Source organism: Ptiloglossa arizonensis, chromosome 12 (genome assembly GCF_051014685.1).
Source record: "Ptiloglossa arizonensis isolate GNS036 chromosome 12, iyPtiAriz1_principal, whole genome shotgun sequence".
Taxonomy (NCBI): Eukaryota; Metazoa; Arthropoda; class Insecta; order Hymenoptera; family Colletidae; genus Ptiloglossa; species Ptiloglossa arizonensis.
In genome coordinates this window covers 11,761,964-12,325,884 of record NC_135059.1, presented here as the reverse complement: position 1 = coordinate 12,325,884, position 563,921 = coordinate 11,761,964, and the positions used below count along the sequence as shown (strand labels likewise).

At 35.0% G+C, this 563,921-nt stretch overlaps 49 protein-coding genes and 2 long non-coding RNA genes across 131 annotated transcripts; 26 read left to right on the top strand and 25 right to left on the bottom strand.

Annotated features, from left to right (window-relative positions):
- Positions 1 to 19,038: 19,038 nt before the first annotated feature.
- Max (MYC associated factor X) lies at positions 19,039 to 22,182 on the bottom strand. Its single transcript, XM_076324114.1, has 4 exons — positions 22,023 to 22,182; positions 21,907 to 21,966; positions 21,228 to 21,462; positions 19,039 to 19,768 (listed from the first exon to the last, which is right to left on the bottom strand). Exons 1-4 carry the CDS (start codon positions 22,059 to 22,061, stop codon positions 19,587 to 19,589), a joined length of 516 nt encoding a protein of 171 aa, XP_076180229.1. The 5' UTR covers positions 22,062 to 22,182; the 3' UTR covers positions 19,039 to 19,586.
- A 5,237-nt stretch (positions 22,183 to 27,419) lies between these two features.
- On the bottom strand, positions 27,420 to 134,671 carry LOC143153115 (uncharacterized). Of its 9 annotated transcripts, none has more exons than XR_012993720.1 (7): positions 132,629 to 133,036; positions 132,234 to 132,429; positions 120,396 to 120,495; positions 120,231 to 120,323; positions 52,670 to 52,865; positions 33,620 to 33,740; positions 27,420 to 28,202 (listed from the first exon to the last, which is right to left on the bottom strand). XR_012993720.1 is itself a non-coding variant. In XM_076323978.1 (7 exons), exons 5-7 carry the CDS (start codon positions 52,745 to 52,747, stop codon positions 28,098 to 28,100), a joined length of 300 nt encoding a protein of 99 aa, XP_076180093.1. In that variant the 5' UTR covers positions 52,748 to 52,865; positions 120,231 to 120,323; positions 120,396 to 120,495; positions 132,234 to 132,429; positions 132,629 to 133,036; the 3' UTR covers positions 27,420 to 28,097. The 9 variants fall into 9 exon arrangements, 8 of the variants coding, with proteins under 8 accessions (XP_076180093.1, XP_076180086.1, XP_076180087.1 ...); XM_076323978.1 differs by having other exon boundaries at positions 33,620 to 33,736; XM_076323971.1 differs by lacking the exon at positions 27,420 to 28,202 and adding an exon at positions 32,372 to 32,649 and having other exon boundaries at positions 33,620 to 33,736; positions 132,983 to 133,049.
- LOC143153112 (uncharacterized) lies at positions 37,562 to 60,062 on the top strand. The gene is made up of 3 exons (XM_076323967.1): positions 37,562 to 38,033; positions 47,431 to 47,923; positions 57,235 to 60,062. The coding sequence occupies exons 2-3, from the start codon at positions 47,705 to 47,707 to the stop codon at positions 58,108 to 58,110; spliced, it is 1,095 nt and encodes a 364-aa protein (XP_076180082.1). The 5' UTR covers positions 37,562 to 38,033; positions 47,431 to 47,704; the 3' UTR covers positions 58,111 to 60,062.
- On the top strand, positions 124,310 to 130,060 carry LOC143153222 (uncharacterized). 2 transcript variants are annotated; one of them, XR_012993736.1, is made up of 3 exons: positions 124,310 to 124,859; positions 127,949 to 128,284; positions 128,387 to 130,060. XR_012993736.1 is itself a non-coding variant. In XM_076324181.1 (2 exons), the coding sequence occupies exon 1, from the start codon at positions 124,417 to 124,419 to the stop codon at positions 124,822 to 124,824; it is 408 nt and encodes a 135-aa protein (XP_076180296.1). In that variant the 5' UTR covers positions 124,310 to 124,416; the 3' UTR covers positions 124,825 to 124,859; positions 127,949 to 130,060. The 2 variants fall into 2 exon arrangements, 1 of the variants encoding a protein (XP_076180296.1); XM_076324181.1 differs by having other exon boundaries at positions 127,949 to 130,060.
- Positions 134,672 to 136,813: 2,142 nt separating the features above from the next.
- On the bottom strand, positions 136,814 to 140,575 carry Fwe (calcium channel flower). 2 transcript variants are annotated; one of them, XM_076323969.1, is made up of 6 exons: positions 140,417 to 140,575; positions 140,211 to 140,331; positions 139,607 to 139,814; positions 139,383 to 139,490; positions 138,749 to 138,908; positions 137,077 to 137,216 (listed from the first exon to the last, which is right to left on the bottom strand). In XM_076323969.1, exons 1-5 carry the CDS (start codon positions 140,417 to 140,419, stop codon positions 138,785 to 138,787), a joined length of 564 nt encoding a protein of 187 aa, XP_076180084.1. In that variant the 5' UTR covers positions 140,420 to 140,575; the 3' UTR covers positions 137,077 to 137,216; positions 138,749 to 138,784. The 2 variants fall into 2 exon arrangements, with proteins under 2 accessions (XP_076180083.1, XP_076180084.1); XM_076323968.1 differs by lacking the exon at positions 138,749 to 138,908 and having other exon boundaries at positions 136,814 to 137,216.
- A 331-nt stretch (positions 140,576 to 140,906) lies between these two features.
- Gig (TSC complex subunit tuberin) lies at positions 140,907 to 149,512 on the bottom strand. 3 transcript variants are annotated; one of them, XM_076323964.1, is made up of 29 exons: positions 149,296 to 149,512; positions 148,929 to 149,065; positions 148,629 to 148,822; positions 148,342 to 148,545; positions 148,092 to 148,266; positions 147,798 to 147,998; positions 147,569 to 147,710; positions 147,355 to 147,503; positions 147,083 to 147,255; positions 146,854 to 147,022; positions 146,551 to 146,772; positions 146,199 to 146,460; positions 146,002 to 146,120; positions 145,767 to 145,931; positions 145,513 to 145,678; positions 145,230 to 145,426; positions 145,029 to 145,147; positions 144,767 to 144,943; positions 144,477 to 144,690; positions 143,968 to 144,399; positions 143,726 to 143,903; positions 143,449 to 143,647; positions 142,813 to 142,996; positions 142,553 to 142,735; positions 142,294 to 142,472; positions 141,856 to 142,204; positions 141,636 to 141,776; positions 141,394 to 141,564; positions 140,907 to 141,252 (listed from the first exon to the last, which is right to left on the bottom strand). In XM_076323964.1, exons 1-29 carry the CDS (start codon positions 149,372 to 149,374, stop codon positions 141,046 to 141,048), a joined length of 5,487 nt encoding a protein of 1,828 aa, XP_076180079.1. In that variant the 5' UTR covers positions 149,375 to 149,512; the 3' UTR covers positions 140,907 to 141,045. The 3 variants fall into 3 exon arrangements, with proteins under 3 accessions (XP_076180079.1, XP_076180078.1, XP_076180081.1); XM_076323963.1 differs by having other exon boundaries at positions 144,767 to 144,948; positions 145,031 to 145,147; XM_076323966.1 differs by having other exon boundaries at positions 144,767 to 144,948; positions 145,031 to 145,147; positions 148,104 to 148,266.
- A 6,019-nt stretch (positions 149,513 to 155,531) lies between these two features.
- On the top strand, positions 155,532 to 159,644 carry Med26 (mediator complex subunit 26). Its single transcript, XM_076324182.1, has 4 exons — positions 155,532 to 155,785; positions 157,311 to 157,385; positions 157,573 to 157,848; positions 158,336 to 159,644. Exons 1-4 carry the CDS (start codon positions 155,723 to 155,725, stop codon positions 159,533 to 159,535), a joined length of 1,614 nt encoding a protein of 537 aa, XP_076180297.1. The 5' UTR covers positions 155,532 to 155,722; the 3' UTR covers positions 159,536 to 159,644.
- On the bottom strand, positions 157,466 to 160,208 carry LOC143153225 (uncharacterized). The gene is made up of 2 exons (XR_012993737.1): positions 159,834 to 160,208; positions 157,466 to 159,584 (listed from the first exon to the last, which is right to left on the bottom strand). It is a non-coding gene; the product is annotated as an uncharacterized LOC143153225 (long non-coding RNA).
- A 3,072-nt stretch (positions 160,209 to 163,280) lies between these two features.
- Ras64b (ras-like protein 2) lies at positions 163,281 to 165,783 on the top strand. 2 transcript variants are annotated; one of them, XM_076324184.1, is made up of 4 exons: positions 163,281 to 163,370; positions 164,458 to 164,545; positions 164,826 to 165,037; positions 165,110 to 165,783. In XM_076324184.1, the coding sequence occupies exons 1-4, from the start codon at positions 163,296 to 163,298 to the stop codon at positions 165,302 to 165,304; spliced, it is 570 nt and encodes a 189-aa protein (XP_076180299.1). In that variant the 5' UTR covers positions 163,281 to 163,295; the 3' UTR covers positions 165,305 to 165,783. The 2 variants fall into 2 exon arrangements, with proteins under 2 accessions (XP_076180299.1, XP_076180298.1); XM_076324183.1 differs by lacking the exon at positions 163,281 to 163,370 and adding an exon at positions 163,377 to 163,708 and having other exon boundaries at positions 165,110 to 165,767.
- Positions 165,784 to 170,710: 4,927 nt separating this feature from the next.
- LOC143153413 (monocarboxylate transporter 12) lies at positions 170,711 to 190,089 on the top strand. Of its 5 annotated transcripts, none has more exons than XM_076324538.1 (5): positions 170,711 to 170,856; positions 184,120 to 184,376; positions 185,049 to 185,175; positions 187,174 to 187,353; positions 187,787 to 190,089. In XM_076324538.1, the coding sequence occupies exons 2-5, from the start codon at positions 184,163 to 184,165 to the stop codon at positions 189,105 to 189,107; spliced, it is 1,842 nt and encodes a 613-aa protein (XP_076180653.1). In that variant the 5' UTR covers positions 170,711 to 170,856; positions 184,120 to 184,162; the 3' UTR covers positions 189,108 to 190,089. The 5 variants fall into 5 exon arrangements, with proteins under 5 accessions (XP_076180653.1, XP_076180658.1, XP_076180657.1 ...); XM_076324543.1 differs by lacking the exon at positions 170,711 to 170,856 and adding an exon at positions 177,589 to 177,672; XM_076324542.1 differs by lacking the exon at positions 170,711 to 170,856 and adding an exon at positions 177,741 to 178,037.
- Positions 190,090 to 192,732: 2,643 nt separating this feature from the next.
- Rsg7 (regulator of G-protein signaling 7) lies at positions 192,733 to 201,019 on the bottom strand. The gene is made up of 12 exons (XM_076324544.1): positions 200,601 to 201,019; positions 199,125 to 199,350; positions 198,914 to 199,010; positions 198,777 to 198,827; positions 198,541 to 198,696; positions 198,230 to 198,453; positions 197,798 to 198,024; positions 197,541 to 197,654; positions 197,342 to 197,467; positions 197,074 to 197,260; positions 196,787 to 196,879; positions 192,733 to 193,239 (listed from the first exon to the last, which is right to left on the bottom strand). Exons 1-12 carry the CDS (start codon positions 200,648 to 200,650, stop codon positions 193,174 to 193,176), a joined length of 1,617 nt encoding a protein of 538 aa, XP_076180659.1. The 5' UTR covers positions 200,651 to 201,019; the 3' UTR covers positions 192,733 to 193,173.
- Positions 201,020 to 203,335: 2,316 nt separating this feature from the next.
- Positions 203,336 to 223,347, bottom strand: LOC143153412 (uncharacterized). Of its 7 annotated transcripts, none has more exons than XM_076324536.1 (13): positions 218,847 to 219,398; positions 217,751 to 218,350; positions 217,485 to 217,659; positions 213,191 to 217,328; positions 211,763 to 211,909; positions 211,544 to 211,663; positions 211,192 to 211,342; positions 210,136 to 210,265; positions 209,840 to 209,993; positions 209,575 to 209,763; positions 209,372 to 209,491; positions 205,977 to 209,290; positions 203,336 to 203,478 (listed from the first exon to the last, which is right to left on the bottom strand). In XM_076324536.1, the coding sequence occupies exons 4-13, from the start codon at positions 213,215 to 213,217 to the stop codon at positions 203,469 to 203,471; spliced, it is 4,362 nt and encodes a 1,453-aa protein (XP_076180651.1). In that variant the 5' UTR covers positions 213,218 to 217,328; positions 217,485 to 217,659; positions 217,751 to 218,350; positions 218,847 to 219,398; the 3' UTR covers positions 203,336 to 203,468. The 7 variants fall into 7 exon arrangements, with proteins under 7 accessions (XP_076180651.1, XP_076180649.1, XP_076180647.1 ...); XM_076324534.1 differs by having other exon boundaries at positions 217,485 to 217,580; XM_076324532.1 differs by having other exon boundaries at positions 217,485 to 218,010; positions 218,121 to 218,350.
- Positions 223,348 to 224,657: 1,310 nt separating this feature from the next.
- Positions 224,658 to 226,626, top strand: LOC143153415 (phosducin-like protein 3). 5 transcript variants are annotated; one of them, XM_076324549.1, is made up of 4 exons: positions 224,658 to 224,992; positions 225,626 to 225,804; positions 225,927 to 226,128; positions 226,200 to 226,626. In XM_076324549.1, exons 2-4 carry the CDS (start codon positions 225,628 to 225,630, stop codon positions 226,466 to 226,468), a joined length of 648 nt encoding a protein of 215 aa, XP_076180664.1. In that variant the 5' UTR covers positions 224,658 to 224,992; positions 225,626 to 225,627; the 3' UTR covers positions 226,469 to 226,626. The 5 variants fall into 5 exon arrangements, with proteins under 5 accessions (XP_076180664.1, XP_076180663.1, XP_076180662.1 ...); XM_076324548.1 differs by having other exon boundaries at positions 224,658 to 225,030; XM_076324547.1 differs by lacking the exon at positions 224,658 to 224,992 and adding an exon at positions 225,047 to 225,297.
- A 1,796-nt stretch (positions 226,627 to 228,422) lies between these two features.
- On the bottom strand, positions 228,423 to 232,981 carry Scm (Polycomb protein Scm). 2 transcript variants are annotated; one of them, XM_076323982.1, is made up of 8 exons: positions 232,659 to 232,981; positions 232,246 to 232,530; positions 231,922 to 232,157; positions 231,278 to 231,845; positions 230,775 to 230,963; positions 230,118 to 230,693; positions 229,823 to 229,977; positions 228,423 to 229,639 (listed from the first exon to the last, which is right to left on the bottom strand). In XM_076323982.1, the coding sequence occupies exons 1-8, from the start codon at positions 232,684 to 232,686 to the stop codon at positions 229,505 to 229,507; spliced, it is 2,172 nt and encodes a 723-aa protein (XP_076180097.1). In that variant the 5' UTR covers positions 232,687 to 232,981; the 3' UTR covers positions 228,423 to 229,504. The 2 variants fall into 2 exon arrangements, with proteins under 2 accessions (XP_076180097.1, XP_076180096.1); XM_076323981.1 differs by having other exon boundaries at positions 232,246 to 232,526.
- Positions 232,982 to 233,480: 499 nt separating this feature from the next.
- On the top strand, positions 233,481 to 238,354 carry Pcif1 (Phosphorylated CTD-interacting factor 1). The gene is made up of 6 exons (XM_076324022.1): positions 233,481 to 233,603; positions 234,076 to 234,365; positions 234,458 to 234,613; positions 235,445 to 235,584; positions 235,676 to 237,040; positions 237,109 to 238,354. The coding sequence occupies exons 2-6, from the start codon at positions 234,108 to 234,110 to the stop codon at positions 237,377 to 237,379; spliced, it is 2,190 nt and encodes a 729-aa protein (XP_076180137.1). The 5' UTR covers positions 233,481 to 233,603; positions 234,076 to 234,107; the 3' UTR covers positions 237,380 to 238,354.
- Positions 238,355 to 239,948: 1,594 nt separating this feature from the next.
- On the bottom strand, positions 239,949 to 241,908 carry Jmjd4 (jumonji domain containing 4). The gene is made up of 4 exons (XM_076324135.1): positions 241,367 to 241,908; positions 240,961 to 241,258; positions 240,615 to 240,885; positions 239,949 to 240,533 (listed from the first exon to the last, which is right to left on the bottom strand). The coding sequence occupies exons 1-4, from the start codon at positions 241,599 to 241,601 to the stop codon at positions 240,042 to 240,044; spliced, it is 1,296 nt and encodes a 431-aa protein (XP_076180250.1). The 5' UTR covers positions 241,602 to 241,908; the 3' UTR covers positions 239,949 to 240,041.
- Positions 241,909 to 243,754: 1,846 nt separating this feature from the next.
- On the top strand, positions 243,755 to 257,151 carry LOC143153380 (calcineurin-binding protein cabin-1). The gene is made up of 14 exons (XM_076324483.1): positions 243,755 to 243,887; positions 244,366 to 245,915; positions 245,988 to 246,152; positions 246,211 to 246,399; positions 246,468 to 246,611; positions 246,711 to 246,891; positions 246,969 to 247,093; positions 247,169 to 248,431; positions 248,512 to 248,887; positions 248,959 to 250,365; positions 252,187 to 252,350; positions 252,494 to 252,761; positions 252,844 to 252,990; positions 253,120 to 257,151. Exons 1-14 carry the CDS (start codon positions 243,804 to 243,806, stop codon positions 254,809 to 254,811), a joined length of 7,755 nt encoding a protein of 2,584 aa, XP_076180598.1. The 5' UTR covers positions 243,755 to 243,803; the 3' UTR covers positions 254,812 to 257,151.
- LOC143153381 (uncharacterized) lies at positions 250,340 to 252,314 on the bottom strand. 2 transcript variants are annotated; one of them, XM_076324484.1, is made up of 5 exons: positions 252,019 to 252,314; positions 251,434 to 251,674; positions 251,191 to 251,362; positions 250,840 to 251,090; positions 250,340 to 250,745 (listed from the first exon to the last, which is right to left on the bottom strand). In XM_076324484.1, exons 1-5 carry the CDS (start codon positions 252,078 to 252,080, stop codon positions 250,434 to 250,436), a joined length of 1,038 nt encoding a protein of 345 aa, XP_076180599.1. In that variant the 5' UTR covers positions 252,081 to 252,314; the 3' UTR covers positions 250,340 to 250,433. The 2 variants fall into 2 exon arrangements, with proteins under 2 accessions (XP_076180599.1, XP_076180600.1); XM_076324485.1 differs by having other exon boundaries at positions 251,434 to 251,629; positions 252,019 to 252,313.
- On the bottom strand, positions 255,529 to 262,513 carry LOC143153046 (uncharacterized). The gene is made up of 17 exons (XM_076323793.1): positions 262,347 to 262,513; positions 261,903 to 262,090; positions 261,622 to 261,831; positions 261,321 to 261,533; positions 261,126 to 261,238; positions 260,819 to 261,053; positions 260,687 to 260,706; positions 260,352 to 260,475; positions 259,982 to 260,162; positions 259,688 to 259,749; positions 259,495 to 259,508; positions 258,523 to 258,656; positions 256,801 to 256,964; positions 256,521 to 256,730; positions 256,222 to 256,437; positions 256,023 to 256,135; positions 255,529 to 255,943 (listed from the first exon to the last, which is right to left on the bottom strand). Exons 1-17 carry the CDS (start codon positions 262,454 to 262,456, stop codon positions 255,695 to 255,697), a joined length of 2,556 nt encoding a protein of 851 aa, XP_076179908.1. The 5' UTR covers positions 262,457 to 262,513; the 3' UTR covers positions 255,529 to 255,694.
- A 4,477-nt stretch (positions 262,514 to 266,990) lies between these two features.
- On the top strand, positions 266,991 to 270,615 carry Sec61alpha (SEC61 translocon subunit alpha). Its single transcript, XM_076324482.1, has 8 exons — positions 266,991 to 267,142; positions 267,359 to 267,426; positions 267,632 to 267,697; positions 267,790 to 268,000; positions 268,079 to 268,336; positions 268,429 to 268,595; positions 268,673 to 269,062; positions 269,179 to 270,615. The coding sequence occupies exons 1-8, from the start codon at positions 267,136 to 267,138 to the stop codon at positions 269,440 to 269,442; spliced, it is 1,431 nt and encodes a 476-aa protein (XP_076180597.1). The 5' UTR covers positions 266,991 to 267,135; the 3' UTR covers positions 269,443 to 270,615.
- A 214-nt stretch (positions 270,616 to 270,829) lies between these two features.
- Positions 270,830 to 274,900, bottom strand: Omd (integrator complex subunit 5 omd). Of its 3 annotated transcripts, none has more exons than XM_076324480.1 (12): positions 274,613 to 274,900; positions 274,287 to 274,522; positions 274,088 to 274,217; positions 273,578 to 273,987; positions 273,363 to 273,498; positions 272,635 to 273,304; positions 272,314 to 272,561; positions 272,034 to 272,239; positions 271,815 to 271,961; positions 271,610 to 271,750; positions 271,267 to 271,527; positions 270,830 to 271,182 (listed from the first exon to the last, which is right to left on the bottom strand). In XM_076324480.1, the coding sequence occupies exons 2-12, from the start codon at positions 274,506 to 274,508 to the stop codon at positions 270,961 to 270,963; spliced, it is 2,793 nt and encodes a 930-aa protein (XP_076180595.1). In that variant the 5' UTR covers positions 274,509 to 274,522; positions 274,613 to 274,900; the 3' UTR covers positions 270,830 to 270,960. The 3 variants fall into 3 exon arrangements, with proteins under 3 accessions (XP_076180595.1, XP_076180596.1, XP_076180594.1); XM_076324481.1 differs by having other exon boundaries at positions 274,724 to 274,900; XM_076324479.1 differs by having other exon boundaries at positions 274,287 to 274,900.
- A 346-nt stretch (positions 274,901 to 275,246) lies between these two features.
- LOC143153385 (protein MANBAL) lies at positions 275,247 to 276,936 on the bottom strand. Of its 3 annotated transcripts, none has more exons than XM_076324499.1 (4): positions 276,793 to 276,936; positions 276,522 to 276,600; positions 275,683 to 275,855; positions 275,247 to 275,606 (listed from the first exon to the last, which is right to left on the bottom strand). In XM_076324499.1, exons 3-4 carry the CDS (start codon positions 275,851 to 275,853, stop codon positions 275,508 to 275,510), a joined length of 270 nt encoding a protein of 89 aa, XP_076180614.1. In that variant the 5' UTR covers positions 275,854 to 275,855; positions 276,522 to 276,600; positions 276,793 to 276,936; the 3' UTR covers positions 275,247 to 275,507. The 3 variants fall into 3 exon arrangements, with proteins under 3 accessions (XP_076180614.1, XP_076180615.1, XP_076180613.1); XM_076324498.1 differs by having other exon boundaries at positions 275,251 to 275,606; positions 276,406 to 276,600; XM_076324500.1 differs by lacking the exon at positions 276,793 to 276,936 and having other exon boundaries at positions 276,522 to 276,753.
- Positions 276,937 to 277,285: 349 nt separating this feature from the next.
- Positions 277,286 to 310,735, top strand: Upset (SET domain-containing protein upSET). 6 transcript variants are annotated; one of them, XM_076324488.1, is made up of 14 exons: positions 277,286 to 277,362; positions 277,446 to 277,528; positions 297,200 to 299,712; positions 299,997 to 300,087; positions 300,194 to 300,347; positions 300,444 to 300,588; positions 300,670 to 300,717; positions 300,802 to 301,453; positions 301,533 to 302,011; positions 302,101 to 303,580; positions 303,662 to 305,182; positions 305,277 to 305,520; positions 305,622 to 305,759; positions 305,864 to 310,339. In XM_076324488.1, exons 3-14 carry the CDS (start codon positions 297,509 to 297,511, stop codon positions 306,322 to 306,324), a joined length of 7,617 nt encoding a protein of 2,538 aa, XP_076180603.1. In that variant the 5' UTR covers positions 277,286 to 277,362; positions 277,446 to 277,528; positions 297,200 to 297,508; the 3' UTR covers positions 306,325 to 310,339. The 6 variants fall into 6 exon arrangements, with proteins under 6 accessions (XP_076180603.1, XP_076180604.1, XP_076180606.1 ...); XM_076324489.1 differs by adding an exon at positions 310,584 to 310,735 and having other exon boundaries at positions 277,315 to 277,528; positions 305,864 to 306,336; XM_076324491.1 differs by having other exon boundaries at positions 277,315 to 277,528; positions 297,200 to 297,721; positions 297,827 to 299,712; positions 305,864 to 310,340.
- On the top strand, positions 310,614 to 314,688 carry LOC143153384 (aminoacylase-1). Of its 3 annotated transcripts, XM_076324496.1 has the most exons (6): positions 310,902 to 311,032; positions 311,102 to 311,578; positions 312,909 to 313,078; positions 313,164 to 313,667; positions 313,987 to 314,277; positions 314,364 to 314,688. In XM_076324496.1, exons 3-6 carry the CDS (start codon positions 313,016 to 313,018, stop codon positions 314,505 to 314,507), a joined length of 1,002 nt encoding a protein of 333 aa, XP_076180611.1. In that variant the 5' UTR covers positions 310,902 to 311,032; positions 311,102 to 311,578; positions 312,909 to 313,015; the 3' UTR covers positions 314,508 to 314,688. The 3 variants fall into 3 exon arrangements, with proteins under 3 accessions (XP_076180609.1, XP_076180610.1, XP_076180611.1); XM_076324494.1 differs by lacking the exons at positions 310,902 to 311,032; positions 311,102 to 311,578 and adding an exon at positions 310,614 to 310,852; XM_076324495.1 differs by having other exon boundaries at positions 310,896 to 311,578.
- Positions 314,689 to 314,697: 9 nt separating this feature from the next.
- On the top strand, positions 314,698 to 347,164 carry Jumu (Forkhead box protein N4 jumeau). Its single transcript, XM_076324493.1, has 4 exons — positions 314,698 to 316,301; positions 339,257 to 339,560; positions 340,298 to 341,002; positions 342,314 to 347,164. The coding sequence occupies exons 2-4, from the start codon at positions 339,265 to 339,267 to the stop codon at positions 342,984 to 342,986; spliced, it is 1,674 nt and encodes a 557-aa protein (XP_076180608.1). The 5' UTR covers positions 314,698 to 316,301; positions 339,257 to 339,264; the 3' UTR covers positions 342,987 to 347,164.
- Positions 347,165 to 349,416: 2,252 nt separating this feature from the next.
- On the top strand, positions 349,417 to 351,789 carry Hpf1 (Histone PARylation factor 1). Its single transcript, XM_076324102.1, has 6 exons — positions 349,417 to 349,474; positions 349,772 to 349,951; positions 350,072 to 350,629; positions 350,693 to 350,841; positions 350,915 to 351,153; positions 351,244 to 351,789. The coding sequence occupies exons 2-6, from the start codon at positions 349,817 to 349,819 to the stop codon at positions 351,546 to 351,548; spliced, it is 1,386 nt and encodes a 461-aa protein (XP_076180217.1). The 5' UTR covers positions 349,417 to 349,474; positions 349,772 to 349,816; the 3' UTR covers positions 351,549 to 351,789.
- A 390-nt stretch (positions 351,790 to 352,179) lies between these two features.
- On the top strand, positions 352,180 to 355,570 carry LOC143153546 (myotubularin-related protein 10-B). Of its 2 annotated transcripts, none has more exons than XM_076324894.1 (10): positions 352,180 to 352,531; positions 352,635 to 352,829; positions 352,911 to 353,066; positions 353,151 to 353,275; positions 353,375 to 353,527; positions 353,602 to 353,906; positions 353,984 to 354,130; positions 354,192 to 354,361; positions 354,444 to 354,614; positions 354,683 to 355,570. In XM_076324894.1, exons 1-10 carry the CDS (start codon positions 352,469 to 352,471, stop codon positions 355,151 to 355,153), a joined length of 1,956 nt encoding a protein of 651 aa, XP_076181009.1. In that variant the 5' UTR covers positions 352,180 to 352,468; the 3' UTR covers positions 355,154 to 355,570. The 2 variants fall into 2 exon arrangements, with proteins under 2 accessions (XP_076181009.1, XP_076181008.1); XM_076324893.1 differs by having other exon boundaries at positions 352,181 to 352,531; positions 354,189 to 354,361.
- Positions 355,571 to 355,652: 82 nt separating this feature from the next.
- On the top strand, positions 355,653 to 357,877 carry Xit (ALG6/ALG8 family glucosyltransferase xit). 2 transcript variants are annotated; one of them, XM_076324895.1, is made up of 7 exons: positions 355,653 to 355,912; positions 356,029 to 356,301; positions 356,382 to 356,550; positions 356,608 to 356,817; positions 356,872 to 357,111; positions 357,187 to 357,335; positions 357,420 to 357,877. In XM_076324895.1, exons 1-7 carry the CDS (start codon positions 355,776 to 355,778, stop codon positions 357,817 to 357,819), a joined length of 1,578 nt encoding a protein of 525 aa, XP_076181010.1. In that variant the 5' UTR covers positions 355,653 to 355,775; the 3' UTR covers positions 357,820 to 357,877. The 2 variants fall into 2 exon arrangements, with proteins under 2 accessions (XP_076181010.1, XP_076181011.1); XM_076324896.1 differs by having other exon boundaries at positions 355,778 to 355,912; positions 356,040 to 356,301.
- A 192-nt stretch (positions 357,878 to 358,069) lies between these two features.
- On the top strand, positions 358,070 to 360,414 carry Nd-39 (NADH:ubiquinone oxidoreductase subunit 39). Of its 2 annotated transcripts, XM_076324900.1 has the most exons (7): positions 358,070 to 358,228; positions 358,405 to 358,613; positions 358,885 to 359,178; positions 359,241 to 359,407; positions 359,686 to 359,814; positions 359,878 to 360,067; positions 360,153 to 360,414. In XM_076324900.1, exons 1-7 carry the CDS (start codon positions 358,189 to 358,191, stop codon positions 360,333 to 360,335), a joined length of 1,212 nt encoding a protein of 403 aa, XP_076181015.1. In that variant the 5' UTR covers positions 358,070 to 358,188; the 3' UTR covers positions 360,336 to 360,414. The 2 variants fall into 2 exon arrangements, with proteins under 2 accessions (XP_076181015.1, XP_076181016.1); XM_076324901.1 differs by lacking the exon at positions 358,070 to 358,228 and having other exon boundaries at positions 358,433 to 358,605.
- Positions 360,408 to 367,406, bottom strand: LOC143153548 (uncharacterized). 2 transcript variants are annotated; one of them, XM_076324899.1, is made up of 4 exons: positions 367,297 to 367,406; positions 367,066 to 367,160; positions 365,760 to 365,882; positions 360,408 to 364,013 (listed from the first exon to the last, which is right to left on the bottom strand). In XM_076324899.1, exons 2-4 carry the CDS (start codon positions 367,081 to 367,083, stop codon positions 362,949 to 362,951), a joined length of 1,206 nt encoding a protein of 401 aa, XP_076181014.1. In that variant the 5' UTR covers positions 367,084 to 367,160; positions 367,297 to 367,406; the 3' UTR covers positions 360,408 to 362,948. The 2 variants fall into 2 exon arrangements, with proteins under 2 accessions (XP_076181014.1, XP_076181013.1); XM_076324898.1 differs by adding an exon at positions 366,763 to 366,958 and having other exon boundaries at positions 367,066 to 367,389.
- Positions 367,407 to 367,411: 5 nt separating this feature from the next.
- Positions 367,412 to 376,829, bottom strand: LOC143153545 (uncharacterized). Of its 12 annotated transcripts, XR_012993845.1 has the most exons (6): positions 376,485 to 376,829; positions 374,597 to 375,586; positions 373,326 to 374,239; positions 372,851 to 372,913; positions 367,543 to 367,703; positions 367,412 to 367,475 (listed from the first exon to the last, which is right to left on the bottom strand). XR_012993845.1 is itself a non-coding variant. In XM_076324892.1 (4 exons), the coding sequence occupies exons 2-4, from the start codon at positions 375,555 to 375,557 to the stop codon at positions 373,683 to 373,685; spliced, it is 1,410 nt and encodes a 469-aa protein (XP_076181007.1). In that variant the 5' UTR covers positions 375,558 to 375,586; positions 376,485 to 376,829; the 3' UTR covers positions 372,283 to 373,682. The 12 variants fall into 12 exon arrangements, 2 of the variants coding, with proteins under 2 accessions (XP_076181007.1, XP_076181005.1); XR_012993846.1 differs by lacking the exon at positions 372,851 to 372,913; XR_012993847.1 differs by lacking the exons at positions 367,412 to 367,475; positions 367,543 to 367,703 and adding an exon at positions 368,521 to 368,669.
- Positions 376,830 to 380,792: 3,963 nt separating this feature from the next.
- Positions 380,793 to 384,853, bottom strand: LOC143153307 (uncharacterized). 2 transcript variants are annotated; one of them, XR_012993756.1, is made up of 7 exons: positions 384,426 to 384,853; positions 383,901 to 384,043; positions 383,406 to 383,793; positions 382,920 to 383,088; positions 381,724 to 382,770; positions 381,063 to 381,635; positions 380,793 to 380,935 (listed from the first exon to the last, which is right to left on the bottom strand). It is a non-coding gene; the product is annotated as an uncharacterized LOC143153307 (long non-coding RNA). The 2 variants fall into 2 exon arrangements; XR_012993757.1 differs by having other exon boundaries at positions 383,406 to 383,752.
- A 517-nt stretch (positions 384,854 to 385,370) lies between these two features.
- Positions 385,371 to 388,221, top strand: Ric8a (ric8 guanine nucleotide exchange factor A). 2 transcript variants are annotated; one of them, XM_076324337.1, is made up of 11 exons: positions 385,375 to 385,516; positions 385,617 to 385,715; positions 385,874 to 386,013; positions 386,250 to 386,362; positions 386,438 to 386,718; positions 386,797 to 386,951; positions 387,023 to 387,263; positions 387,338 to 387,482; positions 387,559 to 387,706; positions 387,798 to 387,917; positions 388,014 to 388,221. In XM_076324337.1, the coding sequence occupies exons 1-11, from the start codon at positions 385,454 to 385,456 to the stop codon at positions 388,138 to 388,140; spliced, it is 1,632 nt and encodes a 543-aa protein (XP_076180452.1). In that variant the 5' UTR covers positions 385,375 to 385,453; the 3' UTR covers positions 388,141 to 388,221. The 2 variants fall into 2 exon arrangements, with proteins under 2 accessions (XP_076180451.1, XP_076180452.1); XM_076324336.1 differs by having other exon boundaries at positions 385,371 to 385,516; positions 386,250 to 386,718.
- Positions 388,222 to 388,797: 576 nt separating this feature from the next.
- On the bottom strand, positions 388,798 to 404,021 carry LOC143153102 (protein meiotic P26). 4 transcript variants are annotated; one of them, XM_076323943.1, is made up of 10 exons: positions 403,249 to 404,021; positions 401,440 to 402,260; positions 400,841 to 401,172; positions 400,552 to 400,756; positions 399,975 to 400,473; positions 399,711 to 399,875; positions 399,382 to 399,632; positions 398,908 to 399,265; positions 398,587 to 398,819; positions 388,798 to 398,457 (listed from the first exon to the last, which is right to left on the bottom strand). In XM_076323943.1, exons 2-10 carry the CDS (start codon positions 402,118 to 402,120, stop codon positions 398,353 to 398,355), a joined length of 2,829 nt encoding a protein of 942 aa, XP_076180058.1. In that variant the 5' UTR covers positions 402,121 to 402,260; positions 403,249 to 404,021; the 3' UTR covers positions 388,798 to 398,352. The 4 variants fall into 4 exon arrangements, with proteins under 4 accessions (XP_076180058.1, XP_076180059.1, XP_076180057.1 ...); XM_076323944.1 differs by lacking the exon at positions 403,249 to 404,021 and adding an exon at positions 403,121 to 403,162; XM_076323942.1 differs by lacking the exon at positions 403,249 to 404,021 and adding an exon at positions 402,662 to 403,091.
- Positions 404,022 to 404,979: 958 nt separating this feature from the next.
- LOC143153258 (calnexin) lies at positions 404,980 to 409,270 on the top strand. 4 transcript variants are annotated; one of them, XM_076324253.1, is made up of 8 exons: positions 404,980 to 405,128; positions 405,794 to 406,046; positions 406,128 to 406,423; positions 406,504 to 407,163; positions 407,255 to 407,395; positions 407,537 to 407,662; positions 408,324 to 408,533; positions 408,611 to 409,270. In XM_076324253.1, exons 2-8 carry the CDS (start codon positions 405,803 to 405,805, stop codon positions 408,665 to 408,667), a joined length of 1,734 nt encoding a protein of 577 aa, XP_076180368.1. In that variant the 5' UTR covers positions 404,980 to 405,128; positions 405,794 to 405,802; the 3' UTR covers positions 408,668 to 409,270. The 4 variants fall into 4 exon arrangements, with proteins under 4 accessions (XP_076180368.1, XP_076180367.1, XP_076180370.1 ...); XM_076324252.1 differs by lacking the exon at positions 404,980 to 405,128 and adding an exon at positions 405,135 to 405,558 and having other exon boundaries at positions 408,611 to 409,269; XM_076324255.1 differs by lacking the exons at positions 404,980 to 405,128; positions 407,537 to 407,662 and adding exons at positions 405,135 to 405,558; positions 407,979 to 408,101 and having other exon boundaries at positions 408,611 to 409,263.
- A 397-nt stretch (positions 409,271 to 409,667) lies between these two features.
- On the bottom strand, positions 409,668 to 413,461 carry Mtmr6 (Myotubularin related protein 6). The gene is made up of 13 exons (XM_076323990.1): positions 413,156 to 413,461; positions 412,762 to 412,875; positions 412,503 to 412,665; positions 412,277 to 412,434; positions 412,048 to 412,173; positions 411,836 to 411,970; positions 411,564 to 411,696; positions 411,260 to 411,486; positions 410,915 to 411,165; positions 410,707 to 410,847; positions 410,503 to 410,629; positions 410,163 to 410,432; positions 409,668 to 410,104 (listed from the first exon to the last, which is right to left on the bottom strand). Exons 1-13 carry the CDS (start codon positions 413,177 to 413,179, stop codon positions 409,961 to 409,963), a joined length of 2,013 nt encoding a protein of 670 aa, XP_076180105.1. The 5' UTR covers positions 413,180 to 413,461; the 3' UTR covers positions 409,668 to 409,960.
- A 305-nt stretch (positions 413,462 to 413,766) lies between these two features.
- On the top strand, positions 413,767 to 414,776 carry Apc10 (anaphase-promoting complex subunit 10). Its single transcript, XM_076324187.1, has 3 exons — positions 413,767 to 413,902; positions 414,007 to 414,259; positions 414,349 to 414,776. Exons 1-3 carry the CDS (start codon positions 413,878 to 413,880, stop codon positions 414,638 to 414,640), a joined length of 570 nt encoding a protein of 189 aa, XP_076180302.1. The 5' UTR covers positions 413,767 to 413,877; the 3' UTR covers positions 414,641 to 414,776.
- Positions 414,777 to 415,110: 334 nt separating this feature from the next.
- On the bottom strand, positions 415,111 to 416,505 carry LOC143153095 (RWD domain-containing protein 2A). The gene is made up of 3 exons (XM_076323924.1): positions 416,201 to 416,505; positions 415,690 to 416,136; positions 415,111 to 415,616 (listed from the first exon to the last, which is right to left on the bottom strand). The coding sequence occupies exons 1-3, from the start codon at positions 416,393 to 416,395 to the stop codon at positions 415,383 to 415,385; spliced, it is 876 nt and encodes a 291-aa protein (XP_076180039.1). The 5' UTR covers positions 416,396 to 416,505; the 3' UTR covers positions 415,111 to 415,382.
- Positions 416,415 to 422,551, top strand: LOC143153045 (uncharacterized). Its single transcript, XM_076323792.1, has 15 exons — positions 416,415 to 416,418; positions 416,683 to 416,834; positions 416,926 to 417,873; positions 417,951 to 418,362; positions 418,463 to 418,905; positions 418,984 to 419,126; positions 419,206 to 419,456; positions 419,542 to 419,790; positions 419,880 to 420,223; positions 420,298 to 420,544; positions 420,609 to 420,843; positions 420,932 to 421,305; positions 421,386 to 421,673; positions 422,164 to 422,279; positions 422,362 to 422,551. Exons 1-15 carry the CDS (start codon positions 416,415 to 416,417, stop codon positions 422,431 to 422,433), a joined length of 4,278 nt encoding a protein of 1,425 aa, XP_076179907.1. The 3' UTR covers positions 422,434 to 422,551.
- On the bottom strand, positions 422,176 to 425,028 carry LOC143153093 (testis-specific serine/threonine-protein kinase 6). Its single transcript, XM_076323923.1, has 5 exons — positions 424,933 to 425,028; positions 424,337 to 424,640; positions 423,063 to 423,622; positions 422,898 to 422,987; positions 422,176 to 422,831 (listed from the first exon to the last, which is right to left on the bottom strand). Exons 1-5 carry the CDS (start codon positions 425,026 to 425,028, stop codon positions 422,775 to 422,777), a joined length of 1,107 nt encoding a protein of 368 aa, XP_076180038.1. The 3' UTR covers positions 422,176 to 422,774.
- A 1,251-nt stretch (positions 425,029 to 426,279) lies between these two features.
- On the top strand, positions 426,280 to 427,248 carry Rps2 (ribosomal protein S2). The gene is made up of 2 exons (XM_076324451.1): positions 426,280 to 426,652; positions 426,731 to 427,248. Exons 1-2 carry the CDS (start codon positions 426,302 to 426,304, stop codon positions 427,223 to 427,225), a joined length of 846 nt encoding a protein of 281 aa, XP_076180566.1. The 5' UTR covers positions 426,280 to 426,301; the 3' UTR covers positions 427,226 to 427,248.
- Positions 427,234 to 428,313, bottom strand: L(2)37cg (RNA polymerases I and III subunit AC2 l(2)37Cg). Its single transcript, XM_076324454.1, has 3 exons — positions 427,987 to 428,313; positions 427,743 to 427,840; positions 427,234 to 427,660 (listed from the first exon to the last, which is right to left on the bottom strand). Exons 1-3 carry the CDS (start codon positions 428,002 to 428,004, stop codon positions 427,450 to 427,452), a joined length of 327 nt encoding a protein of 108 aa, XP_076180569.1. The 5' UTR covers positions 428,005 to 428,313; the 3' UTR covers positions 427,234 to 427,449.
- On the top strand, positions 427,558 to 431,452 carry Crif (growth arrest and DNA damage-inducible proteins-interacting protein CRIF). 5 transcript variants are annotated; one of them, XR_012993786.1, is made up of 5 exons: positions 427,601 to 427,698; positions 428,253 to 428,456; positions 428,562 to 429,053; positions 429,136 to 430,023; positions 430,175 to 431,452. XR_012993786.1 is itself a non-coding variant. In XM_076324452.1 (4 exons), exons 3-4 carry the CDS (start codon positions 428,602 to 428,604, stop codon positions 429,500 to 429,502), a joined length of 819 nt encoding a protein of 272 aa, XP_076180567.1. In that variant the 5' UTR covers positions 427,601 to 427,698; positions 428,253 to 428,456; positions 428,562 to 428,601; the 3' UTR covers positions 429,503 to 431,452. The 5 variants fall into 5 exon arrangements, 1 of the variants encoding a protein (XP_076180567.1); XR_012993785.1 differs by having other exon boundaries at positions 430,171 to 431,452; XR_012993789.1 differs by lacking the exon at positions 428,253 to 428,456 and having other exon boundaries at positions 427,558 to 427,698; positions 430,171 to 431,452.
- On the bottom strand, positions 429,686 to 439,514 carry LOC143153358 (uncharacterized). 2 transcript variants are annotated; one of them, XM_076324447.1, is made up of 8 exons: positions 438,883 to 439,514; positions 437,949 to 438,291; positions 437,738 to 437,853; positions 435,251 to 435,912; positions 434,326 to 434,575; positions 431,125 to 431,373; positions 430,702 to 430,949; positions 429,686 to 430,372 (listed from the first exon to the last, which is right to left on the bottom strand). In XM_076324447.1, the coding sequence occupies exons 4-8, from the start codon at positions 435,909 to 435,911 to the stop codon at positions 430,167 to 430,169; spliced, it is 1,614 nt and encodes a 537-aa protein (XP_076180562.1). In that variant the 5' UTR covers position 435,912; positions 437,738 to 437,853; positions 437,949 to 438,291; positions 438,883 to 439,514; the 3' UTR covers positions 429,686 to 430,166. The 2 variants fall into 2 exon arrangements, with proteins under 2 accessions (XP_076180562.1, XP_076180563.1); XM_076324448.1 differs by lacking the exon at positions 438,883 to 439,514 and having other exon boundaries at positions 437,949 to 438,433.
- LOC143153363 (protein ILRUN) lies at positions 439,054 to 441,491 on the top strand. The gene is made up of 3 exons (XM_076324453.1): positions 439,054 to 439,561; positions 440,034 to 440,383; positions 440,461 to 441,491. Exons 1-3 carry the CDS (start codon positions 439,404 to 439,406, stop codon positions 440,565 to 440,567), a joined length of 615 nt encoding a protein of 204 aa, XP_076180568.1. The 5' UTR covers positions 439,054 to 439,403; the 3' UTR covers positions 440,568 to 441,491.
- On the bottom strand, positions 439,999 to 445,764 carry Ts (Thymidylate synthase). Of its 3 annotated transcripts, none has more exons than XR_012993782.1 (9): positions 445,457 to 445,764; positions 445,266 to 445,375; positions 444,871 to 445,189; positions 444,618 to 444,781; positions 444,416 to 444,543; positions 442,824 to 443,004; positions 442,112 to 442,716; positions 441,192 to 441,451; positions 440,003 to 440,866 (listed from the first exon to the last, which is right to left on the bottom strand). XR_012993782.1 is itself a non-coding variant. In XM_076324446.1 (9 exons), the coding sequence occupies exons 1-9, from the start codon at positions 445,666 to 445,668 to the stop codon at positions 441,242 to 441,244; spliced, it is 1,851 nt and encodes a 616-aa protein (XP_076180561.1). In that variant the 5' UTR covers positions 445,669 to 445,762; the 3' UTR covers positions 440,003 to 441,241. The 3 variants fall into 3 exon arrangements, 2 of the variants coding, with proteins under 2 accessions (XP_076180560.1, XP_076180561.1); XM_076324446.1 differs by having other exon boundaries at positions 440,003 to 441,451; positions 442,112 to 442,374; positions 442,453 to 442,716; positions 445,457 to 445,762; XM_076324445.1 differs by having other exon boundaries at positions 439,999 to 441,451.
- A 168-nt stretch (positions 445,765 to 445,932) lies between these two features.
- On the top strand, positions 445,933 to 449,394 carry Pex16 (peroxisomal biogenesis factor 16). The gene is made up of 6 exons (XM_076324449.1): positions 445,933 to 446,794; positions 446,869 to 447,115; positions 447,267 to 447,540; positions 447,638 to 447,741; positions 447,822 to 448,168; positions 448,268 to 449,394. The coding sequence occupies exons 1-5, from the start codon at positions 446,668 to 446,670 to the stop codon at positions 448,075 to 448,077; spliced, it is 1,008 nt and encodes a 335-aa protein (XP_076180564.1). The 5' UTR covers positions 445,933 to 446,667; the 3' UTR covers positions 448,078 to 448,168; positions 448,268 to 449,394.
- Positions 449,395 to 449,659: 265 nt separating this feature from the next.
- Positions 449,660 to 451,428, bottom strand: LOC143153360 (toll-interacting protein A). Its single transcript, XM_076324450.1, has 6 exons — positions 451,271 to 451,428; positions 450,769 to 450,942; positions 450,534 to 450,667; positions 450,255 to 450,459; positions 449,978 to 450,154; positions 449,660 to 449,877 (listed from the first exon to the last, which is right to left on the bottom strand). Exons 1-6 carry the CDS (start codon positions 451,409 to 451,411, stop codon positions 449,767 to 449,769), a joined length of 942 nt encoding a protein of 313 aa, XP_076180565.1. The 5' UTR covers positions 451,412 to 451,428; the 3' UTR covers positions 449,660 to 449,766.
- Positions 451,429 to 452,151: 723 nt separating this feature from the next.
- Positions 452,152 to 457,394, top strand: Twf (twinfilin actin binding protein). 2 transcript variants are annotated; one of them, XM_076323849.1, is made up of 5 exons: positions 452,152 to 452,503; positions 452,628 to 452,705; positions 452,780 to 453,439; positions 453,500 to 453,618; positions 454,024 to 456,572. In XM_076323849.1, the coding sequence occupies exons 1-5, from the start codon at positions 452,479 to 452,481 to the stop codon at positions 454,186 to 454,188; spliced, it is 1,047 nt and encodes a 348-aa protein (XP_076179964.1). In that variant the 5' UTR covers positions 452,152 to 452,478; the 3' UTR covers positions 454,189 to 456,572. The 2 variants fall into 2 exon arrangements, with proteins under 2 accessions (XP_076179964.1, XP_076179963.1); XM_076323848.1 differs by lacking the exon at positions 454,024 to 456,572 and adding an exon at positions 456,883 to 457,394 and having other exon boundaries at positions 452,159 to 452,503.
- 140up (RPII140-upstream gene protein) lies at positions 457,380 to 458,975 on the bottom strand. Of its 4 annotated transcripts, none has more exons than XM_076323853.1 (4): positions 458,527 to 458,975; positions 458,347 to 458,442; positions 457,865 to 458,083; positions 457,380 to 457,776 (listed from the first exon to the last, which is right to left on the bottom strand). In XM_076323853.1, exons 1-4 carry the CDS (start codon positions 458,673 to 458,675, stop codon positions 457,659 to 457,661), a joined length of 582 nt encoding a protein of 193 aa, XP_076179968.1. In that variant the 5' UTR covers positions 458,676 to 458,975; the 3' UTR covers positions 457,380 to 457,658. The 4 variants fall into 4 exon arrangements, with proteins under 4 accessions (XP_076179968.1, XP_076179967.1, XP_076179966.1 ...); XM_076323852.1 differs by having other exon boundaries at positions 457,381 to 457,776; positions 457,865 to 458,113; positions 458,527 to 458,972; XM_076323851.1 differs by having other exon boundaries at positions 457,383 to 457,776; positions 458,191 to 458,442; positions 458,527 to 458,959.
- A 295-nt stretch (positions 458,976 to 459,270) lies between these two features.
- Positions 459,271 to 551,398, top strand: LOC143153067 (solute carrier family 7 member 14). 7 transcript variants are annotated; one of them, XM_076323842.1, is made up of 17 exons: positions 459,271 to 460,163; positions 460,536 to 460,755; positions 463,323 to 463,759; positions 464,020 to 465,100; positions 500,936 to 501,087; positions 505,904 to 506,057; positions 513,714 to 513,944; positions 531,033 to 531,241; positions 538,183 to 538,354; positions 539,521 to 539,704; positions 540,817 to 540,941; positions 541,545 to 541,798; positions 542,229 to 542,471; positions 542,718 to 542,862; positions 542,987 to 543,080; positions 543,155 to 543,282; positions 543,721 to 551,398. In XM_076323842.1, the coding sequence occupies exons 5-17, from the start codon at positions 500,941 to 500,943 to the stop codon at positions 544,041 to 544,043; spliced, it is 2,409 nt and encodes an 802-aa protein (XP_076179957.1). In that variant the 5' UTR covers positions 459,271 to 460,163; positions 460,536 to 460,755; positions 463,323 to 463,759; positions 464,020 to 465,100; positions 500,936 to 500,940; the 3' UTR covers positions 544,044 to 551,398. The 7 variants fall into 7 exon arrangements, with proteins under 7 accessions (XP_076179957.1, XP_076179960.1, XP_076179959.1 ...); XM_076323845.1 differs by having other exon boundaries at positions 459,271 to 460,192; positions 464,796 to 465,100; XM_076323844.1 differs by having other exon boundaries at positions 459,271 to 460,192; positions 464,235 to 465,100.
- Positions 551,399 to 563,921: the final 12,523 nt, after the last annotated feature.

Sequence of the window (563,921 nt, the reverse complement as noted above, 5' to 3'; positions counted from 1 at the left end):
GCGTTAACATTCTCCTCGAACTGCAAGAATCGAACGAAAATAATGAATCGAACGAGATTGCCGATTCGGTGGGTGTTGTGGATATATTCGTTGCTCTATATTTCTATTTTTCGTCATTCTTTTTAATTTACACCGTGCGTTGGGTTGTCCGGTATGTTCGTAGCGATTTTCAAGAAAAATTTAAGGACGAGAATATTGTATTTATTAATAACTTTGTTCGATAATATAATTACCGCGTTAGATGACCTTTTATTATCTACCAGTCCGTTTCATAATTCTATTTTCGAAAAATTGTTGATTTTCCTGGGCAAAGAATTGTTTCAATGTCGTTTTACGTCTTTGCGGGGAGTACAAATTTTTATCGTTAGGAAAATTGTACACGGATTGGAGCAAACGATAGTACGAAGATGTCGAATCGTGTAAATAAGGTGAACGCAGAGAAAACGAGTTTTCGAAATTGTCCATGGTGTATCATTTTTCTTGCTCCAAGATCTGTTCCGGGTTGTATAGTTATAAAATATCCAGTTCTCGTCGTCAGGAAAAAACTGTTCAAAAAAATTGCTCATTTTTGTTATGTTTAAGCAATACATTCGATTCGACAAATTTGTATTCGTTAGTACGTAAAATCGTAACGATTAACATTATTAATATATTTTCGGATGGTCAGATAAAGTAGTTCTTGATATTTTTAATACATCTGAAACCTCTCTCGTAGTATAGTGTGGATTGTTTTCAACTAATATTGGATAAAAATGAAAATGAAAAATAATTACGAATAAAAATTATCGCAAATATTTTTCGTTGGTACAAGTGTTGCTAGAGCTGGAATTAAAACGAATGAAAAATACTGACACTTTAAGAAATAATGACTCTCTGTTCAATTTGGAACTCTTGTTGCAACCTTTTCTCTAGTGTATTTTCCATTTGTATTTTCTTGGCAGCTTCTGCAGAGCGTCGCACGGAACGATCTATTTTACGATCGTCTTATTTATTTGCATTGTTTTCTGCTTGTTGTTCGATACTTGTACTCATCTCGGATAAAATATTTAGAACGATTAAAAATCCTTGGTTTAAAATATTTATGGCTAGGAAAGTAGTCAACACTACGCTTGAGTAAATACAGTGAATTTGTTTAGCAGTATAGTAAGTAACGAAATTATTATAAACACAAGGAGAGGGCAAGGCCTTCGGGTTATCGATTTTGTTGAAACTTTGCTCACTTGTAGATTCGGTTTATGAATAGTAGTTTCATAATCGTTCATAATGCATAAATAAATGCGCATCGTAACAATAACATTCGAAATGTGCATAAATGTTAATAATCATCGCATAGATGAATCTGGGTCTCTTCTCGCAACAACCTCCACGTGGTGAGACCTGGTAATCGTTATTACTCGCAATGAGTAATAATTCGTCGCGGGTAGTACCGAGCTAATGGTTGCGAATTTAGAATAGTTAGTTAATATATAAAAGTAAATTGAGTATCGTAACGTAGAAAATTATTATAGTGTGGACGAAAGTATAAATGTTTCTGTGAAACCTGATAATGTAAATGTCATTCTGATGCATTTCAATAAATTCATTATGTATAACATGAGTATGTATCTGATTTATGCATTACAAATGATTAATTTGCCTATAGAAATTAATTTTACTTGAGATTCGAAGCGAAAGCTGGTTTCTGACATGTTAGTGAGACTTTCGAAAGAATTTCTGTACCTTTGCTAAAACTTTTCGCTTATTTTTTGAATTTGGTATCAGGAGAACATGATAGCTGAGATATTGTTTTCGGTATTTTCAGCAGAGGATCGGGTTAAGGAAATGGAAGCAAATAATAGACAAAAAGAAAGCTTCTGTTGTTACTCGAAATGAATTTATTCAAACACATCGTTACATCGGAGATACAATTGCATTCTTTCGCTTCATTAACATACTCAAACCTTCATACGCATTATAAAAATGTTGTTTCTTAAAGTATTCAATTGTTTCTTATGTACTAACTATTCTAAATTCGCAGCCAATTAGCTCGGTACTACTCGCGACGAAAAATTATTGTTCGTCGCGAGTAATACCGATTACCAGGTCTCACCGCGTGGAGGTTGCTGCGAGCGGAGACCCGGAGAGAGATAGATGGAATCAAAGTTCCATCGATCTCCCTCGATACGCGGTACAAATGAAATTACTAAACTCCAGAGATAGAAGAAAACAATGTTCCTTCGACCTCCTCGTTTAGTTCTGCCAAGCAATTACATTATGGAAAAATGAGGCAAAATTGGGAAAGACGCGACACGAACCGTGCGGTTGATCCTACTAGGTCTATCCCGTTTCTCTTCAGTGGGTCCGATTCCAGAGAAAACGAGCGACGCCATCCACTCCCCTAGAGGAGTGCCCCGTTTCTCCATCTTTACGACGAGAGGGTCTTATTTTGGCGGCTTTCGCAGGGACCGGCAAAAATACCTGCTCCTGTGCTCGCAACATGTCCCCTCTGGAAGAAGACACACCGGAAGAGACGGCGATAGACCGTTCGGACCACCTACACGGCCGGCCACTTGCTTGTACAAAAAGCAGTGGTGACCGGACTGAGAAACGAGCAAGCGAGCAAAAAGAAGCTAAAGATTGGATAATTGCTCGGCAGATCACAGATATTCGTACATGGTGACCTTAAAACTAACTTAGTCTAAGCTTAACTAAAAATCCCACGAGATCCCAAAGGTCCTCCTAAAGATCCCCAGATGCGACGAGAAAAATCTAAGAGAAACCTACAGTCAAGGCATGATAGGAAATAGAAATGAAGTCAGTTAGTGGAAAAAAATAAACATGGAAAAACAAGTAGAAATTAAAATCAGAGAACAAATGAAATAAATTAGACAATGAAACAATTAAAAAAAAAAGAAAGGATTGTGAGAGTGGTCGCCAGTACTGACCACCGCCTACCGGCGGCCAGTACCGGTTACCAAGGTGGGGGTCCCCCTTCCATAAACCTAAAACGAAGAGATCCGTCCACCTCGGAGGCTCCATGAACAATGAAATTTTAAACAACCGGGGGCTCCTTATATACCCACCACAAGGTCACTTACCGTTACTTCGATTGCCTTTGTTCAATCTAATCGAATATTTCAACAAACGTGTAGCCTTGACAATGTCAGTTGGACCTCAACGAAAAATTACTTCGCGAACAAAGAATATTTCAACGAAATGATATTTTAAGCCATTATTTATACTAGGACATTGTTAATAATTGTCTAATGAATGGTCCTACGACGGTTGTTAATAAATATGATAAATAAACTTCGAGATATTGCGAAATCTGAGAAGACGAACGGTTTCGGAGAATATTTGTCCATTTCCGCGATTGTTACTAACAATTATACATGTTCCCCATATTGATCGAACAATGTGCATCTTATTTATGTATTGCAATTAATTAAGAAACTTATAGAAATTGATTTTGATCGAGACTCGATGTTAAAACGTGTTTCGTAAAGTTTTTAAGCATGGAAAGTAACAATTGTTTATTAGATACATTAATTTAACATTTGTTTAATTCTTATAATTTACACAATACGCATAGAAGTGGTATTTCTTACATAAAAGTGTCAATGTTCAATTAATCGCTCTTCTGGATAGAAAAATCATCGCGATGTATACTTGTGAATTGATAATCGATGTGCAGCCTTGATTTCGAGGTATTAAAGATTTTTTTAAATTTAGAAAGAATGGCTAGAATGCAGGGAAATTACATTATGCTGGTTTCGTTTAATTTTACATTTATTCGAAAGATGATAAATACAAGAGTTTGTACAGAAATATTTATTTATTTTATCGCACGGTAGGGAATATCATACAAATGGAATTATAATACTTATATGTGATATCGGTAAATACCGGTAAATATATTCTGAACGCGCATTTCCAAACATTTGTGACGTAATATTTACATGGGTTGCCATCTATTGGAGAAAGGGTTGAACTACCCTTAAAGTGGGAAAACACCTGGCGGAGAAACGCTCAAGTTTGTCGAAGAATTGTTTTAACTTTCATTCATAGATGGCTCCACAAGCATTATATACCGACATTACAGATAAGTATCTAGTTTCGAATGATATTCCCTACCGTGCGATAAAATAAATTAATATTTCTCTACATATCGAAATTACAGTTTGTATGTATGCAAATATATTCTGAATGCTCAATTCCAAACATTTGTGACGTGATAATTACATGGGTACTTAGCTGTAATGTCGGTATATAATGCTTGTGGAGGCATCTATTGATGAAAGTCAGAACAATTCTTCGACAAACTTGAGCGATTCTCCGCCAGGTGTTTTCACACCTTAAGTGTAGTTTAACCCTTTCTCCAACAGATGTCAATCCATGTAATTACCACGTCACAGATGTGACGGATTGCGCGTTCAGAATATATTTGCATTCATACAAATTATAATTTCGATATGTAGAGAAATATTCATTTATTTTATCGCACGGTTAAAGATTTATTAAAGATTTTTTTAAATCTAGAAAGAATGGCTAGAATGCAGGGAAATTAAATTACGCTGATATCGTTTAATTTTACCTTTATTCGAAAGATGATACATATAAAAGTTTGTACAGAAATATTTATTTATTCGATCGCACGGTTGGGAATAACATACAAATGGAATTACTTATATGTGGTATCGGTAAATATCGATAAATATATTCTACACGCGCGCTTCCAAACATTTGTGACGTGATATTTACATGGATTGCCATCTATTGGAGAAGGGGTTAAACTATACTTAAGGGGTGAAAACACCTGGCGGAGAAACGCTCAAGTTTGTCGAGAAATTGTTCTGACTTTCATCAATAGATGGCTCCACAAGCATTATCTACCGACATTACAGATAAGTATCTCCTTTCGAATGATATTTCCTACTGTGCGGTAAAATAAATAAATATTTCCCTACATATAGAAATTATTGTTTGTATGCTTGCAAATATGTTCTGAACGCGCAATTCCAAACATTTTATAACGTGATAATTACATGGGTTGCCGTCCCTTGGAGAACATATTTGTTAATTTTCGCGATTGTTACTTACATTTATGCATGTTCCCAATATTAATCGAACAATTTGTATCTTATTTATGCATTATAAATGATTATACTTATAGAAATTAATTTTCATCGAGATTCAAAGTAAGAACTCCTTTAGTAAAATTTCAAAGCATGAAAAGTAATAATTATCTATTTAGTGCAATAGTTTAACATTTATTTAATTCTCATAATTTGCACAATACGCGTAGAAGTTGTATTTTTTACTCAAACGTGCTGAATTTCGATTAATCGCTTTTCTATATAGAAAAATCATCGTGATAAACACTTGTGAGTCGATAATCGAAGTATCAAAGATTTTTTTAAATGTATAAAGGAAGGCTAGAATGCAGAGAAATTTCATTACGCTGATTTCGTTTAACTTTACATTTATTCGAAAGATGATACATACGAAACTTTGTACAGAAATATTTATTTATTTTATTACACGGTAGGGAATACCATACAAATGGAATTACTTATCTGTAATGTCGGTAAATTATGCTCGTGGCGCTCTCTATTGGTGGAAAGAAGAACAATTCCTCAACAAACTTGAGCGTTTCTCCGCCAGGTGTTTTCACACCTTAAGTGTAGTTTACCTATTCTCCAGTAGATGGCAACTCACTTCATCGCCGTGTGACATATGTGTGCCACTGAACGTTCGAAATATATTTGCATAAATACAAACTATTTTTTCGATAGGTAGAGAAATATTCATTTATTTTATCGCATGGTTACTTCGATTGTTTTTGTTCGATCTAACAAATATTTCCAGAAAGTAATGACTTTCAAGCCATTATTTATACTAGAACATTGTTAATAATTGTTTAATCTACGGTCCCACGACGATTGTTAATAAATATGATAAATAAACATTAAGAAATTACGAAATCTGCGAAGGCGAACGGTTTCGGTGAATGTTTGTTCATTTCCGCGATTGTTACTAACATTTACGCTGATTTCCAATATTAATCGAACAATGTGCATCGTATTTATGCATTAAAAATGATTGATTCGCCTATAGCAATTGATTTTGATCGAACTTCAAAGTAAAGAGATGTTTCTTAAAGTTTTAAAACATGGAAAGTAATAATTGTCTATGAGATATATCAATTTAACATTTGATTAATACTTGAAGAATCGAAATTTTTGGTATTTTCCTGATACCAAAGGTTGAAATTCAGGCATAAATTTTAGAAAATGTTTGATTTTGGGACTCTTGGTGTCAGTATACGATATGCGAGGAAGTGGCACGATTTCGCGGATTCTTAGAATTGACGTCAAATTCCAAGAATTTCCGCGAATCGAAATTTTGTTGTACTTTCGAACGAATTTCTGAATCATGGATTCCGATTTTCTTTGTATCAGGAGAACATGATAGTCAAGGACATATAGTTTTAAGTAGTTTTAGCAGTTTGATAGGATCGGGTTAAAGAAATGGAAACAAATAATGGACAAACATAAAGTTTCTGTTGTCAGTGAAATTGATTTTATTTCAATACATCAATTCATCGGAAATACAATCGCTTTTCTTCGATCCATTAACATATTCGCACTTTCATACTCATTACAAAAATGTTGTTCTTTAAAGTACTCTACTTGTGGAAAGTACTGTACCGTAAAAATTACTATTTTAAACTCGCAGCCGATTAGCTCGGTACTACCCACGACGAATAATTATTGTTCGTCGCGAGTAATACCGATTACCAGGTCTCACCACGTGGAGGTTGCTGCGAGCGGAGACCCGGAGAGAGATAGATGGAATCAAAGTTCCATCGATCTCCCTCGACACGCAGTACAAACGAAGATACTAAACCAAAGAGATGGAAGGAAACAATGTTCCTTCGATCTCCTCGTTTAGTACTGCCGAGCAATTACATTATGGAAAAATTGGGAAAGACGCGACACGAACCGTGCGGTTGATCCTACTAGGTCTATCCCGTTTCTCTTCAGTGTGTCCGATTCCAGAGAAAACGAGCGACGCCATCCACTCCCCTAGAGGAGTGCCCCGTTTCTCCATCTTTACGACGAGAGGGTCTTATTTTGGCGGCTTTCGCAGGGACCGGCAAAAATGCCTGCTCCTGTGCTCGCAACATGTCCCCTCTGGAAGCAGACACACCGGAAGAGACGGCGATAGACCGTTCGGACCACCTACACGGCCGGCCACTTGCTTGTACAAAAAGCAGTGGTGACCGGACTGAGGAACGAGGAAGCGAGCAAAATTAAGCTAAAGATTGGATAATTGCTTGGCAGATCACAGCCTTAAAACTAACTTATTCTAACTGCAGAGATAGAAGGAATCAATGTTCCTTCGATCTTCTCGTTTAATTCTGCCGAGCAATTACATTGTGGAAAAATGAGGCAAAATTGGGAAAGACGCGACGCGAACCGTGTAGTTGATCCTACTAGGTCGGTCCCGTTTCCCCTTAGTGGGCCCGATTCTCAAGGAAATGCACGACGCCCGTCCACTCCGTGGAGTGCCCCGTTTCTCTCAACTCCGCAGTCAGGAGCCACGCAGAGCGTGGACCTGACTCACGGAGGATGACGAAGAGAGGGTCTTGTGGCACAGGGGCTTCCGCAGGGACCGGTGCGAACACCTGCCCCTGTGTTCGCAGCATGTTCTCTCTCGAAGCGGACGCACCAGAAGAAACGACGATCGAGCGTTCGGTCCACCTTCACGGCCGGTCACTTGCTCATGCAACAAGCAGAGGTGGCCGGACTGAGAAACGAGCAAGCGAGCAAAAAGAAGCTAAAAATTGGATAATTGCTCGGCAGATCACAGATATTCGTACATGGTGACCTTAAAACTAACTTAGTCTAAGCTTAACCAAAAATCCCACGAGATCCCAAAGATCCTCCTAAAGATCGCCGGATGCGACGAGAAAAATCTAAGAGAAACCTAAAGTCAAGGCATGATGGGAAATAAAAATGAAGTCAGTTAGTGGAAAAAAATAAACATGGAAAAACAAGTAGAAATTAAAATCAGAGAACAAATGAAATGAATTAGACAATGAAACAATTAAAAAAAAAAAAGAAAGGTTTGAGAGAATGGTCGCCAGTACTGACCACCGCCTACCGGCGGCCAGTACCGGTTACCAAGGTGGGGGGTCCCCCTTCCATAAACCTAAAACGAAGAGATCCGTCCACCTCGGAGGCTCCAGGAACAATGAAATTTTAAACAACCGGGGGCTCCTTATATACCCACCACAAGGTCACTCACCGTTACTTCGATTGTCTTTGTTCAATCTAATCGAATATTTCAACAAGCCTTGAGAATGTCAGTTGGATTTCAATGAAAACTTTGATCGCGAACGAAGAATACTTCAACGAAGTGATATTTTAAGCCATTATTTATACTAGGATATTGTCAGTAATTGTTTAAACTATGGTCCTGTAACAATTGTTAATAAATATGATAAATAAACGTCAAGATATTGCAAAATCTGCGAAGGCGAACGGTTTCGGTGAATGTATGTTCATTTTCGCGATTGTTACTAACATTTATGCATGTTCGTATATTAATCGAACAATGTGCATCTTATTTATGTATTGCAATTAATTAAGAAACTTATAGAAATTGATTTTGATCGAGACTCGATGTTAAAACGTGTTTCGTAAAGTTTTTAAGCATGGAAAGTAACAATTGTTCATTAAATGCATTAAGTTAATATTTGTTTAATTCTTATAATTTACACAATACGCGTAGAAGTTGTGTTTTTTACATAAAAGTGCCGAAATTCAATTAATCGCTTTTTTAGATAGAAAAATCATCGCGATGAAGACTTGTGAATCGATAATCGATACCTGTAGCCTTGAAAATGTCAGTTGGATCTCAGCGAAAAATTCCTTCGCGAACAAGGAATATTTCAACGAAATGATATTTTATGCCATTATTTATACTAGGACATTGTTAATAATTTTCTAAAGTATGGTCCTACGACGGTTGTTAATAAATATGATAAATAAACATCGAGATTTTGCGAAATCTGCGAAGACGAACGGTTTCGGTGAATGTTTGTTCATTTCCGCGATTGTTACTAACATTTATACATGTTCCGAACATTTATCTTACAATATGCATCTTATTTATGCATTAAATATGATTGATACGCCTACAGCAATTAATTTTGACCGAGATTCGAAGTATGAACGTGTTTCTTAATGTTTCAAAGCATGAAAAGTAACAATTGTTTATTAGCTACATTAATTTAATATTTGTTTCGTTCTTATAATTTTCGAATTACGCGTGGAAGCTGTATTCTTGATGTAAAAGCGTCGAAATTCAATTAATCGCTTTTCTAAATAGAAAAATCATCGTGATGGACGTTTGTGAATCGATAAACATTTCCAGCCTTGACAATGTCGGTTTGATCTCAATAACAACAATTCCATCGCGAACAAAGAATATTTCAACGAAATGATATTTTAAGCCATTATTTATACTAGGATATTGTCAGTAATTGTTTAAACTATGGTCCTGTAACAATTGTTAATAAATATGATAAATAAACGTCAAGATATTGCAAAATCTGCGAAGGCGAACGGTTTCGGTGAATGTATGTTCATTTTCGCGATTGTTACTAACATTTATGCATGTTCGTATATTAATCGAACAATGTGCATCTTATTTATGTATTGCAATTAATTAAGAAACTTATAGAAATTGATTTTGATCGAGACTCGATGTTTAAACGTGTTTCGTAAAGTTTTTAAGCATGGAAAGTAACAATTGTTCATTAAATGCATTAAGTTAATATTTGTTTAATTCTTATAATTTACACAATACGCGTAGAAGTTGTGTTTTTTACATAAAAGTGCCGAAATTCAATTAATCGCTTTTTTAGATAGAAAAATCATCGCGATGAAGACTTGTGAATCGATAATCGATACCTGTAGCCTTGAAAATGTCAGTTGGATCTCAGAGAAAAATTCCTTCGCGAACAAGGAATATTTCAACGAAATGATATTTTAAGCCATTATTTTTACTAGGACATTGTTAATAATTGTTTAATCTACGGTCCTACGACGGTTGTTAATAATTATGATAAACAAACTTCAAGATATTGCAAAATCTGGGAAGGCGAATTGCTTTAGCGAATGTTTATGTCTCTAGGCGATTGTTATAAACATTTTTGCAAGATCCGAACTTTTATGTTACAGTATGTGAATTAAATTTTATCGGAAAATTTACCATAGAGTTTGGTATACATATATTTCTCCATTTTTTATGAAAATTAACATTTGTAAACTAATTATTGGTTTGCACTGTAAAAGTTGGGAATATTACTGTTACAAAATGCATTTTCTTTTGCATTGTGAATGAATAATTTGCTTATAAAGATTAATTTAGGTTGCAAATCGAAAAATATATGAATATCAATATTTTACTTTCATTTTCGATCACAATTAATTTCTGAAAACTAACTAATGTTTTATGATGCCTAAATAAGATGCATATTCTTCGATCAATATTGGGAACATGCATAAATATTAATAATAATCGCGGAAATGAACAAACATTCACCGAAATCGTTCGTCTTCGCAGATTTCGCAAAATCTCGATGTTTATTTATCATATTTATTAACAACCGTCGTAGGACCATACTTTAGAAAATTATTAACAATGTCCTAGTATAAATAATGGCATAAAATATCATTTCGTTGAAATATTCCTTGTTCGCGAAGGAATTTTTCGCTGAGATCCAACTGACATTTTCAAGGCTACAGGTATCGATTATCGATTCACAAGTCTTCATCGCGATGATTTTTCTATCTAAAAAAGCGATTAATTGAATTTCGGCACTTTTATGTAAAAAACACAACTTCTACGCGTATTGTGTAAATTATAAGAATTAAACAAATATTAACTTAATGCATTTAATGAACAATTGTTACTTTCCATGCTTAAAAACTTTACGAAACACGTTTTAACATCGAGTCTCGATCAAAATCAATTTCTATAAGTTTCTTAATTAATTGCAATACATAAATAAGATGCACATTGTTCGATTAATATACGAACATGCATAAATGTTAGTAACAATCGCGAAAATGAACATACATTCACCGAAACCGTTCGCCTTCGCAGATTTTGCAATATCTTGACGTTTATTTATCATATTTATTAACAATTGTTACAGGACCATAGTTTAAACAATTACTGACAATATCCTAGTATAAATAATGGCTTAAAATATCATTTCGTTGAAATATTCTTTGTTCGCGATGGAATTGTTGTTATTGAGATCAAACCGACATTGTCAAGGCTGGAAATGTTTATCGATTCACAAACGTCCATCACGATGATTTTTCTATTTAGAAAAGCGATTAATTGAATTTCGACGCTTTTACATCAAGAATACAGCTTCCACGCGTAATCCGAAAATTATAAGAACGAAACAAATATTAAATTAATGTAGCTAATAAACAATTGTTACTTTTCATGCTTTGAAACATTAAGAAACACGTTCATACTTCGAATCTCGGTCAAAATTAATTGCTGTAGGCGTATCAATCATATTTAATGCATAAATAAGATGCATATTGTAAGATAAATGTTCGGAACATGTATAAATGTTAGTAACAATCGCGGAAATGAACAAACATTCACCGAAACCGTTCGTCTTCGCAGATTTCGCAAAATCTCGATGTTTATTTATCATATTTATTAACAACCGTCGTAGGACCATACTTTAGAAAATTATTAACAATGTCCTAGTATAAATAATGGCATAAAATATCATTTCGTTGAAATATTCCTTGTTCGCGAAGGAATTTTTCGCTGAGATCCAACTGACATTTTCAAGGCTACAGGTATCGATTATCGATTCACAAGTCTTCATCGCGATGATTTTTCTATTTAAAAAAGCGATTAATTGAATTTCGGCACTTTTATGTAAAAAACACAACTTCTACGCGTATTGTGTAAATTATAAGAATTAAACAAATATTAACTTAATGCATTTAATGAACAATTGTTACTTTCCATGCTTAAAAACTTTACGAAACACGTTTTAACATCGAGTCTCGATCAAAATCAATTTCTATAAGTTTCTTAATTAATTGCAATACATAAATAAGATGCACATTGTTCGATTAATATACGAACATGCATAAATGTTAGTAACAATCGCGAAAATGAACATACATTCACCGAAACCGTTCGCCTTCGCAGATTTTGCAATATCTTGACGTTTATTTATCATATTTATTAACAATTGTTACAGGACCATAGTTTAAACAATTACTGACAATATCCTAGTATAAATAATGGCTTAAAATATCACTTCGTTGAAGTATTCTTCGTTCGTGATCAAAGTTTTCATTGAAATCCAACTGACATTCTCAAGGCTTGTTGAAATATTCGATTAGATTGAACAAAGACAATCGAAGTAACGGTGAGTGACCTTGTGGTGGGTATATAAGGAGCCCCCGGTTGTTTAAAATTTCATTGTTCCTGGAGCCTCCGAGGTGGACGGATCTCTTCGTTTTAGGTTTATGGAAGGGGGACCCCCCACCTTGGTAACCGGTACTGGCCGCCGGTAGGCGGTGGTCAGTACTGGCGACCATTCTCTCAAACCTTTCTTTTTTTTTTTTAATTGTTTCATTGTCTAATTCATTTCATTTGTTCTCTGATTTTAATTTCTACTTGTTTTTCCATGTTTATTTTTTTCCACTAACTGACTTCATTTTTATTTCCTATCATGCCTTGACTTTAGGTTTCTCTTAGATTTTTCTCGTCGCATCCGGCGATCTTTAGGAGGATCTTTGGGATCTCGTGGGATTTTTGGTTAAGCTTAGACTAAGTTAGTTTTAAGGTCACCATGTACGAATATCTGTGATCTGCCGAGCAATTATCCAATTTTTAGCTTCTTTTTGCTCGCTTGCTCGTTTCTCAGTCCGGCCACCTCTGCTTGTTGCATGAGCAAGTGACCGGCCGTGAAGGTGGACCGAACGCTCGATCGTCGTTTCTTCTGGTGCGTCCGCTTCGAGAGAGAACATGCTGCGAACACAGGGGCAGGTGTTCGCACCGGTCCCTGCGGAAGCCCCTGTGCCACAAGACCCTCTCTTCGTCATCCTCCGTGAGTCAGGTCCACGCTCTGCGTGGCTCCTGACTGCGGAGTTGAGAGAAACGGGGCACTCCACGGAGTGGACGGGCGTCGTGCATTTCCTTGAGAATCGGGCCCACTAAGGGGAAACGGGACCGACCTAGTAGGATCAACTACACGGTTCGCGTCGCGTCTTTCCCAATTTTGCCTCATTTTTCCACAATGTAATTGCTCGGCAGAATTAAACGAGAAGATCGAAGGAACATTGATTCCTTCTATCTCTGCAGTTAGAATAAGTTAGTTTTAAGGCTGTGATCTGCCAAGCAATTATCCAATCTTTAGCTTAATTTTGCTCGCTTCCTCGTTCCTCAGTCCGGTCACCACTGCTTTTTGTACAAGCAAGTGGCCGGCCGTGTAGGTGGTCCGAACGGTCTATCGCCGTCTCTTCCGGTGTGTCTGCTTCCAGAGGGGACATGTTGCGAGCACAGGAGCAGGCATTTTTGCCGGTCCCTGCGAAAGCCGCCAAAATAAGACCCTCTCGTCGTAAAGATGGAGAAACGGGGCACTCCTCTAGGGGAGTGGATGGCGTCGCTCGTTTTCTCTGGAATCGGACACACTGAAGAGAAACGGGATAGACCTAGTAGGATCAACCGCACGGTTCGTGTCGCGTCTTTCCCAATTTTGTCTCATTTTTCCATAATGTAATTGCTTGGCAGAACTAAACGAGGAGATCGAAGGAACATTGTTTTCTTCTATCTCTGGAGTTTAGTAATTTCATTTGTACCGCGTATCGAGGGAGATCGATGGAACTTTGATTCCATCTATCTCTCTCCGGGTCTCCGCTCGCAGCAACCTCCACGCGGTGAGACCTGGTAATCGGTATTACTCGCGACGAACAATAATTTTTCGTCGCGAGTAGTACCGAGCTAATTGGCTGCGAATTTAGAATAGTTAGTACATAAGAAACAATTGAATACTTTAAGAAACAACATTTTTATAATGCGTATGAAGGTTTGAGTATGTTAATGAAACGAAAGAATGCAATTGTATCTCCGATGTAACGATGTGTTTGAATAAATTCATTTCGAGCAACAACAGAAGCTTTCTTTTTGCCTATTATTTGCTTCCATTTCCTTAACCCGATCCTCTGCTGAAAATACCGAAAATAATACCTCAGCTATCATGTTCTCCTGATATAAAAATTCTCATGTTAAAAGGTTTTGTCTTCTTAAAGGATGACTATACATTATTTATTGGTCTTCATTGTTTATTGGATACATTGATTGAATAATTGTTTAATTCTTGTGATTTGGACCGTACATATAGTTGTGCTACGTGTTGGAGAATAGCATCCTGTGTATACCTCTGAACGCGATATTGATGCGTATTTTTTTGTGAAAAATTTATATCTATTCAGCTACATTCGAATATGCGTTCGAAAAGTACCTATTACTCCATCTAGCGTTATGCGACCGAACTATTTCTCGACAAACTTAGGCGTTTTGCCGTAGATGGAGCCACATGTACTTTTTTCGGATTTAAAAATTTTGAACAAATTAAATTATTTTTAGAATTTGTGCTTTTGCAAGCAATTATGAATCAAAAATTAATTTATTATGCTTAAATCATACTCCTACAGCAATCATTATCTCATTATTTAAGAAAAATTTATAATTTTTGACTCTTACGTTGTAACAAGCTTTTTAAGTACAACTATTCAAGCAAAATTTATTCTTGATTATTAAAAGAAAATTACATTTTAACTTTTATTTTGCAGTACACGTTCTAAGTACAAATGTACTCTATTTAAAGCAATAAGAACAAATGTTTGAAATATAATTTGAATCTATCTAGGATATCCTTTCAAGAGCTTTCGAAAATACCAATGTATTTTTTTTAATTAAAGTGTCGCTACATCGATACCATAAAGAATTAAACAAATAGAAAAAGAATACACATTAGAGATACAATTTCGGGAAATCATTGCAACTGATAAAGTAACATTCTTACATGTATATTTTTCGTTTCATTTTGGAGTTTAAGGTCAACTTGAAGTTACGTTATTATGCAGAAGATAGAAATGTTTGTATTTTTACTAAAAAAAAAAGAACATTGGTAACTTTGAAAACATAATAATATAATAATATGCATAGGTTAATGTACAATTTATGTGTCTTGTTGTTATTATTAAAAAATAATATAAAAATCCAAGCATATATATAAGTCATGATGAGTTTCAATGTATAAAATGCGATAAAGAAAGTTTTTGAAATAGTTTATTGAATTTTGAACTTCATTTAATGCACGACAATCCTCTGCATCATTCTATTTTGTGTTTTTAGATAATTCCGTACCCTTTCATAGACAAAATCATCTTTTCATTAAATTCGTTTTTACAGGTGAGTATAATTAATAATATTATAAGTTAATGTATCACATGTTTTGAGAATAATTAATCATATATAATACGATTTTTTTTAATCTTCGTAATGTTATACCAAAAATGAGAATAATTTCAAAAGTTTCGAAATATCTTTTTACTCGAAATATTATTCGATGGACTAAAAGAAATTTATATTTTAAAGGTAAAAGATTAAAAATCGACAAAATGAATCTTCCTATGGTAAAAGCAGATTTGCTTATGGCAACATCAGAATTTGCCAATGTTTTATTAATAGGTAAACGAACGATATTAAAATTAGCAGATAATGTACGGCAATATGAAAATGAATATCAAAGTTTAAGAAAGACAAATCATACAAAACTGAACAAGAAAAACTTGAAGAATAATAGTAATCAAAAAATAAATCTTGATGAACAGATAAAATTATTTACGAGTGATTTGAGGAAACACTTAAAAGCATTTGAAACTTTTAGCAGAGTAAGTTTACAAACTGTAAACTTAAAGAAAATAAATACTTAAGAAAGATATTAATTACATTAACTAATTAGTGTAAAGTAGTTATCATATAATTCACATTATCTTTTACATCTGTAATCAGTGATAATAGTCTTATTAATTATTCAAGTTATATTTTTAAATTTGGTAATAATTATTATTAAAATTATTGATATCATGCATATTAAATATGTATATGCATTCTGCGATCAAATTTTTAAATAGAATTACATTTCAATAGTTTCATAACTGTTTCATTGTGCATATTTAATACAAAAATGATATCGTATTTAATGGAAAAATATACTTTGATCAATTCATGAACAAATAAATTAAATAAACCTGATCATTTTAGAAAAATACCTTTCTAATAAATACCTTTTATTCATACTTGATATTTTATCGAAAGGCTACATCACGCAAGACATTCTTCCTATTTAATGATTATACACACATTTTTCGATTACCAATGAAAATTCATGACGATCATTATAAGTTACCAATATATGACATTACATTTCCAAAACGCGAAGAAAATGAGTTATCCCATATGGTGCATACATCAAAAAAAAATAATGGTGTAATTAAGACCAGTAAATACAAACAAAAACGATTAAATGTTTGTGGATAAGTAAGTAATGAAAAATATGAAGAATATATTTAATGCAAATTTAATAATCATTTATCGATTTAATTTATTGAAATAATTTGATACAACTATTTTATTTGCAATATTGTAATATTAGGTGTTTCATTCAAATAAATAAACCGAATAATGTACGTTCATAAATTGTTTTCAAATACGAATACTCTTGATTTAGTTAGCCTTGGACCGAGGACCTGGATCATTTACTTTTGTATGTTCTATAATAAAGTCTCACATTCCTTTGTCGCTTATTTTTACGCCACATTTTGTATTATTTTAACCTTATTGTTTTAATCTTTTCCTTGCAAACGTTATACATCGTGTAATATTCATTAATTGCGTAAAAAAACAAGTGGAACATCGAATAAAATGTGGCACTTGGAGTTATATGTGAATCGTAAAAATGATTTTCTTTGGATTATACAATAGACTTTTCCTATCCACTATTAATAATTTTAATGTTTTTTTCCTATTGAAAAAGAGAACGTAATAATATTGTCTGTCTAAAACATTTATTTTTAATTATTGCTACGTGTGACAAAATTCATCGCAGTATATGCAACGGTAATAAAGAAACATTAAAATATTTTAGTAATAATAAATAAATATGGGAAAGGTTAAAAAAAGATTCACATCAGTGGGATTTGAATTTGGGTTAAAAGTTGATAGGCAACTATTTACATTGCAACCATCTTGGTAGGACAATATGGTTACTATCACATGACTAGATGAAACAGTTCTGAGTTCTGAGCCTCTGTTAGCAGCAATGCACTCAATGTGGCACTAGTTTATGTTACATAATACAATACAAAACTATAGTTACATATTTAACTGATTAATAGAACTTACAAAAGGCAATGAATTTTTTCATAAGCAATAAGTATACAAATTAAATGATTTAAAAATTGTTAACCAACATTTCTTTAAATGATAATATATATTATATTATATGATTAATATCTTGAGAGTTCAGCTTATGTTTCATTACCAGGTGACCTCAGAGTTAATGCCTTGTAAATTAAATTTTTTAAATAATTTTAGTAGTTGTAAGATTTACTTCAAGTAATTATGGTATTTCTAAACAATTGTTCATCTACATTCTTGATGAACAATGATTTCTCTTAAAGTACCTTAGATTCAGAATTAACTAGAGTTACTAATGTTTTGAAACAACTTCCAATTTAGGCACCTTTTCCAAACTCAAATTATACGAATTAAAAGTAAATAAAACCACAATGTTCAAGTTTAAAGTAATATGTATTGAACAAGATATAATAACATTTTGTTACATGACAATATTATTGCACAAAATACTTGTCAGGCCTAAGCACAGCCATTTTAAAAATTTACTTTTCTTGCTTTTAAACTAGAAAGATCATCAATAATTTTATCAATTTATATGGATAACTGTATTCAGATATTTTAATCGTATCTTCTTTCTTAATTTTCTTAAATTTTTAATTTTGTTGAAGAGCTCTGATGCCATGCACCATTTGCTTCCATGTAAAATCAGCTCTGCTTTGACCATTTACTAATTAAAAATAGTTTCAATGATTATTAAAGTGCAAAAATGAAAAGTATTATTTTTTTTCTTCTTATGAATGGTTGTGCAAACAAAAACACGAGATGTAAATCATTTTCTATGGATTCTATTAACTAGTTAAGTTTGTACCCATAATTTTAAAACACATTGTGCAATAAGATATATAAGAAACAATAATAATCCAAAGATTATTGTTGAATTCTCTATTTATACTGAACTGAAAGGATGTACATGGCAATGAATATTGAAGTAAACAAAAATTTACCTTCAGTTGGAAACAAACTCACTAGTTTTCTTGTTTAAAGAGAATAATATAATATTGTATAATATTATAGAATAAAAGAATATAACAAAAAATATAATTCATATATTAATTAAATAGTCAGTACCTAATTGCTTAATAATCTTTTAAAACCTTACAAATATGTTTGTTTGATACTACAGACTATTTGTCATTGAAATATAATACATTCCTATAAAAATGGTTAATTTTATATATTGTTGACCATTCATTCATAAAAACTTATTTAAGATCAAAGGAAAGATATTTGTATTAATTTATAACAAAATTTTCGTAACAAAAAGAATTATTCTAAATTGTCAAAATATATTCATTGTAAAAACATATTTGTAAGGTCGAAAACAAGTAAACAAGATTGATTAAATCTTCTTTTGAACTTTTATTATTATTACAATAATATTAAACTTTTTATTAATATAATTAAACTCTTATTTAAACGACAAAATGATAATTTTTTAATATTTTTATTACAATTGAGCATATGTTTAGTTGGCAAAATAATTAGAAAATTTTTAATAAATTTTTGATTAACCAATGACAGAGACAAATAATAAAACTGATAATGATAACAAATATTAAGAAATTTAAGGTAAAATTGAAACCGATGGAAACTTAAAACAATTACTTGAAACTGAATTAAGAAAATATGAAAGTTTTAGTATTTCTAGTAATACTAACTTAATCGAATGATTATATTCTATCACTAATTTAAAAAATAATTAATAGTATCTAACAATAGTATTGTACAATATTATTTTGTGTTGAATAATTATTTGATCAACAAAATAATTCCAAATGTTCTACAAATTTATAAACTGAATATATTAAAATGCTGTTCCAAAGTGTTCACAGTGCTTCTTTTATATCAATTTTCGAATTAAGCACTAACGCTACTTATTTTTTGTACGATTTTGTACAATGGCTCTTAGACATTCAAGAATGCTGAAAAATTTCTGTTTCCCTTGATTTTCAGCAAATAAATGTCTTTTGGTTTCTTGGGAATAAATATTTATATAGAATTCGATTGTGTGGAGAAAGTAAGTTTTTATCAGAACCAAACTGGAATCAAACCGTTGGTCAATGATGAAGTCCTCCAACTTTTAGTTTCTTTGATTGACGTATAGTCCTACTTGCTTCACTATCTGACGACTCAGATTCTGTATCATTGTACCCTGACATTGGTACACCTTCTGACTTTGTGACTTCACAAGTTTCTGCTGCAAAATTGCCCGTTATCTTTGCTTTTTCAAGTGCTCGAACTACAAATAATACATTGTGAGGTGATACAAAAATCATATTGTTATATTTTAGCAAAAGTTTAGAGTAAACTTGACTGATTCTGAACCCTTTCACTGTTTATTAAATGACAAATTATAGTAAAGACTATTTTTTGATGATTTTAATTACCTTTATTTGTTATAAAAATTTTAAACATTATGTTTCATCTCTGTTGTTTAAACTTCTTCTCATCTAACTGATAATAAATATTCCTTATATGGTAGACTTTTAAATACAAAAATTTGCAGTCCAATATTGTAGTCCTAATGATAATATCTTGTTTTTCCCTATATTTTCTAATTTAAGAAAGTGTTCGCGTATAATTACAATAGATGAATGTATCTTCATCGATAGATTTCAAAATTAAAATTATACTCTCTTCAGGGCTAATCTATTACGAATTAACACATATGAACTAAATAGTTAATACTTTTTAATACTTGCTTAATGCTGATTTCAATACCTGTTTATATATTTTACAAACAAAACAGCAAAAGGGTTAATCAGTTTTAACCACAAAAATTAATTTTTCTGTATTCTTTATTCATAACTCACAAAGAAAGTTGATGTATAGTTTCATTCCCATATGTCAAAGTTAAGCATTAATTAACAAATGAATTAATTAAGTGATGTGATTAAAAATTTGCTTATCAGAATTAATCATGATGAATAATATAATAGTTGATCATTAAAATTAATTGCTCCTGCAATCAGCATTAATTATATTAACAGTTAATCTTTAGTGAACTTGAGCTAAAAAAATTAAAAATTTCTTTTTTATGTATTAAAAGACTTGATTTATTCAAGAATATATTTTTACATTATGATTTGCAAATAGAAGCTTACCAAGATAAAACTTTACTCATTAACTATATAAAAATGTACCAAATTCTGCTGAATAATGCATTTCAATTATCTAACGTACAATCAAACATATTTTGTAGCTTTATTACTTTTTCAAATTTCAATATAATTTCCAAAAATATATTCTTAAATAGTTTGACTTTTTAAAATATGTATAAAAGAAATTTTGATTCTTTTAACACCAATGAAAATTAACCTACAATGGAAATTAGATTAGCATAATAGTAAGATTAGTGATTATTAATTTTAATTGTAATCATCAATCATTACTTCGATTACAATTTTCCAAAAAATATATATGTATAATGCATAGTGTAAAATATGACAAGAACACATGGGAATGAAAATTTTTATACTGAGAATAAAAACATACAATTGTGTAAAATATATATTACACAAATGATATCTATTAGTACCATGATTAATATTATTATTTTAAGTGTAACGATACATAATTATATACATACCACTATTTAAATATTTTCTTTGTCAGTTATATTTTGGGTATCTAATCTAATTAAAATCAAATTTTAAATTATTCTAAGTTAATAAAAATAATATGAGACCAGTATTTACTTTGAGACTCCAAGAGATTGTTTTGTCGTTTCAAGTCATCAATGTCTTGTTGATGTGAAGAATTCTTGCGGCGCATGAATTGTATATATTCGGCAGCTTTTTTGAGTATTTGTGCTCTACTTGCAACTTTTTCACCTTGCAATGCTGGTACAGAATCTCTAAGACTTGAGAAACTATCCTTAATATGATCTCTACGTTTACGTTCCAATGCATTATGATGTGCACGTTTTTCTGCCTGAAAATATACACTCAACTTTTTTAAATAATAACATTAAATTATATTACATATAAACAACAATCAAAAATCAAATTAAATTTTCACTCTTATATGAATATTAATTTAAGCCAATTTTATTCTCATCGGTTTTAACTTTGACTTTGATTTATAATTTTGTTAGACATATCTTTTAAATATGCTGTGAAGATTACATTTATTGTATACTATCAACATTGGGTAAATGCTTTAATTACATTAGAAACAATACATGACAAATTATTTGGAAGAAAAATATTACTCCCATTAGTTTATAGTTGTTTAGTAAACATCAAGCTAACCTCAAAAATATGTAAACTTTACATTTTATCGATCAATTCTGCTTCTACAGTTCATCGATTAACAAACGGAAAACAGGAAATAGATTAAAAAACCAATAGAAACAAAAGAAAACAATGAACTCACTTGAGAATAATATTGCGTATTATTCGAATGCCTCTGTCTAGAGTCGGAATCGTCACCTTCCTGAAAAACGACGTCTTTAATAAGACTAATTTAAAAGGGTACTTTTAAGGACTTACATCGCTCTCGACGTCAATTTCTCGTTCATCGTCACTCATTATAATTTCCTCAGTTGACGGAGTAATTGGTAAACAAAAAGATTTTATCGAATGCTTAGATTATGTTTGCATCCATCAGATAGACAATACTAAGTGTATGTATACATAATGCACATCCAGCATAGGTAGCTAGAAAAACATGGAAGTCACCAATGGCTTCCCTATCTAGAGATTTTATTTTAAATAAATACAATACTCATTTCTTAGATGATTAATTGCATACAAAATTAATCAATGCAATTTAACTATTCAGTGGTAATTAAGTTCACCACTTAATTACCTTACCTGATAAAAGAATATGAATTGAATTTAATAACAAGAAATCATAGTAATGGAGTTGTACATTTTGATAAACTTTCTTTTGATTAATGTAAACTAAAAATAAATAGACATTTATTTATGTTTAATTTAGTATTAATGCACACTATTTACAAAGTATTTTCATATATAATGTTAATGTTTCAGTAAATTAAAAGTGCTTTCTATTATTAAATATAAAACAGGGTACATATATTGCATTTCATGTTGGCTACACTGATGCTAGATTATTGTATTTTTTTCGCGTTTTTTCGTTGAAAATGGTATCTGTAGAATACTCTGATCAAATGAAGACAGATATCATATATTCTCTTGTTTGGCTGTCTTAAAAAATTATTTAAATTTTGTTGAAAAATAAACATATTAGAATTTCTTAGTAACTGTTTATTATTAAAGTTGGTATATAGTCATTTTTTCAATCGCGCTCAATTTAGAAGAAAGTTAATGTAATAAAGTAGTGTATATTTTTATAAATATTCTGAATTTTTTGATCATTTAAAGGAAAACAGGACTTACACTAAAAAACTACAGAAACTGTAATCTGATAGTTTATATCGATAGTCAATTTTTAAGAAGAATTGGTATTTATTACTGTGCGCTTGTTGTTGTTTTTTTATTTGATTGAAAATAATTTAGATTTCAGTATGGTAAAATATAATTATTCCCACATCAATGACTTTCAAAATATTTCAAAATAATATTGGCATATCTTCATTTTAAATAATACGTAGAATAAACTTTATAAATTGTTCATTTATGGAAGTATTGTTTGACGCATAATTAAATTAATGAAAGCAAAATATGTAAATTGTGTAATTGTAAATAGTATACCAAATAAAATCTACGTTAACTTCTTTTCAACCAATTTTTAAAGGCTACCGATTATTAAGTAATACCTTTTAATCTATTCTTATTTTATCTCAACACTATGACAAAATCTAGGTGAGATAGATTAATCATAGAATGATTAAACACCTTTTTATTAGAAATCAATTACTCCTGTCTGACATTTTTAATCGATTATTCGTAAAACTCATATCAAATTTTCTTAATTAAGAAAATAGATGGATGTAACTTTGAGCTAATAAGTTTATCAACGTGCATATGCAAGCTATTTAAATAAACAGTCATTATTATTACTGCAATATTACTGAAATGTTGGTGTGAATTGTATAATATTTTCCCAGTTTCACAGTCAGGCTTTAAGAAAGGAACATTTTATATTAACAACATAGCAAATTTAATCACATACATAGAATTAGATATAATTTGAAGACTTTGTAAACATTAATGCAGCACTTAACAATGTACAAGGAAATATATTGGCACACAAATTGACAAGCATAAGAATTTCACTTAAAACCTTTAATTAATTAATTACATTGCAGGTTAGTCTTTTTTGTAAACCACAATAATAATAGATTATTGTATATGGGATTTCTCTAGCAAGTAGTGTTAAGTCCATATTATATAATATTTATATTTAAAATATTTTTGATAGTTTGTTGAATGATTTACAAACTTCTCAATTTATAGATGATATCATTATATATAAAAGAAACATTTTACTTGACATAAAAAATGTGGAAGAATACATATTAGAAACAGTTAATTCTAATTTGTCAAAGTTCAGTTTAATTTTATATCCAGAAAAAACAAAAATATTAATTTCCAAAAATAGAAATCTTTGTTCAGGAGTTGTACTTACCAAAGTACAACATCAAATATAATATCAAAACTATAAATATAAAGTGTAGACAAAATACATTTAGTGTCTTAAATACTTAAGATTATTACTTAGAGTATAAAAATACCTAAAGAAAATTATAGAAGTGGTTCAAGCACAAGCAACTAAATTAGGAATAGAATTTGGAAGACGTTTACAAACCAATGTGATTTTCATTAAATTGTCAATAATAGCTTGTTAGGGGAGAACTTTATTTATAGTATCAATACATTCATTAAAGAGTTTATCAGAATAACTGCCATTTTAGAAGGCAAACTTATTTCTTTCGCTGTTAAAGTTTTCATCTTTGTACATAATGTTAATGTCATATAGTGTGTTCATAATTCAAATAAAAGTCAATACTTTCTTTGGTCAGACGTTACAGAATTTCCAAGTGGTCAATCTAGATATATTTTTAAAAGAAAATTTCAACAAATTTATCTAAATATAAGGCATCTAAAAAAGGTCACTTGAGTAACTTGCTTGTAATAATAGAAAGAAAAGTGTCAAGCAAAAGTTGTTTGATTTTGAGGGGCACATAATAAGATAACCATAGTTTCTTTATTGGCAAAGGCATAGAGGGAATATGAAGGTCAAATTAGTGTTTTCAAACTAACCAATTCCAAATTATACATGATTGTTCAATGAACATAGGGTAATGGAACCTAGTTTCAAGGAACATAGCGCTGTAATCTGAAGCAAAATTATTTAAAAATTTGTATTCCTTTTGTATTTTTCAGCCCCATAAACTTAAAAAAAAAGACGTACAAAAATTTATAATCAAACTTTAGAGAATCGCAATTTTTTAATAATGAAACGTCTCTTTAATAATTTTAAAACGTTTTTCGTTTGTTTTGCTTTCTACTGTAATTACAATTATACTAATTAGAAATGTCTTTTGTATTTTCAACTTAGACAAGCACGGATACCATGAAACGACATTATTAGGAAAGCGACTACAGGTGTGGCTACATAAAATCGTCAGTTTTGACTTTACTAAAATGAAAAAGGTTATAATTACTACCGAAACATGTATAATTATAACCTGAAACTTTAACTGTAAAATGTTTTATTTTTTATATAGAAAAAATTCTTGATTGAAACAATATACTAGGTAAATAAAGGAGGTATAAATTAAACTTTAATCGATCATTTTGACCATTTTTGGACGATGTAAAATATTTGACACGGCAATATTAACGAATATAAAAAATAGGCGTAAAGTTTTATAATATTTCTAAATCATGACTGTGAGCAAATTGAGACTTATTTTGTAATGAATGTTGTTTGCGAATTATTTTTTTTACATTTTACTTGAAATGTGGTACGGCGGTTACGGGTATAAAAAAACATCCTCTAACGTTTTCCCTACTACTAGGGGATAATTCCCCTAGGGGTAATTCCTTCATTGTTACCTTCGATTTCTGTATCAGCTTGTGATTTAATAACTGTCGGTGTATTTAGATTTAATTATTACTGTTTGTAACTTTTTAATTGTATTTCAGTCTTAATCGATAACGTTGGAAGTAACGCGTAAATGGTAAAGAAGGATTCCGATAAGTAAATTGTGTATTGTACGTCGTCTAAGACAGCAATATCATTGCTTTACGTCGGTACTTTATCTATCGCGTGGTGATCGATATTAGTAATCGTAATTATCGATAACTGTAATTGTCAATAATTGTAGTTGTTCACGATCGGTACGAGTTGATTGTTGTTTTGAGGTTTCTGTATCGGAGTGGGAGACCTTACGAGAACGTAAAACACTGTCACTCCATTCAATCGGTAACGAAGGGAAATCTTAAATCCAATAAATCGATTGACAATGGGCTTGGATGGGGGAAAATTAAAAAATTTTCGAAGTAAAACGCAAATGTTTAAAAAATGTCCGCTAATGACAAAGAAACGAGTTAGTTCGTAGATTTTGAGGAAATAGTATCTTTCGGTTGGAATACAATTTTTCAACTACGTTTTCTAAGTGTAGGTTTTTTTCACAAAAAATTCGCAAATTTTGCTTTTGCTTTTTACCTGTATTTTACAATAGTAGAACAGAGTAAAATACCACAAGGGTGTATAAAGAAAAAGAACGATATGTGAAGAATAATATAAAATATTCTACACTACAATTTTAAAACAGGTATTATAAAAATATGCGCTGCGAGCAGTAGATTGTTTCCTTTAAACGTCTATAACTTCGTTAATTTTACAAACTCGAGGAAATTCTTTTGCACAGATATTTTCGAAGTCGTATACTTTGGGAAAATATAAGAAAAAAGATCGGTGTTTTGAAGCTGAATTACAGAAGACTCTCTTAACTTGTCATTGTCGATGACTTCTTTTAGAACCAGACGGTTCATTTTTGAGATTCGTGTCGGGTCATTTCGGACCCAGAGAAAGTTTTGCATCGCTCAATTATATCGATAGTACAACTTTTCTTAGAAGTGAAGAAAGGCTCGATAAAATAATAGGATTTTTATTCGAAATATTTGTGCAAGCAAAGTCAAATTACGGGTTCGTTTGGACGCAAGCATGGTCTTTCCCGTGGTCGCCTAAATCGCTGGTATTGCGAGGGTTAAATTATAAAAAGTTTTACGTGTTTGTGAAATCGATTATTTCATATGCAACGACTTGATACCAACCGGAACTAAATAAATTGTTTATCAAATAAAGGTAAGGAAAAAACTCTACTTAGAAGCAAAAGGCATATCTCTTTGGAAAGAGAAATATTTGTATTGTTGAACCGGAAAGGGAAATATTTGTATTTATTGAATCTTTTAACGAAGATTGAATTTTCTGTAATGTAACTTAAAGCTTTAACACTCAATAATATAGATTACGGAACATTGATTATTGGCCGTATAGAAGTTAAATTAAAAATATTTACAATTCCCAAGTGGTGCAATTTTTACGTCTAACTTCCGTTCGCTTTTGGAGGATCGATTTCCACCGCCATTTATAAACAAAATAAAGAGTACAGAGTGACCTAGAAGAATAATAAAATAATCATCTGCACTGCCCGCTTTTAAGTACATTTTGGAATAACAAAAGCATTAGTGTCACCTTCTAGTAAATGTGTCATAAAATACAAGAAACATTAGTATTTCATAGGTCTTACATAGATAGAACGTATTTATTTAATAAAACAGAATATAGGTAGTAATGCGTAGTAAGGACGAGTAAAACTGCACAATATACCAATAAACTTTTATATTTTGAACTTTTGGTAATAATCATGACAAAAAGTATCCGAAACTTTGATGTAGTTGAAAAATAGCATAAAGTAAGAATCTTATTAGGGTGCAGGTAATTTGGAATATCGGTACTCCGATTTGCTTTCGCTTAGCAAAATTAAAGAAACAAGTGGATGATAAAATTAGTTTCATCTTGGGTGTATACCGATTCTAAGTCTCAAAATTCACTCGCAGTGGTCAAGGATGGAACTCTCGGAATCGTAATCAGCGCATTCATGGTGTATCTAAATTTCACACATACTGGATCCATTCCCATCCTCATTTGTCTTCGTTGATTCGCATTACAGAACGCGACATCCTTCTCGGTAGGTTTTTCTCTTCAAAATTACATTCGTCTTAAGTGTTCGGAATTGGTAATCGAAAATTTCGTACAAAAATTTTTATTGCGAAAACGATTGTAAAATTGAGACGAAACCGTAGAATTAACTCTCGCAGGACGAACCTGGGTCACTCGAGATCTTACGTTAATCGTTTTTTAAACATTCATTTTGGCATGGGTCAGAAATGATCCAGCTTCGGCTTCCACGAGTAGATTAAACGATTTACTTTAACGTTTTGACATGTTTCGATCGCAAAAACGTTTGCAAATTGCGAGACGTTTCTTACTCTTCCGTGGAAAGTTTCGCCCCAATTATTTACAGTGTTACAAATTAGATAACGTTGGTAGGTTCTTAAATACTTATTCCAAATTATCGACAGTGTTCCAAGTATGTTGCACTTCCTCAGTTATTGTTTGTTCGTTTATCGTGAGTCTGTCCGGTAATTAATGGACTTGAAAACGATCGTTCGGAGCGCCGACTGTCCGCGCAGAAGGAAGCGGTGGACGACAGATCTCTTTGGATGTTCCTAAAATAAACGTTTTCGTTAATGGGGAAAGTGACGGTGTGTCGAACATTTCGGACAAAGAAACGTTTACGTGCAACGTTCGTCGACCGTGGAATCCGGAGTTGAGGAGAACGGATCTAAAAGGGGTACGGATCGAATCGGTTTGGAATTTTTACTCCGCCCTTTGTAACGCCTGCGAGTAAACGAGATCCGGAAAAAGTGTCATTTATTGGTCGATGTATCGGCACGCTGGTTGCACACGCTTTGACTCCTCCTTGACGCGCGACCAACGTACACACCTTTCGTAGTTACTGGGCCGGGCAGGGTCCTCTCTGTTTACAATTTCACGAAAAACGCATACCACGGGCGGAGTCGAGGAGCGTACGCCTTCCGGGTGACAAGACCGTCTCTTCGTGCGTCGGATCGATGAAAAAATATTTCACGCGTGCTTGCTACCGTTTGGGGAACCCGTGAAACCGTGCAAGTTCCTCGAGAGCGGGACGATTCCGCGTTTCGCATCCCTCGTCTTCTTCTCGCGCTGAGAACTTTTTCTAGACGACCCGGGACCCTCGCGGTGCTGCCGAATCAGCAGAAACGTCCACGGCCAATGGGAGCGGCTCGCACGCGACGGTGGGCCGGGATCCGCAGTGATGGGCGTGCAGCCGGGGGGACGCGGGAACGAGCCACGCCCACCACGTGCGGGGAAAGAGAAAGGGAGGCGCCTCGTTGGCCGCGCGTCACGCCTTCAACGATGGAAATAGAAGTGACGCCCGTCCGAGTGGGTGGAAATACGTAATCAACGGCGAAACAACAAGGAGGCCGGTGGAGGCAGGTATTTACGTTTGACGCGATTCGAGTCCGTGATCACCGCGAGGGTGGAAATAGCAGTCTCGTAACCTGGTTGGGCAGGGGGAGCGAATGTATGTTTTGCGTCTATCAGCTAAAGATCCGAGCCGCGCAATCGAAGAAATTAGAAGAAAGTCACGGCGAACAAGATAGCGTACCGTTGTCCAGTGTTTCGTTTTTACAAAGTGGGTAAGGGAGAGCTGGTAGTTTTTCACTGTTTGATTTATAATAAATCGTGCGCCTGAAATAGTATCGTTGTAACGGGCAATGCATCCGATAAGACATATATTTTATCTTTATTCAATTCTTTTCGAGGAGCTTTTGGAAAGAGTCCAACTGCTTTTGGCGCGAACTCTTCATCGTTTATTGGTTCACTTTCTAGGATTGTTGTCGACGTATCTAGAGTTTCATTAGGAATTGTAACGTTACTTTCGACGTCTGACAATGACGTTACAATTGTTCCCGAAAGGGTTCTCGAACTTAAATTATTAATTTTCTCCAACAAGTTGCTCAAATGTTCTAATTAATGATCGGTATTTAGCTTGAAAAAGTCGGATCGAAGGCTAAGAGACAGAGGAAATACTTGCACAGGGAATATGTATATTATAATTTGAAAAGGTTAAGAGAATGGTAGTTTACAATGTTGGGAAGCCATTTTTTTCGCTATTTTTGTTTATTCCAAGTTGTTCGTAAATTGATGAGTGTATTTTGATTGTAATTTTCCTTCGTTTATCATATATTTGCGTTAATCGCTACGGTAGATTTTAAATTATTTAATCTATTATTATTTAACCTGCGATAATCGTTAGGATAGATTTTAATCTATATAAGTGTTCCTATTTACAGGTATACCTATTGCTACTATTTGATAAATGTTAAAATGAAGAGTTATCCGATTGTTAATTTGTGACTATAGGTGTGTTGCTATAGGTATATCGACGATCGAAAAGAAAAGACGATACAAAAGTGGAGCAGTGTGTGTTGCAAATGTGCAATATTTATTTATTATATTTTCGTTTCTCACAACTTGAAAAACTCTGGCCCAGGAACATCGACTCGAGTTGTCCAAAGAAATTTGTACAAAAATTAATAGCTGTGTTTACAGACTCGTTAAAGTGGTTTCAATTACCCGACCACTCTGCATATCGCAGTGCTTATTAGAAATGTTTACAAGTAAAAGGAACGAAATTATTTTTTTGAACACTTTTCTCGTTATTTGTGAATCATTTTCGAGATAATAAATACTTTTTAATCTTTTACGAGGAAACGTTAACGGAGGGATTACTCGATCAACAAGTTGAATGAATTTAAAAAAATCACGGATGCACTCTTCGATTAGGGCTGTCATTTTGTTATGCGAACGGGTATACAATATTTAACCGAACTGTGTACAAAATAACAAACACGTTGACGATGTCGATTAGCTACCTATAGTTACATAGTTATCGTAAATCGATCCGCTTATTTATTCGCGTTGCAATGCAGTAAAAAGAGAATGAGAAAAATGAGAAGCACTTTCCCGCGGACTTAACGTGAAATATGGGCCTAATCGAACAAGGAAGTTATTAATGATGATGCGAAGGGGCCTGATGACGAGGAAGAATCTACCTAAGAGAAGGAGCGGAGACAACGGAGTAGATCATTTTGACAAGTTCGTAGATTTATCTTTCGATGTTTCAATATTTTCAATATTTTTATCGCTTACAGCTTTTTTTAACGTTCCAACGTTGTGAATATTTAAATATTTTCCATAGTCTTAACGTTACAATATCTTCGTACATTAATGCTTCAACATTTTGGGTCTTTCGATGTTTTCAATATTTTCAAAAATTATCAAAATTTTTGAAAGAACTTCGAGACTGTCAAAATTTTTGAAACAACATCGAAATTTGCAACACTTGCAATCTTTCAATGCGTTCGACTCTTTCGATGCTTTCGAATATTTTCAAACAGGTATGTATTTGAACACTTGGTGGACACTTTAAACGTTCTTAACGTGTTCGATGTTTCCAACGTTGCGACATTTCAAATATTTTTAAATAAGTATTTTCAATGGACACGTTAAACGTTTTTGACATTCTCGATATTTCTAACTTCGTGACATTTTCAGTTCTTCAACGTCACGGACCTTTTTCTTCAGTTTTTGATATTTTCGATGGTTCAAACTTTTCGATATTTCGGTGTTCGGACTTTTCGACCTCCGTTACGGCACCGTGTACCGCACCGTAAGCCGTTCGATCTGGCTAGGTATTGCATTTCCGTTCTCGCGTGCATTGAAACGTGTTCCTATAAATAAATAACTAAAGAGAGGCATCACGCGTGTGTGGCTGCACTCGTACACCTTCGATGTGTATATTTTAGACTCGAGTGTGTGACATAATCACGCGTGCTGCTTTATAAGGCTTTACACTTCGCTCGAGTTACTTCGGAACTCCGATCAGGGCTTCGACGATACTAAATTATACGTTTCTCTCGAACGAAGGCTAATCGACTACCGATAGAAAGGGAAGACAGAAAGAAGAAGGACAGAGTACAAATGCACGCTCGGTTCGTACACTTTTCTTCTGGAATTATAGTCGGTTGCACGAATCTAAATATACCAATACGAAAAACCTAGGAGACGTCTATTCGATTATGTTTACAAAGGGCAAAGAATACTATCGCTCGAAAATCTTATCATTAAATATTGCGATTACAGTATTTTTTTCTCAATCGAAGGACTTTCTGATAATCTAGCCTAAAATATTCAATTCTTCCTGATCCTTTCGAAAAGAAACTATGAGATTTCTCGGTACGGAATTTTAACACATGTGTGTATTCACGTTTACACTAGATTCACGATTCTCTTTGTAACTGAAAATAATAAAAATTGCAAAAGTTGTGTAATTTTATGTGCTGCGTGCCTGTTTGTTTATTTTTGTCTTTTTTCCTGTATTGTGCTCCGATTTTTTTCTTTTCCGTAAGTGTCGGTGTATACGATCTACTTTTTATTCTCTTTATCTTTGTTTGATTCTTTTTGAGGTGTAGCTTTTGAAAAAGTTCTTATTATTACATCGTTAATCAGTTCAGTTTCTCGGATTGTTGTCGGCGTGTTTAGAGTTTCATTATCAACGATTGCAACATTACTTTCGACCACGGACAACGATGTTGCAATTATCTCCGATCACGTTCTCGAATTTAAATTACATATTTTCACCAACACGGGTACTTAAAAATCTTAATTAACGATCGGTATTTCGTTCGTCGAAACGATGATCAAAAGAAAGAACAAGTACTCACTCGCGCAGGGAATATTTATATTACAATTTGCAAGCGTTAAGAAAATGGTACTTTACGATGTTGAAAATTGTTCATTATATTTATTTATTCGGGTCTACGTTGTTAGCAGGTGGATGTCCGTACATCGATTGTAATTTTGTCCCCTACATAAAAAATTTGCGATAATCGCTACGATAGATTTTAATTTATTTAATGCGTTACGATCGCCCGATATCCCTTATTTGTGTATATTTTTGCATGCATTAACGATTGTTCGTTCTCGAGTTACGTGCCACTGTCTCCCGAAGGACATAAAAAGAAGAAGTTGTTTCACGGTGTCCATGATTCCAGCAGTTGCGATCTTCTGTAACGAAAAAACCAAACGGGTTCTCGTTCCGTGCAATTGTGGTCATCGTGGGAACTAGAATTTTTAAAAGTAATCAATATCGCAAAATTGCCATACTTTCAAAGAAACGGGTTCCTTTCCCGATAGAATTTTAAAACTTTATTGCGCAATAACGACAGAAGCTTTTAACGTATAAAATTAATCTTACCGCACTCGATGAAGAGACACGTATATAAGTACTTATTTTGTACGTAATTACATACGTGCGTAAACTTTTAATACATTAATCGAATCTTAAGATATCGCGAGTTCGAAAGATATACCAGTTTGGAAAATATTGTTCAATCCATCGATAAAAGAAGGCATTTTTATGCCCGAGATGATACAGATCGCATGATCTGCACCGATCGGAATATAGTTCGTTTCAATGCGATTTGTATTGCAATCGTTTAACATTTTAACACCTACTGGATTATTGACACACTCGTGTTGTCCACAGTGTATTACGGTTCGCCAAATGCAGGCTTTTACGAACGAATGCATCAAAGTGCAGCTGTGTGCGAATAGAAAGATCAAACGTACGTGTAACTTTATTTTCCTGTTTGTTGCATTGCTGTGTTAAATTGAACGGTAATTCCATGGTTTTTTTTGCTACTAAGACATCGAAGTAACAAGGAGAATTTCACGTGTGCGCTCGTGCAGCGAATGAAAAGACGATGCACAAGACTGGAACACGAAAGTGTAATAACAAGGAAATTGGAGCATGCGGCGATTGGAAATTTAATGAGAGTTCCAGTAAGAAATCGAGAAAAGTCCTCGGGTGAAAATTCTTCGTTCTGATTGGAAATTTATAATTTACTGGATTGTGCAAGAAGAAGAAAAGAAGCCGAGCATGCGCTGGCGATAGACGGGAAGTTTGAAATTAAAGCGAAATCGGAGTAAAAATGGGTTGGGAAAATAATAGGGAACTTGATAAGTATGTACTTACCTCTATGATTTTAAAGTTAAAAATCATCGAGTTGATGGCGTGCAATGGTAACATTTTGGAGAAACGTTTAACCAGCAACGAAGTTCGACGATGAGATTCGCAGATTCCAACGTCCACCTAACTGAAACACAGAGAACGAAAGTATTGTCTTTCAGAAATAAATAAGCAAAATGTGATTTCTGTTACTTCGAATTTTTTTCATAAAATTAATTAGGTAAAATAACGTATTTCAGATGCGGTAAATCTCGCGTGCAGGGTTCCCGATCGTGGTAACAAATACCTAATATCATCTACTTCGTTTATTTCTTAGTTTCGTGGTAGTTACGAGGAATTTTGTTTTCTTAAATCCTCTTTATTATTTGCACTTATTATTACAATAATATTCGCAAATATTTGTACTACAGATAAAGTAATGTTTCATTAAACAGAGGTTTAAGGAATTACCATAAACGTGGAAACGTTGATGATAGTTAACATAAACTGTATCTTAATGTTTCCCTTGTGTAGAAAAGAATCAATTAAGTATGTGTGAATCGTTTTTGTATGTCCTATTCTTAGCCTTGTTAAGATCATAAGTTACAGTGAAATACTTTCTATTTGAATGCTTTGTCTATCTCAACTTCAGACTTGGAAGAAAAATAATAATATTAAATAATACGAAGAAAGCACTCAATGAAGTGAAACTCATAAAGGAAACAATTGCATATCTAAAAAACGTTACAATATACGCGAACATTTAATAGTTTAATTCTAGCAAGTTGTTGAGTCTACCGATCATTCTTAAATACTATTTCTAATGTGTATTACAACGTATTAATTACAATGTGTTCTTTAATGTCACAAATCGACGTGACATTAAAATAAAAAGAAAAGAATACGTAAACTGTATCTTGACGAGAGATAATAAATATTTTTATCAAGATACAAGTTTCAAGTAAAAAATAAACAACTTTCTATTCGAATTGGCTTTTTGTTCAAACAACGATCCAATTTGATCAACGATGGCAAAATAAAAATTAACGTTAGAATGGTAAAACCATCGTGAATTGATATTGCAAAAAGGTATATCGTGGCTTTTAGTTGTAACTAAGTTTAATCAATCGTTTCGATGTTTCTCCAGCAAATAATAGGTACGTGAGAGTCATTAAAGTCACCTCCGGTAATGAAATCCGTCACGAAGGTTACTAACCTCGTCAGAGTGGCTAATCGCTCGGCTAATCACCGTAAATTAAAATTATTTTTACAAAATGAATGGTGATTACCTAAGAAAGTGTTGGAAAAGTCCTGCAGCGTTTGTTCGTCATTTATCAAAAATTCATTAGGCTCTTGGTTGTTGCACTGTCCGTTTAAATAGTTTTCTTTTTTCTTTTAAATTACCTATTAAGAAAATTCGATAACTGTTTCGACCCCCCAGTATGAATGCACAGTTGGGCTAAATTTCTTTCGCGATAGGTCATGCTTTATGCAGGGAGGTCGAAAAGTTCCTGTAGCGACATAAAAATGCCTGTCATTAATGACAACTGTTCAACCACTTGTATTCCGTTATGGTAGATATGTGGGGGATCCAATTACATCCACGTGTATCGATGAGAAATCAACGACACACGCTTTTTAAAGGGGGACACCACTCTCAGACATCAAAAAATGGGTAAATTTTGCACATTTTTTTTCTAAGTAGTTACTGAACGAAAAATATAGTCTTTTTTAGAGTATGTAAGTATAACTTTCAGCTTCATTTTACAATTTTGCGAAAGTAAAAATCGTACAAAATGGTGAAGTTATTCGCTATTCTCAGAACCCCTTCTGGGGAAATATAGTTTGTTGGCTGTCACAGTTGACAAGAATTGGAAGATTTGAAATAAAAAAAATGTCGTTGATTCATAAACTAGAGACTATTATCAAAAATGCAGCGTAAATTTTTTCGAAAATTTTATTAATTGTAGAAATGGTCGAAGTTTGAAGAAAAAACAATCATTTTTATCCAAAATACTATGTACATGAGATATATACATATGTCGAAGTATTCGATGACAATTGAAAAGAATGGACTTACCGGTAAAACCGTGTTATTCTGTGTTAGTGATGTTAAATACGTGGTTCGTAAGATGCAGTTCGCGGCCGGAAGCTCCAAGTTGATTTTATTAAAACAATTATTAACAAGAATTACGAAGAATTGTACAGCAGTCGCAATTTTAAAAAGTATACTTTAAATATCCAAAATTCGTTAAAAAATTAATGGTTCAATAAACACAGTTCTTTCAAATTGTGTCTAAAAGATATTCGAGTTTTCAAATTAGATTGGTTGAAAGAAGATAACATTAAATGGCTGATGGTATTTTGTCTTCTTTGATAGGTAGGTATTACACAATTTGTACATCGAGTAGCAGCAGTGTAGGGTAAATAGTGATGGATCGATACCGATACTATCGATGATATTCGATCAATTTTAAACATACAGCCAATTTTTCTTCTGGACTATCGCTTATTCGCATAATTGTCCCCTGTTTTATCCAATCTCTTTCCACTTGTTTTAACAGATTATTAAAAGTAGCGTTGACATCCGAAAATAATTAAAAAACTTAATTTTTCCTCTCCTTAATCGAGACATAAGAGTGTGACAAAAACCAAGTTACCTAACTTTTCCAATAGGATGCATCTTATTACTTTTATTAAATTATATTACCTTTATTACCTTATTCGCTTCTCATTATAAGAAACATTATTCAACCGACGCTAAAATTGTAAAGATTTTTTTGTACAAAAACGAAAATATTTGTCACAAAGATCATGAAAATGTAAATTAAAAATTTTACCAAAAGTTGGTTCCACCTTGAGAGATTAACAAAGGTGGAAGGAAGGAAAGAAACTCTACGATAGATTTAAAATTATTTAACACGTTACTACACGTTGATCTCGTTCACCCCTACCGAATTTTCTTTTTCTACGCTCCTTTTTGTTAACAGGAAGTCGCTTTACAGTCCAAGTTACAATTATCATTATAAATTAAGAACAATTACCCATCTACGAACGAGGATCCGTTACACATGCTCCTTACTTCTTCGAACTCGATCGTAAATATGAAAAATAACCGTTCTGTAGATGTCGTGGCCAAAGGTAAATACCTTCCAATTAGCCCGAAGGACTGAGCAGCGTGAAAAAATAAATAAATGATATTCAATCGGAAGTAAGCACCGCGGTTCAAAATAAATTACGAGAGCGATCGTCGAGCGTTATTGGCTCTTCGTTCGCGTTATCTATTATACACGCGCAATGTGTGTTACTCTCCTTTGTAAATCATCGGGTACGGTTGTGCACGGATCATGGACAAATCGATCGTTTGAATTTCGGAGCACGGGAAATCTGTGGAAAGGCGAACCGACGGAGTCATCGACGTGATTGCCAACAGGTTAAAGTCGTCGACTTTAATCGCTCGACCCAACGAAAGCAATGTTAACTCGGCGGTGAACAGGAAGGAGAGGTTAGTTACCGCCCGCGCGATAGAGGGGCGATAGGACCACCCATCGAACAGTACGTCGAGTGTCGCTCGACGGGCGGTGCGGGTTATGACCAATCGGGGCTTCTAGCGTGGCCGATCGGCCGGTGGTGGGGGCAAGCGAGCGCATCGGGAGTGTGGGTATCGTTCGAGCGCAGTGTCCCTGGAGACGCGAGGCTGGTTGCTTGATTTTCCTCTTCTCTTCCGGTTTTTCACCGCTCGGTTTCCGGTCGGCGGGGCCATTGCCGAGGGAAGTCCATCTCGTTCGCGCGCGCGGTGTTTTCCAAAGGAAATCGAACCCTCCCACCCGGAAAGTGATCGATTTTTCCTTCGTTTCCCGTTTCCGGCCGATCGCGGATACCGCGTAGTGTCGCTGGAAGAAGTTTCGGAGAGGTTTCCGTCGTAAGAGAAGAAAACCGCGGATAGTTGTCACCGAGAGATGTCGGAATTCGGTATCCGCGGAGGATGTAAGCTTCGAGGAAAGTAACCACGGTACCGGCGTCGAGACCCGCAACAACGAAACACGACTTCGGGAATACTCGACGATACGAAATTTTCTTCGACAACCGATTGTACATGAATCGGCCCTGGAATTTCACGGGTAGGTGAAACCGAGAAACCGTATTTGGTACCCAATCGCGAAAGGTGTATAATTCCGTGTGATCCTACGGAACGGGACAATTTTGGTTGAATTTTTGTGAAACGTATTTTCGCATCCGGACACGCTCGGAGCTTGGAAATCTGTGTAAGCAAAAGTGAATTGAAATCTCCGACGAAGACTCGCGTAGACTCCAACGAGGAGTTCCGCGGGAGGGAGATTTCGTGGAACTTTGGAACTTTCAGTGATTGCAAGGATATCGTTCGAATCAATCGCCACGGGAATTCTATCACCGTCGAGGTCGAGGTCGATTATGGCAGCAGGTAAGATGGAAATTCTTGCAACTATTTACATTGTTTAAATTAATGCGATTGTTCGTTGTGAGCAATTTTCGGATAATAGAAATATCGTTAACTTGGAATGTTCCAACTTCGGAGAACATTCAGTTGCATAGAGGCCAAAATGAAGTGTATTTTCTAAAATGGAAATAACGAAAATAGAAAAGCTCGAATTACACAAGGGAATCGTGAAAAGTTTGCCTTCTGTTATAATGAAAAACAATTTCGAATATCCGTCGGGGTGTACTCGACCGATCGTAAGTTTCGAGCAACGTCTACTTAGAACAGTTTGTATATATCTTTTAATAAAATTAATCACGCAAGATAAGTAAACCGTCTTATTCTTATTTACGAAACCATAGTAATCGAATACAGTGTAGACCGAAATTTATCAGATTGAAATGTATAACTGGTCGAGTGCACGTACGCCCGATAGAGTTTTAAAATTGTTAATGAACGGTCGTTTTATTTTATAATACATTTTCAAATCGTTCGAAGGATCGTCATCTTTCTGGGTTGTATTACAATTACCGGGACATACTGCATAGTAGCACGCAGTGGGGTAATGCGAGTATTGGAGAACACGAGGAGTATGGATTTTTATTAATAAATAGTGTATCGATAATAAACTTATCGATAAATAAACAGCCGAAGCGGAATTTATTTCAGCGTAGATTTTCAATGAAATAACAAATCCATAGGTACATCCCCATATATTTTAACGCGACGCACGATTTTTCAACCATTTGTTGCCACTCGATGAAAAATACAATAGTATTGAATAAAGATCAACCGGTACGAAATGTACGATAAACGGTGATGATAAAAATTTCGAAAATGATTCGTTTTCATAGCAAAACCAACGACACGTTCAATTTTTAAAATTGAATAAGATATTTGTTTTCTCATTGTATTCGAGACGATTTCGAAAACGATACAACTTTGTATTTTTATTAACAAGAGTACTACATTTACAGTAGTGAAAATGAAATATTTAGCTTTTCATCGTATTCTACTTTTAGACAGTGTAAACACGTTCGACTTTAAATTACCAAGTATATATAGAACTGGAATTTTCTAACATTGCGATGTTGTAAAATTCTAGTTCTGTAGCGTCTCGATGAAATCCTTTAAAACGCATAATTAATCTGGAATGTAATATTTTTATTTCAATATTTAAATTTCAATTTGAATTCTATGTCGCAAAGTTTTCCTGGATTAGAAAAAGTATACTAAGTTAGGTGGCGACTGAGAGTCTCCTTTCGAGTCCAAAGGGTCGAAAAGGGCTAAAAGTAATCCAAGGGTTAAAAGTAGAGTAAAACGTCAGCCACCGTGAACAGTATGGCAATGAGTTCGTCCCTATTGTTTTACTATTGTCTTACACGATTCGGTTTTTCTATCACCTTTTTTCAATCGATAGGTTTTCGATTTCTCGTCGAGTATCGTTCTTCGATTAGTCAAGAGTCTGTGGTTTATTCGCGTACCGTTTGTTTCTTTCAAACAATCCCACAAAAAGTTTTATTCCACGAAGGAATAATTATACGAAAGAATAAATACGTATTAGAAGACATTTCCATTCTTTCCTATCTATACAGGGATCCCATTTTATCCCGTGCTAAAGTGTTCCGTTTTGCCCCGGATGAGGTAATTTAGCAAACGTTTGATAATTACATTTTAACGCGAGACAAAATATCGAGTCGAATGGTGAAACGCATAGTAAGAATTACACAACGAAATGTACTTACCGTTATGAATTATTTAAATCGAAGATTTAAAAAATGACACTAGTGTCAACGCAAAATCGAAACTCGAATGCAAAACATTTTTCCAACACTTTCGAACGATTAATAATGTTTACTCGATATCGTGATCGATCGCGAAATGGTGCGAGGTAAATCATTCGCAAGTTTTATCAACGATAAACATTGATGTTTTTTTATTATTTCACAATACCAATATCGTATTATCGTTATTCGGGTGAACACTACTGGAATTTTTGAACAGCTTGAACAGTTTATAAAGAGATCGATAATTTCTTCTAAAGAAATTATTCCCAGCAATTTCGTTGATAAATTGCTAAGAGAAACACAGAGGCAGAGAAGAATTATACAAATGTAATTAAAATTGCACGAAAAGTAAATAATTGGAAGCGATTATATATTAGACTGTAAAAAATTCAATTATTGGATCGTGTATTCTTCTTTACACTCTGTAGAAAATTCATCTACTCGGTGATGCATGTATACCATCGTGTTGCATCGCTCTCTGCCATCTTTTAGGTCAGCACTTCCCAAACTGTGTTCCGTGCAGTGTGCACAAGTGTTCCGTGAAAAATCGTAAATTACAAAAACGGAATATATAAATTTTACATATTTGTAGATTACACCACTTTCGTATCATTAAAATTTTTAACGTTATATTTTCCCGCTACGCACGGTTGCGAAGGCTTAATTGATTTAATTTCTAACTCGAATTGAAAATAAAAGTTCGAAGAACTTTGAATAATGTTTGGAGCACATTAATGGAAGAACGCACTGATATTTTCTTTTGCTACTTATCAATGGGACTGTATTCATTATACTACAGCAGAAACTAAACGTATTTATAATAGAAATAGTCTCGATACTGAGCGCAGTAGCATTAAAATGCAATTAACGATCCCTTTAAGAAAAAAACATTGTTCGTGCGATTCTAAAGTGTACGTATTTATATGTGTCTCACTTTCGAGGATCGATTTGCAACCGGTTTTATCATTTGTGCCCGTGTGTAATTTTCATTTCGATTTTGTTAAAAAAAATATGAAATCTTTGGGTACTAATTACACCTATCTATGTTTTTCGTTTTAAAAATTAAATAGGCACGAAAGAACGATAACCGTAAATATATTGCGAGATGAAAAGGGTTCCGTGACAGTAAAACTTTAGGTTTTTGTTAATAAACAGTCTCGAACACGCTACTTCTTGCTACCTTTATATCGCTACATGGTTTTCCGGTTAAGAAAATCTTGTAGAGTTTGGAATAAATAAAAGCCAAGGCAGGTCAAGGTCCGGTGAGAACGGTAGACGGATTAATATACAATGATTTTTTCCGCGTCGTCAAAGAAACATGTGAGTTTGATGTTATCGCAATGGAAAACGACTCTGTTTCTAAACGCTAATTACGATTGTACTTCTTCGATCTCTGCTTTTTATTCATACGAATTCTAGAAGAATATTCCTCGGTATTCAATCTGATTTCCGAGTAAAAGTTTATAATTAAGGCTACGACGATTTGTTCAAATCCATTAAAAGTACAGAAACGATACGAGTAATTTTTAGCGACAACGAAACGTTAAAAACGATACAAAATTTAACGGTAAGATAACTGAAGTGCACAAAAGAAATAATACTAAAGTAGAAAGACACGATAAATAGAAATCGTTTGGGTTTTTGTTGTTGCAAAGTTCTCAATTAATTCACCGAACTGCTGGACATTCTTAGGACACCAAGGTAGACTGTAGGTAGTTTTTAATAATTTTGAACTTTTAGAAGCTACTTAAATTCAATTATTTGAAAATCGTTGATTAACCGGTCTGTGTGCACCTGTGATCATGTATCCGAATATTCGTAACACACTAAGTTCTCGATTAACACAGAAACATACGGTACTGCATTCTTCTTAACACGGAACTAATGTTTCTTTCTTCCTGCAGTACATCGTATTTATACATCTCCATTTGTATGGTATTTTATTTACGCGGAAGACTTTGGAAGGAATGGTATAAATACGATGTGCATGTCGCAGGGAGGAAAAAAAGTCAGTTTCAGATTAAGATGAAAGCAGCACCGTGAGTAAGGGGAATGTGGTCAGTGTTGAGTAATTTTTGCTATGTCTCGAATCCTACGAAGATCGACTAAAACGTTGAACCCGATACAACCCGTCGTTTCTTACAGGATCGTTCTTTTTCTTTTCCCAGAATACATTCAGTCCACAAAGAAGAAAAAAGTTATTTGTGTTCGGGACTTTTTCTTTCGAATATTGTGCTTTTGATGTGCTTGTATTTGAAACAAAATGCATAATTTTAGAAGCATTAACGAGCGAAGAAAATACATTTTTACAGTTTCTATTTTGTAATTTTCGAATTTAAAAAAAATCATCGATATAAATGTAAAGTACGAGTTAGAAAGGTAATACAAAATAGGAGAATTAATTAAAGAAGTAAAAAAGAAAATGAAGCTTTCTAATTTGTATTTTCCGTTGGAGATTGTGTTACACGTTTATACGAATAACTTCGGTTCATTCTGAAGACGATTCCGAACCAGAAACTGCTCGTTAAGGCTTCTAACATTGCGTATTAAATTATTCGAACAATCGCAGCTCCGGTAGCAAGTTGTTCGAACTCCAAGTAAATTTTCTTCGTCTTATCACGCGTCTAATTGTTAACTTCGTATTATCGCCAACAACGAAACTTAGCTACCCGTATCGCCTTGTAACGTTATCCGCGTTTCAATCTGACGCGTGCGCACACGTCGAAACATTTATACTCACCCCGTTGGAAAAACAGAGTTTTGTTGATACGGACCTTTTTTCCATTTCTGCCTATCGGTGCCGTTTTGATTTATGTAAATTAAATTACACGTTCCGCGTGGAAAAAATTATGGTCGAAGTTGCCGAGTAACTGAAAAGTTAATCGTCCATTTAACGGTTCATTAAACATGACGACTAATTACGGTTAATAAAATGTTTACCGTTTCTTACGTTCGAAATTAGTGGTAATTATAAAAGAAGCATAATATGTTAATATATTATTACAAAAAATAATTACAAAAAAAGAAAATGGTTCTAAGCCGTCTCACTTCGTTTATGGTCTCTGAAATGGGAATGCTAGAGCTGCTGTGAGATAATCGTCTACGTTTTTCAAATTGGCGATATTGATATCTCAAGAGTAACGTTTACTTGCATTTTTGCACGCACCTACAACATACGTAACAGGTATACTATTTATCGTAAAGAGAACAATTAAGAAACATTATCATTTTTAACGAATCGGAACTTACTTGACCCAGTGGTGGCCTTAAATTGGTAAATAAAAGAGTGTCAGTGTTATTATAAACGAGCGATATTATCTTCTCGACGGATAATGGATAATGGAGATCTTTGAAGGAGCCATAAAATCGAGACCCTTCCGTTAATCGAGATTCCACTGCGTTTCGCATAATACGATGACAGAATTGACCTTAATACTGCTACCAATACCGAATTTTATTACGTATTTATCGTGTTTTTATATAATAAATGTTTGCCTTTTTCGTGTGCCTTCTCTTGTTCATTTATAGGCCCTTTAAATACAAAGTAGTATCGTAACATGTGCGAATACAGTTTCAAATTTAGAATTCTTTTTCAAATTGCTCAATTATTAACGGTGTCCTCGTTTACAATATCCGTGGACAATTATTGAAATAGACAACTAATGGTGCACGTAAATTAATTTGCCCCTTTCTCCATTCAACTCGTAAGATACTTGTGCGATCCGAGACAAATGGGACTACGTTCATTGTCGGTGGTTCTAGTGTTAAAATTTATTCTTACTTCACGGATCGTATCAATAATAAGTGGACGGACACCTATGCTGTGTAATCTGTCGTGGAAAACAAGAAGATTGCCCGTCACGAGGTTGCTGCAATTTTAAATCTGGAGCCAAGGTACTTACATCGAGTACGTAACTGCGACGATGTAAAAACAGAAGGTCCGTCGGCCTTAAAGGATCGGCGTAATGAAGCACTTCGTGGAACGCGTAACATAAATTACATAAATATTTGTACAAAGTACTGTTTTAATCGTTTCTTCACAGAACTCGATTATCCGGTGTGTCGCGATTTATCTAACCTCCAATGGATTCGATTAAACCGGTTAATCGAGTCCTAGTATACTTACATGGATTGGATGTTAACTGAAGTTGCACGAGTTAACGTGGACCGATAATTATGAGCACTGTATTCACAGAGATTATTATAAATAGCTGAGAGTAAGGGGGATGTATCTTGCACTGACATCAGTTTTTAACACATTCGGTTTGTCACTGTGTAAATTCCTTAACGTTCCGAGCCAACCTAATACCGATCGCGAATTTTGTAAAAATTAACTTTTCTTTCTGTTGTTCATTTTCTACAAAATTCATTCATTTTTTACAGTACAAAAGTACCATACTGAATATCGATCGGTTCAATAATGAATGAAATCATCACGAATAATGAAAAATCATTTTTACACTCCCTGAATCCTTCGAATCGATTTTAAAATTCAGACAATAATTTGCTAGTTATTTAAAACTAACTTATTATCCTTCGAACGACGTTTCACTATTAAGATACTGAAGTCTGTTCTCCTTTTTTGCCAAGAGAGCTTGCCCTTTATGCAAGAAGAGGTTTGAGTTTTTTTTTAATAAAGCCACATAATCGTTATTATCTTCACTTTTCGTCGTAACCTGTTCCAGGTACGCGGAACCTCGATCAGGAAAATCATCTACACATTTTGTTTCTTTGTAATATTGTACACACTTGCCAACGAATTGAGGAGACTTGCGTAGATATTTTGCTGCATTTCTTACAACCATTTTATGGCCGTTTTCCATTTTACGGATGATGGCACAAGAACACTGTTTCGAAGCGTTTAGCGTAAATTGCACTCATTGTGAAGAGGACTACGTTGCTCGATAGAACGAAGGATATATTAACACTGGAGCTACCAAAGGGATCAATTTTACTTGTTTTGAAACTCTTTTTAAAATTACTTAATTATTAACGGTGTTTTTACCTATAATATTAAAAGACAATTGTCAAAATAGACAACCAATGGTACGTGTAAATTAATTTTTCCCATCCAACTCCGGAGAGACATATATGATCTGATACAAATAGTAATATGTCGGTAGTTCTACTGTTAAGAACCTGCAAGCTAATGCACATTGCAGATCGATGCACATGTTTATATTATTAGTTTCCAGTTTGATACGTATCAAGTTTCAAAGATATTGCCACCACACTCTTGTGATACATACCGTGACACGGTGTACGAGAAACATGGGGTCCGTATGAGATACAGATGTGGTCACCTAGTGTTTAAAGTTCAGCTCCAAGTGAATTTGAAGAATGTGGTCAGAAAGTACGAGCGTAAATTACACACATTGTGAAGGGGACTGTGTTGCTCGATAGAACCGAGGATATATTAAGGGCCCGCAAGCCAATGCACATTGCGGATCGATTCATATGTTTATATTACTAGTTTCCGGTTCGGTAGATATCAAGTTTCAAAGATATTGCATCCACACTCTTGTGATAGATACCGTGACACGGTGTACGAGAAACACAGGGTTCGAATGAGATACAGAGGTGGTCACCGAGCGTTTAAAGTTCAGCTCCAGGTGAATTTGAAGAATGTGGTCAGAGAGTACGAGAAGCAAAGGTTGTCGTACATCAGTGCAACGCCTTTCCCGTTGATTTGCACATAACTGACTTGCACGCGACTTGTCGTTTCACCAGTAGCCACCAATCCTTTCTTTAGAAGCGTGTCACGGACTCGGTTGAATTTTATTATTCATAGTGGACGTACACGTGTGTCCAGTTAAATACTTCGTCGTGCTCGACACTTGCGCGACCATTTTAAAAATTCTTTGTTCCCGTTCAACGACATTCATCGACTTCGCGACGATGTTGCTGTGCCGCGTGGTACGGCAAGCAATGGACAAAAATCGAAAATGCGAATCGATCGTTTGTATCGATTCTCGCTTCTTGTATATCACTTTTAAAGTTTACGTACCAGTCGATATTTTCTTATGTATATTTCGGCTTTTCGGTATTTTCCATTTCCATATTTTTTTCGTACAATGCGAACGGACAACTTCGAGAAAATATATTTTAAACAAATTTATCGCGTGCGTAATTTTGTACCATATAATCCCTGATAATCTCTTCGGTTCCCCTTATGGAAGAGATTCGAGTTGTTTGCCATATTTACGATGTCCTCGCAGAGGTATAACCGGGTGCGAAGGATTAATAGTAATATATTAAATATGTATAGACAGTATGTGTTTACAAACGTAAGAAACGTACCTGTGCGATTTTGAAAATGAACAACTTATGCGACTCGTACAGGTAGGTACTTACACGCGTTGATTTATTTTGAACACACGGGTGGAGCAACGTGCGCGACACGTACGATGACAAACACGTGTTTCTTTCGTTGCTTCTGTCACACGCAGGAGCATTGGCGTGGACATAGTGGAACTCCGACATGACAGTCATTTCGAGGCCTGCTGTGACAGGTAGGGAAGGGTTTGAACACCTTACGAGTGTTGGGTTTATCGAGGCGGAAAATACTAGGTTGTTTAAGAAGGTTTGTCGTTCGATACAACTTATTGAAAATTACTCAATGTAGTACTGTACAATTTATTGCACAGTACTGTTCAATGTAGTGCTGTACAACTTATTGAATAGTACTGTTCAATGTAGTACTGTGAATAAGTTTTGTCGAACGATAAAACTTATTGAATAATCTACTACTAGAGAGAGTGGGATCAGTTGCAACACCGGGACGGTAGTAACACTGTAAATATCTCGAAATATATAAGAAATACAAGTTTCAATCGTGACGTGACTGCTGTGCCCTGATGCAGATTCATTGTCACTATTGACTAAATTGGACACGTGTAAACGGGGTCGATAACACTATAAATATCTTGAAATATATAATAAATATCAATACAAGTTTTCAGGCAATCTATTTTGCACGTTAAATTGAACAAGAAGTTAATGTTTAAAATAATTTACCTCGAGTCGAATTTAAAGATTCGAAATCGTTATTATTGCAATGACAGTCGCCGTGTGAGATTTCTTTAATATAATGTTAACTTTCTTCGATAAGCTCGAAGAAGAAAATATTTTACAGTTCCATTTTACCTTGTCCGAGATGGTATCGATTAGAATATCTTTGATCACGCGAAAGTCACAATATACAGTGGATCAAAAAAGTATTTGTGCACTATATCATGAGGAAATTCCCCTAACCTACAATTCTGATCTTAATGAAAATTTGTGTGCATATAAAGCATACTGAGCTGCGTACGACAATTCTTTTGTTGACGGAAAATCTTCTCCAGAGGGTAAAATTAAAGCTCAAAAATTCACCTTCTTAAAGAAATTTCCTTATAACGCAGCGTGCGAATACTTTTTGGAGCCACTGTACGCACATACATCGGTCCCTGTGTAGCTTCGATAAGTGTCTCGAAACACTTTGAGGGATAATGGACGATTAGAGTGGAAACACGTCGTCGCGATGTTATCGTTATGAAAAATCGAACTACGTGTCAGCGACATTACGATAAAGCTATTAAACGAATTGTTTTCAGGGCATTCCGTGTGAACCGAATCATCAAAGACAACGTGTCACCAGTACGGGGGCTGCAATGATGACCGATCCTCGAAAGTAACCGGAAATCGGTGGCAGTTTCTTTCATCGTGGAGGCACCGGAGATCGGTTTTGAGATCGCGACGAAAGGGGAAATGTGATGAAAGGATGTGACAGAAAAGTGTGCTCGATGAGAAGTAACGGCGATGACCGTTTGAAGAGAAATTCGCGGTGTTTGTCTATGAAGATCGAGGTGACGAACAGAGGAGCGAAATATGCCTCGACCGTCAAGGGACACTTACGGCGATCAGAAGCCGCCTTATTCTTACATTTCGCTAACCGCGATGGCCATCTGGTCGTCGAGGGACAAGATGCTACCACTGGCTGAGATCTACAAGTTCATCGCGGATCGGTTCCCGTATTATCGCAAGGACACCCGCAGATGGCAGAATTCTTTGAGGCACAATTTGTCATTTAACGACTGTTTCATCAAGGTTGGTAATACTTTTCGTTTCTGGTCGTTTAACGAGTGACAAGTACTGCGCGGGGATCGTAAGTTGCCAACAAATCGGATTAAATCCGCCACGTATTACACGGATTTTCGTTATTGGTTAAGGCGATTATACGCAAGTCTATCGCGTGACAAATGTAGAGATGCATCGAAACCGAGAGAGACCGAGCGATAACGAGCGACAACTGGAACGCATTGGCGTAGACACAGATCTAAAATATTAACTATCGACCGAATCGACAAAATTTCCGTACCTTTCGTAACACAATTCGGATAAATTCTCCACAATGAGAACTATTATCGAGAACAGATATAACAAATTTTCTGTTGCGTTCGCGGTAAATAATTGTGATTGCAATTTACAATTCCTCGAAACTTGTAGAACGCTGCTTTCTGAATACATTCAGAGATACTAAACTTTTGATATTTTTTAACATCCTTTATAAACACACACGGAGAATTTTGTTACGCAATAAAATCCTCGTGTCTACTGTGTTGTATGTATTAGGTTGTCAGTCCGGAAAGTTTCTTTTCAAATCTTTTGTACGAATAGTCGTATTTTATCTAACGTGTAATTTTAACAAATCGAATGTGCACCATTTTGTTTTGATCTTGGCCCATCTTTCGTGTAGCAGCGTAATATCTTAACTCCGAAAAGAAGGTTCCTTATTTGTGAATAATGTACCCAGGTGATTTTTCGAGCTCTTTCGAAGATTCAAATTTGTTGCCAAGAAAATTTTTTAACGAAAGGGTTAGATAGGGTGGGTGAGGAAACTTTCTGAAACAACCTACCACACTTTTCGAGATTCTACTTCTATGGGGGGATTTCTGGTGGGGATTGGGTGTAGCAGGGACCTAATTTTCTCACCCCTCTGTCGTTCACTTTGCAGAGACTTGGCAACTTTCGATCACTGCACAGTATTATTGACACGCGAAGAGTTTTTTAGCCTCTGAGTTAAAAAATCACAGGGAAAAGAGGAATTATCTACTTGCCTCAGTCGTGACGCAATGATTACTCTTCGTCACAATACGCTGTCACTATTGGTTAAATTGGAATGCAACAAAGTGAGATGCAACACGTATCTGAGATGCGTTCGCGAACTTCATCGTTGCATCTTACTTCGTCGTGTTTTGTTTCGTCCGGGTTCGACCACACTCGTGAACTTTAATTAAATATTCTTATTAACATGTTTATGAATGCTAAGTGACGAGCAGCATTTTTTTTAAGAAAGACCAAATTGAAGTTTCGAAGCAAGAAACAAGAAGATACTTGTTAAAAGAGCGTTAATGTTACAATTTACAATTCAAAAAGCTCCTCATTGTTGCATAAAAACCAGTCCAAATTTAGCATAAAATTTGTTTTATTCACGATTCATAGTACATTGTTCCGTTATTAAATAAAATAATTTAAATGACAGTTATAGAAACACTAACAGTTATTGGAACATGTACCCTAATCGAAAATTCGGGAGAAGAGGCGTGTCCCTTTCACTCTAACCAATTAGACTCGGATTCCTTCCAAATGACTATTTGTCACTCGTGCACAGTAGTCAAGGGGTTAGGCATATTGCAAAGAAGACTGGGACTGTTTGAACATTTTGTAGGTATTCAAACGTTACGAATAAAATTCTAACATTTATATATTTTTAATATCCGGCTCTTCGAATATCCGACTATTGGAATACTTGTAATAAATATTAGAATACTTGTAATAAATATTGGAATACTTGTAATAAATATTCCAATAGTATTTGAATAACATTTGGTTGTCCATAATGAAAAAACAGATCTCACTTCCATTATAATCCGCGTGTTAAAAATATAAATATTTAAGAACTTCGACCATGAAGTAATAATTGAATTCTTTATCATCAATAAGCTTCCCAACGACCGTAACGGACGATAATCTGATGGCGCCAAGCAGAGAGAACATGGCGAATGGTTAATTACTTCCCAACCTAAATCATGGAATTCCTTTCCCGTGTCACGATTACTGTATGTACTCGGGCAAAGGTGGTACCTTCTCTGTCAACGAACAGTGACATTTTATCCTTCGTATAAAAGTTTATAACAAAGTGGAACTCTCTTCTATTCTTTCATAGACAAAGTGTAACTTTCTTTCACTGCAGTTCGGATTTCATCACTGTTGGAAACGATGTTTCTAGTTTAAAACGCACTATTATTCTTGGTATTTTATTGTACGGTAATCATCTTCCACTTGCAACGATCGATCTATCGGGATGTTTAATTTACACGGAAAATGTTGTTTGAAGAAAATTTAATTCGAAGAATTTATTCAAACAATGTCCAACTCTGACTCGAGTGCAACAGTTAAAAGATTGAATGCATAGACCAACTCAGTATTTCAAATTCGGTGTCCCACATAATATGACACTGGTCGATAGTTCTTACTTCATTTGTTTACGTGGACGTAAAGTAGACAGTCATCGGTGTCGTAAATATGTAAGTATGTAAGGTTGGTCTCTCATGGGAATCAGCAAGTCACAGGTATGTGGTAGCGAACGTGTTGAAACAAAGCAAAGTTATAGCCGTGTGATTTCACGTTTGTAGACGTTCATGCATAGTTAAAATTGAATAAAGACAATGCAATGCTTCTTATTCCATGGCAAATGTGAGCATATTGTGATCGAATCTAATACAAGATAAAATTACAGACGGTATCTTTAGGTGAATAAACGATTATAAATAATTACATTTATGAATATATTGTGATCGATTCTGATACAAATACCGTGATAAGATTACAGACGGTATCTTTAGGTAAATAAACGTTTATAAATAATTATGTTTATGAATATATTGTGATCGATTCTGATACAAATACTCTGATAAGATTACACACGGTGTCTTTAAATGAATAAACGATTATGAATAATTAGATTTGAATAAAAATGATTTAATGCTTCCTGTTCCACGACAAATGTGAATACACTGTAATCGATTCTAATACAAATATTGTGATACGATCGTAGATGGGGTCTTTAAGTGAATAAACGAAGAACGGAAAAAAATTACAGACGACAAAAACGTGTACAAATGACAAGTTACATAGCTCGTATTTACTGGTTAACCCTGGAGTAGTCTAGCTAAAAATTGTAACGTATGCACTTATTGTTAGTCGTACACGTAACGCAAGTTAAATAGCTCGTATTTACTGGTTAACCATGGAGTAGTTTCACTAAAAATTGTAACGTATGTACTTATTGTTAGTCGTGCGGAAATGGTTTTCATAAATAACCCTTTTCTTTATATGTTGAAATTCTCTAATCGCTTTATAGGTTTCATAAATATATATTTAAAAAACTGCTACCTATTTGAAGTTCGATCAAGAATAGAATTGAAAATGCACTTATTTCGTAGCAGCATCTTACAACTATTTCAAAGCTTTTACATAAAACAAATATATACATTTCAACTTTCTCATCTATAATTGCTTCAACACTTCTTTGCATGCTTCTGATAGTTTTTCGACAATTTTCTTATATTTCTGGGTCATGATCAAATATTAATATATATATATATATATATATGTATATTGCATTATTGACCAAACTTCAAGTAAGTAGTAGTTTCAAAATGTTCATAGTAACTTTAACGTCCACTGTACTAGCTTTTTTACATCTTATTTTACGCTACAATGTGATACTTACCTATTGTTATATTTTATGATAGAGTGTGATATTTACCTACTGCTATATTTTACGATAGAGTGTGTTATTCACCTATTACCATACCGATAGTTTTCCTCGATACAAAATCGTGGTTGCACTACGATAAAGTAAAAACTTTATTCCTTTTTTTCGACTTATTTTCACGTAGAATAACTCTCTTTTCGATACACCCTGCATTGAAATGGATCTGTTAAATTTCATTTATAAATTCGTTGAAAAATATTCACATTCTAATAAAGATTCTAATAAAGACACATAAAGTGTCTGCATATTTATGGATGGTAGAGTACTTCGCATAATAATGGCGTTTAGTCGAAAGAACTTTCGTTTCGTTCGTGTGTAGACACTTCTTCGCTTGCACGTACGTTCGATTCTAACGAGGATCGTAGATTTCACAATAATTCGAAATGAAAGGATTAATAAGGAACGTTGATGATATAAGGAGACTCGGCAAGATCATTCTTTTCCGCTTAGTAATCGTACGATCGAAGCGAAGATAAATAAAGTGGGGACATGATTGATGGATCTTAATTGTGCTCTGTAATTTAAATTATTATTCGTACACGGTGTTGCAAGCGTGCAAGCGGCAGGAAGTAAATTTTTTAGTTCCTCATCTTAATATTTCGATTATACAGACCACGTACATGTAACACGGGTGTAATGCAAATGAATTTTTCATTTGTTATGGTCTAAGAACACACATTTGAGATTAGGTTTTAATAACAGCATCATAGATGCATCTAGTTTTTTGCACACTTGCATACTGTTTGTTTTATTGATTATTGTTAACACGATCCCTCGCATTACGTGGACGTTGGAAAGAAACTGTAAAAACATTGCAAAATTTCCATCTTTGAATAAAGAAGTTCCAAGTGATCAATGAAACGCTATTCTTCTAAGCGTTGCGCAAAGTAATTACTTTGTTATCGTGTCTTAATTATCTTTCATCGAAAACTTTATTTTCGATTTTATCGATGTACAGGGTGTTCCAAAATACGATCTCGGTAGGTTAAAATAAGAAAAAAAAGTTATACGACCTTGTTTTTGAATTGCTGTTGTCCTTGTATTGGATTTGTCGTTCGATCGTCTTCGCAGACACTTTTCCTAGTGGGCATCTTGGGCTCGAATTTAGGCTTCTAAAATTCTTATCGTAGACCTTCTTCTCATCCGTTCGAAAGTAACAGTTATTGTTCGAATTCGCTGGTAACTCTCTCGAATACGCAGTCGGAGTACCTGAACATAGAAAGAGCTCAAGGAAGATCTCAGTTCATTGTTTTTGGAAGACAAAAACACCTGTAATAAAGAACAAGGTCGTATCGAAGGTACACAGTTGGCCAAAAGTTTGGGACCACATGATTCGTTGAAAGATATCGATGAAAATTAATTTTTTTTTTATTATTTAGATATCTTACATTATTTTGACAAAGATAACGAAAGTTATTCGGTACTTCGATGGCGATGAATTGCAGTAGGAAAAATTTCCAAAAAAAACTTTTTGAAATCGACTTGATTTTTTTTAATGGTAACGGTAATATAAAAAAGCTGTATATTTTTTATTTCATAGTGTTGTAGCTGATGAAAAAACAACTTTAACAACCTACTGTACAGTGACCTTTAAATGACCTTAAGTTTAGAAATCTGGAATGATTTATTAAGAAAACAAGTTTCCTTATTCGGACGAAACACAACATTCTTTATTCGAGCGAAACACGAACGCACCTGTTATCAACGATATTGTTTGACCACACATTTATTTTACATTTGATATTTTGTTCGTGGTACATGTTTTAATATTATAATATTAATGATAATATTATAATAGATATAGGTTTATTGGTAGAACCAAATAAACTTTCTTAAAAATCTCAGTTTTTTGGAAATTTTTCCCTTTGTAATTTATTGACATCGAAGTAACGAGTAACTTTTGTTCTAATATTGTAATAATAATGATAATATTGTAATAAATGCTCAAACTGTACGTCACCTTCCAAGACACAAACCAGTTATTCGTTAAAATTTCGCACTAATTCGCAAATTAATTCGAACATAGCACAACTCGTTACCTCCACAGATACTAATTTTGTTTCGAAAGTTACACATGCATCTTAAATGCACTGGACAGTTGCAGTGCATTTGCATACAAGCTGTATCGAAAGGGTTAAAAGTTGAATACCACTGTGAAGATAATAAGACCGATTGAAAAATTCACGCGAAAAATATTGCTATAAAATGATGGAATTCTCTGAACTGAAATATTTTTTGTTCGTTAAACGCTACGTTGATTCATTTTCATTGCATTATTTTATCAAATTACACATTTTAAATGTTCTTGGTAAGAAAGTGAAAAGAAGCAAACTGCATTGGGAGAATGATTTCCATTCTAATCAAGGAAATATTAATATTGAAATTCCAAAAATTGTATTTAAATAATGCACGTTTGCACGTGTAACCGGAAGTATATAGCACGAATCAGAAATCGAAATTTTGCATCATCGTATTGTACACAAAGAACAATTAAAATTAATGCTTCTTAAGTTATTACTTCCTTAATTAAAATACGTATTACACAATGGATAGCAATATTCCATGATTGTACAGGAAATGCATAAAAATCGATTAACAGTAGGGATGGAATAGTATAAAACAGAAAATGGAATTCTATCAAATATTAAGTTTATATTGTTACGTATTTATCGTTTAAATTTCTCAAGTAAACTTAAACGAATAATTTCCATTGCGTGATTTTACAATTGTAATAATATAAATGAAATATTCTTGTATCAATTATAAACGCGTTTTATATATATGTATATAGAATGTATTTTATAAAAACTAATGAGGGACAGTCTTTACTGTGAGCGACTGTACGTTACCTCTAGTTATGTCTACCTTTCGTATTTCATTTAATGCATTAATTCAGGTATTATTATCAATTAATTAATTTGAATCGTCATAAATCTTGAATGACAAGTTCTTCGTAAACCATATCGTTTCTTCGTGTAGCTGTTACGGTTTTGACTTTCGGAATTAAAACAGAGTAATTTAGTGAAAATGTACTACTCTATAATTGTTTATTTTTAAATTTAAATTACACGGATATAAATTAACAGATGTTAAGAAATTTATATTCAAAGTATGCGATAAAATATCAGATTTCAAAATTGTACCGATCAGGTTAGAACGAAGTTAATGATTGTTTGTTACTGTTAAATGATAAAAAATTAGAGTAAAAACAAACGAACTTTTTAACGAAGACAATATCTTATTATTATATTTCTCAATGCGAGGAATCTTTTAGATTTTGTCACATTATTCGATGCGGCGTGAGTTCCCAATAAGTGTGTATAAATTAAAATGATACTTGTAAAGCCTTATTAAGGGAGAGATACGATCATGTACTAATTACATTTTACAAATGAAACTTTGTAGTTGAGCATGTAGATCTTATCTAATTATGCATCCGTTTCATTTATTCGTAATCAAAAGTGAAAGTGGAAATGTTGTGTTACCTTCATCCTCTAGAAACATGAAAACCGGTAGATTTGTATATCATGAAACAATCATTATGATTTTTATAATATTTACCTAGTCACGGTGCAAAATGCAATATGCATTTACCGTCTCGTGTGTACGTTCGAAAAATTGTTGATAGAACTGCGATAATTTTATGAAATTTTTACAAATGAAAAGGAAAAAAATACTTATTGTTGATCAAGGAATCTTGAGTCTAGTTATTTTTAAACAATATAGTATAAATTTAACTGTTAAACGAAATTTCAAACACGTAACGTCGTTAATTAATACTTTTGAAAATATTTACTTGTCATACTTTGTATGCCTTATTACACGCGTATTGATTTCCTAATTTCAAATCTACCCTTAATTTCTACGCGATTAATTTACATTGCATTCAATTTCGTGCATTTGCGGAAACAAATTTTACGATATTCGTTACGACAACTCTTGGGTTCGATTGTAAATAAACTAGGGATTGAAACAGTCATAGAACCGGGTTGTTAAAAAAGAACTATTACGTACAATACACTACAAATTTAAAGTCTTATTTGTTTTATGTAATTTTTCTAATACAACTACCAAAATGGATGTTTCTATTCATTTTTATCACGAATTCTGAAATATTCTTTCTGTAAGAACAGTTTTTAAAATAGCTCTTGAGCACCAGGAGAAGACATTTTTTTTTTTAAAGAAAAAGTAGAATTATTGTAGAGTAAAAGTGAACTTTTTTCTTTACGGAATAAATATTTTCGTCGAATCAACGGATGGCTTTGACATATTAAAAGTCACCAAATTGATATTTGCCTCCCGTTTCCGAAATGATACGTTTCTGGCCGAAAGTTCGCAAGAAGGAGCTGAAAAAGGGAAAAAACAAAGCAATTTTGCGATCCTTCGGCGCGGTAATCGTCTTTCTTGGCGATTCAGGTCGTAGCAGGTGCGAAACAGATGGCCAGGAACTAGAACAGAGAGCGAGAGCCAAGTGCAGCTCGCTCTGCAACATCGACCAAAGAATCTCTTTGAAGTTTTCGAAATCGAATCATTTTTCATCATACGATCATCGTATTTGCACATATCGAGTCGATCGACGATTACGTTCGCTCAGCTGACTCGTACAGTAATCAACAACAGGTAACTTTGTCTCAAACATACAGAGCAACTTGGAACCTAAAATTCTTGAAAGTCTCGCGAAATGACTATGCCGATGATGATCACACGCGGTACTGAGACATCTAATCTATACGTACGTATACAGCGTGACCCATTTAAATCGATTAAATATCTTGGAGACCGTAAATAGTATTGAAAAATATTTGAAACAAAAATTAAACGGCTTCAGGGGGCACGTAATTTAATATTGGTGATATTTTTCTAAGTCGACGGGTAAAGAAATATGATATCCAAATTGGAGTACAGAGTACATGTTACTTTTAGCGAAAGACACAATGTTAACCCTTTGCACTCGAAGCTTTTCTGCTACTAGGAACTAGTACCTTAATCCTTCGAATCGTGATAATTAATTTACAACGGAACATTTTCATTTCAACATTTCATATACATGTACGTTTACATCTTACAAGAAGGGAGTAATTGAATTTTAATTTCAATTCCAAGCTCACGATGGTCTTCCGAATTGGGGAAAGTACACCGAATTAAGTGGCGATCGAGAATAATCGCCTCTCGAGTAGAAAGGGTCAACAATTCACTTCGATAATTAACCCTTTGCACTCAAGGCTTGTTTGCTACCAGAAAGAATGCCTCGAGAAAATCCTTTAAGTCGTAAAATTCATCCGTAATGGAACATTTTTATATACTTCGCACAAAAGAATCGTTTAAAACGTGGATTCAACGAACCATCTCTACGATTTTCTTTTCAGCGATTTTCGTTTCAGAATCGCGATCAACGACTTCGGGAACATTCTGGTGTACACCAATTCTGGTGTAAATCGGTCCCCCGATAACGACGTATCGTAATTTTTTTCCGGATCGTCGTCGTTTCGAAGCACCAACGTGCGGGCGACCAATGCGCCGGAAGTCGAGGAACAGAGAAAAACATGGATGATCGCATTCGAAAAATTGCTGGTTTCAGGTACCACGGGGGCCTCACCGACCCGGAAAAGGCGCGTACTGGGCACTGCATCCGGCGGCACTCTCGATGTTCGAGAATGGCTCCCTGCTGCGACGTCGTAAGCGTTTCAAGCTCCACAAACCCGACAAGGAGCTGCTCAAGTCGGAACTCCAGGCATTGGCTTCCGCGATGCCGCCACCCCACTCCGAGTCGTCTCCCGTTTTGTCGATAAATCCGAGTGTACAAACGAGCAGCTTGACCGTCGCGAATTTGCACCGTCTGCGGGACGATCTGCTCCGTTGGGAGCTCCAGGAGCGCCGTTTGACCATGACATCTGGCGGGAACGCGTCACCGGGGTTCCCCGCGCCCGAGGCAGGCTCTAGTTACTACCTTCTGTCGCCAGAGGTCAGACAGAGACTGGCCGGTACCGACGATATCCTGCGCGGCTACGAGAGCAACCTTCTGCAAACGGGGAATTGGAGTTTCCCGGGTTTCCAAGTCTCGCCGTACGTTTCTCAGCTGTCTTACTTCCAGACGGAGATACCGGAAAGTAGACAGATCTGCCCAGGCGCGACGGAGACCGGGATCTCCGAGAAGACCGAGTCCAGACCTTTTCTAAACGTGGTCAGAGGTACCGGTGTCGAAGTGGACGGCAAGATCGGCTCCTGCGTCTCCCTGGAGGCTGGAATCTCCAGTCAGACGAACGTGCAGCCCGAACAGAAGAAGAAAAAGAAACCGTTCACAATCGAGAACATCATCGCGCCCGACGAGGAGCAGATCACGAGGAACACCGAGGACGGGAAGAGGAGCCATCTTCTTGCGCCGCGGCCGTTGTACGCCGGTGGCTTCACCTTCGGTTTGTCCACAACGAAGGTACCATACGAGACCGCGACTTGAATCGTGACTGTGCGTTTCGTGTATACGGGGTGTGAAATACGTACGAACGGGAATCCGAAACGCGGCGCGATGCGCGCGCACCTGCCGAGCGTTCGCGACGATCGCGGTGCACGATCGCGATCGGTCTCTTTTTCACCAGTGGGGGAAAAACACGGACGAGGGTCCCGGTGCATATGAATTACACTTTGTCGCTGATCCGACGGAGAGTCATCGTTTCGTTCGTGACTTTGTTTGCCCACGACGGTTTGCGAACGATCGAGTAACGTGTGCATTCAGAAACCGGGAACGCATCTTGGTTGCAGTAAATGGGTTCAACGTTTCTTTCTTTTTCTTTTTTTTTTTTTCCAATGGTGACATCCCGGTAACCGTTTTGCCGACGGTTGTCCGTAATTGCGCGAAGCGAGTCACACGGTGATCGATTTCAACGCGAAACTGTTCGGTTTCTTCGCTCGCTTCGGTTGCCGGAAATTAAACGAATCTTCGATTTCGTTCCAACCCGGACGACAAACGCTTATCGAATCGTTCCGCGATCGAGATGGAAATTACGGACGAGTATACTGGGAGTCTGTTTATGCGTGGAAAATATCGCAAATATAGATTCTATAGACGAAAATAAGAAAGAAAATTTCGTATAAATAAATGACCGACACATTGTTTACAATTACACGAACTTTTCTTTCTTATTTTCCTGCATAGAATTTATATGTGCGATATTTTCCATGTGTAAACAGATTCCCTGTGTTCTATAGATCTAGACAGAGAGTAGTGAGTTCTTTAAGATTCGAAGACACCTAAAAACGTGGAACGTGGTGTACACGGTTTCGAAGGACGAGATCTTCTCGTAATCGTTTCTGTGAAAACAATTGAGGTCGGTTTGTTGAGATTCTAGTACAGCGATGTTAATTCGTTTTAAAGCTCGAGTCTATTTATACCACACAATGTAGTAATAAAAATCGATAGAACGAAAGTGTCCAATCTTCAAGTTTCAACACATTTCTGCAGCTAAGATGTTTCGACGACGAATAATACGAATTGGGCGTCTCTCTTTGTTCAACGAACGAATAGCAATTATATTGATTTGGTGCGTGGGTGTACATAAAAGTTATTCAGTATTTATCTATGAACGTAGATCGAACATTCAAGTTCGTATATATATATGTATGTATATATAGGTTCTCCGAATTGTTCGCTTTTACTTCGAATCACGAGCGAATATTTAAAATGATAAAAAGTGACCGTATTTTAGTATCGGACAGTAAGAGTAATTGGAAACGTATATTCGGTTTCAAAAGCAAAACGTGTGATCACTCCCACTATATATTGCCTCCAATTGCTCGTTTTTACCAACCTCGAAATACGTTCAAACTTTTCAATTATCATTCATATAGAAAACAACCAATTAAGACTTTTACCTTATATATTGGCATAAAGAACATTCAATTAATTAAATAAAATTAGAACCGAATTTTCGAAAGTTTACCCTTTCTTTCGACCTTACTACATTAATAAAAAAGACAGTCGTTTCCTGTCTTTTCTTAATGTAATTAAATAGCTTCCTGTAGAATGCAATTGTGTTCGAGTGAACAACAATGGCAATCGTAATGATACAAATAGTAATGTAAAAAGCAAATAGAATCGATTAACGCGAAATAACGTAAGAAGCAACACAGAAACGATAGATGAGGATACGGAACAATAAATTGAATATAATAATATATTTAAAGTTTAGTAACATATTTAACGAGCCAAAACATGGACATTTTTCCTGTAACATTGTATCGTATACTACTTATATATAGTTTTCCAATAAAAGAGTCACTTAAACGGAGAACTGAGACAGGAAATCAATATGCAATTGAATAGCAAAATATTTCAAACTTTTTAAAATCGTTTGAAAGAGCTGGGAAGACTACTCGAACAATATTTGAAAGTGTTCTAAACAATATTTAGCGATACAGTAGAATCTCTATTATCGGAAATAATAAAAATAACCGTTCGGATGAAAAGATATCTGAGTAACGAAACGTTTGTTCGATATCGTTCTGTATTTCGGATACAACAATAGAAATATCGGTAACAATGATGTTCTTTTCTTTAAATTCAGATTTACCATTCGAGGTACGATTTATTTATTTATTTAAAAATGTTTTTACTTCTGGTCATTTAATAGACAGTAAAGTGTCCGGATAGCGTTCGGATAATGGAGGTTTCACTGTGCCTGAAAACATTGGGAAATATGTAAAAAGTACTAAAATGTGTTTCAACTTAAGAGATACAACCCAGAAACGCTTCGGTGGCGTTTACGGTATTAGAGTATTTGAAACTATTTAATACGCTTAGGAATACTCGAATACACTGAGAAGTGATAAGCAAATAGAACATACCTGATAATACTTAAAGCTACTCAAGGAAATCGTAAGCTACGTAAAGATACTTTAAACGTATTGTTAAGTGTACTTGCAAGCGATTGCGAGGGCTTAATAAATCAACGAGGGTGTTCAAGGAGCAACTAAAACATTCCTTAACGATTACGGATGCACGTTTGAAGTGCATCGAAACAGTTGAAGTGTACTCGAAAACGCTTGGAATGGAATATATCGAAAGCATGAGAATCGACAAGTTTGTAACTCTTATACTCGTAGCTCCTAATAGTCACACTCTATCGTCCCTTATACATAATTACGTACCTATAGTTGGATCGGAATCAATTGGCCGCTCGAGACCGCCTAAGAGTTATCCCCACGCTAGCCGTCTACCTCACTGCTCAATTATCTCTTCTCTTCGCGCATGCTTCGTCTTCGCTCCGCCCCCTTATCCATTTTGAAGATCGAACGCGCAAACCTGCAGGCACACGGTGTCTCCCGAATACGAAGCTGGGTATGCTGTTGCAAAATAAAAAATCCGCTCGTAATCGAACGAAATACGCTTGGAAATTTTTATGAAAATCTACCGTAGAAACGAGAGAGAAATATCACGATGGAAAGATTGGAAAGGAATCGTAAAAAGAAACGCGTGAGTGATTTTACACGTGAAATCTTACCGATCTGGTAACGTCGCGCGTCAGATTTAAAGAACGGTTTTTCTAGCGCGACAGGTGGTGAATGTGGGCGGGGCGATCGATAGTGGACCAGGTGCGAAACAGAAGTAAACACGTGTCGTGTGACAGTACGAGAAACATAACCTACAACTTTGAGGGAACTCGATTACATCCGCGGTAAATAATGTCCGAATGGTGACTCGAATAGCCTAAATAAGGTCAAGGAAACGTATTGTTGGGGGACGATCTCGAACCGCCGATAGAATTCGATCCGACTATAGTTAACCTATAAGATCCTCCAAAGCTCTCGACGAAGCGACTCCTCTTCGAGGTGTACGAGTTCAGCGTTTAATAAATAAGGAACGATGTTAAATTTATTAATCAACTGAAAATTGATTCCTCCCATCCCGTGTGAAGAATTATTGTAATTTAATACTGTACAAAACTGCGTCTACTCTCTTTTTCATCGGCGTAGCGTTTCTTTGTTCACGCAGTTTCGGAACGGTAAAATCGAACAAAACTGGCCGAGTAATCGAGTTTCGCTAACAGCTCGACGATAACGATCTTTGTAATTTTGAATATTTACTCGAGGAGGAGAAGGACAGAAAGCAATTGAAAACTTGAAGTTTTCCGGATGAAAGTGAACGTCAGCACGGAGAGAAAATTTTATAAAGTAATAAATAAATGAAATTGAACGAAACAATCGAGTAGAGTCAATAGCGTTAGATTTAAAAGCCTTAAATTGTTAACTTTTCGGTAAAAAGTATCGAGGGAAGGAGAAACGTGTTTGTCCTTGTCAATTCGAATAAGATATTTTCACGTTTCGGATAAATATTGTCGTACATTCTGGAGAGTTTTTGAATTTTGAAAAGTAACGCGAATCGATTTTTCGACAGATTCGACGAATACTGTGCATTCTTACGGCTTTGTTCTTAAATGTTGTTTAGAAACTAATTTCATTCTTTGCGAGCTGTAATTACGTATACGAGAATTATTTCCTCGGCTACGGTATTTTTTGATTTATCATTAAGGCAAGCGATTGCTCAGATTCCAACGATAAATTTTTATATTCGCTCGCAAAACGTATTTCTTTAATTGGATCATTTACGGAATCCATTGAGAGAAAATATTCTACGAACGACTTATAACTGATCTACAAGCGCAATATAATGAATGTACTCGATCGTACTCTCACGAAGAAGCCCGTAAATGTAAACATTGCTTCGTGGTTAAATAAATTATTGTATATACCTGAACGAATTGTGTCAGTTTCATAAAACTCCTTTCATACACATTATTCTTTACTTTTTAAAAATACATAGTTGTCATAATGTTATCATTGTTATTGGAAAAAGTTTTTGGAAATACATCAAATTTTCGACTAATTAGTAATTGATTCATCGTATTCAACGTGTACAGAAATTTTCACACATAAAAGAGACGTTAAGAAATGTTATCCATATACATATCATAGAATATTATTAAGAAATAGTATTCTATTAACGTTATTATTTTTTAAACGATTTCTTTTTTAGATATTAATACATCGGTTCTTTTTTTAAAAATTCTTTCATCTAGAACGAAAATTACCATTATGTATAAATACTTCGTGAAAAATTCCTGCAAAATTCATTATATAATATATCTAATAGATATCGATAAATTCTTAAAGTATCGAACAGGTTTTGATTCGATACAGTGATGAATTAAATAGAAGTATCGATATCGAAATGTGAAATCATGTACTTGTAATTTCGATACACATCGATCCCTTTTATAGAGTACTCAAATTGATCGAACGTCATCAATAGTATCTACATCGATCCCATCGCTAGATACTTATCACTGCAATAATCAACTGCAGTGGATGCGTCACCGTTGCAAGTCCTCGATGCAAGTAATCGCATCCACGTATTCACGATCACTGTATCCTGGCCTGTGAATGAGTCGATAGAGATTGAAAGTTAAATACCGATACGAAGATAATAAGACCGATTGAAAAAATATCATAAGAAACGTAAACAGGACTCAAGAATTATAATCACATTTCTCGTATCACGATTTTCGAAACACCTTGCATGACGTTCCGAAACAACTGTTTGCATCTTTACGACAATCGGATATCAATCCAATCGAGAAATGATGACACTTATTTGATTTAGAAGCAAGGAAGAGGAGAGTATTTTAGGTTGAAAACGTTGATAGAGATAACAAACAATTTGACAGAACGTGAAAGAAGATTAGAAACCATCGCTGAAGCCGAAGAAACGCATACAGAATAATAGTAAGTAATTTTTTTCGCAACATAGAAGATAATTTATGAATTTACTGTTCATCATTTAACGTACACGTTATTATGCCACGAAACGAGTTATTATTGCAAACAATTTTTGTTAATTTTGTTAATTTATCGCTTCTTTGCACGAAGTTATTACGTAAAAACTATGGGTGCAAGTACTCTTTTTATTAAAAAAAAAAAAAAAGAAAGAAAACAATAATGAGGACACACAGAAATAAGAATACAATTTCAAGGAGTATACTTTTATTTTCCAGGTATTGGCTTATTATGGTCCGACTTCTCCACTTTCTCTTTAATTTTATGTACTTACATTCCAATGGTTTTTTTTTCTGCAAGAGCATACATATATGTATATCTTATAATATTACTACTCTTACAGCGGTCGTTTTACAATTTTTTACTCGTATCGACGAACAAAAAGTCGAAATTCCCACATTGTATATTTTGATTCTTTTTACTTCGACCATTGCTTTATTATCACAGGATAACTACAGCTTTAAATTTTATATGTGTAATCTATAATTTTATACATATAAAATTTAAGGGTGTCTGTTGACATCTGAGAAATACCTCAGATATAGAATCTAGATATAAAAATAAGAAGAAAAATTCGTATAAACGTATACCCTGTATGACTTCATTTACAAGTTAAAACTTATTTTATGTTGCAATAAACCTTTCCACGTGTGAGGTATACACAGCCAATATTGATTCAATGTTTATCATAAGTTGAGCCAACAAGCTAGATAAATGTCTCCATTATTGTCTTTATAAGAATATACGACGTATTCGTGCTAATCAAGATTAATATCACCTCACATTAATTCATGTACTTTGTATATATAAATAGTAAATGCTATTATATGGTTTCACATAAACTGTTACATAGCTGTCACATACATTGCATTAAACCATTACAGGACAGATGAACGATTATTGCAACACAAAATAACACGTACCTTGAAAACAAATATCAGATGTTTGTTTATTTTTTTATTTTTTCGTATAGAGTCCATATCTGTGGTACTTCCCACGTGCCAACAGACACCTTATACTTTTAGTGAAATGTTGCAATTCTTAAACTTCGCTATTACACTTTTACATAAGTTCATTTTGTGATATTTTAATCTCTATAATCTTCTTACCTGCCTGTACTAATTTTTCTATATATGTGCTTTAATTTTTCATTCGAAAAGATTCAAAACCAAGGTCAAAAATATAACAGTATAATCGAGTATACTTACGCGGACGATCGTTGGGAATTAGTGTCAGTTACAGTACCTCGTGAGCATTATCTCGAGTCTCTTAACCGTGAAATACACAATTGTGAAGCATTAAACGACTCATCGTTCAAAGATTATCTATCACCAGATGACATCAGCCGAACTTTGCCTTGGGACTCACTAAAACCAAACCATAGTTTTTTGACTAGGACAGTACCTGGATGACATTGGTTAAACTTTGCCCTAATCCTCACTCTCACCTACTGTACTCCAAAACAATTCAACAGCACAAGACTGTTCATATAGACTCACGTGCGAATAAACCAGAAAATCTAAGTCTAACCTCCAAATTGAATACTTGTGTCTCTTCCTAAACCTTTTTTTTTTACTATGGCTCAACAAAGTGTTAAAGTCGAGTAGATTCACGCGACAATAGAATCTTTTCTTAATTAAAAACATTCGTCTTTTGCGCATCGTTGACAAACCAACGCTCCATTTTGTTCAATCTTTTCAACAATATCATTCACCGTATGATCTACCCGTATTATTGTCGCAGAGTGTACATTAAAGACAAGCAAAAAAAAAAAGAAAAGACGTTAGATTGTTTTCGTAACGACCGATCGGAACGCGGGATAATTAATACGGAATAACTGAGCAGAACTATTGAAGAACTGGAACAGAGAGTGAAGGGGAGGGAGAGGAGAAAGAGGGAAAGAAAAAAGAAATTCTCCCTTTATGGCGTTTAATGGGATTCTTCGCACTTCGGCCGAGGCTCCGACAAAGGGCCAATTTTGGTTTGGGCCACAGGACCTCCTACCAAATTAGAAACCCCCAAATGATTTATCGGCCAGGGATATTAAATTAGAAGGAATTTCGAACACGAAAGTAGCAAGCTCGTACTTTTTCGCTTAATAGCAATAATTGCTCGCCATCGCGAAACATTGGAAGCATTTTAATACCTTATTTACACTCCCGCATACGTGCCGTGAAATTTTCGTTTCTCTTCAAAATCGACCATCGACGAACACAGATTTCCCTCCATTCGCAAAATCGAAAATTCCGAAAGGGTCGCAGGATCCTCTACGACTCAAGATTATTTTTTCTTACGCATTGAAAAATGATTTTCTTACACATTTCGATAAACGAACACTTCGTGCTTTATAATCGTCTTTACCATCTGTTTGCAATCCTTGGAAACATTGCAAATTTTTATCGTTCTAGATAGTAATTTTTATACACGGTTTCGTACCATTTCGAAATTAGATTAAGTTTACTGTCACTCGTATAATCCAGTTTATTTTACAAGTTTTCGTTACTTTCGTCTACGAATCGTATACTGTCTTATTCTGTTCTTATCATTTAAGTATAGTTTAAATAATTGTAGCTCGTAGTTTAAACATTTTTAATATTTAATTTTATAGTAACCAATAGCTTGTAGTTCAAATATTGTATAACGTGATAAATTTTGCTGTAGTAAAATTAATTTTCCATGGAATTTAATAATATTTAATAGTATCGTGTGGGCAATATTGAATTTAATTTAACTTTTTCGCGTTCTAATTTCTTTTACCTTCACACTATTATCGTTCGCTCGAATCTGCCGTCGATGATACGAACCGTAGCAAATAATAACAACGTAAACAGTTTGACGAACAAAATTTAAGACTTAGTCTAATAATTTCTTCTTGCATCGACGCATCGATGACCGGGATTCGTGTTGAACATTTATAACGATAAATTTATTCGAATCGTATGGAAATTGTATATGCGAAGATTAAATTACGCGCGTAATATACGGCTTCGGATATTGGTATATCGAACGACGTGTATCGCGCTACGTTAAACATTTAATAAGATACATTTGTTTTGTGAAAATATCTATTGCATTCGAAATATACAGGGTAGGAGGTGCCAGAAATATGGATTCTAGATAAAGAAAACGTCTAGATTTTAGACAATCATTTCTATCCAAAAAGAAACGACTTTAGACGTTTATAAAAAATGAAACAATTAACGTATTCGAAAAATCGTACACTACATTGTAGAATACTCTACGGAGAGTATCTCTGAAAAATTTGAAGTAAATCGTACGTGTGGTTCCGGAGATTTCGTATCGGTCAGTTCGAGAGACACAGTTTCGAGAAAAGCGTGAAACGAGTTCGTTTATCGCTGCGACTACGCTAAATGTTTGAATTTCGCGATATCCTCTCGACGCGACATTCTGCACACTTTGAGCTTCGAGAAGATAAGAAAAAGGAAGAAATTCGATTTTTTTTTGACTCGTCAGGGTTGTGTGCCCCCCCTTAACGACGAAACCGAGCAACGATGAGCGGGGTGCAGAGTATGAAAGTGCGACTTTACAGCAGTGCAAAAAACCTGGTAGAGGGAACGAGAGAAACGTGGAGCGAGAGAGGAAAGCGCGAGAAACAGGCGTGTCCGTGAATTAAGTGGAAAAACGTGTCGATTTCACGCACGGCACCGAATTAAGAGCACAAAAGCCGTGGTTTAAAAGGGGCTTTGTCCTCGCAAATGGGAAACCGTCGGAGACAGAGCATCCAAGTGCCGAGGATACGCTGCTGTTATCAATACGATTATACCGTAATCTCGATACCTGGAAGATTTAATAACGAATCGAGATCGTTGGTGGTCTCAACCACCCTTCGTGTTACTCCCCCCCGTTTCTTCTCGCCTTTTTCTCGCCACTCTTCGAGACGTCCGGAAGGCCATAATCATTCGCGTCTCTTTTGCGTTCAGCCTTTGCCCGATGTTGTCACGGAAAAAGTACAATATTTCATCTTCGAAGTGTTCGCGTACTTTTGGGTCCAAATTTCTTCGTTTCGAGTAATTCCGAGGGAGAGAAAGAGAGAGAGAGAGGGAGAGAAACGGATCAACGTTTTTGAAAACGTCTCGAAATTGAATATTTTCAAAAATAATAAATACGAATGATGGGTAAAATATATTTCCGTAACATAACGTAAAATATTTGCTTTACGTTCAAAAACACAGGAGAATATTGAAAATAAAATTGCAATTGCTACGTTCTCGATCGAAGGACTCTACATTCAAGTACTTAATCATAGTTTGCATGCTCGAACCAGCTCCGTGCAATTTTTATACAAGGTGAACCGCATACCCTGTCCACCGTTTATTATTTTTATTCTTAATAAAATAATAGCGATCGAATTTTGTTTATCACGATACGATAAATCGTTTAAAAATTCGACCGATTATTTATGGGATTACATGGTTCGTAGGGTCCTTCGAAGTGATAATGCTGTGATTTTTTTTTGTTATTCGTATTTCTCTTTGCAAGTTCTCAAGGTCGGATTTAATTAATTTACGTACAACCTTGTGGTTTTTGCTGCTTACCATTTGGCAGGCATCGAGACGAAATCAACGAGCTAGAACAACATAACCTTCAAATGACCGAGTACGAGAAATTACAAGCACCTACTCTCGGAAAGTTACCATGGAATATGTAACGAATACGCTTATCGTAACTTTTGATCCTCTCATTAATATTTACCGCAATAAAGCGCATAAATTACTGTAGAAAATTTCAACACAATTCTACTTCACACGATGATTTTGATGCGAATTCTGTGTACGGTAGCGGTACTTCTGGTAGCTATTACATAAATAACCATGTACGCGTACATGCCTTTTATAATTTTAAATTAATCTATTAGAAAACTACGCGATCTCCATGATTTTTAAACAAGTTGGTTTTTTTATTGACGTTTCAACTCACGAATTTCAGGTTATCTTCGAAATAAGCACAGTTACGTAGCCACGTAATCATTTCAAATTGGAGCAATACGGAAAATATATTCCAGTAGCGCAACGTTTTGGTCTGAAGTAATTCGGACGAAATGCAATGTCGCGATTAATTAAAAATACTTTTTAAAAAACTTGTGTTTCGTCAATTATCTTACATCTCGAGGCAAAGAAGCGAAATATATACGAGCAAGAGAAACGCCGACTTCATTTACAATTATAAATATCCGAGAAAAGTGATGAAGGTTTATATATCATTTTATACACGCCTTATTTCGTTGAATGTATTTTCCAATTTCTTCTCGATTTTTGTATTATTTATTTTCTCTCCTATCGTTCCTCCCGAATGTTCATCATTTTAATTTTATATTCGTAATTTTTCAAATCGATACTTTTGTACATGGGCAACTTTAACACTAGAACTACCAAAGGGGACAATTTAACTTGTTTCAAACTTCTTTTTAAAATTACTAAATTATTAACTGTGCCTTTGCCTACAATATTAGGACACAACGATCAAAGTAGACAACTAATGGTACTTGTAAATTAATATATCTTTTCCCCATTTAACTTCGAAGATACGTGTGTGGTGTGATACAAATAGGAATACGTTCACTGTCGGTAGCTCTGGTGTTAAATTAATTTTCCGGAGCATTGTGGTAAAACTAATGGCGATGTGTAAGAGGGTCGATTATAAAAATCGTCGAGCGTGTTAGGAAAGATGAAAATCTCGTGCCGGTGGTTAGCGACGAGATCAAGTTCAACGTGTAATGTACACACGAATATCGATCGATTCGGTACGTAATCAAAATATCCGCTGACACGGCAAAACTATTGAATAGAAGTAGGTCATCGATGTATGTATGTATCATACCATACAGAGTGTCCTGTAGATACGAAACGAACATCGCGGATAGATTTAGCGGTTAACACATCGGTCACCATAGTGATCATTGGTAACCGGGACACGAAACTTAAAACTTGTCTTTAAAGCGATTGTATCAAATGAACCCCAATACTGGTACACTTCTGAACAAACTGTGAACAATGAAGTGCCTTTGTTAGATCGGTTTCTTCCTTTCTGCGAATCATTATTTATCACTTCATCGTTCTACGAAGGAGATACGTAATTTCACGAGTAGAAAGATCTCGAAACATTACATTTATTATCGAAAAGTTCATTCACGATATAATGTATAATAATTGTATTTTAAAAACGAAACAAGAAATGAAATAATATTTCGAATAAAGTTACTTCGAAAGTTACAACCGAATAGGCGAATGCTTGGAGTATTTTCTTTAATCGTCTGTACCTTGGAATGATCTATATTCTTAGAACATTTGCTATTTTTTTTTAGCGCGTAAATTGACCCTCTGAGACATAGTCTTAAATTTACGATTCACCCTATATATTATTTGTTCTCTCAAGAATAAACACTCTACGAGTCGTTCGTGTTAGGTTGGTCCATAAGTCTTTGCGCAATTTAGGTCACTGTTCACATTATGAGTCGTTCTTTCGCTTAGTTAGTACAGTCTGCTTAGAAGTAGAGTGTCTTTTACGCTATAGTATTCTGGTCAAAAATAATTTATCTAAATAAATGTCGATCGTTTCAGGTTCACTCCTGGACCAGCTTTAAATCCTGGACGAAACACAATTTTATTTATCGAAGATATCTTCCATCGAAGTTTCAAAGCCGGAACGAATATTGTACAATTCATTGTAGGCATGATTGTGCTCTTACAGTTCAGTAATAAAATTCTAGAAGTATACTTCTATTGTCAGTAACGATGCTCCTTAACGACATTCCTTTTAATTGATCTCTCATCTATTCGCCGAAAGAGTAACGGTCTCCAAAGTCTTTTTTATGAAATTTCATCAATTTCTTCGTTCTGAAAATTGGCTGGAATTTAAAAATCGGTACATATTCGGGAAATATCGATACGAGAATGTTTTCTAGTAAAATGTCGTTAAATTCCTCGATCCGGTCCACTGTGCATCGGATCATTTTCGATTAACGAGTGCAACCATTGATCAACGATGGGAATGATCTATAAAAAATGTCGTTTAAACGCGAGAACGACTGCACCTCGTTTTAGAAGGTAGAGTAGAACTTGAACAAATGGAATCTGGATACTTACACGTGGACCTTCTACCGTTGCATTGACTAGTCGCACACTGGCATTCTTTCAGCAAGGATAATGAGAATACTTATATCTTCGTATAAAGAGAACACCAGTTAGCGCGGTACGTAAAGGATTTTTATTTTTTCCAGTACCATCAAATGTCTCCGTTAGTGGACAACGAAAGGATAATGATAAATTTATTCCGATCGCATGGAAATTGTACAATATATGCAAGGATTGAATTACGTAATATATGGCTTCGGATATTGGTGTATCGAATTGCGTGTGTTGTGCTACGTTAAACGTTTAATAAGACGCATTTATTTTGTGAAAATATTTAATGCATTTCAAAGTACAGGGTGCCTGGTGACGTGTAAGAAGTGTCGTATGGATATCGTATGGATTCTAGACGTAAAAATAAGAAGAGAAGTGTGCAATAATATTTTCCATGTGTGTATATATATAGTAACATATATATATAAAAACATACATATAATAATCTGTAAACAGTATACGTAGGGAGGTATATGTTGTTACGAGACACTGTTTGGATAAGAAAACATCCGGATAATAGCTCGCGATTTCAGGATATTCGAATAACGAGAGTTTGGATATGGGAGGTTTTACCGTATCAACAACTATCGAGAGTCTACCGTACAATAAACAATAGTCTTGGACTTTCAAACAATCGGTACTGCAACTTCTTAGCGTGTGTATCCATTTGATTACTTGCAAGAGTTTTCAACCCCGTTTTCTTGCAACTATTGAGAGCCTACCATGCAATGAGAAAAATAAGAAAAATAAAACCAAATACAGTTTGACTATTCTTTGCTCGTTTTTCTTTCTATTTATATTTCACCAGCAGCCTCGTAACATCAAAAGAGTCAACATCAGTTTCTCAGCGCGTATATTCGTTAGGTGACTTGTAGAAGCTTTCAACCCCGTTTTCTTGCAACTATGGAGGATCTACTGTGCAATGAAAAAATAAGAAAAAGAAAACCAAACACAGTTTTACTGTTTTTTTTTTCTTTTTCTATTTATATTTCTCCACCAGTCTTGACACATCCAAACAGTCGACAATACCTTCCCAGCGTATATATTCATTAGGTGACTTGTAGGAGCTTTCAACCCTGTTTACGTGCAATTATCGAGGATCCACTGTACAATGAACAGTACTTGAATTGCAAATAATCGACATTACGTTTGTAGCCGTATATCCACCTGGTTCGACATAGTTTCGCAGTTAACGAATATTCAGCTATTGAACGGATTGACGACGATCGACATACATTGTCCATTTCCCGTTACGAGTCGCTGTTCGATCCAAGAATGGCTCGATGGAACAGCGTTGAAACGTTCAACTGCACGCTTCGTATCGTCGCTTCTTCCAATTCTCATCGAGTCCATGAGAAATCCACTTTATCAAAGAATTTGTATTGGGTTGTTTGGTGAAAATGAAACACGATTTTTTTAGAGTGTATAAACATTTTATTAAATTATATATTCTCCATTTTGGAAAACGAAATGACTTCCCGAACAACCCAATACGATGCAAGGGAGGGATCGAGAATTAGTAGAGAGATACAAGAAACCGGGGAAACACGTATCGACGATTAATAAACGATGGTAAATAAATTATTTCTCGGCTGGTTAGAGCAAAAACACGGCTTCGTTCTGTATCCTAGTGAACAATGTGCTCCGCATTGAATGAAAAAAATGTATGTAATGTAAGGGAGGGATTCACTGGTACAAGAAACCGGGGAAACACGTATCGACGATTAATAAACGATGGTAAATAAATTATTTCTCGGCTGGTTAGAGCAAAAACACAGCTTCGTTCTGTATCCTAGTGAACAATGTGCTCCGCATTGAATGAAAAAAATGTATGTAATGTAAGGGAGGGATACACTGATACAAGAAACCGGGGAGACACGTATCGACGATTAATAAACGATGGTAAATAAATTATTTCTCGGCCGTTCGGAGCAAAAACACGGCTTCGTTCTACATCCAATATATTAATCTTTTTGTGTTCCACGATATTGATTGTTTTATTTCGCTCTTTTCATAAAGAGGAAATTACCGGCGTTACTTGGCTACATACTCTGACACCGAACGGCTCGAGTATCGTCGATAGGTACATACATCGGTCTCCGTCGGTGAAGTGCTTGATCCCATCGCTACCGCTGGTGGTGAGACGGGGGCTCTATTAAAACTGGTTGATCGTAAAGTGTCAAGAAAGAGGATCAAAGTGGATTAATGAAATTTCGTAGTGACAGTAGCTCGGTATTCGTCTCTTCTGCCAAGGCGGGATAATAGTATAAAGGGGAAGAAGAAGGCCGAGTAGTCGTGCGTCGAGTGGCAGGAAGAAAACGGGCGTAAGTACCGAGACCGGTCATTATTTATGCCATTATAGCTCAGTCTGGCCGGTTGCTTGTGCGCCGCGTAAGGCCGAACGCAGCCGCTACGACTTAACGAGCCTTCCTTCGCGTTCACCCGAGACCCTGATAAAAGGACTACCTTCGGACCGCCTCTCGACGATCGCCAACGCTACTCCTCTTCTTCTTCTTCTTCTGCTTCTTCTTCTTCTTCTTCTTCTACTTCTTCTTCTTCTTCGGGTTCTTCTTCCTCGCGTTCTTCGCCTCCTCGGCATCCCCCAGGTTGCTTTTTCTTCTTCTTTCTTCCGTCATTATTAGTCTTCTTCTGTTTTCCGCTTGAAAACAGTCCGTGTTTGTTGCGTTCTGTTTAGATGATTGATATCGGCGAATGATCGCCGACGATGTTACGGACGATGAAGAATGGAGTCTCCTTTCATTCGTTCCCTTTCCCTTGATTTGCATTTACCCGCCGTTCCTCTCGATTGCTCTTCCCATTCGTCCGTTTCAATTCTTTCGCTCTTGTACCTGTGTGGCGCGACGGACTAACGGAGCTTACGTTCTGGAGTTTTGCATTTATCGAGTGAACGAGTCTGCACGGATTTTTATGTTCAACAGCTCGAAATTTAGAAAACCCCCTGACGGTGATCGACCACGGCTGCACGATAATATAGCTTCGGCTAAATATTCCACTCGAATTAAAGCGGACCTAGCTTTCGAACGTCCGAATGGCACGATTGTACCTCCCTAATTACTCTCGTTGATAAATCTATCGGTACCTGTGTAGATTATGCGCTGGGAGACATAGTCTTAGGGACCTTCGCCACACTGTACTATGTACGGTCGATTTAATTGTACAAACTGTAGGTTTAGTAAACAATGTTAATAATTATGCGAACAGATAGATTTTTTTCTTCGTACGCCACCTTTTCGAGGAGTATAATCTAGTGTACTTTGTAAGTTTTTGTTACTTTCGTTACTTCTAATTTTGTTTCCATATTCTAAGTATTGTACGTTGTAATAAGTTTTACTGTAATAATTGGATACAGGGGGAAACAACCTGTTAAAAAATGAAATGAAATTGAAATGATCGTAGAAATATTTGCAAATGTTCGCCATCTTGCTTTTCGTTTCATACGGATGTCTGATTTTAAAACTAGGTACGTATTTTAATGGTATTAAATAAATGTTTAACCTTTAGTCGATACGGTGACATTTTGGTCAGTGACGTATTTGGTAACGTGGGTCATTCGTGACCCATTACTCTTTCGTTCGGATAACGACGAGTATCGTTACCTTACCATTCAAACAATATCCATAGTCGAACAGAGTATATGTGAAAATGTTAATCAAGTCGATGATTGTACAAAAGAAAATGAAACGAATAGAAAGTTTAACGGAACATCGATGACCTAATGATACCAACTAATACAGAGTTTTAAATTTATATGCGTCCAAAGGAGACGGTGTTCACATCTGTTATAAAAAAAATACAAACTAAACGACAGCATCTTATGCATAGGTGGTACTCTCTTTTTAGGGCGGTTCTTTAAGAGGTTATGTTGAATATGAAACCAAGTGTCCGACGGCTGATGTCACGTGAACGATCGATCCTCTCCGTTTAAAGGGGTACGTACTTTTGCGAGATAAGAAAATTTATTCTTTTACTTGCTGATTCAATTATACATAGTGCGTAGAATATTTTGTAAAAATTTTAGCAAATAATTCCGAAAATCGACAAAGTCACGGTTGAAATTATAAAAATATGGACGGTGAGCGATCGACAATCTTTTGAGCTTTTATATTCTCTGTGAACGATTTGCTATGCTATAGAACTTTCGAGCGAATTCTCCATTTGCTCTACTTCGCAGTCATTCAATCGATTAATTTAAAATTTTAAAATGTTCTAGAAAAACTATTTAGGTAGCTATAAAGTGAACGACTGTATTGGCCCAAAATTTTCAACCACTGTGTTTCTGATCAAAGTAGTGTCATTTCGGTAATTGTTTAAATTCAGGAAAATTACAAAGAAATTAAGAAAAACAACAACAACGATCGATCCTTCCTTAGATGTCAAAGCATCGTTTTAAACAAGTTTATTCGTTCTTTAGCAATTTTAATCTTCTTTGTGCTCCGTGTCGAGAACCGACAATTCGCACGAATGTTTCAATTACATCGAATAATGTTCAACGAGTATCACACGATTAGGATATTTCAATTGCCGTGAAACAATTTTTACAAAACGTATCGTGCCTTTCGTTCTTCAATTAAACCCGTCCCCTTTAGATATTAGACAGATAAAACGCGGGCGATGGTTTAATTAAGAACTCGTGTCAAGATTTCTAGTCGGATACGTCAACACTTGTTGTACAAACTATCACTTTAGGAGTCGCGTCGTATTCTCGCGATTCCTACGATTTTTTCAACGGGACCACTCGTAAGAAATAAATTATACGAAACAACAATTTTAATTTTCAATTCCATCGGAATGTAATTTGGAAGTAACGAAAATATCGATTCGTTTGTAAATGATGAATACCAACGATTAAATTTATACAATTTAAAGCAACGCCAATAATTACGATCGTACAAGCAATTATTTATTTTAATTCATCAACAGAACGAAAAAGAGAACATTCGTTTTCAATCTCGATCGTTAAAGTTCTCAATCTCAAAAGGTCATCTCGTGTAAAAATATATAATTCCTAGCGTAATCACAATTATTTCTGTGACTTTAAGTAATTTACACGCGAAAATAATTCTTCGAAACTTATCGTGCACAGGGAGTGTCTGTTTTATTTCGATACGGTGGAGTATTTCACGAAGGTGCCAAAAGTATGTTTTCGAAAGAAGTATTTGATACGGAGAAGAAGATTATAAATAATCTTTCTACCTCCCCGTCTCCTCGTATTATTATTCGTAAGATTTTTTTAATGCCATTAGTCGCTCGTGAGATATTCCACCGTGTCGAGATAAACTAGTCACACTGTACATTGTTTGAAAAAAAAATATCTCTCTTTACGAAAGCAAAACGCAGACTTTCCGTTCGACCAATTACTTTTCACGAGATACTTATGGAGCAGTTACTCGCGACTAAGTATATTATAATACCCGCGACACGTTAATGTTTTGTGTAAACCACGCGGTGAAACGACACGCTACAAGAAATCGGATTTATAATGCAGACTTATAACTACGTGGTTACAAAATTATTTCGGGACACGCTTCTATGTACCTCGAACGAAGCGAATAAAACTACTCCCTTTCAAGCTCTACCCGTGTCGTATTCATATATCAAACACGTATACACGCGCGAAGTACAATCTGGTCTCCCATTCCTTCTTTCACAGTCTTTTTCCTTTTTAACGATCTGTCCAAACTACCGAGACGAATTTTCTCTGTTTCGTGTACAATGGTGAGCAACAGAAACTTTTCAAATTGATACTTTTAAACGTGGGCAACTTTAACACTAAAACCACCAGGGAGGACAATTTCACCTTTCAAACTTTGTTTTAAAATTACTCAATTATCAACTGTGCCTTTACCTACAATATTAGTAGGCAATTGTTAAAGTAGACAACTAATGGTATTCGTAAATTAATTTGTCTTTTCCCCATTTAACTTTGAAGATACGTATGTGTACAATGGTGAGGAACAGAAACTTTTCAAATTGATACTTTTATACATTTCAAGTATCACGTATTATATGTGATACTTTAACACTAGTACTACCAAAGGGGTCAATTTGTCTTGTATTAATCTTCTTCTTAAAATTACTCAATTATTAACGGTATCCTTGCCTAAAAATATTCGTGGATAATTATCAAAGTAGACTACTAATTTATAAAAATAGGTAACTAACTTTTTCTATGAAAAGTCACATAAGTGACTTTTTCTATGAAAAGTCTAAACATACGATCGTTACAATTTATGTAAGTTTCCAATATTTATTTTTGTATTTAACTGGTTTTCAAATATTTCCCATTTTGCATTGACTCGACTCTCAAATATAATACTCTAAGTATCTCATAAACTTTGGTTAAACTCAAGATGACTCGAAAAATGTTCTATCATGTTCGAAGAGGACAATGGTAAGTGAAGTCTCTTATGTAATAATAATATTACCTGACAATAGATACACATCGACTATTTGTTCCGTTCGTGTATATTAATTTTAATACTCGTATATGCTCCCAGATTTTTTACAAGAGATTTGAAAACATAATCGTATGTCTCAACGAATGCGATCCTACGTGTAAAGTGATTCCTCGATATTTGTAACCAATTAAGGAGCACCGATAGTCTCCACTAGCATATCATTCGTCGAGTACAATGTGCTATCAGGTATCTAGACATATTTTTTATAAAAATTTTTTTTTGCAAAGATACGAACTTCAACACGATACGACTTACGTGTCTATTACACATCAGCGGAATAAAATAAAAAGTTTCTGTGGTCTAGTTTGTGTAACCTCATTATGTTTTTATAGTAAAAGGTAATGTAAAACATGGAACGATAACTTCTTCTATGCAGATGAATCTATTCCTTTTTCATATTTTATAATTACGTTTATAATTTAAATAATTTTCCTTTCTTTCGGACATGTGCCATTTATGATATTACCGACCAAAGAAACTTTGTATTCAATTTTTTAATCGAACATATCCTCGGACAAACTATACCAATTAAGATTTATATTCGAGTGAAGTAAAATTGATAATTAAAATTTTGAAATCGATCGAATACGTAAAGTTATACGTATGGGGTGAACAGACACTTTTGCAAGTAACTGTACATATTTTAACGTTTCAACCCTTTGTTGCGAGTTGAGTAACTTCGACTATTATCGTTGCAATATGAACTACATCTGTGCGCAACTATAAAATTAATATAATACGTGTAAATTATTCCAATTGCCAACACAACGAATAGTTGATTTAAAATATTCGAACAACTATTACACGCATTAAAGAGGTGACTCTTGTACGTATTCGGATAAAAATTTCAAACAGAGTAAAAGATGAACTTTTTAACCGTTACTCGTCAAGGAAAAAAATTATCATTTAAATTATACAATAGATGAGAATATTTTACAAAGATCGAATAAAAATTGAACAGAATTGAATAAACGAAATAAGCGTCGAGTCGATCGTTGTATACGTTGGTTGTATCGATCGTTGGTTTAATCTCTTCTTTCTTTCTTTTCTTAAGAATTCGAAACCTCAGAGTTCAAGAGTATGTAACTGAGCAACGATGAAGTACAGAAACTTACATTAAAATACAAATGTGTACGTCACACATCCCTAAACTTTTAAATTGTAATTTAAATGATATTTTATTCGGCAATTACAACTTCGATGCTCAAAGGTAAGTACTTATAATTACATTCTTCGAGGTTATACGTTATACGTTATACGTTATACGTTATACGTTATACGTTATACGTTATACGTTATGTGTTATACGTTATACGTTATACGTTATGTGTTATACGTTGTACTCAGACGTTGTACGTTATATTATACTTTATAACGTTATACGTTCTACTTCATAACGTTATACTTTATAACTTATATTTTATACTTTATAACGTTATACGTTCTAATTCATAACGTTATACTTTACAACTTATAGTTTATACTTTATAACGTTATACGTTCTGCTTCATAACGTTATACTTTACAACTTATACTTTATACTTTATAACGTTATACGTTCTGCTTCATAATGTTATACTTTACAACTTATACCTTATACTTCGTAACGTTATACTTTATACTTTATAACGTTATACGTTTCACTTCACAACGTTGTACTTCACAACTTATACTTTATACTTCATAACGTTATACGTACCATTTCACAACGTTGTACTTTACAACATCTACTCTACAACTTACACTCTACACTTTACAACGTTATACATTCTACTTTGTACGTCGTTCCAAACTGTGAAATTCTTTCGAAGTAAAATCATTACGTAAAGCACAACGACGATACCCGTCGGAGGGCACACGTTTGCGCAGGTTTGCGCACGTTCGATGGAACTTTCGGTTTCTGTAATTAATCTTTCCGTTTTACTCATCTTATTGATTTCATCAGCGCCTTATTACACCTCGGTTATCACCGGCAATTATCGAAAAATCCGACGCTGCGCAGCGATAACGCGCCTCTCTTTGCTTTCCTCATAGATCGTTTCTAAAGAGATACGCGATCGGGCCTCGTTTTGTCCGAGCGCGGGTAAAGCGCTCGTTCAACGTAACCGAGAAAACGCAACGGTTGCCGAGCCGAGCAGATAAGATGCTCCGTTCGTGCATCGAATTACCGTCGGCGGTGGCTCGGACGAGAGGACGAAGAGAAAGAGCAGCTCCTTGATTTCGAGTTGGCACGCGATCATATTCTTTGTCGTAATTATCGATTCGTGTACTAAAGAGAAACATCTCGCGCGAAAATTTCGCAATCGTCCGACGGTTATACTCCGGTATCCTGCGGACCGAACCCCGTCTTCGGGGAGAACGAACTTTCGAAATCATTTAATTGGAGCGACAAATCGTAACGATGCGTTACGGTAACGCGTGCAATTGTTCCTACGATCTGCGCGCGCGATATTCCCTAACACGTGTGACCCACTTCCGGTCACTCGCGAACTTTTCAATGTCTCGAATCGACCGATCAACAATAATTAACTCATCCGTTGAATCGAAATTGGAATTTTCAATCGTAGAACGATGCGTTACGTTGATACGGTATTTTCCATCATTCTACGGTGATGAAAATTTGCACAAGGGTGCAAACTTTCACGAAACCCCCTACTGTATAGTAGAAATTAAAAAGAAGAAAAAATTTCGAGCACTGTATTATATTTATATTACAATAATCACACGGTAGAATTTCTTATAGAAGAATTGGTAAATAGCCATACAATTTTGGAACATTTCAAAATGTTTTCATAAGTAAAGGTTACTTAATACTGGGTTTCTTTTTTTAACTAATTTTATACGGAGTATTTTGGGATCGAACTACCAAAGGGATCAATTCGACTTGTTCGATACTTCTCTTTAAAATTACTCAACTAGTAACAGTGTCTTTGCCTACAATATTCATGAACAATTATTGACATAGATAATTAATGGTACTCGTAAATTAACTTACCCTTTCCCCATCTAACTTACAAGATACGTATATCGTCCGATAGAAATAGCAATACGTTCACCATCGGTAGCTCTAGTGTTAAAGAGACAGGATTTCAAAGGGGTGAGAGCGACTTCGATGCACGGATATCTTCTTATTACAAGAGGTGAGTTCGATGGCTCTCGAATGGTACTTTATCCAATCAACGACAAGACGTATTTGAGAGAAGTCGGACGAAACACTTTATTTTTTTACCTGAAACCGTATCCAGTGGACGAGAAAATCATCATCCACCGTTTCGTGCATTCTCGGTTTCTTTTGTCTCGGTCGTTTCTACGTTTTTCCTCGGTCCGCTTCGGTATTTGCTGAATCACAACAGAGTCTATCGCGGATGTGTGGCACAAAAGGGAGCGAAAAAGAGGCAATTAAGGAGCAACGAAGATTGCGTGCCATTCCTTTCAATAACCAGCGTCCGGCCTGCAGGAGGGCCGCCATTCTTCCGATCGTGCAGATCGCTGACAATGAACCGGAGGAACGGCGCAAACCGCCAACGACGAGACGCGGACCGCCGACGGAAACCGAGGAATCGCTGAAATCCCGGAAAGAGGTTCTAGTCGCGACCGATCGCCACCCACTCGGTGGATACTATATTGTGCATTATTTTGAACATTGTCTCGCAACGGTGAGTCTACGGTGATCGATTCACTGAAACAACGCACGAACCTTAACACGAGGAGGAAAACTATAAAGTTTGAGTTCGAGTCCGTAGGCTTTGGTAATTTGAAAGAAAAATTGCTAAAATCGCGAAAATGGGAGATATTAACCATTAGTCGATGAGGTGGGATTTCAGTCACGTATTCGAAAATAATGTTCTCGCGATGTTGGTGGCAAAAATTATTAAAATAATAAAAACGATAGATACGAACTGTGATTTCACTTTTAGATCACCCTGTATAATGGTTCGTGTGACAAATCGCAACGAAAATCTACTTCGCAAGCAAAATGATTTCATCTAGGATACATGTTCGTGTCATTGTTTCGTAATCAGTGCGCGTTGATCGCTATCCAATTAGACTTCAGTACTTTTTTGATTTATTTAACAGAACAATTGTCTCAGTATTTACAGGAAAAGATCTGAAACAGTACCTGACAGGAATCAAGGAACGCTAGTCCCTCAAATTTTACTAATAGTCGAATAATAAATGTTTAATTATTGAACATTGAACAAATCCGAATTTGGAGGACAAAACGTTACTCGTGATCATTTTTTCACATCGTACAACTTGGGACAAATGCATTCGAAAAGAAAGATGGCTATGTTAGAAACAATTGGAAAAATAAAACAGAATTATAATTCTCTTTTCTATTTCAGTACAAACACAACGATAGTATTTTGTGTTCTCACCAAAAATAAAAAAGATATGTGTCCTAAAAAGTAAGTATCAAGAATGACAAAAAATCAAAAACGTTAGTATTATTATAGTATAGTTATAGTATAAACATAATACGATAGTATTTTATGTTTTTTATCGTTTATGTACAAACGAGAACAACAGTAGCGTCGAACGCAACTCGTCAAACGCTTTCAAACACGTTGAGAAAGTGTTGTTAGGTATCTAGTGATAAGTCGGGGAGATAAGTGATCGTATGACATTAAAGGCGTTGCATCGGTAATCAATTTCAGACGACCCTGTAGACAATAATCAAATGGATTCTGCAGTGAGATTCAATTGCTTGCACAGGGACCAAGCAATTAGCCCTACGCGTTCCAATCCCAACTGAAGTGAGTCGAAGCACCGTCATGCACGATCCCCATACGATATCTAATATCCAGGGGGACTTCATCCAACAACCCCACTGATGGGAACACGAGAGAATGATGTGGCCAACTAGTCATCTCCTACCCGCTGGTGCTATTTCTCGGCCCACCCTACATATGTATACTATTTTTCGTGACTTCTGGTCCTGAATATAACCTTGCGATACTTCTTGAGCGTTAACCCGCGCTAAACTTTCCAGAAACGAATCGTTTCGTCCAAAATAGAGTAAAATTCCAATTCGTATACGCACTCGTAACATCCGTCGATCCGGTAACAATGTTGCCGCGTTAAATCGTTTGGAAATTTAATCACGAACATTTATTCATAATTTTGGAGATTACCTTTTCGTTACAACGTTTAAAGTTACTTAAGAATTGAACACAGGTGTACGCGTACGTAGGTGCTAATATTCCCAAAGAGGTTAAGAAGGAGACTTTTAAAACTCGATTGCTTCGCGATTGTTCTCTACCTTTCTGTTTAAAAACTGTCACGTGACGAATTAAACACTAAATAAATAAATAATAAAGTTTTGAGTAATGAGATTTTGAAGAACTGACCTATTTAAATATTAGATAAATCTTGTTCTTTAATGCGCAGAATTAATACGTGTCAATAGTTGAAACAGAATGGAAAGTGGAGGAGATCGAGACTCTGCACTGATTGTAGTAGCAGCTAGTTAACGCATGCGCAATTGGAACCTCGTTCTCGGCTAGCCGAGCTGTACATATACCTTTGAACTACCTCGACTCCTGTAGATATCTACAACCATATTTGGCCACGTGAAAAGAAACTTGCCCGATCTACACCGTGTATAGTTCGACTCAAACTGTAATTAACATATTTTCTTTGAACGTAGGTTTCGGTATTGTTTCTAAACACGAACTCGTCGGAACCAATGACCAGATCGTCGTGTGTTACACCCATTTCTCACCGGCGGATAAAATTCTATCGACGAATGGATCAATTTCAAAACTAGAAAGCAAAAAATTGCAAATGGTTCATCGTACGGTGTGGCATCCATTTGTCTAGCTATTTTTTTGAACATTCAACGTACAGAGTCGGTCTTTCGCTATGTATTCGTTGCATTCGATCACTGTAGCCACGTCGACGTATCTTTTACGTCGCTTTGAATTCCCCTATCGACGTAATTCGTCATGCTGGACGATGGATGACTTGTCTTCGAGCGATTCATTACCTCCTTTGAATCTCTTGACCCATTTTTGCACTGTCCTTCCGCCTAAACGCCTGATCTCCCCTACAAACGCTACGAATTCGTCTTACAGCTATTACTGTTCAGTTATTCAATTTAATTCTTTCGATGCGTATGAAAATTTTCAAATTTTTCATGGACAATTCGTTACCTTTTAACACGTTGATACTATCGTGTTCCCAAGAGATTGAAGAATACTTCAGAAGGCATGATTTTGATTCAATTCGACCATGATGCAACCGATAATTGATCTCAAAGAATAGATACGCTTCTTTCAAACATCCGTAAGATTTTCATTAAAACAATCAACAACAACGAGTACGCACAAGCTTTACGCACTAATAGATTAAACTCGTAAAGACGAGGAGCACGCATTTGGCTCTCTGATACAAAAGAAACCGCACGGACTTCTTCCGGTATAGAATAATCAGATGAATTACAAAGGTTAATGAATACAAAAGTAATTAAATCACGAACTATTATACGTACGTATGTATGTACATCGTTGTATAATGATACGTTTAATTGGAAATTAAATGGAATTTCACTTACGCTTCTTATAGCAGAGAAGCTTAATATGTATAACCCGGCTGAAGAAAATGCAGAAATTTACTTTACGATTACGATCTAATGCTTCGTAGAAACAACACGGCTTGTAGACTTTTAATTAAAGTAGCATGCATGTTCAGAAACCCACTGCATAACGTGTAGTAAATCGATCGATTTAATATACGGGTACACGAGTCACGGAAAACGTTTAAAATATTCAACCTCGTAACGATACATATTTAATGAACTTCAACAAAAACGATACCTTTCTTACACGAACGCGAATTCTCCTAGATGAAACGATTTTTCTATGGAACAGGAGCAAAACTTCCTAGCAAATTCTAGGGAAACAAAGAGTCTTTCTCGATTAGGAGGCAAAGGCTTCCGAGCCTATGTTTATTAACACTTTTTGTTCCTTAAAATTATTGCCACGGGCACGCAAAGTTCTTAGCGTACGTTTCTCCGAACATTTTGCAGTTCTGTAATTTAATTCGCGAAAACCAAGTGATCTTATTTAGTATCTCTGGGTGACGAAAATACAAAATGGAGGTAACTCTACGTTGAGATTAAATATCGATGATTCGTTCACAATTGATACCGGTTAACTGTAGATACTTTTTCAAAGTCTCTTCAAAGGTTCACGACGAGACATTAACAGTTATGCTTTTCACGATAGATCCACGTGACAATGTAATAATTATAACGTATTATTTTCAACCACGTTGATTTCAAACACGTATACACGTGTCACTACTGTTATTGCTACATACACGGACTTGGTCATCATGGATCAAAGACTTCAAGAGTCATAGTGTTGCCAGCTGATGAAAATGGTTCTGGGTACTATTGGTATGCAACTCTAGGACAATAAAGACATGTTATTATTACTACCTACATTTGGTCAGCATGAATCAAAGACTTGCATACTATTGTCAACTGATGAAAATGGTTCTAGGTACTATTAATATACAACTCTGGGGCAATAAGGACATATTATTATTACTACCTACGTTTGGTCACCATGGATCAAAGGCTTCAAGAGACGCATAGTGTTGCCAGCTGATGAAAATGCTTCTGGGTACTATTGGTACACAACTCTGGGGCAATAAGGACATTCTTGTTATTACTGCATACACGATTGCTGCATACTGGATAGACGTACCAAAGACTCGGAGAAACACCAGGTCAAAAACGGACGATCGGGTCTTTTAGGGAATCGGCCAACACTCGCGCGGGTAGCGTTCGTAACCGTGATCCGGAGCAGAAAAAGAAGAACAAGAAGACGGACGAAGGGTGAGGAGGAGGTGGAGAAGGAGGAGGAGGTGGAGGAGAACGCAGGGAGTAATTCGGCGCGGCCGAAAAAGTAATGGAGTTTAGAGAATTCGAGGTGTGGGTGGCGGTAATGGCACAGCGAGAGGAAGGAAGGAAGCTGGTGGAAGATGAAGCGGTGGAAAGAGTGGCACACCTGTAGCGAACAAGAGCCACGCTGTCTGGAAGGTCGATCCTGTTTTCGAGCTCTCACCTCCGCCAGCCGCGCGGTCGGTTTTCAAGCCAACAAAGGCCCGCGACGATAAATCATCCGTCGAGGTTAGGCTTCCAGGCTGCCGGATCGACAATCAAGCTGCTCCGCTTCGAATCTTTCGACGTGAACATCGCGCCCGGCCTATTTATACCGTTCAAAATAATTAGACGATCACCCAATCGAATCGGGTAACCAATATTTCGATGCCAACAAAACGCTCGACGATGATTCCGTGGTACCAAATATACAAATTTCCTACCGCTCGATATTCCCTAGATCGAGCAACGAAACACTCGGCATATCGCGGGGGACCTTCCGAAGCGAAACAGTCTTCCGTTTCGATGACAATTATTGTAACAATAAGTTGTGATACCATACAGAGTATCCTTGAAAGATACGTGCAAGCTGGAATATGGGGATTTCTTACGAAAAAGTAGGGAAAAAGTGCATTAAATAAACTTGTTTACCTCTGAGGCTTAGTTATCGAGAAAATCGAGACAGTAGAACTACCGATCTCTGGTTAGCATTCTATACTAGTTAACACCAAAACTACCGATACCTTCCAGTATATTAAAGTGTTCCTCACGTGTCTGTTCCTCGTATACAATGACACGCGCAAGGAAAAATGAAACGGAAATCGAAATCGAAGGAAAAACCGTGGAGCGATTCCGAAGAATTTCACGATACCTATTTTATCATTCGGGGTTCTCCTCGACGATACCACGAATGAACGGGACACCTTGTATAATCCACTCTGTCCCAGGTGTCTCTCGCTCCTTTTAAACAGTGCAGTCACGCGTAAATCGGGCTCGCGCTGAAAAACAAATACGCGACAAAAGGAACAAATCATTTGTTTGTAAATAGACACGCTGGTCGCAAATCACGGTTCAAGGAATTAATTAGCACCGATTCTGGAAGTCCCCATTGAATACGAGAATAAAGGGAATCCTTTCGGTGTTTCGGCACGCAACGGATACGCGGATCCATTCAGGCCTCACGCAAACGACATGTTTCGTGTTTCGACTAATCGTACCCGCCCTTCTTCTTTATTTCTTTATTTCGTTATTCTTCGTCCACGCGGACGGCTACCCGCGATCTTTCAACGGCAGGAAACCGTAAAACCGACGAACACCTTTTCAACATTTTCGGAAATAACACTTCATCGGCGGTCGAAACTTGAAAATGTAACGGACAATGTAGAACGCTTGTACAGTCGGTGGCAAAAATCGACATACACTGCCGTTCAAAAGTCCGTGGACTCTGTTACCGTGATCCCCGCGACCCTGAAAAATATGACGCAATCGTCGAAGAAATCGGAGAAGCGTTACCTCGTTTAAAGTGTCGAATGCCACGGTGGTCACCGGTGACCAGCGTCTTGAACTTAAACTTTAACAGAGTGTATCGATACTTTCAAATAAAGTTATCGTCTTTATGGATGTTACGAAATAACAATTTACACCGATAAACTATCGCGTGGGTCTTTTCAGACCCAGAGAGACTTTGCATTGCTCGAAATATACCGTTGGTACAGCCTTTTTCAAAAATCGAGAAAAGTAAACTGAGAAAAGTAAAAATGAAAAGCGTAAACTGTTAGTATTTCAAGAGTTAAAGTATGTTAGTAAAAACTACGTTCGAGAAATACTTTTGAGGTTAGAATTCATCGTGGAAAGATTAATTTCAAATTCAATAATCGACTTAAAGTTGCGATTGCGGTGTAAGCGGAGGTTCGAGGAGTACTCTCTTCGGTGAATAAAAATGTCGATTGAAGGCTTGCGCGGCGTTTCAAAGCGTTTCGAGGTTTAGGACTCGGAGGACGAGGAGTCGATAAAAAAATTTTAATTTTAAATTTAATAAAGAATCCAGCTTGAAATCATGATCGGTGGAAGTAAATTACGACGCCGTTAGGATGTTTGCAAAGAGCAGAACAGGATTAACGTGAAATTGAATTGCTCGTTCCTTGGCTTTGCATGCAGCGTGTCGCGTTGCTTCGCGCTACAACTCGGTACAACATCGCGCCAAAGGAATTCCATCCGTCAAACGAGCGAGCGAACAAAGTAGGAGGCGAGTGTGAGAGCACGTTCGAGCGGAGAGCCGAGAAGCTTCAGGCTATACGCATTCTTCTCTCTTTCCTTCTCTCTAGCTATTTCTTCGTCTACATCGTAAAGAGAATTCAGAAGGAACAGCGCTCGGTATCCTTTTCTCCCCCGTTTGTCGTCTACTCGAATTTTTGGTAATTCGTTAATTAAATGCAAAACCATCTACCGAATACTCCTAAATGGTAATTAACGTAAAACCATTTTAAAGTAAGGAATTCAATTTCAAAATCACATTTTGAGGAAAAATTCATATAGACTTAGGTCGCGTAGACTTAGGTCTATCAAAATTCTCTACCGACCCTTGTTGAAACACCATCTTTCACAATCTTCCTCGGTAAAACTACGAGAACAAAGTCTACGTGTATATATTAACCTACCGTGGCAACGTCTTTCGAAAAATTCGATTTTGGTTAATATTTCTCGGCGCGTTATTTTCAACGATAGCAAATAGTTATTCGAGTCGAAAAGTTCACGGGATAGGAATAGTTTTGTGACTCACTGTAAATATAGAGGGGGAGAGGGAAAAAAGGAAGAAACGAGGCGGAGAGGCGCGCATAGTTAGAAGAAAGATGTGCAGAGATAGCAGAGAAGAGGTGAGAGAAGGAGGTTGGTAGACGATGTTGCATGACGGTCAGGTGTTGATGACCAGACAGGATGGTTAGGTCCAGCCGGTGGGTTAGGGAGGCAGAAGCAGAGCGGTGGCTTCACCGCCGGGATGCCTTTCATCTTTTCATCTTCGACCGAGGGAACCAGAACCCGCACCTACCATCATGGGAACATCACCCCACCTCACCCCCTCTCGTGCTCCTCCTCCTTCCTCGGCATCACCCTTCGAACTCCTTCCTTCAGGATCATCGACGATGATCTTCGATAACCATTTTGTTCTGTATCTTCCCCTAAGCTCCCCCTCCCCTCTCTTCTCTCTCGTCCCCCTATCATCAAGGTCTTTGTCTCTGCACCTCTCTACTTTTATTAATGTTAAAATTCGCGTGCAGATATAAATATCTGACACACCGTTGTCACTCCTGCATGCTAAGTAAGCAGGTGTTGAACCTTTATGTGTATTCCAGCGACGTTATTAATCACATTAGGTCGCTGCGTAAGTGCTCGCGTACGCGAAACAATTATTACTACCCGCTATTTAAAAACGTACGCGTTACGTGTGTAGTCGATGTATTAGATATTCACTTACGCAGTGAACTTCCCCCCTCGACGATTAATGGCATTTCTTTCGACGGTTTACAATCGTTTCGGAAGTTGAACGAAAACTTTGGATTCGCGAACGTTCACCCACCGAGTCTGTTACATCAGGGACGAGTCGAATTTTATTGGAAAAATAAACGACGAATAGAAACTCTGTAACCTTATATTTAAAACGTTTATTCGATCGACGATTATTCAAATAACCTTTCGTTCGTTTAACGCGAAATATAATTTGATTGTATAGTTTTCAGACTGCAATTTTCATCGAACGAATACAACATAGCAGAAATTGTTTATCCGTTATTCGTTGCTCGAATAGTTTACTTAGATGAAAATTTTGTTCGTCTTTGGTATGAAAGCGGGATTAAAAAATTAGCAGGCAGATACAAAAAATGGGGAAACATATTGACGATCATTAATTGTAAATAAATTGTTTCATTTCACATTTGCAACGGATACTTCGGCATCGAATTTCTCGTGTATCATCGATACCTAATTGCTACCTGTATAAACCGTTTTATCGGCGATATTAAACGTTTATACGATTTATTTCCAATGTCTGATCGACAGTGGACTAATGAAAGTATCTTTAATTTATTTCCTTTATACCGTGCAATCAATATTATACAAGAAGTTACGTAGAAGGAACAGGATTCTTGCTTCGTGTACACTAACAAACCGACGGACTGAATTCATGCAGAAACCCAATATTTCAATGTTCTCCGATTTAAATTATTTTTCCGTCTCACGAACTATGTTATACTATTATTCGTGTCGCTGACAGAGCTTTAGAATTTCTTAAAACGATTTTCAAAGAATTTCAAGTATGGACCCTCTCTTAGTCTACTCTATCGTACATTAAATCCTGCTCAAGACATGCTTTCTTAGTGCAGTCATGAAAACTCACCATTAGTCTATTGTATTGACACTGATTGGACCTCACCTAAAATGCTCTAAATACAAATAATCCGAGTATCGATTGTTTTTGGAAACAATTCGACATCGAGTTACAATTGGGGAAGTGTTAACCTTAATTGGACCCTCATCTACGTTGAATAGGTGTTGTAGTCTTAGATTTAGGAAAAACTTGTCATTTTTAACTGACGACTATCTATACTAAAATTTAATCGTTTTTACCATTTACTGATTCGAGTTAACTAGTTAAATAAAGAAAACTGAATTGTTTCGGTTGAACCAATTGCAAATTTTCGATTTATAATTTTTCCCAATTTTAGAAAATCAAATTACACTAATCGAAGGAATACAGGTATAATACGGGTGTCCAGTTATTAATAATAACTAACGATAGCATCTGGTGTTTGTGTGTATACTCTAGTAATAAAATCGCGCGTATATTCGATCTGTTAGTCTACTTATAGCGCGTTCAAAGGATTACGAAGAGTTGGAGAAGAAACGAGCATTATTAAAGAGCTTAATAACAATTCTCCATACCTCATTTGTATGCTTGTTGCTGTAGTACAAAGTCAATCAACGGGTTCACAGTCGACGCTTACAAACGTGAATGCCGTTTGAATGTGCATAAAATCTTCTCGATTTTCATGGTAATAAATATTTTACCTCGTTGTTTTCTGAACAATAAGCATCATTGTTATTTTGTCAGGTACGCGTATTATTTTGCGAATATATCCATTTAGATGTTATTATTCTTTCGATGTATATACGTTTTGCAGTTTTATAATACAATCGAAGGAATTAATGTTCGATTAAAAAACATAATCTGGAGATACAGATACAATAATACAGAATTATTGTCTATTGCAAAAGCTTTTATGTCTCTGTTCTCTGCGACTTGTCCTTCTCTTATTTTGTATAAACCAACAATACAAGAGAACTGCAAGAACAGAACACGAACACTTTTTTCAATTTATCCCCCTCCTGTTTCATGTAAACTAACAATGACCACTAAATTACTATGTAGAAATAATTGATAATGGTACCTACAAGAAAACTGTAAAAACAGAACGCAAACACTATCGTCAATTTCTTCTCCTCCTGTTTCATGTAAACTAACAGTGACTACCAAATAACTGTGTGAATAACAGTTAAAGGTGTTACAAGAACAAAACGTGAACACTGTTTCATGTAAACTAACAGTGACTACCAAATGACTGTGTGGATAACAGTTAAAGGTGTTAGAGGACTACAAGAACAAAACATGAACACAAATCGGTTGGTTGTTTGACAGGTAGCGCGAATGCTCATGAAAAGCGACGGACGGTCGACGTACGGTTTAGTGAGAATCCGCCTTCAACGACGAACCGTCATTCACCCGACGGCGAGGTTTGCAGACTCCTTGTAACTCTAACGCGTGATAATTCACCAGAGTGTTACGAAATGCTCGAATGCAATGTATCTTTCGCTCACAATGCTTGTAATAAACAATTTGTTTTAGTGGGAACAAGTTATCGTGTGTCATCATTACGGAACCTGTTCCCGACATTGTAGCGTCACTGCTAATACCGCATTCGTTTTTATTTAAGTACCTTTTACTCAAGGAAAGAATATCGATCGTATAATACGTTTCGAAATTATTGTCTACCAAGGTCATCCCTAACGGTGCGTTTTTTTTTTATTTAAATACCTTTTATCTAAGAAAATACGTTCCGAAATTATTGTTTCCCAAGAAGACTACACGAGGAAGAGAAAGGTCTGATAAAAGAACAGATAACACTGTAACAACCGTCAAAAGAAAATTGACGGTCAATAAACGCCCAAAGAAATATTAAATTAAGGCAAGACAATAGAAACGAATAGTCATGATTACAATGGGGCATATTGTAGATTAATTTAAAAGATGCCAGACACAAAAATTGATATTGAACGCTTTCAAGTTTCTAGCAAAGATAACAATGATGACTATCCAAACAGCCAAGCAGTATTTTAATGACAAACGCACTAAGAAGCAGAGTGCAATTTTCTAGAATACGTATTATCGATACAATCGTCCAGCTGTTCGTCTAACAAAGAGGTGTCCTCGTTGATGCGAATATCGTGCAGACACTCGATACAATGTAATGATTGAATTGTGTATTGCAAACGCTGGTTACATCGTTTCAACGAGGTGTCCTTCGACGGGTCGAAAGCGACAAAAATAACCGGGCGAGTGAAGGTGCAGGGAAAGAAAGGCCATGGAATTTCGAGGGTGCAATTTGCCAAAGCACCGTGACGGAAAAATCGTATCAACGATCCGCGCGAGCAGCCTGCCCCAAGGCGTAATAACCGCTGCGAAACCTGGGAATTTCGGTGGGTTTTGATTACTAGGCGGCGAACCAGCGAACCCCGAATTCCTACAAATAAAAAGCCATCCCGGCCTGTCTAAATGCCGACACGCTGAAAATCATTTATTTATTTATTCGCCCGCTTGCTTGCTCGCTCGCTTGTTTCTCCGCCTATTTGTTTGCTTATTTGTCTGGTCTATTTAAATATTTATACAGGATGAGTCATCGGACGCGTACAACCTAAAAATATCGGAGTTCGTTTCAACGAACGAAATGAAGTAAGAAATGTTTAAAACGGGTAATTTCGTTTTGGGGATATTTACAACGAGGGAGTGATCGTTTACACGGAACCGGGTGAAATGAACTTTTAACACGAATGTTGTATATAAATGCAACTTGATGGGCGTTTAATCGGGCAACGTATAACGTAAAATTATATTTTACGATGCGAACGAGAACAACTCGTCTGCGCAAAGAAGAACAATTTTTGGGTGTGTAAAATTGTTAACTTGTAAGAAGAAACGCGCGAAAGTGATTTCAATGATACAAGATTCTACGTAAAAGGACGATCGTATCGGTCCGTAAGATAATTACGGAGCAATATATAATGTTTTTACGTGTCGATCGTAGATACGTTCATCCAAATTGTAATTCGTTACACAAGAAAATGTACGTGTTAAGGAAAATAGAACAGTAGGTAAAATTAATGCCACAGTATGATATGCAAACAAAAAATGAAAGTCTGTATCCACACTTTTTATTTTTCTATCCTCGTTTTTCATTTTTATGGAAGATTGTTCCATACTTTTTCAACAGCGACCTTTCAAATCCTGAACATTTTAAAATTGTCTTCCTTGAGCATGTAGATACAGCCTTATAAGTTGAAGACAACGATACTCACTGTAACATGTCATCTTATTGAGAAATAAAATTTAATTCAGATATTTTTCATTATTTAACTCTACCTGTTCCAAAGTCTACGTCAATCCCAGCGTGGTATAGTATCGCTTGCGTTTCATCAAAACCTTCATCAAAAATTTCAAATCGAATACTCAAGGAGCCTGTTTACACAGTATCGAAGAAAAAGGTATTCCTTTCGTTGTAGCCGCTCGGTACGTTAAAAGAATACCGAGAAATTTCGTGGAAAACCACAAAGAAGCTTTCAAAGGTGAGAAAATAATTAGTCCCGTAAGCGAAAGAGATATAACGCGACATTAAAGTCCGCCATGTCTTCCCATTATTGGAGGTAATGTATCGGCTCGTTAACTTTCAGCCGAACGATAGATCATCCGGACGATCGCTGCCACAGGCTCATAGAAAGCCCGACAGAGAAACAGAGAACGAGGGAACCCATAAAGAAGCATCTGGTTTTCATCCCTCGGCCAAGAGTTACCCTCCCGAGTGCGAATCTAATATTCCCGTGCCATTAACCCCGAACATGTGTAGAACGAAATCGTTTCGACCCCAACCCTGGACTCCTCTTTGTTATTCGTGGTCTTATCGAGCACGATAATCTGTCTGACTTCTCCTTTACTCTGTTCCACGAGGTGATAATAATTCCCTCGTCAAGATCTGGATAACCTTCGCGTCGTCACCACTGTTTGTTTACCATCTTTCTTATCATTTGGTTCATTTAGACAGAAAACACTCTAAATACCCAGCCAATCCTTTACCATCGTCGTGATTTTCTCGAGCGTCGACTTTGAACATTTCGGACCCGATTTTCGCTATCCAATTGGATGTATCGATACTGCACCGATTTATTTAACAAAACAATCGTCTCGATCGTTGGTATACAGCTTCAAACACCGATTGAGCAATTTAAAATTGAAACAATGTCTGTACATCGTAACCCAAAGCGAACTACAGGTAATGTATAATATATTTAATCGGTTCTTAACAACAATTTTCAAATTGTTGAATCAACATTTTTGATTTTGAAGCAATCTGAAATCTATCGTGGAATCAATCCGGGAATTATCTTTCCAATTTTCCAATTACGTACCATCTGCGAAAAAGAATGCAAAATGCATTTGAAATTGCTATTCGTAGAACTTTGAACATTTTCTTCGATCATCTGTAACTCGAAAACTAAGGTGTACACGATATATGTTCGTACAATATTTACTTATCTTGGGGTGTGAATTTACCCCCTGAAATATAGTCATGCATTTCTAAAACACCCTCGTATGTAATGATTTTTATAAAATGGCAAGGAACCGACATACGTAGGTAAACACGATACCTTCGTTCAGAGATTTTGGAATTGGAGAAAAAGTACAACTCCAATTATCAATATTTACTAGCATCAATTATTTTCGACAAGAATACGACAAGTACTCCGACTGTTCTATGCAGACTATACTAACTAAATAAAAGAACTACCTATAATGTGAACAGTGACCTGAATGCGCAAGGGTGCATGAACCAACTAGCATGAATGACTTCTAGAGTGTATATTCTTAAGAGAACAAATAATGCACAATGTGCTCCATACAGTGTGTCTGTTTTATCTTGACACGATAAAATATCACCTCTGTCAACAATGATGTCGAACAAATCTTCTTACGAATGTTGTTCGGTACACAAGGGAGAATTATTTATACCATATAATCTTTTTCACTCGAATTCTTCGCTCGAAAGAATAGAGTTACGCAGTAAATTTTGTATTTACAACGTCCCCTCTGTACAAAACAATTTCCTTAAGAATATATTTTTTACACCAGTGATTCTTCGTGAGGTATTCCATCGCAATGACGTAAAACAAACACCCTGTACAAGGTAAACAGATACAGGTTGCCAAAACGCGAAACACGTTCCAACATTACCATATTCATCTAAACTCATTTTTGTAGAAAACGTAAAGAAATGAAAAATCGATTTTTTGAACTCGAAAACCGGAAAAGACCCCTTAAAATTGGCTACCATTTATTTTCTATCGAAACATGCCTGGAAACGGGTTTTTCCCCAAACCTTTTAACTTCGGACGTGTTTGAGTGATACTCGACTCCGCTCATGGTTGGCAGCAAGCGGTAAATTGGATCATTCAAAACCTCGAGAAATTCTCAACGGTCCACCGAGTCCCGTAGTTTGAGAAATGTCACTCTAAAAGGATATCAACGGAGAAAAAGCGACGTTTCTTTAAAGAGTGATGGAAATGAATTCCGAGGACGTCGTACAAATAATTTCAAACAATAACCATAAAATAAAGTTAAAGCGACGAAAGTGACAGTGATGTTCCAGGTATAGGTCAACGACGATATTAATGTAATATTTCAATGAATATTGCCTACAACTCTAATGGAAAAACGTATTATTATTATTATTATATTTGTAATTGAAGAAACCAAAACTGTTTGGAAAATTTGTTCGGTAAAATGACAGTTTGATCGAATAGTTTGATTCGAATAGATGATAATCATAATTCATAGTAACCCATGAATAACAAATTTTCTTTTACATCTTGGAACAATGAAATACTACTCGATACTTGTGACGATCTCGATCAAGTTAATTCGATGCAAGCATTTAATAAGCAGTCGGAGTTGTGCAATTGACGGCGATATTAAAATTGAATGCATTTCCCAACATTATCATCCTAATTTACGGTGATGCAATTGAAACGATGTTGCTGCTCGTATTTATAAGTACAAACAAGTTTCTACAAACCATCTACACGGACGTGGATAAGATCGATATTATCGTGGAAACTGGAATTTAAATAAAGAATAGCATATAACGTAGACTCTACCTAGTAGAATTTCTCCAAGATTGCATGCGATCGTACAGAGTGTCCCACATGTTTGTGCGTGTTTTAGCGAAGTGAATCGTAAGAAGTGAATCATAGAAGGATAATAATACAATAAGAATAATAAAAATAATTTTCACTCGTTGCAACTACGATGAGTCCTCGATTCTTCACTCGAGAGGATAGAGTCACGCAGTTAATTTCGTATTTGCAACGTTCCGTGTAAATCGAATATCGGATAACTCGAATTATACAGATATGGCGTACAGTAGGGAGAAAGGAAGATCGCTCCCGAGTTATGAAGAATCTATTACCACCAGTAAAGGAAACGTGAAGAATGTCGATTAATGTTTGCTTAGGTGTTGACCTTTGAAAGGTTAACTGAAACGTCTGACCTAATACGACAACTTTTTTTCCTCCTTGTAATACATTTTGTACACAATCGAAGTTCCAAAGGTTGATCGAAGTCGAACAGAACCGTATGTACTCCTTTGTGAGAAGGAAAATTGATGAAAAGAAGATTTTGTCAATGTTCAGATACGTATACAAACAGATCTGTGTGTACTCGTTTGTGAAAAGAAAAATTGACGAAAAGAAAATTTTATTGAATATTTAAACACTTACGTATGTATTTATACATACGTATACAGTTTATACACATACAAAATATGTATTAAGATATAATCGTGTCTACGAATTTATGTAATTCGTACTTGTATTTTGGTATTTTTACACCAATGTAGGTGTAAACATGGTTTTGAAAAATCTGTTCGAAATACTAATCCTATTTTACTGAAATTAGCAGATGCTTTTGAAACATCCTGTATAGAGCACAGTTTATAATAGCTACCATGAAGAAAAGAATCTAACGTAGATACGTACGTGAGACCAAAGAACGAAGAAATTGTTATGTGAGAATATACCGCAACAATGTTATATTTTTGTCGACAATGCTTACGCTGCATACACGGTGAGTTGCAGAGGTAAGTTTTAGAGTTTTTTGTCACATAGAATATTTATTCCAGTCATACGTAGCATAAATATTAATCTTTTTTAATCCCACGACTCGTTATTTATTTTGAAGCAAACGTGCCTGTTTGGACCAATTAATTTTATTGCAATTCTGTGTGTGCGATTACTACAACGTTCACGTTAATTCGTATTACAATTATTTACGAAAATACAAAAATCAGAGTAAACGTCCCAATAACTGTCAATGTCATTTAGGATAAATTGCGAATGAAACAAATTTAATACTAATTTTGGACTTCGTTTTTACGTAACAATGCATAATGCAACAATGCAACAATGCAACTTTTCGAATGACAGAAGCAGGGACGTTGAACTTTATTGTAAATTTTCGATTAATTGGTAATCGGTTCATTATACTCAACGTATACAAAAATTTGCACAAATTGAAGAGATGTCGAGCAATTTTATGCTCCAATTTGGAAGGATTTTTAGATTAAATAATAATATAAATTAAATTATATTCCAAAATAATTAAACGAAGTTATAGGGTAAGCTTAAAGTAGCGGTAATTGGGACATCGATTTACTTTACTTTGTTTCCGATACGGTGAATTTATAATGATACTTATTAATAAAAACGAGCTGAAAATTATACTGGTTAAATGACAATACTGCCATGGGCGTGGTCTATCAAAGTTCAGTTTGACACAGTAGAACTCATGCGGACGAAACTCGTTATTCCCACTCAAGGGATTAATCAATTACCGATTTACTCACGAGGCATAATTTCGTTGGCATGTGGGAAGTACATCGATACATATGCAGTGTATATATTGGCATGTGGGAAGTACTTCAGGTACTGAATTCTAAACACAAAGAATAAGAAAGAAGTTCGTATAAACATGTATCCCACATGACTTTCTTTCCAAGTTAAAAACCTATTTTACGTTGCAATAATTCTTTTCGCATATAAGATACATGCAACATAAATATTGGCCGAATGTTCATCGCAAATTCGGTAGATAAATTAGACTGTAATTTAGACTAAATTCGATCTATTTATTAATGTATTGGTACATTACTTTGAAGTTTGTGAATTTACTTTCCACCAATAAATAGCATCCGATAGTTATTTATTATTTTGTAATCCAAAATTTGTTCGACAAGTCTACTTTCTTAAAATACCCAAGTACTTTTGAAACATCCTGTATAGTAACATGCTTTTAATGATTACTGTAAGAAAGGAATCTGACGTAGATACGTGGGACCAAAGAACGATGAACATTCTATGTTAATTTTCGTAAAACATAAGACCCATTGTGCACTTATGATTTTATGTTTGTATCCAATATTTAACAACGATACATTTTTCAGGCTCTCAAACGTACTTTTCATATAAATTTGTATCAAATTGCTCGAGTATCGTCAACATCTGCATTATAATTATCAGTCTTATCGCTGAACAACACGGGAGTGTCTCTTGGGTCTAATATCGGACAATCGCTCGTCGAGTTATTTGCATGCTACGTTTACACGGTCCGATTTACGTTAAAATTATAACATCTTAACCCTTAATTACTGACATTAAGCGTTGTGTAAATATCATTTTACATTTACCTTAAAAATACGTGTAAATGGTCGCGATGTAACTGTTAAGAATTAAACGAACTTAAGTAAATGACTAAATATCGTTCTTACTGGATGTCTTCGTCGTTTAATAAAAATATTTCGGACTTGAAAGGTGGGGTACTCGCACAAGGCGATTATGTCTGGAGTTATGGCGAGTGCTATTCGTTCAGGAGCCATCTCATCAGGCGCATACGAGACATATCGCATCCTTTTCGCGCCCGAGGATATCGTGTTCTCCGAAAGAATAAAACCTATTGCACAGTACGTTAGAACACCCAAAACGCGGTCAAAAATACTTGAAAATACAATTTTTCAATGTAACCTCTATCGTTTAAACGAGTTCTAATATGATTAACCAATTGTTCAAGGTAGAAGGTGTCTCAATCATCAGCGGTTACTTTTTTCCCCCGAATCCGTCTTTTTCATCCGTCTAGATGACATATGTCAAGTTTCAAGTTAATCGGTTTCACGTTTTAAATATAGTGCGAAATTCAAATCGGCCGGTGATGATTGGGACATCCTGTATATGGAACAAGAAAATATTAGTGAGAAAAAATAACTACAAAATTACCAAATTTTGCTTTTGCGAAATTTTTATGACAATTTTTCGATACTCTATTTAATATTTATACTTTTGAACAATTTCTCTTTATCTAATATGATACTTTCATGATTAAATAACGAAGTAACTTCTTGCCACCATTGCTATTACTGTATCGACGATTCCACTTCTTGTAATGGGCATTGAAATCTCCCATGAGTACAGTACACAGTTGCTATATTTCTCTATATTTTGCACAATATTGTCCCATCCATCTTGAGCCAGTATTATCCCAAGGGATCGGTAACAAACTAACAAATTGATCGAAGGCTCTCCATTATTCTATAGATCCTTCTATATTTCTATACAATCCTATACATTTCAAATTACCAACCAACAACTGCGTAAACTTGGAAGATTCTATTAGATTATTCGGAAAATAATTTCGTTTTTTTTTTTGATGAAAATGAAACACGATTTTTTTAGAATATATAAACATTTTATTAAATTACATATCCTCCATTTTGGAAAACGAAACGACTTTCCGAACAACCTAATATCTTTGTCCACGATAAACCAATTCGTAAAATGCAATGAAGAAAATTACACTTCGAAGTCCACGTTTTACGCGTGATTTTGGCGTGGGTCGTTTCTGACCCGGCTACCTTCGCCAACTCCTTTCTCCGAGTGGTTAACGATCCGTTCGTCGACGCGATGACAATTTCCACCGTGAATACCGACGTGTATCGACGAAACGACACCCCCGAAGGGATCGAGTAGAAGTTGAAGAACACGTAACGTTAGCCGTTGATACGTCGTAATCGGAAACCGTGTAAAAACGTACTGGTACATAAATTCGTTTCCCCGGCAGGATTATTCGAGGTCGGGCGCTCGATGAGGAGAAGATTACGCAGCGTTGACAACGCGGCGTTAACGCGCGCGATGAGAAAAAGAAAAAGAAACGAAGAAGAAAAAAAGAAAAAAAAAAAAAAGAAAAGAAAGAAAGAGGAGGCGAGGATCTACCTGGGTCGAGGATTCGTGTGGTGGGCTATGTGTACGTCGGCGCGGCGGGTCGAGTGAAACGGAATCGGTCGGTGGTCAGAGCCGGAGGGGTTTATTATTTCGGGGGCATTGTTATTAATTCAGCGTGCGGCGTGCCCGCTCGCTAAGAGCGTAAGCTTGTTACGGCTTTCCTCTTTCCCGGTCGCCGTGACACTGCCAGCCACCCTCCTGAAACCGCGACCGCGTTGTTCTTTGCAGAATTCATTAAATCATCGGCATTCCGCGTGGCACGTGGCGACCCCCACCCCGGTTACAAGCTCTCTCGCCGAACCGAGACCCAGGCCAGGCCTCGTTCTTTTCTACTCCTCTTGGCTGCTTTCTGAAATATTGTAGCCGCAACGTGTGCAATCCACGTTCCATTCGGTTGAAATAGAAACACGTTCCTCGTTGCAACGAAACGATTTTCGTTAAACCGACTGTTCTACGTCCGAATCGGGGAACATTGTTGATACTGATCACGCGATTCGATGCCGATGACACTCGAGCGATTCTGTATCGGCTCAAGTACTTTACTGTGGTCCGTTCTTCGGGTCTTTTCAGACCCATCGTATCTTTGCGTTAGTTTTCTATCGTCGGTTTTACGTAACAGTCGAATTTAATAGCGGTCTAAGCCCATATGTTTCTAGAATTAATTTTACACAAGGGTCAAATGTAATACTGGTGCAAGTCCATATTTTTCTATAGTTAATTCCACACATGGGCTTATATGGCTATTACATTCGACCAGAGGAAGTTTTTGTTACAACAGACACGTCTCAAGTGTGTAATCAAACGGAAGATTGTTTTAAAGTTAAGAGAACCGAAGCAAGAAAACTTTTTCTTACGTTTATACGAACTTTTCTCTGATGTTTTAGATTTTTTTTAGAACTTTTCTCTGATGTTATTCTCAAGTGTTTTAGAACACTTTGCACACCACCTGAAACTAGGTTACGTAGAATACCTAGACCTATTACCTAGACGTATTATATTACAAATCTGCTAAATCTTACGAAACAATGTCGTATGTTACAACTAATCGTATGGAACTACTTCGATCGGGCTGTGGAAAAAGGGTGGGTATTTAACGACCAAATTGTCTGAAACTGAAAAAACAATAAAATTTTACGATCTGCATCAACGACGCTATCGTTTATACGAGATGCTGAAAAAGTTCCTACAGTATTAATAGAATTAGTATTTTGTGAGACCTCTGCCAACTCTAATAACAGGTTGTTGTGCTCGGAGTTGCTGACTCTGTAGGACTAGTATAGGATCCGGCGCCTAAAGTTCGTGAGCGATTAAAGGATTAGAATCTTCCGGGTGATTTACAATAACTCTTTGTTTACCGAACAAGTCAAATGATGTTGAATTTGAAATACAGGTTTCAGGCTTTAAGAACGATGCACTAGGTTTACCTTTCATTAGAGACTCCCTACTGGGACCTTGGGGCTGGAATTCGAATTATCAAATTATCCGGATGATCCAGATTATCCGGATATTTGAATACTCGAAACAGTAAAGAAATAATCCGGATAGTTGAAAATATCTAGCCAATTTGGATAATGGACAGACCAAAGGAATAAAAGCATGCGTGCAGTAGCAGTTCGATTGTTTTAAACACTTTTCCTAGATTTTCTTTTTCTTGTGTTTCAAATAATTCTTCTTAAATTATAAAATTCTTTTTAAATAGTGGCACGATCGTAAATTTACGCACAACCGTAAACACGCGAATAGAACTACGAAGTTCACATTACTGGATAAGGAAAACATTAAATATAACGAAAAGAAAGTCTGGTGTACAGGAAACGTATAGTAAGTTTGAACATTAGTTACTTAAAATTGTAAGCAATATTTTTTCTTTGCAGAACATCGATCGACGTAAAAGTGTCCAAGGAATGAGACATCTGGAACGGTGTTTTTTTTTTTTATATTTTTACATAAATATGGTTAATTATTATAAGAAATGTAGGAATGGGTAACCGATTGAACACACAAGGGTTAAATAATCTACCGAAAAGATGTAAAATTAATTCTTGCGACTTGTCGCACGTCGTATGTACTCCTCTGTTTCATTTCGAATCATTATTATACACGATTGCAATAACAACTTAAACTCATCCCCCTTAAGTGTCATCGGAACCAAATGGACCTATCTTTCCCTTGTAAGGTGTTCGACAGCTGTTTTGCATCCCCTGAAATTTGTTTACTTTTCATAGGAAACGTATCCAGAATAGCTCTGAAGAAGAGTCTTCTACTTCGCTAGAAAATGCATCAGAATCTCTATGAAAACTTGACGACGTTAACCGTATTGTAAGTAACGTTTACACTGGAACTACTGGCAGTGAACATATTCCTATTTGCATCAGATCGCACACGTATCTTCGAAGTTAGATAGGAAAAAAACGAATAAATGTACGAGTACCGTTAGTTACCTAATTTTAACAATTATCCTCGAACATTATAGTCAAAGACACCGTTAATAATCAAGTAATTTTAAAAACAAGTACGAAACATCTCAAATTGAGTGTACACACTTCTTTGGTAGTTCCGGTGTCAATAAGTGAATTTCTCCGATCCGTATGTATTTATTACACCTCGCGACCTCGAGTATTTAATTAACTTTAATATTTTCGTTTACAAAGTGTTATTGCCGGTAAAGTGAAGTAAATAAGTTACAGGACAGGGAGGATGTTGTTCCTGGATCCGATCGCTGTTTATTGCTCTCTACGATACTCGGTTCGAACCGCTGACAAATTTAAGCGAACGGAGAAACAAATGGAAACAATCGGTACGCGCAGCGTACGTATGTACGTGGAGTGTCTGGCCGCGGAGTCTTTCTAAATAGGCAGATAGGCGGAGAAATAAACAGAGAGGCAGAACGTAAGCAAGCAAGCAAGCAAGCGAGCGAGCAAGAACGCGGGCAAGAAAGAAACAAAGAAAGGGAAGGCAAACCGTAAAAGGGTGGCTCGACAAAATGGCCTCGAACGGGCTCCTAATGGCCGGCACGGGCCGTTTGCGCGGCCATGTTACATAATTCTCCTACGGGGAGCGTAAATATGCTCTCTTAAGGAGCGTTACGAGGCGTGCTCTGTTCGTGCTGTGTTGCGCTACGAGCATTGCGTACGGGCTTTACGAGCGGCGCTAATGCGCCCTTTCTCGACCGTGCCTTCGACTGAACCCCCCGCCTCAACCCCCCTCATCCGTCCGGTGACTTTTTCGATTTTATCGATAGGTTCGTTTCTCGATTAAAATGGATGCTCGAAACCGAATTTCGAGCGAAACAACTCCCGAAACGTGTACCCGCAACGGATGAAAAAAGTAGTAGATTGTTGAAGTTGTTCGATCAAATTTATTGAACGACCTGATATTTGTACACTATGTCATGAGGAAATTCCTCTAATTTACAAGTTCGATTTTAATGAAAATTGTACTTCTTGAAGAGTATGGAAGCAATGAAGGAGAACAAAGTGCATTTTCTATGTTTATTGCTTTTTTTATTATCGTTAGGACAAAAATGCCGACCGAATCCAAAAGAAGAGCTACTCGATTCCTTTGAGATATTGGAAACTATTCGAGCTACTTGATTCTTTTGAGATCGGATCGATCGATCAAATAAAAAATTTCTCAAATACCTTTTTTCAAGTATTTCAACAACAATAACATGTAAGTACATTTTTCTCACTCCCCAAACTATACAGAAAAACTCGGCAGTCGACCATGCAACGAGTGTCCACTCTACGAGGAGTGTCAACTCTTCGATGGAAAATCGAGCCAGATCAAGATCGTATTGGCACGCGCAAAATTGCTATACACGCAAAACAGGGTATAACGATCAAAAAGAAAGATCACAAGCAGAATCTTGATTTCTTTACCCTGTACGATGGGCGCCAGCTCTTAGAATCGATAGAAGAAGATCGATACTAAGAAATGGAACCTTCTTTAAGAATCTACATGCACAACTACCTTCGTCTGGAGTCTACGAGATGCCCTGCTCGTGTGTGAAAGTATACACCAAAGAAACTGGGAGGAGTATGGGCATTAGCGATGGGATCAAACACCTTGCAAGTAGCTTCGAATCAAGTCGAAACGATTCAAATCCTCTATAATTATTTCGAGAAGCAAAAGTAATACTTTCATGGAAACTCCAACCTAAATGAGATAGATTCGATAGAGATAGATAGAAATGTAACCTATACTTTGAAATAGAAAGGGACACTGATCGGTTGTTTCTTATTGATTTGTTTTTCTTTCTTATTTTTTATATATTTACAATAGTCTCGATTCCTACTGGATATCATACGATACTGGATGGAACGTATTGAAAATGATAACAAGTATTCTGAAATTTCGATACCTTTTGATATTTCCTATTGAGTACATTGATATCGAATCACTCAAGTACAATTGATACCTGGTCCCATCATTGATTATACAATATCACCCTCCCAAGCTGTTAGGGGTGGTTTAAGTTTAATTTAAATTAAAGATTGGCTTTAATCGATAGTTTAAATTTCACCTACAAGTGGAGCCCCCTGTTAATGATCAGATTGGTTAATGTCGGTTAAGAAGAACACCAAGAAAGGGCACTATTCACTAAAATCAAAGTGTTAACCAGGACAAAGGTATAGTTTTCTACAACTATGGTAGAAAATAGAAGTACAAAGAAAAATTCACAGTGGAGAGAAAAAGATAGAGTATCCAGATAGTAATAATATCAACAGAAAGATTGGTCACCAATTGAACGACACCTGGAACACCCTCTTCCTACTTTTTTAACCGATCAGGTAACCAATTAAAAATCTGTGGTTGGTGAAGAGTGAAGCGTGACATGAGCATGATTAACTTAAATAAATGATTCTTTCATGACAGATTAGTGACGTATGACTGATTTACTTGAGGAGGTTGATTAACGACATAGTGTATACAGAACCGTCTAAATACACTGTCGACTTTTAACAATACACATAATTTTCACACACGATACACGCGAAACATTTTGTAGTTGATATTTGAATATTCAAATATTTGCAACATACGAAAGGTACTTGTTTCGTGAAATTGATTATTATAATACGTCCATTTGCCAAGTTAAAAGTAAGTGTGCAATTCCTTTTAACTTATTCTTTCAACTGTCCTAGTAAATAGTACAAAATCCTTTTCTCAAACTAATTTACAGTATTGTTTAAGTATTACAAGTATTGCAAAATGGTGTTAATATACTTGGTTGCGTTTTGTGTTCCGAAAATGTATTACTCCGAGGAAACAACCTAAAAGTCAACTTTCATTATTTTCACGATAGTCTGCAATGACATCGGTTCAAAATTAACGATCTTAATTAATTTCTATTACTAATTGAATTGGATCACGCACAAGCGTTTATGCACTACTGATATAATCATTAGAGTATTCTCTGGGTTATTAATCTTGACGATGCCACTAAAAATTAACTTCATTTACTTGTAAATTAAGAACATTTCAAAGATACGATCTTGAATGTAAATGAGGATGTAAATTAAGAAACATCATTTACGAACACATTTCATAATTTTCTGGTATCATATATAAATGGTTCACATAATATAATATATTATCGTTACCTTCGTATTCCTACTTTGTGTTTTCTATCCGATTACGTATATTTTAAACATGGTCTTTTAGTAAAGAAAATTTGTTTAAAACCACGTTGTTCATAAATCCCTTTTTTACGTATCTCTTTGTCCTTTTCCTTTATTCTCGGTCAAAGTAAACAATAGAAGAAATAAATACAATTATGCGTATCTTATATTTTTTGAAAGTCCACGACTAATCTCCTTAAACATAAAATTAAATGTTTTCAGAGTAGATTTATCAATTTGGTCGTCACAACGCCATATTTTATTAAGAACTGCGCGCAAATAAATAAAATTAATACGTGTACCACTGTACACTCACCGGTCAATCGTGTGCGTTGTTATTGCGAAAAGCTCGACACACACAACCCGTGAAATTAATTAAGAGCAATGATTAGTGAAAGCAGCCACGGGTAATATAAGACTTTCAGCGACATAACTAACATTGTAGTAATATCATTCGAATAACGGTAAAATGAAATTTCATTGGAGATCATAAATAATCGTTAAAAATGATTCCACCTCGAATGGTTCGCTTTCACATATTGGTATCGTTGGTATAACACGGTTACTTTGTATGAAAACCGTGTTAAAAATATAATAAAATATAGTATTTAACGTGTGAATGTGTATGTGTGTGTACAGAGTGTAGCAAAATATTTGTAACTGCTATCAAAGATGGTTCTACGTATCTAAATGGATTATTTTGATTATAAAAGTACAGAGTCAAATTTTGTTTTCGTTCCTACGTATTTTACTCGACAAGATGATCAATATATCGAAAGGAACGAAATGTTACAAACCATTTATTTTCTTCAAAAATTAATTTTTAATTTGTTTATCAACCAGAATATAGAGAAACTTTAAAAAGGTTTAATCTCGAACTTTAAAGTTAAAGCAAAAGTTTTCATTCGTCGTTCGTTGAATAAATAAAATTTTGTCCATCTCTGGTTATAGAAGTGTTACTTCAAATATATATTTAGAAAAAGTTAGCGTTCTGAACTCTCTCCTTCTATCCCAGTTATATTTATGATAATTTGAATTTTACGATCGAATTTAATCGACAAAAGTTTGCAATACTTCGAATTAATCTCTACGAAGAAATATTCGAATCGACTATATTTCGTTGTACCGATCGTTTGTCATTTACCGCGCAACGTGTATCTTCGTTGGGTTAATTTTCTCGTGACAAATTAAATTCGCAATATTCGTCGAGCATGTTGGATCGGTAGATTCCGCTCTCTATAATTCTCGAAAACAGAGTGCGGTTTTAATAATCCGCCGAGCGGAATGAAAATCCGCCACGTTGGCGATTCGTTCGTTCCGACCGTATCGAGATAATTGATTCTCCCCCTGTTGGAGAAATTTGATTTTCCGCTTGTCAAAAAATCTGATATTTTTGTTCGCACGCTTCGCTCAATTCGGGGAAAATATATTTTACATGGATTGACAATGAACAGAGAAGTTGTAAAGGTGAAAAACAACCACGATTAAAAAAAAATAAATTTTATAAAAACGGTTGATATGAAAATATAGAGAAAATAAAAGATTGATATTCTATGTGTAAAAAATAAGTAATAGGCACTCTCTACATAGAATATAAAAAAAGTATATAATCGCGTAGAATGAAAAAGGTATGAACTAAAGAATAGGGGATAAAGAAGAAAAACGAGTTAAACAAACGTAAGTTTGATCGCAGCTTTCTGTTAGTACACAAGGTGTAAGTGAAATACGTTGTAACACTTGAAGAGCCTATTTTATTCACCGTATGGTTGGAAATAGATCCTATAATCATGGGTCGGGAAATTCTTCGTTTCCAAGATACGTATGTGTACGTATAGAAGAACCTTGATTCTTACAGTATAACGGAGCTGAAATTCCTGAAACGATCATGGTTCGTGAAATTACGAAGGTAACCAATTTAACGAGATGGAACCCCATTTGCACGGTATATAGATTGACCCACTTAACTCGAAGCACCTTATATTATCTGCATTGTTTTCAACGATACGAAAAAATGTCGAAAGAAAAGTGTTTGGACGTTTCGTTAGAAAAACATTTCGTCACGATGCTGTAACCGATGACAAGACAGATAGAATCGTACGCAACGATACCTTTAAATGACTCTGCACATGAAAAATCCAGAAATATGTAAAAATAAATAAAAGTAACGAAACTTTCGATTTCTAATGATCGAACTAGTAAATGAAACCATACGGTTGTTATTATTTAAATGTTATATTAAGGTATAATTACAAATGTTTCATTCCTAAATTTTCTACTTGTTACTATTGGAAATTATAGTTTGAAGTTTAGGACACCTATGCGACACCTAAATGTCTTAAACTTCGAATTATAATTTCCACTGATAACAAATAGAAAATACGAGATAAAATATTTCAAGTGGCAGAATTTTTTACACTACGTATACATACATTTTATTAAATTGTATATTCTCTATTTTGGAAAACGAAATGATTTTCCGAACAACCCGATAAAATATTCGTTTCTCATTCACTGCGCAGAGAGTGCCCGTTTCTTATTTTCCCCAAGCTATACCACCGTGTAAGAATGTAACAACGAAGAAGTAGACATTAACACGAGCAAGGTAAACAGAGCACCCTGTACAGCCCGAAATGTGTCAAATTCGAAGACACGGGGCAGACAGGTTCCACGTAGCGGCTAGCGAACGACTCCGTGCGGTAGTCCCGGGGTACGGGCACACCGCAACAGTCGGGCGAACAGAGAGAAGTCAAAGTTTTCCGTGAAAGCGATCGAACGCGGTGGCTGTGAAAAGGCAGAGAGGGCATTCACGCCGATTATCTAGATAATGGGTGGCAGGAAATTTCGGTGGTCCGTTTGCGAGCGCGGTGTTGGGGCAACACAGGGCGTCGGCCCACGGTTGCCTTCGCAGCCACGATTCGCCGGGATGATTCACGGTCCGGCGTCGACAAAGCGCCAACTCGGCGGTTCGCAAGAAAAACGAGCCACGGGCAATTTATTTTAAATATAACCGCCCGATTCGCTGAGTCCGATTTGTTCTGGGCATTAAAAGGGTGCCTCGCTCTCCCCCCCGCCCCTCCTCGTCGTCGAAGAGCTTCGGGGGGGTTGGGGCGGGGTGAGAGGAGAGCGAAACGCGGCACCCTCGTACACGAGCCCGCAATCCGTACAATGTTACCCCCAAAACATGCCTGTAATTCGAATATAATGGACTCGGCTTACCCTCTTTCGATCTTTTCTCCCCTTCGCACGTCGCGTTCCACTGTTCACTGCACGTGAAGTGTAAGCTACTCGTGTCTCCGCAACGACGGGACGCGACGTGACCCGATCGCGGTACAACCTTTACGCTCTCGTTCGCGTCTACGTACACTTACGACGTTTGACGCGAAAACTCGTGCACGGTGGACGCCTGAACTCTGTTACGGAGTCGCTCGCGTTCGAATCTGTGGCCGATTCCACGAATCGGTCGGATCGGTTCTCGTCGGTTCGCTCGGAACTACGGTGAACCCTCGTGTATGGTTTTCCGATGAACGTGGAAACAATTGCGGCAAATTTTCGGAAAATTTTCAAATCGGTTATCACGTACGCGAAATATCGGTGATTCGAATACTGTTCGAATACTTCGAACATTTTACGCACTGCTCAAGTATCTGTATACTCATGGTATTTGAATAGTGTAATTTAACAAGTAACTCTAACTTACACTATTCAATACTATATCGAATAGGTTGACTTGAGTCAACCCTAGCTCAAGTATACAACTACTTTATTATTTGAATAATGGTATTCAAATATCCGAGTACTCCGATACCGTCATTCGTACCTATAATGATATTCAAATATATATCTGAGTATTTGAGTATCATCATTCGTGCCTACAAAGTATTCAAATATTCCCAACCTTGACTATATTCTTGATCAGAATACACTCAACAACCTTCTTTTACCGATTGGGACGTGGGTCGAGAAATTCTTGTCGCCGCGAAATTGATTTTCTCGCCAAGCTCCGTAACGATCCGTTGAATTCAAACAAAACCTATACATCGGATAAAGTAACATGCAGATTCGCAATAATTACCCCGCCATTTGCCGAGAATTACCACAAATTTGCATACACTTTACCTCATTAATCTCCAAAAAAACTTCCTTCCCCTGTACGAGGTTCCCGATCCAAAATCCTCGTTCGTTCGTTCTTGCTCCAATAATGTTACGAACAGTGCTCCATAAAATTTCCATAGTTTCCTACAGGTCCCGTGGAAAAACAGTGGCGCGTTGAACACCGTGAAAGCGGTGTATGCCTGTACAATTAAGTAACGGCATGGAAACCATCGTGGAAACAACACGTCGAGGTCCCGGAACGGTACGTTTCTGAAATTTCACTTCTCGGTGATTTAATTTACAAGCCGTAAGCTTGCTATTTATACCCTCGTTTGTTCCGCGAAGAAAGTCTACGAAAAAAAAGGAAAGAAAAGAAAAAAAAAAGAAGGAAGGAGAGAAAGAAAAAAGACGAGCCTTCTTATGATGGGAATTAGCGGTAGAAGCCAATGGAAGAAGCCACCGTAGAAACGGTTTTACCCACGGTTGAAGCCCGATGCCCGACCCGGCCCCTGAAATGCCAATAATTAAACGAAGGTAGGAAGCGAGGAGCCGCTTATTTCGCGGTTCCAGGCCGTTTCAGTTGCGCATTACGGAAATTAATACACCGCGATATGCCATTCTGATGCAGTTGCGCGTGCACTTTTCGGCCCGGAATTCCTCCACCTCCTCCTACTCCGCCTCGTCCTTCTCCACCTTCTCCATCTCCTCGTTCTCCACCTCCACCAGCTTCATCCCACTTTTCCACGTCCACCGACCTACGAGATACATTGTTTCTCCTGTTCCTTCGCCCACCCCTCACTCTTCGTTCCTCCTCTACCCCACGCACACACACACACACACACATACACGATCCTGTCGGGAACTCGTAGAAACGACTGTTCAGCCACTCGAATGCCGAGCTCGTCCTTCCCAGAGCTACTCCTAACTTGCGCGCGAACATAATATCCGATTGTGGTTAATGTGCATGTTTTACGGTCGCAAGCTATTCTCGTTTCTTCCTACCGTGGCCTCTTACGCTTTGTCGATTACGAGGAGAAATCAGTCCAGCGAGGATGCGTAATTTTGTACACCATTTGCGTTCAATACGACGGGAAGCGTACGCGGGCATCCTTGAAAGTTCAACGCGTTCACGTTTCGGTAGAAACGATGGAGTTCGGAGATCACCGGGTGGAGTGATTCCTGGTTGGAGTGGCCAGATCGCGTTTTTAATACTAAAACTGCTAGATGGTGAACTATTAGATAGTTTTTAATACTAAAACTATAACTACCATTTGTATCGGACCAGATACGGATCGTAGAAGTTAGACGACGGGGAAAAGACAATTCACCGTTAATAATTGAGTAATTTTATGAGGATGTGCGAAAGAAGTCGAATTGACCCTTTTGGTTGTTCCAGTGTCAATGTTGCTCACGTATGAAAGTATCAATTTGAAAAGTTTCTGTTGCTCGTCGTGTCTTCGAAGTTGGATAGGGAATGGGCAAGGTAATTCACGAGTACCTTTAGTTCTCTATTTTGATAGTTGTACACGAATATGTATACAACAGTGTAATACCATGTTTTGTAACTAGGTACAAAAATGACTAATTACACAAGAAATTAGAATATTGACTTTTGTCGAAACTATTTCTGGCTAAGAATGTGTTATTAGAAATTCACTTGCGTCTCTATTAAAATGTTATTAGAAGTTCGTTATTAGAAGTCTATGAGATGCTCTGTTCGTAAAGGAGGTATAGATTAGAAAAACTGGAAAAAGTATGAATACTCGACTCGGAGAATACTCAAATTTTCAAATAGTATTTGAATTATTTCGTCAAAAATTCAAATCTATTCGGATATTCGAATACAGAGAAATTCGACAAATATTGTAGTTTCGGTCCTATATTTGTGCAACAATTTCATAGGTATTCCAACTATAATTGAAACAGTTGTACAGTACTTACTAGGTAACGATACAATACTATATTGTCGCACGACTATTGTTGTAATTTAAAGTACAACCGAATCGTTACGTTTGTACAACTATTTCTCTTACGACTGTTTGAACGGAAAGTTAAAAGTGTGTGGAGTTGCCGATAGATGGCAGCACTCTGCTGGCACACGACTGTAGACACGACTCGTTAAAAATTCGAAATTCACTTCGATAAAAGTTTCAAAATCGTGCCTATCGTTGCAGATTTCTATAGCATAAACGACACGTCAATTGTTGCAACCGACGGTTCCAAACAAGATTTATAATACACACAAATGGGATCGAATTTCATTCGCTAATGAATATAGAAATTTTTATATTTATCATCTTAAAAAAAGTATCACCGATGGATTAGCAATATTTTCCTAATAAAAATAATTCAAACGCGATCTTACCGAAACTAATTTTAATTACACGTAATTGTAAGCTTTTCAAAAATTTATATACCGTGTAACTAAAAATACTCCAAATGAAGTCATGTTTCGACTCATCTCCACCGGGTAAACATTGCTGAGTCATTGGTAATACTTTCAGTAAAATTGAAGAATCAAAAAAGTGATTTCTCACATCGAAGATAATTTTATCGGGTATTTGTACGCCAAACATCATAAATGAATATTAAATATTGATAAAATGATCGTGAAGGCAATCTCCAAAAAGCATATCTTTTGTACGTTGTTTTTAAAAGATTTACCAAAAAGGTTTATTTCTACTGTTTCATCGATCGATACTGTTTAAAATTGATTGTCTGGAAATATTAGAGAAAGTATTAAATTCTTTAATTTGTTTATAATTTTTAACAAGTTTTTCAATCCTCTGTATAAGTTTGTTGTTTGAAAATTTCGGATACATTAAATGAATGTGAAAAATTTAAGTAACGTATCATTGATATAATACATTACTATATTCAGTTAATTAAATTCACATTGTTATCGTACTCGCTTTGGAATATATTTATATGCATAAGAATGCAACGCTGGCAACCGATACAATATTTTTCCCGCAACTCGTTATTTAGAACATGTTATGAGTGTACAATTTATAGCACTATAATTAATGATCCCGAGATCAACCAATAAATCAAGCAGTTTGAATTATAACGTAAAATATTCTTACAATAAATTACAACATGTAACGAAATTATATTCTCATGCAGTGTCATCGGAAGATTGTTATTTATCAAATTTATTATTAAACGAATAACCACTTCTGCTACACAGAACAAAAAATCTATTGATAAATTATAATGCAATGTGTTAAGATCACAAAGGTTACAATATCAAAAAATGTTATTAACTTTGAAAGGTTGTTCAAAACGCTGTACTATAACATTCCTACATTTGTTAAAGTACATAGTTCAATTTTTCGTTCAATTATTTTTAATACTTGATCCAATTCTAATTGGATAGTCAATATTTACTCCAATCAATATTCTTTTTTGAATAATTTATTGAACAATTTGTGAAATCTATAGAAAATTTATCATCGTTACTAAAATTTAATTAATTATATTTAAGTAATTAAAATTACTAAAATTGTAAAAAATATTCATGATTAATATTCCCAGTTACATAACGCAGCAACATAGTCAGAATATTGATAGATGTCATAGGTCGATATCGGTTGAAATTTTTATTTATTTCCAGCAAGATATTTGTTCTTTAAGAGGCTAAATAACTTATTGCTATTGTACGACGCATAATTTCACGCGGCGTCTTCCAATAATTAATGTGCGACTCGTTTTTTAAAAAATCGGCATCGCTCGCCAGTTAATCTTCCAGTTACGCAAAATGGTGCCATTAAATGGTCGCCAATTATTCCTGTTCATACGTTAATGTAATATTGATGTTAGTAGCTTGATCGTGTAATGGCGTGCAGATTTTCTCCGGACCACTGACGAGCACTGTGAAAATTTAGTGCACCATTTCTGGTAAATTGAGCTTCGTCGATAAATAATATCAAATGTCGAAAATTCTGATTAGCAGCATACATCATCGATAAATATGCTGTGGAAGATGACTCGTAGAAGAAAGTTACTATGAATAAATTCTTACCACCCTTTAAAAGCGTAACAAGTAACATCTCGTGCGTACGTAACCCTTTGCATGTTAAAAATTGTAACTTATAGCCCTTTGGGCGTATGAAATTTTTCATGGTTACGTATAACTATATACGTATTATATTTATTGTGCAATATTTTCTAAACAATCGCGTGTCCCGTGTTTCGCACGTTTACAACACACGAGTGGTATATCTGCCATTTTGCCCGATGCGATCGAGGATCTGCTCTTTGAGCAATTTCAGAGTTTAATTAACTTCCTCTCGGAACAGGTCTCGTAATTTCAAGAGCATCGCCAAAAAAAAAGTACATTTTCGAAACGATCCAACGATCTGCAGCCGTTCGTGCATTCTTACAAGTATTATTATATTTCACGAACAGTTTCTCGTTTGTACATTAAGTACAAATCTTTTGTATTTATCAATTGTTATTGCTTCTAATGAAAACTATCAAAGACCCGTATTTTAAATATCAGATGGAACAACTTATCCAGAAAATAGATCGAAGTGATTCGTAGAATTTTACAAAATTGTTCACAAGATGTCAGAGACCCAACAATATTATACAAAATGGCTACCTCTTGTCGTGTAGATTCGCACGAGATGCAAAACATTGATACCGAATAGCTGCCTAGAATCAAAGTACGATATCTGATAATCGTAACCGAACGAAAAACTAAAATAATATTTAACAAGTCTAGCAGCCATTACGAAAGAAAATTCTTTCAATCGTATCGTTTAATAACAAATATTGTTATCTGTGCGCAACGATCAAAGTGTTGACAATGCACTCCTCGGGTCTTTTTCAACTCATCGCGTCTTCGTAATATTATTGGCTCGTTACAATTGAAACAACCGAATCACTGACGCAACTTTCAATGAACACGTAACCGGTACGATTATTTAAACGAAACTTTTGTCAAGCAACGTCCAACCCTGATGGAGTATTATCACGAAGGAATGACATTCTTCCCCTCGTCACGCTTACTACCGTAATTTGGCGTTCAGCTTCGGTAGAGATACGTAGGCTGATCGCTATTAAGGATCAAAAACAAAGAGAGAAGGAGAAAGGGTGGAAGGGAGAGCCATAACGAGTCTTATTATTTACGCGGATCATTATTGTGACGGCGCTGATCGGTCATCGTCCATCACTTTCCTTAATCCTTTCCAGCTCCTTCCGACCTTTTATTATCCTTAAAGTTTCGATAAGTGCCGTGGCCGATATCATAAATCAGCTCTCCTCTACTCGAGGTAAGAAAGAAAAACGGGGCCCCAAGTTATTAATTATGCTCGGCCTGATCTAATTACTTGACCGTACTTTCGTTGAATTTTCGATCCCCCTCCTTTTACACCCCTTTCATATTAAGCCGACTCCACACATTTGATATTCGCCAAACGACGAATATTCGCCTCTTAACTATTTGTCAAACTGTTTGTCGAATGACTAACCCGGTTTTAAACAACTTGTCGTTACTGTTTCTAATTGTTTTTTCATCGAAAAGTTCTACAACATTTTCAAGACATACATATATACATATTTCGGAATATAAACCTGGATCTGGTTTTAGACAACTTGCCATTACTGTCTCTAATTGTTTTTTGTCTCTAATTGTTAATAAAGAAAAATATCGGTGATATTCGAAACGGCTACATTTTGCAAGAATTTAAGTAACATGGCCTCCATAGTTATTTCAGAAGCTACCACTTGTCAGGGAGTGTTTCAATGTTATTCAAATTTCTATGAAAAATTTTACAGGGCAAGTTCTCTAACTGAAAATAAACAGCACACGAAGAGAATTAAGAGAAAACGATTCTGGTCGTTCAATGAGGAATTCCAAACTTTGGATTCACAATCTTTGTGAAACGTGAAAAAGAAAAACAGATTCCTTTGTCTTGGAGGAAATAAACACCGAAATTTCGATTCAAATGTTTTTCCACCTTTGTTCGTTATTGAACGCGAGTGAACGATGCAAAATCCAGCATTTCGGAAATGAAATTACCGTTCGAATCGACTTTTAAGTAACAGCGACCTTAAGCTTGTTCCGTTCCACTGGTCAGCCAGGCTGTAATAAAAATCGATCGAATTCAATCGACCACTATTTCACAAGTTCGACTTGTTTCGGCCAGCTGGAGTTCCTTTCGTTCCAACTGGCCTAGAATTGAAACTTCTTCGATGTTGTGTTACGTGATTGCCGGTCGGCTGAGTAATGGCCGACTTCCGGACGATGAACACGCGACGGTTTAAATGTTGTTATTAGCCCCTTATTTGTTCAAGGAATGTCATCGGCTTCTTTCAGCGACTCGACAACCCTCAGGATACACACTCGACCACGTTCTACCCTGTTTCCTTCGAGCGCAACGAAGCTTCGTTGTCCATTTGTATCGCATGTTCCACGTCGGTTTCAAACTGTCGGAATCGAAATAAAATACGATGTCGAAACAATCCAGTTTCGAGTGGCCGATGTACGAACGTCGAAGAAGTTTTAATTAACTCCAACTCCTCGATAAACGTCTAAACTTTCGCCTCGATAAAAGTTCGGGAATCATCCACACCGCTCGGTCTCGCTCTACGATGAATTTCGACTTTGTAATTTCTTGTTTCACGTTTCTTGAGAACGTACATTCATTATTATGTATCTCGTTTATTGTCGTAGGAGAATTTTCAGCTTCAAATTTTAAGCGTATTTATCGACGAATATAATAATAATGATTATTCGGAAAATGTCATAGAACTTTTGGATGAAAAATATGCTATCAAAAAAAAAAAGATATACTCGTAAACTTTATACAACATTTCTTTTTTCTTTTGGTCTTTAATTCAACTAAATTAAATCTTTCGGCTGTTAAATTAAAACTGAATTAAGTTCTCGAAATTGATTCGGATATCTAAAGCTCGATCGATGGAACTCGAGCTCTTCAAACATCGAAGATACACAATTACTCGAAATTCCTCTCGCAATTAATCGAAAGACGATTAAATACCCGTACTAAATCTCGATGGTTCGCGTCGAACAGTTCCTTCGTTTCGATTCACGTTCGCGTTAATACCAATTTAATTTCAACGATAAGAGTTGGATCGATGAAAAAAAGAAAGAACCATCGACTAAGAAAACGAGCATTTAGAGTAGAGAATACTTCCTTGGAAACAAACGTACCCGGATGTATATCCTTTTACACCTTGAACGCGCAAAAATATCGTGTTGGGCTTGCATCGGGCGAGCAAGGTGATCGACGTGTTACGTGTACCAAACCATTTATTCCGATGTGTTTCTTTCGGGCAATTTATCCTAATTGGCGAGTTACGAACCGTTGCCCCGTTTGGTCGAATGAAAAACTCAATACGGTCCGCTCGCCGGAAGGCATAGATTAATACTTTCTTACGCAATCGGGAACACAGGAAATAAATTACGGGAGAAATGCAATTGCACTTCTTAGCTGCATTATCTCACCGACGGATACGAAACTATTTAACACGCGTGTAATTCGCTTCTTTCATTTTTCGTTCTCCCCCATCTATTTCGTGCACAGAGGATTGCCTTAAGAGGGTATTCCAGGTTGAAAAGAACGATTTTTCTTTTCTTGTAGTTTCTCAAAAATATCAGTACTTAATATATATTTGTAACTGTCGCTCGTATAGCTTCTTTCTTTTTTCGTTCTCCTGTCAGACATCGAATCTGGGAAACTTCTTACGATATTCCATCGTTATCGATGTTTATGAACACCAGCACTGAGAAAAATAATCGGTAATAGAATACACCGTAATCGCATTGCGTGGTTGAACAAACTTCGAATTAAATTTTCTCGAAATAGAAGTCTCGGATGAAAAAATTGTACACCAGATTTTTTCCTTATTTTTTCACGTAGAATTACTCCTGGTTAGTTGTAATACGATTTTCCACCCATTCTGTATGTAAATATACAAAGTTTTGTATTTATGGCTTCGTTCGTTTCCTTTGAAAAAATTCTTGAATATTTCGTAACCTTTACCGTTTGAAACCAAAATGGACCCTTTGATCGGCCTATGTCGGTTCAGTGTTGTAATTTTAGATTTGGGAAAGATTTAACTCGTTTCGTTGATAACACAGGCTGCCAACACTAGCAACTACGTGATGAAACCACTCGATTGGTCCCAATGGTCGTTATTCGAAGCTAGGGAATTAACTATAGCATTGTGTTAGTTAACGATCACATATTCAAACAGACGAAAGGCTCACGGCCATTCTCCTGTAAGTAATAAATCATTACACTGTCTTCTTAGAAAGTGCATTTGTTCGGCTACGAGATACCGGTATCGTTTGAAAAATATAGGACACGGGGCCACGTGTTCCTAGTTATTCGATCAAGTTGCCTAATTTCAACTGTTACGTTCACGGTGTTAAATAATCCGATGTTACACGTTGCGTCCTAAACGATGACCATGCGTGTTGATGCAATATTGAGTCTCATTTTGAATGATTTCCGTACGTTTCTACACTGTTGCAGGTTTGTCGAGATAAACAATATTTCTTCATTTTCTCAACAGATAGAAACTTTTATTGTACACTTCTTAAAAGTGTCATCGTTCGTGTATCGCGTTTTCTAATTGGGAATCGAGAATACGGTGAACATTTTTGTGCACCGAGCACCACTATGCGTGTCACGATCATTTCTCAAGTTTCGAGCATTTGGAGCACACCAACGCGCGTAAAAGAGAGTTGAACTTATTAATATTAATCGTATCCTGAACAAACATACAGAACGGGAACACACACAGTGCTTGTAAAGTAATGAAACATTCGCTATCTGATTTTTGATAAAGACAAAGTAACGTCTACGTGATACGCGTGTTAACGCTGCGCGGGAGCGCGTGTTCACGTTCTTTTTCCACGTTCATTCGCCGCTCGCGTCTATCTGTTTTTCATCTCGTGGCTACTAAAACACACCAAGTGTGAATACGGACCGTGAAAGAATGCTAAACGTGGCCGTGTTTTAAATTTACGAGAAAAATCTCCGATAATACACGTTGATAACGATAACGAAGAGGGACGCGTTTAATGATTCGATGCTTTTCGTACGATAAAGTCCCGCGTAAAGCTCGTTACCGAGCCAATCTCCACCAACACGATTTCGGGAGATAATTATTTTATTCCTCCATTTAATTCTAGATCTATTTGGTAATAACTATTAACGATAATGTGCAACAGATCCCGCGCGATACTCAAGACGGTTATTCGGTTTGATAGATGGAAATGATTGAATTGAAACACCTTTCTAAAAGTGAAAAATTGCAGCAATGCGTGACTTTTAGGGAAAGAAGGTGGAATGTTTATCGCTGTGAAAAATTGATAACACTCTTTGCACGTTCGAGCGGTTATCGCACTTATGAGCGAGGATTGTGAGCGTGTTTACCTTGGATCAACGTGAACGTGTTTCATTCTCGGATTCAAACTCCAACGTTTATTTAACGAGTAATGGATATTGTTTAACTTCTGTTCGAAATTTTTATCCGATTAAAAATGTTGCCCCCATCCCTGAGACACCGATCGTCTTGGTTACGGTACAGATTTCTCGTCTCACGATATCCATTGTCGTTGGGCTGAAAACTATCGTGGAACTCGAGTCTCATCTTCTTTCTAACAGACCAATCGAGGAATGGGTGACTAGCTGGTCTCGCAATGCAGCACAAATGTTCATTGGTTGGATACAGTTCGTCACTAACAGTTCATGCGGAACACTTATTTCTCAACGCTCGATACTTGTCCAATCTTTGCTACGTGTCGATGCACACTACTGCACGGTAGAAGTGACTCTTTCCACAATATTCTCTGTGGTTGGTCGTGGTTTTACCACGATTAGAGAACAGTTAACGCTTCAACATCGAACTTCAGCGATCGGTTCGATCTTCGTTCGTAGGATGGATTCGAAACATCGTTTCGAAATTTTGCAAACAATCTCTACCGACATTTACGTAGGTACATTTACTCTTACTCTTGCCTATCTTATTACTGTCACCTGGTTCCGTCGGCTGGGCGAGTCGATGAGTCGCGCCGAATAAGTATAATCGCTGACGGATTCATTTACTTGAATTCAGTGTAAAAATTATCAGAGAGAAATTACTATGTCGCACTACTGTGTTCCCAGTAAGACTACTTGTATAACCGAAGAAAAATAAATACATTTTAGTTTTCTAGTTTATGTACTATGTGTACATACACATTAGTATCGATAACGAGTGTACATACATAGTGTACACAGACTAAAAAATGTATGATATTTATAGTCCATTTGTTTCATACTTTAAGGGGAGATTCTCGATTAGATGCCTTGAAAGAAGGAAGCTTCGAGAATTTATTAAAAAAAGCTACTCGATCGATTACTTTAAAATTTTCCACACATGTGTACGTATCTATCGACTGCCAAATGAGAGCTACAAATTATCTTATATGGATACAGTGGTATATTCTATAACGAACTAATTCGTTCTAAAACCTTGTTCGTTAATGGAATGCAGTGATATACCTACGTATGTTATATACAAATATCTATATACATATATACGTATACATATATGTATACGTATTTAAGAATAGTACATTTGTTCTCGGTACGAAATACGTGAAGAGTAATAAAAATATACAAACATACAGAATATAGACGTATTATACTTCAATTTTTTACACTACGTATCGCATACGTAATGTATATGCAGATGTGTCAGTTTATAAACAAAATTATAAAGAAGAGAAAGGGGAGGAATTTTTTTTATTTTCCTCCTCTTAGAAAATTGTTCTGTAGCAGATTCATCTACCATCTGTTGTTTGAAAAATAAATTCAATAGTATCTGTTTCAGTCTGGACTTTTAAAATTTACCAGAAACGGGCCGTCAGAGTATCGTTAAAACGATCGAGATTGATTTCAACAGCAACAATACCCGGATGATATTCTTTCACGAGGTCCGATGGCCTAGGCCAGCAAGAAAATAATCCTTTAAGGTGTTTTTTTGGTATACCTTGTAACCTCTCCCCCGATTCTCACCTTCATCTTCTTTACAGAAAGCTTCCTGCTTCTTTAGTGCTATTCACTGTGATTATCCACTGTCGTTCTCATTGATTTACTAGTCCAGATACATAATTTCCTGTGTAACAGATATAACAATCGTGTATAACAGTTCATTTATCTGTCAAAAATCTCTTAAAGTTAGAACTTTTAAACCACAATGACTTCCAAGTTAATATTTATAAAATTAAACGCCTTTAATGATTCATTAAACTAGGAGCTGGAGTATTATCCATGGTGAAAGAGCCTTTGGTGAAAGGTCCTTTTCCTTGAAATAATCTCAAGCAGTAGGGCCAAATACTTCAATTACCCAATCGGAGAACAGATTCCTCAAGCCTTACGATTGAAACGCCGCAAAACTCGAAGATGATTTTTCCTAATTGTTTTAAACGCCCCTGGCTTCTTCGAACGGTACACAGTGGGTGATCAAATCATTACGAATACTTTGAAATTAGTACCAATTTGAAATTCGGTCGAGAGTTGAATTGAAAGTGTACTCGATTCACAACAACGTTTTACAACCATTTTAAAAAGTTTCTTATTTGTTTAGAACAGTTTAATAGCTGCGTCACCGTATTTGATGCAACCACGATATATCACTACAATGAATCAATACACTATAACAATTGCAACAACGCGACAAATTCCATCACATTTAATTCAAATTCTTAAAACGAATACTCGACGATGTCAGATAACCGAAGTTAATTTTCAAAGCTCTGTTACAGCGTCTCAACAAAAGAGTTATCCGTTGTGTGACAAATATTTGCTCATTTTGTTTGAATTTAGTTCCAAACCGAGAACTCTAAAGATCACATTACACTGGTCACATTGGGTTGCACTCTGTATCCTTTCTCGTCTTCGTGTACATTTTTTTTATTTATTTATATATTCAATTACCAAATACTTAAAATTCCTGTGTAGTAATAAACGTTCATCCTTTCATAAGAGACGTTTATTATAAACCAAATTCACAACACAAATAATCCAATGGGTGTCTTGTGTTGCTACCTGTAACTGATTGTTAGTCCGTACGAGGTCTGTAATGAAAGAAGTATTCCATCCGTGCAGTTTGTACGCAAATTGATACAGTTGGTAGCACTCTGAATTTGTAACGTCGTGTCCAGGACAGTCGCCGCATGGTCACCGTTCCCTGTTTTTCTTTTTCACCAAATTGCAGGGGGCTTGCCCAAAGGCTGCGCGATGGAGTGCGGATACCCTCAGCAACCATTCCTTCAATCTCCACCTGTGCACTCTTTAATCTCTCAGGCGGTAGGTATCGAGCAGTTTCCACTAATGGGGATTAATACTGAACACGGTGAAGACCATTTTCTTTGGGATTATTAACACGATCCTGTAGGATCATTTTGCTAATATTTCACCAGTTTTTGACCCGTCTCTGAAGCAGCTCGCACATATTACAAGACACTTGGTAATAAAAAGAGTCCAACGACGAATGAAAATTATACTTTCGAGAAGTATCATATACGAACTGACGATCGATAGTATTGACTCGGTATCGTTTCCATCGATGATCAATAGTCGTTCGTTGGGTACATAGTTATCCAAGACTTAATCTCGTAACATCCGGTGTTCTACAATTTTAATTTTACTATATTTTGTTCATTGTCTCGCAACCAGGCATTACTTTCTTTTCGATCGTTGCAAATTTTACACCTGTTTCAAATACGTTACTTTTAAACATGGAAACGCAACACTATCAGACACGCAAAGAAATAATTAGAGATAACGTTCAGATTCTGTAATTCGTCTACCGGGAAGGTAGCAAAGGTCTGAACCTGAGATTCCATTACCTCCAGTCAAGAACTTTGGTATCGAATAGGTGATCTAGACGCTACTTGGATCACCAATTTTCTGGTAGACAGATAGGTCCAATTTCTGGCTCTCCGGATCTAAATCCAGATCTAAAATCAATAGTCCAGAGAACACCAGTCGACGATACCGAAACCCCAAGTCAAGGTGTTAACAAAGGCTACCGTAAAATCTGACAGTGGTCGCTTCGAGCGGTATCCTTGATCAGACTTGTAGGTTAGGGGGATTTCCTCGTAAGTGCAGAAATCCTTCTCGGATCCACTGTGAGTAGACTGGGAGAATTTGAAGTAAATTCCTCGGATACACGTCACCCTGAAAACGTAAATACCGATATCCCTGCAGCTCCGGTACACTCGAGATTGTTCCTCGCGTCTAAGTGCAAGGTTTGAACAAAGAGAAACCCCTGCGCGATCACCTTCCACGAGGTATTCTAGCAAAGGCATTCGATCGTTAGTTAAAGGGCAATCCGTTAAAGGTGCAGAGAGGCAGGGGAGCATCGGAGTTCTCGCAGTGCACAATACCTCTAACAGAACGAACGAACGTCCGGAGGGTCCCGTGCCGGCAGATGAATCCTAAGCAATTTCTCGCTGGTCGGGCCTCTTTGATGCTTTGAACTCTCACCGCGCTAACCGATCCTCCTGGTAATCATGCGGCCCTCGCCACGCCCCGAAAAACACCTTCGATGCTCGCCACTCTCGCCTCTTCTCTCCGCTCTCTTCCCTCTAAACTCTTTTCTTTAATCCTTTTCTCGGCCGCGTCACTTGTTCCTTTTTTATCCTTTGGCCCCCACAATCCTCGTCCGTGCTGCTTCCCTCCGGTCCGTCTCGCTCCGATACGTGTCCCTTCGGCTGCTCGTTTCTGTTTCTACCTCCCGCCAATCCCTACCCGATTCCTCGCCACCTTCACCGGACAGAGAGAGGAAAGTCCCAACTTTGTGTTTTCGTTACGTCCACCTCGTTGATCTCCGCTTTTTTCGCTCGGCCCTTCCACGACTTTTTGATATTCAAAGCTCTCCCGCTTCGCTTTGCCCGGTTTCTGCAGTGTTTATCCCCGTGTTCTCTATTTTCATCACCGTCAACCTACCTCCCTCACACCATCGCCCCCACCGTTTCCTTGCTCGAGAGTTTTTCTGCCTGGCACGCTCTACGCTCTTCTTTCTTTTTTCGTCTTCGAAACTTTCTTCTCGCTACTTTGCTGCCACGGGAACACATTTACTACTTTGCTACACCTTTTCGTTTCTTTTGTTCTTTTCTCTTTTCACCTCGATCATCGGACGCCCCCTCCTACCGGACCTTTTTCTGTTTGACTTGCGCGTTATTTCTTGCAGTCTGTCCCATAAGAACGTGTTGGCGATATCTTCGAAACTTGACACCCACTGAAGTGGGAACCGTGATAATCTAAACATACACACTGCTCTAGAGTACAAGAGCGTTGGCTAAGTTTCCTTCAGACTCGTTTCGAACGTTGTCGAGAACGGATCTTTCTCCGAGGAGGTTTTCCTGTGTAGTCGCCCAAAAAAAGTGCTGCAAAATACTTGCACGCGTCACCACAGTTTGTTGGGAAGTAAGTAGATAGGTACAAAAAAACGAAGTGTCGATAATTTTCCAAACTGTGTCCAGAAATCTACAATGCGGTATTCGTAGATACATATGTGTTACGCAATGTGTTGTGTATGAGTGTCATGTGACCTGTTCGCTGTGCAGTGTGTACATGTACGAAGTGTAGATACATACGTACATATCATAAGTTACTATGTGAATGTGTGCGCGATGTAGCGTGTATAAACGTGAAATGTGTATTGCATAATATGTGTATGTGTGATTTGTGGTGTACGTAGTGTGTATAAAATTAATGAGTGTACGAGATTATACATCTCTATATATACTATACGTACGTATGTTGCAAAAAGCTGTCGAAGCGGTTCGATCAAATTACGTGTAATCATTTTTATAAATACAGTCTCGTAGTGCATTCGATGTGTTATACGGCGAGTCGTGTTGTCTGTAAATATGATTTTCTCGTGTATATATACTTTAGATACGTATTACGTACCGTGACTGTCGCGTGTACAATATATACGTTGCAAATATTATTGTATTATTGTTTTCCACGTCTAGTGGATGTGGTCATCATACGTGATGTGTTGTGTACCTTATGTGCATACGCAATGCATTGCATGCCTTATCTGCACACGTGGTGTATCGTACCACCTGCGTATTGCGCAGTGTGCACTTATACGTGGTTCGCGGTATATCGAGGCGTGTTTTCTCGCGTATCTATGTGTGCAGTGTGTGGTGCGTGGTATGTGGTACGTGATGTACGATGTGTGCGCGTGTTGTGGGGTACACCGACAACGCGAGCCCCGAGGAAGTTTCGTAAACGTGCAACATTTTTAAAAGAACGTAGAATTTTAGACGCGGCAACTATAGAAAATAATAAAATCCCGAGTCGGCGCGCTCCGATTGCCGCTCATGATGCCGTAATCACGATCGTGGGATCTGTTTCCAAGCTTTTGATCGGCGATTCCAGAGATCCTATCGCTCGGTGTGCCGCAAAGCCTCGACCGACTCTTTAGTTTTTCCTTCTTCCTCGTCTTCCTTATTCTTCTGTGTAAGTTCGAACAGGGTATACACAGGGTGAGGCAGACAAAGGGTTAAACATCTCTAAATGTATCAGGAAATTAACAAAGGACAAACAAAAGTAAACAACTTTTTATCCGTTGAATAAAACGGATTTGCTGTCGCAAAGTTCTTAATTAATTCGCCGAACTTGCAAACTGTACATGATACTATTTTTTATATACGATACAAATAAATCTGTTAAACGTTCTCACGACACGATCGTAAATAGTTTAAATAATTTTGAGCTTTTGAGATTAATCGATCAGAATACTGTCGCGTTAATTAACCATCATTGGACTATGGACAACCTGCACAACTTCGCGAGGCTATCCTGCATGTGTGTTTCGTATAAATAACATTAAATTAATAAATTATGATCATCGTTGTATCCGATCTACACGTAGGGCAAAATTGCCTTAATTGGATCGTCATTGACGTTAGTCCAGCATTGTAATTTGAGATTTAGAAAAATTTTGTTCCGTTTAATCGACAATAGAGGTTGCCTAGACAGGCAACTTAGTTGATGAAACTACTTAATTCGTTCCGGCAGTCATTATTCGTAGTTGGGAATTAGCGATAGCATTGTGTTAGTTAACGATCAAATATTCAAACAGACGAAGGGTCCTCGGCTGTTCTGCTGTAAGTAATCATTGTACTCTCTTAGAAGGTACATTTGTATGTACCTTATATCCTACAAGAAGTCGTCATCGTTTTAAAATTCTAGATTAGAATGAAGTTGGTGCCACAGGTTTTCGGTTATTCGATAAAGTTATCTAGCTTGTACTACAACGTGTTATTCGTTGCGAGCAAACGTTAACATAAATGAAAAGAAAAACCAAATTTTATACGAATCTTGTTTGTATGCTTCGATGAACACACATTTTTAAAGCATCGAATCGCTAAAATATTACTTTATCTCGTATCGAAACCAATTCGGTTATTATCTTAAGACAAGTTAAATATATCGTGTAGTATTTTTTGGTTTATTTTAAGTTCGCGTTTCGTTCATCATTTCTCTTAGAAAATTTCATTGTTTCTATCGTTTACCGACGACGTTTTTCCAATCTATAATTTTTATTCAATATTGCACGTTGTTTATTGTGTTATGTTTGATTTATTTTCCTTCGTACCGTTTCTTAAAAATATTTAATTTTCTATACGCAATTGAAAGTATAATAGATCAAATTGGGCAACTTTCCCTTGTAATAAATAAAAATAGAATTATCGAGGCATAACAATTTCGCTGTACATCAAGTGATATCCAAGCGATTAATAAAAAACAGAAAGTGGAGAAAGTGTTACAACCGTCCCCAATCATGTTTTTGAACTTCAATTATAAATTTTCACTAACGAAACGCTTTCGAGTATCGAGTAACGATCGGTATTACTTTAAAAGAGGACTAAAAAACGAAAATTTACATTTTCAATTAATGTTTTTACGTAGTCATTCCCTTCCTGATTAAACCATAATTACCAGTACACCCTGTACACCACCAAGTCATGAATGTGTCGTTGTTTGTTCTTGTGGAATGAACAAACAGCGAACGAGGAACCTTTTTTCATCGATTCATTAATCTAAAAAAAGAACAATCTAATATATTGGCGGACAAAACAGAAAGAGAGAGGAAAAAATACAAATATAACGTTAATGAGTTTGCAATAGATCTTAATAAAAAAAAAAACGTAGTATAAAAGATTGTACGAAGAACCGCGAATGTTCACCGAGGAACTAATCATTAATCAAGCTTTCTCGCCCTTTTCTCACTTAGCTGATCCGTTCTAGGCGATAAATAATTCATTAAGCACTGGTTAACTCCATCCGTCCGTCTATTGAAAGCATCAGGAAGAAGGCAGAACCACAACGAATGGAGAAAATAATAAACTTGAAATGTAAAACTAATGTCAAACTTCATTTATAATGAAGTTTCATAGACAAAAAGACTTAGTGCGAAGAAACAAGTAACAATGACAATAACAATGACAATAACGATAATAATACGTCTTCGTTAAACTACTATTGCATACATTACGAATTAAGAGCATTAATGGGATATGGTTATATAAATAACAGGACAAACTTCAAAGGTGAGATACAGACATATGCGGTTACAAACCTAATCTATGTATGTAGTAAGAAGGCATAAATGTTCATTTTGAAACTCCGATCAACATTTATGTGTTATTAGTATACACTTCGCAAACATTCGGATAGTTGTTCAACCGATACCAAACTGTATCGCAATGCCGACGGGACGCTCGTCAAAGTAGCATAACATGGTGAAAAAATAATCGTATACCAACATACAAAGGGTCGTTGTAAAAGGGAGACTTCGTTCTTTGAATTCACAGAAATGTGAAATTTAAACAATAGGGAGTGGAAATTTAAACAGTATGAAATTTTTCATTCGTTTTTTAAGAAAACCGTCTTCATTTTTTCATTTACTTCCTGGTATGTGAGATTTTTATGTGAATTCAACTAAAAGGCATGAAAGTAGAGATACGAAGCTTTAAAACGACTCCGTGAAGATTATTGTGTGACTGTTCTTCACAAAGTTACAACAGTTAGAAAATTAATAGCGTTTCGGTCAAGTGCTCCGAAACTTGTAAGCAGCAGTGTAGGTTATATTCGATCTAACCTAGGTATAGGTTATGTTGCATAATCTAGAAGTAGGTTTGCCTAACCTAGACACAGTTCGTCTTGGCAAAAACTGAGTTTTGTGCAACTTAAAAATACCTAAAAAGATATTCTTACTATATTTCAGATACGCTAAAATGATGAAAAAACTACATACCATATTTCCCTTCAGTCATCACTTATCTCATAGACAGGTTAACTTTGCGACAACACGACAGGGAACAAATATTTAAGCAAAGAAAGCACGCGATTATTTTATTCGCTTCTATTTGTGCTTAAATTTAATTTTTGGTGACAATACAAATTAAATATTCCGGCCCTACTCGGCAATTGTTTTATTCCATTGAATACCTAATACATTTTACCCTCATTGGAACCCTTTTCCCCCTCCGTGTGACCTCCCTTTCGAAGCTCTGTGTAAATACCCTTTTCTCGCGATCCAGGGATGGCAACCCCCAAACGAAAGGGGAACGAAGAAAATGGAAATGGGGATGAAGAAGAGAAACAAAATAGCAGAAGAGGAACAGGAGTAAATCACTGAAGAAGGAGAAGAGGCGGAACAAGAAGAAAGGGAACGACTAGCGAAACAAGAGCAACACGCCGCGGAACGACGTACGAGCAAAAGAAGCGCGAAAGGAGGTAAAGGAGAAACGAGGGAAGGTGGTAGAAGGAGAAAGATGCTCCTAATTCGTAGTTCGGGGCGGGGTTTTTTCGAAGAGAGACGAGCGAAGGGGGAGCAACGGAACAAGGGAGAGCGAGAGAGCACAAAGCGAGCTGAGGTATAAATTGGTTTGTTTGCCGCGGAGATAAAAGGGGCCGCTAAATGTTATCTTTAAGGTGTCGGATCAACGCAAATGTGGCTGAGTTACTCGTAATTATAGTATACACGGAGCTCGGCCCTCGTCTCTACCTGCCGCGCCATCGGTTGGCTCTCTCCTGGCTCTTAGCTCTGCCTCGTTTCTCGCACGGCCCCATTGGCGTAACCATTGGCTCGCGGATCGCGACCCGATCGAGCCAGATACTGGGACAGGGAACGATACTTGTTTGGTTAGATGGTGCATCGTCCGATACGATCCCCGGATCGCGCCGTGAGGGTACCACCATCCCTCGTACCTCCACCTTCTTCGATCACGACATTAATTTGCGACAAGGTATTGCGTTTCTCCTTTACGGGATTGTCAATTTGCTCGACCCATCGAGCACCGAATAATTACGTATTCGAAACCGATCCCTATTTTCTGTAACATTGTACTTTGAGAAACGCTTCGTTGAACGGAAGAAATAATACTTTCGCGAAAGTGTACGTTTCGCTTGAAATTATTTCTCGTGGAAAAGAATGTTTCCTTTGAAGTCTCCTGTAAACAAGACACTGGAAATGTGCACGTAACAATATCGAGTACTTGTACGGTGCACTGTGTAAAATACAACCGCAACTGCAAGCTATTACGAACATTTTTTTTTCTTTTTCGTTTATTATTATTAATAGTGGTAGTAATAGAATCAGAAATAGAAACAATCCTGATATACGTCGATATGCTGAGGTCTCAGCTCCGTATTTTAAAAATCACACGATACTCAGAATATGTTTCAATGCTAATATTAAGAGGACAATCTTGTAACCGAGCGAAAATTAACTTACACGAAGACACTGATATCTATCGTGAGAAAAGATGTTTGTAATAATTTGTAATGTCGTTCGAAATTAGAGGAATGACCTTGAATAACCTGTTGAATTTGTATTTGCAACAGTAAACATACGTCTGCAACCCTTTTGATCTTAAAATACCAAATATGGGCATTTCACCACTATGAATTATAATATGCGCCACTCATGGCTTCTTAAACTATTCACTAGATTAATCAGTAGAGGATAATACCTCTTGTAAATTGTACAATTTACTTTCAAAAAGATTTACACTACTGGATACAAATTGAATGAAAAAGTGAAAAATCTTACAGAATTTCCCACAGGTGCCAAAAAATTGATTTCGAACACACTTGAGCGCGATAATTAAAAAGCTACGTTAGTTTGTCTCTTTGTTCGTGAGATAGAAAGTCTGCGTCCGAAGGTTTACACAAAACGTTGAGAAATAGCGTGAGGGACTAGCTAAACTGTCCGTTGGGAATAGCCCCTTAGTGGCCTTAAACGGTCAATTAATTCCGTTTCGACTTAATCATCGTGTAACAAAGTGAACTCTCTATATTAAGGTAAGTAGTGAAAAATCTCATAAGTTCGTTCTTTCTTTGATCGGACTATAGAAAAATTTCCTAATGTTGTTAACCGAAAGACGATTATCTTTCTTATTTTAAATAAAATTGTACACATTACTTTTGTTTCGAGTAGCGTCTAAAAATTGCAATTCAAATTATGTAACATTGGATGAAATAAAAATCTATTTTTATTAATACTTTCCTCAAATAAATTATGAATACCCGAAATTTCCAGGGTATTTTACAACATATTTTCGAGACATTACGCCAATGGGAGTGCTTTTTATCTCAGTTTCCAACAAGATGGGACTCCCCATTGGTTGTGGCTTGAACAGCCGCGCGTACAGTGGGACCAACATTATAGTACAAAATAATAATTCATAAATTATACGCGCCACGATCGTTTAGAGGCCTAGGTATACAGCTCACTGCACATACAGGTGATTCTGGTGCAAGTATATCAATAAGCCTCACTAGATATGCAGTTATTATAACGGGTGATGTGAAAACATCGTGCGTTTCTTAATTTTTTGTTCTTTCTTGTTACACGAAACTAAAAGAAACAAAAAGTCATTCGGATCTATTTTCGAAGTATCAAAAAAAATAATAACGAACTAGTATTTTATTTTACCCAATAATGATACGAATTACTTATGACAAAGCAATTTGAAACGTAAATAGATACTGCTATATTACTTATAATTTAAAAAAATGAATTTTTTCTGTTGAAGCAAATGTAAGGTGATCCATATTTATTATTTTCATAAGTATTAAAATTTTTACTAGACAATGACTTACTACTATCGTACAAAAATATTTTAGGCACAATATATTTTAACTTCCTGATATCTAATATAACAAATTTATTGATTAATATATAATATATATATATATATATATATATTGATTTATTAATGAAAGCATTTATATTGAATAACGCGGGAGTTGATTTCATAACCTCTGGTACTAAAAAATGCTCACTTTATATTACAATAATAATTTCTGTTCGATATACAAGTATTATATAAAATTTAGACATATTGATTCTTTAAAGAAATAAGAATTGTTCAACACATAGTAGTTAGAAACCAAAATAGTGAATGGTGCCGCCATCTCGCGGCATAAATTTAATACACTTTCTCTTTGTACTTTAAATTACGTTAAATGTACTTAATCGATTTAACTACCTATAATGACACGGATTCATACCGCATAAAAAGAAAATCATTACTTATTTAAATTTATTCCTGCTTCCCCTTCCCATTCGTATTCACACTGTATTCCTTGTCACAGTAAAATGTTAGATGGTATTATTTAAACTAGATAATATAGTTAAACCAATGAAGATATTATTATTTATTAATCAAACGCTTCACAATATTTTACTTTTTAAATTACTTTCTTAATTTCTTGAAGTTGGTCGAATTTCATTGTATCGGATAAAGGTGGTCTTTTGATTAGATAGTAATCCAAATATAAATTTATAATTCATAATTTAAATAATAATAAATTATATAGAAATATTGCTAAAATGTTAAATAGAAGAGCTTCTACTATACAGTATATAATAAAATGCTACAAACACGAAAACTGTTTAAGAAATAAAATGAAAATGAACTCAAAGAAGAAATTCACAGAAGCTGACAAGTGGTAGATGCTTAGAAAAATAAAAAGAGATCCAAAATTAAATGCTCCAGTTTTAACAATTAAAGTTGAACAATATCAAGAAGCATCTGTAAGTATATAAACTATTAGATGAAGTTAGGATTGTTGAATTCCATCATATTTTACAGTGACAATGATCCAAAACATGTACGAAGGATTACTCAAGAATGACTATTCTACAATTGCCTCAAAGTTATTCACAGACCAGCTCAATCACCTGATTTAAATGTAACTGAGCATATTTGATGTGAATTAAAATTATAAGTGAATAAACATGAAACATCGACTAAAAATAATTCAGAACAACAATATGGACAGTACGAGAAAATATTGATCTAAGTTTTTTGAAAAAGTTAATTCAATCTATGCCATGGAAATTGCAAGTAATTATAAATAGTAATTTAAATAGTAGAGGAACAACCTCTTTGAAATCCAGATTGTGAATTGAGTATCATATTATGATATGCATATCACTATATTAGTTTATTGTTAATAAGGTTTTCATAAAATTGTTTTATGCAAGATGACAAAGTTATTAGTACTAAATTATTCCTGCTTTGCCTTTGTTTTAGAAAGATGTGAATACTTAATTAATCTTTGGAAACTATGTGAAATAAATATAATTCATTCAATATGTTAAGTAAGATTGTTTAAACCTATAACGAATAGATTTTCTTTAGGTTCAGTTTGTTCTTAAGTAGAGTTCAATATTTTAATATTTACTCATTTCAATTTAAATTTTCTGATAGTATCTGAGAAATATTTTGTGTTACTTTGATTCTTCAGACTACTTACAAAGTTTCTGAAAAACTGTATTTTCTTATGGTATAGTAATTTGTGTGCGAGTGTTACCTTTCTTTTTGTAATTCTTCCAATGTGCTATGTTTAATGTTTGAAGTCATTTTTCAAGCAAAGCTTTTTCTTATTATAGTGTTATACACTACATGCCATCCATGTACCAAATTTCTTTGTATAGAAGATATTGGATTTCTTCTTAGCAGTGAATAAAGAAAGAGCTTCTTTTATCATCTTTATCAATTCTTGGAATCTAAATATGAGAGAAAGAGAGAGACAGCTTGTCAAATTCTTTGCTGATAAAGTAATTGTAAAATTTGTTCATTTTTAAACTGTATGCATTCTATTGACATTATAGATTATAAAATTATAATCACTTATTATTTTATCTTTCTCTGATGATAAAACTTTTACATTGCAGAAAAATTGAATGAAATCTTTCTAGATCTTACGATGGAGATTGTAATCAGATGACTTGTAACAGATGAAAACTATTAAACTGTGCAACAAATTGTTAAATTTTATAGTTAGTGATTAAACCATCAGAAATTTGAATTTGATTTTCTAAAATCTGGCTTAAAAAAAGATATGCAACATTTTTATATTTAATTAGAAAGCTTAAATGCAAAAGAAAAATGATTTGACTACTTCGCCGCTAGATGCCGTCACGCTAACTGAAATCATGTCTGAGTTATCAAACAAAACCGTTTTAAAAAGAGAATACTTCGTCGCTGGGGATCGCCATTACCACTGATTCAGCTTTATGTTACCAGACAAAGAATGTTTCAGAAAAAACGTTCTTTTACCCAGTAAAAGTAACACGTAATTTTGCTTGAAGAACGAATAACGCATAGCGGTAAACGTCGATACGAAGGAAGTTTCCTAGATGTCGCTTATCGTTCTACCGGTGGTATAGAAGACTGTGTCGCCACAAATTCAGTAGAGAAAGTTTTGGAAGAAGAATATTTTGACTACTCGTCGTTACATGCTATCCATGGCTTTTTTCAACTAGATTGACAGTGAAAAGTTCATTTCTATTTTTGGCCTTTTTTTCTTTTCCTTTTTTTTACTATGTAAGATGTAATCGGAAATAATTAATTTATTTGTGCTAAATTCTACCAGATTCTACCAGATTTTAGTAAATGATTTAGTGTATGATGTAGTTATCATTTTTTTTTCAATAAAAAATAATGTACTTCTAAGCCGCCACAAGTTTCCCTGCGTAGGTATTTGTGGAAACTATTTCACACACCATTCGACTATTTTTGCTGCCTAATCCATAATTTTACAAATTTCGACGTAAACGTAGACAGCCTAGTCCCTCAAAAAGGCGTAATTTATAAATATACTGTAAAAACAATAACTTAAAAATCATGTTATGAACTATTTATACTCAACTAAATAGAGAAAAAAATCGATTTCAGAGAAATGAGAACACATTTGTTTCTGAATCTTGCTGTTTCGCACTAGTAAATACGTACATATATAATATATCAATGAAATAAAGTTTTCTACCTTTTAGGAGCGTCTGTTATTGAAATTCGTCTATTAATCATATATACATCATGTTCTGTACTATATTCTGTACTCTTTATAATTAGTAATTTACAATCTGGACTAGAATTTTCATATATATATATATATGAATATTTCATATATATTGTATATATATATATACTTTCCCAAAGCACAATTTTAATGTCCATGAATTAAAAGCAAACCTATAGAACACCCTGTTTAACTGAGTGTATAGTTGTATGTGTAGTTGTAGAGCAAATTTGATAATTAACTATACATTATATAACATATTAAGTTAATTGTATATTTATTAGTAAATATATATATTTACTATTTAATAAAATTTCAATAAACGTATAGCCTCGACTTGTATAATTCTTGTCGTTTACGTGAAACACTTGAAACAAATGCCAAACAAAAAGTATAATGATTAGCAAAGCATGCCAAGAGGTTATGTATGTATACATTCATTAGCATTGTACAATAGTATCATTTATTGCAGTTGCATTTTAACGGTATACACATACACATACAACAATATTTAATATTAAATGCATTCTACTTCATCAAATTCTAATATCAATTTTCTAATCTAAACTTAAAGATTTTTATATATCTGTTAACTTTCGAAAAATATTTGTAACCTTCACAAGTGAAATGAAATGTATACTTAGCATTAATAAATTGAACAGTAACATTATAATAATTTATCTTTTATACAACTAATAATGTAGTTGATAGTAATCATAAATAAACGTTAATATACCGAAGAAAAAGAAGCAGAAATAAAACTTTCAGTTTAAAAAGTTCAAGCTTCTGAGACTGGATCCGCACGTGAATTTATATGTTTAAAATAAATACGACTTAATAATTGTAATATCAGTATACTGTGAAAGATAATATACGTACAAAATAGACTGTTTACTCCTTCAAAATTCCATCTTAAAAATGTTTAAACACCTTAACTACCAAATGCACTTACATTGGTTCTTATTTTATTTTAAAATGTTTGATGCCAATAATAATTATTACTGTATAATGAAATTATATGTGTATGTACAATTAAATTTTATTGAAAGGTACGTTACTGAAGACAAAGATAGTGAAATTATAATAATTAGCTAATATAAATAAACGTTTTTAACTTATCTTAACAAATTATAAACATATACGTCCAAATTGAAAAATATTTTCTATATTTAATTGTAAAATCATATTTTAATTTTCTCATTTCATTTCATCTACTTATATCTTAATTGTTTTTGTTTATTTATTTAAATATTGTTTATTATACACTTTAACTTTAACAATTATACTGATAAATAACAAATTGCTAAAACAAAAATGTAAACATAAAGTTTAAAATTCAAGTAACAATAAGTAAATAACACCATAAACTATAAATCAACTATAAATTAAATAAATGAACTTAATTGAAACATTATTTTCACAAAGTTTATTTAATATTCTGAATGCAATTTCAATAATTTAACTTATTTATTGACAATTTCACTATATATAACAGATAAACCCACCAACTTGTTATTTCAGTCACTAATGTAATACATAACAATGTGTCTCAAGCTTTTGTTTACTAAATTCCTACTTGTATAATTGAACATTCTTGAGTCTTTTTTTTTTGAAGACTTTTGACATAAATCTATTTTTTTCTCATGAGTATTTGAAGCTGACTGATAACCACAATAGTGTACTAAGTATTATATGAATAATATGTTTTTTTACTGATATTTTATATAATGGAAATTGAATATCTACATATATTTCAATACAATCCAAAAAAACTATTGGTTTTTTGAATTTATACACAATTCATTAATCTATAGCAAACTATGTACGTTTTCCCATTATAGAGTCTAATTTTTCCCAACAATAATTGGTCAAAAGTACATGTAAAACTATAAATTATTGGATTTTTGAACACATTTTTTTTACAGAAAAATATAACCATCATATTCGTTTGTATTGCTACTTACAATATCAATAACGTGCCACACATGTAATTTATGATATATATTATACATATTACAATTTTAAAACATTTACTTTGTTATAATATAATAGAACAACTTTTCAAAGTTGTAGACACTAAAGTAAAATGAAATCATAAAAACACTCAATATTTGTTTTAGCCTGATCTCTGTTTTATACCATACACTGTGTAATCCGTTTTATCATTAAACATTACATATAAATCTTTATAACTGACAACTTTTATTACATCGAAATCAGTAATATATTCTTTTATCATGTTTACTAAATTACACAATTTTTTAAATAAACATTTTGTAATTTAAAAAAAATTAGAAACACGATATGGAAGTCAGAAATGTTCAATATGCATCTGTACATGAACTACATGCAATGAATAATCAAGTTGCATGCATACTTTCCTTTCTTTCTATGTATACTAATTAATGGTTTACATATGATATAAGTATGCTATTTTTTATTACATACGAACATAAAGTCTGCTTAATTATACACAATCACAATAATGTATGTTATGTGAATCACAATAAACATAAAATTTATAATACTAACTACAATACAATCATCTACATGCCTCTAAAAATGGCATTTAAATTAAATTCATTTGGCAAATGCAATATAAAGATCAATATTAAGGGATTGTAAAACTGGTTCGTCCCTGAACACCTCTATAGTCTTATGTTCTTAATAAATAAATTAACTAAAAGTAGGAATGTAGGGAAAGAAAATGATTGAGTAATTTGATAATTCAGAGTGGGAAATAAATGCTTATTTGATTAAGAATACATGATAATTATGACGAAGAAAAGAATTAAAAATTTACTATGACAATGAGCAAGGGTCGTTGGTGTATTTATATTAGATAAAACAATTGCGAATAAAATAATGTTTAACATAAATGTTAAGATGGCCTGAACATAATGTATTCGCACTTTAAATATACTAATATAACTAATTGTCTTCTCTTTGCCATATCACATGTAGTATTTAATTATTTTCATAAATTTTTGAAATATATTTGTCCACAGAAATGATATTAAATTCTATTAAAAATTAAGTCTGAAAATTTATATTCAAAAAAAAATCTATAAAAATACACATAACACAAATTTATATATTGCATAAAATAATTACACATGAATTCAGACATATATAAGTATACATACACATATATAATTAATTTGGCAGAGAGAAGAATATATAAGGATGATAAATCACGATCATAAATAGAATGTAATATAATTTTTATGATATTGTTAGATATAAATGAGAGTTTTATAATGATAATGAATGTTCATGGGCTTGACTGTTCATTATTTGACCATGTTAACATTCATCATCATTTTTATCAAATAATGAATTTTTTGTCAATCAATTCTTAAAAGTCAAACATTACTATCTGGTTTATTGGAAAAACCCATTGGTTGAGCATTTTCAACAAGAGTAGCTTGCGTGCTTGATGAAGGAACCTCAACATTTGTTGCTGCTGATCTCATATCTCGAAGAGGTGCCCTAGAAATTTATGAATTATTAAAATTCAAGTAAGCTTTTATGTTATTGAACACATACCTAATTACAACAAGAGGACTGTTTTGAAAGAAATTGTCTATTATACTAATGCTACAGATATCAATAAAAATATGAAAAATACGTAATTGGAGACTATTTATATGTATATAAAATATTGAAAAGTTTTTCTTTAAAATATGTTATAATTTTATTAGATTTAAATAATTTAGATTTATTTTATATATAAATTAATTTCTTTTAAAATTACAACTATTTTGTATACCTTCTTATATTATTTTTATGGCATAAAAAAAAATTGTAGAAAAAGAGAATTAAATACACACTATATGTTGTAAACATTTGTTAATTCCCTCTAAACCGTATAATTTTATTATAATATTTTAATATTTTTGTAATATGCTTGAATTTATTCCTATTTTATTTTAAAATTTAAGTCAACGTCAAATACTCAAATGACATAAGTACTGGCAAATATAGAAAAATAAATAACAATTTAGATTGAATCGATATTCATTGTTATACAGGTACAATGTTCTTATACATTATGCACTATGAATAAAAAATACCAATATTTATGTAATATTGTAGAGTTCATTTACCACAATGATAAATAATAATTACTGCTATGTATTGATAAATGTTGGCATCCTTTCAATAGCATAAGAGATTATTTATCTAAAATCGTTTTAATGAATACTTTATTGTCATATTAGTCACAAGTATAAGAATAAAACGTATGATTTATAAAATTATAATAGTTATATGTTTATATATTGAAACCTAATATTATGTATGAAATTTTTTTGTATTAAGTATCATTTTTTTATTTATATTCAAAAACAGATTACATACTTTATAGAAACCAACTTAAAATTAAGAAGTTTAAAAAGTAAATCTTATTGAATTTAATATATATCTGTAATAAAAATTTGTAGCTAATATATTTGTAAATATATAAACTGGTGTTTTTCTTCTATGTATATTATGTATTTGTATTATGTTATAGAAGCACATGCAAACTATTAACTTCAATGGCACAATTATATTTGAGATATACAAGTACAAAATGCAAATACATTTTTTATGTGACAAATTGAAAGCTGCATAATGTATTTAAGAAATTAATAAAAGCACTTACATAAAAATGAATAATTTCTTGAAATTAAGAAGTAATTTTTTTAAGCTTAAACAAACATGCATTTAAATTTTACACAATTATGAAATAACTGATACATTCCAATTTAAATGTTAATTTGTGGAATTTAGAACACATCTTGTTAAACTATATAATTAAATTTTATGATAGAAATTTAATGAAATAGGCCAATTGGATGCAAGAAAGCCATAACACATTAAATGATAGCTAGTTGTAATGCAGGACCATAAAACTCATATTATCAAGTAGATAAAGAATCTAACAAAATTATAATATAGCTATAAATTGTAAAGATTTAAGTGAGATTTAAGAGAACTATACAGGTAAAAGAATAACATTAAACTTGATATATTATTGCCTGGTTAGTGAAGTGGTGCAATGAATGTTTGATGATTTATGTAGGCCTCCAGACATCGGGATCCTCCACAAGAGTTGTAGCGTGATCTGTAGTAGGAGGTACTGTACCCTGTGGGGAACCCATACCCGACGTCATTCCTGTTTGGTCGGGTCTGGTTCCTCTGTTATTATTAGTGTATTAGTAACAACATTAGTAATGTCCTGCATTACGATCATTAAATATATTGTTGTAACTTATTCTTGTAGTGTAATATATAGTGAATTATATATGTAAAGAAAATTAAAAAATGACATACATATTCACTCAATATGAGCAACACTATAAATATTTGATACAACTCCATATAATGCAATGATAAAGTGTGTTAGTTAATATGTATATAGTTAAAGATACCCGGAAACCATAGAAATAAATTCAAACATAAATGCAGTTGAATATAAAGTAACATAAAAAAATGACACTTCCACCTGTAAGCGAATAATATGTGCATATATTATTGTAGAAACACACCACCCATTTCATGTATTCACCAAACAAAGTTATACAACAAAATAATATTATCATTACTTAAAATAAACACAAAATAGTTTATATATAAAAGAATTACTTTATAAATTAAATATGTGTAACTTACTTTCGTCCAAGTGACATCAGTCCATATATTACACCTGTTGCGAATATTAAACCACTGCCAAATAAGCTACTTAATCCCATACAAAGGAAGACTGGTGGAAGCGCCATCCTAAATTAATAAAAAAACATAATGTATCTGATATATCAGTGACATAAAGTAGTATTTAGAAAGATAAAGAAACATAGCATCATAATTTGAATGCTTTACTAAAAGATTATACTTACAAACAATATGCTGCTGCTCTATTCCAATATGGCCTTCTTTCTGCCCAATCGCTTAAGTTTTGTACAAAATCAATAAATATGCAACAACATGGTGCTTCTATCATTACGACTATAAAACCAGCCACCATTTGCCAAATACCACTAAATAAACAATATATAGAACCCATAAGTATCGATGCACAATTCCATGCTCCAAGAAAAATTGCAACTGTAACAGATTAATAATTATTGTATTAAAAAAGCTTAGATCAATATAAATTAAAGATGCTAATTCCATTTATGCATTTTGTCTTACCAGCTGTTACAGATATTAGAAATCAGAGTAATATATTACACAAAGATATAATCGTAACAAGAGATAGCTCATGATATGTACATACTATATAATTTTTTAAAAACAAAGGAAACATACAAACTATAAATATACATTGCATCTTAATATTGTATAGCTATGTAAAAAAGGAATTATTATATATGCTGTTTGCTATACAAATTCCGAGAAATATAACAAGATTTTTATAAAGAAAAAATAATGACTTTGGATTACATCTGTAATGATGAAATATGTGTCGTTTTATAACGCGTACTGTTTTCGAAAACATACTTAGACTCCCTACAGTGCCAAGTCCTCGACCAGCAAATTTCATCCACCAGGGTACATCGTCCTTGGCAACAGGGTCTTGTCCTGGTTTCTGCATAATCGATAATATTTTTTCCATGAACGACTATAAAAATAAAGAAATTATGATTGTCAGAAACGCCGGCACGTGTTCAAACAATTGCGATCTCGCACATTTAGAACACATTTACCATTTTGATCGTTCCACACTCCTCTTCTTTACCAGCTGACAGGACCAAATGGAACTGACAGCACTGTAAGGATCTGTTGATGTGCGGAAAATCGACCCGTGAGTTTCTTAATTACGTAGGCAGAGGCGCTTGTATCTATCAACGATTTTGTACGTGTTCTCACGTGAACTTCTCAATAGTTAAGCGCTGTTTCTACTGCCAACTTACCTGGTTAAACATAACCCTTTGCGCGGACTTCTACCAATCAGTATCAATTAAATAGCCGAAACGCCAATGAGATGAATTCCACTACTTATTTTTGTAAAAATATTCTATAATTTACTTTTAACTTTTGTTGCACCATTTACTTAGCACCAACTTTAAAAAAGAAAAATACAATATTAAAATATAATGTGAAATAGTATTAATTATTTATCATTACACAAAAACTAGATACTAAACCAACATGAAAATCTAAAAATTTGAATAAAATTTCAATATCGAAAAATAGTTATAATTATATAATAATTATATTTTTTAGGATTCACATAAAGAGTACTTAATTATTGCATCAACAAAGTACATAAGTTTACAACGAATATGAATTACATTAGTAACAACATTTATGTAATTTTTTTATTATAATCAAGTCATGTGTATTCAGTAAAATCATCCATATAAACGCGTTTGTTCGGTCTCGGCGATAAATCATCAGTTGTTCCATCCGGATTATTATTTATCGATTCTTGTAAGACACGATTTCGGAGTCGCTTAATATGTCGTAAACGTTCCAGCCAATTTGATGCATATGGGTTGTGACTGTTTTGTTCTAAAGACGATGAAACCATTGAAGCAAGCTATAAACAAAAAAAAATAAAATTATAAATAGTTACGCTTTCATTTTAATAACATTTAAACATAATACATTAATTTTGATCAATGTGAAACGAATATTATTAAGAGTATACTATACCTTATACCTGTTACGAAATACTTACATTGGCATGAAGAGCAAGTTGTCGAGATAAAATTGCTAAATTTTGGTCAGAAATAATTTTAGGTTCACTGTGTCGAATGTGCTTTGCTAATTCTTCTTTTACTTGAACCGTAACTTGATTAGTGCCGTGATCTAAGGGCTGGATTACAACACATGCATAATTGAATTGTCCCTAAATAACAAAATCGATATTGGTTACAATTTTATCGAATTTTTAGGTCAAAATATTAAGAAAATACATACTTTTACAGTTTGTATGTTATATGATTCTCCAGATTCGTTATAAACAACAGTAACGTAATTATTTCCAATGTGTTGCTTTTTAGAAGTACATTTTGGATCGCTTGGTTTTGTTGGCATCAAAGTAGCTACGTGAAACGCCACCTAAAAAAGTTTCATTAGGCTCTATTGTTAAGTTTTTAAAATTAATTTTAACGTCAAAGTTTTAATAACTCATTGAAACCTGTGTGACATCGTCTTGCCAAATATATGCGAAGTTTCCATTTTCACCATTGCGATCTAACCCTCCTAAAAATACACTTTCATCGACATCTTTTAATCGCACTAACGTTCCTAATCGTTGTAAAAATTCTGTGTATCGAAGAGATCCATGCTGATTAGCCAAAATTTCAGTCTCATTAGAAGCTTGCCCTGGACCAACATAAAGAACTCCAATTTTATGAGTTTCATATGGTTGTATTCTATCTAAATTTGTCACAGCTCTTTGCACAGCTGTCGTTTGTGGAACTAATAAAGGTTTTTCCGAAAGGGAACCAAAATGCGCTGTATGATACAGTTGTAAAAACACGAAACTGTAATATATAATTCAAACATAAACTTTACATTTCAATGAAAATACAATTTATTAGTATCGTATATTTAAAAAATGTTGTTACGTTACCTAGGATTAATACCAGTTTTAGGGGGATCTTTTACTCGTGGTGAATTTCCTCTACGAATATTATCCCATTCTGCACGAGACTTTTTTACAGGACTCATTACAGAAATTGTGTGACCTCTATCACGAAATGGTAAAGGCAGAGGCGGTAACATAGAAGGGTCAGGTCGATCGTCTTTTTGCTGAAAACCATAAATATGCATAATTTTTAATCAAAACACAAATATAAAAACGTCCCTCGTAATTGTATATGTTACAATACTTTATCTGCAAGATGATTTCGTCCGATAGGTGGTTTACTTTCTGATCCTAATGTCGTTTGTTTTTGACCAGAATCAAGACTAGATAACCGAGGATAAATTTGGGTAGGTGATTGTGGAGGTTTTGCAGTAGATGACTGTATTTGTGCCGCGCGCACCTGTACTCCCAAAAAGTTTCCTTGTACCTAAAAAATAACATATAAAAGTTTTCACAATATGATGTTTAAATATATTATGAATTTCATTGATTTGAATACAATACCTGTATAGTAGTTGGCGATGGTGGAACAGTATTGCTAGTAGTTGTAATAACTTGAGTCACTTGCGTTGCTCCTGGATAAGAACGTTGAGATCTCAATGAAGTTGGATGATCTGATGTATTTTCTGATGATGGAGGTGTTGTACCCATGCTAAATATTTCTTCCGGTATAGCCTCGCAACTAACTCTACATTTACAAAGTTCATCTTTATATGTATACATAAATAAAATGAATAGATATATAAAATTTAAAGCCGTTAAGCATTTATATAAGAAATTAATATTTTCCCCTTTTTAAAGTAATAAGTAAGTATCACAGTATGCACTCGTAACTGCTACAATAGTCGATACATTAACCCTTAAGTAGATGCAGAGGAGTCTAGTAGATCCTGCTAGAATACATTGTGCTGCTGCCTGATAGATGGATATTTTTTAATTAAATTATAAAGAATTAAATACACTATTTACATGATAAAATTAAAGAAAAAATGGAATTCATAATTTTAAAAAAGAAACAAAGTAGGAGTTTGGCAGAACTCTGTTTGCTTACTTAAGGGTTAATACAATGAAAAATTAAATATGTTTGTTTTTTGAAGTTACAAGATCATTAAAATATTAAACATTATTAACGTAAGGTACCTCATGTCCTTTGCATACGTATTTTTTGCATGTTTTTTTAATTCAGCATCAATTTTAACCTCTAGATCTACAGATGAAAGCTCTCGATCTGCTTGTTGTAAATTTAGTTTTTCCTTATTTAAGAATGGATTTTTCCAATTAGCGCTCATTTCAGGACTAGAATTTGATCTACGCACTGGATTCCGAGAACGGCGTAAATCTATTGATAATTTTTACTATTTAATTTCACGACTTCTTAATCTAAAATCGTAATAATTAAAGTGCAATTTGATCATACCATCTTCACCATCTTCTAAACTTTCTAAACTATCGCGAGAACTTTGTCTCGATGGATTTGGTCGCGCCGGTGATCCCGGTATTGCAATTGGACCCGAAGACACAGACGATGATGTCACAGATTTCATAATGCTGCTATGATCACTCTGTATTTGATCTGTATTCTTATCTGCAATATCCTACAAAAAACTCATAAAATATTATAATACTATGACATCGTATATTTTTATATTTTTAAACTACCTCTGCTTCGTCTCCAGAATATTCTGATGTAGATTCTTGTTGTTTTTGCAATAAGTCTTGGTTTGGTTTATACAAAGCCATTATGTCATACACAGGAAAATCTACATGAGTTTCAAATTGCATAGAATTTTGAATTCTCATTATCCAAGACATGTCGCCAGTAGGTCTGCGTACATATATTTCAGCCCAACCTTGACACCAGCAAGCACAAAGTACATGTTCTTCTTGTTTTTCGCTATTAAGTATTTGTTCTAATTTAGACGATTCAATTTGCTCCTTGTCCGTTTTTTCTGCAGAATAATCTCTTTTTGTTGCGTCTAAATCTTCGGATGCTTTCTTTAATTCTTCCGTTGGAGAATTTGCAGCAGTGTTTGCTGTAGAGCTTCCATGGCCTCCTGAAGATTGTCTAGACAATTTATCCTCCTTTGCTGTCTATATACCATTATTTTATAATTTAGAAAAGTTGTGCTAACAGCAAAATAAATACAATGAAAAAAAATAAAATATACCTCTGTACTCGATGCCCGTCTTAAATTTAGTTGAGACGTTCTTGCATGTTCAGGCGATTGGGGGCCGGGTTTACATGCAACCCAACAATTATCGCAAAGTCCTCCACGCATTGCTTTATTACTACAACCACTTGTTGTTACAGTAATAAGTTTGTTACCAAGCAGCCACGTCATTGATTGGCCTTCCTTCAGAAGAAAATCAGCAGTCGGAAGTCTAAGTAAAAATTAATAGTACTTGTTCATAATTTGTATAAACGATCAAAGAGAAAAAACGAGAATTAAAAGTTTACCTTTTAGGTCGAGCTGAATACGTTGAAAATGTATACCGAGCCATAAGATCAATGCAAGTTTCGGTAAGTTCCACATGAAAAGTCATTAACGCTTCATCAATTGGAGGTTTCAAATCTGATGCTTTACCATCGCCAATCATACGATTAGACATTATTGGTCTCTCTCTCCGACCTCTACTGCCCTAAAAATCAAAATGCAATAGTAGAAATACATTAAAAGAAAATAATAATAGGCATACTAGAATCATGTCAATTCATTTACACCTGTTCCGTTAAACTTGAACTACGTTTTCTATTTGATGAATCTTCATTCACAAAATTAAAATCTGACTTCATTAAGTGCCCTTCCTCAAAGGGAACTATTACATTAGCCTTCAAACCCTACGTAAAAGAAAAACAGTATAATATGAGATTTATGAAATATCAGTTCTCAACAGTAATACTGAGGCTATAATATACATACTGTAGTAATAAATCTAACAAAGTCTCTTCGAAATGGTAATCGACACTTCAAAAACCATACAGCGATTACATGGTGTGCCAAGGATACTGTATAATGGTCATATTTAAACGGATTTGTATAGGGTAATAGAATCGCAAAGACCGACATGTACTGATCCCCGATAAAACTTGCAAAAACTTTTGGAAGTCTAGTAAGAGCTGCAGTAAAAAAGAAATATCGTTTACATCCGAACAGATGTAAGAATTTTATACTTACTAGAATTATTTTAAAAGTTTATACTCACTAGATAAAAATTCCAGAATTGGTATAGCTATGTGTACTGTAGCTGAAATTTTTGATAAATTTAAAAGAACTTCCGATAAAAGTTTGTTCATCGCATCACGCATTTCTAAGATACAAGTTGTAAGACTAGTAACACACTGACTTGCACATTTTGCTGTTAAACCAACCTAAAGTATTAATATTTAAAAACGTATATTTACATATAATAATAAAAACTATATGCTTAAAACTAGGAAAATGAATTTTGTTGTTTACCTCCAAACATTTTATTAAACGTTGTTGTAAATTAGGTTCCAGATGTGCATGATATGAAGCTAACGATGCTAATACTGGAAAAACATGAACGCGAAACTCAGAAAGAGTAAACTTTGGAGGAACATTGTACAAAGATTCTGGAAGTCTTAAGCTCTTATCACTGACCTATCAAGACATATTAAATAAATTTGTGTAAATATTTAAAAGATAGAAAATAATATGCTTAGTAACTTACCATTGAACAAAGTGCAGCTGCAAAATAGTCAATATCATTAGTATGTCGTGATAATATCAATGCTCTATTTTGCATTACTTGAGGTAACTCTTTTAATACAAGTTGTAAAACTTTCCAATCTACAAAAATATAATAAATTCTAATTTCAAATTTTATGTATTCAATTGTAATAATGTAATAAAAATATGAATATAAACCTTTTTCTGATTTAATACAAGAAATAACAGCTTTACACGCATGTGCTAATGACATATGAGTGATCTGACAAGATAAATGTTGCAATGGAGCTGGACTTGCTGGTGGCGGACTATTTCCACCACCTCCACTATTCATCCGTTCAGTCGCAGCATGTTCTAAAACTAAATATGGACTGAATCGTGTTACGGACGTATTCTGTGTATCCGGAAATCCAAGATGATACAGAGTATTTGCTCTAATTTTCAGGAAACATTCAAAAATCTGAATAAAATACAAAATAAGTTTTCAAAACTAATGTTTAAAAAATATTTAAATTTAAAATTAAAGTACTGTACATTATTTATGTATTACCAGATATCGAATTGTGGAGACATCATGGAAGACAGATGGATCTTTATAATGCTGTTCAAGATGATTCACTAAAACCTTATAAGCACGTATTGCATGACTCGATGGTAAATAATAAATTTTTGATGTTAATATTTTTATTATACCAACAACTGCAGTCTTAACATCTTTGATATCAGTATCCTTTATAATTGGAATGTCAAAATAGAAAGGCTTGTTGATCAGCTTAAAAAAATATTGATCAATAATTCCTATTTTGTAAATATTGTATTAAAATCAATATATTAAGTTCAAGAAATTTAGTACCTTTTCCAATACATCCAAAAGTTCCAAACATCGTTTTGTATCGCATTCAAGACATAAATCAACAAGCAAATGCGCAACACCATTACGAATTGTAATATCTGAATCCATGTCTATATGTTGAAAATATGGCACAACTATTCGTTCAATCAATTCGTCTTCATACCTGGATCTACTTAAAAGAAATAAAGTTACAGATTGGATATTTTAAAATTATATTATTTTATAATACCTATTAACTTGAATGACACTTGTAAAAACATCAAGAACTTTAATTCTAATGTTGGTACGTGTTTCGATTTTATAATAACGTTCCATTAAACTGGCTAATCTGGATTGCCAATGATAATGAGTAGGTCCTATAGTACGTGCTCGATATTCGATTAATTTCAAAACAGATCCTTCCTGAGAAAAAATATTTAATTTTATACTTTTACGAAAGAAATGTTTAATGTTATATTTACAGTACTACAACTGATACAATATTATAAATATAATAATTACTGGTCGTGTATCACTGCAACGTTCAACAAGATCGTAAAATCGTTGAACACAACCATTGTAATGGTTGGTATCCAGCAAATTCTCAATGCTATTTATTGTTTCGTGTAAACTCACTGAAACTTGTTTAGTTGCAGGTTGATTACTAGTTTCTAAAAATATAAAATTTAAGTATTATGTTTCATACACAATAAAAATTTATTATTTTACATTTTACCTGTATGAGAAATAACTTCTTCAATAATATCAAGAATTATACTCCACGTAGGATCCCATAACTCAGCACCATACTTATTTACTAATCTTTGAATCGATAGTGTAACTTCATACATAACAATTGGATGATTACATTTTAAAGCCTTATAAAATGAAGAAGACAATATTAAAATAAAGTGTTAATATAGTTTACTAAATATTATTAATACTAAATAAATGTTAATACCTACTTGATGAAACGAAGGTAAAACAGATGTTGGAGTACACTCTAGTTTTGGAATTCTATGTGTACCCCAGAGACCCATATTTACATAAAATACTGCACCCCTGAGTAAACGTACATCTCGTTGAAAATTTGCATCTTGTAATAAACGACACATAGTATATAGCGCAGAATGACCCATGTGTGTTCCTAATAAATTACGCATTATCTACAAAAATTTATATATATTTATTCATTCATATATTAATTTAAATAATCATTTATAACAAAACATAACTGATAATTCAATTTTAAGACATACCTTCCAACTTACTTGACAATACGTTTCAACATTTACACTTCCACATAGCGCTATAATAAAAGTTTGTAATGAGTCGGTCTGTAAATTACTGTAACAAACAATTGCATCTAGAGCTTCTAAACACCCAGAAACAACTTCAGTGCTATTACTATAATAACACAGGTGACAGATATACCTAAAAGTATGAAAATCATAGAGTATCTTTTATAATAAATATTATAATTACCATAATAAACTTTAAAATATTTACTGAACAAGGCCTGATATAATATCTTCATCTATATAAGCTGAGTTGAATTTTATGACATTAACAAGAAGAGATAAAAATTCAGAGCCTCTCTTGCCATCTCCGGCTGTTACAACAGGCATCCAATTTAACAAAAAAGGTCCCATTTTCTCTTCCAAATGTATTATATCTTTTCCATTTTCCGTTAAGCTTTGTAAAAGTTCCAACCTAAGATAGTAATATATGGTTAACAAATAGTATAATTAAGTAGTTAACTAATTACACAAAACTTATTTTAATAATCATAATACCTAGGTCCAATATCTTCAGGAATATTATGTTCTTTAACAACCATAAAGAATTTTACTCTCATAAGAGAAGACAGTTTAGAATACTGGCCTTGAACAAGACATCGCAAAAAATTGAATGTTACATGTCTATGTTCACGGAGTACATCTTTCCCCAAAAGATCTTGCACTAAGTACCATAATCGTTCAGGTGCTTTCTGAAAGGATAAAGAAAAATACAGATACTAAGTCATTATTATTAATTTATTAATATTCCTCAATATTAACAATTGATAAATTTATTATTAAAAAAAATCTACCTACATCTTCCCATTGTTGATTAAGTACAGCATCGCATAGGTCTTTAATTGCTTTAGTACGATGATGTACAGGACTATCAGGACTGATTTCTTTTTCAAGATCATTAGTTAATGTAAAATCTTCGCGGCTCTTATAATTTCCTAAACAAATATTTATCATTAATAAAACAAACAATTATGAAGGATATATAGATCCACAATTTTGTTAACGTTATATTCTAATACAGTACAAATAGTTAATCATAATTATAATTCCATTACTGTTTTGAATACAAGGTGATAAACAATTATAATTATTATAAGCATATTTCGTCACTTCAAATAAAAATACACTCTACAATAATGTATCAAAATGGTACCAATAAAATCACCTTTATTAATGCGAAAGAATTGTTTCAGTTTATCGTGTAAAGTTTTGTTGTCTTTGTCTTTCGAGCTCATTTTCGACATTTTATTGTGAAAGCTAAAAGAAAACGCGAAGATGTAGCCAAAAAGACTTATATCGAGCAACGGTAGACATATCAAAAACAAATCTGAATCGAGGAACGTCAATGAAACGTATTACGTGAGGAGAAACGGAATGCCGGAATACCAAACACCAATCAGCTGTAATCGGTGACCATGAAAAACCGCTACAGAAGACTATCGATACCTATAGAATTCAACACATATGGTGAATCTTCATGATAGCTGTGTATCAATAGCATGATGTATTAGCCTTTAAAAATGATGAAAACGCCATTATATTCATACATTTTTAACGTTTGTGCGTTTTATCTCGTGAAAGGAAAATTTTGCTGTCTGATTTCTAGTCTGTATAAGACTAGATATCAATAAATACGTGACTGCATGAGAATTTTAGGAAAATTCTATAATCTCCATAATATATCACTGCAAGAGAATTTCATTGGATACCCGTTTGTAAATAGAAATGTCATAGACCTGATGACTAGTGGATTAAAACATAAAAACATTGGGCAAACGGTTGAAAAATCGATAATGAAGCTTTCATTAAAAAATTGTTATGAATGGTAGAATCTTCGATAAAAAATAATATTTATTGCATTCTTATCTTTCTATAGCGTAGATTACATTTGTCAGTTATTTGAAATGAAACTAAATCAATTAACTATTATTCTCTAAATTTTCATTTAGATTATTCTCCAAAATTACCACTACTTAGACCGAAAATTTGGAAACAGCAGGAGCAAATTCTTTTGTTATTGGTTACCGCTAGAGAGTCACAAGTTTAACTTCGTCGTGTTGCCTAAAATGCTTTGCGTCATGTACATTGTAATATTGAGGGAAATTTAAACCAATGAAATATATTATTATCCGATAGTAACATAACTAATAGAGTGAAGGTTATAAATTTGACCTTGAAAAACAAATATAAACTTAAATTGATTGCAATTATTATTCTGGCCATTTTTATATTTAGTTACATTTGTTACATTTTTATAACTATTAGAATTAAAACACTATCTACTAACAAGAAAAAATGTAAGGAAATTTATATTGTTTATATTATTATTTTTCGTTACCTCCGTGTAGTCGCTTAGTACTTTAAAAAAAAGCAGTCAAGTATTATATATTAAAGATTTTGGAATAATAATACCACATTCTGACTTTGTTCATAAATATGTACTTGAGAATATAAGTTTTCTATCAGATTAAATTTATTTATTTACAAACTTTCCATATATCCTCGAATAGAGTAGTTTGACACTTTACAGGCAACTGCAGGCAATAGTTTCCTAGAACTGCCTAGAACGGAAAGTAGCCATCGGAAGGTTACGCAAGACTACACATCTTTCAATGTCACCATTCAAAAATTAATTTATATGTATATATAATTGAAAAAACAACGTTTTAACCCTTTAAGTGCAGAAAAGCGCGATACCAAATGCTCTATGGCTGGAACTTCGTTGATAGAAACAAATGCTGTTGACGACGACAGCTGGTAATAGTTCATGATGACGACTTTTAATGTATACGTAGGTCACGGTGAAGATTTTCGTTAAGTACAAATATGTGCTCGTAATTTCAAAGAGTCAATACAACTTTACGTGTTAACAATATCTTAAATATTAAATAAATTCAAGTGCAAATGTTTTGTAACAGAAATTAGTATTGATAATCAATGAAACAAACGTAAAAAATTTACTAGAAAAATAAAAAAATATTACTAATATTATATATATTTATAATAATATCATTTTTAATACTTTTTGGGTATATATATTACAGATATGAAACAAGGACATAAATTTTAACAGAGGAATAGTCTTGCACTTAAAAAATGTATGCATTGTTAACTTATTTAATACTTTTATGATACACTATTCATATAAATAAAATACAGTAAAGAACTGTAAGAAAACGAAAAAGTTTCAATATATTTATATTGCCCTGAATAATTGTTAAATAATAAAAAAAGCCATTTTAAATACAAAAGAAATGATTAAGAAATGTACTTTCTGTTTGAGTTGACAAAGAGTACTACAAATAAAAAATTTACAATCCTTATTGTCTTGAAAAACATACAAAGTTGATAATGATTACGATAAAACCAGATAAAAAAGGGGATTTTCTAAAGTAATTGCACTATTATATACTCAAGTGGTTTATTATAATAGACACATTATTCCTATTAACTGATTTCTGAATTGTTCAGAGAGACAATTCTCTTATTGTTTTTAACAATGTATTTATAATACTTCAAATCTTCATGCAATTTTCATATGTAAAATATTTTGACACTTAACCATTTAACTTGAAATTATATTTCCCAGTATATAACTTATATTAGTCAAAGAATGGTATGCACACATCAAAGAATGTATTTCATATCCATATACTTCTAAATTATAGTAACTAATTTTTAAATACTTTGAAAAATGCTGTAACATTTATAACACCTTATCTATCTCTAAGATTCAGTTCAAATCAATGCATAATACCTCATAGGATACATTTATAAACATCATTTATTGCTAAATTTAGATTACTGACTTGAGTTAATATATTGGTTTTTTAATATCAATTATCTGTTGGACACATTCAATATAATATTCATCATTCATGACAATTGAACGTGTAGTAAAATGTAGCTTCAATTGCATTAAAAGATTTTAACAAAAATTGCAATTCATTTTTGTGACCTAATGTTAATGCAACATACATTTATCTCTTATTTGTTTTTATATACTTTAAATGTATTTACTCATACATTTAATTAATTAAGAACTTGATATTTTATTTTAACTATTGTTCGATGTAACCGTTTTAGCATGTTATTATCTACAAACAATATTCTAAGTTTGTGCATTCCTGTTTTTTTCATTTTTGTCCTTATTTTTGTATAATCTGATTTATTATTATATTATTTATTATATAATCATTTTATAAAGTCAAATTTTGAAAATTATTTTGATAAGTTGCATTATTTAATTCTACAATTTATACTTGATAAACTAAATTTAGAAATTAAGTCTTCAATCTGTAGACTCACAAATTAATGACTTGATTCTTCACTTATAATGTAATGCACGAAGTATAAAATTTCTACTGTTTTATATTTCTAATAATTTAGCGTAGAAACAGAATGTATGTTTGAGAAAAGATATGCAAATGATATGACTTTATAGGAAATCTTAAAAAAATAGTTACTGACTTGAACAAATCCAATTATAAACATTATGTATTCGTATTTATAACATTAGTTTATCTTCAACTCTAAATTCTGCAAAGACAAAAATTGTTAAGAACATATAGAAATATTGCATTATATTCTGTAAATTTTCAATATTTTAGGTTATAGATACTATGTAGTAGCCATACACGACATTCCCACTTTGAGAAAGACTGTAATAAATAAAATAAACGACCTCTATGAATCTCTGATAATAAAAGGTTATTAATCCATGTTAAGTTTCTCTTATTAAGCAAATATTATGTATATAATTGATAAGGATTAATTTGAGAAGCAATAATTGTTTAAAAAACTATAAACATATACTTCGATAATTTAGGAAATTATCATTTGAAATAGTTATATTTTTTAAATATAATTAATTGAAGTGTATTCGAATTTTTATGTGTATTTTTATACAATTCTGTATTATAGATAAACGTTGTTAATAAAAAAAATTGTATCGTTACATTATTTCGTTATGTTGGTATTAGAAAATTTTACACTTGGTAATAATGATGCGTACCACGAAAGGGGAAAGTCACTAGCTCCGGTTATCCTCTTTCCTTAACGATACACCTAGTTGTCGCGATTGAAATGTTAGATGGAGTCACTATACAGTCTGACGTAGTGCGCAGAATCATTATGCCATCACACATATGACAGGCAAAGCGAGCAAAGAAATCCTTTCAAAACATCTAACCTCAATGTGACTAACTAGTATGTGACGAGTCGCATTAGTAATTATGAAATAACAATGTTTTGCTAAAAGCTTCGCGGTGTTTGAAGATTTAAATAATTTACCAATGCAATGAATGATTTATAATTTATTGAATATGTATCATTGCATTTTTAGAATGAATTCTGATATATTTAATTCATACTCGACAAGTACGATATAAAAACAATATTTTGTTAACAATTTTTCGAAGTTTGATGTTTAAAATAAATCAATGTTATTGTTATTTATTAAGTATGTATAATTGCATTTAGAGAATAAATTCTAATACATAATAATCTGTACACAAGATGTACGACAGGGTCGGTAACCTTCCAGAAAGGGGCCAGGCTAGTAGCCATGTCAGTGAGTAAATGCCAGGCCATATTCATCTATAGTTAATAAATGCAAATAATAATAATAATAAATCCTTTACAACTATTACCTTAATGAGTTCTTATTATTAAAATATAAAAATTTTATACAGATATATTTTAAATCGATCAAAAAACTAACGAAAGTAAGAAGCGTCTCAACGCTTCTAAATTCTGAATGTTTATAGATATTTTAATATTTGTTGACTTATAAATATTTACATATATATATCAAATTGATATGATTTACTAAAATCATTTGGTTCTATAGAAAGCCTGAAATAAATACTTAAATTATTCTTTAAAGTCATCGCAGGCCAGAGAATATGACTTTTCGTTTGGAAACTGCGGGTCGGATAATTTCGGCCGACGGGCCGTAGGTTGCTGACCCCTGATCTATGATATAAGAACAATTACCAATCCAATGGACAATTATTTTTTAATAATGTTGAATAATCGATTAAAACGTGCTATTGCATATTCGGTACATTTTATTATACATAAAATATATATGTATTTTAAATATATTTTGCACTTTTTGACGTATTCAATATGTGTAATATATTTGCGAATATGTAATTGAAGTAAAATATGTGAATTATTGATTATATGAATATGTATTGAAATACATTTTTAAAATTCAATGGTATATATTAATAAAAAATACTTTGTTTATTCGATTGATAAATTATTTGAAGCTTTAAATTACAGAATATTGTTCTTATATCATAACATGTGTTGCATATGAGTTAAATGTATCAAAATTCATTCTATAAATGCAATAATATATTTTACAAATGCAATAAATAATGAACTATTCACTGCATTAATACATTATTTAATTTTATAAATAATAGAATTTTACTCTTATAATATAAATACTTATCGTATATGGATTATATGTATTAGAATTCATTATGAAAATGCAATAATATATATTTTATAGATAATAATTTCTTTATTAGATTGATAATCTTTTTCTAAACTTTAAATGTTGCGAATATGTTGACAGAATTGTCATTTCAAAGCGATTCATGTAACGCGTTGAGGTTAGGTGTTGGAAAGTTTAGTATATATCATTCTACCATTCTAGTAACTCCATCTAGCGTTTTACTTGTGCGACAATTGAAAGCGTACGGTGGGAGAAATAGGTAGCCAGAGCTGGTGACTTTCCCCACTTGCGGCACAAATTACTGTCACCGGATATATACATTTCAGTTTTGTTTTACTCTATGTTATAAATTTCCTCATAAAAGTATCTATATCGTAGTTTTATATACGAAAGATATATAAATTATAACTATTACAATTTGATTTTGTTCTAAAATACTGCGATTGAATATTTTTAATGAAAAAAATTTAATCAGTTTATGTATACAAATTTAAAACGCGTTGATTATTTTTTCTCAATAGTTTCTATATATAACTATTGAGCAAAAATAATATATATTAATTAAGAATACTTCAATTTCAATATTTAATTTTCATAGAAATTTTACAAGAGAGGTTAATTCTTACTTAAGAATTTATGATTCCTACTACAAATTTCTAATAACTTTTAATTTTATTATTAAAATAGGTTTTAAAAAAAAAAGAGCGTCAGTGTAAACATACATCCGATTCCCAAAGAAATATTTAAAAGCAGTACAGAAATTACGACGTGAAAGAAACAACTACATGAAGTAAACAATAAAAAGTTAATATTCGAGTGGAGCGCCATTTCATCTGTAGTGGGGATAGAAGGGAGGTGTGGTAATGGTTAGGAGTCTCATCCAACCACGAGAGGAGCTAGTAGCGCTTGCTTCGCAGTATGAGGCGGCGTGGGGCTAGGGACGATGCATGGGCTGCGACTAGGAGGCACTTGGGAGGCAGGGAGGGCATGCGAGCAGAGCACAGTTCAGTAGTCGCCATTGCAAGTCCCCCCGTGCTCTCGTATTCGTGACACTCGTACGCGTGGAGCCGATTTTCCGCTAACCTAATCTCCCCGCGAGGGCCCTAAGTGTGCCCCCCCGATGCAGAGATATTGCACCGAGCTCACCGAAAGATTGTTGAAATCTCTTGACAAGGAATACAATGTAAGTAGCGGAATGAATCCGCGATGCGCCATCCGTCCGCTCACGCAAACGGCTATCGGGCCACTCTCGATCCCCCGTGCGCCGTGCGCCGTGTGCCTGTACCAGTGGCGTGCGCGAGAGTCACTAAGAATGTAGTGTAGCGGCGGCTCCGCGTGTAAGTGAGTAATATGTTCTTGTGTGTCGACGCTGGCAGGCGGCGATCTTGTCTATGCACGAATGTGTGCACGTCGAACGTAAACGCGTTGTCGACTACCTGGAGCATAACCTTAATATTGCAACGAATTGTTCAACATTGAGAAGAAATCTTAAAACACCTCCTTCTTTTCCTTTTCTTTCTAGATTTTCCTCCAAGTTTTATTTTGTTATAAAAGTTATAGTATTTGTAATAACTTACACATTGTTTTTATATTTTCATACATTTAAACAATTAATTAACATTGTACTTTTCGGATGTTTTCAGAGATAAGATTGCGTTCAATTGTACTAAAGTTTCGTAAAAATATTTTGTATTTCTGGCCCGATTGCCGTTTCGATGTTCGAAATTAATTTTTCAATAAACATTTGTAACATCAGTATGAGTCAGATGTACCGTTTGCCCCATATTTAAAAGATGCCTATGGACACGTGTTGACTATTGCATTTTACATGTAAAAATCATATAAAATCATGTCAACAATTTATCATTGCAATTAAAGTTATATGATTCTTCTATTAATAGTATCAATAGCAATTTAAAATAATATGGTCTAATCTTATATTGTGAAATCAATACTACTAAAACAATTAAAATGAAAAACAGTGGTCTGCTGTGTCATTGCAAAAATATAAATATTCAATATTATGCATCATTGTTAAAAAACTGGCAATTGATTTAAAAGAAAAGTGCAAAGTGTAGATACTGAAAAATAATAAAGAAATTGATTTACAGATCAAAATTTAAAAACTTTGTATACATCAAATATATTATATACATCATTGTACTAAAGAGTTTAAATATTAAATCTGATGTAGTTTTATTAGTCAATTCAAACTTCAAAAAAATATATTAAGCAATAATAAAATAATAAAGTTATTATAATTGTATAATAAATATATTAAATATAAAATATTTATGCTAGATAAGAATATGTAAAAAAGTATGCAACATTTGTCTTAAATAAAAACATCATTAATTATATATTCGTTATTTTTAATAATAAAATACACTTATATAATATATAACAAATCAAATAAATAGTCATAAACTTCAGTAAAAAGGTATAGTGTGATAAAAATTATAATTTATTTTTGGACATATTAAACATTACATTACGATAATTAAAAGATATACAAGAATTTATTATACCTATGTTAATAAAACTATTTTATACTTTATATGAAGTTAGTAAAATAGTTATAATATGTCATTTTACTAATGAAATATTATAATTTAATTGTAAAAATATGAAATAACAATAAAAATACATTAATATTTATAAGAAAGAACTTTTTTAGGATAACGTAATAAATTGTCTAAATTGTTTAGGTCATCGATATGGGAGCTGTTGTGGATGTCATTACGGCCCTGGAAAAGACGGCGATCACTAAGGAGTTGCTTGAGGTACAAAGTCTACAAATATATATCAGAATAAATATATTATTGTTATAACTTCCATGAATTGTATATATACTGTGATATAAATTTTTTGTAACAGTGCATTACTGTTATTAATTCTCTTTACTTCTAGTAATTAATTTATTTTGTTATTTCCTCAAAATAATTATGGAAACGATTTTAATTATTTTAGATTACAAGGCTTGGGAAACACATTAATGAACTTCGACGAAAGACAAGTAACGATGCTTTGGCCAAGCGTGCAAAGGATTTGGTACGGCGATGGCGGGATATGGTTTTACCAACTGCTCATTCTACCCCACAACCTACACCAGCTGATACAGCACCACCTGCTCTTAATGGAGCAAAACCACACAGTCCTGCATTAAGATGCTTTAAACCACAAAGTCCAGCACTAAGAGGTTTGAAACCTCAAAGTCCATTATTGAGGGATACCACTGCTCTCAGAGTGAGTTATACAAATTTTATGGTTTTAAATGTTTGCAATTCATTATTCATTACATCTAAGTTTATTAACAGGTATATAAGTTATACTATTACATTAACCATTTGCACTGATAATCAGTCAATGGCTACATGCAATTGACTGACTAAAAAGTTTCATAGTGGACTATAATGTTTGCAAATATTTTTATTAATATTTTATTCAAACTGCATATACTTATGTATATAGCAGTAGTAATTTGATAAAAATACATTAATAAAATAGTACAACAATATAACGCGCGTCCAGTTTCATTGCAAATTGTAATAGTCATGCAACATGTGTGCTATGTTATTTTCAACCACTGTGCATATTGCCCACCACATGTGTGCATGGTTTCTAGTGCAAGTGGTTAAATGATAATGGTCATCTTTATATGTTGTAATGTATATTATTTTTGCACATAAAATTAATAAGTTATGTGTAAAGTTTTATAAAAATCCAATTACAGGTGCTTAGCCCAGCTTTATCTGTGCATAGTGATCATTCACATTCTCCTAATGCATCATCAAACAAGCAGTCAATTACTGTGACCAGTAATCACAAAACAAGTTCTGATGTGACATCTATGCTTGGTTCCTCAAGCCAAAATCATACAACGGAAGCAGTGCCACGAACTCACAGTTCAAATAAACGCCTTCGAAAAGATGATTTTAATGACCAACATAATTGTCAACACCATGATTCAGACTTAATTACTGAAAGTGAACTCTTTGTTAAAAAACAACGTCTCAATGGCGAAAACATAAGTGGTAATTTAAATTTGCAAGTGCCTAGCCCCACATTTAAAGAACGAATCTCTGATCATTTTGTGGAGTCTTCTACTGATCCTGATGATTCAGGTCCAAAGAAACGTGGTAGAAAAAAAGGCAGTAAGTCTATGAAAAAGCAACCGATTTTAGAAGATCGTGTAAAAGAAAAATTAGCTAGTATCTCAAGAAATCCTAAATTAAAGACAACTCAAGAACTGCTGGCTGATCTGCGGGCACGCGGCACCAATTCTAGCATTAATTCAAGTGCTCTACCTAGTCAAAATGTAGAATCACCCAGCGTGGACGATATTCTGAGAAGTAGCAATGAACAAGTATCCAAGTTCCTTCGTTGTACTCAGAACAATTTGTCTCATAGAAATACAGTTTCTGAAACCTTGCCAGAAAGTCGGTTAAAACCTACAGAAAACTGTCATGATACACCATCTAAGTGTCAGGAATTGGGTGTAGTGTACAAAGAAAAATCAGTTACAAATTATCAAAAAAACCAATTGCAGGTGTCTCAAGATTTAACAGTCGAAGAAATACTGGCTAAGTTACCACCTCTAGATCCAAGTTCAATTGATTGGGGTGAGAGTGAAACTGAATCAACTGAAGATCAAAGTAATACAGAGTACCCGCCTAGACAAATTACAACAGAAGACATAGAAAGGTTACATACACAGTGTGTAGAAGGACTGAATGGAAACTTCCAACCTAAACTATCATCTTTAACTTTAAATGAGAAATCGGAAGAAAAGGGGGGAATGTCAGAGATGAATGGTGTAATCAATGTGTATAGCCAACCTGACGAAGAATTTCGAGAATGGCATCAGATGCTATCTAGGCCCAGTTACAGTGGCCAAATCCTTCACATATTGCCTTATGTTATTATTGATTAGTAATTTTATTATCTTATTCTATTATTATTCCCAAACTTGTGAAGAATCCCTGCAAAATATTAAAGAGATCGATCAATGATCACTCTATTAAACCAATTTTGTATTGCAATTTACGATTGCTCTTTATTTCTATACATGCTCATGTTACTACCACCCTTTATCATCATTATGATTTCTATTATTATTCAAATTGAAACCGTAATTCTTAGCACTGAAATTAATCATGTCACGCAAACGTAAATCATTGTCATTACTTTTATTGTTATTGTTGTTACAACTATTATTATTACACTATTACCATCATTATCTTTATCATTATTCATTATCATGACACAAGTATCTCTTATAGAGAACAGGACTGCAAACAAAATATCTGGAAAAATAAAGAATAGAGAGGAGCATCTGTTATAAAGTAGCATCATTATATGTGACAGAGTAAGTCTATATTTAAATCCTGATGGTACTCCCTAAATGCTTCTCTTTTGTTGTATATATTATATTAGTACCACCATCACTGTCATCATCATTAACATTATTAACATTATTGCTATATTATAATTATTAAAAAGAAATCAATTCCAGATGATTGCAAAAAATTGGAATATCATTAAACTATTGTACATGATAACAATTCAAACCACATGTAAATTAGTCTTTCTTTTTTAAATTTATTATGAAATTTTGTATAAGTACTTGAACTAGAGAACAGAGACATAGAATAAATAATTTTTTCTAAAAACTTACATAACTAAAAGACAATATAATATGATTAATCACTTCCTATGAATTATGTAAATGATTTCATTCTTTTGCTAAGAAAAAAGGGAGGCACAGAATTTAAATCAAATAGTGCACTTTGGCCTATGCATATGAAGAGAAGTTACTTTGGAAATTATTTCCAAAGTAACATTACTATACAAAAAATGTATGAAAAAATAAGAGTAGAAATCTTATTTGTTATAAGATAACGTTTGGTTTATCAAATCAGATATTATTTTAAGATACTCTTGGAAAATGATGTTAGCCAAAATGAAATATAAGATATAATTATGGCAAAAATTGTACCATGCAGAAATAACACTATAATATTTCAAATGCTTATTGACATATTTTGTTTATGACTTTGAAGTATTTATCAATATGTATAGAAACTGTCATTTGAATATAATATGAAAACTAATTATTTGCGCGTGATAAAAGTAGTTGAACCGAATGTAATGGGGCCTTAATTAAAGTTTAAAAGCAAAAAACTATTTGTCCCATAAGGTATTATGTTGCATATACTTACAATATACGAAAATGTTGCACATACAATCAAGGTAACTCAATTTGAGTATATTGCAAATTTTTATATCTCAGTTTTAGCCTATACATTGTGGATGCAGTGTAAAAAAATTAAAGATGTACCAAAAATTTTGTTTTAAAAAATAGTAGTAAAACAATCACTTGATTATATTAATGGAAAAATATATGTTATGTGCAATGTCCAATGTTCCAAATATCTCAGTACTGTATAATTTTTTAAACAACGAGATTTTATGATTTCAAACTGTAAATATATCATTCGAAATCGTGAACACTGGAACCAAAATGTATCAACATTTTTTGTAATAACCAAATAACATTATGTTATGTAAAAAGGAGAAAAACAATTGTACATATTATGCAACTATACCGTGTATAATGAAAGCTTTGTGAAACATGAATTAGAAAAGAAAATCTCTCATTTTACATGTGTTCATTTTTTGATAATAACAGTTACCTTCTGTTTCGTTTCACTTAATTATTTTCCACATGTTTGAGCTCTATACTGAGTTTTCACTAATAAATTATTAAGAAAAATGAAGATTGGACATTAAGATTGTGTTTCTATTTTCAATTAAGCATTTTAATAGTGAATAAAAATAGTAAGATGTTTCCATAATAATGTACATACAAATTTTTATAGTTTCTTGTGTTAATTGTGTTTACATTGATTAAAAAGGTTTTATTTTGCAAGTACATCATAAGTATTTTGTTTATACAGACATTTATGTACCTTTGTATTTAATATTAAAAACACAAGTTAATATAATTAAATACTATAATACACTCAGTCCGTACACTTAGTTTTTGATAATTTTGCAGCATACAATTTGGTTCATAAATACATATGGTGTTATTTTAAATATTTATTTGTAAATCATATTGATTTGCTAAATTAGTTAGTTTGAAATTTGTGGAACTTTTATTTTCATTTAATATTAATTACAATTTATTTTTCAGTATATAGATATTGTATTAAAATGTTGAAAATAATTTGTAAAATTGTAATTTTGCATGAAATTTACTTGATAGATGTTAAAAAAATATTAATTTGCATTAAACTATAAGCTTTGCTATCATTATGATAAAATATGTAATATACTGATTGGGATTAATTTCAAAGTAATAAGTTAAATGTTCCATCTAAAGGATCAAAGAACTTAATCGCTTAATAATTATTTATAATCTCTAAGAAGAAAACAAAAATTATAGTATATTGTTTATGCTTTAAGATGTGAAAATTCTATACTTTTAGAGAAAGTACTGTAATGAACACAGTGAAGTGGTCAGTTAAATACATATACTGCTGTGAATTCTGAAGGAAGACTTGTGCCTTTTGAACTTCTGCAATTCTATCGTAACTATTGTTGGACAATGGTACATAAATTATGACCAATTAAAACAAAAGACATCTAACATAGTAAAACAACAGGAAAAAATACAATTTCATTAAGGAGTATTCAATTTGATTTGATTACCATCTAATTGAATTATTGTTAAATTAAATAGGGGAAATATCTATATTTAATGTCCATTGACTATGATATTGAGAGAGTTCAATAATAAACCAAATTCCAATTATCAATATATACTAACAATTCATTCCCATTGTCAATATGTTGATTTAATTAAATTTTGATATAAATTTATATGTTTAAAATCATAATTTTGACATGTACATTTAGTACACCATTTCCATTATACTTGTATAATTAATAAACATTTTGTGTAATACATTTGATTTGAAATGAATTATTTAATGTAACAATTATTAAAATTCACATTCAGTCTTATTATTTCATACTATTTTATACAATTTATAGTTTTTATTTTACAACTTGCTTATAAAACTCAGGAACAAATATTAAATGCTATAATCAAATATTAAAAACAAATTTAAGAAATAAAGGTGAGCATGGTTGAATTAAATAATTGTATTATAATAATTTTGTTAGTTTAAACATTTGTAAATTGCGTTAATTATAATAAAGTAACTTCAAATTAGACAGAAAGTGACAGTGAACAATTTTATTATCTTATTCTTTACTTTTTATAGCGATTTCTCCCTTTGGATAAAAATAGTATGTTTAATTAAAATCATTATTCGTAACATTACTCATGACATCGATATGACTATCATATGAATCCTTTTAAGAACTCTGTTGATTTAATTATGGTAAGTAAAGAATGTATTTACAGATAAATGTATATATATCATGCAAAATGGACATTTTGAAAGTGTCGAGTACTTAACTGAAACTTTTGAGAATCTATTATTTTTAAGAATAATATAGTAAAATAAAATCATTGTATATTTAATATTATATAGAAATCTGTTGTAGGCTCGAAACCATTCAACTTTACAAAGTATTTCAGATGGGCATAGACGCTTATAAGAGGGCGGTATCGTAATAGCGACTGCGCAATCAATCGAAATAGCGTGTAACACACGCATATGTATAGCTATACATACAAGGTGGGGACATCTCTTATAGTATCTCTCTCGCTCCGTTCATTACTACGGTTTTCAGTAAGTTGCGTGTATAAGACTTATAATACTTAGTTGTGCATAGGCAGTGAAGTATTGTATTAGTAATAAAATACGAGTATTTTATATATTGTCCCTCTTCGTGAAAAAGCGCCTATGTGCTTGCATGTGAATGCACCTCTATTTTGTATTTCTCCACATTTTATCGTGCTGTTTTCAATATGTGTCAGTGATTGTTTATTATAAATTTACCAATTTCGTTAACCATACCAAAAATGTCGAAACCCGGTGACAAACAAACCTATGCGCAGACATATAAACTCGTTGTCGTAGGTGGGGGTGGTGTCGGAAAATCTGCGATCACGATACAATTCATTCAAGTAAGTACTTTTTATAGCCAATAGGTGTAACCAATGTATATATGTATGTATGTACTCAATGTTATACATATTATACTTGCATGCATATAAATATATGTGTATATATTTGTATGTATTTACAATTCATTTGTGTACTTATTAAAATTTATCAATCAGATCCCTTTTTATACATACATGTATGCAAGTACGTCACTCACGATCGATTCCAATAAAGGAAAGGGACTTTTTCATTGTTTACTATATTGAGAACCCCATTGTGAACTGTAATGAAATATTACAATTAAAAATTTGAGTATGTAATATATTTTAGTTACGACTATTTTCGAAATTGCGTTTGTCGAAATATTAAAAGATCGAGCTAACCTGCTTCTAATACTGATTATGTCATACAATATACAACCACAGATCCAACTATCGATATAGTTACGTACATTTATGTTACTTTATTTAATAAAATTGCATAATATTATGTTGATATATTTTCCATAATATAAGGAATTAAATGTCTTTACATTTAGTTCGTAAATAATATATAAAGTATCATACGTGTTTTAATTTTTATAAATAGTGATTGTTTCTTGTTTTTGTTATATGTTTTTATGTTACAAAAATATATCGTAATATGCTTGCGTTATTTGTTACTGTTGTTAACTTAAAAAATTGATATTATTTAATTTTATTCTCTTTTTAATTTTTGTAATATTTTTATTTTTTAATTCTATATTAATTTTATCGTTAATATTTTTCAGAGTTATTTTGTCACTGATTATGATCCAACCATAGAAGATTCATATACAAAACAATGTGTTATTGATGATATTCCTGCAAAACTTGACAGTGAGTACATTAATAAAGATATGATATTATACATCAATTATTATTTCAACTTTGTTTTTGTGTAGTAACTTTCATAACTTATTAAATTTTATGTTGATTTTCATGCAGTTCCATAATGAAACATGGGTTTGTTATCGTAAGATTATAATTCCTTATTTATTAGAATCAATATTTACTTAAAAAATTTAAATGTTCTATCTCCATATATACTTAAAGCAATATTATGAATATGTACAACAATTTTAACAATGCATCTAATAATGTTTACATGATTTTTTAGTATTAGACACTGCAGGTCAAGAAGAATTTAGTGCAATGCGCGAGCAATACATGAGAAGCGGCGAAGGGTTTCTTCTTGTGTTTTCAGTAACAGACCATTCATCTTTCGAAGAAATGTTAAAATTCCATAGGCAGATTCTTCGAGTAAAAGATCGTGATGAGTTTCCTATGCTTATGGTTGGCAATAAAGCTGATTTAGATCATCAGAGAATTGTAAATAAAATTGCTATAAATATTGTTCCTTAATACAAAGAGTACTATATTAATTTTAATTGATTGTTTTAGGTATCAGTTGAAGAGGCTCAAAATATGGCTCGTCAATTAAAAATTCCCTACATTGAATGTAGTGCAAAGTTAAGAATGAATGTTGATCAAGCTTTTCACGAATTAGTAAGAATTGTTAGAAAGTTTCAATTGTCCGAAAGGCCACCATTAAAACAAAATTATAGAAAAAACAAAAAAAAATGCTGCATGTTGTAATTACTAATGTGTTCTTAATTAACAAAATAATATAAAGTAATTTAACTGCAATCACAGGTTTGAACAAAACTTATAAAGTGTTCAGTGATAACAGTTGGAGAATATAACAAATGTTTATAACATTGAATCAACAATAAATTTCGTCAAATATGTATTGTTGAACTAAGGAATATTGTGAAAAGATATTACTTTTTGTTAAGTACTTATCTATAGAAACTAGTATTGGATATTAATTTTCATTAATGAAGTTGCAGTTCATGCATGTAACTTTAGATTATGGAAACCGTTCCACGCATTTGACAGAATTTGATAATTTTTTTGTATCAAGTGGTACATTCTAAATATAAGATTTTTAATTTCACATTTATCTATATATAGTCAGATGAAAAATCACTTTTGACCTTTTATAATAAAGTTAAATATTTTGGATATGATATTATACCTCTATAGATAGAGTCACTGTACCTCTTTGATCATTTATTCCTTAATTTAAGAATAGATACTTTTTTTGTAACATAGTTTTGCTTACAAATAATTAATAATTAATAATATGGTGTAAAAATAATTGGCCAATTACCAGATAGTAATGAATGACAAATAATTTATGTTTTTAAGTGTTGTGTAAAGAAAAGGATAGTAATGAAAATTACAGCTAAACTGACATTTTTAAAATAAAAACAGTATGTTTTATTATTTTTATATCTTATACACACCAAATCAATTTAATTTATTACTAAAATTATACTATAACATAATTAATATATATCCATTTATTAATTTTGTTTGTGTTCATTATACTAAAACGTATTAAATTACAAAACAGCAATTAAAACATACTAATAATAGTACTTGTGAATATAATATAATGTCTAATTAGTGAAATTACCAATGAATGTACAACATTAAAAATGTTGATATTTTGAATGTTATACTTAAGAAACTTGTAATTTATACAAAACAATATATGTTGAATATTAGAATCAAATTATATTTATAATAATAGGTAATAATATTAAAAAATAATAACGCATTGTTTTTTTGAATTACTATACAAATTTTTGTAATACAATTTACATAATTAAAATTTTGTTTTACTGCATATTACTTCTATTCTCATTTTAATAATTGTAAAATACCGCATATTATTATAAAGTGTAATTAAAATTTTTAAAAATACTTCCGCAATACTCGTTTTGGGAGAAATGTCTGACAACGAGTGATAAACATATAGATCTAAAATAATAAATTATTACATATATTAAAATTATTTTATATTTTCTGTATTGCTTGAAGTGAATATTTTACAAATTGTACAATTATGATTAAATTATAGATATTTATTTATAAAATTGTTATCAAGTAATTATCAAAGAAAGTTTATAAACTATTCTTAATTTTGTAGAAAGTTACAAATAAAATGAAGGATTGTTGCAGTACTTTTATAAATATTTTTTATTATACTAATTTAAAATTATTTCAAAGCAAAAGTACTTTACGTATGCACGGTAAAATTTTAGAATGTGTCACGATTGCTTTGCATTCGCTTACTTAAATAAGTCACTAGAATTAAAGAGTATTTGTAGAAAACAACCTAAATGTCAAGAATTCAATTTTTCAGGTGGAAAAAAAAACATTGCCGACTTTAGATTATCAACAAAATTTGATTTATTTTTATCGTTACATATCATTAAGACTACAATAACTTAAGCGCATTACAAAATGTATTATTTCTTACACTAATAATATATGAATTTATGAGAAAAAGAATTGCATTTGTAGAAAAGCCTGTATGTGCGATATCTTGGTGTAGGAAGAACCGAAGGTACCGTTCATTCAAATCTGAAAGCATTATAAGTGCCAAACCTGTTTGTTCATAAATTATTTAAGAATATCGGAATATAAAAAATATATTTTTTTAATATGATTTTTTTATTCTATATTAGGAAATATTTCAAAAATTGATTTTATCATATTTCGAATAAATTATCGTAAAATTCATGGTACATATTTAATGTCCACGCTTGCACTGGAACCTACATTGTTTTCTACAAAAATGTTATATTACTGTATTTCCATTGGCACTTGGAATATTTTAAGAAGAAAAAATAATCTTCAATTTTGATACTTACATTGTTTTCTACAAACACTACTCACTGTGTTTACGAAGTGCATGGTTTAAAGACAGTGTTTAAGAATGACGTATCTTAAATGTAAGAAATAAAAATATTTTACTAGAATTATTCATATTTTTTAGTATAAATATTTCGATATTAATGTAGGTTATATTTAATACAATAATGATAAATTAAATATATTCTTGTGTATTGAATTCATGTATTCATTTTCATTGAAGTTTAACATTATTCAAAATATTTATCTCTGTACACGTAGATAGGAACTCATTCAATGATTTGTACTAATGGAACTGATAATATACATAGAGTAGGGTCAATAACAAAATTAATGTAAAGCAACTGCTTCTAACTATTGATTTATAAACTTTAAGAAAGTTTTCAACAAGTATTACACATTATTTATTTAATTTTTAATAAAAATAAGTTTGTATCTAAGTGCCTACTTACCTAGAAAATATAAAGTTTATAACATTAACACATATGTAAATAAAGTCGTCTAAATTTCATCTTATCCATTTATTTCTGTGAAAGTGTGTTCCATAATTAAAATAAAAATTAAAGTTCGAATTTGAAATTGTATAGCAAAATTGTATTTTTGTGTATCTGGTGTCGACCGATAATTAATTATATTTATAATTGTACATTGTCCTTTTTATGAAAATTTTGCAATTAAATTGTTAACGTTGATTCGAATATAAGGTGTTAATTTATTGAGAGAAATTTTAAATAATAACATTTCATCAAGGTCACTTTACAAATTTAAGGATTTTGTCAGAAGGTTGCAATCGGTACGACAGTATTTAGTAGTATAACAAGAGCAATGTTTGTTACACTTTAATAAGTTTACGTAAACATTTTCGTCACTTTGTAACTTTGTAAAACAGTGATATTAGAATTTTTGTTTATAAAATTCCTTGCACGTAAACATTTTTCATGTTGTTCTCTCAAAGAAATTACGATCTATGAAAAAAGTTTGTTTCGCTGTAAAAATACTAAGTGCCCGTACCAAGGATTTAAGTACGTAATGATAAAAATTTTATTATTCCGTTACGTTACAATTTAAATTCGTACGTAATTATTGTTGCAATTATAAAATAATTAAACATTGTCATTTGATAGCCAAATAATAACGATGGCTTTTGTACAACGGAACATTCACCCTAATTTAGTCAGTAAGCAACCGGCACGCAAGGTGGTCAAACGGGATTCCCATCGTGGCTATTCTTAACCAGACCAAGCTAATATTGAATCCGCTCAATTACTTCCAGCCACGCTGGCATCAGTAATAAGCATAACTGTTACCATCGGTGTTTAATTTTTCTTTGTATCGCATATTGTGCAAATAAACAATTTTGCCTTCGATTTAATGATTTTGTTTTGTATCGTTGTATCGTTATAAACGAAACTGCTTCCATTTTGCGAAAACATTTCAAATGGAAACGAGGTTTTGTGTCCGTCTCTGTACAATTATCCTTAAATCAGCGACAGGAGATGTACACAGACATTAAGTAAAAAAATTATAAAAATTTACCAAAAAAATGAGTCACGTATACACATACTCTTTGAAGAATATACATACGAAATCAAGGTAAAATCTTATAAATTTCACGTGGTCGTTTGCACAGTGTTGTCATCGTAACGCACGAAACAGCCGGCAAATGTTGTTTTGATACACCGATTTCGTGCGATCGTATTTTTATTCGCATCAGGATAAGAGAAGAAGCGTCGAGCTTCTCGGTAAGTAGAAACCCGATCAGGAAAGGAACAAGACCGCGAAGGTGAAGAGTACCCGGGTTAAAAATAGCAGCGCACATTTCCAAATAAAAAGTAATAAGCAACTTGTAGAATAACGATTAAGAAGAAGAAAAAGGGGGAATCGCCGGTAAAGAAAAAAAAAAAAAAAAAGAACCGGGATCGCTGACAGTGGAGGATACAAAACGACGAAATAACATGCCACGATAGAGAAGGATTTTTGCAAAAACAATCGCGAGAACTGTACGAGAAACGAGCATGAAGATTCTTGGCCCACTGAAATAATATATCGACTCTAATGTCTGGTGGCCAAGCATGGCTCCGTGTTGGTTCGGATAAAGGTGAGAACCGGTGGTGTACACAGGTCCTGGAAGGAGGAATCTCCCACCCTGTAGCTTTTACCCGTGCGTTTCGCATGGTTTATTGGCTATACGACCAAGTGCATCTAGCACTGGGCCGCTAAGTGAACTTACCTGGTACCTCTTACAAGGGGATTACAACGATGTTCGGGTTACAGATTTAACCTAAGTTTTGTACACGGTCGGTGCACACCGTAGACAATAATTTCCTGAAACAATAGAACGCGTCGCTCGAAATTACGCGAGAACATTGTGTTAAATACTTTCTACGTATACTGTATGCGCTACGTATGTACATATTTGTGTCACATTACAGTAAGTCGCGGAGTAGTGAAAACGCGCCCGATTTCTACGAACATGCCTCGAGTTTTACCGCAGCTCTCAATAGGCATGCACTTTTTCCTTCATTTATGTAAGCAAATATACTCGTTAGAGCAACATAAATATATTATACATTTAATCGTATCGTTTCGCACGCGTACGTTCAAATCCACACACGCACGCACGCACGCATACACACGTGCACGCGTACACGATTATTAAATAATTTCATTTTCCATCCTTACGCTTCCGTTCGATTCGACGTTATTGTTTCGTACTTTCAATTGCTATTTTTAGAATCTAGTTAATCGAAATAGTAAAATAATACGTCTCCACGAAGAGAGAGAAAGAGAGAGAAAGAGAGAGAGAGAGAGAGAGAAAAGAAAAAGAATTGTATCCATTTCACCACTATCTACTTTCCCTTACGGTATTATGTAATTGTGCGTGTACTTTGACGCTATTATTGCAATGCCCACCGTCAACGTTTCGACGCTACGGGTCGCGTCGATATTTCGTACGGAGCGCTTTATCTTTTCTCGAAATTAGATTACGATTAAATATGGACCGAAACGACGACCCCTACGTTAATCTCGTTGTTGGAAAGACCACTACCATCGTGTACTCGTCGTTATTCGAACAGGAGGACACTCCTGTCCCGGTAGCTCGGACCTCGGGAGCCGTACAAACGAAGACGCTCCGATTTATGATGCCGCGATATGCTCACCATTTTGGTTTCGTTGAAGCCGAGGGCAACCTTCGAGTGTCCCTCCGCCTCCAGCTTGAGTTGGACTGAAAGAAAAGGAAGAGGGAAAGGAACAAGTTCTTCGGTGCCTGTGCACAGTCTAGTTCAAGACTCACGATGATAGTGAACGTCCCATGAAGATTCCTCCGTCCGGCCGCCCTTCTCTGCCTAAACCAGAAACTAGTGTCACCCAGGTATCGTGGACACCGACCACCGTTCGCACGGGTCGCGGAACCTCAACAGGTCAGTGCACGTTTGCGTCTTTCGGATGTAACAATTAATTCTTCTTTTCCCAACGAACTTGTAATTGTAATTTTTTTTTTTTTCTTCTTCTTCTTCTTCTTCTTCTACCACACTCTCGAATCGAGCAGCGCTCGATTCATCGACGCGAAGACACTTCCCACGAGAAATGTTAATGTAATTGTACACCGAAGTTTCGGACAACGAGATCCCCTCCCCCTTAAGACGCGTACCTGAAATTATAACGCACGCAAATCGAGTGGAAGGAATGAAATTATGAAAAAAATATTTACCATCGATTTTCATCGAACGAAATATAAAGATTGTCACGGAGATCGGCGGCGAGAAAAAACAAATTTCTTAACTGATTTTCTTCGGCTCTTCGCGTTGAAATGTTTCCTCGTCGATGAATCCGGATACTGGTTGTTTTTATGGATTCGATGTTTCACTGGTTTTCACTTCGCGCTTAAACTCTTCGATTCGACAACGCAATCGCGAACACATAGAACTGTAATGGTTTAATAATTTCTATCGTTCACGAGGATACGCGTAACAAGAGCAAACGTGCGTTATTTTTCGGAATAGGTGTTCAGGTTTAATACCTGAAATTATTTCGATCAATGTTACATGAAATAAATGTTACAATATTTCGATGAAAAAGGTAAGGAATTCCGAGATTGTAGGTTTCTCAACGTTTCGGCGGGCACGTAAATATTTTTCCGTTTGAAATCGTTTCCAGTCACGAAATTTGTAACAGCGTAATGTGATCGTGTATAGTGCGTTCGCGCTACACATAATCACTGTTATATATTACTTTAAGGTGTAAATTATCGGGAACGCAGTGCTTTCCTTGCACGCACGTAATGTAGATTTTATAATGTTCAATCGTGTGTGAAACCTATATTGGCCGGCGTAGAAAAACGATTAAAAGTTTTACGCAAGTTGCATCATTCGAATCGCTCATTGTTCGAATTACTCAATTGAATAATTACCGAGGTATGTAATTGTTAATGTATGCTCGATTGATAAAAATGAATGTGGGTCATAAATGTACATGCAACAATAACGATTGAATTTTCGCTACCGATACACGCACGAGCGTATTTTAAATTAATTACGTTATAACAATTCAAGCTGTTCGTTAACGTTCTGTGATTAATCTCTCGCTTGGAAATGGTGCGAGAGTATGCTTATTTTTTTCTTCGTAAAAACGAATTTACGAGGTAAGCAACAGAACGAATATATTATACGACGGATATTCGTATTTCAAAATTTATTGCAAAATATTCTATTCAAATCGCATTTATTCATTTTGTAACGATTAATTAACTTTCTCGACGACATTGCAAACCTTGCGCGAAAGTAACGTTTTTATTCCTGAAATAATGCTTACGAATATTGACATGTGTCCGTACAAGCGTAAACAACTTTCAAGGAACACAGCATTAATGACTCTATGATTTGTTACTGTCTGAAAACCTTCACGGGACTTTAAGTATCGTGATTCTGAAGATACATACGCGACGATTAAATTAGTCCTTTTGAACAAGGCACTGGAAAGAATACATTTTCCATAAAGTATTTTTATCGCGCAGATAACTCATAAATAAATATAAAATCCTTCGGGGATCTGTTTTATGCGATAATTTGTAGATAATTTATAAACGTTCAAAGTCGCATCGATCTTCCGATATCTTTACATACGAAGAATTATGTATGTATGGATCGATATCAACTTTATGTGTAATGAAACGAAACGGTTTTATCGATGTTGATGTGGAAGCTTTTACAGCGGAATTTTCTTTGTTCTACAACGTGCGTTCTCTTTCAAGAGAATTTATCTAATGGTGTAACGAACAATTTTTAAAACTCGTAATACATTAAGACGTTAATTACCATGTGAATTAATTCGTTACGGTATTTTAACGCAGCGTTTCCCATATTCCGTGCTAAATATACTCTATTAGAGTACACAAAATGTGTGAAACAGTTTCTTAACCCTTTCGGTGCTGTGGAGGTTTGTAAGTCGACGTTGTAAGTTCACTGTGCACGGTGAACGCCAATGGGCGTTCAGCGAATATGTTTAATAAATGTGATCACAGGATTTCCACAGGCAATGTACATCGAACACACGAATCTTAGCACCGAAATATTTAATGTGTCACTTTTAAACGTTAAAAGTAAGAGAAAGACAAAAGTAAGTTCAAAAGACTTGCAAGAATTCAAATTTTTCCTTTTCATTCGAAGCTTCTATTACTATGAAATAGTAATTTTTGTAGATAAAAGTAACAGCACAAGTTTTGTTTAATTATTAAACATCGAAAGATTTGCAAGAATCCAAAATTTTTCCTTCCCATTTGAAGCTTCTACTCTGAAAGAATAATACCCAAAGGTGTTCTTATTCTCAATAATTGTAATTGTTAAAGTATTGTTACCGTGAACACGAATTAAGAACTAGGTAAGTTTATACCTCAGGTATACCGACTCTTACCTTTATGGTGAAAAATGTGGAAGCGGATGCAGTACGTTTAAGGTTTCGCATTTTTACCAAATTGGACACGGCAAACATGATACTTCCAGATATCCACGTTAAGAAATATTTTTCTCCATTGAGACTTGTTTTCGGACGAAGAACCGTAGAAGATCAGCAGAGATCAGGATATTTAGGAAGTTCTTTCTTGCGTTCTTAGATGCTTGATTCAGCGGCGCTTAGCGTAGGTAATTTAAAATCGTCGTATCGCCCAAGGCACTGCTAGTAACTTACAGTGGTATTCCATCTTCTAACGTTATCTGACCTTTATGAAAATGATTCACAATGATTTTTATTCAGACACGGATGAAATCTTTCCTTCGTTGTAAAACTTTATCGTCGATACTCACTGTATCTACTTTCAATCGATAAGTCATTTTCCTTGTACAATTTATCGCGAATTAATGGAGAAACTAATGTCGTTTAAACAATGTATCGACACTCGAGAAATAACGATATACACGAGCGTTGCATTATTTTCAAAAGTTCAGAAATTACTTTCGTCGAGTGTTGAAAACACTGTCGACAATATTAAACGTTCGTGATACTTCGTACATGTAGAGATGGTTATTAATCGTAACTGTTGTGGAAATCATCGTTCACTCGTGTTAATTGTAATTCATGGTCTTGCGCGTGTTACAAACATTAACACTGTAACTACCGACGGTGAACGTATTACTATTTCTATCAAACCACATACGTATCTTCGAAGTTAGACGAGAAGAGGGCAAATTAATTCACAAGTACCATTAATCAATTGTCTATGAATATTGTAGGCAAAGACACTGTTAATAATTCAGTACTTTCAAAAAGAAGTTTCAAACGAGTCAAACCGACCTTTTTGGTAGCTCTAATGTTAACACTAGAAGTTAGATTTTTACGAGTACCATTGATTAATTGTCCATGAATATTATAGGCAATAATTGAATAATTTTAAAAAGAAGTTTCAAACAAATCAAATTAATCCATTTGATAGTTGTGGTGTTAATCAAATTAAGTATTATTTAACATATCTTCCGATACTGTCCCAGGAAGCAACGCAATTGCACATTCGACATTGCGCGTAGCCTTCGTTTCAGTTTCAATTAAACGAGTTCGATAAGTACAGGAAAAGATAGAAGTATGGTAGACGATATATAGTTGTTCGATTAGGGTTTTCTTTTGCATTGTCTTGACCGTAGACAAGTGTATTTCCGCGTGACCAGCTCGTTGTTTTTCTTCCAATGACGTCTTCGACCGGTGTAATTACTCACGATAAAATTCCATGGTTATTGTGCGATTACAAGATAATGGTTCAAAATGGATTATTCCTTTCAACGTCTTACCAAATAAACAAAATTAAAATTTTCAGCGAGTTACAATCCCAATTTCGATCATATTAATTATACACGTTGTATATAGTTTCTTCGAGTTTATGAAGAAACTACTCACGAATGACAAAGAACTTTTCATTCCAATGAAAGATCTTCACGTTCATGAATAAAATAGACATTAGGATAGATTATACTTTTTTGTGGTGTAAAGTCCCGTGACATGTGAAATAGTATACACAAGCATACATACGTACATTGTAAGCCACATAATTCACACAAAATTACAGACATTCGCATGCGTTAAATTATAGTCTTATCGTTCGAATCCGAATGAAAATAAAAACTCTTTGTTGTTTTGAATGAGATTCTCGAATAAATTTTCAAGTTTTATTCCTTGTTCGAAATAAGATTTATACAATCTCGAATAATGTCGAATGTTACCACTAATACGAGCATCTGGAATATCTCTGTTTCTTTCGATGATATGATAAGAGTCAAAGGGGAGCAGAAGATTATTCGTTTTTTTTTTCTAAGAAGAAAAAATATTTTCTTACAATCATCTTTTACGAAACGTCGTCGACATTTTTTTTTTACACGAGATGACAATTTTTTTCATTCGTACAGCGATGTAGCTCGTTGAGAAACGAAGTCAGCTACGTAAAACACATTTCAAACGATCTTCAAACGATCTTCAAACGATCTTAAACGAGAGAAACCACGTTTACATGGGTAAAAAGGAAAATTGTGTTCAATTTATGTGTTTCATTGCACACACGCAGAGTACAGTATTGTGACGAGTGAACTGAACGATTAAAAGTTCGAGAAATATATGGCATTTATTTTCACTAAAAATACTCACGAAATCTAATCCAAAGGTTTAGCCAATACTTAAAAAATAAAAAGAAAGTATTCAGATTTTCTTCTTTCGAGGTAAAACTTCTGCAAAATGACTAATGATCGCATTAAAATTCACCTCGGGTATTCATGATAAATTGAAAGTAAAATCATATTTGTCAATCCCATCTGATGTGTGTATTGAGTATAAGAAATTCTTTATCAATATTTACTTGGAGGAGCTTCTTTCGCGCGGAGCAATAGTTGCATATATAGTGAAAAAGGTCTCATTTGCTATTGAAGACAACATAGCATACAGTACGATAGATTTTTTGTCAACTTTGGCGAATTTGTCGTTTCATTTGGTAACTTTTAAGTATTAATATTTCAACTCTTCCGATGGTATCCTTAATTTGGATTTCTTAATACACCACTAGATAGATATATCTATCTATTAGATTTCAGATTAGATAGATATATGTATCTATTAGATTTCAGAAAGTTTTCAAAGCGATTATTGTTAACTTTTAACCTATTTTTCGCGTTTAGATTTGCTCAAAGAATCAAATTTACAGCACGGGAAAACACACGAGTTTTTGGCGCGCACTCCTCTGGGATTTTTCGAGAGGGCAAAATAATGATTTGTTTAACAAACAACCCAGTTTTATAAAAACTTATTTATATTCGCCTTAGGAGAAGGTACCTAGTTCCGAATTGTAGTTTCTCCGTACTTCTATTGAGCAATACGAACGATTAAAATTTTTAACGTGCGAAAAAGTTAAATAAATATTCGTATATGGTACAGTCCGTTTGTCTATACAGAAACATGATTTTTGTTTTAAAATTTTGTTAGTTTTTGTTGTCGTTAATTTTACTTTTTCATTAGTTACATCACTACGTTCATGAAAGTGTGTAATCTCGTTTGAAAAAAGAAATGTTAACGACCTTGAAATCTCGTCAAACACAACTAGAGAAAAGAAGTTTGGTTTTAGAATATTTGCACTTTCGAAACGAACAATTCTCTCCCTCCCAACATACTTTTTTTTTTCGTACATTTTAAATTTCTTAGCGGAAACACACGATACATCATACTCGTTTATCGTTCCTCGTTAAAATTTCTTTGAAAACCTTGGATATCGTTTTAAATATACAGCACAATATCAAACTTACGTCCGATACAAACACAATGTTAATAAGTCGAGTAAATGACGAGACAACGATCGAAGGAATAATATCACGTATACGTGATAGCGGCCGATAAGCGTTGGCAAAGTTACGTGCATACAACAGAGATCGTCCAATTGTTGACGATTTTCATCTTTTTTTTTCTAAATATAGCACGACTACTCGTTTATTTTTATTACTCGTTTCATAATGTACGTCGTTCAAATATTTACCACGAATATCTTTAGAGTTCTAACGTTTGGTTCGATTGTTTAAACACTGTCGTAAGATTGTCTCGGGAGACAAAATCTATTATCCTCGATGTACTGCGCATATACACACGTGCAAATACGCGATTTTGAGTAACGATACCTACGATCCTCCGTACATTTTCCAAACATTTTCTAATTATTATATTAGGTTGTTCGGAAAGTGATTTCGTTTTCCAAAATGGAGAATATATAATTTAATAAAATGTTTATACACTCTAAAAGAAATCGTGTTTCATTTTCACAAAAAAAAAAAAAAAAAAAAATGAACTTTCCGAACAACTCAATAAATCATAGAACAGATTTCCGAGCCAACTTTTCCTCGGTTACAAGCGACGTTCGCACATAAGCAGCTTCACCGATTTTTCCGACAGAAGACACATCTTCAAGACTCTAATTACCCGATTGAAATTTGTTAAAACCTCTTTCGCATTGACTCATACAAATGGCGTTCTCCCCATACAAACGACGTATGTGCTTGGTTACTACTGTTGTATTATTTCCTTTTTTAATCTCGCGCGACATAACACGTTGCACACGCTACCTCGTCATTCCCATTTGAAATTCTTGAAAATGTTCGACCTCCGTGCGTCAAAGTTCGTTACAGTAGCGGAAAGTCTCTATTTAAACTGTTTACTTTTTTACATCGAACGATCGGATGGACGTCACGTCTAGTCTTGTTACCGAACTCGAAAATCTCACGTTGCAGGTGATTACAGTTACAATTCGTACTATCTAAGTATAACCACTTTTTTTTTGTACCTTGGTGGTTACGAGGGTTTTGGTGACCCGCACGTGGGATGAAAACGCAAACACTGGAAACACGTTTATTAGAACCTATCGACACGTGATGAATCGGTGTGCAATTTTAGCACTTTTAAGTACATTTAGCAAAACGTCAATTGCTTCGTGGCAATTAAAGCCTCAGGTTGACATTGAAAACTATCTCTGATACTTGGAGGATGGACGTGTATTTGGTTGAATATCGTCGCGAATGGTTTCCAGACGTGTATTGTTAATTTTGACACTCGTCGGTTCGTTCAGTTCCTATTCCTAATACCTTTCCTGAAACACGTAAGTAAATCTTGTACCGATACCTTGTGATACTATATAACAAATTTTAATTAGAACAAATATCCGAACGATGCAAAGCGATTATGTAGAAAGATTGTAATATAAAAATATATAGCGAAAGTTATAATTGTATTCGAGTGAAAGATCATTTTTACGAATCGATTTCAAAATTATGCAAAAATCGTAACACTTGTATAAATTTTATAAAATACTTTCTTTGGTAGTCTTGTGGGCTTGGTGACGAAACAAGAAAACGAAAAAGTGTTGCATTTTGGAATTGTTTGCATCTGGATCGGTATTACATAGTTTTTTGTTTTTATGGTTTTAGATAATATTATGTAAGAAAAAGCACGTACTGTAAAGTATACGTTGTTCGTATAATTTCACTTTCTCTCTTTTTTGAATGATTAAATTGCTTAAGAGTGAAACAGGTTAAGAAGAAAAAAAGGTTTATAGAGAGTAACCGATAATTCGAACAGTCTATTAAAGAACAATTACATGTATATTTCTTTCTGACTGCTTTTTTTTCTTTTTTGCTTAGCTAATATTTCATTTCAATTATTATTTCAGCAATTCTACATTCATTTATATTAATTGCAAATGTTTTTTCTTTATCAATAGCGATAGTAGAGAAATTACAATAAAAGACACTCTTTATTCATTTATGTTTTATTTTACAATTTTATTAGTGTAAATCAGTGGGGTACAATTTTTTTGCTGGTGGGTCAAATAAAATAAAATAACATTTTCTGTGTGCCAAGTTTTGGGTAACGAGGGCATTAAAATTATATATCTCGATTTAACATAAAATTAAATTTATTTTTCGAAATAGATGTACAAATATAACAGCTTGTTAAGTTACGTTATCTTTTATTGACTTTTTGAGATTGAGCAAGTATACGAAGACTTATTTCCGATTTTAAATACGATATTTCGAACGGTGTTGGAACAAATTGCATAATAAGCTTCAGATTTTCATCTTTCGATCGGTTCCTGGTTTTGTTTCTGTCCATAGTCGTAATCGAAAAACTGTGTTCGCAAATATCAACGTATTCTTGCGAAAAGAATATATTATTTAAAATATTTGGATAACAGTGATATATATTTTTGTAAAATGTTATTACATCGTCTGATTAAAATTGTAAACGAACAAAACCAGATTACAGTTGGAATACAATTACACCTAGATAAGTATATTGTTTCGTACAGATTTTCGAATCTGTTCAGAACTTTATATTGCAGGCTAAACGAATTTTACGAAATAAAATGTTTTCTTTTTTATCGAAAAATTCTTTTATCGAAATATTCTCTCTATGAGAATAATTCTGGAAATGTAAAATAATCTCCTTTAAATTCTAATAGTTTTCATAATCCTCTTTTTGAAGTTTCCATCCTAAAATTAATTTCGTTTCACACGTTTCGTTCAAAAGCTGCACTACTTTTTCAACAACGAAAAAGGTCGAAACATCGAATAAAATTGTAGACAATTTTTCACGATTACTAATAAAAGGAACGTGTAATTACGTAATATTTAGTAATTTCGATTCCAAGATAGAAGATCTGTGTATACATTCCGAAACAACGAAATTCTTTAAAGTGTACTTTAACATGCTTATCAATTTTTTTCACAATCGACTTCTTTCGCATTCTTAATAGCTTTTTCGAGATTTAAAATTATACCCAAGTGCGCGAGTAATTTATACAAACGTGAATGAAACTAAGTATATGTTAAACGGACACTTTGAGAAACTGATAATTCAAAAATGAACAGAGCGAAATACTTGACACAGATCACTTGAAAAACTCCTGTATTTGCACAGAACAAAAAATCAGTCAGAAGTTGTTTGGTTCCGACGAGAACGTCGAGTGTGTGCCATTATTTTGATTCTAAGTAAGTGGAAGCGTCAAGGACACTTCAAGGTCAGCAACTTCTTTTTAATGGAACGATAAAGTTTGTTTTATTTATTCTCTAATGGAGACTTTTAAGGCGAGTACGATGACTCGCGGGTTCAAGGTCATTCAATGTCAGACCCGAGAAAAAATATTTTATTTCAACGAACAGGTAACGCTGTTGGGTGATTCGCCAATTCGCATACTCGCTGCTAATACGAGTGTTCAAAATGGTGACCTTGAACAGTAATATATGCTCTGTAACGGTTACATACAGAGTGTTCGTGTTATTAGTGTCTAACGTTAATCTTTCGACCGATAGGCGCATGAGAAAAAAGAATGAAAGACGAAAAGGTTTTAATATATTGTTTTTTTTTTTTTGCAAACGACACCGTAGTTTAAATCATTTCTCGAAAATCGCTATAAATTTTAAACGACGAACGCGACCTCAATTCTATTAAATAGCTATATTTGTTCGATACTACATGAAAATGATTGTCAAGACGAGTTCAATGACACAGGTTAGAACAATACTCAAAGTCGTACGAAATAAAAAATGAATTAAATATTTAGACACTTCTATGACAATTGTTTGGAGAAATATACTTTCTAGTTTTTTCAATTACATTTTAATTAGATTTTTAGTAATTTTTGTTAATATCGTTTTGGGTATCCATAAAGTGTTATTTGTTTCAGTTGGTTTTTTATTTAAAAGGAAAGAGACTCTTAAATTTTTTAAATATTTATTTCACGTAGTGTGAAAAAACTATGGCCTTTTGTTCGGAAAAAGAAACCTACCTTTGTTGTTCAAAATCTATTGAGAATTTTTAAAAATTGATTTAAATCATATAGGGATAATGTGTAGTGTTCTAAGTTACAGAGGATTGAAGGCATATTTTTTTCACTTAAAGATACACAGAAACAATTCTAGTTATGAACACTTTTCGTTGGCGGAGTCTTGCAATGTCGTTATCATTTTCTGTATGATAATAGTGAATAGTAACAGTACTCCTTGTGATCAAATATGTCAAAAAGTAAAAGGCGAAAGCGAAAGGAAGAGTCATAAGATCAAACCTTGATGAACTTTCTAGGCATTTTCACTCTAGCGCAAAACAAACGGTACCTTTAACTTGAAAAAGACACGTACGACATTTTTTTCATCTTTAAAACGAGTGAAATAAATTCCCAAAATCCGACCACTTACTTCAAGCATATTGGCACTACGTAGACGTTTACTATTTAAATTGTTTTAACTAAATTTTAACATGGAGATAACACGACTAACATTGTGATTAAATATTCATAATTAAATTTCTCAATAATATAACACGATAACATTTTAATAAAATTAATAGTTAATATTAGTTATAATAGAGTTAATATTAGTTTGATTTTTTGTTTACTTAAAACAAAATAATTCATCCTGTAACAGAAGCACAATTGTTCGAGGTCGATTGTAATTACAAACTCAAAAAAAAAAAAAAAAAAATTTTATAGTTTATATCGTGTTCAGAGTTTCAGTACGAATAAGATGGTACTTACATTCGGTATAAATTTTAAATATTCACTTACGTATGAAAAACATATCTTTCTGTTTATAATTTACAGTCTGCTCTACCCAATAAATATTTAAATAGCCGCGTTCGATAAATCTACTACAAAAAATGCTGTTTTCGTTTAAAAAGACAAAGTTCACCTCCAAATGTCGAAAGTTTTTCCACCTAAAAGGATTTCGTTTCGTCTACCTTACGCCTCACTTGAAATCATTGCACTTAACCGATCCCTTTTTTTTCCAAGGATATAAAATATAAGAATAAATTCTAAGGATAATTATATAATAATAATTAAGGATAATAATTTTTCAAAGTCTAATCTTAGACTTTGCATATGTCTAAGAATTTCGAATTCTACACAGTAAATACACACGTCCTTCTTTCCCGTACTTGTTTAAACGCAAAATGTGGAAGTGCGAGATAAGGTAACAGAAAGTTTAATAAAGGAAAAGACGGTGCGTAACTGCTTAGAATGTCATTGCTCGTGTCTGACCATTTTTCTACGTTTCAATTGTACGTTTCACCATTTTTCACGTTTCACTTCCTTTTCGAGTACAAAAGCTTGTACGCGTACCCATTCGGTCCAATATCGAATACTGATTCAAGTTTAACGTGTGTATCATTTGTAACGGTAATGTTATATAAAATCATGTAAGTCGGTATGACTTTAGAAAGGGAGTACTTCGATCCGTTATTTAATTGCATACTTTTTACACATAGCACTCTACTTGGAATAAAAATATAAAAAATTGTTGGCGAGGAATGAAGTTTGCAGGTGCGAACAAAGTAACAAACAGTACGATATGTTTTGTTTTGCAAAGGAAATACAGCTGCACCACGTTCACTTTATCCTCTAGCCTTGTTCCACATACCAGTACATGGAAATTTTGTTTATTCGTTAATTCCGAAATTTTGTAGCGTAATGTTTCCAAAATTACTCGTATACGCTAAAATAAAAGAACCGGCTGTTTGTATGTAAATTAAATAATACAAAGAAGTGTAAAACGTAAACCGTCGAAACCGTCACATTGTGTGGACTGAATAATAATAATTAATTTTTACAATCGATCTTGAGAAAGTAACTTTTCTTAAGTTGGTGTAGCAGATTTAACTCGAAACTCACTTTTGGATGGATAAATACATTGTTACCAGCAATGACCGTTTTTGTTAATAAAAATGACTACGAAACTGTGCAATTTAATTTTTCACTTCATTTGTTGAATATAACAAACCTTTTGTAGTAACTGTATAATATTAATTCGAATGGATATTTATGGACGACCATTCTTATTACAAGGAGTACTTTGTTCAAAATATAAATTAAGTGTAAGATGCTTCTAATTATCGTAATGAATTAAGAAATTCGATAGATTTTGTGTCATTAAAAAGAGAAACAAATAATGAAGACAATAAAATCGCGTTCACTGTTTACCATACGCGTTTAGAGATCACCGCGTCATATGATTACAGAGTAGTATACCTATTTGTGCCCGTGTCGAAGTAGAAGGTAGACGTATCGTGAATAATTATTCGTTAGGTAATCGAACGTTGAAGAGATTACGTATGTCTGAACTGTTAAAAAGAAAGAGTCGATTTTGGAATTTTGTCTTCGATTAAACGTACAATTGTATGTTTTTTTTAAATCGTTTTCATCCGAAAAAGTATACGCAAACAAAATCGAATCAAAGAATGAAAGCATACATACTGCATAATATAGAAATGCACATATGGAAGATAGTTTTTGAACGGATAACATTTATTAATACTTTTTTAAATATCGTGACTGATTCAGTATATGTACAGTTAAAGGTCCAATTGTTCTCTATGCAAAATACAAAACAATTTTTCAAGTATTTATGACACGATCTACCAAAAAATACAATCACACCAGATCTTCGAATGGAATGGTAATTCCATTGAAAGAAAAAGGGTTCGATAGCTCCCCTCTAGAAGATCTACAGGGTCAGTGTACTAAAGTGTACTAAAAACTATCATTGAAACATGAAAATGAAAAAAAATCATCTTGCATGTTGCAGTTTCATCGTCAGTAAATGCATTCGGTTTCTCTAATCGCGTGGATTTCGACGTAATATTCTAGGAACATTAAACATAATTTAAATTAAACTTTTTTTCCTCTTTGCAATCAATTTATGATTTATTCATTAGATTAGATTGTTCGTGCTACGAAGAGCATGTTACTGCGTTTCGTCCCGGATCTGGTAGTTGGAGTCGTGAGTAAGGCTCCTGTAGCAGAAAACAACCTCAGATCGATCGTTCGAACAGTTTCCTATTTGTAAAGATTTCAGATCGAACTTAGCATTGGAAAATAGATCGTAATGGTAGCAATGTATCGGGAACAGTTTGCAACAAGACAGGGGGAACGTTGAAATTGTTATTTAAGATCTGTTGACGACAGATAGAGGGATCGTTGAATGAACAATTTTTTTTAAATCGTACGGTCAATTTTAAACGAAACACCTTGCTAACGTTCTCTCGAGACTTTAAGGAAATATAGAAAACCATAGATCGACGTTCTTCGAAGTATCCAAGTTATGTGTAACCCTTTCATATTGACGTAAGACACTTTGCCTTGATTCAGATAGGTAAGTTTCTTAACCGTATTTTTCTTCTGTTTTCAGATCAATTTTACCAAACGTTCCTCGTTGAATTCTACCCGGCAACATGACAGTAAAAACCGAAAAAACGAAATTGATCCCACCGGATGGAGGATGGGGATGGGTCGTGCTCACCTCAGCCCTTGTTGTGAACTTCCTTATTCCGGGAACCGTGAAATCGTTTGGTGTTCTGTTCGTTGAATTCCTCCACGTTTTCAAAGCATCCTCTACTGCTGCCTCGTGGATGACAGCTTTATGTTATTTCTTGTACAACTCGTTAGGTAAATAATCAAATCTCTACGTAGTCTTATCGTAAGTTGTCCCATTCATTGTCGGGCTATCGTGAGAAAAATGTAAGAAATTAATTTTTAACAAGGAGTAATTCTCTTGCAAAGAAAAGGGGAAAATGTGCGCAGAACGATGAAAAATAAATATTAAAATGCTTTTTGGTTGGACAAGGAAAATTTTAAACAATGTAAGTTCAGTTTAACCTAGATTTATTCAGATGTTTTCTTTCGTTTTGTTATGTGATCGCGTTATTTTTTTCTTTCTAATATTTTGTTACCAAGGAAATAGAAATTAAAAAAAAATAATAGATATATTTAATGCATCACCGATATACATGTATGCGGGAAGTAATAGTTACAACCGAATTTGATCACACGTAGTTGTGTTTGGATTCATTTTCACCAGGAAACATCATGAAAGTTTACTGAAAAATATACAAATTCTTATTTTTATTACTCGACAAAACTCGATCTCGATGTTTGTCGAGAAAACAAACAACCTAGGTGGAGACGATTCCGTTGCTTGAATCCGGGATAAAAGTTCTCACTTGAAAATCGAAATCACTGTAATCAGAATTTATCATTTTACCATTTTAGGTTGCTTTTTGTCCCGTCGACGTTTCATCAGATTGAAATAAAAATGATAAAATTGAACATATTTTACAGGTCCTTTATCGAGCATATTATCCACGAAATACTCCTACAAAACAGTGACCATCATCGGTGGCGCCTTCGCGGCTTGTGGGATGATGTCGAGTTATTTTGCTAATTCGGTTTCTTACTTATACGTTAGGTACGACAGATAAAATTAATCTCGTAATCGATCGGTGTTTCTAAATTATCGTTACAGTAGAACCTCGATAATTGTAGGCAAACCAACCTGAAAATTCAATATTTCCACGTGTACCAAGATCCGTGATACGATCAAAGCGATCAATGTATAATGCAATAATAGGACGGAGTGCCACTTAATACCTCCAGGACCTATAGTTACCGCTACCTCCAGTGTTGGGGCTGACAATGAGACGTATCTTGATACCATCGGCTCATTTACATTTGAAATGTATACTTTTCGATCAAACCATTTCAAGGAATGTTTTCAAACGATTTGCGACTTATTGAAATGGGTGACTATCGTATCCATACCTATTAATTACAGAAAATCCGATATCTCTTTAATTACGTTCAGAACTGAGTATCAAATATAATTGGAAACCTTTTCAAAGTTAGAATCTGATCATTTTTGCACAATTGATCGTCGTAAATCTATCAGATTCAAGGGGAAGAAATAGACGTAACAAATACAACAACAACAATAACGATTATATTGAAACCGTGTATTCCAAAACAGAAGAAATTCGTAAAAAATTGGGGGATTGGTTCTCGAGAATGAAAATTTGCATAAATATGCTACGTGAAAACTGAATAAAAATATTCGAACGATCCAAACGGTGGATCAGTTGCATTGTTACCTCGTTGAACACCTCGATTACATTGCATACTCGAATCGTATCGATACTGGAAAAAGTGTTGTAAAATCTATCTTACCGACACAAATAGGAACTTATTTCGATACCTGTTCGATACTGCAATGTAAAATTTCGAAATTGATACGTATCCATATTATCGAGGACATCATTGGATCCCATCATTGACTACCTGTTATTTCCATCTCCGACGTCATTCGTTGCTAAGCGACCATCCCTTCCACTTGCCAACATAATACAGCAAATAAGGTTCTCATGCAATTATCGAGGTTCTACAGGATTATCCATATACAGGGTGAGACGTAAAGCGCGGCACGTGAATGCCTCGAAAAATATTAACGATGCAAAAAAATGTTATCGAGCAAAGGTGACGCAGTTCAGGAGGCATGATTTTTCGGTGAAATTAATTATTAACGCATTGAAGAGATGCGCACGAGCATTTAGCTCTTTTTAAATCCGAATTAAATATTTATCAACAGTTACGATACAGATCGCGTTCCAAAGAGTTCAATGATCATAATAGAATAAAAAACCGTTAAATTTTTTCAATTGTATACGATTCTTCGTGACCTTGAAATCTGTTTGATATTTTTGCATAAAAGAAAAGTAAATATGAAAAAAATATGCCCCTTTAAATACCTTATCTTTGCCTATTAAAATTTGTTTACATCCCTCCTAGTATTATTCGTCCACGAAAAAAAGGCACAGCGTCTCGTCATCCCCGCTCTAGTTCTAGTTCGCTGAATCCCCTATCATCACAGCTATTGGACGAAGAGAAAGAATGAATTCGTAAGTAAGATGCATTGGCGTAGACTCCAAATAAAACGAGTACTTCCAATAAATCGAGTATTCATAAACAGGAACGAAATCGTTCTGTTTCTTAATAGCTAACATTTCGAATAGAAATAATTTTGATCAGAGACTCGGTCTCGCGACGAGTCTCCATTGATCTTCGTCACCGTCCTCGGCCAATGACGATCCTTGCTTGCGCTCGTAGGAGTGGCGATAGACTACAACAGGAGTGGGGATGTAAACACGCTATGCCTTCTTTTCGTGGACGAATAATACATATAAACTTACATTCATATATACGTATGTACACTTGTCACGCGTTACATACCCAACGTATATAAACGATACAGTATTAAACACATTTATTACAGTATTTTGATCTCTATACGTAAAATTGATTTACATACGTATCTATACGCTATTTTAAAATAAAATAATTCTTTCGACGTACATAGAAAGTAATGATGAAACACCTAGAGCGAGTTCGATATTTATTTTGTAAATATATTTAGCTATGGATTAATGGTTGGAATCGGTGCTGGGCTAACATTTCCACCTACTGTCTACATCGTAACTGCGTATTTCGAGAGACTTCGAGGATTCGCTAATGGTTTGTGCATCTCCGGAAGCGCCATTGGGACTATTGTGCTGCCCCCGTTCTTGCAATATCTTCTCGACTGTTTCGGCTACAGGTAATTTATTCATATTCACTATGCAATCGATCAACTGTTCCAAGGTGTTCAAATCGAACGAATTTCAATTCTTTTACTTCAATTTTTTCATTCGTTATATTTGTTAAGACGAGACTTTTCAAGATTTTACACATTTTATTTTTATAGACATTTGAACGATAATCAATTCCTGAAATAACTCTCCGTTTTTTAGGTTGTCACAAACTGGTGACTTTTATCGAAGTTTATGCAAAGTGTTCCTATCGGTATATAAATATTTTGTCAGTCAGATTGTTCATTTGTTAACGGTTATTTGAAACTTTATCCGGCCAAAACTTTCACTCGTCCGTGATGAGTTTCATTTTCAATAAAAGTGGCTAATTCGCCACCGATCAATTACAGAGGGAATACTATGGATACAACAATTATACCAACGTGTTATTTGCACTTTCAGGGGTGCGGTGTTAATAATGGGTGGAATCACACTGAACACGTTAGTTTGTGGAATGCTGTATCACCCAGTGGAACAACACATGATCACCGTGCCAGTAGAAGGAGGGATTGATAACGAAGCTTTGACTATGGACGAGCCGGACCTTGATAAAAAGAAGGAGTCAGGTAATTCGACAAAGCTCAATGTAATATTACAGGATGCTAAAGACACCGGTGACAAGACCAAGACCAAGCAGTTGCAAATCCTGTCGGAGCTGCTCGACAACACGGCGTCGACCACCGAGAACGAAACGATCTCGTACAACGACGCGAGATCGAAGAAGGAGGAGAACTCCAGCGAGGATGGCCTCCAAACGATCGACAAACCTAAACCGAATCACTGCACGGAGACCAGAAACGAGGAGGCACGCGTCGACAAAAGAAACGAGGTGGAAAAAGAGCACACGTTCGATCCGAACGATAAGAACTTCAACAAAGACAAAGGGAACGCTCTGAGCTATCAGAACGCGATCATACTGCGACGAGGTAGCAACGCGTCCGAGACCAATTTAACCGACAACAAAATCGTGAGTTCGGAGCTGGATAAATATACCCAGAGCAACAACAAGGACGAGAAGATCCTCGAAAGCTCGAAGAGAAGCTTAGGGGAGCTATCGGAGAAATCGGTATCGAGAACAACGTCGTTATCCAAGATGGACACCGACGACAAATCGCACTTCTTCGATCTGAGCGTGCTCAAGGATCCGATCTATCTAGTGATTCTGATCTCAAACTCTACCTCGGCGATCAGCAATACCAATTTCATGATCCTGTTGCCCGCCTATGCTATCTCGCAAGGTTTCGACAAGAATTCATCCGCTCTGCTTCTGTCGGTGGTCTCGGCTCTCGACCTGGTCGGAAGAATCAGCGGTGCCTCGTTGTCGGACATCGATTTCGTACCAAAGTATTATTATTTCGTCGGTGGACTCGGGACCAGTGGGTTGGCCTTGGCGCTGCTACCCATGGCGAAGAGTTACGCGATGCTTTCGTTCTTCTGCGCATTGTTCGGATTGTCGTCCGGCATGTACATCGGTATCACAACGGTGATCCTTGCGGATATGTTGGGCACGGAGAAGCTCAGCTCGTCTTACGGGATATCTTTGTTCGTGAACGGTGTCCTCCAACTGGTCGGGCCGCCGGCCTGCGGCGCCATATTCGAATCGGTCGGTTCGTACAAACCGATATTTTTATCGTTCGGTATCATACTTATCCTGGGCACCGCGCTGTGGGCGGTCGTGCCGCTGATCAAACGAAACAACAAAAAGGATCTCCAATCCGTATAACGGTGTAACGCAGCTAGTGTTACATAGAGAATCTGCGGGCACGTTTTAAAAACTACGAAGTATTTTAGGTCTCTCGGACGTAAGCGTTATCACATTTGCCATGCGACTAGCGAATCCCTCGACGAAGAATCTTTAGCTTGGACTGTTCTCGATTGTTTCAATTACTTCTCCGTAATGTTTTATAAATTAGTCCTCTCATCTGAAGGTGTATAATAGCGCGTTTAGTGGTATTGTGTATTATTTCGCGATCAGTGATATCGATATTGCTAAAGTTTATACATTATTATAATATGCTACCGATTTCGTGTACGGATATCGACATTACCGATTAACCTACCGGTCTACTTATCAATGCACTTGCTGTACTTCTCTTTGGAAAGGAGAGTATCGGGAGAATATTTAGATAATAAAATAATTACACTTCTATTATTGTGTGTAATTACAATATTATTACGTAATAATAATATACGTAGCGGAGCCGTCTTTTTTTTTTTCTTTTTTTTTTTCTTTTACCATCGCGTGACTACGAACGGTCGCGTATCGTGCTAAATGAGATGAAAACAAAGAGAAAGCAAAGAAAATAATAATAATAATGATGATAACGACTGTAATGATCTGTCAATCTTTGAAAATTTTAAACCGTGGTTATTGTTCCAGGTACATTGAATCAGAGAAAACAATACAAGTGCAATCAACGACTAAAATAGTAGTTAAATATTGTGATGATGAAAAGAAAAACGATGCAACGTGCGTGTGTAACATTATACGCATAATTTTACAATTTTAGCATTATTGTTACGAAATTGTCAAAGCATAGTTTTCCTCTAGCAATCAGTAACAGAACAGAAGGGAATAAATTTTTACGATTTTTCGTGGTAACGTTATTAAATATGTACATACATATTATTAAAGTAATATTTTAAACGACTGCTCCATAGATTGTAAGAAGATCCGAAAATATGCAGTCCGTGTTGAAACACAATATGTATTTACGAGTAAATTTTCTTTGGGATATCATAATATTTTCACTACATTTGCAAGAGAAGAAAATTGATTGTATAATCGAAATGCACGAAGAAAAACAAAGAACGTAACAAATAAATTTTCGTCCGATAATAATGACGAATAATTACGGTTTAATGACATCGAACGATCGAAATCGTTCGGTGAATATAATTTTAATTGACAAATAAATTACACGATGATTTTTTTTGTTTTTTTTTTTCTGTTCTTTTAAATTTAAAAACAAGTAACGCGCAAACGTTACTTCTAGGATAAGAATAAAAATGAGTTTACTCTTTCGAGATAGAGCTTTTTAAAACTGTGCCACCGTGCCAAAGTGTTATCGCATACACTACAATCAGCTTTCAACGATTTCTTGGTGCTTCAAAAATCGACGATGCATTTTCGCTTATCATTATTGTATAGTACGTGTACGTGTTACCGAGTTTTATACGCATTCGGAGTATGTTTCGCGGTCATAATTATTAAGGAATTCTGTTGTGCAATATTTTTACTATTATTGAAAATTTTCTAGCGGTAATGCACAGAGTAAGTCACGTAAACAATGTGACAAGTCAGTATCATCTCATCGTCGGTAAATAAATATTTAGTCAAAGTATCGAAAAATTGTTTCACGGTGACTCGAGTAGCAAGAAACCATGTGTCGTACTTGTGAAGCTTGAGTTTTTATTAAACAATTTGTGTTTTCTTTTCAATTTGACCTTGAGATGTTCGTGACTTTGAAAACTTGTTTTTGATACTGTAATACGACTTTAGTTTAGATGCAAAATCATCGCCTTGTTGCAAAATATTTTCAACGGTACGAGAGAGTATCCGAACAAGAGAATATTTCTTCGAAAGGGACAAATTTTGCAATACATCTTTTCAGGGTCATATGTTTCGACGCTTCAAAGTCGTGTTTCTTTTTTTTTTTTTTTTTTTTGAATATTTCAAAGTTATCGATTATTTTAAATAGAGCTGTATATTTTCATTGACACCGTGTCGTAGCTGACGTTAAAGCGAATTCAACAACCTATTGCAAACACGATCTTCGGGTGACCTTGAACACAAGGACATTCGAAGGAATGTTTTAATTATCCTAATAACCGTACGTCAAGAAAGACAACTTCTTCGATAGCAATATCTATAAAGAATACGAAAGAAATTAAATTCGCTAAAAATTCGATCGACAACAACCAGAAAAAAACTTATGAGAGCCGTATGTTTTCTCACAGGAAACAACTGCGTACATACATATGTATATCTGTCTTTCGGATATTGACCAATGGTATCCGATACATACCGAGATTTCTCTAGGACTGACAAATTTTCCCTCCTTAGTTAGTTAAATCTTTTCAGTCTTAATATTTGCTCAATTTCATTTTTTATTTTTTATTTTTTACACCGTGCTTTATATGTTTCTTATTATGTAAATTACACTTTTTTTTTAAAACAATTGTATATTTATAATTGATTCGTCATCCCATATAAATTATACTTTATCACAAGAACACTTGTCAGAGTTTCGGTGGAGAAAATGCCAAATTACAATCATTTTCCGGATTAGATATTAACAAAATACATGTATTGTAAACCACAACATAAAGTGAAGCATAATCGATGGAAGAAATATAGTGACGCGAACGAAGTGAGGCGTAAAAAATATAAGTGAACGAAGTTAGAAAAAGTACTAAAATTCATCTTGATCAGAAAAATCTATACGCGTGTGTCATTCTTTTTTTAAATAGACGTTAAATAGGGGAAACAAAGTTATCAAATATTATACCACTCGAGTACGTTCCGAGAAGGTCATTATATAGCTTCCACCGAATATACATGTAAGTTTAAGTCTGGTATTACTATATGATACTTCATAAGTAATATAAGCAAGCTTTAAATATACGACAAACGTCTTTATCATTCTTATCTTCGTTTTCAATTCTTTTCGTACTTACGCTCGTTATCCTTTACGTATGACAATACTTGTCAACTTACACAAATCTTACAAAATTTGATTCTACAATACACATGTATAAGAAAAATCACCGTCTCATGAATCCTCGAAATGGTAACCTTATATCTTAGCATTGTACAGGGCAAATATGGCCACTTCGAATAACTTCTAAACTACGCGTAAAAAAAAAAAAAAAAAAAACATATGATTCAAAAGTTGCACAATTGCGAAAGGAACATATGTACCACGTATGTTATTTGAATCACTTTCTCCTACCTAGTTCCTTTAACGAGTTTTTCAATCACCGTGAATTTATTTAATGAAATGTTTCGAAGAAAAAAGAAAAAAAACAGCAAGTTCTGAGGAAAATAATTGAACCAAGATTTTTAGCAGTAATACGACATTATTAAAGAAACCTTGCAGCAGTTAAAATATCAAAATGATTATAGAAAAGTATCTATATTACTCACACCATAAAATTCCTTCTGTCACTCTTGTCATTGAAGTTGCAAAGGTCGAAGAGAAAAAAAGTTGTTGCTAACAATAAGTATCAATTCTGTCGACCACGTATAAAGTTGACTGCATGAAATAAATATTTATTTATTACAATTATTGATGACCGACGTGAAAACTTTATCTACAAAAGAATATTTGAAACACTAAATACCTTGACAATCTGTACAGAGCATTGTACAAAATCACTACATACTTTATAATTACTCTATTTATTTTAATTGCATGAACATTACATTTCGTGAACGTATTACAATATAAACAATTAAGCATCACAATGGTATGTAATTTAAAAGTATATATTTTACTTAATTATGATACGTACGGTGGAACAAATTATTTATAAAACTGAAGATGACTTTACTTCACTTAGTATGTGGAACTTGCACAAAACAAAGAACTAGAGGCAAACAATGCATTAAGAAATACGATCGAGTTATATGTAAACAGTATTCGTATACTTACTTCTGCGGAAGATGAGCAAATTTTACAGTAATTAAACGAATAATAACATTCCTCTTCGAATCGCTGTGAGAACGGAAATACAATTCAAGATTTGGAAAGATTCCCATAACCGACAAATTTATACAGAACTGATTATGATGTGGTTGTTTCCCTTCGCCCGCTGAACGGCACGATAGAACGAATACCTTTTACCGAAGTCTGAAATGGTTGAACAAAAAAAATAATTTAATCAATAAGTAAATTAATCAAATTTCTAGTTATTTCGAGAAAAAATGTACAGATCTTATGAAAGATAATGATGATGATTACGACGATGACGATGTTGATGGAGATGTTGATGACCATGACGATGACGATGAAAACGAGGATTACAACAATACAACAATTGTTTTATTGTTTATCGCCTTGTTATGGTAATAATAGAAATTAGGTTTTCTAATCGATGAAGCCAATACAATTAATAAATTATGTAAACAAAAAACAAAGAGTTGTTACTTTTAAGGAAAACTACTGACCAATTAAAGTTAGATATTAAAGATAACTATTTAGTTTATAACATAATAGTCAAAATCACTATACCAAAGACATTAATAGCATTTAGATGAAATAAACTTTTCAAAATTATAGTTGAAGCATTTAAAATCACAGTACAAAAAGTTATTTAAATCGGTAGCAAATGGGATATTCACCCACTATAAATTAATATTCCCTAATCATGAGTTAATATCAAAATTATAAATCTAATTAATGAAAATTAAAGAAAACAGTCTGGGTACAAAACATTATTCACTGATAGACATGTCTTTAAATTTGTAGCACCATAAAAAAAATCATAGTATACAACTTAACAAATACTCTACAGCATAATACATTGCAGCACTATACAAATTTCAGGAAACAATTTATTGAAAATATATTCCAAACAGTTAAGATTAAGCAGCACTATACAAATTTCAGGAAACAATTTATTGAAAATATATTTTAAACAGTTAAGATTAAATGCTTATACCTCAATTCAAAAGAAATAGTTTTGCAAATATCATTGATATATAAATTTTATAATATACTAACAATAACATTCTGTTAACATAATGCTTATAATTTATCAACCGTAGTAAAAATATTTTCATTGAAACTTTTACTTCTTTTATAATCAAAACCTTGTATTAAATAAATTCAAGATATATAATCAAAGGAGCTATACTAATATTAAGAAAGATTTAATAATTATTGACATAACATAATTGTATCCAAAATTATATTAAAAGCTATATAAAAGCTTATATATTACATATATTGTGTAAAATAAATCCATAAGCATTCATATATTTTTCAAATTTTCATTGTTAATTGCTTTCACCAAAGGATAAATACATTTTCAATAAATATAAAACAAATTACTAGTAGAGCAAATATGACTCCCTATTGTTTACCAAAACTTTAATTAGCTAATATGAAAATTCAAAAACTACTGTATTATTTACATTGGGATATATAATTTTGTTGCAATTTTCTAAAACAAAGCAATTAAGACACAAAATTAGAGTATCTATTGAAGGAATCTTATTATTCAAAGAATAAAATTTTTGCTATGCTTAAAGCCACTAAGATGTAAAAACTGTAAAAAAGCATATCATAGCAATTTGTCAATAAATTTTTATAAAACTAAATTACCTAAATATAGTTTTATAGTACATATAGTACATGTATAACCATAATCCTATAATATTACTATTTTAGTAGAAGATAATGTTATAAAATTGAATAGATTGTGAAATCTGAGCTGATACAAAATATAAGAAAATCACAAATATTGCTAGGATCTATAAAAAGTGAAGAAAGAAAAAAAAGAGAAATAAATTAAACAACAGATATTTAATTTTCTCATATCGATTACCACAAACTCAAAGAACTATTATTGTATCACCTAATTAGTGATGCTATAGAGAATAACTCAGGATAAAGATATCAAATGAGATAATTACAAAAGAATAGAATTTATCTTTTACACTTTTATATAGAATTTGATAATAGTAAAACATTTTTTCATAATTACTTGTTTATTTTAAGGAGACAATTTAAATAAAAAATATTTTAAAAAGTTCTTTTACGATTTTTTCATAATTCCTATCCTTAAATACTTCCACACAACATTTATCTGGAATGTTCTTCTTTATCTTTTCCAATTTGTTTCTTTGAACATATTGTTGAAAGTGTTTGTTTGTTTGTTTTTGTTTCTTATCTGTCTTTACGATTTTGCATCCCACCCCTGTTTTAATGTATATAAGTACATGTTGAATTTACAATAGATAATATGTCTTCATATTTTACGGTTTTTTACGTTACAATTATTTTCAGTATTATCTGCATTTTTCGTATAAATCTAACTCAGATTTCCTCCGTACCGAAGAGAATTAAGAACATTCCTACATATATTATATATATTAAAATATTAAAATCACTTTCAATTCATTCTTCATATTAAATGAACAAGTAACAAGATGCCAGTAATCAGATAAAGATAGACGCAATGCCTGCTAAACGTCAATATTAAAAGAACTAATGACATTAACACTGTAGATTTTGCAAATTTGCTAATGTCTTATTCAAACAAGAACAGCTAAGTGATACATACAATTTTGGTAGTAAAGCTGCGGTTAAAAGCCGAATTAACAAAAGGTTGAAGAATGCCTGAAAGAAAAAAATATGTATAGATACAAGGTTTATCTTCAATACTCTTATGAAAATAATAAAAATGAGACGATTTTATAAATCAAATTGAAAGATTACAATCTTTATAAAATATCAAGTTTTCAATGCACAATGTAACAAATAATGTAAAAAAAAAGGTTGAGAAGAATAAATTTAATAACAATATATTTTTATATAACAAACAATAAGAGATAGAAAAAAAACGTAATAACGAGGTATATACAGCACTAAAAAGTCTATATAAAAGAATTTATTATATAAAGTTATTTTGGAACGATGTTAGAATTTATCAAATTTTTAAGAACAAGTTAAAATATTACAAAACATTTAAAAGGAAAAAAGAACGTTTTGCTTGAAATCATAAAGTTACTACAAAAGAAATAACACAATGCTAATGTCTGCAGCAATGATAGTGTTAACTATAACAGTATTATGGTTGATGCTATGATAATGATAATGATAATGATAATAATGATGATAATTATGATGATAACGAAGCCAATGTGTTTTCTGTGACGAACGAATGTATACATGTGAATTACATGTGATTCATTCCATGCTAAGTTGAACACTACTTGGAGATATATTTTGGATTTAGCAGACACTTGAATATATTGTACTTTTTAGCAATATTTCAATGACTGGAACTCTAAGTCTCTATTTCATTCTCATCCAATCATTAGTTCAATGACACAATTTATTGAACAAAGGTAAACACTACTTTTTAAACAATTATATAATTAACAATCACTAAAATTATTGTAAAATTGTTAACACGCTTAAATATCGCCAAAGACTAACAATATACCCAAATTTTAGCCAAATCTAACATGTTAATTTGATCTTATACGGAATGACCCATTTATTAATTTTCATGGATCAGAATGTTAGCATTAGAGCCAATAAAACAATAAATATGATAATTGTGATTGTAATCATAATTATGCAAATGGAGTATTAAATTTTATAATGCTATTACATTATAGTTCAACTTTTAATATGTCAATATAAAATTTATAAATGGTATATTGACCTTTTTCTTCGAGCCATTGAGAAAGTCCGTATACATTTCTGAACGTAGATACCTCGAGTAACTATCGCTTTTCATCAGATGATAAACGTGTGCCTAAAATTTAACAATAGCACGGAACATTTTCTTATTATTCACTTTCCACCATCATTATTATTATTTCTAAGACTTCTATATTTTGAAAACATTAAATTCATTTAATCTAATCATCTCAATATTTTTTTTAACTCCAATCTCTTTGTAATGAATCTTTTTAATCTTAATGAAAAGTTGTTGTTTGAAACTTGTACCGCTGCTACGTCGAAACACCATCGATCAGCCTTCTGCAAATTCTTCCTCGTTATTTCAAAAGATTGAGAATCGACGTTAATTGGACAACTGGCATCTGGGCCCAAATACTCGTACCAAATCTGATTTATTTTAGTTTGAATTTCTTTTTGTGGTAAAGTTTTTAATTTCTGAACGGCTTCCCAAAATCTATGCAAGTCAATGAAGATTTCGTGTTCTTAATTTACGCTTATTATTGACATAAGTGCCGTAGAGTTGCTATTTACTTACTTCAAATTTTCACTACTAAACTCTTTATCCAAAAAGCGAATAAATTGCTCTCTACCAACAGGATCTTGTAATAATTCTTGAAGGCTAAAAGCCCACCTTTTCACTCTTCTTGTAGATATTTCTTTTCTATTCAAGCAAACTCAGATTTATTACCTTTTTATTGGTCAAAAGATACCACAAAACCAAGAAATATACATACGCTAATTTTTCTTGCTCCCACATTTCAGAATTGTCTGATATCCATGGATTGGTAAATTCAGGTTGTATGATAAAAGGATCATACTCTACATACTGTTCAAAATATCCAATCAGACTAGAATAGTTGAAATATATATAAAAATGAGTTATCTAGTTTATAAGAAGTACAGTTATTCAGTGTAAAAGTATAAAATTTCTATAATAAATTAAATAGTAATATTTAAAAATATTTAACTGAATATTTAAATGTCTACTTACGCTTCTGAAACTTTTGATACTTTAGTGTTTGGTCTATCTAATCTAGTATTCAACATTTCAATCTCTTTACGTAATACTTCCAGCGATGGTACCACACATGTCCCTGATTGTGAAAGAATTCTACTACTAGCTACTCCTATTTGTAGATGTTTACTTGCCTCTGAAATTGGCTTGTAACTACGACATGCTTTCTTAATATCCAATTCCGTAGTGTTGACACATCCAGGCTGAAACACATTACAATATTAATCTAAATTATAAGAATTTTTGTTATGAAAATACATAGTAATTATTTTTAAAAAATTATTTTATTTTATAGCAGGTATAAATATAATTAATCTAAATGAAAGTTATTATTATTATATGAAACTATATGAATAAAAATGAAAGTTATACCATTAGTCTATATTAGGCTATAATGAAAATTATTACCATTGGTCTATATACATCCCAAAAAGCTCTTTCTTGACTATCCAATACTTTTCTTTCCAATTTGTCTCGTTTTTTGTCAACTTTACTTTGTGCTTCTGCCTGCATAAAGATGATCTCCCACTTTCGTGAAAACATCTTTTGTAATTTAGCTAAATTCTCGGCCTCGTAATCTGCTAATTCTAAACGAGTTTTATTTTGCATTGTTCGTTTGCACAAATAAACTGCTACAATATTTAAAATCAAGTATGAATTTTTTAGACCGAAGTTGGTGCAATTTCTTTTTAAATTCCATTATAAAAATATTTTTATACCATAATCAGTGTTTTCTGGTTCCCAACAATTTGATGGCCAAAAATATGGGGTTTGAAACCTGTAGAAGGTATTATCATTTCTTACAGTGAGTAAATGGTCATCAATAGGGAAAAAATATCCATGAGATGCCATAAGGTGTGCTACATGAAGAGCCTCTACAATTATTATATAGTTAGTTTGAATTCAATATACTTTTCCATGTAATTTTATTTATGTTTTTAAATTTCAGTTATACCTTGATCATCTATAGCCATGGTTTTCATCATCCATGATATTAAGTCTGCACCTAAAATAGTATCAATTTTATAATAAGAATGATTTTATTAAAAATTTAATAGAATAATTTGGAATATATTGTTTGTAATATTTTACCTGTAAAAACAGAAGGTGTTTTTGTCATAAAGCTCTTAACTGTTTTCACTGGAACTCCTGTAATTTCATCCGACATTTTTTCTACAATAGCTTCCATCTAAAATACACACAGGTATGATACTATTTTATAAGCCAAGAATTAAAGCAATTGTTTATTTAACAATTTAAATAGTTAGTAAATAATCAGAATAAAGAATTACAATGTAATTACTTTTTGAAATACAAGATAATTTGGTGTATCTTCAGCACATGAGGCAGTTATGTGATATGTGAGATTACTTTGATATTTGTCAAATGTTTCCCCATTCTGGTTAGTACATTGATTTATCTGATTGTTTCTATTTCTAAGTTGATCAGCTGATCCTCCATTACCACTACTTTCACCTGATTTCCGGCAACATGCCGATTTATCCGAATTCATAGTTACCATATCCACCCTACAAAAATATTACTGGAATATTTTAATTCAATTCATCTTACTCAAAGGGCAATACATCAAAAATTAATATTATATACAAATTTGATTGATAATACTAAATAATAGAATATTTCAAATACTAAATAATAGAATAGAATAAATTATAAAAACTTTTTGGGTAATGTTGAATGAAGTTCATACAAAATATATAAAAAATCCATAATTCAAAATTACCTAAAACATTTTCTCTACTTTTCAAGCTACAAAAAACCATTTCTCACAAACATTGTACTACTTTAAGGTCATTATATATTAAAAATTCTATTTTAGGTCAAAATATAGAAATACTATAGTCATTTAGATGGAATGTTCTTTATCCGTGTGTGATGTATCAAAATAAAATATTGAATAAGTTATAAGAAAAAATTTATTATATTTGTTTAGTTTGTAATTGAATGATACACTTTTTAAATGAAATTAAAAATTTTTAAACTTTACTTTACTTCATAAATTGGTTTAGGTGAGATTTAATTAAGTCAATCTTTCTAATTAGTGATGTAAGATCCTGCAAAAAATTATCAAATCGTCGAGTCAATGCTTACAAGGTTTTGTGGTAAAATTAATACTGGTAGTTTGAAAAGTAATATTACTCTCAAATTATGAAATAACATGCAATATTTAGTTATTTAAATAATCTCTATAAATTAGTTAAATAATTTCAAATTTATAGAAATATACTTTTTTCAAAAAAATGTAATTTTCCATGAAATGAGTGAAGAATGTCTCATTTGCATTATATTTATCAGAATTTGAACCTGATAAATTGATCATTTACTATGTCAAAACCATCCCAATCAGATTTCAAGATATTTGTTTTAAATAAATTTGCAATATGTATACTAAATTTAAAAATATTAATACATCAAAATTCATGGGCACAAATTTTAAAACGCAGATTAATACAAATTAGTGTTAATCATCATTAATGCCAATATATAAAATTGATAAAAATAATAAGTTGGAAAATTTAACAATGACGACACTAACCACTTAGATCTGTATAAGTAAAATTACATTAATCTTAAAATAAAGTAAATAAATGCAGTACTCAATCAAAATTGGTGTATGCCTTTCAACAACATGGAATTAGGGCTTTTTACACCTAAAAAATTGGTATTCGGAAAAATCTTTCTAACTTAATAAATAGAAAAATAGTAAATAGCATAGATAAATAATAATAATAAATCGTAAATAGTAATGCTAATTTACCGTCTCTTAAGAAGAAAGTCGACATCATAGGAGTGAACAAAATCAATCATCCATATCCCTTTTGATAGACAAATTTTATAGTAGACGTTGTAATTGCATCGTTTTGTATGGAGTAATATTTGCTAATACTAATTCACAACTAACTACTTCCGAAACTTATTTTTCGATATTAAACCGAATATGAAGCACAATTCTTTACTTTTCAGTAGATTGATCAATATTCCAAAATTGTAATAGTAAACACTCGATATCCGTATAAATTATATTTCAAAACATTTAACTCGGACACATTTTTTTAATAATTATATAACTAAGAATTGGGTAAATTTCAATTGTGGGCAAATTAATAACAGATAAATTATTTTCAATAGCTGAAATAAAAAATAGTATTTTTTGCTACTTAAGTACAATTCCTCCGCATATCCGAAACACGACTGCGCGTACGTCTCCGCGCCATGCGTTGCTATCAAATTAAAAGAAAAAGTATATACATTGTAGGTAATAAAATAATGTATAAAAGTATAGAGGTTCATAAAGGGAAAATTATAATTAACTAACTTAGTATTACTTGACAACATTCTTTATTCGGGTATTAAATACTCATACGATTCTTTAATAAATCAGAAGATAATCGTTTATAGTTTTTGTAAAATTGAAACGATTAATATCGTTTATACATAATTATTTTCATTTGCATTACAATATAAAATATCATGTAAAATATTTTTCTCTTAAATAAAAATATGTTTAATATGTACTGTTTAGTTTTTGTAACACATGTAATATGGATTCATAATTTTGTAATATTTAGTATATATTAATTAAAATATATAATATGTATTAATGAAGTACAAAACGTATAATTCAACCATTTTTATTCTTTTATCCCCTGACTTGATAAAATTCTTAATAAATTCAATTCCTTTTTAATATACAAGTTGTACAGAATTAATTTCAGAATGTATATTTTCACATACATCATGTAGCTATATGTAAACTTAATCTACAAGTCGCCCGCATCCGTACATATATACAAAGTAATTACAGCAGCCAATGTATAGCATTTGTAAATTAATAATAACATTTCAATTTACAAATTCCATAAAGAATATCACAATTCTCAAAAAAGTATACATGCAGTTGAATGCAACTGTTCTTGAAAACTTTTGAACCATTCTATCACTTATAAATTTTTCAGATATTACAAGAGATAGAATTCAGAATTATGAATTCACTAACTACTATTAAATCTATAATTATTACTATTATAAAATAATACTTTGTGATTCCATATTAGCTACATTTAATTTTTTCTATTATATGACAACACTTAATTTTAAGACTACCAGTGTGTACGAAACACAATTTGGATACAAAAAATAGTATTTTATGAAGTGCTAATCATTACTGTTACTTCTGACATAGATTGAAAAATTATTATAACATTAAAAGAAAAAGAATTATATTAGTTACTGCAACATCATGAGAGGACATATAAAAAATGTAAATTGAGTAAAATGACACTCCAACATGTCAATTTCATTCTTATTCCCTTAACAATGATTTTGCCACATTTTATAACATGACATTCATAGTAAAGAAAGAAACTTTATGAATGCACAGTATAACAAATATACATTTTCGAGTAGCAAAGACTCAAGTCTAAAAGTAATAACTTACAATTAAGTTAAACACTCCTTGCTGTGTACTGTGTACATGTAATAAAAATATATTATGTCAATTTTAAAATTGTTTGCAATTAATAAATAATCTGATATTAAAAACAACAGTTTTAGTAATATCTTCATTATTTATTGATAAATAGATTTAAATCTTTTTCAAAAGCGACATTTTTTGTGATGTGTGTATAATATGCGAATGTATATATATTAACTTATGTACTTAACTACATATACAGACAAGTATATACACATGGTAATTGCAAACATTCATCTCTAAATTACGCACATTTTGCATTGTTTATAACTTATTCTGAAAGTTAAATTTATCAATAATACCCATTTAAATAGTTAAGAATTTGAACTATATTTTCAAATTTGAAATATTCATTAAATCTTAAAGCATCAAATTCTCATGGTTTCTGTTGTGACATCTATATTTTTAATTTACAGTATGGTTTGATAGATCAATTATTTTTTAGACTAGAATCAATTATCTACTAAAATTTTTGCTAATACACATAGATAAATATAAGAACGTGTGTTGTACCTTTTTTCTATCTTTCCTGCTTGCCAGTTTAAATCTTCAAACATGCTTTATTACGAAAATTTCCAATAAAAACATGGTTGAATTAGTCATATTATGCCCTTTCTATTTATATTAAAAAAACAATGGATTCCATTTAAAAATATGTAAGTGACCTTAATGTTTTGAAAAGCATTTCATTTCAATTAAAAAATTATTGTCTCCTTGAACCAAACAAAGTCTTACATTTTTCTGTCATCGGAAACAACAGAGATTTTTGAATGATCAAAATGAATAGACCACACTGTCAACAAACATACAATAAAATTCATTAGATTTACCTATATTTTGTTCTTTAATAAAACATAAATTCCGTGAAACAATTCTATAGATTGAATTGTCTTTTTATTGTACATAAATACCATCCAGCATTAACAATTGTAGAATAAAATGTATTTTTATATCCGCCACTTAGCATAACGCTGATACTTTGGTTCAAGATGCATCTTCAATTCTTCGAATTCATCAATTTCATTGATTCCATTATCATTAAAGTCACATAAATTGTTATATTCTTCATTGTATCTCCTTCCTTCTATTTCCACATCTTCATTTTCATTTATCTCTTTCTCCATTTCCATTTCTTCATCATCCATATTTGTTTTACTTTGTGCTACAAAAACCATATTAATAATTTTGTACCGTATGATTACATATTTTCAATATTTTTAGAAAGTATATATTACATTTATATTGAAATTTATAATTTATATTCTATCACAGTAAAGTAAAATTTTTATTTCTATTATATTTTATTTTAAGCATTAAGGAAAACTTATGAAATAGAAAAAATTTTTAATAATTTAATAAATTTAACAAAAACATTAAATGTAATAATTAGTTAAAAGTAAATTATATTTGAATCTATATCATTTATATAAAATATTAAAACAGAAAATGTCTCAAAAGAAATACTACATTTTTAGTAATATAGTACTTCTATATAGTTCTATAAATAACAATGATATATAAATATTTAGAAACTTCTTTATAGTAGCTGTAGTACCAGTAATGAAATGCAGTAATTATTATTTTTTAACTAAATATTATATATAACTATAATGATGAATCACATCAAGTTATACTGAATCTGGTTTTAAGGAGAGAAAAAAAAGTTTAAACATTTATTTTGGAATGAAATCACTGTTGAAAAGATAATATGTAGAAAATATACAGTAAATAACTGGATTACTGTTTGTATTAAAATTATATTTTGTACTACAAATTGGTCAATAAAAATTATTTCTAATTCAAATAAAAATACATTACTTTACTATACTTTTACAAAAACGTTTTTGTTATAAATTTATGTAAATAAAAATTTGAGAAAAAGAACATAATATTATCTGAATAAAAATGAACAATGTTTAACAGAATTTATATACAAATAATTCTGTAAATGTAAAAATATAATATTGTTCTTTTTAAACAGAATTATTATAAATTTCTACCTACAAAATATATTACTTTTATATGTTAAATGTTACAAAAATAAAGTATTATATGGACAAAGAGTGTTATAGTTTTATATTAGCAAAGGAAATCTATAAGAGAGTGATGAAAATTTAAGGTACTTTTTAGAGGAGAATTAATATGATTTCTTCATTAGTTAAACAAAAGTTATTATAATATTTGCAAGCGAGACACAAGATAATGTTGAAATCAGCATAGCTAAAAATATTGTTTTAGAGATAATATTTAAGTTTCATACAAAGTTATATACAAGAATTTTGATTTATTATAGTACATAATTATATGTGTCTTTGATAGATGCAAATTATTTTTACAAAACAATGTATCGTACTATTTTATAAAATTACAATCATACAATGGATAAATTTGTTCATTTTATTTATAATTTAATTCTTAATAATTCTTAGTTTATCATATATAGCGAGGAATAAAATATGAAATCAATATTTTACCATTATACAGAGTTTTACAGATAGAATAATTTTTCACACAGTAACGTGTATTTATATTATTTAATAAATGATTTTTAAATTAATTTTTTTTCTATGATTATATTACAATTTTTATCTTAACAAAGAAGATGATGAAATCATAAATTTATAAATCTTATAATAGTATAATATATTCTGATTCATATTTAATTTAGAATAAACAAAATTTAATTTAATTTGAAATTGCATTGTAATATAGCAAAGTAACAATGTATTGTCAATTACAGATTTCCAACATTATGAACTAATCTTACCTCTTAAAACTGAATGAATATTTAAAATATTCCAGAGAACAAATTTGTATAATTCGATATAGAAAACGTCAAATATTTATTCCTAACATTATATTATATGAAGTTTCATATTTATAGTAAAAAAGAATTCCATCGCCTTTTATAAAAGCTTAGATAAAAGAGCAATATTAGATTGTCCAGTAAATACATGCGGTCATTTCATCATAAATTTCTTCCGATAACAATTGTCCGTCGATACTGCATTATATACGATTCAACAGCTTTTGTTTTTCCGCATTAAAATTGTTCTGGAAGTTTTCAATTCATGTCAATAATAATAAAGTTTTAGATTAATAATTATGAAATTCTGAATAAATAAAAACAATCATCTTCGACACATGTTGCTCCATAAGTTTAATTATAATTTCAAGACTACCAAAATCATTCAAAATATTTCTAATGTCTATAACGAAAAATAGTTGAAAGATTTAAAAAGTGTAATTCTTTTCCAAACGATGAACCACCTAATTATCACTTTTTTCGTTCTCATTGCATTTAAAACACTTTTAAATATAATTTCTCAAAGGGTAATTTTAAAAAATTTCCAGAGCGTTGCGTCGAGCTCGTAAACAATAATAGGGAATATATAATAGAGTAAATGTTATTAAATATTTTTTGAAAAATAAAAATTCCACATTCATCAAAAATCGTATGAACTTATTGGACAATCTGATATGATAAATCTTTCACATTACACCTCAATACTTAATATTTGAACGATATATTCAAAATAACGAAATCATGTACATTGAAGTACAAGGGCATAAATACAAATATCTTCCTTCCCTTCAAAATATCTCTAACCAAATACAAATTTATGACTTTCGTCAATCCTCATAATGTTATTTACTCACCTTGTCGCATGAATTACTGTCGATGGCTCGGCAACATTAGTGCTCTCATCAGAAACAATTTCAATTGTCACATTATTCCTTGTGTTTGCTGCAACTTTTGAACACATAGTTGTGGCAACTGCACATTTAATTGTATTAAGATATTTATGAGTCATATCACTTATCGCATCTGAATTTGTAAATTTTACACGTTGAACAATATTTGATCCAAACTTTGTGAACATATATATATTTTCTAAAGGGTTACCACATGTATCATTACTTTTCTTTAAAAGACTTACACCTCTTTTTGGAGGGGCAATAGGATAAACTTCTGTACATTTTGAGAGACATTCAGAATCAGTACCAGAATCATCGTTTTCTTGCAATTTCTGTTTCTTATGAAACCGTGTGCTTTCCTGAATATTATGATGCACAGAAAACATTTTTCCCTCAATTTTAGAAGCTTCACTCTTTTTATGAAGTTTCTGCAGTTTTTTTATTACAAGATTTATGCATGAATTAGATACTTGAGGTAAGTCATGAATCGAGGTCTTTATTATAGCATTACTTGAGTAACTGCTGGGAATAATTTCTGATGAGAGACCTTCTTTAGTAAAAGTTTCACCAACAGAGATATCAGCTATATAAAATATAAGATCTCTAGGAACAGACTTATTGAAATTTATATAACAATACACTCTTGGTATAGGCATAATGTCTGTCTTTTTAAATGTACTGCCCATGGCATTTTCCATTAGTAGGTCATTGACGTTTGTTTCTTTTATATTACTTAACTCAAGATATTTGTTGTCCTTTGTAACAAATGTTTTTAATACTTCCTGTATTCTTGATGGATTTGTAACATCTTTATAAATAACTGAAGTACATAAATCTGTACTAGCATCATCAAAGTCAATGTTAATATCTTTATACATCAAATTCTTCTTCAATATTCCTGCTGCTGATTTGCTATTTACAATAGTACTTTGCCAATCCATGCTATTATTCGCATGGCAAATGTCTCTTCTTTCTACTTCATTACTCGACATATCGCGAGCATTTGTAAAAGCTTTCTTATAATTATTATTATTATTATTATAAATACTATGCATTTTGGTAACTTTATTATTTAAACAATTTGTTCCTATATTTACCTTCAACGCACTGCGATATGCAAGTGATTTATTATTTATATTACAATCACGCTCTTCATTGCATACGAAACATGCCAAATTACTTTGCTTATTCTCTAGATTAAAAACAGAATTATTTTCGATATCACCTTTCGCGTTTAAGTTTAATATTACTAAATTGTGCATTTTGTCAGGCGTCTTTATAGTGTACATATCATTTACATTCGTTATATCATACATTATATTACAAAACAAGGAGTTACTATCACTAGTAAAATTAATACTGTCCGTTAAAGTTTTATCACACATTTCTTTCACCAGTATGGAATTTACTTTGTTTAGTACTTCCTCTATAGTTTCGATATTTACGTCATTAATAGTTGCTTTTAAAAGAGAGTATTCATGTACATCCAGAAATTTAGATAAAGGTATAATCATTTTGTTCTCTGAAACACGTGTTAATAAACTATTATTTAGAATTTTAAAACAGTTATCAACTGCTATATTTGAAACAATGTAATTTGCAGGTAATAGTAAATCTTTGTTAATAAGCTGAATATAGCCTTTTGATTGTATTTCTTTAGGTACTCGATTACCCAATGTGGAAACATTATTTTCTTGTTCTTCTATACAAACTTTGAATTGTTTATTGTCATTGTTATAATCAGTGTACTCTTTTTGTATACCAGTTAAATTGTTTCCACACTCTTTTCTAAGTAAAAGATTCACTTCTGTAACTGCTTTTGAATAAGACTTGCTATTCTGTTCAGAAACATTTAAATTACCCTCAAATTTAAATGATGGAAATATGTTTGTTAAACTTTTTAAACTTAACATCTGAGCAATATTGAAAGATTTTGTTGATTTATTTTTTTGTGATATTGAAGAATTTTCTGTGCTATGATCACGAATTCTATCTCTGTTCTCGTTTAAGTAACATTGGAATTTATTTCCACGTGTCATTAAGCTGTTTATGCTATCTTGAAATGTACTCCTAGATTTCAATTGGCTAATAGGGAAAAAACAACTAGGATGTTGAAATAGTGCAAGCAATTTTTCTAAATTAGGAGTGTGTTTCTGTATACAAGATTTTTGGTTTATTTGTGGTTGCAATTCTGTCTTTTCATTTAAAAAAGTACTTCCTACGTTATTTGTCATATCATGATTTTTGTTAGTAAATATCGATTTATCACTTATTATAATACAACTAGAACTTTTGTCATCTTTATTAATATTTGTAGATGTTTTAATATCTTGTGTACCCTCGTTATAATTGTTTTCTGCATTTTGTACATGTGTTGTCGATGTTACACTGCCCAGTCGAGTTGGAATATTAATCTGATTGTACTGTACATCACAATATTCTTTACTTTTCGAAGTAACAGGATTTATACTGTCATCTAGTTGAGTTTTTACAGTAGCTTTGGAAAAATGTGTATCTGTAGTTAACTTTGTTATGTTAGCAAATTCATGTGCTGATGGTGTACACCTTTCTCCTACTTTGTTTGAAACTAAATAAGATACGTTGCTCGATGTGTTATGAAAATTTTCAGTATTTTGAGCATTATTCGTTTTTAAGTTGGATCTGAATACATTAACAGTCTCATCTGAGTCAGTTGACTTTGTAGTATTGATTTTAAAATTTGAACCAAATGTAACATTATCCTCAGATGAAGCAACAATAGGTTTATGTAAAGGCATAGTATTTGCTGATTCAACAACTGAAACCCGAAATCTAGATGACCCACTTGCAGAAGAAGCGCGATAGGTAGATGATTCAAGGGAGAGAGTATCTGGTGACGAAGATGTTGAGGAATTTGCAGAACATAATGATGTTTCTGGAACACGGGATACCACAAATCGACTTCGAGAAGGACTTGGTATCGGACTTGCTATAGGTGATGAGGCTGGACTAAGGGCTGGGGAACGTAGACGACCTCCATTGATACGTTTCGGTTCAAGCATCGATTGCCCTGATGCGTTATTTTGTATTGAAATCATGGTTGATAAAGAACATGGTAGTGTTTGACAAGTAAGCGAGATTTTACGAGAATTTGTGCTACAGAGAATGCTATGACGTGAACTTTCAGAACCTTCGCAATTTTCTTCTATAGTACGACTCTGCTCGTTTTCCAAACAACAAACTTGAATCTCAGCTACAAGCTGCGAATACTGTTGCAAGGTCTGGGCTAGGTAATCCTGTTATTAACATAAAAGAAACAAGCAATATTATGTAACATTAAATCTTTTTATACAATACAATAGAGATTGTTCACTTACTACTTTTATTCTAGGCTTATCATCCAAATCTATTTTAGTGATACTTCTATTTTTTTTCATAGCAGAACAGAGACTTTTCATTCCAGCTATTTGTATGTTATTATTTCGTAAGTCTATCCTCTAGAATAATAAAAAAAAAGGTATATATACTTAAATCAAAACAATTTCTCATTTTATTGTACTGCAACACTTTTAATATTTACTTGTAAAACCTGATTTATTTCAATAATCTCAGATAATGTAATAATTCCATCACATGTAAGTTCAGTTGATTGTATTCCCAATTGTAGTAAAATGCGATTTGCTTTTAATGCATCTTTTATGACGAATAACAATTCATCAGTTAGTGTGTTTTTTCCAATATTCAATGTTTCTAATGTTTTAGATGATGTCTACATAAATAAATAACATGAATATAAGTACATAATCTATGAATGCATAAATATAACCATAAATAAAATTACATACTATAATGCGTGAAAAATAGGGAGATGAATTTTGTGTTAGTTGATTATTCCATAATATTAATACACTTAAGCCTTTACCATCCTTGTCTTCATTTATTTGATTAATAAGACCTTCTAAGATATCACGCACACCTTCATCTTGGATGTTATTGTTACTAAAAAAAAAAAAACAAGCATAACAGTATATTATAATACTTACTCCATAATATAAAATCCTATGGAATAGTTTTAGATAATTAACAAACTCTTAGTAAATTATTCCTCTTTTAATACTGATTACTCTTCAATATTACATACCTAATATCAAGCAACTGTATATGGTTGTTAAACCTAAGGAGAGAACCAAGTTGTATTGCATCATAGAAATTAAATCCATTGTCAGCTAAATACAGTTCCCTTATTCCAGTGTTCATTTTTAATGCTGCAACTGATAAAAGAAATACGATATTAGAAATGGATACTCCACTAAAAAATTTCGTCATTGAATTAAATTAAGTATATATTATTAGAAATATAAATAATCGCATAAATTATAGTTATAAAATACTAAATGTAATGATTAGTTTAATATATGCCTGAAAATATTTGCTGTCATATACTAAAATCAAGTTTTTTAAATGGTTTCTTTATGAAAAATAATGTGTATTACATTTATTAAATAAGCTTACATCAATCGATTAAAATATTTGTAACTGATGTAACTAACTTTATATTGTAACATTATATTCTATTACATCATGTGAGATAAGATAAAGAATTGAAAATTCTTTCGTAATATCTAATACTTATGTATTTTGGCCGTGACGTGGATACAAATATTTGTTGTAATTTAAAGCGCGTAATCATATATATTACATAGTCCGTTGTTGTGTGTTGAAGGAATCAAAGGATTACTAAAAAAAAAACTTTAAAAAAATTAACAATAACTTTATTAACTATATATTCATTGAAGCTTGTTGCTTCAAGTCTTATATATAACAGTTACACTTAATATCCATTAGATTTTGTCGCAGATATCGAGGACCAGGGTTTATGATACGACAATTGCTATTGAGAACAGGAAAGGTTCTAAGGATTTCAAACCTTGAATAGAGTTTGAAGATTTCTTGCTACAATTTTTAATTCCAAGATTAACGGGGAAATCACGTCTGCATCGTAAACCCAGTTATTTTGTCAATCGTGAATATATATGTTTATTATATATATGTATATACAATGCACCTAATGATTTGTGAATGTTAATTAATAACTCTTATAAAAATAAAAATAAAATAACGGTTGTAAATGATAATGTTTAATTACTATTTTAAATTAAAATTATACAATTAGCAAACTGTATCACATAATAAATACCTAGTGTGATGATTGCTCTTCCTGAAAGTTCACAGTTTTCTAACTTTAGCACATGTAGATGGCAGACTACTCGTAATGCACGACTCAAAATATTCATGTATTCTTCGTTAAGTATTACATCCTTAGCTTCAAGATGTTTTAAACATTGGGTCTAGACAAATAATGGTTGCATTAATTGTACATTGAATAAGGTACAAACAAAATTTAAACAATCATATTCATGTCATTATTAATATTTATATCCTTCTCAACTATTCTAACATGCAATAATCAATCAAACAACTATGCATTACTTTCAATACTAATAACAATATCAAAACTTTCTTATTAAAAAAGTGCTTTTTATATATACCTTTCTTATCAAATTTGCACATGCATGCCAACCATGAACTCCAATGCCATGATTAGATGAAATATTTAAGTGTTTTGCAGATTCATAATATTCTAGCATATCAAATAATATCACAGAGCTCTGTAAATAAAAATACAAATAACAATAAAATAACACTAAATAACATTTGATAATAACTAATTTCAAAATTAGTAGATAAAAATTGTACAAACAAAATACCTCATCATTCAAAGACGTTGCTTCTAAATCAACTTTATTAAATTGAACTCTTTTAAAAATTTCCTCCAATGGTTCACAGTGATCAGGATCCAATGGCTGTCCTTTTAAATTAAGTAATTCGCTATTCTTTTTAGATATATCTAAAGTCTGAAAATTTATATTTATTATAAATGTTAATTAATTTATAATTAATGTTAAGAATTTGTTAATCAATTGTAGTTTTATGTCGATTATCTTCTCGTACGCAGCGAATGGTTTGTAGTTGAAACGAGTCGTAACTAAAAGACTAATGTACAGGGTGGACTACCTAAACAAATTGCTTTTTCAGATTATTAAAAATATAATTCAGTGGCCTACAAAAGCGAAAAATTCGTTCAACTTAATTTTGTTAAAACTTTAATAGCGTTTTTTTTTAAATATAATTGTACATAATTAAAGTAGGGCATTATTCTTCAAAACAGGATAAGTACGAAATGAATTAAGTAATTTTTCTTTATGTAAATAAGGAATATTTATTACATGATAAAAACATCGTTTTACAAAAGTCTTTGTACGGTCGTAGAATCTTATTCGTAGATGTTCAAATGTTTAATGCAAATAACGAGCGGGGACATTTTGTTGCTGAAAATCAACAGTCAAAAGTTTCGGTAAAATTTCGGCAACAGTACGATTACATCGTTGTTAAAATAAGCTTAGAAATATGGATTGTTTACACACGTGACTGGTGTCACATAAAATCGTATACTTTACATTTTAATCGATGTTTATTTATGAAATGTGAAAATTATAACACACGAATGAATTTGATTAGGAAGAAAATAGTTCAATATATCTTTGTTTAAGGTGCAACAGCAATGTAACCAAAAGTTTATTAATAATAAGTAAATTAAACAATCTTTGTACAAAACTTTGTATAAAACTTATTTGATCCATTATCACATTGTTGTTACATTTTAGAGAAAGATATGTAATTATTTATCCTTGTATTATTTTCATTCACTTGTTTCAATTGTCACATTTTATATATAAAAATCAAATGAAGCTTAAAGTATACGATTGTGACATCCATTGTATATAATTTTATTTAAAAAAAAATGTAAGGACGTTGCAGTTCCACATACATTAATTTTGAATTTTTTACAAATTCCTTTGAAGAGTAATAAGATTTATTTCAAATATTAATTTACAATTTACATAATTGAAAAAGATATGAACAATAAAACGAAGATACAAAAATACGATACATGTCCTTTTGTACAACTAATACAAGACTTCGACGACTCGAGCGTTCGCTTTCGTGTTTTTTCGACTTTGTTCGTTATCCACACTTTCCCTGATTACTTTTGTAAATATGATTTTTTTTCGTAAAAAAAAAAAAAAAACTTTATATAAACCGAGTATACATATAAAACACTAATACGCTCTTACTTTAATAGCGAGTCCAATCTCCTGCATTAGCAATAATAGCTTGATATCTCCTTGGTACACTTTCTACCAATTTTTCTGCGTACGATACCGATAGCGATCTCCATATTTGACGAATCCGGTCTATCAGGGTTCTCAATTTTAATATACGTTTCCCTTTAAGTTTGTGCTTCGTTAAGAACCACATATTTTCGATTGGATTTACACCGGGGGACCGGGATGGCTAATCCAATTGTTTATCGCTTTCCATTCCCTACAGATGTAACTTCTGTGTTTTGGATTGTTATCTTCTTGCAACATCCATGTGTTCTCGGTTTCGAGTGAACCAACGTTTCACCAATGTAAGAAGCCTCCTTTGATAGATACAGTTCTAATATTTACGCAACGATAGTGTTAGACTTTTAGCGAAAAGTCCGAGGATCACTTCGTCTTCTCCGGTACCCACTTTAAACCATGATTCGGAAGATCGTCGACACTTCTCGTTTCCTTGTACTTATCTACTTACTTCTTATCAAACTGTGGTGACCTGGCAAGTATTTTGCAGCACTTGCGAAACTCATTTTTGGCCTTTTCGGGTGACTACACAGGAAAACCGCCTCGAACCGATTTGCGTGCACAGCACTCGTCTCGAAAAGATCTGTTCTCGACAACATTAGAAACGAATCTGAAAGAAACTTAGCCGACGCATATTCGAGGGGAGTGTATATGTTTACATTATCACGGTTTCCACTTCAGTGGGTGTCGAGTTTTGAAGATACCGCCCACGAGTTCTTATGGGACAGATTGTAGCTCGTTTGACATCAACGAACCGTTGTCGAGAAACAATAATATTATGAAAAATATCAACGAAATTTTGCGTTCTTGATTATGCTGGACATTTCGTTCATAAAACACATTAGTTTTCAGGAAAAATGTTCCCATTAGGCGTGCATTATGATACAATGCTAACAGGGCAAAGTTTGGGGAGGTGTCTAAGCTTCAAAATTTCGTTTGAACATGACTGTCTAGGCTATCTAGCTACCTAAATAGCATGCACAGAAATCAGTGATAAATTTCTCATTTAAAATAATTTTATATACATACAATAGAACGAGCTCGTTAGAGGTTTGTAATCTGTGATATCCCAAGAAGGGACATCACTTAAGTGCAAATCGCCCATTTTAATGATACTTAACTCGCCTTTGTAATGCGATAAAGTCATAAAAATGTTATCTATTGATCGGTGCATTGCCTTATCTCATAGACACGCACCAATTATCCTTATCCATCTCAGCAACAATCCTATACCGTACGTATAGAAGAGTATCCGTGTCCATGATAAAATCGATAAGTGGAATGAAAATAATATTTCACTAGAAGAAACGGTATTTCGTAATGTTTTCAAAATTGTCAAATATATTTTACATATGTTCTAAACGATTAAGAAGTTCCGGACTTCGTAAGAAACACAATTATTAGTAAACGGTAAAAGTTATATTACGCGTTAAAATGAAGACTGAATAATTGAACTAGAATTCAGTCTTAAAAGCAAAGATCATTGTACACGATTATTAATAATAAATCAAGTGTACGTAAGCGTCACCAGTGGCCGAGATGACGGTTTTACCTGTGTATTATCGATATGATGCAACCCACAGGTGTTGCCGAGAAGCAGTTGCATTACCTCGTAATAACCCTCAAGGGCAAACACATCGGCTTTCTACAATAACATTGCCTTTACGGGTGGAACATAGGTTCAAGTTAACCCAACATAAGACTTCGAGTATTAAAGGATAGGGGTAGGAAGTTTCCTAATTAATAAAAAAATTCGGTAAAAATTCAAGAGCAATAAGAACAGTTGGCTACACGTCACAAGTGTACAAAGTTTAGCCCAAACCAGAACTTTATCTGGTCCGCAAATTTAATGTCAGAAAGAAATTTAAAAATCTGTATATTTTGTAACTGTAATCTGACTTGCTTCGTTGACAATTTCAATCAAATAATACAATAACATTTCGTAAAAACGTAAGAACGAAAAATTATCCACATATTTCGAATAATGCACTTTTCGTAAGTATTATTCGGTAGCAGTGACATTTTAGAATACAATTTTTCAATTGCAAACGCGAATAGAGACAAAACCCGAGATCAATTGAAATATGAAAATCTAAACACTATTAAAATCTACTACTATTGCAAACTGCTACAATTTCGTTGGCTACAACTGCTGGAACATGTAAGTTGAAAATATGTAAGTTAAATTTGTCTATGATTGTCTATGAAAAGTAGTCCTCTTAGGAAGTAATACTGGAAGCAGTCTTCATCCTTTAGAGTAACGTCATTCAAGTCAGGTCTCATGAAACCTCCAAGAGTCTCCCACTCCCGTTTAAATGCGACACAAATATATATTTGTGTGTAGAGTCTACGTGTTTCCTTAGAGCAATTTAATTTATCATGACTATCTCTTTAGCGTCGCGTGGTTTTCCATTAATTATAGTAAGAACGTACGACTTTCAACTCTGTTAGTAAATATGCGTTCTACATACTAAATCCGCTGTGCATTCGCCATTATCGAATGTGCTATGCTTGACTTTTCAGCCATCGGCCGATAATTCGCAAATTACCCAGCGACAGGCACATCTGACTCGAATTTTTCATCGTTTATAACTTTAAAATGAAACCTCTACCATAATTTCATCGCTCTTGATTTTCATCTTATTTTGGTCTATAGAATCACCCCACCCCTAAACATAATAGTTAAACACCTTACATGAATAGTATAGGATGTATGGTTGCTACATACACACCGAGACACAGCTCTTGAGACAAATTAACGACAATAACACGAGTGTACATAGCTTGTTGGCTCAAACTGAATATGTAAGCCGAGCAAACGTCACATATCCAACGTGGATATATTTGTGGAAGTGTCGTTTCTTCATCGCAAATGTATGTATATAATGTCACAATGAAGATCATTCGTGTCCATCGTGAACATGTTCAGGAGAATGTCGCTTATACATTGTAAATATAATTTAAGAATAAACATTATCAATGTCTAACGTAAATTCGCGCCAAATTAACACATTGGCGTCGGAGGAAATTTGCAACATTCCACTCAATTGTCTTACGTACAAAAAAATTGATATAACTTTTTAACCAATTGATATTTTTTAAAGAAATTTTGATAAAATTAGAAGATTCTGTTTTTGACGTAATAATTTACACTTTTTAACATGCGATTATCATCAATTATCGACATTATTTTTATCGTTAGTGAGAGTTATCTGTTACGGTATCACTAAAGAAAAATTAAACCATTAAGTGTTTTACGCATTTATTTCTAGACAGGAAGAGTCTGAATGACGCACATGTACGTCATCCGGCATCAATGTGTTAACGATAAAACAAAAGAAAGTGAAAATGTTATACATTCAGTTAAAAAACCAAACCACTACAACTACATTATAAATCCTCGATCGCCGTACAACATATGCACCCCCCCTCGATCATCACGTTCCTGTATAATCCCTTTATGTCTCATTTATACGATCGAATATTAGAAACAGCAATCTTATAGGTACTGATTCAAACATTATATAATTAAATTATATATACTTAATAAATAATATCTTTAATCTTAAATTCATAATTCATTTTGATAATTATTTAGGATAGAGATCATCTCACATATTTGGATGATCTTGAAATATGTTGTCAAGGTTAATATTCTGAATAAGTTTTTTTCCTATGCACACCACAACTTCTGCTCAATTTTACTTTCCAAAATATTAACATAAATATTTTTAATACTGTATATTGCACTTTAAAAGTTTCAAGTACATTTGAAATAGGTAATAAATAAAGCCCAATACTGAATCTGGACTTAAATTGTAGAATAGTTTGTTTTCGGTAGAGAAAGAGAGATCAAAGTTGGACTACATTTTGTTAAGAGAACCCCCATACATGTTTTACCATTACTGTTACTGGTTTTTTTTTTTTAAGTTTTAAGTTTTAAGCATATATATAGATGTATACTCAGTGCATTTCATATAATACAATTTTAATAAATTGATCATGTAAATATTAATGAATGCAACAAAATAAAAGTCAAAATAACAAAGTATAGTTGTCATATTAGTCATAGTTTCTTAACATTCATCTATAAATATAATTATTACAATTAGAACAAGAAAATTGTATTAGTAAAAGATATAGCAGTAATTTAATAATTTCAACCTTTTCATCTGAATTTAGCTTTATAAGTAATTTTTCATCATTTATTCTTCCATACAGCCTATTCTATTTTCTTGCTTACCTTTAACTCTCATTTTTTATTATATTTATAACCTGCAAAACTTCACAAATTTGTTTTGTCTTTCTCCCTCTCTACATTCCTTAAATTAGATCAACCCTGCAAAAGTTCTTGTATTCTTATATTTAATCTGTGTAATATATTGCAATCCTATATAAAATGACTTAAAGTTCCTGGACTATTATCAAAAATATTACAATTTTGTTTATTCTTAAGTAACCAATATTTAATCTATTACTATGCCACAATTCCATATTTACATATCTCACCTTTACTGCTAATTTCAGATCAGAAGATCCAGTTTCCTCCAGGTATTCTGATCTCCACTTAGTTATTAGATACCTATAGCTCTTATTAAAATATTATCTTCTTTCTTTATCCATTCTTTGTACCACCTTGTTCTTTTACCTTAATATATTCCTTCGACAATTTCTTTTCTCAAATTTTAATATTCCCTTTTTTGCACTTATTCTATGTGGTGTCTTGTTATGTGCTATTGGAGTCTTTGATATGTGCCAAGTTCTTTTTTCTACCATTTTTAACAAATTCTCTTTCACAATTTTTCTTTATATGTTTAGATTTTTTTTCTATGATAGGTACTCTGTTCCAATCCATTTATTTCAATTTTATCTTACTTACCAACTTTTGCATTTATGTCCCAACAATTATCAATATCTCTTCTTCCTTTTCTTTGATCGCTTCTTCTGTATTTCTTGGCAGCTTCTCCATATTTTAGCCATTGTATATGGAAAGTATTCTCCTTGTTTTACTAACAATTCTCATTATTTGTTATACTAATTTTTCTATTTTTCTGCTTATACTCTATGTTTACTTATTTTTAACTATAATTATATATTTAACCATAATCCCTGTTCAAAATTTTATCTTTTTTATTTTCCATCTTTACAAATTGACATTTTCATAGACAATGTTTAAATATTTTTTTTGTAATCCTATTTCAACTTTTTTTCTCCATTCATGTTTCTATTAGTTATATACAGTCAAAGCTTCCTACATATTATCAAAAATTTTAACCTTCTCCTAATAACCCTGGTATGTTCAGAAATAAGATTCTCAATAGTTTTATTTTAAGCAATTTATCCCTCGATAAAATGTGCCAGAACATCCTCACTATATTTTATGTTCTTTAGCTCTAATCTCTCTTACCTACACAATATTACATGTAACTTTTAATTCTTTTAAACACATTTGCTTTATCTTTCTTTTACTTTACCTTTGCTTACCATAAGACCTTTAACTATTAAATCATTTTTCCTTCTGATACTTTTATATTTTTTAACTAAATTACTCATTTTAAATATATCTCTTATTTAACAATCAACGATTGCTTTCAATTTTACTTACATTTATAATTCCTGTTTTATCTTTTCTTCTTTCACTGCCTTTATTCTATTCTTGTTTTGCTTGCTTTTAAACCATTTATTCAATTTCGTCTAATTTTTCTCTATAATTTTGCATTTTAAATTCTTTGGAAAATCTATTACCAAATCTATCACTTTCTGCATACCTGTAATTTTCTTTATTCTACCCATAAAGCCAATCATTGCACCTTTTTCTTTCTGTTTCGCTGTTATCTCTGCTTTTGATGGCTTCACTCTCTTTGTTGTTTTGTCTTTTCCGCTTTCTTCACATTTTATTTACTTCTTTACTTTAGTTGATAATTATTCTTCTGTATAAATTATTAACTCTTCGATATTTGTGCCATTATCCTTCTTCATTTAAATTCCTCACATTCATATTTTTAATAATCTTATGACTCCTTTAATCTTCCTAACCTCAATTCTTCTACCTACAATCTGACCTTCATATAATCATTATCTCTTGCAATTTGCTGCTCTTAATTTTGCAACTCACATGTCTCTATTTTCAACTATACTTATTTAATCACACTTTTTACTATTCTCTATTGTCACACTTGCATTCTTTCACCTGTCTTTTAATCATGTTTCCAATAAAAATATATTATAAATACTGTATATGAGAAAATTTTTAGTTTTTTAATTTAAATCCAAATTTGCAAGGTTGTGTTACTTTCAATATATTATGGGAAGTATACAGATTTGTTGCATCAATGCTTATAATAACCACATTAAATATATCAAATAATTTACATTTCAATGTTATATTTTTTCAGTTTTGGTTATGAATGATATGTACATATATATATTTATATTTGAGTAGAAATTTATAAACTATTAAGTGATAAATTTTTAAATTGGATTATCATAATAGTAAATGTACCACCCTGTACATTATCATACAGGCTCTTTGACTAATTCATCTATTTTTACTATTCCTATTGCTTTTAGTGATATGAAAAAATGATTACAAGAAATGTTTAATTCGAAAGAACACATATCACTCTGAAGAAAATTTTGTTTTCATTATTATATTTCTAAAAATGTACTCTTATGCTACACTTGTACAAACAAGAAATCATTAATTAATTCTTATGTTAACATTTAACTCGCAAGTGTGCTACACATATGTGTGTTTTTCCTGTAGTCTTACTAATATGGAGACTACAAAACATACTGTGTGATAATCACTGAAGGTGCTATATAATTCGAGACAGTGAAAGATTTAAACATAACAGATTAACTATATGTGGAGGATTAATAGTGATTAATGAATATTTATTTAGATATAAATCATAAAATATTATTCAAACTTCATTTCTAACAAAGAAATTTAAAACATTTATATTTATCTTTTGAAATCCATGTTCTCATATCATTAAAAGCTGTAAATATATTGTACATATTGTAAATATAAGTATTTTACGTATTGTAAATATAAAGCAACTGATGGCTTTGACATATCGATTTATGAGTATTTATGTTCTTTACAAAACTATAACTATTTCAAACACATTACTGTGTCACTTCTTACTCTTTTAGGAAATATTATTATAGACTTTCATACTTTTCTCCTTATCCAAATTAATATTCAATAAACTAATTAAAGAAAAAAGTAATTTTACCTCAAGTTGACTTATAACAATTTCCAGAGGATCTGTGTTGTGCTTTATACAGGATTCCTTATATGCAGAGATTAAATCTTCATGATTTACATTTTCAGCTGTGAACAATTAATCAATATATTATTAAAGTACAAAATATCTTAAAAATATTAAGAAGTAAATGACTGAAGGAAGATGCTTTTAGAAAACTGTAGAATGCATATATTCAAACCTATTCAATAAAAATTGAACTAGTGATATGTATTAAAAACATAATTTTGAATTTCAATTTATATTTGCATTTCATAAGTGTAGTATTTCTTAACACGTTCACTGCGGTATTTATTGGTGACTCACCAAGTTTTTCATTTGTAGCAATGACTTGATCATTAATTAGTGTCTACATTTCCATTGAATGTTCACCTCACTATCACAACAAAGCAAGTTGATAAATTTGACCCTGGAAGCAAAGGATCAAGACAAAATCAACTCCACATTTTTCTCTTAAGAATGTAGCCAAATATTTACTTGCACTCTACTTCAATATGAATTAATATTATATAATTTAATATGAATGTAAATCACATACTAAAAAGCAAAAAATTTGTTTTCAATACCTAAGGTTCTATTTATTCAAAAAGTAGCTTCCACTTTTCCATATGCATTTGTACAATTCCACAGAGAACGTATTAATATAATAAAGTAAAGGAACTCATAAATTACATAAAAATTATTAAACCATTAAAATGTTTACATATATCATAAATTTATTTTTAGAAAAATTTATTAATTCTCATATAATACTTCTAAAACACTGAATGTAGCTGAGAAAACGTTTAATAACATTATTAATAATGTGCTAGGGAATTCCAGAAATTGTTTATTATTTAAAATATAATTTTAAATATCTTTCATGAAAATGCCTACTTTGTAAATTAGAATTAAAGAATATCATACTTTAAAAGTAACTTACAGGTTAATTATATATTGCACATGCTTTAATATTGCATCAAACTTATAATTAGTACATGGTTCACATTGTGAAATCTTAAACGTTCTTCAATTGACATGACCTATAAAAAAACCTAATAGCTTAGTAATACACTACCACTATGAAAATAAATAATTATAAACATAATACTGGTAAGTTACATTAAGCAATTCTATTTATACACACTAATAACTTCTTTAAAATAATATTTAAAGAAATTATTGTATTAAATTATATAAAGTATGTTACAAATTTAACTTATACTTTTTAATCATTTGGTTCATTTTCTTATATACTTTGCTCTTAATAGAAATATATCTGATAAGTATTAAAAAAAAAACATGGATTTTAAATATATGAATGTATGATGTAATAAATATAGTTTACATATACGATAGAGAATATTGAACTAAGTATTGCATAAGAAAAGTCACAAAATTCAGAAGAATAAAATTGTATTTAAAAATTAAATTAATGAAACTAATATACTTCTTTACAAAATAATATTTAATCAATTTTATTTTATGAAAGCATATTTAGTTTTATTAAATTTTATATATCGAAATTAATATTTGTTTTTGAAATATAAATAGTATAATCTAACTAAAATAATATTGGAAAACATAAATCTCTTGTGTACATATAATGTTAATTGTGTAACCCAAAAAATAAATTTATACATGTATCATTTCATATATTAACTTCTTTCAAAATTTGTATATACTTTTACAAAACAAATTTCACAACTAGTATTTTTTGTAAAAATGACAGTATATCAATTATAACGTGAATTTCTAATAACAATACTTTCAACTAACAAAACATCTCATCTCATCAGCTACTTAGCACTCATAAGATAACATGCACAAAAGATTTTTTATTTAGTTATACATTTATTTTATTAAAAACAACTTAATATTTAAGAAAGTTATAACTAATAGTAAGTTTTCTGTGAGTTCAAAATATATAAGAAAATCTACTAAAGTATTAATAAAATTATAAATTTCCTTAGTTACATTAATAAAGTATCTGTATTAATTTTGATTCGTATAAATTCATAAATATATTTAAACATTGATGAATTTAAGTTTGTAATAATTTCTAAATTATCAATATTCGTCGATTGTTACCGACGATAAACTCTACAGGTTTCTACCACATCACCTGCATATTACTACATTTATGAAAAGGAAAAGTAAATTGATAAAATGCATGTGTATTGAAAAATGAATGAAAAACTTATATGTATACAAGTTGAAGCATCATTCTCACCAAGTTTCCAAGGATTGGCTGGTTCCAGATATCCCGTAACCAAGAGATTGTCATTTGCTGGAAAACTCACACGTCGTGGAGACGATTTCTTGGTGAGAGCCAAAGAACTTCGTAATTTTTTTCCATCGATTAATATATAGGGCGAAAGTGGAACATTGCCTGTACCAAACCGTGGTCTCCTAGTAGTTAATGTTCTTGGAGGAAGTTCTTCAGGATTGTCCTCAACTTTCAAGGTCGTAAGCGAATTCTCGCAGATCTGCGCTACTGAATCCGCTCCTTCGCTCATATTCAACAAATTTCTAACACATTTTGTCAGCCGAAATTTACTTCACACCATGCACAACACTCACACGCACGCATATATACACCACAGCAATATGTCAATACGACCGTTCCGAAGAATCGTTAACGCGCGTATCGAAGCAAACGTCAGCTACTCATACATTACGTCCGCCATCTTTATTACTGTGTAACAAGTCGACAACTATAAAACTTAATTGGAACTAGAAGTATAAATTACATTTTACATTATTAAGTATTAAAATATTATTTTCAAATAACATCATTAATATTATTTGATTTATAAATAAAATAATTTAAAGTAATTGATTAAAAAATAATTCTGAAAGTGTACAATTGTTTAGTATATTTAAAAACAGTTACTATAAATATATTGACGGTTTATTTAATACCAATTACGTAAAACAATTCTCATCATCATAAGTTCCAGAGTTTACAAGGCTTTCTTTGCTGTTTCGTTATTATAGTATACTATATTAAACTCAAGGACAACATATAAAAAAACACGTGATAACAGGAGAATCTCATTGATTCGCGCGTCTTTGACCAGATGTTCATCTGGGGATAACAATTTGTGGTGTGAAAAGGAAGTCACTAGTTCTATCTTTTCTCCTTTATGGCACGCAGCTTGATCTCGCGCGTGTAGGCATTTGACGGAGCGACTTTAACCTTTAAAAAAGGCTAAGCTCTGCACATTAAGTCACATGAATCTATATAAAATAACAATGCTGCGTTAATAAGTAATAAATAATTATGTACAGACAATCTGCGAAAGTACCGTTTTCATAATTTGTTATAAATAGACAAATGTTTAAATTCAATTATAAAATGTTTGTATTTTGTCCAAATATGTGCACACTTAAATGGGGGGCTATTATCATTTAGGGTATTTTTAGTTGTACCTAATTGAAAACTTTTCAAAAATGGTTGGAAGAACATATAATTAAAACTAGCCGAACAATCATATTTGGTTCTGTTTTCATCGGAAGAATCTCGCTAATCAACTGATAATATGAATATATGTACATTACAAAATATAAGATAAAAATTTGTAAGTACATTAGTAACTACCAAACCGATTCGTGCGCGAAACTGTTTTGAAGTTCGATCAGTCGAGTTTTGTTTTTACAGTTGTCGATCGTTTAAGCTGAAAAGAATAGACAATGATGAGTATGATTTTTTCGCATATATTCGAGATAAAATCTTGACACATAGTTAAAGATTACTGATTAAGTCAAAAAATTCACAACTAAATTAAATACATGACATCTTATAGGTTTGTTTACATCAACGTAACAAACTATCTCTGCGACGGCGAATCCATAGTGTTTTTATCAATGGCGTTTTTTCTGCTGTACATTCTGATGTATAATATATTTTTACATACATAATATAATTAAACGTGCAAAACATTAGTTACATGTATAAAAACTGACTTCCAAAAGTAATGATATGTATTTAATAAATAAAAATTTTATCCCTGATTTGATAACCTGTTTTGAACTTTATATATTATGAGCTATTAACAGAGCACTATTATATTACAATTGATGCGACTTATAATACATAGATTTGGTTCTGTCAGTTTAGGTTAGTCATTTCGAAAGGATAAAAGTAGTTAAAATCGTTCCATAACAAAATCTCCGTGATGCGCTGAGCGGCATATACACATGCGTGATGGAAAGAAAAAATAGTACCTTTATTCTTTAGCCTTGATATGGAAGATTAAACCATATGATTCGGTAGATGAATTTTGTCACCTACAGAGAAAGTCACCAGATTCCATGGATTTCTTTTCCTTCATGGCGCACAGCTCGATCTCGCGCGTAAAGAGCTAAATGGTTGCGCGTCATAGCTGCATAGAAGTACCATACCGTTGATTGCATGACGGAGCGATTTTAATATTACATACATATTACATACAGGAAACGACTACATCAAGTTTATAACTTTACACCAATCACAGTTGAGAACGAGATTCACTTAAAGCATCTAAATAATAAGTATTAAGTTTAGGTTACTGTGTATATGTTATTCCTAAGCTGTCATTATTTAGTAATCCCACCTTAATGTTTTTAATATGTTCAATACCTGTAAATGTTTGGAAATAATTTTCTCAAAAAACTTTGAACAGTGTACCCTTTATTTTTCAAAAGTTCTTGTTTCTACAATGTATTTCTAATACATATAACATTTTTAAAAATTAGTAATTTATGGGTTATTTGAATTCTAATCAGAAATTAAATAAATTACAAGTAAAACAAAGAAAGGTATATTTTCCGTGGCATAAATGACACTGACATACTTTTCTCTGCCTGACTGGCCCCAAGATTGACTGGAACGTACAAAGACTCCTTATACGGTCAAACTGATAACGAATTAGCAAAAAGTGTTCTGTTAGTAAAAAATTAATCTATTACAATGTACAACATCAAATATTACATACAATGTACTTGAACTTCACAAGTTATTGCTTTATTTGAATATACAGTAAAAATAATTATTTTGACAGTAACTATTATTAATGTTTCTTTCAATTAAGATAATTTATATTTATGTAGTTTATTTACAAGTTGTACAAATTATATTTTTAATTAGAGATGGAGACTGTTTTGCAAGAGAAAGTGATAGAAGCAACACAATGTGTTGAAAAACAATTAGATGCTGAGCTAGAAAAATTGGATAATTTAGATATCAGTGATTTTGAAAAATTACGTGAAAGTCGATTAAAAAAATTAAAAGAACTTCAACAACAAAAACAAAATTGGCTATCTTTGGTAATGTATATTTATTAAATTGTTTATAATATTTTCATAAGTACATAATTTCATAAGATCATGTTAGAATATATAAACATTTATCATATTCAATTATTATTTGGTATTGTACATAATTTTAGGGTCATGGAGAATATTCAGAGGTGTATGATGAAAAAGAATTTTTTGAAGTATCAAAAAAATCGGAAAATATTGTTTGCTTATTCTATAAAGATGATTCGCCAAGATGCAAAATAGTGGATCATCATCTCAAAATTCTTGCTAATGAACATATAGAAGCAAGATTTTGTAAATTAAATGTTGAACGGTGTCCATTTTTAACTGGTAAATCATAATCTATCTATAACTTTCTGAATCTTGAACTTTCCAATATTAATGTACACTGATGTTTTTAGAACGTTTAAGAATCAAAGTTATTCCTACAATTGCTCTTATTCTAAATAGTAAAACTAAAGATTATATTGTGGGATTTACTGACCTGGGAAATTGTGATGATTTTTCTACAAAAACTTTGGAGTATAGAATTTCACTCTCAGGTGTAATCAAATTTGATGATAACTTTTCTTTGGAAAATAATAAAAAACCATGGTTATCACAGGTTTTGAAATCTAAAACTATTAAAGGATCTAGTTCTTTAAACTCTGATGATTCAGATTTGGACTAAAAATATTTTTAATAACTAAGAAAAGTCCTTACAAATACATATTGCTTACATTCTTATTAAATTACTTCTTTTCATGTTAAATTATAAGTTTATTTGTATTAAAAATGTTTATCTATGTAACAATTTTGATTAATAAAAATTCACAATAATTAAATCAATACTGTATTTGAGTGTATAAAATATCTATGTTAATATTTTAGTACTAATTATAAAATATTATTAATTACAAAATATTGATATTGTTGCTATATTTTTCTTATATATATTTTTCGCATTTTTTTTAACAATTTACTTACTGTTATAAGAATATAAAAATACTTTTAGTGTTGTTTTTCTTTTCAGATGAAATAAATATATATAACTTCTTTAACATTATTCTAAGGATCTATTGTATCAGATGCAACTGTTTGTTGACAGCCATAAAAGATTGACACAAAGTAAACAGCCTCTTTTTTATAATTTATCAAAAAAAAGCTAATGTTTATTCAGGAATAATTTTATAATAGCATTTGATTATCTATGATGTCTGAATATAATGCAATTGTCTGTTAGCTGAAAATGTTGATAACAAAAAAAAATGTCACTCTAAAATTGTACTATTTTTTTATTTCAAATTATATAGCAGCAAAATATGGAAATAATACCATTATTGAGAAATGTTATTTAAATCCATTTCATTTAATTAAATTTAATGATTTTTTCTTAAATTTTACTATTATTAGACTATAAATAATCCATAAAACAATATATAACTCATTACATTGCTTTATTTTACAGTAAAGTTTGATATATGGCATATGCATTTAACATTAATAACATTACTTTTTAAATTCTCAATTGAATCTGAAGATGAATATGATTGAGAATATATTTTAATGTTATTATTCTAAACATGCTATCTGTATATATGCATAATTTCTTGCATATACGTACAAGAAATTCATGTTATTTAAGCTTTACAACATGTTCAAGATAAATTGAATGTAGTGAGAAAATATTCTGTTTCTTACATTTATATATATTTAATACCTAATTTTTAGTACTATAATTATGCAATGTATCACAGAGATAATTTTGCATACATTAAGAATTATTATATGTACACATTAAAATAAGGATTGTATTTATACTATTGTTAATGTATTAATTTGCAACTGTTACTCACAGTACATACTTATAATGAAAAGAAAATAAAGGTAAGGGAATACAATACTGTATCTTAAAAAATCTTTAAGAAATTATATAAATCACATTATAATGCCCCTGCCTACGAATTATACATTTAGTGATCATAAAAGTTTTTTATGAAATTATATTAATAAATATATTATATAATATTTAGAAAACCTTTTTACATGAAAGCAGCAGTAGAAAGAATACATGTGTTTTCACTAATATAAAATATATAAACATTTATGCACATAAATATGAAAGTGCACATTCTAAATACAATTATTATTGGGAATGCAAATTGCAAGAACATGACATAGCAATTCGTATTTATTTGAATTACATGTTTGAAGTTAGATTTGATAAAAAACGTGTTTTATTAGGTATTTATTGCTTAATTAAAAATAGAATAAAATGTTAAAGAAATATAAAAAAAGAGATTACATGTTTGAATTCACTCTAACGTAAATCATATTTATATGTACTCTAGATTTTTGATTTTATAACTATATATTTGTCTTGTAAATTCAAATCAGAAGAATTTATTGTTTATAATACTTTGAATTATTTATGAATTATATTTATAATTTATAAAAAAATGTGAATTACATTATATAATAAACATGAAACGAAATATTGGTTGCATGTATAAAATCATACTGTATTATTTGAGTTATTAATACATTGTTAAACGATCAGAATAATTGCATACAAATTTAATAATTCTTAAATGTGTATAGAATTAAACAAAACGTCATTAATTACACTTTGTACATATATTTTTTTTTAAAGTATTCGTTTAAATAAAAATGCGTAAAATATCAACCTTTGCTTTAACATTATTATGTTGACGAATACTATATTTGGAAAGTAGTTACGTGAAATTATACTGCTATTTAAAATAAGAAAGTAAATTCAAAAATATGTTCAATGGAGCATTCATTGTACTATATATACTTTCTGTCGCTTTTTATGTCACAAATAAAGTCTAAAATAATTGAGATTGCTTAATCTTATGAGATCCTACATCTGTCCAATCAAAGATTTTAATGATATTGGTGGGATGAATCTAGAGATCAAATGGTGACATTCTGTAGAATATTATATTTCAATGGGCATTTTTTATAAATAATACAAATTTTTGATAGAAGAGACTTTAAATTTAAATGTTTTATAAGGAAGCATCTTCAATTAGTGCGAATAGCGCCTGCTTTATAAGTAGATTTTCATTGTAAAATATTAAAATGTAAGATTAACTATGTAAGATAAACTTTAATTATTTACAATGCCCATTAAAATATTGTATAGAATATCGACATTCGATCTCTAAATTTAACCCTTCAAATATCATTAAAATCTCTAATGATATTTATTGAATCTGGGACGATTATAGGATCTTCTTACTAAACAATAACAGTTTCTTCCGAGGAAATATGTAAAGATTACAATAAAATTTTAAAGTGACAAACACGTTGCAGAAATACTTCCTTAATCTGGTACTTAATAATAGTATTTGGGGTTAAATCAACTAGTTTAATTCGATCCCACAAGAAGATACTATTACTTATGTAATAAACATAAGTAACAGTAAAGATTTTACATTCACGTAACTAATGTAATTTAACATTTCTCTGAGAACAAAAACATATTTAAATACTAAAATAAAATTAAACTTTGATTTGTTTGACTTAAATTCTATGTTAATTGATAAATGAATAGGTTTTAAAAGATTATAACCAATATATTCACATTATTTTAACAACTTATATATATTATTTTGTTCTCAATAATGAAAACAAATTTGACCAGCCAGTTTACGTATTGTGTTGATTTAACTCACTATACATATTTTGTTGTTTGACAAAGTCATAGAAGCATATGCCTTCTGCCTTTAATACGATTTACCAAGTTGCATATTTTAAGAGCTGGCCCAAGTTTTAATCCCATATATTTCATCATCATGTCAGAATTTAAAAGTAATAAAGCTTTTCCATCAATTTCCTGAAAATAATATAGTGTTACTAACAATAATTAATATCTTATATCTATAATACAATTATTTTTCTACCCATAACTATATAATTATTAGACATTATATAAAAAATATTGATCTTAATGTAGAATTATATCAGTTATTGATTTAGATATTATTATATTCAAAAATATATACATATACTAGCTTACATGTTTTCTGAATAAATCAGCATGTTGTCCCAACGCAGGATCAGTGACACCAATATAATGTATTACATCTTCAATAGTCCATTCTGCTGGTTCAGTAGAAGCTGTACGATTCATGGAACTTTCAGACTGAGTAGTGGATGTTGCAGCTTCAAGTTCTAATTATAACAGTAATGCTTTTTAATTTGCACTAAATTATTAACATAATAATATTTAGTTAATAAATACAAGAACGTATAAATGGAAAAATCAGACACCTTTTTACTTTTAATTATTATATATTTACTTTAATTATTACCTGGAACAGATTTCCGAAGTTGTTTTGCAGCTGTTGGTGATGAGAGTGTTGAATTATTCATACTTGGCACAGAATTTTGTTGTATCTGCTGTTGTTGGATAGTTGATGATAAACTTTGTTGACTTTGGGATGACCATCTTCTTTTTTCTGTAGTACTAGTACTATTAGTTGTAGCAGTAGTTATATTAACTGTTTCTTCACTATTTGTGGATTGTGGTTGTTGAGTATTTGGACATTTATTGCATGCTTCTTTTCTTCTAAATAACAGATGCTCGCATGCACAAAGGTCTTCAAGTTGTCGCCTAATGTATATATAAAAATCCTCTTCTTCCATAAATATTGGTAACCTAACAGAAGTAGGTTTACTCTCTAAAATTAAGCTTATGCTTTCTCCTTCACCACGTTTTAATAAGCTTAGCATTTGTCTTGGACTCATTGCTGCCATCAGGAAAGCTTGAAATATATCTCTTGTAACATTTAATATGGGACCAGTGCCAAATTGTGCTGGCATTGCTTTTACTTTACGAGGATCAAAGTAAGGACCACATGTGCAATTATGGTTTACATAAATTGTAACTGTAATACAACAGAAGTAATGAGTCAAAAAACAATAAGTAAGCATCAAGGAGAAAGTTATGTAATTGTAATAATGCATACCATTCTCTAAAGAATGTGGTTTGGTATTAGCTGTACTAGTATCAGGTTCTGTAGCTGGTTGCGGAGGAGCACTGGAACCTGCAGGACTCACTAATGCAACAGCTGGTTCTTCATTAGTACCGCCACCTGATATTGCCATTACCGGTAAGACGTTACTAGTCCTTGACTTAAATCTATTAGGCCCTGTTGCTGTAAATATTTATGTAAATTAATTATTAACCCAATAATGATAGCCTCTATAAGTAATATAAACCTCAGTGGTAGGTTTAGCTTACTTTCTCAAGAGTAAAAAGCATAAATTGTTGACCTAACTTTTTTTTCAAACTTAAAATTTAAATTTTCAAAGCATAAATTCTAAAAACTATTGAGTAGAAAATAGCTGATACTGATATTGTTGATGAGTTAATTACCAAATATCTAATATTATCAATGTTAATATGTTTAATAGAATGCACATTTTAGTATTATTATGATATTATAGACATTATTATTATATTTCTTACATTTTTGTCTTGGTGGCTGTAATGGATGACCACTTTTAAAACACCACCCAGCAGGAAAGATATCTCTAGAGTCAAAACGGCACCAATAATCAAATGCTCCCCTCCAGCCATCAAATGTAATATGTATCATATCATCTTTAACAGCACCAACTGTTGCTGTACATATGAGTTGTGGATTTTTTTTATCTATGGCTTCTAGTTTATGCCCAACTTCGAACATATTAGAACGTGGTGTTTTTGGTTCACGTTTAAATACTTTAGCAGGTGCCATTTCTGCACCATTTAGTGTTTTCAAAAGAAACATGGGCCAACTGGAAGCATTCATTCGGAAGCCCAAGGGAGGTTGCAACATGCCTCCAGATTTCTCGCAATGACCAATTGGATGAATCTCATTACTATCAACCAAACGCCAAAAATCATTTTTATTATCCGAACCATCTAGTCGTAATCTCAGGCGTGGACCAAGAACACCAACTACAGTTGCAATACAAGTTGATGTTAAATTACGAGGATCAAGGGCTTCTAACTTCATACCCATTTTAAATTCATTAATTGGTGGAACTTCATGCTAAAATTAAATTTACGTATTTATTTGTGTTTCTTAATTGAAATTTATTGTATTGAATATTATTGATTTATTATACCTGTTTAAAGCATTCAACAGGTGCAGCTTGACTATTTGTTTCTTTCAAATAAAGATCCCAATCAAAAGTTTGATACGTTTCATATTGAAATGGACCAGTTGAAGTTGATGGAGGATGAGACACGGTTGTATGATTATTTGTATTTGCGAAAGATTGAGTTGTGGATGGGACATTATTTCCACTTAATAATCCTGATGGTGAAAGAGATGGTGCAGGCGATGATTGGTCCCTATTATCTATCAAAAGAAAATTAATTATTAATGTAATACAAAACAATACAATAAGTAATATTTTAATTATTTTTAATTTTTAAAAATCACTAACTCTTTTTTACATCTGTTTGTCCATCCTTTTTCTGATGCTTATTCAAACAAAATGAAGAACAAAAATCTTTTGTAGGTCCATCTTTTTGTTCCAATCTCACTGGTGTGCCCCTAATAACATTGTCACATTGAACGCAAGCACCTCGTACATAAGCTTTACGAAATTCAGATAAACAGGTTTCTGAACAAAATTCTTTTTTCCCATGTTGTGTTGGAAGAACATATTTTAAAGGTTGTTTAGTTTCTCCACACCATGTACAAGAGTTTTTTGATTTTGGTGGTCTTCCTGGACATATTTTTATAAATTTAAATGCTTTAAAGTTAACATAATACAATATACACAAAATATGTGGTTTAAATACATGCTTGAATTATATAAAATATAGAGAATATTTAGTTATAATTCTTGTATACCTCGCATTTTGCTTTGCGTAGACGACATAGTTCTTCATAGAAACACGATAATTGGTACTAAAATTTACCGCATAACAATACTAGTTTAATTCAATAATTAAGGACATCTTTGCGTCTATTAATAAAATAAATTTTGTAAGCACTATCCAGTTTTAAATCGAGGAAACTTCACTACTACCCGGTTTACGTATACATTACACATATATTCGTATGGCGCAGGATACCTTCTTATTAACTTTCATATAAACAGTAATTTAATAAAATCTTCTGATAATTATTTCGTTACAATCAAAATAATATATTCCGTATCAAAAGTTATTATGTCAAGCCGCCATATTGCTTTGATTTGGCCGCGCAATCCTTAGATAAAAAGGTAGTAGAAAGGAGTCACTAAACGAATATCCATACTCTAATGACACAAAGTATATACATATAACCTGTTGTAGTATTGCAAAATTTCTAATATGAATGTTTCGTTACTTATAATTTGACTTTCGATTGGAACATGTTAATAAAAATGATATTTTACTTTAAAAAATTTTGTTATGAATTATAATGTAAGTTTTAATTTTTTTTGTAATATTTTAATGTTTGTTTGAAAATTAATGTCTGAGAATCTATATCATGAATATTATTAAATTGAGTTTTAACTACGTAATATACATAATTAAATATTTATAATGCTTTTATATAATAAAAGTAAATAATATTTGTAAATAAGTACTTTTTCAATGTTTCGTTTAACATGAAGGTGCACTTGTTTTTACATGAATATACCTACATACTATTCAGTGTGAGAAAAGCTTTAACTTTACCATCGTCAGAATTTCAGTCAAGCAAATGGTATCTCACGGGTGGAGGTCGTTGCGTCAAATTTCACAAATCATGAATGAATTCTAAGTTCTGTTGTATATTTTCTACGAATTCAGAACATTGTTAACCCTAGTAAGTTATATCTTAACAATTAAACAATTTTTACAAATTTACGTAATTCTACATTGTGAAAAATCGTAAATTTATCAGACGTTTTCGGAGCATGTAAACAAACACTGAATTACGAAATGTTGTCACATAATTCGTTTTCTTTGTATTTGCAAGTTTACTAAAAATTTATAAAAAAAATTATATTCTTATTTATTTTTATTTACTTATAATTCAATTAAAATGTGACTAATAGTTAGAAAGTATAAAAATACTTTCTAGTAAAATAAAAACCATTGTTTTTGTTTACACGTCTGCAAATCATCTACAATTATTGTAAAAATAAATAGAAAAGTGTTTTATAATGTTTTGTATTGACTTGCAATACGAATAATTATTGAATTCAACAAACAAGATGAATATATCTTTATTGCTAATAAATAAAAGTACATAAACTGTACAACAAATTAAGTGTTTTAATAAATGTTATGTGCAGTATAAATACTCCTACAAAACATATATTAAACAATGAATGAAGTGAGTGGAGGAAAACAAGATATACCCAACACTTCTACTTGGGAAACGTTATCAGGACAATCTGCATCTTCTTTTTCTACTATGCATCATCATCATCAACCTTTACAACAAGACACAAGTCCAACAGTTGCACAAGTCATAGTTCCTACTCCTGTAAAACTTCAAGCACCTATGTTAAGTTCAGCACAAACTATAGCTGACCATTGTTCACAACTTGGTCACATACAACAACCAACTTTAATAACACAGGTAATGATATATTAAGAAAATATACAAAACTGATTCAAAGTAATGTAAGGTTACATTTTTTGTTGTGACAAGTTTTGTATAAATGGTTGTAGGGTACTCCACCAGGAACTTTTCCAGAGTCCGAACTTTCGCCTGAACTACAGCAACAGGGCTGGAAAAAATTTTGGAGTAAACGAGAAAATCGACCATATTTTTGGAATAAATTAACTGGAGAGTCTTTATGGGTAGTGCCTCCTTTGAAACCTCAGGTACTACAATATAAAATCTATTAGATCGTCTGGAAAGTTCATGCCATTTTCAAGGGTAAAACTGTAGTTTGTAATTTTAAATTAATAACTTATCTTACAAACACACATAATTGATATCTCTATTTATAATCTTTTCTCAGTTTTTAGGTAATTTTGCTATATTATTTTCATAAAATATTTGCTTTGTCTTACTAAACAATTTTTCAATGTCTCTTTAAAGGTTTTTCTTATTATATAATGTTGTAACATATCAAAAAATGATAACCCAACAATGCGATGTCAAGTGAATAAGGTCGATGTAAAATTTTCCAACTAAAATTGTGTAATTTTTTTGTACCTTTCATGCCATGTGTGGTTTAGCACTATTATTCTGGATACTAACTGTATTAATTTGTTATCCTTCAGTTTGTCTAGCTATGCATGGTATATATTTGAATTTATTGTTTTATTTATTTAAAGTAATACATAGATTAAGATAATGGATTATGCTTAGATGCCACCATGGTTTTACAACTTTATAAGGCAATTTATGTTTACATCAGTTTTTTGTTTCTGTATTGTTGTATAGTAGTCGATTGTCATCCTCAGTTACTACACATTTAAAAGATATATCATTTTTGTTACAATTGGAGAGTACAGGATTAACACGTACTGTACCCAAACACTCAATTTCAATACCATTTCAAGTATCTTTTTAAACTATCACAAACAATTTGAAGTTTTTAATCAACTTATACTAACATTGCATTTGAAGCAGCATGAAATTTCTAGATGGCTTGATAGTTATCAATTAGTATTGACTTATATATGTTAATTATATTTTTATTCAAGTTTGATCCAATTACGGATCCACTTGGCATCTGTAGTGTACAACCTGTATCTGGAAATGGAGCCATTCTCTCTGGAGGGGCAGTTAAACGTAGAGCTTCGGAGGATAGTATTGTTCCACCTGCAAAGAAATTTGTATTAGCGTACGTCTAAATAATTTATGTGATTTTTGTTTTCTATGTTAAGTTACTTTCTAATATTCTAATGTTTCAACATATTTTAATCTGACAATAGAGGTCCATGGGATTTGGAGATTCCAACAAATGTTATAATATATGAAAGAGCACCATCAAATTTACCTCATGTCCATCCTGAAGCAGAAGCATTACGTTGTGGTTTACTTGCAAAACTAAGGCAATGTTATCAAGAATTGTGTCATACTCGTGAATCAATAGATGCACCTAAAGATTCTTTTAACAGATGGTTAATGGAAAGAAAAGTTATAGACTGTGGCTCAGACCCTCTTTTACCAAGTCAGTGTTTTCCTGAAATTTCTATGTCCATGTATCGTGAAATTATGAATGACATCCCCATCAAATTAGTCAGACCAAAATTTACTGGTGATGCGAGAAAACAGTTATCACGATATGCAGAAGCTGCAAAAAAAATGATTGAATCAAGAGCAGCTTCATCTGAAAGCAGGAAAGTAGTAAAATGGAATGCAGAGGATACATTTCAGTGGTTGAGACGAACAGTGGGTGCTACATTTGATGATTTTCAAGATCGTCTTGCACATTTGAAACGACAATGTCAACCACATCTTACTGAAACTGTAAAAGCTAGTGTTGAGGGTATCTGTTTGAAAATTTACCATTTATCGACAGAATATGCAAAAAAAGTGAAAGATAAAAATAACCAAATATTAAAGGATAATGGTTTAGGAAATGTTATACCATTAGGTGGACCAGCTAGTACACAAAGAAAAGTTTGGTGTTACCCAGTGCAATTTTCACTTCCAACTCCTCGCCTTCCACAATTGGATTATCTTCCTGAACGAGAACAAACATTATTGCGTTTTCATGGTGATACTGTGTGTATTAATAATATGCATCTTGCCAAATTGGAACATCTATACAGATACAATTGTTTTGATGATAAAAAGTTTGAAATGTTTCTACCTCGTGTTTGGTGTATGTTAAAGCGTTATCAAACATACCTTGGAATTAATGAAGGTCAAGCAACACAAATGGCCCTCCCTGTTACAGTTTTTGAATGTCTTCAAAGATCATTTGGTGTGACATTTGAATGCTTTGCGTCTCCATTAAATTGCTACTTTAGACAGTATTGTTCAGCATTTGCCGATGTAGATTCTTATTTTGGATCAAGAGGACCTTTTTTGGACTTTAGGCCTGTAAGTGGCTCATTTCAAGCTAATCCACCATATTGTGAGGAACTTATGGAGGCCATGGTCAATCACTTTGAACGTCTTTTGGCTGATTCAGCTGAACCTTTATCTTTTGTGGTATTTCTACCAGAATGGCGAGATCCAGCACCTAATGCTCTTATTAAATTAGAAGGTAGTCATTTTAAACGAAAACAAGTAGTAGTACCTGCTATGGAACACGAATACAGACATGGATTTCAACATATATTACCAAAGTAAGGTTTAATATATAATTTGTATGCTGATTAAAAAATAGTTAGACTACAAATATTTCTCATTTCAGAGGTGAAGTTAATATTAGGGCAGCGCATGGAACATTAGTTGTGTGGTTACAAAATGCAGCTGGTGCTGCTCGTTGGGGACCTACAGAGGAGAGAGTTGAAGCATTATTAGAAGCATGGCGTCCAGGAAAAGAAAGAGAACGGGATAGGCAAGAACTTTTATCACCACCCAGACAAACACATCAACCAATACCTTCCACACCTATTCCTGTTTTAACAACGCCTACAACTCCAACAGTACAGTTACAGACATTGTCCACACATCCTATATAATTATTATATAATTCAGTTTTGGAACATAGAAAGGAAGAGTAAAATAAGTCTTGTGCTTTAATTTTAATTCTTTCCTACAAGAAATCGGATTTTTTAGGGAAAATATTTGATATATAACTTATCAATTTATTTCATATGGTTAAAATATATAAACAGTGCAGTGATTTTAAATGTCGGTTTTAGGTAGTTTAATTACACGTACATTAATACTTTAATACTATATACTATATATTGTATTAGTTGACACATTAATTAATTTCATTTGAAAAGGATATATACATAAATAGATGTGTATATATACGTTCACAAAGGACAACATTCATTCAAATATTATGATATTTTATTATGTCATATATAAATTTCATAAAAAGTTCTTTCTATTAAAAATAGTAAGAATTTAATATTTAATTTGAATAATTCTTTTGTGATGTTTATCATACAGTGCAATTCCATTACCTGTTTCCATAAGAAATGTTAAAATGTGTAAGATGTGACAATGATGTATCTATTATATAGGTATAAAAACATCATTCAATAATTAATATAAAATCATGTTGCGTGGAGTCTAATCTTTGTAATAGTGTTAATTGTTGTTAATTAATAAGGATACTTTGTGAGACGTGATACCTTAGATAGTAGAGGTACTTGCCATGCAAGCAGAAATTGGTACTATCATGAAAAGTTAAATGCGAAATGCGCGCGCGTGTGTGTGTATGCGTGTGCGCTCGAGTGTGTAAATAGTGAAATACATACTATATTTACTTGTTTTTAATTGGAAGATTACTTTGTATGGACATAATTTAAAGTAATATTCCTTTTTATACCTTGTATCCATGACAATCTTTTCTTTTAGTGTAAAATAACAAAGAAGTGCGACAGACATTGTTTTTTTAAAGTGTATCTTCATCAGTGCAATATTTTATATAAATATTTAAATAGAGTTTATGAAAGGAGATATGTACAGAAATATATTAACTTCCTGGACAGATAATATTTTTGTTATTTTTCGGTTACTTTTCAGAATTTTAGACCTACATTTGATAAACTTATACAAAACAAAATGGTAAAAAATTTTTCTATTTACTAAATCATTTATAACAAACTGATAATAATTATGTTTTCTTAAGTTTTATCTAAATTGAAGATATATTTCTATCTTCATTGTAATTCTCATGCTGAACAAAAAATTCATGTGTTATTTTTATATAATGAACATTGTTTTCTCTCATAGTAATATATTGTTCTATTAACATATAAACATAATTTGAAAAAGAATAGTTCAGGAATTGTAGGCTTTCATCATATTTTTATAATGTTAGCTTTTTCATAAGTGATCCCAATTAAAAAGCTTCTGATTTTACAATAATATGAAATATGTTATTAAGAGAAGAACGGAAAATTTGTTTTGTAATAAAAATGCAAATTACATACAATATGCAAAAGCAGGAGATAACTAATAATAATTTAAGAGTATCATGTATACATAATATCATCATATTATAATATGTAAACATAATAATATACACAAGTAAATTTATTTTACTAACAGAAAATGAGAAAGTTCACATCTTATGTCCAATATTATAAAAATCTTATTATTATTTTAATTAAGATAATATGCATAATAATATCTATACATATCTTATAGATTTTATACACTTTCTTTTATATACATATATGTAGACAACAAAAAAACTCACCACTATTGAAATAGAAGTATATTGTCTTTTTTTATACACACACTACAGATTACTTAAGGAACTCATACATTTTTGAAGTCAGAAAAAAATGTTTCAAACAAAAATTATTTAATATAGATGAGATGGAAAGACCACATGGTGGTAACTTTTTATCACATTTACATTCTTAACTACCATGTTATACTTTTATATTTATATTGTGTTAGAAGGGTTGAAACATTTTGGAATAAAATAATAAAATATAATAATAAATAAGAGAATGAAACAAAATATATTGATTTATCTTTTATCACTTTAGAGACAAATTATTCTTACTTCTTATGTGATTTAACTTTCAGTAAAATTAAATTTAATATAATTATAACATTTTACAATTAAAAATCATTTATTTGTGACTATTAGATAATAGAATTTCGCCTTTTGTTTTTATTGTTCTTTTATATTATATTTGCGTATAGTATTTACAATATACAAAATTTACATTATATATAAGTATTATATATTTACATATATTTATATTATGTATGTACATTGTAATAATATGACTACTCAAGAATTGAATTTGTTATTGCTAAGATATCACGAAACTATATTTAATAATTACAACGATAAAAAAATAATTAATGTTATATTATGCACTGTTGATGTTATATTAATAATGTTGTCATACATGAATGAAATAACATTCTACATGTTATTTTTTAAAAATTATTCATGATTTTTCTTAAATTGGAAAACTGCTAGAATAAAGTAAGTATACTCAAACAAAAACTCCTTCCATTGTTATTAACCATATAATTTTTATTTCATTCTATGTAATTTATATTAGAACCATTATATAATTAAACAGTTAAAAATGCATTTTTAAATCAATTTTTTTCTAATTGTATAAAAATTTTCCTATTATATTATTTACATAAATTATACTATTTACACATTATAAATAGAAACTGTGATTTTGATCATGTTTCATCTTTACTTTTAATTTCAGTATCTGTTTGTATTAAGGAAGAATCTTCAACATTGTGTGTTTGTAGGAGTAATACAATTTTATTTAATAATTTATGACCTTGCTTTCTTTTGCAAATTAAATCATAAATGGATTTCTCTTCTGCATCATTTATAAAGTCTATCAATACCAATCTTATTGCATCAAGATCAAATATACAGTGATTTATTCCAAATTCGTATTTATTAAAGCTTATTACTCGCTCTTTCTTCAAAATCATATTTAAACGTTGTTTAGCTATAAACAATATGAAATCGAAAAATAGATTATAATCCATTCCATATGTTGATTTTAATATTAATTGACAATGTTCTGCCCAATTATTCATATCTTGACAGTCATGAATTTCTTTCATTACAGAACATAATTCTTTTTTTAATCCATGCCATACATCCATGATATTGCATCCATTGATCCAATTATGATTAATAGAAATTGTATCTTCCTGTTGAAAAGCATTACACTAAATGCATCATACATATAAGATATTTTTGTTACTTTGATAATAACACTTAATTACCCTTACCAAATTCCAAACTTGATGATGCCATCCAGAGGGTACAAATACAATTTCTCCTTGGTTTTGAATCACATCAATATACTTTAATGCACGTTTATCATAGGCTTTATATTTTGTATAATCATTAAGTTCTTCAGATGTTGCATCATATATTAATTGACCATGAATATCTCGCAGAAAGTCTTCTTGATGTGGAGGGAAAAGTAACCAACGTTTCTTTCCAACTATGTTTGCAGACCAACTATATGATCCAAACACATCTGCATGCAATGGTGTCCTAAGCATAAAAAAACATTTTCTTATAGCAACTTTATAAAATAAAGAATTTAATGCTTAAAAGAATTTGTTTTACCATGTTCCATTTGGTCCCATATATACAAATCTATAATCGTCATTCAATTCTGGATTTGCAATATAATATTCATTTAACCAATCAGATGCAAAATACTGGGGAATGTTGTACATAGGATAGTTAGGAAACAATCTTGGACAATGCCAATCTTTTAAATATAAAAGTGACATAGAATCTGAATGAGTACTTTTTGTATAGTCTATCCAATAATTTAAATAATCTCTCATTTTCATATCATCTTTAGGTTGTGAATTATAATACTTTTTATTACAATCTGCAACTGGTACTACATTATTTCCTATAAACAATTTTAAATAATACAATATGAAGTTTTATATTTCAAATAATATATACCTAAAGCAACACGAAAGAACGAAAAAAAATGTATGTTATGGACGATATTTACCAAACACTAAATCAAGAGCATCAAAGTCGGGTGCGTTGTCATCACTCCATTGTCTTCTACACGACCAATTTTCTGTCACTTTTGAATTAAAGATACATGGTTTATTCGGAATTAAATACTTTGAAAAAAATTCATCATAAGTTATCGATGGACTAACATGATCAATCCAATCTACTATGGTGGTATCTTTGTTAACAGATAACCTTTTAGTCTTAATTTCGAGCAGTTGTAACATCGTGCACTTTCACTTTTTATTAAACTATATAATGTAACTTCAATATATATTTATATGATATGATGAGTGTAGAAATCAACAATGACGTATAGCTGTTTTCAACAAATTATAACGCTGTTTTTTTAAGCACTTACAATGTCAGATATACTATTTAAAAATCACCTTCAATTTTATCAAGTTGTACACACAGTATATATATGATTTATGCAATATTATATTTTTGATCGTTGATCATTTATTAGCACATACCGTACAACGAATTATCTGTAATAAACTGTTGTCGGCTGTGTTTGTTTACTACATAGTATATCTAAACATATTGACTATTATTATTTATTTTCTACCTGTTTGACTTTTTTTCGTAAAAAACTATGAAGATTACAGTTATTAATTAATATAATTTATATAATAAGTAATATACAATTAATATAATTTACTTCAATATCTTATAGTAAAATAATATACACACATATGTATGTACTACATATATCATATTGTGTGTCGTGTGTGAGAGCGCGTGCGTGTGTATGTAGTATATACTACAGTAGCTGTGAAAATTTTTATATTTATATATTATACAATATCTTTTGAATACAATTTAAAATTGAATTTCAAAAATGCGTAATAATAGATCAATTTATTTATTCTTCATTCAGCGATACAAAAGAGTCTCAAACCACGTGATTTGCACAGGACCGAAGTGCCAAACACTGTGACCCGAATACACATACGCAATAGAAATTAAACAAAGAATTATTTATGTATAATAATTATAATTCTACTGTGTCTACAAAGTCAATAAAAGAATATATATAAATATATAGAATAAAATTATTATTTTATATAATAGTATGTAAAATTAATATGTATAATTATAATACATAAAAATATATTTAAAAAAGGTAACCACGTCCTGGTTATTTCAATCATTTGTGGAATCTTCTGTGTTCCAATACACTCTGCATCAAACCTACGACACGCTTCTAAATAGAGACACAGCAAACCAATGAAGTTTGTTATATTCATATGGTTTTGTATCAAAATATGTATTTTATCTCGCGAAATAAAATATCGAAGTTATTTTTCCTGTTTTATATATTTGCCATAAAATGGTTTATTAATAAGACCTTTAACTTAGAGCTGAAGTCCTGACATAAGTACAGTACTGTTTCTATACTTTAAAGACAAAATCCAACAAGATATATTTGTGTCTAAGCTAAGGTTTGCTTATTCAACCATAATGACGAATTTACCAACAAGCTCCGGACGAAATGCCAATTTTATTCTTGTCGTCTTTTTCTTTGATGTTCCAAACTTCAGAAGGAATCAAATAATATATTCTAAGGAATTAATGAGTCTAACGTAGCCATTAATTCCTTGATTTTAAGTTACTGTACAAAGTGTACGACAGTAGGTGCTTAAAATTTAAGGGGTATTTCGAATTTCCTGTCCGAGTTATTAATTGCTAAAAATGCACGTAAAAGGTATCAGAAGTGATGAAGTTAGGTTCGATTTAAACGAGCAACTTCTGTCGTAATCTTGCAACGACACCGGCTTCGTTGTCAATTCCATAGTATCATTAGTTGGTAGTCGCAAAGTCGACAAATCGGTAAATCGCACGCTCATTACATTATACAATTAAAAATGTGATCCTGCTAAATTGCATAGCCATAACCACTGTACAATCGTAACGACAGAAGACGTGCGGACGTCAACTGTTTACACGAGGGCAGTAACCTACTGTATGTTTATTATTACTACAAACCTAGAGTAATTAAAATATAATAAAAAGTTTGACAAAAATTTGTTATACATTTTTATTCTTAGTTATATTTATATTTTTTAGAAGGTAAACTAGAGAATATCATTTCAACAAATTCAATTTTTGAAATAAAATGCAAACTCAATTTTTGTCATTTCCAATATAGAATTAAATTTTTTGAAATATCTTAAATCTTTTAAACTCTTTCCGTGTTTTCCCTAGTTTACCTTTTGAAAAATTGTCACTGCATTACCCAACGTATACGGCTCGTTCACACATTTATACATTTTAGTACCACCTCTTTGATAGGCAGCGCTATAAATTTTGCTTCAACTTATAACACGTGAGAGTGGCCCCCCTGTAGTATGGCGTTACTGAAAAAAACCGGTTAATTTGTTGATGTTTTATAGATAAGTGCTGATTTGAAGGAACTTGTGAAGATGATAAAAATATCGGCACTGAATGAGGAGTCTAGCGAGGAAAGCGAAGAGGAAGATGTGCCAACGATCACAAAAGAAGCTCAAGTAGGTTTCGAAAGTATTAATTTTTCGTTTCTTAAAAAACTTAACCTGTAAAATTTGTCACTATTTCGGAGTCTGTTTGATTTGTGCGGTGGACTGAGTATTTGACGACAAACATAAACAATTATATAGCGTCAAATGACAGCAAATGTTTCACAATAGATGTCTGCAATAAGAAGTTATAATTCATGATAAGTAATTATTTATGATTTGGATTTGTTCTACAAATAAATATATTTTTATTAGGTCATTCCATATTATTGGGTACTTATGTATTCATCCTCCTTTTTTGAAAAATTACATTACATATAGAATGACCTAGTTCATTTTAGCATATAAAATATTATAATTAAAATTTGTTGTTACTTTCTTTCTTTTTTTATTTGTTTTCTAAGAGTTAAAATTGTTTTATGTATTATTAATATCATATGTTTTACTGAAAGACAAAAGAATCAATTAATTTGTACATGTTTGTTTCCAGGAACAAATAGCTCTTACTGAATACAATAAAGCCTTAGTATTGTTGAAGGAGAACAAACAAGAAGATGCTCTAAATATTTTTAAAGATCTTTTAGAAACTGAATTGTTAGATGAGGTTGAAAAACCTGAAGTACCCGATGGCAGATCTAGACCAATGTTGTCACTGAAGTATTCTTGTTTCAAAAATATTGCTGCTATACGAACTGCATCAGGAAATTACGATGAAGCTATAGAAAATTATTGGGAAGCAGCAAATTTGGACGATACAGATGTGACATTGTGGTATAGGATAGGCATGTTAGCTATAAAAACCTCTAATTTAGAACTAGCCTGTTCATCATTTAAGCAAGGTTTAAAGTGTAATTCGAATCATTGGCCATGTTTAGATGATATGATAACTGCCTTATATGCCGTTCCTGATTATATGAATTGTCTTTTATATATTTCTATGGCATTAGAGCGTGATCCTACCTATGTGAAAGGTTTGGCTTTTCGTGACAGAATATTTAAGGATATTCCATGCCTCAAAGAATGCTACAAATTGTATAATAGTGATTGGCAACTAGATCCACCATTGTATACTGAATACGATCATGTAATAGGAGATAAATTAATAAGAGAAGCAAAAAATATTGCCACAAAATGGGCAGAAGCATGTAAAACAGAATTTATTCCAAAGCCATTGCCAGATTTGACACTAAGAAAACCGATAAAAAGTCGCACCTGGTTAGATTTAGGAGAAAGTTTATTAGATATACACAAATACATCACTGAAAATGATTTAAGTTTTGTTAGTAGAATTAATTTAACGGTTCTCAATCCTGAAGAAATACATTTAAAAGTAAATACCGAGGAAGATACTCAAGGAAATAATGGTGTCAACAATGGTGTTAATGGTAATCGAGATTTATTGCAAAATATTTCTGTAAAAAAAGAAAATGATATTGAAAAACCAATGAAAATGGATACAGATGATATTAATTTTTCATTTGAACCAATGGATGACAATCACACATGTGATGGTGCTGACACTATAATGGAAATTGAAGTAGAAGATGATAAAAAATCATGTTCCAGTGATGTGCAAATCATAGAAGATGAAGATCCTTTAAGAATTTCAGACACAGAGCAGGTGAAAAATGAATTGATAGAGCAAAATAATTTTGAAATGGATGAGAATGGAGATAAATCACACTCAGAGAAAATGGCAGATGACACTTATAATGCTAGTAACGAAGCGCAAAATGACAAAGTTAGTGATAAAGACAGCAACAAATCCAGTGAGAAACCATATGAGAAAGGCTCAAAAAAGGCAGATAAAGTGCAATGCAAAGCAGAAGAAAAATCTAATGACAAAAACGAGACGAAAGAAGAAGGACAAAAGGTGAAGAAAAGACGTAGAAGTGCTCTGTGTTTTTTGCAGCAATGGGCTTGGAGTTGCAATAGCATGAGACGATCAGCAAGAGTGAGAAGTTCAAACAGAAGAGAAGCTGAAAGAGATGATGTTCAATTAGAAGAAACTCTTAGAAGAATTTTTCCTAGCACCTTATTGTATGTATTCAAAATATTTTTATATTTATGTATTTTTACTAATTATATACAACTTTGCTTCTTATGCTTTAGACCAGATACAGTAAAATTAACCAAAGATGATCCATCTAAAAATATGGATGATTCTATGGATACAATGGACTTGTATCAATTATTTGCTAATCAAGAAAATAATAGTATAACTACAGAAATAATCAAAAGTTCAGAGAGTTCAAAATCACCAAGTCCTGATATGAGGTAATTATTGAAGGACCAAAAAATACAGTTTTGAAATAACTAATTTTTTTTTATACAGCCAGCAACAAAATTATTTTGGGACAGAATCTGAAACAACTGATGTGAATATATTTATTACCGAACACAGTGGTAAAAGTAATTTAATGATAATCATGGCAAGATATACAGAATTTTTATGCACTAAATGGAATCAAGAATGGCCAAAAGGAATGTTAGAAGTATATTTACAAGCGTATATATTTATGAGGTATTGAAGCATGTATAAATTCCTTTCTAAATACAATCAGAAAGATAGAACTTATTCTTTTTTCGCAGAGAGCACATTCCACATCCGTCACCATTTGAAGAAGACGTAAAAGATGATATCCTAAAATTGGATGCTGAAATGACTTTATTATTTGGTGAACTTCATACAGATAGGTGGTTGGGTAGTAAACCAGATATCCTACCTTCATCGACGTATGTTTTCTTATTTATTTCCTTCATTATTTTTTGTGAATACTTAGACGTACATTTTTAAAACTGACAAGTTGCATAATAAATAATGTTTTATTTTAGATTAGATAAACTTGGTACAGGAATGCCATCAGAAGAATTAGGTCATATCATTTTTACAAGTATTAGGCAAGATATTTTAAATGAAGAGAATATTTTCTTATTATTGAGGGTTCTGTGGCTTAAAGCTAATATTTTTTTGTGTCAAGGTGACACAGATATTGTCATTGAAACTATAGAATTGGTGAGCAACTTTTATTTCTAGCAAACAAGTTTGCTTAATTCATACAAGGATAACGTTACTGTTAAATTTATTTTTAGTTGTTAAGTCACATGCAAGAATTGGAAAAACAGAATCAAAATATTTATCTCAGATTGCCTAATTGTAAATACAATTCCCAAATCAGTATTAAAATTGTGGAAAAAAAACTTAAGTCTATTCAGAGGTATGTATGTCCTTTAAAAAGACATTGTTAACATAATCGACAAATGGTGTCCTGAAAAACATAATTTAAATACAGGGGACAGAAGCTAGGAGAAATACAAAATCTGTACGATGAAAAAAAATATGCTGAACTAGCCTACATATTACAAGATACATTTAAATTCGCGAAACAGGGAAATAAACTTTTGTCCGTTAGCGATAACATTGTCGATAGAGTACAACAGTTATCTATGTTATTAGATAGTTTATGGCAGCTTCAACAATATGAAGAATGTTATGTATGGGCAGAAGCATGTCTTAATGAAGCATGGCAGAATTATTTAAATGCTTCAGATGAAGCGGAACAAAAGAAGTGGACAGGTTCTGTTTTAATGGCGCTTGAAAAACTGGAAGCTTGCACAATCGAAGTTAGCACATTCATTTTGAGGTACTTGCCCGAAACTCGTCTTTCGAGATTAGTACAAATTTTAGTTCACATTGTTTGCAATCAACTGGATGTGTCGGACACGACTGTGGAGATGCCACTTGAAACAGTTCTTCCTTGGATTCTATTGCACTATATTTTACAGTACAAAGAGGACAAAGAGAGAGCAAAGGTTGAATCGTCGTACAAGAACAGACAACACAGTTCTAACTATTCTGAATCAGATGACGAAGACGAAGGTGTTCCAGCATCTATCATGATTTTATTCATTGCCCATGAATTTATGGGTAGACATTCATGGTGTTGTTATAATGAGGCAAAACTCTTGTTCTTTACCTTAAATCTGGTTATCCCAAAACTAGAAACTCCACAGTTTGCCAGCATAAAGGGCAAAGTTTCCAAGTATCTGGAGCAAATATTTTATTGTTTGTATGGTCATTATAACAGAGTCAACAAAGGGCGACCAAAGCATGTGGAGGAGCATGGAGTTCCTCAGATGAAAGTGACTTGGGAGGGAGCACAGTTGCTGTTTGAGTTCTACAAACCTAAGCAGATACCAGAATTTTGTTCACCAAGATCTTTAACAATTAGTGCAGACACAGAAGAACTGTTTAAGCGCATAATGAAGTTAATTCCTTCAGAAAGCGATCCAAATCTGGTAATCGATGAAATGATGGCCTACATAATGAGTGAGCAAGATACAATGCCAACAGTTAAAAAGCCTTTGCCTCACTCTATGTCTACTATTTACTACTTGTTAGGAGATTTTTATTTCAAGAATTGCAAATGGAGTGTGGCAATTCGATACTATTTATTAGATTTATGTTTCCATCCTTCAAGGTTAAGCTCTTGGACTGGCTTAGCAATGTCGTCAGGTACTTTAATAGAGACCTGGTTAAATAAATATAAGCCCATGTAAGTATTAACTAAAATTCTTTATTAACAGGTTATGAAACAGATTAAGAATTACACAAAGATGTTTCTTTTATATTCAGAAATGAGGATAAACTTCTAGCTAAGGCAAAATTGACCCAATCTAGTTATAGGCATGCTGTTGAATTAGACTCTTGCAATCATATTATTTGGACAGAATATGGAAGCTTTGCCTATGTTGTTCACTCATTCTGCTCACGATTATTAAAGCAGGAGACAGATACGTTAAGTATGGAACGGTTTGAGTTCTTAGAAACTAGAAAAGAAGAAATGTTAGAAATCGCGGATCAGTGTTTTCAGTCTTGTGCACGTTTATTTATTGGAAGCAAAGATGGTGCAATACCTCATGATGAAAGATGGCTTTATCAGTATATGCTTGGTAAAATCACAGAAAAGAAGAACCAGGATCCTCCTATATTTTTGGAACATTATGCAAAGGTACATGCAGATTACGATATAATAATTGAAGGTAACAGTAGGAATTTTGATTAATTTCTGGTCAATTGCAGGCTAGTGAGCTGTTGTATCATAATAATGCACAATATCCACGTAGAATAAGTCACAAGTGTCCACAGCATCTTTCAGTTGAGGCATTAGAGGTGCATTATCGTATCCATGCAAGTATACTAAAGTATCTAGAACAACACGAAGGTAAACCTCTGAAGAAATCATTAGGACAGGTATTACAATTACATCTGGAGAAATGTGCTGAAGGACCTTTCATGAAGTATAGTTCGAAGTTGAATGAAAAGGGTAAAGAGGATATTTTTTTTGCTGGTAACAAATACACTGGGAAGGAAGTGGAACTTTCTACCGAGGGAGACAGAAATGTTGTCACTGTTTGTCAGCGTTCAAACAGTATAGAAGAAATCGAAATCGTTGACAGAACGAACAAAGGGTTCAGTACAAATCATCGTACTGAAAAAACAGAAACGCGTAAGAGACCTCTAACTGACACGCCGCACGATAACGTGAAGAAGATAAAGCTAGGCAACGTATCGCATTTACAACTGATGCAAGATGTTGTGGCTCTGATAGATGATGTGATCACAAAAGTTTGCGACATGGTTTCGCAGAAAGAGAAGAGCGACGACATTATGGTGTTGTCGAGCGATGAGAGCAATGAGTCGAAGTCGCAGAGAAAAGGAATGCGAACGAAGAACATTGAGAAAACGAAATTGCAGACGAAATCCTTTGACGAAGGCAAGAAAAGTTTGTTGAACTCACTAAAAATGAGCAGTATAATTGAACCCGAAGGAAAATCGGAGAATGTTCAGGATTTAATGGACGCATTGATGAAACAAGCGATGGAGATTAGTCAGGAAACGCGACAATCAACACCCGAAGATGATGACACTAGAAAATTTGATGGAAAATGGCTTCAAAGTGAAGATTTACAATGCAGTAACAAAGAAACGAAGGACAAATCTAGCGAAAAGAAGAAACTAGTGAGCACAACTAAGGAAGAAGTGACTTTAAGTCGAAGAGGTTCCCAAGAAAGCACCACAACAACAGAAACAAATAATTCCAGTTCTAGTAGCAGTGAAGAATCGAGCAGCAGCGAGGATAGTTCTGATAGCGACAGTTCAAATGATACTGACAGTGACTCTGGTGAAAGTGACAATGAAAAAAAGAAAAAGGACTCTAACTTTGCACAAAAAGAAGAAAATATGACAGAAGAAGAAGTTGCTACTTTAATAGCATACTGTTTAGCTGGTCTAGAACAGTGCATTTTAAGATTTTCTGAACACTACAAGTCATTCTATAGATTATCACACTTCTTCTTCAATAATAAGACTGCCAAAGATATAACCAAATGTAGGAATCTTTTGCTGGACAGCTACAATTGTCAGTTTTATCGGGGTGAGAATTTTCAAGGATTATTTGCTGATAGGAAGAGTACTAACTTTTTCAGTGTAAGTACATTATATTTGTGTTTTTAAATATTTATACAGATACATTAGTTTGTTAAAACTTGATAAGTTTAAGAAAATGCTTTTAATAGCATTTCTTTGTAAGCAGTTGTGTTAAATATTTGTACAATTTTTACGTTCTTTGGTCTGTCAGTTAAATTAGTATAATCCACAAGTACAGAGCCTCTTGCCATTCCATCAACTACAGGAATTACATTTGTTATTGTGAATGTCTTTATAAACTCTGGCCATATCATAATTGCAGCTGCCATTGCATCTGCAGAAAACCATGAAGTAGAGTGTGGTAGACTTTTTTGTTCTGCTTTATTTAAAAAATTCATAATAGTAGAATTTTTCTTTCCCAATGTTTCTTTGCGCCAATCCTATTTAAATATCATTCACATGTTTATACAATATATAAACTTCAACTTGCAGTAACAGGTAAATACTATTTGAATTATTTCTCTTAATAATTACCACAGATATGTAGCTATTTGTAACTGTTTCCCATGGAAGTAGAATACTTGTTGTAGTATGATTTAGTATAATGTAATTACTTTCTGGATCTTGATGAAAATTGAATTCAACATTGGGTAAGACATTGCCTATATTAGAGACACTGGAACCTAGTATAACATGACCCTTTAAGTGCTTCAAAAACAAAGGGTCCAAAGTAATTGCTGTAGCAACATTTGTTGATGGACCAAGGCTTAATAGAGTTATTTCACCTGTAAATTATAAAGGACACATTTAAATACACAATTTCATAATAAATGCACAATATAAAATGTATTTTCTTTTTATTAAATAATTTAATCAATTCTCAACCTGGATACTGATTTACCAAGTCCACTAGTGCTACAGCTGCATGTTTACTTTTGTCCAGTTTAGCAATGATTTTTTCAGTAAAGTTAAAATCTCCTAAACCATCAAAACCAAAGAAATTGCTAGGCTTGTACTCATTTAATAATGCTTTTTGTGCTCCTTTATATACAGATATCTATATAATTTGGAAAAGAAACAATATTAAGAAGTATTAGCAGTATAGTATGAAAAATTAAATGTACTTACATCACTTCTGTTAGCAACTGTCAAAATTTTAAGTACATTTTCTACTACATTATCCAAATATGTATTTCCATACGAACAAGTAATTGCAATAACCTTGAATCCTCTGGATTCTGATTTTAAAGTTAGAAGTATAGCTACGGCATCATCTGCTCCAGCATCTGTATCTATTATGACTTTTGGCCAAGTATTAACAGACCTTTTAAAAGTTTTAATAGTAATCTCTTTTATGATGAAATATAAACTGTATGAAATAATTCATATAAGAATCACTTTAATATGTTATTTAAGTTATTATATTTAAAGAATACTTTCTTCATATTTTCTAACCTGTTAAGTTCATTTTGATGCTAATAACAGTTTTCTAATGTAAAATTGTTTATTATACTTATATATTTATTATTAGGTTTATATAACTATATGCATCAAATTATCTTTATTTGGTGTGTTATTCAAATAATTATGTAAGAAAAGTAGAATAAATACCATATGATACATTTCATAATTAAGGGGTTAATAACAATGTGTAAAAAGTTTTATATAAATCATAATATATAATTTTCTCTGAATAAAATGCTTAATTTTTACCTGATACTACAGATCACCAAACAAAGAGAAATTACAGCAATGTATTTAGTATGTATTTTCATGTTTTTTGGTTTTGTTGAGTACAAGCCTACCTAATAATAGACCATGTATAAGTACTTCAATTTCTTATCTCATTCTAAATTAGATAATGCTCACTTATCTTTTCAGGGTGTTTGGCATATACCAAATCGGGAAGTAGACAGACCAGGCAGCTTTGCTTTTCATATGTCAAGATGCGTAACATTACTGATGCAAGTACTTAAAGAAACAAATGATGGCCGAATGTTGATGCAACTAAGTGTACAACTTGGGAAAATACCAGAATCAGACAAGTACACTTTTAAATTAAACATATTTCATTTCCTTTAGGTTTTTAGCATAATAAATTAATAAATAAATGACATTTTATATTGATGACTTCATAAGTACATATTAAAAACATTATTTTCATGAAATCTATAAATTATTTTTCTAGGAAATATTTGCGCGATACAGAAAGAGAGCAACTGTCTCGTCAAGCACTAACTCTCTGCTTACAGTCTCTTAGGACAAAAGTACAATTAATGGGATCAACTATTTCTGATCCCACATCTAACAAAAATCCAGATGCTAGAACCCAAGTACTTCTTGATACATATTGGGTATATCAGAGAGCCATAAAAAGTTTTCAAACTAAAGAGCAAACTATACAAACACTTTCTACTTTGCTAGTAGATACATACAAAACATATGTCGGTAATAAAGTAAGTTTATATTTATAATAAAATGTGAAGATATTTTAAAAATTAATCACACAAAATAACTAAACATTTTAATAATTGGCAGAACTTGGAAGGAAACATTTTGGAAATTGCTACAAAATTTTGTAATGATTATAATTGTAATCGCAAAGTTTTGAGCAAATTCTTTTCCGGTCTCGACAAACCTACCACAGACACTCAGATACAGCCTCAAGCTGTGTCTCCAACTCCTGTAAGTTGTTCAATCCTTCAACTTCTATATTTTTTACATTTAATACACTTCAATATGCCTTGTAGGCACACTTTGGCTCCACAGAGGTTATCATTAATGTATACATGCTTTCAATATGTATTTAAACAGGTGGTCACAACTCAACCTCAGGTTAGTTCAGCATCGCCACAATCGTCTCAAAGCCGGAAACCATATAGAAGTCTGACATCTACTGGTCGTCCAAGAGGACGGCCACCCAACGTTAACAAGTATTTACAGGCCATGCAGCAAGGTAGCAGTGCGATGAATCAGTTTAATGCAAAAACTAACTTTGCTAATTACATGGGAGCATCTGGAAATCGTTCTTTGATGAATCCTTACTTCATGCATCCACTGGTCGATCCAAACATACTATCCGCTATATTTACCAGTGGTTTAAGTGGTAGTATGATGGATCCCTTGTCAGCCATGAATTACTTAAACCAAATGGGTAGTAGTTACCAAGATATTCTGAGACAATATCAAAACAATCTCTCTTCGCTATCCAATCTGACTGGTGGCTTAAATAACACAATTGCTACAGCATCTAACATCAGCAATGTACCTACAATGAGCACATCCACCTCTAGTATCAACACCACTCCCAATATGAGCAATTTAGGTAACTTAAACAACCTAATGGTACAACAACTGTTGAGTTTAAGTAACTCCACGGCCTCCACTGTACGCTCCACACCAATGTATCAGCAAGCAACTACGACAAAAACAACGAGTACCACCGCATCAATTACTAAAGATAGACCTAGTATATCGATAACGCCAGTGAACACAGTACTGCCCAAAAGCAAACCTTCTAAACAAAGTTCACAAAGCGACACGTTACCAATTCAACTTTCAAAATCACTACAGATATCTCAGCCTGCAAAACCAGTTCTACAGCCACCATCCACTCAAGTTTCCCTTCTAAAACCATCTATCATTCAGCATGTTAAAACCAGTCCACCTAAACAAATGACTGCACCTCAAATTCGAGTATCAAAGTCACTTACCGAACCCCAACCGGCGCACAATCCCTCTTTATCGCATTCTCCATTAAAAAGTAGTGCTACTACAAATCCAACTGTAGTACCCCAGGTTGCACACTCGGTAATAGGTCCATCGATGAATCTGAAGCAAACGCTACCAATGAACGTACCCACTTCTCATTCGGGAACGTCGTTGCAACACAAATTATTATCGAAGAAAAATTCGCAGCGGCCATATTCACAGGTGAATATGCAAAACCCGATGAGAAAAACAAAACCGGCTAAAACAATGCCCACGTTATCTAGCAACTTCTCTAATTTGTTGAATGCAATGCCTGGTAACTCATCTATGGCACAACCACCTTTCATACCGCCCGAACTGAGCGGAATCTCTGTAAGTCCGGTGAATCCTCAAACTGGGCTGAAAGGTCCAAGTATAAAGTATACGAATTATAAAAAGTCGTCTGCAAAAACGAAACCACCAGCCGCCGTAGATACCTCAAGTTCCCTTTCCAGTTCATTTCCTCAAGGGAGCTCCGTAGAGGCTCTATCAATGCTTTCTCAGCTAAAGCAACATTCGCATTTGGAAATTATACCTCAGCAAAAGGTACAGATAAAACCAACCATGGAATATCCAAAGAATTTATCTTCCAGTGTGAGTGTAGTCCCACAGAAAATATCAGACCCTTTGAGGCCATCGAACACAGATTGCATGACCATATTTGATTTACCCAGAGGAAAATCGAGTAGCGTTTCTAGCAAAAAAGGAGAAAAACCAGCTAATGATAGCGTTGAGATTATAACATTAGATGATTGAATGTCCAAAATGAAAAGAAAATTAGGTTCTTTTCCTTTTTTCCTCTGCCTTGATAGTCCAACATTCGATTTTCCTTCATTGATATATTATTAATAGAAAATTGCGATCGTCATCCGCAATTTACAGTGTTCGTGATGTATTATTCATAAGGTGCATAGTCATGCGAAAAATATTTTCTATCACCTTTGCAATCATACAGTTTTCATTTCCATTGAAGACGACTGAAATATAGATTGCTAGCCTTCTCACTTCTGTGTCTAATGGAATCATTCTATATGAACCATTTAAATGTCACATACGAGAATAGATAATAATACATGTATTCTAAATCGTGGAAATAATCAAGAATTGAATTTTTCACGTGTTAAGTACGCCTCAGGATGACAGTGCTTGAATATCGTTTATTTTCACGGTGTTCTAATAACAATCGAGATAGCACACGTAACGATAAATATTATTTCACAATAATTCCAGGGAAATGTTTTTGCATATTAATAAAACAATACATTATTTTTCTACTGTGTACATTCAGCAACTGAAAACTTTTCTTTGTATGTAAAAAATAACAAGAAAGACAAATGTAATTAGCTATTAGCGAAATCTGTACATTTTCTAATGAATAATTTATAAGAATGTCTTTTTCATTAAAAAAAAATATATATACATATATATATTTAAAATACTATTTACTTGTATTAAATAAGAATTTAACAATGATCATTTTTCAACTTGTGAAATTTATTTCTTTATCAGGATTATTACAAACTGCAACATTTTTGTATCTGTACATTACATACTGTGTCATTTGTTATTGTAACGACTTAGAATTAAGGAAATGTGTTTTATATATTTGTACATCTGTGAAATATTTATACAATTTCATCTATGTTAATTTATTTGGCAGTTTAAATGAGTTCGCAGGCAAACCACGTACGCCCAGACCCTTTATACTAAACAAGTAACCAGCATGTGGTTGCTCTTTTAATTCATCTTCACTTGAACGAAAACGTGATGTTGTTACATATAAGGTGTCGAGTTCAGCATCGCCAAACGCTACGCTGGTTACGTTTTTGACATGATTGATTTTGATATAACGCAACAATTCACCTGTTTCCGGTTTTATTTGCAGTATCTAATTAGTAAATTTTTTTTAGAATGTTAACGTCAATTATTTATTGATCCAGTGGGTTTCATACTAATTAAATACTTACACCACCTCCACCATATAAAGCAACCCAAAGATTCCCACTTGTATCTATAGTCATGCCATCTGGAACTCCAGGAATATTATTTTTTCGAATATCAAAGATAGTTCTCTTATTACCTATAAAAAAAAGAGTTAATTAAACATGTTAATTTACTTAATAGAAAACGTGTTGCATCATATAAGGTACATTGTAAATTTCTTACATATAGCTCCAGTTTGAGAGTTGTAATCATATGCCACTACCTGATAGCTCATCGAATCAATGTAATAAAGTGTGTCTTCGTTATGACTCCAAGCTAATCCATTACTTATAGTTACAGGAGTTACTTGTTTTTTCAGCACAAGGTCATTACCCATGCAATAGAGAGATCCCTTGTTGGGTACAAATGTTCCATCATCTTTCTCTAAGCTCATTGTTCCTAGTAAAATTATATTATTGTATAGTGTAAAAACTTACATAATAATACATTTTCTTAGAAAACGACAAATATGCTCAACCAACCAGCCCAAAGTCTTCCAGAACAATCTACTTTTGCATCGTTCCACCTAGTTTCGGTACTTTTGCTGTCTGCAGTGGCCAATGTTTGAGTTACACATTTGGCAAGATCTTTTTCTCCATCCCACGTAATTAAAACAAGATCTGTATTAGTTCCTGCTATTAGTTTATCACAAACACCATCAACAGGAATCGCAAATCCAACAGTTCTATCTTCTAATGATAAGAAAACTGATGTTATATACCTATGAAGGAAATTATAAATAATAAGTGTATAAATATTTACCTAGAAAGGCAGATGTAAGAATCTTTGTTAAAGGATCATATCTGATTATCTTTTGGCCAATTATATCAACAAAATACAACTTCTTGGAGACATAATCCCAATGTGGACCTTCACCAAGGATGTATGGTCCTACTATTGGTTCCACAGTCACATCTGACATTTTTCTACAGAATAATTGTAAGTATATGTATAATAACATCCAAACACACACAAATACAAATACACACAATGTAAGTGCTGTAGAACAATTGTAATCCTTGTAAATCTTTTGAAGATACACACACACACATATATTTTTTGGTATATTTATAACATTGTATAGTATTCAGTGAAGTAATACTTACGGTCCTTCCTTATGTAACTAAAATTGATTTGAATATATCGGATATGAAATTTATTTATTGAGTATTAACCTAACGTATGGTAGTAACGCAAGATCTGTATTATGCAATGTAAATTAATGATTTCTCACAGATGCAGATATATTTGTATATGGGTATTACATATCACAGATAAAAGCTGTTCTCCTCCATTATCATAATTTATTACAACATAAAGAATAGATAAGTTACCATTAAAAATAGTATGAAGTAATTATATCATATGTGACATATTGATAATGAAAGCAATAATTAAATACAACATACGTTTAAAATATAATAAAATTTTAAAAATGAAAAGAAATTCATACAATATACAAAAACGTAAATATTTACGTTAATTAAAATATTTAATAATACATTTCATATTTTGCATAAAATATTGTTCAAATGTCGTACAAAAGATTGCGTTTGTGTTTTCTCGAAATACTCATGTGGTAGGATCCTTATATTTCATAATTTTCCGTGTTTACATAACATTTACAATTTGTTCTGACGTAACAGTTAAAAGTTGCAATAAAGTTCAAAACATTCAAAATTTTCAAGTTTTTAATCTCAAAAGTCTTGTAAAACATTAGGTGTCTAGAGTTTTGTTGATTTGTCATAAGTAAATGAGTAATTACTCATAACCTTACGCCCGTTAAAGTGTATTAACAAGGGACATCACTTAAGTGTAAATCGCCCCTTTTTAGTGAATCTTACATATAATATAGTTTTTAGAAAAATATTTCATACCAATTTTTTTTATATTTGCTATTATGCATATCTAGGAGGTGAAATTAGCCCTCAAAGTTGGAGGAAAAAAGTACATTTTCCTCAATATTTCGAAAATGATGAAATCTAGAAAAAAGTTGTTTAAAAAAATTGCATATTTTTGAATAACGAATTTAAGTTTCCAAACAGTTTTTCAAAATATCAATTTATTTAAACAATATGTTAACAAATTTTCAATTTTCATACTTTTTTGCCAATATATAGTATAGTATGGAAAATGCCTATATTTGAAAATTTTTGTTTGATCCTTTTAATAAAAGTTAGCGTAGTTTCGGTCATGCAGGAAAATGTAGTTTTCTCTTCCAACTTTGAGGACTAATTTCACCCCCTAGATATGCATAATAGCAAATATAAAAAAAATTTGTGTCAAATATGTTTCTAAAAACTGTATTATATGTAAGTTTCATTAAAAACCAGTAATTTACACTTAAATTCTAATACAAATATCTTTAAAACTAATAAGTGTAAAAATTATTTTTTATATTAGCACACTCAGGAGTATCCTCCCTCCAATATATTTCAAGAAAGTTGAAACCAGTAAGGTCAGTGCTGTTGTAAATAAATTTGCTTATCATTTTTTAAGTAGAATTTTGTTTCTGTATCACTTATATTATCTTCACATATTCTCATATACATATAAATTATTATTAGAGATAATGCAGTGAGATAAAATAGTTCAATATACAGGATGTCCCTTTTCAACTACAAGAGTAACAAAAAAAATTTTTTAAATAAAAATTATTTAGTATTAAAAAGATCATCATATGAAGGTCATTTCTGCTTTTTTCAATGACAGCCAGTATTTTTTATATCAATAATTTATCTGTGTATAACTTATTTTGCTGAAGAGGTATGAAGGTCAATTCTGTTTTTTTTTTTAGTGGTAACCTATATCCTCTAATAGCTCATAAGACAAATACAAATACCTATAACACAAGAGCAGTGAAGTCAATATTTTTACTTTAAATATTAGATTTGAAATGATGCATGGTGCAATAATTTATTGCTTAATGTCTTTAAGTGTTGTTAGTAACTTCTTGTATAATGTATTCTTCAATGTGACAAGTATAATGTGGAATCTTTAATAATGAAATTCTTGGTCTTTATTTTACTGAGAGAATTCTTAATAAAAATGTGTATTCAATATTTATTTGAAACTCTTCTTCTAAGAGTTTTATTAGAAGAAATACCATTGGGTACACATGAAATAATATGGTTCAAGCACAATGAATGTCTAACACATTATTCTTTCATAACCTTAAACAAAATGACCAAAAAATTTAAAACTATTGGATAAGACATGAAGAACTAGTATCGTGATCAATTAGATCATTAAACTTACCAACCTCAGATTATTTTTTATCGTAAACACTAAAGATATGGTATATAACATATAAATATACCAAGCAACAAATTATTATAGCATATGCTTCAATAAAATCTGATGAAACTCAAAACACAATTGAATCATTAACGACATGTGTACAAAAATGTACATGTAAAAGAAGTAAGTTAGTTTATTATACATAATCTCTCTTACATGACTCTTAACACCTATAAAAAAATCAATATGACCATATAATAAGCATTTTAATATCAAATAATTTTTATTATATATTTCTTTTTATGGTGTATATAAAAAATTTGTTTCTTACTCTTATAGTTTAAATAAAAATTATAGTACTATTTTTACTGGGATACCCTGTATAACTTAAATACTTTACAAAACATACGGTAATTATTTAGGAAACAACTTTTTCCTGTATATAACCACTGCTCGACCTTAGTTTCCAAACTATGGATAAAAAGTTGTTGGTACTATGCAATGAATATTGCATCTATTATATGTAGGTATGCACTCAACGATTACGTTATATTAAATTAGGTTAAACCAGGTCGAGTCAAGTCAGGTCAGGTTATTATCCCGGCTACCTGATGGCAGCCAACCACGCAAGTTAAAATTCAAAATTATCGAAATCGATTAACATAAGTTTGATCTTTAAGTTTTGCTTATTATACATATGTACACAGGATGTTCATCGTAACGGTCGTTACGATTTTTCCGATATTTACGTCGACTTGATGAAGAAATGTTTGTAACCAAAATTTTTGGCAATATATTGCAAGAATCAACATTTTCAAAAAACTTTTGAATTGATAAAAAATTGGGGTTACTTTGATGAAAAACGGAATATATACTGTTGCATACTTAAAATATGAATTGTAACATAACATAAATATTAACATCAATAATAATAATTAAGGCTGAAAATTTGTTAAGAGTGTGTCAATTATAAGGTGAGTTGATTTAACAATTTATTACAATTTCTAAACCTTGCACAATAAAGACATAACCAGTATATGGTTGTTCTACTTATTTCTCTGCAGTAAAATCACGGCTAGATATTATTACATATAAAGTATCCAAAAAGGGATCTTCAAATTCACAATTAGTTACTTTTGTAACAAATAATTTCACAAAACATAATGTATCATCAGTATGAGGATTTACATTAATTATCTATTTATTAAGTACATTATTATTCTGTAAATACTTCTAATGGTATATAAAAATTTTAATGTTAATACTTATATTATCCCCATTGTATAAAACTATTCAAAGATTACATACCTGTGTGCAGACACACACCTCTATTTAATTGTATTAAGTAAAAATTCAATAGTGATTATTTTTTAGCTTGTGAAGTTTATTTCTTTATTAGAATTATTACAAACTGTGACATTTTTAAATCTGTACATTACATACTGTGTTATTTGTTATTGTAGCGACTTAGTGCTAAGGAAATGTGTTTTATATATTTGTACATTTGTAGAATATTTATACAATTTGATTTATGTAAATTTATTTGACAGGTCATATGAGTTTGCAGGGAAACCATGTACTCCTAAATTGTGCACAGCAAAGACATAACCAGCATATGGTTCTTTTACTTGTTCCTCTGCAGTTAAATTACGGCTGGATGTAGTTACATATAAAGTATCCAAAAGAGGACCTCCAAACGTACAACTAGTTACTTTTTTAACAGGTAATTCCACAAAATGTAATATATCACCAGTATGAGGATTTACATTGATCACCTATTTGTTAAGTACATTATTATTCTGTAAATACTTCTAATGATATGTAAAAATTTCAATGTTAATACTTACACCACCCCCATTGTATAAAGCTATCCAAAGATTTCCATCTGTATCTATAGTCATACCATCAGGCAATCCAGAAACATTATTTTTCTGAAGGTCAAAGGCAATGCTTTTGTTGGCTATAAATGAAAAATATTTTTTGCAATTTCTATTTTTGATCAACCAAACATGTTGCAGATAATATTGTTTATAATTTCATACATATAGTCCCATTGATAGGCTCAAAATCATATGCTGCCACTTTAAGTGTAGGTGTATCAATATAATAAAGTGTATCATCCTGGAGATTCCAAGCCAATCCATTACTATTGGTCACAGGGGATATTTCTTTTTTTGGTTGAAGATCAGAAGCAATGCGATAGAAAGATGCTTGATTAGGTACAACAACTTCATTCACTTCTGGACCAATTGTACCTGTAATGAATATGTATCTATCAGTAAAAGATATTGCAATATAATCAAATTTATGTTTGCTTTCAACAGATTATCAATTTTAACTAACCGCCCCAGAATCTCCCCGAAGAATCCACCTTTCCATCATTCCATCTGGTACCACTGCGATCAGTGTCTACAGTAGTTAATGTTTGAGGATAAGATTTTGAAACATTTTTGTCACTTTCCCACGTAACTAGAATGAAATCTGTATTGCAACCAGCTACAAATTTATTTGGTTCCCCTTCAACAGGAATAGCAACTCCAACAGGACCATTTGCTAACAAAAATTAGAGAAATGAAATTTGACATGTCATTCTTTTTCTTCTTTTAGATACTATATTGATTTACCTATATAAATACAGGAAAGATCTTTTGTTACAATATCAAATCTACATATTTTTTGTGCCTCTATATCAACAAAATAAAGTTTTTGAGTACAGTGATCCCAGTGAGGACCTTCACTGTGTTCAAATCGCCCTACCACTGGTTCAATAATTAAATCAGAATTGTCTTCCTGCTGAGTAACACAACCCTCTCTGGTAACATAAAGAAGAAAATTACGAACTACTTATAAAAATCTATTATTACACTTTTTACAATATTCAATGGTACGATTGTTATGCAGTTTGCAATAATAATGAGTTGATCTGCTCGCGATGACTTTAAAAACTTTGTTTTATAGGTTCTTATTAACGAAAAATTAAAAAATGAACTTAAAAGATGAAGTACAAGCGCGTCATAGAGAACATAATATATATGTATAATGTTTTAGAATGTGATTCTTTTACTTACCCGCGGGGCACAAAGAGAACAAGACTTATTCCCAAAAGTAAAACTTTATAAGCAACTCTACGCATTGTTTTGTAATAATTCGATAAAGCAATAAAGGAGAAAATATACATACAGTGTGTAAAGCACGCCTTCTGTACGACACGTTCGAAAGGAAAATAACGAGTGAGTCCTAATTATCCGTTTGCACTTTATATAGCATTTCTACGTTCACTGATCCAAAAGATATCCACAAATTACACGGTATAGTATTCGACGTACATTGTAAACGATATACAAAATCGATATTACCACTATGCTGAGATAAAGCTGTCAGTTATATGACCACCTGTGTTTATATTGCGATAAATATAAAAATGTTACATTTTCCCAATTTACAAGACTCTAGTACATTTTGGTTAATACTTATTTTCTTCATTTCCAAATTCTTTTTCCCCGAAGCATGAATGAAATTTATAATATCGATAATATAAACTTGAAAAGACACATTATTGAAGGGAAACGATTTGTTTTCTTCGTAAACTTTATGCTTACTCAGGCGAATAATGAAAGTACAAATTGCGTCATTTTTACTTCACCGTTTAATAGTTTTTTCTCAACGAAATCGTTGCAAAATAGATGAAATGTTCCATTTTTTCGATATAAATGAAGAATTCAAAGAATTTCTCTCCATCAAAGGAACTCATCTAAAGCTTCTTTTTTATGGTTCACAGATCAAATTATTTACAATATAAGGAAATAATTTTAGTCTCGCTGGAAGTATTTTATTTCTTAAAGTATTTCAGAGTAAAGTACATGCTAAAGAACATACATATAAAATAAAATATTCTTTACACAGTATGTCACATATGGGGAAGATAACTTCAATCTTTTACAAGGACAAAGAATTACTTTGAATAATATGCATATGTATATTATTTGAACAGGTTTAGTAAGTTCAAAAATCTATACGAATATTTATAAAAAATTGTTTTCATTACTTTAAGTTCCTTCGGTTATTACGTTTAGTGATTTCATTTAAAATTTAATTGAAAATTCCTTTATTTTATTGATTAACCAATCAAAACCATTTCAGATCCTAGAATATGTACGAGTTGCACTATTTTACTTAATAAAGTGTAAGGTGAACATTACGTAATGTATCTTCAATGACCCATAATAGCAAACGAAGATTATCCACGAAACAGTAATTACAAAATCAGAATAGAAATTATAATTGTTTGCCAATATGGATTGCGAAGGTTCTGTAACAACAACAAAAAGTAAAGGAAAACCATTATTTATTTCATTGCATAATCAGTGTAAAACATTTCATGACATTTCTCCTATTTGTGAAAGGACAAAACGAAACGGAAAAAATTTCATGCTTTACTATAATAACAAGGTTCGATTTAGTACTAAATAACACTCGAATAATATTCAACGATAAATAAGAATGATCTCATCGGGTTCACGTTATTTACTCTCTCCCTTTGGATGTTGATTTAAATCTGTCACTATGGAATCGCTTCCCGTCGGTCAGTAAGAAACAACCGTTTTCTTTTCATTTACGTGTACAGTTGGTGTCGCAATCATATACGCGGTGCTAACAACACTATCGTCCTTCAAGAACTAATTGTCCCAACCGCGTCTCCAATCTGTCATAATTTCCACATGAAATTTGATACTTCTGTCTGGAAAAAGACTCGCTATAAAAGCATCATTATTTTTCAGTGACCTTCTTCAAACATCTATACTCGATTCAAAGAGACAAAAGACTCTGGAAACCAAACTTTGTAACTTACTACAGAATCTTATTGGTCCGTTGTATCTCTATTAGACGTGTACCGTATATCCAACGCATACATATTCTGTCGTAACACGAAAAGTTTCCACAAAGGGTTGAAAAACCGACGTTGTTACCTTTTCAATACAATTTTACTATCTTTGTGCCAAACCTAACCCAGACCTAACATTTTCATTGTAACTATTATTAAATTATCTACAGTAATTACTTAAGTTACTTTTTTAATAATATTTTATTTAACGTATTTTTATACATATATAAATACGCCTTAGTTATTTACGAATAAAGAATCTACAAATATTAATTTCGTTTATGGCTTCTGCAATGGAAATACTAGAACTGCTGTGAAGGGGCGTTAATGCAGATTTCCTAACGGAAGAATACCATGTATCAGAACGTGTTTGTAAATGTAAATATTGTCGGTATATTCTCACGTATATTGCACTATTGCTATTTCCTATTTGTATTATAACTTAAAACTTTTTGAACGTAACTCTAAACGACGTGTGTTTGCATAACATACAGCTGTATTACACATGAAAGTTCGGTCGTTGAAATCTGGGACACCTTGTATATTGAATTTATAGGCACATGGGCGCGCGTATTTATCTGTCGAGACACAACATCCCGACGTTTCGGTTCTGTTGCAAGTCACGTGGTTCGGTTACTAGTCTCTCGTTTCGCTGGATAAAGTGTACGCAATGCTTCAACATTCGTCCGCAGGCACGGGCGAAAACAACACGAATATCTCAAACGAACACCGGTACCATTGCACAACAAGAGTGCATCTTCCTCGATCTTCACTCTTTCTCTTGACTCTTAAACCAATGAAAACTTTTCTCGAAAAATTGAGAAGTGGTCAAGTCATCCTCTAACATCGGATGCAACAAAGGGGTTCTCTTTTTGGGTAAAGATCTTTGGGTACATTTCTTCTTCCGTTCTTACGAATTGTGGTTCCTTAAAACAATTTTTCCTTCGTTGAAGGTTTCTACTGGTACCTCCATAGGTGTCTACCTATATCCCGGACAGTGTTTCCTCAAAATCTTCCGTTTTACTTATTATCTCCCCTTACCCCTCGAAGACTTGCATCTTTGCATCTATTCGTCCTTCAACATGTGAACTTGTGCCTTCTCGCGTTTTAGAAACTTATCTTTTTAATTGCAATTTCTTTTCATGAAGGAAATGATTCGTACCTCGTCAAATAGTTCATCTTCCGTCCTCAACGGAATATACAAACGAGTCTTGGGGGACCACTAGATGAGTGTCCAGTTGTGGAACCTTGTAAATAGTAAATAGAGTTTTCTCAGGCTATCTATTTCACTTGCCCTTTCCAAAGGTAACGCCTTTGGGAACAGACAGGATGAAGTCGAGACCAATAGAAGCCCAATTTGCTAAAACCAAACCGTGACTTCAACCTTAATGGTGGAGTCACGACGTATCCATTCGAGATTACTTTGTAAGATCACGATCGTACGAAAGAGTCTTGTACAACTCGGTACTATCAGGATCAGCATGAGAGATCCTGAGACAATTTGGTACCGTTACAACTAGATCTTGTACAATACATAAAATACGGTTAAAGTTATAATATTTTAATCTGGTGCATATTCAGAAGCTCTCCAACGTCATTAATTTATCGTTGAAGGTATAGTCTTTGGGTATGCACAAGTGCAATCAGTATTGGAACCTGTGTGAAGACAGTTCACGTATACTAATTTACTCTTGTCCCTTGACAAACATTGAATAGTTAAATGGTATCGTTTGACTATTCCACTATGGTGTGGATCTTCCCACACTGATTGAAGTTGGAAGTATTTGGAAGGAATAACACGATGTAAATATCTACTATACAAGGATTTCATCTTATCATTGAACTCCTCAACAGGAGTTGACAACAAATAAATCAACAACAAAATACTCGTTTTGCACTACTTGCTCCTCGGTGGAGTTCATCTTCAGAGATCCTGAGGCAGATGCAGCTCACGGTCCGTGAGGCACTTCAATGGCGAAAATCGTACCAATTCGTGACGAGAAAAACGAAAGACTAGAAGAAACAAACACAGATCTGTGACATCGTCAAACATTGCAGCAAAGTCTTGTTCAAACGAGCAACATATACATATTTCTGGCTTCTAATAACTTTATCAGTTCGCCGAAAACAGCTATCTCAACAGCTGAGACTCGAGCAATGGATGTTCGTGAAAAATGAACGAATACGATGGACGAGTAATTATTTGCAAAATGGAACAAAATCCGAAGACAAGCGCGGAAGAAATTGTTATTGAACTTAAAAATGATCTTGGTAGATGCATATAAGCTAGTACAAAATTTTGTCCATCTAGTAATGAATATCAAATATTTCACGAGCAAAGTTAAACGAAAGAAAAGATTAGAATTTACAAAATAATATATAAATTCTTTACTGGAAAATGTTATTGTTCACCGACAGAGTAAGTTTGATATACATGCAAACGATTAATGATATTTCTTTTCTTTTTTATTATTTCGGAATCTTGTTGCGATCCTAGTTGCGCTATATTAATGTGAGCCTAGCCTAATAATACCATACGAAAGGAAAAACACTATAATGTATTTAGGAGGTTTTACTTTAAACGTTTTGTTGGTACACATATTTGATTTTTTCGATGTATGTACACAAATCTATTTAATTTTGGCTGATAACGTTTCTAAAACATTAATCGATCGTGATTCATAGCTCTGACGGTATAATCGGTCAAGAAATCGCGACAATTTATACACATTCAGCGTCATCTAGCCCTAGCTCGGGGAAGTTTGCCCTTGTGCCGGCCAACATCATCAGGTCACGTGACAATAGTATATTGATACGTGTCGACGAAGGGGCCACGACTCACTACGATTTGCCAGTCGAGCTTACGCGGTCAGGTTTAATCGTGTTCTTGCTTTAATCGGGTACCCTCGCGGCTGTGTTGATTCTAGACATCAGTGAGAAGCGTCGCCTAGAATAGTTAGCACTTCAGATTCAAAATGGGATGTAAGTGTGCACAATTTCCAATAAAAAATCCGAAAATGTTTCTATTCATAATCGTCGTCACAAAAAATTAATTGTAACTGTAACCGTAACCTCTCCCAATTTCCCCTCTTTTACAACACATATTGTTCAAATAGTCAAGTCTTTGATTATTTCTATCTTCTATTCGTTTGTGTATCATTAACGAGAATGTTCGTTTTTAACCTGTATACTTTTCAGTCAAATTTTTGGAGGTGATAAAACCGTTTTGCAGTATACTTCCGGAAATAGAAAAACCGCAGCGAAAAGTAAGTTTATGCCAATCTATTTTTGTCCTACTCTCATATTTACAGTTTCACAAACCATATTTTTCAATCTCGCGCGCAATCGTTTTTTAAATTAGATGTCTTTACCATTTGCCATCTGTCTGTCAAATATCCAAATCCGCCTGGAAGTTTGCTTTAAAAGCTTTACCTTTCCATTAATGGTTTAATGACATGAATGTTATTATAGATTCAATTTCGGGAGAAAGTACTATGGACTGCAATTACATTATTTATCTTCTTGGTATGCTGCCAGGTAAGATTGTTTTGTTATTACTCTTGATATTTTAACATTTTATAAGTATTTCTTTTTGTCTAACAGAAGATATTTCCATTTGATATTTGTAGATTCCTCTATTTGGTATTATGTCCTCGGACAGCGCAGATCCTTTCTATTGGATTCGAGTTATACTTGCATCGAATAGAGGAACTCTTATGGAATTAGGAATTTCTCCTATTGTTACTTCTGGTCTAATTATGCAGTTGTTGAGTGGTGCAAAGATCATTGAAGTCGGCGATACTCCAAAAGACAGAGCACTTTTTAATGGCGCGCAAAAATGTAAGAAAAAATATTACATTTTACAGAAGTTTCCTTTGTTTTTAAGCCAACTTTGTTTACACAATTATTTTTTTATAGTATTTGGTATGGTCATCACTGTTGGTCAAGCCATTGTGTATGTAATGACTGGAATGTATGGTGATCCAACAGAAATTGGAGCAGGAGTTTGTTTATTGATTATTATTCAATTATTTGTCGCTGGATTGATTGTACTGTTATTGGATGAACTTCTCCAAAAAGGATATGGATTGGGAAGTGGAATCTCTCTTTTTATTGCAACCAATATTTGTGAAACAATAGTATGGAAAGCATTCTCTCCTGCTACTGTTAACACAGGTATGATTCTACCGTCCTTCTATTGATATATTTTAAATTAAAATTTGACTACTATGTTACATACAATGGAGTGTCTGTTACAAATATTTTAGGACGTGGCACGGAATTCGAAGGTGCAGTAATTGCATTATTTCATTTGCTGGCTACCAGGCAGGACAAAGTTCGAGCACTTCGTGAGGCATTTTACAGGCAAAACCTTCCCAATCTCATGAATTTACTTGCCACAATTTTAGTATTTGCCATTGTAATTTACTTCCAGGTAATGTTATTGAACCATCAGAATCTGAACATGTATAAAAGTTTGGATCAAGATCATAATTACATTGTTATTAACAGGGCTTCCGTGTTGATTTGCCAATCAAATCTGCCAGATACAGAGGCCAGTACAGCAGTTACCCCATCAAACTGTTTTACACCAGCAATATTCCAATTATTCTTCAGTCGGCACTAGTGTCCAATTTATACGTTATCTCGCAAATGTTGGCTGTTAAGTTTCAAGGAAATATTATCGTTAATCTGCTAGGAGTGTGGTCTGACGTTGGCGGTGGTGGTCCGGCGCGATCTTATCCTGTTGGAGGGTTGTGTTATTATTTATCACCACCAGAGTCTGTAGGACATATCCTTCAAGATCCTATTCATGCCGTTCTTTACATTCTCTTCATGCTTGGATCTTGTGCTTTCTTCTCAAAAACGTGGATTGAGGTTTCTGGCAGTTCTGCTAAAGACGTTAGTATCCTGTTTAAATTCATTTTTTAAGCTGCTATTCTTTTTTGCTCCAATTATTTTCCTTACACGAGATATTCTTCTGCGTATTTTTTTTTTTAATTGAAGTTACTTTCTAGATCGCGAAGCAATTGAAAGAACAACAGATGGTGATGAGAGGACATAGAGACAATTCGATGATTCACGAATTGAACAGATACATTCCGACTGCGGCTGCGTTCGGTGGATTGTGCATTGGTGCCTTATCCGTACTAGCCGATTTTCTTGGTGCTATCGGCTCAGGAACTGGTATCTTACTCGCCGTCACGATCATATATCAGTACTTCGAAATCTTTGTTAGGGAACAAAGTGAAATGGGTGGCATGAGTACATTACTCTTCTAAGCTTAATCTGCATAGACTTTAAAAGTGAACTTTTTTAATTCTGAAGAACTGAAAAATAATTTATTGTAAAGTAAGCCCATACGACGCTGTCCATGCCGTTGATCAGTCAACAGACTGGAAATGCAAAGTCTTCGACGTGAATCAAACCGCACAGCTCTTTACTCATTACTTTTTTCATAAAAAAAATTGCATACACATATATATGTATGGACGCGTGCGCGCGAACACATACACACACACACACACACACACGTTATGAAATGGTTTTCTTCTTCTTAAAAGACTATTTTTCTTTTAGATGTACTTGTTACATACTTAAGAAGTATTTCATTGTCCACCATATATTGGATATTGTCATTGTCAACTTTCGGTTACATGTCACGAAAGGATTATACCGTCTTTTATATATAGATAAAAGATAAGTAACGATTCTACACTGTGTCAATTCGTACCGAAAGGCATTATTACCTATGATGCAACATATATGTTGACAGAGCGTAGAGGATCGCACTCAGACATAACACGTATGAAAGTGCTCGAATCTAAAGACCGGACGTTCGGTCCTGAATGCTCTGGTTTTACGCGCAAGGATGTAATATCTTTCATACAACGAGCAGTGTACATAGAAAGAAAGTAATTAAATATTTTCAGCATTTTTTACTAGTGTTTTATGCTCCGAGTGATAACGGAGTCACGCGAAAGACTCTCTCTTAAAAAGCGCGATTAAAGTCCTTAAATACGTTTATATGAATCAAATCGTTGCATAATATGTAATCATTTATTTCATCAGGACGAGACACCCACCCAGGGTATTCGTGCAGCAACTACTTCGAACAGTGTTTGTTCATCATTAATAGGGTCATTCATTCCTATATTGATTACAAAGTAAATTAATATTTTTTTTTTCGTGTATTTGGAGAACGTGCTTTTATAAAAATTGAAACTTATCGTTTCTGCTTTTTCTTCCCTCCTGTTCCTTTATTTCTTTTTAAATAGGAAGCTGTATAAGAATAACTGATTCATAAATTCGCATAAAAGGAGAAAAATAACTTATAAGTGCATTGTATTTATACAACGTATTATAAACGTATATTACTTAGTTATATATATTAGTTATGTATATTACTTAGTTATATACGTACGAATATTAGTAAAGTTTTAATTCTTATTTTATACATGAATGGTACCTTTTATTTTGTATTTAAAATTGTTATTAAAAACTGTCTCCCAAACTGTATTCATTGTTGCGCAATTCCAAAACAGTGGGTTCAAAATCCAATGTTTAAACTTAAAATAGATGAATTTTCAAAAGTTTATAAACTTTTGTGTTATTTAATAAATATTGAAGACGCGTAAATTTGATTCAATATTAACTAATAAGTTGTTATTTAGAAATAAGAAAGTAAATATTTTATTTCATACATTTTTCTAATATAATACAAATTTGTTAATTATTAACATTAATCTATTCACAGAAATATGTACATGAAAACAATCCGCGGTTAGCGGACAGTTTAACTATTTGTTTTCGTTGTAAAATAACGTAGAATAAAGTGCACCTAATGTTTGAATATTAGCTAATAGAACTAAACGAAGTGTTTCTGTGAATCGTACGTTTGGAGTAGATGTGTCGGTGTCTCTCCAAGCTATATTAGCTCCTTCGCTGCGTGTGAAAAGGGCTGGTGATGGAACATTTTCACGCATGTAAGCCCATACACACTCCTTCATTATAATATTTATCTAAGACAAAAAATGTTACCATTTTAATATCATTCAAAATGTGAAATAAATAAGGTCATCGTATAATTCGTAATCGGAACGCACCTGATGTGGTTCTAAAACCGGCAAAATGTCCCTTATACTCGCCAATGGTGGCGGCAGTAATTGACCGAGTGCCATCACGCTTACCAAGGAAACACCTGCTTCTGTATTCCAATTAGCCATAACAGTAGCAGCAATGCCCCTCAATAAAACCGAACAATAAGCCAAAGCAGGTCTATACCAAGCCGTCAACTCCAACAATGTCCATAACAATGGAACATCCCTAAACGTTCGACGGATTTGTAAATCTCTTTCAATGGTGACCTAGATGGGTCAATACAAACATTTTAATAGACTGTTAATTGGTGGTATGGCAATTAGAGTATTTAAAGGATGTTGAATATACTTTTGTAAATTCTTCATCAGGCCATGGCAGTCCATTATACATGACGTCAGGTGAAACTATCTCAACTAATAGTAAACTAACTATTGTCAAGGCATCCAGATTCACAGGATATCGTTCTGAATCCTTATTACTGCAGCAAGCCTATGACATTTAGATGTTGAATGAATAACGAAAAATCAAGTAATTATACATTTAAAATTATTACCTTTATCACGTCCATTAGTAACATCTTATTAAGAGTGATAATTTCCTTGTCGATTGTATTTTCAGGTGGTGGTTTTCGTGGACCATGTCCAATCACTCCAGCATGAAATACTGAAGAATGTTTTTGAGCTAACATTGTGCTTGTGACCTTAATAGAAGGATAAAAAGTTGTGTGATTTTTCATCATCAACGTCTTTGTATGCATTTTTAATAATTCTACCTGTTTGTGATTTTGGTGTAAGAGTAACATTTCTTCGAATTTTGGTTCAAATTTTTCTTTAGCTCCAAAATATTTAGCGGGGTCGTTGTTAATACTATGTCCCAAAATTTCTCTCAAAGCCAGGGCTCGAGCACACGGTGAGTAACAAGTTAAATCTTTCAGTAAATGACACACTATTTTCACACTTTGCTGTTTCTTCGTAATATCTAAAACAAAAACCAATACTTAATATAGTAATAAAAACTACATTAGAAACTTTTAATACAATATTCTAAATTACCGTCTTCTGCTATGCACAAAAAGAAATATTGAATAATTGCTCTTGTTAATTTTAGAGTAAGCTCCACATTAGGTAGGTAATTATCTTTTTCTGGAGTGCTGAATAAATCCAACATTTTTGCAATATCATTGGCTAGCTCAAAATCATTTGTTTTTGTTAACAAGGAGGAGATCTGTTGTAAATTAGATTTGATAGCATGTGTAATCATTTTTGATCGGAAAATCATTGCCTTGTTAGAGTTCTCCCATCTATGTAAATATTACTGACATGTTATTTAAATTTATAACAAATTTCATGCTATCATTTTATTAAAATACTTACTTTAATAGTACTGTAAGATTCTGGAAGAACTGTCTCTTCTCTTGTTTCTTCATAACATTTCTGTAATTTATTTCTCGAAGTGCTTGTTCCACTACTTGGGAAAAGTAGCCATGACTAGCTAACATATTGTCTGCTTCAGACTTGTTTGAGGGGAAGACTACAACGTTGTTCGAAACAAGGCGTATTAAAGCAGCAAGATGAAAAGTCGTTACCGCCTTAACTAACATGTACGAGGCTGCGAATATTAATATGTTGCCACTTTGACTTCCGAGGAAACACAATAGCCTGACAGCTGTTTGAATTCTTAGAGGATTTTGGTTCAGAAGTAGTGGCAGTATTACAGGCAATTCTTGCTTAATGGAAGTCAATAAAGCAATATTTGCAGACTGTGGCCCATGTGTTCTTAAGAGAAGGTCGATTTCTTCCAATACTAATTCCAATATTTCATTACATACACTTTTTACGCTTTGTGCCGCATTTACACTATGGTAGCCGACATTACTTGTGTTTAATGCAGTGTCTAATAAAATATTTATTATTTGTGATGCACCTTGTTCACACCCTAAGATTAAATGCACGGTCAAATCTATCAAAGCTTTCGGTTGGTTATCAAAGTACTTGCACCAGTCAGATGCAAACAGAGCCAATTGTGGAATTATATCTGGCTTCACTACAATAAAAAGTGGAGATCATAATGTGCTAAACTAACATAAAATGCAGTTACTTACACGTTTGTAACACATCACTGGTTATTGCTTTTAAAAGAGTCTGAGAAAGAGATGCCAGATTTAAAAGGAATGGAACAGTAGCCAATTTCTGTTTCTTTGTGTCTTCATCAATATTCATATCTTCATTCAAACTCCACTGAAATTGATATTATTAAGTACAAATGATGTTAAAAAATATTTCAATTAATGTATCATTTAATAGAGTTTAAGCTTACTTTAAACAGATCCAATAATGCTGTTCTAATATCCTGAAAATGGCTGCCAGCTAAGTGTCCCAGAATTCCAACAACCGAATTCAGTTTGGGATTTTTGATATTATGTTCATAGCCCATAGCACAAAAATCTTTTAGACCACAAGACAATACTCTGGTAATAACTGTATTTGGAAAACAACTTCCAACATGAGCAACCACCCAGTCAAAATGAGGACTGTGTAATACGCTGGTATCTAGTAATGCTTTGATACAAGATTCTGTATCAGAATGCATAAGACATTGAAGACATTGAGCTGTAATATCGATTAACGTTCGAGTAGCACGACAAGACATCCATTGTTGAAGAAAATCATTAATTCCAGCATTGACAGGCAAGTTTCCACGTTTTGCGTAATCAGAAGACAATTTACCTGCAATATAATACTTCTATATTTTCTGTAATAAATTGTGAGCAATAGCTACTTTAATTATGAAACAAAATTAATTTAAAATGCTTTAATGATCATATACCTAGTAATTCCAATGACCATGCTGAAATAATCGGTGCCCATGCCTCTGGATTTCCGTTAATGAAGCTACTTAAAACAGCATGAATTTCTGCTATGATAGTCTCCTCGCAAATCGCCAAATTTTGATTTGTCTGTAAAAATTGTATTCATAAATTATAGAAGTAGATTTGTTGACAAATTATACCTAATATTGGACTTACTTCGATTTGGCGAACGTGTTTAGTGACAGCAACGAAAAATACATTGCAAAAGTACTCGAGTACGGCATCTCTTGCTGCGGGTACATTTCGAAGCAAAAACAAAGCAGTTCGAGTTACATCGAGAGTGCTTGTATTGTGGGTCGGTCTAACTGCTCCGGAAATGAATTTCCTAACTTCTGACAAAATATCTTGTGGCGATAGTGTTCCCGCTGAATGCAACATTTTAAATTTTCTTCCTAAGTTAATTGAAAAATGGTATTCCACTTTGAAAATTACGATCACATTTTCTGCCAAATGTTTGAGGTTAAATATAATCATAAACCCACATTGTACCAGTCTGACTATGATACAGTATAATGGTCATCCCTTTTATTGTGATCATTGTTACTATTTTAGGTTGGATAAATAAGGAAATATAAAAAATGAAGAAATAATACCTTCACCGTGAAAGTGTAATGTGTGTACAACTTTTTACACTTTTTTCGAACATCGGTTTTACTTCTACTTGCCGCCTATAGATCGCGTGAACAGATTTAATATACGGAACGATTTTAAAATTCCGTTTGTTACTGAAATTTTTAAATATTTAAATTTCAGTTGCGGTTTGCATGATATCTGATAAAATCTGGCGTAAAGTTCAGATATAAGTGAGATCAAATATGTTTTAAATCATTACTATATCTCTTATAAATATATCAAATTTTAAAAACAATACAAATTCTTCAATATTTTCAATTATTATGAAATAGTTAGTTATGAACAATTGTTTTGTTATTTCTAGATTATTTTTAAGTTTTAGATGTTGATTTATTCATCTTCAATAGTTTTTGAAAATATGATTCATGTTTCATGGAAGTAATCTTTATAAGTTGAAAATTTTGTGAGATAAAAAAAAGAATATCCATATATTCTATAGTGTTCCATAAAAAATGTTACAAGACAAATGATAAACATTTTTATTTGATATTTTTATTATTAAAAATATTTCATGTATATTTGTAAAATGTTATGAATATATTCAGCTGAAAAGCAATATCTTAATTGCTTCTATAAAGTAAAATGTTGGTATAAAAAATCAGGCTTAAATACATATTATATAAATTACTTGTTAGACTAAAATTGTTATTGAATATTTCCTATAGGACAAAATGCACAAATTTTAATGCACAAATCTAAAAGTAGTCTTTTAAGTAAACAGTAAATGTTGTGTAAAAAAGCAATTCAACGTCTTTTTTTCTTCTCCTGTTTTCGTGGTCGATGGGGTCTTCTAGGAGTGACCTGAGGACTGTTTTCTGAACATTCCACATCACTTGGGTCATCCTCAAATTAATTCACAATATGATTACCTTAATATCTGTAAGTCATCATTACTTGTAGTAACTGATTATTTAAATACCTTTAAAGCAGCAATGCTATCAGAAGGACCAGCCTGATAAATCACTATAGCCAATAAACATATAACTTGGAATATTGCACCAATATAAAGTCCGAACCTTAATAACTGTTCAAACAATGTTTCTTCAGCCGGAAGTAAGAGTCGTTTTAATTGTGAATCAGTATCTGCCATTTCTAAACACAAAAGGTCATTTTGTTGATGAAAAAGAATCAAGAAGTTGACACAAGGTGTAAGGATACTACATCAATAATAATTTTCTGAAAAAAATTTTCAATAGCATCTGTTTAGTAGTTTCATATAAACCAATGCATTACATATAGCATAATATAAAATTTAATTCATTTCTTGTATGTATTACTATATACAACAAACTCAATTTTTCCACTTTTCCCTCTCTTTCCCATTTTTTATTATGATGACGAGCAAACTAGAATATTATTCTTTCTCTGTACAAAATTATATTTTGTTTAGATGAAAAATAATTTATAATTCATCACAGAGAAAACGGTAATTTTATATATAAAATATTTGTTTTTTACAAAATGTCTAAATATTAGTATGATGTGAAAATATGAGGATTCTTATTTAAAATGTATTGTACAGTTTACAATAAATGGTTCGTTTTTGTAAAATAAATATATAATATTTAAATTATTCTTTCTTATACACAGCAATAAATATGGAGATAGTGCAGTGTCCGAATATTAATGTGAATAACTGTACCTGTCGCTTAACAGCCGTCACATATTACGTTTCAAAACATTTTTGTTTTCTCAAAACATATGTCATACAATTATAAATCAATAACCTAAACAACAGTGATCGTAGAACTTTCGTACCATATGAACGTGACAAATGCTGCCAACTTTGTCGATGACGTTGGTATCAGCAATTTAATGTCAGTCAACTTCGATCAACCTATCAAATATGGAATTTATATTTAACAGAACTCGATTGAAACAAATAAAATTCAATCAATGAATAGAAAAATATATTCTATCTAAATCATGAAGCAAATTTTTGTCTTTCTATATTTTTTAAACTAACTGAAAGAAACAAATGTAAAAATTCGTTTCATATGTATACGTGACAATTGTAATGTTCACTAACGTTGCATCCAAAACAGAATCTGCTAGGAATGCAGTACTGACAAATCCACTAAACGAATTGAGTTGACCCAAACGAAACGCAAATTCTTTTTCTTCTCTTAAGAATCAACCGTTGATGGATAACTTGCGGGAAACAACAACCGATCTTTTGATTTTTAGCCCTCTAGTGGTTGTTTGTAATTTATCAAGGATGTCGCCACAGTGATTCGATTTGCGCGTCAGCTATCGGTAATACTTGACGTTAATGTGTCGATGATTTAGGACAGGTAAAATTAGTATTCGACCATTCTGTGGAATTACAAATTACAATAAGTATTTTAACCGTTTCAGGAAACGTAAACACAAGTTGTAAGCTGAATCCCAATCATAAATTGTTTTGAAGAGACTCAATACGCTTTTGAGTAATTGAAAATGGCGGGTTGACGACAGCGCCGGAAGCCATCTGGGTTCGAGGCTTCATCGCTTGCCAGTCCGTGGATGTGAACCTTTGTTTTGTACAGAAGAATGGCTGCCATCTTTAGTTTTCGATGGATGTTTTCCGAAGGGATCGTGAATTCTCGTATTTATTGTGGTATTTAATAACGTAATAAAATCTCGAACAGTGAAATAACGTTGTCCGCGATGTAAAGAGTGTTTTCTCGTTTGTTATTCAAGCTGCCCTGGTGTCAGTTCCGTTGAAAAATGCTTGTGTTTACATCCAAGTTTAAAGTGAGCCTCTGTATTCCTGTCATATTAAGGTAAGCAATGAATTTTTATAGGTTTTGGTTGCACAATACGGTCAAAAAATCGTGATTATGCCGTCGAACGATGGAAATTCAATCAAACTGTCATGGGAAAGACAGTTGCAATGATACATTCTGTTCGTATTATGAATCGTTTGTGACGTTCAAACGATCTTGTGCACTGTGTTTTTTTTGACAAATTGTCATCGAAAACGCGAAACAATCATGTCGTTGAGACTTTTTCAGCGATTTCGTTGATGATAATTGTATAATATGACTTCATGCCATATTTCACTTAACCAAAAAAATTTTTTTCTCCAACTATTCTGGGGAAGATTGTTTTGTTAGCATTTTGAATTGATTTCAATTTTTAGCGTTTTGTTGTTATTGTTGATTTTTTGCAACAGGCAACGAACGTTTGAAAGATAGATCTGTTAGTTGCAATTTTCGTTTCTGAATGGTGGCAACAATGGCTGGTAAAATGGCGAGTGACTACAGGTCAACCACATCGTACACATACAACTTTAGATGTAAAACTTACGTACTTGCTAACTTCTATGTAATGTTTAAACGTTTTTTCTTTTAACGTCGAGACAATCGTTTTTTATTTTACTATCTTCGTTCGTGACTCTTACATCAATACTTATTTTCATACATGTTGATTGCAAAGTAGAATTGTCATTTTTTTTTTATATTGCATTTTTGTTACACAAGTTACTTTCAGTTTTATTCAAATATGTACATGCAATGTTCAAATATGAATCATGTTTTCTGCGAGTATGGTATTATATTATTGTCAGCGGAAGAAGTAATCAATGTATAAATTATAAAATGTAGTTGCAGCTTATTATAATTTTACTTTGTATATTTGATGGTGATCAGAGACTACAATTAAATTCATTGCCTACTTCGTCCATATATTTTAAAATTTACTGCGTACCATTAAGATATGATACCCATTCACAAATTGTAAAATATATCAATAGAAATTTAAATAAGCAACGGAATGAAAAAAACTTCTAAGGTTTCTCTAAGAAACTGTTACAGTATCCTTTATGAATAAGTAGCAGTTAAGAATCAACTCATGTTTAGACCAAATTTACCTAATGTATGACTTATGTTAACGAGGCCATAATAATACTATTGTATTTTCTCGTCAGACAACTTATTAATGGAGAACACTTCTTACGCTGTCTTAAAATTGTATACCTACAGAAACGTGATGTTTCTTTTCAAAATATTGTTATGTGAGTTTTTATAGGTATGTGTTTGAAGCATTATATTTTACAGAAACATTATATTTTACATTCTCTTAAATGAATCTTGTAGATTTGCAAAGTAAGCATTCAGTATTATACAAGCTCAACGTATAGTTCGGGATGCGAATTAATGTCTTTAACCTATTGAAAGTAGTTGAGTACGTTGAAAACTACTTGACGGGCGGGAATAGGAAAATCTGCCAGGCGGCGCTGGTTTGTTTCTTGAACGGCCATATTGCCGGTTCTTTCTCTCCTTATCTTCCCTCCCTCCGTTTACTTTCGTCGACCCCCCTCGTTCTCCTTTTTCTTGATCCTTTCGCGATCCCTTCCAATCCTACCCGTGTCTCTCCTATTTTCTCCTCCTTCTCCTCCTCCTCCTCCACCGCCTCCTCCGCCCTCCCCCCGCGAGACCTCCACGCGTTCCTCTTTCCTGTCATGCTAAATTCTCTTCTGCATGTCTTGTACCTTCGTCGAACAGCTTGCTGCATCCTGAGGATTCCAAATTTATCGATTTCTCGCGTATACGTTTGTTTCCCGCGTCCTCAACTTCGGTACCCCACTATTTATTATTTTTCCGAGCTTGAAATTCCAGCTATTTACGTTAGCACGCTGATAGTTAATTTCGAATCAAGGAATATTTTATTCGGAATTAAAATAGTAAACAATATTTCACTTTATAAAATATCGATTTATTCGGAAGAACGAAAAAATTAAGATTTAATTATTCCTCTGAAATATGTATTATTCGAAGAAAAAAGAGAAATGTTTTCGTTTATAGCGAGGAATGTTTTTATTGCGTGCAATATATATACAGAGTATAGAGAGCCGGAAGCGCAAAAATTTCCGACGATTCTTTGCGTTACTTGTTGAAATTTGATCTTGATAAGGAACTACACTTGTTATGTCAGATTATCAGTACCATTAAAGGGAAATCGATGAGAAATCGTGTTACTAATTACATTCGACAAAGCTGATAATACTGTAGGAATGAACAATAAATAGGGGATTACTTATCGGACATGTGCCGGTTGAGCACCGTTCTGTTGGATCGAATTGTGATCTACATTAGTTCGCTGTGTCATGCGCATATGCATAAATCAGTTATTAACTAGTTTGTTTATTTCACGGTAATTATGTTCTAGGCACAAAGTATCGAAATATGAAACTAATTTCTTATGCAACTATTATTTAGAACAAACTTCTACATACGATGATATGTAGATACATATAGTGTAGAATTTATAGAAATACAGGATTTGTCTTTCTATATTCTGGTACTTGATTTTAAGCTTCATAAACGTTCCTCAATCTTTAAATATCTATAAATCTTTCAGTGTAAGTCCAGTGGTTTCGGTTTGCCGGATCAAGTCACTTCCATACGAAGTCCTCCGAAGTGCTTGTTGTAAAGTCAAATCTGAGTGCTTGTAGTGGGGTATGGGTACAGATATGGTGCTTGTGGGTGGTTGGTGGTTACCAAAGGCGTCGCCACGATTTTCCTCGTTTCGCAAATACATATCAATCGATTATTATCATTTCGTGCAACCTCTGTTATGCAATAATTACATTTTTAAATAAGTACAAATACAGACAATAACAAATTTTGTACATTGAAATTTAGACCTCGTGTTCTCTAAATATTACTTCCGTTTTACTTTTATAGAATTGAGAGTTGAAGCAAAATATTATTAACCGACCAAAAATGAGCGATAAAAATAAACAAAAAGTTTTGTAGTGTATAAAAATTGAAGTCAAGTTTCAACGGTTCAAAATTGAGCTTTCTAACCTGGCTCATATTTAAAAATATAACATATATCAAGCTCGGGGGTCCTTTTACTTTATCTCATTAGTTGCAATTTATTCTTATTTTGTGGTTTGTACTGTATCATTTCAAAAATGAATTGTAGCGTAAAAATAGTTGCGAGATAATCTTTGTTTTAAAAGTTCATGTCGGGTCGAAATTTGGTCGATGGTACGCCTCTGGTTGGTAGCATTTGCCGTCTACGAGGTGAAATCGTATCGACCGCAAGGGAAGTCGCGCGCGCGGAGTGACGGGCACGCGCGACATATACAGTCGATTTATGGGGAAATCAGAAGAAAACGGTCGAAGTGCCCGATGTTTTTTGCAGGATATAGAAGCGATACTTTTGATTAAATCTTATTTGCGTCTTTTCAGGTTCTTTGTACCTACTATATTTCTCTTTTTAGCGGTACAAAATTAATCTACGCAATGTCCACAATTTAAATCACAAATTTCTACTGTCGGGATTTTGGCAACAAAAATGGAGCCAATTCTAAAATCTTTCGATGCATACACGAAATCATTGATTACACATGTCTTTAGAACCCGGGACAAATTTTTTTTTAGATGTAAAGTTGAGTTATTTTTACGGATATTGTATAAAACTGGATCACATTCGTGTAATCCTTCTTCCGTTGTTCGTTCGTTTTATTAGTGCACTTGTAAATGACCGAAGTATTTGAGTACTTGGATTTGCTGGGTAGCTGATTTGCTCCCTGGCGCCTAGTACTATTGGTCAACCTTACTGACGTCACCGAGAAAGGTCCAATAGGATGATGTCAGTGCGTACGCACAACCGAGATGCAACTTACAAAGTGGTGGCTCATTGCGTTGTACTTTTGAATTTATGTCATCGGAGAGTATTATCACATGCAACCAGTATAAAAGTATAAAAAGTAACGTTTACACGGTACCACGATTGATTTACTTCGAAATTGATCGTTACCGTATCGAGGGCGAAACCTCGTATAAAATTACCTAAAAGTCGCCGGAGAATTAAATAGCCGACTAAAATCTTGTGTTCATCGACTGGTGTCGTCCAATAAATAGAAACTCACATTCGTTTTGAGGTTATGATAAAATACTCGATTAGATCGAACAAATAGTCATTTTTTTTATATTTTTGTCGACGCTATCAAATTTACTAATGGAGCACGTTCGCGTCTCAAACGCTGATTTTTAACACGCGCAGCTGATGATTTATCGAAATTCCTTTAAAACAAATTTTCGCGTCCGTTCGGAATGGTTCGCCCGATTAAATATAGAATAGTACGATTATTCATTAGAAACGTAAAACGATTTCGATCGAAAATCGAGCGAACACGCGACGAGCGACTATTTTGCAAGATTTACGCCGCAAAGGCATTTCTTCGCGATGACGTCAGAGTGTATTAATGGTACTCGCGGTTACTATGGGTATGTACGCCGTATTCGCGATACACGGAGAAGCGTGTAGCGCTCTTAACAGTTTGTCGACAGAGAGTAGAAATTTAAGCGTGACCTGCAAGATCTTGCGTTATCTGTCATCAAACATACATGGTGTCCCAAAATCCGTAGTATAACAAGTTTTTCTATACGAATTATGTATTTATGTATTTTGTAATACCCAGTACATACATGGTTACAATTGCGTAAACTTCCGTTTAATAACCGCTACGATAGAGTGATCAAGAATCAGGAAAACTTGTGACGACGAGGTTCATCTAAGCGTGATTAGACGAACGCGTCAATCGTTAAATTTCCACGTAGAAATGATTTTTTCATAAAGATTGTGCAATTGTAACGAAAATACTTAATCTAAAGAGATGTAGCTTAGAAACAAAAATGAAAAGGAATTTTGTAAGGAACCGGATCCAAGCTGTAACGAAATGCAATAAAATTTAGTCTGGACTCGCGGACTGGGGTTGCAGGCGTGTGTGAGGATGCGGGAGAAAAAGAAATGCGCGCTTCTCGGTAACCTTGGGTGTAATAGCGGAGGTGCACAATGCTGGATCTTCGTCTCTCGTCTCCCTGTTCTTCCAAGACACCCACGTAACACATAGCCTCGTACCGTTCCGATATTACGGATAACGAATGGTTGCACTTCTCGACATTGTACCTACATTTTATTCAAACACAAAATTCCACTTGTCTTCGATAAAATTTTAAAATATTTAAATTTTCTTAGAAAATGTGTTTACGTTCGCGTTTTTTAAAGGCAATGTATCGTACAGTTTTAGGCAATGATAAAAACTATTGTTTCGTTACTCTTTATTATGCGGCAGTTTATTTTGTTACTTTTTTCTTTTTTATCGATAATGTTTATGATTCACTGAATAACAAATATTGTCTATCGATGTTCGATGCGTATTGCGCAATTTTTTATTTCGATATGGTTATATTGCACCACGGCCGAATCTCAAACATTCAACATTGGTTATTGGAGAGTGGGATGTCTTCCAATCAGTTTAGCGCAGTTCGGTGTTTCTTCACCGTGCGGTCGCATTCCTAAGTGATTAATCCACAGAACCGCAGCGCGGAGCTACTCGCTGCCGGCGAACAGAACAAACTCGTCGACAACGGATCTACTAGTGTAGAATGTTCACGGTACATTTACGTTGCATCTTTCATCGTCGACTGACCCCATCATGTTTGACGCTTATCTTCTACATTATCATTCGAATTAGTATCTAACTTTTTCTTTACTTTACCAGAACGATTTATTGATTGACAGTAAAGAATATCCAATAAATAAATTTTTCTATTTGTTCTACCGGAATGTTACTCGTACGTGGATTTGAATAAGTTGGTAAGAAATAGAAAAGCAATGTTCACAATTCCATCTCATATTTAGATGGTAATAATTTTTTAAGTACGATCAGTACAAAGTTTGTGGAAACGTAAGCCATCTTTCAGTAGTTTGCTGAACGACCACGATTGTCGTGGCGTTGTATATCGACCGCCGCGAAAGTACGAAAAGGGATTGCAAAACTGCGCCGCGCACGTGCACATTCGCAGGCTCTCGTGACACTCCCATTCATTTACATGCATGATCGGGTGAAGAAGCACAAAACTCTCTGCGAAATGGAGTGGTTGTTCTTCGCGTGGCAATCATCTTTAGGATTATCGTTTGAATTTGGCGTCGTTTCCTGACCCTGTTATTCATCGTGGACGAGGAAACACGAGTTCTTTAGGATTTTGAAATTTTACATCGTTGGAGCATCTCGATTATTGGACAAATAGACATCGTTGGAAATTTGTTTGCAGTCACATTTCGAAATCTCTTGGCGAATTATTAAAACTTACATATTTATGCAAAGAGCAATATACCTTGCGAAGGAAACAAAACTGTCTTAAGAAAATAGAGGTACATATTGGATGAGATTTTATTTTCGAAGCGTATTCTATGGCGAAGAAAAAACTTTCGCACAGTGGCATCGGTCTATTCAGTACATAGCATTGTCTCGTATCTTGGTTCACTTCCATAGCGTTTGTCGTTCGTTTCTCTCGCCGCGTTCCCTTCTCGTCTCGATGGTGTGTCGCTCCCTCCTCCACTACTCCCCCCCAGATTCACCGTGAGCGTAGCGAAGACAGGGCAAAAGTGAGGGGAGGACAGCATGATACCGGTTATTGGCGGGACTGGCATATTTCACCGAGTGTCCGGCAATCAGGCCTTTGTATACGGCTTACTGCATGTTATACACTCGTGCTCCCCCTTGGTGAAGAGCACGCGGTAAGAGGGGTAGAGAGAGCAAGAGGAAAAGATGAACTTTGTAGAAAAAGCGAAAAGTTGAACATTTATTTCAATAACGTAGAACTATATATGTAGTCGTAGGTGTGGTTGGTACTGTTAGTGGTAGGAGAACCGTATCAGTATTTGTATTGTGGTCCAATTCTTCACTTTTTCTTCAACTTCATATTTATGAGCATCGAAACGAACGAATAACATTACGTGCGTATGTGTTTATATATATAGGAAAGACGAACATTTCATGAATATTAGTTTAATTTTTTTGCACATTAGGTATTAGTAAAGCATATGAAAGTAGCGATTTTAACACGCGTTAAGGAAATGTTGCCTAAGCATGCAAGGTAAAAATCGATACCGACCTGTATAGGTTTTATGTTCAGGTTGGTTTCGCTGTTCGTAAGTAGTAAGGTTCACGTTTAATTGTTAAAATAAATACGTTTGGTGTACATAAAAGAATTAACGTAATTTGGTAGACTCCATGGTAGATAATATTGGAACTATTGAATGCCCTGGTTTGACGCGCAATTTCCTCATCTGTGTACATACATATGTATCTACCATTAAATTTTCCCCTCCACTGTGACGCTGTCTGTCCTTGTTTTATTGCGTCTATTGTACGGCGGTAACGCCTAACGATGGAATGAAACCTCTTTACCATATGAAAGATCATCAATACACTATTCCGTTGCTATGGTAATCTATCGATCTTGTAAAGTAGTTTATTGTGGCCGAAGGAGATCAACTTAGAATCGATAACAAAAGTATTTCTTTTACATGGAATTTTTAATTTAGATCACTACTTCGTGGAAGATTAAATCAGTTTTATCGATAGTTACATCCGCATGATTGCTTATTATCGGGTTGGCTGCACGGCAGCAGAATGCGCGCTTAAGTTGCGCACGGGCTGGTAGTGAGAGCAACACCGTTTCCCTGCAACGTCGAGAGTAGCCCGGCGAGAAGGGGTCAGCGGAAGCGTCAAACGATTCGTAGACGACGTCGACCGACACAGTGTAACAATACTCGACTGATAGCATTGTAAACAGGATAATAGTACTCTGAACAAGATAAGGACATATAGGGATCCCCAGTGTCTGCGATATCGTACAAAATCTCTTTGGATATGCATGTATATGCCATCGAAAAAATATAAACAAAGTACTCGGAGTACTCCAAAGAGAGGCATGTTTAATAACATAACAATTTTCGATTGCAATCAAGTTTCAATCACAATGGTACAATTGTACAAATTCTAAACGCTTTGGTACAGAAGCAGCTTACGTTAAAATCTCTCCTATTAAGAAAAGCACCCTAAGGGAGTCTACGGTTACTCCATAAAATCATTCTCTCTAGCTCTGAAAAGAAAATGACCGTCAAATTTCCTTTTAAGTGTTTTACTGCTGTTTTACTACGGGTACTTTTCTCAACGAGTTTCAACTGCTATTTTTACAACCGATATAGATTAGAAAAAACTAGTGGTTAAAATGTCGATAAAATATTTTACATCGAATACGCGTGGAATAAAATATGACAAATATTCGTCAATAGAAATTATGAAAGATTGAGAAGGAATGGGAGGAGGTCAGCGTTGAACGATAATCGTTCGGGAATAATTTTGGTTCGCATTGAATCAATGCAAGGGTCGAGGTACGCCAACTAGGTCGTCACAAATCCCATTGCTGCCAACGCGACAAACCAGGCTGCAACGCTGCACGCTCGCGCGTTGTACTTCGTCGCGAGTCCGCGCGCGGAAGCTCGTTAATTTCGCGAGAGCGTGGGGAGGTTTGTAGCAAACTTCGGCTAGGACTTGGTTACATCGCGACAACTGCTTGGCTAGAAGCAGCCATTAATTCCTTTGCTTTCGTAATGCATTTGCAAGTAGAGTATTGCTTTCTTTCTTTTTCCCCTCCGTTTTAGAGAAACGATGTCCTTTTTTTTTTGTAACGATTCTGAGTGTATAAAATATTGTATGTGCCAGCGCGGAGGTCGACTTCTAACCTTATTTACAACTCTGTTCAGGACACTTTGGGTGTCGTGAAACCCATGGTAAAACTCGATCGAAGACGATCGTTTTAAAAAATAAGTTCGAAGTGCGTAGTAAACATTTTTTTTACACAAGCCTTCGTTTTTTGGGGGAATTGAGTTTTGTAAATATTTTCTTGGATTATCGTTTATCCTTTAGGAAGCGAAAAAAAGTTGACCTGTCGTTAAAAATGCATTATCGTTGTCGATAACAGCTACAATCGCAGCGTAAATATTTACTGGATCTAATGTACAATATTGTAGAGATATCAATGTTATAAATTTCACTATTTCGTAATTGTTTTGTGTTCGCATCAGAACGATTGTGTAAGTACACGGTCGCGTTAAAAAGAGACGCTTATCGATGTGGCGTTTCTGGGGAATTGTTAATAGTGTTATGGCAGGTTTCGAATCAACGTGCTATAGCATTGACTATAGTTTCCTACACATTGAAGTCTGTCCGCTGAGATATTCTATGTCAAAGAATTATTCCGTTGAGCGATGAAACGTACCGATCTGGTTTACTTTAGAAGAAATTAACTTTCAGGTGTACGGTTCGAGTAGGCGAATTTAAACGTTCCGTGAAAATTGTATCGCAGAACATTTATTGGCCAGTTAGCGCTACCATACATAACTGTTGCAACAAGGTTATATTTAGCCGCAAGAAGATAGTTTTGTTTCTGTTGTAAGGTGTACACTTGGCTCTATTTTGGCAGTTTCCCTGATTTCTCACCATCTGAAATAATACCACGTTGCAGTGGTTCTCAAACGAGAAATTTAGAACGATCAGAAATTAAAGTTTTCTCACGAATATTATTATCGTAACGAAACGGTGTTGTCCAAACTAATTTTCTGTCATACGTAGAGCCAACTGTACGATAATATATCGGAATTGTTTACATATTATTAATTTTTGTGAAAATTGGACGAACGTTTTCAGAAAATATGTATAGGAGAACGTTTCCAAAAAAAGGTCAGAGTCATCGGAACACCGGTTCGTTTTCGTGGGCTTTGGTTAAAATTAAACTCAGTGCAGCATGCGACGAAGTGCATAACCTGGGTTAACAGATGCCTGCGTGGCCGTCCGATGAAAGCGGAATCTTTGCCATTGGCATTTTGACAGCGCCGATAACGTCATTACGCAACAACCAGTCACGTGACGGAGTTGCAACTGTGCAATGCACGATACCTACCATTTCTCTGAACCGATCGACCGACAAATTGACGAATCGGGTGATTGAATTCAATCGATGGTGCGAATTCGATGATTATCGACGCGCACAACTAGTCGATAACTAACCTATCGATACGGTCGATACCGTGCGATGATAAGAACGTTTTCACTGCGCGACATATTCGTATACTTATTGTCTATTATCGTATAATTAATTTTTCAATTACTATAGTATTATTATACGTGTGAAATTTAAAAAAAAAATTCTAAAAAATAACAGGGAAACGATGAAAAAGATACTACACGGACAATGGACGAACTGATGACAGAATTTATTAGAAACACACGTTGGTCGGTTATCAACGGAAGGTCGTATCAATTATAGGAAACCATGTGACTGTTTTCCATTAGCATCGCGCACTGGACGGTTCAAAATTACTAGCGTTTTGTTTGTCACGTAGAGCCGAATATCGTAATTTTCTTTCCATGAATAAAACGGATCGTGAAACATCTGGAAAGTGATCGAATCGGCCGGTGATAACGACAATAGTATCCACGATAATAGCTTTTCCATGTCTCGTTAATTCTTGCCGAGTATATAACTACGTAGTCCAGTCGAACGATTAATTCTTATCTTTTCTAGAATCCTATATCGTCGTACGATAATACAGTGGAAAGTTGCAATTTTTGTCAGAACCATATATTTTTCTAACGTTAAATCTAAATTTGTCGTTTTACATGAAATTCTCGTTAGACGATTACGATACTTTATACCATTGCGTTGTTTGCGCAAAAACCACGCGAACCCATTGATAAAAAACTGCTTTTATCTTCACGTCGAGTAATTAACTGTCCAATTAACACAACCTCTTTTAAGAGTGTGAGGAACAAAAGCCTGGGAAACGACCATACACACTCGTTGATGGTTTTCAGTAGTAGCGGCACGTGCTACTGACAATAAGTGCAGTGGAAAAAAAGGCAGTGCACGCATCGAACGAAACTGCTTCCTATTCACGAATTCGTCACGTGATTGTGACTTCGGTCGCATTCGTTGAATTTTTTTTTTTTTTTAATTCGATAAACATTACTCAACGATTAAAGTCAGTTACAAACGAAGTTTAATGATTAAAAGAAGATGAAAAAAAGAAGGATTTGTATTTCTGAACGATGATTTCTTTTTTTTTTTCTTTCTTTTTTTCATTTTTAGTATACAAGTGTTTGGTAACACGTAGGGACACTTTACGAACGTAAAGTTTTTGCAATATATCAGAGGGAATGAAACGATCTCATTGATACGAAGATGTCGTAGCCAAGGTTGCGAAATAAGAACGACGATTACATTTAGAGTTATCGTACGAGAGCTGTACACACTCGACAAGACAATAAAGTCATTGTGTAGGATAGCCTTGGTTCGCGGCTTATCGTTGTTGCTCCAGCTCATTTGCATCCACGATTTTCTTTGCGACGATCGTGAGTGGATTTAAAAATTAGCGTAGGGTTATTCTTTTTTTTGTGTCGCGAGCAAAGTTGGATCGTGTCTCTCGAGTCATTAACCTAGGGTCGATTAAGTAGTGGTACGAGCAAAGTTTATTGATTTTACGGGAGAAATGAATGAACGGAACTGTTGTAAATATTAATTACGTTTCTTTCTATTTCTTTTTGATAAACTGCTTATTTTAGCAACTAGTTTTTTTTTTTTTTTTTTTTTTTTAAATGAAATTAACGTAACTTTAGACTAAGTTTGTTTACAATATTCAACGGAAGGATGCGCCACCGATGGCAAAATTAGTTAATACCATTTCAGTTTGGAACTAGCAATATTGTTTTGGGTAGCTCCTTCTTTTACAATGTAAAACGTTTGTTACTCAATCATCATCAATTGTCGTGACGCAAGGAAAATAGTAGTTAATATTTCATATCTTCTCTGCATTGCGTAAATAATTCATAAGACGTTTTTATGGAAATGGTGCTTCACTATACAGCGAAAGCCTTATCTGTAATAAAAAATTATGGCTCGTTTTGAAATGACGCGCACAATGCGCTAAATTTTCTTGTCCAGTTGCACGATACGCCGTGAAAAAAATATTCGTATCCATCACTTATCGATATTTATACGGTAATTAACTTAACCTTTTATATGTAACCGTTTTAAAATAATTGTGACGATATATAATTTGTTATCGGTTTGAAAACGATTAGTGTTCCCGATTTTTTTGACATTCATGAGAAACAAGAAATTCGATTACAATTCTTGAGAATTCTTAAGAAATTAAAAAAGAGTATTGTAAAATTTCTATTTTTTGAATAAGACACTAGGAACGATACGTTTATAAAGACGAGAGTAATATAAAAAAATTACAGATATATCACGTAGTATGACACGTATAGAGAGTGGGTAGATTCTGCATCTACCTTATCTGACACACGTTTTCCCCTTCTGTTTAATGTGTTTACATTTATTTGACGCATTGTTTTGATCGTTATCGATACAATTGTGCGTTAAAAATGCGATTGAAACACCGTAGAGAAAAATACACTACGTGTGTAATTCGAAATTGAACAGGTCTGGTCGTTATTTGGAACGGTAAATTTCGTGTCTACGGCTAATCGGCACTATTGCATATTTTTATATACAACTGGGATGTTTACATCGACGCAGTTGGAGCTCGCTCGGGGAAACCGATAATATTAATTTATTAGGAGCGCACGACACACGAGAAGGTAATACGCTGGGTACAGACACACTTGGCGCAAATCCAGCCGCACGTGCGGACTTGACACGACTCGGCGAGTACTGGTTACACAGCTTGTGACGTTTCTAGAAAGAATTCACTTTAGAAATCGAATGCAACGACCGCAGCGCGATCCCAAAATGCTCATTTCCGTTCCCTGCTGAGTACAACGCGCCACGTTCGGAGAAATTCACTCCATCGAACGGGAATTGTCGCAATTTTTAATCTCGAAAAAAACGCGCACACACACGCGCGCACACGAATTTAATAACCGTTATTTGCGACTGTTAAATTGCACATCCCACTTTGCACGATCATTTTTTCCAGAGAGAAACCAATGACCGCGTGATACTTGAAGTTGCAGAAACGACGTACATAGCTATAGACGAGAAAGTTATACAGAATTTATGCCGTAGAAATCTCTCGAACGTGTTTCCCGTCTTTTGTATTTCGTTCTCACTATCGCAACAAGACTGAAATGATGCTTGTTGGAAATAGATTTGTACTCGTAGTGCCTGTAATCAACGACCTGTATCGATTCTCGACCAGTTAATCGACCAAAAAACTTATTTACGTCGTACACGTAATGCGTTAATCGCGCGTTTAGAAGTAGGGACAAAATTCTGTTTCGATACTTATGGGATCACTGGCACTCTACGGAATGAACAAATGATACTCCGTACGCTCACCAGAGGGCCACACTGTGTCCCTTTATTGTATTCTTATTATTCAAATGGAATATGCAAATACAATTTTTAACGATTGTTTTTAAATAAGAATAACGATTTCTTTACGAAACTTTTTAATATTTTTCGTACGATTGGAGAAATATATCGTGAAAGATAATCTGCGTATAAATGTAATAGACGTTTGAACTTGTGAGCCAACATTTTCAAAGTGGATTTTCAGGAAAACTAGGGGTCGCGCGGGAACGATACTTTTGTAACTTATAGTTTTTTCCCTTCGATTTTCTAGAAATAAAATTTCGTGTAAATTGGTCCGATAACGACTGTTGAACGACATTAATTACAAATGACAGAAGACACTGCAATTAACTGCGTTAACTTTACGATCGATTCGCAGCTTAATCTCCCCTTAATCTGAATCGATGTTATCGCGCGACTCCGAACCGGTTCGCCAGCAGAGACATTATCGTCGAATGCGCGCAAGAATTATCGTTTCCATCATCCTTCTTCCCCCCTCCCGTTGCTCGTAATTTTTGCGTCACTGAACCGGTTTCGCACCATGGTATCGTAATTAAATACTCCAAATACTGTGTATCCGGCTATCCACTCTCTTATTCTTTGTCGGTGTCGGGCATCGTTTTGTATCAGGAAATCATGAACTGGTTCAACAGATAATGCGAATAATCAGTTATTTCCTCAAGGCAGCGGGAAGAAATGTTCTTCTAGATCGATAACCTTGAAATTGCAGCGCCACATCACGGATACTGAATAATTAATGCGTTTCGTAAGGCGTCTAGGTTCGAATGCATAGACTTGTAAGACAAATTGCGTTTTAGATATTACCGGAGGAATTCTTTCTTCTCTGGATATCGCTGTAGAATTAGTTTTTTCCTTTTTGAGAAGATCGTAAATGTAATAATACTCGGACCGGATTTTAGAGACTATTGAGTTTCCACTCAGAATGATACGATTATCGAGTCAAAGAAACTATTTAGCGATTGTCCGTCTAAGTATTCTAAGCTGCTTTGGGTTTACATCAAGGATTCATTAAAGGTATGGAAAGAGGGGAAAGGAAGATTGTGTCAGAATGTCGTCAAATATGTATTATTTTAAATTAATATACATAAAAATAACAATATAATCGGATTACCGAAAAATCATAAACAATATAAATTAATATCTTTCAACTGACCGATGGTGTTTCAAATTATCAATGAATCGCTGAAGCAGAAAAGTAACATTTTCATATACTCTTTAATTTATTACTGTAAAATTGTTGTAATCGGATCGATGAGAGCCTTACGATTCAAAGAATATCAAACATGATCATATTTGAACGATTTTGAGATAGACTAAAGAAGGATCAAAGAATATAAAATAAGAAATATTGTAACAGATATGCTAAAATGTTTGATTGTTAATATAACTCATGATTATAACATTTTATTATCTACAGTGCAGTATATTCTAAAAAGATACAGAAATGAAACATTGTTTTACAAGCAAAATAAATGAAAAGTAGTAAGAGAATCTTAAATGAATATGATGAAAGATATATTTATACGCCGCACAAAAGAAGAATCAAAGGAAAGTACACCAATAATTGCTGCAGACATGGAAAAGTATTTGCAAAAGAAAATTCGTCCGGTAAGTATTAGACAAATTTTACAAAAAAATAATTACCATGGACGAGTAGCACAAAGCAAGCCGAAAATAAAAAAAATAAAAAAAGTTAAGAGACTAGAATTTGCACGAAAATACACGAGTATGGATTCTTCCTTTTGGAAGAATGTGCCTTTTGCGAATGAAAGTAAGTTTTATCTAAACGGATCGAATGAAAATATTACGATATGGAGAGAGCCTAATATTGAATTAAAAATAAAAAAAAATATTATTCCTGCTGTAAAGAAAGGTAGTGGGTCCGTAACTGTATGGGGATGCATGTTTGCCTAGGAAGTTGGTAAATTACATTTTATCGAAAGAATTACGGATAAGAGGATATTTGTATATTTTAAAGAGAAATTTGAAACAGATTGTCGAAAAATTGAGTATTTTAAATATATGTCGAACAAAAAAAAAATAATAATAATAATACACCTAATATTATTTCTTCGACGAATGATTGATCACACTCTTCTGAATATTTACGAAAAACTAAATCTTTCATCATAAGAAAAAAAAAGTTAACGAAAGAAGAGACTCCAAAGACTTAAGGAAACAAGAGAATTTGTAATTTGTAGAGAATCGATTATTTTTTTTCTTTCTTAAACAGTAGTTCGAAGTCTTAGAAATAAGATACAAAAGATCCCAGCCTTTAAGAACAACTTACTTCGGTATATAAACGAAACGAGTCCAGCCTACCGAGTAGGCTGAGTGTACTTTTGGAGGATAAACGACACGAGTCCAGCCAAAAGTACTTTTTCTTTTATATACCTAACTGTGTATCGTAACGCATCGGTCCTTGGCCGAGAATCTTTCAATATTCAAAACGCGTAAGATCAATTCTGTGACTTCTGACGATAGAAGAGTCGACCGATGTGTGTGTTACCCTTTTTTGTAAATTTGATTTCAATGTTTCAGTAGTAGATATTCGAAATTCTTGTAACCAGACTGGTTTTGCCAGCGCAGCGGCAGCAGCGAACACCGTTTCGATAGAGAGAATATGCGTTCCGTGAAAAGTATTCGTCATGGATACGACGAAAGGGTTAAATAGTAAAGGTTCGCAAGCATCGAGTGCTCGTGTAAGTGGGCCACGAAAAAGAAAGTGGCCACAGAATCCCCTGTGAAGTCGAAAGCGAAGCGGCTTCAACAAGTGCGTCCGCACGAAGAAACTGAATGGCGATATATGATGGAAGAATCCATAAAGTGACGATACGCTGGAGACAAATGCCTCTATTTACGAGGAACTGAGCAGTGATTGTTCACGAGAATACTATCCGAATGTATTCGTCGAAAATCAAGACAAGGGTTTGAACAATTGCTGCTTGTATTTGCTGCTAATATTTTCAGCACAGATTTTTCCAGCGTACTATCGATTGTGTACAATACGAACGTAACAATAGGGTCAACAGCTACCGCAATATGCAACAAACGAACGTTTGAAAGTATCACGAAAAATGATATGCACGAAAATGAGCCTTGCAAGAGGCTGAAATTAAAGCAGAGGATTGTATGTACGATGGAGAAATGCCTGATCAATTAAATGTGTATTTTTTCTTTTTTTTTTTTTTTGTATCATTCCTTCAAAGTACTAGTCCATTTTTAGACTTGTCAAACTATCCTGCTCCCTTAGGATAAAAGACAGACATGGACACGCACACGCACGCGCGCAGAGTGACTGAGAGAGAAAAAAAAAAGAGTGAGTGTGTATGTGTGTGTATGTGAGAGAGAAAAAGATGCGCAAATACCATCAGGATTTAATCATTGTGTGCGTGTTCAGACCAGGGAGTCAAGAGTCTTACAGGTAACATAAAACGATTTTATACACAAATTAATTTAGAGAAACATATTTTAATAATTTATCTATACTTACGTCTTCAAAAGTACGATTTTGTAATATTCATTCTTTTTTCTCTTTCTTTTTTTCTTTCTGATTAGATGATTATTAGAATCTTGCGAGGCATGACTGTCACATTCGGATTCACTGTTTATTATCCTAATATTTCCATAGTGTTTCGCACACCTAATACTATGTCATTATCACTGCTTTCATTTTATCTATCATTAATTCCTTCACGGGTACGATTGGTCTCGTTTCTCGACAGTTTAGAATCGAATTCATCTCCATTTGAGCTAATTTCACATCCGAAAACCATTTTTTCAGGACTTCTAAATTTCGAAAGTATAATTACTTTCGCCACGATCGTCAGATCTGAACTAACGTCGGAGACGTTGTCAGAACCATAGTTCCGGAGCAATTTGACATTAAATATCTTATATTCGTTTTAAGGTGTGATGTTTCACACTTTCCAACAAAGAACGTAAAGAGCTAAGGAACCTATACCCGAGCCAATACTGCGCTCTTATCAATTGGAGATTACGAAATCTAGCACAAACAAAGTGTATCGCCCTCTCGAGCGCAAAGGGTTAAGCTTTTACGAACGCGTGGTGACACCCTTGTCACCTGAAGGTTCGTCGAGCTTGTGTAGGTATATCTAACGGTTATTTTACACCGGCTATGGATACTTAATAATTAATACCTATGTAATATTTAGTATCTGTCTATTTTAAATATACGACTGTGTATATTTGAATAGAGAATTTATAAACAGAAGAACACATGGTGATCCATTTGTAGCGGTAGTTAATTCAAATGCAATCTACAAATTGTAACAAATCTACGGACGATATGTACGAAGCTGACAAATCCGGATTTACGTATCGTTTCGTGCGTAAATCGCATAAGTGGCGGTGAAAACTGTTTCCACGATTTCTGCAAAAAAATTCTAACTAAAAAATCAATGATCGGCGTAACAGAAAAATTGAATGGTCTGTCGCGCATCATTTGCTGTAACGATGAAAATGGAAAATGTAAAGATTACACGACATGTTCGAATAGAAGATTAAAGATGGAAGGAAACGAACCCCGATATTATGGTGATCCGTGAGTAAATAAAACAAGAGACCTGCGTATAAACGATTGTTTCGAAGGAGATATCAGAAGAATGCAGCATTTTACATTACCAAGTTGAAAGTGTATTATTAATAAATATTTTTCTTAAAGCACTACCGATACGTACCTTTATTGAGTTTCTCTCCGTACAATTAAATTTATCGTACGCCATTTCTTCTCCACGCGTTCCCATATCTCTGGTCCAGGTGGGCACTTCTTATGCTTCAAAAAGTCCCATTAATAGTTCACGAATGCAATCACGATTGTTGAAACCGCTAATTTTACATAAACGAAATATTAGAAGAGATGTAAATATACCTTGTTTACAAAATGGCACAAAAAACAAATACAATACACTGTTAGCCTATTTAGGAGAGAAGGTAAATTCACACGCTCGTGGGTGTACGTCGCACAGTGTTCCGCGAATTTAATAACTAATCATTTTTCAACCCGAACGATCTAATACTTTTTGAAAGAGAATACAACGATGTATCGATGTATGAAAAAAAAAGTAAACAGTTTTGTTCAAAGAACTCGAGGTACTCTTTTATCGAATAAAAAGTTTCTTGACGATTTCTATAATCGCAATTTATCGCTAGCTAAATACCGATTAGATTTTATTCGAAAGATTTTTTTTAGCAATTGAACGGAAATAAATGAAAAATAGTTTGAAAGTATCGAACGAATAGTATTGAAAACTACGCTTATTTATCAACGCGTTAAATAGAAGAATCTGTGATTCATAGACTTCAGATTTGTTATTTTTGTCCATTGGATGACGAAACACTGTGCGTCGGCTCGGACACGTTCTCGTTGTTGGAGTGCAGGTACATATGAGAATTGAAACGCCAAAATCAACAAAAATCCTCATAAGGTAGATGTCCCTCTAACTGCCACTTAAATTCTTTTATCCAATAACAAGATAATATACGATGAATCGCGAGTAAAATAATTTTAATACTAAATTTGGTCTTCGTTTTTGCATATTTACTTATACTTAATAATGTAAATAGAAAACATGAGACAATAATCTTACCATTCATCTTAAACCTGTTACGCAAACCGAATCGCTGATATCTAAGAATCGTTTCCATTCGAGTGACAGTTGTAGAGACATTGGACCTGGATGTACATTTTCGATTAATTAGTAACGTCGATTCATCGTATTCGAAATGTAAAAATATTTTCTCAAAAAAAAAAAAAAAAAAAAAAAAAAAAATATGCTTCAATCTGGAACGATTTTCAATGTAAATAACTTTGAAAATTGAACAAAATTACGCGATACGCTTAAAGTGGCGGTAATTAGGCAGCGACATCTGCCTTGGGTGTCTACTGAACTCTGTTCGCCAGTGAAAGAGTATTATTCGAACGAGACTAATAAAATTTCATATATATACATATATATACACACCTTTCTCTCGTTGTGTCAGCTCGGTCCCGAGCCAGTGATACTTTGAAAGAAATTACCGGATAGGGTAATCCAAAAGTGATACAATCGGATGAAAATTTGAAAACGAAGTAAAAGAAAAATATCTCCAATGATCGTTATCCCTAAAACTATTACTTTTGGATCACTCTGTATACGCATACCAATCGGGTTGAACGATTCTTTTTTTTTTCTTTCCCTTAAGAAAATGATCGAGCACGCGATTAATCGATCTTGTGGCATTTTCCAGCCTATGGTTCAGGATCCTCAAATAACGGAATCGAAGTGCGGTACACCGTCAAGCTGCCGAGCGAGGATAGCCATTCGATCCTAACTCGCTCGAGTTTCCAGTTGGCGTGATCGAAAGGCCTCCAAAACGTCGACCCCGTCGGTGATCAAGTTATCGGGGGGTGGAACAGGAGGGGGTGGGGAGCAATTGTCCCCAGGGCCTGGCCCACCTCCCCTGGTGTCCCCAGCCGAACGTAGCAATGCTAACGAGAACAACGATGCCGCCGCGACGAAATGCGTCGACAGCTACCCGCAGACCGCTGAAACCACCATGAGCTTCGTTTTGCAGTTAGGCACGGTGGAAACGCCTTTGGAGAAGAAGAATGCTGGGAACAACCAACCGTCCTCGTTGTTGTTGAACCCGGATTCGTTGCATACGGTCGCCGGTAGCGAGGATGCTGGAAAATCGCAGATCATTCAGTGTCTGGAGGGGACGTCGGAGATTCCAACCGGTCACGTTATCTCGTTCTCCACGGTAAAATCGGTGAGCGTTACGTACCCGATGACCAAAACCACCAGAGAAGTTCAAAAGATCGCTGGCTCCCAAACGAACACCACTCAAGTGTTAACCACCCGTGTGATCTCACAGAAATTGCCATCGTCGAGCCATCAGGCTCCATTGACACTGAACGCCTCCCCTCACGTGACCCATATACCGGTGAACTCTCAGTCGTTGTCGTCACCGGGTAACGGTGTGACGCATCTCTACCCTCTGCAACATGTACCGCCCGCGCAGAGCAAACATCACAATAGAAGTCAAGTGGTCGGCTGCGAGAACAAGCAACAGGCGACCGTAGTGTCCGGTTTGCAGGTAAATCTACATCAGAAGGTTCAATCGGTCCCGTCGCAGCAACTTGTTACCGGTAGCGCGATGAAGGCGATCGGTACCGCCACCTCGATGCCCAACATTCAGAGGATACACGCGAAAGCTCAGAATCTCGTCGGGCAGTCGCAAACCGTCAACATGCAGAAAGTCAAGGGCGCGACGAACGTAGGCCAGGGTGTCACCGTTCAGAGGAACTCCGTACCGAGGATACAGACTGTACAGAAGGGTCAGGTTCTGTCGAGTTCCGGTGTCCAGGCGACGCAGTTTGCTGTTAACCAGGTGATGAACAACGCGAACGTACAGAGAGTCCAACAGGGGAACTCGACGATCCAGAAAGCACAATTGAACGCCGCGGGTACGCAAAAGGTGACCACACAGGTTTACAATAATCAAAAGATACCGTCGCAGATACTGGGTGGCCATCCGAATCATAAAACGCAACACCAACAACAAATCGTCGGTAATCAGCAGCAGGTTATGCAGAAGTTGCAAGGCCAGTCGCAGAAGAATCTAACCGTTTCCAGGCAACAGTTGACAACCACGGTGAACAACATTCAGAAGCCTTGCAATTCTGTAGCTGGTATACAGAAAGCACAAGTGCTTGGACAGGTACAGGGCCAGCAACAACCGCCGCAGGTTCATCATAAGCATGTACAGCAGGTACAGTCGTCGCAGCATCAGAGGTCCCAGTCCGCCGTGGCTTTGCAAAAGTCCCAGACCGTGGCCACGGTCAATTCCAGTAGAGTACAATCCATAACGAACGTCTGCAAGAGCAACAGTGTACCCAATATCGCCAAAACGCAGCAGAACTCCAACCTGCTCACCGTGAGTAAACAGCAAACGATATCGCAGCCCCAGTCACAGCAATTACACGTTCAAAACTCGTCGTCTCAGCCGCAGCAGCAACAGTCGCAGCAACATATGAGTAACAAGCAGCAGCAACAGCAGCAACAAACGAACGCGAACCAACAGACGCAGAGGAGTCACAATATTGGAAACGTGCATCAAAAAGTTACGGCTATTGCGACGATGTCGAACAATCAACGTACCCAGATGGTAAATTCTAAGGTGCAGCAACAGCAAATGGTCATGAGAGTGGGTGTACCAAAGAGCCAGGTGCAAAGCTTGCAGCAGGCGGGCCTGAAAAGCGTTCCCCAGAAAATCGCCAACACCGTTAAAACTACAAACTCTCAGAACGCTATGCAACAGTCGCTGAACAGAAACGCTAACTCCCAACCGGTTAAGATTATACAGCAACAACAGAACGTGATAGGGCCCCAGAACACACAGAAACAGCCTGGATGCATTAAAACGATACCACCGCAAAAATCCGCACAGAGGAATCATCAGCAGAAAGTGGTTGGTCTGAAGACCTCCTTAAACGCAAACGTGAGCGCGGTGAAGAGTCAAGTACCGAATACCGCAGTCGCGCAAAAGTCGAGCATCAAAACGTTGCTCCCCCAACAGACTGTTGCGCCCAACATCTTAATGCATAAGAATCAACCCATTAAGGTGCAACAGCAAACGATACAACAAAAGCAGCTTATCATGTCGTCCCAATTTCCGCAACAAGTTAGACAACAGTGTGGACAAATAAAAACGCTACTGCCCGTGACCAGCGCAGAACCACGCAAGGATATTGAAAACAAGTTAGTGTTGTTTATTTCCTCGTACAATATGTATTTTTATAAATAGTGTATATTTTTATTTTTAGTCGCTGTAACCCCTACAAATATGTAGGAAACTTGTACATTTTCTCTCGATTTTCTCATTTATACGTGTGTATAGTGCGACATTAGAGCACCGAATGGAATCAAACGCAAATTACTCGGGAACGAATTGAATTGATTTCCGACCGTGTTGTTCCATTTTAACGAGAAACATTGGTTACGAGTTTGTTAATAATCGAGTAATTGAAGCGTAATGTTTCTAGAATCGAACCCGAGTTGCGCATACCGAAAGAAGATGAACATCAACAAACTGCTCCTAAATCTCCGATTAGAAGAATGCCCCTTCCTTACGAGGTAACACATTTTGCTGGTATCCTACAGTTGCTTGCATACTGTGTGCATTGTTGCATTTTCGATTCGTATTTACTTTTTTCTCTAATTCATTCGTTATTTACTACAGTGTCTTCAGTTTGTCTTACAAGATCACAATTACGGTGCACCGCCACCGCGAACACCTCCACCTCCGTCACCACCACCTCATCCGAAACAACAGCCCATTAACGGTGCTGGAAGTTCGACTGCAACTTCTCAACACCCTTATATCTACGGACAAGGTAAGAGTTGCGATATCGAACGTTAATTTCATTTTTCAAGTACACCAAGATGCAAGATGCGTTCACGGTTTTGTTGTAACTTTGTTTTTATTGTAGTTGTAACCGGCGCTACTGTGGAGGATGATGCAGCTAGCGCTATAAGTAGCGAAGCAGGTAGAGAAGCCGAACCAGAAGGCGAAGAAACTGAAACTGCTCCTGAAGGAGAGGGAGATGACGAAGACAGTGTTACTAGATGTATATGGTAAGCATTTATTGTTATTTTAATATCTTTGATTCTTAAAATTTTTGACAAATTATTTTAAAAAAAATATATTTCTTGTAGTGATTTTGAACATGATGATGGGTACATGATTTGTTGTGACCGTTGTCTGTAAGTGTTATTAGCAATTCTTTCACCTAAAATTAAACTTTCCTCAACGTCTTCGTTGCAAATCATCTAAATATTTGATTTTAGGGTTTGGCAACACGTTGACTGTATGGGCATAGATCGTTCAAACATTCCTGATGAGTACCTCTGCGAAATCTGTCGGCCGCGACGTGTAGACAGGCAAAGAGCGCGCGCGTTGCAGATGCGCAAGCGAGAGGAATTGTTAAATTCGGACACGTCATCCGACACCTCGTCCACTAGTTCAGCTGACACAGACGTTGGTGTAAATACGGGTCCAAAAAAACGAACATTGCAACAACATCAAGTTTCGCGACGAAAGTCCGACCCGCCGCCACAAGTAAGACGCCTGAATAATAATAACAATAACAATAACAACGTCGCAAAAAGGCAGAGGAGAGATTCTCATCCAAGACAATCGAGCGCGGTTCGTAAAAAAGAAGCCACGAAACGAGGTCCAGGTAAGCGCAAGGTAAAACGACGAATGAGTCTCGAGGACAAGGAAGAAGAGACACAAGACACTTGGAGCTCTAACGTGGCACCACTCAGACAGTGGATAGAACGTTACGAAGAAGCAGTGACGAATCACTATAGCCCAGAATTGAGAGCTAGGATATCATCCATTAAAGTCAACGGCACGCACAGTGACCTAAGGCAAAGCAACATGAGCGTCATTGCCAGTGGAAAGTGTAGGCTTAACGTGCACAGTAATAACGTTAGGGTAAGTATAACCATTCTGTACGGTGAGCAGTTCCTTTCTAACATACATAATAATATATCGCCGTTATATTTTACCATAGTTTCTAGTAGCAACGATGTATCTTCCACCGAATACACCGGTTGTTGAACTAAGGGGAAAGTACATGCTGAGCACGCAACATCGACCATCGCATCCTCAAGGAAGACAGCATACTCAGAGGCCAGGACCCTTCGTTTTCTTCTATCGGTTGCCACGCGATGGTACAGAAGTGTGTGTAGATACCAGAACATATGGAAATGACGCTAGATTCGTGCGGCGTTGTTGTAAACCTAACGCGGAAGTGAAACACTGCATAGAGAAAGGAACGTTACATTTGTATATCGTGACCACAACTGCAGTTGAGAAAAACGCGGAAATTACAATCAGGCACGAGCAACATGACTTATTATTGTCGCCTAATCCCAATGGTCCCATGATGCCCACCTTTTGCGCGTGTAATAATCCAAGGGAGTGTCAAATAGCGTCTGTGAATCAGTTAAGTAGAAGAGGAAGTAATGGATCGTTAGCTGATAGTGCCGAGTAAGTTTCTTAAAGTATGTTGTCGATGCAACGCCTTAGTTTTTTCTATAAAAAATATAATCATTGGTTTTTTTTTTCTTTCTATGCAGTGGTCGAGAAAGGAGACGGAGGGGTAGACGAAATACAATTTGCGAGGACAGCGAACCCACGCCTGTAATCCCTAGCACCAGCGTCGCACCACCTACGCCACCAGCAACAACAGTATCGGCGGTATCCTCCGCGCCACCCAGGAGAACAGTTACAACTACCGTTACAAACACAACCCGTCAAACACCGAAGGAGGAGATACCGACGACCACTGTTCAGCAACCGCAAACGTCACCGACCTTAAGTCAACCGCCAGTATCTGAAAGTAAGAAAGACAAAAAGAAGATGACCAGAGAAGAGAGGAAAATGGAAGCTATCATGAAAGCCTTTGAGAGACTCGAAAAGGCAGAGCAGCGAAAACAAGAGGTCCAGGCACGGAATGCTCAAAGGAAGGAATCCGGCAGTACACATAGCGATAACGAGGACACTCCGAGCGTTACAATGCAGTCGAAACAGAAGCAACAGAATTCCGATAGACCGTTAAGGCGGAAAAGGAGAAAAGGTAGAACTAGAACCACGAGTAGTTCTCAATCGCAGGGTAGTAGTCGAAGAACAAGGTTGAATTCTGCGGACTCCGATGTGTCATCTGGAGAAGAAAGCAACTCGATGCAGTCACCACCATTGTTGGGCCAAAATCATTCGCAGACTCGGGATGTGCCGTATTCTTCTCATTTGCACACCTCGACCAAAAATACAAGCGAAAATGTGAATACAGGATCTGGTCATCAAGGAATTCCAACAGCTGCTGGCTTGTTATTGGCTCTAGCAAATTCCAACGCACCAGGACCTAGTTCTCCTCCATTACAGCAACCCACGCCAGTAAAGAGTCCAACCTGTGACAGTGGAGCGAGCAGTAGTTCCCAGAGTTCCACGCCATCCACTCCACTATCATCGGCCTGTTTACTTGTCGCAGCGGCAGTTGGCCCACTAGCACCTGGATTCAAATTTCCCAAGACTAAAAAGGTTCTTATGAACGAGTGGTTAAAAGAATCGCCGGATCCACCTCAGGCTAACGTACCTCAGGTGTCTCCATTGCCAGCCTTGCCATCAACACCTCTATCGAATTCGATAAACCCACTCTGTAGGCCGTCGGATTTTTCGTTGCCCACAGACTCCTCAGCAGAATTCTTGACGCAAAGCTACGCGGCAAAGAGTCTAGCTACCCTAGTGCAGGCGGCCAATTCAGTTTCTGGGATATGCGATTCACCACCTCAACGTAAGCAAGTGATCGCTGGAAACACGGTATGCCCCGTCTCCACGGGTTCTGCCAAAAAAAGGTGGTTACGGCAAGCTATTTCCGAGGAGTGTGATTCGCCAAACAGTAGACCGGAAAGTCCACCACCCAGTGAAATGGTAGCTCCACCGAAGAAAAGGAGAATAGCCAGAGAAAGCTTATCGTCGGATAATTACACTCCACCTACAACACCAACTATGTTACTCCCCGAATCTATTTCGAGCAATAGATCTGTGTGTCCTGCAGACGTAAGTTCTATTTTCATTCCCTTTTGCATTATTTCTGATGGAAAATTTTAAATCTAGTTTTTTAATTGCCTTCTTTTTCAGGATGATTTCATTGAACACTTACAATCGCCGCTGATTGAACAAAACGACGAAAGGAATTTGGAGACAGAATCTGTAAAACAGGAAGTCAATTCGCACGAACGTGTAAATCCGGACGAAAATTTAAGGCAGAAGTTTCCCATTAATATCCCTCAGGATTTTCATATGAAAAGTCTAAAGAAGGAGGAGCCAACGGAAATTACGCAAATTGATACTCCATTTGTGAAAGAGGACGAGAACGTTGAAGTGAAAGAAGAATCGAAGAATGAAATGGATTGTGATTCGTCTATGCATCTGGATTCGAAGCCCTTTATCAAGGAAGAGTTACGATCTGTCGAAAGTGATATGATTGATCATCAGAGAGACAAAATCAAGAAAGAGTATAGTATAAAGGAGGAGTTGTTAGAGATCGAGAAAGGTACAGTCGAGATAATCGATCAGAACGAAGGGGATACGGAAATGGAAGATCTCAGTTCTCCTATCGCTGCCATGGAATCCGATGCGATCTTAAAACAACGGGTAGCAGAAATGAGACTCGAGTTTGGAGGTAGCATAGCTGATATGGAGAATGACAAATCCGACGATGAGGGAAAGTCCGATAATGCAAAGTGTGACGTAAAATCTGACGACAACATGTCGATCGACGAGTTCGACGTCGAGGCGCAAATGAAGAAGATCACCGGAGATGATGGGAACGATTACAAGGAAAAGATAGACACCAGTTCGGAGAAGGACAAAAGCATGGATGGAATAGAAGGTTTGATGGAAAGTTCAAAGGAGGATTCAGAATCTGAGGATAAGGAAATGGACGACATAAAGTACGAGCCATCGTTTAAGTCCTTCAACATAAATCATGAAGAGAGATTGTTCAAGGAGTTTGAAAGTAAACCCGAACCGGATGATGTCCTGGAGGATAAAGAGGTTGAACAGAGTCAAGAATCCCACAAAACGGAACAACCATCCGTATTTGTCGCTTCATCGGAGGAATCCATATTCGAGTCAGCCTCGTCAAATATGGACACAGAATCAATTGCGGAACCACCAAAGATATTTCATTCCATTCCACCATTGAGCGAACGTATTCGTAAGAAAACAGAAGTGACGAACATCTCCAAAAGCCAATTAAATTTCGAAGCGGCCATTATCGAATCCACTATAGACATAGAGTCAACCGATGAATCTAAAAATGGTGAACAAAAATCGATGCTTTCAACGGCATTAAGAGAATTACTAGAGGCCAAACTAGACGACCTGACACCCGAGGAAGCAAAAGAAGAAATCACGGACGAAAATAGCACCTCGTACACAGAACCAAAATCAGAGACTTCGGAGCAGAGTGTAGATATCCAAGACTCTGTTCTGAGGACTGTTCCGCAAGAGGTTCCTATCGAAGACGTTCCTATCAAAGAGGAAGAAGTTCCACCCAAGGAAATTAAGCGATTGAAGGACCCCAGAACCGTAGTCCCAAACAACATGCCGGCACCTGCATTTAAACCTGAAGCAATTGCTCCAGTTAAGCGAAAGGTTAGAATCGGCAAAGCTTCAATTACAATTATCGAGGTCTTTTATCGAAGGTAGGTTTTTAATAGTCGATTCACCGTGTACCGTTTCATTCTAGCTATCCATATCCGAATACCGTAAACGCAAACAACAATCATCCGGTACACCTCCGGAACCCGAGCCCTCGAATGATGCATCTACAGGAGACAAAGAAGGAGCGAGAGGTAGATCCGATAGCGCGAGCAGCGGAACATCGTCGCTTAGTTCTGACGAAGAAGGTTCTAAAATATCCCTTTCCCTCGATTTGCCGGGTCTCACCGCGTTACCGCTCTTCACAAATGCGGAAAGCGAGGACAAAAAAGGTAATAATCATTATCTTTCACCAAGTTTGATTGAAACAGGAATTTATAAACTTGAATACACATAGTTGGGATGATCTGACCACAACGTTTCACGCATTCAGGTGGTGAGGAAGGTACAATCGGCTGGTCTGCGGCTCCAACTCTGGTCGAACGTCAACGAGAGAATCTCACAGAGAGATTGAAACGAGAGTTTGGATTGTTTCTCAGCGACGACGAGGAAGAAAGAGCTCGTAAACACGGTAAGCTTACCGCCCATCTATTCTTTCGTTATCGTTCTATTTCCTAAACGTAATACTCAGCTACTTTTTACATTACCTGGTTCTCTAACTTTGAACAATTGCAGGTCTAACAGCAGAGGCAATACTGAAAGCACGCAAGACGTCTCCTCCTCATCCCTCCGTCTCAAACACTCCGCCAACATACCCGCTACCTCAGTTACCTCCCCAACCGTATATTCCTCCTCCTGGATCCGCGTCCATTCATTATTCTCAGTTCCAGACGAAGCCTTGTCCTGTTCAATATCCAAACTTCACAGTTCCACAGAACACTTCACAGCCGATATACCCAAATACCGCGCCACCAGCGTCCACCGCTAAGCAGACCCAACAATTCTTAGTGCCTCAGGCATCGCAAGCACCGCCGGGCTCGAACCCCTATCCACCTCAGTTCATTCCGCCGTCTACCACCGCGGTGTCGATCTCCAAGTTCTCCTCGGTGACACCGCCGCCACCGGGGAATCAAATGTATCCTGCGTCTGGCCAGTCGCAGAAGCCGTTTTACAATCATCCAGCGCCTAGGTCTTAACCCACATAAAAGGTAGCGCTGTTAAAAGAATTTTTAGCTGCGGATGTTGCGAGCAATCGACCCGACTGTCATTGTTGGATACATACTCGCAACTCGTGTTTAATTCCATTAGATTAAATTTTTTAAGTTGCCCTCCCCTGGGAGGAAGGGGGAGATGATATTTTGAACGGAACAAAAACAAATCCGCGATCTCTTCTACCTTGCGTCGTTTGCGTTTGCGTATGTAAAGGGTATTTAGATTATAAACGATACGGTGAACGAAGAAGAAGAGATCGTTGATGATCCCCAGGTGCTAACCGTTCGCTTGTAGAAACGTTATGCAACACAAAAAAAAAAAGAACACACTTCTGATGGTTTCGGAGACGCACTCGATGGAATTCGCGTGGCCTAAACGTGATAGTTAAATATTGATGAAAAGTAAGAGGTACTACCGATAGCGTTTGTGCACTTTAGGTAATAACCGTGTCTGAGAGAACAACAAAGAAAACTGTATCGGCATCTGAACGTAATGGCCAAAAAGTGTATCGGCGTACACTTTTTATAGCGGTAAAACGGTGCCCTAACAATGTTTATACATAGCATTAGTCCAATTTTTGATGAAACTATAACAAAGTTGGAATTAATCCGAGCTGATAATCGTGATACTTATCGACTTGGATGCATATATGTATATATATATATGTATGCATATGTATATATATATATATATATACACATATATATATACATATATATAATCTCGACACACAACATGCACATCTGCATTATTCGATTTTTCTGTAAATATCATTTGCATATATGCATAATATAACGATACAGAACTATTGTATGTAATCTTAGTTAAGAATCAATTTGCGAAAAAAAACAGATGGGAACTGAGACACACTGTGCTATGCATTGCACTCTGCTTTAATTTTGTTAAAAAAAAAAAAGAAAAGGAAAAAAAAGAATAAGAGAAAACAGTATCGTGGCCAGAACTCTCTCTCTCTCTCTCTCTCTCTAGCTATCTGTCTATCTATCTATCTATTTCTATCTCTTTCTCTCTCTTTTTCTCTTTCTCTTTCTCTCTGTCTCCATAGAATTTTATAATTTTCAAGCTGAGTAATCACCGCACAGTGACGAGTTCCTCGTCGGCGCAAAAATTTGCTTTTTCGATTCCATCGTGATGATGATCATCGATTCCATGGAAGAGCACACAGGCCTGTTTAGGGTAAATTGTATAGTGCGAAGTTTCTTCCGAGGCCCTAGACTGAACGTTCCCGCGATTTGATAAGTCTGACACCTTTTCAAAAGGCTTGTTTCTTGTTATTTGAAATTTTCCAAATTTCTCTGCTTCGTTTTCGTTCCTTTTGTTTCTCCCGATCGGTGGTGCGATGATATATTTTTTATTTGACGATCCGTACGAGTCCTGTAACTTAACATTCATTCACAAGTACAAAACTTTGCAAGAGACGATAGGTGGATACTGTATTAAGGGAGAAAGTAATATTGAATTAAAACTCGTAAATGATAAAACTGCAATAACTAAGTACGACAGGTGAATCGTAATAGGTTATTATTATTTTTTTTTTTTTTTTTTCTTAAAAAAAAAAGAAGAAGGAATGAAAAGTCAAGTGCAAAAGTAAGTCGTATTTTTTTTTTTCTTTTTTTTGATTTGTCTTTGTCGACTCTTTATTTTTAAATATTGTAAGTACAGCGAAGTTCGATTATTTATTGTGTTCTAGCGGTATAATTTTTTTTTTTTTTTTCTTTAGTCCGGTGAACGGGAATTTTACTCGAAGGAAAGAGAATGTAAATGATACATTCGATAGAGGACATTCGCCCAGTGTACACAGCAGTGTAATTAAAATTAATGTACAAAGTTTCGTATCTAAATTCTCGCGTACTCGTCGTGTGTACATACTCTCCGCGTTAATTAATTAATTGTACTTCTTATCGGGAGTAGGTTTCAAGGTTGTCTTGATCGTTCCTCGATGTAAAACGAATCGTTCGTTTGGCGCTTGTATATTTCGTAGATCTTAAAACGCACGGTTAAATTATAAACGGAAAGTACACAACGAAATACTTTTTGGATTTGAAAAGGAACAACTTTCCCTAAGCACGCTAAACTGTTGCTGAATCTTTAAGCCGTGAAAAACTTTTTCTCGTGTCTTTTGGTAACAGCTATCCAAATTTCTCCAAACAAATACACACAAACGTTACAAAAAGAACATTGTACAAGTAATTGTCTAATCAAACGTTCAAAACCAAAACATAATAAGGAGACGACAAATTAATTTATAACGCTTACAATATTGGAAGATAAGTATTTTGACATATATGTGTAATATATAAAAAGGAAATCGGAACTCTTTGAGGTGCTAAGTTACCGAAGAATTGTAACGGGCGGAGGCAGAAAGTTATTTTTTAATATGGAACAGTTGTACGATTTAGACTTTGAATGTAAAGAGACGATAATGTTATCTTGGACTAACAAAGTAGATAGAAATGCTGTAGTTCCTCAAAGAGTGTTCACGAAAATTGCTCCGTGTTATCATTTTGCCTATACTTTGGCGGTCTTTTAGTTGCAAACCGGAAGTAAAAACTTGAACAGGAAGCAACGATCAATAACGGGAAGTTTTAGCGCGCTTGCGAAGCCACATTATACCGTTCTGATAAACTGTTTTATTCAGAAACTTTTAAGCGTTTTTTCAATGTATTAAAAGAATTTAGAGATCTGTGATTAGAGAATAAGGCGTGAAGGAAGAAACAAAATAAAATCGAGTCGTCGTATTTACGTACTTTCACTGTAAAAAGGATTTTACAGAAATTTCTGGGTGCGTATATTATGGATCTCATTGGTGAACAAAGTATAAAACGCGAATAAGGAAACACTTCCAACTCGACCCTCGTTTATATTGCGTTTGTTTGGCTGCAGCTTATACACTAAAAAAAAAAGAAAAGCGATATGGGAAAAAACACACACACATATGAAACAAGGATATTTTTGGCATTTGGTATTCCTTTATATATACTTTAGCCGATATTTTGTAATAAACGTGTATACTAATGTAAGTTACTCTGAGCACCCTTTCAGGTGGTGCGAACGTTTTTGGATAGGGGTGTGTACAGCTTGTGTTCCACCACCGGGGGGTGGTACTGTGAAACCTGTAAATATTTTTGTAAGATAAATTTAAGTACACACATCTCCTTCAAGATTTAGCGGATCTTCTTTGAAATCCTTGAAAGACGAAAACTAAAAAATTAAGAATTGGATGGAAATAGAAGAGCGGTAATACGATTGCTTTTTGCGGCTACCACACATACATATATACAATACTAACACACGTACTATATACACGGATACACGCCCACAGAGAAACACACAGATACACGTATACACATTAAGCTTACAATTAATTATTCGTTGTACAATTCTCTCGTTGCCCTACCGTATCTCAGTATAACGACATTCTGATGATAAGCGACAAAGGCGTTCTGTTATTATAAAAACTAAGTACGACATTTAGAGATAAAAAAAAGAAAGAAGTAACTCGTTAGTACAATAGTTTCAATGTTGTAAATAAAACAAATCATAGTGATTATTATTATTATTATTATTATAATTATTATTATTATTATTATTATTGTATGTACATATATATATAATTATATATAGGTATATAATTATATATATACAACTTGTCTTTATAATAGTATCAGAACACATAATTTTTTTATTTGCAATTCACTGTTACATGTATGTGCCTAGTTATAGCTACGTTGCATTATCTTACATATTGTATGATAATTTAATTCGTACTACCGATTAATGAATGTAACAAGTTCTTCGATATCAAACTCTATATGATATATATACATATATAATATATGATATACATACATACATATATATGTATGTATATATGTGTGTGGTGTGTGTGTGTGTGTCATATAATATATATATACATACATATATTATATATATGGCGTAACGTGTAAAGAGCTCATATTTAGGCATACATGAAATTTAATAAATCGGAATACATTTTACGAATTACAAAGTTCCAGCACTCTGTTATTGGCACCTATTATACAACGTCCATACTTTAAAAGTCCGCGTTTCGATCCTTGTATTTTTTTTCCTTTTTGGTTGTACCTATTTTCATCTCTTTCGTAATCGTATAGCAAATACGAATATATCATTAACCATTGATAAGAAACTTTCCAAAGATTAATTCTTTTTTTTTTTCTGTTACATCGTTGCATATTTTTCGAAGATACATCTGTGAGCCCGCCCTCCCTGTTCCCGCGTTTCGTTTGATCGACCTAGGCGCACGTCACTACTGATAATCACCGGCAATTGGTCGAGAGACGAGCGGCAGGCGTCTGCTGTGACAGTCGACTAAGCGGCGTCCGACGCGGCGATCATCAGGCCACTCTTTCTGCACAATGTCTCCATCGTCCCAGGCTCAGCTGGACACAACAGCTGTAGAGAATTTTCGCGAGTACCTGCGGATACCATCGGTCCAGCCTAACATCAATTATGGTAAGCAATTCTATGCTCGTTCACGAAACATTATCGAATAAAGCGAGTAATTCAGATCCCACCGCGTGTACCTCCGGATTGGATCGTGTAAATCGTGCACGCATATTGCGTACCGGAATGGGGTCGCTCCTCGTTTCCTCATTAATTACTCTTGTCCTTCGTGAAGCATCAAATCATTAGGTTTGTACGTTTACTTTAAACTGTAATTATTGAACCTTGCATTGCATTGGAGTTTATGAATCGTTTCAGTTTCTCTCCCAGCGACAGAAGTTCATAGCGTCGGAGACGCTACCCAGCCATTACATGCCCCACCCTATATGCGAAATATTATTTCTGTTTTTATATTTTCACCCGGGGAAGTGTACATCTAAAGACTCGGGGAAATCATCCTCGAGTCTTGAGTTCGTGTTGAGAAAATTTTCGAGACTCACGAGTAGGTGTACGCGAGATCGTTATTCAAGGACGACTCGTGGGTGACCTAAATCACACGTACAGTGTGTCACGTAAGTGTCCCGGACGCTTGCAATAAAAAAGTTTAACGCATAAGATACATACACGTTGAACTAAAGATTTTTTCTCACATTTTTGTAACGGCACTGAACATGTCTAGCAAAATAATGTTGGCAAAATTTAAGAAAATTCCAAGACTGTACAAGACATTTAGGAGATGCATACTTACTTTGAAACCAAGATAACTAGGATTGCAGAAAACTTTATAAAAGATAGGTATGCAAAATATATCAATACCTTGTACGTAATTCTTGCTATAAATCATTCATTAATTCCTAAAAAATCTAATGTAATACTAATTTATTGTTTGAATAGTTAAATGATCTTGGTACAGTCTTGTTTACAGTAAATGTTTTTATTCATTGACCTTTAATTTCTTTGCAAACTGATGTAAATAGTACCTTAGATTAGTGTCTTATATTTCTTTTATTGAAGAATCGTAGCAAACAATGTATGTGCCAAAATTAAAATTTTTTAAAATATTTATTAATAATGATAAAAGATGATACATCTGACGTCGCTTCTGTAGAAAATAATACATATGTTAATGCAAAAAAAGACGATTATGAAGGCTACAATTCCATTTGAGGTAGATAATATAATTTATTTATCTAAAATTAAAAGCACTTTTATAGTATTGAAAATGGAAGAGACAAACTTTTTTTATTTGGCTTCAACAGCTAAACACAATAAAGCTGCAAATTTCAAGAGTAAGCTGAATTTAAATATAAACAAATGCTCCTATCAAAATAAAAACATAGGAAATATTTGAGGAAATCAAAGTGTGAAAAACAAACAATGTATTACAAAAATATATAAGTTTAGAAAACGTACCAGATGAAATTCCTTTATTAGAGTACAAACCAAAAATCAGCATTGAAAAAATGCAAGATCTGAGGACTGTGTTATAATATATGGGTATTAAATATCATCAATCTTCTAATAATTTCCTTAAGATATCATAAAATACATTTCTACAATATATTACACTAAAAAATAAAAAGGACATAGTTCATCATATTTTTTATATTCTGGTGTACTAACTAATTTGGAAACTAATAAGTAAGTAATTTAAAGTCACTTACATTGTTTTCTATAAAGACTTTTCAAGAGCAAACAATATGTTAATGTTAAAAAGCGTGAAATGTCTTCATGGTACAAAATGTCAGAATTACTAAATCGCAGTAATTAATTGGAGCTTGTAAATTTAGGATATCTCTTGATAAAAGTGAGACTGAAAATAACCTGTACAGGAGATAAGAATGTAGATCATTACGTGTAAGACAAGATACCTTGTATTTGATAATCTTTGACTCTTTATCATATTCACATTAATATTTGTGTTTTGTCTGTACTCTTCCATTTTAATATTTATTTGCTTTAAATTTTTAATATTGAAATAATTTGATATTAGCATGCTAAGTATAGCTTAGAGATCAAAAAAGTGTAGTTAATCAAATTGTATTAGGTTTACTTAATTTTATGTGTAAAGTATTTTTTGTGTAATATACTAATTCAGCACTAATTCTGGTTTATTACTTTACAGATGAATGTGTTACATTCCTACGCAAACAAGCTAAGTCTCTTGACTTGCCTATTAAAATCTACCATATCCATCCAGATAAACCAATTGTGGTTCTCACATGGATAGGTATGGATCCATCAAAACCATCGATTCTTCTGAATAGCCATATGGATGTTGTACCTGTCTTTGAAGTAAGTATATTATTGTTAATAATTTAAAACCGAGTAACATGTATCGCCAAAAATTGTCTACTTATCAATGAAATCAAATTTTTAGGACAAATGGACATATCCACCATTCAGCGCTCACATGGACGAGCATGGGAACATTTATGCTCGTGGCAGTCAGGATATGAAATGCGTCGGAATACAGTACTTGGAAGCGATTCGTCGCCTAAAACTTCACGAACATCGCTTCAAAAGAACAATTCATATTTCCTTTGTGCCGAATGAAGAAATTGGCGGTGTTCTCGGCATGAAGGACTTTGTTCACACTAAAGATTTCCAGGCTTTAAATGTTGGCTTTGCATTAGATGAGGGTGTAGCTTCCCCTGAAGAACACTTTTATATGTTCTATGGCGAGAGATCTATTTGGCACGTTGCAGTTGAGTGTACAGGTACTCCTGGCCATGGATCATTTCTGATGGATAATACAGCTGGTGAAAAAATTAGAGTTATAATTGACCGTTTCACGGATTTAAGGACTAAGGAAAGAGAGAAACTAAAAAATCCAGAAATTCAGCTGGGTGATGTTACATCTGTGAACTTGACACAACTCAAGGTACATATGTGTTTGTTTAAAGTTCGCTAAACAATAATATTGGTCACTTGCTATAACTAAACTTGTGCTAAATATTTAGAAGTAGTAATTAAAATTTAATTAAAATTGTATGTTTTCAATAACGTATTTACAATTTTTAATAGTTGAAATATTACTATTACATGTCTGTGCCTTTAGGACAATAGTATTTCACAGTGAGTATTTATTTTTTTTTTCAATATATACTACAACAATTTTGATGTATAGAAACTATTTATATTATATACTCCAATATTATAAATTATTCTGGCTCTAATATTTTTGATAAAATATGTTTCAGGGTGGTGTACAAACGAACGTGGTACCTACCTCTTTCACTGCAATTTTTGACATACGGCTTGATCCCTCCGTCGATCACGAAGAGTTCGAAGCAATGATTAAGAAGTGGTGCGAAGAAGCTGGGACAGGTGTAACATATTCGTTTGAACAAAAGAACGATAAAGTCGAAAATACAAAACTCGATGACTCTAATCCCTATTGGATCGCTTTTAAAAAAAGCTGCGATGATCTTGGATTAAGTTTGCAAATAGGAATCTTTCCGGGTGGAACAGATAGTCGCTTCGTGCGTAACGTATGTATATATTATTTGTCTTTATAAACTTATTAAATAGTTAATACCGTTCAAAGAACTGAAGTCCTTATATATCTGTATTGCAGGTTGGAATTCCAGCTATTGGGTTTTCACCTATGAACAAAACGAAAATACTTCTTCATGATCACGACGAGTATTTGAATAAAGATATATATTTAAAAGGCATTGAAATATACACGAAAATAATACCGGGCTTAGCCAATGTCTAAGCAGACGATAGAAACTTAAGAATACTTCAAGAATGCGTTTAACAAACCAAAGCTATAAAATAAGTAATTAGAAGCATTACTAATGGATAAGTAATAGAGAAAAACGTATAAACAGTGATATATAATATATCACTATTGCATACATGAGGGTTGTATGTATACATATGTATGTATATGTATAATTGGTATATTAGGGGGGGGGGGGGTACATATACGTATGTTAATACGATCGTAAAACGTTGACATCACAGACTGAATATACGAGATAGAATTTAAAAATGTTGTACAAACTTTGAAGTTTATAATTGTTAGAATTTATCAAGTTACAAGACTAGTATTTAATGTGCCAATTATTATGTATTAAGAAATTATAATGACGCAGTACAAATAATTATTTTAATGCAAATGTTTTTCAAACGAAACAAATGAAAAAACTATTTTCAAAAAAGAATGCTTTATTGTTAGAAGCAGAACAAATACTCTATCGAGAGAACTAACTGAATGAATCTGAGAAAACAGTAAAACCATTTTTACACAGAGCATCTTTTTAATCTTTTAGTTATGGTATAAAATATCAAAAAAAGACGTACCAAATGATCGTATAAAAGGAAACTGAGATTTAATTTCTAAATCAAATGCAATGCGTTATAGGAGTAGGAAGTCAAGTGCAATGCTAAATCGCAGAATTATTGTAAAAACTTTGCATATATACTAAATGTATATGTATATATGATTGTTTTAAAAATATCGTATATATTTTATGGGGACCACTGCAATAACTATATTTGTGGTAATTATATATTTTTATAAATAGTCTAACAAATATAATGGAACGAAATAGATATAAGAACACGTCTATTGACTTCGGTGGTATTGAAAGCTCACGTTCCGTGCGAAATACCGCTAAAAATTAGCCGTATCGTCGCGATTTGTAAAGATTTAGCTTGAAGAACGGTGTCGAGAGACATTTCCACAGAGTGCAAGTGTCGAGTATATATTTTCTCGCGCCAAAGTCGTTAAATTTGTGCGTGCGTGCCTACATTCCCGCCATTATCGCAGTGGTTCATTCTTAAACCGAGCTACCGCACTCCCCTCTCCAGTGAGACTATGGACTCGTCCAATGTTATGATCCTTCATCATAATCAATTTTCGCTTTCTCGAGCGAGGTTGTGAGCCATTTTACTCCCAAACGACTAACAAAAATCGCGATTATTTTTCGTTTCCTGAAAGAAATCAAAATATATCAATATACGAATACTGTAAGTGATTTTGTCGCGCATTGTTTGGGTTCGGCCATTTTGGAGTGGGGAAGGTTAGGGAGAAAACACGCGACCATTTCTGTCAATCGTGCCGTGCTTACCGCAGGCTATGCATATCCGACCGATCGTTCGTCAAATAATCAGTCGAAGAAAATCATTATCCTGTATAAAAACAATAATTGTGTATATAAGCGAAGCAGAAAATTCCTTCGTAAGCACCCTTTGTCGGCCATGTGCATGAGTGCATCGTTTAAAGTGTCCTCGCGAGCCATACTGTTCGGCCAATAAGAAAAGGTTACTGGAGTCACGTGACGACGGTCGACCAATCGTCGCATAGGGATTTGAAATCGTGCGTGGTCTTTGTTCACGAGACTGCCGTGTCAACGTTACTTCAGTTCCGTAAAGGGGGCCTTGTGTCCGTGTCCGTTTATGCATGGTCGCTGCCAAAAATCCGCGTTAACTCCCTCGTAAATATATGTGTGAAAGTGGTGCTTCGCCGCGAGGACGACGTGCTTCAAGGATCGTCGAACACACGGTAAGTGTTGTTATGCATTTATCACGTGCCCTTCGTGAGAATCTCGATGAGAAATTCTGAAAAAATATTTTGTACGCTTAGCCGGCCCGCCGTGGCCGAAACAGGACTCGTAAGTGTCAAGGTATACGCGGGGAAGGGAGGGGGGCGGTCGCGACGCTCTGAACGGTAATTTTTTGTTTTTCGTTCTACGCGTTTATCGTGTACTACACGCATCTACATTTATGTTCGTCTGTTTATTTACGAGGGTACGATGCGTCCGGCCGGGTGAATCTGACAGACCGGTTTGATAATTTTTTATTCACTTCAGTACGTTGTCAGTATACTTTGATATCTTATTTTTCGGATACGACAATCCAATGATTCGTGATTCGTACGTTTACCGCGCTATGTCGGTTCAACGACGTAGGCGGCCACGACATGCATCACCATGGCGATTATTTGTTGATCATACGCGAAAATAAACAATCGGTCTGCTATAGAGGCAACCGTGTGTCCAATCGAACTGAATGAGTGATTCATCGCGAGTGGAATATGGACCCCGTCGTACGTAACTTTCGGCGGGAAGACAGTGCATTTACCGGGGAAACCTTACCCGATGTAATATGTATTTCCGGTGGCGAGAGCTATTGTTTTGCCGCGCGATGTAGTGCTCCTGTTTGCACGACGGAATCGCCGTTCGATTCCATGGCGCGTCTGTGAATGATAGAAAATGGCTATCACGTAGTATTCCAATATTAATGAATTCTCGTCGAAAGTTACAAAATTTATATTTTTCTTTTACTAACGTGTACTTGATAATTGCTATACGTTTCGAAAATTAGAAAAAAAATTTCATTGAACGCAAACTTTCACAAATTGTCAATTTTCGGCAAACAACTGTCGATTTTCGGTTATATTCCGAATCAAAATTACACAATATTTTACCTCATTAAACGATACTTTCGTTTTTCTCGCATGTTGCATAATATCGTCAATTTGTTTAATTTTAAGTTAAGACAGATTATTGTTAAAATAACGTTTATATAGAATAATAGTAATTTTCTATCAATAAATTTTTCTTCAACATATAAAGAGATGCTAATGTTGAAAAACAATTGATTAAAAATGAGAACTCTAATAAAGTGTAAACTTGTTACATTTGACTCTTGAATTTTACCTAAAATTACCCTAGACGAGCCCACTGCAGGTAATCGATAGTAGGGGAATGGAGAATAATTAAAGGAGCCCATTTTCGACGGGGATTAGGATCTACGGAAACCGTACTATCGGTTCTCAGCGAGGGACGACATCATTGTGGAATTATAATCGATTTCATTGTAGTTTTCGTGCGGACGGTACGTAACGGTGCATTGTTTGATCGAGGATTTATCGGTATTTCGCCGACTCATCTCAAAAAGACGTTTTTCGAAAATGTTGCGAATAACGAGCAACAGGGAGGGCCCCTCGAGCACTTTCAAGCCTCACCGCCATGAAAGCTATTGACCGTGGGAACTTTCTGGGAACTCTACCCCTCGCCATATGCCCACCGCAGGAAACATCCTACAGGCTCGACCGAAATCAGAGCCAGGCAAATTTTATTTCAAATAATGTAACTAACGTTTCTGTCTTTCCAGAGAGTAAAACATTTTTATTATTTTTCATTAATTATTATTAATGGAAAATTAATAATTGTCTTGAACATTACATTGTCCTTGCACTTGATTAAAAATATCGATAGTCTTATTCAACGATATAAAAAATATTGTAATTTGATTGGTTACGATTGGTAGATATAAAATTATTACCCGAAACGAAGTAATGTCATTGTATTTTAGTAGAGAACTAACTGCAAAGTAAAACAACACGTTACGTGAAAAGTGGCCGGTTCAAATCTGAAATGTACCTTGTCGCCATATTCGTGCGTTCACGATTATTTGTCGCTCGGTACAGGACCGTCTGTCCCGCGTTGCCGGATGCTTTTTGTTCGTTTAGTACTTTTTTTTTTACACCACTGGTAAAGAAAAGTCGCTTCTTGATGTGAATCGATGCCGTGCTCGACTACTGGCCCTTCTGCGGTCGTTTTCTTTCTTTGCTTCTTAATTTTGAATGCCGTGCCTTGGGAAGGCATAATAACTGTATAATTTGGACTTATCCTCATTTTTGTATTCGATATAAAAAGATAGATTTCTTATTTTATCGTGGGAAATGAACAATTAGAAATTATTTTTCATGTTTTAATTTCAAATAAAATCTGTATCCGTACGGTGTATCGTTCGCTCGACTGTAACTACGTATTAACATTGTAATTAAAAAGTCTCAGCTTTTAAACGTTCCTCGTTTGTTTGTGTTTGTCGAAGAATGGTTCGACCTGAACGTTTAATTCACACAATTGTTTTATAACGAATGCCAGGAGAGTGTCTCTCTCGAACGAGTTAGAAAGTCGCTTTGAAAGATGTGGAAAGATAGCTGTAAAAAAGTTCGTAAATTACGCTTTCATGCGATGCTTACAGTTCGCTCTCGCGGCGTGCACGATCAGCGTGATTAAAATTTAGTTGCGTAAAGGTTCTTTGTAAACACCTCCCTACCAATCAACGGACATTATTTCGAAAGAAAAATTGGATTTGGAACAATTACCTTTCCTTCTCAAAGCGTAATCTTCTAAAAAAAAACATTTTCTGGGGACGATTGCGTTTTTTTATTAAACTTTGACAGTGTACAGTGACAGAGTTTAAATTTAACGATTGCTCCCGTCAAATTTTCTTCCGCGATATTTCTAGTTAAAAGAAAATTTCGTTCAATGCTCGATCATGCAATTGAAAATAAAAATAATAAGAATTCCTAAATAATTTTTAAATAAAAACAAGAAGGTTACACTGCGTTAATTTTAATTTACAATTTCGGCGTCAGAGACTTTGATTAACGTAATATATTATTAAGTGCACGTACTTATCAAGAGCAAAGATTTATTTGTCGAAACGCGTTTCCAAGTCTCGAGCTGTTTTACAGCGTCAAGCGGCGGTGCACGCAATTATCGTTCCCGATTCCTGTTTTAATTTTCAACTGGCTGTTCCACTATCGCAGTCGAATCTAATCGAGATCGAGGATCGATCTTGCTTTCCGTATCGGTTCCACGGTAATGTTCGAACACGCAACAACTTGTAGCTCGTAGAAACGGCAGAGAAACGCGCTTTGTAGAACGTAGATTGCGTGCCATTCGGTACAACACGCAAAATTTTTCAAGAAAACGAATCGGTTCCCTCGATGAAAGCAAAATGGCGCGAATTAGAGGGCTGCAAAATTCAATCGGGACTCCAGAACTTTATTTCATATTACGATTTTTCCTCATTTTTTTTCGAGCACAACGAAAATGTTTTTGTAGCGATATTATTTTATCTAAAGTACCGTTGAAATATTTTGTTTTTAATGTATTTAAAAAAAAAACCCAACTTTCGGATTGATCTATTTTTTGGACATTTAATTAACGGGAATGATATGGTAGAGGAAATTAGGTTAGCGGAATTTTGTATGTTTCGCGACGATTCGCGAAATTTATTACTGGCATATGACTACATGTCGAAAGGTTGCCCGCGTTGTCTTTCTCCCGCCGATATGCAATGTCGTGTGAACTATCGACGGAAAATTTAAATTACCAGTCCGCGACGACATCTGTTTTCAATTAGCGTCGGTAACACAATTTATACGGGGACAACGATCCACGAAGTCCTCGTGGCGAGAAAATAAGTCAGTCATCTTAATCGACGCGTTCGTAAATGCAAATTAGATCGCTGCGAAGAAACTGTACTCACTGATCATCCATGCCTTACATTTCAAGTTAATCGGGACTACAAAGTGTTTCGTTTCGTTACGAGACACGAACAGATGATACAGTCTTTGTAAATCTATCGACCCGATAATGCGAAAAAATTCTCTCGCGAAACGTTTAGAATCTAGAGAATTTTGCGAGAGAATTCTTAATATCGATTATTTCGAATCCGGAACATCGGATGGCATTAAATATAGCGGAAAATGTGAGTTACCGCGATAGCAATAAATGCTCGATTGGTAATTGCTTACGATTCGACAACTGACAGGCCTGAAAATCTTATCAGGAAGGAAGCCTAGCTCGGGTGAATTTTCAACAAACGGTCTTGTGGCAGGCAAGAACCGAGCCTCGCCGCTACCACCACTAATGCGCCGAAGTCGGGGCTGCGCGCGCGCGCACGTGTGTGTGTGTGTGTGTGTGTGTGTGTGTGTGTGTATACGGTGCGACAGGGTGCAGGCAGAACGTTCGTCGCTCTCGTAGCAAACACTGGTCGACCGGCGGCGGGGATATCAGATCGATACTCGGCGAAAAGCGCGGGTAGGAGAGGCGCAGCTATACGTATCTACGGTTGGTCCATCGCAAGATCCAGACTGCCGGTTCTATGCACTCGTGGCTACGCCCCTCCTCTATTTAATGCCGACGAAATTCGTACAATTTACTTCGTTAATCTCGCCGTTATTTATCTCACGCTTAACGGTGAAAAACAGAACGAGTCTTTCCCCGTCGATGTTCCCTTTTTTTTCTAGACGAATTCGGTAAAGAGCACGAGAGAATATTGGTTGTGCTTCTCGCAATAAGGGGAGAGGGGATTGCGCAAGAGTGGGGGGACTACAGCTTTGGAACTGCACGCTGATTCAGCTCTCGTATTACGCCGTAGAAAATTAATATTAATCATTATATGGTTGAAAACAAACAATTGGAAAGTTTTGTCAAAATCAAATTTTCTCAGTCGTTGATTTATTTAACGTTAGGTCTACGGACACTCGTCAAATTTACGGGCTAAAGGACACCGTGTACTTTTTTTTTTAAACGATTAATTAAATTTAAAAATAATTATGTATTAACAGACTTAATGCCCGTTAATTAAATCCGTCGCTCAATGCAAGTATTGTTACTTCGTTTTTCTTGCGTTCTTCGATTCAAGTTCAAAGTTATCTATAATAATATTTCTTCCTCGACGTGAATATGGTTCAGCTAATTTCATGGTTACAAATCGCCCCAAAAGTGTGAAAAATCGGGTTTCGTCTTTACCCAATTATGACGGGAAAAACCATTTATAATATATCCTTTGTTCCAGCGAACCACGGTGTGTTGATACCGGTATTCGACGAAAGATATTTTCGTAGAATTACGACTTTTACCTCTTATCCACTTTCCGACTGCTTTTACATTTGTTACCAGAGAAATAATCTCACGAGAAAATCCCGTTCGTTGAAATTAACTATGAACGTAACTCACTCGTCAATTCGACGAGTATCTGAACAAATAGATTCAGAGTTTAGAAATTACAGAGCTGGAAAAGAAATATATTGGGTCGTTTTTTTTTGGTAAAAATGGAACACAATTCTTTTAGAGCGTATAAACATTTTATTAAATTACATATATTCTCCATTTTGGAAAACAAAATTACTTTCCGAACAACCCAATATTTACATTCGTATCGTTCCATTTGTAATAGTCGGTGTAAATTGGAAAAAAATAATAGTAATAGTCTTTGTAATTTTGCTCGTGAATCGATCCACTGTAAATCGAGATGAGAAAAGAATCCATAAGCGTGTGTGCTTCGTCTCTTCGCATTTAGAGTTTCGGTATCGGTGTGCTGTTTAGCCGAGAGGAAAAAGGAACCAACTGTGTGTACTCCATCCTTTCGGTTGTACAGCGTGAAAATTGTATCAGGGAACATATGGTTAGATCGGTACAGTCGACTCGTTGTGGCTCTCTCGAATACTTTCACATTGCTGGATATCGTGTGTAGGTACACACACACGTGTGTTATTCTCTGGTATTTATTTAACAGCCATGAGAACGAAGGAAGTCACCGGAAACGAACGCTTCTTGCTTGCCTCGTATCGTTCGAAATCCTCACTCGACTCTTCTTTTCTTTTCGTTCGTTCGAACCACGTTACGACGTTACGAATCTCCGAGTGTTTTCCATCGGTTCGTCTCTTTTTATTTAAAACACTGGAACAATAGATTTTAAAACAGTACCGAGGCTGCGGGTACTCGTGTCTACTTCGTGGTAAAGCCTCTCTCTAACGATGCGCGCTCAAGGCCCGTATACGTACCGTTGCGACGAACTTAGCTTAGTTGATTTTTTTTAAAGGGTGTCGAACCAATTCGAAAACCAATGGTTAATTATTCGATAGATTTGTACGGCTCGAGCAGCACTCTCGAGTCACCGAAAGCTTTGAGAATTATTACTTTGGGCGGTATTCTCGTCACGCGCGTCACGCCTCGACCCGGGTACAAAAGAATTCGACTGTTCGGGGAAAGGGAAAAATTCCAGTGGTAATTTCAAGGGCCAGAAATTTTGATACCTGCCTCTCCGGGACGCTTTTGTGAACCGTCTCGTTAGAGTAACCAAACGCAACCTTTCGTTCGGTGTGTCGAAAATGGTACCGGGAAAGGTTAGTACCGTTCGTGCCGTTAGTACCGTTCGTACCATTAGTACCACCGAGAAGGATGAAAATACGACCAGCGAACACATTGTTGCTGCTCGTGCACAATACTGTTCGCACATTAGGCGCTGTTCGCGTTCACGTGGCCTTGTTTAAAACTTTTTATCTCTTACGTAACGAATAGAGAGTTCGAAGAAAAGAGCATCACTTTCTCAAGCGCCTCTCTCTGTCGTAACACAGGACCGTTGCTGACGAATTTAGCTGACGTTAGAAGCAAACATTTTTTTGCACGATGGCGGCCTGGTTTACTTTACGTTTGTTATTCTTTGTCGTTTTCCTACAGAATTTTCCAAACACTTTTTCTTCAATATTCGAACATCGCACTCGCTTTTTCCGAGTCTAGAATTGTCTTTGAAACGATAGAATCGTTTAGGGAGATACTTTGGAACAATTTTAATTGGTTACGGTAATTTCTGAAATATTACCAATCGAAGATACTCGAATTCGTTGGGAATTTGCGAAATGTTAACTCGAATCGATAATTTAATATCACTCCTCGAAATACTTTTAAAATATTCAGTGTTTCAAGTTCCTTTTTCTGTTTTTTCTTCTTAACGTTGCCAGTCTGGTTAGGATATTTGAAAAGTATTCAAAGTTTCAAGTTCCTTCTATTTTTATTTTTCTCTAATGTTGCCAGTCCGGTCGGGATATTTGAAAAATATATCCAGCTTTTAAAACTCGAGCTGAATATCGCGCACGAGGTCGTTGTTTCACGTACATCAATTCCAGTTTCTTTTAATTCAGAAATTAGGTCACGCTTACGTGGCCAGAGTATTTGTCGCTTTACCCTGTGTTCCGTCGACAAAGTAATTTTCCAAGCTTTGCCGCCGATGGAACTTTCTCGTGAGCGGCAATTAGAACAACGTGTAGGCCGACGGAGGGATCCCAAAGGCAAACGAGTATTATCAGTTCGTAGAAACAATGCGATTCTTTCATTGAATCCATTCGCCGTAGGGTGCACCTAGATGTATTCAATTATTGCCCGTAGAATACTATTAACCCGCGAGCACGCGTGCTATTCCACATTGTTCGTTTGGTCCCGCAATAAAATCTTGCATGCAAATGTTGCGCTCCATGACCGTTACAAAAGCACCGGATAAGAATGGATGCGGTTGAGCCACGCATACACCGAGCGTAAAAATATCGTTGCATCGCTACAGATGCGCGCAACGTGTGTGCGTATGCAACTACCTTGCGCATCGCGAGGATAGGAACGATTGCCATACTCACGGACATAACTCGCGCATCTGTGACGGTGGAGCGATATTTTTGCGCGCAGTCTGTAAATACGAGTCGTGTTTACGCATACACTGGATCGAAAAAGTATTCGTACATTATGTTACGAGGAAATTTCCCTAACCTTACGAGTCCGATTTTAGTGAAAGTTTGGATGCATGTAATTTATACCGGGCTATGTGTAACATAATTCTTCTACTGACAAAAAGACACGAAAATTTAACGTTCTTTTATCGTTTTGGTGCAATTTTTTTAAGGGACTTTACGGTCGATGGAACGATAAAGATCGAACAGGTTTTGTAAGAAAATTTTTGTTGCATCTCGCGGTATTGCGAAGTTACGAAGAGAACGAAAGTCGTTGCAAGCTCTCCCGATCGTCCGAATAGTGCCACTTTCTCTTCCATTTTTCAAACGGAACTTCGTAATAGAGCAAAACTTTTCGCGCGAGAAATGTTCTATCATTATGTCACAAAACAATCCGAAGAAAAAGTTGCATCGAGGAAATAAGAAGACGTTGATACTTTCGAGACTTGATTTCACCTTCTTAAAGAAATTTCTTCTGGACAAAAGAATTTCTCTATATATGCACTATTATACTCTACGTGCACACAAACTTTCATTAAAATCAGTCTTACAAGTAAGACAAATTTCCATATGAACAAAAATTTCCTTATAATTCCCTATGATATGTACAAATGTGCATTGTTTGTTCGTAATTTGATCTATTACCGGAGCTCGACGAGTCGAATTACGTTGTCGAATACTAAACGACATTTAATCTTCGTTAAAATTATGAAAATTTTAAGCTCTTCCCGTAACCTTCTAACTTGCTGCACTCTGTTGCACTCGAGAGCGAGTAACATTATTATTCCAACTCTAGATGGTCAATTAAGATGATCGATTATTAACGATACTTTTGGCGACATATTCCGTGACTATTACGAGAATAATGAAATTATCCAGTCTGCAAACAAATAATGAATACATTGGTAGGTCTGAGATTAATTTATAGAAATTATCGGGGTACGATTGTTCGTTTCTTTATTTAATTTCTAGTCGTATGTATCGATATAACTGTCAGAAAATAAGGTACCGTGGTTCTTTCTACTAGCGATCGATCCGTAACAAAGTTACTAATAGATAAGTATCACGAGGATTCGTGAAATTGATGATAACGAGAATTTTCATCGAATGTTTCGCAGATCTATTTGCATACAACGATCGAGGAGAACTATAACATTGTCGAGGCTCTTGACGAGTCCAAGTTTACAAACATTATCGGCGGAAGTGTATTATCCCGTTGAGGAAGTTAGCCAGCGAGTACACCGTGGCCATGGGAAAAGATCCGCCGTGAGATGTCTTGTGTTTTCACGACCGTGAAACCGTCGTTCGACGTATGCATGTTTTACGCGGTGCTTGTGTGTACACCGAAAGGTTGAGTTATTCTCGTGGAACATTAACAGGCCCGTGACCGTAACGCTCCCTCCGACGTTCTCCATAGAAGCACCGGGCAAAATCTTTAAACGTCTCGTAGAAAATCCTGAACCGGAAAAACGAAACATTCGACAACAAGCGGCTATGCAAATGGGACGAAATAAAAATCGTTTACACCAGTGTTTCTATTTTTTTTTTTTCGTATCAAAATTGATAACCGGAGTTTCAAGACTCCGCGGCGTGTCTTTCAATCTTCAATGTTTTCGAAAACGTAGGGAAAAAAAATGACTTCAGACGTATCTTCGATGAATTTTCCCGCGCGGAGTCGTATCGCGAGTCGAAGAAGATAATTAGGTGAACGTTTGCGTTGTAACTTACCGGCGCCACGATAACAACGGGTTCGAATGGCAGAGTTGTTGGAGAAAAAGATCATTGACGCTAGAACTAGCAACAGTGAACGTATTACTGTTTGTATCAGACTACGTATCTCCAATGTTGGACGAAGAAAGGGTAAATTAATTCACGAGCACCATCAGTTGTCTATTGTAATAATTGTTCGCGAATATTGTAGGTAAAGACATCGTTAATAATCGAGTAACTTTAAAAAGAAATTTGAAACGAGTCAAATTGACCTCTTTGGTAGTTCTAGTATTAAAGTTGCACACTCATAAGAGTATCAATTTTCAAAGTTTCTGTTGCTCACTGTTGTATATACAAGTATCTTCGAAATTAAATGGGGAAAGGGCAAATTAATTCACGAATACCATTAGTTGTCTATTTTGATAATTGTTCGCGAATATTGTAGGCAAAGACATCGTTAATAATCGAGTAACTTTAAAAAAAAGTTTAAAACGAGTCAAATTGACTCCTTTGGTGGTTTTAGTGCAAATAAACCGTCAAGGAACACAGGATATCGAGACACGAGAGAGCTCGAGTAATTGACCCGGTGTTAAAAATTCGTAGCTACCTGCCAGGCAAGACTTCCGCCGTCCGACACGCTTGGACTCTTTTCTTACCTGCGCGTAATGGTAATTTCGAGAACAAAGGGACAGCCGGGCTTACACCTGTACCTGAAAATACCGCAAAAACTCGAACCGTCTTGGGGTCCCTTTGAACGAATATATTCCTTCCAGATGGAAATTTTCACTTTCCTCGGCTTTGGACTTCGATCGGCTCCCTCGATTGTTCTCAAGGTAAAGGGTACAGTTTCGGGATCTCCCCTATTGTTAGGGGAGATAATGCGACGAATATTTAAAAACGTCCCTTCTAATTACAGTGGGTGATCAAATTACTGTGGACACTAAAATTGTTATTTATTTGAAATTTGATGAAGAATTTGGGATTGAAAATGGCCTTGAAACGATACTTTTGTTTTCGTTTTTTCTTTTTAATTTAGTAGTTCTAGTGTTAGAGTTGCATACGTATAAAAATATCAATTTGAAAAATTTCTGTTGCTCACCACTGGTACACATACGTATCTTCGAAGTTGGATAGAGAAAGGGCAAATTATTTCGCGAATACCATTAGTTGTTTACTTTGATAATTGTCCACGAATATTGAAGGCAGAAACACGGTCGATAATCGAGTAACTTTAGAAAGAAGTTTCAAACAAGTCGAATTGACCCCTTTGGTAGTTCTAGTGTTAAGGTCGAATTTTCGTCAACGATAGGGGAAAAGAATGGACGAGAGGGTTGCGAGACCCTCTGTAAGAAAATCCAGCTGCGGAGTTCGACGACACGTAATGAAATTGACTGCTCTCGGCAGCTGCCTGTCGTGGAGTAATGCCTGCTAAGGATAAAAACATGCCGAAACGTTGTTTCACATTGCAAATTTATGGACAGCGTTAATGAGCGATCGACGGTGCAGACAGTGCGCAATAAATTTGTAAGAAACGAAATCAACGTAACATTCTGTTTATTCGATAGCACAACCGAAGAGTCATTCGAGAACAAACAGGAGGTCGATAATACAAATCTATAGGGTGGATAATGAAATTGATAAATCGATAAAGTCGGATAATGAAACTGATAAAGGGATTATGGTACAGGTTCGATGAATTGTATAGACAAAATTTATTATTTCAGAGTGGAAAAGCTAGAGTAAAGTAGCGATAGGGTTCGAGTAGGTAGGTAGAACTAGGAGGAAGTGTCTAAATATAGCGAAGCATAGAAGAATAAACAAAGTGGGTTTAAGTGATTGTAGCGGTAAATTTGTTCGATGGTAAAATTGTTATTTTTCTTTCTACTTTTATTCATTTATTTCTTTCTTTTTTTTTCCTTTTGAAAGCGCTCTGTAAAACCGAGAAGCAAATTTCATAAATTTAATAATCTTGTGTGTACGATCAACACTCGATGGTGTTTACGCTACGTAACGTTGTAGAACAACCGGATAAGCCGAAGATCGATTGTACAAAGGTAAACAGTAGTAAGGAGTCGGTTAATGGACGAGAGAGATGAATGATAACGTGTAGGTTTGAGGGACGCTTACAATTCAGAGCCACTGATAGAATAAACTACGGAACCAACTACTAGAGATCAATAGTATAAACGGGAACGGTGGGTAAACGCTCGATATAAAGTAGACAATAATCAACGATGGCAAACGTAAACGGTCGAAGGATATATAATGATGCCGGAGTCCCGACTGCGAATTGTCGAATCGTAAAATTATTCGTGCGCCACAAATTGCCTTGCTATACGCTACCCACACCGAGAGCCGTTGCATCGTAAATTAGCGCATCACGCTATTCACGCATTGCCACGGCATGAAACATCTGTAACTGTTTCTGTACGAGTTGATCGTTCGTTTTGCCGCTTTAAAGAGGAAAACGGTAGTCTCGTTGCCCGTTAAATCTAACGTTGGTTACTTTTCGGTCGTCCTACTCTACGAGAACTTTCAAGTTGTCATTAGGGTCGTCGATAATAACTTCGGGAAACGCGAAAAGCGTAATTCTTTTGATAATTCTAGGCTCATTGTTAGACGTAACGTTGATCACTTTTCCAAGTTGTCATTAGGGTCGTAAATTATAACTTTGAGAAAACTGAAAAGTGAAATTTGAATTCTTTCCAAAACGGTAGACTCATTGTTGAATGTAACGTTGATTACTTTTCGGTCGTTCTTCTTTACGAGAACTTCCAAGTCGTCGTTAGGGTCGTCGATAATAATTTCGAGAAACGCGAAAAGCGTAATTCTTTGAATTCTTTTGACAATTGTAGGCTCATTGTTGAACGTAACGTTGATTACTTTTCGGTCGTTCTTCTTTACGAGAACTTCCAAGTCGTCGTTAGGGTCATCGATAATAACTTTGAGAAAACTGAAAAGTGAAATTCATATTTTCTATTGTAGTTTGGTTCGTTAAAGAATCGACTTTGAACGAAGAAACGAGGAAGCGCCGTAAGTCGTCTTCTTTTCGCTAAAAGAAAAAGAGAAAGATCTCTAGTTGCTCATCTAGGTCATTGAAACGCTCAAACTTATCGTACACCTTTGTGTTATAAAGTACGAGTTTTGCGTGGTTCTGGTTCTAGCGGACTGACGAGTGTTTTAGAAACAGAATGGTTAACCGTAACCGTATCCGTAACCGTGTCACCGATGTGTCCCAGTGAGTCTAGAGCTCGTAGATCGTCGTTATCGAACTGCTCGACAAAAGTCCATTTATTAGACGAACACGATTCACATTCGACTCACTTCATAAGCCCTCTTCTGCGCGATTGAAACCGGTTCTCCGGCAGCGATCACAAAGAAACCCGGCGCTTTACGCGCACGCAAAGCCTACACTCGATTGGCCGACTTTGCGTTCCCTCGGTTTTTATAAAATCGTTTTCCACTCTTTGTTCAACTTGTCGATTCATCCTCTTTGCTGGTCCACTTAAAGAGCACCATTTTCTTCTTCGTTCCTGCTCTTAATAGTTACGTTGCTTGTAAATATTTGCAAATACAAATTCTTAGAGCTTTCTCGTGTATAATATTCTACGGAGCACCGTTCTTAAAGATCGTCATTTTCTTCTTCGATTCTGCTCTTGATAGTTGCGTCGCTTGTAAATATTTGCAAATACGAATTCACAGAGCTTTCACGTGTACAATATTCCACAGAGACAGAAAACAATCGCGAAGATAGCAGAAAATTCGTACAAGATACAAAGATACAAATTCAATCGATCGATGTAAAATTTCTACGACTAGCAACGTTAAAGTTTAAAGGGACCGCTCGTTTCGAAGAACAAAGATATCGTTGGAATTCGATCAGAGGTTGAACAAGTTTCGTCAACTTGTTTCGAGAGCCAGTGTTGGCGAAGAAAAATGGTTTCACAAGGTGGAAGTCGAGACGGGAGGAGTAACCTTTTCGAAAAGATTCCCTTGAAAACAGTTTCCTTGGTAATACGAGAAACTCGACGAGCAAATATTAGTCTTGACGCGGATTCAAACAGTCCGAACGCACCTTCTTTAGGGCTCGAACATACTTCTTGCCTTCCTCACCGTGAAAAATAGTCAAAGCTACGTTCGCCCCAGTCGCACGAAAGGGAAATATTTCACGGTGTGTTTACTGCAACGTAATGCAACAAATAATTTGCGGATGTACGGCACCGATTTAAATTATCTCAAATAGCGTACCACGATGGATACTCGGAAAACGAGTCGAGAAAAGTTAATGAATTTTAATAATAGAAATTTCCTGCCAATTCTCGTGCACGAAGTTTTTGCGCAAACATAGTTTGTTGCTCCCTTCGGTCGTAGTATTCATTTATTCCTGTGTACGATTTTAACGAATTGTTTCGAATTTTTTTATCCTCGGTATTGATTCGGTTTCTTCTTTCGAACAATTTTTCTTTCAACTTTGTTTCGATTTCGTGGAATCTTCGTTGGACTTTTTTTTTTAAATAAAATTCCGATAGATGGGTACGTAAAAGTTATCGGCGAGCTTTATATTTTATAACGTCATTTTATCGTGTTTTCGTATTACTCCGCGACAGAAGTTTATTACAATTTGCTCTTTACCGTTTAATGACCCGTGAACGTTGAAATTGCTGGAGCGTGACCGATTTTTGCCCGAAAATTCTACATTTGTTCATTGTCTCTCGATTGCTCGGAAATGCATTTCATTTTACTCGATGATTTATCGGTGTTCCATATACATTAAAATTATCCGAATAGGTTTACTACCTAATTCCAACGTGTGTCTACTATCATACAATATGTATCTAAACAAGTACAACTGTAACTTTTAAACTTACACCCATATTAAATATTAACGTAAACATTTCTGCTTATAATTCTCTCGGTGAAATACCCCAAGTTAATTTTACAAAGAAACAAAAAATATAGGAAAATAAAAATTTTATTCGAAGATTTATCCATGTACCGCGTACATTCGAATTACAAATCGTAGTTTATTTCGCTACGAGAATTCATTCTGCGTTAACATCGAATTCCCTGGGACATTATTTCTTTCTCTTTCGATCGTCGCGATGTTTTCGTAGATTTTCTTCTTCGATTTCGCCAGTGTGCAATTGAGACGTTAATCTCTAAAATGATTGAAAGAAAGCGATCTCCTTCTTCGGGGAAGACAACCATTCTCTTATTTTTCTAACCGTTGTACTTTCAAGCTAGTCTCACCTTGTTTATCAGTTGCATCGTCTTGACGCAGACCGTTTCGTCAGGTGTTCTCCAAGCACACAGCTGCACCCGTGGCCAACGCACACAGTTACGAAAGCCTCGGTGAAAGGGAAATCTCGTCGATTGTTGTAACGCGGAGGAGTTATCGTGCTCGGTTTGGCTTTTATAGCGTTGTAACGTCGTTCAGTGTCGCTGCCGCTCTTTTAACCCTTTAACTGGCGAACGCTGCACATTCACGCCCTAGTGGGACTATTATCTTCCTTCTAAAAGTGTAAATATATGCACCCCTACCTTTGCAATTACTTGCATATTACTCGTTCTACACAAGGAAATAGGTCTTCGGTTCGAGATTTCTTTTTTTTCCCATTTTAAACGATTCACGTGTCTCCATTCCAACCGATAACATTCAAATGTTATTTATAGTATCGTAATTGGGGCCGATAGGTTGATGCACGATACAGATGCTGCAACACTTTTGCATCTGGACTGGTTAACGACAAAAACGATCAAGCCACTTCGAGGAATGTATGAGTATATCGTCACGATTAGACGGATCGCCAGTTAAGAATTATTATTAATAGTTAATATTTCAAGAATTATTATTAATCGTTGATATTTCAAATATTATTATTAATCGTTGATATTTTACGAATTATTATTAATCTTGCATATTTTTCATTGATATCCCCTGGTGAATGTAAGACTTAGCATTCGTTATCCTTACGGAGCACTCGGTTTTGCTTATTTGTGGCCGACAACTTGAACTGAAATTATACACGGATACTACGCGATACCGATACCCGTTTGAAACAGAATTCCGTAGAATTAACGGTACCGCTATGAAAATATTTTACAGTAACGTGGTACAAAATGACTAGATCGTAGAAAGTAAACTGTTCGGTACGATTGGCCGAAGATCGAACAGGTTTCCCAGAAGTCGTCAAGTCCTCCTCGATCGGGCAAGATAAATTAACCCTGGATCAAAAACCTTGGGGATCATTCGACTAGGATGAAATAGAGGTAGCAACGAAGAGAGGGGCCCTTTTATGACCTGCGAAGGATTTCAGGTTGAATAGCTTCAGGGTCTTAGGATCGTCTGTCGCTCGAGGACCCTTCACGGAACTCGAGCTGAGGAGCCAACGAGGGAGGAAGGAAGATTATCCTGTTGCACGAACGAGATACAATTTTCGGCGACCCTCTGTCTTTCTTCTAAATGGCCACGCATAAACTACCTTCTCCAAATTTCATTCTAATCGAACTCATTCTCAGTATTACGTTCAATGCGTTTCATGGACAATTTTCTAATCGTTTAAAAACGTGTAGATTTGTATAAATGTAAGTTTTCCATTCGTTTAAAAACGTTTAGATTTGTACAAATGTAAGTTTTCCAATCGTTTAAAGACGAGTAGATTTGAATAAATGTAAATTCTCCAATCGTTTAAAAACGAGTAGTATATTTTACAAGACTATGCAGCTTGTGATGCACTTTCTCAGTCGAGTTGCATTTTCTCGTAGGATCTCACTGCACGAAATTATTACGAATCGTTTATTTAAATAGACACAACCGATCAAACGATTCTTTGAAAATTCGATTTAAAATTCTGCATTAATTGTTACTCTTTTCGTTTAACTTTGTGCGAATTCTTATATTGTGCGTTCCTTTCGAAAAATTCTGATCTTTACAATCGTTCAAATGTACAATTATATGTGCACACAAGGTACCAATACGTTTAGCGTTAAATTCCAAGGAAAATTATATTCCACGGTTATGTTTCAATGTTATTTTTTTTTTTTTTGATAATTTACGTACACACCGTCGTCTCGAGAACTTCCACGCGTTCGTTAAAATTACACATCGACACGGAACTGTGTTTCGTACACGAGCTAGAACGCAACGAAGATAAAAAAAAAAGGTAATTTTCGAAAAGAAATTCCGTCCTCGAATCGGGGCCACGTTTAATACAAAATTCATCGAACGCGGACGAAAAATTGCAACGAAGCTCCTCCGTGGTTTCTTTCCACGGTTTTCCAGATCACTTGGTCACCAGGTCGTAAGAGTTACGTGTTCGTGTTTCTTTTTAAATCGACCATCGTATATTTCCCCTTGACTTTGATATACGAATTTTCTACGTTAACCAACCGACAGCCAACGGTTAGCAGTCGCTCGTTTTCTGTGAGAACGACCGAGTGGAACGACCATTTGATACTCTGCGATATTATTACGGGTAAGCGGACATTCTTTTTCAAGGCTGTTTCTTCGTCGTATACCTCGGTCAAGTTTTCACCAAAGACATTGAGAAGCGGCCAGGGCCGTAATAAACGACGTCCCTGATACTCAATATCGTTGCAAATTCGACCCAGTTCACAGATTTGCCTCGAATCGTATTACCGATCGGTCTATATTACGTTCGATTGATCCGTGTGTGGGGTGCACGGAACGTATCGGTGAATCTCGTTGAACGTTAATAATATTCTCTTGGGTAAACAGAAAACGGAAGTGGCGAAAGCAAAGAGGCGAAGTAGGATCGGGGTGGATGGAAACTAAAATATTTAAGACGCACGAAGATCGTTGCACATGCGCACGTCCCGTTTCACCGTGTAATCGGTCTTTCACCCGTGAGACCTCGACGAATAACAACCTTGGGTCCTTGGCCGCTTTATTTTCGTCTGTTTTCGAGTCTGGCGTTACCTAAATCGTTGCACTCGTCTCGCGCTGCGCCCACGACGTCTGGTTGCATCGAAACGTCTGGTTTGTTTTTCCTTCCTGTCCCGTACCCGTGGCACTCTTCTGTTCCTCTTTCTCGCGTTAGAAGAATTTCCATTCAGAGATTAACTTATCCAACAAAGAGACACCGCAATTCCGTCGAAAGAGACGCGATACGGTTCTTAATTAACGCGACGATTCGGCCGTTGATTTATTTCTCGCGAATTTTGAAACTGTTTTCTTCTTTTCTTATCGATAACACACGCATACACATTTATATATGTATATGTATGTATATATATATTATAAATGTCGTTGTTTGTTGCTCGCTGCGAGGTCGACGACACATCGTCGACGTTGCTCTTCTTTTCTTTCAATTTCCTAATTTTCTTTCAATTTCTTAATTTTCTTCCATTTTCCCAATTTTCTTATTTTTTCCGTCGCGAGAAACCACACATCGACATTGTTTCTCTTCTCTTCCGATTTCTTAATTTTCTTATCTTTTCCATCGCGAGAATCGCCCATCGATCGCGCTTTGCGTAACACGTTAGGACGTAACCAAAAACCGTAACTATATACCTCCATCGCACCGTGTAGCCATTGCGATTATCAGTCCGTGAAAATTGCATTTCGTTGTGGCAATTGTAACAGTCTGTGAATCCGTCGATTCACGTAGCAACTTTCGATTCGCGAGTCTATTCACTCGGACGTTTGATCAATGATTTCGTTACCGTTTTACAACCGGCGACTTTCGAACATGGTCATTCAGCGAAGTTATCAACGATGACATCTCCAATGGGTAAATTTATCATTTTTTTTTCCCCCATGAAAATGTACCCCGAGTATTTCGAACAAAGACGGTACAGACAAGACGAGATGGTTACAAAGGTACGGTAGCAACGTAGTCGTGGCTACGATCGCGGTGAGCGTAGAGCAGCACCGATCATCCTCGAGCGGGATCGTGAAATGTGCGAAAATTTTGTTAGTCGTAGGGAAAAAGTCCGACGCGTTCACCGCGAATGCACCGAGCGGTGCATACACGATTGCATCTGACCGCAGATTCCACGGAACACTCGGCGTAAACGTGGCCTGTGCGCAGACCATTTGTAGCTGGAGCAGCGTTTACACGAAGTTACATGAACGTTGACTTCGGGACGTTGCTCGGGAGTTAACCGTTGCCTCCGAGAGAATACAATATCGCCGGGGGAACCTTCGGTCTCTTCCATTTTTACATATCGTAATATATCCGCGATTCGCGAAAGTTACGCAATCACGTTTTGCGTCACATGCTCGGAAGTAACTAACCGGAAAAAGGCGTGGGTGACGGAAAATGCGATCGAATAAAGTAGCTCGGTCCCCGCGGGCGGCTTCCATTACGCTTTTACGACTAAAAATATCGTTCAGTCACGTAGACTTGAATGCTTCGTGCGCATAAAGGCCATTCGACGATACGAGTTACGTCGAGCGGGGTCAGTTTTCTGTTTGTCTTTCTCTTTCCCCGCTGCAACCGATAATAATCCAACCGCCTGTTTCTTCCACTCCGGGCGAAGTATTTTTGGAGCGGTGTTTCGATTGAACGCAACACTTTGTAATAAATTTCAACGCGACGCTGGGATATGAAACACGATTGGTACGATCGTATGTTTCGAGAGAGAAATTCCAGAGATTTATACCGCGATGATACCTCGATCATTGTATTTAATAATACCAATTATCCGACACGATGGTTACAGTGTTTCGATTCACGTTCACTGGATTCAAGAAATTTATTTCACGATTATATTTTTATTATTCTATTCAATTAAAATACTAATTATTCGACACGCTGGTCACAGTGTTTCGATTCACGTTCGTTGTATTCAAAAAATTCATCCAATAATATTTCTATTATTTACGATAATATTTTCATTATCGTATTTAATAATAATACCAATTATCCAACACGCCGATTACAGTATTTCGATTTACGTTCGCTAGATTCGTGCGTTCGGAAAATTTCAAAATTTTCGATCCCGATTCGTAACGCAATGGATAGATAAATAATTGGAAATAAGGGGTGTCGAGAAACAGCGGGTAAGGAACCGTGCATCCGTCGTTAATCTCGGTTCTCCTCTCGTCTCTCTCTCTCTCTCTCTCTCTCTCTTTCTTCGCCAGCTGATAATTCGGTGGCCGTAGTAGTACGTTGTAGCGCATCCGGTGCGGTGCAACGTGTATGCATACGCGAGCTCGGGTTGAGTCCGTTCGGTAGGCCACGGTTGCTCGAGCCTCGTTCCTCGAGTCGTCAAACCACCAGAGACAGAAACACGCGAGCTAGAAAGAGTAACGGTGGGAGGGGAGGGAGACAAGGGATTCTTCGTGACAGAGAAATATCGAACGCTCGCAGGAGAGAGAGAGAGAGGGGGGGAGGGAGAGGGAGAGAGGGAAAGATAGAAAGCAACGGAGAATGGATACCTGGAGAGGACGAGGGAACGAGGAATCGCGAGGAGCGGAGAGAAATATCGAGGAGTTCGGAGAGTGGCTAAAGAACGAGAAAATAGGAGGGGAAGGGGAGATAATCCAGAGACTTCGAAGGAAGATTAAGAATCTCTGGAGAAAAAAAGGTCGAACGATACCCTTGATCGTTTGACTAAGGAACCAGCTGTAAGAGGAAACATCGAGAACTCTAATAATATAGCGCAGGTTTAAAGTTTCTTTTTCTTCGTTGGTAGTGTTTCGTAGAATAACGAGGGGAACACCGGAAACGCTAAAGCGTGCATAGATGGATACGAGGAAGGAACAAGGAATACAGTATCACAGAGACCTACATACCAGTATCTCCGTAACGAAAAAATAAATCCACGTAATATAAACATCGTACTGGGGGATTGAGAAACACGGAAAGAGTAATCGCTAACTTGGCAGAATTATTGCCGAGCGCTTCGAAGGGAATTAGAAAACCTGAACAGTGCATCAAACGTTCGAATAAACAGCGTGGAAAAAGCGAGAGATGGATAGATAGAGACAGAGATAGATAAATAGATATAGAAGGAGAGAGAGAGAGAGAGAGAGAGAGAGAGAGAGAGAGAGAGAGAGAGAGAGAGAGAGAGAGAGAGAGAGAGAGAGAGAGAGAGAGAGAGAGAGAGAGAGAGAGAGAGGGCTGACTACGTCAGTGGAGAATGGAAAAGGATCAAAGAGCGCAACACAAGAGTGGTTGGTTCCCTTCGGAACACAGAACCTCGAACGAGACAAGGATGGAACTGGGGATCGGAGAGAGAGACGTGTAGTGGAACGAGGGAGGGGAAGGGGCGACAAGGAGGGGGGGACAGATACTACGAGAGTCCACGCGGCTCCTATAGTAAATCGACTATAGTACTATGAGTCAGTCACACCCACAAGCCGGTTGTGGGTTCAAGACCCTCGTTACACGTCGTGCGCACTCTCTGTGTACACCAACACGCGGAGGTGTGTGGTGTGCACGCGCGCGAGGTCACGCGTACGGACACGGTCGAGAATCTATTGGCCTTGCCCACGAGAGATCGTGAGGATGATCCTTATATCCGATAAAATCGTCGAAATTCAACCGGACGGTTTTTCGTCGTGGATAAATATTAACCACGTTATCGAATGCGTGTACACATACGCGAGCTACACTTCCTCCCGTCTATTTGCCTCGTTTTTGGGGCTTTGCTTCGTACGCCAATGGTCACCTTCTGGTGATCGATGATGAATTTTTTTTTTTTTTTTTTTCTTTTTTTAGGGGAAGGGCGAGAATATTAATACTCGCGTTGAAAGGGCACCGTGCAGTAAACAGTACGTACATTACTTATTAACGAACGATATTGAATACTTTAACAATTACGTGGACCGATTTATTATTATTATTTTTATTCTTGTTATTTTTTATTATTTTTGTTATTATCGTTGTTATTGTTATTTTGTTGTTATTTTTATTGTTGCGCGTCATTAGGAAACCATGCATAAAGTATATCGTACGTATAAAGCGATATTGAACAAAATAATCCCTTCGTTTAAACATTATTTAATATTAAATAAAATCCTTCGTATTCGTTGTATTTCATTTCGACAGATTTCTCAGCGCTGATCGATACAAAAGCAATAAATTTTCAAAACAACAATGAGCCATCGATCAACGGTGTAATAAAATATAATTCCAATTACGTAATTTTTATAGGCGACCGATAACCAATGATTCTACCAATGGTGTACAATATTTTATTTAATCGATCATTTGTCCACTTTCGTCGATATTTTTGAACGCGTTCTCGCGAGCGTATTCTTCAATTCAGGTTCGACCAGTTTCTTTCTATTCGCTTCTACAGCTTTCGTGGACACTCTGATTGCATTAATTGCAAATTAATCAGTCGCAAACGGAGTCATTAATTACGGATAGATTGTTAATAACGCTTGACTTTCATAGCGGCGTTTTCATTAATTAATGTCGACCCGTGTTGTTTCGCGAGTATCTGAACGGTTGGTGCGATGAGGTGGAGGAGGAGAAGGGCGAGAGGCGGGAGGGGGATTACATCCATCCACTATTCTCAGTGATCCGAGTTGCAAACTGCAGTTTGCCCAGGCAGAATATTAAACTCGCTAGAGCGGGGACGGGCGTCCATGTGAAAATGATCGATGAACGAGAAACCGAGTTTTAATGAAACCGATATTTCGAGACTGTCTGGATAAAGCAATTTCCATGAACGGTGGAAATAAAACGTGACCGGTTTTGCTCGTCTTGCGAAACAGAGACACAAATTATAGAATTGTAACGCGTGTCGAAGAACATCGCTCGAACGAGTACTGCGTGAAATTTTTTTCACGGAAACTCCGTCCGACCGATTGCTCTACGAACTCGAAAACAAAATATTCCAAAGTGACGTTACTTTCAATTATCGTACCTCAAAGTAGCTCAATTCTCAGGTACGATAATTACGCTACACACGAACTCACTCGATTCGCAAGTACAATGATATCAGGTTGTTCGGAAAGAGTAATTTTTTTTTTTTTTTTTTTTTGTGAAAATAAAACACGATTTTTTCAAAGTGTATAAACATTTTATTAAATTATATATGCTCCATTCTGGAAAACGAAACGACTTTCCGAACAACACAATGATAACAGTACCATAAAATCGATAGTATTAAACAAGATAAATTTTAAAAGGACCATCCAGAGTCTAATATCTCACGTTTTGCAATTCGAAAAACTGGTTACCACTTCGAAGACCCCGGTAGGAAATTCTGGGAATAATTTTCGTTTCATTCCAGTCCACGAACTCGCGTCGAAGTCAAACTTTCGACGATTCTAACGAGAATCGAAAATCGCTCGAGTAGATGGTTACTGTTCAATGTTTCTTCTCGTCTGCATCTTTTCGTTTCGATCGGGTGAATCTTGGACAGGGAACGAAACGTTCTTCCTAAAAATCGGTCGTTTCGAGTAGATTGTCACCGTTCAATGTTTCCAAAGGTTTCTTCTCATCTGCATGTTTTCGTTTCAGTCAGGTGAATGTTGGATACGGAGAGCAGACACGGTACTGGGCTGGATCAGGGACCGACAAGGGACCCTTGGCTCACGATGGATTACTACCTTGGCACGGACAGTCTCTCGCTCCAGGAGATGCTCGATGTCGATATCAAATGCGAGATCGAAGGCGTTATCGGCGGGCACACGGAGCTGGGCTTTAATTTCACCGACATGTCCGGCCTAGAGATGGACGACGATCCCATTGGATGCCAGAACGATCTTAGTGGATGGTTTGGGTCCACCAGTTTGCTCAACGGCAACAGCAACAGCTCGAACAGGTGTTTATTTCGTTGCTTGAAACGTGAATGTCCATTCGAATCTTGCCTCGCAGCTTTTCGACCGATTGATAAAATACGACGAATACCAATCGATGTAATAAGTTGCTCGATAAGTTGTCTCGTTCGATAAGAAACGTAGCTGTTGATGAACACGTGTGATGTTTCGTGTAGATTTCTCGACTCGTTTGTACATATAATATTTACAATTGTTCAAAGTTGTCAGAGTATTTTTTTTACAATGGAAAACACGACAAAACTTATCGAACCACCTAGTACTTGTAAGAGTGGTATCGATTCGTCGAATGGAGAAATGTTTGCATATGTCGAATAAAAGATTAATAAATGGTTTGAAAGTAATAAACGATTCTTCTACTCGAGAGTGAAAGGAAGTATTAGATGTATACTTAACGCCATAGATCTTTTACTAATTATCAAGTCTGTACAGTATCTGTAGTCTTTGCTATATCGAGTCACCTAGATCGTGTACGATTTTTGTCATTTGTAATTATTTTCGTGTAATAGTGCTCGTCGTGAAACAAAGTGCAAACTGAATGCATTTCGAAGGAAAAATTCTCAAAGAGATTAAACTTGCGCAAGTACCTGCGCTGGATGAACCATTCGTTCGTTAAGTGATTCGAGTTCGAGCACTGTAAACAGACCGTGGATAGTGGCAAGAGTTCGAGTCGCACCGTCCAATTCAAAGTTCCCCTTGGCTGATTCCGATTCTCTTCTTCCAGTAACTTTAACCTTGACCTCAGCGGAGGCGACGCCGCCTCGATCATGGTGAACCCTAACTCGGTCATGCCTCATATGGCGGTACGGAGTCCGACACCGAGCAACACCAGGAGGCATTTCTCTTTCTCGTCCAAGAGGGAGATCAAGGAGGAAAAGATCGACGTCGAGGAGGAAGCGGAGAACGACACCAGCAGCTGCACCGAGAACGAGAACGAGAACGATCAGGAGAACGACATAGAGAACGACATGGAGAACGACACCGAGACGGAGCAGTACGAGAATGACATCACGGAAACCGAGGAGGACTCCGAGGACGAGCAAGAGATCCCAAAAGCGGTCACACCGTCCAAGTCGAGAACAATCTCGATCTCGGCCGCAAAAACGACCTCACCGCAGTTCACGAGGGCGCAGACCACCCCCAAAGTGAACGGTGTGCCCGGTATAAGGGTACAAAACTTCAAAGTGTTGCACAGCTCGAACCAAACGCCGCAGCACGTGCGGAAACAAATCTACAACAACAACGTGCACGTCACCCCGGGCACGGCCGCTGTCGCTGCGATGAAAAGGGAGAAGGAATTCGATCTGTCGGATTACGACGACAAACTATACCCGAAACCGGCTTACTCTTACTCCTGTTTGATCGCCATGGCGTTAAAGAACAGCCAAACGGGCTCCCTGCCGGTCTCGGAAATTTATAATTTTATGTGGTAAGTCGACAGTCGATCTCTGCCGGAGTCTCGATTTCGGGAACAATAGCGACGAACGATTGTGTAAATTAATGCGAATCGAAACTGCAGACAGATCAGATGCATTCGTAACCCGTGATACATGGTCGTTACGTTGTTCAAGTATCGACTTGCAAGATTCCAGTCGTCCATTTGCGTTGCTTCGATTGTCCGCTCTCTGTTCGAGCGAAAAGAAATGTTAATTTTTTAAGTAAAACATGCAGAATATTGTTTTGAGTTGTAACGACGATCGATGATTCGGAAAAGAATAACGTTCGAAATTGTACAAAATTATTCTGGACGGGCAAAGTTGTTGTTTGTAACACCACCGCGCGTAAAAGTAGAGATTAGATGTAAACAAATGTAGCCGAATGAGCGTTGCAAATTTTATATCGCGGAGAAAAAAGTTTATGGTAAAAAAAAAAGCGCCCTTTGAGAGAGGGTTGAAGCGTGATTAACATTTTTTTGATACGCCACGAACAATGGGGCTAGAGATTCTTATTTGACAAACGACGTGTCGCCGACCTATTCGCTTATTTTCGACCATTTGGCCGGAAGGATAAGGGCTGGTTGAAGCCCTCCGGTGCTTAGACCACGAGGGGAGAAAGTATTGTCGTCCCTTCTTTATTCCCAGGTTGCAATGGGGGGAAGCTGCCATTTTGTATGGGGCCCTTGGAGCACCAGGTGCATACCAGGGGTACAGTCTCTATAGAAAATACGGGACACGCTCTTTGTTTAACTAGCTGCCGTTTCCCCTCTCTCTAACTCGTTATAATACCCTTCGTTGCAATACCTTCAAATCGAAATTTTCAACTAAATTTTCCTCGTACGATAATATTCCGTTTCTCTTCCTCTTTGACTCTTAATCGTTATCGTCATTTTACCGTCGCACACGACCGCTATTTAAGGATCAAATCTGACTCACAAATGAATAATTATAGTTCGAAACATTCGTCGATACCTCTGTGGCGCTGTAATTCTACATTGGGTCGTCAAATATTTATAAATTCGCAGTCTTTAAAGAGCTCTGTTTGCATCAATGTATAATATTTATCGTGACTCTGCAACTAACAGAATTTGTACAAAAACTATTAATTTTGCATTTTTCATCGACCCGTGGAACTGTTTATGAGTGGTCAAATAATTATATGTTTCACATAAACACAGACTCTAGAAGTTTGGCCTCGCGATAGCAGAGCTTGTACAGTCTAGGGTTAATAGTGCTCTCTTGTAGACTCCATAAGGAACTGTTTATCTTCGCTTTGACGCTAACCATACCTTCTCCTGTTTCAGTGAGCATTTTCCTTACTTCAAGACCGCACCGAATGGCTGGAAGAACTCGGTCAGGCACAATTTGTCGCTGAACAAGTGTTTCGAGAAGATAGAGAAACCGGCTGGAAACGGGAATCAGAGGAAGGGCTGCCTGTGGGCCATCAACCCTGCTAAAGTGGCGAAGATGGACGAAGAGGTCCAAAAATGGTCGAGGAAGGACCCTCTAGCCATCAAGAAGGCAATGATTTATCCGGATCACTTGGAGCTGCTGGAAAGAGGGGAGATGAAGTACGCGGGCAGTGGAGACATGTCCGAAGAAACGGAAAGCTCAGGGGATGAAGCTGTCGAAGAGAGTACGACGTACGACGAGTCCATTCACAGTCACATAGCCGCAAACTCTGTAACGGACAGTTACGACGAGAGCAGCCAAGATTGTGATATAGATATCGTGGAGCACCTGTACGATGAAATAGATATAGAAGACAATAAGGAGTCGCTGCACATGCAACTGAACATCTCGAAACGGGGGGAGCCGTTCGAGTACGAGCTCAGTCCCAGCACAAAGAGGCAGAAGACCTTGACTGGAGCGATACAAGGGAACTACGTGTACCAACCTGTAACCACTTCAAGAAGAAAAACACCTCTTCTTTTACGAGCCGGGACAGGAAACGGTTCCTTTCTTAAAATAGATTGAGCTTAGGCTAACCCCAAGAGTCTTAACCGCGAATTCCTAGTTTTATATGTATCCATAGGCGTAAATGAATCTGCGAGTACACAAGAATGTCTGAGGATTTCTTCGAGGTGAATATTTGATACGTTGAAAGGATTGTTGGTGGTTGCTAGTTTGTTCGTACGAGCTTTCAATTGAGTATTTGAGCCTGCTGTTCTATAGAAATAATTCTTGTTTATTTATAGATACACAGATAGGAAGGGAATATTCAAAAAAGTTTCCAAGATCGGAATAAAGATCCAAGTTGGAACACTTTCTCCATGAATTTTACACCTATGTATGAGTAGGTGCGCACCTAATGTAACAAAAGAAGTTTCAATTTTGCATCAATTGTGTATCCACATATATAGAAGACAATAGGAAATAACGTTAAAGTTAAACGATGAAACAAGAAAGACTCGTGTATCTATGGAAACGACACTCGAGGAGAGCATCGAGAAGCCCTTTGATCTATGGAATTTATTTTATAATAAAGTTACACATTTTTTCTATTTTTCTACGGACATTCATTCGAAACTCGCATTATCCTTTTTACACCAAGAGTCTTGGCTTCTAGATGAATCTCAAGATCGATGATATAAGAGTCTTTCAAATTCGTATAACAAAACAAAGAGTCAGGATCTATTAATTTTACTCGAGTCCTATTAAACTTGTTTAATAGTAGATAAAAAATGTAGGTAGTATTTTTTTACAGATTTTCATTGAAGTTTCAATAATTGTATTTCTTAAACCTAATTTCTTATGTAACATGTAAGGAGGGAGGACCTTGGTCGTTATGTAGCCAATTTCTCGTTTTATTTTTGATTATGCTCGCTTGTTTAACTCAATGGCTCTTGGACTCTGAAGCTTTCCTTCAGTCTACTTCTACGAAAAAACATTCCTGTATCGAATATTTTCCATCGAAAACAATAATTTCATTTCATTAAAGTTTGTAAAAACGTGCGTACACCATAAAACTTTTTTAACTGACCCGCGAAATATATACAATCGTATCTAGTTCTCTTTCGAGCAACTTTTTATACAGTTGATACGATGAATCGGTGACAAATACGCATAAAAAGAAATGAAACGTGATCGTTGTTCACCGTTCGAGTGCACACGAATAAGAAAAGAAAATAAGTATAAAGCGTTAGGTAACGTAGGTCGATAAGTATTTTGGTCAGCGACTGGCCAGACTGATGTATTATACTTTTTTATACATTGCTGGACTAAGTGATTAATTGTAAATGTTTCCGCGTTTGTATACCTGACAGATAAATGAATTATGGAGTTACTTAGATTTCGCATATTACGAACAGGTAGAGAGTACAAAGACGCGACAGCTATGTAGGATGGATCTGAATTTGTAAAATTTTGTAGCATATTAAAAGCGTAGGTGCGGTTGGGAATATCGTATACCTGATTTAAATGTTTTTTAAATTCCCGACGGTTAATCTCGTTCTTTATACTTTTTTTTTTACTTCTCCGTCTCGTTCGTTGCTTCTCTAGCTATTATTTAAGTGTAGCGTTAAAACGTTCCTCAAATTCAAGGTTTTTAGGCCAGTGGAGCTAGATATCTTTCACATCGAGCTTTTTTTTTTTTTTTTTTTTTTTTTAATTAAGCACGTATATGTATGTGGACGCACGCGCGTGTCTATTTATATGTATATGTACAACACATATGCATATACATATACTTTTTAGTCATTTGTCTGATAGAAAGACGAAAAATGAAAATATCTACTTAATTTTTTCATTCTGTCTTTTCGTGTAACTTAAGATTATACTGTTTCGAAAGCAACGTACGTTTTTTAAGCGATAACTACTTGTCATCATAATTATACATACCAGAGAAAATTGAAAATGTGTTGAGCGTAAAGTTTCTGAGTTAAAAATAACGATACAGCGATTTTTGAAACATTTTTCCGTACACGTTACGCGTTGTAAAATTGTAAATAAGCGACAGAGATTTCAGTTTATTATTGGACCAATTTTCTCTTAAAATCGCGGAGAAAAAATATTTTACAGTATTTCAAAATATTTTTTATCGTACTTCTCATGACTCTATTATTTTTATCTCGTGTGTGTCTTTCCTTTTTACATTTTTCTGCGCCACAAAAACAAAACACAGGGATATATTCTAAAAAGTAGACATTTGTTCAGAGATAGATTTGAAACCTGTAAATAAAACACGAACGAGCAACGTCTTTTTTACAAACTGGTTTTACAAATAAGTACAGTAGCTTTGTCTCGCGCAGACATGCTGTGTAGTAGGATGTTGCTTTAAGGTGTACAAAGGTTATTCTTCTTTCTATAAAAAGCAAAATGAACAAAAAAAAGGAAGAAATCAAGACGTGGGACCAATCTGTATTTTAGAGTCTGTCTTAAGTTTAATGTGTAAGTTTCGTCTTTCGCGTTGATTATCTTGTAAGATTCCGTTTTAAGGACGCACTTTTTTCCTTCTTTTTGTATAGATTCTGTAAATATCTACTTTTTCGTTTCCAAATAAACGCCCGATGGCTTTCGAATAGATGTTTAAGTTTCACAAAAAAAAAAAGAACTAGCATTTCATAGAATAATAAAGCAACTTTGTGAGCTTGATACTTCAGTCGTAAATAACTGTAGAATCACTTTGTTGCATTAGCAATGTAATGTAGGTATTCGCGAATTTTGTTGCGTTATCTGATCTCGATAAAGGGGTGGGCACCACTCTTAACAAACAAAACGTTCTCCTGTCAAGTATTTCTTACGGTACAATAATCAGTGAACCTGATATCTTTTACCTTTTAAAATACTTCTGGTGTGAGCACCTTGGGTCGTGTACACCTTGAAGAATGCCATAGTAATAATAACGATACGGACATATTTTTTAATGCATTTTAAGGATGAGGTGCTGTGCAAATCCAGTAGTAAATAAACTCTTTTGTAACTGCAAAATTCTTATCAGGAAAGTGATCACCTTCGAGCAACTGAATCCTCATTCAAGAAACTTAGTATTACAGTAAGAGTATTTGCATTGATTATCGTAAACTGTATAATGATGTACGTCTGAATTTTTCTTTTCTCTTTACATCTAAATTTCTCTTATGTAATAAGAGTGTTCAATTTTTTCTGGATCGATTAGGGAGATTAATGTTTCAGCAAAATTCTATAAAAGATATTGAACTTTTAAAATAGGGAATCCGACTGATCTCTTTAGAGTTAAATTCGAGTACTGCCCTTTCAAAACCAAAATTGTAAGGAATAATGGAGAATCGAGAAACTTTATTAAGATAGAGTAATTGTTTTAGAAAGAAGTGTATACAGAAGAGTATTTTTGAAAATTAATTAATTAATTTTCAAATTGTACATTTTTAATTTATTCTTTGGTCAGACGATCTCTCTACAGCTGTAGAGATATGTAAAGACTTAGAATGTGAATAAAAAGTGTATTGTATTATTATATGAATCAATACTTGTACTATGAACTGTACTTGAGAGTACTTAGGTTGCAAGGATGGTGTTTGTTTTTCATTTCTTTTAAAATTCTTGCTGTACTACTTTGCGCATAACTATTGGGAAGAGTAAATTACCCTGAAATATCACTGCCAACCAGTGGTTGAGACACCCTAGAGCCTTTGCCACTGTTTTAACGATCTCTTCTAATTAACTTAATATTAACTGTACAAGATCAACCAGGATTGGTTTAAACATTAAGCTCCTTTATTTACTTTACGCATTATATAAAGAAGTATTAATTTTTTTAACTACAAAACCTGTTCAGAATTGTTAATGTTGTAAGTACAGAGAAATGTGCATCCTGATGTTAACTATTACTTAAAGTTAAGAAAGAACAATTAAGCGATTAAAGACAACAATATTCAATTATAAAAAAGGAAGTATTGTAAACAAATTTCATTTTGCAATTTTGATATTTAACATTGTTTATAAATAAAGAGTTAACATCTGAGACACGATAAACATCGCAATTTTGTGACAAAAGATTATCTTTTACGAACGATGGCAATTTGTAATCCATAATTAAATTAAGATACGTATAATAAGAATGTAGTGTAGTTTTTGTACCTGTTTGTAATATTTCTATACGATATCATTAATGTATGTAACGTTCGTGTAGATGCAGCAGAGTAATTTGTAAGAATAATGTATATGTGCAATGAGAAGTTTCAGTAATAAAATGTTGAGAAATGTATTTTTTTATTTTGTAATTTTTGCTGTTATTTGAAGATTATAAATATACACTCCAATTGTAGGCATTAATTCTGTTCCGCTTGAGAATATGGCACGCCAAACGCATCAAAGTATAAGCTTCTATCGTCACGCCGCTAAACCGCTAGATGGTGATACTGCAACAACGTGACGTAGCGCAGAATCACACTATGCCGCTGATCACACGCTGAAGTTCTATTATAGAATAACTCGAGCCACAGACGAGATATAAGATAAACGTTTTACCTGACGGGAGTTAGTATTGTACAATCTGAAATGTCGATGTTGTAAAATATAAGTGGTTTTCAAACGACCTCTTCGTTTAAGAACGATACTCGTAGGAACTAATTCAATTTAATCACCGAAATCGGTGAAGCTAGCAACGCAGAAGAATACCCGTCACTTGATTTGCACAGGTTCTCACACTCTCTCCCATGTTCTCATTCTTTATCATTCTTACTCGTTTGCTCTTATTTCTATCACCGTTGTTACCTTCCGGTAAACTTAAAAGTAAATTGCTGATGCGAGAATTGCTTTCAAGGCATGATCTATAAACTCGAATGGGTAGTATCTAAATAAAAAATGAAATAAATAGGGGCGAACAACTTAAATATTACCACGTTCCAATTAACTGTTTTAAAATTTGCACAACTTTACAGAAAAATACAATTGGTATACAATATAACTTATTATATTTTTTTATTAAAAAAATTGATAGAAACTCTCGAAAACGAAGCTTCGGATGAAAATCGTGTATATTTCATATTTTCTCCTTATTCTTTCAAGTAGAATTACCACTCGATCGGTTGTGCTAGGATTTTTCATCTACCCTGTATAGGTATACCACCGCCTAGACATCGCGGCGACATGTATATAACGATTGCAGTCAATGACGAGTACGATCGTACAATTTAAGTGGCACAATATTCTTTTTTAAATCGACAAACTAATGTTCAAACATCGAATATGGAATCAATTGGTACAGAATATAAGACTACAAAGAACCGATTTCTTTTCGGTTGAAAAATAAGAATTTTAACACGCACTAGACTGTGTCAAGTTAAACAGTATCGTAGAATGCATTTGTCGGGTCGAAATTGAATTATTTCCAACGGCAAGCGCGAATATTAGTAGTTTAAAGGTGCTGAATGATTATAAACCTACCATTTTCCTCCTCTCGATGGCCTGTACATAAAATACATTAACAATTGTATAGTCGAGGAAATAATGTGCTCGATTGGTCGATATGTTGCAAACTGATGAAATTTTACAAGTGTGTAAATCGCCCGCCGTTAAATGTGTGTATATTGCCCAATTTAAATCGACCAGTTTAACGACACGCATACGTTCTCGTAAAATAAACTGTAATTAAATAACTTTATCCAAAGTTCTTTAATATCCCCGTCGTGTCCTACTCCGCGTCATTAATTATTTTTAATGTATTTAATGAACAATTGTTACTTTCCATGCTTAAAAACATTACGAAACACGTTTTAACATCGAGTATCGATCAAAATTAATTTCTATAAGTTTCTTAATTAATTGCAATACATAAATAAGATGCACATTGTTCGATTAATATTGGGAACATGAATAAATGTTAGTAACAATCGCGGAAATGAACAAACATTCACCGAAACAGTTCGCCTTCGAAGATTTCGCAATATTTTGATGTGCATTCATCATAATTCTTAACAATCGTCGTAGGACCATAGCTTAAACAATTATTAACAATGTCCTAGTATGAATAATGGTTAAAGAGCCATCAATTTCTTGAAATATTCGTTAGACCGAACAAAGACAATCGAAGTAGCCGTAAGATAAAATAAATGTTTGTATGTATGCAAATATATTCTGAACGCGCTATTACAGACCCCTGTAACGTGGTAATTACATGTGTTGCCATCTATTGGAGAAAGGGTTAAACTACACTTAAGGGGTGAAAACACCTGGCGGCAAAACGCTCAAGTTTGTCGAAGAATTGTTCTGACTTCCATCAATAGATGGCGCCAGCGATAGGGAATGTCGTTCGAAAGCAGATACTTATCTCTAATGTCGGTAAATAATACTTGTGGAGCCATCTATTGATGAAAGACAAAACAATTCTTCGACAAACTTGAGCGTTTTGCCGCCAGGTGTTTTCATCCCTGAAGTGTAGTTTAACCATTTCTCCAATAGATGGCACCCCTGTAATTACCATGTTATACTCGAATATGACTAATAATATGTATTATTCTATATACTCAGATTAAAGGAAACACAAGGTAGATACGGACTCGTACTTATTTCAAATGAATAGTAAATACTTCGACTAATTTTCTAAGACGGTAAAATTAAGTAGTAATTCAGTTGACGAGTCAGCTAATGTCAGCAATAAAATTTACTATAAGTTTTAATATAATTGGTTTATAACTATAATTAAAATAATTACAAATTTATATTATTATTTAAACTTATCCGAAACTATGTAAACGAACTAATTACGCGTAATATTAGAGCTATCGATATTTATTTTTAATACAAAAGTAATGAGAACAAATGGTTTTATTTTATTTTTTTAGTTGGTATTTATTTCATCTTTTCTCCCGCGAATTCTAACCAAAAATATGTCTGACAATGAGAAGGAGCAATATAAAAATTATCAAGAAGATACACGGATTCCTTGTCAATATGGAATTAAGTGTTATCAAAAGAATGCTGTACACCACAAAAAATACAAACATCCACCTAAAAAAGTTATAGTAAGAATTCGTAACGACCACTCTTATTTTATCACTCTATTGCTAATTAACTGTTCATATTCGTAAGCTACATTTTGTTTTAAAATTTTCTATCTAAAATTTTATTTTAAAAATTTATAGAAAAAGCAGAAAGTTACAAAATGCATTGGCGAAAGAAAAACATATGCTAAGAGAAAGAAAATGGATAGTCATGAAAGATTGAATGATTCTCCAGAGAAAAAGATATTGAAAAGATATGATAATGTAACCACTCAAAACATGACTGATGAAAACATTACGCATATTGTTGATAATATTGCAAACAATGATAATAAAAATAGTGAAATCGTAGAATATGAGTCATCAGAACATGTAATAGATCCAATGAATTGTACTTCCATTGCATCATTGCTAAAAGATTGCAACATTAATATTGAAAGGGACAAATTATTTCCAACTAATGTGCAAATGATTATTTCCCATTTATTTCTCACTGAAATGCCAGAAGATTTCTTTCAATTCTTTGAATTTTGTAAGAGTGTTTCTGAAGAAGAACCTTTCAATGCCTTAAAAGACCTTCACTTGCAACTCGTAGGTCCCTATGATGTGTTCAAAGACAAATTTTTAAGTTATAATGTTAATGACAAGAAAACATTGCTCAGACACTGGAGATATTATTATGATCCACCAGAGTTTCAAGTAAAATTAAATATTTTCCTTTATCATCTAACTAGCAGTTAGTATATGTATAATTTTTTACAGACAATCATTAAAACTGATGACAAAGATGGTTTACATTTTGGTTATTGGAGAGATGATCCCTCAGAGAAGCCTGTATTTGTAGTAGAAAACAAAGTAAATGTAAATTGTATAATTACACCTATTGCAGAAAATATATTTGGCATGCTCGAGTAAGGATTTTGTTGATCTTAAAAAATTTTGATACAACATCAAATTGCTTGTAACGTTTAACTTATGTTTCAGTGCATACATAGGAGAGAAATTGAAACTATCTAATCCATTTGAAAAGATCCGCATAGCACAGTTGCAGCAAAAACTAAAAAGCTATGCTAAAGAAAAGAATATAACATTGGACAAACTTACGAGTAGCATGCACACTAGAGAGAAGAAAGTTATTGCAAGAACATTTCATAAAGCAGGCATTATGGTGTCGTATAATAAAAAAACTGAATTAGGATATAGAGATTTAGCAGTAACTGACAGTAAATTGTTATTTAAAAAAGTTTTTGTTTAATTTTTACGATTACGTTTACAATTTGCAACTGTGATTTAATTTATTTCGTATATTTTAGATGAATTAAAAAAAATACTGAAACAAATAGAGCAAGCTTCAACCTCGGAAGCAAGGAAAACACCGATGTCGAAGCTCGAGGAAGTAATAAGGTTGGCAACAATTGCGGCGGACGAATGCGATTTCGGTACATGCTTGGAACTGGGTCATGATCTTTTCTCTAGCGGTGTGCCTTTTGTTCAAAATAAAGCATTGAATATGCTTTCTCTTGCTTACAATCTTTTGGACAGACCACAGTTTTTAGAAATTGCTCGGTCGCATTTGGAAGATAGAAGACGCAATTCGAACCTAAGTGTCCTTTATTAATTATTATCCTTTGACTAAGAGGAGAATTATTAAAAATATTAAAATAATAATAATTGTAGTATTATACTTTACAGTACAATGTAAACATTACAATGAAAAGGTTAACTAAATCTAAAGATTATAAAATTAAAGAAGTCCATTGTATTTTTCATTTTGTAAACAGAAAATAAAAGAAAGTTTTGTATATAAATTTACAATATTCTGTTTTATAATTTTTTAATAAATGTTTATTATTTGGGAATTTGTAACTTTTTTATTTTATCTCTTGTCAAGAGAGAATAGTTTATAATAGTCCTACAATGATTATGTTTAGTATAATATGTCTTTTCAAGAGCAAATGGCAAGTAAACCATTTTATTTTGAAGTGTATTCCATTGCAATTAAAACAAATACTAGTTTATTCATATTATCGTGAAAATAAAAGCAGGATTCTGTAACATAGATAATGGACGTCGATCATGTTCTGCTTAAGATATAATTCTATCGCTTCCATTTAAAACAATTATTCTTGTTGAAGCGTTACTCAATTCTGTACGAATTGCACGGTAATTTTTCTGTTTTTCCATATATTATAAAATCCGCGTTACACGATGCTGATATTTTACGGCGTTACCGCGGCGAACGAACGCAACCTCAAGGTCTAGCAATGAACAGAGCACGACAGCTACGGACGAGGAGGAAGACGTAGAGAATTATTCAGGATGATTCGCACGAGGGGATATATCGTAATTTCGTTCTGGGTCGGGAAGTGAACCTTTATCGTGAACTCGAAAATGCCTTGACTTCGATTCACATTAAATAATCTGCAATCGTACGAGAATGGAATTAAAAGGAAATTAAGCAGAATCACGAGTGCCAAGGGATATTATTTCTATGATTCTAGTTCGACGCGGTCAACGGCAATCATTCAAACGTTCGCGATGGAAAGCAAAAGTTGCAATAATTTCAGAAGTTACGTGGGTCTCGAGGAACACGAGATGCAGGTAATTGCCAGATTCATTCTCATGTAAACATTAGCACATAACCTCAATCACGAAGATTATAAGTACCTTTCTATGTAATAATGGATCGTTGAATTGTATATAGCCACTGGGTTCTAGTCGACGTAATTCTTTATCCGAAAACAATATCAAGTTACTACCCGGTGAGATTTTCATCACCGGAGCGCACAACGTTCTCATGTTCTCGCCCGTTAGCGATCTAAAGCAAGGAACGTCTGGCTTTCTATCGATTACGAATTTTAAGCTTACTTTTATTACGACGGACGACACAAGCGGAGAAGTAAGTAACTCTTATAAAGAGTTTAAAAAATATTTTTCTAACAAGGAATAAAACTTAAAAGAGAGAGTGTTCTCCTTCTAGGATGTAACCCGTCAACAGAATCATCTTTATGGATATATGGATACCTGTTTGACAAACATTGAAGATATTTATATAACAGTAGGTGATAAGAAAAGAAGACTTGTATCTGGCAATATTGTACCATCTAAAGTAAAAGGGATATTTATTATTTGTAAAGTAATTATTCATGCGTATACTATTAGCAATATAAACATTAATGCAATACATTATCAAAAGTGTACAATGCATTATGGGTTTTAGAATTTACGAACATGGTCCTTCTCTTTTAAATTTTCACCCATTGGAGATGGACAAAAACTGTTGAGGGCACTATTACATCATGCTTTTCCTAGTAGACACCATTTATTATTCGCTTATGACTACAGGTTAATGTTCTGTATAATTCATAAAAAATATACATAATATATCATAACTGATATCAGAAAATTGGAAATCAATTCAATTATGCTCCTTTCTTATTTCAGAGAAGCGTACTATAGCAGTCTTGATAAAGCTGTTCGCTTATTTCGAGACATATCTGAATGGATTAACGAACTAGAACGAACCATAAGTAATGAAAAATTTAGAAAATTTTGGAGATTATCTACTGCTAATGTAGACTTCAAGCTTTGTCGTAGGTAAATGCTGTGTATGATAAAACCTCTATTTACGTTTCGAATAATGGGTAAGAAAATGACATATTTATTTACAGCTTATCACGATATATAATTGTACCAGCATCCATTACCGACAGTCAACTAATGGATGCATCTAAGCACTTCCAAGGCAACCGTCCACCAATTTGGTCTTGGTCGAGTACACATGGTGCAGCATTAGTTAAAATGTCTGAGCTCTCATTATTAGCTACTAAGAGAATGCAAGAGAATATTATGTTCGAGAATGTTCGCAAAAGTCACCCTCGAAAAATGCCGCCAGTTGTTTTAGAATTAAATAAAGATGTTAACGTAAAGTTTATAGCTGTAGCCTTTTCAAAATTTGCCAGTCTGTGCTCTCCAGGTGAATTTTATTTAACTTATTACAAATACTTTTAAAATACAAATATCTAAAATTCTTATGGATTGTACTTGTTTCAGAAAATATTAGACAATTTTGGCTGCAGGATAATAGTTTTTATTCTTTAGTAGAAAATACAAAATGGTTAAAGTGTGTATCATATTGTTTGCAAAAAGCTGTAGAAGCTTGTGAACACCTTCATTTAGGAGTTTCTGTTATTTTACAAGGTAATCATTTGAAATTGTTACTGTTTATAGTTCTCATTTTAAACGAACTGATTTTCAGAAGGTGCTGGCACAGATATTTGTTGCATTATATCGAGCTTAGTCCAATTATTATTGGACCCTTATTTTCGAACCATAAATGGATTTCAATCGCTCTTGCAAAAGGAATGGATCGCCGGCGGGCATCCATTTTGTGATAGATTAGGTCATATTACCAAGAGGAAGTCGGAGAAAGTATGTTAAAATTAAATTTAATTACAAGTAATAATCGCTTCTCTTATTCATAAGTTTTATGTGCACATTCTTTTATTTCAAGTCTCCACTGTTACTTCTATATTTGGACTGTGTCTGGCAATTAAGTCAACAATTTCCTGCGGAATTCGAATTCACGGAAACGTACCTGACAACGTTGTGGGATACTGCTCACGTTTCAATTTTCGATACATTCATTTTTAATTGCGAGAAAGATCGGATTGCGGCAGCTACAGTAATCTTAGAAACTTACACTATTCTATATACAATAAACATGCGATTACAAGAACAAATATTTTTTAGGACCCAAGTAAACCTTTTGTTCTTCGGAGCGTCTGGGATTGGAGGGAACAATTTAGTGAACAGGACATTTTATTGTTTTACAATCCTCTTTACAATTTTTGTGAAACGGACGCAGTAGAGAAGAGCATAATAAAGCCCTTGTACAATATGGCCAGCTTAGAACTATGGACGCAGTGTTACTTTCGTTGGATACCCCCTTTGGAGATCCGAAACGGTGGACAGAATCACATAGAGCTTTACGCAAGATTATTACGAAACGACGTAAATCAGTTAAAGATGTGCGTAAATGGAAATTGTGGTTCACCAGTCGACAAGTCGAATAGCTATTCTGTTCAGATGAATATCGACAGTTTCTATCCATTCTCGAATAAACAGTCTGGGAACACAGTGAGCACTCCTATCATGAACAGCTCCATTCTAGCTACCGAAAGTTTGTTAGACGCGCAATCTTTAATAACTGCGTCCGACTGATGTACACATTGCAGAAATATTAATTCAAGATCTACACAGTAACGTAGAGAATGGTATTTCTCGTAGTTACATAAATTATAAAATGTTTTCCCTATCCTTTTGATATCAAACTCGGATAATATTTGCCAGAAGCTGTCAGCCACTTTATCTCTGTGTATTTAAATTACAGATACGAGTCGAATTTTGGCGAATAGTTAGACCGAAAGTTCCAGTGCGTTTTTATAAATTATTATTGTCTTTCCACGCTTGGCTCGTTTAGTTTTCCTTGATTTGATATTGTTTATTAGTAATGAGAACACAAAGATTTTCTTTTGTACGTATATCGCATTGTAAAATAGCGGAATTAAAGAAAACTGATATTTAATAACACCCTGATGTTATAAGTTAAATAACAATAAAACTATTTTTTATAGAAAACTTAAAGTGATTACAATTATTTTATTTCTTCTACCCTTTCAGAAACTGAGCACATATGTTAATTGATTAGACGAAGAAAGAAGAAAATGATCAGAGGGGAAAGGAGTGTCAACAAAAGTCGCGTTGGCAGCACCGGATAACCGCATAATTTTTTGAACGTATTAAAATATGATGTTGGATAAAATACCATTGAATAATAAGTATTATGGATAATAAAAATATTTTTGAATTGAAAAAGAAGGAAAAATCGGAATCAATAACTGTGAAATGGAGTGCAAATGGAATTGTTTTACGGGTTTTTATCCTTATTACGTGTCTCAAAGTACTTCTAATTCCTACATAGTATGTTTTTTCACATATGATAATATATTTTATACTTTTTAAGTTACATTTTCTTTTTATAAAATTTTAGGTTATGTACAATACACTGTATTCTATATAATTTACTTGATTTCTAGTCATTCCACAGATTTTGAGGTACATCGTAACTGGCTTGCCATAACACACAGTTTACCAATTAAAGAATGGTATGTTAACACCAAATCGCAATGGACTCTGGATTATCCACCATTCTTTGCATGGTTTGAATACCTTCTTAGTCATGCTGCAGCAGTCATTGATCCAGAAATGGTTAAAGTGGAGAATCTGAACTATGCTTCATCAGATACTATCTACTTTCAAAGAGGTTCTGTTATATTTCTGGATTTACTATTTGCTTATGGAATAAGAGAGTAAGTCTCAGAAGCGATACAGATAATATTTAACTATTTAATTTGATAGCTAAGAATTTCTTACTATTCTTTCATTTCAGAGTTGGAAAGGTATTCTGTGAATCATTTGATAGTTACGCTATTTTCATAGTATTATCATTGTGCAACATAGGATTGTTAGTAGTGGATCATATACATTTTCAATATAATGGATTTTTACTTGGTATTTTACTTTTGGCTATTGCAAATGTTTCCAAAATAAACAATCAGGTAAATTGGGAAATGTTTTTTTACTTTTCAGTTAAAATTAAATAAACTACTTTTTAGATGTCTGTCTTGCAAGGAACTCTATATTTTGCCCTTTTATTAAACTTGAAGCACATTTATTTGTACGTAGCACCAGTTTTTGTAATCTGGTTGCTTAAATCATACTGTATGAACAGTGGTCAGTTCTTTAAACGTCTTTTTCTACTCGGAAGTATAATCATGATTACTTTAATAATTTCATTTGGCCCATTTGTGTTTCAGTTACCTCAGGTACAGTAACAAAACATTGTATATTTTTTCTGTGACTACCCATAATTCTTTTAGGTGTTCTCAAGGCTGTTTCCATTTAAAAGAGGTCTAGTACATGCATACTGGGCTGCAAATGCTTGGGCATTGTACATAGGTATAGATAAAGTAGCATCAATAATTTTTAAACATTTAGGTTGGCTAAAAATGACAAAATCAGCAGTAATGACTGGTGGTTTGGTACAAGAACAGTCGTTTACAATCTTACCAACACCTACTCCACTTGTAACATTTTTATTAACTTTTCTCTCAATATTGGCAAGTTTTATGAATATTATTAATATTTCTAATACTAAATATTATCAGTGTATCTAACTATTGTACAAATTGCAGCCTGCATTATATTGCCTATTTTTCAAAAAACATTATGCTACAAATCCAAAGCAATTTGTACGATGCTTGGTTCTTTGCACTTTATGTTCATTCATGTTTAGCTGGCATGTACACGAGAAAGCTATTTTGACTGCTATTATTCCACTATGGTAAGAAATTGCAATCACTATGTTGTATTATTAAAAAATAAGGAGTTAAGTAGTTCCAAACTAACTCCTGTATTTTTGTTTTAGTGTTTTGGGTGTGACAAACAAAGATGATGCTAGAATATTTTTAATTTTGAGCAGTACTGGACACATTGCTCTTTTACCACTACTTTATCCAAGCAATTTAACACCATTGAAAATTTTATTACCTCTGACATACATGATTGCATCTTTTCTAGCTCTATCACGAAAATTTAAGCAACGTTTGCTTTATTTTCATGAACTCATATATGTCATTAGTCTACCATTATTAACATTATATGAGACTATATTCCATAAATTAATATTTGGTGATAAACTACCATTTTTACCTTTAGCTCTTACTTCGATATATTGCGCGATAGGAGTTAGTTATTCTTGGTTGCTTTACTATTATATGTTCTTACGATATCGTAATAACGCCAGCAGTAAAAAAAAAATTGAATAACGAAGTAAATATTTGATACGAGACATACCACAAAATTAAATAAATTACTGTATTTATATTTGTTCTTCTAGTGTTTCTAGTTCCTATACATATGCCTCCAATACTCCCTTGATCTTTTGCTTATAGAGTAGAATGCGAATCATTTTTTTTTGCAAACTAAATCAACATGTTTTCAATCTTTGGAATTTTTTATTATTATCAAACTGTTTCAAATTTTGTACGTACATGATTCCACCTATCTAGACAGTCGTATAAATAGTGTGTTCGTAAAGTAGCCGAAATTGCGTTTTGGAACATACGTATAATCGAACTCACCTCTTGTCATTACAGCGTAAGCAAGCATCAGGAAATCAGCCGAATGCCGTAGTCATGGCGGCTGGGATTCTGAAAACCGCAATACAAGTAACGAGTAAGTTTATTAATTCCGTTCGTTTTTCGTCTCATCTTGATATCATTTTAACAATAGTAATTCGTCGTACGTTTTAGTGATGCTGTAGATCTTATAATGTTGGATGTCCCGTAAAGTCACGTCTATCGTTCTTATAATTATGTAACGTTGATGACGAACTGTGTTTTGTGATGCAGAAAATCAAAATGTGTACGCTGCGAGTCACGCGATACAGAGCCGTGACTATTCTTCGAACCCGAGGATTATCAAGAATCCGACTACAGCCAGCTTGAAAAGGGGCACGGGCGGTCGTAGCTCCTTCAATGGAATAGTGTGCACAATTTTCGGATGCAACGGCTTCATTGGGCGATATGTATGTAACCGTCTCGGGAAAATTGGTACGCAGGCAAGTAATTAACTATATAAATATAAAAATATTATCGTTAGGTGATCCAAGTCACGTGTTACGGATATATTAGGCAACGAGACATGGTTACTTGTCTTATAATTTTATTCTAGCAATTATTTTCCAGAAGTATTGTCCGTCATTGTGGTCGATTTCTGTTCCAAACTTTAAATCGTTCATTAATTAAGGGCTGGAAATTAGTCATATTAATTCTGTTAAATATTCTAATATATCTAAAACCGAAGTCACATTAATAAATGTTTTTTTACAGCTCATTCTTCCACACAGATGCGAACGTTATCATGTTTTGCCCCTCAAGTTGTGTGGGGACCTTGGACAGGTTTTGTTTCATCCATTTGATTTAAATGATGAAGATTCTATAATTAGGACTATAAAATACTCTAATGTTGTAATTAATTTAATTGGTCGAGATGTTGAAACTTCAAACTTCAGCTTTGAAGATGTACATGTGAAAGCAGCTAGAACTTTGGCTAGACTTGCTAAACAGTGTAATGTGGAACGTTTTATTCAAGTCTCGTGTTTGAATGCAGAAGAGCACCCTGAAGTAAGTTGTTCATTAACTAAATAATGTTTTGTATGTTAAAAATTTTATTTTTTTTTTGCAAGCCACTGATATTGCCAAAAGGTTCTAAAATTCTTAAAACAAAATGGAGAGGGGAGTGTGCAGTAAGAGAAGAATTCCCAGAAGCTACCATTATTCGACCAGCAGTTGTATATGGCCAAGAGGATCAATTTTTAACGCATTATATGAATAACTGGAGACGAACTCAAACGTAAAATATTTACTTTATAAAATCACTTATTTCTAGGCTGTGGATTTTATCCATTTGTGTATGCAAATTTGAGAAATACATTTCCAATTTATGGAGAATATATTTCAATGAGTAGTATAATAATATTAATGTATTTCTGTATGTCTCATAAGTGGCATATACTTTACATAAGTTTAGCATATTTTTGTATACTCATATAAGCCATAAATGCATAAAATCTGTAGCCTATTTAATATTAATTATTTTACTGCTGCACTCATTGATTTGATCTCTTGTAGGCAACTGCCATTATGGGAAAGGGGAAAAGAAACTGAAAAACAACCAGTACATATTTCCGATGTAGCTGCTGGTATTGTTGCTGTTGTAACAAATCCTGATACTATTGGCCAAACTTATCAGTTTGTTGGGTATGTTAAACAAACAGTTTCTGTAAATTTCCATATAGAAATTAATAATTTTTTTTGTTTTAGGCCTAAACGATATAAGTTGGACGAGTTGGTTAAATGGTTTTTTAATTTAGCATCTCAAGGAGAGGAAGGAATGGATTACAATATATCGCATATAAAGTACAATCCCTTTTTTCAATGGAAAGTTTCTTTGAATGAAATTATTTATAATTATTATCCTATTGCAAGTTTAACTTGGGAAATTTTAGAAAAAGTAAGTTTACTTTCTCAATGTATACAATTAATATAAAATTTTACAAATTCAAAGGATAAAAAAATATTCATGAAATTTTGTGTAGCAACATATTAGTGACAAAGTATTACCAGGATTGCCAACACTAGAAGATTTAGGCATAAAACCAATCGATATGGAGTCTCAAATACCTTGGGAGATAAAACCATACAAATTCCAGAACTATTATGTTGAACAATTAGGAGAAATTGTAGCACCACCTCCACCAAAGACTGTTCCCTTGAAGTGAAGTTTTTATTATCAATCAAGATTAGTGTAAAAACGGAATATGCTCTGATCGAAATAAAGAGTACATACATCGTTTCAGATTTTTGTACTTCTGGTCTTCGTACATTAAACCCATATTTCTGTACTTTTTCAGTTACATTTTTCTACAGCAAAATGTAATTAGGATATGCGAAAAGCATGTTTTATTGTTTATTATATAGCAGATTGTTCTAACTACAATAAAAGGTTACAGTGCCTAATTATTGTTTTCGGTATACGTTATGTGTTAGATGTTGGTAAAAAATATAAGCTAGTTTGGTCCTCGGTTACTATGCTGACCGAAGGCCATGCAGATTTTACATTACAAATAGCAAGGGAAGAACCGTTTCCCCTTTTCTCTCTTTTTTCTTTAGTTAAAAGCACAGTATTGCCCTCCGATTTTGTAATAATTAATAATTAAAAGTTACTTCATTTAATACAACTTGAAAATTTTAAAGTACGATTAATATTGAAAAATTGATACATATATTGTAAATTTAGGCCGAGAAATGAATTGTAGTAAAAATGTGGAAATTTTTCGAACAAAGACGAAATTGTTCCTGAAACGCAAGCTATTGCTTGTGATTCGTTAGGAAAGTCTCTAGATTACTAGCTTTAGATTCATGTATATGTAACAAATCTGCTGTTATGAGAGTGGTTCTTTTAGGCAAGGAAGACTACGCACACGTAGGACGATCGTGTAAAGAGTTGACCCTGAGAGTAACAAACTAGACTAACGTATTTATTCTAGAAATTGAACGATTTATCTAAACTTAGTTAAGATCAAAATTTTGGTATAATATCTAAAATATATTTTTTAATTAATTTCTGTGTACTAAATATTGGATTTTTGAAAAGAAAAATGTAATTGCCAATTTCTCATTATATTTCTAAATCTAAAATTACAGAAAATGAATATCTCAATTTTCTGTAATGAATTTTCAGGGAGAAGTACTATGAATTTTAATTGAATCAATCCTTTAACTCAAAGAGTTAACTCTTCTTAAGATCAAGCATAAATTATTGCGATTTGTGTTTTCAAATCACGCAAATTTTGTTCCTTCCATGAAGAATTCTTAATACAAGTCGGACTTATCATATTCTTAATCCCTACATACTTTCATTATCGTCGACAATTATTTACTCGAATTTCGTTGTTAACCCGTTGTTTCGTATAATCAAATGTACATTAAAAATATATTTCAATTAATAATTCCTTAAAATTCACTGCACATTTGTAAAAATTACATTAAAAGAAACCAGCAATAAATTCTTGAATAATATAATTAATGATTTAGTTTAATAACAATTTAGGTAATCGAAGAACAAACAAAACAAGGGGTTAACATGATGCAAAGTGGTAAATGTGAACAAGTCACTCATTTGCAATCACCCTTAATTTACAGAATAAATCCAAAATGGATGCGGTTTTACAAACCCAGTTATATGGGTCAGTTTAAAGCTCGTAGTCGCATGCTTAAGATTGTGTGAGTTACAATAATCAAATACAGTGAATGTCCGAAAAAGTTCTCCATAATTGTTTTATAAAGCAGAGCTGCAACAACAGTTAGCCACTTGAGGCTTACTTTCACAAATTACAAGACCATCTCAAATTTAATTTCATATTTGTCACCTTTTGCACTGATGCAATGGTATTATAATCATTTTCCTCTTACGTTAATTCTTCTCGTTGTATTTATTATGGTAGGAGAAATATTATAATTTAAATTATAAGTGTTATCGTATTCTTGTAGTCAACTGTTTGCATTTATGAGTATGTCCATTTATTTTCCAATAGCTTTACATATATTATTGGCTTTGTTAGAACGACAATCGATATTAAATTCGAAAGACGTCTTGCATGTGTAAATGGCAGTAATATGTAAAGTTTACTAATCGAACAATGTAGTCTTGTACAAGGAGATATCGTTAACTCTCAGACAATTATTCCAAAATTTAAAATGACAAAACAAAAACAAAATTTCTTTAAATAACAGTAAATTAATGTTAATATTTCTTTAAGTCACTCTTTAATAAGCTGTGGACTATTTGCATAGCTGGTATCTCCATATTTGATATAAAATAAGATTCAAATATCAATTTGTATATTTGTGTCATATGAAACGATTCACTACATAAAAAAAAAATGATTTAAACAAGAGTAAGAGTTGGTACGACAAAAATTAAGGTATATAAAAGTTTGAGTATACTTTCTGAAATTGTCATTTAAGTAAAAACGATTTAATACAGATTCAGAAAAAGGAGTAGTCTTTTCATCCATAACATTATGTTTGACAATGGCAATACGAATACCATATTTATATTAAGTATATCATTAACATCACTGGCAAAAGATTTTCAGAAGTTTAAAGCTACTTTGTTTGTCTTATTTGTTAATCCACAAAACTTACAAATTGAAAAATACAACGTACAACGTACTCCTTTGTCTCACAACTTATATTGACAAACAATTGGAATGTTTGCATTAAAAAGAATTACCAACTTTATATTCAAAAGGCAAATTAAATCTTCTCCTATAATTCGAACTACAATCCCAATGATATGCCATAAATAACCCTTCGAGGCAGATCTAGACTCACTGAAAAAGGTTCATCGAGAACAAAAGAACGAGGAATAGAGTCGTCGGTAGTGTAAAGATTCCAACAACACCGGAGCCCAGGTTGTCCTGCATAACATTATCGTGACACCTGGCAATTAAATCGAAGTCCACGAGATTCATAGGCTTCCCATTATACTCAATAGGCGAGATGCAGTAGTTTTTCTTCTGAAACTCGCTGACAGTACCGTTCACGAAATCGCTTTCGAGCACATTATGAGCCTGACAATCGCAAGGAAAATGATTATCGACGGCGCTGATGGAGCTAACTTCGAGATTGATGTCTTTGGCGTGGCGGGGCGCCTCTAGCACGTGATTCCCGTGGAATCTTAACAACTCTATATTGTTCTCATGTCTTAGGGATAGTTTCTCGATAAGATCGATCTTGTTGTTTAATATATTTAATCGATCAACGTGAGCAAGACCACTGAAGACGTTTTTTTCGATGATGCCCAAGTCGCTTTCCTGAATGTTCAGAGAGTGCACATAGGACAGGCCACGAAAGGTGTAAGATTGAAGGGAGGAGAGGTCCATGTAGGTTAGTTTAAGAAGGCCAACATGTTGTAGGCCGTCGAACGCGTCCGGTTCGATGGTTCTGATACCTGATGGGAAGATCAGGCGGATGACGTTTGTTAGGCTAGAGAATGCGTGGCTTTGGATTCTGAGCAACGGGTTGTTGGTCAATATAATCACTTTTATGTTCGATGTTCCGGCAAACGAATTGCCCTCGATGTACCGGATCTTGTTATTCGCCAACAACAACGTCGATACATTCTGTAGAGCGGCGAACGAGAACTTTTCGATGAATGGTAGAGGCGTATGTTGAATGAAGAGTTCGCGTAATTTGTTCAGACCACGGAATGCGAATGGACGTATCGTAGAGATGTTGTTACCATCCATTATCAACTTCCGTAGGACTTTCAGACCGGCGAACGCGTCGCCTTTTATTACCGGGAAACTGTTTTTTGTTAAGGAGAGCTCCTCCACTGTCGGCGGCAACTGCTGCGTGGGAATGTCTTTCAGCCCACCTGTATTGCAGAGAACCTGGAAAAGTTGACGCATTTTCTATTTTACGCATGTTGCCTATGATAGATGGCTTTGAAATTACAGTGTGTCGCTTCGTTGTGATTTTTCTACGATTTATTTAAAAAATTACGTTTGACCAAGTTCATTATTTCTTGTCTCGTATTACCGTTATAAAACAATACAAACCAAATTAAGAATACACGATATTTTTTTAAACCGGTCCCGCATATTTAGATGATTCACAACGAGCGACGAGCAAAATGTATTGTGATCTGCCACCGCAACCTACGATCTATACGAATCTAACCGATAATATTTACACGAAGACACTTTTTCCTAGTAATGTATAGTCGGTCAAAACGAGACGAGTCGGTAAAGAAATACAAAGTATTCACGTGATCGATACTGCAGTTGCAGTTATTGGCTATCAAATCATAGTCAATGTAGATACACAGGGACGAACTTGTAACTCGAGCCCAAGGCCAGGCAGAAATTTTAATGTTTCCCAAATATACACATTTTTTCCTTTTTTCGTTAAAATTGGCACAAAAAGTTTACGTTTGCCACATTACCTCCGCTGTGTTGTTTTCGTTACATTTTTTTCAAATTTCGACTACGAATGAGAAAATATTAGAACGTCGCCTATTAAAAATTTCATTGAACGAACGTAACTCGAGTTCGATCCAAGAAAATCTATTCGCAATATTGTAATGATAACTGTTTGTATTGCAGGCGTTTTTGAATAGTAATAATTGTATATTTTCCAATAAAAGCAGTATTTAATTTTGCGATGTTCTTAGGTCGGTATATAGTTGTATCAACAACGAGCAATTCCACATTATAGCCGACGAATTATCGTTCAGAAAAAAGAAAGAAAGAAACTGTGAACCGATCCTGTCCTGCCCATGTGTCGATCACGTGTATTTGTTTACATCTGCTGATTCACCTCGCTGGACCAACTATAGTAACAATTCATGAAGCACTGACCGTTCGAATAGCAGAGATGATTGCGAAAATCGCGCTCCTTGGTAATCGTACGTTTAAGCGAATACCCGATGGCTAATTGCCATAATCGTAATCCACTACTCGGAACTACCGCGTTAGCTCGGTGCCAGCGGCAGATCGCAAAGCATTAACGTGATTTATTAAACACCGTACTCGTGACATTCATTGACATTCCTTCAACTATATAACAAAGATAGTATAAAAGATGTTTGATGTATAGTATAAATAGTATAGAAGTGTTTGAAAAGTCAATGAAAAAAAATACCATATTCTATTGCAAATGGATCAATATCATTTGTGTTCGAATATTGTACAACTTGATTTCTTAAATTATTAATCGTGTACGACTCGAAATTTCTTTGTTACGTGAATTGTGCGTGATTCCTAAATGTCCAACTGATTTTGTACGATCTTGATATCCATCTGACTCTGTGGGATTTAGGGGTGTGCTTCTGTGCGGTGTAACGTTTATCCAGGGTTTGCTTTCTGATCCTCGAAGATCGCACTGTAATATGCAGACACGGAATACTATAGTATTCGATTGGCTGGTGTTATACTGCAACCCTCGATCTAAGCTTAATTAATGGCGGATTAACTCTTCAATCTAGGACCGGTTAATCGATGATCAAGTTCCGATGGAATCTTGGTTGCTCCCGTCTACGATAATGACTTTTTAACAACACCGGAGATCTCGTCTCAGAGTGAACGTTTTCCTAAATTTTACGATAAAACCATATCTTTTCCCTCGTCTATAGTCACCTGCTTCGGTGAAAGGCAAATGCATTCTGCAGGGCAGTCCCAATTTTTCGTAGTAGTGGTTTCCTGTTGCAACGTAAGTCTCGGGCTCAGCGTCGCTGTCCACAGCAGGTAATAAATGCAGATCTATGTTAAAAACAGAAATCACAACAGAGCGAACGGTTTAGGTTAATATATCTTACAATTAACAATATGCAAGCAGAGCAGATAAATCTCTCGAGAAAATTGACCGATAAGTAACATTAATATTCTTAACGCGTTCCAAAAAAATATGATTCCGTTTTGAAACCGGACAATTCTAATTTTCAAGTTCTCGTTATCCAGGTTTCTTGTTCTTTACAAAGGATCAAACTATTCAACAATTGCTTTTAAGGATTAATAATCCGCTTGGAGATCGTTCCAATTATCCGAATTCCGTTTAACTTTCGATTGCCGTGTCCTACTTTCCGCCAGCGAATTAATTACTGTCCAGATTTATCGATTGGACAATTATAGAGGAATGCTCGTCTGCTTGAAATCAATTTGCTAAAATTGTCTATCCCTCGGAAATTCTGAGCTTTCTACTTATTTCGAAGATCAACATATCGGATCGATTCTCTCCTGTTTCTCGATTAATTTCTTTAAAATTCCGTTCCCGAACGAAACACTCAGAGAGGTTACCGTACCATTGATTGTTTATCACTAAACGCTAATAATATACATTTACGCGCAAACTCGCGACGATTTCTCGTTGCCCTGTCGCTTTCTAAATGGTTTGAAAAATGAAAACCCTCTCTTATGTTTACCAGCCGGAGAGAACTCTTCCACCGTTTCAATAGACAATAGATACTACTTTAACGCGACGATTAATTCGAGAACTTGTCAACTCGTCAACTTCTCGATCATCGTTTCAACTTTCAACTACAGAGGATAAAATTGTTACTTCCCCTTAACACTCCCTTAACTTTACAATCATTGAGAGTTACTCAATCTGCACGACTCTCTTGACGGTTCGTATCGTTCGTACATCTAAACGATTGATAACAATTTGCCAATCTCGAAAGAGGAAGTAACCATTTAATGCATCCATCGTAAACGAGAGTGTATCGGGTTCGACGGTCTCTGAAGTGCGCAACGAGAACCTCGGATCTCCTGGCGGTTTATCGTTCCTTCGACAAACTGGAGATGAAGGATCGGGAAGCCTGGAACGGGCACGAGGACACCTGGAAAAAGAGAAACGACAAAAACGGCCCTCGGCATGCATATATCCGCGTAGAACGGTTAAGAACGTTAGCGGCGATCCACACACGCGAAACAATCTGATTTGTACCTGTGCTCTGCAATACATCAATCCCGGAGTTTTTAGGGCGCATGCCTCGGCATCCAGGAAAACGTCGCGAGCGGCGGCCAATGTTCCAGCGTGTCCTGAAAAGCGAGAGAGGTTCCAGGAGAAAAGTGTCTTCGACACCGCACGCTCGACGTAGCACTTTCTTCGTCACACGAGCACTCGAGAATCGCGCGACGACGGCTGCTCAGCGAAACAACGAGACGAAACACTCACTGCCGGATACGATATTTTCCACGAAAGAACGAAACGAGCCGGGAGAAATTTCGCTATCCGTGGCCGCATTCACCGGCTGGGCTCGGGGCTTTATTTCTCCTTAGCCGACCACCCCCCACCCTTCAACCCCCGACGAGTGATCTGCGCAAGCCCATAATTATTCTCTCGGTGCGCGTAGCCTGGAATGAGACTTATTAGAGGGACAGAACTATAGAACGGAGGATGACCAGAGCGAAGCGTACTGACCTGGGATAATGCGGCGCACTCCGTGGGATTTGATCGTCTCTCGGTTGGTCGTCGACCACCACGTTGATACGGCGCCATGCTTTTTTCTCATTTTCCTTTTTCCGAGTCGATTTCCAAACGATAGCCGAGGACACGCGAAAATCGATCTTCGAAAATTGAAACTGAAATTCGAAACTTGTTTCGTCGATTTAAAAATAATTATTCCTCTATACTAACGTTTTTCTTTTCGATTCTGGACGAAAACTGTCCACGTACGTGTGTACATTTCCTTTATTTTGTTTTTAAATATTTTCGATTCGATTCGATTCGATTCGATTCGATTCTATTACAAAGTATTTGCGCTCTAAATATTCAATCTCGCGGAAGAGTGGGTAAAGTAAATAATTGTTATATCGATCGTTATGTCTTCACGAGAGTATTACCGATAGATTGGGGAGGTGTACCGATAAAAGTAAGTTCAAGTACTATTTCGATCGGACCATTTTTCATCGTTTCTGAAAAATTTTCGATTCGGTTAAAAATCGTTTGCATAAACCCTGGTTTTGATTTCTTTTTACCGTAGATAAAAATCGATCTCTGCATATCTTATCACTTTCGCGCGAAATCATCGACCACAACGAATCGACTGATTGTTCGCGCCGAGTAAATGTATACAATGGCGAATGTGCTTACGAAAATTTTATCAAGATAAAATTTTGAACTTTATCGAGGAATTTTCGTATAGAAGAAATTCAAGAATGGATTTTAACCGAACATGTATAACGAAGTACTAAAAGCTTCTTATAAAACGATTACAAGAAACTCAAAAAGTCATAAATATTTCAAAGTATCGATTATTTGGACATCGATTTTCGAAACTCTCGATTATCCAAAATGTGCGATATAAGGATAGAAATAGTTTCATTCGAATAATGGTCAAGTATACCATTATTATATAATTGAATTAAATCGGTCGTAATCAATATTTTATTTCATTTTCACGACTTGATGATAACACGAAGCTATAATGTAAAATCAGTTCTATATTTACTTACGGCTACCCATTCCCGTGCCCTAATTGAAATTCTTCCCCGCGGCGAAATCGGTGCACTGACTCTGACATCGTGACGATCAAACGAAAAGAATCGCTTAAACGCAAACAAAAAGTCCTGTGACTTTGGCGAACAAACGTTGACTATACTTTGACGGTGACTTAAAGCGATACGATGAAATTAAGTTCGTAAAGCATCGAAGAAAAATACTTAAAGTATAACTCAAGCAGATTTGAAGTATCTTATAACTTGATTCTCAGTTCACTCGTGATTTCTCAGTCTTGTCGAATAAATGAATAATTCTCCATCTAGATAGATGATCTAGAGAAAGTTTCTATAAGAAAATTAATGTACCGTTTGCATTGTATCTTTGAACTTCGCCAGTCTTTCTAATATCTGAATTTATTATAGGTTAAAAACATTGTACAAACTGTTTAAACGTACACATCTAAAAGTACAGGAAACGTTTTGTTTAGTCATTTTATACATTTGCGAAACATTTCTTGTACGCCTTTTGAAATATTACCAGAGCGTTTCTAAAAACTCTTTAAATGTTCACAAAAAGTACAGAAAATGTTAATACAGCACGTTTTCAGGATGTCCTACTTTGTAAACTGAACCTTCCCACGACATTTAAAGAGCTTAACGAGAAAGTACAAGGGAGATGTGATTTTTTTGGGATGTTCTCCTAATCTACAGAATGTCTAAAACGAATACGATGTTCATTCGATGTACGTAAGATGTCACTGTGCTATATGTATAATACATTCGGCGCGTGCAGTTGAATATTCATTCACTTCGAGCAAAAGAATAACGTTGACTGTGACATTGTAATATAGTAATCATAGAGTACCGTTGTAATGTACAAACGGATTCTCAAAAGATATTGCCATCACAATCACCAAACTACTATATGACCAATGTTGATTTAAGACTGCAGTCCAAGCTACCAGGATGGATCCGACAAAGCGGAAATCAAAACAAACTCGAGCTTCTACCAGTGTTTACATTCATTGTCATTGCTTTTGTATCCATATAGTTATATACATTCACGAGCTACCGAATGAAATGCATTCGATGTATTTACCATTGTCGAACGTGTCGACGGTAAATCTAAATAGTCAAGAATCAAAATATTTCAACACGTTATTTTTACATTAATAAATAAAGAACATTCCTATGGAAAAATATGTCCCAAGATAAATGCCGCACAAAATACAACGATTTTGAAAAGTTGTTTCGATTTTTCTCTGAGAAATTAGATCTTATTCGTACTGTTCCTAATTCTCGTCTTCGATGTATGCAAAGTTAAGTAAATTGGAAAAATAACAGCAAATCATAAAATTTTAATTATTTTCTTAAGATTCATTATAGCTGTTAAAATTTAGACGCATATTATCGATTTTCTGAACGACAGTTTAATCGATATAGTAAAAGGTATGGACCCATACGGGAACGAGTGTACTTGACAATTCGACAAAACGCTTTAAACACGTTTCAATGGAAAGGTATACTTGTCGTATAATGATATTTAATTTTTTAAGGTTGTTTCAAGATCTAAAGTTAAATGAACTTTTCTTATCAATGAAATTGTATTAGATGATATAATCGAATTATATAATTTGTATGCAATTTTAAATAACTAATCAAATGGCTTGTTGCAAAATCTAAAGTTGGAGGTATAGAAAAACATAGTAATCCATAAATCGTACAATTTCTCGGGATAATATATTTCATAACAAACTTGTACAGTTTTAATAACATATGTCCACATAGTGGAAATGGAAAGCGATACCCGAATTTTATGATGGTAGAAACTTACAATTAATCAAAAGTGCAATTTCGTGTACGCGCGTGTGTGTACATGTGCATGTACACGTGTATGTGCAAATTCTCAACGTAGCAAAAATCAGTCTTAAGAAATAATACAATGCTAAATTTACATACAAGTAAAAGGCAACATTCTTTCTTATCTACCTTGCTCGTGATTATTTACAATTCTAATTTAGTAACTAACATATCTAAAGTTCTACATTCTCGTAAGGCATCGAAGATTGCGTCTACGCAGTAGTTAAAATCGGCGTCAAGATTATGCCATACAAATTCAAATATTTGAATTTTGCTTCTCAGTACCAAACCAATGTTTTTTTTTCTATATATATTCATTATAACATATTACTGCGCTTTTCTTATTTTTTAGAATTAATTTTCAGAAAATTTTAAGATAATTTTGAGTGAAAATGTGAACATCTCTGACCGTGGATTTCAAAATGCTGATATGTTTTTAAACACCTATTTGAAATATATAGTTTTTTCATATACTGAAAGTTTTCTTTAATTAGAACAATAATTTTTCTATAACAATAGGCACTCAATTAGACATTTAGATATGTTCTAAGTGTTCTTTTTTTATTTATTAATTGAACTAGTCTTGTTTGTTTAGGCACATACAACTTTATCTATTTCTTTGTTTGTTCAGACTTGTTGTGACTTATACTATTCTAACATCTTTTCTATTTGACTATTGTTATACATTACATTACTATATTTGAACTTTACTATTTCTTTGTTTATTGCTATATGGCGGCGACGATCATCGACATAAAAAATCAGTCATTTTTGGATATAAATATCATTCTATTCCATAATCGCATTGCGATTAATGTACAGGTACAGTATTACACCTTCTTTTACAAAACTAAGAAGACTCAAACTTCACCTGAATCTTTTCTCATTGATGCATGCAACAGGCAGGATGAACAGTTACATCCAAATAGTTTTACAATTAAAAATTAGTAAAGTAGACTTAAAACAAAAGATGAAACTCAGGTGAAATTTGGGAATCCATGTTTCGTATTATTTATCACCATTTTAAAATCATTTAAATTGGCTATGGAATTTCCTATATATGCTGAGGTAAACAAGTTTCAAGGCAGCTTTGGTTTGTACTTATTGAAGAATGTCCTATTAGCAATACAGTGAAATTTATCTGGAACTAGAGTGACAACAGTCTTTTTAAAATAACATACCACCCTTTTCATTTTGTTGCAAATAAATTTCATTGTACAAAAACTCATCATCAAGAGAACCCTCTGCTATTATTGTTTAAATTGATAACTACTATTTGTACTTTTCATAAAATTTAAAATTCATAATGAACATGACATTAGAGTAAACCTTTAGGTATAGATACTCCATTTCTTCTGTCAACAATTTCTCACAAAAACGTTGTTGTTCGTGTTTTTATATTGAGAGAATTCTTACGTGTAAAATCTGAGATCTATGCAACATTATGCTGAATATGTTGAATAATATGTCTTGATTACGACCACAAGAAACAACGGGAAATGCGAATACACTGATTTACAGACAAGTTCGAAAACGTACACAATTAATTCGTACTGTGTTTCTATAAATCGTTGTATTCAGCCGTTGAACGGCAATCTCAACATAATTAAGAAAACTGCAACTCTCATACCCAACATTCTCGTCTCTTTTTAACTATATCATAATTAAAAATTTATATCAGTTCATAATATAATATACTTTTTATAACTTATACAATATAATATAATATTATATATATATATATATATATATATATATATATATATATATATATATATGTATATATATATAGATATATATACACATATCTATCTATCTATCTATCTATCTATATATATATCTATATATATACATACACCGTTGTATTCTTCTTTCATGTATACATATATCAGCATTTGTAAAATAAAATTAAAAAAAACCACGGTTCCATTGAGCTGGTAACACAGGTTCGGCTCATTATCAGTCTTAACGTTAATGAACGATTCTGTTCGTTGTACAATGAGGTAGTTCGTTCTATGTCATTGTATGTATATGCATAATATTGAGCAATATTGCAGCTGTATCCCAGGGCCATGATCAGTAACGATAATGTAATCTTATAATTACTAACAAATTAACAGTGATATCTCAGTCATTAACGAAATTATTCAATGTGTACAACTCTATCTCTTTTTCTTTGTATTCAGATTATATAACTTTTGTATACAATCATGTCCTACTGACAGCATTTAATGCTAAAGATAGGAATATCTTTCTTAAAAGAAAAAGAAAACACAAAATTGCTAAAATAATATACAACCTTTTTCCCTTTTACACAATTCAATCTATACTCGATTAAGGTTTCAATAGTACTACCATGTTGATTGCAAAAGAAAATGAAAATATCGAATCACAATGATAAGTAATAAAAATTGTACATGTATACTCACTGGTCCATAAGTTTTAAAGCTTAATGCGATTCGAATATTTTTTAAACACGATTCGTCGAACATCTAAATGCAAAAAAAAGAAAGCTGTAGAATTAATTGTGTCAAATGTTCAATGGAAAATGTTAACATTCAATTAAATATACTTGTTGCTTTTTTCTTACAATATTAACCTGTCCTTAAAAATTCTGAAAGGTGCAACCATTTTAATGATTCTCAAGGGAAAGGTTCAATTTGACGATTATTAGCATTAGGCTTTAACAACTTTGGAACGTAAGCTCCGATTACGTTTCAGTCTCTTGAATCTACAACGTATTAATCAGTCTTGTGTAAGTAGCGAGAGAAGAATCCTAAGAATCTTTATCTCGATGTTCATACCAGTTCTCACGAACAAATACATTATCATTGACATTCTATGGATTACTGTTACAGTGGTAACATACTGTTAATCCCTGAGTCTTATTAAATGTTGACTTACTTAATTGGCTATGATTCGGTTGCATCTTCCTTCATTTTGTGACGCTTTAATTCTCTTTCAGGCACAAATATGCGATTGTCGTTAGATGTAGTGTCCCTTGAAGTATGAATACTCTATTGTCGAACTTCAAATATTCTACAATAAAGTAATAATCCTCAATATAGCCTAAGCTGCATTAATGTCATAGCTTCACAGGACACCACAGACTTCTGCGTGCAATTTCTTCTAAACTCTTACTCTTAAATTATCTAAAACCTTACATTTGTGCTGTTGTAACCGAAATATAGTACGTTTAGTTGCTGCCAGGAGGCCTGGGTGACTTTGCAACGATAACGAGATACGAAGAAAAACCCCGTGTTAATTGTGGTTGCAAGAATCAGAGCCAACGCCCTCTTCATCTTTGATTACCGATGTTGGCGGAACTATCACACGGACGTCCGATTTGCGACTCACAGAGAGATCTTCCACCTGATCTTCGTTGCTCTGTTGCTTCACAGAATGCATGACGGGACTGGGACTGCATCGAGTGATGTCCAACGTTTCTTGATCCATTGGGCAGTCTCTAGCCTTGTACGTATCAAGAATCGAAGCAGGACTCTCCATCACCGCGTTGCTTTCGCTCTCATTTTCAGAGAGGGCGCCTCCATAGATGCTACCATTCGCATTGCCGCCAATTCCGTAAGGGAAACAAGCGCCACTGCCGTTCGAACCGCGTTTGAACGGCCGTGATGTCGTGATTCCCAATTTTTTCACTTTATCGTATAGGGTTCGAGAAGGTACTCCGTACTTACGTGCTGCCTGTAGAGCGCTCATTCCCGCTCTCACTGCTTCGATCGCGGACATGATATCATTTCGCGTATACTGCTTATACCGTTTCCATTCTGGCTTTTGCGTTGGAACATAATTCACGATTCCTAAAATGACGAAAAAGGTTAGTGCTCTTTATCGCCTAACAATTGCCTATGTTTCTTCGAAAGAACTTTCCTTCCTTCAAAAGAGTTTTCCCGTTTATTATTTTATCAGCTTTCACAAAATGGACAAAAGCAAAAAAGAAAGGCCAAATCGGGCCTTTGAGTCACACGGTAACCCTCATAAAACATCTCTTTTTTTTCAATTTCAAGAAAAGTCGTATAAAAACACATTCTTCGTTTCAGTCTTCTAGAGTATATTATTTTATTTCTAGCGAATAAAAAGCTGAACCAAGACTGGGAATAACTAACGAGGTACTACCCCGTTCCTATAACTTAGCGACGATTCCTGCTTTTCTATACCTGACTTAACGTCTCCGGTATACGACTGCGGCGAGGGTTGCTTATCGTCCTCGTCCATCATGGACACGTCTGTGTATGGGCTGTGCGCGGTTTCCCCGTGAGCCACATCGGTGCTGCTACGTCTGTCGTTTTCGTTCGATGAGCCGTTACTGTTGTTCCGAAAGTGATTCTCATGACTGTCTGGATGTAACAGGGGGATACCTTGTGAGCTATCCGCGTGACCTTGACCCAGTACCGTTCTAAGGATCGGCGTGTCCCTGTTCATCAGCATGTTCGAAAGTTTCTTACGTTTCAATGGAGAGGTCTCGAAGCCATTGTTGTAAGAACCAGTCAGGATGGAAGAGTGTTGCGGATGGGGCGTTGTCTGGTGACTGGAACTGGAGTGGGAAATAGGAAGCCCGGAGAGCGGCCACATGGGTAACGGTAGACGATTGGGACCCTGGTCCACCGGTGATCTTCCGTAGATATTGTAGGATGTACCGGTTGAGTGCGGAGGCGATGTGTGACCGCTACTGTGAGCCACGCTGCTCGTGCTCGTGCTGATCGCTGGAGGCGGTGACATCGAGGTCTCAGCCTCCTCGCGACGACCCTGCGAACCATTCTCTTCCACCAGACCTTTCACCTTCAACACCTCTGCAACCTTGAGCAGACCGGCCAGCTGTTCTTGCGCTACGTTCACCTCGCCTCGGTACATGTACTCGAGGATGGCCTTGATCTCGGAATATTTCACGTCTTTCAGCACGACTATAGGATGTTTGCACGGCAGGTTGATAAACAAAGTCTGAAAGTAAGAAGAACACGCCGCCAAGACCATCTTGTGACACTTCACTGAGACACCGCCGTCCACCGCCAGAGTCACATCGGTAAACGCCTCGTTTTGCAGCAGCTCATCGAACACCGTTAGCAGGTTTGAGCGATGATTATTCCAGCGTAGACAATACTGTTGCGACGTACTCGCCATTTCGGCCGATGTGATCGGTTGAATAGAGTCTAGAAAAGATTATGTAACGGTCAAACGAGGCTAAAATCGCGGCGTTGAATTTCTAAAAGCGATCGTGTTTTATAAATTCGATCTAAAAATTTAGATCGATCGCACTCTCGTCTTTTCTATCTATACATTATCTACCGTAATAATAATGTGATTGCTGTGGTCGAATCGAATTTCGTGAATAATTACATGTAATAAAATATTTGATTGCTTCGATCGTATTATTATCCCAGATATAGAGTAACGTGGTACAGTGTTTCGTAGAATGATTGCAAGATCGACAAAAATGAATACAGTTTTGATGTTATAACAGAAGTGAAATTTAAGCACGTTAACCGATTCCCGAAACATAAAGTCGTTAGTACCAAGAGGAAGGGGGGATAATAATCTTCGTTGTCGTATGAGTCATTCACGTGGAGTTACCCCCGGTTTCGTTTAACCGTTCGGTTAATTCCGAGAAAACGCGTAAAAAAAAACGGTTAGCAGTGCGCATGTCCGCACACATCCCGTGCGTGCACGCACACGCGGAAGTTGAAGTTCGAGCGGTTAAATCGATTTCTCTATGGGGAGATAAACGCGTAAATAAACAGGAGCCAACGATCTCCGCGAACAACAACGAATTGTGTACACCTATCCAGATCAAATATCGAAGAAAATTCCCAATTGCTTTACGTTAAGATCGATAACATATACACTGCGATCGATCGAACACGAATCGTGTATTGTTCGTTGCGCAAAATTTACACACTTTATTTAAAACCATAACAATCTTCCGTTTGTTTAATTTCTCCGAAAGTCTGGTTAACGAAATACGACGGAACGTAGAAATTGTACAGCTTGAAAAAAAAAAGAAAAGAAAAAAAAAAAGAAAGTTTCGAACACAGTGTCGCGAAAACTTACTCGCTGAGACGGTCTCCTTTTCTTAAAACGATGGCGCCGTAGGACGGCGATGTTCAAATGGCCGCCGAGAAGTTCGCTAGAAGATGCACGATCTCTGCGTGCATGTGCACTCGCATTCGCCACTCGATGTTTTAAACGACCCTGAGAAACACAACCGTGATCTATGCGCTCCTAAAGGATTTGCATGACGTACGAGAGCGCGTACGCGCGCAAAATCAACGCTTCAGCGTCGTCGTCGTCGTCGTCGTCGTCGTCGTCGTTGTCGTTGTCGTTGTCGTCGTCGTCGTCGTCGTCTGACGACACGATTCGAGTGCACACCCGCAGCACAACGAATTCGAAGCGCAAACGGAAATCCTCTCCCACGGCCTACTCGGCGACCACTGACGAGCCGTGCGTAGAAGACGCACTCGGCCGAGCTGGTCATGGCTCGACTCGCATAGGGGTAGTCGCGAACATGTGTTGGTGTGGTGCTCTATCACCGCCTCTCTCTCTCCGTCTCTATCCGCACGATGCTGCGCGCATGTGTAAGTGCGTTCACGCCGTACAGTGGCGTAACCGATGACAACGGGCGACTCTCGATGCAAAATACATACTCGGGAAGATTTTTAAGTTCGTTTTCTGAATGAAACGCTTGCGATAAGCGAAAGGTACGCGTACAGCGCGATCGGGAATACATTTAAACGTCGACGAGGGAACAAAATAGATGGACGATTACCGAATTTGTTTAACGGGATTGTTATCGTTGCGCAAACTATACTCTACCGATAAGGAAACGAAATTTAGCAACGTTCGAGTGTAGGAAACATATAACAAATTCGGGCGGAATCGTTCAACGTGGAATTTGTTTACCTTTTCTATTAGCTGGAAGGGAGTTGAAAGATGTGTAATTTCGCAAGAACGAACATTTATCGAAGCGAATAGAGTTGCAATTTTTTATTTCTTAAAAATAATTGCAACTTTTATGAAGACTGCTGCGATAAATGGATCTAATTTTGCTGAAGAAAAGTAAATTTAATCGAGGGCTACAGGAATTGCCATCGCACAGCGATATCTGTGACGATAGAGATCATTGATCCCGATTTAAAGCTTCGCAATGATTACGCGTTATGTTGGTTGAATATTGTGGAAACACCAAGGACGAAAATTGTGCGAAATAGTCGTTTTAAAGTAGGTAAAAAACGCAAAACACTGAGTTACGCCACTGAATAGCACGCACGAGAAGCTTGCACAGCCATCAGCGTCCCTGGTTGCACGATCGGCCAATCACGCTGCGTCTAGGCCAATATCCTGCGGGATACGACGTATACACGTGCAACCGGTGCATGCGTACACGTGTATGCGTACATAATGACGGTTGCGTCGTATGCGTACACCCACATCGTCTTTTGCTGCGTATCAGCGCTAGGGATGGATACACGATTCTCTTCCGCTCGCAAGTTTTCAAACAATTTACTCCCTAACGTTTTCTAATTCTTTTTTTTTACGAATAACTTTTCTTATAAATATATTGTTCCAACGTCACCGATCGAAGAAAGAAATAGAATAATGTACACACGGAGAGAATATCGAACGATTGAATCAAACAATTTTAGAGACGAAAGATTTAAAAAGAAAACTACGAGACACTCGATGTATTCAAAATTCTAGATGAACGTTGAAAGCTCGAAACATTGTATTTTCTCAAGTATACGAAAAGTGGTAGAATTATCCGATCACGATGTTATGGTAAATTCAATTTTCGTTAAATTTTCGTTTAAAATTCATTATCAAACTTTTTGTTTCCTGACTAGATCAGATCGTTGAAAATATTGTCAATTTTGAAGATCCAATTCGAAATGTTATTTAACCTATTTTTTTGTACATCGAAGCGACGCGAGACGCTCCAGGCCATCGCTAACGCGTCTACGAGCGTCGAGGACGAAAAACCTGCGTGACTGTATGCGTTCACGAAAATTGCCACCACGCCCTGCTTCGATGCGACCGCTGATTGCGCCTGCGTCCTCTTATAAAATCTTCCAAATTTTTCCCAGGGTAACAAAGCTTCCACAACCATGCAAATCAAATACAATTTACCGAACGACGAAACTTATTTAACAACCTAGGATAATTTATAGTACACGGTTCAATTCACCTCTTCCTTTACATTGAACAAATATTCAATTAATTGCGTTTTCCAATATACTTTTCCAGTTCGTTACACGTTGAACGAACATCCTTGCGCAATGGTACACAAAATCAATTACTCAGAGTTCGAATCGAGGTAAACTATTAATTAAGGCAATCTGCGTGTCGTATCTAGCTGCATTGTATATATACATATGTTGAATTGTGCAGTTAAAGAGTGTCTCTGAACGTAATATTCGAAATAAAATCGGGGAAAGAATTATTCACGTTATGGTTACATATCTCAATCGGCTATAGTTAAAGCGCGAATTTCGTGAACGTACCCCGGTTTACCGGTGAAACGTTCCGGCGGTTGTTTCTTGTTTTTTTTTTCACGTCGCTGGCACACACGTGGACGACGACACTTCCTGTTTACCAGAAGCTCGCGAAGTGACGCGTTAGGACTGGGTGGAAAATATGCGTCTCGGATTCCCTTATTCGCCTTATCTCGACAAGTTTGTACGGCGAAAGAAGAGCGCACGATAAACGGGAACGATAGCGGGTCCGCTCGAAAAGAAAATTGTCCCCGTAGTCGTGCGTTTCTCTAGACGTTCGCGCGCTCGGCGCGTAAGGGCGACGTCGATGTGTGCGTTAGTGCCGCGGCCCTAGGCGAAGAAAAAGACGAGGCAAAAGGGGGAATGCGAAGCTGCTAAGGTGAATCCTTGTACCGTTGCGCCATCGAAAGAAATTCCATATCCGACGCCGCCAGCCGAATGCGTCGACCTCGACTCAGACTCTCGTCCCCCCCAACATGGTGGTTATCGGAGCCACACTAATTTACGGAATCCGGACTCGATGCCTTGTTATTATTCCCAAGTCTGGATAACGTTAAATAGCAAGCATTTGGAACTTGAATTTAGACTCCGAATTGTTATCGCTGTCGTATGGAGTATTGTTGTGTAATGCGTTTGAAGGTCTAGTTGTGTGTGTGCGTGTGCGTGTGTGTGTATGTGGGTGTTGGAGTTTGCCATATCTGGTTGCATAGTACGTACAGTTAGTATACAACGTTGCGTCGTACGAAATTTTGGAAGCGGTGTCGTTTTAGATTCTTCGTTAATCTTTTCCCAACTGTATCAATCGACAATAGGAGATACCCGCTGAATTAATTTTATAATTTACTTCTTAGTAACTGTACATCGTGAAATAAAGAAGTAAACAATTTTGGAGAATTGTTCCAACAATTTTGTATTCTTGGTGTTTCTTTCATCTTGCACGTAGAGCATCTAAAATAATATTATTATTACTGTACATTTTGACATAAATAACATAGAGTGTGTAATAAAAAAACTTTGTCGATAAGTCTGTTATTTCTATAGAGTATCCGAAGTAATCGGGAATATTATCACTGTTGCGATGTTAGACAATCCTTTCGTTAGCTCTGTTTTTAAGGAAAATCTATCATAGTTGGTAATGTTGTACAATTAACCGATATTAATGATCCAGAGTATACCTAAGAATAGTAATTACTATTGAATAGAGAATTGCAAAAATCTTGGGATGATTAAACAAAAACCTCCTATGTACACTCGTTTGCAATAACACTAACTATTGCGCATTTTTGTTTACTTCGTGAACAATCCTATCTATGGAACCCACTAAACGACAACTGTACATATATATTACCTGCTATAAATTTTGTCTAACCCTCAACACCCTGAGACAATTGAATTGCACCTATTGTTCACGAGGGAATCAATTAGGAGCGAATACGAAACTTACAAACTTAATGTAACCTCCTCGATACTTGTGTACGTACGTTATTCACTGATAAACGTAACACCGTGACGCGGTTACAGAAGATTCGGGGCACATGAACAGGGCTGCACAAATTAGTGCGCTTTTGAAGGTGCGGGTCCACTTAATGGAACATCCACCCTGAGCTCCGGATTTAGCAGCAGGCTGGCTCCCTCTTGTCTTGAGACAGCCGGATACTTGATAAAAAAAAAAAAACGTAGGACGAGCGAAAAGCTTCCAGGGACCGTTTGAATTCGTTCTGAAAAACGATTAAGAAGCCGGTTGAAAAACGGAGGAATAAATTTCTAGGAGAACCGAGAAAACGTCTGAGAATATATTAGTGATAAGTATAGCAACGTTGCACATTATCTATCGTGAGCAAAGCGATGATAGAGGGATACCAACTGTTTACTTATCGGGTCTACAGATAGCACGGAATTCTCGATTCCGTATTCTCGCGTATTTTGTCGAAGTCACGACGCTCTTCCTCCGTACAACCATGAATCTTTTCACCGTATAACTCGATACGAAAAATGCAATACCATTCTAAAAGCCTGAAAGAGACGCACGATGATACAATGTAAAAAATTTGCAATTAATTCCACGAACGTATCAATTTATGCGTACGTGTGTAATAAGTTTCGTAAAAATTAATTTTGCGAATAAATTATAGGAACGTACAGATCGTTAGGTGAATCACCTCGTGTGTGCATCCCTCCTGTGTAAAACATAGGAAACGACGTAGGTGCAAGTTTTCTATGGGAAATTTTTACACGGGTTTAGACCGCTTTCGACTCAAAAGGTGGATGCAAGCGGCTTTTGAATCTCTCGCAGGAACCTGTTTTTCTTCATATATGTTTCTCTATAGTCCTCGTAGTTCGACGATAGCTCTCCGAAGACTCTGACCTCCCGCATCCTATGGAAAATAGTCCCAAAATTTTGCTTCGAACGATCCAAACAAAATGAAAAGTTCATCGTTTGAACGATCACGTCTTTTATGGTAAATTACCGACTATTCTTCTAGACGTAAATTATTCATACATTGTGCGAATACAATGAAAAACTTTTTCAAATGTCTGTGAGTTAAGTTTCTGCGAACGAATGAAAAGACAATTCGACATCACGCATTGATATAACCAACGTTTTCGCAAAATTGTCATTGATTTTATAAAATAACACGGTTTCGATGTAGGTCAGGATGATTGTACGGAAAAACGTTTCGATTGTTTACATTCGCCAATGTGATCCGTGATTCTGCAAAATAATCGATAAATATTACAATTATGTAACGAGCGAACCGTGTCTGAATCGGCGATAGAAATTAATTGTTTATTTCGCTTACGCAACTGTTTTGATTCAAAAGGAGGGAATTACGTGTCGGGACGGGTGCTGCAGGTGAATGGGGCGTTGCACTCGGTAGCTGCAATGAATGGCTCGGCTACCGAGAAGCAGAGGCAGATCTTAAATGGTAGATCGAAGTGCATTCGGTTACACAGAATAATTGCACTTGACGCCCAAGGGTTCCCACCGGACCGAGAATACTTTTTCCATTGTACGGCCCACAATGTATCAGCAGGTAGCTGCGATCATCGATCGGAGGTCCCTTCGGTCAATGGCCTTGCAATGTGCCACCAAACGTCGGAGTCTATTCGTATAAAGCGTAGACAAGGTGTTAATAAAAATCAGAGACTCCTTTCTCTCATCTTCGCATCGAGAACATTAAATAGATTTCAGTATTTTCAACAGTCTCCTCTTTCAATCACAATCGGCGTACTTCGTTTTTAATCGACCGAACACGGTCTTCCGTTTTATTTTCGATATTATTTATCAAGTATGAATAAAAATCGTGGAACTCTATCCGGAAAATTACAGCTCGACGATGTGATCGATAACTCGATAATAGTCGAAGATCATCTTCCGTCTAATATTCGTACATCGTTTTGTAATTTGTAAAGTAAAATGAAAGGGAGGAGTTCCAAGTTCAATGGGACATTATAGAAGCGTCGTGACTGTTCAAGCAGAGTCCAGAGGGAGTCTAGGAATCAGCGGCAACGTTTCCTGGGTTGCAATAAAAAAATAAATAAGGTGTATCCTACGTATAAGGCCAAGGTTTATCTGTGGTGGGCGAGTGTCAGTGGGTCGACACCCGCAAACCGGTCCTGATCACGTGGAATGTGAGCCCGTAGTGCGATGTTGCCACGTATATGCATGATTTCCCAAAAGTGCATCCACCAGGCCTGCTGCTGCGCGTAGCAGCACGCGTGCACGCATGCACGCATGCTCACAGTGTGCACGGATGCGTGTGTGCGACACGCATGGAACTCTCCCCGCCTTGCGTACGATTTCGGGAAAACTGTGACTCGGGGACCCAAGTTTCACCAACCAGGCGCTAAAATAATATTCAGATGTTACTTTCTGACAACTTCTATCCCCATACACGATACATTCGTTGCTTATAATATTTTCTATTTATTTCACTTTACCGATTGCGGTACAATATGGTGATCCTGATTTTCCTTTCAATTTTACCGTACTTACTATATTCATTTTTTTATCTCCAGCGACGCGTAGCAATTTATTTTGAAACATTGTAACATAGGTTTCGAACTTTTGAACCTGTCTTTCTGCTATCATTTACGGATTTGCGAACGCGTAACTTTTATAATCGTCCGGAGAATTTTTTCGATTTTGATGTTGAGAAGTAGATCTTGAATTAAAATAAAACCATAGATACGTTGATATTAACAATGCAGACTATGTAAATTTAAAGCACTGTTGGGATAAAAAAATTATGTATAATTATCTTTGCGATTGCATCGTTGCTTGGGTACAATAATAAATGTAGTAATTAGAATCACACGAGTGGAAGACAAAATGAAGATTCCCGAGTTTGCTATGAAATTGATTTATAAATGTGTGAAATTTGATTGACCAATAGCGTAACTTTAACAACCCCCCCTTTTGTCCATAATTATACAACTTGTTAAAACGATTTTCCAACAGCGTAGAAACACGAATACGTACTAATGTCTAGTCTGCCTAGAAAGTGGCGCATAATTTACGCATCTATGCGCACGCCATTCCCGCTCGTTGGACAACCCTAACCCCCAAGGTCATCCTTCCTCTATTCTCCCGCGCCCTTTTTTATGCCCGCCCGAATGGAATAGAAGAGTTTTTATAGCGGTGTGTCCTTGGAGCCCAACAATGCAGCGTGTTTCCTGCGGGCACCTGTTGTATCGCTGCTCTTTTCGTGCCACGCCTAATGTGCACATCCGATGGCGATCGAAGCATTTTTTACTTCTATTTTTTCATCTCCTCCCGTCGTCGTTCGATGTCTCTCCTGCAAGCACCGGCCAGAAATAGTCTCTAGGCTGAGTAACGGAGAAGAGAGTCCTTTGTAGTGCGGAGGGAACTGTGCGAAAGTATGGAGGGTGTAGACGATAAGAATAGTACATAGAGACAGAAGGAGAGAGTAGGGAGAAAGGAAGTTTTTGTTTAAACGATGAATCGTTAACTCACGATAATTTCGAAGGCGTTACGTGCGGTTCACCGAGTTCAAAGTTACGCAATTTCTTGACGAAAAGGTTTTGGGAAAATCGATGATACACGATCGCCCAAAAATCGACAAATCGCGAGATTTCAAAATCCACGTTTAAAATTTTCTGTAACAAGAAGTTTCTTTATCAATTGTGTTGTTAAAAAGATTCACACTGACAATTGATTTCCGTTATATTAACAAACGTAGTAAACAATGCTAAAATATTGTGGTAAAAAATAATTCAAGATCGTACCAATGTTGGAAGTTATTTTACCGCCGTTAACGTTATAAACTGGATATTTTGACGTTTGACGAGCAGATTTAGTTAAAACATTGGTCACTTTTATCAGTGGTGACTGCTATACGTGTTGCGAGAACGTGCAACAAATGACAAAAAATAATACCGACATTTTTTCTGAAGGAGATTTTGAAAATTGTACAATTAAGAAATGTAAAGATGCACAAAATTGTAGATTTCGACAATTTCGAACAATTTGAGAACTTACCAAGAATTTTACAAAACTCAGCATAAAAAGTTTACGGTAAGAAAGATTTCTCCGAATTGCAGTTATAATGTTTCACATTAACGAGCATCGTAGTTTCTTCCTCAGCAAAAAAAAGCTCAGTTCTGTCGAGCGATTACAGGAACATGATGTAATCCGCGCTGGAAGGTCAAAGAAATGCCTGGGTCGCTGTGTGTTGTACACCCAAGAAAGTCGTTGAACCACATTGCCGCCAGAGCATCGACCACGGAGTCGACGGCCGGTAAGTAGAAGCGCGCGAATAAAGAGAAACCTGTTTCTCTTTTGATCGCAAGTTCCACGCCCTTTCTCTAGGCTGTTCGTTCCTAAGGGATGCCTTATGTGTGTTACAGGGTCAATCCTTGGTAAAATGGTGCGGAACAGAAGCGTCGCGGGTAATAAGGGCCCATCCACCACCTAAAAGGATCACGTAAATCGTGAGAAACACTAAACCATTTTTCTTTTTTGGACAAGCGTGATATTGTTGGAACGTTCAATATTTAGGAATCTAATTTGAAATAACATACCATTACAATATAATGCTTCCAGTACAATTATAATATTAAATATGTAATGGTACTGAACATGGTAGAGTAGCACTGATTTCAATGATAGTACGACTATTAAAGTAGCAAATACTCATTAATATTATTATTACTATACACATCATTATTAGTAATAATGTACATAACAGCGGGCGTTAAAAATATTTTGTATTAATGTTCACTAGACTTGGTTAATGTTTGTACATTGTACAGCACCAATTAATATTTGTTTGTGAAATTTTTAGTCTATACGGTTCAAAGGTTAACTTCTGGAACTAGAAACATAATTAACTAGCATTGAACTTTCATCGAACCAATACTTCAGTTTCCTTTACTATTTTAACGCAATTTATTTTTGTCGCTAATGTCAATGTATGAGAACTTATTGAATCTATTTTCAAATTAATTAAATTCCAAAGTTGAAACTTTATAAGTATTAAGAGATAATAATCCTCGAGAAGTTCAAATATGCCACTAAATACTACGCACTTGTTCGTGACCCTCTGGTGGCGAATCCAAAAAGCTTTACCTGTAAGTGTCACTGCAGTTAAATTTTGCATGTGAAACGTCGTCAAAACGATTGGAAGCTGCCACTCTTTTAAACGTTGATCTTTCCTTTTAATATTCAAAGGCATATTACGTTGATGCCAACATGGAGGTGTTGGTAAAAAAAATAATTTCTGACTCGGCTGATGAATTTTTGGAAGACATTGTCATATTCGAAGCATACGTGAGTTCTGAAATTTCAATCCTTCAAACGATTTGAATAGTTATCTTGGATTTTTAAATAATTTTGTAAATACTAAATGCTCAATAATTACTATTAATTGATAATAATTTATAGTTGTACCTTTACATTGTTTGGTTATTGATGTTTTGGTGTTTTAGTATGGAAGTAGAACTACATTTGAAGAATTAAATGCGGACCAGTTACGCGAAAAACTATGGGAAACACTGTTTCGTTACTTGTCCAATAATGCACAATGTTCTGCTCATTATTGTTGTTTATCAATTTTGAGGATTCTTAGGTAATAGTATAATACAGTATATGCAATGTATATATATTTATTACTAGTTATGATATAGTTCTATATTCTTGTTTATACTTACAAAGTGTTGGAAAGATTTTTCTTGAATATACACATTTTTATTTCTAGCAATGTTAAAACTTTTCCAATGCCACTTATATCATTGCTTGATTGTATTTATTGCTATCCTTGCAAATATCATAAAATAATTCTGTTGTTTTTCTCCGTTAACATAGCCGAGATAAAACAAATTTAAATGAATTAATCACAGATGAAAAAATAAATGTCATATTAGATAAAGCAGGTTTAAAAGATGAGGCAGACATAAAGCAACAGGTTAACATTCCTGGTAACAATCTTATTTCCTGGTGCTCCCATATATTAAATACAAAATTATTCTTGTCTAATGTTAATTGTTTTGCAGTTGCTATCGCAGCTGGAAAACTATTGTGTAATCTAATATTCAACAGTACAACAGTGCAGCAAGCATTGCCAATAACATCTTGTTTATCGTGTTTAATTAAATGTATGAAGGAATATAACAATACTATTCCTCAAGAAATAATATTACTCAACACAAGAATTCTATTTCTAATCACTGCCCTAAATATTTCTACGCAACAAGTTGTTAAAACACTTAATGGCGATGAATACTGTATAAAAATATTGGAAAACATTAGTGCTCAAAAAACGATTTCGGAAATGGTATATTAGAAATTATTGTGAACATTTAAATAGCTATATTATACGAGTAAATATGAAGCACCAAATATCTATTTGCAGGAAATAATGTTAACATGTGAAATTTTAAAAGTATTATTTAATTTATATATGCACTCGGATGACTCTACAGAAAAAGATGAAAAGAACAAAAATTTAGTTTCAGTTTTGTATATATTATTACCACTGAAATGTAAAGAAGAAGATGATCTTCAAAGGTAGCTTATGCACTATAATCGTTAAATATTGATGACACTTCATTGTTATGTTACGAAAATTTTCATTCCAGTAACATTGTAAACTTACTAACAGTGATACCATATGATTGTTACTCAACAATCATACCTGTTGCACAAAAGGAAAGCAAGCATGTGTTTCAAGACAGAGACATGACTGCTGTATCTATTTTATTGAAGTTCCTTTATAAAAGATTATATTGTGGAACCGAATCAGATCTTAGCCCCATTGTTACTGCATTTATTAGACTGGTTAAAGCTGAGAGATTGATAAGAAAATATACCAGGTTACAGGTAATAGAAATTTATATCTTATTTTTTAGATGTTCAATCGTCAAGAGTATCTAGGAATTTTCATTTTTATTTAGATTTTACCTCCCTTGAAGGATGTAATGCATCGTCCAGAGGAAGGAACGACTTTGAGGGCAAAATTATGTAAATTGTTGACTTCTCCTTCGACAATGTTACGCGATTTAGTTGCCGAGTTCCTTTTTATACTTTGTAAAGAAAATGGTAAGTTTACACATTCAACCAAGAATAAAGATACTATTTGAAATCTTTTTCAAACACACATTGATATTATTTTCAGTTAGTCGCATGGTTAAGTATACCGGATATGGAAATGCAGCGGGTATGTTTGCGAATAAAGGATTATTGGGTCCAGATAAAGGAAAAGCAGCTTATTCTTCTGAATCAGAGGACAGTGAAACCGAAGAGTACCTAAAACATAAGGAACAGTGAGTATAAAGCAAAAAGAAATTACAATTCTACACAATTAAATTTTTCATTTTTTTATGCTAATGAAACGTGCATGTCATTTCATTGAAGAATTAATCCAGTAACTGGTTGCTTTGAACCTTCAAAATCGAATCCTTTGGAAGGAATGACGGAAGAGCAAAAAGAATACGAAGCCTTACAACTCGTACGTCTTATCAATGCATTGACAAAGTCAGTATTATCAACCACTTACATAAAAGTCCTCTAGTTTGTAATACTCTATTTATATTTTGCATCATTTTTAACGCGGTCGTTATATTATTTTAGGGAAGGATTAGTGCAGCCCTGTCGAATCGGAGATGACGGAAAACCAAAGCCAATTGAACACGTTCTCGAATTACAAAAACAACTGCCAAAGCAACAATACGGTCGTCGGGATTCTGACTCCGATTGAATTCTAAAAAACAAAACACATACTGTACAGAGAACTGAATGACAGCACAATTATTTATCAAATAAAGACATGTTCTCTGTGCTTCAAAATTCATATTTATTCATACTCCATACAAGTTTCCTGTAAATAATGCTATACGAAATACGTACCCAGAGTTTCGTTATTCGGTACAAAATATCTGACGAGCTATCGATAATTATAGTTCGCCCAACGAAACCGGATACCGAATACGACGACTTTATGCCATGAGCGCGTGATCGGATCAGGGCCGACTTCACAATACTTGGACACATCATGAAGAAACTATTATATATTTTCGAACAATCACTTCTTAAAGAAATATAAAATAAATATAGGATAATGATGGAATAAATGAAATGTTACTACACAAAATAATTTTTTGTTATTAAAAGTTTATTTTAAATCACTGTTTAAACTACCACTACGATCACCGAATAATGTTCGGTTTGTTTAAAAAACAAAGTTGTTCCTGAGAGTCGTTTCTGAAGCTTAAGAAAATAGACCATTTCACTGATTACATAGGCATCAATGTAAACATTGGTATCTCGTCTCTTTGGATGGACTACAGAAAAAAACACTTTACTTTTAATCAATCCAAGGAATATAGCGATTGAACGAAGGAAAGAACAACAATGGTCGGTTTGCTTACTTTATTGAAAAAAGAACAAAGAACAACATTACAAATTAAACAATTGGCAGGAAATAAAATATAACAGTTTCCAAAATCACATAAAATATTTAAACATTACAATTTTGGTAAATTATGTTATGTGCTTTCGTGAGCATCACAATATATTATTATTGCATTTTGCAGCCTATGCGCAAGACAAGAACGTATGTTTCTACATGTTTTAAAGAACTGCATAGTTTGAGTAACCAGCTTGGAAACGTGTTACCGCGGGCCGTGGCGTGGGCGAATTGACAGATAAATGGCGAGAAAAATCATTTTATAGTTCACAGAACAACGTCACACGCATGCGATCGAAAACGAAGAACCGTCTTCGTACATAATTCTATACACGTATCCCCTCCGAAGTCGAGGAGGAATCACACCATCAACAACAACCAGACACTGTGTGTCTCAAGCCTTTTTGCCCGTCCCGCGAGAAAACTTTTCCAAACGCACGCGCGCGCGATACATTTGACAAATATATAAGTAGCAAATGTCTTCATATATCTTTAATTACGTAATAATATAGTATGTAGATTAAAATATTTATTCATTTATTTTTTTCTTTTTATTGTTGTTGTAAAAGTGTATATAGATGTGTATACGTATAATACCATAAATTTGAATATTCCATATAAAAATGAAACTAAAATTTAGTAGGTACGATGTAGAAGAAAAAGAAAAAAAGAAAATATTATAATAATAATAATAATAATAATAATAATAATAATAATAATAATAATAATAAGCGAAAACCCGCGTTAAACGAAAGGAGAGACCTCGGGTTAAATACACATATATGTATATATATGTACATACATATACACACATATATATTTACACTGGTTCGTATGTATGTGTGTATATATATGTAGTATATAAGACTAGGTTTAACAAACTTTGGGGAAATTCGGGGGGGGGCCTCAAGAGAGATTAAAATTAGAATCATCAAAGATATCGCTTTTTCTTTTAAGGACTTAATCGAGAAACGGATATACATATACGTATGTATGTACGTGTATACATTTTATGTGTGTGTACGTGTATACGTGCATGTGCGCTTACACGCACACGCGAGCATATATATATAAAATACACACACATACGTTCCATATACATGTACGTATATATACATACGTACGTACGTACATACATACATGCATGCATACACACATCATACATGCATACATACATACATACATACATACATACATTTAGTCTAAAGGCTGAGTACTCTCAGGGGAAGGGGGCTGACAATCGATTACACGGTCGATATATGTATGTGTGTGCATTACATATAACCGTACGTGTAATGCTAAATAATACAATATTTACGTTTACAACGCGACCATGCTCCTTGGCATCCCAGTAGCATATATAAAAAATATATTTGGAATACACGCTTTCTCCATATTGCATTTACGATTTACCATTTCTCTTGTCTTGTACTATCCTTTATACAGTTTTCACATTTTAAAGTATAAGCAACTTGTCGGAACATTTAAAATCCATCCCGTTTCGAGAATAGTCCCTTCTAATAAAAAATACCAATGGAGGTTTCAGGAAAACATGGTTTACGCACAGCGAACCGTGGATATTTTTTTCTTTCCATTTGGTTGTCCCTCCTTTCCGTCTCGTTCATACATTTTTTTTTTCTTTTTGCTTTAGTTCCTGTTCAAAACGTACCCGCAATATCTAATGGATATATCGTGTTATTTTAAATTCTATATCGTTAAGACGTCGTTCTTTCATTTCATTCCGGTATACAAGGAGTTCCCCTTAACGTATGGCTCGGCGTTCTCTTTCCCCTTGCAATGAATTTAATGGACAATATTCACGGGACCCACCCTGTTACACGACACCCTGACTGACTCTCTCCGTTTTGGGAGAAGTTTTGATTTTGTTTCCCAAATACAACTAGAAGACGTCGTATTGCGACATTGTCTAAGAGAAGCTCGTAAACGATTCAGATCTGTAATCAGATCTGGATCCAAGGTTTGATCATTGCTTTTGGAACAAGTGAACTCTTCCGACTGATCCTGACGACCCACCATGATTTTTCAATACACGGTTTTCAAGATTCGATCCTTTTGAACGCTTTATGACTAGATTGTTTCAAGAGCTTCCAGGCACAAAATTTGGCGATTGTTAAAGAAATCATCCGACCGACCGACCAACGAAACATTTGACAATTCCTACTGAAAAACCTATAGAAAGACGAATCACCAGATTTCATTAATCGTGTAAATATCTAAGAAGAATCGTACAAATTACAGCAAAGACAATGTTTCCGTTCAAGGTCCTGAAATAACGACGAAACATCAGCGATACCGTTCGAAAGTCTTTCTGGTGCACTATGCACCGGTGTAGCGCAGCTCGTAAACAATAAATTATGAACTACGAAGAGTATAGTACTGCAACGTTGCACGCTGAAGAGGAAATACGTTTCCTTGTCCGTTCTCTGTTCCCTGTTCGTTTCACCTAAACGAGGGTCGCTGTGAATCGAGCACCGAGCTCACGTTTCGCGACCGGGGGCTCGAAAGGAGATATCGAGACAGGGATGAATGAAGAAAATAATGGTTTCCCAAATGGGGAACGCCGAGCCAAACACTAAGCAACAGATCATCCTATACGGACAGATCTTTCGCTTGCAACAGGATGTGCAGAATTCCTCCGATAGGAAAATCGTTTGTAATTTTCTTCAAGGACGTTCTTCGGTTGTCTCTAGTCTTGATGGGCGTCACCACGGACGAGGGGTTGTATGTACACCTCGTCGGGACGAGGTTCGACAAGTTAGTCGTTGGAAAAGCGAAAAAACACAGAGAGATCACGGGAAACATTGAATGGCGTTCACCGACGACGCCGATGGAATGCAACGGTTTTCTTAGTGTGTCCATTTGTGGTCAATTTGATATGTCAAAGAAAACATCTCCGAAAAAACAAAGGAACGTGTCTCGTTATATAATATCAAAGTAAACGCGGCTTTGTATACATATATGTGTGTGTATATATATATATATATTATATATATCGTATCTAATGAGAGAAAAAACAAAAATCGTTCTTCCTTCCTTTCTGTCGCCCTCTCTCAGCCCAGGTTCTTGTTAAGTATTATTAAACGTCAAGTAACTAATGCAAATATAAATAAAGCTATCAGAGGCTTATTAAGGAATGAACCCAAGTTTTATACGCGGCTACGCGTTTTCTCGCTCTCTCTCTCTCTCTTTCACTCCTACTCTCTCGTTTCACTTATCAGCTATAATAATCATAGAATACATTTAAACATTTGTACTTTAACTGACTACGCAAGGATTTTTAATAATCGTTTAATATTCTTTCTTATCTTTTTTTCCATTTTTTTTTTTATAATGTATATGTGTATATATATAGATATAGATATATATATATATATTTTTTTTCCCCCATTTCTTACTTATTTTTTTCTGCTCTTCGTGTCTTAAATTCTAGAACCACTGATACACCGTCGTTACGTGTAAACGGAAACCAACGAACGAATTACAATAAATAAATTATCAACGAGAAATAAAACAGAAAAAATGTTGTCGCGAGCGAGCGAAGCGTTTTCTCTCCCTCTTCGTTCCGTTCGTTGAATAGAGAACAGTCTGTCGTTCGTTTTCCTTTTTTTCTTTTTGTATTTTTATTTTTATTTTTATTTTTTTTTTATTTTTTTTCGTGTTTGGCACTAAAGAATTTAAACTACGATGCAGCAGCGATTGACGAGAAATGAAGAGAAGAGAAGGAAAAAAAAAAGAAATAAATAAATAAAGGAAGAGAGAAAAGAAACTCAAAAAGTGGAGGTCGATGGAATCGTGTCGCATTGGCTAATAATAATAAGCTCAACGAGTTCAACGCGGATCCGCTCCTTCTTCACGCTCGCGCGTAAACTAATATCTATGATAAATCGCTCGTTTCCTCTCGATCGAACCCAAATATGGGACAAAAGAACGCCGATACACGAACCCTCGGTATCCGAGAAAGTGCTATTTTAACAAAAACGTGATGGAGGGGGTGAAGGGGGACACTCGTGTCCGAAGAACTGGCCGTTTGGCACATCTATCAAAACAACCTATTACTGATTCAATTTTCAAACGATCAGGCTTCGACGGGAATATATTGTCTTGAGATCTGCCTTACTCTGTCTTTTCCAACTAAAAAAATGCGAAGTCTTAGTACTTAATTACTCCTAAATTAATCTACGTCTATCAAAGGAATCTACCGTTAAAAAAATAAGAAATAATAATATAATAGAATAATTCTTAAAAACGTAACTCGGGTTAATTAACAAAAATAAAATTCAAAAATCCGCTCGAAGAGATGGGGGAAAGAGGAGAGGGGTCGAGAGGCAACGAGACAAAAAAAAAAAATACCCTCTTTCATGCCTTTCGTTGTCGCTTCGATCTGAGTATTCGAAAAACAAGAACGAGGAAAAGAAGTGTCGAATACGCGAAAGGAACTCAAGTTAAAAAAAAGGAGAAGAAAAGAAAAGGATATGGAGTGAACGTAAAATTCGTACAGGACGAAGAGAAGCAATGATCGGAATCGACCAGTTTGCAAGATGAGAAAAAAGACGGTGTGGGGAAACTAAAAAGAAAGTAAAAAATGTCGAAGTCATACAGAGAAAGGAAAAAAAAAACACTACGCAGATACATAAATAATACAAAACGAACCGTTTGTCGAACAACAATCGTCAAGAATGTTCAAAAAAAAAAAAAAAAAAAAAAAAAAGACGCCCAAAGAGAACAGAATACAAACGACACTCAATGTACGCTCAACACATGAACACACGCACTGTAATGCCTCGACGAAGATAAAACAAACGTTTATTTAAAGACCTACGAGAAAATAAAATAAATGGGAATGAAAAAAAAAATGCTGTTCAGAAAATTGAGGAAGAAAAAAAAGCAACGAGGAAACACACTTGTTGACGTGGTAAACTTATAAAATTTGATTCCACCTTGAACCCATTTTTCTTTTTTGTTTAGGTTCGTGTTTCAATACACAAAAGTCATGTTCGATAAAAGATCTTCAGCAGATCGATTCAATCACCAATTCTCGTTAGCGTAACACCACCCTTAGGGATTAAACTTTCATTTTATTACGCTCCTTCTAGCTACAATATAGTAATCGGCCGCGACACGGCTTCCGGCGAATGACCGTGACACACAAAAATCAGTAATCGGAAAGAGGCGTACTTTTATTTCATTCTTCTTTTATCCAGGACTCTAGGAAGACTATGATTAACCGTAGGCTAGAATTCAGTTAATGTTGCGTCGTGTGTGTGTGTGTGTGTGTGTGTATGTTTTCTTTTCCCTTTTTTTTTTTTAAACTCTATCACTAATCGTGTGTCTGCGTGTGTGTATGTGTATGTGTATGAAAGTGTGATCGTAGATGCCCCCGTTGATATCCGCAGAAAAAAAAAGAAAACACGCGAGTTATCTTATTTTATTGTATCATCTAATGTGATGCGATCTTTGAAATCAGGAACATTCTTTAATATTTTTTTTTTTGTTTTTGTTAATTTTTGTCGATTACGATATTCATGTCCGTTGTTTTTATTTCTCGACACTACGCGACACAATTTTTCTGTTCTTCATCGTCTTTTACGGCCGACAGACAAAGAGTTTTTACCGCTCGTGCATTTTAGCAACACGGTCTGGTGGCTGCAGCAACTTATTTAGTAACATTCGTACGAGTTTATCTCTTATTTTTCATTTACCCTCGAGGTCCTTCTCTTCAAGTCCTCGAGATTCTTTTTTTTCTTTCTTTACGTTGGATTGCTTTATACGTCGACAGACCAAGCGTTACAGTGTTGATAAATTAACCATGCTAGTCGATAGTTTGAGAAACTAAAACAATTCTCTAGAAGTCGGTGAAGCCATTTTGCAGTCGATGGCGTTAATTGTGCAACGATTTTTCATCAATTGAACGCTCGGTCTATCGATAAATAATACTGCCTCATTGCAAGAATAATTGGATCGAACTCAAAAGATTTTCTGTCGCATTGCAAATCGGAAAAACGTTTGACGGATTGAACAAGCTGCTGCTCATTACTGCCACAGAAGGATCTTGAATTCGAATCGCGAAAACAATGGACGTTTGCTTATGAATCCTGTATTTTTTTTTTTTTTTTGTCTTTTTTCCTCGTTTTTTTTCTCTGAAGCTGCACACAGATAGCACGTCATCGTAAACGAACACAAAGAACGATCAGAAAAACTGAAATCGTGTCGAAGAAGTTCTTAGGTGGCACCTAAAAAAGGCCTTGGAAACTGTGTTTCAGCGATAAAAACATTGTATCAGTTAAAAGTAATATGTAGAACATATCCGAAATACGTTATACAATAGACTGATAATATTTTTTTCTTGTCTCGTAAACCACTTATGATAAGGTGATATATCCATTATCTTTCTTTGTCATTTAATAATTAGTTTCAACAATGTAAGCAGAGTTTTATGTAGTTATGTAGAGAGTGACTATTATAATTCTATACATATTAGGATAATAAGACTTTTGAGATTGTAAAAATCATCAAAAAATCTATCACAATTACCATTTACGTAACAAGTAATTCTCGTTTCTTTTTTTATATTATTATTGTAATTTAAACATCAAGGCAAATAAGGGGTGAATTTCAACAGTGGCCTAAATTAGCCAAGTAGTCTTCCACAGATAAAAATATGTAAATAGAGTAAATCTATACTAAAATATTCAAGTATATATAAGGTGAGCGTAATATAATAATTTTGTGAGGTAAAAGACCCTCTCATTAATGGTCATCCATTCGTTACACTATGAGTTTAGTTTTTTTTTTTTTCTTTAAATACGACTGGCAAAATTTTTGCAACATACTCTCTTTACTTATCTTTTTTGTCAATATCTTTTTTTTCTTATATTCAACGTACCATAAGAGACCATTCATGGCATTGTGTCTGGTGTTATTGTGCATCAAACATAAATACACCTTCCACAAGGCGTCGCTAACAGCATCTCATTGGTACTTCTAATTATATTTACCTAGCAACAACATCAGAGACTCTGTAAGGACACAACTTATCCTGACGATACTATTATCACAGGCATTATTTATATAACTCTGCTAACCATGACTATTAAATACTTCAATTAAAAACATTGGAATTACTCCTTTTCGTTTTTTAATATATATAAAATTAAAACTTCTAATAATAAAAGATGATTACGACTGATTAGCTTAGGTGTACGTACGTAGGCTTCGTGCAATTTTCTACAAATGTTATGCGCAAACTTCTGAGTAGCCCCCCCTATTATCGTTCCTGTATTTCACCCTGCTCCCACTTTTGCTTCTCCTTTATCCCTCAAATACTCGCTCTTTTACCTAACCAAATCCACACACCACATAGCCAATTTTCCATATGCAAAACAAATTTGTCGAAGCTATCCAAGTAGAAATATATATATGGATGTGCTTTCTAACATTTGGTATGGCAAGATAGTTATTCACATTCAATTGTTATTGTAGGTAATGTAACACAGTATATAGCAATCTGCCCAATATATCCGTATATGTTGTATACACATTGCATTTTAGTTTCAATCAAATCTTAAGGCTGATCATGTAAACAACCCTAAAAAATATGTGTATTTCTATATATGTATGCGTTTTACGTGGATTTTCTCCTTCCATGGATCATGTTTAATATATACATAAATAGAAGTTGTTTAGCAAACTGTACGTTATTTGTTTTTCTTCTTTTTACATAGATAAAGTATTGCTCCTATGATACCGGTGGTATAATTTGCTTATGAACCTTGTATAATATATTACATGATCATTCCATAGCATTGCAAAATGTCGGAACGATTCTGTAATTTTTATAACAAACACATTTACATGGTATGGATATATTATTATTCTCTAGCACCACGAACCAATAATTCACACACACATATACATATATAAATATATGTGTATACAAATATATGTATATATGTATACAAATATATATGTATATATGCATTCAAATATATATGTATATATGCATACAAATATATATGTATATATGTATACAAATCACACGCGCGCGCGTGCACGCGCGCGCATACGATGCATACATCATACATACATACATACATATCATATTTATATGGTGGACCATAATAAAGCATCCTGAGTAAATATTGTAACCATTATGTCTCGCCTATTATTTTTTTTTTGTTTCTTTTAACAATGCACAAACGGGATCTATCATCAGTGGCAAGTCTAAATAATTGTTTCGATTTGTCCTCGAAATATATGTTGTGTACGATTTCTCGTCTCGCAAGACATTAAATGTTTGATTTTCAACGTATCGTAATCTATTCCTTTCTTATTAACGTTGTCTCATATAATTCCTTTCACTCTACCTTTTTCCGAACTACTAATTCTCAAACGCACGGAGAAAAGTCACCAGGAACATAGCTCGTATATTTTCTTTCATTCGTTTCGTAATGTTCATTTTTTTTCCGTTTAGTTTACTAAGTTTCGTATGCCTGTCGTAACGAGGAGTACTGTATTGTTTTTCCTTTTTCGTTTCGTTTCATTAGAGATATGATATGATATAAGAGCAGGAAGTACCACCGTGTGTCGTAGCATGCAACGCTTTTCGCTTCGCATTAAGCACAGGAATTTACTTTTTTTAAATCATACACATTCGTTTCTTGACATGCCTATCGAATTATCTAACGATTTTCTTAACGAAACCTTAGAAACTTAGTGTGTCTACGAAATAGGTCTCGAAGTAACATTCGGAAGAAAGAACCGTGTATATCGTTATTTTTCTTTCTTCGTGTATGTGTACGTGTACGTCATTCGATTCTACGCGAGAACCGGGATAAAAATACACAAGTTGTTGCTTCGAGAGCACGGATCGAAACCAGCGTGTAAACAGTGCTCATTGAAGACTAGAATAATTTGATTTGTAAACATACCTAAAATACTGACGAGTCGAAGATGACGATGCGTCCGCTTTTGGCGGAAAGCTATTGTGTTTTCAGAAGTTTCTTTCCTTTCTTCTTTCTTCGTTTTCTGCCCCCACTCTTTGAAGCAATCCGATCAGTTTCTCAGTTGACACGGTCCACTTACTCGCTGCTCCTTCCCCTTCTTCATTTTGTTATTTTTTTATCGTTTTAAATTTATCTTGGCAGTTTACCAAATGCAACTTGCTAAATTACTATTTATACTGTTTTTTTTTTTTGGTCGGAGACGTACATTTACCTTTTCATCGTTTCAACGTTGTTACTTTCATAAAACAGGGACGCATTATACTTTAAAAAAAAAAAAGGTTTTTGTTCCTTTTTACACTTTTTACTATTAAAGCTGCATACTGCACTCGTTTTTTATTGCTTCGATAGGCCCAAATCTCAAAAGAATTCGATGCCATTGGGCATATCTGTCGATTCGTCTTTTGTTAGGAGTAGAGCGATTCACAAGGAAGTTCCACTCGCAGGAGATAATTGTGACATACTTATTTGGTCTGCCCTCGCTTCATGATATGTAAAGAGTGTTCAGTACGAGGACGTGGTGATTATTTTTAGCCAAAGTTACGATATATCCCTCGGAAGTTATTTTCAAGCCACAACATCGAGAGACCTGTAAAAATTCCATTAACTGATTGATTTTATGTGCTACAAACTCGTGCTTAGACGTATAAACAAATGAGAAATGGTATGACTAAATATACGTGTGTGTATACATATATATTTTGAAAGATAAGTGTACCTTGACATATGGACATTCGAATTCGGAGATCAAGGAACCATCTCTTGAAAAAACAGCTACGTGAAAACGATTACCGTGTGAATCTCCTATTAATATATCTCCTGCATCGCTAATATCGATCCCATTTGGGAAGTTTGTTACATTGTCACAGCCAATGCGACGCAAAAACTTGCCTTCCTCGTTGAACACCACAACACAATGTCCCTTGAAGTCACAAACAAAATATTCTTTACCTGCAAATTAGGAAATTATGCATGTAGAAACAAATATTAGAAATTCTATAAACTGAATTGGACCAAATAACATGACTAAGTCATTTACCACTAATTGCAATATCACTTGGTTCTCTCATATATTCACTGCAGTCGAACCATCTCAAAAGGTCTCCTGTATCGTTGATCACAAACACTGTTGGCGATACACTATCAACAGCCAAAATGTGACCCTCACTAGTGACAGCTAGGCCAGCTACAATATCGATGTAACGAATTGCTATTTTCTTGATAAAGTGACCGTTTTTCGTAAATATTTGCATTCTGGATCGCTCGTTTCCACGGTCACAAACAACAAATTTACCACTGTTTCTCATAACGGCAACTTTCCTAGGGTACCACAACTGTCCCTCTTCTTTACCAGGAACACCAAATTGGAATTTGAAAATACCAGTCTTATCGAACATCTAAAATGAACGATAGACAAAGCGTATCATAGTACCATATGGTATCGTTAGTACCATAAAACAGGATCAATGAATCACAAGTGTTTTAATCGTTTAAAATTTCAATTAATATATACCTGAATTCTATGATTATTCGTGTCAGCGACAATAATGTCCTCGTCAGTACTTAAACAAAATCCATGGGGCGAACTAAATTGACCTTTACCGGGCCCTAATTGCCCAAATTTACATCGAATATGCATGGGTGTTAATTTTGCATTGTTTGAACGTGGATGGGCATAGTTTCCAGATCCAGAACCGGTCACGTTGCCAACAGTGTTTCCCACTACTACAGGCATGTTATGCATGGAATCTCCCATTAAATCATCTAGAAAGAATATTGATACAAAGTTTAGATGTTCATATTCTTTAAAGTGTATCCTGGAAATTTAAAAAACTATCCTACCAGCACCCTGTGAAAGTATTGGTGACGTGGAGGAGGATAATGACTGAAATCCTCCGTTCAAAAGACTGTTGGCAGCTAGACCTAAATTTGGTGTATCTACAATTGCTGGTGAAGAGCCTCTTCCTAATACCAAACCGCTACCACCATTAATTGTGCTTCCAAGATCTACAAGTAGAACAAAAAAAAATATGTAAGTAATGGCTGTAACAATACTTTGTTCACAAAGAAGAAACAATAATGAAATCAATATTATGATTTTTTCACCTTGATTACCAAGTGTATTTCCTAACTTTGCAAGAGCCTGCAAATTATTGATCGCATGACTCGTTGAACTCAGATCGCCAGCAAACAAATCTGCCAAAGTGAATGGCGGAGTTGGGCTAGGATTCGAGCTAGGTCCGACTACGTTTGTATCTCCAACCATTTCGACCTTTCCTGCTAAACTGGCTAGTTGCTGCAGATTGTACTCTTGAATACTAGTGAGACCATGGATGGGACCTGGAGGAAGGGATACAGGAGGTGGTGGAGGAGGAATAGTTTGGGGACTGGATGTTGGAGGTATAACGAATGAAGGTTCACCTTCAAATGAGGATTGCAATGACGCAGGAAGAGAAATAGGAGACCTTGTGCTAATAGAACGTGGACAGCCCATTGAAGTGTGAACAATTTGCTGGTTTGTGGAAACTCCTGGTACAGTTGAAATGGTTTCAGGAGCAGATTTTGTCATCTGTGTATTCTTGGTATGAAATTTGCCAAATACTTCCTACAATCATTTATTTCATTAATGTTCCTACTGATTCAAGTAATTTTTAAATATATAGTTGTAAAATTGTATATCTACCTTTACTGTTTTTTCGAACTGATTATAGTCAGTCTGAAATTCAATGGAAAAAGAAACATTTGGCTTTGGTGTATTTTTTATTAAATTCATTAATTGCGTTCCTACGATGCGACGAAGCGCAAGTATCTCCACAGCATCACCATGTTCCAAGAGTCTTGAGGTGAAACGACAAGCATCCTCTATTTTCTCCATAGTTTTCTCAACACTATACCAGAAGTCATTGTTTTAATAAATATAAGTGTTTTAAAAATATTTCTACTATATTAAGACAAAAAATCAATTTACCCACCTATAAAACGTATCCATTATTTCAAGTTCTCTATCAGAATGTAATTTTTCAAGCTCAACCAATGCATTGTCACGACATTTTTCTAAGACAGCTTTATAACTTTGAAATGTCTCTATAATCAGATCTTTAGCTTGATCATGTTGTGCTTGAAGTTCACTAAGTGCATTCTCCAACTGGGCAGACACCTGACCACAATCAACAATTCTTGCTTTACTTTCATTCACTAATTTTATTAATTCTTCTTTCTGGCGTGGTTCTGCATCTACTAATCGTTCATATTGATGATCAGGAGCTTTATGTTCAACAAGCAAACACTCATTGCATATGGGTTCCTATTTACACAATTAAAAAATAAAGTACATTTTGTACCATTCAATGTTTTCAATAAATAATGCTTAGATAATAAAATCTGTGTATTTTATTTCAAATTTTATCATAATCCATACTTTGTATGGTCTCAGATGTAATTTCAATTGTAACAAGTTAAAAAATTGCAAAATATTTCCAAGCGTTATATCATATATCAATGATTTCTTAACAATTCAATCTATTTGTCATAAATTACTATAATATCAGTAGATGAAAAATATTCCAATTACCTGGCAAGTGTAACAGTAAAACTTCATATTCTCAGCAGGATGATACTCGCAAAAAATAGGTTTGTGTATTGGTATAGCTTCGTTGGATTTCTTTATATCTTCAAAGGCCACTACCTTGTGACTTTCAAAACAACGCATGAACTGGTGCGCGCAATTACAGCTCGGACACAAGAAGTTGGCACAGTCCGAACAACGCGCAACTGCGCTCTCTTTGGCTTTACATGAGGTACAAAGTACAGCCATGTTCTCGATCGCAGACATGTCAAGTATATTAGTTAAAACATAGTCACATGTGAGCGATGCGGCACCCTTAGAACTAATGGAAGTTTCTTGTTGACAGAGAGGGCAGACCAAGACTGAACTGACCTTGGGATCACCTGCTTCATCCATTAGAAGCTTGTCCAGGCAAGCTTCACAGAATACATGAAGACATGAGAGCACTCGTGGGGAACATAATTTGCCCTCACAAATAGCGCATTCTTGGTCTCCACTCTTGCTATTACTACAGTTTATCTCTTCCAGAGCATCTCCAGGATTAGAGGTTTCATTACAGCTGGTGACTGTGTTAATATTTCGTTCGCTAAAAACATCTCCGTTTTCAACTTCTTCGCTCTGTGCGATACCAGTTCCAGCTGGGACCGATGCTGTTCCTGAAGGAACAGCCACCATAGATGATGCCATCCCGTGATTATCTTCTTGTTTGGGTTGCAGTGATCCTCTTCCCGTTACGAAATAACTCTTGTTAAGCAATATGCCAAAAAATTGTGAGACTTAAACGTCGACGTTTAACGTTACGCTCTAACAAACGAGAAGGTGAATACCTATAAAAGAACGAAAACAGAAAAAAAAAGAAAATCCACGAAACCCTTTTTCAGATTACAAACTACAGGGGCCAAGACATCGTCGCATCGATCGCAACCACGAAAACAAAACACTGTGTCACGGTTCGCTTCCGAGAGGAAATTTTATCTGCGTACAGGACAAATAACGAACGTTTTGAAGTGTTGAGGCGTGCGCTGAAAAACTTGAATTAAACACGCGATGGTCGCAATGAATTTTCGTCGTACACCGTCTTCGAGTTCTTTTTTTTCTGTCTCCCTTTTTTTCGTTCCACAAAACGAAATTCTACCTCGTGTCACAACGCGTTCGTCGAGTTTCGTCCCACGTTCGCGTTTTATTTACATTATGCGATACTTTTCACTGGCCTCGGGAGAATGCTTACCACTCGGGCTCGTATTAAATTTTCGTTTTGAACACTATCAACGTTTCGGCTTGCGTATCTGTAGTACTAGCAAACATTATTATCGATCACACGACTATCACCGACTCGTTTGTGATTGTATACAGCGATTGTTTCAATTTCAATTGTTATCGACGCCTCGACCGCGAATATTTCGAGCTTTTTCATATGTAGAGCGGAGGAATAAATCATTCGAATCGAGAAGAGTTGACCCCAATGCAGGAGCCCTGCACAAACAATTAATGCGATGATGGTACACTTATAGACTGTGGACAGGGCTCGGAGAACTCCCCAAAATTTTGTCGATGCAGCGATCCAAGCGACGACTGGCGACGATACCGCGAAGTATCGATTCTATCGACGCAGAGTATTGTGCATAGATAAAGGATAACTACTTTTTGTTGCAACTAAAATTGGTGTTTACTATAGTATCATACGTACCTGGATAAACTGAATCTTAATTATCCGGATATTTGGTTCAAAATAATGTAATTTATTTGAAGTAGGGCAGACAAAAAGAAATAAAAGGTTTGCGTCCAGGATTTGTTAGCTGAACTATTGGTCCTCACCTTTTGAAGAGGTTTCTGCTTTGGATGCATTTTAAGTTGACAATATGGCCGCCATCAAAGTTTGTCCTCTATTTGTGGCGTAAGGAAGGAAAAAGAATAGCAATTTATCCTAGCTCTACTAGTAGGCTCGTCGATAACACACATTTATAGATCCTTTTATAGACGATAAGTGGATCTAAATAAAACCATGTGACTACGGCAGTGACGTCTTTGCAATTACTATTTATATATGATGTTACAATCAGTGTAAATTTGATGAATGTATACTTTCGCTGGAGAATTTGATCTGGGATAGTTTACACTAAAATCACTAGTAAAATGTGTACATCGCTGCAGTTTACGCTATAACTATCACACATATATACATGTGCATAGATAGTAATTTGTATAAATTTTTTTATAATGTCAACGTCTCTAATGACTACTTCTGTAATACCGCCGAGGCTTATTAATTATTTTCGTGACCTCTTTACTTTCGGAACACTTTGGACAGACGTCTTTGACAGTTCGATTGTATCAGAGCTGGTAACTTTCTCTTCGCACAGAGGCATTCATCTCAAACCGGCTATAAACATACATTTAACACTATTTGGCACTTAGCGAATGTTGAACGTATGTGGCCAGCTTCACCATCAACGATATTGTACGTATTCGGGAAATAGCTTTCTGTTAATACGGATCTGGAAGACAATGCAGAGAATAGTATCTTGACAAGAGATATGAAACCAAAAGAATAAGGGGAAATGATCGCAGTGACGACCTTTAGACATCTCACTCAGATCTACTAATGCGCCATCTAATTGAAATGGTTCAATAGTATACGTTTAATCATAAAATACATTTCATAAAACGTATAATTAGCAAATATATTGCCTTTTTTTATTACCTTGTATTCTTAAATATAATCTTATATAGAATATTACGTACAATTTTTGTTAATATTGTAAGTTTCTATGATAGCTTCTAACAAGTGAAAAAAGATATGTGTTTGAGTTTAAACACATTTCAACGAGATGGCACCATTAGTAGATCTTAGTAAGATGGCTGAGGTCGTCACTACGATCTGTTCCCTTTACTTTTTTAGTTTCACATTTTATATCAAAGCTATTACTCTCTGTAGAAGATATGTCGTCATAACGGACCAATGAGAATTTGGTTATATGATCATTCGTTTGTTACGAGTACATCAACTCTATCTTAAACGGATAATAAATGCAATAATTGTAAAATATTACACGATATCAATGTAGATGATCACAATGAATAAAATAATAATAGTTGAAACCATTTTTAATAACGATACACAAATTTTTTTAAACCTTTAATGTCATTGATAACAAACTGCTTATGCTAAAGGTCAATATATTGTATGCATGTAGCCATTAGACAATTATTGTATTTGACAGCCTATAAACTAAACAAACCCCTGATACGTAATATATCTTCAAATTGTTAGAATAAATAAAAGACATTAATAAAAACCATTTTTAATTACAATTTGAGAGGTTTTAGACAGATCTTAATACAGCGACTATGTATTTAAAATAAATAAAGGTGTTGCCACAATATTTCAAATAATTCTCCTTAATCGTAGATTTTCCTTTGTGAAAACGTTGCCAAAAAAATGTAACCACCTTTTTTAGTTCCTTTCTTCCATATAAATGTAAAAAAAAACAATATTCAAGAATCCCACTTAAAAAGTATTATTTGACACGTGTTTGCATGCTGCTTGAATCTTCTTATTTTCACAAAAACATTTTAGAGAACAATTTACCTGTTATTATCTACACGATAATTTTGTATTCTGGAGAATTTTGTGTCGCAACAATTGGAGATCACTGTGACTGAGTTTTACAGGGGTGCGATATTCAAGGGAAACGGTATGTCACATGCACATCATACGTTAGAGAACATACGAACGGAAAAATTTGTTCAAGTTGATTAATTTTGTTCATATAAGAGAGAGGATAGTCGATAGACTAATCAACGGAGAAAACGCTTTCGCAGAGTCTCTCCTCTCGCCCTTTGCGTTTCGATTCTCCGATTGGTCGTAGTCCGCGGAATTTTCTTGATAATTCAACTAATTTCATTAAGCGGATCACTCTATTTTTCCATCGCCTACCCCGTTTCCGGTATTGTCGCTACTTTTTGGAACACACAGGCACGGGATTTCACTTACGTGTAATTAAATTACTGTTATTACTTAATCGAATAAATAACCGACGGCTCGGTCGAGTTTGAGGCGTGACTTTTCTGTCGCCGATATTCATTCAGGAATCGATGTTCCGCAACTGAGCTCCTACGAATTTGGTAAGATTTCGCTTTTGTTCAACGCGTCGCCTACAGTCAATTCCGATTTGGTATCTGTAAGTGAAAAGAGAATATCTATTTTTTTTCACCCCCTCCACTCCGCCTTTGAACATTTTGTTTTATAGAGGAACGTGATAATATATTTGCAATATTAACACTACTTTTATAATTAACGTTTCAATAATTTATCACTAAACGCGATTATTAATATGAAATTTTATGTCTTTTATTCCAGGAATATGAGATGGCCAGAATTATAGCAAATGCAATTATTTATTTATGTTTATTCTATAGTCTTATTAATGCCAGTGAAAATAATGATAATGACAACCAAGATACAGTATCCAAGACAACATATAAAACTCCAAAGGTATCTGGGTTTGCATATTTAGTAGAAACCTTTGACGATGAGGAAAAGTTTAAGACTACGTGGACATTGTCAGAGAGTAAAAAAGATTCTACAGATGAGGATATAGCTGAATATGATGGTTTGCTTTTAACCTCTTGCTTTCATTGTTTATAAATTTAAAATGTAATGGCATAAATTACAATATATATTATTTTCATAGGAATCTGGTCTATAGAGGAACCCAAGAAGCATGCACAAGAGGGTGACCTAGGATTAGTGTTTAAGAGCAAAGCTAGACATGCTGCTGTGTCTACTGTATTATCTAAACCATTCCACTTCAAAAATAATCCATTAGTTGTACAGTATGAAGTAAATTTTCAAGAAGGTCAAGAATGTGGAGGAGCATATTTGAAGCTGCTTACCTTGGACCCAAAGCTTGAAGATTTAAAGAAGTTCCATGACAAAACTCCTTACACTATAATGTTTGGACCTGATAAATGTGGAAATGATCACAAGGTATACATAAAGATAAAAATCTAACATCTGATTTTTATAAAGCTTTTCCATAAACTAACTTATATTTACTTTTGCTCTAGTTGCGTTTTATATTTCGATACAAAAATCCTTTAAATGGTTCTATAGAGGAGAAACACTGTAAAAAACCAAGAGAACGTTTAGAAGACTTTTTCAAGGATAAGCAACCTCACCTCTATACTTTAATCATTCGCCCGGACAACACTTTCGAAATTAAAATAGATAATAAGATTGTGAACTCTGGTTCGTTACTAGACGATTTTAGTCCACCTGTTAATCCGCCTTTAGAGATAGAAGACCCATCTGATGTTCAACCCAAAGATTGGGATGATAGAGAAAAAATTCCCGATTTATCGGCTGTTAAACCGGACGATTGGGACGAAGATGCACCAGCGCAAATTGTTGATGAAGATGATATTATGCCCGAGGGATGGTTAGAAGATGAACCATTGATGATACCTAATCCTGACTCTGTCAAACCTGAAGACTGGGATGTTGAAATGGATGGGGAATGGGAACCACCTGAAATACCAAATCCAAAGTGCACTGATGTACCAGGATGTGGGCCATACACACAGAAGATGAAAAAAAACCCAAGATACAAGGGTAAATGGTCACCGCCTTTGATAAATAACCCCAATTACAAAGGAAAATGGAAGCCTAAACTAATACACAATCCTAATTATTTCAATGACGAGCATCCATTCCAAATGATGTCTATCGTATGTTTTATTTTTTGTACATTTCATTTCTTTCGTAATCTCAAAATATTCTTAATTCATGTGTTATACATCAAATGTTTACACTTTACAGTTTGCCGTTGGTTTTGAACTTTGGTCTATGTCCACGGATATGTTCTTTGACAACATTCTTATTACTGACAGTGAGGAGGTAGCGAGAAAGTGGGCCGAGGATACGTTCGAAGTACGTCGCGCTAGAATTGCAGAAGAGAGCGTGAGTAATTTTTTTCCCATTTTGATTTAATGATACTACGATTTAACGATGTTTAAAGTTAATTTAACAAGGACCGTGATACGGATAATAGAGACCCAAATTTGTTTATGGAATGTGATAGATGTACACTGTGACACACAGGTAACTTTATGGGGTCGCATATTGACAGCTACGAATTATAAACCAGGCTGGTGGGCGTTGTATTTTGTGTACTGCGCAATACCGATTGTAATATATATTTGGTATCTACAGAAAAGATATCGTGAGGTATATCTAGTGGTCATTCAAACATACAAGTTATTTGCTTTTTATAATGCTGGTACATAAGTATAACAATAGTACTATAGCTAAGTATTTATTAGTAAAGTATCCATATAGATCATTATTATATTGTATAGTACCATGTTTTAATCATAGATCATGTAACTGTGTATATATATCAGATATATTATAAAGTAGCAATAATTCCCACTATCATAAAATTTGGCGAATCCAGAAACTGTGCAGCGTAAACAATACAACTGCAGAATTCCTATGTATGTCACGTATTTATTTCTTGTAATTTTATGATTATTTTACATAGTGGAGCGTATGGCGTCAGATTGGTACATTTACTGCAGAACATCCTTGGATGTGGGCTGTATATATAATAGCTGCCGGTTTCCCCATACTGCTAGTAATATATTGTTGCTGCCTTGCTTCTCAGGTATAAAAAATCATATACCTATATCGACTACGAAAGTATTTTTTTATTTTGTAAATTACAATTATACTTCATATTACTTAATTATGCTTATATAAAAAGTTGCTTACTTTTTGTATATCTACTTCATCTTTTAAAAGTATTTAGAAGTAAGCAAGAGTTCTGCAGCTTTATATAGATTGGTAATAGAAAAAATGTAAGAAAATAAATTGATTGACGTTGTAGGATAAATACGATTTAAAAGATGAGGATAAACAGCCTTTAGAAATAAATGAAGAAACAACACTTCAACAGGAAGAAAATGAAAATGAAAATGAGAATCAACCAGTTAGCACTGAAGCGGACGAAGAAACTGAAAAGGTGAAAGAAACGGAGATGTTAAACGAAACCGAGACGACGAAAGAAACTGAAGAGATAATAGAAAGTGAAGAGAATGTTAGTAAACATGTCATTACAAGCTGATTAAAGTAATACAATTCGGTAATTAAGTTTTATACTTGATTTCTTTTCAGGACAAACCAGCAATAGGTGGTGATGGACCACGACGAAGAAAACCAAATAAAGAATAGAGTTTATTCAAATGTAAACAAAAAGAATTCGTATTACTAAAATATTCATGCAAAACTTTCACATTCCACGTAACACTTCTCATTATGTACGTTAGGATTTTCAATGTCCAGTACATGCAATATGATCACTAGAAACCAGTTCTTTACCTAAAACTTATATTAACTCGGTTCGATCATTAAAGTTTCAGTATATTATACTTTGTGACGAATGATTTCCACGTTAAGCATGTTTCACGTATGAATGATAATACTTAAAAAAAAACAATTTGTAACGAATGATGGTCGGTGTAACTATTTATGCCTTAATAATATATAATGTAGCAATGTAACTTTTGTTATTGTATATTGAAAGTGAATAATAGAATAGATTTATTCACAATTTATGTGTAAGATCAAAAAGAATCATGTGTTTAAATGTTCGTGAATCGTGTTGTGTGGTATTTTAACACATATTACATACGAAAATTACAATATTCAGTTAGTATTTTCGCAGACGTTTATATTATTCAATGTAACGACGTTTCTTAAATAATATGTTTCATTCTTTTACTATTATGTTAATAAAGTGTACAATGTGAATGAAATATTTTCATGTATCGCATGATGTTGTATTATTTATAACTGTTAAGTTTGAAATTGTTTGAGTGTTATTAAAAGAATAAATTATGAACATCTTTTATTATTTTGTACAATAAATCGAGTATATCACTTTTTACTATAAAGAAAAGTTCTAATTTTAAAATCTGGATAGTTTATTTTGTTGAAAGAATTTAATCAATATTTGAGTTTAAAAGTAAGGACTATACTGAAAACGAATCATGAAGTAGATATGTAATGCATGAAGACAAGTTTTATTTTGGGAAACTCACTTTTTTTTCATCTTAAGAAGGAACAAAGTATTAAACTTCATCGTTTGTATGTCTTATAATACAGTATAAAATAAAAACAGCCTTACTTCAAAAGTATAGTTGTGCACTTTTTATACGAATAACTACTATAATACAATTTGCTCTAGCAATTAAAATAAAATTATATTTTTTTTGTAATACTTTCTCGTATCTTTCTTCATTTAAAGGTTTATTATGCTTTGGTTCGAATATATTAAAAAAAATAAAAGTGTAAATATACAATTTGCTATTTTAAATTTTCATTGCAGCAAATAGTTGTTTAAAAATTGATATATCTATTTTTTTTTTCGCATTGCAATTAATCTTAACGGTACGTTATCTAAATATTATACGCAGTATACATCTTAGGTACAGATCACAAATTCAAATATTTGAAGGAAACGACTTAGGGACTAGTAGACGGAATACTGGAATTCTGAGAACATGACTTACAAGTAGGCACTGCACGTTGTGAAAGGTGACCACTAAGAATTGTATGTACACCCATGCACTTTGTACACAGCAAATCGCCGCACGACCAGCAGTGATGCTAAAAAATTTATTTAATTAATTTTTGAACATTTCAATTACAGTATATTTTAGTTTACCTGACGGTTAAATGCATCAAATGTAGTAGAACATGCGCACTCATCCATATTGCGTGCTGATTTCCAATCTAAAGCAACTGTCTTTAATTCATTTTCCAGTTGATTAATTTTTATTTTATTTTTTAGCTTTTCTTCATGATTTGTTGTATTTTCTATTATTGTCTCAGACAATGGATCTTTGGAGAACTTGTTATCAAATTTGAGTTTTCCTTGTACTCCCTTTTTCTGTATATTGTTCAAATTCATTATTGAACTCAAGGAACCAACTCTCTATGGAGTTATGAATAATGTTATAAATCTGATAAATTACTTAATAAAAATTATTAAAAAATGTTTATACCTTTACAAGAAGCTTAACGTGATCTTCTAAACAACTGGTATGATCGTGAATCGTTAAAAGAAAATCTTCGTATGTTTCTCTGGGATGAATACCATTCTCAAATCTGAAGTACATGCCTCGCCATAATCTAGAAATTTGTTTTCACTTAATCTCTGCTCCTTTCTCTTTGAAAATGGAAGCATAAATAACAATTTTGTGTATTACATGATGCTCTGTGGTGCTAATTTCGGTTGGAGAACACTACTGGATTCATCATTAAAACGGTTGCACTTGTAGAGTGGATTTATGTATTCATGCATATTATTCGCCATTAATCCCCACAAAGAATATGTTCTTTCCGATACTCTAAAAATAATTGGAAATAGACGAAGTAATAATCTTTTGTAAAATAAATATATGTTAAAAATAATACCTGAGTATGTATCTTTCTTTTTCTGAGTTTCCTATAAAAGTACCATGTTCGCAACTATGCACGTGATCGTGAAGAGTTAATAAAAAAAGTTCATTAAATTGAAATTTATGTGGATACTGTTGCAGCAACTGATATGTTGCATCAATAAACTGTGTGAAAATTGGCGCTAATTCTTTAACATCACAGCTAATATGGCCGCAACGGTCGTTAAACTTATGTCCAAATGATAACCAGTCTTTCTCTATTAACGCCTAAAATAATTATTTTTTATAAAAAAGAAATAAGAAATAAGAATAAAATTAAAATACTTACATAGAAAGTTTGTGATAATAATTAAATTCTTACTTGAAAACCTTGAATTGTCCTATAAAATGGATCCAATAATAGTGCACTTAATGAACATACTTGAGCAGTGCGATCCCAACCATCGCTACAGTGCACTACTACACTAACACCATTCGAAACTGCTCGAGTAATAAACCAAGCAGTTTCTAATATAGATCGAATGTGTTTAAGCCATCCACTGTTTTCCAACCCACTTAAAAACGCACTCACCAAAGTCGTTCTTTGTACTAGATAGTAATTAATACATTTGAAACATTGAAGAATTATGCTTCAGAGATCAAACTAAAAATAGTAAAATACTTACATTCTATCAACTTGTTTAAACTGGCTCTCATCACATGTATATTTTCAATTCCAAAGAAATGAAACTTTATATTGTCATAAAAGTTTTCATTTTCATACCCTTTTCCAGCAGCTTTATTCGCAAAGGCATTAATCTAAATTAACAAAGTAGAAAATTGATTTCTAATCTATTCATAAATTATACAAGAAAAATTTCATTGAATTGATTTATGTAAAGGATTACTGAAATGTTTACAATTACAAAAATACCTTGGTTGGTGTTTATAGACTTACGCGCGGTCGTGTATCTACAACGTACATATATTTGGAATTGGGATTTGTACATAAAATATTGTACATCATTTGTTCATCCTCAGGACATCGTGCACTAAATCCTGATAAAGGTTGACTGCAACGACAAATAGCAGCCTGCAAAACATTTTATATATGAATTGTAAACTACTATGCACTCTTTAAAATTTAGTTTGTTTGTTTATTACTCGAACCTTGTTAGAATGTAAATATGTTAAAACTGGTAATCTTCCTCTACTTCTAAACTTTGCACTGCCTACCAAGGTGCTATTGGCACATGTACTAGGTACATACAAATACTTTGGATATGTGTCACAAAGCTGGAAACACACTCAATATTTTCATAAAAATTTGAAGCATATTTACGAATTGTAAATACAATAACATATACAATACTATAACATGTATAATATTATTACATACCTCATAATTTGTATTTAAATATGTTAGGGTCCATTCTTCATTTGGAACACCCTGTCTTTGAAACTCACTTCGTATGTTAAAAAAATTCCATCCTGCATGCTGTGGCAAGATGTCTCTATATGCTTGATAATTGAAACAATAAAGATCCTCTACACTTACTAAAAAGAAGATATGTAATGTTGAACATCTGGGTCTTTCAACTAAAAATGTTTTCTTATTTGTTTACCTGGACAAGACAATTTTGATAGTGCTTGATATATGTCATGGCAGTCACGTTCTTTTGGAATAACAAATGTTACAATAAAAAAATGTTTGCACTTAATACATAACGGCGAGCCTGTTGTAGTTAAAGGTTGTTTTTCAATATTTGAAATATGATTATATGCAACCTGTAATGTTATGATATGAAAAGCCATTGTAGATTGCTTTCTAAAGAGAGACCATTGCCATGAAAGGGCTGAATGTAACAGGTTTTACACTCTTACCCAAATATTTTTCTTTCCACTTCGTTCAGTGAACACAAAATGCGTAACGGTTAAATAAAAGGTTCCAATAGAATGATTATTACTATACTTATCAAGAATCCTCACATTTTCTACCTAAAAATCACATTAATGACAGCTGCTATAATCCAACGAAATAATATTTTTGTATCGTTTTAGATTTTAAATTAATAGATTTTTTTTAATTGTTAAAAAAGAAATACGGAAAATATTACATAGATTTTGAAATAATTACTGCAAGGAAACGTATATTCTATATTTTTCTTTACAGATATCAAAAAGTAGTATGTAACAAGAAAGAATAACATATTGACAGGTGTTATAAGTTTGTTCAAAATAACTATGTAATAAGTTGAGTAAACCTTTATTTGAATACCTTTGAATTTTTTATTTGATCCATTTTGTTTTTCCCGTTCGCAATTGTTTACACTTGAGGAATCATCTGATGAATTATAAAATTGGGTACCACTATCTGCGGAACAGCGGTGCTCAACTTGCTATTATCGAGAAATATATCGTTGAACACGGTCATGTTCACGATTGTTAAACGATTGCGCGAACATTATTTTTTTCACAGAAAAAATTGAATCAATATTAATTTTAATTATTGATATTTTATTGAACATTGCAAGCTTCAATAGCTTAGTATGTTTGTTGTAGGTGGCAGCATAGAGATAACCACACTCTTTTGACAGATAGCATTATAAACTTAAAAATACATAATAAATCTGTGTCAAGTTGTTTAGTTTCTTGTCCATTTTATGCAAAAGTTATTTAAATGAACTGTTATTTTTGGAATTGTAATAAATGATATAAATATTTGAAAATTTTGTTGTCTCTAAATTGTTTAAAGCTTTATTATTATTATTATTATTATTATTATTATCAATATTATTAATGTTATTATTAAAAATCTTTGTTGCGTATACATGAAGTAAATATATATTATTTTTACACAGATATATATATATATATATATATATATATATATATCTAAAAATAATATGTATCTAGAATACATATATGTGTGTGACAGACAAATATAGTTAAAAATGCTGTCATAAGATTTAACTTCATACTAATAATAACCAAGTAATTATGAGCAATAAAACTGGAAATGGAGGTGAATCCTTTTTTTTTTTGTAAAATTATGCTCCACTTTAACTATAAAGGATGTATCAATTTAGTAACAAACACTTTGTTAACTTCAATGATTTATTAATATAGGAGAGATAGATCCGGTTCAGGAGGAATTAGCTGGTCGTGTACGGGAAGTGGGAAATCATGCAATTTGGAGTTTGTCCAGTTGTAAACCTGGTTTTGGTGTAGATCAACTACGTGATGATGTTACAGAAACCTATTGGCAATCTGATGGACAATTACCACATTTAGTAAACATACAATTTAAAAGGAAAACGACTATACGCGATATATGCATTTATACAGATTATAAGTTAGATGAAAGTTACACTCCTAGCAGGTAAGATATTTATATCTCTCTAAATTAAAGTAATGCACTGAATTGTTAAAATATAATTGCTGGATTTCTTATAAAGTATTTGTTTTCAGGATAAGTATTAGAGCAGGCACAAATTTTAATGATCTTCAAGAGGTAGAAGTTATGGACTTAAATGAGCCAAGTGGTTGGGTTGTAATTCCAATAAAAGACATAAATGACAGACCTATTAGGACATTTATGATACAAATAGCTGTAATAAGTAATCATCAAAATGGACGAGACACACATATGAGACAAATTAAAGTTCATAGTCCAACACAGGATGTTCTTGGACCACCAGCTCCTTACATTCCAGGCCAATTTCTCACCAATGAACTTTTGCGATATGCCACGGTTAGATAAAACTTAAAGCAATAAATGTTTCATGATCATAGTTAAATAAAAATTGTTCATAAAAAGTCTATAATTTCATTTTGTATATTATTACAACTTGAATGTTAATAAAATATTCATTAAAAGTTAAATGCAAGTTTCACTTAAAATTGGAAGTTGTGTGTATGTATATACATATATATCACATTTAAATTTAGAGAATTTCTACCAGTACTACAAGAAAAAAAAAGTATAAACATACATGACTTTCCTTCCATCTATGAGACATTCATACTTATAAATTGATAATCCAAGTGGTAATCTGAGAGTGTTCATGTAAAAATGTTGTTAAATCTTTTATTAATTTTTGTATTAAGTAATGTAACAAGTTGTCAACCACATTTACAAAGGAATTATGCTCTAAATAATGCACTTGAACAAACAACAAACTTTTTTGAGGAATTGAGATCAGACTATGGTATGGAATTCTGGGTAAAATGAAAAATTAAATGTATTTATTTATATATTACAGTTTAAAATATTATGTTTAGCATTTAAAAATTTGAATGAAGATATATTGATTAAAATCAATGAAAAAATTATAGAGCACACTAAAAATACATCTTTTACTCGATATAAGAGAAAAATATCAAATGTTTCCATTAAAGGTATGTACTCATTATGGATAGCATATAAATGATAATAATTTTATAATACTATATCTATTTACATAATAGCATTACTATGATTATAATAATTTTATTGCAAATGATTAATTTGGCAGTTCTGTAGATTTACCTTCAATTCCAAATAGTTCCTTAAATGCATGCTGCATCTTATGCTCTGTTAAATATTTTAATAATTGTCCCATATCGTTGTGACGTTCAAATGTAGGAAAAGATATTTCTTGAAAATTATTAAATTTACGCACACTATCAATGTTCTTACAATCTTCCTCTTTTTCTAATAATCTTATCAATATTCTGTGCCAATTCATAGATTTAATCTAAAAATTGAAAAATGATATTCAACCTTTCAAAATTATAATCTAAACATAACAAAACTGTAAAAGCTAATACTTTCTGCCAGCAGTAGTCACAGTCTTTAAAAACACCTTCCATGCAAATAACACCTGGCTTTCCTGCCAAACAAAAGCCAGTAATAGAATTTTCTTTTGCCAAGGCAGTTATGCTTTTTCTCTTGAACTTGCTGTAGATATGATGACTATATATCCAATATCTAGCAAAAATTGTAGATCCTGCCTGCTTGTTATCTTTGTTTACACAATCATATTCCTTTTTCTGATTCATATTAGATGCTGCAATGTAATCTTCACCATTGTCTTGTAACCATGATATTAACATGTAGATGCATGGTTCACCTTCCTCTTGACATTTAACAACATCATTTAGTGATTGGTTTAAAAGCAACTGTTGAGTTCGATTCAATGATGAACTTCTAGCATAAATCTCTGGCTTCTCTTTGGGATAATTAGCTGACAAACTAACCAACATTTCAATTGTTCCCTATGGAGGAGATTGGGTGTTTCATTTTATAAACATTATGTTAATTAATATTTGTTTATCTTACATCATTCATTGAAAGTTCAATTGAATATTCCAATCTTCGAGGAAGTTCTTGTGCAGGATTTTTAATAAAGTCATTAACATCTACCAACGTTCCATAGTCGGCAATAATTAATTCTTTTGGATAAATGGATTTTAATGCTTCCAATTCGCAAACTTGTACCGTTAAATTTTCGTTCATTTCCTCGGATGTGGACATATTGTATGATTTTACATATATGGGCAAACGGTCGAGTTTTTATAGTATAAAAACGAAAAAAAACAAATAATGTTGTGATTACTAGAGTATCGCTAATGTTGATACCTCCGTTTTAGAAGTATATAATATATATATCGTAGAGTGACCACGTGTACTTTGGCAGGTGTAGTAATCGATAAGTCGAACTTTGAATCGATTAACATTTAAATTTGAATATTTTGAACTGCACTCAAATTTTATGCATTTTATACATTATCAATTGTAAAATATATTCTGATAACTTTTAGGTATTGATGTATTGAACGAATTTCAAGATTTCGATCAATTGAACTTCAACAACGTCCAAGACGTAAATTTCTTTTCTCTTCAAAACGAACTTGAGTTATCTTGGTTCGTTATAATTTTAGATAGTTCTAAAATATCTTTATACCAGATAAATGTGCGTCATATTATAAAAATATTATTAATAATATTAAAAATTAAAAATAAGTGTTAATGCTTCGTTTTTAAGTTTTTAATGTTCATTTCAGAATAACACTTTCAATTATGTTACTGCTTATATTCTGGCCAATGGCAAGCAAATAATTGTAAATAGCCGTACCTACGAAGCTTTTTTAATAGTACAAAATCAGGATGGTTCAGTTCTCATTTTGCACTTCACAAAAGTCAAGGAGAACTATTATTTGTATCCTATTCAAGACTTTGAATCTAATAATATAACCCATCTAGCAATTTGGAAAGGAATGAACCAACTGTACTTAGGCATTGCATCAAATTCAAACATTTCAGTTTTCATTTGGTTGGGTTATTACTTTGATTTAGTGCAGGTTATAAATCATGGTACCAACAAATTAATTCCTTTCTTTAGCAAGGGATTCATGTACATTGCTGCAACTGGACCCACCACTTTAATTTTCAAGTATTTTTTAAGATCAAATAAATTTACAGTGACACAGAGATTACCAGCAAGTCAAGATGTTTCATCTTTTCAATTAAATGAAGGTCATTTTATGGAACACTATCTGAGTCTTTCCATGGAGTCATTTATAATTATATATAAAGAAATCCATGATCGTTTTGTTCCATTTCAACAAATTTCCCCTGGCAGCTTTACAGTACCAATAATTTCAAACAAAGCAATTGTACTTTTATCTTTGTATGAAGATACAATATTGATCTATTCATATAATGGCTGGAGATTTGTGGAATCAAATATAAAATTGTCTAGAGTTCGTAAATTTCATCAAGTTACATTGTATGGAAAAGAGTTGTTGCTGATAAAATATAAAAATGATACATGGACACTAAAACAACCAATATGGACCAAAAAGAAATCTCACAAAGATTTGCAAGAAGAAATCAGAGCATGGAACATGAATGCTATGAATATAACTCAAAGAATATCGAAAAGAATACCTGATTCAAAGAATTCTATTAAAATTTTGAAAGGCAACATAGATCAGCTTTTTGTTCACAATGTAAAATTTTATGTTTCGAGTAAATGAAAATAATTCAGGTTAATTAAATACTCTTAAATCTTTTAATATCTTTGCAGATAAATGAGTATAACTCACAAGCATTAAAGGATGTATCAAAACAGTATAAAAAAGTGGTCTCAAAGCTTCAAGAACAAAAAGATATTATAAATAGAAAATTGAACTTCAACAATTTAACTTTTACTTCTTTACATGCAAAGAATATTCAAGTTAAATGTAAAACAAAATGTAAAATCAATTGTCTGAATATTAAAAGAAATCCTAATCTTCTGTCTCTGTTAAAAACTACAAAAGACAATGATCGTACACTGAATTTCAAAGCCATGAATGTTAAAGAAATAAAGAATTGGAAATGTCCACTATTTAGTCTTCCAGTAGAAAATATTTTTGTTAACAAGACAATTAATGGGAAACCATTAAATGATTTTCAGGAAAATGTTCTTAAAGTAATTGGCGATCAAAATATCTTAGGTAGAATTTTCTGATATTAATTTTGTATCCAAAATAAAATTAATTATCTCGTATTAATTGTGTCACAAGAATTATCTACACAAAATATATTATATTACAGGAGAACACACCTTCAACAGTATGAATGTGACAGATGCTTTAATACTACTGAATATTAACCCAAATTTGACTAAACAAGAAATACAAGCAAGAGAAATAAGAGTTAAACAATTAAATTTAACAGATGGTGGAATCTTATTATCGTTAAATGGTCCTCCCACCAAAATGAGTGGTTTGATCAAAGCATCTAAAGTAAAAGTAAAGGACAATATCCATTTAAAAGGAAGATTATTAGGCAATTCAACAAAATTCTTATTACCTGTAACAATAATTTCCAACTCAATGATCTTAAATGATTTCGTCCTAGATAATCTCAAGATTGAAAATTTAAAATCAAAAGATTTGATTGCTAATAAAACAGGATCAGTTAAAAATATTTTATCAAATGTAGTACCTTTACACAATAATGTATCGGTATCTTTAATACTTTCAAGTAAAAGAATGGTAAGAAGTTAACAATTTTTTATAAAACATAAACTTTTAAGGTATATCTTTGTTTTGATAAGTAAATAAATAATTTAGAAATGGAGCAATGTTACTTTACATAGTTTTCGAAATTGGATCACTGCTAATTCTCTAAATAGAATTATCATAACAGGAAGAAAACATATTTACCATAATGTAGAGTTACAAAAGTCTACATATAAAAATTTAAAATTCCCACAGTATGTTTATTTAACATATATCATAGTTAAAGACCCAATACTCTTATCTTATATATAAAAACTATTTTTTCATGTAAAGGATTGAGACACCATTATGCAGTACTACTATAATAATTGTACCTGAAATGAAGACTATCACACTAGTAGCAAACAATATTACTGTAAAAGGATTGACAAGTTCACATGTTTTTGGGAATCTAAGTGAAAAATATTTTACTCAGAATTCAACCTTTTTGTTCAAACTCTTCAATCTGACTGGTGAACGATTCTATCATAATGTTACTGTAAAGAATATATCTGTAACATACATGAATAATGTAAATGTAACAGGTAAATTTCAAGTTACTCTGTAAATTGCATAATTTCTTTCAATATTACGATTGATACTTCTATCATTTCATCTTCACTTATACAGAAATGAAAAGACTTACAAATTTATGGATTGAGCCTAACACTCTGAAATCTCAAATCAAGGCAATAAATTTAATCATTGACACTCTTCGATCACCCATTCAATTTTGCAGAGAACCACCCAAAGTAATAAGAAATATTATATCAGAACAAAATATTTACACAAATAGCATTAATAATGTAAATTTTGTTGATTTTCTGTCCAATGCTATCAAACTTGAAGATATGATATCTTTAGGAAACATAACATTTGGTGAGTTATAATTTTTAATTATTAGTATTATTAAAGTTATTTCAAATTATTAATTTATATTTTTACTAATGTTTTAATAATTTTTACAGACAATGGTTTCAAAACAACTTATATGTACACTTCTTATCTCCCATTAAATTTGACACAATTAGAAGAAAATCCTAATCTGCATAAAAAACGGATTTCTGGAAGCATAGAAACAAATGCGATAAATTTGCCATATTTTATTGCATTTGCAAAAAGTGAGATTCTGTCCAATATTGTTATTAAAGGATCTGCAACATTTTTAACAGAACCAATAATACAAAATATAAATAATATCATGTTAGAAAAATTATTTACAAGAATTTGGATGATAACAAACTTTACAGTTTTTTATGGGAAAAATCTACACATTATAAATGCACTGATGAAAGGAAATATTACTCTAAATGTCAGAAAATTTCGTTATTTTATAAATTTTTTATTAGAATTTGCTGCATACTATATAATAACAATCTATTTCAGAATTCTTTGAACATATTAAATCTTGAAAACTGGGAGAACATATCGAAACGTATTTTAAGTAAAACAAGATTGCAAGAAATAACTGTTTTTGCTTCTTTAAACAGTGTTGAAACACCTGTTATCACAAGTACTTCAACCATGAAGTCTTTAGTGTCAAGCTTTAACGATACATTTGATAATGCCTTAGTAAAATATAGAAAACAAGAAGTCAAGGCAAAATGGATATTCAATAAATTAAAGGCCTTAGGTAATAAATTACGTGTAATAAGTAATCATTTTTATTACTTATTAATTCTCTTTTATTCATTTAGGCAAATTGCATGCAAAGAAGAAAATTAACAACATGAATCTTAAAACAGATATTATTAGAAACGATTCTGAAACAAATGTTGTACTTGGGAAGAAAACAGTGGGAGTACTAACTGTAGAAAATTTAAATGGTTTAAATTTCAATGAATTGGCTAAGAATACTTTAATGCAAAAGGAGAAGTTTGTAACCATTACGGGACAAAAAAATTTTAATATCGTCACCATTAACAATATGAAGTAATTAATCAAATAAATTTATGTATTATTAATTGTAATTAGTTCTATTATGTTTTTACTTAGACAGTAATTGGTATTTACTACACAGTTTATCTGGCACTATAATGGGATACAAGATACAGGAAGCATTATTAAAATCTGCAAAGCAAACTCTCTATAATCGAAAAACAATTAAAGGATCTTTCAATGCATCAATGCTTGTTATTGATGGTTTTGTAAATGACGTAAACTTAACTGATTTAATGAATCATCAATTAAGAAAACAGAAACCTTCGCAAGTAATAAAATCAAAAATTATATTACAAAATACCTTGAAAATTATTGGGAAACTCACAATGAGTGGTTCTTATGGCAAAGCAGAGTTAAAGAACCCTTATAAAACTTATTCCAATGTAGTGGCCATTACAGAAAAAATGAGGAAATATTCGAAAATGACAGATATAATTAATGTATCATTACAGAGTGAGTTATTATTCCCTTTATTTTTATCCTTTTAATTTACTGTTATTAGTTTTCATTTTTATATTTTATTACTATTGTAGATCGGGCAATTTATGTGAGCAAATTAGAAGTTACAAAGGAGATGAATGTCACCGATGTTTCTAATGAAAATATAATAATTCAACAAGAACAGTACAAAACTAATAATTATTTCCACCGTTGCGCTAATGATAATGCAACAAATATTGATTTTAATGTAAATTCAAACGACTCTGTATTGATAAAATCAATTTCGCTGGCCGAGGAAGAATTCGTTATTTGGATAAAATCCGATTTTGTTTCTATATATATATGTAACAATACAGGGAAAAGCTTTTCTCATTTAAAAGGTTTGTTCCATACTTATTTTATGAATCTAGTATCAATAAGAAAGATAAAAATTTTAAGACATTAACAAAATGCTATAAAATGTCTATAGTACAATTTTTATAATCTGGTAATTTGGTATTTCGACATGTCCAGTAATCCGGCATTTAATGGCTGTTTTCATATTTCAATTTCTCAGAATAGAACAATGCAAGTTATTTACTTCTAATGACCCGTTAGTCATTAGAGAAGCCACAATTTTCAAGTGGTCGTTTTTTGCTTTTTTATTGGCAAAGACGAGAGCAAGTCTAATACAAAACAGACGAAGTATTATTATTGCTTTGTTTCCCTTTAACTTATTCTGGTTCCATCTCATTTTTACCTTCTCAGAGCAGGAATAAATCAGAAATGGTGAAGAGAATACTCAGCTCTCAGTGTGTAGACTAAACCCAGTTTTCAACGAATAAATATTCTATTGTATGATCTTATAATATGCTTAATAATCATTTACAGATTTATATATTCCAAACATAATTGACGCTTTCGTGGAATCGATGTTACACTCGTTGTGGATCATTCTACGACTGTCCTCGCAAACACTGGTGCTACATTATCAACCCTGGAATGATGTACAAAAATATGTTTTACCAGTCACAGATGTGTTTAGGACGAGCAGGACTTTAAACGATCAACTATTATTATTGTTATCAGATGGTATCTGGAATCTGGAAGGACTCGCGAGTCCCCGAAATATCATTAAAATTCCCCTTAAAGGAAAAATAGAGACCCTTATTGATGGACCAAACTATTATGTGAAATGCAAGTTGAAGAACAATGCAACCCTAATGAAGGCACGATACGTTGGAAACTAAGCACTATATCCATTGGTTATGATAATTTTAATGTATTACCAATTTAATACTATATTTCGTTAATGTTAAAATGTTCGAGTCCTAAATAATATGCAATGAATAATGTATAATTATCGTAGTTTAGTCGCAAGTAGTATAATAAATTAGAATTCTCTACAAATATAGAAGTATAAATGTTCTTATAAAGAGAACCAATATCCACATATTGTACATTACAAAGAGCTTATCTAAAGGAATTTGTAGAGTAATTTTTCACATATTAGATACATTTTTGTAAAGAGGTCCAGCTGCAATTGAAGACTGTGCTATCTAAAAAATAAAAGAAATTAGTGCACGACCTAAAGTGAGAATACATTAAATAATTGAAAAACAAACTTTTCCAGCTTTCTTAATGACAGTGACTTCTCCTGGCTTTACTTTTTCGATGTTCACGTTCGGTTTCTTCTCTTCTACTTTGAACATCTTCTACAAAACAAATATTTCGATCCTGCAAATGTTAAAACCTACCTATTTCTCTAATTGGACAGTTCATGTTCTTACAAGATCCTTCTTGTTAAATTTCTCCTCCATTTTCTTCCTTTCCTCCATCGCGGTGTTCAAGGCAGTTTGCTCGGCTGGCGTGAGTACTAGAAGTCGAGAATCCATAGCGATCCAGTCACTGGTGATGATCTGACTCAACGTCCAACGTTTCGTCGGTACTGGCTCAAGAAGACTCGTCACTAATTTTTTTACGTTTTCGCTCAGAATCGGTGCGATTTTACTACGAAATTTCCATTTCCGGTTCCTCTGTTGCTCGTACAAACGTTTGATGTCGGTGTCGTCGAACGGCATCGCTTTGTTCAAAAGGATGTATAATATGACTCCCAACGACCAGATGTCGGCGATCTTTGGATTGTACGGGGCACCGCGAAGAATCTCCGGCGCGGCGTACGACAACGAACCGCAATAAGTGTCGCTGAGGACGTGTTTGCCACGGTTGTCGATCACGTAACGCGCGAATCCAAAATCGGCGAGCTTTACGTTGTAATTCGATGTGAGAAGAACGTTCTCGCACTTCATGTCACGGTGAGCAATCTCCAACTCGTGTAGATATTGAAGACCTAGAAGAGAAATGGACTTAACTCTCTGTTCCAATCCTACGGAGTTACGTTTAGAATCTTATTCTCGCACTTCGATCTGCTGGACCCGATAATAACAAATACAAAATCATCTACCATGTGTCGGTCAACTGGTCGTCACGAATCGAGTATTTCACGATGGATGTAAGATACCTACGTACTCTCAAACTGTCCGGTAGAAAAAAAATGTTTCAAACAGGATTTACTCTGTTTCGTGTAAGACTCGAACTTTGTCTGGCTGAAGATCGGTCCGAGATTTCAAGGACGTTTATCATTGTTCAAAGTCCTTTGTCACTGAACATTCGGAAAATGTTCTTCATCTTCTGTATTCGAAAGGACGATCTTGGACATTGAGCTCTACTTCGTAGAAGATTACTTTTCCACGATCGGCGACTTTATATTATCAGAAGAGTCGGGGAGCTTCGTGAAAGATAAAGTTTAACGAGATGAATTCGTTTATGTGTGTCACGTAAAAAAAAAAGAGTAGAGATCGTATTAAAATCTCGGAGGCATCTACCCCTGGACAAAACCTGTGAGTAGTTCTCTAGACACCCAATTATCATTACTTCGTACACCCGTAGAAGTAATTTTGATCGACCAATTGATTTTATTTTTACAGTGTTACTTGGTTATCTTGTAACGGGTAATTCCGCGCGGATCGTTAGAGAATAAAATTTAATTCTATACTTAAATTACCCAGTCCAAGCTGTCGGAGCCACACTCGTGCTTGACCCTCCGCGACCGCACCATTCTTCAGGACGAACTCAAGAAGATCGCCATTCTCGGCGAATCGCATGAATATAAAGTACTTCGTTCGCCTCTGGAATATACTGTGCACGTGCACTATGTGTGGGTGGTTCAGCTTCACCAAGATGTCGAGTTCGCGGGGTAAAAATTTCCGAACAAAATCCTTCGGCGCTTTCCCGGTGTCTATCACTTTGCAGGCCAATTTATTGTTCCTGTCGGGGTCGGCTTCCGTTTTGTATTCCGCTAGATATACCTAGAATTTCATTATTTTAAAATGGTAAATATTTTGAATCGTTCGAGTAACAAGGATGGTCGCAGAATCCATAGCAGAGTAGCAGTAGCGAAGCGGAATTTATGACACTATTCTTATGATAATGGTATTTAAGTGACAATTAAAAAATTAATTTCGGGAGAGGGGCTTTAAATACGAACAGAGAACAATTCGATCGGAAGCAATTGATTTTAATTTAATTTTTGTAGCTATTTTTTTTCCTTGTAGGATTAATTTAATTCCGACTTGGATTTTAATAACAATTGAAATTCACCTTCGCGTAAGAACCTTCGCCCAGTTTTTTCAGAAACTTGTAACCGCGTGCGAATAAAACGGCTTGTTCGGATAACGACTGATTCAAATCCGTCATGAGATATCGCGATCCACTGGTGACATCCTACCTTCTCTGTTACCATAATAAGTAATTACGGTTATCGCTTTTCGTTGCGTTCTCTTCTCAAAAGGAATGTTATGCTCATTAATCCTAACATTCGAAAAGTTAACCGGAAATAATTTTACCTCTCCCCTTAAATTTTTCGATAATATTTAAACAAATAGTACAACAAAGAAATATTTTATTTATCACATTTTGAAAAAAATTTCTCTATTTTGTCTGCATTCATACTTGTAAATCCGTTTCCCTACTGCATGTTAGACGTCACTTTTCGAAAGACTGTAATGTATCGATTTCGTGGTTGACTAACGAAAATTTTTATTCGAAAGCGAGGATGTTTTTACTGTGACATTCATAAATGTTTTATAATACTTTGCGTTTGTCGTTATTCTTCACTTTCCGTTACAAATTAAAACTGCAATGCTGTAAACTAGAATAGAGTTCTGGCAATGAAGATGCCTGTTTTTACTTAACCATTTTGTCTAATTAATATCTCGCTCGAAATAGAGTGTGACAAAGGAAATCATGGCCTACTTTGCCTGACAGTATCTGTAAAATAATAAAAGAGATTTTTTTACTATACATTTGGCCACATTAAGTCGTTATAAATCATATACATTATAAACTTTTTAAATGATTGGGCTATAATGTTACAAATGATGTAATACTTTGTTTTAATGATAAATAAAAAAATTAATTTTAGTATCTGCGGGAAGAATTCAAAATTTAAAGGCCGGATATACCAGCCACGTCGAGATTTATCGATTTGACTTTGACTTTGCGATATCTCGAAGATTCTTGTTCTTTCTTCCGTAACCGACTTAGAAGAAAGAAGTAACGTAAGTAAGCTACGAGTAATTTTTTGTTTTTACTGTAAAAATCTTTGTTTAATATATTTTTATATCATCCCTTTTTATGTAAATAATACCGTAACACCGAAAATACTAAGAAAAAACGATTTATTATTAAACGAATTAAATAAATATCGTAATTAACAGAGCCACGTGTTTAGAGGTTAACAGTGTTCGATGATAAATATTTTCTTTCGTAAACAATTGTTTATTACCCAGCCATTAGAACGTAAATTCCAATTAAGTAATGGAGAATTTAATTGTTAGTAATCCTAAGAATATCTAAAAATAGATTTTCCATTTCTTTTTTTCAGTGGCTTTGAAAATATTTTCTTAATTGTCTTCAGAATTCTTTTGAAAATTTTCAACCCATTTGATGTTCATTGAAATGTTATAGAATGGCGGACTCTGCTCCAGCCGCGCGTGGAGGATTCCGTGGAGGATTTGGCTCTCGTGGAGGTGGTGGAGATCGTGGTGGACCAAGAGGTAGAGGTCGTGGTGGCAGAGGAAGAGGTCGTGGTCGTGGACGTGGTAAAGAAGACAGCAAGGAATGGATTCCTGTTACCAAACTTGGCCGTCTAGTCAGGGATGGGAAGATTGAATCCCTAGAGCACATTTACCTATTCTCTCTTCCTATCAAAGAATACGAAATTATCGATAAGTTTCTTGGACTCGAATTGAAAGATGAAGTTCTAAAGATTATGCCTGTACAGAAGCAAACTAGGGCTGGTCAACGTACACGTTTCAAAGTAAACCTATACAAATTTTAAATGATAATATAACTTTTTCTATGTTTTATCCATTAGTAATTTGCAATAATTTTGTAGGCTTTTGTAGCCATTGGTGATTACAAAGGTCACATTGGTCTAGGAGTTAAATGTTCCAAAGAAGTAGCTACTGCTATCCGTGGTGCTATCATCTTGGCAAAACTTTCGGTAGTTCCTGTACGTCGTGGTTACTGGGGAAACAAAATTGGCGATCCTCACACAGTACCCTGTAAAGTTACTGGCAAATGTGGATCAGTTCAGGTACGTTTGATTCCTGCACCGAGAGGTACAGGCATTGTCTCTGCACCCGTGCCCAAGAAACTACTTCAGATGGCCGGTATCGAGGATTGCTACACATCAGCAAGAGGATCTACGTGTACACTTGGTAATTTTGCTAAAGCTACATACGCAGCCATTGCCAAAACTTATGCATACCTGACACCAGATTTGTGGCACGATCAAGCACTGCGAAAGGCACCTTACCAAGAATTTGCAGACTATTTGTCTAAGAATCACAGAGTCATGGGAGGACAAAGACCTGCTGAGACTGCTTAAGCAATAAATCTCCATGCAAATAATTTTAATGTAGTTGTTCTTTCCCCTTAACCATTTCTTTGGCTCTTAAGTGTGTTAATTGTACAATTTGGTCAGAGTTAGGTTTCAATGAATTATTTATCTTATTGTAATAAGTATAATAGATTGGATATAGAGTAATGTAAGAACACATTTATTCTTGAAATTGTAATTATTATGTAATACAAAAATTAGACAACATAAAATTATGTGCTATCCATGGATACATCCTTAGAGTTTTTAAATTTATCATAAGCACGATTGAAAGTATCCATACTGTGATCACAGATCTTTTCAAAGTCTTGCAGTCCTTTTCTTAGTATGTCTATTGCTTTCCCTTTTTTTGCTTGAATTCTTAAGTAAATGTTTCCCTCTGCTGGATGATTGACAAAACAAGCACAAAAATCCACATCAGGGCTGTGAAAATTACATAAAGTCTGAAGTCGAAAAGTAATGTAAGATTTTAATATTTATTATTACAATTATATTTTAATCATACTTTTGCGAGATTACAGACACTAAAGCATTTCCCAAGGTATAACCTTCGCCCATGAACACAAAAGTTTTATTTTGGTTGGACGATTGTTCACCAGCTACCTATAACATACAATTTTAACAAGGCAAATTATTTTTTATAAAAATGGTATTAATAGTTCGAACTTTTGTATTTTAAAAAGCATTTTTTAAAGCACAGATTTACTCGCAAATTTAAAAAATAATTTGCTGTTAATAAAGTAACATACCTCTGCCAATCGACCCATTTTTGTTCATTTATTATTTATTTTTTAAACAATTTCCTATAAAGTAATATGTATAATGGTACCTAGTTATTTGTAACACTTTAATTTAGTATTTATAATTAATATTAAATAATTAACGCAATTATAGTCGTACGAACACCGTTGAACAATTTAAATTGTGTAATTAAAATACAAGAATTTAACTAAATATGGAAAACATTTATACGTCATTAATAACAAAATTAATTTTCATTCGATGAAATTTTCAGTTAAAAAATTCACGTATAAACAATCGAACGAAAGAAATGTAATGACTCCTTCGATGCGTTTACATAGTCTTGTGGACCTAACCTCTTAGATTATTAGCGAACCTAACCTTATGTACTAATAATTCATCGCTACAAGCTAAATTTCACATTGATTTAGCAACGTTTACCAAACAGTGTGAATTGTGACATAAAAAAAACCCTCAGGTAAACAACATACGTGTCAATTGAGGATATAATATTTAATAGTATATTACTAATTCTAATATTTTATTATTATAGCATTGTAGTTGATGACATTTTGTTTTACAGGAATCAAAGACGAAGAGGATAAGTCAAACAAAAGCATAAAATGTTTTTAAGAAAGTTATTCACAAATCTGCAGCTAACAATACACTTTCAAAATGATATTGGAAGAAGATACTTTGCGTTAAAACCAAGGGACATTCTTGAGTCTGCTCAAGAAGAACCAATTTTCCTTGAAGAAGAAAAAGATAATTCTATTCTTGAAAAGAAAAGAAACAAGTCAAGACTTAACCCTTCACATAGAAACATATTATTCGGTCAAAAACCATACGATGAAGACAGAATTTGGTTTCATAATACATTAAAGTACAAAAGAAAACTATTAGGTAAATACGGTATGAAGGCATTAGGAGTACCGGCAGGACTTGCATGGCCTACTCCTGAGGAATTAAACGATATGAAGGAATATGAAAGAGTTGCATTTCCATTGACTCTGGCAGAGAGGTGGCAAAAAATCAAAGATAAACACAGAAAAGAGGAAGAGGCTATAATAGTTAGGTACATTAAACTTCATAATATATGTTATAAAAATTTAACAATGTTTTGTTACCACGCATGTATCATCTATACATATTTACAGGCAAAAAGAGATAGAGGTTAAAATGTCAAAAATGAAAGATTTGATAACCGAGGTAAAAGAAAAGGTTGCTAAAAAGAAAGCAATTGCATTAGCAGCTCAGTTGAAGAAAGAAGAACGAATAAGAGAAATTAAACAACAATTAAGTATCACAAGTCAGGTATCCAAGGAGAAAATCGAAGAAATGTTAGATAAATTGAACAAGGAGGATAAAAAGAAAAAGAAAGAAGCCAAGAAGCAACGAATACTTGAGAGACAACTGAAAAGTTCAGGAAAGAATATGCCCATAGAATCTAATATTGTAGAAGAAATAGATGATGCTCCAGAAATTAAAAAAAATAACGCTCCAGCTGAAAAATCTATGGAATAGACACTTTAATCGAACCATGTTGTATTTAAAAATAATTTCTATGTACTATGTAAAATTGTCATTCAACAAAAATCTTATCTGATCGATTTTTGTTTAAGGTATATATACGAACTTCCAACATAAATAGAATTTCTGAATGTAAAAAAAAAACCTTAAACAGAAGAATAATATTTACACTTCATAGTAAATATTATATTTCCTTTTGCTAATACAAAAAAGAAATGTTACATGTTACTCTGCGAGAGTTAGAAGAAACTATACTAATGTGTAGTATTAAATGACTATAGGATACATATGCAGACATAATTCGGACAATAGTATGCTGCATTTTTTTCAAAGTTTTTCGTTTAAATTCATACAAGAACTTTGATGAAACCAGTTTTACAATTGCTCATGATAGCCAGCTGGGTCTCTGTGTACATCTCGTGATAGCATTATTACAAAGAAATCAGCTTTCAACCATCAAGGATGTGTCAGAATTTTCGGTCATATCTTGGAGCATCAAGGATGATTTTCGATTGGTAAGAACTTCCTGAAACTCGTTTCCTTCCGTGGCACTGTGAACATCGCGATCATTAGTGTTTTCGCCTTGATCGCAATTCTGAATATTTTCAACATGTATATGATCAATAACGATCAAACGTAGTTTATTTCTCTCTGTGTGTCAGGCAGACTGAATTTGTGACGGAGATGACAATTCGTAGAACTGGAAATTCAATTCCTCGCCGAAGAGATTCTCTGGTGTGATAATTTCTGGTTCGACCATATTTAGTCCTAAGGTTGTCGGATTTAAATCCGTGACTAGATAACCCTCGCTTATGAGTCCACACTCTTCTGCCACTACTTCTTTGGACACTGGATTGAGAAAATCTATAAAAAGTATGGGTACTTTCTTTAGACACATTCTCTACAATTCAACTGTGGATATTTATACAGATTCGTATGCTAATAAAACATAGATAAAGTGTTTTACATACATACACACACACACGCGCGCGCGCGCACGCACGTACATTATCAATATGACAAATTTTGTTCATACATTTTATAATTGTTAAGGGAAATCTTTTTTTTACATTTACAATCGATTAATAAGTATCTAAGCGAATTATGACATTTTTTTTAGTGTATAGAAATTGAAACGACAAGAATTATACAGTTTTTGTTTTCTTAAATGGAGAAGCGAGCAATCGTCTTACCGCTCTCTTTCACAGGATAATGGAGTTCCTGTGTCTGTTGACTGGTTTGGGCTGAATCGTGTTCATTATTAGACATCATCATAGGGACCAGATACTGTACCTCTACTTCTTTCTTAATACCGCTGAGAATTCGTTCGGCACAGTGTTCTAATGTTACAGAATTCACGATATTTTCGGTCTCCTCTTCCGAAGACTGTTGCGTGATACTGGCAGTCGCTGCTTCCACTTCATCTATAGGGTTTATTTGACTGAAAAAAGAAACAGTAATTTCAATAAGTAAAGTCAATATAAAATTAAAGCTATATGCGCATGCAGTCATCTGATTATTTTAAACTAAGCGATCAATTAAGGAAGAAAACTGATCCCTCGGTTTGTACAAACGAATAGCATTATTTTTAACTGCAAGTTATATTTAGCGAATACCTAATATTTTTCCGAGAATTTTCAGTTTCCAGAGTATTTTTTGTGATTTGTTTCACAGAAGAACTGATAATAGATGTGTTGATGATTTGTCGGGGTCTAGAGTCTCCGGATCGATTTGCAATCGCCCATAAGTGTCCAGCTCCGTGCGGTGCTTTCGAACCCTTTCGAAAGTGAGGGTTTATCGAAAGATTGTGTCGCACAGAATTTTTCCAACGATCGTCGTTGCTTTTGTAATAGGGAAAATGCTCTCTAAAAACACATTCACAAATTTTACACCAGTATAATCATTATAATCCCATTTCGCATATACATATGAATATTAATTACATGTAAAAAAAAGAAAAAAAAAGAAAAAAAAAACATATATATATATATATATATACATATACAGAATAACTGAATAGAAACGTAAAATAAAGGAATGAAATCGTTTAAGACGCAAAAAAATATTATGAGGTAAATTTAAGTGATTTTATATACATGAACTTGCTACACTGTTAATGCGACATTTATCTATGTACTTTCTGTAAAGTGAAAGTTGTAATATATTTACTAAACACCTTAATACTTTTTTGCAGAAAATAAACAATTGTACGAATCAATTCATTTAAAAGTATAAAGTTACAATGCAACTGTACGAATGAACATGAGTAATAATCTAGAAGTATGTAGTTGCATGTAGTAACCTAATGACTAAAGTAATTATTAGTAAAAGAGTATCTACAGGGTGTCCCAATATTGATGATACAACCGAAGAGGTGATTCTACATGAAAAAATAAGTCGAAAACATGGAATTAAATTTGTGTATTCGAGGCTTCGTTTTCGAGAAAATCAATATTGATTATATCGTGGTTGAACGAATCCCAATACAGATAACTATTTACTTTTTATCGTATTGTATAATGTTGCGTGCATTTGTCACTAGTTTCCATCAATCCGTCCCAATAAGATGTAGTATGGATATGTTTCTTGCATTGGAAGAAGCACATTTTTTTTTTTTAATTTAATTCGAAGAACACAATTGCGCATGAACCACGATGTGTAGCATTTTCAACAATTTCCCCATCGATGAAGTAAACATTACGAACTTCACGTTTCATTCTCGTTTATAAACCCTCTCTAAGCAGACAAAGATAGTGCACAATATTGATAAGAAACCAACATGACGTATGACATTCACGCTATTTGCAAATGATATACGATCTGTCATTTTTTTACTTGGAGAATATTTAAAGTCGATTTTGTCGAGAACAAAGTCTCAAGGGGTCAAATTTTAATCAGTATTTTCGATTTATCTTTCCATATAGAATCACCCCCTTCTTGATTGTACCATCAGTACTGGGACAGTTTCTACATAGGTGAAACTCAACGAGAACGTATGCAACTTCATTTGCATAATGACAAACGATTAGAAAGTTTCTATCGCTTATCCAGTCATTGCTAGTAAAAAGACGACAAGCCTGCACCCTTCCACGAGAACAATTTTCTTCACCTGCTCGTGGCGATGTCACAGCGTGTTACACACCCCTGTAATTAGTTCCCCGTTTTCGATAGGAGAGAACAAAGACAAGAGATACGACAAAACACCCTAAACATGGGCCACTGCATTAAATGGCACCTTTGCTCGTTCCAATGCCCGTAACGTTTCTACAAAAAAAAAAAAAAAAAAAAAAAAAAAAAAAAAAAAAAAAAAAAAAAAAAAAAAAAAAAAAAAAATCATCCCCAGGATAACGTATTACCCAAAATTTTAACCAAAACCTAGTATTCGTCTTTGGTTAGTTCTTGAATTTTATATTTTCCAACTACTAAATTCTAGTAATTGAAGTATCGAGTTATAAGATTGTTAAAAATGAAAGTCTCGCCTTGCAAGTTGTTCAAAGTTCTAAGAAGTTGCATTCCTTAGATTTACTACAATTTATTTATTCTCTATTATACGGGATAAATGATTCAAGAATAATAGTTAAAGGATGCAATTATCCGGCACGAACGAAGAATTGGAGTAAATGGTAAAATTCCAATTCTTTTGACGAAGTAAAATTTCGGGTATTTAAACTTATGGACGTGTGCATTAAAGGTTTATGTTTAAGATGTACAAGCGCGTATAGTTATCATTCAGCGACGAGTCTAGAAAACAGGTTTCCACGAATTTACGAGAACGTGGCTCGCCTCGATGCAGGGTGGCTCGTCAGGGAGGGTCAGATAGGTTCTTAGATGGTACCCCTTGGCACCGCTGCCCTCGCAACGTGGTACTACCTGGTACCGACTCTCCTCGTCGTTACAACCTCCCCCCAACACGAATGCGCACAATTTACTGGCTTTGTGCTTTCACCTGTTCGATCGTGGACTCGGGAGGAACGGTGCTATAGATAATCGAGCCCCTGAACTCCTCGACCGATTTTCTAGCGCCGTATGTCCCCGGAATGATTACTTTTTCTTTACCAACAAGACAAAGAACCCTAGAGGAATTACTCCGCAACCGTGGAAATTGGTCAGAGAACCAATTATCTCAATGATTAGACTCTGTGGGAATTTCCAGAGAACCGAAATTTACTGCACTATTTTCAAACTGTCCAGAAACGGGATCTATCGATTGTTTCGTATTCTTTCACTTCGTAGAACTTGTTTCTTTTTTTTTTTTTATTTCAAATATTTATTCTACCAAACTGACGAGTACAATGCTAAACTTTTGTTTCGTTAATCGTCGCAAACTGTATACGAGTTGAAACGATTTCTCACTTTAAAATACTCTGCTTTTCTTTCTTGAAAACTGGACAGAATATCGTGACAAAAACATTCCAATGAAATCGATATGCTTCTTCGAATGATATTTTTATCAATTTTATTGGAGTATACTTTGATCGATAAATACATCGTTCAATATTAAATATGGTACATAATTTAATTGCAGGAAATTAATAGAGGAAATCTACAAATATCTCTACACCGATCCCAATGTACACATGTACTGCTACTCTACTATAACTTTGTATTAATTATAAACGCTACGATTCTAAAGAATAACGACTGGATAGGAAATTCCTGGCACAGGATATGAAAATTGTGCGTAGATAAATTAATGACTTCTAGAACCAAAAAGTATCACGGTGAGATAAACAAAAAAAGCGTGAAGCTTTCAAGAGACTTTATTTAGATAAAGCAAAATGATCAGCATAAAGGGTTTAGCTGTTTTGTATACTTACGAGATCCACTGATAAATAGCCGACACGGTGAGTTCCCCCCTTTCTCGAAGAGCGTGTTCAATAAGTTCTGTGTAGGTGAAGGGTGGTTTTTTTGGCCCGTTACATCGAGAAGACACAAAGTTTCTGTTATCAAGGTTCGAGTAACTCTGAATCGTGTCCTGATGCGACAGACCGTTCTCGTTGTAACTTCTTTTAACGTCATTGACGTAGGTGGACCCGTAAGAACGTCCACTTACTTTCGTTTTGCTCCCTAAACAAAAAATAATCACTCAAATACATAGAGATGAGCTTCTTTTATCGATAAATAGCCAAAAGGCAATCTTTTCCGCTTCGCATGTGATTTTTAATTTCTGGACAATCTATTTCAAGCAACATCGATTTAGTTTTGTAAGAAAAAATTCTATCAGAGATTCATTGCGATATGAAAGTGTCTTCTAGGTGATAATCGGGCTGTATTTTGTCAGAGAAGACACAAGTGACTAAAACAATTCGATAATCTATTTTCGAGTATCGAGGTAGAGTTTATAATACAGTAGAAATACTGGTATTGTAAATTTTCATTTCGAATACGATTACAATTAAAAGGAGTTTGACAATCTCGTAAGACTCGATGCATTCAAAGCACCCGACGGTTTGAAAAATCTTGGCTATTTTGGAGACTTCGAAAATCTCGAACGCAATGACATCGTAACCCGTTAAAAAGCAACGAAAATAATTCTGTACGACTCCCTTGGAAATCGATGCAACTTTTCCTACGATATTTAAGTCTATCGTCGTTCAAGATTCTTGAAAGTTTTCAAGGCTTCTCCGATCTCGATCAACGCGTCCAGCGAATCGTTAGAGACCAGATACTCCCGTTGATCGAGACCAGTTTCGATATGCGTGCGAAAAAGTTTGATCAACAGCTCTCCAAAGAGCTCGACACCATTGTGATTATCCTTGGACGACGCCACGGTGGACCTGTCGTCGGCAGCCTCGATGAACGGGTCCAGCTTGAAGTCCAACAACCAGGAGAGGTTCCCAGTTTCCTGATCGTCGAACTGTTGTTGCTGATAATGGCCTCCACCGGATGGTGGCTCGGGCTTGTTGTGTTGGAAATTGGACGACGGGATCGTGACCACCGGTTCCCAGTAACTGGAGTCGACCTGGTATCCCGGTTCCTCGATCTGGACACTTTGGATCATCTGCTCTCGTCGATGATCCGACGACGAGGAAGACGTGGACGGTGACGCCGCTATCTCGGCGATGTTTTGCTGCGATTCCAACTCGGAGACGGTTGTCCACGTGCAATTCGTCCCGTCTACGAGCAGGACCTCTAACCGGGCCACAGGGCACTCCTCGACAGCTTCCTGGGCCGATAACGGAGAAAATAGCGTCGCGGTGTCGCCGATCACTTGATTGGGAGCCATCAGTTCCATCGGAGTCTCGATCTCCTGAAGCTGGTACCGTTTCCGACTGTTCTGAACCTCCTCGCAGAAGCTCTCGATGTCCAAGTCATCGAAGATTCGCTTTCTCGCGGCTCGTGATTGATCATCGGACAACTCGTGATCCGGTACGGCCCCGGTGCCCGAAGACGGTCCGATCATCCTGTCGAGGATCAGATTTCATTCGTTTTTGGTGCGACTATCGCGAGCGAACGCGCATCAACCATTTTGGCCCTAACCGAGGCACACGTTCTCTTTAACGATACTGTTTCTGATCGTCTAGAACAATATGTCTATATTGTTTCTGTTCGGTCCGTCTATCTGTCTATTTCTAGTTTTGATCGATAATCGTGACGATAAGTAACGTAGAATTACGTTAGATAATTTTGATCGAGACGGTATATCCGGTTGCGGAGTAACAGTAACGGAAACTTCGTTTTGCGCGTGCATAATTTCACGATTATCACGATTTTTTCTCTTTTTATATTACAGCTTTTCAATTTCTTGCGTAAAGTGAGAGTTCGGTTCAAATAAGTCTCAAATTGTTCTATTTTCGTTCAATTTACGGAGCACAAAACTATCTCCGAGTTAGGGACAAAGTGTACCGCAACCCGTTCTAATAATTTAGCCAACGATAGAAGATCGGGAACGTTTATTTACCTTTGTCTTTACCAGGACTCGTGTGTCTCCCGTTAAAAAAAAAAAAAAAAAAAAAAAAAAAAACAAAATCATACGTGTTCCAATTTTTCAAATTGACGTGCAACTTTCAAATCCGTATCTTGTTTGATGAATATCTATCCGTAAAATTATGAGAAAGTGTTCTGTGAACGTGGGTTGTTCGAGATTTAGCTTCCGAGTTGCGAGGTTTTGAAAAATGTTGCACCGGACACCGTAGTTGGAGCCAATTACTAATATCATAATTTATCAACGTCAATGAAGTAAAGTATCAACTGTTTCGCCGTTTGTTCGTTATTTCTATTACGATTGAAGAACAACTTGACGTGAAATTTCGTCAGTTTCTTTTTAACTTTTTTACGACAAAAAAAAGAATAATGCTCCGAAACGGCAGATTCGTATGCATCTTTGTTTTATTCTCCAAATTTCCATTCGGGAGCATTAAGACACCAGTTGGGAATCAGTTTTGCAAATATATTCACAGTAAGTAGAACAGATGTTGTGCGAGTATTTTGGTATAGATTGAAGCGCGTACATCAAATGTTATAGTATTCTATAATATACGTTTATAATACATTCTAGCGAAACCGTTGAAAATAATTAGAGAACCGTTTACACAGATGATTATATTCCATACTAATGTACCTAATATTTCCCAAGCTCTCTTATGCTGTACAAGTTAGGTATTCTGTAAGAATTACTGTATCAAATATACAGTGTTTCTTATATATTTTTTTACGCGCGCGCGCGTGCGTGTACAAGAGTGCAGTTTACAGCAAACACCAATATATATTTAGAAAACATAAGTAATAAGTAATTTTGCGTACTCGTTACGGTTAAATGAAAATTATGTCAATCGTTATTGTATAACCCGCTATAAAAACTGTTCTATCGTAGAATAGTAATAACATATGTACATTGACCCTAAGGGATAAACGAACAAATATTTAAATTAAAAGAGAAACGTATATTTCTTTCGAAACATTGCAACGCTCCAAATGTACAATTTAAAAAATGGTCGCAAGTATTTCTCACGGTACAAAAATTTCGAAGAATCAAATCAGTTTTACGATAACTGTCAAAATTATAAAACATGAAAAATTTTCGATCGCTTTCCGAAACGTCCTCGTTAAAATTATCAAATTTTTCACTCTACCGAACTCCATTTTCGGAAGTTTATCTATCTCGTTCCTCGACGGTAAATCCGATCGTGTCGCGTCAAAGTTTTTTCGAGTAATAAAACACATGTGTGTGTGTGTGTGTGTGTGTGCGCGCGCGCGTGCGTGCGTGTGCGTGTGTGTGTGTATGATTACCTCGTTTCTTTCTTTCTTGAAGTCGACGAACCTGTGCCGATTATTCAGCAACTGTCGCGACAAAATGAATCGTCGTGGAATCAGTTCCGACTTTCATCACGAGGTCCAGCTGTCAGCTAAAAGATGACCATCCAGGAATTTCGAATGTCTCATCGATGCACGTACTGGTTACTCCACGGGAAAAGAAAATTGTCTTGTCGTCAATGCTTACCGGCAACGTTTGCGGGCAAAGAAAACGTAACCGACTCGAACACAGTTCAGAGATGTTTCATCGCGAACTGTACTCATGCACGTTCTCGATCGACACCGATTGATCCTTTCGTACACGGCCAGCGAGCTTCAACTTTGTAAATGGTATCACCTTGCGATCAGACGTTTTTGGAATATCTACATGATCAACTTCGGACCGCGACTGTCTTCTGTTTCGTATTTCAATTGTTACGCGGCGCAATGCGTGCGCATCCATCGGTCGTGGTCGAGGTCGAGATGGAGGGGATGTCTGCGCACGCGCGTCAACACGGTAACGTTTACACTCATTGTCAGAAGCGTACACCCTAGAGGGCAAATTTTATTCAAAATTAGAACGACGAATAACGTTTCAGCCCTTTCTTTGCAATAATAATTAAATGAAACATCGAAACAAAATTTAAATAGTGACATACTTTTGATGTTTTTATACTTTAAATATAAATGTAAAAAAAGATAAAGATTAAATTCAGATTACTGTCTATTGATTGTTTTATTACTTCGGGCATACTTATTATTTTTTAAATATTGTTAGTAATGAGTTTGTATTTTATTCTAATCGCAATATGATCAAAAATATGAAGTTTATAATTATCGTTTTTTTGAAGTTTAAAATTAAATAAAGTAGCATGAAAAGTATTACTTAATGTATATCGTAGAAAGGTGCGAAATATTCAATAAAAATAAAAATAGATTCGAAACAGCCACCATTCTGCGCATGCTTAGAAAATCAGCAAATTTTTTCTATAAATTGTAAACACTCACTGTCTTTTTTAATTCTGTTTACCATTAAATTTCTTTTGTTTTTGCAACATAATATTGCAGATTTGTATTGACTTTCTAAACAAAGGTGTAAATTTAGGTATCTATAACATTGTAACGTGTATATTATTTTTCACCTCTATAATTTGTTCTTTGAACATATTTCGGAGTAACAAAAAGATTTCGAAGTAACAAAAAGATTCAGTCGTATAAGTAATAGAACTAGCGATTTGCGCGTTCCTTATACGCATGCAACCCGTGATACACGGAAGTAATGATGCGACGTGGAAACGGACGAGTCGATTTTCTGAGCGTTTTCTTCTCTTCTGACGGTTTTGCATATCAGTTTATCAGCTGCAAAAACTTAGTATCTGAGGCGCACCAAGGTCAAGGTGACATCGCGTCACAAAGGGAACAGAAGACGAGTGAGTTCGCTTCAACTGTACGGACTGTACGGAAGTGATCTTCGAGTGTCGCGTGCTTCTCGTACGGAGTGTACCGTGGATACATGCACCCGCTGCGCACGGACGAACGTCACGAAGAATGACATTTAAAATTTGCAGTTAAAGATTGAGACGATATAGGGACGTATTTACGAGGTTGTGTGTACATTGACAGTTACGTTACATGGGGCACTGAACGATTAAAGAAGCACATCATGAACGTGGATAACGACTTGGATCAGCATTTGTTGCGCCAGTTCAGCTGTCTAGGCACCACTGATAAGGACGACCTGGTGAAACAGCTGCAAAGGCTGCTGGCTGGTAGCCAGTTGAACGAAGCTACTGCTACGTTCTTCCTTGATATGAATAACTGGTGAGATACTAACCCTCCCGCGTGTCGTTCTTACCGACGACGGAGTTCGTCGTTTGACCTAACCCTAACGTCGCCATGTTTACGTAGTATCCACCTTAGACACGTATCCAGATATTATGACAGTTTGTATTCGTAAACGTGACGCTTTCGTCTCTAAATTCTATTTTACCTACTTGTTGTTTTTACAATTGAACCAACTTTAGATTAAATGAACGAGAATGTCATTTAGAATAGTTGATCAAACAAATTGCGATTGAGTTGGGAACAAAGTACAGAGGATTTTGATTTCTTCAATGTGTTTAAGAGTGTAGAAGTTTTTCGCTTGTTAGGGTATAATGTATTTTTATGGTAGTAACAAAGAAACAAACAACTTCAGAATTAATAGAATGCTAATATGTTTTAAAATAATTATGTATTAATGCATTTATTTTGTTCATAGTCATAAAGAATTAATATTATTATACAATTGCAGGAACCTTCAGGCAGCTATATGTAGTTATTTTGATTATGAGTCTCCATTTAAACTCCCCTGTATGGCATTGATATGTGACAGTACCATTGGCGAAGGAGAGTCAGTACCTCCCAATACTAAATTTCGAAAATCATGGCACATTCAAAATAGTGGTACAGAGACATGGCCTGCTGGGATTTGTCTACAGCATACATTAGGGGACCAAATGGGAGAATGTACAGGAGTACCAGTTCCATCTTTAGGCCCCAAAGAAACGATTGAAGTAAGTGTAGACCTTACAAGTCCTCCTGATATTGGCCTATATCAAAGTAAATGGAGAATGATGACATCTACAGGTTCCTATTTTGGGGGTAAATACAATTCCTTTTCTATTGATTTTGTGTTATAAACTTCTTTTCACCGTCAATGATTGTTTATTTCTGTTTAGACATCATTTGGGTAATCATTACAGTGAGTGAATGTGGCACCCTAGCAGTTACTCAACAACTGCATCAATTAAGTACTTCACAGTCTAACGATGTACAGATGTGCTAGCCCCTGATATCCAGAGACTTCCCTTAAATTTTTTTTAAATGCTGTCAATTATTTTAAATCGAGCGAGTGAATATAACATATTTGTTTAAAATACTGCTTTAAATAATAGAATGATTTTCTGCTAGCAACGCAAGAATCAATATTTCCAACAGATGTTTACATGATTTAAGGAAGTGCTGGATTTAAATACTGTATAGAAGTAACGTAATTTTATTAGATTTGAAAGTTGTTTACATAAGGCCTTTTAAAGTCCATGCTTGTCAGTTACGTTACAATGGTTTTTTTTCTTATTATTGTCCCTGTAATACAAAATGTGGTGAAAGGTTATGATTTACATTTACATAACTTAAAGCTGTAACAGACACGTATGGACCACATTTGAGACCGGTACTGAAAAAAATTGAAATATATATGCGTGTTCGTGTATGTATGTATGTATATGTGTGTGTGTGTATATATATATGCGCATGCATACATACATACACATATACTCCCATACACTTTTATACACACACACACACACACACGTACAATTATTAAGATACGAGTACAGATATGGTTAGAAATTACAACACACAGTGAATTATATTTGTTCAACAATTCAAAGATGAATTAGATGCTTACTTTCTTAATAGCAATCCTGTTGTTCATTCATTTTGTTGTTCAAAATCTTGCTAAATGGCCATTGCCATTGAGAGTTTTGGATGTGGATTGTATCCAATTAATTCAAAATCTTCCGTCACAAAATCATTGATGTTTCGAACGTTCCTAACTATTTTTAAACGTGAAAATGGTTTTGGTACACGTTTAATTTGTTCCTCAAGCGCGGATATATGATTAAGGTACACATGACAGTCACCCATTGTGTGTATAAATTCACCTGGCTAAAAATAAACAAAGAAATACAAGTTTCTGTTAAAAATTCATAGGACTTTTTTTGTTGAAAATTACCTTTAAATAAATATAGAAATGCTTGTATGTAAATTCAAAAATAACATGACGAATACAGTTTTAAAAAACGTGTATATTTTAATTACACTTTAATTCCCTGGTTTGGGATCATCTTTGGATAACTAAAAACAAAGTAAAAGAACAAAAATTACAGAACAATCATACAAATTAAATTAAATTTAAACAAAACACGATAATTGTTTAATCACATATTTAGTCAACAATATTACATTAAGCAAATGGTTGCTTTAAGTTTCCTTATTATGTTTCTTGCAACAAATAATTTGTTTGCTTCTGAGTTTATTTTGTTAAAACAAAAAAAAATAATGTAATGATAATTTGGTTGTTAATTAATATTGTTTTCATATTTTAAATTATATGCAGTTTATACTCCAGTTTGAGTATGTATCTTTTGATATTATAATTATTATGATTTTTTTTGCATAAATTCAATTTAATTCGTATGATTGTTCTATAATTTTTATTTTTTTACTTGGCTTTAATAACATAAAGATAATAATTCTAAATTGATAAATTGAAGTGTAATTAAACTATACACACTTGCTTAAGACTACAATAGTCTTGTGACTTACCTTTAAATTTGTAATATGAGCTAACATATAAGTTAATAGAGAGTAAGATGCTATGTTAAATGGCACCCCAAGACCCATGTCAGCACTTCTTTGATAAAGCTGACACGATAATTCACCATTTTTTACATAAAACTGAACGAGACAATGACATGGAGGTAAAGCCATTTGTGAAATGTCAGTTGGGTTCCATGCCGTCATTATTATTCTTCTGTCATTGGGAGAATTTCGTATCTTATTTATTACTTCCTGAAGTTGATCAATGCCTGCATAGATAATAAAATATACATTAAGAAATTGATGATATGTTATATTAACTTTAAATATAACATATAATTGTTCACCTTGTCCCTGATAATCAGTGTGCATGTTTTTGTATTTTGCACCAAAATGTCTCCATTGAAATCCATAAACAGGTCCTAAATCTCCTACTTCTCTATCACTGAAACCACAAGAATCTAAAAATTCCCGTGAGCTGTTTGCATCCCAAATGTAAACCTTCTTCATTGATAATTCCTTAGCATTTGTTGATCCTTTTATAAACCATAACAATTCCTCTACTACTCCTTTCCAAAATACTTTCTTTGTTGTTAATAATGGAAATATATCTATAATAGACAATTACCTTAATTATTTTCATTATCATATTTGGTCAGTACAATGGGTTTAAGAATGGCAGAAAATCCCTATTCAATCATAAAGTAAATTTTCTTACCATCTCGCAAATTAAATCGCATGTGGGTTCCAAAAATGGACAATGTGCCCACGCCAGTGCGATCGATACATTTTGCACCCTCTTTCATGATTTTCTCGATTAAATTTAAATATTGATATTCTTCGTGTTGCTCTTTTTTTTGAGCGTCCATTGTTTTATTGGAAAAATTATTGGAATAAAACTGTTAAAATAGTAATATTAACACACTTAAGATAACGTAATTTGTTCTTCAACAGATCAACATAAGCAAGTGCAAATTAATCTACCAACAATTTATCATTGCCCGCCAGTGAATATATAAAAATGATATAACAACAGGTTTCTCCTCATAAGTATTCACTTTTCTCTTGTAGCATGAATGGTATAGCGAAATTAAATTAAAGATGATATGTGGCAACAGTATATTTCACTGTAAGATTACACTTCATGTATGTTTTAACACGCTTAAGCCTATAATAATGAGGTAATAAATGAGCAAGCGCGTCTGGTTGAGTCGCATGCAACAACCGACGCTTTCCAAGATGGCTGCTCTCTCATTTCACACGGAGTGAAAGAGATGACAACAAAACTTGATGATTGTAATTCTGTGTTTTAAAATTTCAGAATGAAATTAATAATTTGTATAACTTCATATGTATAATACTGTAAATAGTATCTTTCAACATTGTAATTTATGTTTACGTAAATTTAATGTAAATGTATATTGCATTTAACTTTATAATTTAAACAGAAAATAGTTCGTAGATCTACGTAAATCTGCATAAATGTACGTAAGATACGGATTGTATAAACTACAAGGTTAAAAACTACTATTCACAGTTATTGTACGTATAAAATTATACAAATTTCATTCTGAAATCCTATTGCAGGACATTGTAGATTTACGGAGTTTTCAAAAAGGATTTACAAAATTCTACGGAATTTTGATTTCGCTAGGGATTATTATAAATTTAAGATAACAATTCTGATTGACAATGTTCGACATAAATGTAGCGGTTTTTACGTTTTCTCGGCATATTAAAAAACTACATTTGACACATAGTGAGATTGTTTGATCTAGAGACGATATTTTTAACGCAATTGAATAATACTTATACCAGATTTGGTATAAAAATAAAGACAATGAGTCACGAAGCAAGACAATGTTGAGTTAATCTCAAGAATTCGTAGATTTGTTTGGAACCGACTAGACAATGATGATTTGATGATTTATGAACAATATTGCCTTCCATCAATGAAATTGCTAAGATGTAATATCTTGTTTTAATTCTATTTATCCATACCATGGATGTTATGAAAAAAAAAATGTTATAAAAGTTTTTTATTGAAAAACCAGGAGTATATAGACGCAAATTTTGTAGACATAAAAAAGAAATTTATTACACACATGTACCATTCACAAATCTTCAGATAAATTAATTTTTGCTATTGCTTGATAATATCCATTACTACTGATTGTATGGCGCTGTGATATATGAATCTGTTTTAATGTAGTTTCTCCAAAAAACGTATTTTTATGGACCTACAAATTTTGTGCTGTTATTGTATAATACTTGTATATTTTATAATTTGAATGAATATTATATATTTACTTTCATTATGTTTTGTGCATCGAATCTTGAAACATGTTTAGAATTGCTTTCTTTATCATCCAGTTTAAATTTTGCATTCATAAGAGTTACATGAAGCTTATTACTGTTTCTGTTTTTCCTTATTAAACCTGAATAATATATATGAAATATGAATATTATATACTTACATTTTATTATTAAAAAATGTAATATGCTTTTTTACCTATATCAGTATAATGATTAATAATTTCATCTACTATTTCTTGCAAAACATTACTTGTATCGATTATTTTTCCAAATAGAACATTTACATCAGTAGGATCGTCGTTCATTATTTCAGTTCCTTGTAAACGTATACAAATCTGTCCATGTTCTTTAATCTTAGGTCTGTAATTTATAACAACAAAAATAATTATGAAATAATTTTAATAAGATCTGTAATAACAAGTACTTTTAATAACACAATGGTACTTTACTTTATAATATGATCTTTACAGTAATTCAAAGCTTTAATAGCTTGATCTTTTTCTGTATCATCAAGTAATGTGAATACTCCAAGGGTAAGATGTAATTTGCTTGATTTTTGAAAACACATTTCATTCACACCTCTTGACTTTTTTCCAGAATTCGTAAGCACATCATTTTTAAATATATTAAAGTTCATTATTATTTGATCTTCATTCATTGGTATAGATAAGAAATGTGTGACATTTAATCGATCTTTAGTGGCTTCTACTAATAAATCTATTCTGTGGCGTGCTGTAATGATTCCTTTATGATCAAATCCAATTATCACTATAAATAAACAATTATATATTATATAAATTAAAATTGATATTTTAATTTTAATAAAATAGAAAAGTATATTTACCAATGTCTCCATCCTGTCCTATATTTGGAATTAGTATAACTGTGTTAGTTTCATTTTCTAATTTCTTACGAACTGTATTTTTAGATCCAACAATATATGGAAAAAATGATCTAAAATATTGTAATTATCATTCATATAATTAAATATTAATCTTATATAACGTCTTGCATTTGAAAAAAAATAATTTTTACTTTGCTACGTAAAACGTATGTTTAAATTTTGTTGCTCCATGGGGTTCGATTTTTATATCAGTAGTATCATACTCATCTTCACAAGCTTCATGATCCTCCATGTAATTATCCTCAACGTACGGAACAATGTTACAAGTGTCTGACTCCTTATTTCCAAAAAACCTGTAACATCGACCATCTATCCAAATTAATTCTGGTTTAAGAACATTCATTGTTTTCGCAATAACTAGCTCCAGGTAAAAATAACAACGGCATCAACAATCAAACTTCATTGATAAAAATATAAATACATTGAATATATAGAATACAGTGTTGCCACCCTTACGAATTTTTCTGTAGATCTAGAGATTTTTTATTTCACTTAGAAATTTATAATCTACGTATCGGGAGTCGAACACTACGAATTTCTTGGTTTGGTTTCAATTGAACGAATAGATGATTATAGTTCTCCATTATAGGATACCAAAATGAAAATAATAAAGATAATGAACATTGAGATCGGAGTCAAAGCATATTAGTGGTCGACGGCTGAGTTTGATAGAGCACGTCAGAAAGTTCTTTGAAATAAGCCAGACTGATCCCAAAAAAATTAAAAAAAGATCAAATTGAAGTTTCAATATCCATAAAATGTAGTAGGAAGTGAAGATAAGTATAGTAAGACCAATATTATTGTATAATTGTTACATTACGAAGTAATGGACATAATTATGATCCCAATTTTGTTTGAATTTTTTACACTGGAAACAACTCTTGTTGCCCCCTCGAAATCGTGCAAGGATGACTATCATAGGGGATTAGTGGGTAGGTTTTGGTGTTTCCGGATGCGGGGAATTCCACATTCCCATCGACATTATTCCAAATGTTGGGGAGTCTTTTAAAGATATCCCTCATAAAAAAAAAAATCCATAGAAGGTGAATTATATGACCCAATAACGAACATGTAGTCAAAAAATCTGGCAACACCAGGCAGCAACTAATGTGCGATTACCACTAGTGAGAAACGATTCTTCCTAAAGAAATGTAATGCGCAAGGAGAGGTGCGCATAATATGCAGTGATTGTATATCTGTGTAGCGTGGCCAAGTTTTTTTTATCGAGTATACCTATAAAATGCAGTCAATGTTAAGGGGTGGACGTTACATATTAGTATTTCGAGGTTAACAGTGATCGATTATTAATTGTTAATTCCATTTAAATTATTTAAGTATCGGGATGGTGTTTGACAAAGTGAATTCTTCTGTTTTGAAAGTTCTTGAACCATATAAAAAATGGGTTATAGAAAATCCACAATTACTAGCAGAATTAGAAAAAACTATTCAGTATTTGTCTTACTTCACAGGTGGTTAGAACAAATGTTATTTTTTAATAATGCAATATTTTTCTCTCAATTCTTCCTAAATAAATACTTTTTAGGTCCTCTCCATAATTCCACATTCACATTGGAGTTTATTCACTCTTTGTCGAACCTTATAGTACTTTTTAATGATTTATTAATGTGCAGTGGGAAATGCATGCATTTAAAATTTCCCCAATTTGAATCTAAGCTTAAAATTTGGTTAACCATCGTGGAATATACGGAGACGTTGTTTGAAATTTCTGCTAAGAAATTATGGGGACAAAGTGGCAAATGGTTTATAATTATTGTAATACAAATATTTAAGTGAGTCAATGGTATTTTTAAGATAACATACATTATATTATTTTATTATTAATATTTTTTTATTATTAATTGCAAGGATGTTACACATATTACTGATAAATTTGAATGGAAATTTTGTATTCAATAGTATATGTATGCAAATTTCTGTTAGGACTGTATTACGACTTCTAGTGATACATGTGTACAAAGAACGGATGGTAAAAAGTCCTCCAATACAACCACTTAATAGAGATATGTTAAATGAATTGAACGATGAGAAGTTAAAGGAAGGATTCACATTAAAACGATCTGGCACTGTTGTCAGAAGTATAAGAAGTACCAAATCTATACACATGCGAACATGGGAATCCCTGTCTTCTGTTGATAGTAATAATGATAATTTGAATGTTTCTACTACATCAGAAAAGAAATTTATTTTAGCAGAGGTAAATCATTATATAATAAATTACAAATTATTAACAAATCCTATTAAATATTTCTAAAAAATATTACTTCTATTAATGTATTAAATTTTGTTTTTAGAGCCTGTATATTATGAAACCGTTGTTTCATTTGGGATGTATATCTGTCACAGGTGAAAAACAATGGTTGCCATGGGTATTATCATTTGTTATTGATTTAGTTAGGTAAATAATTTATTAACAATGATGAAGTAAAAGAAAAATTAAATAGTCTAATAATATACAAATACAATTGTTCTTTTTAGTTTAAAAATGTTTAACAACGAAGAAAAAACTGTGTCATTTAGCAAAGAGGATGAAGACGAACTCAATAGACGTAGACTAGCTTTGTTGCTTTATGTATTAAAATCTCCATTTTATGATAAATGTAGTCGGCTCAGAATATATGCAGCACTCACTGCATTGTCTACCAAAGTTCCTTTTGCTAAGTTGGTTGCAGAACCAATGAAACAATATCTACCATATTGGCAGAGCACATACTTCTACATGTGGTCACGCTAGTTTGTAAAATTATTATCCATGTATTTTTAAGATCTAGGAATATTGGTACAAAATATTGTTTTGGGTTGTGAATAATGTTGATAACAAAAAGGTAATTGCAAGTATAAAAATGTGATTAATTTTGCTTAAAGAATTTAGTTATTGTTACAAGTGATATAGATGTAAATTTTGAAATTTTTATTTGTTATAGAAATGAAGATGGGGGTGAAGAAAAGTTATAATTTAATGAAGCATTTATGAACTTATAGATTTGTTGATAATATGCTTTGATATAAAAGTTACAGCTACTATCCTGATTTAGTAACTAAAGCAATAAAAGATATTTGAGGATACTTTTTATTTTAATTAAACTTATATTGAATATATTTAATGTTTTATAATATTTACTACTTAAAAATGTATGTTAGTCTAGCTTCGATTATTCATTTATGTCCCTGGACATAAGAACTAATTAATGTACGCGTTTATTTTTGTTATACTGTTATCCTTTTGTAACGAATAAAATCAGAAAGAAAATTTTTATAAATAAACATAAAATAATTGAAACGCATTTCTTGTAAATATGAAACAACAAGTTGTTTAAATTACACATGGTTCTACACTGTGTTTTGGTACAGTTGGCACAGGTGGACAGGAGATGATTTTGTGTTTAAAATCATCAAAAATGTGCAACTAAATTTGTAATTGGGCTTCATTTTTGAGAAAATAGAATTTGGAAATTAATCAAGTACACGTGCACTTAACTTTTTCCACATAACGAATGTTGTTATTGATTATATCTGCTCGTATTTCCGTTTATAAATATTAGGAGTGTTATCTTCAACTACCATAAGTTGTCTAATTTTACTATCCGTTTGAATGATCAATATTAGTGAAGCTTTTGCAATGAACCAATATGTTTAGTTACCGTGAATAGACAAACATGGGACTTCCACTGGAAATTTGTGACGGTTTTACGTTAGCTACATCTGAATACGTACTATAGCGAGCAATTTCCATATCGTTGCCATCCATATAAGTAATACAAAAGGATGGATCAAAGACTGGCGGAATATGGTTTCTTCGAATCGTACCATTAAAGTCGTCTTTCTTAGCGTTTTAATTTCGAAGATATTCAAAGCGTAAATAACAATTTATATCAATTATATATCAATTTTAATAGTTCTTTATTTAATAGATGTAATAGATTAATAATTGTAATTATTACAATCGCTAAAATATGTTATCAGTTAGTATTCTTTAATACATTGCCAACGTGGTAGTACATAATGAAATTTGTTAAGTCGTAAGTTAGACAAGTTCATGTATACCTGATATATTTTCAAACTCGATTTTTTCCAAAAAAAGGAAGTTTTGTGAATTTTATTCTACATTTTCGATTTATTTTTATACGTAGAATCACTCTATACTCACTTATACTACCCATTCCGGAACTTTTTGTATATAACAAACAACGATGTAAAAAGGATCAATAAATACATGAAACATTAAAAGTGCTATTTTGTTATAAAATATATTTCCCAGCCCAATATGTTTTATGGATTTTCTTATTAAAGTTCCTAAATATTAAAATATCATAAACTCCATGGTAATAGCTTGCAAATATATTACATTTTGAAAGAAATACAGCATAGCAGAAAATACAAATGCGGCCTTTGGAATTAAATATAATAATTTAGAAAAGATTACTTAATCACACATTTGCAGCAATGAGTTTATAGTTAGATCTTTTTTTCCATTATTCGCGTCATAAACTGTTTTAATTACTTCCTTATCCACGTTCGGAAACATTTCTGAAATCTGCAAACATTTGTAAAAATTGTTGCAAAGAAAGAAAAAGGATAAAACCTATATATTCAATAATGTATATACATCAGAAATTGTTACTCATATAAATTACCTGTTTTAATTCATTTTCAGCATTTGGCATAGAACTGGCAATAGCAGGTGGTGTTGCATAAACATTTACTGGTGTATACTGTGGCCTACGCAATGCTCCTACCGAAGAAGGAGTGAAATTCGGGTTATTCAATGTCATCCAATCAGGAAGAACACTCATATATGGATGGGGTTTGGCCTATCAAAATATATGTACAATCAAATTTTGATCAGTTTCTTGATTAAACATTAATAAAATATATAATACTTTTGCCCAATATATTATTGATAATTTTTACCGTGTAACTAAACACTAGATTTATCGATCCTTCTAGATGATTTCCCTGTTTTCCACTAAGCAGGTACCAATCTTCATATGTTTCTTCTTTTTGAAGAACCTGTGGTGGAATTTCTATGTGACACCATGCAATTAACTCATCCATTACAAAAGAACATTCATCATAAATTTCTAGATATATTTGGGCAATTCCTCGTGGTAAATAGCTGTGATAATAAAAAAGACATACATGTGATAATTGAATATACTTGAAAATATATTTAGTACTTAAAATGTATACCAATGAATAACTTTATTCCAATGTGGATTTTTTGCTCCATTTGAACATGTGTGTGTCTCATAAATTGCATGACCCACTCTCACCCTTACGTAAGGATCCATCCTTGTCATTCCATAGTTTTTCGCTAATTTAGCCTATAGGAAATGTCTTTTTGAAGTTATTACAAAATATATGTATTGTTGTTTGACAAAACTAAACTTAAACACATACACAAGGACAAAAATCTTAGAGTTACCTGAACAATTGCTATGCTAAGCCTAGCAACACGTGGTTCATATGTTCCATCCATACTTTGCATCTGTAACTGATACATCGCAAGTGCAGTTTGCTTATCTGCCTCTTCTTGTTGCTGCTGGGTATTGCGTCCTTCTAGATCAAGGAATCCTTGGGGAAGCGGACCCAAAAGGACCTGATAAATTTAATTCTTTTAACATAATTATTTTATATTCAAAATATATAAAAAAAAAATTATAATGAACCAAAAACCATGTCTGTCTTAATTATTTGGTCTTATTACTTGGATACAGTATCATTGAGAACTAAAAATTTGCGCATAATGATATTCACGTATTGTGTTCATTTTAAACATTGCCCATTTTATTTTAACGCTTATAATAAATCATATTGGTACTTAGTAGATAATTTGTTCATTATTATTCTCGTTTGACCTAAATGGAATTGTAACATTTTGCAGTGAGTGTTCTTATCGTAATACTATCGTGAATTTCACTATTTACCCGACTTTCCCAATATGATCGTAATCCCATAATAAAATTATCCAAAGCTTTAACGGACTTAAAAAATTGTTCACTGTTCACAATACGATGTCTGTTTTTCCTACTGTAAATGAAACCTGTCAAACTACACGACTTTATCATACATCGAAAAAATCATAACGTACATCTGACACGGCGACAATACGCCATCTTGGAAATTTCTGACAAGAAGAGGTCGCAAACCGGACGAGCGCTTTTTGAATGGAATTAAGCTCAAATTTTAACGACTGATGAGCATAAGTAGACTCTAGAATATTAAGAATATTTGGCCTGACGTTTTTAAGGAAGAAAATGGTTTTAAACATTAAAATTCAAATATTGTCGAATCAAGTTGGTCTCTTCTTTTTTTTATGAAAATGATATCTGACAATGAAACGAACAAAAAACATTTTACGATCACAATTGTGTTAGAAAATGGAATTTTTTTATTATTATAAAATTCGGGGCTTTTATTACAGTTCATTATTACAATTCATTGACATTCATCCCATGTTCATCATCTTTAATAGACCTACAATGATTTTCACAGGAATTTCTAAATTACGAGTTTTAAAACAATAAAAGCAATGAAGTTTTAAATACTAATTACACTTTTTGAGTTTAAAATTTTAATTTAAAATAATAATCAGGCAATATGTATTTCAAAATTTTGTAAACGATTGAAATTATTTGATTTTTTGGTATCTGATCTTTTGTAGTAAAAATATTTACTAATCCGTAATTAGAAGAAAATAAAAATGCAATTGTGTTTAAAAAGTGAAGTCGAAAAAAAAACGGACACAGTGAAAATTATTATTTGTCATAAAAGCCGCGCGGAAGCCATTTTACAATTGAGATACAATTATCTGTCGTTCTCTCTTTCGAGTTACGAAAAAATCGTAAATTGGAAGTGTATTCTGAATATTCTTCATAGGTCGTTTGTCAGTGTTTATTAGTATGACGTACGGATCTTTCGTTACCGGGAACCTTTCGAAAATTTTCTTGTGAACAGATCACGCCGTTGACTTCTCCTGATTTCAGATTCGTTTGATTTTTTTCTCGCATTCTAGTCATTTGCACGCTCTGTTTGTAGTGGGTTTTCTTCCGCGACAGATCTCGAGAACACAGAACATCAACGTTTTGTACCATATTTTCGACGAAAGAAGGTTTCGACGAACTATACGTGAATCATGTCACATCAGACGGGTATTAAAGGTGCCTATTACTGTGTCATAATTCTAAGAAGTAGCCCGGTCAAAATTTTTGTAAATTTTGTCGAGCTTTAACCTCAATTCTAAAACGACATTCGAACTATCCAATAATGATTTATTTATTTCAGCGAATGATGCGCTCAAAAAGTTGTTTGCCAAGTGTCGTGACGGAAAAATACGAGTCTTAAAAGTTTCGATAGAAAATGGTAAGTTTCTTCCTCAAATTTTATAGTATTTAAGCTGATACTTTGTAGATAATGAGATTTTGTTTGTTTTGTAGAAGAATTAACACCTGCTGTTTCGTCAAAACCAGCAAACAAGTGGCAAGATGATTATGATAAAATGATAAAGCCCTTGATTATAGAGAATCAACCAGCTTATATTCTCTATCGTCTAGATACTAAATCATCAGATTCCGGTTATGATTGGTTGTTTATATCATGGTCACCTGATACTGCACCAGTTAGGCAAAAGATGCTTTATGCATCAACCAAAGCTACTTTAAAACAAGAGTTTGGTACAGCATCTATAAAAGAAGAGTTGCATGGTACTGTTCCCGAAGATATAACATTGGAAGGCTACCACAAGTATAAAAGGAATGACGCAGCTCCTGCCCCATTAACTACAGCGGAAGAAGAATTAGCAGAACTTAAAAAAACCACAATTACTACAGACTATAGTGTAGAAACGAGACACCAAACACTGAGTGGTGTTGCTTTTCCTGTAACAGATGAAGCTAAACAGGCAATTACAGAACTTGGTAAAGGTGTACATGAATATGTTCAATTGAAGATTGATTTGGAGGAAGAGAAAATACATTTAGTTACAGCTTGCGATGTTTCATTGGACAAACTACCGACAAAAGTTCCATCTGATTCTGCCAGATATCATCTCTATAATTTTAAACACACACATGAAGGAGATTACATGGAGTGTATAGGTATGTAGCACAAATAAATATAATGATCTTACACTAGATAATGTTCTGTATGTGTTGTAGTTTTTATATATAGTATGCCAGGATACAGCTGTAGTATCAAAGAAAGAATGCTGTACTCATCTTGTAAAGCACCTCTTTTGGATCTCATTCAATCACTCGGAGTAAACATTACAAAAAAAGTGAGTAAACAAGAAAGTAATTCTTAACACAGACTATATTTTTTCACTTATTTTCTTTTCATGTGTTCACTTTTGCATGAACACGTTAATGGAGTTCTGTAATACTCATAAATTGCATGGGTATTTATACAACTTTTAATTAATTGAATTTGTTACCATATTTTATTTGACTTAAATTGCTTTTTGTATTTATGGGAAGAATATTTCATCTAAAAATATGAAGAAATTATTGGAGTATCACATGTCAGTATTTGCGATTGTTTCTTATAGTTATTATATAAAGCATCTTTTGCTTTCTTTTGCTGTATACTTAGTAGTATTTCTTACTCTTAGTCTTTACTCATTTATATGCATTCATGTTGAAATTAAAATATTTTTTTTTTATAAAAATTTGATGAATCCTAGTTGGAAGTAAATAGTGGTGAGGAGTTGGCAGACATGTTGGAAGATCCTCCAACCATAAAAGAAACAGCTGCAATAACTCCTGCAACTCCATCAACGCCCTATGCCCCCACTCAATCTATACCAGAGAAAAAATCAAAACAGAAGCGATCTTGTGTCTTGAGTTAACCAACTCCATGTATTTTGTCTGCCATTATTCTTAAATCTTTCTCACATGTTGAAATAATTGTGATGTTTTACACATTGGACACCTTTCTTCGTAAATTCTGAATTTGTGATAATACGATATTAACATTGAATGTGTTATTTAATATAAAATGATATAATGGGTTTCCAATACTTCACATTAGCGCATATAGTTATACTTGTTATGAAGTGATTTAAATGAGAAATCTAATGCGTCTTACAGAGATAAATTTTTATTAATTAGCGATATTTATTAATATTTAGTATTAATTGGTTAGAGTGATACGTATATCTATGTAGCAAGTCAGAGTAGACCAAACAGTGTATTTTTCTAAATTTTAAAAGCAAAATTCTCATGTTAAAACCTTATTGAAATGTCTTTTGACAACTATAAAGAATTCTTGATAAATATGATTCCATAGGCTACAGTTCTTGTTGATTCATAAGGATTGTAGTGGATGATTGTTCATACATACTGAGAATACCATAAAAATGCAATGAGATTCAGTTGCTTGATGTTGAAAGTGAAGCCTTCTCCTGGATTTTGCATTTTTACTTGTATGTTCCACTGATTAACACAAGCAGAATTTATATGAAAGTTTCATAAAAAGAATATTTCTGCAATTATAGTTCCTTTATAGTATTTCTTTAATATTTCATGTAATTCCTATACTCTTAATATTTAACTTTCAAAAATATAAAAGATCTAGTGAGTTGACTGTGCGAATTAGTTCCTAGTACAATGGAAAGTGATATGTATTATAAGTCTCATTTTCTACTACTAATTTTGTTAAGTAAAACTTGAAGGCTTGACTTTCAAATTCATTCAAACACTCGTATAGGAAGTAGCGATATAGACTAGAGTGTTTCAGACAAATATCTGTGGTAACCTGCATACCTTATGTGATTATTAGAGAGTTAGGGAAAATTCCATGTGCCCTAGCTAGCTGATGCCACTCACCTAACTTCTCTGCGTAATATAAATACAAGAATAATATAGCAGACAAGTGATAGATGTGCAAATACCACATTGATATGTGGATATATTTTCTTTGCACACAATTATCATTTTTGAACACAAGCTAGTGATAATACTAGTTACTTTATATACATATTAAATTATATATCATGTTCTATACTATTGTAAATGATACAAAACATTAGATTCCACAAATATGTGTACGAAGACTGATCTTGGTATGTCCCATTGGCTGTATAGTCAAGATATTGCACAAAGTGTTCAGATTTGTATAGATAAAAAATACTTTATATATTTCTCTCATACTTTCCAATTACTTGTTGTTTATTTATTACTTTGGTTTTCAAAAAAATATACAAGAGGTAAGATAAAGTTTTCAATTAACTTATATGGTCTTAATGTTCCAAAAAAAAGAAAAAAAGTTGATGTGATTAATAAATTATAATTAAATGATTTAAATCGAGTAATAAATGTTGCGCAATTGGTTATGACATGTTATCAGTATCTTCCAAAGAAAAATGTAATTTTAAATTTCTTTAAAAAACTAAAAAAAAAAAAAAAAACATTCCGTGTGCATAATGTATAGCAAATGGGACTACAATCTGATAGCGAGCAACACGATATTCGAGAGGCATTCTATTTTTTGTGATCTGTATTTTTTTAACTCTGGTAGCTTTTTATAAACTTTTTAAAAATTTTCGTCCAAGATACAAACGAACAATTTACTGAAAGAGTTTGGCCTAATTTTAACGAGAGTAATGATAATAAAGTGCGCCAAATTCTTGGCATCTCTTTAATTCAAGGAAATTATAATAAACAGGCAATGCAATGCATTTGCAGTAACAAAAGTATAAGTAAAATGTTAATTTACATTTTAATTTTAAATATACCTGATACATGTATAGTTGCTTTGATATAGAAGTTGGGCTCGAAAAATATGAGATTTCTAAAATTATTAAAAATCGTTTTTAATTGGAATCTCAATATACTTATAATTTATTAGTTCTTTATTTTTTTATAATTTTGTGAAAACTATTCTACCTTATGTTCCTATTTACCTATTTTCTACATTTATGAATGTAGAAAAATATAGAATTTGGCACACATTCTTTTCTGTAGTAGTTATAACAAATGATGAAAGAAATCTTTGCAAAATGCTCAAAAACTGTTAACAAAAATGTGTTCCGTGTTTCGTAACAACGCACATTACAGCCTGGACATATTTTAGTTTATAATAGTGTACCAGGCCTATTCTGTAAGTTTCTAGTGTAATTTTATTTTCAACCTGTTAATACATAATTGTAGGTTCATTACGATTGAATAAATTGTATATCTTGCCAATACTAAACACGCTACAAACAATAAAGCATTATGCAATTTAATCTTACAGTTTGTTGTTTTAATCTTTAACGTGTTAATATCAAACACATTCAAATCTTCAACTTTTTTTTTTATTGTCATCAAACATGATTTATCTGTATAGAATTTAATAGGTCTCTAAGGAGCGCAGAGCGATTCAATCCTTGGACTGGTATGTAACTATAATTAAGACTTTAAGATATGTTTTATTCAGCTTACAGAATAGGCCTATAAATTTTGAACTTTTGTCCCTAATATCTTTTTTTTTTAGTAATTGATGCTTCTCTGATTTTTAATGTAATATAATAATTGTCGTTTAAAATATGTTGATTGTATAGCTTGAAATAGATGATGGAAGAGAACTAACTGAGGGATTTTTACAAGAGGAATTACATCCAAAAATCAGTTTACATCAACCAAAATTCGCAAAACCTAAGGGTCCACCAGGCAGAGGCGCAAAACGTTTAACCAAGGTTCAAGATTTAGGAACTTCGGAACAAGAGATTTAAATAGATATTTTTAAAATTTGTTGAATTAAGCTAATGAGATATAGATGTGCATAGAGATATATTATTTTGTCTTTTTTCAACTGAATAATATTATTCATTTCCTAATCGAATATGATGTTTTATGTGTATACGTTACATCACGAAAAGATGTGACATAGAATTTCTTTTCTCTATTTGAGTATCAGGCCTATTCTGTAACTACAGCTTTAAATTGGATTACATTTTATTTATATTGTATTTGTTTGCTTTGATACACAGAGTATTATCAGAATGTAAATAAGGAATGTTTATAATAGCAATTAATTATATTACATGATTCATATTTATTCGATTTATACATAATTCATTAACTCATTAATTTGTAAAAATTTAAGATGTAATTTTTAAGTTTGTTCTTTTTCTCATAAAACGAAGATACTGGAATATAAACAAATATTGAAGTCATTTTTGTATTTGATGTTACATTACATTACATAATGTATAATGTAATAATTTTCATAATATAATAATTATTAAATAATTAAAAAATTATACAAGATAATCGAAATATATTAGTTAACTATACATTTGTTATTACAGAATAATTAAATGTTTCTAGGAACTTGTTACTTTTTATTATCTAGAATTTCAATTTTTTCTTGTAACTGCTTCTTTTCATTATACACATCTTGCATAGTTAGCGATTCTTTGGATAGATAGTTTTGTACTTGTTTTTTCATTATGCTGAAAAGTAAGAGTTACTTTACAATATCAATGTTTAAGTAGAATAAATTTTTTGATTTAAAAATGGAACTGTATCGCGAACACTTACTCCTTTCTTAAGTTCATTGTCTCAGCGTGTATACTATATATGTTGTTTAAGTCAGTTCCAGTTAGATATAATATCAAAGATGTCGCAGAACCACACATAGCACCTATAATTGTGCCAAGAAAAGTACCAGCGACTGCTCCTTTAAGTCCCATATTTAATTTATACAAGAAACCAGTTAAAGCACCAGCATACGTGTAATTACTCATTTTATATTGGCCCCTGTACACAAATAGGGAAACTGCTGTGGTTCTGGTAGAAAACATTACATAAATTTATGTTTATATAGGTTTATATAGGATATTTGAGACGAATGTTAAAAATCTTACTGGAATATACAGCAAAATATTCCAAGTCTTGGAGCTAACGAAAAACCTCCTTTTAAAAATTTATTGATATATTGATAATTCATTTCTCTTTGTGCCTCGTGCTTATATCGAAACTTTGTAGCTTGATTTTCTTCTACAAATGTTTTCGGTACGTACTGTGCTCTTTTTAGTCCTCCTAATACAAATCCTGCTGTTAGGCCAGCATTTGTTGCACTTATGATAGATTGTACCTCCTTGGTTAAATAACCATTTCTGCTTGAAAGAATAAAATTACGTTAATTATATAGTAAAAAAAAAGTGTTACTTTTATTAGAATTTGAATCGAAACATACTCACTCTGCGTAAATTAGTTTTTCTAATCTGTCTTTATAAATTTTGCTTACTGATAGTGTATGTGTTTCTTCATTACGAGTATCATTTGAATGAAATATGGAAAAAGGAAAAAAACTTGCATAAAGCAATTTTCTGTTTATTGCTGCATACATCTTATTTTTTTTAAATAATTCAAAATTTGAAGGTTATGTTGCACATGGTAATCAAGCTACCAATTAGTTAAGGATTCACATTCTTTTAATAATATGTTCTTTCTCAGCTCATTTTGTTGAAATGCGTATATTTAATTATAAACCTAAATATTATTGAATATTTTTATAAGAATGACTTATTTACAAGGCTTGTAATTGGAAAATGATGTAATCGAGAACTCGATCGATTCACATCGATTGTTGGTTGTTGAATTTATGCGAGTAATTTTAGATCCTGCGCAGTAGTTCACGTTTGTGACTAATCCACAATTTAGATTTGTTTCATATTTTAAAGGATTTATTGTGTTTTGTATTTTTGGAGAATTATAAACATTTCATCGCATTGTATTTTATTCTTGTAAGTCACGAGAAGTTACCTTGCATCTTACTTGTTTGTGCAATTCTGCCGTTAAATGGACACTATGCATGAACATATTTTCCATAACGGAATTAGAACTCTTACAAGTCAGGAGGCATATTACTATCCGAGGAGAAGAATACTGAAAGATACTGATAAAAATAAGGTAAAAAGTATTTGCATAGGTGACGTGACAATTTTGTGCAATAATATTAATTTATAAAATAAATAAATAAATTTATAAAATACTTTTTAAATGAGATAGGGTAGCGAAATATAAGTAACAGTAACAACGGTAAATATATTTCGTTACTACTGTAAAAGCTGGTTGATATAATAATCATTACATATGCAGTAATACAATTGGTACTTTTTTGGAGTATGTGTTCCTCACAAATCTATAGAGAGGATATAAGACAATGTTAATTTTGACGAATTATCGGTATTACTGCTTGCAACATACGTTGCCAATTTGGTTTCTATCGAATACAAATATTCGATCGAATGGAAATATTTTGCAAACATTACAAAGAGAGGTCTCGATCCATTGGGGACAAATTCTAGAATCAACAGTTTCCTGATCTTGGTTCGTTTGCAGACTAGACAGGATATCCGCTTACGAATGCATAACTTACCATATTACGTTCAAGAGATCGTCTTACCGTTACGAATAGTTACCGATGGTCGATCATAGTGAACCGTTACGCGAATTTTCGCCGGAAGAGGAGACTGCCGAAGATCACAACATTGTGTCTCCATCGGGTGGAGAGTTTCAACGTTCGAAGACCTAGGAGCATCGTACGATTTCCAGGTGCAAAGCTAGCTTTAAACTTTGAAGGACCGTGGCGAGCAGGTGCATCCAAGGATTTTACGTGCGCCGGCGTACAACACCTTCCTGACGTAACGTTGTTACGTCAGAATGTGGCTCTGGCACGCAAGAGGGATAGTACGCGTGGGTGTGCTAGAAAGGACAACGCGGTGGGGCGCAGGGAGACCCGAGGAGAGGGTGGAACGTCAATAGGAGAATCCTTTCTGTACCGGGTGGGAGGATCGTTCGAAAAGAGGGGCGAATGTAGGGGTTTGAGATCAAGGTGGGCTGGAACCAGGGCCGTAACAAACGGTGAATAATTCTACACGTTAAATTAGGCGGCCCGTTGACCGTACAACGTTCAGTTAATACTACTCTGGCCACTGTGGAACAAGTAACGCGGAACAATAATATTTAATCGTTCTTAATGTAACTTTCGACCGTTACGATTGGATCACAGTTGTCTATTTAACACTCACTGCTACGTTCTCTCGTACACGTCAAGATTATTAGATATTCCGTTTCCCGTTAGATATCACCTTGTACATTTCCTGTATATTTTTTCACCTTTTTTCACCTTTTTTCACCGTTCTTCCTCTGTTCATTATTCGACCAGCGATGTTCCACTTTTTTAAGATTTCGAAATTATTTTCAGATACGTTACGCACATCGAATCGATCGCGAAGGGACTATCCACGATTCGAGAACAGATTAACGGATTCGTCTTTTGAGCGAATTGTGACTTTGGAATCCATTCAAACGTAACCTGATCGCACGATTCTACGTTACACGTTTGTTCGATCGTCTCCCCGGTTTCAAGAGGAATTACAGCACCGCTTGGACTATAGCTACCGCGAAAAGATCCTTGTCTTTAGGTAGCCTTCTCTTGGCAAAAATTGTTCGTTCTCCCTTTCATTTTTCCATTCCCTTGGTTCCTTCGCGACTACAGCACTGATCGTGAACAACACGCTGGAGGGTGAAAGCCAGCCTAGGACCGGTCGTTTATGTTTCGCTCGCATAGTTTTCGGGGTGCTTAACTTAGAGCCCTCCGGGCTCGAATAATTTATCGCGTTCGCTGTACAATAATTATCACGATGAAAACTATCGATCGACGATTCCCGGACACCCGAATAACCTTTCTCTTTCGTAAACAATGACACGTTTCAATTTTTCTCTTTCAAAATACACCGCCTTACGAGTGTAAATCGATCTGGTACTCAAATTTAAGATCTCCCTCGTTTCAAACGACTCTTACAACCAATCGAAAGGGTTTCGAGCGATAATTTTCGATATTTATTACAATAAGATATATCTCAGTTCCGTAAAAAAAAAAAAAAAAACAGAGTGTATTCGTTTACAGACACCAAAGCAAAAACAATCTTCTCGATGTCCCAATGGAGAAAGAAAGTTCAAATTCCGCCGTTAATTTTTCGATATTTATTACAATACGATATTTCAGTTCTATAAAAAAAAAAAAAAAAAACAGAGCACAGTGTATTACAGCTACCAAAGAAAAAATAATCCTCTCGATATCCGAATGGAAAAAGAAAGTTCAACATCTACCATGATGGCGAACGTGTGTCGGTTGATTCGTTCGCGAGCCAGGCAATGCTCGATATCGTTGTTCCTCCACCGTCAAGTTTAATCATCTGAAATCATCTGAAACCATCGTGGACCATTTCCATCCACCGTGGCACCGTTCTAACAAGCCTCGTATCGCCTCTGTGCGCCGTGGTTCGCGACTTCCGGGCTTACGAGCCGGATCAAAACAAGTCCTGTCCATTCAACCAGGCCGGAAAGGTAGTCACAGTCCAGATAGACGCGTATCTAGATAGCACGTCTGTGTACACCATTGAACCGGGGGTGGTGGTGGTGGTGGTGGTGGTTTCGAAGCCACGATGCGGCAGGGGTGGCTCGTTCACCGGGGATAAGCTGTTCTCGTTCTAAGGGTGGCACTCAGGCGCGTATCATTCTTGGGATGCCAGTCTACGAGTGTTTCAACTCGCTCTGGAGATGGATCGCGAATGTTCGTAGCGTTTGTTGAACGTTTAAAATTTGTTAGCATCGAACACTCGCCACTGAGGGGAAATATTCGAGTATATTGATCTTGATTGATTCGGGAGATCGAAACGATTCTTATTCAGTCATTTTACAAATGGAAATAACCGAGTAATCTTTTTCTTGGGATTCAAATTGCTTGGTAGGAAATTGGAAGCGTTCTAAGTTGTTCTTTTTTTCGGTTCTAAGTTCTTCTTTTTTTCGGTTCTAAGTTGATAGAACCTAATGTTTAAAATCGTCGGCATCGATCGCTAGCGACGAAGGAGAAATATTCGAGTATTTCGATCTCGATCGATTCGGGAGATCGAAACGAATTTTATTCGGCTATTTTAGAATTCGAAGAGATATCCGAGTAACCTTTTTCTTGGGATTCGAATTGCTCGGTAGTAAATTAGAAGAATTCTAAGTTGTTCCTTTTTTCGATTCTAAGTGTGCTTTTTCTCGGTTCTAATTAGTTACAAATTTATGAAACTTCACTACGGTGTGCGACAGTGTACCGTGTACAGGGGATACTGAGCTTTTTCATTTCGATCGCGAGATTTCGGTGTCCAAGATCGCTCGATACGGTGGTCAGAAGGTCGTTGGATCGTGTGTCCTGTTTGTCGATATATTTATGGGATTTCGAACCTCGGGTTGGAAAGAGCCTCGAGTCGTGACTTCGACGATTCTTCGATCCTGTTAGCGACGAGGGGATCTCCGAGTAGCTGGCCAAGGAATTCTGTTTAAATATTTGAAAACGGTTCGAAGGAATTGCAGAAGTTTTGGTAATCGATAATCGTCCGAGACGGGGATATATCCTGGCGGGATTAAATTTACGAGCGGGGCGACGATCGGATTAGAATTGGCCCACGTTACGAAAATTTGTTGGCGAGTAAATTTCCTTCACTGTGTGTATTCGTTAGTTCGTAAGAGCCATTGTGTTCGTTGCGCGCTCAGAGGATGGGAAGTTTTGTCAGATAATGGACGATCGTTGCAACTGGTGGGTTCTCTCTCTCGTGTGGATTCTATTCGAGGAGAGTTTCGATCCACAAACGATACATTTTTAACTCTGTCGGGTCAGCGACTGGTCGATAAATTGGATCTCGTTTGCGGAAATATTCGAACATTGAACATAACAATTTCGATCTTAAAAATTATTTCCTTATATGCACTGGATGTACCCACTTCTTCCATAGAGACGATTCCCAATTCCACGCTACTTGCTTCCTGGTAAATAATTTTATTTGTTACCCGAAGGAACCACGAGAACACGTAACCGTGGAGTAGTCTCGAGAGTTCACGATTGCGATCACGTGCCACTTTAATCCAAATTTCCGATTAGACGTCAACCGTGCAACCGTTGGTAGAGAGTTTTTCCTTTATGGAAATTAACGTAATTTTTTAGGGAACGGGCACCCCTGGAGATCGTACACTGTCGTGTTTTATTGGCCTCGGAAGGGGAAGCGCGGCACAGCATCAGCGATGTGTCGCACGGAGGGGATGTTTCAGGGTGTACTAGCAACGGAATCGAGCGAACATCGAACCCCTCGACATCATCGAACGGATGTTTGCACGAGGCTCGAACGTCGCAGGAAGGACGGACAATCAATCGGAACACGATTATCGAGAAAAATACCAAGCATCGTCAAACTTTCTATACCTAAAACTTATTTCTAATATTGGATACTTCTATATCTAACCATAATTTAATTAATTATGTTCTGGGTTTCGTCACCCCCTTTGGAGTGCTTAAGTTGAGGAGTGAGGAGGTAAAGGAAAGGGAAACGAGAGAAAAGGAAGAGAGGAAATGCATCCTAGCAGGCCCTGGACATTGGTACATCGGTAAGGGATTGTATATATACCGATCGGAGCAGGTACGGGACACTTGCGATTGCAACTCGAACCTGTTCTTTGCTATTGAAATCGTAAATAAAGACATTCTATCGGGTTGTTCGGAAAGTCATTTCATTTTCAAAAATGGAGAATATATAATTTAATAGAATGTTTGTACACTCTAAAAAAATCGTGTTTCGTTTCCACCAAAAAAAAAAAAAAAAAAACGAAACGACTCTCCGAACAACCCAATACGTATGTTTCGTCAGCGAGGTGGTTCGATCCCGTCGCCACCGAGCGACCAGGGTGTATCGTTAAGGGAGTGGGAGTATCCGAGGAAGTGGGGGTAGGACTCGTGGTGGGAGTTTACCCCTCGGAATAGGGGCGAGCACGGCCGAGGCGGACAGAGAAGGAGAGATCGGCGAGAGAGCGTAATTCCACGGCACCCGTGTGTGTCGCACTAAAATGTGACTTTGGCCAGCAGCACCGGGAGCCGTGTTTGTCGTAAGAGCGTGCCAGCTAGCTAGCGAGCGAGCGAGCGAGCGAGCTAGCGCGAGAGCTCGAGAAGAGTCGCGCGTGCCGGAATTTTCGTTAGTTTAGAAGTAACCTGGCCAGGTAGCCTTTCGCCGGTACGGACAGGTCGTGGTGAACGAGACCGTGTGAACAACGAGGAGGATCTACCTCGCGAGTAGAGGAGTGGTGGACGATAATAGAGGTGCCCGATATCCGGCCAGTCGTCGGTGAAAACGCGGCCGTACGAGCTCGTGGAACGGTGTCCGTCGCTGCCAACGAAACATATCATCTATTTAGTTAAGAAACGCGTAACCGTGATCGGGAGGCCAGCCAGGTGTTGGCTGATAGTAGAATAGCCCGAGATCGAATCTGGTGAGGAGAACCGAAGGACTCGGAGACTTGGTCGGTGAAGGAACTAAGGGGGAAACTGGAGGAGGTTACGACCAAATAACCGATGAAACAGGGGCAAACGATGCGGCGATGTTCGTGCGAATCTAATTGAGATCCCTGTACCTGGAACTTGTACAGATAGATAGGTGTACACACACGTGTACACGCGTATGTACAGACGGACGTGCACAGGTAGAATCACGAGAAACGGTTCAACAGATTCGACCGAGAATCGTCGTTGTTGTAATCGTCATTGTTGCCGGTTGCGTTACACTAGCTGTGCAAACACCCACGGGGATACATAGTGCGTTTTACGGAGGATTGGAGAGTTCGCTCCGATGACTGTTCGGGATTAGTTTACGTAGTAACGTTTCACCGCGAACTGTGATTCTTTGTGCGGAAGAGGAGAGGAACGGTGATCGCGAACACGGCGTAGAAGAGGCCCAGGTAAGTCTTCTTTCGTTGTCTTTGTAGTTTAGTTGGAAGTTTCCCGGTGACTGAGACTCACAGGGAATCCGCGATCGGGTGTTTTCAGCTTCTTCTTAGATGGTCAACCTGGTCGTTTGTTCTTAGGTCTCTCGTAGCACGATACACGTCCTTCGATGTTGAACCGACACGGACACGTAGACGTACTTTTGCGTATGTTTGAGGTAGTTGTTCAATGGAGGGACTCTTCTCGTTGAACGATATCTTTGGAAGATTTTAAGAAGGATGTTTTTGGGTCTTCCTGACTTCTCGATCAGGGAAAGTAGCTTCCTTTGGTAAACGTTCTGTGTGACATCGTGCAATTGATATCGAGCTCGTTTTTCGGTTTTTGGAACGACGAACGATGCCTGTAGAGGATTATTGACACGCTGCTGCAGTCGAAGATTCCGTGCCAAATCTCTTAGGCTCAAGCTGGGTGGTTTAATTCACGTATCGTTGGTGAAAGAATCATCGTTCGATCCTCGATTTCGTATCAGTAATATCTAAATGTATTTCTCAAATTCTCATCACTGATAGAAAAGGTTGTTAAATGTAGCCGTATGAAAATATACCCCTTGGAAGGGAGCAGGATACAAAGTTCACGGTAGATGCTTGAAAACTCTGAAGTGGAATTAATTCGTGGCTCTCTCGATTAAAACTAATTCCGGTGAAAAGAGTCAAAGTTGTTGTAAATTGTAGGTCGTTGGAGAAGAAATACTAAAAGTAAGTTATTGTTGTTGTTGTTGTTCGGGGGCTCAGCCACGAATGATGCTCGGAATTCGATCGTGGGAAATAGTCGTAGAACGCGAGGATTGGTTATTTTTTTCGCTAGTGTCTAAAATCTACTTATCATCGATGAAAGGGATTCGATGACGTCGTTTCAAAGTTTCTATATATTTCATCTGGTATTTTTACGCATTCGTGCCTAAAATAGGCCATTCAAGCATGGCTACCACGAGCAATTTTGGACACGCGTACACTTTGGCCTTTTTAAGGGGCATTCCGTCCAGCTTCCAGCGGAAACTTGGACCTTCCAGACGTTTAATCTCTGACTCTTCTTCCCGTTATCCGTTCCGAGGAAAACTTTCAAGCTTGGTTGCATTATCTCCTCCCCCTACCTGTTATCTCGTAATATCCTTTCACACCGTGTAATGGCCACCGCGCGTGATTTATACCGTCTGAAAAGGCGACGTAAAACTGGTGTTCCCCTTCAGCCGATTGCACGCTGACCTCAGCACGAAATTTACGGCTATAGTTTACGTATATTCCAGCCAAGTATTACATTTTCGTTCGTCTTTACACGATCGGATTTATTTTCCACACACGGAACTTTATTTCCTCCTCGTAGTGTAAAGAAACGGAAACAAGACAGCGAGGAAGATCGTCCAAGTGCGAGAAAGAGTCACCTTGGACGGTGTATAGAGTCCCTGTAAAGAAGTTGGGTGACGATTCTTGGCAGAGAATGTTCTTTCCAGTTGGTGTTGCTTTTGATGTATCCTCGCTAACCGAGAATGTCGCTGTTTCTTTATCTTTAGCTACTGTGTATCTGTGTCAAGATCCCTGGAACCTGTCCATGCGATCCAGTTTGATATTTGTTTCATTAAACCTCGATGTATGGGAATACAATAAGTTTGCCACATACGTGGTAGCTCGCACCGTTTCTTCAACTTTAGCTACCGTGTATCCGTGTCAAGATCCCTGGAACTCGTCCATGCGATCCAGTTTGATGTTTGTTTTAACAAATCTCGATGTACGTGTAACAATTTTGCTACGTACGTAGCTCGTGTAGCTGCACAACTTGTTTCCTTTTCAATCGGTAAGGATGAATCGAAATCAGTACCGTTGAACGTTGGATGAAGTCCTCATTGGGATATGGATCCGCGTCTTGTTAAAGGATTTGTTCAATTAAGCTGATGTTCACTGTCCCGTTTCGAGTAATGCTCGACAGTGACATTAAACGACCTCAAAGCATCAGAGGCTATCGTGTTTCCGTGACCGATCGACCAAACATTTAAGCCGCTCGTCGTAAACACGAAGGACTCGTTCGGAACGATCGCGAAGCGTCGCTCGCGGCCAGCGAAAATCACTAGAGACACGATAAAAGCAGTCTGCTGCACGCAACGATAGCCTCGAGTTACATTTTCTAGAGTACCGTTCGACCAGCAGGCTTTTAATCAAAATCGAACGGTTCCAGTTGTGTTTGTTCTTCTCTTGTTGCGTCGTTTCGGAAATTGTCACGCAGAGGATCGTTGCGAGGGGAACTATCTACACCCCAGCAAGTTTTCTTAAACAATTTAATCGTGATTTTGGCAAGGTTTGGGAAAACGTAGTTTCGAGAGAGCACAGTTTTAAGGATTGTGCCTGGAAGAGGGCAATCAGAGAAATTACGAGTCAGAGCAGAGTTGAACCGAGTAGTTTTGAGTCGAGCAGTGTTGAGTCGAGAATTTTGTCACAGTCACGTTATTTACCGTTATCTAGATATTGTCCAAGTATTGTTTATTCACAATTAATAAATTATTCCACACAATTTTCTCACTAAGTTCCTCTAATCGTTGTTAACAGCGACGCTGCACTAGCGTTGGAGATAGTATTGTCGATTATATTCCATAACACAGGCTAACACAATAGTGCCTCGGTTATTGATAAAATGCGTTGCTCGGATTCGCTATCAGAAATCGTCCCCACTACTGTTTGCGTTTCTTCGACTCCAACGACCACCATTTCCTAGACTATATCGTATTCAATGTACCTATGAAAACAGAATCCTACTGGTCGAACTTTATTCCACGCTCTCGTATTTATTGCTCTCTTTTAGAGGTCCGTTTGCGTTCAACCAGTTTTCGCAAAGAATTCTCTAATCGTGTCTCGCATCTTGACAATTGATCTGGGATTTTTGGATATTACGCGAGACACTGCTTTGTAACTCTAAAATTCTGTCGGTTCGGTCGAGTGTCTTTGAGTCGAGATGATTCCTTAGAGAATCAAATTGTTTGCGTCTCGCTAGGAATCAAGGCATCGCTGTTAGGTGGTCTACGGAGGATTCGTTCGTCGTTCTCTCGAAAAATTGGTCAAAGTATCCCGACGGAAGAATTCTATATCGTGCGTTGAGAATTGTCTTTAAAGTAGCTGGTATTGGCTGGAATCCTCACGAGTTTGTCCGCAAAGAACCCATTTAAAGATCTAAGCAACATTCCTCGAAGAAACTGGGATTGGTTTACGAGAGTCTTTGATGAAATCTTAAAGAACCAATTTCCTTTTGTTCTTTGATACTTCGGAATTAATACGGATCTCGAGGTTCGCGCGTAGAAAAATTCTTTCCTTCCGTGACGTTGCCTTTGAAAAACGTATTTCCTTATCGTTAAAAGAAAGGAGAGACACCAGGTGGATAAAATTGTCGAGCGCGCGTTCGAACTTCATAGCTGAATTTCACGCTGGTTCGACGAAACTTTAATTTCACGTTCGTTCCGCTAGTTGTTTCTAACTTCTGTGGACTCCCCAGGGTAACCCAACGTTTCCCACCGACGGTGATGAAAAAGTTGTCCATAGTTAAACGACTCAATTGTTCATGAATATATCGACTGACTACACGGTTGACAAACAATGAATCGTTAGCGACGATGACGAGAGTAGATTGCAAATAATCGATTCGGAGAAATTCCTTTACGAACGATCGTACGCTGACAAGTCGAAGACACATGGCTCGATGGCACGTATGTTTATATAAAATGGCATAGAGACACCGAGCTGATATCCATACAACCGATCTTTCAGCGCGTTTCATTAAAATTTCACTCGTGTACAGTATCGGTGAAAAGTTCGAGACTCAGTGTCCAATCAATTCGGTTATAATCGGTCTCTAGGTGGATCAAAGTTCACTTGTTTGGGCGATTGATTCGTGACGATAAGCAGTCCACCGTGTCTATTATTTTAACCGTAAGTTTGTAATTTCTGGGACACAGGGACAGGCTTCGGTGTAATCTTGTTGCGAGTGGTTATTGTTTCAAGAGGAACCATCGTTACGTTTATCAGCGGAAAGATTTTTAGTACAGTCGCTGACGACGAAGTAGATCGTAACGAAATTTCTGGTTGTAACAAAAATGGTTTTCAAAATTCCTTCGCTTTCTTGAAACGAAGAGTACAGATCGGGGACAGATGGTTCGCGACACTCGATCTGCGCTCGATACTTATCTCGAATGTTTGTACACGCGCGTAATTAAAAATCAAGAAGTGGTAGAGTGGAGAGCGTAGAGGTGGGTCCATTTTACGAACACCGGTCTAGGTAGACTTCTAAGGTGCTCAGAGGATTAGTATCAGATGGCTAGATCTTAGTTAGGTCTTGGTCAGGTCTGTTAGACTACGGCTGCGCTAGATTAAGTTGATTAAATCTGTTAGGGTAGTTGGGTCTATTAAGCTGGTTGGATCGGATAACCAGGTGCAGGATTAAGAGAACACTTTTCGATTTTCGAAAGAGCTTCGTAGAAATCAAAGTTATCCTTTCGCCAGACCGAGCGAACCTTTCCAGGTGGATGTTTCGCGCTTTAACTGGGACACTAGCTCGTACTTTTAGCCGATAGTGTATGTGGCACGCGATCGTTTCGACTGCGCGACGAGGCAATGATATTCCGTGCTGCGCCTACGGAACGTTTCCCTATTTTTCCATGATATTTTGCAACATTATCAAACGTTGACCTGATTATATTACGGCAGAGACACATCGAGCAACGCTTTCACGAAATACCGTCAGGTGGATGTGAAAATGCTATCCTTAATCCTTTCGTTCCGGCGGGCGTATATACACGTCCAGGAAGAATGACCATTCGTATACGGAGAGCGTATATATACGCTCTGGAATAGTGGTTGCTGAGGTACGGAGAGTGTATATATACGTTCATACAATACATACACTTATTTCATACTTTACACGAGATACTTTTGCCAGTCGAGTATTTGGCATCAAAAATGCCTCGAAAGAGGCATAAAAAAAAAATCAAGTCCGAAAATGTGTCGTCTGTGGTAAACGCGGAAAAAATGTTGGCTTATGCGTGGTTCCATGCTTTGAACTTTATCACACCAAACTCGATTATTAATATCGCGTTTGGCTTTGAATGCTTTAGTAATTTCGTTATATTGTATTGAAAAATATTATACGAGCATCATGATATAATATATAAAGAAATAAATAAAGTAAAGTTTCATATTTTATAAAGTAAAATGATATTACCGAATATAAGAAATATCATTGTGAAATTTCGAGAATAAGAAACGACTTCTACTTACTTCGTAGCATTCTGTACCTGTGTCAACTAGCATCAACACAAGCGCTTCGTAGCGAAAGGGTTAAACGTTAAGGTAGCTCTAGCGTTAAGCCGTTACGAAACTCGATGTATTACAATTAATCGGTATCGATACGGTAGTCATAATCACATAATCGGTATCGGTGGTCGCGTGTCTCGATAAGTTTTCAATCGTTGAAAGACATTTCTCGGAACGGTTCGATGTGTCGATTTAGAATGTACCGTAACGGGTCCGAGTATCGTCACTAGCTCGGGCACATCGAACAAGTCAGTTCACCGTATGTTTAAATTCAGCCTCGCAGTGGAAGAGGCGAGTGTGCGGTCAGACGCATGAATTCGTACTTGACCCGCTTCCGAACTGGTTTTTCAAGAACGAAAACCAAGGAACCTTGTTAACCCTGCGGTTTAGGTAGGGGTTCACAGAAGACCGCGTTGGGCTGGTTCTAATTGAAGCGTAGATTTTGGGGTTGCTTTGAAAGGGTGCCCTTCTACCTTGAACCGCGCCAGTGTGCACCGGGACAATCCGTCGATTCGCATTTTCCTTTCGTAGATTTTTTTAGCGTTCTTAAATTAACACGAACAAGTCAAGGCGAGCGGATTTAGTTACTTGAACAAACTGTGTTCGAGTTTGAACGTTTCTCGCTTCTCTGGCGGTCTATCCGAACTTTCTGGTGTTCTGATAAAACATCGACTTCTTTCTAATTTTTTTGTCCAAAGAAACTGTAAGGGTTTTCAGTATGGAAAATGATAAAAATTGCTGAAATAGTGTAATCTTATTTTGACGAATTGAAGGAAATCTTTTTGCACGGATATTTTTCAAGGTGTGTACTTTGAGAAAATATATGAAAAAGAATCGATTTTTATCGATTCTCGCGTCGATTGAACCGTGTCACCAGAATTTTACTCTTAAGTATAGTTTGCAGTTACTTGGGCAGAAACTTTGAGAGACGAGAGAATTCGTTGAAAGTGACAAACAAATCTGGAAACAGTTTAGACGATATTTAATTTGTAAACTGGATTTGAGTCGAATTGGTTGTTCGTTTAAATGAACACAGGAATGATAATGCCAGTACTGTGCCTAGAAATTGCAAAGCCTGGTGCAACCAGAGATTGCAGGATTCGCTATTCGTAGTTAGAAATAATTAAAAAGTTTTCAGGCGTGGACCGCTGGTGTACAATGTGTTTTAAAAATTTATATTTTTCAGGAAACTTCATTTAATGGCACACTTTAATTCTGCCGATAGAATTTCTCACTTGAATTTATTATAAAAGTAATATCAAGACTGAAAATCAGGCAAAGAAATAAAAAAAATATACGAAATGTTTCTCTTGATTTATAATCTGGTCAGAACTGACATTTCTTTACGTAATAATAGATTTATTAACGAAGATTGAGTTTCTACGTGCACAATATGCATTACTGCACCAAAATGCATTCCATATTGTTAGCCATGTGACGTGTATTTCTACGTCAAAGACGTAAAAAAGAAACAATTAACAATTTCATTAGCAAATTGCAAAGTTGTCCGTAATTCGACGTTCATAGAAATTCTGCTGTAAAAATACATTATTTAACATACAATGAGATTCATCTATATACGAACCAATGATTAAATATGCGTGGTTTGCAGCGGAATGAAATAACCATAAGGAAGAATTTAACAATGTCAGTGATATCAATTTCTTTACAGGCATATATAATCATCATTTTACATACGGACAGACTTCTTTTATAAAACGTTTTTGGTGTAATATAAATATATATTTCTATTATTTTTATAATAAATTTCATCCTAAAGTATGTACTCGTACATCTCTATATGGAGTACTTGTATTATAAATTACATATAATAATTGTATATACGTGCATTCAGGCACTGACAAGAGACTGTTTTATTAATAATAATGAACCTGCTAACATAAAGTGAAAAAGTTTCCGCGATTAGATTTGAATCTGGGGAAAAAGAATTGTAATTATACTGGCTAGCCACGGTGACCATTTGCGCAAATCGTTTTATTACATGTTACATTTATCACACGTACATGTTTGATTGCAGAATTTTTCTAAATTTTTATACTACTTTTCTTCAAATTGGCCTATCATTTACGGTTGAAATTACAGTTACCGGAGATAGAAATCTACGGTAAACGTAATTGTCAAATTTCATTGCAATCGGTGAGGGTTACTTCTATGGCTTCCCCTATAAGTGGATATTGTTCTCTCTAAATGATCCGGAAATTGGATAACAGGCAGAGAACCCTTCCTTTAAAGAAAAAAACCAGGACTAATCTTTCGAATGTTCTGTTAAGAAATTACTATCACGTACGAAGGACGTTGCAAAACACAAAGTGCATTTGCCACGAAGTACAAATGGTGGAACGTTGATTTTTCTATAATCGTATTTTATAAATTATACGTATTGCATAATATTTTATTTTTATAAATTTTACATTTTATGATCACACAAATCATTGAAAAGTTTTATGCACACATACCTAATAAACTAATACATAGTAAATAGTAGAGACGTATGAAAATATTGTAAAATATTTTACAACTTTTGCACATTACTATATGACTGTGCTTCTGTCTGGAAAGGGTTAGAACGTTTCTAAAGAAGAATTACATCCTAAATATTCCGCGTTAGGCGATTCCGTTTTCTTTTCTCAGCAACATCTCCCCATCGTTGGTTAAACTAAATCTACACATTTTTAAAACGAAGAATTACATCGTAAATGTTCCTCGTTAATTTCGTTTCCTCCTCTCTGCAAGTTCTTCCCATCATTCGGCAAGCTGTATTTAAATATTTTCAAAACAAAGAACTATATCATAAATATTCCTCGTTAAGTGATTCCGTTTTCCCTTCTTTGAAAATTCCCCTCATCCTCGTCCGGGAAATAACCGCAGCCCGTTCCACTTTCCAGAAATATCCTGTATATGAAATTCTTAGCTTCCTCGTTGTCTGACCAGATACGGTCCTCGTTTCCTCTTCAGTTTTTGTCTCGCAGGAGGCGCCCCACGGGAATTCTTTTCATTCGCTGCGTTTCGAAGCGAATTCGGAATTCCATGCCGGTCGAGAGAGACTGGATTAAAATTGAGATACTCGAGGTTTTCGCGTTCCGGGTTTTTCCAGTCGATACTGTGCAAGGCTTCCGGGTACGAACCGTGCTCTTTTGGAAAAGCGATCGCTTCGTCGTTTCGTCATCATTGTGTTTCGTTATCATCCATTTACCGATGATAGAACCAATTCAACGATCGACTCGTTAGTATTGTCACGTATCGATCTCCGAGCATCGTGTCGCGATACTTGAACGCGTGCCGAAATAAACTGTTGAAATTATTGATTATTGTTACGATTGTGGACAACTGTGACGACAAGATAGGTTGTTACCAAAGTTAGGCATTACTAGTGTAATTTATAAGAACTTCTTTAGACACGAGCAAACAATTTCCCCTCTTGGGCGATGTGAAACTATAATTGTTACAAAGGATTAATTATATTATCATGCAGAATTATTTTTATATCACCAAGGAGCTCTTAAAATTAAAAACGTTCCAAATATAACGCTCGGTGGATAAAGGGGGTTGCTTGTTCACGAATAAAACAGTCGTTAATTTTTATCCACGAACGAACAAATCAAACTTTATTATTGGAACATCTTGAAATCGATCTTTATCCAAACAATTGTTCCGATAAAATTCTATCGTTCGAAGATTTCGTATGGACGATCGCTATTCGTTATTCGCAATCCGTTTGCGATGAATAAAAGTTTATCCGGCTAAAAGTTAATCCGGATGAATGTTTCTACGAATAACGTACATGAGAGAATAAATATTCATCGTTGTGTAAATCTAGAGTTAGATCGCAAAACAGCAATTCGCTGAACCTTTTCATTTATTCTTTTACCATGCATCACGTGCGTCTCGACAAGAGACTGTTTTATTAATAATAATCAATGCTTTCGTGTATGTATTTGAATTTATACGTTTCTCCCCGTTAAATCGTTCAAATAAGAAAGTGGTTAGTAAACAAAATCAAGGTGGCCATTTTTGGAAGATATTTTATTCCATTATCAACTCCCAAGTTTCTACTTTTAAATAAAAGAAACAATATCGAGATTACTTGAACCGTTTGAATTTGATTGAAAAAGTAAATCGACCGGTGACGATTGGGACAAGGCAACTTGACACCCATCTGGTTGTTCTTCAAGGCTTGCTTGCATATAGTATTCCACTCGCTAATCACCCGGCAACCCAAGTTCTCATGATTATTCTCGCTTGTTCCACGAACGACGTAAAACGTTTTGCTCCGTCATACAGGTGCCGGACCGTGAGGGTAATTCACATTTGTCCAGTCTTTCGAAACGTGTGCAGCTCTCGCTCTTCTGTACTGCGCCGGAGGATCACTGTTAATTAATTCCGTTTCGCGGGATTACAATCCTATTGTGTCTCATGCCGTGCGCCTGTTTCGTTGGCTTCTCCAGTCGTCCCTTAATTAACTAAATAATTCCCTTTGTCGAAGAAAATGTTCCATATTGCAAATATTAATTTACCGGTTTCTTTCGTTAAACGTTTGCCCGGTTTATTTTCCTAGACACGAATAAACAGATCCCTGCTGCTAATTATCCTTTTGTGATACTAAGGTGAATAAAGGACGAGTCGATATTTTGCTTACTGTCTATTCCAACGAAAATTTACGTATGTCGGAAATGTTTTAATATTTAAATAATTTGTAACAAAATCTTTACCTGTGACCTTGTATATAACCTTGTATATACCTTGTACATAACTCGTGACCTTGATTTCGTTACGAGAGAAAATTATTTTTGTAATTTTTTCATCGTCTTCGTTTATTGTACACTTAACGTAACGATCGATTTGGATGAAAAAGCTTTTTTGCATCGAATGGCTGCAAATGTGTTCATTCGAATTGAACTCGCTTTCCTTTTTTACCTAAAAATTACTAAATCATTGAGATAACTGGTCAGTTGTTTAAGTGGCCTTGATACATCGTTAGACGAGCGTACAGTTTAAAAAGTAATTCCGTAGAAAGAAATTACTCCCCGTGAACACGCACTTTAAGGCCAATCCCGAAGAAGCATCGTTCCCTACAACTTTCCGAAAGAATTGAATTTAACCTGCATTTTAAAGAACGATCCCATTAAAACGCAGTAGAGTACACCGGGGATAATGCATAGAACTTTGAACATCTTTACTAGTGTTGCTCGAACGAAGAAAAGAAGCATAAGAATCGGGGCGGCTTCGTTCTCTATCGAACGAGTGCTATCTTTTAATCGCTGTGCTATAGTCATTCTTACGCATTTTATTCGTTCGAGTGGTCATTTTTATTGAACTAGTAAAGCATCGAAAGTTACTTTCTCCTTCATTCGTTATTCGAAACTTTCATCTAGACGAATATTTTGCCTATCACAGCCTCTGGGTAATTATCTGTTTCCAAAATTTATTCGATAAACACTTATTTGGACTTTTATTCGCGGTAGTTTCATTCGGATAGTCATCTATATCGAAAGTTACCTTTTCCTTTATTCCTTATTCGAAATTTTTACCTAGACGAATATTTCGCCTGTGTTGGTTTCGCGAGAAACTAAGTCTAGACAAAAGTTTCGAATCTGGAGAAGTTCACTAATGTCGTTCGTTCTTTAATATCTTGCTCCGTCGTCGAGATTCTTGTTCTTCTAGGTTCCCTTCCGTCGGCGGAGGCTTCATGCGAGCTGGTTCAGCTCGTTGCATTGCGGTAGATCGATGTACCGGAGTTCAGGGTTACGTTGTAAGGCCTCCTCCTCGTCGACGGAATCTGCAGTAGCACGTGCCGCGCGTTAATCGCCGACAATGCGGCAATTTCCGGAAGAAACCTCTCGTAATTTTTTCAATTACTGCTCCGTTGCGAACGAGTAGACGCGAATTTCAATTCGGGCACAAGAATCACACTTTCGAGTGTCACTTTCTCGAAATTGCTGTTTATCGCTTTTCTTTTTTTCCGCGGTCTGTAAAACGATCACATCCCGAGAAGAGACGAAGATTCGTCCGAGAAGTAGAAGACATTTTGTTTAAAAAGAATTTCGTCCTGTCGACGATTTCCTTGCGTCTTTGTCATTCGATCGTATCTCTGTAAGGTGTCTCAGAATTTAACGACCACTTCGTATACCAGGATATGAATAGAAATAAGAAAAATAGTTTTACAAACATATTTTTTTATAACTTTTTAACAAAGCGTTTATTCGACTACTTTTGTACGACTTTCTTCTTATTTCCACTCAAATCCCAGGACACCCTTGTATATCGTTACGTCTCCATATTCTTCGGCCCAAAGTAGACACTACTTTTCGAGATACCGATACATTATCATTGTGACATCAGTTGTTCTCTTCGAGTGCAGAAATTTAACTCAAGAAGTGGATCACGGGGGATGGGTTGAAATATCTCTTTTCGTAGCAACGATTATTTCCTTACTTTCGCGCGAGCGAACTTCGAGTCGAAGTATCTCGTTCTCGATCTCGAATGTCCATGCTTCGTGCCAACGGTTGGTTGATTCTGTGTATCGAAGCTTCGGGATTTTCAGCTCAAAGTCTCAACCACCGATCTTGAAAGTTTGCACGGGTCTTGTTGGGATTAATTTACGCGCATTCTGACCTTGAGCTTGTAATTGCTGCAAAATCCAATGTTTATTCTCTCCGAAGTAATGCCCGAGTTCGTCCATAGAAAGCTTAACTTAACCGTAGAGCAATTTACGTAAATTTCGATGTAGTATTCTTTACGAAACTCAAGCTACTCGGGATTTGTTGTATCTGTGGCTTCCAAAAGGGTGTAACGGAAGTACGAACGAGTGAAAGTAGGAAAAAGAACGGAAGAGAGCGACCATTTTACAAATTCTACATTTGTTAAGAAACCAGAGTATCGGTATCAGTACATTGAGTACAGTGCGGAAGATTCGACTTTAAGTACACTTAAAGATTTAAGTACTTCAAGACGTATCTTTCGGTGTGAACGAATGAAACATATTTTCTATTTCTCTTTATATACACTATTGCGCAAATTCTAGCAAATTTTATTCATTATTGCACTACTCAAGCAAATTGCACAAATTGTATACAATAATTTTACAATCGTTTACTTCTGGGCTTCTAGAGTGTGATAATAAAGGAAAAGGAAGCGAAAAGCGTTTCAGTCCGGGTCTGATAGTGGACTCATCAGTAAGATATTCTAACAGGGCCCTGCCTTATACGCAGGGACATTAGGAGACCTGTAAGGGATCGTATATATACCGATCGAAGGTAGTACGGGAACACGAGAAACAGTCAGCGGTCTTTGGTGGAGAGTATGGTAGGTGTCGCCACACTTATATCGGTACCTATTAAAGTATACTAAATATAATAATTGAGTCCAGGTACTTTGTAGTCACTATAGTGCGAAGTACACATATATAATACATATCAAAGTGTAGTAAATAATGACAACCCTAGCAAATATTATACTTTTTTACCGAGAAATATTTTATTGGTAGATTGAACGATGCGTATATAGTATTAATTCGATCGAACGTTCAGCTACTGAACTCGAAGTTGAACACTTAACTCTTCTTACCGGTCAGCGATCGGTTTCCCTCTGGCGGCGGTTATGAGAGTTACCGTCACACATCGTATCGATAGTTTTCGTTTATTTTTCATACGAGTCTTTCATATCCTCGTTGGTAAATTTCGCTCGATTTACGTCTTCGATAATGACTGCTCAGAGTGGCGCGGTTCGTGCCAAACTTTCAGCTCTCGTAACAACGTTTTCATTCTCGAACTTGTTCCATATACGGAATCTCTCATTCCATTTACCGCCATTAAAACTTCGACTATTTAAAAGCGTTTCTCCCCGATGAAATATCAAGCGGTGATTAATTCGTCAATTTCCTTAACAATTGCTTGTAATTCATTGAATTCATGGAACGTCGAATTATTGATCAGCGAATCGACGAAAGTCACGACAGCGATAGCGTAACGATTTTGCAAGTCAATTTTCAGTTATAAAGTCCGCCACAGGATTTGTATTCACGTTGCTGTACCGTTGCTCCGTACTCTGTTATTTTATCGCGCGTACATTATTGTTTCGGAACGTTTATTCAAATTTACTTTCGTATTAGTTTCATTACCATCGTTGATCAATATTGTCGTTTTCGCTTCTCGGTTCCGTTGGGAATATTCGTCGTGTTCAATTTTTATAATAAACCGTGAATACGGGTTCCGATAATGGACGATCTATTTCGTCGACGTGCGACTACGATCGCTGAATCTGCGCGAAAGTTGAGATCGGTTCTCCGTGGATTAGATTTTTGCTCGGGGAATCGCGAGCCGATTTCAACTCAGTTTTCCAAAACTCGTGCAATCCAATTCCACGCGGTTCCAGAGCTAATTTTGGACACGTTCCAGGCAGATTATCTCTCGAAACATCTGCTTTCCGCGAGTCGCTGTAATATCCGAGAATGGCGTTTTATAATCCTCGCCGATAATGCGGATTCCAGCTGGAAAGTAAAATCCTCGCTCCCTTCCGAACCTACGTAATTGACAATTCATACCGTAACGATTATTAATCCAATAATTGCAAAATAGTTGCGAATCGGATAGAACCGAATGGGAATTAAGTTTGTCTAGGAATGCAGCTCGAGGAGAAAAATCCTTAACAATGTCAGATGTATAGTCAATACGATTCTGTATAATTCGATAATTATCATCGTTCAACTTGGGTCTCTGTATTACAGGCTGGACATTTTTGACAGAATTCTCTGTTTTTTTTTTTTTGAAACAGAGAAATTTTTTGCAATTTTTAGGACTTTGTATAAGTAGTATAGGTATGTGTTTCGATCGTGACAACTAGCTGACAATACATTAAGTGGATTTAATATTCAGTTTGTGGGACCATTCTTAGGGTCATTCTTCGGTAATTAGAGTGTTACGCAACGTGATTCCGGAGATTAGACATTTTACAAAATTTGTAAGTTACGATTCAGTGTATTTAATTTAATCCTAATGAAACTACCAAATTCAACCCTTTGGTAGTTAAAGTCCATTTCGATAGTTGTCCACGAATATCGTGGACACCGTTAATAATTTTAAAAAGAAGTTCGAAGGAAGTGAAATTGCCCCCTTTGGTAGTTCCAGCGTTGAAGAGTAAACAGGTTTCGTATAATCCGCAGAATACCGAGTGGCTCGACAAATTCATTCGGATAGAAACTCGCAATGTTCTCGAGGGTATACTATACGGCTTTATACGTAACTTGTGTTGTAGATGCAAGGCGTGCCACGAAAGGAACCGAGGTCACTCGTATGACGTCATTCTTCCGCGATAATGAATGACAAACTATTTACTTTAAGAGACCGAGTTTGTAAATCTATGTTTACAAATGTGTTCCCGAGTGTTAATAAACGTTCTTCTTTCTATCTCCGTCCCGTAATCTAAAGTTATATTTTTACTCGGCAAACCGAGTCCTCAAGCACTACATACCTCGTACTTCGACACAAACTTTCAAACTTTAAATCACTTTTCCCTCGTACCTTTACGGTCCATAGATTCCATCTTTGATTAATTTTGATCTCGAGATTGCAGTTTCTTCTATAGAAAAAATTATTCATCTTGTCGTTGAAAGCTTTCAAGCTGCAGTCTGCGACCCTACACGCTCCTTTTTGCAATTTCTCCCGACCATTTTTACACGATTCGAACCCCCCGTTGCATTTTACGACCCGAAACTTTACAGTCGCTTCGGAATACAAAGTTTCAGGCGCCCGCCGATACTTTCAGTTTTCGTTCCACCCTTCGTAACTAATTTTCACCCAATTTCATTTTCCCAACTTCAGTTTCTAAAAACTTACTTATTCCGTGACCTACATTCCCGATCTCCAACCATGAAACAAATTTCGTAGGTTCGTTGTCGCCTTTCGACGTTCGTTGAAACGTCACACCATTGAAACGGATTGTATTTCAAATTTGCTAAAAACTCGAAAAGGAAACTTGCAGAGGGAAAAGTCGATACGGTTACGACAGTGTCTATTTTTCTACCATTTCGGTTTTGCATTTCGTAAACGACGGTACGGTAACAATTATCCCTACCCAGTTAACGCTTCCATCGTTCTTTTATAAAGTAAGTAAACGACTTTGGGAAGAAAAATGTGAAATCTCTCGCGAGATACCGATTCTTTAAACATGGTACACCCTTTTACGAAGCGAGACTCCAAAAATTGATACGATCGAACAGAATTCCATTAGAGGAAAGATTGCATTTTTCCAAGTGCATCGTCGCGCTCGTGAAAAAAGCGAAGCCGTAGAAAAATAGACGCTATCGTACGGTTCAACATTTTCCTTTGGAGTTTTCCTCGAGCTTTCACCAAAATTCGTGATACAAGCCGTACCAATGGCGAGACTCGTCCCGTAGAAGTCTATCTTCGATCGGAGCAGTCGTTTCTCCCTTCATTTTTCAATCGGACGTTCCGAGAGATGTCGACGTACACCGTTACAAAAGAAGAAAGATTACCCGAGGGAGATTTGTTTCAGGGAATCGGCCACTCGCCCCGAGGATCCAGCGATCGAATAGGATGCGAAACGTTCGCGAGTCACGGCACGTTGCGCGAGGCTAACGGTCCATTTCTCGTTATCCTGAATAGATCAGGAACACGAGGATGGACCAGCGGCCTTTTGGTCATTTCGTTAAGGAACGTTTTCTCCACAGACCCACATGACCTGGTTTCTACCCGGTGTTGTGCATGTGAACTGGCAATGAATACCGAGGTCTCGCCACTACCTCTCCTTTCCAATTACTAATCATGTGTGCCAATCCTCCTGCGATTACACGACGATCGGGACTATTATTCATCACCAGGTCCCTCTTTCCAGATCCGTGTTACAGTCATCGCGAACGCGTCGCGATCCAGAAGTGGACAATCGTTAAAGTTTCGTTTCTGTAGTCCATCGATAGAAGTTAACGTCCTTTCGAAACTCTTCTGGACTTCTTCCGCAGTTGTTTGTAGTCTTTGTGTACCATGGAATCGAAGTTTGGAAACAGTTCCCAATTACTAATTATGTTTGCCAATCCTCCTGCGATCACACCACTCAGGAAGGAACGAAAAACATTGAAACTTCCGGTGTCCCCCCTTGTACAACCCGATTGCCACGCCCTCTTCCATTCTCGTTGGGGGAGGGGCGAAAAAATGGCCCATCCCACTTTTCTTAGCACCTGGACACCTAACGGCAGGAGTACACTGCTCCAAGTGCACAGACCTGGTCTGGAAATTCTCAACATCTGAAAAATTCCGTAGCGATATCGCGCCGAGGACCTGGTACATCCAATCGTGTCGAGAGCACGTCGTGAGACTAAAGGCCAAGGGTTTTGTGACAGGACAATGACGAGTACCTACCATGTGTTTCGCGTTGAACAACAAAATTATACTTTCTAATTGGCGATGACAGATCCACTCCGTGGCCATTCGAGCCTTTCCAGCTGAGCCAGCGCACGGGTGTACCGTAAAATAATCGATAGAGAGTCTCCACGTAATCCATTCCCGGTCTCGTATTTGTCCCGTGTAAACATCTTGCTTTTTATCGAGACGAATTTGCCGCGAAATCGAGACAAGCCGGCGCGCATCGACGCCTGTTGCTTTATGTGCAATAGGTTCCCTCGGCTGGGCGAAACATTTTATCAGATATCGAGAATCGCTTAGGAATGACTCGTCTGCGGAGAGGCTGCGATATCGACGACACTCGACGATCTACACGTATCCTCTATCATTCTCGTGGCGCATCGCGACGATCCATCGTCTCCGTTTATCGACATCCTACTCTAATTATCACCCACGCCGCGGCAAACCGATTTTCGCGACTAGGCGATAACGTTTCGAACGACGAGCCGGTGTGCGTATAGAATTCCGCTTCTCGTTATGGCGAGTTAACGCTTTTGATGTTAAACGTGACTGTAGTTATCCGTTATCGCACGTTCGCTGTACTTTATGGGTGACTACACTGAACAAGTTAATGATTATTTGTTTTGTGTTTTGCAACAAATCGTCACACGTTTGTTGTATCCTACGATTATACACTCGCTGTATTCTACAGTAATTACAGTCATCTATCGTCACACGTTCCCTGTATTTACGAGTGACTACCATCAGTATATGCTTATTGTGTCCTCCTGGTGATTAAGTTCCTCGTTCACATACTCTCACTGCATCCTCTGGGCGAGTATAGTTACTCGTTAAAATTTCTTATCGATTCACAACTCTATTCGACTATAATTTATCTCGTCACCTTCATGGTTACCGATTTTGTTTTGTAGCGTACGTTCATGCTCTGTACAGCAACTGTGTATTTGCAATTCAAGCCCAACGTATCGAAAGGGTTAAGCTTTCAATATCGTCCACGTTTTTCTCAGATCTTGTACATTGATAGGTGAATTGATTCGAAGGCTTTCAATATTGTCCACGTAGTCTCAGATCTCGTACATCGATAGGTGAATTGATTCGAAGGTGGACGATGTTGTTCGAGGGTTTGAATGTATCACCACTGGTTGAACAATTAGCAAAATGGGGAAAGGTAGTCCCAGATGGTATGCAACCGGTGGCCAGTGGCTCCGTTGATGTCATAGACGCTTCGTTATTTCCATTGTTCCCTTGTATATTCCAGGCAGATGTCTCTGTTCTCTCTATCACTTCGAGATACGTGATACTATTCGAGTATTAGCTGTAAGAATCTAGATTCTAAAAGAAGAAACATGGAAGAGGAAGGAAGAGAATTGAATATCAAATTGTGCCTTTGATATTCCAGAATAGTGAATTGGACATTCATTGTACCGAAACCATACCACTTTGCACATCTCGTGGTATATCCATTAAAGGACTCATTTGAAAGAATAATTTCAACGAATCGTCTTCACTCACTCGTCTATCCTTACACTCTTCACAGAGTCATATGTATTTTATAACACTTCTATTAAATATTAAACACATTTTTATCGATACAATAACAGAATATGTTCCCAAACTCTTTATTACACCAAATTTCTTAGATTTAGAGTGTCAAATTTTCCTTCATATATTTTACAGATTTAAATAAAAGAAAAATGTTCTCCAAAAGTTATAAAAAAGAATACGAAATTCAAAGTGAACAGTAACACATCGTTATTGAAACACATATAACCACACGGAAACATAAAAATGTTACATTAAATCGAAATATTGCTCCGGACGAGATGGTATCCGTCAGCTTAGGATCACATGGTCGTTTTCGTTTCTTTGATTTCGATTCTAGGGGAGCTTCGGCTTTACCTTTTAAGGTTGGTCTTTGATACCTTAACTTCGTGACAAAACGATGTCCAGGCAATGGTGAAGTTTCCCTTTGAAGTTTGATGCATTCATGGATCCTCGAATTTGCGTGTTAACGATGTTCATTACAAGCGGGAAGCCCACGACACCGGGCTTCTGTCAGTGGTTTTAAAGTGTATTCAATCTGCTCCTGCGGTGTACATTTAATATAGGGCGGTGTACGATGCGGCCAGTGTTTATTAAAGCTTAGAGAGCTGCATTAAATCGTGGTTCATCGTTTATGCACGTGCTTCCCCAGGCGATTCAATTCTTTCCGCGTTACGAGCAACGTTTTATCGGTCGACTCCCACGGCCAATTTCATAAACCATTCGGTACATTCCGGCGCCATAAATTCTGATTAACCGGCAAATCCCACGCGAGAGTGGGAGTTTCACCTATTTTTAGCCACGATTTCATGTTTTATTCGCGGTTGCATCGTAAGGTTTGGTATCCTCCTCAAGGCCTCGATCGGGTTCACTTGATCTCGAGATCTAACAGGTCTGAATCTAACCACGTTATTGCGATTCGAGGGGGTGTTGCACGTATTTTGTACGTGTTTTTCGAGATATTTTAAAAGAAAACCGTATTGCATTTTTGTATCGAGTTTGCGCAGATATCTTTCATCTACACTTTGGGAGTATACACGATTTTTTTCATGCAAAAGTAATAAAAATTACAGGAATTACAGTTACTTTAATACAGTCCCTTTCGTTAAAAGTGTCTTCACGGATGCCACGATTCCAGCCACTCTGTTTATCCGAGAAACTTGAAAAATTGCATTTCTTTAATTTAATTGAAATAATTCATATTTATCGAATAAATATTATTACTTGGAAATTATTTTATTCGGTACGAACGTGGCTACAGTTTGTCCGAAAATTATGAGAGAATAGTGAGAATGAAAAATGGCTTTAGAGATTTTTGAAAGAATATCAAGAAGATATCTTAAAGAATTTTGAAATTTGATTCAATTTTTTACCTTCACTGGTATAAGTCAAGGATTCGATAACATTCTTAGAAGGTTTATATCGTTATAGAATCTAATACATTCGGTTTAGGGTTAACGGTAGTTATTCTTAGGAAAATTAATGTACCTTTAACTGTTTCGACACACGAAACAATTTCTGTTATCGTGCAAACTCCACGGTTCGATACATACGCAGTTGTTTCACTGGTTTCCTTAAAACCGTATCGTGCCACTGGCACAATTATAAATGCTGATTTCCAGGAAGCAGGTGATCAACAGTTTTATTGCTTGTATTGCTGATTGAAAATTCACGGAGGCGATAAAAGCTTATCAATCTTCTGTTACGCGAACGGTGATTAGTATCATATCGAGCCGTTTATTATTTTCGAGTCGATAATTTCGAATCGATTACGATAACGTTTAATTGACGAGCTCGGTGAAGTACGATTTCTACAACGATCTCGTAAAACCGTTCGCACGTGTACATATTTGTAATACGCGTGACGATCGTCAATTATGGGGTTTCATTTATTTCACGATATTGAAAGAAGAATTTGCGAAGCGTTGCGGAAAATAACGAAACACAAGTGTAACGAGGATCGTTAAATGTTAAATCTATTTCAAAGAGCGCCATATTATTTGTGATAATAAAATTATGAAGATTCTAAATAAATTGGACGGATTAAGACCGGAGGATCCGATTTGTTTAACAATTAGTTTTACTCGACAATACGTGTAACTAGTAACTATGTTATATCGAATTGAAATTATACCTACACTCGAAACGTCTACTCGCAAGTGCGAACGAGCCACGTACGAACGATTAAAAACGATTTTCGAGACGACGCTGAAAAGTCAACCAGGCGAAACTACGGAACTCTAACGAGGCTCGAAATGCAACGACAAACGGGACCAAACAATACGTATAATTGCAGTCGTAGCGCGTTCTCCTGTGGACGACTTTCAATGAGGTGACATCTCGTAGACGGACAGTTGCACGCGACACGGTTGCAGAATGCAACTCGAACAGCTTAGCGTTTACACGGAACGCAATTACACGCGGCCGTGTTTCAATGTGACAGCGTGAAAAAACATTGCGTACCACGAGGACAATTACCGTTCCGTATAACGCGTTTAATCGAACAGAACACGACCTGGTTAGATTGGAACAACTTCCCCTAACGTGTGACGCTGATAGACGTTCAACACCGTAACTACCAAAGGGATCGATTCGATCTGGTCGAAATCTCTTCTTAAAATTACTTCGCACAGAAGGCCACGTTGTACGGTTAAATATTTTTTGCACCACGGAACGAACGATCTAATTTCATCGTCGGTGCACCCGGCCCTCTTTTGACCTGGTTTCGTACAGTTTCGGCGCACCTGATTCAACGAGGATGTGCCCCACCTTCGAGCTCCGAGAATTCGATATAGAGATCCTTTCCTCGCGATTGAATTCACGCCACCAGAAGCAGATAATTAAAATCCGCCTGACGCATCGTTGACTGCTCGTCGCGGACTCGAGATTGTTCACAGGTTCATATTCGATGGAAATTAGGTATTTCATTTTTTTTTTCTTTTCTCCGCGAAGCACGAAGGATAATGTTCATCTTGGATCACCGGAGACAAAATTGTCGTTTGTTCAAGACCGTTTTAAATTCAACGACCCTAGAGCATTCGCTGCTCGTACTGTTTCATCCTAATTTTGATTTCTCTTCTAGGTAGACACGTTGCAACGAAATACACAGAAGACGGACGAATTTCTCGGTTTTAATTTTCTTGGAAAAGTAGAGTGTTACGTTTTTTTTATAAAAAAAATACTTTTCGTTATTTACTACACTTTCACAGGTATTACATATGTATACTACGCGATACAATGACTACAAAGTATGTGGACGTAACTATTATACTTGGTATACTCTGATAGGTACCGATACGAGTGTGGCGGCATCTCCCTTACTCACCACCAGAGGGAAATCGACCGCTGACCGTGTTTCTCGCAAGTTCTCGTACCACCTTCGATTGGTATATATACGATCTCTTACGGGTCTCCCAATGTCTCTGCGTATAAGGCAGGGCTTGCTAGAATGCTTTACCGCTGAGTCTAGTATCAGACTCCTTTTCCTTTATTATCACACTCTAGAAGCCCACCACATAAGTAAATAAATGTAAAGTTACTAAATATATAATTTGTGAAATTTTCTTGAACGCACGATAAAGTGTGTACAGAGAAATAGTAGAAAATATATCGAAAAAAAAATTAGTAATAGTTGTAGCTGTGTCAGTTGAAACTAGTAGTCAAATCCTTCCGAACTTTTTGTATTACTCACAATGTATTGATAACCGATACTTTGGTTTCGCAACAAGATATGTGTAGAATTTGTAAAATTGTTGTATCCATCGAGGGAGAATGACAAATACGAATGTTTTTCAGTCCACCGTTTAAGCTTCTCTCTTATTCGACAAATTTCTTTCATGTACCCCAAACGGATAAAAGGCACGCCTGGTTCCACGGATCGACGAATTTCCATCAAAGTCGCAGGCAAAAGAGAACCACCACCACCCTACACGTTCCTCGTGACTTCTGACCCGGAAACTACATTGAAACTGAATACCGTGCGCCGCGAAGGACTCTGCTCGAACCGGAGTCCTCGCGCCAGCTAAATTACGACTCCCCTGAATACCTTTAAAACGATTTCGACGTGGCTTCCTCTCGCGGGATGAAAATTGAAATTTAAAAGGTCATTCAAGTGTCAAGCGAAAGGTTGTTCGAAACCAGCCGGAAATTCTGATGGTACTCGTTATTTATGAATGGGAACAGGAATATTGAAAATGCAGGTCAGCTGACGTCGAGAGTAGAAAGACAAAATTTATGAGAGACCGCGAACTTTGAGTAGAAAATACTGTACGGAAGTTATAACAAACGCAGACGCTAGAAACGGAAGTAAAATCGAGTCGAATACACTGTACCTCGGAGCCATTTCTCATTCTCCGTTCGATCTGAAACATTGGGTAGGAACTACTGAAGTCGTCAATGGCCGGTTCGACTCGAGTGAAAAGTATTTTTAGAAAATGTTCCACGTTTGTAATGGTTTGAGAGAGAGAAAAACAAAGAAGGGAAAGAGTTGTAGAAAGGGAGGGAAGGGGATAGATAAATGAATGGATAAAAGATACGTGTGTGTATATGTGTGTGTTTGGATAGATAGATAAACAGATAGAGATAGCTAGCTAGATATATAGCTACATAGATTGCTAGATAGATAGATAAATAAATAGATAGATAGATAGAGAAAGAGAGAGAGAGAAAATTGATAATTGAAAATTGCGCATAGAGAAAGTGCAGTTGACGTTTTGCCTGCTTGAAAATTGACGATGGAAGAAATTCGAGTAGTCACAAGGTTCACCCTGATAGTTCCTAGGTCCAGGTCGTTTTTCGAGCCGTGAAGCGGAGGCCGACTCAAAAGAGGGTTGGCCTGGAGCCAAGCGACCGGCATGTAACCCATCTTTGTCGGAGAATAAATTCACGGGCACGCTGGTGCTTTTGATTCAGCTGTTCCCGACACGAAGACGAACATAGGCCGGCTTCCTTTATCCGATTTAATTGAATTTGATCGGCATCGCCCATTTTTCTTTTCATTTTACTTCGATGGCGGACCTACTTTTTTTAAATTAAAGGTATTGGCCTTCATTTCTTCCTATCAGTTTCGCTGTCCATTATCTTCGACCTCTTCTTACGGAGATCGATGATTCCCATTTGTTATTCCTCGTGTTCTCCAACTTGGATCCACACATTCTTTAACTAGGATCCAGATTCTTTTCTCGATACTCTGCTTCTTAAACAAGCACATGTATCAAAGTTTTCATTTGTCATATTCTTCAATTGGGATCCTTAACTACGTAGTTCATCAAGATTTACCAGACAAATTGCTTGTTACGTGGAAAAATGTTTCGCACAAAAGTTGTAGATTACGAAGTGGAACAAACACTTCTATGATTTTTCTCTCGAAAGAAGACATACTGTGTGAAGTGACAGACATATTGCTCGAGAAAATAGACCAATAGCTACAAACCATTTAACAAGATCACCCAGACGTGAATTTAAACATTGGACTTAGGTCACGTCGGCCCAAAGATATAAATATAAAAAAGACCATCAACGAGGAGAGTCTTCTTGTAACAGAGGGCAAACTGGATAGCTAGTGTCGTGTTAGTTGTATTGTGTGTTTATATTTCGTCATTATATTTTTGTCAATCACTGTCTCTATTCCAAAATTTTACTCCCTTCGTTTACAATAATATTCCACACTCGTTTTCCTTTTTCGTTCGCGATTGAAATGTTCTTCGGACGTTAAATCGACGCGAACGTCTCTGTTATGGAAACTGTCGAAACTATGAAATTCAGTTAAGCGTTTCTATTTCATGAATGGTGTTTGATCGAATGTATCGAATCGAGTTAAGCGTTTCTGTTTCATCCGAGCGATTTCAGTGTGTATCGTTAAAATCCGATGAACGTTTCTGTTTTATAAAAACGAATCGATCGAATGTCTCAAAGTCGGTTCGTATTTTATAAATCTACCGTAGAACGATTAAACTACGAATCATAATTTTTCTACAAACGATCAATGGAGACGAAATTAAATATTCGAATATTTGTAAAGCAGGTATCAACTTACTTTCCACAAGTGGTAATAATCTATTTACACTTTTTCACAAACAGTTATCGCCTGTAGGTGGTCTCTATCTTATTATTTCTACATAGGTTTGATGTTGCTCGGTTACATCAGTCGTTGCTGACTTGTCGTTAATTTATGGCTGCTTCGCTTGATCCGTTTGCACCAAAGAAGAGCAACGTTCAATGATTATCAAGCTTAGGTGTATCAGGGGTTGCAATTCATCAGAGATTTTTGTCACGAATACAGGGAACAGTGTTTCACCCTAACGAAGTGTCTTTGAATGAAAAATTCAAAAATGGTCTAACGGTACGAACTAATTCTACTCGATTTGACGAACCATTTCGTCCAATGTCGAATCTGTTTGTTGAAGACTCGATGAAAATTTGTAGTTTTTCCGGCCACGTGTCCACGAAGACCGTCCTTTGGCCATTGCAAATATTCGTGGAACGGATGGAACCAGCAAAAAAATGGGACGCTCGTGAGCGCTCGGACGCGTTGTAAATAAATCCATATAGGTGCAATATCGTTTCTTGCAGCGGCGACCTCGTTAAACGTGTAATGGATAACCGATACCAGTCGCTGGATTAAAGGTATCGAGGTTGAATCGAAATTGCGATCGTCGATCAGCTTAACGACCCACGACATGCGAGAGATCTCCGAAGCGTTTCCCTTGGAATTAGAAAACACCGCTCGGTGGTGCGCCGTTTTCCTCGGTGTTGCTTGTTCGGGCTAGTTTCGCGTACGAGTTTTCGCTTGAGGATCCGTCCTGCGAAAAATTGAGATTTATTTCGCCTGGTAAAAGCATCCGAACACGCGTGCGACTTTTCGCGCGACGGTTGTTCCTCGAGGATTACTTTCCGGGACATTTTCGAAGATGGAAAGTTCTACAGAGTGATATATTGTGTAAATGTGTATGCAGTAGTGTACGTTAGTGTATACATGTGTATACAATAGTATATAAGTGTAAACAATAGTATATAAGTGTAAACAATAGTATTCAAGTGTATATAATAGTATACAAGTGTAAACAGTAGTATTCAAGTGTATATAATAGTATACAAGTGTATACAATAGTATACACATTTTGGAGCCAAATGAGTGGCTGCAAAAAGTATATGCACGTTTTATTGTGAGGAAATTCTTCTTACCTCTAAGACTGGTTTTATTGAAAGTATAGAAAATTGACTCGAAACTATTCGTGAAACATCTGGTATTTTCGAGCGAGTGCAGGACTGAATGCTAATGCAATGGTGAGTCAACACATGCTATTGCACGCCTTAGCACTGAGTTCTGCACTCGGTCGAATGCACCAGATGTTCCACAAATAGTTTCAAATCCATTTTGTACGCTTTCTCGCAGATCGTTTATAATCAGGGTGCCTTGTGCAGCTGTGCAGGTGTTCACAGCACAAAGAGGGTTAATCAGCGGGGTGGCATTCTGATCGATTATTCGAGAAGTTAAAATTTGGTTTCAATATATACGTATATAAATTTATTAATTTAAGTAGTTTCTCGAAGCTGCGGGTAAAGGGGTGCGCCGAATTACTTAAACCGTTTCAATTTTATTCAAAAACAGATGGATCCCGGTTTCCCAAAAATATCTGGATTAGGAACAAGCTTTATTTCGAGACACTGGATATCGGAACTCGTGCTAAAGTTCATCGATTAATCGCGTCGCCAGTTCAACGTTCGAAGATCATCGGTTTTTCGATTCGTTTCGTGTCGTGAAATCTGAAAAAAAATACGTTGCAAGTTCCGTGAGACAGGGATTTCAGGATCCGTACAACCCGTATCGCGTGCGCCGACAAAACCCGAACTGTACTCGAACTTTCGATCTACGATACACGTGTCTGTCTCTATAAATAATTAAGGTTCCCACAGGAACTCGAGCGGTTTGGCTTGTTCTCCTAAATTCGCGATTATGGGGGTGTACCGACATTCTGACGACGAAGCTCTGGGAATATTGGCCAGGCCCTGTGTTTCTCGCTTCGTGCGAAGTGCTTCGACGCGAACACAATAGCAAATCCCTCTTCACCGGGGTGCAGAGTTAGTTCCCGAATCGTTGGGAAATTGTGAAATTTCAGACGCGGTATTTCAGAGCCAGTCTAGCATCGTGGCATTGAATATCATCGAAATTGTTGGATTAGTTCCATACTTAGCGTCCAAACTATCTCACAAAGGAATAATACCAACTGTTTACTTTCAATTTACGGATTTTCGGATTCGTTCGAAATACTCTTGCAACGCTCGAAATTAACCGACAGCCTCAATTAATTAGTTTTACATGTAAACACTTCGATGATCGAATTTGGTACGAGTCAACGAGCGAATTTGGAAACTTTTTTTATCTTTACGAATAAAATAAATTCAAATTCTGAATAGACGTGGTTAAACATCTTAGGAATACTGTATATTATTGATAAAGTATTAAATAGACGAAAATAAAGTTAAACTTGTTAAAGAAGTTTGTGACTTTACAAGGAAGATTACTTTAGTTGATAATTTTGTCTCTTTTCCCCATATTTTTTCTCTGCTGTACCGATCGCCAAACTACGATGTACATCTCGATCAATTTTAATCAACGAACATTCCTTTCGTCTTTCTCTTCCATTTTTCTTCCTTTTTCGCCGTTAATATTAAATTTTCATCGTACATCGTCACCGTTCAATCGATCCCTCTCGAAGTGGTCGTTCCTCGAGCCGCTAGTTCTCCATTGTTCACGGGAACGACCACAAGGAACGAAAGCACTCGTAGTTTGTGGTGCTACGACGCCCCACTGGCGTGAAAAGGATGCTCGAGCTCGGAAGAAATGGAGAGAGGAATCCAGGGAAATAGCATAGACCGCGGAGACGAGAAATCTGCATTGTTCTCGGTTATGGGAGCCGCGGGGAAGATCAAATGCCGCCCGAGAGACGGAAAAATCCTTTCTCCTCGCTGAGAAACCGTGCGATCGTAGAACCGCGTTCGAAGGCGGAGGCTGCGATTGGCCGTTCGGACGAGCATCTCCTCGAGAAAAAAAATCTTCACGTCGTCCCACCGTTGATCGGTTAATTGTCCCCGACTGGTTTTTCCGCGCGACCGACTTCCAACGGAACCAGTGGGTCATTCTCTAGCTCGGTTTCTCGAGTTTCCGTGGCCATTGTCGCGAGACAATTCTCGTCGCTGATCAAATACCAAACGATATTACGTGGGATATTACGCAGAGTGCGTGTGTCTTTGAAATATCGATAGATTCGTTCTACGTAGATTGTTTATTTTCTCTTTTTTTTTTTAATGTAAAGTTTGAACGTGAACTTGGATCACGGCACGGGCAGAGTAACGTTCAAAGTTGGTCGTTAAGTATGGACGAAGAATGTTTTTCTTCTCAGCTGCCCTTTGAGAGTAATAAAATACCCGAATCGTTTAAATAAATATTGAAAAGATTTGAAAATTCTCTCAGAAAATTCAAAATGTTTTCAAGGAACCTGAGATATACATAATTTTATGATAACCGAGTGTTGAATCTCTAATTGGTCAACTGTTTACATCTATCTTGCTAGAGGTTGATAAAATTCGTGTATGGATTATCTCTTGAAAACTGAGTACCAACCGATGACGATAATTACATCAGCCTTTCCGGTGTAAGAGAACAGTTTGTTTAAAAATGTTTGTTCACGGATCACGTCGTTATAAATACCTGCCACTATGGTACCTGTGATAACATAATTTCCTTATGTTTTTCAATCCGGTAATATTCGTCGGTGGAAACATTCTCGAAAACATCTACTTTCAGAAAATGGGAGAAAAAAAAATCAATTTCGTCAAGGTTCTAGAATAGAATATCCCCTTGGATGGAAGTTCTAGTACTGTGCGCAGTTCACAAAATGTCCTCTGTGAAGACACAATGTTCCAACTGTTCCATTTACAATTAGTCTCGACACGCCACGTCTGCTTTCTTCGTTACTCGATCCAATTCGTACGTGTGTCCCGACCAATGGTACGTTACGTTCGAAGATGTGTACAAAACGGGGCGTGTCCCTAGTATTCCGACCAATTAGACTCGCGTTCCTCCCGCGTGACTTCTCGTCAGCCGTGCACAGTACCAATTAATTTCTTTATCCAATCTTTGCGCTTCGAAGTCGAGGATTATTCTACCTTTGGTTACAATCGACGAATTTCGAATGCCAAGAGAATCGTTCACGAATCGTGAAAATATGATTCGCGTTTAGTTTATTTCAGCCGCGTATTGGCGAGCGTGGATCTCGTGATTCATAGGTGAGGCGACATCGATGACAAAAGCTTGTCACGCGTAACGTACACGTTCCGTTACGAACAGTTCTATGACTAACGAGCATTTCGAGTAACTCGACGACCACGAATTATCGCGCGTTAACACGCTTCGGTCTTCGCGCGCGATTATTTCGTCCCCGTGGATACGCGACTGCGCGCAGGAACGATGCTGTAATAAATCGAAAACTAGAACGCATAATGCCCTCGACAAACCAACTCGACGGTTGTCACGCCTTCTAATTGCTCTCCCACTTCACCCCCTTTTGTTCCTTCCGTCCTCCGCAACCCCTTCCGTTTGTTGGTTTCTGTGTTTTTTTTACCTCTCTTATTAGCCTTTGTTTTTCACGGTGTAGTTTCTTGCTTATGAATCGAAAAAAGAAGAGAGAAAAAAAAAGAAAAAGGATGAGCGAAAGAATGTCAAGAGGAGGGAAGCAATTTTTCGAAACATCCCGGGAAAGTTCACTTCGAAGCGCACCTATTATAGAGCGCTCCACGACGTTAAAAATTGATAGAAAAATTTCGAAAATTTTCCATCGGACGATACCAGTCTCGCGATATTTTTTACAGCGAGCCACTTCAATTTTGAACGTGCACCGGGTGCACACGGGGAGGGGAATTTCATATTTCGCAATACGTTCGAGAAGAAGTGCACTAAACTGGAGATTGATTGTTATCGATCCATCTCGGTTCAAGATCGACTGAATTTTTAACTCCGATTCATTTTTAATACGGAATGGTATCAAATTGAGGCTAGGGATTGGTTTCTGGAAGCATATCTCGGACGAGGGAACAATTTACGGAGAATTGGGACAAGACAACGCTTTGGTCGATATTTAGGGTTCCTTTCTTGCCTCGCTTTCGAAACGTTCGCTGCGTGCTCGGTGAATGGGTCTGTTAGCATTACGCTCGCTTTGGCTAGCTTCGCGATCGAGCCGAGTAATAAGCACGATCTGACGCTCTTCGAGACTATCGATCTCCCAGAAATCTACGCGACCGAGCTCGGCCTCGAGTTCGCGTATTTTTAGCATCTGAATGACTTTACCTGAACGTCCCGAAACAGCTTTTCCTGGAGTCTGACATTTCAGAGACCCTTGTCGAGTCGAGCTTCACGATACTTGGATGAATAGCGACGGGATCGAACGTATCGCGAGTAATACGACATTACGGTGTATTACGTTGCTCGAAAGGTTCGCGGAAAATGTGAAAGAAACATTATTTACTTTAATCTTCGTCGTCGAAATCTACATTGGGACCATCAAAGGACGGTACAGTCCTTTCGTATTCGAACTTGTTATAATTTTGGTGCAGAAGGGTCGTTTGTCGTGTGAACGAAAGTTTGCTGTGTGTAACGAGCGCATACGTTTTACTTTGTACCTTTTCTCATCTTTGTATCTTTCTTTTTCTATATTCCGCTATATCACTGGATACGCGAGATCTCGGTGCGATAATAAACGTTTGTTGTCTGTTAAAATTACAGTTACGTTTATCGTAGATAGAAATCTATCGATTTGCCAAATTTCGTTGAAATCAAGGAGAGTTACCTTTGAGACTCTCCCCGTAAATAAATACGCCAGTTAACAAAGCGATCGAGATATGTTTGTATCTTGTCCCTCTCGAATCTTTTGCTTTATGCATCTTTTCAAGAATGTGTTCCACGCAAACTCAGAGTTAGGTTGTGTCGCGTTTCTTCACGCAGAAATGAATTTAGTGGCTCCCAGTCTCGTTTATCGCTCGAAGCGGATGCACGAAACAACGCCCGCGTCCTATAAATAAACAAATGTATCGCGCCTCGTAAATCTCAACTCTGCGCGTGTCTCTTATCAACGGCTCGGCAGAAGGGCGTTACATCGTGTCCGCATTTTTGCTTCCTCGCTCTTCGAAGTCGTGGTGTTTGTTTTTAAACGTGGTTTAAATCAACAAACAGAAGTAAGCTCCCCCCGGGGGCGCTTGTTCGTATTCTTTTGTTTCTGGGAGCGTCCGGTAAATATTGAATTAGTTAATTTAAAATCAATTCGAGGCGATTCAAGCTTACGGTGAAGCAGAAGTATTTTAAACACTTCGTTAATGGATGAATAAATTGGCGGAAAGGGAATAAAACGTTATATCTTCTTGACATTTTGTGAACGACTACCAAAGAGCTTGTTACTTTTGCCAATAACTAACAGCTGTCCCTTTTCATTTATTAACGTACTCGGTGGAACATTAGTGGAATATAATAAATAGTTAATATGTATTAAAGTATAAAGAATTCAGACAACCAATCGTTTGAACAACCGTACAAACAACGTTTCTAATAATATATATCAATTGTAGGTTCGCGTTGAAAATCAAATTTCTCGGAGAGCATTTTATTAGTTCGCTTCATCAACTGCGGATTTTCATTTAATTTTAGTCCCAGGGCGCAAAATGTGAATTTTCACCCTGATTCGCGTAATTTATCCTTCACAGTTCACCCCCCTCTCCCCCGACGACGATGGTATAGGGGATGAATGGAAGGGGTTGAGGTTTGAAATCTTCACGGAGGATCGGAGTCGATACCCCAGTCCCGTCGGAACTTCCACCGGTCTCTGTTTATTTAGGGGATTGCACACTTAAATCGGGGGGTGAAAACTCGGTTGCGGGCCCGGGGATGAAAAAATTGCCGCCGACGGGGGTGCGCCAGCTCGAATAAAATTTGCATAGCATTAAGCAGAAGTATCCTTCCATGGCTTCTTCTAAAAGCGTCATTCGAACCCTCGACCCTTCTCAAACACATTTTAAATTGCCCGCCATCGATAACGACTTTTCAACCCCTCTATTTCCGCGAACACGCATTCGTTTCACTCATTATTGTTACAATGGCAGCCATTGGAAGTCCAGCCACGTATCTCGCTGAATTCTTCGAGAATTTTTCAACCCCCTCCCGCATCCCTCTCCCGGTCTACCCTTACGTATTCCACTGTTTCACCCCGAGACATTTTTTTCCTCTCCAAGTTTTTGCATACTCATGGTCTTCGTGCCTTCTTTTTATATTTCTTTCTCCGTTCGGTGTCCGTTTGAATTTTCATGGGGTAGATAGGGGTGCCGTGCGAAATGCAATCAAAATTAAAATTATAATTAAACACAACCGGGGAATATTCAAGGGGTGCGAGAACGTTTCGTAATTTTACAGCTCATGGGATACGGTGGGTTTATGCATGCATACGACCGCCCAGAAAATAATCGTGTTAGTCGACCCATATTGTATGGGGGTGGACGTGATTTTCTGGTTATGCGGTAACGAGCCACAAAAATGGCTCGTCAGTATGCACCGTCGCGTATTTCCATGGCTCTTCACTGTTCTCAATAACAGGCACGTACGCGGATTGGCTTGAGTATACTTTGAGGAATTTCTGAAAAATCCCGACCACCCTCGTCGTCATTTCTCTCTGTTTCTCGACATCTTAAATTTTACCTACCTCGAAACATTTTCGTCTCGAGTTACTCCCGATCAATTCGTTCTTTCTCGTTATTCGATACGAGTACAATGTTTTCTGCTCGAAGTAGACATTGAAAACGTTTTTAATATGGGTTTCTTTTTTCGATTAGTTGCGATATTTCGTTGTGTCAATTCGAATGGGACACACTATATATATACCCACAATGTATACATCTATACACTCACGTACGTATTTGTAAAAATGAAAAAATAACGTTGCTACGGACCTAAAAGTGAATTAAACTTTTGACAAAGAAGTTGAATAAACTTTTAAATTCTCTATTATTTCTCGCGAAAATAGAACGAAACGAAATGTTATTCAGTGTATACTTAATTTTCGCCCCTGTTGATAACGGTGATGCATTAAAAAATGCACGTAAAAAAAGAAACCCCGGATACAGGAGACAGGAAGAAACAGCGAACAATGCACGAATTCGCCGTAAATAAAGGAAAGTGTGACACGATAATTTTTTCGAATTCCTCCGTGAAGTGGTCCGCGGTGAATTTTTGGACGGACAGGAAACGTTTGTGAATGATAACTAGAGGCGTCTGTTGTGGCTCTTTCAAAATGCAATCCGAACCTCGACGCACAAAAGCCGAGCTTTCGGCCGGGATGAGGCTCTGAGCTCGCGATTGTTCGCCATTTCTTCTCTCCTCCGGCTACATTGTCTCTTTGAACCTGAAATTCCAAAGCGACTCGGGCTTTAGTCGGCTAACATCCGTCCCTTAATTACGTTACCCCCTACCGTGGGAGTAATTACGTCATTACAAGGGAAATATTTTCTTCGTGCGTTTCAACGTACGCAGCGGGCCTCCATTGTTGCGAGCGATATTGATGAAAATTTTGTCTCGGTGCTATTGTTCCGTAGATCGTTCTCGGATGGACGAAATTTCAATGGTAGAGCGGGTTCGTTCGGCCCATACGGTGCGTCGTTTTCTGTAATGAGAAATTAGCGAGGATATTGCGTAAACTGAACGAACAATTATTACGGATGAATACGTTGCATTACGTTCCGATGAGTAAGCAATTTCCGATGAGTGTGCAAAAATAACATTTTATTCGATACTTTCTTCGGTATGATTTCGGTCAATTCGGTTCCAATTGACAATAGTAAGGTATTTCATTAAAAAATATGAACTGTATCAAATTGTTATTTTTTCTTTCTAATGCGCTCGCAGTGACGGTAAACCAGGGAATGGTATTTATTTATTCTCTTACCGGTTCACGTTTCAGAGAATACTTTACAGCGATCGCAGTGGAATGTCCTTTTATGCGAATTGACAATAGTAAGGTATTCCATTAGCAGAGCAAAGGGTTAGCATCATTTTCATAGGAGCTCGAGCTACTTTTACGGACTAAGTATGCACTGAATAATGTATTTGTGCAATGCTACGAGTGCTTCTCAAGACAAAACTTTCGTTACGACCGATTATCCCTGGTATTTAGATCCCTGCATAATTCCAACTATTTATGATCCATTCTTTCTCAACATTCGCAACATTTCATTTCCCGTTTCCTCGATTCTTATTATTCCTTCTCTTCCACGCTTTTATCTCGACTTAAAAATTGTTCTTTTCTTTTAGCGAAAATACTGTTGCTTTTCCATTGGTTAATTTTTTAAATCGGTCAAGTAAATTATAGTAGATTCACGTAAGTCGAATAATTCGAATCAAGTGTACAATTAAGACGAGCGTAGCAATTTGGAATTGTTTTAATAATTGCAAGTATTTTTATTTAACGAAGGTGCAATAATAGAAATTAGACCTCCGAGACCGATGCGCGGAAATAAATAATTAAAACTGAGTCGATCGATATTTATAAATGAAATGATTTACACTGGCGGTTTGGGTAACGGCAACTATACAAGGGAATAAAAATAGGACGAATAATAATTAAATATATAATAACTAAATTTATGATCGATCGAACGTCGTGGGTACAAATTACGGTATTGGCATGAAACAAATGTGACGTTATATGTAAATTATACACACGTGTATCGATGTGTCGATTAATTCTACACAAGTGGTCAAACTTTTCATGTTTTTCAATACTCTTGACAGAATCAAAGCTTTTGACAAAGAAACTTGGAAAATTGTAACGCGATATATTACAAAATTGAACGTACAGAGTGTTCGATAATTTGTAATACTATCCGCTATGTGGTCAGTCTGAATGAAAAAATTTAAAAAAAAATATAAAACAAGATCTTTCTCTTAAAAATTTTCGTCGAATACTCATTCACTCGACTGATTTAACTCGACCCATTTCCCTGTAGATTAAGTTACAATATTAATCAGTTGAAGGCAAACATTACTGTAATATTCCATCAATTAGAAATGTAAAACGTTATATATACAATGAAATGGACATTTTCAATTATTTTCAAACTAACAACGACTTCAAAAATAGGCTAATACGATAAATTGTTTAAAACAAACGGATATGATGCTGCAGTGAAAATCCATCGAATTCTATGCAACCATTTATATCAATTAATATTCAAAGTTGTTTATCTCGAAAACAAAATTTTCTATGGATAAATTTCATTGTGAATATTCGAATTTTCTCTTTGTATTCTTTTATTTCTCTTGTAAAATAATTGTATTGTACCATCAGCTACCAGACACTCACCCTATACAACAACGTGACACTACTTTCGTATCATGTTCTATCGTCTGCGTATACCTTCGTCGCATTGATTCATTTTTGATTATATGCAGTCTTAGACTACTTATAAATATCTGACCACGTGTACAGCTATTAGTTTCTCTAAGTACAATCACGCGAGGTCTTTTTCTACGTAGAAACCGACCGACCATGAACAAACTTATCATGCTTTCGATAACAGATCGTACGTGGTTCTATTATGCTTGCAAACTATTCGAACGGACAGCTCCGTTCCACTTGTCTGCTTCTGATCACGAAGAAATTAGAGTTAGGTCGATTTCCATCGCGAGAAAATTTTCAGTAAGCTCTTTAGAAGCTCTTCAGCTCCGAGTTTTAAAAGATCCCATCAGAAATCAATTTGTATAAGCACACGGACGTGAAAATCGACGAACGAACGGATTATCCGAAAGTTTTCCAAGTTCTAGGTGAGAAATTGTCCCGTTGAGAATCTTTTCTTCGAGAACGAAGGTCGACCAATCGAGTGGTGCATCATTGAACGAAAAGGTCCCTGTTGTTAGGGAAGAACAACACGGTTGGAAGTAATTCGTGACCGAGGTGTTAGCGTGAAAAGGAATTACCGAAATTGGGAGAACAGAGACAGGAGGATAGAAGTCTAGAGTTACTAGACGTTCTAGTGTTGTTTAGTATGACTAATGGTGAACGTTGAGATTCGCCTTGGGTGAATAAAGCTGCTTCTAATAGTCGTTCTGATAAGAAATGGAGCTATTAGATTCGTTGTTGTATTTTTGTAAAGATGGTGCTACTGTTCGATGAACATGCGTGAAGTTTCACGTAGACTCGTTTGTATACTTACAGTTGTTCAAAGTTCAAGTGTCATAGTAGTTTTTCTACACTGGAGAGAACGACAAAACTTCTCGAACAAGCTAGTAGCACAATTAACTTTCCCTTAATGTTTATTGAGCTAATAATTAATTCTAAACGGAATGACGTGCCGACCACGTGAACGAGAGTCTACCAAGCGCGAGGAAATCACATAAAACAATCACACACTGCGCATGCGTCCACAGATTCAAACGAGCGTCTCGAACTCTGTATTTGACTACTAGCCAGGTTGACACACGAGAAGGAGCAGTTACGGTTCCTCGTGGCTCGTGTTAACGTACGATCTCTGTTTCCAGGCAAAATGAAGCTGGAATTGATGGACCGGGAGAAGGGCCTGGAGCTCTTCGGGAAGTTTATACGAACGAAGAACGTGGAGAGTCTTCAGGGTGACCAGGCGAAGACTGGACCCGAACCACTGCATCCAACCGACTCTAAGCAGAAATTACAGGCAAGTATACCTACGAAATAGCAAAGCATTGTAGAGTGCACAATGCTTGTCCGAATAAGTGAGAACCAGTTTGATACAGTGAAATGAAAGAATGAAATAAAAACACAACACGACTACGCTGATTACGCAGTTTTGCCCTCTATATCGACTACAAAAGAGTCCCCTGTTCAGGACTATGGCCTTTCTTATATTTTAGGCTTTTGTACCTACGCAATTTATGTTAGGGTCGTCGCGAGGATACAAAAAGCGTAGGCTGGATGCTCCAGTTTCCCCGTGTGGTCGCTGAGACACTGACCAGGAGATGAGCTTGCGTTATGGTGACCGAAAAACACCACAATCCCGTTTGTTAACGCTCGCGATCGATCCTCGAAGATCTGTCGAGCTTTGTACGTGTTTACTCGAAGGACCACTTTCAACTTCGCTTCACCCAAAGGAAGGACGAACTGCACTAATTGGATTAACAATGTACATTTAACAAGAAATTTGTTTTTGCGTAAAGTTTCACACGGAATGCTGGTTCACGGTCTCTTTCGCGAAGTTGACTTACGAGGGTAATCCCAGAAGTCGTATAACGTCTCCGAGCAAATGACTCTGTTTAAGAATAATAATAATTAACGCTTGAGAAAATGTGTAGAAATACTGGAAGTACGTATAAACGCGTGTAGAAAATTTAAAAAGATAATTGCCACGCGAAGGTAGTCTAAGTTTGCGTTTTCTGGACTACCACTTTAAACCACCCTCAAGATCCCAGACGATTGATTCTATCTTCGTCGGGCCCGACGTTAAAATCGTTCGTTCACGCTTCGCGTCTGAATCTTCGAGGAAGGAACGTTCTCATGTGTGCGTGGAATCCACCTTCGCGTATCGATCCTGGCTATTTTTAACAGGATTTTTTAACCCCTTGCGAGCCGTTCACGAAGGCTGGTTCCTTCAGTCCGTGTAATTAATCTCCGCGCCAACGCAATGGAAAATTAATTGCCCCGTTTCCAACGAATTTTCTTCTCTTTCGACGTACCATTTTATTATATTGCGGTATAATTTATCAAGTTGCAGATAATTGATACTTTTACAATAGCTGGACAACAGTAAACAACGAGGCTACGAAACAACTCTCTGCAATGCTTCGCGACCCTTCGCTCGCTTCGATACGAATAATTCGATAACGAGAGACTGCAGATCTGTTGAAAAATCAAAAATTAAAAGGTGTGCTCACGAAGAACAGTTTTATGAGCGACCAAAATATCGAGAATTGTAGTATAGAAATCCTGCTAGACGTATAACGATAAGTGCTCGGTGACTTATGGTCGGTGGTTTATATCGACGCCCTGGTACAAAGTTTTATTGACTCTATACGAGAGCGAAGGCAACAGTGGTTCGAACTCGTAAATACGTATCGTCCCTACTTTCAGCACTATTTCAGTTCCCTTTTTGTTGAGGGTTGTTTCGGTTAACAGGTTGTGAAATCGTTCGACACTCTATAGTGTATCATGCAACGACGCGAGTACGCTATTTCTGATACGAATTAACGTAATAGAACCATAGCGAGTTTGAGGTACGCTCGCAAGCAAGGAAAGACAAAACACCGATATTATACCGATGAACATCAATAATAGTTTCTTCCATAATGGTTATAGAAATCGAAATTCATAAATATCGGTATATTTACCTATATACACCGGTAATTCGTTTAAATTTTCGATTCATTAGAGTTTTTAAGATTCTTTTTAAACAGATATTAAAAATCATTACACTTATCTTAACATTTACGATTTCATATTGAACATTTCTCTATCAGTGGTACCCTTAATATTTACAATTCAATATTGAACATTTCTCTATCAGTGGTACCTTTAATATTTACAATTCAACATTAAACATTTCCCTATCAATGCTACCTTTAATATTCACGGTTTCTAGTCCTCCCTCTCGCACAGGAGTCTATCGGTGGTACCCGAAAGGCGATTTCTCTTAGAAGAAACACGAACACTTCTGGCAACTTGTAACCTTTCTTTGGTGCAGCTTGGGTCGTGGTTCTCTCTCTCTTGCATCCAGTTGCAACGAGGTGGAGAAGTCGTTAATATATGTCGCGCGTGTGCGGTAGCTTTTATTCTCTTATTCGAATGTTCGATGGAACTCGAGTCCCCGGTGCCGCGGTTCTCCGAAACTTTTGGTTCGATCGTCGCCGTTTTTCGTTCAACTTTCTTGATGGAACGTGTTCGCGAAGCTGGGTGCGGACCTTTCAAAAACAGCCGTCGCACATCGGCCCTTCAACCGTGATTCTCGCGAACCTGGGGCTTCGTTTATTGGTAAAGTTCACGGTTGTTTAGACGTAGACTGGGTGTGCCAGGTTTCGCGAAACGCTCCCCGAGGCGGGCTGGTGCTATTGTTTCTTCGATGGATGGAAGTTTGTTGGAAATTTCGCGGAAGTATCGGCTCGGTATCGACGCTTACGAAACGTTTCGGTTCTTGGGATCGAACAAGACCGCGGAGCTCTGCGTTGATCGGAACTGGGCCAGAGATCGGGTCAGCAGATTCATATTTATTCAGACGGAGCTTGCCAGCTACAGTTAACAACTGGATGGATTTTTACGGGATAACTTTGCTGGCGAACCGAACCATTGGCTTCGATTTTTTTTCTGTGAAATATATGTCGCAATTGTTTATGAAGAATAATTTTTATCCTGACCTGGATCTAACCTAGATCTAACCTAGACATGACCCAGACTCAGTTCTTTAGTATACGTATGTATTCTGATAGGAATATTCGGGATAATTATAGTTTAAATAAAGATCACGAACAATTTCAGATATTTGAAGGATTCATTTTTGCAGAATATATAACAACAGTTTATGAAAATTAATTTTTACTCGCTTGTTAGTAGCATGTATCACTTTTGTCTTTTACAACTTCTATCGTTCTTTGTGATAAGGATTTGTATAATTTTTCGATAAAATTTTGCTCCAATGATTTCCATTTATTTAAAATACAAGTTTAAAATTTTTCTGTAACGTCGAATTATCTTTCATTTGCATAAAATTGTCGCGCAGGTATCCTCCAACGGTTCTCGAGAATATTTAGATCTGGAGCAGGCTCGAATTATCGCGTTGAAAAATATAATCTTGCAAATACATTTGACAAACATGTTTAATTAATTGTTCCCGAATTGCGTGAACGTATATTTTTTTACCATTTATCGCATTTGAAATAAACGTGATCTCGTTTTTTCCAGTATATTGCCCACCCACACCGTGACACCTTCATCCATTTATCTTTTTCAAGATCATGGAAGTAATAATGGAAACTGTCAGGACTGTCTAAATTAAAGCATTTTTCGTTGGAAAATATTACTTCCCTCCACTTTCTCTCTATTGTATTTTTCCCTCCGCGAAATTGAATCGTGCGTTTTTATGCTTCTCAGTTAATGGTAATTCTTTAAGCAGCTTTAGTCCTTTTAAGTGTCCTGGTTCTTTAATAATTCATTGAAGATTTCTTACGTTGGTTTGGATATCAGCTTCTGTCATAATTTTTCGTGCTGTGAGCGTTAAATTTGACGTCACACTGAAAATCACGTACTCCTCACGAACAGTAATTGCTCTCGTACGTCTACCAGAACGTTTTGTACATATAACATTTCTGCTAATGAACATTTTTTTTCACGAAACTTTCATCTCTTTATATTTAATATTCGAATATTGTAAACTTTGCTACTTCCCTGTTTCTCCGAAAGAGTTTCCTGTATTTCGTAGACCTGCACGGTATATTTCTCCACGATGTAAACAACAACATTACGAAAGAAAGAAGGAGAAATTTAAGAGTTAAATAGAATTTTCTCCGATTGTCGTACGCGTCTCGTAATTTTGTCACACGGATTGCGTTCTTTCACCCTAATTTGTCTTTGCGCTCGGATTCTCCTTTCAAGAGTTCGGTGGAAGGTCTGGTTTCCAAGTTGGGTGTAAACCATCATTCAAGGATTCAATTTGGCGCGGTTTCTTAATTCGAGGGAACAGCTACGCGCTCGAGACGTTACACGCGAGTCCTGGTTTTTCAGGAAACTGGTTCGCAAATTGGGTCGCTGTCCTTTCGGGTCGCTGCGTGTGAACTTACGATACGTCAATTGCCATTCGGTACGGTACAGCTGGTCCGTTTCTCAGAGAAAGTGGCCGATATTTTCCAGCCATATCCACGTTCCTTTACACGTTAAGCGCCATGTCAGTCACCGGTGGCTGACGATACACAGTGGATCGAAAAAAGTATCTACATACTGTAGTACGAGGAAATTCCTTTAACCCACGAGTCCTATTTCGATGAAAGTTTGCGTACATATAAAGCATACCAGATCGCGTATAAAAATAATTTTTTTGTTTGCAAAAAATTTTCCCGAGAAGATAAAATCAAGACACGAAGATTCAACATTTCTTCGTTGTTTTAATACAATTCTTTTGGGGGAGTTTCTTCACGATTAACTCTTCTTCAGTTTTTGTAAGAAAATTTTTGTTGCATCTCTGTATACAAAGAAAACTGTTGAGTAGCGTTGGTTGTCTATTTCAATAATTGTTCACGAATATTGTAGGCAAAGACACCGTTAGTAAGTGAGTAATTTTGGTAGCTCTAGTGTTAACACTAGAAGTTAGATCTTTACGAGTACTATTGATTAATTGTCCATGAATATTGTAGGCAAAGACTTTGGTAGTTCCAGTGTTAAGGGACGCAGTTAACGACGATCTCGAAAATGACGTTATCCTTCTCGAACATAGAGGAAAAACCCTGTCGCGAATAGAAACTTTAACAGACAGTGTCCCGTTTTCTGATTCACAGAAGTGCCTGACGACTCTGGACCTGACGTCTTTGGGAGTTGGCTCCTGCGTTGGGACAGGGATGTACCTAGTCGCGGGAATGGTGGCTCGCAGCGTCGCTGGCCCGGGCGTTATCGTTTCATTCATTATTGCAGCCATTGCTTCCATTTTTTCCGGTAAGTATTCCTTCGTTTCAGCCATCTAAATTGCTCTCGGAGTATTATTGAAACACTTCGAACATTTTCTTTAATCCGTAACTCGAAAGGCACGTAGTAATCTTTTAGGAACAAAGAAGACTCTTTTCTCGATAACAAGAATAAAAGTGGTTTCCTCTAAATAAACTGAAATTAATAAAACTTAATCTTTCGAAACGCAAGATAAAAGTGAAATAAAATAAATTCCAATTCTTTGGTCTACTCTTTCGTTCACAACAGAGACGTTCCTCACAGTCTCTCGACGATATAGTATTCTGGAAATTTGACATTCTCTTTCAACGCATTCAACCCACGTCGTTCACAGCCCTATTGTCTTTTACACACACTCCCTAATTCTTTTCACACTCGCTATCGATAAACTAGGGTCTCAATTACCTAACCAATATATAGGGCGCGCGATATATTTTATGCATCTTTGTATGTAGACTTATCCACCGAAGTGTCGACATTTCTGGAACACCTTGCACGCTAGATTGTAGCGGTTAATTGAATAAAGAAAAAGTTCCGAAGTTTCCGCCAGTAACGCGTTCTCGAAGACATCTGGTATCCGGAAACGAAAAACGGTTTAGCAGTGTTTCGGACAACGTTGTTTCCATCCCGGTGGCGGTGGAAATTTTCCACAGAGTTTATCAGAGTGTGGATAACAGTGTCGGATTAGATTTACAACGGTTGTACGGCTGAAACGTTGGACAGGCCGTCAGGAACGGTTTCGAGCCAGGCAACGTCGGTAAATTCAATTCTTTTCTACTTACAGAAATTTAAAGTGCGCGCGCTCCAACCGGTTGCGCTTTATACACGATCGGAGAGAAACCGGACCGTGAAACACAACGGCCTGACAATTAAATAAATAAATTGGACACAAACGAATAAATTGGATCACCACGATCAATTATCGAGAATGGAATCGCGACGAGTGTGTTTCGGTATTCAATTTCGGTTTACGATAAAAATAACACGCATCACAAATCGTGTAATGCATATTTCTGCAATTCATTCCCAAGGAAACGTGCACAGGGTGGGAAATTTGAAACAGATCACTTCGGCGATTCGTTTGTTTTTCAAGGTAGAAAAAAATTTTTTTAAGGCAAAAATTGTTTCATTTCACGGAAGGGAAGACTTCTATCGAAATGTAAAGGGTGTCCCAATCATCACCGGTCGATTTACTTTTTGAATAAAATTCAAACGGTTCAAGTAATCTCGATATTGTTTCTTTTGTTTAAAATTAGAAACTTGGGAGTTAATAATGGAATAAGATATCTTCCAAATGGCTGTCTCGGCTTTTACAGACCATCAATTTTTTTCTACAATTTTTCATCACGTTTTCGTACAAACTCGGATCAATTGTGTGCTTTAAATAATGTTTCGTAACGCTTCTACAAATTGAAATTCATAAATAATTTTACACCGGCTGGTAAAGAAAAGGGTCTGAGACATCAGGGGATTATAATAATCATCGAAGGGAAAATGTTTAATCTACGTAGATCCTACGATCCTTTCGGTGTAAAATTGACTTTTGTTATTTAAGAACATTCGACCCCGTAAGTTTCTTCGCAGGTAATTGAATGTAAACAGAGGAATTGGTTTAGAAGAATCGGTTCTAGAATGTCAACACGAGATCGCTAATATCTGCAAAGATTGCTTAGGTAATAGATAATACAAACATTTGTGCATAATAGACGTTCTATATGTTTTCCTTTCCTTCACGAGCCAAAGATTATCACAATCGAGAAGATTAACGAGAAAAATTAATTTTAACAAACGTTACAAATTCTAACCACAAACGTCAACGTACAATAGTTTTGCAAACGACGAATAAAAGATCCCCTGGCCATTCTTATAGCCTCTTTACTAATATTAGCACACGATGTTCTAATACGAGCAAGCAGGCCATCGAGTATTTACACTAACTATGATAGAACCTTGAGGAAACTTTCGGTTCAAGCGTTTACGAGCTATAAGTGCATTCCAAGCGGAACTCTCATCGTGGTGATACTACATCCGGTTTCTCAGAGTTCAAGGAATTTCTGCTAATAGCCTTGGTAACTCTACGGTGAAAAGTTGCCGATTGGAGGTGTCATCTTGAACGAAAAATGATCCAACGATCCGTGAAAGTTATTTCGGAGCTTCAACGAAGGGTAATGGTGCACACCGCGCGTATTTAATTGTCCATGGTCGGTGGAAATCGATTCGTTGGTGAAAATAACACCGAAAGCTTTTCGTTCATTTATACGTAACAGCGAGGCGATCTTTGAAAGCTGGTGAAATGGATTCTGTTACGATGACATACGAAACGAATGGAATTCACCACGTCGAAGTACTCGCCATAGGTTCGTGTTAGGAATGTCGGAACAACGTTCAATTCGTCGACAACATTTTCGAGGATTGTTTGCTACTACTGCGAAACTAGAAATTTCCGAGTGCTCTCCAGTAGCGGCCTTACGGTAGCTTCCTTTTCAAGGGATGAACGAGTTCGTGTCACGAAATAATTGAATTATTCGGTCGAAAGTTTGTCGAGAATGATGTTCCTTCTCGGTGTACCCTTCTTTGGATAATTGGGACACTTTCGTCGAGTTTCTTCAAGTTTCCTCACAAATTTGAATCGTGTCTACTTTTGTTGTTACATCGAAGATTACCATTGTTCGATTGATCGTCGATTTGGTCGCGATAAGTTTCCAAATTGAACTAGTGAACGAAGCGATAAGGAGACCAGTGTGCATCGCTCAAATGCTGTGTTGAGTACTTAGTTATTTAGAATAGTGGTACGATGTTAATAATTGTAGAATGTTACACTCAAACTCAGCAAAAGATCGAGTAAATTAAGTCTCGACGTAGTTTTTGCGTTAGCGAAGATTCTGTTTTAAACAACTCGATTGGGTCTTAGATAATTTTATGAAATTCCAATTTGATACAAAAATGCATCACTCGACGAGAAGGTGTTGAGAAACGTTTGCAAATGTTTGACTTCGAGGCTAGATAAAAAGCGAATAGTAGCACAGGTGTCAATTGGCATATTGGAAGTAATACAGGTACGGATTCTAGACATAATAATAAAAAAAAAAATAGCTTACTTTATAAATAAATTCCAAACATTGTAAACGAGAATATTGCCTTGTTTCCAATATTATTAAATTTCAGGCAAATTCAGGTTTATCGTGCACAAAATTTCAACTGTCATTTACCGGAGAATATCTAAATAATTACTAATCAGTTATCCTATTTACCTTAATCATTTTTTATTCTGTGTTCAATAGACTGTCAAACGGTACGACTAAATTTTGAGGACAGTATTTTAACAGTTAAAATACTCAAGATCACGTCAGATACGGTTCGCTGATAATCGTTAATTTGCGTAGAAAATACAAAGTGAGTTATTTAAATGCTGAAACGGCCAGTATGCACATTATGTACGGATTTGCAGAATGCAACGCTGCAAAAGTTAGATTATACCAAGTGTTCCGTTCGTGCTACATATGTAAATAAATGCTCGTTATGACTCTGCTTTCAAGTTACAGTTTATTTTGCGATGCAGTAATTGTTTATCCACTTTCGGAGATTCTGCTCGAAGTAACCGGTATCGGGTACGCTACAATACGCTGTATCATCGATTCTCAGACAGAATATTTTTTTTTACCGCGATATTTCTTCGTGTTATGCAACGAAGATATTTGAACGGGACGCCCTGTATAAAAAGATAGCGATGGTCTTACCACCGACAGGTACCCTCTACTTTTCCGTGTAGTCTGCCTACAAACAGCTTCGTTATAGGCATTCTAGTCGGGTCGTGCGTGGTTTTAGTTTACTTAGAACGTCTGACCACACACATTCCTAGAATACTTATTCCGGGCTGCCTGTGCACGGTCTTGTTCCACTTGTGATTGCTCGGCTACAAGCAGACTTATTATTAACGTTGTGCTTGTAGATGCCTGATCGTATGCACTTTAATTATACATACTGTAATTACAAACGATTCTATACCGTCTAAAAATACCTTAACGAATTGACTGTCAAGGATGACAGTGTATCACAGAACGCCACCCATACGAGTTATTTGTCACGAATCAGCTTGCCTTTAGCGTGAAATGAACAATGCACAGTGGGTGTTAAAAAAAAGAGTAAAAGTAGTGTTTATTGGAAGATTGAATGATCATTTTATTATTAAATAAAGCGTGAATATATTTGTAACAAATAAATAGTACACAGTGGGTGTTTCATGAAAAGAATAAAAAGTTGTGTTTATCGAAAGACATTTATTTATAATAAATGAACAATACACAGTCGGTGTTTCGAAAAAGAATAAAAATAGTGCTTATTGGAAGATTGAACGGTTATTTTATTATTAAACAAAAATGAAAAACAACGAGTTAGCATGTAGCTGATTTTGTTTTACTATACTGGGGCAGTCAACAATCAGTTGCGATCTATTGGCGATCTTATTTCACTTTCAAACGTCTGACTACGCGCGACCCTATTCTACTTTCTGCTGGCAAGTTACAGTCGATCCAACGAGACTGTTTATTTTTACGTATGTTTTCAATTTTCTCACGTACTGTTCACGTGCATTTGTTTTATCTGGTCTCCGATCTTGTTGCACCGATTATGCACTCGTTACATCGTACTGTGGAAAATATTTCACACAGGCGTATGGTCCACCACCCGCGTGTTGTAGTATTTAGCGTTTGTTTGGTTCCTCACTGAGCTATTTCATTTGACAAATGTTTGACATCAAACATTTCCCTCGGGTGGAAATTTTTAACGATTTTTGAAAAAATGTTAACATTATTGAAACGTGTCGGAAATAAAATTGCACGTATTAAAGTTTTTCAATTTTATTTCAAAGCACGTTCCGATATTGTTAAAATTATTTTGTTTTCGTTTCACTTCGTTTTTCTTTTTGCAATAAAAAAAAAAATAAATGGACCTCGAAATGATTTTGAAAACGCCCACGTATTCAGAAACTAATACCATTTGAGTCCCTTCTCGAAGTCACAAAAGTTATGTTTTATCTTTTTATTTTTTAATTAATTCTCCACCAAATATTTTGTCGTGTAAACCTGTATATTACACATCCCGTTTAACAAGCATCCCAGTTCCTAAATTTCAGCCCAACATTTATCATAGTTGTATAAATAATTTACTGGAATTTTTACGATTTTTTATCGCGTATTGTATTATTTGTATTTTATTGTTCGGTGAATTCAATTTATTCATTGGTGAGAGGGTTTGCAAGCGTTTAATTTGGCCACGTACTTTATCCAAATATTCTATACACCCATCAACGAATATAAAAATTTAATCGATCGAAACTGACGAAAACAACTCCACGTTGAATTAATTAAAACAAACCCAACAAAAGTTTTATATCCGTAACAAATTCTCTTTGATTTATAAGAGGGGAAGTTTTTCAAACAATTTGGAGAGCAAATTTTATTTTCAACGGTCTTTTTTACAAAATTGGAAAACCGATTTTTATTTTTCTTTATCCATATCATGGGCCAAGAATTTGTCTGCTTTCACAAATTCTCTTTTTTATTTATAAGAGGGGTTGCTTTTAAAAAAATTGGGAGGTACGTCGGTTTGTGTACACACAACGCATAAATATTTTTCTTTTCTCCGGACCATTCTCCAAAAATGGTCCTTTTCCAGCACTGACCAATCGAAGAATAGCATTCCTATCAGTATTAAAATCTCGTTCGGTACATAAGAGATGATTCTTTAAAAAAAATTTCCAATTTTTCTGTTTCTTCGTCCATATCACGATACAAATATTTTTCTCTTCTCCAAAAATAATCCTTTTCCAGTATTAACCAATCGAAGAATATCATTCGTGTCGACTCGTTTCAAAAAATGTCCAATTTTTCTTTCTCCTTATCCACATAACGGTGGAAATATTTATCTCCGTTCGTATCGGGGTCGAAATATTTTTCTTTGCCCGGACCGTGGGCCAAAAATGGCCCTGCACCATCGTCGTCCAATCGAAGACACGAGGGTGCCGCAATATCGATTTATCGTTCCGTATTCGAGCGACCTTAACGCGTGCAACCGGCACGGTGGATAGCGGGCTTCGTGACCGTAGCGGCTTCGAAGATTTTTCCCCGAGCTTTATTGTTTCTTCGGCGTCTCGAGGGCGTCGGTTCGAGCGCGGTCGTGCTCGCGGAGCGGCACGATTACCAGCCTCATGGTACAGGTTCGCCCATACGTCTTCCTTTACCGAGCCGCGTGCACGAAACGATGCGTTCACGGTGAGGCGGCGCGGTGTACCCCGAGCCCGAGTGGAAAATAACGTCGGATCGAATTTACGGGCGGATCGTGCGAGCAACGGACCGACACGTAACGGAGCAATGGTTCCGGGACGTCTTACGAGACACGCGAGCAACGCTGATACGTAGTTGACCGGACAGGTATATTGGTAGGGGTCTCGATCCGCGAGGTCCTGGCCACGATACAAAAGCGGATGGAAAGCGGAGCGTGTTGCAATCTCGCTGGCTATCGGATTTCCTCGTGTCGGTTCCTTTGTTGGCCACGATTCTCCCCGATCCACGCCTGGTAAATAATGGAGCGCTGGAATGCGGCCGGATCGCCGTTACAGCCAGAGGGTGGGCCGGTATGCTCGCGGGACAATGAAAATCGTTCGTTGGGGCTGGAGTTCTTTTTTGCCCTTTTTTTTCTTTTTTTTTTCTTCGCGCGGTGACGTCACTTCGAATTCGTCACGACGTATGACGTCGTTTGGCGTTTCGGGGGGGAACGTACGATTTACGAGAACGTACGAACCTCGAGAGAATTTACGATCGACGAGTGGGGTCGAAGGGAAGGGAGACCTGTGTAATTTTAATTTTTCTTTTATTTTCAACGCGAAAAGAATGATGCATATTCGCGACAATTGTGCGAATTCCAGTAACTGGAATTCTCCGAGCCTTCCTGGAATATTTTAACGTATTTGTAATTTCGGTCTTGATAAACTTCTGCATATCGTAAAATGTGTCTGAAATATTCAACGGATCTGACCCGGGGGCGCGTGGAGCCATGAAACTGGGGAGTAAATTATTCATGAAATATGACAAGCACGATTTAACATTGTCTGTGTGTTAATCCTCGGAGGACGGACCGAGTGGTGCTCGGAGCTGGGTCGTTTCTGACCCACATCGAAATCACGCACAAATAGAACACGAACAATAATTTTTCATTGCATTTTACGAATAGGTTCATCGTAGAGAAGGAATGTAGGTCTGTTGCAGAAAATTTATAAATTATCTGTAACAAAACCGGTCGATCGTAAAGAAAAGAAAAACCAGTATATTTAGAAAAGAAATAATCTTTATTAATATTCTGCGCGTATAAATTGTATTTTCGCGAATACAATGATTTTTACAAATCTGTCGTTGGCACTATTTACGCGCAGAGGTATATTTGTTATCGTTTTCGTACAAATATATCTTCCACGTTTACGCTGTTCATTGGTAACATTTTAAACACACGGAGAAACTTCTAAAAATAATTACTTCGACTGCTCTGTTGAATGTTCGAAAGACGACTAACGCAAGGTCTCGAGCGACCCGCGTTGTACGTTTAAATAAATTTAAATGTTTCGTTTGTACGAGCTGTACCGTTTTGTTTTTCCAGGAGCATGTTATGCCGAATTTGGGGTACGAGTGCCTCACACGACAGGCAGTGCTTACATGTACAGTTACGTGACAGTAGGCGAGTTAATAGCATTCATTATTGGATGGAACATGGTACTGGAGTACCTTATAGGTACGAGCGCGTGTGCCTGCGCCCTTAGCGCCTGTCTCGACGCCCTTTCTGATGGCGCCGTTTCCGGCGCGATAGCCGACAGCGTGGGAACTATTTTCGGTGAGTCACGATTTCTTTCATTCGCACAAATCCACTCTGTTCCCTTACCATAAATAATCTCGCTAATCTTGAAACCCGTGGAACATATTTCATTTCGGTTGAATGCAACCGTTCCATCGGTTTATATACGAATTAGTTTCTTTTTATCGCGACCACGTACGAAATGAACTTTCACCGTCACTTTTAACAATAATGTACAACTAGGTACGAAATAAACTTTCACTGTCACTTTTAACGACTACGTACGAAATAAATTTTCACGTTCACTTTCAACAACAACGTACAAGTTGTTTAGACCACTGTTAAATTGACAGTAATTTTCATTTCTTTGTTTGTTATTTTGACTTTAAGACTGATAAAATCGTCTAATGTTTAGCCCTTTCGAACAAAAAACTTAAAGAAATACTTCTGTTGCTATTTTTTCTAAAAATCGTACAATTTGCACCATTCAGTTACAAGGGACACGAGTTAAATTATTCGTAATGCCTGTGAATTGAAAACGAGACAGTTTTCTATGTCTTCGAGTCCACTAATGACAGAACGACTTTGCACAAAGCCATTAAATCAAAGAAAAATTTCCTTTACAATCGAACGACACGACTTCTAAACAAATATCGAGTTCTTGAAAACCCGAAATACCGCCACTGGCCTTACGAGTTTGCAACAAGTGTTGCATTAATTAAAATCGTCAAGTCGATACGAAACACCAATACGGCGAGCTCAAGCAGAGAAACGAAAAGATTTGCACATTCACGTCGAGCGTAATGATATCAAAGACAAATTGTTCGAAAGTTTATTTCTATCTCTGTTGTCCGGTACGGTCGTTAAACAACACGTGGAGAACATTAAGGTTTCGCGCGTGTTGGACAAATGGAGTAGTGTTTTTGTAGCTGTAACAGCCCGATGATGTATGACTTTATTTTACTTGTCAGCCACGGTGAACGTAGTGAACTTTTTCTGCACGAACGGCTGACTACCCAGGGGATTATTCTACTTCCTCAGCCGTGAGAATGGCCGATCGATATACAACGTCCGAATCGAGCTTAGACGTAAGATTTATCGTTTTCGGATGATCGACCGTATGGAAGAATATTCCATTGCGACGGACGTTGAAAAACTAACGTATCGTTCAATTTTCATCGTAAACGTCGTTGATTCTATTCAGCTACATAGAAAATCGTGTTACTACCATAGGTATTGAGAAAGTAGAACATCGTTCTATTTACAGTAATATCGATTATGGACAGAGTTCATTCTACTGGTGCGTCTACCCAACAGGAGGGGGAGAGTTATTCTACTGGTAATATATTGACCACGTTTTTCTTTAATTCCACTTCGTTGTCTGACCACACGTCGCATTATTCTACTGACAGGATTCCATTGGGTTCTCCCAAGATTGTGAAAGAACGTTACGAGTTACGTTTCGTAAATACACAGAGACGAAAGAACTCGATTGACTTTATGTTTCGGTTTAGTCTGTGAAATCGTGATTGACGAGTATTTATTTATTCGGTAAGAAAATTCTTCGAGCTACGCGATATTACATCTTTGATACGTTCAATGATGTACAAACAACCGTTCTGTATATGCATCTGGTTCGTTAGAAGAAGCTCTGCAGCGTTTCAGATCTTTGGCTACGTGGAAGCTTTGCTTAGCTTCTGTCTACTCAAACACGAAACCATTCTACTGTGTTACGTTCCCTGACAAATAAAGGATGCTTTATCACGTGTCCAATCCATCATGAAAATGTCCTACTACGCCGCGGTGTCTAACCAAATAGAAGGACATTCTACTTGCCACCTGTCCGACCGCATAGAACTACTCCACTGGTCCAACGAAATATGCACCTATACAACATGCAAATTGTTTGATAAAGTTTCGGGTCGTCTTAGATTTCGTGTTTACTGGAACATGTGATCCAATGGTATATTTATTAACAATATCGCTTGTAAAGTATCGAGTCGAGACATCGAACACGTATCGAAGTAGATTGTTCGTATTAGTAAGAATGTACTTGTTTTTTCTTATAATATCGATAAATTCAACGCGCTCGATCAAAGTCGAACAACTTCGAATAAATTTTTATTTCAATTAGAGTTTTTGGATGATCGACCGTACGCAAGAATGTTCCACTGCGACGAAAACCTAACGTGTTCAATTTTCTTTCTAAACGTCGTTGATTCTATTCAGCTACACAGAAAATCGTGTTACTAGCACAGAGTAAAGTACAAGTTCGAACGAGTCACGTTTCTTTACCTCCTCAACAGGATACATATCAGTTCTTTCGAGCGAGAATTGACGAAAAACGAACCTCGATGTCCGATTTATGAAATTGAACGGACATTTCGTGACTTGTTGCACTCCGGCGACGAAGTAGAACGAGCCGGTTGGATGAATCGCGTTGACCCCGAAGGACACCTCTTTTTCCACGGTGAAACAGGACTCGGCCACGTTTCATAATTACGTTTCGTCGCGTTTCATCGCGACTGTCGGTAAACCCCGTGACCGGACGAAAGGGAAGGCTTGATCCAATTCCGTGAAATTAATTTAGCGACGAACCGAGTTCGTTCCTACTTTGCTTTCGCTGAAAAAAGAAGAGCAACGAATGAACGCGGGGTCGCTAGCTTCTCCGTGGTGTTCGTTGTAATTCGGCGGGCGACACGTGTGGTCTCCCAACGTGGAGAAAATCGATCCAGGCCGGACCTGACCGTCCACCGTGAAACTTTTGTCACTGTAAACACACAGGGAAGACGCGTCTCATTTTTCACGACACGTTTGTTCGATGCGTCGATCGAACGGGAACTCTCGTCGCGAGAGTTCGACAATTTGCTTAACGAGGAACACGGTTTTCTCAGGGATGGAGAAAGAAACCTGACGAGATCTTTCGTACCGAGGTATACACTTTGTGCACCACACTTGCGCAGCGTGCTCGTTTTCGTGGAAACAATGTCACACGAGTGGTGTGTCCTTGTGTACGGTGGCAAAATTTCTTGGCACGGAGGAACGAATTTGTTCGGTTCTGGCAATCGAAATTGAAATTGTGATTACAATCTTTAGACATTGAACGAATATCGTTACCGATCTTCTAAACTGTCCATTTGTCCAGAAATGACAAGCTCTTTGAGAGGATGTATAATTTATAATATATGATATATAAATATATCATAAATATTGTGGAAAAATCAACGGTTTTTTAAGTTTTCGCGAAAAATATTGTGAAAGTATTAGAGATAAAAAAGGAGTGTGCGGGTGTATGGATAGAGAGTGTTAATAATGATAATGAGTTATTGTAAATATACGTTGTACGGTGTAAGTAGTCTCTGAGGAAAATTATCCATCAATCTGAGAAAAACTATTTCGAGGAAAACGAATTTGAAGATTGAAATGCTTCAATGGGACACGTTACGCAAAAAACGGTATATTTTCGTGAATGTCCCGAATCTCGTTTTATTATTGTAGGATGAAATTCTTGGAATGTTCAATTTTAAGAAAATAGGAATAAAAAATTTATTTATGAAGATTAGGAAGATGGTGGCCTCCCTTGAGGGGGATATTCAAGGTGTATACCGGGTCGAAAAATAAGGTTATATTTATAATTTATCTTCCAGCTCGGTATTACTTTTTTTTTCTCAGAATAAAAAATGAGCGATAAAAAATATTATGAAAATAATAAGAAGGTAAATACTGTCTCGAAGAAACGTGTATACCGTAATTACGTTCTGACCCCTCGGTTTGGGATTATCTTCAAATTTCTAAGAATAAACTCAATTATAATACCTACATATTTGTTCTATCCAATGAATTGTTTACATTTAACATTTTGCGCTGTTCTTGCAAATATTCTTTCCATTGAAATTTCGGCTTCGATTACGATTAAATATCAGAAATTAATACCTTGTGAAATATTCGTCGATCGGATCGTTTTTTAATTTGCGTAAGCGTTTATAAAAATATTTCATAGTTTCACCATTGTGGAAGCAGTACAAAGGTTCGAAATTTGGTCGTGCATTCTTCCAAAGGTTGATCAACTTTACGGAACCTCTGGATTATTCGAAAAAGGATGGAAATTGTAATGGAAAAATTTCACGAGTCGTTTTCAGAATTTCCTTAAATATATTTCCTTTCTCCATTGCGATCTCAAAGCACGAACCATTTCGAGGGAGGTATTGGGTTGTCCGGAAAATCGTTTCGTTTTTTTTTTGGTAAAAATGGAACACGATTTTTGTAGAGCGGTATAAACATTTTATTGAATTATATATTCTTCATTTTGGAAAACGAAACGACTTTCCCAGCAACCTAATATTTTGAGATCGTAGAAAACATGTTCGAGATCAGGAGAGCAGTGTTTACGACCGTTGAGGAGAAAGAATACCACGAAAAAATGGACAGTACTTTTCCGTCCAATATTCTGTTCAACCATTTTGTTCCTTTTCGCGAAAAGAGCCTCCATTTCTGTTTTTACGAGAGAGCTGCGATACGAGTCGATATCCTATTTTGAAATCCCCGAAGGATACTACGAGCTTTAAATGTTCTACTTGTTTCGTTGGTATTTTGTCAGTTTTTTTTTATCATTTCTCCTGTTCGCGCTAGGTTCGCTCGCAATCGAAGCATACTTTTGCCGTTTTGTTTATTGTCCATTCATCGTTCAGAAACACTCGTAAATATTTCACACGTTCGCGAGCGTGCAATTGTTGCCTCTTCGTTGTTTCGTTGCCGATCGCGAGCGAAATAAGCGAACGATCTTCAACGCGGATCTAATTTTTTAGTTAGAAACTGTGTAAATTCTTTGCGTGTTTATGCATGAAAATTTCTCTTTACTTCTCCGTGACATATTTTCCCTCAGCAATGGTAGACGGATACTGGATTTTTTTTCACGAAAGGTATTCATCGTGCTTTCGTTTCTTTCGCGGTCTCTCGACTTCTTGGTATTTATTCGGTGTATTGTAAAAAGTCGTGGAATATTGGTACACTCGATTGACAAGATGACAATTTTTTTTCTTGTTATTTTTCCAGACGATACCATTTTCTGAGGAAACGAACGAAACTATTAGGTTGTTCGGAAAGTCATTTCGTTTTTTTTGTAGAAAATGAAACACTTTTTTTTTTAGAGTGTATAAACATTTTATTCAATTCTATATTCTCCATTTTGGAAAACGAAATTACTTTCCAAACAGTCCAATAGTATACTTAGAAAAACCAGTGTGCTTTGTATAAACACAAATTTTCATCAAAATGAGACTTGTAGGTTAGCGGAATTTCCTCATACTATAGTGTACAAATACTTTTTCGATGCACTGTACATTCACTCGTCGAAATTTTCTGTATTGAGCTGTTAGAACACTTTAATGAAATGGAAATATTCGGCGAGTATAATTCCAATAATTTGTGACCCGATTTAAGCACCTGAATACTCGTAGCTCGAGTAGTGTGACATGGACTATAAATCAAGTGCTTTTTGGCCCATCGTTCTTTTCTGTATTTTATTCTCTTTAAAAATATTTTCGACTAACGATATCTCGTACAAAATTTCTATTTTAATCGAGAAAAACCAACGAGTTCAGATTTATCGATTGTAAACAGCTTCTTTTTGCAATTATATTTCCAGCTGTGGACACAATTCTTTCGTCGAAAGAAGAATTAACAGGAATGAATTTGTTTAATTTTGCCACGGAGGGGTACTTATTTTTACTCAACTTCCATTATTTTTGGGATTACGCACAATGATGTTACAACAGAGTAGTAATATTAAATAATCGAATAAGCTTATTCAAATATTCAAACGTTCGATGTTTATTCGTAGTATTCGAATATTAAATTATACGTAGAGTCTCGAGCTCCAATAGTGAGTCATCGTCAAGAACACATCGCATGTCGTACAATCATAAAGAGCAAACTTGCAAACGAGTTGGAAAGGTATGCTGAAATAACGAACAATTAATTGACAAACGAAGAACATTTATTCGTACGTTTATAAACGACCGTTTGTATAAAAATGTTTACAATATTTATCAAAATTGAATTGTATCTTCTTCACAGTATTTACATCTAAAAACTTTTACGTTACAACTTACAGTTAATAATCGAATATACACCTTGAAACGAACTGTTGGTAATTACCAACATTTAAAGAAAGTTTAAAGAAAGTTTCACCATTTCTACGAAACGCTAATAAACAATTTCCACGGATGGATTATTGATCCGATGGGTAAACAATTTCTTGCCAAGGTAACTTTTCAAACATCTACTTTTTGGTCGATAATGTTTGTTGTTTACATTATCTTAACCGTCGTGAATTTCTCACGAGAAATAACACCGACGGGACATTCTATCATCTCCTTGTCGGATGAACTGTTAAATAAAAGTTGCTTCGAGCGACTCTGTAGCTCGCGAAAAAATGATCACGGAGTCTGGACCACTGAAATATCACGAAATAATGTCAACGAGGCTTCTCGCGATCGCAACTAACGGTGAAAATAATTCGCGTAGCTACCTACCTCCACCCCCGCAATTATCAAGTTTTGCCTATCGAGCATAGTAGACTGAAGAAATTTCGCCCGTCCAACAAGAAACTTGCGTCTCGTTGCAAGAACCCTGAACTAGTCACGGCAACGAGTGATCTATCGATAAGGCACGCCTTACGACTATGTAACGGGTGGCGTATTAAACTTCGAAGCTGCTTACTTTGACGACGTGAGCTCCGCAAATGTATCACACTTGTGTTCAATAGTCTCGATTGAGTTTTACATTCAAATGATAAATCGTGACGGGATCGTAAATCCAAGTCAAAGGTCAATTCGATTGGATTATTTAACGATTGGAAAAAATGCAATCGAGTATTGTGCAACGGTTTGGAGTTCGTCGTGCCTGTTGTACGATACATGCATTCTTATAATCTTTTTTTTTTTCAATTTTTCGGAGCGCGACCATTTAACATCTTTTCAGTTCTTTAATTCTAATCGCTCAATTTCTGAAGAAAATTAAATTATCCACGAATATACGTACATAAAATAGAGTATTTTAACAATAAAGTATGTTATTCTTTCTCGTCGTGGTCACTGTTTCAATTATCCAATTAAAGTGTTTAAATTCGCGTAATAAGAAGTGCAAGGAAAACGATCATACCTTCTATTGATTTTAAATATAAATATTATTGGTTCACGTTGGAAAAGTTCGACGAAATTGGTCCTTATTTGTAGTACAAACAAGTAATTCGAAAGGTCCACGGTAAGCAACGTTTGCACGATTGCTCTCTGGGGATGCAATTGCGTTTCTGAGAGACAAACCATCGCGAAGTCCTCGGTGTTATTTCTCGTGAGAAATTCACGACAGTTAAGATAATGTAAACAACAAACATTATCGACCAAAAAGTAGATGTTTTAAAAGTTACCTTGGCAAGAAATTGTTTACCTATTGGATCAATAGTCCATCTGTGGAAATTGTTTACAAGTGTTTCGTAGAAACGGTGAAATTTTCTTTAAACTTTCTTTAAATGTTGGTAATTACATTTCAATATACAACATTGAATATTGGTGTACGAAATTCATTTACGATTTTTGTAAATAAAAATGATTTATCATTGTTTCACAGAAATACTGAAATTCTTTTCAAAACCGAAGTTTTTATTTTCGAAGTTAGTAATTGGCACTAGCAAATACTTAAAAATTTTTCTAAATAAAATCAAGGTGCCCAAGATAATTATATACATCGATTGACAACGGTTTGGGTCCATTTGAAGCTCACTCTAGACGTAAACTGGGACACTCTGTAATCACGAGGCGACATTGAAGCTAAAAACGATACATTCGTTTCTATTCTCATTATCGATTATTATTATCCACATCATGATCCGTAGAAGCAACCACGAACAAATAATACCGTACGAATTTACACCGGGGCGAGGGATGAGAGAAAGTTTCCTAAAAACGTGGAGACTGTTATTCGATGAAACAGTTACTGTACACAATTTTATAATTGGAAATCTAATTTCCATTCAACCGGCAATGAATAAAAAGTTGCTGTTTCTCTTTCGTTCGTTACTTAAGATTATTATCTAAATAAGAATTTTCCCTTTTTTCCGGTGCAAGCCAGGTAGGAGTAAAATTGTCCAGAGATGCTCTCCGCGTTAACGTCTGTTGCAAAATTAAATTTTACGATGTTGTCTGAACGTAAAAGCAACAAGGAGCGAAAATAAATGTCGCTGGGAAGCAGATGGCGAGGAGACATCTCGACACGTTCCCGGCAGTTGTATATTTTTCCAGTTGCTTTGGCAAAGGGTTCTTATCGAGCATCCTCCAAAGTGTTTCCTTAACGTCCTTACCTTCGTCACGTAACACTGCCTTCGAGATCGTAACGATTCTCTTCCTTATCTACTGCCATTTTTCCCAACAATGCACGCTTCCGCCATTATTCGAACACGCCACGCATTCCACAGTACCTCTGCACTTTGCAACACGGTGGTTCTCAAGGGGACAACTTTATGACAAAAGAAGGCCAACTTATTTCACTCGCCATTCTCCTCTGTCCCTGTAGGGTGCTCCACGAATAGAGTAGCGAATGTCTCACTTTGATCGAAGTATGTTGAACCACCATTTTATTCCCTTAGACGTACAGTGAATTGGCGATTCGAGTCTACAGGGTGTCCCAAACATCACCGGTCGATTTCAATCTCGCGTTATTTTTGTAACATCGAACCGATTCACATAAAACTTTACGTATGTCGTCTGGACAGATGGGAAATTAATTGTGGAAAAGTACACGGTGAAAGAACGCGTGAAAATTATTCTGGTGTATTACAAAGAAAAGATTGCTGGTCTGGAAGATATCTTGTTCCGTTATTAATTCCCAAGTTTGTACTTTTAAATAAAAAAAAAATATCAAAAAGTAAATCGACCGGTGATGATCGGGACACCCTGTACACAATTCTCTAGTCACGGTAAAAGTCTGTGGTAGCTATAATTGCCCATTCCGGTTAGGTCCGATCGATTGTCTTCGATCGGGTCAGGTCTGGGTTAGATCGAATTGTCTAATTCGATTTAGCTCCGAATTAGATGGAAATTTCCCAAATTGGTTAGGCGTGGATTAGCCGCCAATTGACTAATTACGTAGACCAGTGGTTGCTAACCCGTTGCACGTAGCTCTGAATTTAATCGCTCGTGCGAATTTAAAATGACCGAGAGAAAATACAACAAAATGTGTTTCATTTTCTTTCACGGACTTTGAGATTGAAAATGCATACACAATATTTTCAAGAAGATTGTACGACATTTTACCTTCGAAAATGTACAATCCTCGTGTTAAAGTATGTAACAAAAATTAAAAGGTGTGCCCGCGAAGGGCATTTTTATGGGCGAGCAAAGTATCGAGAATTCTAATATAAAAATCTTACCAGACACGTAACGATAAGTGCTCGGTGACTTATGGTCGGTTTATATCGACGTCCCGGTACAAACATTTATCGACTCTACACGAGTGCGAAGACAACAGTGATTCGGACTCGCGAATACCCATCGTTTCCACTTCAAGCATCGTTTCAGTTTTCTTTTCGTGGAGCGTTGTTTCGGTTGACAATTTCTTGAATCGTTCGACAATTCGTAACGTGGTACATCGGTCCAGCAATTGTGGTACGTCCTGTACGTTGTGCAGCTCAAGGCGAGGAAATAAGCGGAACGAGGGGAAAAAGCCGTGCAAGGGCGGAAGAGGAGGATTCAGGGGATAACAAAAGGCTGAAGGGGGTGCAAGAGGGGCGCTTGCGCGGATGAAGTCTAGCACCTGTGGACCTCATCGATCCGAAACGGTTTACGGAGCCGCGCACTTCGATGCTTTTTAACCTGTCCACCTGAGCCCAGTTTCCTCGCCGCTTTTCCTTGGCGGTTCGCGATTTTCCTCCACCGTAGCCCTCGATCGGGACTCTCCCTCCGCTCGTTTCCACGCAGTTTCGTTAACCCTACCCCTCGTCCAACGAGACATTTCACTCGGTGGTTCTCATCTTCGACTCGAGTTGTTCCCTCGCGCCTCAAGGTGTACCCCCGAAAACCGTTTCGCATTCTTTTTTTCCTTCGAAACCAACTGTTGCGTTCAAACTCGACGTCCCACAGATCGTCATAGAGTCGTCGAGATGATTACGTCACTGTAAGAAACAAATGATTATTACAAAGAAGCAGGGTTCGTTACAGAGAAAAGAAGAACCGGAATATTTAGAAAAGAAACAATATTTACCTTAACGTGAACAAGAAAGCTCTTGTAACACCTCGACAGCTCTGTCGAATGCTCGAAAGACAACTTCTGCGCATCTACTCATATTTTGGCGATCCTGATAAGGACGATCTTGTTCGATACGTTGTCCAAGGGATCTCCTCGCGACACTTGCGAGGATTATGGGTGCAATACGATGGAACAATGGTAGAACAAGGGTGCAACGTTACGTTCGATCGTGCGGTGATTCACGATTCGGGCAGGAGTACAAAAGACACGTGAAATCGATATTCTCGCTTGAACGATAGACACCGCGGCCAATTGAAACGCGAGAATAACGTTTCGCGCGGACAAAGTCGGCATCCCCAGACTTCGATTCGTAATATCAGAAACATCGAAAACCGTTTCGCTGCGAGCGACGGTGTGCAATTCTGACAATGAGTAGTCGGATTCGTGGGATCGCACGAAACGATTGGATTCCAACTGAAATTGCCTTCCTCTCTGTGGGCCAAGTCCGATCCATTATCAGAGAGGCTGTTGTTCGACCAAACAAACTTCCAATTCCGAAGGATGAGCCCCGAAAAGCCCGTTATCGTCGCGCAGCTCGATGATTGACGTCCCCTCACCGAGCTTGACGTTTCTATTTCTCTGTCGCGCTTCCTATCGCCTTCATCCGGGACCCCCATCGGTTTTCTATAGAAAGTCTACACTCTTTCCTCGTCTTCGTGCGTCCTCGTTTCAATACGATGTTGTCTCGTTTTTTACACCGAGTAGAATCGAACGGATTACGCCATCTTTGCGAGGAAAAAAGTCGCAGAAATGTTTCTTCTTTTTTCTACGAAATATCAATTCGAAGTTTAGGGAATGAGCTCAGATATTACGGAAAGTTCTCCTCCTTTTGTGTCTCTCTCTTCGTAATGCATCTTCCATGTAGAATAGTAATTTTTCAACAAATGTTTATCAGACTTTTTCACTTCGTTTGGCGAACACTAGTTTCCCCAGTTCTGAAGCCTTTTGTTAAACACTCTGTATACTAAAAGTAGGTGCCACATTGAAATGAATTATTTGAGCACTTAGAATGGACGAGCACTTAATTTCTCGAATGTTTAAAATTCTACGCGCCACGGGATCGAGGAAACGTTCGAAGATAATATTGTGGCACCGGTACGAATTTTTGAACTTTTTTCCAAGTCAGAATCAATTATGTTAGGGTAACCACCGTGTACGTCGCCCGACACTTTATGCTCTCGCCTCGAATGAGCTCGTAAAAAAAGAAAGTTCATTTTACAACTTATCGCACGTTCCATTCGCGGTGAAAAAATTGATTTCGATCAGACGTGTAGTACCGTCGTAAAAGATCCGCGAAGACACCCTCTGTGTCGTCGCTGTCAAGGTGGCGTAACCCCTTAAGTAAGATCCATCGCAAAAGTTCCCTCTAGAGGGATCACGATTTTTATCTATAGACGCCGGACGTTGTTGCGGCGTCGTGTTCTACTTTCTGCGTCGCGACGAGAAATTGTAGCTCGGTCTTTCTTGAAAAGAATTTCATTAGGAGGACCCTTACTGCCAAGGTGGTGTTCGATCGCTTGGCAACACCAGCTTCGCGTTGATCCTCTGCTTTATAATATTGGGTCTTTTTTCCTTCTCAAAGAATTGCTTTTCGAAACTTTCTTGTTGCGCGATAAGGAGGAGCGGACCTGAAGAAACACAAAACACTTGGATGCGTTTATTGTAGTAAATTTAATTGTGGAAAGAGGACGAAGTGGGTCCGAAATGACCCAAGGAACCCACTAAGTTTAAAGCTCGATGCTCCCAATGAACACCGAGTTCGCTCAAAGAGATTAAAACATCTCTGGGTCGTACTCGTTTGTTGAAACATCTCTTGTTAACAGTTTAACTGATACTTGTCCGAGATTCGAGTGGATGATCAGGTGTGTTTATTCTAAGGAATATGCCTCGCCTAGAAACAAATTATGGAAAGAACCAGTTTTATGTGTGGTATATTCATTGGGTCAACTGGTCTGACCCGGTGGTCCAGTTACTTGGTTCATAGGTCAGAGCAACTGGTTTGACACTGTGACCCAGTTGTTCGGTTCATTGATCAGGCTAACTGACCTGACTCTTGCGGTCCAATTATTTTAGCTCATGGTTAGGGTACCCGGTCTGCACAATTCTATGTAACTAGGAAAATTGATCCTATTTAACGATTATTCCTAGAGTATCGTGATTGGTTCAATCGAATAACAGATATTCTGTAAATCAGAGTTATCGAATCAGGCTTATGGTGTGCACTAGAGTGCATACAAGACGTAACCGTCGTATATTAACTCAGTTGATTTCATTTCCTATCGATACTAAGACTTAGGATTAACCCTTTACGACGAGGAATTATTCTCTGAAACAATTTATGGTACGAATGTGTTATCAAAGTATCAATTTGACTGTAACGCGTTAAAAAATCGATTTTTTACGTTTTCATTATTTACATTTGAAAAATGTATCTTATAAATTATATTACAAAATTTTTCAACTCAACGACTCTACAGAATATTTCAGTGAGTCAAATATCGTTATCGCAAATTTTGTTTCGTATCATAAAATGAATTAAGGAAAACAATAGCGAAGAACTGTTTCAGAAAAGTAATACGTATTTCACTAATCTATTTTGTGCGAAGCGTGCGTCTACTAATTTCCATTCCGATTCATTTATTTCTTCGTACAAAAAAGAAATGGTAAAAATACTCCTTCCTTAACTATTCCGTTCAACGACATGTTAAATTCAGAATTATATATGTGTCAAAATAAAGTAGACAGAAATTTTACGCGCTACTTCACATTTCTCTATATTTCTGCATTTTGTTCGAACGTGTCAAAATTCAGTCTTTCTTCGTGCAAAGTTATTCGTTCCCGAAGATGTTATGTTGCACTTTTTCGCAAATATTGCAATAAAGACATCGTTGGCAGGAGTCGCCATTTTAGGCCAGATTCAACGTCTCTGTTGCTTTGAAAGAAGTCGTGCTTTTTTATTTTTCGAAAAACATTCCATCGGCGAGAGTCTGCAATAAAAAAAGAAAAAAAAAAGTAGTAATAAAACGTCGAGTGAGAAACACTTCGCGCGGCCAGGCAGTGCGTTAGAACGTTTCACGGGTCCCTGAAAAAAGATGAACGAGAGTGGCAGCCAGCGAAACGGACACAAAATGGAAGGCAGTAAAATCTATATCCGGGAAATAGATGCAAAACCGAGCTCGGTAAGCCGTCGAGGCAGCGAATGAAATAAACAAAACGCCGGAGCAGAGACGATCAATCGGCCTGGCACGATGGAAAAGAAAGTTGAATTTTTTACAGTGATTGCGAGGTTGAAATGTAGGGTTGACAATATATTTTAGTATTATGTATAATAAAACATTCGTATGATAAAAATATTTAGTAATATTTTAGTATTACGTATAATAAAATATTTGTATAATAAATATATTTAGTAATACTTTAGTACTATGTATAATAAAGTATTCGTATAATAAAAATATTTAGTAATACTTTAGTACTATGTATAATAAAGTATTCGTATGATAAAAATATTTAGTAATACTTTAGTACTGTGTATAATAAAATATTTGTATAATAAACATATTTAATAATATTTTAGTATTATGTATAATACGAAAAGGATTAATAACAAGCTTTCTAACTTTTCGAACAAACTTTGAAAGCAAAGGATTAAAGATATCGTCATCTGTCGATGACAGATCCGAAGAGTACGACAGGTGGAGAAGAAATAATAAAAGAAGAACTTTATAGCTGGTGTAGTTCTCGAAGCGTTACTCGTGATACGCGAAAACTGGTATTATCGTGAAGCAACGTGACTGTTTAAAAAAGCAGGTTGATTTTTATATAATTTTACGTGCGTTTGTTGTAATTTCGTACGATGTCTATGCACGTTTATTGTTTTCCTAACGTTTTGGAAAAAATAATGGATAATGCCTGCTACGAACTACCGTATTACAAATATAATTTTCTCCGGATGTATATCTGGGTTTCAGTATATGTTTCGAATTTTCATCGACGTTGAACTATTGGGCTGTACGTTGACAGCTATCGTATAACATCCACTTCTCGTCACAGGTTACGATCCTGTGTAAAAGTGGATCTATCCGATTCCGCGCAAAGAGAGAAATGCATACGTTGTTTTTGGACGTCAGTCAAATTGTGCGGAAACCATTTAACTAACCTTTTCGTTTCCCCTCTAGTTCGTGGACGCCGAGAAACTATTGCACAATGAACGTCTAGTTTTTGCACGATATGGCGTACACTCTAACACGTGTCGAACTGGATCACAGCTTTTGATTTAATTTAATTCAATTTTATTGCTTTATTTCACGAATAATAACGCTTTGTGAATAAAAATCTACGAAACTGTGAGTGAATCTTACTAGAGTCGTTTTGTAGCTGCCAGAAAGATGAAACAATGTCGAACAAAATGGAACATAGGCGATTGGTTGAATTTGTCTGTGAACTTGCGAATAAACGAGATTTCGAAGGTAATGGAAAAATGGGACGGACCTTATGTTACGATTTAATAGTTTGTCCATTTTCTCACAGTGATTTCGTTCGATCTTGTCCTCGTTTGGTGCGACAGTTGTCGTCCTTCTTGCACGTAATGTCCTGAAAAAGGGTCACACGAAGGAAGTAGTTCGCCATTTAACAGTGCAGCGGGGGAAATTGAGGTCGCCAGAATGCATCCGACCATTTGCATCGGTGCACCAACTTTTTAATCGTCGTTGGTTTAACCCTTTCGATGCTGAGATTCGTAAGCTCGGCACGCATCGCACCTGGAAATTGTGTATTCGCGTTTGATAAACGTGCTGCTCTTCAGAAGTTACGGAAATTGTACAATCTATATGTACAGTAATCTCTTGTTAAAACGTACATTTTCGAGTCGGTTGAAAACGTTTCGAGGAGGCACGATCAACGAAGAAAAAGGCAATTTGGGAACACTGTGAAGAGACGAGAGGCGAACGAACGAGAATAATTATAATAATAAAATAAAAAAGGGAGAAAAGTGTAAGAAGTAAGAAGAGTCTGAGCAACGGTTGTATAGGCGGACGAGAGGTGGAGGAATAAGAATAATTACAATAATAAAATAAAAGAGGGGAGAAAAATGTGAGAAATAAGCATTTGGACAACGTTTCACAGAGAGACGAGAAGCGAAGAAATGAGAATAATTACAATAATAAAATAACACAGATGAAAAATGTATAAGAAATGAGAAGGATTTGGGCCACCATGTGCGGAGAGACCAGGGACGAATAAATGAGAATAATTACAGTAACGGAAAAAGAAGAAGGAAAAAGTGTAACAAATAAAGAGAGCCTGCAAGTGATGGGCGTTGAAGACTCGTTATAAATCCTACACACACACACAGATATATCAACGCAAACGGTCATCATACTTTGAAAAAAGTCATACACACTTTTTAGAAATGAACACGGTTTTCTGCATAGAGTTCCAAATACATTACACCAAATTATCGACCGTCCAGAATAGTTCAAACACGCTCACATCCGTACATAGTTTGTTAATATTCCCACATCATTATTACTACTATTTGTCGAAGGTCTATAGGCGTTCATTACGCGCAGTGCATCGATCGATTCGGAGCTCATAAGCGCCAACAATGTCGAAAACGTTAATTGTCCGTTTCAATTGGTCGGATCCGTTTGAAACTCGAAAACAATCACTATCGTTTGACGGCCAGTTGAACCATTCCCGCCCAACAATTTATGAAATATTTCGCCTCGCGTCGTTGGCCGCATAACGTTAAAATTTGAGCCTCGACCCTTTGATGCACGGTTCAATCGATGCCACCGAAAATCGTCGAGGATCTCGACGTTAATTAACGGAACCCAATTTTTCGTTTTCAGTGACTAACGAGACACCTCTTCTGTTTTCAAAGGACCGCCGAATTTATCGAGCTGTTTTATTTCGCACGTTGAATGTCGTGCGAGCGATGAATCTTCGTCGACCTACATTTTAGTAAAATGGGATGGTCTCCGCAGGGAAACACGGAAAATACGAGTATCGTCGTTATATTTGACTTTCTGATTTTGTTATTAAAATTCCGTCTAGTAGATCAGGAAGTGGAAGTGATGTAAATCATCTTCTACCTCCCGTCGTCGAATACGATTTACATTTATTTATAACATCGTGGGAAACGTACGAAAATTTCAGCCAGATGGTAGTTTGAAACCGGTGTTCCGGACGTTGACGTTCACATCCGTGGTGTACTCTCGTGTTCAATTTCGTATTTTCGTTGAACTGTCTGCTCATGCCGCGAGCACGATCTCGAACGGAGCGAGGACTTTGAGCAACGATAGAATTGCACTTGTTATTTCTTTTTAATTTTAAGGTTCAAGGTGAACACGAGGCGATACAACATTATAAAGAAGCAGTATTGACCTTCAAAAAACTGAGAGTCACCGTGACTTTAATCTTATTAAAAAACAGACATAAGAATGGATAATGATTCGTATTGACTCACCTTGTATGTATTTACTCAAGAAGTTAGGATGCTGTGTTACAGAGTGACGTTAGAGCTTAACGATCAGAGCCTTTTGCACGAGGTACAATTTTATATTGTAAAAATATAAAGTGTACAAGGTGTACAAAGGTGTACAGCATTGCAATATCTTGTCAGCCCGTGTGTCACGAATTAGTCATCTAATTCGTTGGAAAAACACCATTGCATTGTCTCGTTCGGTTGCAATTCGGATGAATCGTTTGTTAATGTTATCGCTTATCGAGAAGAGTTTCTAAAGGTATAGAAAATTAGAGAACGATTCGATTTTCAAGAATTATTCCGTAAAACATCATCACCGCTTAAATGTGTATTTGTTTCAGGTCGACCGCCCGATTTCCTCGCGTTTGTCATCACCATACTGATGATGTTGCTAATGGCGGCGGGCGTGAAGAAATCCCTGGTGTTCAATAACGTGTTAAACGCCATTAATCTCTCCGTGTGGGTGTTCATAATGACGGCGGGAATGTTCTACGTGGACGGCGACAACTGGACCAAGCACGATGGCTTCCTTCCGTACGACTGGAGCGGTGTAAGTACCATAGAAACGATCCAACCTTCGCTACCTAATCGCGCATTACGCGCTCAACACTCGGTTGTTGCGGTTTAATCGTTGAATCTTCGGTTGTCGCGGTTCGAACGTTGAATCTTCAGTTGTTGGGTGTTCGATCGTTGACTCCTCGGTCGTCGAGAAGAACCGTTCCAGTGATCAACAGGTTCATTCGAGAGAGTGATTCTTTCATTGGCAATCGGTGAATGCAACACTTTCCGTGTTTCAATCCGTGCGACACTTGTCGGAGTAATTATCGATACCTATTGCATTTTTTAGATTAATTATCCGGTACCTATTATACTTACAATTAGTCAGAAACTTAGACCTATTAGACTCGATTGAAAATTAGCTCCTACCACTTTTCCTCGATTAAGATCTGGTATTAATTCTACGTGTCTGGAAACTGTTTCAATTCCACGTGTCGTCGTATCAGACTTCATTAAAAACTGGCTCCTGTTCCTTTCGTTTAACTAGGAACTGGTAAGGAACCCTTATTCCACTTGTTTGCTGAAATATGTCCTTATTGTAGATGGTTAGTCACGAAAGGACCTTAGATCAAGGGCATCGATTCACGATGTAGATTCTAGATGGTAAACTAGATTCCAGATGACCATTCTAGATGGTAAAAGACCGATTCTCGTTCACCTGTCCGATCAAACTCAAGCTTATTCTACTGGCACAGTTCGAAACGGTCCTTGTCCAACTACCCAAAGCTCGGTTACCTAACACCGGCGCAGAGCCAGTGTCCAACTTTGAAATGATCCAACGAGCTGTCATTTTGACGAACTCTCGGAGGAAGCGAACGATCACCGTATACAATTCAAAACCTAACCCTATTCCCTGCAGGAAGCAGACATCGATTCCGTACGATTACAACGACCCCGTGCAATCCCACCCTTCGTGCGATCGCTTCCAACCGAGCGTGTACCCCAAGAACAACAAGCTCTCGGGGAGAAGAAAACCGACGACGAGGGCATCCAAAGGAAATCCAAAAATACGACGCTCAGCCAGCCCGTTGGATGTTCAGCAGGGGATGTCGTCTGTATCACCGACTCGACATTTCCCTCGGTTTCTATATATTCAAGCCTCTAGCGTGGCTTTTTGCTCGCGGTTTGCGGGGTACGCGGAACAATGGCAAACTTGTTGCACCGGATGGGCTTCAACGTCGAAACCGAGTGCATCAGGTGGACAGCGGGGAGAAAGGGAATTCGAATTCACGCTCCGCGGGAATTCGAGCTTCGTGAGAATCGCGCACCGCCGGCCGGGGCTGGAATTAGAGCGAGACGCTACCGGAAGGCTTGAATTTTTCGTGAAACGACAGGATTCCGCGCGTCACGGTACAAATTCGCCAATTTACGGTCCACGAGCACACCGAGCCTCGAAGAAATAATTGGCAATACTACACGGGTTGTTGGATCGCTCCGATCTCGGTTAACCGTGAACGACCTTGACTCGTAGGTCGATACACCCGTTTACACACGGAACGAACGCGCAGAAACGTGGGCATTTAAACCATTCGTTGGCCATCGAGGGTATCGTACTTCGAACCATATCGTAACCTACAAGAATCCTTCCAAGAGTGAACAGTATCGCGTTAAAAAGTATCGCGAAGAGAGAAGAGTAAGAACGATTTGAAAAATTCAAAAGGAGCGCGTCACGAAATAAAGGAAGAAGAAATAATAATGGACGGGGAGTGTCGAAAACGTCTGCAATATTCAGAATGTTGAATATTCGAAGCTCTCGTCGAGCTGTGTCGCGAGAAAGAAATATTCTTCCAAGCGGAGGGAAAGGGCAAGTGATGGAATATTCACATCCTTTGAGGTGGTTCGAAGCGAAGATACTCGACAGCAACCCGATGGAAATTAAAATATTAAAAACGAAAGCGATTGTCAACCCTTTATTAGATGGATCCCACAGTAGTCTGATAAAAATAAATTCTTCCTCGTGATTGGAGTAGTCTACTTTAATCCTGAAAAATTCACCCCAATTCGAGCTGTGATCGATTCGACTCCAATATCGTTACAATGTTTCACTCGTCGTTAATGTTTAATCGGTGAACGTCGGCGAGTCGTCTCCTAATTTATTCGTATGCTAGTTTCCCTTTCGCACAACCGTTCTTCAACCCCCCCTTCTACCTTCACAGTCGCGTTCATCGACGATGTTCGATAAATATTTCCGTGAACGAGGTCTCGTCCGTTCTCGGGTTTGAATTTTTTATCGTCACGTTTTCACCCCGCGTTGCTTTTTCGTGACACATGTGGGACACCTTGTTTGTGGCTTGAAAACCACCCTCTTTCGAAACCTGAATGCTTTCTTATGCTCGAAATGAGGTTTCGGTTGACCTAGTTCGATGGTTTCACCCACGTGAATGGAAGACACAATCCTCTGTTGATTCGTAATCTCGAGGAGGGATACATTATGATGGCTCAGAGGGGTTTCTAGGGATGGCTCGTCCCGCGGACACACTCGAGCGAGAAATAGGAAACGGTTGTAGATTACTATGTTTTATCCTAAACGAAAACATGTGAGAAAGCCCGTTGTAGTATTGCTAAAAAAAAATCTGCTCGAATATCTTCTTCGACGCTACAGTTTCTAACATTATTTACCAATCAGTCGAAAAGGCTGGTTCCGACTGCTTCGATCGACAAATGCACTTTAAATTCCATAGAGAGTTTTTTAAAGATATGATTTTTTCGACTCCACACGTACGATCAATTTTATAAATTCTTCTTTTCCTTTGTCGTCTTCTTTTTGTTGAAATAGAAAGGCTATTCGAAGTATTCACGACTTAAAAGAAACGAAAGATATTGTTTATTTAAACAAATTACGCGATGATGAAATTTCTTCGCAATAGATTATCGACGACTGTTATTGAATAGATATAGACTAAATATTTGTATTCTTGCACTTAGCTAACACTGAACATACATTCGTAAATATACGTATTTTGAATGTAATTGAAATTTGTTAAAATTGTCTAAACGTCTTATGACTTTTGAGCGGGGATGTACACACGATCGGATGGTGGTTGTAGAGAATTTGATTTTCAACGGCAGTTTCACAACGAGACATTTATTCGATAGCTCAAGCATTTATTTTATATGAAAAGAATAAAGCACACGTAGGCTGTACAATGTACATTCCTCTTCTGTCAAATCGTTGCACAACTTCATTCCTGAGCTGCAATGGTCTCCTTTGTCACGTCGAACAGTCGTCCTTTCAACAGCTAAATTCGTTGCTCGTCTCTGAACACAGAATACATATTCGATCGTGTCTAGATTTTCACTCCCGTCGTTGTTTAAATTTATAAGGGCAACAACGACGTCTTCACCATTTGGCTTCAATTGTAACGAAATTAAAACATTCCTAGTATTGTCTTCGATGTGCAAAGTACGCTTGACCGTACTCTTGCAAATTTGCCGTTATGAATATTAATAAAACACTTTAGGAGTACGTTGTCGAGATCCTAAATTGTAAGAAAATGCGACGAAATCGATTTCCTCGAAATGTTAAACGAGAATATTCCCTTAACGAAGAAAAAATTGATCGAGGAGGCAGAAGAATCAATCGTAAGATGACTATTTCGATTTGCGAGAGGTCTCGTTAACCCTGAATAATAATTTCGATAAATAACAATCCTTTAACAAAGACCCTCTCCCTCGATGGTATTATAAAGCTTTGCTGCACGAGCAGAGGTCAAGTAACGGAGCCAGAAGGAGTTGGATGCGGTGGTGGAAGTAGTTCACGGAGATTACAAAGAAATCCGAAGCTTTGTAGACGACATTCTCCTTGTCTTTGTGGAATCTGGTTCCTTTGAGGTAGCTACTCCTTGTTTCCAACTCTGAATAGTCTATACTCCGCTTCCCTGAAACAAGGGTCACAAAAATTACACGGTCTTCTTACGAGAATATTTAACAGGAGCTCCGTGAATGTTCATTCGGATACTCTTTATCGGAAATTGGATTAATTTTTATTCTTGCATCGTTACTTAGTTTCAATAAGACGAAGCTACTACGCGTACCGCTACAGCTCTCGTGAAAACCCTAATGGACTGTTTCTTCTTAATTACATCATCTTGAACAGGGGGTGGTGTTTCATGGCGATCGAGGTCCTCTGATTTGTCAGCGTGTGATTTTTGTTACGAGGATGCCTAAAAAGTAAACTGTATTCGTATTACCCACACGATATCAAGGGACTCGAGGAATCCACACGGATGGAAAGTTGTTAGGTTCCCGAGTACGTAACTGTTCCCCCGTGATACATAACTTGCGTTGTAGATGCGACGCGTCTCGTGACGAGAGAGCCGAGGTCACACGGATAATGTCACTCTGAAATACCGAATGGCAGACTATTTAATTCAAGCTCGGGGACGGATAAAATATATTTTAGAAAATTATTTCCACGATAAACCCAACAGCGTCTCGCTCAATGTACCGAAATAGGGCTAACGCGAGGGCTAATGTAATTTCGTTCGTGTCTCGAATTAACTTGCAAAATTGAACAACGGTGTTCTGGACTGTACACGTGTATTCGTAAAGAATTTAAGAAAAAAGAGACCACCACGATACACCCCTGTTGAACGAGATCTGGAGATTTCGGTATCGTTGAAATTGTCGCGTCGCTCAACTTCCAAGCGACAGCGCATTCAGTCCGCGTGGCACGAAGTTTACAGTTAAAAATTCAAGGTGATTTTGGCAAAGCGGCCGTTCGTCGTTTCAGCAGCTTGTTCCTTGTGACTCAAGTTTCCGCGTTCGAATAAAAAGTAGTCGAGGGTCCGTGTGGTTGCAGACGCGGCGGCCTTTAACGAGCGAATTCATTCTGGTGTGGTTTCACCGGGTGGTGCGTGGGCAGCGAACGCAGAGGCGTTCATGACCCACGGGGGCGAAATACTACAGGGTCACGTGGCAACCTTTAACATTCACGAGCTTTTCTCCTTTTAAGAAGACCTCTTCCAGATCCATTAAAATTTCACCTCGGTGGTTTTTCCTTTTTTTTTATCTCGTTTCCGAAGTCGGTGTCGAACAGCCTCGTGTCCACGATGCCAATTAGATTTACGGTTCTCGAGCTTTTTCGTTTGCTTTAGCCCTCTTTCGAACCGAGGATCCGAATACACGGTGGGTCGAAACAGTACTTGTACGCTATATTACGAGGAGATTCCTCTAAAATGGAAGTCCGATTTTAACGAAAATCAACGAGACTGTTTTCGGATTATTTTTGCTTGCGCGCGATCTAAAATTTTTTTTTCTTTCATTTCTTCTATAGAGAAAGAATTTGGGAACGTGTTCCACTTGTTCCGTCGAATACTGTCCACGGAATGTAATTTTGAAATATTTAAGTCGTTTTCCACCTGTATGAAAATTGTTTAGCATTTCTCTGCCGACGATCGACAAATTGTTGAGTCGTTCCACCAGCGTTCGCGACATTCCAATTCCTTTGTATTATTTTCAATTCGTGCTGGCTCTTTGAGCTCATTTCTGTTCCGTGGCTGTCTGAAATATTTCCTACCTTCTCGACCGAGTTCGGAAGTATTTTACCGCCAATTCTATCGGCCTTATCGCGGTGCTATTTTACGAGTGTCCGCGTTTTTAAGTCCTGTCTACCGATGTCAGAGTTAGTTCAGCCCTTTTTTATGAACGTAAAAGTTACGTTAGCTCCGCCGTGCTAATTCCAGGCTCGTTTCAAAGTTATTTTAATGACTTTTTCTCACGATGGGCTTATTGTGAAGCTGCTCCACTTACGTCCGTGTTTTCAATTATTTCCTAACGATGTCAGATATTGTTCAATTCTCGCGCATTAATCGCAGAGTTGTTTAAATTAACCTCCGCCGTAGTGAAAATAATTTGTGACCAATTTCTATGTACACTATTACTGTTACATTTAGTGCGAAGCTCTATCGCTCGGGGTTGTAATTTTAATTAATTCATACCGACGAAGAAGGTATTTTAATTTCGTTCTATTAATCTCGGTGTCGCTCGAACATTCATCTACCGGTGTTAGGTTTATTTTAATTTGTTTTTTAATCGACCATGCCATTGTTTTCATTTTACCCTCCTGTCTTTGCTTTTACAGAAACGCAATTTGCTATGTTCCACAGTGTTGTCTAAAGTATTAAGCTTCCACTTTGGGCACTCATCTTTTGGACTCGTGGAAGTGAAAGGTATCAGAAATGCATAACACCATTAAGGGGTCTTAAAAAATTAAATGGCGGGAATGCATTCGAAATGACCACCGTTTCGAAGGGTTCTCGCCCGAGGGACGTGTCTTTGTTTAAAGAAAAATCCAATTTGTCAAATTTCTCTATTCGGAATACTACGTCCCAGGGAATACCACGATCTCGCTAATTTATTTTTCATACTAATTTCAATGCCTCGAGAACGATCTTGATAATACAGGTCGAATTGCGCGATTGTATCGCTTGAATTTTCTTGCAAATTATTTGTCGATTGAAAAGTTTTAAACGAAAATTGTCTGGTACTAATAGGGGCATATATTCGCTACCGAGATATTCTTTGGTTAATTTTTACTACAAGAAATCTTCGAAATGTTACATTTCAATATTATTAGATTTCACGATCTATGACTTATTACCATGAAATTTATTCACACAGCAACAACATCGAAAATCGTACACGCTTCTAGATAATTAAATCTCGATAATTTTGTATTCTGTATTCGATAAATTTTCGAAATAAACTGTGATCAAATGTCACACGTTGCAGTTAAAAATTCAAGGTGACCTCCGTGTTTGGAGGAAAAAGGAAAAAATGAAAAAATAATTCTTGCATTATACGTTTCTCTCGATACCGGACAGCTTTCGTTCGAAACATTTTTTTCGCGCAGCGAATAGTTTACAAGAAACGGTTCAAGGGAACAGTTCAATGTGGAAAACATTCTAATCGATGAAACACTGTTTGTTCCAGGTGTTCACCGGTGCGGCGACGTGTTTTTACGCGTTCATCGGCTTCGACATAATAGCAACCACAGGCGAGGAGGCGACCAACCCCAAGAGGAGCATCCCTCTCGCGATAGTCTCGTCGTTGATCATAATTCTCATCGCTTACGTCACCAGCAGTATGGTGTTGACGCTGATTGGTGAGTGGCGTTCAGTTCCAGACCTGCCATTGTGGCCCCTTCTCTAATTGCGAGCCAATTGAAACACGATTCTTGATGCAAAGTAATTCGAGCTTTCGATCGCTCTTTAACGATACGAATTCGAAGAATCACGCATCGATTCTTCTGGCGAAAGATTCGTCGAGAAATTGTCGAGATCGAGCGTATAAAACGGAAGCAGAGCGAACTCGAAAGTCTGAAACTTTCGACGAGTTCAACGACGACGGTGATTGGTGGTAAATTTGTCTTCCGAATTCGAAGAGAATCGAACGTACGCGTCGAGAAAACGACGATTGTTGAACATCGACTTTCGACCTTCTACACCTAAGGGGGACACACCGATCTAACGAGTCTAAGGATCGAATACATTTTTCTTCTTCTTATTTATCTTAAAGTTTGAAGCGCGTGAAGTGTTACGTCAAAATGATATTTCGAGATTCGTACGTTTAGCGAAGTTGCAGCGGTAAATAAACTCGTTCTACGTTTTTTCGAAACTGTATTGAACTTCTGTTATCGGTATTATCGGAAAACCCTGTACCTGTCGATGTTTGAGATGACATAACAGCCAACAGTCGGTTGGTGGTGTTTGTTTAATTATTAACGTTTAATCGGTGCGTCGTTTCGATTGATTATCTTGCTTGAATTGTGTTGTCTGACGTCTAGAAGGCTCTTGGCCGTCTATGACCTTCCTTCACGCGTCTCTGGTCACCCTTCGACGTCATCGTGATCATCCGTGTACCCTTGTTACGGACATTCTACGGTTCGTTATGCTTCTAAATAGCGCCAAGGTTCTCTTCTCGAGTACACGATTACTTAAACAAAGTAAAAATAAACGATTTCTTATCGAACGACAAAACTTATTTAACAATCTATTATACACATGCATATACACGTACAGACATTCATATATTCACATGCAGATACACATACATACATTCATATATACGCTTGCATGCATACTAGAGATGATTTTTGTCGTACCATCTTTGAATGGTATTGGAAATTCAACACATTTAGAGTTCGATTTCACGTGGAACGAATGTGTCGATTAATTAATGGCAGTAAGTTGTCGACTTTGTTCAGAAAATTCTTACGGTGTCGAGTTAGAAAAAGAGAAGTTGAAGAGTAACTTAACTGATTATTTTCAGTTCCGTACAATGAAGTCGATCCGGATTCGGCGCTAGTGGAGATGTTCGGCCAGGTCGGAGCTTACAAGTGCAAGTACATCGTTGCAGTTGGTGCACTGGCTGGATTGACGGTCTCCATGTTTGGCAGCATGTTCCCTATGCCTAGGATAGTCTACGCCATGGCTCAGGACGGCCTCATATTTCGGTAACGACGATCAGTATCGGTCCTCTTAGATAATCCTGCTTCGTCTGAAGTGTTTTCGATAAGTCTTAATTTAGGTATCTTGCCAGAGATTGTAATTTGACAACAATTTCTTCGATGATACGGTGACCATATTTTCTTGGAGAAAATCAAGGATGAATTCTTTTCGTAACGAATGGAAAGCAGTGTATATTTATTATTTTATTTTGCAAGTAAATGCAAAACTTATTTGAAAGTATCAAGTATACAGAAACAATTGTACTGTTTAAAACGGAGGAAAAATAAAAATAACGTTTTCTATTCTTTGCATTTTTCAAGTCAATGAAAATTTCTCAAAATCTAGGATTTACGTTAGAAGAAAATTATAAAATTGCATACAGATCATGTAAAAATTGCATTTAGTATGAATACGCTCTTCGAGTGTCTCAATGTTAAATTACATTTTTTTTTTCATATAATTAAATATTTATATAGTTCGTTTATGCTCTCGGGTCATTTCCTTCCTTTACGGCATTTTTTTCATTTTTCAGTAGTCGAGTAACTTTTAATGCAACAAACTGTAGCAAACAGCTCACCGTTGTGTACATTTAAGTTTCCGCGGTTTGAAATAAAGGAAACGCTTTTCTCGACCTTCACCCACAAGAGGGATTTCTTGCGAAAGGATCCATTTGAATACTTTTATTTCTGCGAAAGAGTTATCTCAGCGGTTTACACAACCAATGTAAATTTAGTAAAATATACAAACTGAATCTTTGAATACTTTGGCATCAATGTTTGGTATTTCTCCAAAATTAGAAATTATTTTCTTAATATTAATAGGTCAAAGGCCTCGATGGTTTAATTAATTTCAGTTTCGTTTTATTTAAATCAATAGAAACTTTGCACGTTGAAACAATTTGAGATCCGACGAACAGAATAGAAAGTAAAGAACAAAAGTTCTGTTTCCAGAAATAATCCAAGGATAAAATAAAGAACTGTCCTTTTAAATAAACGATATATGGACACATATATGTTAACTGTAACGATACAGTTAACATCGACGTAATGTAAATGGCTTTGGAAATGAATCCGATTGATCAGTAGTCTCTGAACTACGATTCTATTTGTTTGTTCAGGACTCTGAGCCAAGTGTGGCCAACAACAGGCACACCAGCCTTGGCGACACTGACTTCCGGATTGTGTGCAGCCGTGGCTGCACTGTTGATCCAGTTGGAGGTCTTGGTGGAAATGATGTCCATCGGTGAGTCCACTAACGGAATATTCGAACGAGTTTTCAACAAATTTAAAATTCATTAATATATAAAGTATGTGTGCGTCTTTTTCTTACTTTTTTAAATGTAAGTTGCACAGTTTATGACATTCAAAACAGTATTTGAATGAAAAATGATTTGTTCCTTGAGATCAATTGTCAGAGTATTGTTGCACATTAGAAGTACACTCTTTTTTTTCAAATCAAGTATGATTTTTCATACAAAAGTGCTACAGTGACAGTCTAAAATATAAAAGTAGTATCGAAAAGGAATAATTCAAAATAATTCACAATCATCAAAGTACTTGCAACATAGTTGAGTTCGTACGAAAAGCATTCTTTTCAAGTATTTTCTCCAGTCTCTTTGGAACAGAGAAAATAAATTATTTCTAAACAGTTTGAAAATTTCCCTCTTCATTGATGGCTTAAGGAACTTTTATTACAGTGTATCTCAATGTTCGCGGATAGAACGTGGATTTGGGTTGCGTTTCTTGATCAACCGAGCCGCCATTTTGAAAAGCAACTATTCTATACGGATCAATGTTCCCCGACAAGTTTTCTCGAACTGGACCAAACTTCCGTTTCAATCCTCAGGTACTCTGCTGGCCTACACTCTGGTGTCCACCTGTGTGCTGATTCTACGCTATCAGCCGCACTCCACGAATCTGGTAGAGCTTCTGCCACAGAGTCTTAGGACACCCTGTAGATCACCCACGAAAGAAACTCAGGGAAATGGTCAAGTGACTTACGGGAAGGAACTTCGACCAGATCAGCTGACCACTGCTTTGAATTCCGTTCAGGCGACGCAATCGGAACTCGCAGCAGCGAACAATGGTCAACGTATTATGGTGGGTATTCAGCTTCGACAGAGTTCGTGGAATTGGCTATTTACCGACCAAGTATCTTAATTGCAAACGCAACGATTGTTCATCGATAACGAACTAGCGTAAAACACAATTAACGAACACGCCAACTCGGAGTTCAATATTCTCGGAAACTTCGTTGCGATTGAAATTGTAACTGTGTATTCTGCGTTCGTGTATTCGAAGTTCGGGCATTCTGAAGTGCGAAATTCAAGAATATAGGGTGTCTGTTGATTATAGATTATAGATGGTAGATTTTAGACGAATCGATCCGTTTGATGTCTCTGTTAGTGTTTCTGCATTGAAGGATAACGTCACGCGATGATAATATCGTCGTTCGTCACTAAAACGGTTAAGTAGGATATACTTTGTTCTATTAATTGCGAACATTTCATCAATTTTTCGTCCATTTCAGGTCAGACGAGTAAGAAGATGCAACAGTTCTTCGCCAGACTCGGATGACACCTACGGAGCAGAGGAGGATGAAGTGGGATTGGGTAAGGACGACCAGTATCTGGTTAGCGATAGAACCGAGAATAAATTCTACGGCAGTGTGCATGCAGCTGCAGCTGCATCGAGTTGCGGAAGCACGCATCAGTATCCAGGAACCACGCCGATAATAGGGCCGCCTTTGAATTATCTACAACGCCGACTTCAGGTAAGATTTGGTCGTAAAACTTGTCTAACTAACCATTTGCATCATTAGCGTACGCTAGGTTGTTCGGTAAATTTTGTTATTCGATAAAACTTATCGAACAGTATAGTACTAAGTTGCTCAATCGTTTTTGTCGTTCGATGAAACTTATCGAACGGTACTACATTGAACGGTACTCCTTAATTAAAAGTGAAGATTGTTCTCTTATACAATTAATAATCGATAATTACGTAATAATGTGTATTGTAGGCAGCACAGTACCTTTGTCCTGCTATTTTCCCTTGGGTGGATCGAGGCCCTGCAACCGAGGAATCGGGACGCTACGTCATGAAGCTAGTCGGGATCCTCTACTTGCTGATCCTGATCTTCGATTTGATCATAGTTTGCGGCATGGGTGAGCAAATGAACTTACGTAATGTAGTTTTATGTTACGTAACGTTGCTTTAAGAAAACAAGGACTTTTTTTTCTGTAAGAAGTTACGGTAACATTGCAAGTGAGTTCTAACACGATGTTTCAGGGAACATGGGAACGTTCACCACGTTAATAATGTTCCTTTTCCTCTTCGCCATAATTGGGGTGTTGCTTGCCATTAGTAGAAAGCCGCAAAACAGGTGCATTGATCGACGATTCTTACATGCGCGTGAATTTTCTCGAGAATGGATCCTAGAACGTTGAACTCTTTCAGGAACAGCCTGATGTTCATGACTCCGGGACTTCCATTCGTTCCTGCGATTGCCGTCACCGTGAACATATACCTCATTTTCAAGCTGAGCATCTTGACTCTCGTCAGATTCACCGTGTGGATGATACTCGGTAAGAGAAATCAGTTTAATCGGTTCACCCTAGAGTGTCCATTGTTTGGCCTTTACGAGATCTCGTCGCAGATAATTCCTTAACTATCGGATGACGGGTCTCGCGGAGGCTGGATCATTTCTGACTAGTGCCAAAATCACGCACGAACAGATTTCAAAGTGTAATCTTTCCAATGAAAAATTTAATCTCCTCTATTTCAGGCTTCGCTCCAATTAACAAAACTGAATAAAAATCTTCTCCATTTCAGGCTTCGTTACAAATTACCAAAATTTCATAAAAATTTCCTCTACCTCGTGGTTCGTTCCGATTACAAAAATTTCGTAAAGAATTTCCTCTACTTCGTGCTTCGTTCCGATTGCAAAAATTTCATAAAAAAATTCCTGTATTTCGTGGTTCGTTCCGATTACAAAAATTGAACAAATATCTCCACCATTTCAGGGTTCATCATGTACTTCTATTACGGCATCAAGCACAGCAGCCTCGAGGAGGCAAGCGCAACGGAGAATCCGGAGGAGACCGTGACAGCTGGAAATATCGAGCTGACGGTGACGGATACGCAAAAACAGCAACAAACGCACCATCCATCGTCCTACTCGACGACCGATCGCAGTATTTACGAGGGCCAACAGTTGGACGCGTTCGGGCAACCCGTGTTCGGTAGCACGGATTTTGGCGGGACACCTAGCCAGAGGCCAGCCACGACTACAACTGGTCAGCCGCTCTTCATCGATCAGGGGAGCTTCCCCACCTGGGACGACTGAGCACCGAACGAAACTGACACAAATATATATAGATACATATACATATATGTATATATATATATTTGAAGATATAAGATAAATTATTACGCAAGCCTGACCGGCATCGAATGTTCACCGGCGAATAAATGACCCTTTCGGAGCTCGCGGTTAAGGCTCTGGCTTCTGGATCACGATCGAAGTATACGCTTGCGTCGATCTTTCGAACGACTCGCACTTTTCGTTTCCTGCGAGCGACGAGCACTTATTCATTGGTGATTACCTCACCTCGGTGTCTCACGTTCCTTTCGGATTGCTTGGCGATAACGAAGGGTCGACGGTGATCCAGCTTCGAGGCAGACCTCTTCCAAAGTAACTCTTTGACTAGCTTTTCTCCAAAAACAACCTTTACTCCGTTTCAATTTTCTCGAGTGCAGTCGGTTGGTACCTTTGATGGTGGACTGTTGAGCGCTAGTTCAAGGTTAACCTTTGTACCCAAGGTTCTTCAAGTTTTTGTTTAGACATTCTTCGAAGTATTTGAATTTCGTTGATCGTTTAGCAGAGTCGATGATTGATGGTGGAATCTCTCGATGCGTTCTCCTCTAAAGAGAACTTTGAATTCTTCACCTACAGCGATCATACGACACTTCATCCAAAGAGATTTTCTTCGTTGGTTTCCATTGGAAGTACATTAGACGAAGGTTCGAAAGAAATTCCTCGTTAAAGTAACTTCGTGTTCCTCCTCGGCAGTCCATCATCACAGCGAGGCACTGTTTCGCCGAACGTTTCCATCCGCAGATTCAACGACCCGGGGAATGTTTTCGTAGTGACTTGGGTGCATCGTGTCAGAGATCGACGATCGATCGGGTGTCGCGTGCTTTGAAATTCCGAGCTTCCCTGACCGATTTCACTTCTCCGCGAAGAAGAACGTCAATTTCCAAATCGAGCCGGATCGATCGTCGCGATCGACGCGTCCCGGGCTCTTCGTCGATCGCTTCTCCGCGCCATCTTGAAAGATTTAAACCAAAGATGGATCGATGACGGAACCGCGAGCCTCCCACGAGGGCAAAACTTGTTGACTACTGTTTTCGGGACAAATGTAGTAAATAATTTTTCCGCGGCAATATTTATTATTCTAGTTGTATAAAGAGAAACGACGGTAATTCGTCGTTAACGAGGCAGAGCTGTCGGAAACGGAAGCAGAGAAACGTATATGCAAACGGCTGACGACGAAACGAAAATTGCGAAACGAGAACGACGAACGAGACCATTATCATTCCTAGAATAAGGCAGAACTTGTGTTTTCCAAAAGAGCATTTTAACTGCTAAGAGATAAGTTTAAACGTATCGCTAGTCGAGAGAAAGAGAGAACGACAGACAGAGAGAACGAACGTGCACGAGAGAATGAACGATTACGAGAGAACGAACGAGTATGGGAGGATAAACGAGTGAACGAGTGAACGAGTGTGAGAGAGAGACAGAGAGAGAAAGAGTTAGCGTGAGAGAAGACAACAGAAAAAAAAAATTTCGTTCCTGAATCACGAGAAGTGCGAGGCGAGTGTGTCGGGTAGGAAACGAAGTAGAAAATCATCCAAAAACAAACAAAAAAAGAAACTCGAAACAAAAAAATATATTGATCTTGCCTAAATCTAGTCTTTCCCGTAAGAAGGAAGCTTAGCGTAATGTATTGTAATCCTAAACCTAAGCTTAACTGTAAACTTGCGTGCGTCTTACCTCGATTAACGATCACGAAAATGAATCTCGTTTTCCTCCCGTTGGTCGTTTAATCGGTTCTTTCTACGAATCGCTTTAGGGTTTTTGCGCTCTCCTGCTTGGACGCGATTAGGAAGGGCTCGTTTTTTCGTTGTTCGTGTGCAGCACGGGCTAGTTCTCGTGCAGAGGACGAACTCTTTTCTTATACGAATCCTCGATGTTCCAAAACTGTCACCACTTTGTACGATTAATTAAACATTTATTGTACATACACCTCTGTATGATCTCTGGACAATACGTCACGCGGAGGAACCAGAATTACGCATTCTGGACAGTTTTACGAGCCTTCCAGATCGTCGATCTACGAAACGGGCATCCTTTATTTAATCCTGAATGTAATCGAACACGAACGTTCAGTTGTCTTAATAATAACAGTTTTTACAATTATTGTCGACAAGAAACCCCCCCCACCCCCCTTTTCTATTATCTCTAAGTTATCAGATATTGCATTTAACTGTTTCGTATTTCATTGTTCGTAAGAACGATTCGCTGTCGCGTAAACTTTTGCGTTTCAAGCGTTACCAAATCCTCGATCCATCGAACGATCATCATCTTTCGTCTAATTAACGAATATTGTTTTCGTCGAATGTTGGCCTTCGGTTTTCAGTGTTTCCAATATTGTCGATACTTGAATAATTTTGAATAGAATTGAGAACCATGCTGTACGATTGTTACTAAATTCTTGCCAAAAGAGGAAACCATTGGCGTATTCGTGTACCGTGCACGTATTATTCGAATTTTATTATCGCTGCGCACACGATTAACAGCTATTTTGCAATTTACTTTCGCTGATCCGTAGGTGCCTGTGTTGTCGTTTCCATCGAGGAACCTTTAAAAAATTAAAAAACCACTGTATGGAATCTTTCCTCTTTTTCCGTAATCGTTCATCCGTCGATGTTTATCGTTTCGATGTTCCTTGCTATCGAGGATGCAACTATCTCGAAAAAAAGTTTCGACAAGCTGGAAACGTGGGGAAAAAAGAAAGGAAAGGAAAGTGCAAGAGATAAATTGCGAAAGATTGTGGAAAAACGATAAATTAAACGATCGCAGAAAATGGGAAACGCGGACGAAAAATGGAAGTAGAATTAAAGAAACGAATCTCGAGCGGATTGAGATACACAGGGAAAGGAAAAGCTAGTTTTCCAAGGGGAGTGCAACGGAAATGGTAATTTCGAAGGGGAAATCGAACCGACAGCTTACCACAAAACAGCCAGCGATGATGCTTCACGTCTCTACGTTTATTCTATTCTCGTATCTACATATCGATCGATGATCTATTTCACATATCAGTCTGCATATTTTGCAGGGATGGCATCCGTGAGACTGTAACGAGAATGTAGCGAGAGAATGCTCGAGATTGATCTATATATTTACCTTTAAGTATTGACGCGTTTGTTAAAATTTTCTAATATATATATGTATTATATATAATATATATTATATACATGTATGTATTATACATATGTACGATGAGATACTTTTTACGTGGAACGATCGATCGAGTCCGATCTCAGATCGATCGAGACTGCTGTCCTAGGATTCTCAGTTCTTAATCCCAAAGCCTGTAACGTTGCCATAAACAGGGTGTCGATGGTCGAAGAAGGTTGGTCGATACTATCGCGAGTGGTCGATTTCAATTTAATTTCAATGGTCAACGAATTTCGAAATCGGTAGAAAAAAGAGAAGAGAAAAGTGAATTTTATTTATCATCGACGAACTACGCTATTAGAAATACTTCGAACACGGTTCTTATATTTAATGATCGATAAACAGGAAATTGTGTACACGGTAGAAATTTGAGATTCGACAAAAGGTGTGTCGCTTGAGTTTTTAATGTCCAATGTCTGTAAAATTATTGAAAAAGACCATCCCTTCTACGCTATCTGCACCTTCAGGTTAAAACCGTTGCGGGGTTCGCTTTATCAGTGTTGAATGATAAGGTTTGATCGTCTACCTTGGTTCTTGAATTAGCATCGGTGATCCCGAACAGTTGTACAATTCGAGAACGTGGTTCAAAACGGGTCTCGTCGAATAGAAATCTTTTACCATCCTAAATTTAATCACAAATAGGACACTGTTCTCGACTTTGCTCAACTGCGAACTCAACACTAGTTCGTAACATTAACTATTTCGGAATTAACACTAGAACTACCAAAGGGGTCAATTTGATTAGTTTCGAACTTCTTTTTAAAGTTATTCAACTATTAACGGTGTCTTTGTCTACAATATTCGTGGACATTTATCGAAATAGACAGCCAATGGTACTCGTAAATTAATTTGCTCTTTCCTCATCTAACTTCAAATATACCTATGTGGTCCGATGCAAATAGTAATACGTTCACCATTGGTAGTTCCAGTGTTAACAGTAATTGTTGTCCTATTCTCGATTCAAATACGAATACTGACCTCAGCCTTGTCTAACTCAGATCTAACGTTAACCTCAACTTCATCCAACGATGTACCCAATCCAATTTAACGACAGCTCTTTCGAATATTAAACTATTGCGGCGATTAAAGTGTGAACATTAAACGTTAGAAAAGTCTGACAAGAGATCAACCGGTACTTGTTCAGGAGTCAGGGATCAGAAATGGAAATGAGATGAAAAATCGAAAGGAGGATCTCGATGAAGCTCGAATTCCATTCTTTGAAAGAACAGTGCCTGTACATTCGCTCGTAGTATCCCCGAAACGTTAGACGCGGTCCAGAGAGAGTTTCTTCAGCTTGATCTCGAACGGAAGGTCGATTCTCGTGGATCGAAGATCATCGAGCTGACGACGAAATCCAGACTTTCTTCAAACCTTTCCAAACAAAATCGATCAGGAAATTTTCCAACGAAACTCGAAGCACATCTTTCCGTAGACACATAGGGACTTCCTAGGGATTTTATGAGAAATCCCCGAGCGGTTCTCAGATTTCGTTCTTTCGAAACGATTCTTTTTTTTGACGAAGGAATTCTCGAGAGCCTCCTTCGAGGGAAAACACGAAATTGGCTACGAAAAGCGGAATCTCGACGCGGCGCTTTGTTCTTTGTTTTGTTTTTTAGTTAGCACTTGGAATTTTTAGATAGAAGGAAATGGCCTATTGCAATGCGTGGCTGCAGGATGAACCTCGAACACCTTTCCACCTCGAACACGAAAAAGGTAGAAAAAGGTTAGCCGAGAGGACGAAGCTTTTAGCAGAGCTTCTCTCGTTATCTTCCTCGATACTTGACATTCCCCACTTCATCATTTTCATACCGATTCATCGACCATCGACTAATGTTTCTTTCCCGATTTTTGGTCCAAGTTCATCGCACGGTTCGAGTTAAAAAACTAGTCGCTTCGCTTCTTCTTTCACGGTCCTCCGATTCTCGTCCATCCGGTGTCCCGGATCAGTTTTCCTCGGCAAGGGAGCTGCAATTGCACCGAAATAATCGCAATAGCGACGCATCGACTAAAACCACTACCCAAATGGGAACACTTATCTCGTACTCCTCCACTTTCGTTACGAGCCATCGGTCTTACCTGTGAAGAGACATTTGCGACTTCGACGTCAGCTCTTCAAAAATCATATCTCGGCTCGAAAGATCAGTTTTCGAGGAACTATCGTCCCACCGATCGATGTCAGTCCCGGAGTGTTCAAGTTTTCCCTCGGTTCATCCAGCGTCATGTACCAACCTGACACGTACTTCGAAGTACGCTGTAACCTTGCTACCGAACACTATGACGTGCACGGTCGTGTTCGATGGCGTAATTTACAGCGTGAACAATCTTCCAACGAGTGCTACGCGCAACAGGACGCGAAGTATGAGATCGTACAGTTCGCCGAAAGACCTCCATCATTTTTCTCGTACGTCACGAGCGAGTGTGGGTCGCAATGGTGGTTATCTTCGGCAGAGGAAGGAACGTTTCCTCTTACGTTCCTCGACCTGTTTCTTCCTCGAAGCAACGAAAAGTTGCTCGGGTGGAAATCGATCCGTTCGATTTCTTCTCGGTTCCGAAGAGTTCGAAGCCATCTTGGACGGTTCGAGTTGGTTTGAATCGGTTTGAGTCGGTTTGAATCGGTTCGAATCGGTTCGCGACGGAGAGGACCGCGATGGTGAGTCGTCCTACAGCTTCTGATCCTCGAACTTCCGCCGGAAGCGGAACGAGGAAGGATATTCTTACTCGGTGGATTGTAACGGGCGTGATGTGACTCGATCTCGACCCTTCGACACTCTGACCAGCAAAATTCTACACGTTCTGGTTGTATCGTTTTCGACGAAGCGCGATCAGCGTGGAAAATCGTCGTAGAGATCTTTTACGGAAACGAAGTGACGAGACATGGAAGAAGCGGTATCGATATATGGACGATGGTTTTCTTAAAATCGACGATTCCGCGTGGAGGTACAGTGGTTCCAAAAAGTAAATAATTGATCACAATTTTCAGAAATTACAGTGACTCCGAAATGTACGAAAACTAATTACGATTCTCGGAATGACGAAGCACTAAGAGCTGAACATTCTTCGTAGGAAAGGTTTTGCTCTGTTTCGCACTATTACGAAGTTGTTTTGGCATTTTCGTTACAACAATTTCTTTTAGAAAAAATGTACCGTTTTTAGTGCCCTGTCGTTCGACTGTGAAAAAAGTTTCTCCCAAAAAATTGTAAAAATGAAGAGATGTCGATCTTTTGGATCTTAATTTTATTAAGACCGAGAACACTCTTTGTCGACAAAAAGATTATGTCACAGTGTGCTCTATACGCGCACAAACTTTCATTAAAATCAAATTTTTAGCTTAGGGGAATTTCCTCATAATGTAGCGTACAGATACTTTTTCCTTATTTTAGCGCTCTGAATTACCCTCTAAAGTTATGTACATATATGTTGGAACGCCCTGTACACTTCTTCGTAGAATCGTCGATCGTATACTTCGTTACGACTCGAACGAATTTTCATTTTAAACAGATCGACCGAAGTAATGAAGTAAATGAAGAAAAAAAAAACTTGTCGAAAGTAACGTTTCCGAAGCTTCCTTGCGATTCATCGATTCTTCGACCAAGATTTTGACCGGAGAAGGCACTAACAAGAAGAGAAGCGAAGAAATGTTTCAAATTATATCGTTTTTTGTTCAAAACGTTTCTCAGTAAAGGTTCTTTCGATATTCTCGCTCGATCTTTCACGAAATTTGGAAGGATTTCTTGGTAATTCGAAATCCGCGAACGACGACTTCGAATAGAAGCGCGACGAACTTGAATAGAAAAAGATTTCAGTCGCTCCACCGAGATCGACCGAGAATCGTATTTTTCTTCCTCGAAACTGTTTCTTGCACCGGGATATTCGATTTCTTTGGTTAAAAAATTTTGAACAAACCGATCGAGTGTCGAGGGCCGAAGGAGAGCGAAGAAAATGAGAGAGAGGGAGAGTGGCGAGAGGATGAGAGTGAAATAGAGTAAAAGGGACAGAATGCAAGAGAGTGTAAGTGATCGGTGTATATTTTATGTTTCGTTTTCTTCTCTCGAGAAAATCGCGTGTTGGAAAGATATATGCGTACCAGAAGGACAGAATTTTCCATGTAATATATATACCCTTACGTAACTACGTTGTTTAATATTGATAAGGATCAAAAATAAAAGTGATTATTCAGAAACTAATTTCGAAGTCTTTTATTCGATGTTTTAAACCTCTACGCCTGTACGCGGGACACTTCTTCTTTTTTTTTTTATTGAAGGGTAACTTCGTAATTTACTACTCTGTTCGAAAAGTTAATAGAATTATTTTTATCCTCTCGTTTCAACAACGCTGCATTGGTTCCTTAAGGGAGCCTCCTCGCAGCGAATTAAATGTAAATAAGAATTGGTTTAGAAGTATGGGTTCAAGGTTGTTAAACACGAGAACGCTAACAACAAGAAAGATACTACATACATGCAAACGTAATACGAATCAATAAAAAATATAGCGTGATACAAATATCTTAAACGTGCATTCAAATGGAAGGAATATATATCAAATATCTATTAGCAGAAGAAATATTTGTACCATCGACGAAGTATGCAATCATTGTCGACATTAGTGATCTTGCATGAACAACTTTGAAATATTTTTAATGGACCAAATCTTGTTTATATTCAATGTATTGCAATGAGGCTCACAATATCGAATGTTCGTAAATAACAAAAATTAACTTTACACGGAAAGGATTGATAATAAAAACCTATGTTAATTAGATACATCTTGTTTCCCACAATGAGTACTATAAGCTCCTAAAGTCTCGAGCCATTGCTTTTACCAAGTGTAATTGAAAAAGGAAAAGGCACAAAAATTTAAATATGTATTAGCAGAGTTTTATAACATAGAAAGTAATAATTGTATACAACAGATACTAATTTAACAATTATTTTATTCCGATAAAGGGCACAATACGTGTAAAAGCTTCAACTTCTACATTACATTTTTTTTCGTAAGAATTGTGTTTCCTTTGTACAGAGATAGGCAAATTGGAATTTCCAAGATAGATCCTCCTGCAGATGCTCACAACGATAAATTTTATGTTTAGCAAAGTAATTGATTATATTTTGGCTCCGCTCTCCAACACGTGCCACGATTACGTGTACTGTCCAATTCACAGGAATTAAACAATTATTCCATCAATGTATCCAATAAACAATGCAGTCCAATAAATAATGTATACTCATTCTTTAAGAAGACAAAACCGTTTAACATGAGTTGCACTTAAAACATATAATGCAATGTAAATGTCAAGATGTAATTTTCCTTTACTAATGAGGAATAAATTTTGCTTTAATAGTTGGACTTAGAAAGCTTGCTACAATGTTGGGGTAAAAATTATAAATTCCTCTTAAATAACCAGGCAAAATGATGGTTGAACGGGTATACTTTAAGTATAATAAATAAATGTTTGACTCCTAATTGCGTGCAGAAGCACAAATCCTACAAATTAGTTAATTACTTCAAAATTTAAATAATCCGAAAAAGTACATGTGACTCCATCTACGGCAAAACGCCCAAGTTTGTCGAGAAATAGTTTGTTCGCGTAGTGCTAGATGGAGGCACGAATACTGTTAGAACGAGTATTCGAATGTAGCTGACAATGTATAAATTTTTTACAAAAAATATGCGTAAATATTGCGTTTAGATATATACACAGGATGCCTGTCATATGTACAAGGATACAAATAAAATTTATGAGTACAATTTTATGTAAAATACTGTACGTATAAATTTTATTCCTTACTTACATTGTAATACAGGTTCTTAGTAGAGTATCAATGCATAACATTTTAAGTATAAATTATAGTTTGCACTTAGATTATAGCAGACATCCTATGGACACAAATAAATAGAATATCTACTCTTATTTTTTGTGAACAATTTATATTTTGTAAAGTGCATTCTAATGCTTTGTTAGTTGTACTTGGAAAGCTTGGTAAAATAAGGGGCGCAAAAGTTTAAAATTTTTATTAAATAATGAGATAATGATTGTTGTAGGGGTATGAGTTAAGCATTAAAAATTAATCTTTGACTCATAATCGCGTGCAGAAGTAGAAATTCTAACTATTATTTAATTTGTTTTAAATTTAAATAATTCGAAAAAAGGTACAGGTGGCTCCATCTACGGCAAAACGCCCAAGTTTGTCGAGAAATAGTTCATTAGTTAAGCACTAGATGACGGCACAGGCACTGTAAACACGTGTATTCAAATGTAGCTGTCAAAATATAAATTTTTCACAAAGAATACGCATCAATATCGCGTTTAGAGGTGTACACAGGCTGCCTGTTATATGTACAAGGATCGAAATAAAACTTGTGCCTACAATTTTATGTAAAATACTTTAAGTATAAAGTTTATTCGATGCTTACATTGTAATACACAGGAGTTGAAAAACATAACATTATAAGTATAAATTATAGTTTGCACTTAGATTCTAGCAGACATCCTATGAACACAAATAAATACAATATTTATCCTCATTTTTTGTGAACAATTTACATTCTGTCAGCTGCATTCTAAAGCTTTATTAGTTGTACCTTGAAAATGTGGTAACAATAATGGGCGCAAAAGTTTTAAATTTCTATTAAATAATGAGATAATGATTGATGTAGGGGTATGAGTTAAGCATTAAAAATTAATCTTTGACTCATAATCGCGTGCAGAAGTAGAAATTCTAACTATTATTTAATTTGTTTTAAATTTAAATAATTCGAAAAAAGGTACAGGTGGCTCCATCTACGGCAAAACGCCCAAGTTTGTCGAGAAATAGTTCATTAGTGAAGCACTAGATGACGGCACAGGCACTGTAAACACGTGTATTCAAATGTAGCTGTCAAAATATAAATTTCTCACAAAGAATACGCATCAATATCGCGTTTAGAGGTGTACACAGGCTGCCTGTTATATGTACAAGGATCGAAATAAAATTTGTGCCTACAATTTTATGTAAAATACTTTAAGTATAAAGTTTATTCGATCCTCACATTGTAATACACAGGAGATGAAAAACATAACATTGTAAGTATAATTATAGTTTGCACTTAGATTCTAGCAGACATCCTATGGACACAAATAAATACAATATTTATCCTCATTTTATGTGAACAATTTATATTTTGTCAGCTGCATTCTAAAGCTTTATTAGTTGTACCTTGAAAGTGTGGTAACAGTAAGGGGCGCAAAAGTTTTAAATTTCTATTAAATAATAAGATAATGATTGTTGTAGGGGTATGAGTTAAGCATTAAAAATTAATCTTTGACTCATAATCGCGTGCAGAAGTAGAAATTCTAACTATTATTTAATTTGTTTTAAATTTAAATAATTCGAAAAAAGTACAGGTGGCTCCATCTACGGCGAAACGCCCAAGTTTGTCGAGGAATAGTTCGTGTTGCATAAAGCTAGATGGAGGAGTAGGTACTTTTCGATAGTGTGTTTGAATGCAACTGACAAAATATAAATTTTTCATAAAAAATGAGGATAAATATTGTATTTATTTGTGTTCACAGGATGTCTGCTAAAATCTAAGTGCAAACTATAATTTATACTTACAATGTTATGTTTTTCAACTCCTGTGTATTACAATGTAAGAATCGAATAAACTTTATACTTAAAGTATTTTTCATAAAATTGTAGGCACAAATTTTATTTCGATCCTTGAACATATAACAGGCAGCCTGTGTACACCTCTAAACGCGATATTGATGCGTATTCTTTGTGAAAAATTTATATTTTGACAGCTACATTCGAATACACGTGTTAACGGTGCCTGTACCGTCATCTAGTGCTTCATTAATGAACTATTTCTCGACAAACTTGGGCGTTTCGCCGTAGATGGAGCCACCTGTACTTTTTTTCGAATTATTTAAATTTAAAACAAATTAAATAATAGTTAGAATTTCTACTTCTGCACGCGATTATGAGTCAGAGATTAATTTTTAATGCTTAACTCATACCCCTACAACAATCATTATCTCATTATTTAATAGAAATTTTAAACTTTTGCGCCCCTTATTATTACCACACTTTCAAGGTACAACTAATAAAGCTTTAGAATGCAGCTGACAAAATATAAATTGTTCACATAAAATGAGGATAAATATTGTATTTATTTGTGTCCATAGGATGTTTGCTAGAATCTAAGTGCAAACTATAATTTATACTTACAATGTTATGTTTTTCAACTCCTGTGTATTACAATGTAAGGATCGAATAAACTTCATACTTAAAGTATTTTACATAAAATTGTAGGCACAAATTTTATTTCGATCCTTGAACATATAACAGGCAGCCTGTGTACACCTCTAAACGCGATATTGATGCGTATTCTTTGTGAAAAATTTATATTTTGACAGCTACATTCGAATACACGTGTTAACGGTGCCTGTACCGTCATCTAGTGCTTCATTAATGAACTATTTCTCGACAAACTTGGGCGGTTTGCCGTAGATGGAGCCACCTGTCCTTTTTTTCGAATTATTTAAATTTAAAACAAATTAAATAATAGTTAGAATTTCTACTTCTGCACGCGATTATGAGTCAGAGATTAATTTTTAATGCTTAACTCATACCCCTACAACAATCATTATCTCATTATTTAATAGAAATTTTAAACTTTTGCGCCCCTTATTATTACCACACTTTCAAGGTACAACTAATAAAGCTTTAGAATGCAGCTGACAAAATATAAATTGTTCACATAAAATGAGGATAAATATTGTATTTATTTGTGTCCATAGGATGTTTGCTAGAATCTAAGTGCAAACTATAATTTATACTTACAATGTTATGTTTTTCAACTCCTGTGTATTACAATGTAAGGATCGAATAAACTTCATACTTAAAGTATTTTACATAAAATTGTAGGCACAAATTTTATTTCGATCCTTGAACATATAACAGGCAGCCTGTGTACACCTCTAAACGCGATATTGATGCGTATTCTTTGTGAAAAATTTATATTTTGACAGCTACATTCGAATACACGTGTTAACGGTGCCTGTACCGTCATCTAGTGCTTCATTAATGAACTATTTCTCGACAAACTTGGGCGTTTCGCCGTAGATGGAGCCACCTGTACTTTTTTTCGAATTATTTAAATTTAAAACAAATTAAATAATAGTTAGAATTTCTACTTCTGCACGCGATTATGAGTCAAAGATTAATTTTTAATGCTTAACTCATACCCCTACAACAATCATTATCTTATTATTTAATAGAAATTTAAAACTTTTGCGCCCCTTACTGTTACCACACTTTCAAGGTACAACTAATAAAGCTTTAGAATGCAGCTGACAAAATATAAATTGTTCACATAAAATGAGGATAAATATTGTATTTATTTGTGTCCATAGGATGTTTGCTAGAATCTAAGTGCAAACTATAATTTATACTTACAATGTTATGTTTTTCAACTCCTGTGTATTACAATGTAAGGATCGAATAAACTTCATACTTAAAGTATTTTACATAAAATTGTAGGCACAAATTTTATTTCGATCCTTGAACATATAACAGGCAGCCTGTGTACACCTCTAAACGCGATATTGATGCGTATTCTTTGTGAAAAATTTATATTTTGACAGCTACATTCGAATACACGTGTTAACGGTGCCTGTACCGTCATCTAGTGCTTCATTAATGAACTATTTCTCGACAAACTTGGGCGTTTCGCCGTAGATGGAGCCACCTGTACTTTTTTTCGAATTATTTAAATTTAAAACAAATTAAATAATAGTTAGAATTTCTACTTCTGCACGCGATTATGAGTCAGAGATTAATTTTTAATGCTTAACTCATACCCCTACAACAATCATTATCTCATTATTTAATAGAAATTTTAAACTTTTGCGCCCCTTATTATTGCCACACTTTCAAGGTACAACTAATAAAGCTTTAGAATGCAGCTGACAAAATATAAATTGTTCACATAAAATGAGGATAAATATTGTATTTATTTGTGTCCATAGGATGTTTGCTAGAATCTAAGTGCAAACTATAATTTATACTTACAATGTTATGTTTTTCAACTCCTGTGTATTACAATGTAAGGATCGAATAAACTTCATACTTAAAGTATTTTACATAAAATTGTAGGCACAAATTTTATTTCGATCCTTGAACATATAACAGGCAGCCTGTGTACACCTCTAAACGCGATATTGATGCGTATTCTTTGTGAAAAATTTATATTTTGACAGCTACATTCGAATACACGTGTTAACGGTGCCTGTACCGTCATCTAGTGCTTCATTAATGAACTATTTCTCGACAAACTTGGGCGGTTTGCCGTAGATGGAGCCACCTGTCCTTTTTTTCGAATTATTTAAATTTAAAACAAATTAAATAATAGTTAGAATTTCTACTTCTGCACGCGATTATGAGTCAGAGATTAATTTTTAATGCTTAACTCATACCCCTACAACAATCATTATCTCATTATTTAATAGAAATTTTAAACTTTTGCGCCCCTTATTATTACCACACTTTCAAGGTACAACTAATAAAGCTTTAGAATGCAGCTGACAAAATATAAATTGTTCACATAAAATGAGGATAAATATTGTATTTATTTGTGTCCATAGGATGTTTGCTAGAATCTAAGTGCAAACTATAATTTATACTTACAATGTTATGTTTTTCAACTCCTGTGTATTACAATGTAAGGATCGAATAAACTTCATACTTAAAGTATTTTACATAAAATTGTAGGCACAAATTTTATTTCGATCCTTGAACATATAACAGGCAGCCTGTGTACACCTCTAAACGCGATATTGATGCGTATTCTTTGTGAAAAATTTATATTTTGACAGCTACATTCGAATACACGTGTTAACGGTGCCTGTACCGTCATCTAGTGCTTCATTAATGAACTATTTCTCGACAAACTTGGGCGTTTCGCCGTAGATGGAGCCACCTGTACTTTTTTTCGAATTATTTAAATTTAAAACAAATTAAATAATAGTTAGAATTTCTACTTCTGCACGCGATTATGAGTCAAAGATTAATTTTTAATGCTTAACTCATACCCCTACAACAATCATTATCTTATTATTTAATAGAAATTTAAAACTTTTGCGCCCCTTACTGTTACCACACTTTCAAGGTACAACTAATAAAGCTTTAGAATGCAGCTGACAAAATATAAATTGTTCACATAAAATGAGGATAAATATTGTATTTATTTGTGTCCATAGGATGTTTGCTAGAATCTAAGTGCAAACTATAATTTATACTTACAATGTTATGTTTTTCAACTCCTGTGTATTACAATGTAAGGATCGAATAAACTTTATACTTAAAGTATTTTTCATAAAATTGTAGGCACAAATTTTATTTCGATCCTTGAACATATAACAGGCAGCCTGTGTACACCTCTAAACGCGATATTGATGCGTATTCTTTGTGAAAAATTTATATTTTGACAGCTACATTCGAATACACGTGTTAACGGTGCCTGTACCGTCATCTAGTGCTTCATTAATGAACTATTTCTCGACAAACTTGGGCGTTTCGCCGTAGATGGAGCCACCTGTACTTTTTTTCGAATTATTTAAATTTAAAACAAATTAAATAATTGTTAGAATTTCTACTTCTGCACGCGATTATGAGTCAAAGATTAATTTTTAATGCTTAACTCATACCCCTACAACAATCATTATCTTATTATTTAATAGAAATTTAAAACTTTTGCGCCCCTTACTGTTACCACACTTTCAAGGTACAACTAATAAAGCTTTAGAATGCAGCTGACAAAATATAAATTGTTCACATAAAATGAGGATAAATATTGTATTTATTTGTGTCCATAGGATGTTTGCTAGAATCTAAGTGCAAACTATAATTTATACTTACAATGTTATGTTTTTCAACTCCTGTGTATTACAATGTAAGGATCGAATAAACTTCATACTTAAAGTATTTTACATAAAATTGTAGGCACAAATTTTATTTCGATCCTTGAACATATAACAGGCAGCCTGTGTACACCTCTAAACGCGATATTGATGCGTATTCTTTGTGAAAAATTTATATTTTGACAGCTACATTCGAATACACGTGTTAACGGTGCCTGTACCGTCATCTAGTGCTTCATTAATGAACTATTTCTCGACAAACTTGGGCGGTTTGCCGTAGATGGAGCCACCTGTACTTTTTTTCGAATTATTTAAATTTAAAACAAATTAAATAATAGTTAGAATTTCTACTTCTGCACGCGATTATGAGTCAGAGATTAATTTTTAATGCTTAACTCATACCCCTACAACAATCATTATCTCATTATTTAATAGAAATTTTAAACTTTTGCGCCCCTTATTATTACCACACTTTCAAGGTACAACTAATAAAGCTTTAGAATGCAGCTGACAAAATATAAATTGTTCACATAAAATGAGGATAAATATTGTATTTATTTGTGTCCATAGGATGTTTGCTAGAATCTAAGTGCAAACTATAATTTATACTTACAATGTTATGTTTTTCAACTCCTGTGTATTACAATGTAAGGATCGAATAAACTTTATACTTAAAGTATTTTTCATAAAATTGTAGGCACAAATTTTATTTCGATCCTTGAACATATAACAGGCAGCCTGTGTACACCTCTAAACGCGATATTGATGCGTATTCTTTGTGAAAAATTTATATTTTGACAGCTACATTCGAATACACGTGTTAACGGTGCCTGTGCCGTCATCTAGTGCTTCATTAATGAACTATTTCTCGACAAACTTGGGCGGTTTGCCGTAGATGGAGCCACCTGTACTTTTTTTCGAATTTTTTAAATTTAAAACAAATTAAATAATAGTTAGAATTTCTACTTCTGCACGCAATTAGGAGTCAAAAATTAATTTATTATACTTAAAGTATACCCGTTCAACCATCATTTTGCCTGGTTATTTAAGAGGAATTTATAATTTTTATCCCAACATTGTATCAAGCATTTTAAGTTCAACTATTAAAGCAAAATTTATTCCTCATTAGTAAAGGAAAATTACATCTTGACATTTACATTGCATTATATGTTTTAAGTGCAACTCATGTTAAAAGGTTTTGTCTTCTTAAAGAATGAGTATACATTATTTATTGGACTGCATTGTTTATTGGATACATTGATGGAATAATTGTTTAATTCCTGTGAATTGGACAGTACACGTAATCGTGGCACGTGTTGGAGAGCGGAGCCAAAATATAATCAATTACTTTGCTAAACATAAAGTTTATCGTTGTGAGCATCTGCAGAAGGATCTATCTTGAAATTTCAAATTTGCCTATCTCTGTACAAAGGAAACACAATTCTTTCGAAAAAAAATATTATGTTGAAGTTAGAGCTTTTACACGTATTGTGCCCTTTAACAGAATAAAATAAATGTTAAATTAATGTGTTTAGTAAGCAATTATTACTTTCATGTTTTGAAGTTTTAAGAAACATGTCAAAAACCAGCTTTCGTTTCGAATACCAATCAAAATTAATTTCTACAGACAAATCAATCATTTATAATGCATAGATAAGATGCCTATTGTAACATTAATATTTGGAACTTGCAAAAATGTTAATAATAATCGCGGAAATGAAGAAACGTACACCAAAACCGTTCGTCTTCGTAGATTTCGCAATATCTTGATGTTTATTTGTCATAATTGTTAATAACCGTCGTAGAACCATAGTTTAAATAATTATTGACAATATCCTAGTATAATTAATGGTTTAAAATGTCATTTCGTCCAAATATTCTTTGTTCGCGAAATAATTTTTCGTTGAGGTCCAACTGACATTGTCAAGGCTAAATTTTCGATTATCGATTTACAAGTGTTCATCACGATGATTTTTCTATCTGAAAAAGCGATTAATTGAATTTCGGCACTTTTCAGTAAAAAATACAACTTCTACGCGTATTGTGTAAATAATAAGAATTGAACAAATGTCAAATTAATGTATCTAATTAACAATTGTAACTTTCTATGCTTTAAATCTTTACGAAACACGTTTTACTTTGAATCTTGATCTAAATCATTTTCTATAAGTTACTTAATCACTTGTAATGCATAAATAAGATGCACATTGTTCGATTAATATTAGGAACATACATAAATGTTAGTAACAATCGCGGAAATGAACAAACATTTACCGAAACCCTTCGCCTTCGCAGATTTCGCTATATCTTGATGTTTAGTTATCATATCTATTAACAATTGTTACAGGACTATAGTTTAAACAATTACTCACAATATCCTAGTACAAATAATGGCTTAAAATATCATTTCGTTGAAATATTCTTTGTTCGCGAAGTAATTTTTCGTTGAGGTCCAACTGACATTGTCAAGGCTACACGTTTGTTGAAATATTCGATTAGATTGAACAAAGACAATCGAAGTAACGGTAAGTGACCTTGTGGTGGGTATATAAGGAGTCGGCCGTTTTCTTAAATCTCATTCCATGGGGAGCCTCCGAGGTGGACGGACGTCTTCGTTTTAGGTCCTTGGAAGGGGAGGGGGGAACCACCTCTTGGTAACCGGTACTGACTGCCGATAGGCGGTGGTCAGTACTGGCGACCACTTTCTCGATGCTTTTTTTTCAGCTTTTTCCTTTGTTTAATTTATTTTATTTGATCCCTGATTTTAATTTGTACTTGGTTTTCCATATTTATTTTTTTGTCATTGCTTCGTTTGTTTTCTTTCTTTCTGCATGGTCACTGTATAAGTACAATATAGCTCTCTTAGGTAAACGTATCAGAAAACGGAGAACGAAGAGGACGAAGAGGATGGATTGCATCCTCCGCGGGACTGTTAATGTTAAGTATAGACTAAGTTAGTTTTAAGGCCACCATGTACGAACATTTGTGCTCTGCCGAGCAATTATCGAATCTTTAGCTTATTTTTGCTCGCTTCCTCGTTCCTCAGCCCGGTCACCACTGCTTGTTGCATAAGCAAGTGACCGGCCGTGTAGCTGGTCCGAACGGTCTATCGCCGTCTCCTCCGGTGTGTCCGCTTCCAGAGGGGGCATGTTGCGAGCACAGGAGCAGGCATTTTTGCTGGTCCCTGCGAAAGCCTCCAAAATAAGACCCTCTCGTCGTAAAGATGGAGAAACGGGGCACTCCTCTAGGGGAGTGGATGGCGTCGTTCGTTTCCTCTTGAATCGGGTCCATCGAGGGGATACGGGATAGACCTAGTAGGACCAAATTCACGGTTCGCGTCGCGTCTTTCCCAATTTTGCACAATATAATTGCTCGGCAGAACTGAACCAGGAGATCGAAGGAGCATTGATTCCTTCCTTCTCTGCGGTTTAGTAATTTCGTTTGTACCGCGTATCGAGGGAGATCGATGGAACTTTGATTCCATCTATCTCTCTCCGGGTCTCCGCTCGCAGCAACCTCCACGCGGTGAGACCTGGTAATTGGTATTACTCGCGACAAACGGTAATTCGTCGTCGCAGGTAGTACCGAGCTAATTGGCTGCGAATTTAGAATAGTCAGTATATAAGAAACAATTGAATACTTTAAGAAGCAACATTTTTATAATGCGTATGAAAGTTTGAGTATGTTAATGAAACGAAAGAATGCAATTGTATCTCCGATGTAACGATGTGTTTGAATAAATTCATTTCGAGTAACAACAGAAGCTTTCTTTTTGCTTATTATTTGCTTTCATTATCTTAACCCGATCCTATCATATTGCTGAAAATACCTAAAATAACACCTCCTCGACTACCGTGTTCTCCTGATACCAAAGTCTCAAAATCGAACATTTTCTGAAACTTTTCCCGATATTCAGAGTTTAGTATCAGGGGAACACGATTAGTTGTCTCAAAAATATTTGGTTGTGTCAACTTAAATGGGATACCGGTATATAACTTTCGAGTAAAAGAGATATCGCACTTTTTCAAAAATAAATATGTTAATCGTTGGTAGTGTTAGTGTTGAATGTACGACTATTTCTGACTTAAAATTTCTTCTTTGAATAGTTCATTGAAGAAGTTACCACCTCCCAACGGAATGAAGTGTGTTAACACGTGTCGTGCGACTTTGGTGTTTCCAAGTGTTAGAGAAGCGATTAGACGCATTGCAAATCGCTTCTGAGAACGACGAGTGTTCTGTATCGTGTTCCACGCTTGCGTAACCTGCACGCGTGCATCTGACTCATTGGCAAATAAAACGAGAATATGCTCCAGGTACATAGTTCGGTGAAATCAGCCACGGAGATCTTTGCATAATGTATGTCTTCGAACAGAATAACACGGTCGATACTGATATTTTATGGTTTATACAAGTTTACGAAACGGAACAATCTACAAAATCGAACAAGCTTTCGAAATTATGCTTCTTTATTCTTTGCAGTGCTTGATAGAGATTCATCAAAATTTTAGTCCGAGACCATCTCGCGAGTAAACGTTCAATTTAGGTGAATCAAATTACGGATGAAAAATCTATTAATTATTTATTTAGAAACTCATAGATGCTTGGTTTATCGTAATAACAAGGAAAGAAATGGAAGAATGTTTATTAACGACAGGGCGAAGGGTGCTATTGCATATACATTATTAAATTGCGGTATACGATAAATCATAATTCGTAATCGTGTTCTACAAGCAACACTTTGCGTTATAACGATTGTAAATGTTTTTACAACTTCGGCGTTACTGCTTTAAGAACATTTGTCG

Excerpts from the sequence above, each read along its gene's own strand:
- Max (XM_076324114.1), bottom strand. The coding sequence starts at position 22,061 with ATGAGTGACGATGAACGAGAAATTGACGTCGAGAGCGAT. Across the intron at positions 21,463-21,906 it reads ATACGCAATATTATTCTCAA|GCAGAAAAACGTGCACATCA; the intron begins GTGAGTTCATTG and ends GTATATTTTCAG. Across the intron at positions 19,769-21,227 it reads CAATCTCTTGGAGTCTCAAA|TTCGAGCACTTGAAAAAGCA; the intron begins GTAAATACTGGT and ends TATTATTTGTAG.
- LOC143153112 (XM_076323967.1), top strand. The coding sequence starts at position 47,705 with ATGCCTCGACCGTCAAGGGACACTTACGGCGATCAGAAGCCGCCTTAT. Across the intron at positions 47,924-57,234 it reads TTAACGACTGTTTCATCAAG|GTACCACGGGGGCCTCACCG; the intron begins GTTGGTAATACT and ends TGCTGGTTTCAG.
- LOC143153115 (XM_076323973.1), bottom strand. The coding sequence starts at position 52,747 with ATGCCCACTAGGAAAAGTGTCTGCGAAGACGATCGAACGACAAATCCA. Across the intron at positions 33,737-52,669 it reads AACAGCAATTCAAAAACAAG|GTGGACGTTGGAATCTGCGA; the intron begins GTCGTATAACTT and ends TGTTTCAGTTAG. Across the intron at positions 32,650-33,619 it reads TTAACTTTAAAATCATAGAG|AAGATCGCAACTGCTGGAAT; the intron begins GTAAGTACATAC and ends TTTTCGTTACAG.
- LOC143153222 (XM_076324181.1), top strand. The coding sequence starts at position 124,417 with ATGCATTGCATGCCTTATCTGCACACGTGGTGTATCGTACCACCTGCG.
- Fwe (XM_076323968.1), bottom strand. Across the intron at positions 139,815-140,210 it reads TGGCACTGTAGGGAGTCTAA|TTGCAATTTTTCTTGGAGCA; the intron begins GTATGTTTTCGA and ends AATCTGTTACAG. Across the intron at positions 137,217-139,382 it reads CTGATGTCACTTGGACGAAA|GGCACCTCTTCGAGATATGA; the intron begins GTAAGTTACACA and ends ATAAATTTCTAG.
- Gig (XM_076323963.1), bottom strand. The coding sequence starts at position 149,374 with ATGTCGAAAATGAGCTCGAAAGACAAAGACAACAAAACTTTACACGAT. Across the intron at positions 147,999-148,091 it reads ATTGTCAAGTAAGTTGGAAG|ATAATGCGTAATTTATTAGG; the intron begins GTATGTCTTAAA and ends AAATTTTTGTAG. Across the intron at positions 146,461-146,550 it reads TCTCCACAATTCGATATCTG|ATTTTTGAATGTTTCCTGAA; the intron begins GTAATACATAAA and ends TATTTTATTCAG.
- Med26 (XM_076324182.1), top strand. The coding sequence starts at position 155,723 with ATGCAGAGATATTGCACCGAGCTCACCGAAAGATTGTTGAAATCTCTT. Across the intron at positions 155,786-157,310 it reads CTCTTGACAAGGAATACAAT|GTCATCGATATGGGAGCTGT; the intron begins GTAAGTAGCGGA and ends TAAATTGTTTAG. Across the intron at positions 157,386-157,572 it reads TCACTAAGGAGTTGCTTGAG|ATTACAAGGCTTGGGAAACA; the intron begins GTACAAAGTCTA and ends TAATTATTTTAG.
- Ras64b (XM_076324183.1), top strand. The coding sequence starts at position 163,604 with ATGTCGAAACCCGGTGACAAACAAACCTATGCGCAGACATATAAACTC. Across the intron at positions 164,546-164,825 it reads TATTCCTGCAAAACTTGACA|TATTAGACACTGCAGGTCAA; the intron begins GTGAGTACATTA and ends ATGATTTTTTAG. Across the intron at positions 165,038-165,109 it reads ATTTAGATCATCAGAGAATT|GTATCAGTTGAAGAGGCTCA; the intron begins GTAAATAAAATT and ends TGATTGTTTTAG.
- LOC143153413 (XM_076324538.1), top strand. The coding sequence starts at position 184,163 with ATGACAGTAAAAACCGAAAAAACGAAATTGATCCCACCGGATGGAGGA. Across the intron at positions 184,377-185,048 it reads TTTCTTGTACAACTCGTTAG|GTCCTTTATCGAGCATATTA; the intron begins GTAAATAATCAA and ends CATATTTTACAG. Across the intron at positions 185,176-187,173 it reads GTTTCTTACTTATACGTTAG|CTATGGATTAATGGTTGGAA; the intron begins GTACGACAGATA and ends AAATATATTTAG.
- Rsg7 (XM_076324544.1), bottom strand. The coding sequence starts at position 200,650 with ATGATTGATTTTGTTCACTCCTATGATGTCGACTTTCTTCTTAAGAGA. Across the intron at positions 199,011-199,124 it reads ATTATCTTGTATTTCAAAAA|ATGGAAGCTATTGTAGAAAA; the intron begins GTAATTACATTG and ends TGTGTATTTTAG. Across the intron at positions 197,261-197,341 it reads TTTAGTAGTGAAAATTTGAA|ATTTTGGGAAGCCGTTCAGA; the intron begins GTAAGTAAATAG and ends TGACTTGCATAG.
- LOC143153412 (XM_076324530.1), bottom strand. The coding sequence starts at position 223,013 with ATGAGCGAAGGAGCGGATTCAGTAGCGCAGATCTGCGAGAATTCGCTT. Across the intron at positions 211,910-220,485 it reads TTGTTATAAGTCAACTTGAG|ACTTTAGATATATCTAAAAA; the intron begins GTAAAATTACTT and ends ATAAATTTTCAG. Across the intron at positions 211,664-211,762 it reads CAACGTCTTTGAATGATGAG|AGCTCTGTGATATTATTTGA; the intron begins GTATTTTGTTTG and ends TTTTATTTACAG.
- LOC143153415 (XM_076324549.1), top strand. The coding sequence starts at position 225,628 with ATGGAGACTGTTTTGCAAGAGAAAGTGATAGAAGCAACACAATGTGTT. Across the intron at positions 225,805-225,926 it reads AACAAAATTGGCTATCTTTG|GGTCATGGAGAATATTCAGA; the intron begins GTAATGTATATT and ends ACATAATTTTAG. Across the intron at positions 226,129-226,199 it reads ACGGTGTCCATTTTTAACTG|AACGTTTAAGAATCAAAGTT; the intron begins GTAAATCATAAT and ends TGATGTTTTTAG.
- Scm (XM_076323981.1), bottom strand. The coding sequence starts at position 232,696 with ATGAAGAACTATGTCGTCTACGCAAAGCAAAATGCGAG. Across the intron at positions 231,846-231,921 it reads CTGTTGAATGCTTTAAACAG|CATGAAGTTCCACCAATTAA; the intron begins GTATAATAAATC and ends ATTTAATTTTAG. Across the intron at positions 229,978-230,117 it reads ACTTCGGAAATCTGTTCCAG|AACTTGAAGCTGCAACATCC; the intron begins GTAATAATTAAA and ends TGTTATAATTAG.
- Pcif1 (XM_076324022.1), top strand. The coding sequence starts at position 234,108 with ATGAATGAAGTGAGTGGAGGAAAACAAGATATACCCAACACTTCTACT. Across the intron at positions 235,585-235,675 it reads GCAAAGAAATTTGTATTAGC|AGGTCCATGGGATTTGGAGA; the intron begins GTACGTCTAAAT and ends ATCTGACAATAG. Across the intron at positions 237,041-237,108 it reads TTTCAACATATATTACCAAA|AGGTGAAGTTAATATTAGGG; the intron begins GTAAGGTTTAAT and ends TTCTCATTTCAG.
- Jmjd4 (XM_076324135.1), bottom strand. The coding sequence starts at position 241,601 with ATGTTACAACTGCTCGAAATTAAGACTAAAAGGTTATCTGTTAACAAA. Across the intron at positions 241,259-241,366 it reads TGCTCTTGATTTAGTGTTTG|GAAATAATGTAGTACCAGTT; the intron begins GTAAATATCGTC and ends AATTGTTTATAG. Across the intron at positions 240,886-240,960 it reads ATGGGACCAAATGGAACATG|GACACCATTGCATGCAGATG; the intron begins GTAAAACAAATT and ends TTTTATGCTTAG.
- LOC143153380 (XM_076324483.1), top strand. The coding sequence starts at position 243,804 with ATGATAAAAATATCGGCACTGAATGAGGAGTCTAGCGAGGAAAGCGAA. Across the intron at positions 245,916-245,987 it reads ATTTTTCCTAGCACCTTATT|ACCAGATACAGTAAAATTAA; the intron begins GTATGTATTCAA and ends CTTATGCTTTAG. Across the intron at positions 246,400-246,467 it reads CAAGCGTATATATTTATGAG|AGAGCACATTCCACATCCGT; the intron begins GTATTGAAGCAT and ends CTTTTTTCGCAG.
- LOC143153381 (XM_076324484.1), bottom strand. The coding sequence starts at position 252,080 with ATGAAAATACATACTAAATACATTGCTGTAATTTCTCTTTGTTTGGTG. Across the intron at positions 251,363-251,433 it reads CAGTTGCTAACAGAAGTGAT|ATATCTGTATATAAAGGAGC; the intron begins GTAAGTACATTT and ends CAAATTATATAG. Across the intron at positions 251,091-251,190 it reads CTTGGTAAATCAGTATCCAG|GTGAAATAACTCTATTAAGC; the intron begins GTTGAGAATTGA and ends TATAATTTACAG.
- LOC143153046 (XM_076323793.1), bottom strand. The coding sequence starts at position 262,456 with ATGTATATTTTCTCCTTTATTGCTTTATCGAATTATTACAAAACAATG. Across the intron at positions 261,832-261,902 it reads TCTTTCCTGTATTTATATAG|CAAATGGTCCTGTTGGAGTT; the intron begins GTAAATCAATAT and ends AATTTTTGTTAG. Across the intron at positions 259,750-259,981 it reads CGTTACGATGAACATCCTGT|TTTGGAAACTAAGGTCGAGC; the intron begins GTACATATGTAT and ends TTTTATCCATAG.
- Sec61alpha (XM_076324482.1), top strand. Across the intron at positions 268,001-268,078 it reads TTTTAATGGCGCGCAAAAAT|TATTTGGTATGGTCATCACT; the intron begins GTAAGAAAAAAT and ends ATTTTTTTATAG. Across the intron at positions 268,337-268,428 it reads TCCTGCTACTGTTAACACAG|GACGTGGCACGGAATTCGAA; the intron begins GTATGATTCTAC and ends CAAATATTTTAG.
- Omd (XM_076324479.1), bottom strand. The coding sequence starts at position 274,604 with ATGATTATATTTAACCTCAAACATTTGGCAGAAAATGTGATCGTAATT. Across the intron at positions 273,499-273,577 it reads CATTATTGGATCTGTTTAAA|TGGAGTTTGAATGAAGATAT; the intron begins GTAAGCTTAAAC and ends TATCAATTTCAG. Across the intron at positions 271,528-271,609 it reads CTGATGAAGAATTTACAAAA|GTCACCATTGAAAGAGATTT; the intron begins GTATATTCAACA and ends TGACCCATCTAG.
- LOC143153385 (XM_076324499.1), bottom strand. The coding sequence starts at position 275,853 with ATGGCAGATACTGATTCACAATTAAAACGACTCTTACTTCCGGCTGAA. Across the intron at positions 275,607-275,682 it reads ATAGCATTGCTGCTTTAAAG|GATGACCCAAGTGATGTGGA; the intron begins GTATTTAAATAA and ends AATTAATTTGAG.
- Upset (XM_076324489.1), top strand. The coding sequence starts at position 297,509 with ATGAGCTTCGTTTTGCAGTTAGGCACGGTGGAAACGCCTTTGGAGAAG. Across the intron at positions 300,718-300,801 it reads ATTTGTTGTGACCGTTGTCT|GGTTTGGCAACACGTTGACT; the intron begins GTAAGTGTTATT and ends ATTTGATTTTAG. Across the intron at positions 305,183-305,276 it reads TTGCTCCAGTTAAGCGAAAG|CTATCCATATCCGAATACCG; the intron begins GTTAGAATCGGC and ends GTTTCATTCTAG.
- LOC143153384 (XM_076324494.1), top strand. The coding sequence starts at position 310,756 with ATGTCTCCATCGTCCCAGGCTCAGCTGGACACAACAGCTGTAGAGAAT. Across the intron at positions 310,853-312,908 it reads CCAGCCTAACATCAATTATG|ATGAATGTGTTACATTCCTA; the intron begins GTAAGCAATTCT and ends ATTACTTTACAG. Across the intron at positions 313,079-313,163 it reads ATGTTGTACCTGTCTTTGAA|GACAAATGGACATATCCACC; the intron begins GTAAGTATATTA and ends TCAAATTTTTAG.
- Jumu (XM_076324493.1), top strand. The coding sequence starts at position 339,265 with ATGTTGGATACGGAGAGCAGACACGGTACTGGGCTGGATCAGGGACCG. Across the intron at positions 339,561-340,297 it reads AACAGCAACAGCTCGAACAG|TAACTTTAACCTTGACCTCA; the intron begins GTGTTTATTTCG and ends CTCTTCTTCCAG. Across the intron at positions 341,003-342,313 it reads GAAATTTATAATTTTATGTG|TGAGCATTTTCCTTACTTCA; the intron begins GTAAGTCGACAG and ends CTCCTGTTTCAG.
- Hpf1 (XM_076324102.1), top strand. The coding sequence starts at position 349,817 with ATGTCTGACAATGAGAAGGAGCAATATAAAAATTATCAAGAAGATACA. Across the intron at positions 349,952-350,071 it reads ATCCACCTAAAAAAGTTATA|AAAAAGCAGAAAGTTACAAA; the intron begins GTAAGAATTCGT and ends AAAAATTTATAG. Across the intron at positions 350,630-350,692 it reads ATGATCCACCAGAGTTTCAA|ACAATCATTAAAACTGATGA; the intron begins GTAAAATTAAAT and ends AATTTTTTACAG.
- LOC143153546 (XM_076324893.1), top strand. The coding sequence starts at position 352,469 with ATGGAAAGCAAAAGTTGCAATAATTTCAGAAGTTACGTGGGTCTCGAG. Across the intron at positions 353,276-353,374 it reads TTATTCGCTTATGACTACAG|AGAAGCGTACTATAGCAGTC; the intron begins GTTAATGTTCTG and ends TTCTTATTTCAG. Across the intron at positions 354,615-354,682 it reads ATCGGATTGCGGCAGCTACA|GACCCAAGTAAACCTTTTGT; the intron begins GTAATCTTAGAA and ends AATATTTTTTAG.
- Xit (XM_076324895.1), top strand. The coding sequence starts at position 355,776 with ATGGATAATAAAAATATTTTTGAATTGAAAAAGAAGGAAAAATCGGAA. Across the intron at positions 356,818-356,871 it reads TTGTGTTTCAGTTACCTCAG|GTGTTCTCAAGGCTGTTTCC; the intron begins GTACAGTAACAA and ends TAATTCTTTTAG. Across the intron at positions 357,112-357,186 it reads TAACTTTTCTCTCAATATTG|CCTGCATTATATTGCCTATT; the intron begins GCAAGTTTTATG and ends TACAAATTGCAG.
- Nd-39 (XM_076324900.1), top strand. The coding sequence starts at position 358,189 with ATGGCGGCTGGGATTCTGAAAACCGCAATACAAGTAACGA. Across the intron at positions 358,614-358,884 it reads TCGGGAAAATTGGTACGCAG|CTCATTCTTCCACACAGATG; the intron begins GCAAGTAATTAA and ends GTTTTTTTACAG. Across the intron at positions 359,179-359,240 it reads ATGCAGAAGAGCACCCTGAA|CCACTGATATTGCCAAAAGG; the intron begins GTAAGTTGTTCA and ends TTTTTTTGCAAG.
- LOC143153548 (XM_076324898.1), bottom strand. The coding sequence starts at position 366,825 with ATGGATGCATTAAATGGTTACTTCCTCTTTCGAGATTGGCAAATTGTT. Across the intron at positions 365,883-366,762 it reads TTGTTATCAATCGTTTAGAT|ATCTGCATTTATTACCTGCT; the intron begins GTACGAACGATA and ends TTTTTAACATAG. Across the intron at positions 364,014-365,759 it reads TTTGCCTTTCACCGAAGCAG|GTTCTCTGCAATACAGGTGG; the intron begins GTGACTATAGAC and ends CAACTTTTCCAG.
- LOC143153545 (XM_076324890.1), bottom strand. The coding sequence starts at position 375,557 with ATGGCGAGTACGTCGCAACAGTATTGTCTACGCTGGAATAATCATCGC. Across the intron at positions 374,240-374,596 it reads TACCGGAGACGTTAAGTCAG|GAATCGTGAATTATGTTCCA; the intron begins GTATAGAAAAGC and ends TCGTCATTTTAG.
- Ric8a (XM_076324336.1), top strand. The coding sequence starts at position 385,454 with ATGCCACTAAATACTACGCACTTGTTCGTGACCCTCTGGTGGCGAATC. Across the intron at positions 385,517-385,616 it reads GAATCCAAAAAGCTTTACCT|GCATATTACGTTGATGCCAA; the intron begins GTAAGTGTCACT and ends TAATATTCAAAG. Across the intron at positions 387,483-387,558 it reads TATACTTTGTAAAGAAAATG|TTAGTCGCATGGTTAAGTAT; the intron begins GTAAGTTTACAC and ends TATTATTTTCAG.
- LOC143153102 (XM_076323943.1), bottom strand. The coding sequence starts at position 402,120 with ATGGCATCATCTATGGTGGCTGTTCCTTCAGGAACAGCATCGGTCCCA. Across the intron at positions 400,757-400,840 it reads ATAATGGATACGTTTTATAG|TGTTGAGAAAACTATGGAGA; the intron begins GTGGGTAAATTG and ends CTTCTGGTATAG. Across the intron at positions 398,820-398,907 it reads AAGTGATATTGCAATTAGTG|GTAAAGAATATTTTGTTTGT; the intron begins GTAAATGACTTA and ends CCTAATTTGCAG.
- LOC143153258 (XM_076324253.1), top strand. The coding sequence starts at position 405,803 with ATGGCCAGAATTATAGCAAATGCAATTATTTATTTATGTTTATTCTAT. Across the intron at positions 406,047-406,127 it reads GGATATAGCTGAATATGATG|GAATCTGGTCTATAGAGGAA; the intron begins GTTTGCTTTTAA and ends TTATTTTCATAG. Across the intron at positions 408,534-408,610 it reads TAATAGAAAGTGAAGAGAAT|GACAAACCAGCAATAGGTGG; the intron begins GTTAGTAAACAT and ends ATTTCTTTTCAG.
- Mtmr6 (XM_076323990.1), bottom strand. The coding sequence starts at position 413,179 with ATGGATCAAATAAAAAATTCAAAG. Across the intron at positions 412,666-412,761 it reads GTGGAAAGAAAAATATTTGG|GTTGCATATAATCATATTTC; the intron begins GTAAGAGTGTAA and ends ATAACATTACAG. Across the intron at positions 410,105-410,162 it reads TTGATGCATTTAACCGTCAG|CATCACTGCTGGTCGTGCGG; the intron begins GTAAACTAAAAT and ends TAAATTTTTTAG.
- Apc10 (XM_076324187.1), top strand. The coding sequence starts at position 413,878 with ATGAGCAATAAAACTGGAAATGGAG. Across the intron at positions 413,903-414,006 it reads CAATAAAACTGGAAATGGAG|GAGAGATAGATCCGGTTCAG; the intron begins GTGAATCCTTTT and ends TTATTAATATAG. Across the intron at positions 414,260-414,348 it reads GAAAGTTACACTCCTAGCAG|GATAAGTATTAGAGCAGGCA; the intron begins GTAAGATATTTA and ends ATTTGTTTTCAG.
- LOC143153095 (XM_076323924.1), bottom strand. The coding sequence starts at position 416,395 with ATGTCCACATCCGAGGAAATGAACGAAAATTTAACGGTACAAGTTTGC. Across the intron at positions 416,137-416,200 it reads TTGAACTTTCAATGAATGAT|GGAACAATTGAAATGTTGGT; the intron begins GTAAGATAAACA and ends TCTCCTCCATAG. Across the intron at positions 415,617-415,689 it reads GTGACTACTGCTGGCAGAAA|ATTAAATCTATGAATTGGCA; the intron begins GTATTAGCTTTT and ends TTCAATTTTTAG.
- LOC143153045 (XM_076323792.1), top strand. Across the intron at positions 420,224-420,297 it reads AAGGAAATATTACTCTAAAT|AATTCTTTGAACATATTAAA; the intron begins GTCAGAAAATTT and ends AATCTATTTCAG. Across the intron at positions 421,306-421,385 it reads AATTAATGTATCATTACAGA|ATCGGGCAATTTATGTGAGC; the intron begins GTGAGTTATTAT and ends TTACTATTGTAG.
- LOC143153093 (XM_076323923.1), bottom strand. The coding sequence starts at position 425,028 with ATGACGGATTTGAATCAGTCGTTATCCGAACAAGCCGTTTTATTCGCA. Across the intron at positions 424,641-424,932 it reads GCGAAGGTTCTTACGCGAAG|GTATATCTAGCGGAATACAA; the intron begins GTGAATTTCAAT and ends ATGAAATTCTAG. Across the intron at positions 422,832-422,897 it reads TCATTAAGAAAGCTGGAAAA|ATAGCACAGTCTTCAATTGC; the intron begins GTTTGTTTTTCA and ends TTTATTTTTTAG.
- Rps2 (XM_076324451.1), top strand. The coding sequence starts at position 426,302 with ATGGCGGACTCTGCTCCAGCCGCGCGTGGAGGATTCCGTGGAGGATTT. Across the intron at positions 426,653-426,730 it reads GTCAACGTACACGTTTCAAA|GCTTTTGTAGCCATTGGTGA; the intron begins GTAAACCTATAC and ends ATAATTTTGTAG.
- Crif (XM_076324452.1), top strand. The coding sequence starts at position 428,602 with ATGTTTTTAAGAAAGTTATTCACAAATCTGCAGCTAACAATACACTTT. Across the intron at positions 429,054-429,135 it reads GAAGAGGCTATAATAGTTAG|GCAAAAAGAGATAGAGGTTA; the intron begins GTACATTAAACT and ends ACATATTTACAG.
- LOC143153358 (XM_076324447.1), bottom strand. The coding sequence starts at position 435,911 with ATGATCGGACCGTCTTCGGGCACCGGGGCCGTACCGGATCACGAGTTG. Across the intron at positions 434,576-435,250 it reads GTCCAAGGATAATCACAATG|GGAGCAAAACGAAAGTAAGT; the intron begins GTGTCGAGCTCT and ends TTTTTTGTTTAG. Across the intron at positions 430,950-431,124 it reads AATTCTCGGAAAAATATTAG|TCAAATAAACCCTATAGATG; the intron begins GTATTCGCTAAA and ends TTCTTTTTTCAG.
- LOC143153363 (XM_076324453.1), top strand. The coding sequence starts at position 439,404 with ATGAACGTGGATAACGACTTGGATCAGCATTTGTTGCGCCAGTTCAGC. Across the intron at positions 439,562-440,033 it reads TTCCTTGATATGAATAACTG|GAACCTTCAGGCAGCTATAT; the intron begins GTGAGATACTAA and ends ATACAATTGCAG. Across the intron at positions 440,384-440,460 it reads TACAGGTTCCTATTTTGGGG|ACATCATTTGGGTAATCATT; the intron begins GTAAATACAATT and ends ATTTCTGTTTAG.
- Ts (XM_076324445.1), bottom strand. The coding sequence starts at position 445,668 with ATGAATGTTCTTAAACCAGAATTAATTTGGATAGATGGTCGATGTTAC. Across the intron at positions 445,190-445,265 it reads AGGACAGGATGGAGACATTG|TGATAATTGGATTTGATCAT; the intron begins GTAAATATACTT and ends GTTTATTTATAG. Across the intron at positions 444,782-444,870 it reads TGTAAAGATCATATTATAAA|ACCTAAGATTAAAGAACATG; the intron begins GTAAAGTACCAT and ends TATAAATTACAG.
- Pex16 (XM_076324449.1), top strand. The coding sequence starts at position 446,668 with ATGGTGTTTGACAAAGTGAATTCTTCTGTTTTGAAAGTTCTTGAACCA. Across the intron at positions 446,795-446,868 it reads GTATTTGTCTTACTTCACAG|GTCCTCTCCATAATTCCACA; the intron begins GTGGTTAGAACA and ends AATACTTTTTAG. Across the intron at positions 447,541-447,637 it reads AGAAATTTATTTTAGCAGAG|AGCCTGTATATTATGAAACC; the intron begins GTAAATCATTAT and ends TTTTGTTTTTAG.
- LOC143153360 (XM_076324450.1), bottom strand. The coding sequence starts at position 451,411 with ATGATAAAGTCGTGTAGTTTGACAGGTTTCATTTACAGTAGGAAAAAC. Across the intron at positions 450,668-450,768 it reads TTAGCATAGCAATTGTTCAG|GCTAAATTAGCGAAAAACTA; the intron begins GTAACTCTAAGA and ends CATTTCCTATAG. Across the intron at positions 450,155-450,254 it reads ATCTAGTGTTTAGTTACACG|GCCAAACCCCATCCATATAT; the intron begins GTAAAAATTATC and ends ATATTTTGATAG.
- Twf (XM_076323848.1), top strand. The coding sequence starts at position 452,479 with ATGTCACATCAGACGGGTATTAAAG. Across the intron at positions 452,706-452,779 it reads AAAAGTTTCGATAGAAAATG|AAGAATTAACACCTGCTGTT; the intron begins GTAAGTTTCTTC and ends TTTGTTTTGTAG. Across the intron at positions 453,619-456,882 it reads GAGTAAACATTACAAAAAAA|CTTGAAATAGATGATGGAAG; the intron begins GTGAGTAAACAA and ends TTGATTGTATAG.
- 140up (XM_076323850.1), bottom strand. The coding sequence starts at position 458,675 with ATGTATGCAGCAATAAACAGAAAATTGCTTTATGCAAGTTTTTTTCCT. Across the intron at positions 458,443-458,526 it reads GAAAAACTAATTTACGCAGA|AAATGGTTATTTAACCAAGG; the intron begins GTGAGTATGTTT and ends TCTTTCAAGCAG. Across the intron at positions 458,114-458,190 it reads ATATTTTGCTGTATATTCCA|AACCACAGCAGTTTCCCTAT; the intron begins GTAAGATTTTTA and ends GTTTTCTACCAG.
- LOC143153067 (XM_076323843.1), top strand. The coding sequence starts at position 500,941 with ATGAAGCTGGAATTGATGGACCGGGAGAAGGGCCTGGAGCTCTTCGGG. Across the intron at positions 542,863-542,986 it reads GATCATAGTTTGCGGCATGG|GGAACATGGGAACGTTCACC; the intron begins GTGAGCAAATGA and ends ACGATGTTTCAG. Across the intron at positions 543,283-543,720 it reads CACCGTGTGGATGATACTCG|GGTTCATCATGTACTTCTAT; the intron begins GTAAGAGAAATC and ends CCACCATTTCAG.